This window comes from Thermobia domestica, chromosome 11 (assembly GCF_964235325.1).
Source record: "Thermobia domestica chromosome 11, izTheDome1.hap1.1, whole genome shotgun sequence".
NCBI lineage: Eukaryota > Metazoa > Arthropoda > Insecta > Zygentoma > Lepismatidae > Thermobia > Thermobia domestica.
Genome location: NC_137464.1, coordinates 242,712,482 through 243,289,197, shown reverse-complemented (window position 1 = coordinate 243,289,197; position 576,716 = coordinate 242,712,482). Strand labels below are relative to the sequence as shown.

The window sequence follows — 576,716 nt, the reverse complement described above, 5'->3', positions numbered from 1 at the left end:
GACGCACATATGTCTTCCGTTAAAGATAAAAACCACGGCGCACACTTTCACTTGACATACACTTTAGAGTATTAATTGCATGTGAGGAGAGGCTGTAGACAGATGATTGATGCCTTACTCTCTGTCAGAACGCGGGATTTCCTGAGGGGCGTCCTTTTTTTCTAATTTTCCTGTTTCTGTTTCTGGTCTCTTTACAGAAGAGTCACAAAAGAAGAGTACAAGAAACAAACATACAGAAAGCACTAATACACAAAGAAGAATATAGAATCAGAATATATACAGAAAACACACAAAGAACATGAAAGACACGCAAACGGAGAACTCTAACACACGAAGAAGAACACTGAATCACACGGACCACAGAAAACAGAAAAGCCAACAAGTAAGAAACACAAACACTGCACTGAACACAAGAAACACTCGTCAGAAAACTACAAATAACATACACATGTGTAATTAAAGGTGTGGATCCCACGATACAACTGCCTCAAATTAAGAATGAACTAACAAATCTCAACATCGATTTCCAAAACATCACCCAGATCCAGGGAAATAATAGCCCTCTACCACTCGTCATACTATTCTCCAAAAACCCAGAACAAATACTCTCATCCTGACTGGCATCCAACTGTTTCAGACGCAACTAAAAGCAGAAGCCTCAAAAACAACTTCAAGACCAACACCATGCTGGACGTGTTATCAGTATGACGACACCACCCACCTATCCACCAACAAGAAGATATGCTATAGATGTGGAGAGAGTCTCGACGTCCTCTGCATTGTGCCCACCAATCCAAAATACTGTGCCACCTGCAAAACAATAAATCACCGGACTGGACATAGCAGCTGGACATCGTCGCCCAACACAAACTGAACAAATCCTTCAAACGTCTACCAAACATAATAAATCAAAAGACAAAACTAGCCCAAACTAAAATTTTCGGCTCTTATGAGGACCAAACACAAACATCCAACTCGGAATCGTCAGTACAGACAGAAGAAAACTGGCAGCCAATCAGAGAAGAGAACGTCAGAGGAACACAGCCAATAGTAAACATCATCAGAGAAGCCATACACAATGCCACTCAGGAGATCATGAAATGGGTAGCCTCAATACTCATGATTAGTGCTGAGCCCACCAAACAACCACTGCTATACAAAGCAATCCAAAAAACATTCAAACAAATTCTGCAAAAAATCTTAACATCATCACATCTACGCATGGTGACATCTACATAACACGCACAAACTGAAAAAAGCCACCAACACCCCTGAAAAAAACACACACAAACATATCCAAAACAAAAGAACGGTTAAAGCACGTGATCACTCACAGAAAAGAACATAAGACATATAAAAAAGATACAAGCTTACAGGAATAAACCACGACGACCAGGCGAGGCAACGGAACAAGCAGCAGAATTGCATGACATAATAAGAAATAACAAAGTCCCCACTAACAAAACACTTCCATACTACAGACAACACAGACATGACAACAGATTAAATATTAGTCAACCTCACCTACTCAGGGGCTCGATCTTTGTACTCTGAAAGACGGTCAACCCATGGACGTCCGGCCCTTTCAAGAGCCAGAAAAGCAAGTGTTTAAAATAAACTATACACATACAGGGAAGAACACACTTTTTACGAACCTCCCCTCCACCCTTCCTCCCCAACAAAAACATCAAATCCCAATGCACAGTAATAAGAATATGCTGCCTATTTACTCCAAAAAATATCTACTGACCGAGAAAAAAACCTTGGATAAAGTAGCAACATTGGTAAAAAAAAAAAACTCTTCCTCTTAAGGCAGGAAACCTTCGGTTCAATTCAGTTCAATGCCTGGTTTCTTCATACTGATCCTGAAAATGAGAACAATGTCTGTTTTCGAAATGATGAACAACGAACACTTCACCTGGTTGATATCCGAAGAATATACAGTGTCCGCCAGAAAAAAATGTATACACTGTTTAAGAAAAAACCTATATATTTAATTATTGTTCAAACATGTGTTACAAACCTTCAAGCAAGCATATGTTTACATTAGATGTTCAAAATGTTGGCCGTTGGCGGCCAAACACCGAACAGAATGACGAGCGGTCACAGCAGATATGGCAGTCAATGTATCAATGGAGATCGATGCACATTCTCTGTAATTTTTTGGCGAAGGTTCTCGAGCGTGCGCTGCTTACTTCGATATACTTCATCTTTCACATTATTAGGAGGTTGGTGGTTCAGTACCAAAATCTCCCCTCTACTGACGCTGCACTTCGAGGCATTCGCAAACCTGATAAAACACTTCCAAACGTACTTATGCTGCTGAAACGTCGAGTGTGCACCTGCCATTTTCTTATCTCACTAACCGTGCTGACAGTACCGACATCTGTTGAGCGAAAAACTGTACTACAACATAATTTTAACATAACAATTCGACAGTACTTTGAGCAACCTTGTATCTCAAAAATAAAACACAACTTTACAGAAGAACAAAAAGTTTGAAAATTTTGGATATTTGTTGAAAGTCAACGAGTTTTCTGATGGAGAAGTCAATTACAATAACAAAATGACTTCTCCACCAAAAAGTCGCTGACTTTTTACTGATCTCCAACTTTTTAAAGCGATTATTTTCTTGTGTGATCTTTTTTTTCGATAAGAGGAACTGCAAAGTACTATCGAATTAACAACAATGCCTTCATCTGTTGGGCGAAAAACCATACTACAACACACTTAAATTTCAGAACAATTGTGAATGCCAGTATCGTGATGCAGGATAGCAAAGAGAGTATACATTTTCTGGTGGACTCGGTGTATTGATGTAATATTCTAGAAACAAAACAACAATTTTGTTAAAAATTCGTCACATGTATGCCATTTTAAGCGGATTAGCAATTTGTATTATTATCTTGCGCGTCGACTACGTGGGTGCTCCTTGGCTCCAGCACCCACACAAATAATCTTGTGAGTGTGGAGCATCCACAAGATTTTTAGTTTGGACCCGGGTTTCAACCCGTTTCTCTTGCGTGTTACCGACTGAACTAGGACAGCCCCAACTTAAAGTACCGGTATATTTTACTTTATCGCAGCACAGCCCTTTATGACAGTGTTCATAAAAGATTTTAACTAAAAATAAATCAATCAAATATCGAGACTTCCCTGAAAACATATAGGCTAATACGTCCCGCCATTGATATGCACACACAAACATTTTGGGAGCTCGGCCCCATTGATTATTATTATTACTATCTCAGAAACTCATTATATATATTGAACATGGCTATATTGAACATTGTTCTTTTTGCACTGAATAAATTGTTAAAAAGGGGCTTTGTACCGGCGACATTGACGACTACGACGTATTAGACCAGCGAGGTTTTGGCTACGTGAAATCTTGGCCCGCGCGGGTTTGACTGACGATGTTTCGGTGGAGATTTTGTCCGTATACCAACACTCTTTCAACAGAAATAATTACAATCTTTGAGACTGCTGGGCCAGTATTGTGGTCTTGTAATCCACTTCTCTTGGAGGTGTAGTGGGGAACGGCCTGCACTCTGAGGGTTGCTTGTGCATGCAGGGCCGGCCCTACACAATTTACCGCCCTGTGGAATGGCATCATTTACCGCACCCTTTCTCCAGAAAGAAAAAAACTTAAAAGCCACGCTTTAAGTATTATCTCATCATGAACAATGAAGGGAGAGAAAAGGCACTTGTACTCAGAAAGGCCTAAACACTACAAATACAACCTCTTTGTCTCTGGTTTTTCTTTCTTTAAATAATAATCTATTATGTTAAAGAAAGATAAAGCAAATACACCTGCGGAGGAAAAATGGTAATCCTTTTTATAGAATTCAAAGCTTCAATCTCAATATATCAGTTTGCAATTCCAGTGCAACTAGCTCTTTCATCTTTATTTCTTGATTTTCCTTCTATATCTCTTAAATTAAAAAAGAAATAAAACTAGTTTCTATCTTCTATGATAAGGAACTTGTTTGTGACAAAGATAAGACTAGTTTTTATATCAAAACTATGATGATAACTAACTAAATGGAACGGGTGTTCGCTACTGTTCGAGAATTTGAGTTCTTGTATTTGACAACAATCAAGCAATTCATGCTGGGATCTATTTTACCTTTGCTTTAGCACTGTCTATGTGACCTTAAACTAACGTGACCTAAACATGATTTATGAATGTAGTATTCAAATAGATGGTCAGCTTAGTAAATTTAACTACCATCGTCATGAAGTCTGTTTCCAACAAGAAATATTTTTTAAAAAATGATATAATTATAACAGATTTTGCAAATTTACGTGTTGCATATATGCAGATTGTAGAGTCGACCCGATGTTCACGATAATCTGCGCACCCGCCAACTGTACCGGCTCGGTTATGGTTCGGAGCTCGCGTTAATAGTACGTAGGTTGCATCCTTCATAACCTTGCTGTTGTTTAAACACGCAAATCCATTCAATAAGGATTTTGCTCAAAACAATTTAGAATTATTATATTACACAACACCATGGAAATTTAAATTGACGTTCTTGTTGCTTAAATTAAATACTTTAAAAATAGTTTAATTTCTTAATTGTCTTTGCTACTTGGTAAACAACATTTATTATTTTCGTTTAGTATTTTCCCGGACAACAAGTTTAGTAATTTAATTCACATTTGCGTGATGATCATCTATTTCCATTCGAAAGTTCTAGTTTTTTTTTTTTTTTTTCGGTCGACAAGTCTCTTCGTCCGTCCCTCACTTCCCGCCTTTGCAGGTCGCCAAGAATTGGCATCGATCTGTAGAAGCAGTTTGAGCTGAAACAATGGTTAACGAAGTGACAAATTATGTCACGACCCCAAACACATTCCTCGTATGACGTCATAAGTCAATAATATAATAATTAACCTTTTTAGCCATAAAGCTAAGTGACAGCCCGGATTGGAAAATCTGCAAGACAACAAAACAAAACACACGAGCGCATGGTTAACTTCACTCATATATATATATATATATATCTGTGTGTTTGTATGTGTGTATGTGAAAGTGAGTAGTGATTCCAGTCACTTCTTGCGTAACTCTTATATGATTCCTGAATCGGAACAGTTATATCTGTACTAAATAACGAAAGATAGATAGTTCCAAGAAGAGAATTCGCAAGAACTGGTACGAAAAAGTTCTTTTTTGTTGGATACGTTACCTACACGGGTGATGACTTCTGTAGAATAGCAGATAGAAGTTCCAAGAACCATCTCTCAGGAACAATGTAACGTAATTTGATAATTACTAAGCTCTGTTCATTTCGAGCGTAAATGTGACACTTCTGTTTTATACCATAATTATTCTTTAATCATTAATTTACAAACTCAAAACGTTTTAATGAGCTGAATCATTATTCTGTATTCAGAAATGCAGAGAATTGACAGTGAATGTCTTACGAATTAGGATAAAAGGTATCGAAAATACGTTCTCGGTTTGCGCTGTTACATGAAACAGTTGACGGAAGGTAATAAATACGGTGACAAGATAAGGTAATTAATATGCAGTTTTCATTTGTACTCAAGTTCTGGCGACAGCATAAGATTGATCGCTGCGTTGATGTCATATATATGCAGTGGCGTATTTACGATTTTGTTTCGGGAGGGGCTTTGCTAACTTTCGGGGGGGGGGGCTTTGCCTGGAAATGTGAAAATTCTGCAAGATATTTCATTTACTTTACTATACTAAGTAAGATTTCGGGGGGGGGGCTTAAGCCCGGAAGCCACCCCCCTAAATACGCCACTGTATATATGATATGTGATACAGTAAATACATGTATCTATGACAATGTATTTAAACCTCTTCATTACCTATATATATATATATATATATATATATATATATATATATATATATATATATATATATATATAGAGAGAGAGATAGATAGATAGATAGATAGATAGATAGATAGATAGATAGATAGATAGATAGATAGATAGATATAGATATATATATATATATATATAGGGTGTTAATGAACTATACCGACAAACTGTAAGAGGTGTTTCCTCACATCAAAATAAGACAAAAAGTTCTTATGGACCTATGGCGAAAAGTGCATAGTTTCAGAGCTAGGGCTGTCCAAAATCGCGAAAAAGCTCAATTTCAATAGGCCCTATTTCGAATTCCAGTAACTGTGGATGATTGTTCTTATCAGCGTAAAGGAAGCCACGCATACACAATCCAAATGTGTATATTTCATCAATTGGCAATAGGTGTAGAGAGTATTCCCTATGGTGTAATTCTCAGATACTCTCTCAATAGACTTTTCAGATATACCCTGATTACAAGAAGGGTCCCAAGTAGGTAGGAGGTAAGCCTTGACAATAATGGACATCCAATGCTTCGGAGGGACGTCGGAAGTATTAGGAACCGGCAGCTCCACGTTTTTTTGTGTTCGGAATAACGTGTGAAGTGATGTATTTTCACAAGGTATATTTCACGTTTTTTTTTTTTTTTTTTTTTCACATAAGCATGAAAGAAAACATCGCAGCACGCGTTTCCCGAGTACGAGAGATCGTGCTGCTGACAATCATTAACACTTTCGACATCGCGTCAAAGGATTCCGTGTTCTCTGCTGTCAAGGCTTATCGTTTGCCTACCTTCGACCAATAATAAAGTCAGAATATATCTTAAAATTCGGTTGATGGCATGTCTGAGAATTTCACCCTGCAGGGAATACTCTGTACACACATTGAACATTAATGAAATATGTCTTTTTGGATTGCGTGTGCGTGACTTTCTTTACGCTGATAAGGACCACCATCCCCAATCTTTCGAATTCGAATTAGGACCTCTTGAAATTTGGATTTTTCGCGATTTTGGACAGCCTTAGCTCTGAAACTATGCACTTTTCGCCATAGGTCCATATGAACTTTTTCTCTTATTTTGATGTAAGGAATCAAATCTTACAATTTGTCGGTATAGTTCATTAACACCCTGTATATATATTGGGGTGGCCATATGCCCTGCTTTTGTATATATATATATATATATATATATATATATATATATATATATATATATATATATATATATATATACTAGCCAAGAATGGGTACAGATTATGTTACTTTGAAGAGACTCACAGATACTATTGCTATTGTATTTGTTCATTTCTGAAGAACAAAGAAATTTTCAAACATTAGTATTGGTCAATTAGTCAGCGCGAGAATCAGTGAGGTCAATAGTCAGCCACTTCGAACCACCTACCCACTCTACTCGTGCATTGTAATTATGTCAACTGGCTCTGCTTGAGCACTGAACCATTGGCTCAGCTCGAGCTCCGGCTCGGTTCGGCTCGGTTGAGCTCAGCTCAGGTGAGCTATCGGCTCGGCTCGGTTCAGCCCAACTGAGCCAAGGGCTCGAGCCCGCTCGGTGGGTGAGGTGTTGGCTAGGCTCGACTAGGTGGTGATTGAGCCGTGAGCCGAGCCGTTCACTATACTAGTTCCAGAAAACTACGACCTCAACCTTCAAACTCCGATTGCTGCTTGTCCTTCACTCGGTTCGATTTCAACCTCCGAACTACAACTACCACTCAACCTCCACTCAACTTCAACCTCCAAACTCCAACAACCAATCGATCTTCATCGACCTCTGCCTCCAAACTCCAACTACCGTTCGACCTCCACTCGATCTCCACATCCAAACTACAATCTGGAGATTGAGGTCAAATGAGCGTGAGTCCCATGTATGACTGTCTGGAACTGATAGAGTGCTAACTTGGGTGAAAACTCCCTGATTCGAAGACCAAGACCGAGACCAAGATCAAGTGTGCAAAAACAAGTCCAAGACCAAGTCCGCAAGATTCGGACAAAAATGAGACCCACTTGCGAGAGTCTTGCAGTCTTCCAACTTAAATACCTTTATAAATAAACGAAGAATACAAAGGTTGTATGTCTTAAATTCATCATTTTTAAAATTATGTTGTCTGTTTAACCTATGGAGATAGTCAGGGGGCTAGGAGAATACATGTTCTCCTTCTTAAACAAGAAGAAGTGATAATTGTAATCTTTTGAAATAACCCAACTGAGGAAAGAATGATGGCTTTCGTGTTGCATTCCCAATGTATAATGTGATAGAGTTTATCGGCCCAAAAATTACTGAGAATGAAACATAGTAGAAACTAGTTGTTGGCCCATTGGGAACAAACTTACATGCGGAGATCAAAGCATTTTATCAAAAGTCTAAAAGAGAATCTATACACCTGCATTGCAAATCAGCAGTAACATGTACTTGTTAAAGACGCTTGTTTCGGAGCGCTTTTTCTTGCTTGTAGTAAAAATAATAAATAAATTATTATTATTATTATTATTATTATTATTATTATTATTATTATTATTATTATTATTATTATTATTATTATTTGATCCAGCATCAAGACTGTGTGTTCCTCTAGCCCCCACTGAGAATCAAACCTGAGGACTTATGCGTCAAACACAAGTGTGTTATACATTCAACTATAGAGAGCTCACGTAACAAGTAAAAATCTAATATAAAATATACGTACTTTGGAGATGAGTCCAAATTCATCTGGTTATTTTGTCATAACTTTTGCAATTATCAAGTTTATCCTTCATGCTGTTTATTAAGATAATTAGTTGTTTCGCAATGAAATAAATTTGTAATTCAAGCTGCTAACTATTTGCTACGAAATGTTAAAGCAAAAGTCCAATTTTTGAAGTTGGATTACGTAAAGACAAACAAAATGTTTTATATTTGAGTTTGTAGTAACTGATTTGTTAATCAATCTCAAATCAGGGGGCACTAGTTTGATCTCTATTGTAAACATCATTCAAAAAAACTAATGAAATAATGGTACAAAAAGTTCGAGTACACCTACAACTATTATTGTTAAGGTCGTATAACAGTATTTATGTAGATTTTTAAAGGCATTCTTTGTGTTTATCTAGAGACTTGTTTTGTTTTATTACTTCCATCTATTTATCAATAACTGAAAAAAATATTTCTATGCGAACTTATATTTTGTCTTTGTTGTTAATCAGAAAAATGTTGCACCCAATCGGCTCGGCTCTGTTCACCTGAGTCACCGGGTCAAGCCGACTCGGTTATGATGAGCCATCGGTTCAGTTCGGCTCGTATCAAGTGAGTCATCGGCTCGGTTCGGCTCGACTCAGGTGAGCCATCGCTCGGTTCTGTTCGGCTCACGTGAGCCATAGTCTCGGTTCGGCTAGGTTCCGATGTGCCACCATCTCGGTTCAGCTCGGCTCAGGTGAGCCATCGGCTGGAGCCGGCTCGGTTCAGATGAGCCATCGGCTCAGTTCGGCTTAGTTCAGGTGAGCCATTGGCTCGAACCGGCTCGGCTCGGTTCGGCCGAACTGAGCCGAGGGCTCGAGCCGGCTCGGCTCACTTCCTGCCTTGGCTCTGTGGTGACTGAGCCGTGAGCCGAGCCGTTCGAGCCGTTGACAACACTAATGCATTGTAGACAGCATCTTCTGAACACTGATGAATTTGTCAACGTTTTACTTTCAAGGTTTCCATTTTTCTTCCCTTTTTATCTGTTTCTATTTACTTACCTGGGATAATTATATCTAAGTGAGATAATCATATCATATCTAAGAACTTCATACAGTTTTGGATATTGATATTTGTAATTGTAATAGAGCAATAGGACTTACTAACTACTTGGCTTTCGGGACACAGTCGAATTTTTTACCTTTACGTTGGCCTATATTACCTTGATTTGAGTCTTTCAAATTTAATCATTATATTCTATTGAAAAGTATTTGTAATTCAACAAGGAAATAGTTATATATGATAATTAAATTGAAATTCATCGTAATATGGCCAATAACAAACACTTTACGAGTTTATATCGTAAAGGTCAAATTTACTGGTATTGTAGTGGAGCGGTGCTTGAGCGATGGACCGTAGAAATTCAAACTGTGATTAGTGATAATTTCATAACTGGTTTTATTACAAGTGTAAAGTCTTTATAGTCAGTAGAGAAGATTGCGTGGATCATGGGTGATAGTTGATGATGGGTTTGGTAAGTGATGGATCACTGGGTAATAGCTCAAGTTTTCATTGACCCGCACCATCTCTGGTCCGTAGTAATTATACAAGCAAATTGCAACAGTTAATCAAGTTATTCTTAAAAAATGTATACCACTTCAAACTATTTTCCTCTTCTTAATACCTGTAAGTACTACTACTACTACTACGGGTGTTCGGAATTCGATTTCGTATTTCGGAATTCGAAATTCATCTAATTCTGGAACGTTTCGAAGTTCCGGAATTTCGAAACGTTCCGAAATTGCGGAATCTTCCGGAATTCCGGAACGTCTTGAAACTGTGTTCCGATTCCGGAATTGGAATTTCCGTTTCGAAAAATTCCGAAATTAAGAACAGCCCTAACTACTACTACTACTACTAGTACTAGTACTACTACTACTACTACTACTACTACTACTACTACTACTAATAATAATAATAATAATAATAATAATAATAATAATAATAATAATAATAATAATAATAATAATAATAAATCTTCTTCAAGTTCACTATAACAATATCAATTTCCCTTAACATGCTCTTTCTTCTTGATTTAATTGTTTCCCTCAATCTCCATATTTACTTTCACTTCTGTCTCTTTTGCTGCGACTACTTCACTACCAAATCTCTCTCTAAGTCTTCTACAAACAATAATTTAATTTCTCGCAGCTGTCGTCTATAACCACAAGTTCTTATGTCCGTGAACCTGGCCCCACCCACATCGGCACTAATTTAAAATCATATGCCTAAAATTAGTGCCCAATTAGTGCTGACTACCTATAATGTTAAAAAAAAATTGTGCCGTTACACAGACTTCAAAAAACAAAAAAGATTCTGGGTGGGGCTAGCGGCACTAGCCCCACCCACTCAACCGATCAAGATGAAACCTATATCCAAACTTAGGGTTAAATTAGTGCTGTCGATACCGCATAAAAAGAACATTAGTGCCATTGTCATTAGGCCAAATATATTGGAAAATCTAATATGGCGGCATCATCAAAGAAAACAATCGATCGTCATTTTTATCATACTATACATAGCACTAATTTTCTTTCTATGCTTTATCGTCAGCACTAATTTAGCACTAATTTTTGGCATAGTTTTCAAAATTAGCGCTGTTACACAAACGACAAAAAAACAAGAATTTTTCTGTGGGGCTAGCGTGAACCTAGCCCCACCCACTTAACCGATTGAGATGAAACCTATACCTAATGTTAGTGTTAAATTAGTGCTGTCGATACCGCATAAAAAGAAAATTAGTGCCATTATCAGTAGGCCAAATATATTCGAAAATCTAATATGGCGGCATCATCAAAGAAAACAATCGAACCTCATTTTATCATAAAATACATAGCACTAATTTTCTTTCTATGCGGTATCGTCAGCACTAATTTAGCACTAATTTTTGGCATAGTTTTCAAAATTAGTGCTGTTACACAAACGACAAAAAAGCAAGAATTTGTCTGTGGGGCTAGCGTGAACCTAGCCCCACCCACTTAACCGATTGAGATGAAACTTATACCTAATGTTAGTGTTTAATTAGTGCTGTCAATACCGCATAAAAAGAAAATTAGTGCCATTATCAGTAGGCCAAATATATTCGAAAATCTAATATGGCGGCATCATCAAAGAAAACAATCGATCCTCAGTTTTATCATAATATACATAGCACTAATTTTCTTTCTATGCGGTATCGTTAGCACTAATTTAGCACTACATTTGTGTATAGGTTTCATCTCAATCAGTTGAGTGGGTGGGGCTAGGTTCACGCTACCCCACCCACATATTCTTGGTTTTTTGACGTTTGTGTAACAGCACTAATTTTGAAAACTATGCCAAAAATTAGTGCTAAATTAGTGCTGACGATAAAGCATAGAAAGAAAATTAGTGCTATGTATATTATGATAAAAATGAGGATCGATTGTTTTCTTTGATGATGCCGCCATATTAGATTTTCGAATATATTTGGCCTACTGATAATGGCACTAATTTTCTTTTTATGTGGTGTCGACAGCACTAATTTAGCACTAGCTTTGCGTATAGGTTTCATCTCAATCGGTTGAGTAGGTGTGGCTAGCGTGAACCTAGCCCCACCCTCATATTCTTGGTTTTTTGACGTTTGTGTAACAGCACTAATTCTTTAACATTATAGGTCGTCAGCACTAATTAGGCACTAACTTTTGTCATATATTTTAAAATTAGTGCCGCTGTGAGTGGGGCCAGGTTCACGTGAAGACAGCCCCACCCACTTTTAATAATGGAACACTAATTTTGTAAACTATGCCAAAAATTAGTGCTAAATTAGTGCTGACGATACTGCATAGAAAGAAGATTAGTGCTATATATCTTATAAAAATTAGGGATCTTTTGTTTTCTTTGATGATGCCGCCATTGAACATTTTCGAATATATTTTGGCCTTCTGATAATAGCACTAATTTTCTTTTATGCGGTATGGGCAGCACTAATTTAACCCTAAGTTTGGATATAGGTTTCATCTCGATCCGTTGAGTGGGTGGGGCTAGCGTGAACCTAGCCCCACCCAGAATCTTTTTTGTTTTTTGAAGTCTGTGTAACGGCACAATTTTTTAAACATTACAGGTCGTCAGCACTAATTGGGCACTAATTTTAGGCATATGTTTTAAAATTAGTGCCGATGTGGGTGGGGCCAGGTTCACGGACATCAAGTTCTTCAATTTCAGGCCTCGCCCATATCTAGCAGCTGAATATGAACAAGGATTCCTCCTTAATTGACTACCCATACAAGTCCCTTCAACATCGTGAAACCAGAATTTCCTTTCAATTAATACATTGTTTCAACAATGGAAAAAGTGGAATAATAATAATAATAATAATAATAATAATAATAATAATAATAATAATAATAATAATAATAATAATAATAATAATAATAATAATAATAATAACACAGGCCTACAGAAAAAAATTTTTTTCTTGGTGCCTAAAATTTTAGAGCTGATTTTAACTATGTGTGGGGCGCTGAATCCAATAATGTAAGCAGTTTTTTTCTATCAGCTCTACTTTGGTAGATACAGGCTACTGTACCAGTAGTGTTATTTACGTTACAATGTATGTGGAAGAAATATTACAATCCAAAATAAATATGTAAATTATAAATGATGTAACCACTATTTCTGCATGCTTCTTGCAATAGTATACAAAATAAGCAAAAGAAATACAAATATTCTCGTAATAACAAGTTTGAATATGATCTTATAAACTCTGCAACTCAAATAAATCCTACTGTGCTCTATAGAGATTTCTATTTGGAAGAACGGCGCTCTTTTCTCATTAGTGCTGCTATCTGTCGGTACTAAACGGAAACTAGTCATATAGTAGTTCCAGGAACGTCCACTAGATTGCATTGGTATTCTACTTGGCTAGTGGATCGTAGTTGTTGTCTTGCAGGTGGAGTGACATGTTGGAACATGTGAGTTTTGTTCTGAAATCATAACTTGTATCGCGTATACTAAGGCTTTATATTTAACATCCGTGTTAGTGGCCTGAACATACAATGAGTTCAAGTCGAAGAAGTTGTGTTAACCATCCTGATGTGTTTTGCTACATATGTGGTGAGTACACATTTAAAGACAATAGAAAACATATCAGTGACTTTGTAAAAAAAAAGCATATCATGCATATTTTGGTGTACGCCTAGGGGACCAAGATAAAACGTGGGCTCCACATATTGTGTGTAAAATGTGTACTGAACACTTGCGACAGTGGACAACTGGAAAAAGAAAAAGTCTTAAGTTTGGTGTTCCAATGGTTTGGAGGGAACCCACAAACCATGTTGATGACTGTTATTTCTGCCTGGTAAATGTTACGGGTATGAATAGAAATAACCGGAACAAGTGGACATATCCTGATCTGCCTTCAGCAAGACGTCCAGTTGTTCATTCCGATGAAATACCAATCCCAACGTTTCACCACTTGCCAGAGCTTTGTGAGACTGAAAACGAACGTAGTGAACATTCTTGTTACATGGATGATGGAAGTGACAGTGATTATGAGGGAATGTCAACAATTCCTCAACAGTTTAATCAAGATGAGCTAAATGATCTAGTTAGGGACCTTAATCTTTCAAAAGAATCGTCTGAATTACTTGCTTCCAGATTGAAGGAGAAAAACGTACTAGAACAAGGAACTAAAATCACATTCTACCGAACAAGGGAAAAGGAGTTTTTACCATTTTTCACTGAAGACACAAATCTCGTATTCTGTCACGATGTTAGAGGTCTCCTAGAACACATGGGTCTTCCAGAATACAATCCAGATGATTGGCGCCTGTTTATTGATAGCTCCAAGCGAAGTTTAAAATGCGTCCTTCTACACAATGGCAATAAATATGGCTCAATTCCAATCGCTCATTCAACAGACTGAAAGAAGAATATGAAGCAATTGCTTTGGTTATGGAAAAAATTAAATATCAGGACCATCAGTGGGTGATTTGTGTGGATTTAAAGATGGTGAACTTTCTTCTTGGACAGCAAAGTGGCTACACAAAATATCCTTGTTTTCTATGTCTGTGGGATAGCAGAGACAAAGCAAACCATCGGTCAAAAAAAGAGTGGCCGCAGAGAGACGACATGGTTGTTGGTAAGAAAAATATTATTAACATGCCTATTGTTGAGTGTGACAAAATCATTTTGCCACCTCTACATCTCAAGCTCGGTTTGATGAAGCAGTTTGTAAAGGCGCTAAATAAGGACGGGCCGTGCTTTGCTTACATGGGAAACAAGCTACCTCAGATCAGCACAGAAAAATTAAAAGCTGGAATATTTGATGGTCCCCAAATAAGACAACTCATGAAAGATCCGGCTTTCGTGGAGTCCATGAATGAGACTGAACGTAGAGCTTGGACCTCATTTGTAGAAGTTATCAAGAATTTCCTTGGCAATAATAAAGCTGATAACTATGTTGAGCTAGTGAACCAGATGCTTAATGCATTCCAAAAACTTGGATGTAATATGAGTATCAAAATTCATTACCTGCACAGCCATTTGGACCGTTTCCCAGACAACGTAGGCAGTCTGAGTGAAGAACAAGGTGAAAGATTTCACCAAGATATTAAAACAATGGAAAACCGCTACCAAGGAAGATGGGATGCCCATATGATGGCAGATTACTGCTGGAACCTAAAAAGAGACTGTGCAAAGAAACATTCAAGGATGTCACGAAAACGAAGCTTCCGAAGTGTTGAATAGATCGTTTTGAACAAATTATTTGATTTTTTATTCATAAAAACTATTATAAAATGTAGTTACAGAGTTATTATGTACTTGATGTTTGTGTTTATATGGTTTTCATTATTTTCAAAGTGTTCCAAATAACAGATTTAAATGTCATAGTTTTCTTTTCACTTACAGTAAAACAGCACCTATGCAATTTTCAACGTTGTAGCAGGTCAGTCTTGCAATTCCTATATCTCAAAAACTAAAGCTGTTAGGGGAAAACTAACGCCATATTTGGATTCAGCGTCCCAATTCTACTTCAAATCAGCTAAGAAACACCCGGCACCAAAACCACTATAAGCCAGTGTAATAATAATAATAATCTCTCTTCCTATGGCCTATTTTTATAGAGAGAGTTTGGCTACGGGGATGTAATTTGAAGTACTCACAAACTACCTCTATAAAAATTGTTGCGGAAGTACCATAGGATTCTGAAACATGTATTTTTGGATAGCCCATATATTAGTTCGTAAGTGAAGTCTTGACCCGACTACGGTAGATCCCACAGTTTTGGAGCTATGAACCTTTAAAATTCATTTTTTTTTTCTTTATTTCGGCAGCCTCTAACTCCGAAAGGAAGCATTTGTGCACCTAGGTTGGTCTATACTTTTGTCTTATCTTGGCGTCAGAAATCACCTCCAAACGTTGTCGGTGTTGTTTTGAATCTAGTGGGAAGCTATTGAAGGAAATTTGGGAAAGTTAAGGCTATTTCAAGAAATTGGATAGCAACACTGATTCCCAAATATTCCTCAATAACTTCTTTTCAAAAGACATCACTGCCGCATGTTGCATACCGTTGGAAAGTTCATTCCACCACCTTTCAAATCCGCTATGTCCCCCTCTGTAGAATAACTACAGGGTGAGCAATGCACAATATAAAGTTAAAAATGGTTCACAACCTGTAGGTCTCAAACCGTTGAGATTAGGACCCATGTTTATATGAACTCTTTTTGCTTAGGATCACCCATACTACCATTTTCCGAAGTATTATCCCTTCCTCATGGGCTACACTTTATATATATAAAATCATAGTTTGCATTTTACAAGTTGCTCTGTTGTTTTAACTTCCTAAAGAATTTAATTATAAAATTCAAATGAGAAATTGAAAAGTATTGACACCGCCGTCTGTGGTTGATAGCCACAACTTAAAAAAAAAAATTATTACTATTTTTTATCATATACATGCTCTCTCTAAATATATATATATATATATATATATATATATATATATATATATATATATATATATATATATATACGGGGATCCGCCCCCAGACCCCTGTATTTGCTCGGACTATGGCCTCGCATCTCTTATGTATCAGCGTTTGCATCAAGAGTGAATTTCGTGCATTTGCTTTTAACATTTCCTTAACTTGGCCAACTGGGGCCTATATTTCCAGACCCTCGCGCTTGCTCGGCATGCGGCCTCTTAAACCCACAAGGCTACCGAATTTCAAGTTTCTTTTTCTATTTCATAAGGTATAATTTTGTATCTCAAAGAAACGCCCATTTAAATAACATTGGAATTTCTTCACACCCCTTTAGATCCCTTAAAAACTAAAGATATTCACTTTTGGCATTTTTTTCTGTGAATTAATTGTGGAAGGCTCCAATCATATCAAATTTCACCACTCTGATTCTGTCGGGAGTGCCTAAACATATTGAGGTGTAAAAGATGTCCCATATAAATAACATGGAAAAGATTTTTCAGTTCCTCATAAAACCACTCTAAAGTTGGAAAGGAGGTGGGCGGATAAGGGCCATTTTTCGCCCATCAGACAACGGAAAAATGAAGTGTCCGATTCCGACAAGTTTGCAATGTATTTGTATACTAGAAGATATGTTGCATATGTAAAAATAATAGATACGTGATAAAGAAAATAGTAAGTCATAGAAATGAGTGCCCAAAAAGAGTCCGTTTCAGCGTTTTGCGACATTTTGGTAATGTTTGCTGTCTTTGATCTAGGCTTATAAGAAGAAGGAGTCGATGAACCAAAATAAATCTGACTCGTCATAATATAACACTGCGTAACCTTTGATATGAGTACTAACTGATTTTGGTTCAGTGTGTCCTTCTACCTATTAGAGAACAAAATGTATTGCGCGAGAGTATAGAGCGATGAATACCGTTTATACGCTGTAATGTACGAGTTCAACTGGATACTCCAGCTCTGATGTAAGTTACCGATTGTGACTGAAAATACATGCTCAGCATGTCAATAAGATATATAAAGAAAATGTATTGTTTGCGCGGATATGTGTGTAGGGCAGCAAAAATAGAGACAGCACGTTATGGAGTATTGAGAAGGCGTGTCATTTCTGAAAGTGGTATGAGTAAAAGTGCGAGCAGGAAAACCAGTCGCAGAATGGCATGAAATTCTGCAATAGATATATATATCGAAGAATCATACATACCACGCGTCAATGAAGTACCGATGGGAAGTCATTAATACGTTATATTGCAATACTGAGGGAAAGATGAAAAACAACGACCAACAATCGTTACCTGATGTCTCCGATCCTTACACTCACGAGCACTTAAGTGACAAAGGTATGTACTCTCTGTACATACATCATGACGATGCTTCTGTTCTCCGAGTTCAGTGGTACTGTCAATGTAAAGTAGGCACACGGGTCGTCGGATGTTGTGGGCATGTTGCTTCCGTACTATGGTTTCTGGATTACTGGCGCCACAATTCCACCGCAGTTAGGAAACCAGTCTAGAATCATCTACTCATACACTACAAGATGCCGCCGCTGCAGGATGGTCCAGTGGCGATTCGGATGACGACAGCAAGCACGATGCCTAATCTGCAAACTAGCTACAAGTGTCTCCAGCTATCTGATTATTATCTATGCTTGATTATTTCCGATGTAATATATTGATCTCATAGTCGTAGTAGACTTCATTCTTCTTATTCTTGCCGTTAGTATTCTATTTACTGTTGCTTTCTCGGATGCCAACTCATGACATTAGTGTTTACGTTCCTCATTAATACACGACTTACGTCTTTGTTTATTTTTTTTTACCTCTCACTTATAGCGCTTTCCATCAAAATATATTTGTTTTCTTATTTTTATGAGGTATACTATTGGAAACCATGCATTTCACATCTCGGGCCTGATGGGCGAAAAATGGCCCTTATCAGCCCACCTCCTTTTTGTTTTATTGATTTAGTTTGGTAACGCTAGCGAAAACGTACAAGCATGCCGAAATTCAAGTTCTTTTTCCAATTCCAAGTATGTAAAATATGAGCTTATAAGTGCCCCCCCCCCCAAAGGGTAATTTAAATAACATGGAGACTTTATTCATTCCGCCTTTAGATCCCCCTTAAGTGAAAATTAAAACTATTAACTTTTGGCAATTTTCCTGTGGGTTAGTCCCGGAAAGATATAAACATGCCAACTTTCACACATCATTTCAACTTTCCACATCAACCGGAAGTGCCCCTTCATGTTATGTCAGTTCATGTAGTTTTATATATAGTTTGAGATTTCATTTTCTATTATTATAAACAGTCTCTATTTACTGAAAGTATTCAGCAAACTTAATAAATACATAACATAGTATACGAAGCTTTTGGGGGACAACCAGCTTCAATTTCACCCCCTTCTCCCTGGGCTATGTTTCTGGAATTCACCCATTGTTAACTTTCGATCTTATGAGGTTCTTGTTATAAAGTCGGTACAGAATATTTTTTATTAATGTAGGAGAAACTACTTCTGCAGAATTTGTAACTTGACGCACCTACTTGTCTTCTGGTCTTGTGTATAATTTATTCAGAAAACCTCTTTTTTTGCTTGCACAAATATCATTACTTATTAAACTGGAAATCTCGGTTATATTAAGATAAATTTGATATCACAATCTCTTACAGTTACAGGGACTGGAAGTACTTCACTAGCTGAACATTGCTTAATTTATAAAGGAGTAACTAGAACAGATTTGAAATTCAACTCCACTAACAGTGACACATAGAGTCACTATATTAAAAGTGACAACAGAAATGAACAGTGAACGAACTAGTTCAACGAAAACTGGTTCGTTCGTTCATCGCAATGTTCGAACGAAGTGTTGTTGGTTGTGGTGAAGTGATCTGAACAGGCGCTCTGTCTCCTTCCCTCGTCGCACGCGAACAACGATTGCGCTGCATATAACACTGCAGTGTGTCTGGTTTGCCGAAAAAGTAAAGACTCTTTTGCTATTATCTCGAGTGCACTGCGGGTCACATTTACGATATTTATAACACAAAGTTAATTAAATATTTCTTTCTTTTTTTAAAAGTATTGTTTATTTTTAAATAGTTAATCATGTTCCGTAAAGTTGTGTAAAAGTTCTGTTGCTCAGACAATTTGTTTGTGTGAGTGATAAAGAAAGTGGTTTTCTAGCAAAAAAGTAGTAAATATTGAAAACAAATTTAAGTAATGACGTGAATTATATTGCCGTTAACACCAAGTGCTCTATTATTACACTTGATTTCTTTGCTTAATATTTTTTTTTAAAAAATAGATAATCTTCTATTTTAAAATTTCAGGTAAGAATTTTCAGATTCTACTTTTTAACATTACTCTTCTGCCTTTATATGATCTCAAAATGTTTTTTTTTCTTTCTTTTATTCTAACGTTTCCAGTTTTCGAGAATAATCAATACATATGTTCAGCTCTGACCTTGAAACCCCAAACGTTAAAATGATGTTTTTTCTCGAGGTCATTTTAAAATAATAATTATTTTAGAATAATTATGGTTCCTGTATAATTACTATAAAATATTATTATTATTGGTAAACAAAATACGACGAACTTTTTTTGAATTCGAAGAAATATTTAAGTTTGTTATCGGTTTAAGCCTCTGTAATAGGCGTAACTAGAGAGGGGCCAAGGGACCAGGCCCTGTTAGAATACTGTTGCCCTCTCTAGAATACAATTCGGCAGCAGGCTGAAATTGTGGTCATTCCCAGAAGTAAGAAACCATGACCACCCATAGAAAAATATCCTAGTTACGCCAATGAGCTATATACGTAAGCACTTTCATGATAATGAAGTTCCCTTGTGGCTATATAGTTACCTTACGTGTTTTTTTAGCGCGGGAGACCCGGGTTCAATTCCCGGTGGAAGCTCTTGTGGTTCGGATCCCACGTTAAGCTGTAGGTCTCCATCTCATATACACTAATTCCATATCAACCAATCTACCATTCCCTTAACGGTTAAAAAAAAAAAAAAAAAAACAAGTGGTTCCGGGAAAAGTTTAGAGATTTAGCGAAATCGTGCACATACAAGGGCGCCCATCAGGGGGGGGCAAAATGGGGTGCTTGCCCCCCTAGAAGAAATCGTACTTCGGAATATCGAAAACTCAATAGAATTTTTACGTTAGTTACAGCAAAATTTGAAATTATATTTGGAATGTCGCTTATACTTGCCCCCCCCTTGGAAACCACAATATGGACACCCTTGTGTACATATCAATATATTTTTAAAAATGAGGTTGGCTACATTTCTAGCTTAATCCGCTTAATTTTTACCAGATAGCAGTGAAACTATTAATATACAAGTACATTGTACTATTAATCTAGAACAGTAGTTCTGAATCGATGTGTCGCGACACACTGGTGTGTCACGCAATCCCCTAAGGTGTGTCGCGAAATTTTAGAATTTAAAAATCATGAAGACTTTAATAATAATTAGTTAAAACGAGACAGACTGAACCAGTCAACAACTCCAGCGGTAGCAATAATGCTCAGTGCTATATAGAGTTATTATAAAAATCTAATTGTTTTTATTATAATAATAGATATTATTATTATTATTATTATTATTATTATTATTATTATTATTATTATTATTATTATTATTAATAATAATAATAATAATAATAATAATAATAGTAAAAATATCAAACAAGTGTCTTGTAATGTCCTGGACGTCCAGTGAAATGTGTCGTCCTCTAAAAAAGTTTGAGAACCACTGATCTAGAATAACCGGGGACCACAGTGACTCAATGGTAACGTGGTCACCTCTGGTGCGAGAGGTCTTTGATTCGATTCCAGGCCATGCGAGTTTGTGGCAAACAACAATGTGATATACAAGGTCTGTATGATAAGTAATGAGACTCGCCGCGCCGCGGCGCGCGTGTCGCTGGAGCGGGTTTGTCGGTGATGGAGGATGTAGGGGGGGGGGGTCCGAGCAAAGCAACGCACCGCGCGTCAGTTGGCTCCGAGCCTTAGTGGAGCGCGGACAAGCCTTGGACAAAGCCCTTGTGAACATTCTTGTCACGGCGGAAAATCAACAAACATGGAGGGTTCCATCGAACAGCGTTATGCGATCAAATTTTGCGTTCGCCTGGGGAAAACGGCTACTCAGACGCTTTCTCTCATCACGGAGGCCTACAAAGAGGAAGCCCTATCCAAAGCCCAGGTGTTTCGTTGGCACAGTGCGTTCCGGAACGGCCGGGAAAGCGTTGAGGATCTGGAGAGGGCTGGACGCCCGACAACAGTGACTACGGACGAAACTGTGGCAAAAGTGAGGGATCTCCTGAACTCAGACCGTCGATTATCGTTGAGATTGATTGCTGATGAACTCGATATGAACCACACAACAGTGCACAAGATTGTGACGGAACAATTGGGAATGAGAAAAATCTGTGCGAAACTGGTGCCGCGAGTGTTGACTGACGAACAAAAGCAACGACGTGTTGATTGTTGTCAGGAACTGTTGAACCTCATGAACAGTGACCCTAACTTTGAAGATGACGTCATAACAGGTGACGAGTCGTGGGTGTTCCAGTACGACCCTGAAACGAAACGTCAAAGCGCGGAGTGGCACACTCCTGCGTCCCCGCGCCCCAAGAAGGCCAGAATGTCGAAGTCAAAGGTGAAAACAATGTTGATTGTTTTTTTTGACAATGTGGGGGTGGTCCACAAGGAGTTTGTACCCCAAGGACAAGCCGTCAACGCCGCCTTCTACAAACAAGTCCTTGAGAGACTGCACAGGAGCGTCAAGCGGAAAAGACCGGCGATCGCTAGCCGGTGGAAGTTGCATCACGACAATGCCCCTGCCCACACCGCCTTCTTAGTGACCTCCTTTTTGACCCGGATTGGGGTGGAAGTCCTTCCACAACCACCCTACAGCCCAGATGTGAGCCCGGCCGACTTCTTCCTCTTCCCGAAGCTGAAGCCACGCTTGAAAGGAACCCGTTTTGCAGACATCACAGCCATCCAAGCAGCCGTGACCACATTTCTAAAGGACATGCCGGCTGCTGACTTCCAGGGGGCGTTTGCAGCGTGGAAACATCGATTGCAGAAGTGCATCGACGCAAGAGGAGAGTACTTCGAAAGCTTTTAAGTCCCTGTACAGATCAGATCAATAAAACAATGTTTCCAGACCTGGTCTCATTACTTATCATACAAACCCTGTATATGTGGTTTTCTCGGGATTTTCCAGCTTCCTGCCACATTTCCATTCCACCATCCTTTTTATAAATAATTATTTATTTTCATTAATCTTTCGTCTCCTTTAGCCTAAAGGACATAGCCGTGAGCCATAAACTGAAAGATTTCAATTTTTTTTTCTAAATTTGTCACCTTTATAATGCAGTAAAGCATATATTGGCCATCTTTCAGTCTACAGAAACTATCAACCCTCATAGCAGAACATGCCGCGATCTGCGATGTAATCGCAGAAAATTTGCCGCGCCTGTGCAGAAAAATTGCCAGAGGAAAATATATATATATATATATATATATATATATATATATATATATATATATATATATATATATATATATATATATATATATCCAACAGAAAAGAATAAAAAACATGCCTTCTATCATATGTGTAGATGTCTTAAATACATGGACGACTCCCATAAATACTAGCCAGCATAACCGTGGGACATAAAACGTAAAAGATTTCAGAAAATTTCGGACTCGCATAAATATATTTTGAACTGTTTTTTTTTTTTTTTTTTTTTACGTCTCTTAAAGTGCATTTTTTTCTTTTAGCAAAACTTTCCAAAAAATGTGACTTCACAGGTTGTAACTCGAAATAGGGATACCGCTAAAAACTGTTTACCATGCTTCATGTTACGCTGTAATAAAAACATGATAGTATCATCTTGATTTTGTATTTTGGAATTCCTGCAGAAAATTTTTGACTTACAAAAGCTCATCGCAGAAAGACAAAGCAAGTTCCGGCCATCGGGCTATCAACCTTATAAAGGTGGTAAATAGCACGCGTGGAGGAAGGCAGGAGGTTCTATTATAGGTCTTAGAGTACTTTGAAAAGAAGCAACTAAGTACGTACGTAATGGAAGATGATAAATGTAGTCACCATTCAGTCTGGGCCTCTCGCGATTTTTTTTTTTTTTTTTTTTAAGTTTCTACCGTGCGTTTTTGTTTCGCTCACGATCGAGAGTGTGACACATAAGAATCGGCAGATGACACGGCTATTGACCGTCAGCCCAGTTTCAGTCCATAAGTAGTACAATTGAAATTAAATGACGTTTAGCGATCATGCTGATGGGTTGAAAACTTCCGTTTCAGCAGCGAGGCTTTGTAAAACGTGGATCTACAGTTTAAAATGGAATCCGATCCACCGTAATGAGTCAGATTTCAAGGCTCTTGCACCGTGAATCTAACTAGGGGCCCCATTTACCAAAGGCACACGTGCTATCAAGTAAACCAGCGGGAAGGGCAGCAATCATACTTTCTTAGATCTAGTAACTAGGGTAACCCAAAAGCATAAAAGGCACAACAGCAATTTACACATATGGTTGGTACCTTGAGCATGGTTGTGGTTGTCTAAGGGTCTAGAAGAAGCTAATTTTAAAAGCATAATGAGGCATAATTTTACAAAAAAAAAAAAAAAAAAAAAAAAGCATAAAGCATAATTTAAAATTCATAGCACAATTCTTGGAAAATTCTGTTTAACTGCAAGTTTAACATACTGTATTAATATTTTTTTAAAATCAATATTTACAATGCAAAATCATTGAGAACATAACAATGCAATAATGAAAAGCTTATTTTTATTTCTGTAAACTTTTCAGTGTAATCCTTTGATGTGGAGAAAAAGAAAGAAAGGAAAAGAAGAAAATTTTCCGCCAACAAGGAATAGTACATAAGAACTCCACACTATATCCTTATGTGTACCTCTTGAACTTGATCACTTTCTGAACTGTTTGGTGTTATCTTTAATTTTCTCTCCCTGTATATATGCACGTCGAAGGCGCACACAAGTGATAAAAGAAACTGACTCAAGTAAAGCATATCTCTTTACAATGCATTAAGAAGAAAGTTCATTAAATGTGAAAGAAACTGGTTGCATAAAATATTAATAAATAGATCAAAATATTTAGAATATTTAATATATAGTAAATATTATACATTATGCACAATTAATGTAAAAACTATGATTGAAATTAACAATAAAGCATAATTTGGAAAAAATAAAGCATAATTAAACAAAAAAAAAAAAAACATAATGTGGGTTGCTCTACTAATAGCATTTTAAAATACTATCTCTGGTTGGAACTGGAATACGTAAGCCTCTTTAATAGTAATAATGTACCGTAAGACAGAGTTACTTTGCACATCAGAGGTTACTTTGCACAAAATATGAAAAGAGTTTTACAGTCCTCTGTTGGTAAAACCACGAACTGTAAAGGGAAAGTTTCAACTGCCACCGTAACATAGAACATCTAACTGTATTTTGGCTATAATGTTGGCGGTTAACATCAGTTCTAATTACTCGGAGGACTTGTTTTAGAAGTATGGAAAGCAGTCACTGTAAAGGCCGACAAAATTTTTAAGAAATCACCCACAAGAATTTCCGTCAAAGTTTAATCAGTTTCGGAGAATACTACTGTGGACAGTAGCGTAGCCAGGATGTGTTTGGGGGGGGGGAAGTGCTGTTATAGGTACATATAGAAAAATTACAAACAAAAAAATATATAAACATAAAAATATGTAAAAAATTACAAACACCAAAGTACCAAAGTACATTGTCGGACCTCTTTGGGGGGGGGCGGCCCCTCCGGGCCCCCCTTCCCTACGCCACTGACTGTGGATAATGAGACTTTCATGCAATAATTGAAATTGTAATGTAAAACGTTTTAAAGTCATAAAAAAAAAGTAAAACTGAGAGAAGGTGGTTTCAGCCTCTGCTCGGGGTTACTTTGCACAGGTCCAAAATACCGCTTAGATAGGAAATTATTACTAGTGGAGTCTCCTGCATTCTAAATTTAGGTAAATTTCCTATTTAGGTAGATGCCGGAATGAATTTCTTGTTGGAAAATAAATTTGAACAGTGGCGGATCCAGAAAAATAGTATGAGAGGGGCTTCACCCACAAAGGCTTCGTTTTTTTTTTATTTTTTAGAAATCACTAGGCTTTTTGAAGGAGGGGGGGCTTGAAGGTTATACGCATAGGAATGACCAACATTAGAATTTTTTAAGAAAAGAAATCATGCAATCTGGGTGGGCTTCAGCCTGAAAGTTCCAAACCCTGTAAATCTTCCACTGATTACGGTTGGGATGATATTCTTGGACATAAGAAATAACCAAAGTAAATCAGTTCACTGAGATTTTCATTTCTGTTCCTGAGTTCACATTTTTGTGGAACATACGCTAAACTATTAGATTGTGGTTCCTGTGTCGGTACCAGAAAATACATAATTTTCTTTACAAATATTGGTAATTCATACTAACTATAGGTACCGCTACCCTTATTGTAATATCAATATTTGTAGACTGCATGCAGTTTTGTGTAGAAAGTAAAATGTTTAAATACTGAAGAGGGGAAACATTGCACAGGAACTTTATATTCGTATGTTGAACATACTCTTCGTGTGTTGTGCAAAGTAACCCCACCTACGGGTTTACTTTGCACCAAAGTTTATATTTCAATAATTATGATCATACTGAATGTTTACTAATGAACTTGCACTAATATTTTCCTTATATATCTAGCTATTATATGTTTAAAATACATTGTTCTAAATTATTACGCTGTAAGTTACTTGCGATTTTCTTTAAAATTCCTTAAATCTTGTGCAAAGTAACCCCGTCATACGGTAATTGAAATTATGTATAATTAAAATTGTACGAAAATCAAAATTATTTCCTCGCTGTTCGTCGAGAGAGCCGGCCAGTGATGGGTGCCAAGAGCGCCAATTCCAGGGGGCGGGGGGCCCGGGCTCCCCCAAAGCTCATGTGAGCCCCACATTGTATTTATGAATATACAATATTTGACATAATTTGAATGCATAATTTGTCTTAAAATCCTCATATATGTCGTCCGTATGTGAACGCCCCTCCCCCAAATTTACAGAGAAATCGGCGCCCCTGATGGGTGATGCACATAATTAGTCTCAATAGGTTTTTAGTGCCTGATCGACAAATGCAGGGGAGCAAGGTGGGTCAGTGGTAGAGAGTTTATTACTGGTGCATGAAGTTCCTGGTTCGATTCCAACCAAGTAAGTTTGTTTGTGGACAACATCGTGTCCGTGGGTTTTCTCGAGATACTCCCGTTTCCTCCCACATTTCATTACACCAATTCTTCTATCATCATTCACTTGCCTTAATCATAGTCTCACTTAGCCTAAAGGGCACAAACGTGGGGCGTTAAACTCGAAGATTTCATTTCAAATACACTGTTACCGATGAGAAGATAACATTATTTTTTCTTTGTTGTTGCTTTTTTAAGCACCAAAGTTATTTTAAACATAGATCTACAATTTTCCTTGAATTCGTATGTGGTTTGGATTTTGCGAATAACTGCACGACCGCGTCTGACATAGCCTCTGTGCTGAAAGGTATAGCTACTATCTGTACTAAAGATTCATTAGGCAAATGAGAATGGATCAAACTTCTATTAAGATAGATAAGAATATTGGAATGTATGAGATGCATTTTGATTCTTTTGTTAGTTAATACTAACAGTTTCATTTTATTAATAGATCCGTTTATATATTTCACAATGACAAGTTTCAGTGCGTTATTACCTCGGGTTATTTTATTTTATTTATTTATTTATTTTTATTTTATTTTATTATTTATTTATTTATTTGTAAATAACCAATTCCAAAGTCAAAACTAGGGAAGGATACAAGAGAATAGTAAGGCGTCTGTTATTATTATTATTATTAGTGTCGTTCAACGTAGAAATGAGTGAAATATATTTATAATTTCTTTCAGTTTCTTACTCTTAACAGATTTAGCCCAACCAATTAGAGTAACTAAGTCTCCAAAGTAGGGCACGCCATATTTCATGAATAAATCACTTTCTTTGTTTTTTTTTTCCCTTAATCACACGTAAGCATGTTCTTATAGATTAGATTTCATTTTAACGTCTCATTCAGCAGTGAGGCTATATGAAACGTGGATCTACAGTTTAACGTGGGATCCGAACCACATGACCTCCCGCTGGGAATCGAACCCGGGTCTCTCACGCCAAAGGCGCGTACGCTAATAGCTTAGCCACCAGGTTCTGCAGGTTCTTAAAGTTGGGATTAATTTATCTCCCTTTATTCCTGATTAAGGGTACCCACAGTTGAGTTCTGAGTGCAGATTGTGCCCATAAGATTTTTAATAATGAGTCATTATAAATGGTACAATTAAAGTTTGAATCTTTTAAGAACTCTCAATTGAATAAAATATGTTGTACAAAGCAAGGATGTTATAAAATAGAGGATCTGCCCATACAACAAAATTGTGAAGCCATACGTCACAGCTTTGCCACACCTACTCTGCCCACTCCGCGCCACTAAGATCGCCAACAATGGTTCGAGCCAACAATCATGGCGGAAACGAGAGTAACCAATACAGATACATATGGACAAATCCTCTATTTTACAACATCCTTGGTACAAAGCAAGTTAGTCTATCTTGGTTTTGTCCCAACCAACGCCGATTTTCTTTACTATTTTTTTTAAAGGGGAGGAGTAGAATGTTACATTTCAGGTATTGCACTCAAGCACTTGAGAAGATGGTTATCGCTGCACTAAGTCATTCATACTAACCCTAAGGTATAAGAAGCAGTCGAAACCTCAAATAGCAAGCGTCATTATTCAAGAAAAATTGAAAATTGGAAAAAAAAAAAAAAAAAGTGGTCCTGCATTAATATTTTAGGAATGGGATAAGTACCTTTTGCGGTTGACTAATGTTAGTCCAAAAAATAGGGATACTTCTTAGTCTCAAACAAAGTACACTATATTTTTTATATATACGTATAAAAATTTAAATTTTTTACATGATTTCTTTTTTGGAAGTGCAAGATTAATGCATTTAACCCAAAGCAATGAAAACGATTAGGAACCCTCAAATAACATATCGTGTCGTACTGCACGAAAATCGAATAATTTTCATGATAGGTTATCTTAAAAAAAAAAAAAAAAAAAAAAAACTATCGCATTATGCTTGTAAATTCGCAAACTGCTAACTTAGAATTGACTTTTTCCCTGTTAACCCGTTAATTTTGACGAATTTCAGGGAGGCACCGTGGCTTAATGGTAGTGTGCTCACCTCTGGTGTGAGAGGTCCCTAGTTCGATCTTCGGCCGCGTACGTTTGTGGTGCGCAACCTTATACCGGTGGTGTCTCGTTTCCTCCTACACTTTTATTCCATCATTCTTTTAATCACTAATCTTCTTTAGCCTAAAGGTCAGAAGACCGTAAGAATTATAACCAGAAATTTCATTGCATTTTATTTGACGCATTTCAACTTTAAACAATAGGCTGATCTCACACGCTTAAGAGAAAATACACTTCATACAATCTTGCTTATGACCTTTTCAATAATAATAATGTTCTAATATATAAAATTGAAAGTAACTATGTTTGTGACATCATACCGCTTGAGCTACGGTACCTGACCAATCTCGATCAAATTTTCAACATGGATGAAGTTTGCGCCTGAGATGGTTTTATCATTTCACTTTGAAGATGCAACTTGGGGAACTGGGAGTGGGATATATTTAAAAATGACCGAAAATGAAATGTCGGTCCAATTCATTTTATTAGTGTCGGATGATATAAAAACAGACAGATCATACGCGAAGACGAAGAAGTTAGCGGAGGACCGTGGAACATGGAAGCTTCTCAGCTGCGGCAAGTGACCTGCCAATAAAGGCAGAACACTTATGATGATGGTGATGATGAGTGTCGAATCCATAATTTTCGGGACCTCTGAGATGAACAGTGACACTTCCGATGCTGTTTAAATATTCAAATTCAGTCCTGCAGCTTATCGAAGGTGAGGTGAGGAATTTTAAAATAACCGATAATGACCGATATTAATATTGAATCCATAGGTTTCGGGGCTACTTAGATGAACAGCGACACTTTCGATGATGTTTAAATATTCAAATTCAGTCCCGCAACTTGGGGGAGGGGGAGGATATATATATATATATATATATATATATATATATATATATATATATATATATATATATATATATATATATATATATATATATATATATATATATATATATATATATATATATATATATATATATAGATAGATAGATAGATAGATAGATAGATAGATAGATATGATCGAAAAAGACCAATATTAGTGTCAATTCCGTAGTTTTCGGGGTCGCTGAGATGAACAGTGACACTTCCGATGCTGTTTAAATATTCAAATTCAGTCCCGCAGCTTATCGAAGGTGAGGTGAGGAATTTTAAAATAACCGATAATGACCGATATTAATATTGAATCCATAGGTTTCGGGGCTACTTAGATGAACAGCGACACTTTCGATGATGTTTAAATATTCAAATTCAGTCCCGCAACTTGGGGGAGGGGGAGGATATATATATATATATATATATATATATATATATATATATATATATATATATATATATATATATATATATAGATAGATAGATAGATAGATAGATAGATAGATAGATAGATATGATCGAAAAAGACCAATATTAGTGTCAATTCCGTAGTTTTCGGGGTCGCTGAGATGGATAGTGACAATTCCGATGCTGCTCAAATCTAAATTCAGGCGTTTATGTCCAAACTGAAACGTATTCTCCCCGTGCGAAGAACGGGTATTCTGTTAGTAATAATATAAAACACATATGCAAGGACGATTTTATTTTCGGTTGTGTATAACCAAGGTTATTAGTATGTCTTCTTCTGAGTACTGCAGCACAAATCGAACATTAAATCCAAAACCATTAGGAATAGACTCATAACACTGGTATGTTAACCACAGACATAATTGTTCATGTGGTTACAGAAGTCAATGCTGTCAGTAGACCATGAATTATTTATATAATGTAATTGCAAGCATGCATTATTAAGTACTGTCACTGTAACTTGCTACTATACTTGATCGTCACTAAGATGAACAAGATCTTTTACAGTGATTGTGTTATGATATTGTGCTTATCTGGCCTATAGACGCTGAGCAAAGTCTTAAATTTCACACCATAAAATACCTTATATTGGTTTGAATGCCTAATTACACCTTACAGAACAAGAATAAATCAGATATTGTATTTATCGTCATTTGAAGTACTGTTCACGAAATTTTATATTAGTTTCAACGAATTCTTTCGATTGTACCTGATGTGTTACTAACAGTGATACCAACCTAAAACGTTATAAAATTCCGTCTCGAGAAGCGAAAATTCCCATTTTGTTCTTGAATTTCCCACGCTATACTAATAACAAAATTTTTCACACTTAGAAAATATGAACAGTAAAATTAGTGTATATGCGTCATTTTCTTCAATATATGAGTAAATGATACAAAAATTCCCATCGTCTACGTTTATCAAACAGATGATGGACATGTATTTTCCTTAATTGAAAGAGAGAATTGAAAATAAGTACGTTTTTTTGTGAGCTTAGTAGATTCCATCATGCTTTTGTAACTTAATCTTCCGCTAAACATAATCCGCCTTATGCAGAGTCGTTCTAGCGCTTGATTAGTGTCATACTAAAGAGTTCGACTAACATATGTTTCCTGCAGTAGTCAAGCCTTTAGTATGACGCTAATCATACGTCAAAATGACTCTGCATAAGGCAGAAGAAAACTAGATGAAAACTTCAGTTTTCAGTAATTTCGTATGGAACGTTTTAGACGTTGATGTTTTTCATTTTATTGTCTTCCGTTAATTTTTTTTTCTTTCATTTTTCTTTGTTTTCAAATACCAGAGTATAATTAGCTTTCCTTGGTGGTTGCTTTTTGAGATTCAGAAGTCACTGCAACAATTACTTTAACAATAACATGCATTTTATACTAACAAAATTTGAAATTAGCATTAATTAGAAGAATACCCTTTCTTCGCACGGGAAGAATACGTTTCATTTCAAACATAAAGGGCTGACTTTAAATTTAACCGGCATTGGAAGTATCACTATTCGTCTCAGTGACCCCGAAAACTATGGATTCGACACACTAATATCGATCATTTTAAAATATCTCCCCTCCCCTCCCCTCCCCTAAGTTGCACAGTCAAAGTGAATTGATAAAAAAAAATCCCAGACCCGAGTCTTACCTATGTTGATAATTTGATCTAGAGTGGTCGGGCGGTTCAAGAGTTACAAAGTCACAAACATAGTTATTTTCGTTTATATAAATAAAGATTTCACGTTTGCTGAAAACTCATTTGTCTACTTGTCCATAGACAATGGAATAGATATATGAAAAATCCCATAAATTTTGTCATTATTTTTACAAAAATTCCCTTTATCCTATTTTGAGAAATGATTCTCTAAAAATCACACAATATGGGATTTTCCCACGGTTTGGCGTCACTGATTACTGTATTTGTTTTGTAGAGGCACTGCTGTTGTGCTTAGATGGTGGTATTGAGAGAAGGGGTGTGGCGAGAGGAAACGTGAGTGTTCTTATGCATTAGTTTTCAGGGTTTCCAGAATATGAGGGCAAAAGTCAGTAAAAGTAGTCAATTTTTCGTTTCATTGGAATCACGCATGTGGGTCTTATAAGGTTGTAATGTTATTATAATCACGTTAGTGATCGTTATAGAATTGTAATGTTATTAGGATTACGCTAGTGGCCTTATAAGATTTTAATGTTATTAGAATCATGCTAGTGGCCTTATAAGACATTAATATTACAGGATCATACAGTGGGCCTTATAAGATTGTAATGTTATTAAAATCACGCTAGTGATCGTTATACAATTGTAATGTTATTAGGATTACGCTAGTGGCCTTATAAGATTGTAATGTTATTAGAATCATGCTAGTGGCCTTACAACACTAGAATATTACAGGATCACACAGTGGGCCTTATAAGATTGTAATGTTATTAGAATCATGCTAGTGGCCTTACAAGACTAGAATATTACAGAATCACACAGTGGGCCTATTTAAGATTGTAATGTTATTAGAATCACGCTAGATCGTTATAGAATTGTAATGTTATTAGGATTACGCTAGTGGCCTTATAAGATTTTAATGTTATTACTATCATGCTAGTGGTCCTACAAGACTAGAATATTACAGGATCACACAGTGGGCCTTATAAGATTGTAATGTTATTAGAATCGCGCTAGTGATCGTTATACAATTGTAATGTTATTAGGATTACGCTAGTGGCCTTATAAGATTGTAATGTTATTAGAATCATGCTAGTGGGCCTTATTAAGAGTGTAACGTTAGTTCGTGCGTACGTTACTCCACATGGTAACTCTTAAAAGAAAGTGATTTGTTTAATTCGTTTTTTGCAATACGTAGTTAGAATGATTATTTCTGTCAAGTTCATTAATGTGGTTAATTCACCAACCCCTTCACGGGTAACGGTGAATAATCACATCCCATACATGGAAATATTTGCTGAGGCTAGACTTTTTTTTAGATTAATGATTTTGTTTAGATGATTGAAGTTAATTTTTTTAGGTTAACAGATTTTGTGCTAAGTTAAAAGTTTTTAAGGGTTAACAGATGTTTCGACTAAGTTAAAAGTTTTTAAGGGTTAATAGATGTTTTGACTAAGTTAAAAGTTTTCTAAAGTTAACAGATTTTTTTTGGCTAACTGAGGTTAACAGATTTTTTGCTAAGTTAAAAATTTTCTGAAGTTTAACAGATTTTTGGGCAGAATTCCAGCAGTTGAATTCCACACAGTTTGATCGAAGCTCAAAAGCAGGCTCGTGTGAATTGATGCAAAGATTGCTTAAAAAATTCGATGATATAAGTAAAATTTGGTGCACTACATCGTTATACGGGACGAAATTTTGATATGTTCATAATAACTGGAAAGTTAACAGCAATCCACTGTTTGAGTATTTCAAAGTGAGCCAAAACCAACAGTTGTTCGTTCGAGGAGTGCTGCAAAGCAAATGATTACTTGTTTCTTCAGTTATACCAGACGTTTGGCAATCACAGTTTTAATACAGGTTCTCAAGACTGTAAATGCTGAGTACTGCTACAGATTTTCTTTACCAGAAGTAATCAGTGAACTGCATAAAACAAATACAAATCGTCGCATTATTATTTACCAGCACAACACCAGTTTCCACTCAGCACACTAAACTGTTGCTTTTTCTAGTAAAAATGTCTAGTTAATGATACATTGTCCGTACTCATCTGATTTAGCACCTAAGGGCTTGTGTTTGTTTTCACAGATTAAAGATAAGATGTGTGTCGCCTGAAGTAACTGTTGATGCATTCCGAACGACAGTTTTTAAGGTACTTCTTCAATTGCTGGAAAAAATAAACGAATAACCGTAAACAATCAAAGATAATTTAAAGATAGAAAGATACATTCTTCTGTATTTCATTTTAGTGGAGCGTTAGCGCCACTGTAACCAGTAGCATTATAGTAGTTTGCAGAAACTTTTGCAGCAGCCCTTGTATTAATTGGTAAAATTATTATTATTATTATTATTATTATTATTATTATTATTATTATTATTATTATTATTATTATTATTATTATTATTATTATTATTATTATTATTATTATTACTGATTTTAGAATTCAATACTGTATCTGACATCGCAGAAGAGGTCAGAGAAAGGTACGTATGAGCAACAACGAGAAAGAAATTGTCGTCAGATATACAGGGTTTACGAAGCTAGGCGCAAGATAAACAAAATGGAGAACAGGGCCTACTCTACCATATGTACAATACGTACATTTGCACGGGGCGCGAAGTTTCGAGGCAATCTGTGATAATTATATTATTTAAAATAAATATATCTTGGAAACAGACTTCATGACGACGGTAGTTATATTTATCAAGCTGGCCTTCTATTTGAATACTACATTCATAAACCATGTTTAGGTCGCATTAGTTTTGTCACATGGACAGTGCTAAAGCAAATGGTCAAGCAAATACCAGAATGAATTGCTTGATTCTTGTCAAATACAAGAACTCAGTTCTCGAACAGTTGCGAACACTTATTCCATTTAGTTAGTTATCACAGTTTTGATATGGAAACTAGTCTTGCCTTTGTTACAAACCCAAGTTCCTTACATTGATGTTGAAAACAATAGAAAAAATAATTAACAGGTGTACAAGAGAAGTCAAGAAATAAATATAAAAGAGCTAGTTGCACTAGAATTTCAAACTGATATATTGAGATTGAAGCTCGATATTGAAGGGTTACCACCTTTCCTTTGCAGGTGTGTTTGCTTTATCTTTCACTAACATAATAGATTATTATTGAAAGAAAGTATAAACAAACACAACGAGATTGTATTTGTAGTGTTTAGGCCTTTCTGAGTGCGAGTATACTTCCCCCACCCGCTTCGTTTTTCATGATCGGGTAGCATACCTAAAATCGTGGCTTTTATGATTTGTTCTTTCGGGAGAAAGTGGGCGGCATATTATGCCATTGCACGGGGCGGCAAATTGCCTAAGATTGCCTCTGATTGGGAAGATCTGTTCTAGGCCCTGATTGGGAATCTTCTATTTATTTTTTCTCAGATAACTTTTCAATTGCTTTACGATGCTAGTTTAACATTGAACTACATGTGACCCTGGTGAGAACCGAAGCTGGGACTAAGGACTCCAAAGTACTCGGCTACAAGAAGCTCGAAAGGAAACAAAATGTAAGGCTAATGAAATATTCAAACTGTGAAATGTTTGTTACGTAAGTCGGTGCATCGGGTACAAGGGAAAAAAAAACTATCAGTAATGTAAAAATAATTCCGAGGGAGTTTCACCTGCATTTTCTTGGAACATGTGAAGTGAGAAAAGAGAGAAAGAGAGAGAAAGAAAGAAAGAAAGAAAGAGAAAGGAAGAGAAAGAGAGAGAATGAAAGGAAAAAGGTATTCTTGGTAACTTTCCAAACACCTTAATGCTACATCGATTTCTTCAGTCGCAGCTGTATTTTAAGATAGCCACCTACAGAAACGAAGGCACAGGGTCACTTCAACGTTAGTGCTGTTGTTAAGGGCTTTAGTTTGTTCTTGTCCAATGAATTATAGTTTGCGGAACTCACCTATGACTTTCTCTCCTATTTTTATTTCTTTCATCCAAGGGTTCTTTCGTTGAAGGATTATGGGATAATGGTTCACATCACTGACTCGGATATGTTATCTATGCGATCATAATTCTCCCATTTTTTTTTTTTTTTTTTTTTTAATATAAATTGTTCAAGGGTCGTGTAGACTAGGTTCGTACCCAGATATATGTCAAAGACAATTGATTTCAGATTTCCAAACTATACAACGAATGAATCTGTTTGTCTGTTGACAGATATCAGAGCAAAAATAGTTTTTTTTTTATTCATAGTGATTCTTCACTCCATCTTTGTCTCCCGATTCCAATCCTAAGTAGCAGAAATCAATCATTTCTGGTTTTAATGCTAACCTTTTGCGTTCCAGAATCATCCAGTAGTTTTTATGTTAACCTTTTGTGTTCCAGAGTCATCCAGTGGCTTTTATGTTAACCTTTTGCGTTCCAGAGTCATCCAGTGGTTTTCATGTTAACGTTTTGCGTTCCAGAGTCATCCAGGTGGATGCCATACAATACCCCGTTGCAAAATACCAGTGATATCCATATATGTCATTAAAACATATCTTTTTTAAGGTTCGTATTTCAAGTTCTGGAGGTTATATATATATATATTCTTAGCGGACGCAAGAAACGAGTTAGTTCTACTGTTTCTCCTTAGGTGACAACACCTTACTCATTTCCGGTCAGTGTTGTCAACATGAAGCAGCATAAAATCCCTTTAGAACATCAAAATTTCCCTTTTTCAGCCCAAATGTTCAACAACGCATATTTTTTTTAAAAAATCAGTAATGTGAATGCTCTTCTCGTGCATGCGTGTGTGTGTGTGTGATTATACAGAAAATAATATTCATTGAACTTTATACAATAACTCTCTCCTATACAGGGTGTTTCAAAACAACACCGACAACGTTTGGGAGGTAATTCCTGACACCAAGATAAGACAGAAAGTATAGACCAACCTGGGTGCACAAATGCTTCCTTTCGGAGTTATAGGTTGCCGAAAACATGAAAAAATGAACTTTAAAGGTCCATAGCACCGAAACTATGAGACCTACCCTAGTCAGGTCAAGACTTCACTTAAGAACTAATATGTACCCTATCCAAATATCCATGTTTCAGAGTCCTGTGGTACTTCCGCAACAATTTTTGTAGTAGTGGTTGTTGAATACTTCAAATTATACGCCTGTAGCCAAACTCATTTTATAAAAAAATGTTGCGTGAGTACCTTAGGATTCCGAAACATGTATTTTTCGATAGCGCACGTATTAGTTCCTAGGTGAAGTCTCGACCTGACTATGGTAGGTCCCATAGTTTTGGAGCTATGGACGTTTAAAGTTCATTTTTTCGGCAGCCTTAACTCCGAAAGGAAGCATTTGTGCACCCAGGTTGATCTATACATTTTGTCTTGTCTTGGTGCCAGGGATCACCTCTCAAACGTTGTCGGTGTTGTTTTGAAACACCCTGTATACGATGTAGATAGTCTTTCAACCGTAAATGAAAACCTGGTATTACAGCACGCACATAGGAAAATGATACCTGGAACGCAATGGGTTAATCGCAATAGGACAAAATCGGCAAGGGATTCGAGGAACGATTTTTTTTTGATCTGGACTCCAGCTTATCAAGAATACACACTTTTTCTGTCATTATCGATCCACTAAAACTGAAAGTGGTTGAAATTAGTATATTGACTACGAGACGAGGCAAGAAAAAATTAAGTTTTCTCGTTTCGTCACGTAAATTTTGTAGTCTCGTCTCTAGAAGAATTCTGTCTCGTCTCGTTGTGTAAATTTATATAGAAAACTTATAGTCCTAACATGTTTCTCTTGAACTTCATGTAGAAGTTATCAGAATTCTTCTGCTTCATTGCGTTCGTGGTAAGAGCGGTCCCGGGTTCGTTTCCCAGTGACGATGCGGTCGAGAAAGTGAAAAAGCTTTCTCAAGCTAGCCATTCTGAGTGACGTTTGCCTTATTCACACCAAGCAAATGCCGGAGTGGTCCCAGGTCGCTTCCTTTCATCCCCATTTCTTTTCTCCTTCCCAATTTCCCGCGTAGTGTAAACGCCGAGGAACGCCATCCTTCGTAAATAACATGACCATAGACGCGAAAGCCCAGAAATATAATTCCTAATCTTAACCACTGTGTTCGTACAATCACGTTATCAATATGGAATGGAATTGTACTGTGAATCATGTAGCTAGTGTTAGATACGAGAGGAGACGAGGAGGGTACGATGGGTCAGTGGTAGAGCGCTTACCTCTTATGCGTGGGGTCCCTGGTTCGATCCCCGGCCAAGTAAATTTGCGGTGAACAATATTGTTTTCATGGGTTTTCTCGGAGTACTTCCATTTCTTCTCACTTTCCCATTCCACAAATTTTTCCATCATCATTCACTTGCCTTAATCACCCGTCTCCTTCAGGCTGAAGTGCTCTATCGTGGGACGTTTCATTCCCCTGAAAGATTTCATTCACCCTATATATATATGTGTGTATATAGGGTTCCCAGGAGGAAGGGGCAATATTTTGGGAAATGGTAATATGAGCGATCCTAAGCAAAAAAAGTTGATATGAACATAGGTCCTAATCTCAATGGTTTGAGAGCTACAGGTTGTGGAACCCTTTTTGACTTAGTTGCGTATTGCTCACCCTGTAACTATTTTACAGAGGTAAGACAGCGAATTTGAAAGCTGATGGAATGACCTTTCCAACAGTATGCAGCATGTGTCAGTGGTGTCTTTGGAAAGGAAACTATTGAGGGAAATTTGAGAAATTTAAGGTTTTTTTAAAGAAATTGGATGGCAACACTGATTCCAAAATATCCCTCAATAACTTCTTTTTTAAAGATACCACTGCCACATATTGCATATCGTTGGAAAGGTTATTCTATTACCTTTCAAATCCGCCAGGTGTCACCTCTGTAGAATAATTACATTGTGAGCAATACGCAATATAAAATAAAAAATTGTTTCACAACCTGTAGCTCTCAAACCGTTGAGATTAGGACCTATGTTTATATAAACTTTTTTGCTTAGAATCACCCATATTACCATTTCCCAAAATATTGCCCCTTCCTCCTGGGACACCCTGTATATATGTATGTATATATAAATGAATCGTGTAACAGTAAAATAATGTTTGAAATGTTAAGATTTGGGTGAAGTAGTATTGTTGACGAAACATAAAATTTCTCGTCTCGTTTCAGATACAGGAATTGGCCTGTATTTTGTCTCAGTTCTGGTCTCATGTGCCAATACTTATTTCAAACCCACTGCAACTTCAGATTACATTATTGATTCTCACAGGCATAGCGTCATTTCATGTCTTGCTTGGAGGGAAGGGGCAAATCTCTCCTCTAACATCAGTAGCACGTTCTTCATTACTATAATACTATATGCTATTGATCTGGCCCGCACCGAGAAATTATTGTGGGGAAGGGTCAAGCTATGGGGAAAGGGTTCTAATACTACAAGTCATTACATCTACAGTACTGAATGGGTATTATTCTGAACCCGAGAAGACGATAAGTAATTGTAAAATACTTCCCGCTATATTTTCAGAAAAAAATGATAGAACTAGATTGTTTTTATAAGAGAAAGAGTACAGATACAGTGCAAGATCAAATTTTCATGCTACGTCATTTATTTCGCTATTAAATAAAAATACTGTTTTAGTGAGAGAAAATATATAAATATATGTTGAGTTAGGATTTTTTTGTGAAGGGAGGGGCCAGGACCCGGTGGACCACCCTCGTGGATGCGCCCCTATTATTGATTAACATGTATATATAGGTTTGTACTTCACAGGGTGTGGAGTAAACACTCCTAAATGACGCCTTATAAAGCAAATTCGATAATAGATGGGGCCGCGGTGGCTCAGTGGTAGACCGTTCACCTCTGGTGCTTGGGGTCCCGGGTTCAATCCCAGCTCCCGCCAAGTGAACTTTGTGGTGGACAAACACCGCGTGTGTGGGCTTTCTCGGGGTTCTCCCGTTTCCTCCCACTTTCTTCATTCCACCATTTCATTCATTACTCATCATCACCGTCTCCTTTAGCCTAACCGGCATAATCGCGGGACGTAAAACTCAAGGATTTCATTTCATTTTCGATAATAGATAACAAGATTGTTTGAAATAGGCTCTGCATGAATTTAAAATCCTAAGTGTCAACTCTAATTCTTTTATTGTAACCGGAAGTGATGCAAATATTCCCTTTCCGGTTTTAGTTAGGGATGGGCACGAGCGAGCTCAAGCGAGTTTTCATTGACACTCGACTCGACTCGAAACAGACATCTTTGAGCTTGACTCGAGAACTCGGCTTGAAAAATTTCTTCCAGCTCGACTCGAATTTGACTCGAGTTTCGAGTCAAGTCAAGCCAAATCGAGCTAAATTCTGTGCGTAGTTTCAAGTACTTTCTTCAAGTATTCTACATAGACAATATAATTTATATCAATGATACTTACTAGAACACTACAACTTTATTATTATTATTATTATTATTATTATTATTATTATTATTATTATTATTATTATTATTATTATTATTATTATTATTATTATTATTATACCGTCAATAAAAATGAAAGGCGGTTTGTGCCTGAATACTAAAAAGTAGTTGACTGCTGACTTCGGTAGACGTGAAGTCTAGGAGTCATTCACGAGGTACTGGGTTTGAGTTCCGGAGGAGCAAGTATCCGGCTCTAGCCAAACATTGTTAAAAGTTAGGGGGCGCCGGCCAAACATGTTTAAAACTACTCGGCCCGGGTTTAGGATTGTCAAAGGCAAGAGCGGCTCGGCTGATAGCTCATTCACTATTGAGCTGAGCCAACAGCTCACCCAACCGAGCCTGCTCGAGCCGATGGCTCACCTGAGCCGAGTCGGTGCCTCATCTCAACCGAGCCAGCTCGAGCTGTTCGCTCAGTTGAACCGGGACTTCGACCTTAAAACAATTGACTCGGCTTGGAACTCGACTCGAGAGTATTATTTTTTACTCGACTTGAATTCGCTTCGAGAGTCGAGTCGAAGCTCGACTCGTGCCCATCACTAGTTTTAGTGTTGATCGCTATAGAGGAAGAACTTTAAAAAGAGCAAGAAATGGTTTTCTATATGGGGGGCACCATAGTCTAGAGGTGTCTAGGGTATCCCTTCATATAGAAAACCATTTCCCACTTATGCCCTCTCCGCTACTCTAATGACTAGGACATGCGCCTTTGGTGTATGAAGTCCCGGGTTCGATTCCCGATGAGAGAGCCTTTGGAATTTTAACTGTCCTCGATGTTTCTATGTTCGTGTCCCTGTCGTTCTAACTTACTATTAAAGCAAGTTAAACAAATAAAAAGCGAGTAAAATTAAATAGAAACTAGTAATAAGTAGATAAGCAAGTTAATGAGACACGTTCGGTGACTCGCTTAACTAAAAAAAAAAAAAAAGGAAAAAGAAAAGAAAAAAGTGGTTAGAGCGTTGGACTCACGTCCATGTGGCCCTGGGTTCGATTCCCGGTCGGTGCTTCACAATTTTTCGCGTTATCATCATTCGTTTGCCTTAATTGTCTGTCTCCTTTAGCCTAAAGGACATAAACGTAGGACGTTAAACCGAAAGAGAGATAAATAATTGTAGACTTTGCAACACTGCTTAAAGTTAAGTAACTCCGAGAATTTTTTGTAGGGCTAATTACACCTACCTAAAAGTATTGTTATAATGTTGTAGAAGCAAGTAAATAAAAATTGTTTTAAAAAAAACTGTCAGAAATGCGCCATTTTAAATGGCATGTCAAGTTTTACAAGTTTTTAATTGATCTTTTATTTTGATAGCTCCTTGTAACTTTCAAACTTACGGACAAAAAGAGATGAAATTTCGTACTATGCAAAGGTACACTCATGTCCAAAATTATTGTCGCATGTCTATAAATATGTTGTTGTAGAAATATAATTTGATCACGAATTCGCCCGGTATTTCTTATAATGTTAGTATGTGTATAATCGGCAAAGACATGTATATGGCAAATTTCATGTCAAAAGAGCAGTAAATAAGAACAATAAAAACGGAAATAAAACTTTCTTGTCCATTTAACAACATTTTGTTTTACTCATTCTAATTTTCGTATTTATAATTCTTTTCCTATGAAATTTACCACAAATACACACTTCTGTATCAGTATTAAAAGTATCCTGCAAAATCATTATGAAATTATATTCTTACAAGAAGACAGTTATAGATATGTGACAATCATTTTGGACATGAGTGTACATTATTTGTCACATTCTGTGATACCACAAGGTTAACACTACCACCAACCCGACATAAAGTTGTATTTTTCAAGTGCCACTACGTCAGATCATTACATAGAGTCTCTTTCAAATTCGCACATAAAATGGAAACTTGAAAAAAGTCAAATTTTCAATTCCTTGTAACTTTGTTTTAACTTGTTCAAAATACATCATAAGACGACCGTAGTAATGACAAATGAATACTGTAAGATTTCGTTCAACATGTAGATTTGAAATGTGTAGTAGCCTGACGTAGTGCCATGTGATGTTGAGTGGGCAATGAGATTTGTGGTGGACAAACACCGTGTGCGTGGGTTTCCTCGGGATTCTCCCTTTTCATCCTACTTTTTTCATTCCACAATTTCATTCATTTCTTATCATCACCATCTCCTTTAGCATAGCCGGCATAATTGTGGGATGTAAAATCAAAAATTTCATTTTTTTTTTTTTTTTGAGTGGGCAACAATGTTAACCTTGTTGTTTCAGAGAGTATGTAGAACACTATCCTCCAGTCGATATTTGCACGATACGAAATTTCAGTTTTTTTCTTTAAGTTTAAAAATTGCAACGATAATTTGACAATGAACCATTATATACGTATATAATACATCAGCGTCCCAATAGATTACATCTCGGTTCTTTTCCCCCTTAGGAAACCATTTCCAGTTTCAATATTAATTACCAGCGGCGCCGATTTCTGTACAATTTTGCGGGGGACAAGGGGCACTCAGGTATGTGCTTTTGTTGTCGAATATCGTTTACAAGAAATCAATGAGATTTTTTAATACAATTTTTAATATGGGTCCAATCAAACTTTCAGGAGTCCGGGTCCTCTCGCCTCTCTTCTCACCAGGGGCGTCGATCCTGGGGGCGGGGGGCCGGAGCCCCCCAAAGCTCATGTGGGCTCCCTCATTGTATTTATGAATATACAATATTTGCCAAAATTTGAAAGCAATTTGTCTGAAAATCCTCATACTTATATGCCTTCTGCATCTAAATGCTCCCCCCAAAAATTTCAGAGAAATCGGCGCCCTTGCTTCCGACCCCCACTTACGATATGCAACCATATTAATAACACTAGAGGATAAACGGTGAAAGAGAGCGGAAAGGAATTTTTTTAATATATTGTTTGAACATTCCATAAAAAAAACATCTCGGCATAGCGTAGTCGCTGATGCTCTCGTCTAGGTGCGAGCGGAACCGGGTTCGATTTCGGTGGGAAAATGGGTCGAATAAGTGTAAAACCTTTTTCAAACCAGTCATCCTGAGTGAGGTTTTCCTAGGTTTTTCTTATTCACTCCAGGTGAATGCTTGGATGGTACCTAACATATAGGTTTCTTCCATCTCTTTCCTCGGATAGTGTAATCGCCAAGTGACGTCATCCCTCATACGTGACGGGCTAACATGGCCATAGATGCCAAAAGCCCAGAAATCTAATTTCTAATTCTAATCCTAATCCTAATTCAAGAACAAATGCCATCTCGGTATACTGAAACCGGAAGTGATGTTTCCTACAAGTTCCGGTTTTAATATTGGTCCCCAAGGAGCAGAACACTACTAATAGCGAGAAACTGATTTGTTTTTCGTATAAATTTAGCAATGGAAGAATATGTTCTATTTCAACTCTAATTTCTATTGAAACCAGAAGTACTAGAAATATAATACCACTTCCTGTTTCAGTGTTGATCCTCATACAAGAAAAACGGCGAATGATATTGAGAAACGGAATTTTGCTATTAATTAAGGTACCAAGAATACGTTTAGCATATTGCCACACTAGAAAACAAAACTTCTCCTGGGTGCCATGGTGTTTTAGTTTTTTAAAAAAGATCAGGAACTTCGAGAACAAAATGACTTCTTTACTTCAATGGGAAAAAAATGTTATTTTTTATTGTTGTCTATCTGTCAGTTATCCAACTGCAAGATTTTGCACAGGAGAAGCCACCTATCAGACTATACAAATGTTACGCTGGCCGTGTATTGACCAGAGGACAGGACAGCCGAGCCGAGGTTCAGTACTGTGAGTAATGCAACAAAGCCTCGTACTGCAAATTCACTCGAGTACATGGTAGTCAAAGCCCTTTCTAACGTTGTAACTAAGACACACAGTCAATGCCATAAGTGTCCAAACTCGCGAGCATGGACACGGCACTCGCGTTCAACCGGGCTCGGGTTCAACAATTGAGCGCGAGCCCGAGTGAGCCCGAGCCCCGATAAAATAAGTCTGCGCGAGCCCAAATGAGTGCGATTCTAACTAAGTGAACTGAGCAAGCTCGATTCAGCGAGAGCCCAATTAAAGGAAATGAGCGCGAGCCCAAGAGAGCGGGATCCAAGTTGAGAGAAACGAGCGTGATCTCGAGTGAACGCAAGTCCAGTTGAGAGGAATGAGGCCAAGCATGAGTGAACACGAGCCTGAATGAAATAAATGAGCGCAAGCCGAACTGAGGAAACTGAGTGCGAGCCCAATTGAGAGAAATGAGCCCTAGGCCGAGTGAGCGGGGTCCAGTTGAAAGAAGTGAGCGTGAGTCTGATGCAAAAGGGCCATCTATGGTCAATGCACTTAGGTCTCTTTCTCTCTGCCTCCCTTCGCTTTGACTTGGTGAATGTCTTTCTCCCAAGTCCTGCCTCTGCTCAATATGCAGCTGGCCTTACAGTATTTAGCGTAAATCGCCTGCTCACCTTGCGGCTCGCAAGGCAAAAGATACATATGAGTTAGGTTTGGCTCACGAAACTCCGGGCTTAAAACTGGCGTGAGTTAAATTCAGCTCATATTGTAGTTAATGTGTTAATCAAGGCTCTAATCTAGGGTGATCATGACCAGACTTGTCGTTTTTAACGGGGTTGTCCCTGTTTTCAGGAAGTCTTCTGGATCGACTATCGCGAGAAAAATACAAGCGTGACGCAAAATATCCTTTTGGGAAAAAGTTACCTGTTTTTTAGCTTGTAGTTAAGTAACATAATTTTATGGGTTCTTAAACCCCCTATTTGAGTATTCGTTTACAAAGATTTTGAAATTTCCTAAAATAACTAGTTTCATATTTTTCGAATATAGTTGTCTCCGTAGTGTACTCCATGTTTCGATATTTGATCACACCTGCCATGGGCAGATAATCGAAGGGTACTTGTTCCTCACTAACAAGAAAAATGACCATACCTAGTACATTATCAAGTTATGCGAGTTTGGCAAACATCCCGCTCTTTTTGATTTTCTAAATCTGTTGTAATATCTGTATTAAAACCGGAAATGGTGGAAGTCTAAAATCACTTCCGATTTCGATATTGATATCTACAAAGCAGAAATGGTAACAGCATAAAACTCACGTAAACACAAAAATAGTGATTGTACCGTACGATATTGATTTTCAGTTTAGGGTCCCTTTACAGCTTAACGTAGAATCAAACCAGAGTCTCTGATGCCAAAAGATCAAAGCCACGAGCAATGTTTCTTCCAGACATGTTTTTTGGGGGTCACTGCCCAATCAGGGCTCTGATAGTGCTCCCCGGAGGAAACCAAAATAATACGTCTACAATATAATAATAAATAGAATAGTACTGTGTGAAAATAATATGTGCCCCTCCAAATACTAAGTGTGCCCCCGGAACATTTTTTTCTGAAAGAAACACTGTCGACGAGGGAGCTCTGATTCTACAATATAGATACTTGCATTCGTCAGGTGAGTTACTTATCATCACTGTGTGCGTTGAACTACTTTATCCTAGCACGAAACTAAGAAAAATTCATAAAAACTTGTCTACACATAAAAAAAGCACTTACAGTTTAGTCATCCATTATTGAATGCTGTCAATACTACTAAAGCTACAAAGTAATATCCGCTGGTACTGTATTGTGAGTCACTATATTGATTGATTATATGGCATGAGTCAACCTTCAATCGCATGCAAGTATCAAGCTAAAAAGTATTGGATAAAAACAACTTCCTGTCCCAGTTTTCCAAAATGCCAATAATACAAAGTAAGTTGTGCAAATGTGTTCTTTATTTTTTAAATAGTAGGAAATGAAGCTCTGCAACATGAGTATAAAGCTGAACTCATTGAACTCAAGGGATCACGGAAGCACTTTTTTTTTTATTATTCTTTTCTTTGTTATTGACTTCAGAAGCACCATTCGATAACTATCGCAAACAAGAGGGCAAGAACCATTGTATGTATGTACTGTAGCTCAGTGCTTAACCATGCAAGCAAGTGCTTTGCTTCTTGCGTGCTCAAAATCTACCTCCAACGATAATTATCTTGCTTTCTTGTTTTTCGTTTATTTTTTTTTCTTTCTTTCGTACAGAATCCGACACTTTCTCTGTGCTTATGTTCTCCGTACAGTTTAAAAAGTTGTGCAATATTTTATAGCAATATTATATATTTTTGCACTTCCTGAACAAACGTTTTACGCAATTGATATAAGAAAAAATGAGTGAAAATTACATACATTTGTTAACTTTATACTATTAAACATTGATGTAGATATCGTTGCCGTAATCTTAAACTGTATCAAGGTATATGAAAATGTTTGATTGTTCCGTTCATAAATTCTCTCTGTTAGCTTGAAAAACTTCTAGCTAACTACTTGTAAATCGAAGAGGCCATAATCTAGAAGCAGTGAAAGATCTAGGCCAGGACCGGGGGGCCTAGCCCCCTCCCCCAGTTTTTTGAATGACAAAAATAATTGAAACTATTATTTATATATTATTGAAAGTTTATGGTAAGTGTTGCCTTTCATTCTTTATTGGAAAATTTTTGAAACATTAGATATAGTTTCAGTTACAGTTTTTTTTTTTTTTTTTTTTTTCATTATGCAATGTCTCAAGCAACGCTTAAGGTTTACAATGTCAACGTCGAACCGAGTCATAATGTCCATCGGGAGAGAGTTAAGTTACAAACTTCTGCAGGACCCATGCAAAGTTGTAAACTCATGATATACCTATCATAGTCTGGGTTCTGCCCCTCCCCCCAGTTTTTACCTTCTAGATCCGCCATTGTTTAGAGGATACTGCAAGCTATTTGGAATTGTTGATACTATTCTAAAGGGTAGAAAGTAGTTCATATTTTTTTTTTTCAAAAACGTGGGTAATTTCAGAAGTCCATTGAGTTAGAAAGATGAAACTCACGATCAGTTTATAGATTCCTCATCCATTTCTATTTCTATATCTATATTAATATAATATAATAATGTGTCTGTTGTATCTGTCTGTCTGTCATGAGTATGTTCTTCGCATAGGGAGGAGTCACCTAGAACCACCAAATTTTGTGTACTGATATATCTTCAACAGACCTATTCCAGTACGGTCTTTTTTCTTATTTCGATTTTCAGGTCGAGGAGACCTAGATTTAGGGGAGTGAACATGTATGTGAGAATGTATCCACGTTTCTCGTGGTTTCTGATAACGCACGCGCGTATGCAACCCCAATAACATCGTGGTTGTGCAGGCTTATATAACAGCCGGGGGTAAATACCGGGAAGTGGAGTAGGGATTTTTTTCTCTCTCTCTTTTAATCGATGTTCTGAATTAAGACCTGACAACCACGAGCGCTTACAACCAATTAAAAAATAATTGGCGACGTGTTCCGGTATTTTCAAAAATTACGCTTCTAGGGGGAGTAAAGGGCCAATTTCTATAACATGTTTTTACGTATGTTTTATCCGCTATGCAAATCCACGCCGTTGAACCGTTTGAAATTAATTTTGGAATGTTGTTAATACCTATCTAGTAATGGGTTCCTATTGTTTAAGTTTGACTAAAGTGCCTGTCCTAAAGGAGAACGACTTCAAAAATTATGCCGAGAATAGAGTATACAGGGTTGTTATAAAGTCTTGGCTATAAAACAAATGCTTATAACTTTTTTAAAATAATGATACTGCAGTGAAATAAATGTTAAGATCTTTACTGAGACTTACATTTTGTATCATCATCCATAGATACATCGCCGCCATCATCGTCACACCTCCAGCTATGCTCCGGTGACATTCATACATTTTTGCAACCTCCGGCGAAATCCGTGAATGCTATTCCGTCTGGTGTCGTCAGAAATGTAATTGATCACTTCACCGATCTTAGCTTTCAGGTTCTGCAAGTTGTTTCACTTTTCCGCATATGCTTGTGTCTTAACGTGACCCCATAACTAAAGTCACAGAGTTTCAAATCGGGGAATTTGAGAAGCAAAGTGGTGGAGCCTCTGCGCCCAATCCTTTTGCCAAATAGCTCACGGTCAAAGTAGTCCCTAACGACTTTTCAAAATGTGGAGGGGACTCCGTCTTGCTGGTAGTGGACGTGATCATTGATTCCTACCTAACCAATTCGGGCATCAGGAAATTTGTAAGTATTTGAAATTATGTCTCCCCTCTCCTAGTGCTTTTATCAAAGAAAAAACGGGCCTATGAGATGGTCCATTGATACGGCACACCACACATTCACTTTCAGGCTGTCTCTTTTGTACCTTTCATATTCATGAGGGTTTTCAGTTCCCCAAACATGACAACAGTGCCTGTTTACCCTCCCTGAAGCATGGAAAGTTGTCTCATCTGAGAACGAGAGTAACTGCAGAACTTCCTTTCCATCATCCAGTCGTTTCATCATCAGTTCACAGAATTCCAGTCTTGTGTTTTGATCTTCTTCTGTCAGTTCATGCACAAATTTGATCTTGTACCGTTTGGCTTTCAAATGTTTACTTACTATCTTGCGCTTTGTTGACTGAGGGATTCTCAACTCCAGCGGCCTGCCCGGAATCCGTTTTCTTGGACTTCTCTCTAACCCGTTGGCAATCCTCCGCACCGTGTTTGGGCTCACTACTGGCCGACCACTTCTGGGCATATCACAAACACTTCCGGTAGCCAGAAACTTGCTGTGCCAACTTTTTATACTCCTGACATCAGGAGGACATCATATTTTCTATAAACCTATTCACCCCATGCGAAGAACTGACATTTTAGCTAGTACAAGTAAGTTTATATTTTTAGAGCGTATTACGGCTTCCTCGTCAGAATTATACTAATATATAGTATATCATTAATTCATATTATAATAAAGCCTATTAAATTATCCACCTGACTAACTTAGCTCCATTCTAGCACGATCTACATTTTTCACAAGATATAACATGCAGAGAAAACTAAATACATGGAAGTTCGTCGCGATCGTAATACTGCAAATTATAGATACGCTAAAATATCTAATAATGCTTTTGATAAAGTGGGTACTTTCAGTTATCTAGGATCAATATTAACAGACCAAAATCATATCCACGAAGAAATTAAATGTCAACTAAAAGCAAGGAATTCGTTTTATTATTCAGTTCATTTTTTTTTTCTCGTCGAGAATCCTGTTGAGGAACATGAAGCTTAAAATATACAAAACGATAACCATGCCTGTTGTTCTGTATGGTTACGAAACATAATCGCTTACTGTGAAGGAAGAACGTAGACTGAAAATATTTGAGAACAAGACCCTGAGACGAATATTCAGACCCAAGAAGAACGGGAATGAGAAATGGGGAAAACTTCTTAACGAGAAACTATACATAATTTATACGGTTTACCAAACATCGTTAGGATTATCAAATTTACGAGGCTTAGGTGGACAGGTCATGTGGCCAGAATGGAAGGAAGGAAGTAAGAACGCTTTCAAAGTTTTAATTGGAAGTCCAATCGGAAAATGACCATTAGGAAGACCTGAGCGCAGATGGTAGGACAATATTAATATGGATCTGGCAGAATTAGGAATACAAAATAGAAACTGGATCTAGTTTTCTAAGGATAGAAGTCAGTGGAGAGCTTTCGTGAACTCAGCATTCAACCTCCGGGTTCCATAGACCATAGAGTTCGTTAGTTAGTTAGACATGCATGTTCTATTACTTCAGCAGTTTATCTTGGAATTTGCCCACATTAAAAGAACGTTATTCTTATGCTGTTAACGTTATATTTGCCTCTGTATTTTGAACATTAGCTGAAGAACATCTTTAGAAATACTTTCAAAAGTTCCTTTACTGTTCTTAAGCTTAGGGAGGTCAATAAACGCAAAGGAAAGAGAAGAAAAATTTGTTCACTGAAAGTAACTTTTTTCCAAAAATTACTGTAAAGATAATTGCGTTTATATTGCTTCTTGTGTGTATTGGTGGCGAGTGTATGAACAAATCGGCGCCATTAAGCCTTTCTATTCATATCCTACATTGCAAGACATTTGGTAGTCCAGCAAAGATGAATTTATTACGCTATGGATTTCCTTTGTTTTTCGTTATGTTTTCGAATATATTTCATCTGGAAACCACGTGCTGAGGACAAATGACGATTCAAAGTGCGAATAACTGCCGGATCTATGTTGCAAAGTGTAGAAAAGGAAAGCAACACTCCCTGTTTGGTAGCCAGAAATTCAGAGCTAAGGATCGATTTTGGTGTTTCGCTACTTAGAGTGGTGAGACAGGCGTGCGGTCGCAGGAATTAATTTCGAGGGGGGGGGAGGGGAGTAAATTTAATGTGAGGATAAATTATAATATTAAAATTTGTAAAATCGTCCCTAAAATTAGACAAAATTACGGAAAAGTCTGGATCACTGGGAATTCGGACCCTAGAACCCACATCTTGCGTACGTCTCTGGTGACATAACATGGATATTTTGAGTTCTACATAGAAGTGACGATATTATCTGCTTCTATTGTGATGAGTGGAAGAGGAGAAAAATAAAGTACATCCTGTAGCGTTTTGTAGGTGATTAGCATATCACAGAGAAACATTTATCTAGCTCACCCGAATACCACTTTTATAACCACATAGTAAATTGAGGTATATCCAGGCTTGCCAACCATACGAATTTATACGATAATTTAAGCCTAAATGGTGTATACGATAATGTCCTTACGACTACTTTTTTTGCAGTTTTTGAATTTTAAACTAAATTGCGGATGTGCATTAAATAACTATAAACCACACACACTGAGGTTTTTAAGTCATTCTTGCTAAAATAAATCAATAACGATTTGAGAATTTGCAAATTACAATCCTGCATCCAGCGCCGAGGGGTGGCAAGCATAATATACGTATTTGGCTCCCCTGGAAGAAGTAGTTTTTCTAATTCTTGGGCCCCCTCTTTACATCTTTACATCTTTTTCTTACTCTTTATGGGATCCTGAAGCCTGTGGGCCCTCCCGCACGGCAAGGTTGGCGGAGCCGTTAATTACGCCCTTGGGCCCGTTCCATACATAACAAATTAAAGGGACAATATTGACAAATCATCTCAAAGCCATACGAGTAAATGTTATTTCTAGGCCCCTAATAGTAGACATGTTTTACTGAAATGGGCCCATGACTCGTTTTTGTTTTGTTTACCTTTTGTGTACTGTTTTTATGTAATGCAGTTAACCTGTTTTATGCTTCATTTATGTAATTTATGTTCGTATCGTATGTGGAGTAAGAAAATTTGCTCTTCAAGTGGGGCTCCTAGAACAGCAAGGAGCTCCCTTGGGGGAAGTTGCCCCCCTTACAAGTTGCCCCCGGCAATGCCTGTGTCCATTCTTTAAATTCAATTACGTTTACGACGGGGTGGAAACATTATTGTTGTTGAGAGTAGTATTAATAAGGATAAAAGAAATAATGAGAACAGTGACGCCGATTCGGAGTTCGAAATTGAAGATTATTAGATAAGTTTATTATATATTATTGCTATTATTAGTATTATTATGCTTGTTTCTATAATTATCATTACGAATAAACGATATTTTTTGTAATATACGATAATTTTGTTCTCTAAGGTTGGCAACTTTGGGCCTATCACAAATATCGAAAGGTCTAGACTTTCGGTGACAACTCATTTGGTAGCTGCCAATGAAAGTAGCCTACTTCCAACCGAAGAACGTAGGAAAATTATACTGAACTATTTCTATCGCAGTTACATAATAAGATCGTGGCTTATCTTGCTAAAACTATTTTGTTCTTACTCCTTTAATCTAAAGATATGGAATCAGTTCTGTAACCTGTCCAGATATCAACTTTGGAAATGAAATGAAATTTTAAGTTTGAATATCTGGACTTTCTGGATTAGGATATACATATTTTGAAGTAAAGATTTTGTTTTCATTTTTATATTATTTTTTTTAGTTTAAAGTCTGGCAATTCTACTCTTTAGGAAAGAGGTAACGAGAAATGATTCATCGTAATTAAATGAATGGTAAACAATACGTAACACTCAATCTTTGTCTTGGTCTTTCACGAACTTAACAATTTGTAACAATGCATTGTTCAATAGCGCAATCACTTAGATTGCAAGTATTTCTTTTTTATTCTTTCAAATATGAAAATAGATAAGAAAGGATTGAATCCGTTAAATTTAGAGTTCTGGCGGGACTTTGTGAACACGTTGTAAAAAAAAAATTTTTTTTCTAGTTACGGGTATTTATATATTGGTAAAACCACCCATCACTAAAATAATATTGTAAATCACATCATAATAATAGAAAAATGGTAAATAAAATTAATAGCAATTGAAAAGTAGAACTACAAACTTGAATGGCAGAGACTTCCAATGTGTTGAAAAGTAATTATTGATTAAATCGAAGATATCAGAAACGAATTATTCAACATTAAAACTTCCAAAGCTACAGTTAACAACTTACTCCTTATCATACAAGGCCATAACAGAACAGAATTTCTTCATACATGTTGTTTGATTATAGCTCAGGCTGTAACATCACAGCTTAGTATGTTTGTTTACTTATTTTAGATATGCTGATGATTTTGTTTCATATAGACAATGAGAACACATAAGGCGAAATCGAAAATTTTGTTCAGACATATCTTCAACATTCTAATTAATATCAAGTGCATGTAAATCCTATTTTCTAGAGAATAGTTCTATACCTAGATATGATGTTAATAGTGAATGCAATGGAATATTGACTATATAACACATACGGCGCATTCAGTGTATTAGGGAATCGTTTTTTTTTTTTTTTTTTTTTTTTTTTTTTTTTTTTTTTTTTTTTTTTTTGTAATTTTGGATATTTCATCTTTCAGATCTCTATCTGAGTTTCAAAAGTTTAATATCCAGCTATTATAAACAACTTTTATAATGCAAAAATAAATAAATAAATACATTGTTCATGTGCTTAAGCATACCGTACAAATTTTAATTCCCTTTGGACTTGATTCCCTTGTGCTCTGAACACCCTATACGAAGAGCTTAATAATTTTAAAACCTATACTTGAAGATAACGTAACACTTAATATTAAGAATCGTTTCTTAAATATACAGACTTATTACAAATGATTGCACCGATTTCATAAACTTAGTCAAATGGTCGGCCTACAATGACTGAAGGAACAGTTGAACGCGTGTTATTCCCGTTGCTTTTCCTTTATAGAGGCATTCTGAAACTGTGAACTGTGTATACCATTGCCGAATGAACTTGGCAGTTGGTGAATCTTCGTTGAACTTCGTTCGGACGTGTCACTGCACTGTTAGGATAGACTGATGTGAATGAAACTGAGCACAACGTAAGCTTTCTCTGCGCCTGTCGCCATCTTGAATAAATGCTCACGGCTGCGCTTTCGTGGTAGAAATCAGAAACGAACCTGCAACACAAAAAAGGCCTTCTGAGTTTTTCAATATGTCTGGTAAGTTTTGTGACAAAATGTTCAATAATAAAGCTATAGTGAATTTATGAAATCGGGTCAATCATTTGTAATAACCCTGGATATATTATTATGCCACTATAGCAGTGAATGTGAAAATTAGAATTTGAGTACCTGTAAACTGTAAATAGTTTTATATGGAGATTCATGTAAATACTCATACCAGGAGTTAGTGGCTTATCCAGCATTAGTAATAGGCACACCATGTAGAACAAAGTAGAATAATTATAATATTAGTGTGTTGTGTTAACCACTTGACCCAAAATTCAGTCTACCCTTACACAAAATTTAAGATTAATTCCAGAGTCACATACCTTGTGCACCCACACATACAGATAAATTAGTAATTTCAATAGTATTGTTCAAACTATCTTCAATTTTTTAAAGACATTATGTGCAACGATTAACAACAGTAGTTTATGCGGTGCAGTAAAGTTTTATTATTGTCGAAAATATGCAATGACTTGATAATGAAATCTTTCTGTGCATCTAAGTCTGGCGGTGATGAGAAGAATACCGTATTTTTAACCATTTCTCACAAAGTTAAATCGCATGGTTGTTAGATCACAAGAACGTTAGTGGGGCCATTCAATTGAAGCATTTTTACGCCCCGTTCTGCTCTGTACTTACATACCATTGCAGTTCTCAACACTGCACAAAAAGGAACACCTGTTTAAACCAGTCAAACTCACATCACAACAATCCCTTAACCTTCACCGTAGACAAAAGAATAACGAGGACATAGTTACCTAGGTCATACGATGATGTGACTACCCTATAGCTCAAACATATCTCTTAGTACGAAGTGAGTTACATCATAAAATAAATGCCATTTTGAGCGGAAACTGACTTTTCCGGCCCCCTATATTTTATAGTGTATCCTATAACAATAATGATGGTTATGTAGGTTATATAGGGTGTTCCATATAAGGCGCTGAATTGGAAAATGGAAATAGTTATATTTTACATATATGTAATCGGTTACATCTTACATTTACGTACAAAATACGATTTATATTCACCGCTATTGAATCTGTATGCATTTATAGCTCCATAACATTATTGATAATCCTCTCGCAAATGTCTGTCTCGATGTCTCCAATCACGCGTATGATTTCCGCCTTCAGTTCCAAATGAGTGCCTAGTTTGTTGATGTAACTTCTGATTTCACAAACTCCTATAAGAATAAATCACGGGGTATGAGATCACATGACCTGGCCGGGCATTTCTAGCCACTGTGCAAAATATCTTCATAATAAGAACGTTTTGCTTAGTAGTAAACAGCTCCGTGACTGAAAACCAAAACAAACTAGTCAAAACGGAGCTATATTAATCAGAGTGACAACAGATAACAACAACGGTAAAAACAAGTCTGACCAATTCGAAACAAAAGAAAAACGCATTCGATTCTACTTCGGCGTCCTATATGGAACACCTTTTACTATAATACATGGCAAAATCATTTCTTTTTACTAGCTCATATCGTTAATTTTAACTTTAATTTTCTTTCTTCCAGGTTTTTCTCAGGATGTTCTACTTCATGCGATACAACAAGCTTCTTGCTCGATAGTGGACATCGCGAGAAGATTATTCTTCATGGCACTCTTTCAATAAAGACAACCAATAATACAGTATCTTACAAATTAGTTCTATTATTGTGTTGGTGGCAAATTTTGTTTGCTAATGGTGGGAGGTGTTATGCATCATATTGCACCTTACAGCGAAGGAACATCAAACAATGATACATCGACAGAAATACAAGCACTTTCTTCAATGGACAACGAAGAAGATTCTGGTAGAAGTGGTGCCTGGACAGCTTTGCTTTCGAACCAAGACAAATCCATTTCTTTATCACCAAGAGCTGATAATGAAGTCTTACCTTCTTCAGGTCGCAAAGACTCAGCAAAATTAGAAGCCAGAAATGGTACCGACAGCCCATCAATTCCTACTCGCAAATGCAGTGTACAGTTCAGTGTTCATCTTCATGAAGAAGATAAAAATGTCTGTAAAACGAAGACGGTACTAAATGACGAGCCCCCTAGTGAGAAACAATTGAGGGTAACTTCATCGCCTCTAACACCACCGGATGGAGGATGGGGCTGGGTGGTAGTTGGAGCCTCATTCTTTATGAGTATGGTAGAAACTGGTGTGCTTTCAGCTTTTGGAGTAGTGTATGTTGAACTCCTAAAATACTTTGGTGCAAGTAAGGGAAAAACTGCTTTAGTAGGGAGCATATTTATGGCTGTGCCTTTGATTGCAGGACCAATTGCAAGTTCTCTTACCGATCGCTTTGGGTGTCGTACGGTCACTATTATTGGCTCAATAATGTCCACTGCAGGGTTTGTTATTAGTAGCTTTTCAGATTCAATGGAACTGTTATATATTTTTTATGGATTTCTGTCCGGATTTGGATTGTCTTTCACTTACGTAACAGGAGTTGTGATTGTTACTGTTTATTTTGACAAGAAACTGTCTCTTGCTTCAGGAATAAGTGTGTGTGGAAGTGGTTTGGGAACGTTTATCATTGCTCCTTTGACACAAATTCTTGTGACTGAGTATGGATGGCGAGGTGCTACTCTTATACACGCAGGGTTTTTTCTTAATATGTGTGTTTGTGGTGCTTTAATGAGAAATCTAAATGAAAGACAGAAGAATGAACCTGAAAAGATCACAAATACAGAGGAATTATCGCCTCGAGAAAACTATCCAGATATTACTGAACTCAGGAGAGTTCTAGAAAGTGGAGGAAACCCCCAATATTTACTAGGCAACAATAACAAATCACCTGTAGAAATTAATCAACGTCCATTTAGATCTCTTGTTAATCTGCCTACTTTTATACGTGATAAGGATAAAGTACACCCTCAAGATCTTCATAATAAAAATTTAAAATTTGACGCGATTCGTAATTGTCATCAACATCTGTTTACCTCGCGGAGTTTCAGTGATTATGGGAAAGTGCACATGTTGGACGATCAGGATCATCCTACTGGCTGTAGTCGCATTCGTCGTGAATCTGTTGTGTCATCTCCATCCAGAAACACTTCTTTCACCCTAAAATCCTCAGCCGAAGAAGAAATTACTGAAGAGAACAATCTTCTTGGTTCTAGGGAGACGTTAATTATTCACGAAGAACCGAATTGCTGTCAGTCATCAAATTTATCTCGTCAAACTTCAGAAGTAGAGGGGCCAAGACAGTCAAATTCTGAGTGCTCACTTTGTAACGAACAGGCACGGGTTCGATTCCTAGAAAGACGACTCACTGCTTCTTCTTATCTTAAGGATTTAAATGTTGTCAGGTAAAGTTATATTACTCGCTAGTCAGTATATTAAGAGGCCCCCCATCAGGGCGAAATTAAAATGCCGCTAATTTTAGAGTAATTGTGTGATATCTTCAAATAGATAAAAGATAAACGAAAAGTGGAACAAGGGCGCGCTAGACAATATTATTTTACATGAGATACCGTTATCACGACTCCCTTATCTGCCTTCAATTTCCAGCCATTTAGAAAATCGTCATTTATTTTCGTGTTCATAAATGGCTGCAAACGGAAAGCTACTAGGTAACTCGTGATAACGGTACATCATGCAAATGTATTGTCTAGCGCGCTTTTGTTCCACATTTCAATTATCTTTTATCTATTTGCAGATATCACATAATTACTGTAAAATTAGCGGAATTTTAATTTCGCAGGGATTAGGGCTCTTAATCCACTAAATTGATTAATATATGTTATCTAAATATATTTTCTTCTGAAGTTACTTCTGTAGAAAGAAAAGTTCGTCGTACATACAATATTAGTGTTTACTAATGTGCCATGATTATTAATTTAAACTTTTAGTTATGATGTTAATACTTCTTTTTGTGGGATCTGGAAATAGAATATGCAAAGAAATATATGTTAGGAAAATGGCAAACAATTAAAAGCAGTTAAAAGTTAATTTCTTTCGGATCCTACCTTAAGGTGTAGGTCCATGTTCCATACAGCCTTAGTGCTGGAAAGGGATCTAACTAAAGATCTTGATTCGATCCTGTTCAGGTAAAATTTCTTTTAAATAATATATACGCTTATGAAATTATGTGGATTTATGTATCGAACAAAATTAGGACAAGATGTAAAAAACTGTGGTCGACTTGATAGTTTTACTGTTGACGTCATAAACTTGAAAGGTCTATCCTAGAAGGAGCCACTGCTTCAACATTTCTACATTTCAATTGTTTAAACTATGAGTTATTTTGTTCCAAAATCAAAATGCATTGTTTCCCAAACAGCATTAAAGGATTAATTTTGTCGTGGTTTTAGGATGCACATCTGTAAATAAATTATAACTCGCTACTTTCGTTCAATATCTGAATTTTAAAATTTATATATCTTTCAGACAAACTTCGCAAATTAACTAAATGTTTCCAATATTTTTATAAGGTCCAAGTCTGTTTTAAACAGAAGATAATTCCTTCATTTTTCTTAGTAAACTTTATCATTACTATGACATAAAAGTATTTTATTCACAATATTTAAAACTTAAATAGGAACATAAAAATTGAAAATAATATAAAATTTATAAAGTAAGGAAAGTAGAAAAATTAATATTGTACAAATTTAAAGCACTTCTGCATCCATTTCTATATATTTATGAGTAATTATAAGCCTCACTAATCGACTCTGTCTTGTTTTTAACTTCTAGTACCAACATGACCTCAATTAGACCACCCCATATGTTTATGTTTAATCAAACGATTCTATTGCAGTACTGTCAAAGAAAAGGCATAGCCCTTGTCTGCCTGGGTTTGGATTATATTGTAAAAAGTATGGCTAATAACTAAACAGAAGAACTTATCAAAGAAGATATTCAATCCCATTACAATTAGGAAATAATAATTTGTAGTCATGTGTGAGATATTTGCAGTTTTGGAAATATTGGTTTTCCTAGAGGTTCTCCATCAGAAAAAAATGTTTTAATCTTTCTAATTCTTATCACTTGGGCAATCTGAATCATAATTGTATCAAATTACAGCCGTTTACGAGCTATTTTAGAGTTTTTGATAGTTCTAAGGGACGCCACTGTAGGAAAAAGGTTTATCTGCTGCACTACTCTAGATCAAGAGCTATTTAAATCTGAAATACGAGGATCATTTCGAAAGTCTTGCACACAGCGCATGCGCGATCATTTGAGTGGTGTGATCAAGTCCAATTTTATGTTGTGAGTAAGAGTTTGGGCTTGAGGGTTATGTCTGTGTTTGCCGGTTCACGTGGCTGTGTTGTGAGAAATTCAGTATTAAAATGAAAGGTGAACCTGCCTCAGGTCGGATTACACATAGTGACCAGCGTTCCTATATCAAAATCGAAACTCTGCGAGGAAAGAATCCAACTGAAATTTACAATGCTTTGCGAGAGGTTTGTGGAAATAGTGTAGTGGATCGTAGCATGTATCAGTTCGTTTTCGTGAAAGTCGTGTAAGCACTGCGGGCAACCCACGAAGTGGAAGACCATCAACAACAGACTACACCTCTGAGATTATTGTGAATGACATTTTGAGAGAAAATCCACAAAAAACATGTGAGGAAATTGCATTTGCATGTCGCTGCAGTTTACAAAAACTTTATTGAAAAGTTAGAGTTGAGAAAAATCGTTGCCATATGGCTTACCCAAAATCTGACTGAAGACAGAAAGCTTTCGCAAAAGAATCGCAGAATTCCTTCAACGTTACCGAACAGACATACAATTGTTGAAACCTGGATAGGAGATTTTCAACCAGAACTGAAGTCTCAGTCGTCACAATGGAAAAGTTCCGACTCTCCACGCCCGAAAAAAAAAAAAAAAAAAAAAAACGTTTCGATACAATTGACGAAGCTTCCAGTGATGTGACCCGAGTGATGAGACAGCCCAACAATGAAGGTGACCTAGCCGGAAAATAGAATTTACCAAAACGTTCGGAAACTGCCATAAGCAGGAATGGAGATTATATTGAAGGCCTGTAAAGATAAATTATTTACTTCCATAATATCTTTCAGTGTGCAGAACTTTTGAAATGACCCTCATAAGAATATCTTTATTTTTGTGCCTATGATTTTAGAGATTGACGAGTGGACAAGACAAATATATTGAAATGATGTAAACTCCAAAAACTTATATCTAAATGAAAACATTAAACAAAAATACAAAATATTAAGAAAAATATGTTGACCTGGACTAGTATGAAGCTTAACTCTTGAGTCTTTAGTGTGGACGATCCAGACTTCTATTTCAAAGAAACCAAAACAATTTTACAATGAAATAATTCAAGTAACATGTTAAGTTCTTTTTTCAAAAAAGTTTTTTTCAGTATGAAATTATTTAAATTAAATAATTTTTGATTTGGTTAAATAAATATTGTTAATTAAGTAATTAGTTTAAAGAACACAATTTTATTTAACACCTAGCACATATTCTTTCGTTACACAGAAATAAAAATTACATCTTAACTAACGCTTGAAATATGTTATAAATTGATATATAGAAATTAGGTTCATAGTAGAGATAAATTATCATGAAATAAATATGTAAAACTTTCTTCTATAACTTACATAGACTCTAATAGTGATCCTCTTCCCATCTCTAGTAAACACTGAACATAATCAATATTTTTATTGTGTTTTATCATATTATCAAATCAGGGGCGGATCCAGAACAGACTTCGGGGGGGGCGGTGGGTTGTAATACTGCTACTTAGAGCTACTTTTAAGAGCTCCAAACTCTGGGATGAGTTTTATTTATATATATAAAATAAGAAAGTTTCCTGTTCTGCGGGTTGATCGCCCCCTGGATCCGCCACTGTATCAAATACATTACAACTTAATTGTTAATTTACAATTAAATGAGTGAAGTTCTTAATCTGAGGAATAGGTCAAGATAAGGACAACTACATACAGGGTGTTACAAAAATTAGCCATAATATTTTGGAAATAGATAACTCACATCAAAATAAGAAAAAAGTTCATGTGGACCTGTGCTTCAAAGTGGATAGTTTTGGAGTTATAAGGTGCCGAAAACGTGAAACAAGTGAACTTTAAGGATTCATAGCTCCACTACTATGATACCTGTCGCTAGTCGGGTCAGGACATCACTGAGGAACTAGTACGTGAACTATCCAAATACCGGTATCCATCTTTCAGAACCTCTGGTATTTTCACAATCATTTTTAGAGAGGCTGTTTGGGAGTACTTGATCACTCTGCACCTACCTCCCTAAAAATTGGTGTGCAAGTACTGGAGCATTCAAACATGGATATCAATTTTCACATAACACATTTAAAGGAGCGATATGAAATAAAAAGAGCTTCGTAAATAATTCAGAAATGTTTGTTGTATAACATTGAAGAATATTTAGATTATGAATTTAATTTAAGAGATTAGTTAAGAATACGCTTACAAGTGGGTATTTATCTGAGGGTTGCTCGAAAATAATAATGTAACATGCAGTGGCGGCTATTGGATGTCAAATGTTGGGGGAGGGGGCAAGACATAATCTGAATATTTGTATATCAATGTTAGTTTTTCTGGTTGTTTCAAACACTTTGTTTTACGAAAGGTTGTATAATTAATAGGATACTCTCTTTTTTCAGTTAAAATACCGTATATAGTATTTCATATTTTATTAAGTAAATTAACAAGAACAACGGAACTAGGTACTAGCCCTTTGCACTCAACAACGAAAGTGTAAGAAGAGATTTGATTCATTGCCATGAACATCTTAAAATTCTGTCTGGAAAATTGTGTGATTAGATTATTTAATAACAAACTGCAAAACAAATATATAGAAAGGATAATATTAATCATAGTAATGAATAATGAAGCTTGTTTTGTAGAAGTTATATTGAAACTGGGGATTAATGAACAACTTATATTTTTAATTGCACAGATGCCATTAAATGTACGTTATTACTCTTACAAAATGAAAGACAATAAATATTACAAGCATATTGACGAAAATGCAATTCCTGTAGCTTTCTTAACTCCACGAGAACACAAATAACCAATACGTACTCACGCAACGGCGAATACTACATGGTACAATTTTTTCTATGAACCAGTAATACATACAAAAACTTTACATTTGCAAATGAAACTCTATACATTAAAGAGTCACTTCAAAAAAGAGGGGGCAACTTCCCCCCTCTTGCCCCATAATCGCCGCCCATGGTAACATGATATAGTGCTCTTAAGGTATAATTCGGTTATATTGATTATGAATTACAAACTAGAAGTTATTAATTATTCTATTAACCAATTTATTCACAGATGATTACATGTTTCGTTTATCTACAATCAAATTTCAAAGAAATAGCCAACCTAAAGGAATTTTAAAAGCTACCGTTTAAGAATACAAAACCTAAAAATTGTTCTCGACAAGTAATAACATCAAATTGATGATTTTCTGACTGATTTTGTGTGATAATCATAGTAAAGTGAAGTAATACTTTAAATATTTTCTATTACATTAAATTAATTATTTAAGATATAGTTTGTGAGTTTCTAGAATTATGCAACTGTGTGTATATGTCTATATGTACTGTGTGACTTACAGGGGCGGATCCAGGGGGCGATCGGGGCAATTGCCCCCTCCAGAAGAGGAACTTTTTTAATTTTATATATATATAAATAAAACCCATCCCAGAGTTTGGAGCTCTTAAAAGTAGCTCTAAGTAGCAGCATTACAACCCACCGCCCCCAGCAGAAGTCCGTTCTGGATCCGCCCCTGGTGACATCATTTAGTTCATAACACTTAAGTCAATGATTCAGTTACTTACAAACTTATGTAACGGAAATCTTATGCATTGAAATAATGCAAATAACTCCACATTTATAAGATATATATTTTCTGAAGTGTACACTCATGTCCAAAATAGTTGTCGCATGTCTATAAATATGTTGTTGTAGGAATATAATTTGACTAGCAGCGTTCACCCCGCTTCGCTGCGGTCACCCCGGAACGCAATAAACTTTGTTACTTAGATAATTTTTACTTTTTCGCTTTCAAGTGATATGATAAAAACCATAGAAGATTGCAGTAAATCTTAACATTATATCGCCTGTCATTTATGTTAACCCGCCCCGCTTCGCTGCGGTCATCCCGGTGCTGGCATATTGTAAAAGTGTCTGTAAAAATAAGCAAATCAATTAAAAAATTTTAAACAGAAGATTCAAGCTATTTTCCGCTGTATATCGCCTGTCATTTATGTTAACCCGCCGAGTGACACGGTCATGCGGGTTGCATATAAATACGTTTATTTTTACCTATGATGAACTAATAACAAAGGATTTGTACGTTATGGACACTTGAATGGTCAATTATCTCAAGACACTGGTAATTAAAAATTAAAGTGATATGATAAAAACCATCTAGGGTCCAAATCCTAATAACCCCCCAAAAATGAAAGAAATTGGTTCAGCCGTATTAGCGTGATGAGCGGACAAATTTTTGTACGTTCTCTTTTATATATATAGATAACGAATTCGCCTTTTATTTCTTATAATGTTAGTGTGTGTATAATTGGCAAAGACATGTATGTAGCAAATTTCATGTCAAAAGAGCAGTAAATAAGAACAATAAAATGAAAATAAAACTTTCTTGTCTCTTTAGCAACATTTTGTTTTACTCATTCTAATTTTCGTATTTGTAATTATTTCCCTATAAAAATGACCACAAATATTTCCCGATTATACACATAGTATCAGTATTAAAAGTACCCTGCAAAATCATGATCATATTATATTCTTACAAGAAGACAGTTATAGATATGCGACAATAATTTTGGACATGAGTGTACATCAACCAAGATAAATAAAAGTCAAATCATATAAGATGGAGGGTAAGATAAAAAAAAAAAAAGAATAAAGTGAGCATATTTAGATAAATAATAAGTTTAGTAACTTATTTTTAATAAATAATAAGTTATATAGGTTATAAATAATAAGTTTAATAATAATTTAAATTTAATAAATAATAAGTCATATTTGCATCTTAACCCTTGTGGTATCAATGGAAAGGGAGGGGTTGTCGAACCCAGAGCAAATTGTACTGTAAAATGTGCATTTCTGCATGAAGAAATAATAATAAAATAAAATATTATTATTACTACAGTAGAGTACCGAAAACTCGACCTAATGTGAACCGAAGGGTGGCCGAATTTGTGAAAATGCTGGGTTATCGGGAATGGGGTTAAAGAAAAAATGAAATGAAATCTTTAAGTTTTACGTCCCACGGTTATGCCGATTAGGCTAAAGGAGACAGTGATGATGAGAGATGAGTGAAATGGTGGAATGAAGAAAGTTGGAGAACCCCGAGAAAACCCACGAGCACGGTGTTTGTCCACCACAAAGTCCACACAGCGCGAGCTAAGATCGAACCAGGGACCCCAAGCACCGGAGGTGAACGCTCTACCACTGAGCCACCGCGCCCCCGGGGTTAAAGAAGAATAAGTACGAGTGTTTCCTCTGAAAATACGCTACTGTACTTGTATGTATTGGTTGCTTGAGAATATAACAGAGAATAAACTGTCTAATTACCCTTAAAGAAAGAAAAAGTACGTACTTTATGAAGGCACAGAGCCTTTATTATACATGGAAATGAAAATTAATGAATACACACTGTTCAGTAATTTGCCTGATAAAGACAGGCCTCAGAAAAATACACGGAAATGACCTTGAGCAAACTGTACGCGTTTTTTTTTTTTTTTTTTTTTTCACTCTACTAGGGTGTGACCGAGTTATCCGGACTGCCGGATAATCAAGTGCGGAGTTTTAGGGACTCTACTGTATTAAATAATAATAATAATAATAATAATAATAATAATAATAATAATAATAATAATAATAATAATAATGTCAGAAGAAATATTATAAAGATCTGTGTTGTACTGGATTTGTGTTTAAACGGTTTGCGGTTTACTTCATAGAAGTCTTCAAATATCTAACTGAAGATGTTATTACTGATACTCCTAATGTGAGCACAAGTAGAAACAAAAGTGTAACACTCTTAGTTAAAGGCAAACGAGGTGTTGTGCTTGCAACAAATATGTCTGCATTAAAATACAGTACCCAGAAAGGAAACATACCACACTTGTGTTCAATTCATTTGGTTTTTAAGGCTTGTAGACCACAGCATTATACAGCGTGTCTATAAAAATACTATCATATTTTAAAGGTGTATTACATCGCTCTGAATAATTGTATTTAAATGAAATTTGAAGAACATTTGAAAGAAAAATTCAAATATTTTTTTACTATACCTCATGGACGTTGAATGTGGACCCCACGAGTTGTGATGCAGACGTGAAGACGATATTCTCAAATCACGCCACACACGCTCCAACATATCTGATGAAATGGACTGGATGGCAACACTGATATGAACTTGCACTTCTTGCAGGTGTTGAGCCAATGGAAGGTACATAATAGACACAATCCTTTACGTAACCCCATAAGAAGAAGTCATAGACCATTCAAGTCAGGCGACCTTGGCGGCCACTTGCGTAGAAGACATCATCATTTTCGTCATGTTCAATCCATCTTCCTGGAAGCCGCTTATTCAGATGTTACCGAACATGTAAATGCCAGTGAGGAGGTGCTCCATCTTGTTGGAAAATAAAGTCATTGCCTTCTTCTTCCCAAGTCATCTCCAGCAGAAACAACAACTGTCTGCTAAATATCCAACAATGAACCCATATCGACTAATCACAAAGTAAATATAAGTGAATTTACTTTTTTGTGTTTGATCCCATCCATTATTAACATTGTTGTCCATTGTTCCATTGTTGACATGCACAAAAATATTCGAGTTTTTCTTTCAAATGTGACCAATTTTATTTAAATACGATTATCCAAAGTGACGTAATACCACTTTAAAGTATATAGTATTTTATGGACACCCTGTATTTTTAAAAATTTATTTTCTTAATAACTTCAAGAATAAATATTTTACGAACAAAAATGTTATTAATTTCGTTTAACTAACAAAGATCTCTTAAAATTTGTTACTTACAAATATATTTTCTTTTATGGATTCAACAACCTTCCAAATCCGTCTCTCGTTGGTATGATGTATTAGAGAAAATACCTTGATACAACTTGTATTTAAGAATTAAAAAACACGAGTTTTTCTCTTTTGCAAGACATTTATGAATATATTTAGTTTGCAAGAAATATTGTGTATATACATTTTGGAATCTATTATTTTCATTTTCCAGACCTCCCATTTCCTATCGAGGAGGATTATTTAATATTAGTCGATATAGAATGATCTCCAGCACCTGCCCTGATATTTATAGATATTCTGCATCTGTTAAGAACACCGATGAGGTAAGTAAAATATTTCAATATAGTATAGTATAATTGATTTTCCATATAATTTATATACAGGGTGTTAATGAACTATACCGACAAACTGTAAGAGGTGATTCCTCACATCACAATAAGAGAAAAAGTTCATATGGACCTATGGCGGAAAGTGCATAGTTTCAGAGCTAGGGCTGTCCAAAATAGCGAAAAAGCCAAATTTCAATAGGCCCCATTTCGAATTCCAGAAACTGTGGATGGTAGCTCTTATCAGTGTAAAGGAAGCCACGCATACACAGTCTAAAAGTGCATATTTCATCAATTTTCAATAAGTGTACCGGGTACACCTACGGGGTGTAGTTTTCAGATATACTGTCAATAGATTTTTCAGATATACCCTGATTTCAAGGAGGGACCAAAGAAGGCAGGAGGTAAGCCTTGACAACAATGGATATCCAATATTTCCGAGGAAGTCAGAAGTTTTAGGAACCGGCAGTTCCATGTTTGTGTGTGTGTGTGTGTGTTTGTGTGTGTGTGTGTGTTCAGAATAACGTGTGATGCGATGCATTTCGTCAGGATATATTTCACGATTTCTTCACTTATAAGCGTGAAAGAAAACATCGCAGCATGCGTTTTCCCGAGTACGAGAGACCGTGCTGCTGACGATCCTTAACACTTCTGATATCGCGCTGAAGGATCCCGTGTTCACTGCTATCAAGATTTGTCTACTTTGGACCAATCATAAAGCAGAGCATATTTCAAAATTCAGCTCATGGTATGTCTGGGAATTGCACCCTGCAAGGAATACTCTGTACACTTATTGAACATTAACGAAATGTGCATTTTTTTTACTGTGTATGCATGACTTCCTTTATGCTGATAAGGACCACCATCCACAATTTCTCGAGTTCGAAATAGGGTCTCTTGAAATTTGTTTTCTTTTCGCGATTTTGGACAGCCCTAGCTCTGAAACTATGTACTTTTCCCCATAGGTCCATATGAACTTTTTTTTCTTATTTTGATGTGAGGAATCACCTCTTACAGTTTGTCGGTTTAGTTCATTAATACCCTGTATACCGTTACTTAATTAGACTATGATAAACTTTATGACTGTCTTAGAAAGGGGATATTCTCCAAATTTTAGTGAAAATAATTTAATTTCTATTATCATCATCAAATGAATCTACAGAGTGTTACCAAAATGTGTCACAATAATTTGGAAACAAATTCCTTACATCCAAAAAAAAAAAAAAAAAAAAAAGTTCATATGGAGCTGTGCTCAAAAATGGATAGTTTGTGAGTTATAGTGTGTAGAAAACGTGAAACAAGTGAACTTTAAAAGTTCATAGCTCCACTACTATGGGACCTATCGTAGTCGGGACAAGACATCATTGAGGAACTATCTAAATCTCCTTATTTAAGGGGGCAGACTACTAAATATTTTTCAAAAGCTAACAATTTTTCTTGTGCTCGTGTTTCGTAAGTGAAAAGAGATAATAAAATGTAACCTACCACAATAATAAATAATGTTATTCTACACCCGAAAATACGAATCGGAAGAATTTTCAATGTTGCCATCCACAGAAATTACAGTGTGACCAGAATTTGAATTACCCAAAAATCTAAGTTAAGGCAGCGGCTACAAAAATGAACTCAACGGTAATTGATGACTTATCATGTTGTCTTGGTTTCTTGTTAATTACTTTTTAAATACTATTTGTATTTAGTTTGTAATAATTTACATAAATTATTACAAAATAAATAAGTTATTACAAAATAAATGTAAATGTTCTTTAAAAAGTATTTAACGGGAAACCAAGACAACACGATAAATCATCAATTACCGTTGAGTTCATTTTTGTAGCCGCTGCCTTAACCTAGATTTTTGGGTAATTCAAATTCTTGTCACACTGTAATTTCTGTGAATGGCAACATTGAAAATTCTTCCGATTCGTATTTTCGGGTGTACAATAACATTATTTATTATTGTGGTAGGTTACATTTTATTATCTCTTTTCCCTTACGAAAAACGGGCAAAAGAAAAATTGTTAGCTTTTGAAAAATATTTAGTAGTCTGCCCCCTTAAGAATGCCCATGTTTAACAATGTCTCAGTACTTGTACACCAATTTTTAGAGAGGTAGGTGGAGAGTGATCAAGTACTCCCAAACAGCCTCTCTAAAAATGACGATTTTTGTAAAACCATGTATAAATGATATAGAATTAAATTTTAGTTTAATGTCCCACAGTTATGTCTTTTAGGCTATAGTAGACGGATGTATGATGAAAGTGAATGGCTGTGAAATTAGACTTTTTGTGCTCTCCCACCGAGAATTGAACCCAGGATCAAGTGCATCAAAGTCGCACGCTGTAGCCACTAGACCAGTGGGGAGAACAAGGCATGAGTTTGATAAACGTACTATTTCGAAACTTATGGGTAATTGCATTAATAAACTAAAAGCTAGTGCAATGTATTCTGAGCAAGTTATTTGTGAGTCATGCTCTCCCTACTACGTGTTTTACCGCAAAAGAGATTGCTATTATTATAAGTACGTGTTATTTAATTCACTACTCAACTCAAAATGTAATAAAAATATGATAATTATAGCTGAGTACAATTCTCTGTTTTGAAATTCAACTTTATGAACCATAAACCTATCAAACACTCGCATATCAGCGCAAGAATTAATGTTTTTTGAATGTTCTTCTCTCTAAGCAAACCATTTCTTCTGCATCAGCCATGTTGAAATTGTACAAACAAATAACAAATTTGTAGTCTCTTATGAAGAAAGCTCAAATATAACAAATTTCGACTTTGATTTTGGATAATCAACCAAACAGTACGTTAATTTTCATGCACAACTTAGTATTAGCCCTATATGAATGTAACCCCTTTTCTAAGTATAATATTTGCAATGGTTTACTCAGGCACGTAGCCAGGATTTCGTAATGAAGGATCTGTGACATAAAATACTGTGGTTATCACATCAGGGGCTCGATCATTCTAAACTATTTTACTAGCAACATATATTGGTTCGTTTAGCCAGGATTTCGTAATGGGGGCATGATATGAAATATTGTAGTTATCACACCAGGAACTAGATCAATCTAAGCTATTTTACTAGCAACATATATTGGTTCGTTTAGCCAGGCTTTCGTAATGGAGGATCTGTGACATAAAATACTGTGGTTATCACATCAGGGGCTCGATCATTCTAAACTATTTTACTAGCAACATATATTGGTGCGTTTAGCCAGGATTTCGTAATGGGGGCATGATATGAAATATTGTAGTTATCACACCAGGAACTAGATCAATCTAAGCTATTTTACTAGCAACATATATTGGTTCGTTTAGCCAGGATTTCGTAATGGAGGATCTGTGACATAAAATACTGTGGTTATCACATCAGGGGCTCGATCATTCTAAACTATTTTACTAGCAACATATATTGGTTCGTTTAGCCAGGATTTCGTAATGGGGGCATGATATGAAATATTGTAGTTATCACACCAGGAACTAGATCAATCTAAGCTATTTTACTAGCAACATATATTGGTTCGTTTAGCCAGGATTTCGTAATGGAGGCATGACATAAAATACTGTGGTTATCACATCAGGGGCTCGGTCATTCTAAACTATTTTACTAGCAACATATATTGGTTCGTTTAGCCAGGATTTCGTAATGGGGGCATGATATGAAATATTGTAGTTATCACACCAGGAACTAGATCAATCTAAGCTATTTTACTAGCAACATATATTGGTTCGTTTAGCCAGGATTTCGTAATGGAGGCATGACATAAAATACTGTGGTTATCACATCAGGGGCTCGATCATTCTAAACTATTTTACTAGCAACATATATTGGTTCGTTTAGCCAGGATTTCGTAATGGGGGCATGACATGAAATATTGTGGTTATCACACCAGGAACTAGACCAATCTAAACTATTTTACTGGTGATATATATTTGTTTGTTAGGACAATAAAATGAGGATATGTTAGTAAGTATTTTGATAACAAACTAGGAATAAATCTCGAGTAAAAGAATATTTTTTTAAAAAAAAGTATTGAAAAATATTTTACAGTATCTACGTTCTTTCCTCTGTTCATTCAAATCTAACTATTTTCCTTTCATTATGACCTCAACTGTTATAAAAAGTGCATATCCACTATTATATAAAAAAGTACATATGCAATAATGTCTTGTAAAATATTTTGCAATATCTGCGTTCCTTTCTCTGTTGAATCGAATGTTAACAGAACTTTCTTTCCACATGACTTTTTTTTATTCCGTCAACTACTGTCGGTTCCAAATAACAGGTTAAAGGAGCAGTAGAAAACTACTTCTGAAATAACATGTTTGATACTGCAGAGAAGCGGTGACGAAATATTATAATAACTCATAAGAAAGAGTAACCAAACACTTGCTGTAGCTTTTTTTTTAACGCTTATTCCTCTTTTTCTCGTTCCTTTTTGTTTCATCCTTCCTTATTTTCTCCATTTCTGCTTTCGAAGGGAGAGTCTGGACCCCCCGAACCCCTTGGCTACATGCCTGGGTTTACTTGTTGTAAAATAACTCTTGATAGATAAATATATATATTCACTACCGTCATTATCTTAACCTTAATAAATATCGGTTTACAGTGTTTTTAATTAATAACCCTGCTAGAAACAAAGTAGAAAACCTGAAATAATTTTTAAATTATATCTTTTGTTGTTTCAGAAATGGTATTCAGGCTTCGTGGAGGTGAGAGAAGTTCTAGTGAACCTACTGGATATTTCCCTGTTCTCTCACATGAGGTTCCTGCTGTTTGCACTTTCTAATTTTTTCCTTTTCACCTGGGTCATCGTTCCATACATCTACCTCAACGACTACGCCATCGAAACAGGGTTTTCTGATAGTGAAGCCTCTTACCTTATCAGTATTATTGGCATCTTCCACATGATAGGGATGGTAAGCAGAAATTTAATTTTAAAACATAAAACACGATAATCTGGGCGAAAGGAACAAGTTGTTTTGCCGAGTTAGCAAATGTTCGCCATATTGAAGAGAAAAGAAATTATGCCTCAGTAGTGAAACTTGCAGTAACAGTATACGGTATAAGTTAATGCGGACATAAAATACATCAAAATATTGACATATATTCACACTGCTTAACTTATCGGAACCAAAGGGCCCATCCGGTTTGCCATAAGGGCCAAACTGAGTCATGTGATCAGGTCAAAAGTCACGTTGCGTGCTAAATTGAGTTTGGAAATTCCAAATCCAGATGTGAGATATTTCAAGCACGTAACCTCCGCATGGGGTGCCCTGGGTAATTCGTAGAATATGCAAATACTCTATCTTTATTATTGATTTTACTCAAGCAACTTGACTTTTGACAATGTTTTATCCATTTTTACCTTACGTGCTATACATCATTTTAAGCTCTTCATTATGTCCTTGCAATAAGCTTTCAATTAACAATCTCCTTATTGTAGTTTTTGGGATATGTAGACGACTTCATTTTCTTCATTGATTTTCCATTGACATTAATGTTCATGTTTCGTGATATTTTACTATGCTCTATTCTTTCTAGAACAATTTTCTTTTGGAATATAGAATCTACATTGTCTTTTCCACATTTGAACTGAATTTGGCCAGCCATCTCCCTCTCGAATTTTGTGATAAGTGGAGGAATTATTTGTTTTTCATTGATTTTCCATTGACTATGTTCCATTCATTTTAAGTCAATTTACTTTCGGAACATAGAATCTACATAGTATCTTCTACATTTGAGCTGAATTTCAGCCATCTCCCTCTTTTGGTTTTGAGATAAGTGGAGGAATTATTTGTTTTTCATTGATTTTCCATTGACTATGTTCCATTCACTTTAAGTCAATTTACTCTCGGAACATAGAATCTACATAGTATCTTCTACATTTGAGCTGAATTTCTGCCATTCCCCCAAAAATCTGTTCACATTGCTGCATCTGGATAGGCTCGTTTAATCTTTTTTTATTATATTCTCTAGACTATGAAATTTGTTTTCTTACTTCCAGAAATAAGAGTAGTTTAAGTGAAGATCAAAATCGAAAATTGCTATTTACCCGAAAATGGTTAACTTCTTCCTTTTCACCTGGATCATCTGTCCATACACCTATCTCACAATAACTATGTCATCGAAACATGATTTTTAAATATTTCACTGAAAATATTTGTTTAGCATTTTTTAACAGGAAAAATACTTGATACTTAGCTTTTCAATTCAGTTTAGAGTCAAGACTTGGAGCTGAGGAGTGGGGAGGGTATTTCAGTAATGTTATGTTGCAATATCTTTGCAACGGTGCCTTAGGCTTGCACTAGGTCATACTTGAAATTCTAAGTTTATCAAAGTTGATTACAGGATACCAAATAAAATATGATTTCTGGAAATATTGTACGAGCTATCCGAAGTCCAAGTTGCAAGGTCTTTCGCTATATATATAAGACAATAGTTAAATTCAGCAGTGAAGCATTTTCTCTCTCCTCCGGTAAGACCCAACTAACTTAGTATTGGCTTGGAAGGGTTAAGTTGCATTTGCCTAGGAAAGTTTTCCCCTCTAACTTACGTTGTCTACATGAGTAGTCTACATGTATTACGTTTTTTTAAATAATAGTCTTGCTGTAATTAACTGTCATGTTTATACATCTTTTTTATCTAAAGTATTTACATACAAGACTCTTCATAACAATGAGTAGTGATGTAATATAGTAACTATTAAGAGACATAGATTTGCTTATTCCAGCTTTGAAATTACATAATTCAAACAAAAATAAAATCATAGGAAAGCAAAAATAATTATTAGTAACAATCTGTGTAATATATAATTTCAGCAACATACCATTACTTTCATCAGAGACATTAGGACTTTAACGTGTCTGATGAAGGTAATGATATGATGCCGAAGCTTTAACACACACACACACACACACACACATATATATATATATATATATATATATATATATATATATATATATATCTTTGGTTACATCTTATTTTTATTTATGACTACCAAAGCGAGATACTTGCTTCGCTGGGTTAAATTAAGAAAAGATAGTAATATGTTTCGTTAGTCAGTCACTTTTTACTATTACTAAAGCGCTCTCTGATATAGGTCATTTTCGATGATTTTTATATATCCTCTCCCCTCCCATGTTGACATCAGAAGTGTCATTTTTCACCTTAGCGACCCCGAAAGTATGAATTCGACACTGATATTGGTCATTTCGATCATTTATATATATTTCAACCTTGTAATTTGGGGAAGGGGATCAAATTACAAGGCTGAATTTGGATCTAAATGGCATCAGAAGTGTCACTATTCATCTCAGCGACCTGGAAATCTATAGATTCGGCACTAATATCGGTCATTTTGCATCATTATATATATATATATATATATATTCTCCCCCTTTTCCAAGCTGCGGGGCTGAATTTGGATTTAAACAGCATCGGGGTTATCACTGTTCATGTCAGCGACGCCAAAAACTATAGATTCGACACTAATATTGGTCATTTTCGATCATTTTTAAAATGTCTCTCCCCTTCCCTCTCCCTTAAGTTACACCGTCAAAATGATATGACAAAAAAACATCTGAAGTTCGAACTCATCTAGGTTGAAAATTTGATCGAGATCAGTCGAGTGATTCAAGAGTTATTAAGTTTTATTTATTTTTAACTCCTCCCCCCCCCCTTCCCTAAGTTCCATCGTCAAAGTGAATAGATAAAACCACTCAAGGCCAGAACCTCATCTATGTTTAAAATTTGATCGAGATCGGTCGGGACTCAGGAGGTTGAAGAGTAATGAAGTCACAAAGATACTCACTTTCATTTTTATTTTTTTACATATACCTCCCTCTCCCCTTCCCCTACATCGTACCGTAAAAGTTAAATGATAAAAGTTATCCCAGGCCGGAACGTCATCCATATTGAAAATTTGATCGAAATCGGTTGGGTGGTTCAAGAGTTAAGTCTTATTTGCTTGTATATAAATTTCTCCCTTTCCCTTCCCTAGGTTCTACTGTCAAAGTGAAAATATTTTTTAAAAAACTTTCGAGGTGCGAACCTCATCTATGTTGAAAATTTGATCGAGATCAATCGGGTGGTTCAAAAGTTAATTTTATTTATTTTTATATATATCTCCCCGCCCCCTAAGTTCTACCGTGAAAGTGAAATTATAGAAACACTCCCAGGCTCGAACCTTATCTATGTTGAAAATTTGATTGAGATCGATCAGGCAGTTCAAGAGTTACTAATTCACGAACATAGTCACTTTTATTTTTTATAAATATTGATTTTTGTATATATTCCCCCTCTCCCTCCCCTACGTTGCTCCGTCAAAGTGAAATGATAAAAAAAACATGCCATGCACGAACCTCATCTATGTTGAAAATTTGATCGAGATTGGTCGTTTCGTTCAACAGTTATTAAGTTTTATTTATTTTTTATAACTCCCCCTCCCCTATGTTCTACTGTCCAAGTGAAATTATAAAAACATTCCCATGCCCAAACCTTATGAATGTTAAAAATTTTATCGAGATCGGTCGAGTGGTTCAAAAGATTATGAGTCACAAACATAGTCACTTTCAATTTTATAATATAGAAAATTTAATATTTCTGGGAATAGCAAGAAAGTCTACTTATAGTATAAAAGCAGAATATTTTTTTATTATTATTATTGAGAAGCAGAAGGCGAGAAAATAGAACCGTTGACTAGTTTTAGATACCTGGGTAACGATATTAGTAACGTTATGAAGTGCAAACGTGAATTAAAAGCAAGTATAAGAATGGCGAAAGAAGCCTTTAGGAAGAAGAAAATACTATTTTGTGGGATCTTGAATAAAGAGTTGAGAAAAAGACTCATAAAATACTTCGTGTGGAGTATTGTACTGTATGGACATTACACAAAAGTGATGGAAAACGAGTAGAAGTCTTTGAAATGTGGGTATAGAGAGGAATAGAGAGAATTAGCTAGGTCGAACGTAAAGCGAATGAAAGGGTGTTAGAAATGGTAGGGGAAAATAGCATTATTTTAAATATTATTAAGAAAAGGAAGAGAAACAGGGTGAGATATTGGCTAAGAAGGAACTGTATCATGAGGGACGTACTAGAGGGTATGGGGGAAGGAAAGAGAGGGAGAGGTGAAGGAGACTACAATTAGTAGATGGTATGAAAACAGAGAAATCGTACGTGAAGACGAAGAGGTTCGTGGAAGACCCGTAGAGCATAGATGCTTCTCAATTGCAGCAAATGACCTGCCAATAACGGCAGAATACCTATGATGATGATTTGAAGAGCTGCAAATTGTAACAAAGCTTGGAGTACAGTACCGAGAGAGATCTAAATGTGTTTGTTTCATTTGTGTCTGCCTGTTCCACTCCCACTTCAGCAGGCTGTTTCCTTGAGACCATGTCATACAAGCAATACAGTTTGTTGAGAAAGGATTCGAAATGTTCTAGGTTCCTTCACACAACAATGTGTACATTCCCTTGTCACTTTTGCATACTCTTACATTCGTCTGAACAGGCTGCTGTGCTTGAAACGTTATACTGTACTGTTATTCATTTAACACAAGATGTCTTCTATTAGTGTGGAGTCCAAATGGATGGTGCCATTGGAAAATCACTATTTCCAGCAACTTTCCTTTCTTTCCACTTTTTCGTATCTTTACTCATAACGGACTTGCCTCATAACGGACTCACCCCGAACATTTGATACACCTTGTGTATATGCTGAATACGCCCTATTTTTCTTCCATTCGGGCTACATCACCTGCCCACCTGGGCCTTTTAGACTTGATGACCCTAACAATGTTGGGTAAACGGTATAAATTATACAGTTCCTCATTATGAAGTTTTCACCATTCCCTATTCCCGTTCTTTTCGGGTCCGAATATTCGTCTCAGAGTTTCAATCTGCGTTCTTCCCTCAGAGTAAGCGACCCTGTTTCGTAACCATACAGGATAACAGACATCGTTTTATATATTTTACAAAGCTCGCGACAACTAGAGATTTTGAACTGAATAATAACATGAATTTCCTGCTTTTAGTCGACATTTAATTTCTTCCTGAATATGGTTTTCGTCTGTTAATATTGATCCTAGATATTTGAAAGTATCCACTTTATCTTTAGTATGCAACGTATCCATATTACGCAGTATTACGATCCCGACGAACTTATTTTTTATTCCGTCTTAAAAAAAAGTGTTTTCAAACATTAGCTAGCCTTGTTGTTTTGTACGCAGCGACTTATATATAATGACTTGTTGTTTTGTTCAAAAGCTTTTAATGTGCTATTACATTATATAATGACTTAGCGTTTTGTTTAAAGTTTTTTAATGTGTTCATTGCAAGTTTACCTAAATTCTTGTTTTGACATAACGCCTTGTCTCCTTGTCTTTGCCTGAAACAATTCTTAGCCATTTGAAGTCAAATATTTTCATTCGTGGTATATTATTACTTTCCTTCAAGTTTCTTTTGTCTGAAGGTATGTGTCTATAGTAGAATGAATAATAGTGTAATCTGTTTGTCGATTCCTACTATATTTATTACATTTCTTTTCTCCTATGAAAAGACATTTGACAATGCCTTTCTGCGCATAATAACAAACAATACAATCTATTTAAATGTAAGCTATCAATAAAAGGGACCGTATTCTCCAAATAGTACTACAGAAATTCACAAAAAATAAACAAATTAAATACTTTATAACAAGATTGAACATGACTCAGTACAATCAATGAGAGATAATTGTTTTTCAATTTAATTAATAACAAGTTCTAAAACTGAAGTGAAAATATTTTTTAACATTTATCTCAAACTGTATTATTTGAAACTTGTTTAATTATATATTAGTTCATACAGGATGAAATTTTACATGAGCAAGCATCAAAACGAAATAATTTGTCCAACTTCCAAATTCTTCAATAAGACATTAGTTTCACGTATTTTTTTTTCTTCGAGATCATTGTAACATTGATATTTCGATAGTTTAAAAAATACAAGTATTGTTATATTGTTATACATTTTTAAATAATATTGAAGCCAATAATGGACAAGTACAATGTAAAAATTTTAAATTTATCATAAATTTTAATTTTTTTTTAACATAAATTAACTGGGTATCCAAGATAATACAAACATTTAATATCTTTACTTACAGATAATTACTTTATGTTTCCCAGTGTTTTTCTAATGCCATTTATGATTGGCATAAATATGTTAGTAATGACAATGCATTAAATGAAAGCCTCTATGTGCTCTTTAATTATTTTCAGATGCCCATCAAACTCAGTGCAACTGGATACACTCTAATATATTTTAATCATTTCGAACGTTTAATCTGCTATTCTTAAATACGTGTGTGCGTATTGGTTGGGCTTAGTACATATCTTAGTAAAAGCATACCTTTTTTTTCCTTACACCATGATTTATCTTTTGAACTTTTTCAAACTAATTTCTTTTCCTGTAGTAACTGAAAACTAACATTTAAAAAAAAATGAGAGTGCAACCTGTGTTTAAATTCTGAATATTGGCTTCTTAAGATAAACTAATATCATTCATAATTTTAAATATGGGTTGTTATGACACATTACTCATAAATGTCTTTGTGAATATGGGCAATGGAAAATTAAGGCACGCAAAGAACAGTGTTACGCTAGTAAACGTTCACTGCTTATGGTTTAGATCCAAGAATGTAACTATGTACAGAACACTTTTAGCTCTGCATAAAATAACTGGCAACTGAGAGGCACGCTTATAAGAGTAAAACTTTCTAATTACTTTTTTCAAAAATGCTCTAACGACTTTCATTGTTTCAATTTTTCAATTTTATACTTCATCTCACAATATTTATTTCTTTATTTTAAATTAATTGACTATGTCTTTTACCAACATTCGTAAATATATATATACTTAAATTGTTTTTAAGTAGACCCTTTAATACTTTTAAAACTTAGTTTACGAACTGTCGTCCAGAAAGATTGAAAAAATAAATAAATAAATAAAGGAGAAGGTTGTGATTAATGCTTCGTGACAAATTTCTATCTTGGAAAGTGTTTCGTGACTAAAAAAAAAGTTTGGGAACACTCTTTAGAAAAACGTTAAACTAAATAAGTTGAAATATATATATACAGAGCGTTCAAAAAGTCTCTATACACCTGAATCGTGGCAAGTCAAAGTCGCATTCAAAGTCACATGAAATAAAATTTTATGCGAAGGTTTGCAACACTGCTATATTATCGCCTTGCGTGAAGTTCCTTTCTTAGATTCCAGTCGGCAAAGTGACGTTGAAGGGATTGTTGCATCTAGTTAGCGGTCTCTGAAACAATGGTGTTAACTTTGGAACAACGAATATTCCTGGTTGAACATGTGTTCCTTGAACAAGGTGAGTACAAACAGACAGTCAAAGATAAGTTTGCAGCTAGGTTTCCGGATACACCTGTTCCGAATGGTCACACTGTAAGAGCACTGATCGATAAATTTACAGACATTGGAACGGTAATGGACTATGATCGAAGTGGTAGACTGTCAGTGCTCGATGAAGAAAAAATGCTACACATATTTGATGCAATGCAACGTAGGCATGTTTGGAGGCTCATGGGGGACATTTCCAACATTTGCTGTGAAAATGTGTGTGTATATGCTACGCCCTGTACATAGTGCTTTTATGCCATAAAATATAAATTTTGAGTAAAATAATTTTCTCGTTGCTTTGAATATGTGACAAGTCAGGTGTATAGAGACTTTTCGAACGCTCTGTAGAATGCAATGAATATGAAAACAATGTTGGTGATAAGATCATTATCTAAATAACATGTTAAAATAAGATAATAATTAATATCAGGATAAAATCGATAAATCTTTTCTCAACTACATTCCAGGAAATAAATAAATCTATCTATTAATATACAGTGTATCCGTAAAGTTGCTCAAGGCAAAGTTTGATTGCGTATATCTTTTGATCTAAGAATGATAAAGACCTGAGACTTGAAGCAAATGTAAGCGTGTTCTATGTAGATAAACTTCTATGTAGATATCGCAAATTTTGGAATGAAAATTCATGTTATCAATTATGTGCAAATTCTTATTGCTTATCATTAATTCACCTAAAACACATTTGTTGCAGTATTTTTACAGCAACAGTGTTGCCAGGGGGCCGCATTTCTGTCAAAAACACCCATTTTACGGAATTGCATTAAATAGCCTTTTTATATGGCAACACTGCATCAATCTTGTCACATTTCCACATCAATGAATAAATGTTGGTGCATACTGTACACATACCCAGGAATTCACCCGCAGGAAATCAGTTTTCTGCAACTGAATATTGGTTTTCTTCATTTTGCACATTTTTTATTTTACACTTATGCTAATTTCTTTTGTTACTACACAAAATCGTTACAAGTTCCAGCATTGGTCATAATCTGGAAAATATCTACATAAAACATGCTTACATTTGTTTCAAGTCTCAGGTCTTTATCATTCTTAGATCAAAAGATATATATGCAATCAAACTTTGGGTTACGCAACTTCACGAATACACTTTATTTCGGAAACTACGGTACCTTGTGCCTGTCATCCAGAAAAAAAAGGAGGAAACAGACAAAATAAAGTTACATTAACTGTGGTTTCTTTTCTTGTTTTAATCGTTCCGATGTTGGGCAGAAACTAACTCTGTAGCCTATGGAACCCGGACGTTCAATGCTACATTCACAAAAGCTCTCCACTGACTTTTGTTCTTAGCCAACTGGATCCAATTTCTACTTTGTGTTCCTATTTACTGGATCACTGAACTGTATGTAACTAGAACGCTATTGTGCACCGTAAAGAATGAAAGAAGACATCGAAAAACACAGAATAGAAAATACTTCTTGAAATTGAAATAATTGAATTTCCGTCTCAATGACACCGAAAATTATGGATTCGACATTAATATCGGTCATTTTCGATCATAATATACTCCTCCCCCAAGTCGCGGGGCTGAATTTGGATTTAAACAGCATCGATAGTGTCACTGTTCATCTCAGGACCCCGAAAACTATGAATTCTACACTGATAACGGTCATTTTCAATCATTTTTAGATATCTCCCCTTCCCCGAAGTTGCACCGTCAAAGCGAAATGATGAAAACCATCCAGGCCCGAACCTCATCTGTGTAGCAAATTTGGTCGAGGTCGATCTTGTAGTTCAAAAATTATTATTAAGTTTTATTTATTTTTGTATATCTCCCCTCCCCACCCCTACATTGTACCGTCATCCTCTCAGGTCCAAACCTCATCTATGTTGAAAATTTGGTCGAGATCTGTAGGGTTGTTTAAGAGTTATTAAGTCACAAAGATAGTTACTTGTATTTGTGTATATATAGATTTTAAGATCTTCTTTTCTTTCTTATTTTCCAGATTCTGTTAGGATGGGCCGGTGATCAACCTTGGGTAAATGCAGAAATCTTGTATGCCGTGTGCATGGGTCTTTGTGGAGTCGTGACATGGTTGATGCCATTAATAAAGCATTACTCGTTACTTTGTGTTGTTTCTGGTGCCTTTGGACTCTTCTTTGCGGCCAACTATTCCTTAGTTCCTGTCATCCTAGTTGACATTCTTTCAATTAGTAAATTTACAAACGCATTTGGATTAGTGTTATTTGTTTCTGGCATTGGACAGCTAGTTGGGCCTCCATTAGCAGGTATGTCAATAAATTAAGACGATAAGCAAAAAACAAAGAATTCCCTATAAAAATGTTCTCGTGGTTTATTTTCAGCAAATTGTCGACAAATGTGCTCTTACCTTTGTTGTAGTATAGATTAAGTATGCCTAAGTACAGTACTTGTTGAGTTGATTTTGAGTTTATCGTCCCTTTCAGCAGCGAGGCTATATGAGACGTGGACCTACTGATTAACGTGGAATCCGAACCACATGAACTCCCGCCGGGAATCGAACCCGGGTCCCCCAAAGTACAGTACTTGTATCTTACCAGGAATGCTTCCAAAGTTGGACCTTGAATCTGGGGACAACCTATATATTTTCTGAAAGGTTTATCAAGCAAGTTCCAAAACTTGTTCCAACTCTTGCCTCTGCAGGGATGAAAATATATAGAACAGCTTGACCTATATAACCTATATATCAAAGTGCTCTGCACGACTAGTACAGTAGATTAATAATATAGTATGCACTACCAATTATATCCTATATCAAGGTAATAAAACAAAAAAAAATGATTATTTTACTAGAAATATCCTATATTAGTAGGCATATAAAGCTGAGAAAAGCATATCCACAATATCGAGTCAACAGCAAGACATTTGGTATCACAACTAATGTGACCCATTGTTATGGCTAGATGTGATAAATTTGGTGTATTTCAATTTCTGTATTTTCCTTGATTTCACCTATATATGTTGCCAGATCCGTATTTTCATTATATATTCGTCAACCGTTCATCTAGATGAGTTGTTGGATGGGTCACATGGTACAAAAACGTTCAATAGATTTTGAGTTACTAATTAGGTGAAAAAATTAGTCGTCGTGTAACTTTAGCTCATTTACTCGATCCGAACAGTTTTTTTTTTTTTTTTTTTTTTTTTTAGCTATATAAACCCTATCACAACGACAAGGCTCGGCTAATTAGAGAGAAGAAGGCTCTGGGTGGATGTTGTTTGCCGGGGCATGTGTGAGAGAATGGCTTTTGGCTATATGTGAGAGCCATGTAACTCACACATCACGGTCCTGGGAAAATGGTGCAGCCAGGATGGTTTTGAGATGTGAGGGCTACGTCGCTCACACTTTTTCGAAGTTATTGGAAGTTGTACATACATAAGGATGTGTCCCATCCTGGTAAGGAATTGAAACCTCTTTAGGGACTTACTCGACAAACCCTTTCAAAAAATACATAGGTTGTACCTAGATTAAAGGTTCAACTTTGGAAGCATCCCTGGTTAGATACATAATTCAAAGGTACTTAAGTAAAATTAAGTTATAGAGATGGTAGAAAGTTCGTAAATTCAATTAACTTAGTGCATAACTGGAAGATAATCAAAATTGTGACAGGTACACTTCTTTTACTTCTCTGAAATTCTGATTCCTCAAAATATCTCACACTAACAAGCTTTCGACCCTCTCCTGAAGCCTTGTTCACGAAGGATTGAGGTACTATAGTACTCGCGCCGAGTCGTGAAGCTTGACCTAGATCTACCGATTTCACCACCCAATAGAACGCGAGGGTGTGTTCCAGTCGTCAACCCCCACCTATCACATTTTGTCAGTTTCGTCTCTCGCGCTACACAGAAAACATCTCCTGAGAGTACAGTGTTGTCGGATTGGCGTCACGTTCCGTTTTGTTAATTCTTTTTTTATTGCGTTATATTTTCGTTGTTACTATTTGTGCTATTGTTACCATTTTAGAATAGTTGTTACAGTAGTTATTGTTGTGTAGTGTTATTATTGGCAATTTTTAAATTCGTTTTTTATGTACTCGTTTACTATGTCTTTAAAAGTTTGGCAACATTGTTGGTAAATTTCAGCTGTTCGACGTTTCCCCAAGTGTGCGCTCGGGAAGCGGCTCCACGAATTGTACCGAAGTTTTCCGATATGTTGGAGTTCAAGCAAAATATTTCTATGATTGGTTTAGAGCCCAAGCTTCACGACTCGGCGCGAGTACTATAAAGACATCAAGGACATAAAGAAGAACGGAGCCATCAAGGTAGAGTAGTGCAAAAACACCTTGTCAATAGCTACCTTTCACGAATCATTTTTGGACCAAGCCATTTTTTGAGGTGTGACCGGCAGCTGCCGACAACGTGCACTGCTCTACCTTGATGACTCTGTTCTTTTTTTTTTATGTCCTTGATGTTCTTATTACTTTACTTGTATTTCTGTCCTCCATTAACAAGACCTCGATGTAGAGTTGAAAGTTTGAAAGTATAAGATATTTTGAGGAATCAGAATTTCAAGAAAGTAAAAGAAGTAGGCATTATTAATTTCGTTACTAATAATGCCTTTGGTAGGGCCTTATTAATTTGCAATCGTCTAAATAATATTAAGGACGAAATACAGTTTTTATACCAAATAGGACAAAAAAAGTTGTAAGTTGCGTACCATACAAAAGTTGTTTAATCAAACACGCAGATGGGTGAAATTCCCTAAAACAGTTATTCTCAAAAAAGCAAGAAGTTGGATAGGAATTCCCTACTTTCCACAATTATCGACAAAAATTAAACGTATTCTTGCAAAGCATAACATATCTGCTTCCAGTATCCCCCTGAGAAATTTAGGAAAGCATCTTACCGGATTTGAAAGTTATTTTGCTGATCCACTAAATAAGTCAGGTATTTATCGTGCTTAATGCGAATGTGACTCCTCATATATAGGTCAAACAAAACGCAATATTATCACCCGAATTTAAAATAAAAAAAAAAAAAAAAAAAACACATATTAGATAATCAAAAAGTCACAAGAACAGGGCATGTCTGGACTGGTGCTTCATTTAAAACAACATACACAGAATATAAAGCAGGTTACTGTGATAGGTTCAGCAAAAAACAAAGAAACAACGGGAGATTAAAGAATCATTCTTTATTCATAAATATAAACCGGCTTTAAATCTGGATTTTGGCAATATTGATAGAATCTGGCTATTTTTTATGTATATTTTGGATCTAGCAATAGTGACGTAATATAGATATCGCGCTTCTTTTAGCTCAGCTCACTCTTTCGCACTGTGCTCCGCTTATGATGTTTTAGCATCCTTCGCGTTATATTTATCTCTCTATGGAATGTATTCCTCTTACTACACTTTCCTTTTCCCATCCGTTTTCATCTTGTGACCTTACCACTGAAGACGGAACTAACTTGTTCTTCCGAAACGTGTTTAGTTTCCGCACGAGACGATTCATTAGTAAGTAACCAACCAATTTTTCTTGAGTTAAAGAAGTGCTTCTATCACAATTTTATTCTCTTACATTGTCTGAAACACTTTTATTTTGAGTTGTCCATGATATTTTCAACTGGAGGCTACACGGCAGAAAAGCGAAATGTCTCTTTTTGGTCGAAAATTTTGTTATGGATATCAATGTGTATGCCTTGAGTAGAATCTCCTATCTTAGTATTATAGACAAATAGTGTACATGTTATTTTCAATCGATTATTCTTTTCTTCCTGGAATTAAGTTAGCAGTGATTTCAATGTTTAAAATTTAATTTTCTCAGAATGAGAAGAAGTTGATCTTTTGTCTTTCTCATCTGTGGTCTTCAGCTGTTATTTATTTAGTTTTCGATATAAAAACAAATTACTTCTTCATTATAGATGACTCCATCTTACAGAGCTTATTCAGTTAGCTATGGTTTTATTTTTAAAAAAACTTAAAATTTTCATTTCATTGTTCAGTGGACTAGATGTTACAGTCAGTGGTGCTATTCAGCAGGTTCACACCGGTTCGCTAGAACCGGTTGTTAAAATATTTCGAGCTCACAGAACTGCTTGTTATTCCCAGACATAACAGTAAATTTCACCGTTATATTCAGGAACAGTAAATTTTAGTTTAATTATCTTTGTTTTTAGAAATTCTTACAGCTACAATGTTAAACATATGATGTCTCAGAACAAAGTATAAGCGGTTTATTTCTTAATCTCAAATGCTCAGGTATCAAGAATGAGAACTGGGATCACATGAGTGTAGTGATGAGCGTTATTTATATTTCAAACGCATGGTTACGATTTTCAACAATTGTTGATCCATTGCTGGATTAAGGTCTTTTCAATATTTTGACACGGCACCTTTAGGATGCTGTGCAGGTCTCTATTTGCCACTTGTGGTATCTAGTAAAAAATTTGCTTTTGTTTACTTTGTATGGTTTGTTTCCTAAGAGATTTATATCTATCTACCTGCCTATCCCTCTCTCACTCTCTTTCTACACCACTGCAGATAACTACTTCCTACGGTGCTTATTCAGTAAGCTGATTTTATTTAAAAGCTTAAAGGTTTCAATTAAATACAAACTTATTATTTGCTGAGCAAAACAATATATTTACATTAAAAATTAAATACTTGTGATAGTTTCGCCAACTAACTCTTTGGCTTCATCAGACACTGTGACATACAGAAATAATGTACAATCTCATGTACAAACAACCTATGCTCAGCAAATAATAAGCTTGTATTTAATTATATACAAAGCAAAGCTTCTACTTATGGAAAATATTAAAATTTTCATTTCATTGTTTTTATAAAAATAGTTGACTAGATGTTACAGTTATCACTTTTGCATATTTTATATAAACATAAAATCAAAATTAAATCTTAAATAGAATGTTTAAATTTAGAAATGATCACAAAACAAAATGATACACTAATATTTTGTTTACTTCAAGTAGCTGTAATTATTTTTACATTCTTTACACTTATTCGTTACAGGTTGGCTGTATGATGTCACGGGAAGTTACCATGTATCCTTCTACTTAGCAGGCGTATTCATCATCTTGTCTGGTGTACTGTTGGTGGTGCTGCCGTCTATGAGAAAAATTCAAGGCTGGATGATTTCCAAAGAAATCGGAAATGATTGAGTAGCTCCCAATTGAATCATTGTAATGTAACATATAAAGTAAAAGATATTATAACCAATCATGTTTATTGATATGGTTCTCATATTCTGTAGTAAGGTGTTACTTCAGCTGGCCCTGAGGCAGTATGAACAAAACTGAATGACTTATCTATTCAGATTTCGGAAACACAGAAGAAAAATTATCAGTAATTTTTATTTGATTTAAACATTAGAAACACGGGAAAGAGAAATTATATATACCATTCATTTTTCGATTTATTAATTCTTTCCGTAAACTGTTTAGGTTTCTACAAATATGTCTAACTCATCCTCTTTTCAAAATAATACCTCATTTTCTAGGTAGTTAAACAAAGACATCCGTAATGAAATTATATTTTCTTTGTAATGTTACATAAGAGAGGAACTCAATTGTACATATGAAGGTCAAATTTTCGTAGTTCAAGAGTGCTGTTGCCTGGGTCTTGGACTAGTAAAACGGTGGTGAAAATGTAACACCGTTTGAAAGCGTACGGCATATTTTATAATTGACTGATTGATATGTTGAATATTGTCTTCATGCGACAAAAGTAAACGTCTAGTAATGGGCAAAATAAGTTTCTCTTCCACAACGATACATATCAAAGTGTTCAAGAAACACTCAGAATATTTATTACACAATTTGTGCCATAATGGAAGTTGTACCTTCCCAATATAGTACTTCTTTCGGACTATGAAATATGACATATTCTACCGATGTTGAGTTAGAAGGGTTTCGAAAGAATTCAATGCTCCACTGATAGGGAACGGTTAAGTATACCGAATAGATCTATTAACTTACTCTAGAAGAATACAGGTAGACTATAGCAAACTAAACAGGTGTGCATTAGTTTCTGAAACTGAAGTCCCAAATTTCAGTACCGTATACAGATTAAAATACTTTTAGTAAAATACTCCCATCAGACTCATTTTAGACAGAACTAGATTCTTATAGAGTTCAGGTGTTTTTAGTGGAAACATATATAAAGTACAGAAATGAAAGGATAAGTACAATTGTGCCTATAAGTAATCTAAAAGTATTTACTAAAGTTTGTTTACTAGATTACCTGTACATGGCATTCGTACGAATTCAAGTACAAGGCTCTCAAACATTAGGTGGGAAAAAGAAATTTTTAAAACACGACTGAGCACTAGTGAAAAAGAGGTAATGTTGCAAGAAATAATAATTATGATTTTACTCAGTATTCGTGCACTATAATACTATCAACATTTCCCTGCTTTCAGTATATTCTATGTAACATTGTGATTTACTGTCGCTATAGCGCTTAATTTTAGTGGAAAGTGTCTCTGGTTCGATTTCAATCTATGTAAATTCATAATGGACAACATAGTATCCATGGATTTTTCTGAAAACCTTACGTTACCTTACACATTTTCATTCCACTATTCTTTCATTATCATCCCCTTTCATTAACGAAATGTCTCCTTTAGCCTACAGGACATAATCGTGGAGCGAAGAAACAGAGCCGTAAAGATGTATCATTTATGTTTTGATAACTCTAAAATCTGAGATATTATTTTCATTTATTTATTATGCATTAGTCAGACAGTTAATATGTTCCAGAGTAACATAGTTGTAGAGAAGGTTAAAAAAAAAAAAAAATCGTGATATTGACAATGGAACATTAAAATTTATTACAACCTAATCGGTTCAGACTTCGACGCTCTCACATGATGACGCACATTTGAAACCTTTGAGAAATCTCTTACAACAATCACAAAATGAACGTTTCAATTTGGTGTGATGGAACGGCTGTTGGCTGATTTACCACATGTGATTTTTCTGCGTGTAAGATGTATTAAACATATTTTATTCAATTTCTTCTTGGAAATGTGAGCGCAAAGTAACTTCAGTTAACAAAAGCAGTATTACACATGGATACAAACATGGTTCTCAGGAGTCTTGGTGAAATATGCTGCAGGGCAACATCTGCTGTGTTACAAATGGGGCTTACGTTGCATATTCGTAAAATAAAATCTGAATATATAGAGTTTTGTATTTATCAATATATCATCAATTTTCCTTTTTCTTTTTAACCCAACTATTAAATACTACATTTATGAAACTATTTTTAAACTGTATTTAACCCTTATCCGGGGAAGACATTTTTGTAACGTAAACGGGCAACCGGGGCCTGTGAGGCCCAGTATATATTTTAAGTGTAGAATACACAAAATCAATGCCTATTGTCACTTACTGTTTAGACTAGTCTAGAATGTACCGGTATATATTTTTGTCAAGTAGCGAAACTTCGTGTCACGCTTTTGTAAGCCAAGCAGAATAGCAAATCCGGTCCAGACATTTTTGTAACGTAAACGGGCAACCAGGGCCTGTCAGGCCCAGTATATATTTTAAGGGCAGAACACTCAAAATTCAATGCCTGTTGCCGCATACTGTTCCAACTAAAGGTTACAATAGTCACGTGTTCAATATATAATTATGTGACAATTTGATCTAATATTTGACAGGAATTTCACTAAAGTTATACGGGGCTTCCTAGGCCCCGGTTACGTCAGGAAAAGATTTTCAATTAAAAAAAAAAAAATAGCTTTACCAACTCGATATGTTCATGATTTTAACTTCGACGAAAGATAGAAGAATTCAGTATTTTATGTCTTCGAAATATGTATGGTTATTGAGAAATTTTAGAAAAATGAAGCTACTGGGCCTGGGAGGCCCTGGTTGCCCGGATAAGGGTTAAACACTAATATTCTTCATAGAACAAAACTACAGCAATTCATTTTATTGCCACAGTATTATTTTCTCACCTGTCTATCACAACAACCGAAAGATATACAAAACCCTGTCATAATGCATTACAAACACCTCTGTTTTCATAATTTCAGGACATTTCTCATTTTTCTGCTACAATTTTCAACGGAATTTTGTTCTGTCACTTTCTCCTTTTTTTTTTTTTTCAATATAGGTAAAAACTGAAGATAACACATACGTAATAGTTTATTAATTGCAAAAGAAATAGAGCATTTTTTTGTTTACGAATGGAATAAATATTTTAATATGTCTTTCATAGTGTTTTGAAAATTTAAAGGATGATAAACTTGTAACTTGGAAATGTATCTTGTGCTTCCGCTTACACTCCCAGAAGATCCGACTTTGAGTAAAAATTAAAGAATATAACATGTATTTCTTTTCTCGAATAGACTTGTTTAGAGTATTAAAAATATCTATATTTCTATATTACGGAATGGTTCTTTTACAGTCACAGAATCGTTAGTTTGGAATAAGTTAAGATTTAAGCGCATATAAAAGTAAAATCTCATCAGAATTATTAGTTCGAAACCAGTAAAAATGTAATATGAATAAATTTCATCAAAACCATTAGTTCAAACCTAGTAAAGATTTAAGTGCTAATAGAAGTAAAATTTCATCAGAATAATTAGTTCGAAACCAGTAAAAATTTAGTAAAAATAAATTTCATCAAAACCATTAGTTTAAACTTAGTAAATATTTAAGTGCTAATAAGAGTAAAATCTCAGCAGAAGCGACAGTTTGAAACCAAAAAAAAAAAAAAAAAAAAAAAAGTGCTACTAAGAATAAAAGCTCATGTTTGCAGTACTATGGCGGCAGAGATAGAATTACCTGTATTTGTTGCATGCAGATCCTGATCATGTGACAGTCTCCATTTAGAGCAACTCATTAAAGAGCGTATAACAACATCTCTATTTACTCTTTTTCTTTTCTTCTTACTTTTTTGGAAAAAAAAATGTAATCTTAGTATTAACTGTTTTGGTTCAAATGTTACTGATTGTAGTTTGCAGTGTTCATGACCACAATAGAACACAAGGAACTACATGTAAAAGATAGTGTTTCTACAGTGACAGAATCGTTATTCAAGATTCAGTGCTAATATGAGTTAAATCTCATCAGAATTTAGTTTAGAGTTAGAAAAAAATAGTGTACGATACTCGAATTGCATATAACGTCAATAAGGGCGTATTGAGTCTTCTGCTAGTTTCTTTATTCCCTGTAAATTAGGAGCATTTCTGCCCGGCTACTTAAAGCTAGAAACGGTTCAAGAATTTAGTAAGGCAAGATTTCTCTAATTTATTTCAAATTTCGATTCTTGAAAATTCCTTGTATTTGCAAGCTATTGGCTCTCCCCTGTAGTCTTGTTCACAGAAGATAATATTAAAAGGGGAAAAATAAATAAATAAATATATAAATAAAAATAAAAATAAATGTATTAAGAAAATATAAAGGATGAAATCACCGGGGAAGAGCAGTGAAGATATATCTTGACAATTGCTGTTTTTACTCGTAAAGTGGCGCTGTAGCAATATAAGAAATTTTCACGAATCTGAATTTGAAGTGACATAATTGTTAAAATTCCTAAATGTATTAGGATATTGTTTGAAGTTAACAAGATTTCGTTGGCCAGAGCCCAGAAACAAACAACTGAACATCAGCAGAGTAGTAAGAGCTAGTTTTGAAGTGTTCAGTCAAATTTCTGCTAAAAGTATGACCGTATTTACTCATAAGTCAGTATTGTATTTAGATATTGCAGAATATAATATGGTATAGGTAGAATTAATTACTTATTGAGCGTGTGGAAGACATTTGCAATAATAATAATATACTGACTCGCCTATCATGTTCCTTCAACACGTAGTTTTTATCCCATATTTCTGTGTAACTAGCGGTCAATCCTCTGAGCAGAGGGCTTAAATTATTTTCCTATGTGATCTTCACATAGTTGATGCAACTAACAATGGTATGTTGTAAAAGAAATTTACATTATAGCGTTCTTATAAGAGGTATCCGCAACTAGTTATTTATCTTACTAGCCTGATTTTTGTTCTTGTAGGAGTAAATTGATGTTATCTGCTTGTACTAATCTTCGTTATGTTCATCAACCGATGAGCGCTTCAAATTTCTAGATATTACAGTGTTGCCAGATCGAACACTACTGCCAATGAAGTAACAGTGTTTTGACGTCCTAAAATTTTGTATTTGTTCATGTAATTAATAATAATAGCATCTCAATGTTGTTGAATATTTCCCTTATCCGTGCTTAATATGTGTTCTTTGTCCTAATATAAACATGGATAACGGAAACATTCAAAACCATTGGGATGCTATTATTATTCATTACATGAAGAAAGACAAATTTTAAGACGTCAAAAGTACTTTATTACAATCTGCAGGGATGCTCAAAAATTACAAAATTCACAATATTGGGTTACAACAGTTACTTTATTGGCAACAGTGTTCGATTTGGCAACACTGAACATCTGGAAATTTGAATTGTTCATCGGTTGAACATAATGAAGAGTAAGCAAGAAAATAGTATGAATTGACTCCTATAAAAACAAGAAACAGGTTTTATCCATATATTAATTAGGTTAAAAGCGTTTAACTAGTAAGATAGATAATGGTTGTGGATATCTCATATAAGAACACTATAATATATATGATATATATTACAGCATTCCACTATTAGTTATATTAACTATGTAAAGATCTACAAAGGAAAAGAATTTAAGTTCTCTGTCGTAAAAAAGTCTGGCAGCAAGTTCAATTGAATATAGGCTATAAAAAGTACTAAAGGAACATTACAGGTGAATCAGTATATTACTACTATACGTATGACTAGTTCAAAACTGATTGAAATCTCGGCCTTGAAAAAGACTGGCAGCTAGTTCAATTGAATATAGGCTATAAAATAGTACAGAAAGAATATTACATGTGAATCAGTGTATTATTATTATTATACGTATGACTAGTTCAAAAGTAATTGAAGTTTAAAATGATCTTTTAATAATAATAATAATAATAATTTCGAAAAGCTAGTAAGAGTTTCTTTGTATGACTATACCCCTAATAGGAATACAGAGAGCTGACTCCTTCCCAATAAGGGCAGAGAGCTGTCGAGAACACTAATTCCTGTATTGAAAATCCTATTATACAGTAGTATATTTTCTACGAGTACTATAAAAATTTTTAGTCTGCTAAAATTTGAATGTTTGTTACGGTATCATTTGTATACGTAAGACAATAGAGTTTATTATAAGTTTGTTTTGTTTTAGGTCTATGAAATGCGATAGCTAATAAAATAGTTTATTGTATGTAAGTGTAATAGATATATAAATTATATTCGTCCAAAAAGTAGGGTAAAATTAACTTATGACTTATTACCTTACAATGAAAGTTCAGCTTTAAGAGAAGAGATTTAGCTATGTGTTTAGATGCTACAAATGTACTATTAAACCTTTCAAGTGTAGAAAGAATACGTTGATTTTTGTTCAAAAGAATGAACAGAGATTATAAGGAAATGTATTTTGTAAAAATTATATTTTGTTGTTGCGATAGTAATGTAAATTTTAACCTTTTTTATATTAGATGTATTTGATCTTATTCTGAAGGCAGTCGATATATTATGAAATGAAAGATTAAAAATAAAGAGGTTTAAATATTATTTATTTATGTATTTATTTGGTAACTGCATATGGGAAGGTCGATAGCGATTCGATGGAGTTCTGTTCGCACATGAAAGTAAAGTCAACTACCTCATTTTCCGTATTCTTTGTTCTAACATTACTTATTCCTTATTCTACTATAATTACTTATTCTTTGTTATAGTATCATTACTTATTCCTTGTTCTATTATCATTACTTTTTCCTTGTTCTACTATCATTACTCGTTACTTTACTACTAGCACTACTTATTTCTTGTTCTACTATACTTATTCCTTGTTCTACTATCATTACTTTTTCCTTGTTTTACTACTATTATTTCTACCAATAACACAATAAATACCTAATGCTCGTTTGAGTGTGTCACCTGGATGCCTAAAATAATTCAAGAGCTCCAGTGCCACAATGTTTATTAAATTAAAACAGGGAAATCAATAATGTTTATGTATTATCCATGTTTGGTGAACTTTGACAGAATATGAATATTAAGATTAAAATTCAGGAGAGTTTAAAAATTATTAGTAATAGTAGAAACAGACGGCTAGTGGTTAAAATTTGCTTCGCAATCAGGAGATCCCAGGTTAGAATTCGCGGCCAGCTATCCTTATGAGGTTCTTCAGTGTCCCTCCCTCAATATTGTTGCTGTGATTAATACTCACTCAGAGACGACGGAACTGCCCAGGCTATAGCGCGGTCAATATTTAGGGAAGTATCAATTAAAAAGTTCACGATATATTAAAAATAATAATAGGGATCATGTAATGATTAACCACTCTGAGTTTCCTGTGGAATCAATTATTGACAACGATGTAACAAGAAAAGTTACGTTCTACTTCCAAAGATCATGTGTGCTGCTTTTGTTTTGCAGCCATCATTCCTACCTTCCAATAGTTTTCTTTTTCCTTCTTTCTTCCATTTTGAACCACTAAACAAACACTGTATAGAGAACATTCTGTAAATAAATTAGAGCAGAATAACAGGAAAATGGAGAGTTTTATATCGCTTTCGCTTTTCTGCACCTTCCCCATCCCTGCTGAAAGTGTTAATCGGGTAAGTGACCACGCACGATTGAACAAGAGCAGCCTACGGCCGAACCTCGCCTCACGAATAGACATTTTCAATTCAATTCAATTCAACAAGAGACAAACTTGATTTATCGATACCCTAGTCAACTATAGTCCAGAACAAAGCTCCTGCTTACCTTACAAGCTTCTTTCTTCTCTCTTGCATTTTATTTATGTTGATTAGAGAACCTTCTGCTTTGAATTTTAAAAAAAATTCTGAAGAACACTAAAAATTATAGATCTCCTTTGCTGGTGAAATACTTTCCTTATGTCGCATATCCCAAGAACGGACAACAAGAACGACAAAAAAGAATGAACGATGACATTATCTAATACCCATGTAATAGTATATATTTTCATATGTTCCTTAACAGAACATTGTTCCAAACAATTGCAGAAAAGTAATACTACTGCTGAAGTGATGAATAGAGCAGTAGAAATAACGAAACATCCTGTTCAGACGAAACGTAACGAGTTCGATGAAGTTTATGATAAAGTTTTGGAAACGCAGAAAATTTAACTTTGAGCCTTACATTACCACGATAGAGAAAAATCCCTTAAAAACTTGACACTATAAAATCCGACCTTGTTCATGTGTTCCAAGCACCGAAAGAATATTACCATGAACAATAATTTGAAGCTTACGAGTTGTTTTAAGCACCATAATCGGAAGATTTGAGGACTATACTTTCTCTGTGCTGAAAGGTATTGAACAGTTACTGATTAGTAGTGCTAATGGAAAAATCTGTTCACATATAACTAACTAACTAACTAACTAACTCTATGGCCTATGGAACCCGGAAGTTCAGTGCCGCGTTCACAAAAGCTCTCCACTGACTTCTATCCTTAGCTAATTGCATCCAGTTTCTACTTTGTATTCCTATCTCTGTGAGATCCATCTTAATATTATCCTCCCATCTGCGCCTGGGTCTTCCTAATGGTCGTTTTCCTATGGGTCTACCAGTCAAGACTTTGAAAGCGTTTCTACTTTCTTCCATTCTAGCTACATGACCTGCCCACCTAAGCCTCCTAGACTTGACAACCCTAACAATGTTGGGTAAACCGTATAAACTATGTAGTTCCTCGTTATGAAGCTTCCGCCATTCCCCATTCTCGTTCCTCTTGGGTCCGAATATTCTTCTCAGGATCCTGTTCTCAAATACTTTCAGTCTATGTTCTTCCCTCAGAGTAAGCGACCATGTTTCGCAACCATACAGAACAACAGGCATGATTATCGTTTTATATATCCCCAGTTTTAATCGAAATGCATTCAAAGGACATACATTTTGATAACTTAAAAGCACAGTTAAAGATGCTTTTCTCGCTTCACCGAAGCAAAAAATAATTCTTTAAACATTATTCAAGGTGTTCAAGATCTGGTTGTCTTATTGAAACCTGAACCAAAAGAGATAACTCATGATTTGTTTTCGGAAGTTAATAAGCTAGCAATGCTTTATCTGACCGCTCCTATGACATTAGTGACAGCAGAATGATCATTTTCGATTCTACGAAGAATGAAATCTTATCTTCGGAGTATCATAATCCAACATAGACTAAATCATTTAATGATTCATCATTCACACAAAGAACTTCCAAAGGAAGTTTTGAAATAACACAGTACTATTGCCTAGGAACTCATGTAAGTAAAGAAGAAAGGGCATTATGGGAATTTCAGTGCAGACAACTAAGTACGACGACTGATGAATTAATATTTTTCATCTTGAATATATTGTGACAATGGTTAATTCTAATTTCATAATGTCACGTTTTAAAAATAAGATTCTCTTTTGTGTAACTCGCTAGAGTCTACAAGTTAAATCTCACACAATGTGTATTGGACAGGAGAGGGGGGGGGGGGGTGGATTACAACGTTCGATGGACTTTGTTTCCTATCCAATGAACAAAACTTTTTTTTTTTTTTTAATCCAGCCCGGGCAAACTCATCTTTCGCCGCCATTGATTTAAAACCAAACTACCAATGTATCATGCAGTTTCTGTTTGCAAGAAAACAAATTGAGGAAACAGTGTGCATATAAACCCAAATTTCCAACATATTAATGGTTAATTCATATCCAAGGATTCGGATAGCGTTCGCTGGCATATGTTAAAATTCTAAAATCATATTCTCGGTAAGAAATATGGGAAGTGGGAAGTTATCTACACCATGTTGCCTGGAAATAACCTTCCACTGTGAACTAAATTTCGTTCCTCAAATAAATATTCATCCTTAAAATAGCTATATTTATTAGTTACCTGGAATGCTGCTATACTAAAGTTAAAGATTTGGAAGCTCGTTAGTCCTAAAATACTTGAAAGTCATTATCTCTTCAAATCCGTAACGTTCATTTCCATTTCCATTTGTTAACCGCGAGGTGTAAAGGTACAACTGCAGATGTAAGTCCAAGCAGCTTGTATTAAACTTTAATTCTATTAAATTATTAAAAATGTTTTTGGTAGTTATACAAAATATACTGTAACTAAGTGACACGAACAGTGGATTGCCTGTTTTGGAATAATATGTTTAGATACTTAAATTGCTATAAGATCCTGGCTGGCACTGGCGTTTGTTATATTTTACTTGAACTAAATGTTATTTAAAAATAGTAGCAACACATGCACATCATACACACACACACACACACATACATATATATATATATATATATATATATATGTGTGTGTGTGTGTAGTAACAAAGGCTACATTCATTATCTGAACTACATATGTGATAGTTGTATGTTCTATTACTTGGGTCCTCAGTGTTTCTTCCTTACTCATTAATATGAAAAGACTCCGTTATATGAGCGCTTGGAACTAAATTAAGTGTTTTCTTCAATTGCTTATGGAAATATTAGATCACAGCTGCGGCAGGCTAGAGCAGACTGCTGCCAGGTGTGTGAACGACTCAGTGGCGCCAACTATATTGCTCAGTCAGTTTTATCTATAAGTTCCCACGATAAGGTTATCGCAGTTTCCTTCTACATTGTGGCCAGTGAGCTGTGAATTAACGAAAATTATTTCAACATTCAATTTGCATATCCATACAGGTGGCTTAACCTAATTACATTTTAAAATGAACTGCCAACACCTAGAGCACCTGGATTCTGAGAGTTTTCTCCACATGTCAATATAGCCAACACGTTCGTTTAACTCAATATAGAATTACGCAAAGGGGCATGAGCTAGTAGCTGATCAATGACTGAATAGCAGCTAGCTCCTACTTAGTGAAATCCCGAGTCCGCTGATCCTGTTCGTATAAATAGCACGGGCCCTCCAATGTCCTAATCCTACATTGTAACTCCATGTATGTGTTCTGCTAGATATGAGTTTTTCTCGCAGCAGCCAGGAACTTACGTCGTCTGGTTACTTTAACCCCACGTCCGTTAGTGAGTGGTGTGAGGAAAGTGTTTGTGGTGAACCCCCAAATGTAAAGTTTCGTCTACATATATGTGTGATACAAATCTAAAGACCTATAACGTCGTAAAATGTGAAGTGTAATTTTATATATATACGTAGAAATAATGAAAATATATATATAATGAAATTAAATTTTTCAGTTTTACGTCCCACGATTATGCCGGCGAGGCTAAAGGAGACGGTGATGATGAGTAATGAATGAAATGGTGGAATGAACAAAGTGGGAGGAAACGGGAGAACCCCGAGTAAACCCACGCACACGGTGTTCATCCACCACAAGGTTCACTTGGCGGGGGCTGGGATCGAACCCGGGACCCCAAGCACCAGAGGTGAACGCTCTACCACTGAGCCACCGTGGTCCCTCTCTCTCTCTCTCTCTCTCCATATATATATATATATATATATATATATATATATATATATATATATATATATATATATATATATATATATATATATATATATACACAGGGTGTTTGAAAAAGAACTCTCTAGTTTTAAGTATAAATTTAATTGGAAAATGAATGAAAACTTACATCAATGAGTACATATCATGAAAGAGAATTCCTTCAAGTTTTGTTTAATGTTGATAGAATTCAACGTGGGATCCATTTGTGGGTTTGCACACGTCGAGACAATATTCCACTTCTCGCCACGTATTCACCAACATTTCAGGTGTAACTGTCCCAACCGCCGCGACGATTCTTTCCCGTAAATGACGATTAACTGTTCCACTGACATGAAATGTAGCCTCATCAGGAAAGAGAATCTTATATATATATAAAAAAAAATCAATTCTATGTAGAAAGTCAGCAGCAAACTCATACCTTTCGATTTTATCAGTACGTTTAATTTCATGTAACAGTTGCAATTTGTAGGCGCACTCTTAAGTCTTTTACGCATATCATACACAGTACCTTTAGGCACTCCTAACTGAAGACTACGTCTGGCCAATGACTTCTTCGGGCTCCGAACACAAGAAACACGGATCTGTTCAACAACATCTTCAGAAGTTTTCGGTCTACCTGGTGATTTTGCTTTTAAAACACTACCGATTTCTTTGAAAGACTTTAGCCAATGACGGATAGTTTTTGCTGTAGGTGGTTCACCACCATACTGACGTCTAAAATTACGTTGCACTGTTATAACTGACTCAGTTTTCACAAGCCAAATAACACACTGCGCTTTCTGTTCCGGAGTACACATTGTTGCTGAGTTGCTCTGCATTGCACTCCTGTCTGGACTGAACTGAGGAAACAGAGGAAAAAAACAGCACTGGTGTCGTCTCAAGGTCAAGCAGACCTGCCAACTGCAGGGATGCCAAACTTCGAGAGTTGATGAATCAAACACCAGAAACTAGAATTGTGTATGTCACTTTGTACAGATTCTAGGACACATTGAAACTAGGGAGTTCTTTTCCAAACACACTGTATTATATATATAATGTGTTTTCGTTGTACTGTGTGAATGATATTTTTGTGTGTCGTGGTCTGAGCGATCATCTGGATTTCGAGACGACACATCCGAACCTCTCGGTGCTTGATGGTCATCTTATTGTTGAGACCTGAGAGCGATCCAGGAAAAGTTCTGTAATCCCTTTTTGGAAATATTCTTTAATATCTTAACCAGGTAAGTTCAGATCTCCTGAATGTACTTGTTGGTGGAACAGCAGGGGAGAGATCCGGAAAGCGGTTATGTATATATATATATATATATATATATATATATATATATATATATATATATATATATATATATATATACTTGGAAAGAACGATTCATTGAAGTTTTACTTTATTTTCTATGAGTACATTGCTCTGTCCTCATCATACCACTCTGTCTGGATTCCGCATTCTTTAGAGTACTGCCGGGTTCAATGATAGAAAACTGCTGAATTGAACCTAGGAAGTGACTTCTGAATAAAATCCAGACTACAGTAAGACGGGAGGTTTATTCTTGTTAGAACCTCTGTCCGATGTTTTGGAAATCCTTAAGTGAAAGACTTCTACAAAAGGAGAAATGGTGGGCCCGGTATGGACAGGAAAAGAGGTATATACACAAAGTCTCTCTGAGTATGATGACTTTCATCTTAGGCCAATAGACTTTTTGTCATTAAGAAGGGAATAAATTCGTGTATAGAAAGTATAAATTTGAATTTGTTCATTTAATTTGATCAAATAATATTTCACCAGTGCATCCCCAAATTCTTACTACTCTCGTACATGTCTTGTTACGATCCCAAATAAGTAATATATAAAATATGTATCAATGGTGAGTATAAAACTTTTGCTACTGATCTGTCCGCCATCTTAACGAGAATCTCTAGTTCATTTTAATTAAACTTTTGTTTGTGTATCATCAAGGATGTTATAAAATAGAGGGTCTACCCTTACAAAAAAATCTTTAAGCCATATGTCACAGTTTCGCCATCCCTACTCTGCCAACTCTGCCCAATAGGATCGCAATGTTTTGAGCCAACAATCATGAAGGAAACGAAAGTAGCCAATCAGACGATGCAAGAAACGATAGTTGCCAATCAAACTTGGCGATGCTCGGTTGCTTTTTGGCTTCATTGTTTTAATAGGATGAAGATACATATGGGCAGATCCTCTACTTTATAACATCCTTGGTGTATCATTCAGTTCTTTACTTTTTCTATTTTGTTTCAATGTGGTGCCAGATCATGTCGTGGTAGCCTATACATTACAATTATTTAATAATTGTAACGATACAGATTCGTTATACGTCGGCGCATACTAAATATGGAATATTGTATTAAATTTAATCTACATCATAAAATTGAAAGTGACTATGTTTGGGACTCCTAAACTCTTGAACCACCCAACCGATTTTGATCAAATTTTCCACATAAATGAGATTCGGGCCTGGAAGTGTTTTTATCATTTCACTTTAAGGGTAGAGCTTAGGAGAGGGGATGAGGGAGAGTTATTAAAAAATAATAATGCTTAATAACTCTTGAACCAAACGACCAATATCGATCAAATTTTTAGCATAGATGAGGTTCAGGCCTCGGATGTTCTTCATTTCACTTTGACAGGGGAAATATACAAAAATAAATATAATAAAAATAAAAGTGACTAGTTTTGTGGCTTCATCACTCTTGAACCTCCCAACCGATCTCAAACAAATTTTCAACATAGATGAGGTTCGGACGTGGAGTGGTTTTTTATCATATCACTTTGACCGTAGAACTTAGGAATAGGAGAGGGGAAGTTATATATGTAAAAATAAATAAAACTGAATAACTCTTGAACCATCCGACCGATCTCGATCAAATTTTCAACATAGATGGGGTTCGGACCTGGGACGACTTTTATCATTTTACTTTGACGGTAGAACTTAGGGAAGGGGGAGAAGGGTTCATATATGTAATAAAAATGAAAGTAATTGTCTTTGTGACTTCACCACTTTTGAACTACCCGACCGATCTTGATCAAATTTTCAACATAGATGGGGTTCGGATCTGAGATAGTTTTCGTTATATCACTTTGACGGTGCAACTTAGAGGAGATAGAAAGACATTTAAAATGATCGAAAATGACTCGATACTAGTGTCGAATCTATAGTTTCCGGGGTCGCTGAGATGAACAGTGACACTTCCCATGCCTCTTATTCCAAATTCAGCTCAGCAACTTGGGGGAAGGGGAGGAGGATTATATATATATATATATATATATATATATATATATATATATATATATATATATATATATATATATATGATCGAAAATGACTGATATTAGTGTTGAATCCATAGTTTTCGAGTCGCTGTGATGAACAGTGACACCTGCGATGCCGTTTAAATCTAAATTCGGCCCCGCAACATGGGGGAGGAGGAGGAGAGAGAAATATAAAAATGATCCAAAATGACCTATATTAAAGAGCGCTTTAGTAATAGTAAAAAGTGACTGAGTAATGGAACATATTACTATTTTTCCTTAATTTAACCCAGCGAAGAGGGTAATTGATGCTAGTAAATAAATATTATTGAATCAAAGTAGTATCTTTGAAGCAAGCAATTTAAAAACAATAAAACACTGGAATGTGACAAGGACGAAGAGTGAAGCACTATAAGTCTAGGTTAAATATAATCATACAGCCAAGTTCACGAGAGAAAAACCTTTGAAAATTTTCATTTTCTATCTCTACATTGAAGAAGCAATAAAAGAAATCAAGGACACTCACAGCCTACGCATAACTGTTCACAGACAGAAAATACATACACTTAGGTTTGCGTTATCGTGATGATGCCATACAGTGAAAAAAAAAAAAAAAAAAAAAAAGAGTAGAAGCAGGTTTAAACGGAATGCTAGAGATGCTTAGCAGCAATTCTAACATGAAGATCAAGAAGAGCAAAACAAAACGTATGAGATGCGCAAGGAAAGCACAACAATAAAAATGAAGATCAAAATAGGAGATCACCTGGTGGCAGAGATGCAGGAATTATGTTACTTGGGGAGTAAAATAACGAGCGATAATTGATATAAACAAGATGTAAAATCGAAAGTAGCCCAGGCAAAGAAAGCATTTCAAGATGACGTAAAATCAAAAATGTCTCAGGCAAAGAAAGCATTTGAAGATTATGTAGGCAAAGAAAGCATTTGAAGATTATGTAAAATCAAAAATATCCCAGGCAAAGAAAGCATTTGAAGATTACGTAAAATCAAAAATAGCCCAAACAAAGAAAGTATTTGAAGATTATGTAAAATCAAAAATATCCCAGGCAAAGAAAGCATTTGAAGATTGCGTAAAATCAAAAATAGCCCAGGTAAAAAAAAGTATTTGAAGATTATGTAAAATCAAAAATAATCCAGGCAAAGAAAGCATTTGAAGATTATGTAAAATCAAAAATATCCCAGGCAAAGAAAGCATTTGAAGAAAATAATATGTTTCTAACCGAAAACATAGGTATAAAACTGAGGAAAAGGCTGACAAAAGCATATATGTGAAGTGTGGTATTGTGCGGATGACAAGCATGAAGAGTAGAAGAGAAAAAAGAAGAATGGAAGCTTTCGAAATGTGGCGTTAGAGAAGGATGTCGAAAATTAGATGAATGGATAAGGTATAAAATGAAAGGGTAATGGAAACGATAGAAGAAGAAACGATTCTACTCAAGAATATTTCGAAAAGAAGAGATAGATTGATTAGATACATCATAAGGCATGGAGAAAACACGCTGTTAGCTATGAAGGGAATAGCGGAAGGAAAACTACCTAATGGAAGGCCGCAATTGAAATATACGAAACATTTATTCAGTTTCTGAATATTTTGACACATATACGGTTAAAACTTGTAAAGGTAAAAGTTAATGAAGAGCTAGAAACTACGAAATTAACACGACGGTTAATATAAAACGAGCAAATATATATGCTAGGATGGGCCGACTTTTTTTTTTTTTTTTTTTTTTTTTTTTTTTTTTTTTTTTTTTTTTTTTTTTTTTCAAGTCGTAATACCGCGGAAAAGTTGCAAATTGGGGAGACTGAAAAAGAAATAAAATCAGTTTATATGTTCCGGTCGGGAATGTGTTCCAAAGTTTGCCGACATTGAGAAAAATTGGCATCTTTACGATAATTTTTATCATTGATAAATTAGCTTTTTTCCGAATGTAATAGCTCAAATTCTTATATAGTAGAACCACAGAAAATAATGTTTAAATATTATTTAAATTTATCAACTCTTCTGGTGGCGCATTGTCTCCAAAGTTAATAAAATTTCAAAACAAAATTTACAAATAAAGGCAGATCACAGTTCAAGGACAAAAAATACTAACAACTTACATGTTTTATTATTACTATTGAATAGAAGTTTAAATGTTTAAAAACAGATTATTTCAGACTATTAATAACATTTATAAACAGATTTTTTTTATTAACAAAAAACAGTTTTTGAGTGAAGAGTCATAAGTCCAAGACACTCATCTTGAACCATTGAACAGATTCGATTTTACTCATTCTTAGCTGAAGATACTTTGAAATCTGATTTATGGGTGCGTGGAAGGTCGTGGTCATTTATCTAAGCGAGTTACAACGAGCGCCTGAATTTCTCAGAATTGACAGCCGTTGAGCGATCGGAATACGTTGATTCATTTAAACAATTACTTTTTTGTCTAAATCATTTTCGGTTCGAATAAGATTCGACAACAGCTGTTCAACTTAAATATTGACAAGTTATGTAAGATAAAAAAAAAAAAAAAAAATATCGTAAAAATGTGAATTTTTCCAAATTTCGGCAAACTTTACACTACATGCGCGACTGAAAGATATAAAATGATGCTATTTCCTTTATTTACTCGCAACTTATCTCTCCAATTCGCAACTTTTCCGCGATATTAGAACTTGAAAATCAAATTTTAATTTTTTTCGGCCCACTCTAATAACTATGTATGATATGTATCAGTACTATGAAAATGAAATATGAATATTTGAATTGGTAATTAGAATAATAGTACAAATACAAAATAAATCATTATCCTTAACGTCAAAACTAAGCGTTGAATTCATAGAACAACGCATTCCAATAGATTCGTATAACAATTTACACGTAATTTAATTACGTAGTTTAAAAATGAATTTCATGTGTAGAACAACATAACATAATTTTCTTATTGAAATATTCATGAAGTGTCATTTTGAACTAGTACTGTTCTTCCACTCACCAATTCATTTATAGTTTAGTTAACATGTTTTGTGTAAACTCATTGAATTAAGCTATAGTAACAATAAGGTGTATCTAAAATATCTTTGTGACTTTTATATAAAAATAAATTGACATGTTTAATATCGCAGTACAAATATATAATATTTTAATCGCTTGTACGCCAAATAACTAATACAACATATAGGTAAGAAAAAGTACATGGAAATAAAATGTCTGGCTCAGAATAGGAAAGAGTGGAAAGTGGCGTCAAATAATAATATAAGAAGTAGGTAAGAAAAAGTAAATGGAAATAAAAAGTCTGGCTCAGAGTAGGAAAGAGTGGAAAGCCTTGTCAAAGAATAATATAAGAAGTAGGAAAGAAAAAGTAAATGGAAATAAAAAGTCTGGCTCAGAGTAGGAAAGAGTGGAAAGCTGCGTCAAACAATAATATAGGAAGTAGGAAAGAAAAAGTACATGGAAATACAAAGTCTGGCTCAGAGTAGGAAAGAGTGGAAAGCCTTGTCAAAGAATAATATAAGAAGTAGGAAAGAAAAAGTAAATGGAAATAAAAAGTCTGGCTCAGAGTAGGAAAGAGTGGAAAGCCTTGTCAAAGAATAATATAAGAAGTAGGAAAGAAAAAGTAAATGGAAATAAAAAGTCTGGCTCAGAGTAGGAAAGAGTGGAAAGCCTTGTCAAAGAATAATATAAGAAGTAGGAAAGAAAAAGTACATGGAAATAAAAAGTCTGGCTCAGAGTAGGAAAGAGTGGAAAGCCTTGTCAAAGAATAATATAAGAAGTAGGAAAGAAAAAGTAAATGGAAATCAAAAGTCTGGCTCAGAGTAGGAAAGAGTGGAAAGCTGCGTCAAACAATAATATAAGAAGGAGGAAAGAAAAAGTACATGGAAATACAAAGTCTGGTTCAGAGTAGGAAAGAGTGGAAAGCTGCGTCAAACAATAATATAAGAAGTAGGAAAGAAAAAGTAAATGGAAATAAAAAGTCTGGCTCAGGATAGGAAAGAGTGGAAAGCTGCATCAAACCAATCGAAAGGCTGCTGAACTGAGGCGAGAAAATTTTCAAATGGGTTAGCTACCGTATTTGCCAACGTGTAAGACGCACTTTTTTCTTTGTATAATAAGTCCTAAAATGGAATGTGTCTTTTTACGCCGGTATGGTTTCTTTACAGTATGCAAAAGCATTCTAGAAACATGAGTTCAGTACCTAGTAGTAGTTCAGTAAACGTGCTTTAGGTACAATCGCCTTATTTGCCATTTCATAGTATGTACAGTTTTCTCTGGACGCACATGGGCTATAGATATTCGAAACGCGCATGTGTTTCTATATTTAATTAAACATTGTTAATATAACATGTAGGCCTATTTCTAGCTAAAATATCAGTATATATATATATATATATATATATATATATATATATATATATATATATATATATATAACTTTATAATATGGAGATTTTTTCTCAAAATTGAATACTGAAAATGGGGAGCGTCTTATACGTCGACAAATACGATAATTTCATTTTTTCTTCTTAATTTAATAAGAAATGTTATAATTTTAACCAGGAATTATCTGCAACTTTATTATAATCATTCAGAAGTTATAGATGACAAAAATATTATAAGAAGTTCTATATACAAGTAAATTACTCCGTAATCAGCATGTTTCAAGTTTGATTCTGATTTACTTAAGCCCAAAAGGTGAACGGTACAAACAGTTCCTCAAATAGTATGAAACGGTTTTCACTCATACTCTACCCCCCAGACTGTGCACTCGGTAATCTCTCATATTTGAGGTTATGTATATATATGTACTAGTAATGACAGAACGCTTATGATGATGGTTTTATACATGTTACGGGAAAGGTTTATATGTTTTCTATAAAGTAGAAGTTAACAAGTCCTCTGAAACTTCAGATATCATAACACTTTTCGTTGTAAGAGTTACTTATGGCTTATGATAGGTATTTCCTAAAGAAACACTTCTCTAGGCCAGCTGTAGAAGAATGGTGTGTTAACAAGGAATGTTAGCATTTTTCTAGTAGACAAACTAGTTAAACTTCTACTTGTACGAAGTTTAGATATAGTTTTTCAACTGAAACCAAATTAAATTTGGGCAAACGTTACAACATTCTCTACACGTCTTCCTTGATCAGTCAATACGGTTCCATCTCCTTTTTTTAATTCTTTAATATTTTCTGCTGGCTTTAAACAAAACGTTTGTTGTGAGCTGCAGCAAAATAAAAGTATGTGTGTTTTCTTAAAGTTCTATTGGAAGCAAGAGCGTTTTAACTAAACAAATAAAAATTGTGAATAAGATGTGCCTCGAATATATATATATATATATATATATATATATATGAATATAAGGTTAACGTAAATAGTGAATATGAATAATTATTAACTTAAATATGAATACGAAACTGTTGAAATTAAAACCATGTTAACAAAAGAAAGATATGATCGTGATCATAAAATAAAAAGATTATGGAAGTATGGAAGTATATATGTATTAATGCCAAAACTTATTTTTAAGTTTTCATCTTTACGTAAATAAAAATTCTCAACGATCTTAGAACAGTATCTTTTCATTTCTGCAAAGTTCGGGTTAAAAAATGTCATGGTAAAATGAGCTGTATCCATAATTAGAAGAACAATTTTAAAATATATGAGTAACTCTTTGATAATTGGTCTAAGATATTACGTTAAAATATCGTGTCTGTTGTATCAACAGGATTTCAATAAATAAGCTTATTTAATGTACATATAAGGCAAATGATATAGTTAAGTTTGCCAATAAGAAGCAAATATCCAGTCTGATATTTATTCACAGTGACTAGTATTGAGAGAATTCATTTATCTCTACTTGGTAAATAATCTGTTAAGTTCTTGAATTACATTGAATACCCAATCAACAAGGCACAGTATAACAAAAAAGTACGTTAACAAGGGAGTTATTTCCTTAAATCCTGTTCACATAAAATGAAACGATATTTTAACGTAACAATTTGTACCAAATGTTACAGTATTATTTGTATATTTTAAATGAATTTTTCTTTTAATATAAGGTACAACGCATGTCCAAACTTCAAAATTTCACTGCGATTACATTACGGAATAATATTTGTTGCTCACCTACGCGTTAAGGAGTTCAAGTAAATATCACTGTCATTCACTTATGCATATTTTCGTTTTCGTAAACAAACCCACACATTCATTACTATGTTAACTGTGCTTTATAAAGAAGACAATAAATCATTTAAACACATTTTTTTCTTTTTTTATGATCAAAATTAATTATTTATCCTATTTTTCACGTTTGATTTTCAACTCTTTCTACAGAAAAATATTCTTTTAAGAACCATCACTTTATATAACTTGCTCATTTTGTATAATTTTAAGTAAAACCAACCGAACGTCAGTAAAATCAAATTCTCTACGATTTCTATATACTTCTCACCCCCATGAAAGATATATGGTTCTGACATCTATGTTTAACGAATACAAATTTATTTTATATTTTGGCGAAATCCGTCACATATTAAGTCTATTTTGCCATATTAAGCTTCCATCCCTTTATGAAAGACCTTTATATCAAGCTAAGTATATTACACTCAGCAAAGCTCTTTAATCACGTGTTAAAAGAATAGTGTCTGCCAACAATATAGAAATACACCTCTGATCAAAATATGAAATAAATTGGTATTGGCAAAAATATTAATCCGAATATGAAAATATTGTCCAAATTACAGGCTGTACACTTTCCTCATGTAGAGTTGCTGTCTAGTGTTGCTACATTGTAGATGGCTTAGAATGTCACCAAACTCAGTATGGGGCCTATTTATGGTTCGTCGCAAGGACAAGGAAGACGATGAAACAGAGTTTTCTGTACGGCCATGTTTTTTACGAACACATAAATTCTCCCGTTTGTGGGTCTGTGTGTGTGTGTGTATGTGCAAGTTGTTGATTTTCATTCATCTCATTCTTTCCATTCTGTGTAAATTAAACAACACACTGAAGGAAAGAAAGGGAAAGAATGCCTTTAACTTTACAATAGCATGAAAAAGAACCAGGTTTCCATCCATGTAAAGTCGAAATGGGTTTTTCGAAATATGTGAATTCTGTTTCTTAGCCTTCCAAACTATGCTAAGTATTTAGTATCGTTAGTCTTATGGAACGGCTATGTATGTCTGTTCGTTCGACTGTTGACATGTATCGGAACGAAAATGATAAAAAAGATATCGAGAAAGCATTTTTTTTCTAATCGGCTTAGAATCCCAAAAATAGGTTCCATCTCATCCATTAACTCTCTATTCAAACCGGAAATGGTATTAAACTTTTCCGGTTTCAACGTTGATCGCTATAGAGCAAAAACGGTAAAAATATATCAAGAAGCCATCTTGTACCCGTAGAATTTATTCACCGTTACAAGAGTAGGTTCAGCTTCCAGTTTCAACATTAATAACCATGAAGTGAAGCAGCAATGGATAGAGACAACCAGTTTTTTTTTCTGCAATTGATTTAGCGTCTGAAGGAAATATATATCTATACCCACATTCTCCCTACTTAAACCGGAAATGATAGAAAATTACTACTACTTCCGGTTTTATTATTGATCTCTAGACAGCAAAGACAGTAAGAGATTGCAAAAAATACCTTTTTGATATGAATTCAGCGTCCAAGGAATAGGCTTTCTCTTTGATCTTATCTCTATATTGCAACAGATTAACAGATGGTGCTTCCAGTTCCCCAAAATTCGCACAGTTTCGAGATCTGTCGTACATATTTTCACACTGTGAAACGAAATTCACTTGTTTTAAAAGGAATTTTGTACATGCAATAAGGTACATATTGTCTACTATTTCGGGAAGTTTTAGATATAAGGCTTCACTGATATAAGACTGATAAAAAAAAGTTGTAGATCCAGAAGAGTTATCCGTTGATATCATTTGAGAGCTGTTTTGTGGTTACGAAGAAAGGTAACTGAGCCTTCGAGCTTCCGACACTGTACATGAGGAAAACGTAATACTCAATAAGTGACAAGTGTTATATATTTCTTTACATACCCGATTGGGAACAAGATATGAAGCACGACAAATGGAAGAAATACAGTATGTACGCTAAGGAACAAGTCTCTCTATATATGGTTAACTGTGCCCTATATGTATTATTGCACAATACTATTCAATATTGCAGGAAAACGTATATGTTTCAAACTTTATTGTCTAAAAAAGATACTATGTCTATCTAAAGAAAGAAATTCTAGACTAAATTCTTCATTTGTAGTAGTTAGTTGGAGATCGGTGTTATACTTTTCTAGAATTATATACATAGATAGAGGAAGCAATTGTATAAAATAGGTAAGCAAAGTATTGTTGCTACTAAAAGCAACTCAAACTAGAAGGTAATAATGTTACAGAGAGATTACTCTTTTTAGAATAACAGTTTTTTTTTACTTAACTCACACAAAAGGTTGTATTTACATGTTATAACACACACAGAATATACTATATAACAATAGCATATAATTTATTTATATAAAGACACACATTCAAAAGAATATATAGGAAGTAGTTTCTACCTCCTACTCCAGTTACCTATCTCTTCAATGTCCCAAAAGTTCAACTACCCTAGACGTATTATTATATCTTTTTCCCCCAAAATTTCTGTTTTATATACATAGATGCATATTGAATTTAATCAGGTCTACATCAAGAACACATCTACCGTTACCTTAATTAGAAAATACACTGATGTTAACTGGAAGTAATTAATATATTTTTTTCTACAAAAGTGCATCCACAATATAAATAGAAATAGTATCAGGTACCTTTATGTAAATAGTTGCTATGTGCATTTCCATTTTACAATACTAATTACTAGTTAGTGCACATCTAAATATTTTGAGAAAAAAATATAAGTTTGAGAGTAATCTATTGAGTTTTAGAGACAACTAGTGTCCTTGTTTGGTGATAGGCAAAGCTATTCACGAGTTAACTATCACAATTATTAAGATTTCTATCATGTTTAAAGTTACATTGAAATCTTTATAAAACAGGACTGCCAAGAGTAAATATAATTCTGTGTGAGATCTAAATAGATCTCTTTCTAGTTATACCTACGAACATTTCTATTGTTAGACCTAGAAATAATTATTTATTGAATCACTTACGAAGTTCCTTCAAACTAAATATAGACTATTTTAAGAAATCGAATATAAAGGTTGCAATAATAGAGCTACAATAGTATTCTTCGTGTTAATGATGCAGTACAGAGCGATATAAGTTTTTATGATGATAAAGTATACCTGTTTCGTCAGTCAATTAGTCACATCAGTGAAACAATTTACATGAAAGACACCAGAATATCATCTCTGCAATTGACGAAAAATACTTACTGTTATCTCCTTTCCCTTAAATGAGTTGCACCTTAGTTTCCAAACGTTAAATACGACTCAGCAGGATTGGTTTTGCAGAAATGTATGGGCAACGGCAGTTTGGTTAGATACAAAGAAAAATGGCAAACCAATATTATTTAATATACGAAATTTTCTGCCATCTTTGTAGGATATAAGTTTTTACATTGGTTGACCAAGACATTTTACACATTTAAACGGGTATTGTCTTACGAAGATGACAGAAGAATCCATATTTTAAATAAGGTTAATTCCTTATCTTCTCTCCCACCCCCACCCGTTTATATCTAACCAAACTACTACATCCCTATTTTTACTACAGAGGTAATTCCATTCAAGGATATGATTTGCGACCGAAAATTAGGTTGTAGCTCACTTGGAAAAGGAAGCTAAGAGTGAATATTTTTAATTGATATATCTTGTTCCTTGTGTTTTTCAGGGAGATGTTTGTTTCAAAGAATGTACCATATTTCCGGAAATTAAAGATGTAGTGGAACAGTGGTCTCCGAAACAATTTGCAAGCTTTTTTGGATACTGTATTGAAATACTAATATAAGTAATGCCTTTAATAAAGTTGGACTCACTGTGCCGTAGCTAAGATTTGTCACATGCCAAGTGACCTTCAACCAGCATAAATTGTGAGGTAACCTCTCTCTCTCTATCTCTCGATATTGTAATATCCCACGTGGTATTATATACAAACAATACTTTACTCTTGTGTTTACGTGGTTTTACAACAGTGTACTACACCCCACGTGGATTTACTATAGGAAGCAGACGACGGACCTCTGGCTCCACCTACGAAGCACATGACATCGGAGCAGCAGCGCCATCGCCACCCTAGAGGCTTATAAATTCGGCAGCAACCAGTGGACCAGCACCAGTTCTCTGGTGTTTTTCCTACTGCTTGCTTCGGAGCATTAGGATAACCTAACCCCAAAGCCTCTAGTCTGCCACGGTACTCTCGGCTATTCCTTTCATCCTGGCTTAGCCTGCTACGGGGCTCTGTTGAGAATCCTACCTCAGTTGCTTAGCCTGCCACGTGGTCTGTGACTACTAACCCCCTCATTGCTTGCCACGGAGCATTGGGGATTCTTTCCCCACTCTGCTTAGCCTGCTACGGGGCTGTGAAGAGATCCTATTCACGACCTCACGGTCAAGGACTACCCAATTTCTAACTCAATAATTTAGAGGAGAATAACATTGTAGTATTTTCTGTAAATACTGTTATATAATGAATTTTTATAACAAAAGCCGGTAGTGGAAGTCGATTCCGGACACTCATTTAATTTATTTTGCCCTACCTACATGGAGTTTTACATGGTGGAGGCGCTAGGTATATCTTTGTGTGTTGTTATTATAAAGTGTTCGACAATGACTGAGATGGAATGAAAGGAACAACTACTGCATAAGCCATAAGTGTTATTCCTTCTGTCCATAATTCTTCTCCAGTAGCGAAAATGTTTAAACAATATAGGCAAATAATCGGTCATTCTACCTTTGGAACTAAATATAATTTTAAATTAAAAAAGAATATCTGACTAAAGCAAATATTTATCATTACTAAGATATGTTACCGTCTCGGCAATATTTCACGACACGTTATCTCATTATTACTAAGCTGTTACCATTTCGGAAGTATATCACGACTCACTATCCTTCATTAGACACATTATCTCATTATTACTAAGCTGTGTTTACTCTTTCAGCAATATATCACGACACATTATCCTTCATTAGACACAATATCTCATTATTACTAAGCTGTATTACCGTTTCGGCAATATATCACGACACATTATCCATCATCGGACACATTATCTGCCGAAGCTGTAACACAGATTACTAATAATAAGTGATTTCTTTTTCCAGATTCTATTTTTACTTATGACTGATCGCTGGAAGGAAGGGCAATACAGGAAACGTTCAGCCAAAGATGTCTTACCGGTTACTTTTTAAAGACAATATGCGATGTTCCACGCGTTAAGCTAACATACAACTTCCTGATGTTGCTCATATCATATGCATTATTACTTTATCTTAACTGTGTAAAGATATCATTTATTTTTTTAAAAAAAGAGATGCAAGTTTTTCAACCGATAATATTGAAGGACATACGTTGGCAAAAGTTTCGCTTTCTGAAATGTCCGATAATTACTTCTTTTTGTTTTTTAAGCTTTTCCCAACACTTTTTCCTAGATACTTCTTATCAACATTGCCAAGTATAAAGACTTATCTTTTTATTGAGAAACTCATTTTGCCAACAAACACTTCATATAAATCTTTGATTTTGTGGCAACTATATAATTCTTCGAAATTAACGAACGATACTAATTACTTTTGTTCCCTTTTTTTTAATGCCATATCATTAGTTTTACATTTCAAATGTCTTAACACAGAATTGTAAAAATTAATCTTCCATACCTACGTACAAGTTTGGTAATATTTTACTTAATGGATGTGTAATAATATGACTTCACATTCTAATCGTTGCTACGATGACAATTCTTTTTCTATACAACAACAGATAAAGAGTCACATTCTGATTTATAAACATTGAAAAGGAAGAAAGTTTCTGGTTTCCAACAAATGATTGTAAGAGAAGATAATAATAATAATAATAATAATAATAATAATAATAATAATAATAATAATAATAATAATAATAATAATAATAATAATAATAATAATAATAATAATAAATTTCCCAAGCAAAAGCAAGGGCGTATACCCCACAGCAAAGTGTAAAGTAATCAGTAGCGAATGAAACAGTAATAATATACATAAAAAAAGAAACAATACAATCTGCACCAATAACCGCGCTAACGAGCAAGAAATAACATTATTCCAGTCTATACTGTTGGAAGATTTCTCGCCAAGGTAAATCTCACAATACGGTAACCAGTGTATCTATCTTTACCAGAGACGCATGATCCATTACGGATATAAACCTAAGATTATCAAAATACTTGTATATCAAATTCAAAATAATGTTGATAATTATTGATACATTATATTTTATTAATATTCGATATATTTTATAATGCGTCATATAAACATCAAGCAAGCAATAGTAAATTTTCAAGTTGCCCTTCCAACAAGGCAATGAAAGCTCTGGTGTACGAGAATAGACAAGGACACGGTCACTCCTTAATCGCTCCCAGCAGAATAAACTATTCAGAGCAGTATACGAAATTCGAAATCAAGTGACGAAACCGGACGAAGCTCATTAAGGTAGCCTTCGGAAAGTATCGGGAGAGTGAACGTCGAAGTATGAACGGGGTTGAACAGACAAACATATGAACAATTTAGGAGTCAGTTACTCTGAACTTGCTGACGGAAGAGAAGCAACCCTAGTAGCAGAGACAACTAGCAAACCGCTTGCTGTAAGCTTGAATTGCAAGTCGGCCAAGCTTGCATCCAGCTTGATTGGAAAAAGTGCAAGTATGCCGCAAGCTGAATTCCAGTTTGCATTTAGCATTCCGTTCAAGCTTGACGCAAGCGTTTTACAAGTCAAGCCAATGAACGGCCAGTGATGTTATGACGCTCTGCTAAGGGTCTAAAGCATCGCTTGCAAGTACAACAAAAGGCAGATTGTATGGAAGCATGCGTTTCAAAGTGCAAGCGTAGAAAGTTAAACGCCAAGCATGCGCCAACTTGCCCGAAAGCTTTTTTCTACTAGGGAAGAAATTAAGAATATTGTTATGAATACTATCGACACACAAATGAGGTATTATTTCTTTTTCCAATAGTTCTAACGTCGAAATAGCTATTTCTGAGAAAGGATTATAATTTATAAGGAGTATAATTTATTGTGTACTGTTCTGCAATACTACGTTTTTGTATTAACACACTGACATTTGTTCCTGTGGGTGAAGAGGATAACTTGAGTTTAGATTTGATATGATTAATTTCTAGTTACCTTTCTACGATTTTCTTCGAAATAGTAACACTCCACATGAGGCAGAATCATTATTAGATATTTTTTGTTTTGTACAATCACTACAAATGAATACATTGCACGAATCACCACTTTGTATCAAATATTTTAGCCCACTCACTTCAAAACTTCACACACTACTGCTCTCTATTTACGAATACCGGGATTTGTACATTCGTCGGTAAAATCGATGAATTATTGCGCGTACAAGAAATAACATTGAGATTCTACATTTCATTTGAAGGAACCTCATAAAACCAAGCGTTATAACTAGTTAAATTTATTTGACGAAGGTATGTAAACATTTGTACGGATACGTATTTCTCACATTTTTCAACACGCTCAGAATATTTAAATACATACAAAGACAATCAATGCATTTTGAGAAATATTTATTTATTTATAATATTATTTATAATATTATGTATATATATTGATTCAAACAAGGAAATATCATAGTATATGTACACAAAACAATCCACAATTTCAAATATAAATTCACCAATATCAAGAGGTGTTTCAATTGATTTTTATAAAATTTGACAGTTCAGTGGAATCCTAAATTCCTTTGACAAAAATCAAATACAATAAAATAATTTTGGTATCAATATAGAAAGATTGCTACTAAGTTTTAAATGCTAACAGTGGTTGACTAAAAGCGACTAGTATCTTTTCACAAAAATACATTTATGTACGGTATATTTACACATGTATATAGTTATATATACATACATAGTTAATAAATCAATTACAATATTTTTGATACTGAATAATACTGCTAAAATCCGTGATATCGTATACAATTCCCCGCCAAATGATTCATTAAAACTAGACAATGTTAACATTAATAAAATATTTGGAAGATTTAAAATACATGTGGTAAAATTTCTGGAAACTAAAGTATACATTCTAATGCCTCTTCCTAAAATTGCACAAGTACAATATTTGATTTATGGTTCACAGAGGTTAAATCTGTGCTGTTTATAAATATACACACAGTATTGTAAGACGCTATCGTCATATTATAGAACTGTTCCATACTACAAAATAAATAGGAAGAAAATTATATCAAGAAATTTACGAAAAATTGCTACAAAAAGGGGTCTATTCAAAGTTCTATTGCCAAGGATCCCAGAAGGAAGACCTTGACCAATAGGTGTAACTCGTCAAGCCCTATCTTGAGGTATTGTTATTTTGGCCCTAAAGCCTCAGAAAGTTGGTAAGGGGGTCATTGGAACTTTGAGAACAGAAGAACAGAAAACAGAACAGAAAAGGTAAGGGGGTCATTGGTGAGTTAGAGAAACTGGGAGGCTTTAGGAATGAAATCAATATAGGAATAAGATGGGTCGAAGCAGCAGTTTCTACACAATGAAGAATGATCTCTCCCTAGTTTCACCCTATTCCTGAAGTTTCCTTGAAACAAAGTGCATGTCACATGCAAGCTCTTGAAAGATTCAATTCTAGACATACTTTTTCTTTCGTTCACCTTTGTTTTCCTTCGAGATATCTAGTTTCGAACAAATATTCGATCCATCACCTATGCCAATATCTCAGCTTAGCGCTATTCTCTATGGATGGTTCTCACATATGCTAAATGCGGTTGCATACTGATCTTATTCCTATATTGATTTCATTCCTAAAATATCTGTTTCTCTAAATTATCAATGACCCCCTTACCTTTGTTGCCCTTTTCGAGTAACTTCCTGAGGCTTTAGAGCGAAAATAACAGTACTCTAGATAGGGCTTGACGAGTACTTATTATTACATCTATTGGTCAAAGTCTACCTTCTGGAGTCTTTGGCAATGAAACTATGAATAAACTCCTTGAAGTTTGTCTTTAAATATACGTGGCTAACAAATTGAATTGTTTAAATAAAAGTTAAACAAATTAATTACGTATCTTGCAAGCATTGACTCAAAACAATTTTTGAACTATACTTTTGAAAAGTCTGCATGTAAGGAATACGCTAAAATTTTCCATATAATATGACAAATTTTGAGATGCTGTAGAGTTAGAGATAAGTGCATTCTTATCAATGCCAATCGCATCCTTATCAATAATTTAGAACTATTTCTAGAGAAAAACGAGCTAAATTTTAGGAGGGATAAATTAACTACAAAGTATTTTGACACATTATTACTTTGCTATTTAAGTGTGCAAGAAAGTTCTCCAAAGGTTCAAATCGGAAAGACCAAGCTTGAAAAAAAATATTTATCACAGAATTGAATCACATATTATCTTGTATCGGTAAAAGGGCAACTTAGAAAATTACCAATGACCTTATTATTTTTAATTTAAATTCCAGAATAATCCTTGCATTTTCAACCTTTCCGACGAACCTCCTGCATGGTCATGGAAGATAAACGTAAATTTAGGAATAAACTGAAACGATCAGATATAAAAAGGGACAGACTCATGAGGGAAGAGTATGTAACGATAACTTGTAGAAATATGTATATGTCATTAAGGATAATGCTCTGTATCTTATGATATCATTTCCTATGGTCTGTATTGTAAGGTATCATTTCTTATTTTGTGGTCAAACATGTAGAAATTTGTTCTTTACATAGTATGAGGAAGCCATAATGGATATAAGTTCATTTATAAAGAAGATTATTTATAAAAATAATAAGTTAAATGCAGAAAATCCACGAAAAATACAGTAGTTCAAATAAATTCGATTTTTCGTGTTATTTGAACAGTTGGTATATAAATTAATTTTGAAATATTTCCATAATTTTAATATAACGAACTCAGGACTGTTATATATTCTAAAACGTTATAAGCAATACAAAAACATCTTGATTTGAAAGATTGATAACACTGTAGAATGGAGTAGTCAGACCGCTTTTTTTCTTCTTTTTTTTTTCTTTTTAAGTGTGAAGGTCATTAGTGTTCTTATTGTGCCAATACCCAATATCAGTTTTAAGATAATTACCTCCCTTTGTTATTTAATTTATCTATGCTAAATCTGAACTGATTAAGAGAAAAAATATATTTTCAAAAGCAGTCTCTGAGTTTTATTTCTGGCTCCCAATAAAAGTCTGAAGTTTACATGATCAAAACCAGGTGAAGTGTAAAGTGTGAAAAGAAAGCTTGAACTGTACGGATTATCTTATCTGTTTACGTCTTACAAAATTTATAAATAGGTCATGAGTACAGAATACACCACCGTAGTGGTTTATGATAGCAAATCTAAACATATCTTCAGTCAGCTTAATAATACAAACTTATCATGATATTGTTAATATAATTACTTTTTTAGACAAAAATAAAGAAACAAAGTATCTTTGTGCGATAGAACCTATAGTGCGTCCAGTAAGAGAACATCTCTGACAGCTCGCAGTGACATTGCCACTACTCGTGTGTCAATGTTTTTTTTTTTTTTTTTTTTTTTTCGGTGTAACGGTAGTGGCAATTTAATTAATCGTATAAGACAGAGTGATCGTGGTTGGTAACACTAGTATCAAAGTAGGGGCTGCAATGTCCCACCGCATGTGGTAAGAAACGTCAGAGACCATCTCTTGTTGGCCGTGCTATAGTTATTGTCTTTTTTTTTTCTTTTTGCTTCAATTAGATACTATGTGCTCAGTAAATCAAGTAATAAACTAATTATTTTTAAATGTTATGTTGAATGAATTTTAGTACTTACTTATACAGGGTGTTACAAAAAAATTTCACAATATTTTGGGAATAGATTCGTCACATCAAAATAAGAAAAAAAATCACATGGACCTGTGGTCGGAAGTGCATAATTTCATAATTATAGGGTGCCGAAAACGTGAAGAAAACTAACTTTAAAGATCCATAGTTCCATTATCGTAGGAACGATCGTAGTTGGATCAAGACATCACTGAGGAACTAATACATAAACTATCCAAATATCCATCTTTCAGAACCTCCGGTACATGCACAATCATTTTTAGAGACGCCATTTTGGGAGTACTTGATCACTCCCCACCTACCTCTTTAAAAATTGGTGTACAAGTACTGGAGCATTCTTAAACATGGCTCTTTGGATAGTTCACATACCAGTTCCTCAGTGATGTCTTGACTCGACTACGATAGGTTCCAAAGTAGCGGAGCTATGAACTTTTAAAGTTCAGTTGTTTCACATTTTCGGTACCCTATAACTCCGAAACTTTCCAACTTTTGAGCACAGGTCTATTTGTTGTGAGGAATCTGTTTTCAAAATATTGTGACAGTTTTGTAACACCCTGTAATCATTTAAAAGCACTGGTAGTTTTTATTGAAGTATTTTAAAATAGTATTGAGTAATTGAACTTTGGTGGTTAGTCTTAATTTCCAATGCAAACTGTAAAAAATGTTGCTTAAGATTCTTTCTACCTTTTTGTTGGCCTCGTCCGTGAATTTACTAAAACTTAGCTAAACTATAGAGCGGAAGAGAAGAGAGGAATATGCCACTTACAAATATGAAACAAACATATCAGGCAGTTATACCGGATCTGAAAGCGGGTCTGAGCCAAATGTATCAGGCAGTTTTCAAGCTTTATACAGAAAAATATTAGAAAAGTTCATTTGGTCGTGATTCGTTAATTTGATCAGATGTAACTAAACTTAAGTGCATGGCACGTTCTTTATATTTGTATTTTTATTATATATATAATGGGATTTTATTAAAATGGCGCCCACGGACAACAGAGCGCCATTAGGACAAAATAAAGCGGAAATCCTATATAATGGTATACCCTCCAGGGCCTTCTTCAGTCGCTATGGGGAATCAAAATTTCACTATGTGGCAACGTCGCAGATTAACTTGATGCCATTAGCATTGCTCTATGAATTCATCAACCTGTTACATAGATAAATGATGTTAGTGTCAACGTATATCGACTTTAACTGCCATCTGTAAAGAATCAATGTAACTACTTGATGGATAGGTGGATCTTCTCTGTGTTTCTTTATCTGCGACGTTGCCACATAGTGCAATTCTTGTCTCCAGACGAGAAGCCGAAATACATTCAATTATATCTATGTTTCGCTTTATTTTTACTTGTAGAACAGTGCTCTGTAGTCAGTGGGCGCCATTTTTAGAATACCAGATACATATATTAGAAATATTATATTTGTAATTTTCAACTGGATGCTCTATGACGTCGGAAGTAACTACTTTCCTTCTCAGTAAATTACACAGAGAGAACAAGGAGCATGCATAAAAAGTAGCGTTGAGAAAGGGCAGGGATGATAGGGAAACAAGAATATTGATAGTGTAGCCGATTGCTTTGTAAGCATACTATTCGTGAATTCGCGACACTGCTAACATTTGTTTATTTCATTCTCCCTACCTGACCCTCTCCTCTCCTTTACTCTAGCGTTTCTCACAACCATTTCTCTGATTTAAAAGCATGCTACTACGTCGTCGATCGGCCAGTTGAAAATGACTGGATAAAACACTGAGAATGTCATGGCTAACGTATGTGATTACGAGTTTACCTCCGAGGATGATACCTGCCCCGGACATAAACCAAAGTACTGCTTTGAATCCCCATTTTAAGCAGTATTTTTTTTTTGTCTCATATAGACTCGGTGCTGAAATGGACGTTAAATTTCAATGAAATCAAATCAAATTAAAAACAGAGGCTAATCCTATTTTGTGATTATAGCTTGATATTTTTCCAACACTCTCTCAAAATCCATCATTTTTCTTGCCGTAACTTCTACTTTCTTTCTTACGTTCCTTCTTTATTACGTACGTTCTAATCTTTGCTACAGCTTTTCTTGAAGAGATTTTTTTAGTCAATTCACAATCTTTTTGGTCGTGCTTGGTACATCATTACTGAAACATTTGAAGCATTGCATTTATATAATACGACTAAAATCTTCAACTATGACACTGTAAAATAATTTATCTCAGAGTTTTATAGCTAACTGGTGCATATTAACTTTGCTATCCTAAATAACTTAAACTAGAAACACAAATTACTGAACAAAGCAACGTTTTCTAGTTACAAAATAGTAAGTGTAACGGTTTCGCCAACTAACGTTTTCTAGTTACAAAATAGTAAGTGTAACAGTTTCGCCAACTAACGTTTTTTAGTTACAAAATAGTAAGTGTAACAGTTTCGTCAACTAACCGAACATATTGGCTTCATCAGACACAGTAGAAACAAGAGGGAGTTGCATCTACATATTACAGAATCCCAGAAACTGGTTCTGAACGCTGATTGGCTAGTCAGAACGGACTCATCCAATCATAACAAAAGTTGACAAAAGTGAAACTAAACACCATAAATCCCTAAATCCCTTTGCCTCCTTGGTTCGGCAGAAAACTAAGCTATAAAGTCTTTCCAATAATTTTCCCTACTGTTCGTCAATTTTAAGTCCTGCATTCATAACACAATCCTGTTCTTTTTTCAATAAACCTGGCCTTCTTCCACTTTCTTATTAACGTTCTTTGTTCCCGTCCTAACGCTTCAATCTCGCACCACTAATTAATACTGTGTCCCGTATCCTTCACGTGCTTAAAAATGGCATTTCTTTGTTTTTTTTTTTTAATCTTACGTCATCTTTGTGTTGTTTTAATCGTTCTTTTAGTTTTTCCCCCCGTTTCACTCATAAAAACTGTTACACACACTACACCCTATGTAAATCACTCCCCTGTCTGATGAAGAAAATAGATTCAGTTTGTTAGCGAAACTGTTACACAGGTATTATTATTATTATTATTATTATTATTATTATTATTATTATTATTATTATTATTATTATTATTAAGCGTTGCTTTCTTTAGTAATTTGTATTTCTAGTTTTAAGTTATTCAGTTTTATATATTCGACCCAAGTTTTTTTTCTTTTTTTTTCAATATTTAGTCAAAAAACATTAAAGATACAGTATAGCCAAACGATTTTTAATCCTAGTTTGCCATATATCTCATACACTAAACGTCATTATCCCATATTTGTGGATAGCATATATATATTTCAACTCTCTTCTCCAACTACACACATTTCAGCAAATTCGTAGAGAAGCACAATCTATATACCTGAGGAACAAAAGTTAGGTAAACTTCCAGTTACACACTATTATACCTAGTCTCATCTCTAGCTTATTTGATGCCTTAGAAGAAATTGTCCTTACCACTAATGCTAACTCTAAGAATAGTTTAAGGCTGTATTCGAGATTTTAATAATTTCTGATTTTTTTTTTTTGGAAATACATCAAATTTATTATGAGTTCAATTATACTACTATTGGAATTACTAACAATCGAAAAAGGGCGCAAAATGTACTCAGCCCTCTTTAAAAATATAGACTGGAAATCATGATTAACCAGCGAAGACTGATCACTACTCAAAGGTTACAAAATGAACGGTATCACACACACACACACACAACTATCTTATTGCATACTATATTAGAATAATTAATGTCAAAGCTTATTTTGTTTATAATGAAAATTCTCACAAGAGTACGTCAATATAACATACTCTTATTTTTTGTAACAACCTTATTTTGTAATTATAAATGAGAAAAAAATATGCATTCCACCTACAGATATCATAGAATAAAGTTTATGTCTCTTTACACAGAAATAAATAACTAGAATTTGTTTTGAACATTTTTACAAGTACGAGGGTATATGTATACAAGTACAAGGGTACATTTATGGTAGATGGTAACTCGGAAATACTACTCACAATTACTATATCTCATATTTGAGGTGTAACAATGTACATTTCAGAGTTTATCATCACTGATATCACGCATGTATTATTCTAGTTGAAAATAAAATCAGTGCATATTTTGAAACAACAAATATATTGAGCAATATACATCATTCTTCATTTTTTTTAAAAAAAGTCTTCCTTTAAAAACACATCGTTCACATCCTTTTCATCACAGATAAGTTTTAAATACCATGATGACATCGCATACAGTATGACGAAGTACTGCTCATTTTAAACACCTTAATTACATAATAGATAAATTGTAGAAAATAACACCAATTATGTCACATTTATCTTACTTAGTACAATTATATCACTTTTGTTACTATATAATCAGTACTATGACTTTACAATTCAAAAATACACTTTACACGCCTTTGCACTAAGAACCTGACACTAAAAATAATACAAAATTTGCCATTTTTCTTTTGCTTGTCTTTCCAAAGCGGAAGGAGATAATGAAATGCAACTTATCACAATCATAGATAATGTTATTCTACAGCAGAAAATATGAATTTGAAGAATTTTCAGTATTGTCATCCATAGAAATTACAGTGTTGCCAGAATAACATTTCCCCTAAAATCTAAGTTAAGGCAGCGATTAGGAGAACAAACTCAACTGCATTTAATTACGTATCCTGTTATTTTGGAATCCTGTGAACTACTTTTTTAAATAATAGTTGTATTTAGTTTGTAATAAACAAAACAATCCTGTAGTTTTAACATACAGTTATTAAAATTAAATAATAATGTTATTTAAAAAGTAGTTCACAGGATATCAAAACGATATGATACGTAATCAAATGCAGTTCCTCTAGTCACTGCCTTAACTTAGATTTTGGGGGAAATGTTACTCTGACAACATTATAATTTCTATAGATGGCAACATTGAAAATTCTTCAGGTTCATATTTTCTGCTGTAGAATAACTTTATCTATGATTGTGATAAATTGTATTTCATTATCTCCATTCAACTATGAAAAACAAGCAAAAGAAAAATAACAAATTTTGTATTATTTTTTAGTACGTTAGGCTCTTAAATAAGAAAAAAAAAATATATATATATTTAACTAGCAAGAAACACTTGAATATTATAATGGATAATTTATAGCATAGTTACAATACATTTCATTGTGTAGTTGTAAAATTAACACATATTCACTGCGCAACGAAAATAGTCTGCACGAGCTGAGGTGTCAATCAAAAAAAAAAAAAAAAAAAAAAAACAGACACAAATTGATGCACGATAAGTTATAAAGATGCAAATCCGTTGTCTGTCATCTATCCGCGTGTTGTACTCCTAAATACAATAAAATAGTTGTAAATACAATACAATAAACGAGTTATTTTGTAAAAGATATTGCTCTATGCGATTATTGTTTTAAAGGTTTTCTTTCAAATCGAAAGTGACTTGTTCCAGCGTTTTGTCAGGCCCGTAGCCAGCCTAAAAATGTAGGAAGTAGGGGGACGAAAGATCCAACCATATTATAGTTCATCATCATATTATAGATCATTTGTAGGCTTACCGTGAACATTTTAGGGAGCAGTAAAAAAAATTATCCCCCCCTCCTCCCCGTCAATACGGGCCTGTCTCTTGCTTCAGTGTTTTTCTACATTAATTTTTGTTTAAGCAGGAATAAATTAGTCTTCAACTGTTTAAAGAAAAACATAAATAGTGTATTATGTCTAAATATACTCACTGTTGTTAAAGGAAATTTACAACAATGGAAAAATCATCCACAGGTGGTTATACTAACATTAGGTGCAAGATGGAAACTTGTGAAACAATATACTATTGTTTACTTCATAATATTACCTATGACTAAAATATATTTTAATTACTTTGTTTTGCAAACGATCTATTGAAATCAAGAATTAAGAAAAAGAAAATTTCTTTTTTAAAAAAAGTTAATCAGAACGAATATATTTATTTGAATATTAAATAATGAAGCTTAACATATTGAGATATGCTTTCTATTTGCTTCTGCGTTATATGTAAACATTTTGGTGATTAATAAAATAAAATCATATTAAGAGAAGAAACACTTAACTGGCCGAGAGAACAGAGTATGCGTACAACTGGAATAATATAGTGTTATAATTGACTTATTAAAAACTGTTCCCCTTACTGAACACAAAAACTACTGTCTCCAAATCGAAAGAAGGAATTATTGATAGAAAGCACTACTAAATAATAAAAATAGAAAATTTAACCGATTGAATACGCTGAGATACATCACTTGAAGTTTGAAAGAATAATGTGTTGTGTCTAAAATACAATACACTTATAATTCAGACCACAAATGACATGATGGGACAGAAAATCTTGCCCTTTCGAACCTCACTCAAACAAATTATGCTCTATTTATAACAGTGGTTTCTAAACCTTATTTAGCTTGGTGAACCTTCGTAAACCTTGCATACTTCAAGCCTCTCCGCTCCTTCCCGTTCGTTGGTCATGCGTGCTTTTTGTCTGACTCCATCTGCGATTTCACATGTATCATTAAATTCTCAAAATTTCAGTAATAATACGAGGGTTGTCCAGTTGATATCAGGCGTTTTGGCCTATCGCGACAGTAGGCTGGGCTAGAATCACCATCTTAGTGTCACAACGTTGCCACGCTCAGTACGCATCCAGCTATGGTAGCGTGAGAACTGTGACGCTATTACTGTGCTTTCCGTCACGTGTTAAAATGTGCGCTGCAACATAAAATCCCGCCTCTTGTGAGGTGCGTTCTGTGATTAGGTTTCCGTTGGCAAAACAACACAAGCTAATTGAAATCCATCGTCAACTGTGTGAAGTGTATGAACATGGAATAATGAGAGAAGGCCGAGTGAGGCAATGGTGCATTGATTTTTAAAATGGCCGTTCCAATGTTCACGAGGTGTTCGATCACCCACCATACAGCCCGGGTTTGGCACCGAGCAACTACCACCTCTTCCCAGTGATGAAGACATGGCTTGCCACACAACGCTTTGATACTGTTGCCGAACTGCATGCCCGTGTAAGCCAATGGTTGAAATCGCAGGGGATAGATTTCTACCGTGACGGTATTGAAAAACTTGTGTCACGGTATGGTGATAAGTGTTTTAATTTGCATGGCGGCTATGACGAAAAATTGCTTAAGAGTGTACCTTTCAAATGTATATAACAATTTGGTTTGTTTATTCTGCTACGTCTTTTATTTCAAAACATCTGTTATTTTCTGGATAGCTCTCGTAATAATAATAACCGTATTATGACCAGTTTGTATTTATTAAATTTTTAATTACGTAGATATCATGGTTAGAAATAGGAAAAAAAAAAAAAAAAAAAACGTCAGACATGTAGTCTGTGAATTTTGCTGAAGTTAAATTTATATGGTTATTCAGGGTGTCTACTAAAACTCCAAAATGAAATTTCATTACTTTTTCGTGACCTTTTCTTTATCAAATCATAAAAGTTCGTAACATTCTCAAGAGCGAATTTGGGTACGAATTAGGCCGAATTTTCATGTATGCGATAGAAGTGCACTTTGATTGCGATTTGGTAGTGTCTAAGGCCAACCATAGACATTTTTAGTGGTGAATTTTGACGTTTTATAGAACAACATTTTTCAGACCGTAGTTACATTTGTGCAGATTTTTAAAAAAATCGTGACCCAAAAGTAAAATGTGACTTTTTCTTGACTTTCATGACCGTTTCCTGATTTCGTGACTTGTTCATGACTTTCGTGACCGGTAGACACCCTGATATTACAAGTGATACTTTATTCATAGGTTCACAGTTTATCTCTGTCGTACTTTACGCCCCCCTCCCCCGCTCAATCTTTACCCCTTCCGCTCCGGCTGGAAACCACTAGTTAATAAACTCAGTCTATTTAGAATCATTAAAGATCTCTAAAAAGCACAAATTGATCATTATTATGTTAATCCTTAGTAACTGAACAATAGAAATCTGCTAAAATGTTGAAAATGAACACTTGGAAGATGCTGCCGAACAGATAAGTATTTGAGACTCAAGTTCTTATTTCTTTTCAATTTTATTTTTAATCATTAAAAAAAAAAAATACTTTAGACCAATTTACTGTTTGATACAATTGTAGAGTTATTTAGCATAGAACAATCGTATTTGGTGCCTCTTATCCCCTCTAATTGCACAAATATTAGTTATAACAAGTTTACTTATAACTGGCCATTTTATCCATACGGAGAGGCCATTTTGAAAATTAATTTTTACTTTAAAACAATTTCAGTGGTAAAGTCGATCGGTTTATGTAGTTGCTACTAATAATGTATTAAAACCCACAAGGATTAGAAGATATCGTCGGCGTTCAAGCAGAAGTCAGTAACTCCAAAAACATCACGAATGGAGTTACGCACTTCTTCCAGTACGATGAGGATACACAAAGTCAAATACACGACGTTCTAACATTGTCAGGCTAGATGTAACAGGTGAAATTATGATGCCAAGCGTGGTTATCCTTAGCTTAACAGTGCTGTCTGCTACATCTAGCCTCATAATATGTACCAGAACGTCGTATATTTCACATTGTATATAGTTCTCGTACTGGAAGAAGTACCTAACTTCATCCATTTATTTTTAGAGTTAGTGACTTCTGCCTGAATGCCGACGATAAAAGATATAATGAACATTTGACCAAATTAACTGCAGAATTTCAAATTCAGTTAGTTAAATCAAGTAATATTGAAACATTTTCATGTACAAAGATGTGCTTCTATTAGTATTTAAACAGAAAGAAAAAGATACTTAATAATCAACAGCAATCACTAATAGTTTAATAATTATCGATATATAATCGAATGTGTGTAGTAATTATAATAAATGATACTGTAAAAGGTGAGAAAATAAACAAATAAAATAAATACAGACCATGCATATCTATAATATTCTGAAATATCACACTTAATACTTTAATGAAATTTACATTATGTTATTAGAAATACATATCAAAATTTTCACACATGTATCAATATGCACAGAGATTTATTGTTATTTACTGGTTTTACTATTTTGTTTTCAGACTATAAGTGTATAATTATTATGTTTCACAAAGAGACCTGTTAAAAAAAAAAAAAAAAAAAAAAAAAAAAGAAAGAAAGAAAGAAAGAAAGAAACCTAAAGATAGCAAAATTAAATATGGATATTAGAGTCGTTTCTCTAATTTTAATATTTTCAACGAAATTACGGGGCAGATTTAGTTTCAAAAAATATTTATTTCGAGTATACTCTACGAGCTTTCTCAACCGATCACTTCAAAGTTAATTGCTCCATCCGTGTTTTTGTGTTGCGTATTTATTATCCAACAGGAATACGACCATGCGGGGGAAAAGTCAAGAAAATACAGTATGTTAATTACATATTGATTAACTAATATATATTTTTAAATAATGCTAGAAAACTATAAATTGTCCATACTTCTACGAAAAAATTAGTTAATTTTTGTTCCAGTAAAAAATCGAAAGGCTATAATAAGTTTTTACATGATCACATCTATGTTTCACGATTCTATTGAAATAACTATTTTTTTAAATACTTTTTTTTAAAATTTCTGCCACTAGAAGAAAAGGTATTATCACAATATTGTCTTTATTACTAATTATATTGTAACTGTAACGAATTATCAAACTGTTAATTTCTTCATTTGGTGAATATTCTTCAAGAAATTTACATGAAGGAATCAAAGTTTAGATTATTTAATTTTGTAAAGCGTAAGAAATTAATTGGAAAAATTGGAAAAATAGCACAAAAATGATAAAGCAAACCATCTTTAATAACAATAGTGCTTATTTTCATAATAATAATAATAATAAACCGACGTGTCGTGAACGAAACTTAGTTCCTAGATAATCTAATAAGTTATGATAAATATTTGTTAAAAAAACAAAGTAACTGGAACATGAAACGTAAGGGTATATACGTATGTAGTTATTATAAATGAAGTGGTAAAAATTTGTGTTTATTTTATCTCACTCCTCATAAATTTCTACTATTAAACTCAAATACTTCTATTGTATATACCACACACTATAAAACTATATACTGGGCTTGTTTTTTTTTTTTTTTACAAAGCAAATTAATTTAGCAACAACAATAATCCTTCTACTAAAACAAAAATGAAAAACGCATCAATTTCTTATTTTTATATTAAAATTTACAGGGTGTCTCACATAAAACTGGTATGCCTCACGTACTGGTTAATCAGTTTCTAGTTAAATTGCTTGTGGGGTGAAAACACTGTCTCGAAAGTTGGCTACACTGCATTTTATCGGAAAATTGAGTATGTCCGCCGACACATCTAGCCAAAGTATGGCCCACATCAGCAACGTGTTCCCTCAATACAGACTTGTCAGTAGAGTCTTTTGGCCCCCAACGTCCCCGGACTTAACTTTATGGGGCACACTGACAACCAACGTGTATGCTGACAATCCTCACACAATAGACGTCCTTAAACGGAACATTACTAAAGAAGTTAACAACATCACGCCTGCAGAATTACAGCATGTTGCTAGTAAAGTCATCAAACGAGGTCAGCGATGCCTGGATGCCCATGGTCACCACTTCCAGCATCTCTTGTATACAGGTAACTGTTTAACATTACTATTATCTATTTATTTTTAGTTAGTTCATTGTTGTTGTTAAAAGTGTTACTTGAATCTCGTGTGTGAGGCATATTGGTATTATGTGGAACACTCTCGATATATATATATATTTAGTATATATGAGTTTAGTTTGAACGAAAATTAATTTTTGGTCAGGTCTCTTATTATTTAACTTATTATAATTACCAGGTAACCATGATAGTAAGAGATGGAAAGAACACAAAACTATAACATGAAAATAAACTACGCACATATCTATATATATATAGTAATTGAAACAAAAGATAAACAACTATTAATAACAAAAATAGAAGTGTTTGATAAACGCTTACATTTTAAAATTCTGGTAACACCAGGGGGTAAAAGTGGTTCTAAAAAGGTAGGGGAACACATGACGTTATGCCGTGCCCTGTGCCTATTTATCCCATTGTAATTTTATTAGGAAGTGGGTGAACGCCGTAGATATTTTCTGGAAGTGGAGGAACGGCATCCGTCCGCGTTCCCCTTCACTTTTACCCCCCATGGGTAACACTAAATATTACCTTGTTTTGAAGTTTGTTTGACATTTTTTCAAACTAAAATTTTAACCATTTGCAAACCAAATACAACGCAAGACATTGTAAAATAACATCAGTACAAAGAGCAACAAAATTCGTATGTCTCTACTTGAAATATTTACTTAAATTTAAAAAATACTTATATATATATATAAACGTATGACACTAGTTATTTCTACCGTTATTCACTTCTCAAAATTCTACAATTCAATGTGTTTTCTTCATATTTTATTATTATTATTATTATTTCTAAACAAATCAAATCTTACAAATTGTTGATTTTGATCTTTTCTTTGTTCTCTTGCTTGGAAGCTATGGAACTATGTGCGAGTGCTTGGACTTTACTTTCTTCGTCGTCTGTATCCGTGGTGTTGCTTGTTTCGGAAAGCGCTCGTCGTCTTCGTACGGTCTTTAAGCAGGGCAACACAACCAGCATCAAGCCTGATAGCACAATGAAAATACCAGCCAAATAGAAGGACAAATGATATGTTCCCGTAATATCAAATAGCCATCCTGTGGAAGAATATTGTGTATTAGAGGATTTATTTATATATTTATTTGCAGAACACATACAACTGAAGCAATCACTTTACTGCATATTCAACGTAGGCAGTGCCGTGCCGTGGAGCGGCGGGAGCGGGATGATGGCTCCGGGCGCCGAAGTAAGGGGGCGCAAAATTTGGGAGGAAAAAGAAAAGGAGTTAATTGCAATATTTTAGATCAAAAAACCACTTGGCGTAACAGCCCGATTTGTAGGCCTGAGCCGCTCCACGCCATCTGTTAGCGATTGGTGGAACTACGCCCAATTTAGTGATGAACGCGTGGTCAACGCGCCGCATCGCCCTATCGCTAACGGGCGTACCGGAAGCTTTCTAGACCTAGTGGCGGTCAAGTCTTTTATTCACGTGGCTCCCCAGTTTGCCTCACGACGCTGGGTGGACGCCGAAAATTGGGGAAGCACCGGCCGGGAATCGAACCCGGGACCACACCGACATGAATCCAACGCTCTAACCACTAGACTAGAGCGTCCCCTAATTTTTTAGATCAACAGCAATATTTATGACTCTAATATTTAATTTGACCAAACTAGTATGTACTTAAATCCTATTCCTGCTTTAGGAAGTGATCCCATAATGTTACTCATATTAGGAAAATGTGTGTGCACATATATAAAATGGAAAGAAAAGAAAGTAATAAAAAGTGCTCAAAATCAAGGAAAAGCAGGCTTTATTTTTGAAAATTTTATTACGCTTCGCGCCAACCTTGGTGGCGCTTCGCGGTTGGTCTGTTGACCTCACTTATGTGTACGGGGGCGCTGGACGCTGATTTTCCACGGCACGGCACTGGACGCAGGAAAGGAGAAAGAAAAATTGAAAATAAATATTCAAAAACACTAGATAACATACAACATAGTACCTATATATATATATATGAAAAGTCCATTACACGCAAAACGCTCAAACTTCAGATTGGAATTCGCGAACAAGGAAACTGTCATTATGAAACATGTATGTGTCTAAAACAATTTCATTAAACTGAAACGATAATCTGTACAGAAATCCATTACACGCAAAACGCTCAAACTTCAGATTGGAATTCGCGAACAAGGAAACTGTCATTATGAAACATGTATGTGTCTAAAACAATTTCATTAAACTGAAACGATAATCTGTACAGAAATCCATTACACGCAAAACGCTCAAACTTCAGATTGGAATTCGCGAACAAGGAAACTGTCATTATGAAACATGTATGTGTCTAAAACAATTTCATTAAACTGAAACGATAATCTGTACAGAAATCCATTACACGCAAAACGCTCAAACTTCAGATTGGAATTCGCGAACAAGGAAACTGTCATTATGAAACATGTATGTGTCTAAAACAATTTCATTAAACTGAAACGATAATCTGTACAGAAATCCATTACACGCAAAACGCTCAAACTTCAGATTGGAATTCGCGAACAAGGAAACTGTCATTATGAAACATGTATGTGTCTAAAACAATTTCATTAAACTGAAACGATAATCTGTACAGAAATCCATTACACGCAAAACGCTCAAACTTCAGATTGGAATTCGCGAACAAGGAAACTGTCATTATGAAACATGTATGTGTCTAAAACAATTTCATTAAACTGAAACGATAATCTGTACAGAAATCCATTACACGCAAAACGCTCAAACTTCAGATTGGAATTCGCGAACAAGGAAACTGTCATTATGAAACATGTATGTGTCTAAAACAATTTCATTAAACTGAAACGATAATCTGTACAGAAATCCATTACACGCAAAACGCTCAAACTTCAGATTGGAATTCGCGAACAAGGAAACTGTCATTATGAAACATGTATGTGTCTAAAACAATTTCATTAAACTGAAACGATAATCTGTACAGAAATCCATTACACGCAAAACGCTCAAACTTCAGATTGGAATTCGCGAACAAGGAAACTGTCATTATGAAACATGTATGTGTCTAAAACAATTTCATTAAACTGAAACGATAATCTGTACAGAAATCCATTACACGCAAAACGCTCAAACTTCAGATTGGAATTCGCGAACAAGGAAACTGTCATTATGAAACATGTATGTGTCTAAAACAATTTCATTAAACTGAAACGATAATCTGTACAGAAATCCATTACACGCAAAACGCTCAAACTTCAGATTGGAATTCGCGAACAAGGAAACTGTCATTATGAAACATGTATGTGTCTAAAACAATTTCATTAAACTGAAACGATAATCTGTACAGAAATCCATTACACGCAAAACGCTCAAACTTCAGATTGGAATTCGCGAACAAGGAAACTGTCATTATGAAACATGTATGTGTCTAAAACAATTTCATTAAACTGAAACGATAATCTGTACAGAAATCCATTACACGCAAAACGCTCAAACTTCAGATTGGAATTCGCGAACAAGGAAACTGTCATTATGAAACATGTATGTGTCTAAAACAATTTCATTAAACTGAAACGATAATCTGTACAGAAATCCATTACACGCAAAACGCTCAAACTTCAGATTGGAATTCGCGAACAAGGAAACTGTCATTATGAAACATGTATGTGTCTAAAACAATTTCATTAAACTGAAACGATAATCTGTACAGAAATCCATTACACGCAAAACGCTCAAACTTCAGATTGGAATTCGCGAACAAGGAAACTGTCATTATGAAACATGTATGTGTCTAAAACAATTTCATTAAACTGAAACGATAATCTGTACAGAAATCCATTACACGCAAAACGCTCAAACTTCAGATTGGAATTCGCGAACAAGGAAACTGTCATTATGAAACATGTATGTGTCTAAAACAATTTCATTAAACTGAAACGATAATCTGTACAGAAATCCATTACACGCAAAACGCTCAAACTTCAGATTGGAATTCGCGAACAAGGAAACTGTCATTATGAAACATGTATGTGTCTAAAACAATTTCATTAAACTGAAACGATAATCTGTACAGAAATCCATTACACGCAAAACGCTCAAACTTCAGATTGGAATTCGCGAACAAGGAAACTGTCATTATGAAACATGTATGTGTCTAAAACAATTTCATTAAACTGAAACGATAATCTGTACAGAAATCCATTACACGCAAAACGCTCAAACTTCAGATTGGAATTCGCGAACAAGGAAACTGTCATTATGAAACATGTATGTGTCTAAAACAATTTCATTAAACTGAAACGATAATCTGTACAGAAATCCATTACACGCAAAACGCTCAAACTTCAGATTGGAATTCGCGAACAAGGAAACTGTCATTATGAAACATGTATGTGTCTAAAACAATTTCATTAAACTGAAACGATAATCTGTACAGAAATCCATTACACGCAAAACGCTCAAACTTCAGATTGGAATTCGCGAACAAGGAAACTGTCATTATGAAACATGTATGTGTCTAAAACAATTTCATTAAACTGAAACGATAATCTGTACAGAAATCCATTACACGCAAAACGCTCAAACTTCAGATTGGAATTCGCGAACAAGGAAACTGTCATTATGAAACATGTATGTGTCTAAAACAATTTCATTAAACTGAAACGATAATCTGTACAGAAATCCATTACACGCAAAACGCTCAAACTTCAGATTGGAATTCGCGAACAAGGAAACTGTCATTATGAAACATGTATGTGTCTAAAACAATTTCATTAAACTGAAACGATAATCTGTACAGAAATCCATTACACGCAAAACGCTCAAACTTCAGATTGGAATTCGCGAACAAGGAAACTGTCATTATGAAACATGTATGTGTCTAAAACAATTTCATTAAACTGAAACGATAATCTGTACAGAAATCCATTACACGCAAAACGCTCAAACTTCAGATTGGAATTCGCGAACAAGGAAACTGTCATTATGAAACATGTATGTGTCTAAAACAATTTCATTAAACTGAAACGATAATCTGTACAGAAATCCATTACACGCAAAACGCTCAAACTTCAGATTGGAATTCGCGAACAAGGAAACTGTCATTATGAAACATGTATGTGTCTAAAACAATTTCATTAAACTGAAACGATAATCTGTACAGAAATCCATTACACGCAAAACGCTCAAACTTCAGATTGGAATTCGCGAACAAGGAAACTGTCATTATGAAACATGTATGTGTCTAAAACAATTTCATTAAACTGAAACGATAATCTGTACAGAAATCCATTACACGCAAAACGCTCAAACTTCAGATTGGAATTCGCGAACAAGGAAACTGTCATTATGAAACATGTATGTGTCTAAAACAATTTCATTAAACTGAAACGATAATCTGTACAGAAATCCATTACACGCAAAACGCTCAAACTTCAGATTGGAATTCGCGAACAAGGAAACTGTCATTATGAAACATGTATGTGTCTAAAACAATTTCATTAAACTGAAACGATAATCTGTACAGAAATCCATTACACGCAAAACGCTCAAACTTCAGATTGGAATTCGCGAACAAGGAAACTGTCATTATGAAACATGTATGTGTCTAAAACAATTTCATTAAACTGAAACGATAATCTGTACAGAAATCCATTACACGCAAAACGCTCAAACTTCAGATTGGAATTCGCGAACAAGGAAACTGTCATTATGAAACATGTATGTGTCTAAAACAATTTCATTAAACTGAAACGATAATCTGTACAGAAATCCATTACACGCAAAACGCTCAAACTTCAGATTGGAATTCGCGAACAAGGAAACTGTCATTATGAAACATGTATGTGTCTAAAACAATTTCATTAAACTGAAACGATAATCTGTACAGAAATCCATTACACGCAAAACGCTCAAACTTCAGATTGGAATTCGCGAACAAGGAAACTGTCATTATGAAACATGTATGTGTCTAAAACAATTTCATTAAACTGAAACGATAATCTGTACAGAAATCCATTACACGCAAAACGCTCAAACTTCAGATTGGAATTCGCGAACAAGGAAACTGTCATTATGAAACATGTATGTGTCTAAAACAATTTCATTAAACTGAAACGATAATCTGTACAGAAATCCATTACACGCAAAACGCTCAAACTTCAGATTGGAATTCGCGAACAAGGAAACTGTCATTATGAAACATGTATGTGTCTAAAACAATTTCATTAAACTGAAACGATAATCTGTACAGAAATCCATTACACGCAAAACGCTCAAACTTCAGATTGGAATTCGCGAACAAGGAAACTGTCATTATGAAACATGTATGTGTCTAAAACAATTTCATTAAACTGAAACGATAATCTGTACAGAAATCCATTACACGCAAAACGCTCAAACTTCAGATTGGAATTCGCGAACAAGGAAACTGTCATTATGAAACATGTATGTGTCTAAAACAATTTCATTAAACTGAAACGATAATCTGTACAGAAATCCATTACACGCAAAACGCTCAAACTTCAGATTGGAATTCGCGAACAAGGAAACTGTCATTATGAAACATGTATGTGTCTAAAACAATTTCATTAAACTGAAACGATAATCTGTACAGAAATCCATTACACGCAAAACGCTCAAACTTCAGATTGGAATTCGCGAACAAGGAAACTGTCATTATGAAACATGTATGTGTCTAAAACAATTTCATTAAACTGAAACGATAATTTGTACAGAAATAGCTTTTAAGCAAGGTAAGTTTTAAGAACCTGATATACTAAAACTAAATACAAAATTTACCATTTCTCTTTTGCTTGTTTTCCATAAGTGAAAGGAGATAATAAAATGCGACTTACCACACAATGTTATTCTACAACAGAAAATATGAACCTGAAGAATTTTCAGAGTTGCCACAGTGTTGCCACAGTGTTGCCAGAATAACAATTTCCACAAAATCTAAGTTAAGGCAGCGACTAGAAGACAGAACTCAACTGAATTTGATTACGTATCATGTTGTTTTCGTATTCTATGAACCATTTTTTAAATAACATTATTATTAAATTTTAATAACTGTATGTTAAAACTATTTTGTTTATTACAAACTTAATACAACTATTAACAAAAAATTGGCTACTTACCAATGAATCCTCCCTTGGAAAGCCTAAGCACTTTTTAGACGTTTCGGAACTCACAGCTGGTTCTTTCCTCAGTGGCAAGGTGAAAGAGATTAAAACGGATAGGAGATAAAAAGTGTAAAACAAGAAATACATACTACTAAATAAATAAATGTAATGTAAAGAGTCGATCCTGAGATGAGTGAGCAAAGCGAAGTACAAAAAAGATTGGACTGAATTAAAGAAAGCGTGATGTCTATATTACGTCAATATTGCCACACTCAAAGTAGGCATCAAAGGTAGGTACCCAAGTTCTATCAATGTTGCCAGTATCAAGGTTCAATGAAGGTTTGTATTTATAAATAAAAAATGATTCATTGATTTTTTTTTTTTTTTTTTTTTTTGCTGAACCTATTACCTTAACCTGTTTTATATTATGTGTATATTGTTTTAAATGAAGTGCCAAACCTGACATGTCCTCTTCTTGTGACTTTTTTTATTGTCTAACATGTTCCTTAATTCGAGTGTTAATATTGCGTTTCGTTTGCCCTATATATGAGGAATCACATTCACATTGAACGCGGTAAATGCCTGACTTATTTAGTGAATCAACAAAATAACTTTTGAATCCGGTGAGATGTTTTTGTCAACTTTTGGGGGGAGGGGATACTTGAAGCAGATATGTTATGCTTTGCAAGAATACGTTAAATTTTTGTCGATAATTCTGGAAAATAAGAAATTCCTATCCAAGTTTTTGCTTCTTTGGAAGTGATTGTTTTGGGGGCTTGCAATGATCTGTGTGTTTGATTAAACCACTTTTGTAAAATACACAACTTATAACCGTTTTCTTGTCCTATTTTGTATAAAAACTGTATTTTGTCATTAAAATCTTTTTGACGAGCACAAATTAATTTAAAATAATATATTTAAAGCAATATACACATAATATAAAACAGGTTAAGGTAATAGGTTCAGCAAAAACAAAAAACAACGGGAGATCAAAGAATTATTGTTTATTCATAAATACAAACCTGCATTGAACCTTGATACTGCAACATTAATAGAACTTGGATACCTACCTTTGATGCCTACTTTGAATTTGGCAATATTGACGTAACATAGACACCGCGCTTTCTTTAATTCAGTCCACCCTTTTTTGTAATTTGCTTTGCTCGTTCATCTCAGGATCGACTCTTTACAGCACATCTATTTATTTAGTGGTATGTATTCCTTGTTTTACATCTTTTATCTCCTATCCGTTTTAATCCCTTTCACCTTGCCACTGAGGAAGAAACGAACTGTGAGTTCCGAAACGTCTAGAAAGTGCATAGACTTTCCAAGGGATAATTCATTGGTAAGTAGACATTTTTTTGTTAATTTAAATCATCCTCTCATGTGCCCAAATAATTATAAGTACAACTATTATTTAAAAAGTAGTTCACAAGATTCCAAGACAACAGGATACGTAATCAAATGCACTTTAGTTCGTTCCTTTAGTCACTACCTTTACTTAGATTTTGGGGGAATTGTTATTCCGGTAACACTTTTAATTTATATCGATGGCAACACTGAAAATTCTTCAGGTTCACATCGTCAAAAATTTGACGAAGGGTCGTATCTCAAAATCTCACTTTTTCAGACATAAAGAAAGAAATATAATTCCACAGAGGAGGAAAAAGTTAAATAGCAATAATTAATCAATAATTCTATATAATTATTATCTGGATTAGGTGACGAATTATTCCATGTCCAACTGCTTTCCTGTCCACGTAATTATTATTTCTTTCTTCATGTATGAAAAAGTGAGATTTTGAGATACGACCCTCCGTCAAATTGTTGACGATATTTTCTGTATAGAGTAACATTATGATTGTGGTAAGTTGTATATCATTATCTCCTTTCACTCATGAATAAACAAGCAAAAGAGAAAATGGTCAATTTTGTATTATTTTTTTAGTATGTCAGGCTCTTAAGATACCATTGGTGAAGAAAATATTTATTGTATGTTATACAAGATAAACGGTGAAATAAATCGTTTACAATTTCTTTATAGTGTGTCTTTTGTTAATTATTTGGCAGAGTTTTTGATAATCTATTAATATTAGTCGAAAAAGTGCTGATACGCCTGAGAATATCGAGGCTGTAAGACAGTCTGTTTTTCAGCCCCAAAAACGTCCTGCAAATAAGTATGCTGCAGTTGTTGGGCTTCCCAGGAAGAGTAGAAGAAAAGTTTTACAAAAAGATTTGCACTTTTACCAAAACTGTTTTCAATATAATTTTATATTTTTGAATAAAGAAACTTCTACCTGCAATACTTTTTGTTTGTTTTATTAGCATTTAAAATGTGGGATATTTTGTTTGGCTACCCTCTATCTTGATTATGATTATGTGGTAAACGATTTTACGCTTAGAAGTAATGGGGTTTTGAGTCTTGAGAAAACTAAGAAGAAAATTAGCTAGCTCGAACGAAAAACAACTGAGGAAGTATTAGAAAAATATAAACAAAGAAAATTTAATTTGAAGGTAATTAGACAGGAGAAAAGAAACAAGCTAGTACATTATTTGTAAAGGAATTCTCTTACTACGAATCTGATGAAATGCCAATGATGGTAGAATGTTTGCCATGATGATAAAGTGTTAAGAGATCTGCCAATGATAGTGGAATGTTTATGATGTGATGAAGAAGAAGAAGAAGTCGTACGTGATCTATCAATGATGACAATATTTGTGATGACGAATTTGTAAATGATCTCCCAATGATGATACATAATACCTGTGTTAATGATGAAGTTGTAAGTGATCTTAAATGAAGGTCGAACGTTTGTGATGATGATGAAGCTGCAAGGTATCTGCCTATCATCGTAGAATGTTTGTGATAATAATGAAGTTGTAAGTGATCTGCCATTGACTGCAGAACGTCTGGTGATAACGATGAATTTGCAAATTATTGTCAATCATGGCAGAATGTTTTTAATAATGATGAAATTGCAAGCGAATGCCAATCATGGAAGAATATTTGTAATAATGATAAAGTTGAAAATGATTGCCAATCATGGCAGAATATTTGTAATATGAAGTTGCAAGTGATTGCCCATCATGGCAGAATGTTTGTGATGATGATAAAGTTGTAAGTGATTTGCCAATCATGGCAGAATATTTGTAATAATGATAAAGTTGCAAGTGATTGCCAATCATAAGCAGAATGTTTCTAATAATGGTGAAGTTGCAAGTGATTGCCCATCATGGCAGAATGTTTGTGATAATGATAAAGTTGCAAGTGATTGTCCATCATAGCACAATGTTTGTAATAATATGAAGTTGCAAATGACTGCCAATCATGGCAGAATGTTTGTGATAATGATGAAGTAGCAAGTGTCTGGCAATCATGGCAGAATGTTCGTGATAATGAGAAAATAAGCCTTTGATATAGAGGAAAACAACAACGTTTAGTTGTAAATGTGGAACTGATTATAGAACCACAGATTCCGAAAGAACACTTTCCAATGAAACCACGATGTTCCAATGTTCGTTATTTTAAAATTAGCCAGTAGTTCCGTTCTTACGTTTTTGTTCGGTGTTTCGTGGTGAATTTAATAACTTTTTAAATTTCTTAAATGTCTTTTGCATTTTTTTACACGCAGAATAAACAATTCCAACAAGAAAGTTAGTGGTCTTTCAAAAGCTTCAACTTTTAATCATTTCTGTATTAACTGTAACTTCAGTAAAACTACTTTTACACTTGACACAAACAAGTAGACTCAAAGCTACAGCACAAATAGTACTTTTGGAAAGGTTACTTAGATAATAGATTTTTTAAAAGAAATAGTTGAACGTAGATTATGTACTCTCATTTTATAAACTTGCGTCAACTTTAATTTTGAATCTACTATGAGTAAATGTTTCAGAACAAAAGAAATTCTGAAATGCCTAAATTCTGAGCCACAAGTTATCGTGTCATTACAAACAAGGTGTTTTCAATTTCCGAATAATCTTGTTAAAAATACGGATATAAGACACGTATAGTTATTGATTTCAGTTGATACAAGTTTACCTTTTCTTTCTAAGTGTTATTGGTATGTTTCTAGTTTGCTAAGTATCCTATATTATCTAATAATAAGATCTCACCACACTCAATGATAATTAGCACTTTACAAGACATTAATTTGCTATTTGACAAATTACTGAATAATGTGAATACAAGGGTCATTTTAAAAGTTCTGCACACTGAAAGACATTATGGAAGTAAATAATTTATTATACAAAACATCTTTACAGGTCTTCAATATAATCTCCATTCTTACTTATGACAGCTTCCCAACGTTTTAGTAAATTCTGTATTCCGGCTAGGTCACCTTCATTGTTGAGCTGTCGGGTCACTCAGGTCACCTTACTGAAAGCTTCGTCAATCAGGGCATTTTTAAGCTACCTTTTTGTATCCAAATGGTTACCCTGTCCATGCACTTGGATACCCAGGCCCAGCAGTTTGGATACCCAGTGCACTCCATAAATCTTTAAATTACTGAAAGAGTATTTGAACAATAAATTAGTTGAATTACTTGGTTCGCTTTCCAGAGATTCCCAATTCTCATTATCACCCAATTCCAGTCTTTTCAAAAATTGTTTTTTTTTAATCTAACCTGTTTTATTCTGGCCTAACATTTCCTGGCAACCAAATACTTCATGTCAGTAATGGGCAATATCAGTAACTGAGATTTGTTTAGGCAAATTTTCTGACATAATTAATAGATTGCACGAACTTGTAAGAAAATAAGGGATAGTCCATTAAGTACAAAGCGCTATTTTAAACAATTTTTGATCCTCTTTGTTGTACAGCTAACTTCAGTAGCGGAGAAGAGGGCTGAGCCCCTCCAAAAGTTTAGGATTTCTATAGAAAACGAATCAAATGTTACTCATAACCTTCAAGCCTCTCCCCTAAAATTTTGGGTTTTCTATACACGAAATATTACTAAGAGAAACCCCTACCAAAATATCTTCCTAAATCTGTCGCTGGTTACCTTTATGCCCACCCCCTTTTCCCTTATACTCAGATATTAGAATCTCTAACACTCAAGAGTCCCTGTGTATTTTTCCGTTTTCTCTTCAGCGCGAGTTTTCTTAAATATTGTCAGATTTTTTTGATAATCAGTCAGTGTCATTTATTCGGTGATAGTAGATCATATATCAATTGCCGTGACAGTAATATAGGTGTTAAGACTGCTAGTGATATGGAATACTCCGTCAAACCTATGGTAACTAGATGAGAAACTTAATTACATTCTAAACATGTAAGAAACCAAACAATGCAATTGAAGTGTGAAAATAATACTAGAAATTAACCAGTTACAAGTGGAATAACACACTATAAAACAGGAGAGGAACCAAACAGTGTGAAACAGATTGAGGTATAAAGTGTAAAAATTGTAGCAGAAGTGGGACCACTATCAAAAAAGCTTACATGTTATGTTTCTTTTTAAAAAAATAAAGCATTGGTAGTAATATTTAGTATTGAATATATACACTATGTGATCAAAAGTATCCGGACACCCCCAAAAAGACATACGTTTTTCATATTTGATGCATTGTGCTGCCACCTACTGCCAGGCACTCATTATCAGCGACCTCAGTAGTCATTAGGCATCGTGAGAAAACAGAATAGGGCGCTCCGCGGAACGCACGGACTTCGAACGTGGTCAGGTGATTGGGTGTCACTTTTGTCAGAAGTCTGTACGCGAGATTTCCACACTCCTAAACATCCCTAGGTTCACTGTGTCCGATGTGATAGTGAAGTAGAAACGTGAAAGGACACGTACAGCACAAAAGCGTACAGGCCGATCTCGTCTGTTGACTGACAGAGACCGCCGACAGTTGAAGAGGGTCGTAAAGTGTAATAGGCAGACATCTATCCAGACCATCACACAGGAATTCCCAACTGCATCAGGATCCACTACAAGTACTATGACAGTTAGACGTGAAGTGAGAAAACTTGGATTTCATGGTCGAGTGGCTGCTCATAAGCCACACATTACGCAGGTAAATGCCAAACGACGCCTTACTTGGTGTAACGAGCGTAAAAATTAAGACGATTGAACAGTGGAAAAACGTTGTGTGGAGTGACGAATCACGGTACACAATGTAGCGATCCGATGGCAGGGTGTGGGTATGGCGAATGATCGGTGAACGTCATCTGTCAGCGTGTGTAGTGACAACAGTAAAATTTGGAGGTTGTGGTGTTATGGTATGGTCGTGTTTTTCTTGGAGGGGGTTTGCACCCCTTCTTGTTTTGCGTGGCACTCTCACAGCGCAGGCCTACATTGTTGTTTTAAGCACATTCTTGCTTCTCACTGTTGAAGAGCAATTCGGGGATGGCGATTGCATCTTTCAACACGATCGGGCACCTGTTCATACTGCACTGCCGGTGGCGGAGTGGTTACACGACAATAAGATCCCTGTAATGGACTGGCCTGCACAGAGTCCTGACTTGAATCCTATAGAACACCTTTGGGATGTTTTGGAACGCCGAATTCGTGCCAGGCCTCACCGACCTACATCGATACCTCTCCTCAGTTCAGCACTCCGTGAAGAATGGGCTGCCATTCCCCAAGAAACCTTCCAGCACCTGATTGGAACTATGCCTGCGAGTGTGGAAGCTGTCATCACGGTTAAGGGTGGGCCAACACCATATTGAGTTCCAGCAGTACCGATGGAGGGCGTCACGGACTTGTAAGTCATTTTCAGCCAGGTGTCCGGATCTTTTTATCACATAGTTTATGTATACACTTAAAATGATTTCGTTAGGGAAATGTTTAGTCAAGTTCACGTATTGTTATTTCCTTGTTGAGTAGTTTGTGTCTTGTATCCTCTCCATCTGTACTAGTCGCGTTTCTTTGTCCTTGTCATATCTATGTCCAACTTAAAAACATGGGTATAAAAATTAATAAATAAATGGAGGAAAATATTCAATTATTATAGCACAGTATGGTTTTATCTTTAAGTGCCGGCCTGAAGGCGGATCTGAGCCAAAAAGTAAAAAAGAAAATGTCCGCTCGTATATTGATGGCGATGTGTTGAATCGGAAATGAAACGGTTAGCAGAAGTCTGACAAATACGCCATTTTATATTCATTATTTTAAAAGTGTTCATTATATAAAAATGCGCTATAAAAAAAAATCTCTGAGTGTTTGAATTTTGCTATGTGTGTCAAGGGCCTTTTTGTGCCTGGATACCCAGTAGCGATTTCTTAAAAAATGCGCTGTCGCCAATTATATTGAAACGTTTTTCACAGAGTGGTTCCTTCAATTTGGGAAACAAATCAAAGTCTAGTGGGCTCAAATTAGGACTATATGGTGGGTGGAGAAATATTTCCCATCCATACTTGTTGAATGTTTTCCTCACGTGCAAGGCAACAGGCTGTCTTTCCCATACGGAACCCATCTGGCAGCGATTTTTCTCGTTTTTAACTTTTCAGTAAAGATTCTGTAAACTGAAGTGACATACATTCTGGTCTCACATGCAATTTCCTCACATGTTTTTCGTCGATTTTCTCTCAAAATGTCATTCACAATAATCTCAGAGGTGTAGTCAGTAACAGTTGATGGTCTTCCACTTCTTGGGTTGTCCGCAGTGCTTACACGACCTTCACGGAAACGATCTGACCACAGCGATACAGTGTTACGATTCACTAGATATTTCCACAAACTCTTCGCAAAGTATTGTAAATTTCAGTTGGATTCTTTCCACGTAGAGTTACGATTTTGATATAAGAACGCCGGTCACTATGTGTAATACGACCTGAGTCGGGTTCACCTTCCATTTTATCACTGAATTTCTCACAACACAGCCGCGCGAACCGGCAAACACAGATACAAACGTTAAGCCCAAACTCTGATTCACAACTGACATAAAGTGAACTTCAACACACCACTCAAACGGTTGCGCATGGACTGTGTGCAAGACTTTTGAAATGACTCTCGTATAATTACTTATACTCGAATACTATGATGTTACAATTAATAGCAGTAACGTTTACAAACCTGCTAGGGGTGGGCCAACTAAGTTGGCTATTCCTTGTACTAGCAATAGCAGACCATAAGCATTCGTAAATCTTTCAATCGAGATAAGTTCCACAAGAATGATGCAAGTAAGCGAGTAGTTAGCAGCAATGAAAAACCCAAAGAGTCCAGAAACAACGCACAGTAGCGTGTAGCTGTGAGAAGCGAATGGCACCAGAGAAGCGATTGTTCCACAAATGCTCATACACACTGCATATAACAAAGTTGCATTTATCCATGATCTATCACCAGCCCAACCCATAATAATCTGAAAAAGAAAGGAAAACAGGCATTATTTAATCTGTTTCAATGAACTGCTATTAACGTATATTATGTATTCCTGTGCTTTATATGAGACAGGCTGATATACTTTACAAAGATTTGCATTAAACTTTACTTGAATCACAACAAAGTACTAATAAAACACAAAGTACAAAGTACTAATAAGTACAAATAATAGTAAGTACTAATAAGTGAGTACACAATAAAAGTAAAATTATACAGAATGACGCCGAGCCGACTGATACATTTCAAACTTGAATATTGCGCATGCGTAATAACTTATATTGGTTGGCAGGGTGGGAAGCGAAAGAGGAAAGAACGCCACGTCATGTGATCAGTCACAATGAAACATTGGAGCACAGGACATCGTGTTACTTCAGTTCATAGATGTTACGATATTAAGTCTGTGCTAGAAAGTGCAACGTTTTTTAAGACGAAACTTTAATGTTGATCAACATGGTAAGATTCGGACTCATACCATATTGGCTTGGATAAGAAGTTTCAAGATTCGGACTCATACCATATTGGCTTGGATGAAGAAGTTTGAAGATTCGGACTCATACCATATTGGCTTGGATGAAGAAGTTTGATGAGACTGATGGTTATTACAAGAAAAGTGCGAACTTCTGAGAATGTGGAGAGACCAATATTAAAATTTTGTCTGAAAAAACGTTGCACTTCTGGCACCGACTCACTTTCGTAATTAACTACGAACTGAGGTAACTGTTGTGTGCTCCAATGTCCCATTGCAACTCACCATATAACGTTGTGTTCTTTCCTCTTTCGATTCCCACCCCGCCAACCAATGTAAGTTATTATCAAGTTTAAAATGTGTCAGTCAGCTCGGCGCCACCCTGTATAACGTGTATCGTAATATGTAACGAGGACATTTGCTCACGTACTTAAAGCTAGAATACAACTTGAAAACACTTTGAATGTTTCTATGTTTGTATCAATGTTTCAAATGTTTCTTTCTACTCCACTGACAATGCAAATTATTCCATCAAGATTGAATCCGAATTATACATAACAAGTTATTCATCTTCAGACCGTAGAGCTCCTTCGGGGTCATATGGTTAGCATAAGCGTATTCGGCATGGAAGACACGGATTCAATTCCCGCAGGAAGCTCACGTGGTTCGGACCCCATGTTAAGCAGTAGGTTTACGTTTCATATACCCTCAAAACTGAAAGGGATGCTAAATTCAAATCCAACCAACCAAGTTCCAGATTTTATAAATCATGCATATTCAGAGCGAAGACTTTTTTTTATTTATTTATTTTTATAAAGAAACAACGGAATGAGTTTTTCTTTTTTTTCTGTAGAACGAAGTACGAATTTCCTTTGCTTTTTGAAAGAATTCGAATGAACATTTTTGGGTTCCATTACATTTCTTATGTAAATATAAAGGCAACCAAGAAAGTTCTGTCGCTTTTTGTGGAGGCATGTGTTCAATGGACCCTCACACCGTGACTTGAATGCGAATGGAGATAAGGCGAAGGTCAGTTGTTGTTGTGGGTATATCCAACATACTACCTGATTGTGGAAGTTCAGTTACACCGTGAACTTGCGTAAGGATAGAGCGAACATGGGACCTCCACAGAGCATCATAAGAGTGAGCACAATTGGTTATGTGGTCCCGAGGGAATGTTATGATTATCGGGGAGAAATGCCTCTCAGCTGATCATTGAAATCATCATTGGTCCCCTGAAATCAATTCTTAAGCTAATCCACAATCTAATCTAAAGCCTACTACCAATGTTGTAACATCAAGTATCACTTTTTTTTTTTCAGGTAGAATTTATTAGTTCACTCTTTAATCTTGTATTCAATATTTGTACTAGTGGAAGCACAATATCCTGGAATCTTCTTTCAAGAATTGGTATATATATATATATATATATATATATATATATATATATATATATATATATATATATATTTTAAATTCGTTGCCATCAAAATATGTCATTTATTATCGCTTAATCAGCTCAACGGATTCGGTAAACTCATTAACATATTCAAATATTTTGTCAGCACGGAGGATATGCATTTTATACAACAGAACTGCCACAGGCTCGCAAAGGGTGCGTTGAAGCACCCCTAGCCATCCTCTTGACTTACGGGGAGGTTGCGAGCTTGTTTGACCCTGCGGAAGAACTCTGCAACGCAAATTATCACGTGTCTCGTACGTAGCCCCTAAGTAGCCCGCAGAATAACCATGCATACGGCCCTGAAAGTATACACTTTATCGAAAGTATTATTTGATATACAAACTTTAAATCTAGCTTTACGTGGTGTGATTGGAAAGTTTTAAGACAATTGGCAACACTGCTCAGGAGGAGTAGATATAAATGCCCGCTAGCATGGAAGCGGTGGCTTGGTATTTCCTTGAGACATGTTCAAACATGCACCGAGATATCTTTATTCAGTACGGCGTAGCAACCAGTTGAGTGCGGGCGTGTGTGTGTGTGTGTGTCTTGGCGGATTATTAAGTGCGCAAAATGGATGAAAAATTGGAACAACGCGTTTGTGTGAAATTTTGTTTTAAAACTGAAAAATCTGCTTCGGAGACATACAAAATCTTAAAAACAGCTTTTGGAGACAAATATCTGAGCCGGTCAAACGTGTTTATCTGGTTTCACAGATTCAAAGATGGCCGCGAGTCAGTAGAGGATGACCCCGGGTCAGGCCGGACTTCAACATCAAAAACTAACGAAAACATTGCGAAAGTTGGCGATTTAGTGTGCTTGAACCGTAGACTTACAATTAGGGAGAATGCTGAAGACCTGAATTTAAGTTTCTATGCGGTTCAGTAAATTTTAACTGATGATTTGAACATGCGTCGAGTTTCCGCGAAATTCATTCCAAAAGTGTTGTCACACAAACAGAAACAACACAGACTTGAAGTGTCCCATGAACTGTTTAATCGAGCCGAAATGAACTCAGATTTTTGAATAGGGTAATAACAGGTGATGAATCATGGGTTTTTGGGTATGGTTCAGAAATAAAGGCCCAATCTTCTCAGTGGAAGAGCCCAGATTCACCAAAACCAAAGAAAGCGCGACGAAGTCGGTCGAATGTGAAGACAATGTTGGTGGGTTTTTTTTCGATTCTAAGGGTATCGTGCATCATGAATTTGCCCCTAGGGGACAGACAGTCAGCCAGGAATACTACAAAAGTGTCCTTCAGCATCTGCGCGAAAATGTGCGGCGGAAAATGCCTGTCCTCTGGAAAGAAAAGAATTGGATTCTCCACCACGACAATGCACCAGCACATTGTGCGTTTTCGATCCAGGAATTTTTGGCCAAATTCAACATTCTTGTGCTTCCGCAACCCCTGTACTTCCCAGATTTACCCCCGGCCGACTTCTATCTCTTTTCTAAATTAAAATTGTCATTGAAAGGGAAGACATTTGACTCAATTGAAGAAATTCAAGCAAATACGGAGGGATTGCTTCACACCATCACGGAAAATAATTTTCACGAATGCTTCCAGAAGTGGAAACACTGTTGGAATCAGTGTGTTCATTCAGCAGGGGACTACTTTGAAGGAGATCCATCACAATAGCCTGTAAGTACTCTCATTTTTAAATTACACGCCCAATCTTAAAACCTTCCAATCATACCTCGTATATCGTATTACAAAATTTGCAAATACTTGTGTGTTAAGATATTTCAATAATTACATTTATTATTTAATGTTGTTTTGGCTTGAGTGAAGTGTTAGGCTAGATTTACTTATTGTTAAATGTGTTACTCCGAAAAAGAATAAAATAACATAAATGTTGAAAGGCAATAAATAAACGAAGAACAGAACACATTCTCATTAGAGATTAGAAACGTGAAGAGAAAGAATTTTATGTATACTTAAACGTTGAGTAACTGCATGTTTTAACTTTAAAGAGATTTAGGAAAATTCAAATGGCCAATATATCTACCCCAGCAACAAAATTTCGTACACCAAATTTCACAGAAAATATAACAACTGTAAAATTTCTACAAGGAATTTTCGATATAAAACGTTTCAACCCTAAATAACTTATGCTACGAAAGAATTAGAAAAATGAAGGCATATTGCAAGACCTTATCTGCTAAGATAATATGATTTATAACACTTCTTGTAACTAGAAACATGAACAAATTGTGAAGTGAAGGTAATTTCAGATGAACAATTTTAGATATAAAATATTCCTTCAAGTAACACTATTACACTTGAAGTTGACAATTTTTTTTCATATCAAGGTAAATTAAAGTACAAGTACTTTCGCTGATGCCTCATCAGACAGACATACAGACAGATATATATATATATATATATATATATATATATATATATATATATATATATATATATATATATAGAGAGAGAGAGAGAGAGAGAGAGAGAGAGAGAGGTGAGGAGCACTAATAAGAAAGGAAATAGAAAAAATCAGCAACGGAGAAACGTCAAGTTTGGCGCCATTTTGTTCTGTATTTTATTTTCTTAACATTTCTCTTTCATCTACTTCTTTCCTTTTCGTCTTATAAACCGTCACCGAAAGTGTACATAGTTGGTTTTCGTTATATTGAGAGTTTCTATGTGATCTCTGTATCTTCCCCATTCTTCATCGGAATTCGTTTTAGTCCTACTATGTAATACGCAAATTGAATGTTATATAAAAAGAGATAGTTACTTTAATTCCTACTTACTTTGCATAACTTAGGTTCAGGAACAAAAATGCATATAGATAGGAATGTCTCATAGTGATGTAACAAATCCTCTACATAAATAAAAATGAAACTGATTATGTTTGTGGCTTAATAACTCTTGAACCATCCGACCGATTTCGATCAAACTTTCGGACCTGGGATGGCTTTTATCATTTTACTTTGACGGTATAATTTATGAGTGGGGGGAGAGATTTAAAAATGATTGAAAATTACCGATATTAGTGTCGAATCTATACTTTTCGGGATCGGTGAGACGAACAGTGACACTTAAATCCAAATTTAGCCCAAAATGAAACGTATTCTCCCCGTGCGAACAAAGGCCATTCTGCTAGTATTATATATGGCAGGGAAAGTGAAAGATGCTTCCATATACAATTTCCAAACTTTGTTTGAGATTTTCAGCTAGAGTGTGTAATACGCAATTCATTTGAATTATTACTTTTCTGTCTTTTTTTTTTTTTAACTAATGTATTTTACAATCTAAGAGAACCAGAAAAACAGACTTCGAGGATCTTATTACATGTTTTATTTCCTATCTACTATTTTAATTTTCATATTTCCTCTTCTGTTCTAGTTTTTCTAGCTTTCTTTATTCTTTTATTTAGCCTATTTCTTTTATCTTTGTAATCATTCACGTCAATGGCTGTGGTGTACGACCTCTACCCTAATAGCATGTTGGTTTGCAGCAAGTCTTTCACTATATTTGATTTTCACTTGCTAGACTTTCCGTGCACTGTACACCTGCTGCAGGCGTTTTGAAAGAGTTACCTGCAAATGTCGTAATTTGATTTTCACTTGCTAGATTTTACGTGACTCGGAGATTTGCTGCAACTTTGTAACAAGTGTGTCAGTTCTAGTTTGTACTAACAGGTGGCACAAAAGTCTAATCTTAAAAATCTTCCCGCCAGGTCGCCATTTGTAATAGGTGCGAAGTGTGTGAAGCATTAAAACAAGTGGGTAATTAAGATAATTACGTAAGTATTCAGTATGTAGAGACAATTTATATTTTAAACGTGTATTGTTTGACAAAGTTGTTGAGAAAAATATACTGTGTGATTGTTAGTATACAGTAAATGTTCAGTTTGTAAAAGGCATGCAATGCAATGCAAGTATATACTTGCAGAAGACTCACTACAAACTTGCTGTAGACTTGCAGTGCAAGTGGTATCCTTGCAGAGACTTGCGTCAAACCTGCATTAACTTGCTGTGCACTTGCAGTAGGCTTGCTGTGCAAGTAAACCCCTTGCAGAATCTTGCTTTGCAAACTTACCATACACTTGCACTGCAAGCATGCTGCAAGTTCGAAGAGCGTCAACTAGGAAGTTTGCATTAAACTTGCATCAAACTTGCAGACTTGCAACACAAGTCTGCTGCAAGTTAGCCATACTTGAATTGCAAATCTACTACAAGTTTGTTGCAAGTCATTTTTGCTAACTGGGTATCGTGACAGAGACAAATAACCTCGGTGTTAATGTCCCCATCAAACCAACCAACCAATCGAGGACCACAGTTTGAGAAACACTTAGACAGCTTATTACTACAGGTAGTAAAATCAATGTTAAACTTACCTCCCCAACCATGTTAGCAATTCCAATGACACTGATTAGAATGGACGCATCACTATCGGAGTAACCTAGCTCCACAGCATTGTCAGTCAAATACACATACGGAACATCGTACCACGCATACAGGAGTAAATTGGAAATTGAAAACAGTAGGAAATTGATCTCCATAAAATGAGAAAAATCCACCATGTCTGCCAATACTTCACGCAGTTCAGTCAAACCTGCATACCATTTCTAGAGAGATATTATTATTAAGAAGAAAATCAGATTACAATTAATAATACATGATTACATTGAGTTACTTCATCTACAATAAGCACAATTTCTTGACATGACATTAACACACCAGATATATCAACAAGACACCAAGAACAATAACATATTATCAATATGCTGTTGTGCACTCTAGTAAGTTTTAGATTAAATCTGGTTAATAACTGAAGTAAACTTGACACTAATTCTTTAATATAATGAATGAACAAATTCCAAATAATTATTATAAATAATAATAATAATAATAATAATAATAATAATAATAATAATAATAATAATAATAATAATAATAATATACTTCATATATTTTCCAGAAAAATTCAATATTCAAAATTCTGAATTGTTTATATATATATATAAAAAAAAAAAAAGACGGGAAACTGATTCCGAAGGGAATTTAAGGGAATTTTTTAAGTTTCTTCATCTATATTGATATGCATATGACAAATTTGGCAAGTTTTTAATTGTGTGGTCAACTTACGAGGGGTGATCAAGAAGTAAGGTTACAAAACCTGCAGTGAAACGTGTACATAGTATTTCTTACAACCAATACAGCCAACAAATAATACATAAATTAGGTTATTTTTCGACATAGTTTCCATATCGGTTGAAGCACTTGTCGCATCGTGGAATGAGTTTGAAGATTCCCTCCTGATAAAAATCCTGTCCTTGCGTGCTCTGTCACGTTGTCATGAAGTGTTTCACCTCCTCGTGTGAAGCGAAGCGACGACTTCTTAGGTGCTCCTTCAAACGCGAGAACAGGTGAAAGTCGCTTGGAGCGAACTCCGGGCTGTAGGGAGGGTGATCAATGATGTCCCAACGAAACTACCTTAACAACGTGGTAGTCTTCTGGGTCGGTCATTGCGCTCCCCGTCGGTGACGTTTTCTCTACCAGCCGCAAACTTTCCATACCATTCTGCGACACGTTGACGAGACATTACAGTCTATCCGTAAACCTATACCAGCTGCCGATTAATTTCAGCCGCGGTTACATGTTTTGCTCACAGAAATCTAATAACTGAACGGACTTCCTCGCGAGAGCAGTTTTCCAAACGAGTCGCCATTTGTGTTTACATACAACTAGCTTCGTAGGTGGAGGTTAGTTGAAACTCTGCACAGTTGCCAACTGCATGTATTAAAATTATCACACACTCCTTATTTCTCTATAGCAGACGAAAAACAGGAAATACCGGCCTTGTAACCTTAGTTTCCGATCCTCCCTCGTACAATATATGTACCACCTTCCATTTTCACCTATCTGGTATCTTCCTTCTAACATGTGTATTAAGTATTATTAGCTACAAATTTGGCTACAGAACTTATAGACAAACTATCTACAACTGTGTTAAGCAATGCACTCTACAATTACTGATATGAATTGTTATAAAGAAAGAAAAAAAAGCAACAATACCTCTTCCTTTTCCTTCGCTATTGTGGTCATCGAGTTCTTGTAAATATCAGGACAGGACGACGCACGCAAACGGTAACGATGTATGTTTAACATAGCACCTCGGTATGTTAAAGAATGTCTGAAATATTAAATTCATAAGTGTAATTATATTAGAAACATAACACTAATTTATGAAGAGAAATCTGCTCTATTGGATAAGTACAAATATCTTAGGAAGATAAAAACGATACAATTTTCGTAATACTAAGTCAAATACATAGGGTAAATAAAAAAAAGTGGTAGCACTACTGTCACGTGAAGCTACATGTATTTGGTACATGTTAAAGAAAGGTTAGACGAGCAAGTGTAGCGAATGAGAACGGCTGTGTGTTATTCAGTCAAATACTGAAGTGTCATGAAGTAACGACGGAGATTTCAAGAACCTTAATAAGAGCTCCAAAGCTCTAACGAGATGTTTAACATAGGCCGGAACAGTCCCAGAAATCAAAGAGTCTCTTTCTCGAAAAGGTTCCTTAATTCCTGGGATTGCTGCTGTGAGTACCAACTTTTTATTTTACTTGATATTTTAATAGTAACGGTAATCTGTAATACTAATTCTTTCACCTCTAATATGACATGCAGTTGATTTTTTTTTTTTTTTTGTACTAGTAATGTGTATACAGGGTGTTTTAAAGAAACACCATCAACTTTTCGGATGTGAATCCTGACACCAAGATAAGACAAAAAAGTATAGACCAACCTGGGTGCATAAATGCTTCCTTTCGGAGTTATAGTCTGCCGAAAACACGAAGTTAAAGGATCCATAACTCCAAAACTATGGGACCTACTATAGTTGGGTCAAAACTCCACTTAGGAACTAATATGTGCGCTATCCAAAAATGCATGTTTCAGAATTCTAAGGTACTCATGCAACAATTTTTATAGAGAGAGTTTGGCTACGGACATATAATTTGAAGTGCTCACTAACCACCTCTATAAAAATTGTTGCGGAAGTACCGCAGGATTCTGAAACATGGATATTTGAATAGGGCACATACTAGTTCCTTAATAAAGTCTTGACCCGACTAAGGTAGGTCCCATAGTATTGGAGCTATGGACCTTTAAAGTTCTTTTTTTTCATGTCTTTGGCAGTCTATAACTGCGAAAGGAAGCATTTATGCACCCGGTTGGTCTATACTTTTCGTTTTATCCTGGTGTCAGGAATCGCCTTCAAAACGTTGTCGGTGTTGCTTTGAAACACCTTGTATATATTTATTTTTACCCCTTCTATACTAACATTAGAAGATTACTCCTTTGTGTGAAACAAGCTCATAAAAAATACTTTCTGTTTTTGGTATATTGTCCATTATCAAGAAATACATCTTCAAATTAAGTTTGAGATAATTCGCTTTCGATAGAAACTACTCAACATTAAACAGCACGTCTCTGACACTGAGACTAAATAATAGTTTGTAAGTACAAGAAAACTGGGGCCCTTATTTACGCCCCTGAATTAGTGAGCAATTTTTCATATTTAATTTAAGTATTGCAGAAATCGAAACAAATAATTACTACGAGGATATTTGCAAGTAAACTATGCACAGTATGAAATATTTTTAAAATAGAATTGTTACGTACCAGCGATGGAGTGGGTCAGTGAGTCGGTGGATCAGTGGGTCAAGTTTTCTGAGTGGGTCAGTGGGTCGTGGGTCAACAGCATGTGACCCACTGTGACACACCACCCACCGTGACCCACTGCGACCCACCGACTCAGCATGATATACCGACCCACTCTGCTCACTGCATTGTAGACAGTATCTTCTGAAGACTGGTAAATTTGTATTCGTTTTACTTTCAAGACCTTCATTTCCCTTCCTTTTCCACTTGTTTCTGTCTACTTACCTCAGGTGAGTATATCTAACCAAGTGAAAAAAAGAACTTCAGGTACTTTTGGATATTGATATTTTTAATTGTAATAATAGCAATAGGACTTATACTACTACCTGGCTTTCGAAAACTGTGAGTTTTTAGAGGAGCTAACTACTGAAAAAGATACATTTTTCAATCACTGTAATATATAAATTATTATATAAAAAATTGAATGTAACTATGCGTGCCTGATCATCACGGTCAAATTGCAAACTTAAATGAAATTACTTTTGGTATATAGTTAGGCCTTAATCCAAACTGGGATGTTATATTGCTTTCATTAAAATGCATAATATCCTAAGGAGGTAGTGAGGGTCCGAATTTTTGCGGAAAAAAAAATAGTATCTCGCACGCCGTTAAACTTACGGAGCTGAAATTCAGTGTATTAACTCTTTATTGAAAATAAACAGAATGTGTCCTAGCATTTTTTAAAATTCTCCTATATGGGGGGGGGGGGGCACTTTCTATATATGGAAAATTGGTAGTGACTTGGTTTGTAAAAATGATCGAAAACGATCGATGTTGTTTAAAAAAAAAAATCAGAAACAAAAAATACAGTGTTTGGCTTCATATATCCATTGCTTTCTACTATAATAATTGCTGAAGCTTATGTTTATTATATGGAGCGCTTACAGCACAGGGCAATCAACCCATAAAGTTGTGAGAAAAATAGGCATAAAATTTGTACTGTAAGCTTAATTACACGGAATTTTTAAGTTTGGATTGTACGCATAGTTATATGGAAAATGTTACACTTTTTTTTCCCTTTACGTTGGTCTACTTATCTTGATTTGGAACTTTCAAATTTCATCCTTTTTTCCACTGAAAAGCAGGGGCGGATCCAGGCCCGACTTCTGGGGGGGGCGGTTGGTTGTCATACTGCTACTTTTAAGGGCACCAAACTTTGGGATGGGTTTTATTTATATATATAAAATAAGAAAGTTTCCTCTTCTGGGGGGGGCGATCGCCCCCCCTGGATCCGCCCCTGCTGAAAAGTATCGATAATTCAACAAGGAAATAATTATACTATGATAATTTAATTGAAATTCATCGTAATTTGGCACATGACAAACAGCAGTGTGGTAATTGAAGGGGAAGAAGGAGAGAAATTCCCATTCACCTCTGAAAACTTTCCAGGAACCTCGTTCCCTTTCGCTTTCTAGACAGGGGAGGGAACTTGGTAATGGCATCAAACCTTCATGTGTAATTACAAAAATTAAATTTATAAACAAATAAGAAATCATCAGTTTATCAGGCTTCAATTGGTAATTTATTCACAAGATTCCCTATCAAAGGCGTAGTAGATGAAGTTTCTGTTCTCCATGAGTCGACATTGCCAACTGACATGGTCGATATGGAAAAGATGTTGTATGGTGATAGAGAGATGATACTTCTTGCTGAGTATTTCAAAAATCAAAACTGACCAAGAAAAATCGTTATCAGACTTATGTCTAACAAGCAGATTGTCGATGAGGAGTTGCAGAAATCGGGTAGAAGTATTATCAATTTCCACGACAGAGTGCGAACGGGGATTTCCCCTTATGAATTTACAGATGACTGATATTAGAAATACACTAAGTGCTCAAACATTGTTTAACTTGTTGTTCATCAATGTTAATGGTCCACCTCTAGACAAGCTCAAAGTAGACAAGCAAGTTATTTCTTGGCTGAAAGATGGACATCATTCCGCTGTGGATGATTTACCACGAAAAAGTTCTCGAGGCCAACAGGAAATAAACCCTATTTCAGATTTGTTTTAAGGTGGCAAATTACGAGTTATGGAAAATGTATACTTGTATTACTAATGGCTTATTTGTATTATTCAACTTTGTACCTAATTTTTAGTAAGTCTTTTCTTTGCTACTTTTAGTAAGGTAAGCTACTTTGAATAAATATTCATAATAATTGCAATTACACATATTTGTAACTTAAATTTAACGTGGTGTTTTAGTGATTACAATTATGAGCATACTTTATGGAGATGCTCTCACATAGGGTACCCGAGTATCTACCTTTATACACTATGAAAAACTGATTTTTCAAGTCTTTTGTGAGAAACATAATGTGAACTGAGAAACCATAACCTTTTCCATATTGTACAGGGGTACGTTCCTGCAAATAGAAGTTTCTTTTGGAATGCGTTCAGAAATTAACAATTGCAAGAATACTCTCTTAGTACAAGTATATTTTAGGCACACACTAATTTCCCCCCACCTTGAACTGTTTCAATTTCCTCACTGACAAACACTTTATCATGTTATATCGTAAAGGTCAGATCTACCGTTATCGTAACAGAGTAGTGCTTGAGCGATTGACTAGAAATTCAAACTCCGATTAGTGACAATTTCAGTCTTATTTTATTACAAGTGTAAACTCTTTAGTCAGTTCAGAAGAGGCCGTGGATCGTGTTCAGAGTTGACGATGGATTTTGGTGAGTCAGAGTAGGTCACAGTGGATGATAGTGGTTCATGGTGGGTGGTGGGTCACGGTGGGTCAGTGGGTCACGGTGGGTCAGTGGGTCACGGTGGGTGGTGGGTCAGTGAGTCGTGGGTCACGGTGGGTGGTGGGTCAAGTTTTCATTGACCCATGCCAACTCTGTTACGTACTAGGTAGTGATACTAAACAAGAAATAATACAAATAATTCATCTATATTATTATTTGTAAAGAACTTACCATAACTCATTACACTGTTTACATATAGTAAAAAACAGGATTAGGAATTAGATTTTTAGGCTTTCAGCATCTAAGTCCATGTTAGCTCGTGATGTATGAGGAATGACATTCCTCGACGAGCACATTATTCGAGAAAAGGGAAGGAAGAAAGGATTGGGGAGGGAAGGAAGCGGCCTGGGACCTTTAAGTTAGGTATCATCCCGGCATTTGCCTGACGTGAATGAGGTAAACCCAGAAAAATATCACTAAGGATGGCTGACCTAAACAAAGCTTTTATACTTTTCCGACCCACTGCCCGCACCGGGAATCGAACCTGGGAAGCAAAATACAGAACTACAGGAAAAATGGATATATTACAGATGTGTTAAAAGCAAATAAAATTACACATGGTATATACAGTACAGATGTTTTAGCAAGAATAGTACATATACAGGTGCATTTATTTTGATACACCCTCGTAACTTTTAAACTAATGAAAAAAAACGCTAAAATTTTGTACTATGTAAATATCAGCACGATATCACAAGGTTAACAATGTTGCCAAGCCGACCAGGGCTGGCTCTGGGGCGGAAATCTGTCATAACTATATCATTTAGAATAAATATTGCTTGTTGGAAACAGATTTCATGATGATGGTAGTTAAATTTACTAAGTTGACCTTCTATTTGAATACTGCATTCATAAATCATGTTTAGGTTACATTAGTTTAAGGTCACATGGACAGTGCTAAAACAAATGGTCAACCAAACCCCAGCATAAATTGTCTGATTGTTGTCAAATACAAGAACTCAGTTCTCGAACAGTAGCGAACACCTGTTCCATTTAGTTAGTTATCACAGTTTTGATATGAAAAGTAGTCTTGTCTTTGTCATAAACAAGTTCCTTATCATTGAAGATGGAAACATTTATTATTATTATTATTATTATTATTATTATTATTATTATTATTATTATTATTATTATTATTATTTAACAGATGGAGATGGAGAAGGATAATTCAGAAATAAAGATAAAGGAGCTAGTTGCACTAGGAATTGCAAACTGATATATTGAGATTGAGATTGAAGTTCGATATTGAATTCTATACAACGTATTACAATCTTTTCTCTGTAGGTGTGTTTCATTTATTTTTCAGTAACATAACAGATTATTATTTCAAGAAAAAAAAAAACAGACACGAGATTATATTTGTAATATTTAGGCCTTTCTAAGTGCGAGCGCCCTTTTCCTCCCCATTGTTGTTCATGATTAGGTTGCATACTTAATATCGGGATTTGTTCTTTCTGGAGAAAGGGTGGTCGGCAAATGATACCATTGCACGGAGCGGCAAATTGCCAAGGACTGGCCCGGAAACTTACATAAAAGTTACAATTTTTTTTTCAAATAGCACTATATCAAGTTATTACATATTTTAAATTTACATATAAAACGAAAACTTACAATATCACACTAAAGTCTTTCCAACCTAGAACAAAGTAGACATAAACAAAGCTAAATGTATTACTCCGCGGCTCACATGTGCTTCGACAGCGAGAGACGTGAACAGCAAGATCGTCTATTTACTTACTGTCGTCGCATAATTTCCAAAGTGTAAGGCTACAGTTGGTTGGTAAATAATTAACGCACTGATACTGACTACTGCTATGTTGGAAATATGTATTTTCTTAAATCGTTATATAAACGAGATTGCCTCTGTTTCTGTTGTCCTCTTTTGTGTTTTATAACACGAGACGAAAATGGATTATTGTTACACATCGTCACCATGAAACTGCATTCTACAATAATTTTAAATGAGTGGGGTAGGTGTGCAAACGTATACGCATGCGCAGTAAATACTATATATCCAAACAGATATGAGGTTGAAATAAAGCTACATCTGTTGTTAAATATTATATATATTGCATTTATTATCACAATATGCAAGATAAATTCAGATATCTTTATTTGAAATTATTATTTTAGTAGGGATTATATTGCGGTAGGATATTAGTGCAGTGAGACCAACAATCAATCACTGGTCATCGACCCACTGGTAGTCAGGTGGGTTTGTTTATATCTACTTTTTTCTAAGGCTGGAAAGGGAATAACTCTTGTCATGCAGTGTTGCAAACTAAGAACGCTACAGTGCCACAAACATCGAAAAACCATCAAATTTTGGAGAGTTCTACAACAGTTTTTACGCAAGTAACACGAACGACGTAATAAACACGCAGAGTGTACTTTAATATCGAATACTACGGTTATCATTTGATGTATTTCGAACAAGTAGATACAAAGTCACAAGGAATTGAAAATTATATTTTTTTCAAAGGATTTGATTTCGAAACAGTGTTTAGATACGTATCACGTTCAATTATCCACGATCGTTTTCAATATACATAAAGATCATAGTCCCGTTTACAGCAATTTGATATCTCAAATCATTCGAGAGATATATAAAAAAGGGTAAAATTTGATATATTACTTAAAATGACGTATTTGTGGAAACTTTCTAAAAATATTTTTTTTATTCACTTTGCTTCTACAACATTACAACACTCCCTTTTGATAAGTGTAATTACAAGTTGTTGGAATTACAAATTTTAAGCAGTATTGCAAACTTTTAACAGTTTTTAGCATATCTGTAGAACGGTTGGAGATATCAAATTGCTGTAAACGGCATTGTGATCTTCATATGTATGGTAAACCATTTATGCAATTGGATGAGGTACTTCTCTAAGCAGTTCTTCGAAATATAGGCTTTTGAAAAAAAAAGCCAAATTTCCAATTCCTTGTAACTCTTCGTATTCATTCGAAATTCATCATATTATAATCATAATATTAGGCATTAAAGTACTTTGGATATGCGTTGCACTGCCTATCTCACTTGCATTATTACCGCTGTACCAAAATTCGGATGTTTCTGATACTGTAGCGTCCTCCTTTGCAATACTGAATAATGTATCACTGTAAGTTTTCGTTTAACATGCAAATTTGAAATATGTAATCATCTGACGCAGTTATAGTGCTGCCAAAATGTCTTGAGCCGTGGCAAATATGCGAACTAAAGCTCACACCCTTGACACACCCATGGTTGAGCCAATAAGGGTTCAGCTGTTGCTAAGCAAGAGAGGCTTAGCCAAAGGGAGTGGAATTCCTTCAGCCGATAGCAGCGCTCGGAACAGAAGACTAGGTGTCAAGTCAATATGGTATATCTATAGTTCCGTTTGAAATAATACAACTTTATGTTGGGTTGGCAACACTGTTAATCTTGTAGTATCAGAGTGTATGCCAAACAATGTCCCTCTGTCGATACTTGCGTGATACAAAATTTTAGCGTATTTTGTCAGTTGGTTTAAAAGTATAAGGGCATATCAAGTGATCCAAACTTATATATTGGTGCATAAAATACACAGAGAGAATGTGATAAACATAAATGGATTATTGTATTGACTACGGCACTTAACATATATCTTTTAGTTAAATCAAGTTAATGTTCTTTACCTCCCTGAACAGTATCCTGAACAATATGACGTGAGTAACAAAATCACACTCACCTATGCATGCGGAGGTCTTTCAGGTAAGCTGTCGGCAATCGCTGTCGCTGACTCAGTTGTCGATTTCGTCTCCAGATGAAGGATTCTGAACGAGGTAACGGAGAATGAAGTCGACCGGAAGGAGATTGCCTGGTTTGATCCACAGGTGAAGTTTTCGGTTGAACACGAGGTTTCTGAGCGTCATTCGTTGGCGAAATCAAAGGTTTCAACTCAGGAGATGTTGCATCTGAAGACACTGTTGTAGTTGCTGCTAGCTTAGATGGCGATGTAACAGGAGCACGTGTAGGAGAGGGAGAATTCACAAAGCGAGCGGAAGTCACAGGGACACGAGTTTGATCCTGATCTCGTAGCATATGTAACTTTCCATTATCACTAAAGCTTCGGGATATCAAAAGATTTGGGTAATTCTGTAAGATAACGTTGTACACATTTTTATTTGCACTCAACATTTCTAATACTTCCAGCGGTACTTTTTCACCATTTTTAACAAACGTTGGCAAACTAACAAGTGAACTATAAAGTCGGTTATCAGCTGTCTCATGAGACATAGTTAACAAACATTGTGGAATTTCCCCATTTTTAAGAAGACGACGCAATTCTTCAACGCTTGGGTACGAAACCATTGGCTGACTACGAGTTGAGAATGATTCACTAGATGTCGCGGTTTTCAGCGATTTCATACTTCGATTCTTTTTCTTCGTCCATTTTAAATCACGCATCAGAGCTCCACAAACGCACATATTCAAAAAGCACCCAGCAAGAATAAGTGTGGCCCCTCTCCAGCCGTACTCGTCAATCAAGTATTGCGTTAACGGTGCAAATATAAAGGTGCCTATTCCACTACCACACACAGAAAGTCCAGTGGCTAAAGAACGCTTCTTCTCAAAATAATAAGCTACACTCACTACAGATGTCACGTAACATAACGATAACCCAAATCCTGACACAATTCCGAACGTAAAGAACAAAACTTCAACCGTATCAGTGAAGGAACTAATAATAAATCCTAGTGCAGATAACAAAGAACCTACAATCGTCACCCAACGGCATCCATAGCGATCGGTCAAAAAACTTGCTATCGGTCCGGAGAGGAGAGGAATAGACATAAACAGACTTCCAATCCACGCAGTTTTCCCTTTGCTTTCGCCAAAGTAATCTAAAAATTCAACAAACAAAACTCCAAAAGAGAATGTAATACCATCTCCAATAACGTTTACAAAAAATGACGCAAAAACAACAACCCATCCCCAGCCACCATCTGGTGGCTGTTGTGACTCGAACTGGAATGTCGAATCTTCAGAACTGCTTGTACTGAACGTAGAACTGTCTGTGTACGTTCGAGCAGGACCGCAACGATCGTGGCTAGACGCGAAAGTAAATTTAACATTACCGTTATTCCCAGGACTAGGAACTGTAGGCCCCTGCCGTCCATCTTGCTGCCATTTGGAAGCAAGTTGGACATTACCATTGGCTACCACCACAGTGTCAGTAGGTCGGGGGCTGGGTCTGGTCTTCTGGAACTGGACGTGCAGGCTGGTATTACTGGACTTCCCACCAAATGAAGGGCTTGACTTAAATAAAATACCATGTTTATGTTTAGGTGATTCAATTTCATCTGAGCTATTATAGCCCTTGTCTGTAGCACCACCAAGCACGTCTAATAGTGGAAGACCTTCAGCCAACTCCCGGTCTGCCGACAAACAAGGATCAGAGCGATTCCTTCTATTTTCTGAAACGTCATCATTGTCTTCATCACAACACTCACAATCTTGAGCATCATCATTATCATCAACAATACACAGCCTTGTTGCTTCTTCTTGTTTAGAACCATTATTTTTTATCACACACTCTACACAGTCCTGTTCTCGTAAGAGAGCAGGTTCACCGTCTGTGTCCACCTCCTCAGCCATTCCTGAAGATCACGACGAAATTGACGTCTAAAACGGCTAAGTGTACTTAGAGAGGAGTCGCTCATGAAGATTCCTGAAGAAAGGTCGGTCTGAAACCGAGACTCCGCGGTGACGGCGCTGACCTTAACCCTAGTCCAGGGCGTTCTGCAGCGGGGACGTTCACTACACGGGCCGGCCATACGTCAACTACAGCTTCTGTAAAGAGACAACAAAGGGACAACATATTAGACGACAAAATATAGAACTTTTACAAGTATGTTACAAAACATAAAAAGTAAGTTATTCAAGCGCCAACGCTGAATTCATTTTGCAGCCAAAGTTTTAATTAAATGTTAATTACATGTTGGAAGATAAAGTAATAACATGTTGTATATTATTTGTTTGTACAATAAATATATCTTTTACAATATAACAACAGACAATTCAACAGTTTTTATTCTAGTTCGTTTCACTTTCCGCTTTATAAGGGTTCATATCTTTCCATAAAAATGTGTCTGAGTAGCCATATTTGTTTGGCTCTTGAAATGCAGATTGAAACAACCAATATCACTGTAGTCATGGGCACCCGAAGAAAATTCTGCAGGGGGGGGGGGTATTTCCCTGGTTGCTATATTACGTTTTTTTTTTTTTTTTTTTTTTTTTTGTATTAAGAGAATCTTACGAAATTTAATACATTTTCGTGACTCCGGGCGCCCATGCTGAAGTTTATGAGGTGTTGCTTCAGAAATCAATAATACGAGGGTATTTCCAAAAATTTTCGGTCTCACACTAAAATATTGCGCTACTGGTAAAAGCCGTTCATGACATGTAGTGACATCTATGGAAGAACTGAGGTATCAGTTTCAACTATCTAAATGTGTCACTTCGTTGGAGGCAGTCGCAGTGATCCCAACCCGTGAGAAAAATTCCATTCTGTGGAATTTTTTGATATTCATTTCTCGAAAAGGGATAAAAGGGTATTTTCGTCGCAATTGGTAGTAAATATGGGATTTTTCATCGAGAGCAACAAAATTCTGTATGGGTGTAAAGTAAACAAATGACTCCTCAATAATCTTGTATTCAGTATTAATTGTCAAGTTTTGCTACCGGAATGCACGCTAGTGCAGAAGTAACTTGTGATTCTCAAAGAAACAAAACTCCAAGAAGTGTAAATTGTGCTCTGGTATTTAAAAAAAAAATACAAATAATATAATTAACGGGAAAAAGTAAAATGGAGGATAATAAACAGCCAAATTCGAAAAGGTTTTACACAAAACGACTGGAGAATATAGTTCTTCTAATATCGTTACTAACAATATTAAAAGAACTATAATTCTTTTGTGAACCTCTTATTGTAATAAACGTAACGATTCGTTACGTTCATTACATTAAGAGGACATAAAGGAATTATGTAAATACCGACAACAAAATGTACTTGTTTTAGGCAATATTTTGAACTATCTTTCAATTACGGAAAATAGCTATCCATCAACCACTTGATAAATGTGGAAGATCGACACTTAAGAGAAGCTTACTCATATATTGATGAAAATGCAATGACATACAATAATTTCGTGTTTCATACGTGTTTCGGTATTGTAATGTGGGAAATTCAAGAGCAAAATGGAAACTTCTGCCTCTTGAGGAGGTTTTTTTTAATGTTTCAGGTTGGAATCACTGTTTGTTTGAATCAAACGTTGAGCTGAACCAGTGATGCCAACCTGTGGGGAAAATTCCATTTCATGGGTTTTTTTGACGATATATTTTCAAAAAGGGATAAATGGCAACATATGTGGGATTTTTCATACATGCAACATATAATCCACGTCAACAGAATTCTCTACGGACGGAACTTAAACATAATGAGTCACCAATAAGCGTTAAATCAATGTTCATCTTCAAATTCGAAGTCTTTCCTTTGATGTTGATGAATGTGCATGATAATGTGAAGTGGTTTATGAAGTGAGTTAACGACCAAGCGTCACTGGCTGTGCTCAAACACCAAGCGTCAAGAAACACAATTTGATACTCGGATATTTAAGAAATGAAAAAGAAAACAAAATAAATAAATAAACGGGTGCTTCATTTCTCATATTATATTTGTAATTAGCATAACGTGGAAACTTCAGAGGCAAAATGGGACTTTTTGCCTCTCAATATGGGATTTTGAAGTGCCCAGGTTGGCATCACTGAGCTAAGCCAGCATACTGCATTTGTGGTTGTACAGTGAAGTCACAATTATCCGAGTTTCGATTAACCGAAGTTCCGTGTTATCCGAGCTTAATCCAAACAAAAATTTAAAAACTAATCCGGTTACAACGATAAGCAGTTTTGTTTTCAGCAACAAAGCAAACATAAAGCTGGCATAAAGATGACAACTCCGCCCGACATTATCATAATTATGCTAGCGAGCTTTAATTGTTGCACGTCTTGAGTTTCAGTTTGTGAAGGTGCTGTTCTACGTCGAACAGCAGGACGACACGTCTCCAGTTGACATTATGATTGCTACGGTATGCATTTAAATCGTAATGGTAAAGATTACATTTGTAACAAACTAAGTGAAATGATAAAACGTAACATAGTAACCTGTCCTATACCCCTCCCTTATCCAGAAAGTAGGAATGAAAATATGGTAAATTCCTTTTCAAATGTGGAAGAACTTCCTTTTTTAGTTCACAGCCAGAAAAATTATGCAAAGTTCCATTAAATATTTATCATCATAATGTACAAGGGCTTGGTACAAAGGTTGAATTATTAGAAGTGCTCCTAGATAAATTAAACAATATAAACATTGTATGTCTTTCTGAACACTGGCTTGATAACAACGCAATAAAATTAGTGAATTTTAGTAAGTTTAAGTTAGCATCATTCTATTGTCGTTTGGAAAGGAAGCACGGCGGAGTCTGTATCTTTACAAATGATAATGTAAAATATACTGAGTTAGATATAAGTCAGTTCATCTGTGAAATGCACATTGAAGCAACGGCCCTGAAACTAAATGAGTCTAATGTTTACATAATATGTCTATATAGACCTTATGCTGGCGATATGTCTATCTTCTTCAATAAATTAGAATCCATGCTGAATCATTTGTTTGTTAAGCCTCGAAATGTAATTATTTGTGGTGATGTGAATATTAATTGGTTAATTGACTCGAAGTATAAGTCCCAGTTAGAAGGTTTGCTGAACACATTTAATATGCATGCCGTTATAAATGAACCCACGCGATTTGGAAAAACAGCTTTAGATCAGTTCATAATTATGAAAAATCAACCAATAAATGTATCACGTGTTTTCAATCCTGGTTTTTCAGATCATGACGCTATATACGTACAATTACCATTGATAGATAAATTAGTTAAAAATAAAAACTATACAGCCTTAAAGCGATCCTTTTCAGAGTCGAATATTCAATATATGTGTTATTTAATAAGTCAAGAAAAATGGGAGGAGATATATAAATATAGTTCCATGGATGAAAAGTTTAAAGCTTTTATGGACATATTTTTATATTATTTTAATATTGCTTTTCCCCTAAAAAGTCGTACTATTTCGAAACGCATTGATAAAAGTTGGATTACAAATGGAATTAGAAAATCCAGTACCAATTTGATAAAATTTAATAAGATCCTTAAATCTGGTAATTTTAAATCTGATGATTTAAAGAAATACGTACAACTGTATAGGAAAACCTATAAGAAGGTCATAAGGGCAGCAAAATTAATGCAAAACAATAGCTTGATTTTAAATGCCCGAAATAAGACTAAAGCAATGTGGCAAATAATCAATAAAACTCTTGGCACAAGCAGGCCTAAGAGTGTAGAATATCTTAAACTAAATGGTAAAGTTATAAACAATCCACAGCAAATTGCAGATATATTTAACGATCATTTTGTGAATTCAGCTGATCAAACGAAAAATACTGCTCACTCAAAAATAATGCAGAAACTCCCAAATCAAGGAGAAATAAACACAAAGTCTATGTTCTTATATCCAGTTTCTGTAGATGAGTTAATAGGAATAATTAAATCTTTATCAAACAGCAGTTCTTCAGGTATGGATGAAGTTCCTTCCACTGTAATTAAAAAATGTGCGAAACATATCACATATCAACTTTGTTACCTTATAAATTTCTCGTTAGAAAACGGTATATTTCCCACACTACTTAAAAATGCTAAGGTTCTTCCAACTTTTAAAAAGGGTGATGAGAATGTCATGACAAATTATCGACCTATTTCAGTGCTATCGATATTTTCAAAAATATTTGAATCAGTCATGGCAAAACGTCTTAGCAAATTTTTAATAAATCATAATATTATCTCGACTTTTCAGCACGGATTTCAGAAGAATAAAAGTATTGATACCGCTTTATTTGATTTTCTTACAGATGTCCTGAAATCACTCGATAATAAGAATTATGTTATAGGTTTATTCATCGATCTGTCAAAGGCATTTGACAAAATTGATCACAATATTATGCTAAATAAATTGTCTCAATATGGCATACGTGGCGTAGCAAACCAGTGGTTTTCATCCTACCTAACAAATAGATGCCAAACTGTTCAAATTACAAAAGTTGAATCAAATCGATCCTGCACTTTCTTCTCAAAGCAAACAAAAATTACCAGAGGTGTCCCTCAGGGCTCTATTTTAGGCCCTACTCTATTCATAATTTATATAAATGATCTGATAAAAACTTTACACCCCACAAAATGCATGTTATATGCTGATGATATAAATATAGTTATTACTGAACAAGACCCAAATTTAGTATTGGTCAAGACAGAAAAGGTTATAAGCAAAATAGTTACTTGGTTGAATGCAAATAACCTTCTCCTAAATACAGATAAAACAGTCGCAATTAACTTTCGTTTTCCAGGAAATAATCCATCCTTCCCTTCGCTAAACATTAATGGAAAACAAATTGAGTATTCTAATGCAACAAAATTACTTGGTGTTTACATCGATGATGATTTGTCTTGGCAAACCCATGTTAAAACATTAAATAAAAAATTGACTACTTTATGTTTTGCGTTCTTTAGGTTACGAGATACAGTTTCACGAAATAGCTTATTATCGATATACTATGCAAAAGTCCAATCACTCCTCAGTTTTGGAATTATCTTTTGGGGGTCAGCCGCATGCAGTCAGGAAACATTTCGGATACAAAAGAAAATACTACGAATAATATTCAGACTAAATAAAAGAACATCATGTAAACAAATATTTAGATCACAAAAAATTTTAACCCTTCCAAGCCTATACATATATAAATGTATACACTTCGTGAAACAAAACAAACAGATGTTTATACAAACAAGAGATATTCATGCATACAACACGCGGCAATTAAACGACATTTACGTAGTACAACAAAATTACTCCAAGTACCAAAAAAATGTTTATTTAAATTGTACGAGACTTTATAATATGTTACCATCACATTATAAAGAGGTAAATTTTAATACTCAAAACAAAATTCGTACTCTGTTACTTTCTAAAGCATATTATTCAGTTCAGGAATTTGCAAATGATAACGATGTATGAATTTGATGTAATTATGTAACAAATTTAACATGTGATGTTTATTATAATTTTGTACTTCAAATGGTGTAATAAGCTGTAATTACAATTTGATTTATATGTATGACAACTGTAGAACTTATAGGAGATACTCTCCATATTGTAAGTCAAAACAGGCTAAATAAATAAATAAATAAATAAATAAATACGTCTGTACAATATAGCGGCCAAAAACGAGACAGCTTAATAAAGCATAAGACTATGTTTTTTTTCTTTTTTAATATGGTCTATGTGTACGCTAAACAGTATTTTATTTGTATTGTGTTTTATATTGTGTTTCACTTAGGTACAATCCGCGGCAAAAAATCTGCAACATGAGGATATAAGTTTATTGTGAAACTACACCTAACAGCACAGGGAATGAACATAACGTCTAAGTGGAACGAATCACGCCAGGATAAACCTCGGCCTCCTCCCGTGCACACTTATTTTGGAGCAAAAGACTTCGTCATTTCACAATAAACTTATATGCTCATGTTGCAGGTTTTTTGCCGCGGATTGTACATATCAATATCAAACCACATTTTATTTACTGTATTATGCCTAATTCCTTATGCATGTATAATTATATGTACTGTACTGTATGTTCAATGGAAATAATAAATACAACAATAATGAATAATCTAATAAAGAGAAATAATCAATAAACAACAATAATATATACTGTACAAATCCATCCGCATCAAACAAATTTTTGCTTATCCGAGTTAGAGCCGGTCCACATTAGTTCGGATAATCGTAACTCTACTGTAGTTCTAGTCAAAAATTGTAGTTTGAAGTAGGGATTCTCAATCAATACATGGGATTCGAGCCCAATTACGAATCAAGAACGCTAACCAGCGACATACGACCGATTAAATCTATTATGAATGGTGGTGGAAAAAAATTGCTAAATGTAATTTAAGTTCTGTTTCCTTCCCCTTTTTCAAAAAAATTACTAAATATAATTCAAATTCTCCTGTTTCCTTCCCCTTTTTCATTCTATAATTTCATTTATTCTCATCACCATCTTCTTTAGCCTACACAGCATAAGTATTGGACATAAAATGCGAAAACTCTCGTAATCTTTGAGATAAACTCTTCTAAAATGTATATATGCATAGCTAGCTGTAAGATAGACGTAGGAAAATTATACATTTGCTAATTTCGAGTGGAAAAAAAAAAACTGTAAAACAACCAACAACTGTCAACCTGGAAGATTAATGAATCTTTCTCCTTGTTTCTTGTAGTGACCTTCATGCAGAGACGCGAATAACCAACACAGAAGGAATTGTATTTAAATATTCGAAATGTAACTGGTTATTTGCTCATTTTATTATTTCTTTTCAAACTTTGTGTACAAATTGAAGAATTAAAAACAAATCTCAGAAGTGATGGTTAGGCTGTTTTCTTGTGCTTCCCAAATGCGCCTCAGGGGGATACACTATAATACTATAGAACAGTGGTTCCCAACTGACGTGTCGCGACACACTGGTGTGTCGCGAAATTTTAGAATTTAAAAATCATAAAGAATTTAATAATAATTAGTTTAAATTGAGACAGACTGTACCAGTGAATATCTCCAGTGGTAGCAATAATTCTCAGTGTTACATAGAATCATTATAAAAAGTAATTGGTTTTACTATTATAATAAATATTATTACTAGTATTTATAATAAAAATATAAAAGAGGTATGACGCGGTCCTGGACGTTCAGTAAAATGTGTCGTCCGTCGAAAAGGTTGAGAACCACCATTAGAATAAGAAAAAAATGTATTATGAGCACGAAAAGTGGCTCTTTGAGGTATACGTTCAGAATGGTTTGCCTTCCCGGATCCTAGATAAATTACATTGCGTAACATGAAAATCACCAAGAGTATCCCCGAACACTCCTGCAAAAAAATACTCTGGAAGATGGCCTAATTTAGGCGACAAAGGTCTACGTCTCATATAGGCTCGCTGCTGAACGGGACGTTAAACTCAAAAATCAACCAATCAATCAAGCAGTGTTTAAAGTACTTATATGCTGTAACATAACAAAATATTGTACGAATTTAAATACTAAACTACGGGCTCTAAGGTTGACTATAGTAGGGAATCTGTTAATACTGGGAACCACAGAGGGCGCTGAAGTGACTTATTCTGCCACTAAGTTTTGTCAAGTCCATGAAAAACAAGATAATAACCAAATTATCGAAACATAATTATAAAACAATTAACAATATCTTTTTAAACTTAACAGTGTAACCGATTGTTAATAATATGATATTTTAATGACTGTTATCTTCTCAGAGAAGCCAAAAAGATAGAAAAAACAAAAGAACTAAAAGTACATTTTGTAGATCTCTTTCATGTTACGGAAGTATTGGTAAGTTGAGTTTGAGACACCGTTGTCCAATATATTTTTATTCCGCTCTAAAGAACGGCTCAAGGCCACCAAGCACTTTATGTCCTTGTCCTAGACTCTGGCGTCATGCGGACTCAGTCACTTCCCAAACAAAGCCAATGAGGCAAACAGTCATCAAGTCATCAATATTAACGCTAATTATATATATGTATGCGCATGCCGTATTTATGTGTTTAAAGATTGCAGTGTGCATTAATGCTTGCATAACAAATCAATTCAAATCAACTCGTGAATAATACAGAGCATATTTCTATTTGCATTATTTTGTTTCGTCATTATTGCAAATGTGTGTTGGAATAAATGAATCTTTATGCAGATGATATAATATGGTATAAGGGGGGAAAAAAACTTAAAGACGCATAAGAAAAGTGCACGGCAAATTATGAGTCTGTGCGACGGTTTCTGACAAGTATGATCCGAATTTCTGTAATCTGTTCTCTATGATCGATCAGTGTTGCCACACAGTCCTAGCTCTGAAGTGGGCTGAAAAATAGTACCAAATTGAAACCAAAAGGACTGAATTCATTATTTTATAGCAGTGTTTCTACGTGTTTCTATAACATGAAACTAAAAAAGCTAAAGTTCTAGAACACCCTCCCCCCTCTTCCAAGAGCCCAAACTAAGAAAGTGCTCTTTCTACAAATTACTTTTTAAAAACATCCAAATAGGAGGACCTCGAACAACCATGGAAGTAGATGAAACTTTTCTCGCACGTAGGAAATATAACAGAGGCCGCAAAAATTAAATGGGAAAGCAGCTATCATCTTCGGTATGTATTGTAAGGAAACCAAAGGCGCCTTTATTTCGAAGTGACCAATAAATCAAAACGGTATTATGGCCATATCTAAAAAAATATATATGAAATGAAGAACAAATCAATCATCTCCGAGTTCGTGTGTAAACAGTACGTTAAAATAAAATATTAAAATATAAATTATTGCACTTATTCTCGCTTATTTCACGACCGAAGGAGGATAATAGAACGTAAGAAGAATATAAGGTAAGTAAACTGACATTTGTAAAAAAAATGTAAAACCGGTGCAGGGTCCTAGAACCTTCCCTGAAAGACATCACAACACATTATTAATAAATGGTGCTGAATTGAGTAAAATTGAACCAACTTTTTCACAAAAGGGGCTTAAAATGCCAGTGTGGTACCAACGGGCCGATGAATAACAAAAAATGCTGAATTTGGTACAATTGTACCAAGTGTGGCAACACTGTGATCGATTGAAGCTTAAGAGGGAGCAGAACTGTGGATATAGTGATCGCGACAACTCGTGATGCATCGGCTCTACACAAATCATAGAACTACGGTACGTTCCATCACGTGTGATGCATCGGAAGAATTCGGTACAATTTGTGGAGCTACTTTCCGAACGTGCACTTGAGAAAACGTGAAATATCAGTGCATCAACAATGTTGCCAAACTTGGAAAACATGGCAAACGAGCGGAGAAAAACTATAATACGTAGGAACAACTATTCGAATTAAACTAACAATAATAATAGCAAAATATTTTTGAAATGACATCAACAATCTCAATAAAAAAATAAACAAAACGAAATTAGCGTGAATCCGATAACACTGTACCCCCAAAAGATGTTCTGCGTATAGGGAAAGAGACTGCACAGGCAAATTTCATGGTTAGTGGCTAACGGCCGAGACACACCTTCATCTTCTATTCTATGCTGAAATTGGTAGTTTCGCTACTCCGTACGATCACTATATGAAATGAAATTGAAATTTTTGAGTTTTACGTCTCACGGTTATGCCGGTTAGGCTAAAGCAGACGGTGATGATGAGTAATGAATGAAATGGTGGAATGAAGAAAGTGGGAGGAAACGGGAGAACTCAGAGAAAACCCACGCGCACGGTGTTTGTCCACCACAAAGTTCACTTGGCGGGAGCAGGGTTTGAACCCGAGACCCCTAGCACCAGATATACACTCAGACATGCACTGGATAAAATGGGCTTCAATCGTGCTTTATACTGGATAAAACGGCAAAATATGGTTTAGACCCTCCCTTGATCATATCCTGGATCCGCCACTGTATATATATATTATATATATATATATATATATATATATATATATATATATATATATATATATATATATATATAATACTGCCTACATAAAAACATAATAAAAGTATAAAAGTAACTACGTTTGAGACTTTTAACAACTGTTGAACCACCCGACCGATTTCGATCAAATTTTCAACGTAGATGAGGTTCGAACCTGGAAGTATCGACTTTGATGGTGCTACTTAGGGGGGAGGAGGAAGAGAGGAGATATTTAAAAAGGATCTAAAATGACCGATTTTACTGTCGAATCCATAGTTTTCGGGGTCGTTTAGATGAATAGTGACACTTCCGATGCCGTTTAAATCCAAATTCCCCCGGAAGGAGAGGTGGAAGATAGCCCTATATAAAAATGATTGAAAATGACTAACGGAACCTATTACTAATTTTCATTTTTTTTTTTAACCCAGCAAAGGGGATAATCGACGGTAGTAATAAATATGGTATAAGCTTCTTATATCACACATCTTCGCGGACTCTCATGACACAGAAGGACTCTGGTAACTTCTAGAAAAAAAATTCAGAAAATATCAAGACATAAATTTTGTAAAACGAGACGAGAAAGAAATCTTTGAGAAACAAGACTTTTTAGAAATTAACAAGACGAACGAGAAAACCTTATTTCTCGTCTCGCCTAGTGGCAACACTACAAGCAACTATGTAGACGGTTGACTAAAGGAGATGGACAAATAATGGAAGTTCATAAATATGGAAGAATTTGTAGAATGAAAATGTAGGTGGACACTCACTTATTGCAAAATGAAATGAAATGAAATCTTTGGGTTTTACGTCCCGCGGTTATGCCGGTTAGGCTAAAGGAGACGGCGATGATGAGTAATGAATAAAAGGGTGGAATCAAGAAAGTGGGAGGAAACGGGAAAACCTCGAGAAAACACACGCACACGATGTTTGTCCACCACAAACTTCACTTGGCGGGGGCTGGGATCGAACCCGGGACCCCAAACACCAGAGGTGAACGCTCTACCACTGAGCCACCGCGGCCCCTCACTTATTGCAGTAGATATCGGAAGTTGAGTAGAGTGACACATTTTTACAAGATGTAGGATGTCTCCTTTTAATACTTGGTACACATCATTACTGATTCTCATCATTACATTCGTATTGTATATAAAAGTGGTTCTCAACCTTTTATGACTGGCGACACACTTGACTGAATTTCGAAGAATCACGACACACTTGTTTGATATTTTTATTATTATTATTATTATTATTATTATTATTATTATTAATAATAATAATAATAATAATAATAACATAAAATATAACAGTGTAACCCTATAAGTTTCTCTAATATAATGACTGTATGCAGTACTGAGGATTATTGCTGCTATTGGAGGCGCCGACTGGTACAGTCTATCTCAAAGTTGAATTACCCAAAAATCTAGATTAAGGCAGCAACTAGAAAAATGAACTCAACGGTAATTGATGACTTATCATGTAGTCCTGGTTCCTTGTTAACTGCTTTTTATATAATATTTGTATTTATTTTGTACTGTTTATTACAAAATTATTTATGTTGTACTGTTTATTACAAGGCAAGACAACATGATAAGTTAGCAATTACCGTTGAGTTATTTTTTTCTAGTCGCTGCCTTAACCTAGATTTTTGGGTAATTAATATTTTTGCATCCCTGGTTCGATTCCCGGTGGGGGGCACTCGGTCAAATAAGTGTCAAACGCTTTTTTAGGCCAGCCACCCTGAATGAGGTTTTCCTTATTCACACCAGGCAATTGCCGGGGTGGGACCTAACTTATAAGTCCCAGGCCGCTTTCTTCCTTCCCCTATCCTTTCTTCCTTCCCTTTCCTCGGATAGTGTGCTCGCCGAGGGACGTCATCCCTCAAACGTGAAGGGCTAAATGGCCTTAGATGCCGAAAGCCCAGAAATCTAAATCCTAAATACTTAATATTTTTTGCAACAGTGTAATTTGCACCATGGATGGCACACTGAAAATTCTTTTGATTTATATTTTCGCGTGGAGAATAATATTATCTTGTAGTAAGTTACATTTCATTATCTCTTTTCAATTACGAAAAGCGGGCAAAAGAAAAATAGCTTCTGAACAATTTTTTAGTAGTCTGCCCTCGTAAATTCTTCATGATTTTTAAATTGTAAAATTTCGCGACACGCCTTAGGGGACTGCGTGACTTACTAATGTGTCGCCGTCGCGACACAATGGTTGAGAACCGCTGATTTATACAATATCCTCCAACCCGTTTAAATCTAGGATAAATTTATCAAATGTGTCCTTTTACAGTTGCAACAATCCGTGAACATCGCAACACAAAAGAGTGCAGCTAATTTCAGTTTTTCTTTCAAACATTTTTTTTTTTCTTCGTTAAAATTTAGTTACGAGCTCTTATAGCTTGCTAACTTCGTACATCGAACAGAATGATACTTTTTTTCCTTTTTCGTTATTTCTTTTTGTTTCTTTTTCTTAAGAAAAAGAAAGAAAAATCAGAACTCACCTCCAACTCCATGCTGCAGGGTATCAAAATAATAGTGATTGTCGCCAAGGTCAAACTTTCATTTATTTGCCTTGGGTGGTGTTATCAAGAGAAGCTGTTCGGTTTGCCTATATAAGTAACAATGATATCGCTGAATATTGTTTAAACAGTTCCGATTCATTCATTAAAAAAAAAAAAAAAAAAAAAAAAGCGGAGGCGGAATCATTGAGCAAGACTATGTATCAGACGGAAAGCTCAATGTTAAAAATCCACTATATTTTCACTAAAAGTACGAGGGCAAGTCAAGAAAGACTTGGACTGATTTTTTTCCCGGCAGTTCTGTTAACGCTGGAGCTTCATAGTTTGGCATACAAGTAGGGTGGGTCTTGCTGTGCATATATATAAAATGTTGTTAAGGAATCATTGCATGTTTGGTAACCACGACTTTTTATTGCAGGTGATGTTCTGCGCCGCCTCTAGAAGTCGCCTGTAGAAGAAATGGAGTCATTACGAGATGAACAATTTGCAGCTATACGGTTCTGCTATCGCCTGGGCAAAGTGCATCAGAAACTCTAGGAATGTTGAGAGCAGCCTACAAAGATGACGCTCTGCCACGAAGTACCGTGTTCTGGTGGTTCAAAGAGTTTAAAGAGGGCCGAATGACAATCACGAAAGCTGGTGGACCAGGTGTATCAGCGTCAGCTGTTACTGAGGTGAACATTAACACGGCAGCAGTCATTGTTAGAGAAGATCGCCGCATCAGTATCGACGATCTGGCAGCCGCACTACGCGTATCTCATGGCAGTGCCTTCAAAATTTTGCATGACCACCTCCACATGAGCCGAGTGTGTGCGCGATGGATTCCGCGACTCCTGACACCAGAGCAGAAGGCCGTTCGAGTGGAGACTTGCAGGGAGCTGTTGCAATGGTTTGAGGATGGTGGAGACGCCTATATGGAGTCAATTGTCACCGGCGATGAGTCATGGCTTCATCATTTCGATCCTGAGGGCAAGCAAGCCAGTACGCAGTGGAAGACACCAGGTTCGCCCACACCAAAAAAGGCAAAGATTGTGAAGTCGGCAGGCAAGGTGATGGTGATCTCGTTCTTTGATCATCTTGGTATGGTGTATCAGCATGCTGTTCCCTCCGGCACTACTGTAACTGCACCATATTACGTGTCAGTCATTCAGACCTTACGGCAGCACATTGCGAAGAAACGACCAAACCTTCGCAATGGCGGCTGGAGACTCCACCATGACAACGCGAGACCACACGTGGCACATGCTGTCCTCGAATACCTACATCAGCACAATATCAACTGTGTGCCACACCCACCGTATAGCCCAGATCTCGCACCGTGCGACTTTTTTTCTATTCCCTGCCCTAAAATCCAGACTGCGTGGACGCCGCTTCTCCGATAATTCCGAGGTTCTGAAGGCATCGGAGGCGGTTTTGAAGGACCTCTCAAAGAATGGCCTGCGACACGTATTTGAGGACTGGAAGACTCGAATGAAAAAGTGCATTCAAATGGGCGGGGACTACTTTGAAAAGGATCATGTGCCTGTTGCTGAGTAATAATAAATTGCCTAGAAAAAAAAATCAGTCCAAGTCTTTCTTGACTTGCTCTCGTAATTTAAAAACCTACTAGTTATTTTTTTTTCACTAGCCACCAAACGAAATAAATATTCATCAAACAAGCATTCAAAAATCCCAGATTTGGTTAAGAAAACCACAAAATTGGCAACACTGAATGATGGTTATTCTGATTGATTTGCATGCAGTAATGCCACCCCGTAAACAATATTCCTCCTAGATTTCAAGTTCCCCCTGTAAAATGTAAGGTAATATTGCAGCACTATTTTTACAAATGAGATCTATAATAAACATAACAGTTATTATAAAGTATAAGTGCAAAGAAAACAAAGGGTAATTAACACCATATCATAGCCTCAAGAACGTATGGGAATTAAAAAGAATTCCGATACAAGAATTTATTCCCTGAAAGTTGAGTTGCCTTACATGCCTTCATGAGGCAGATTCTTCCTCCCAAATTTGCAAGGAAAAACTTCAAGTTGGCCAAGTTCTTACTAATGTTACAGCTTAAGTTTGACAATCATGTGCCTTAATGATTTGCTGCCTTAAGAATCACGTCCGCCAATAATGTATCCTCTTTTTATTATTATTATTATTATTGCGTAAAGTACGAGGCGCATCCAGATAGAGTGTAAAATAAAAGACGGGCAATTTTAATTACTGTGGAGTTTGCGATACATAGCCTACTTTTCAACATGAGCACCATCCTTGTTGAGGAATTTAACATTAGTTTTGAGGCATTAGCTTTTGTATATATGTTTTAAAGAATTCTGTGGCCAAAAACTATAGCCAGAATTTTATAATTGTCTGCGTTATCGAAACGTTGTCCGCCCACAGCATTAAAAAATCGTCATAATTGGTAAGAAAACCACAAACTTGGCAATACTGATTAACGGTTCTTCTGATCGATTTGCGTGGGGATGGTGAAAGATATTTCACCCAGCCGTAGTCGGCCACTACGGTGTTTGTTGTGCATATATTGGTGCGGCTTGCTCTAAATTGTCTGCAGTATCTTCTGACTACACCTTCACTCATTACATCAGGATCATGTTGCAAGGTTCCACGTGCTTCCAACACCATGTGTTCGCTGCGAACATACTTAGACGTCAACCATCACCAACGATCGACAAGTGGCGAAGATCAACGGAGTTAGCCGACTTTTCAGGATAAAATGAAGCCCCACATCACAGAAGGTATCAATTAGCATCGATTGATCATCCACCAGTCTTTAAGACGTCTGCTCATTGAGAGCATCTTATCCCCCTCTCTAAGACATCTGGTCATTGAGAGATTTCTTAAACTCCCTCTCTAAGACGCCTTGACATTGAGAGGAGACACCTACCTACACCTTGGCTCAAAGTGCCTTGTTCCTACCGCTCCAACACACATGATCAATGGTCTCTTACAAATTCGCTAGCAATCACCAAGTTATTTAGAAAAATATATTTTATCTGTAATATTTATTACTATTGTATACAAGAGTAAACTTTTACAATAAAAGGTGATGAGAAAGTCCAAAACTCCCGTGTACTACCTTTTAGCTCTACCCTAGAAGACAAAATCTTTACAATATACTTCACACAACTGCCGTGGATCTCTGACGCCGACAGATTTTTAGCGTGGGGAAAACCTCATTATGGCGCGCAGCTTGTCCTTGGTGGGAGATTGCATGCGTGCAGTCACGTTTAACGTACCAAAATGTTCTCATCACTGACACTGACTCCACACAAATGCGCTCGCGCCAGGTTATGGCTACGTGTTCCTGCTCCACTCCTGCGTAAGGGCGTCCCGCTCTTATCACTTGTACGTGTACCACCTTGAGACTATTTCGGAAATTACTGTTTGGATTCGCCTCGTACAAGTCTCAATTTCGTCAAGTAATAAATTGATTTATTTATCTGTCAAGTTACAGCAAAGAATGGACTCGCTTTTTTATAGATATTATACGCACATTTGCTACGGCAACTGAAGATATAAGGACTAAAGGCACTAAGAACTACAGAGAGAAAGCTTTACTTTTGACTTATGTAAGATTTAAAACGATGGACATAGATACTAATGTGGTTGAAATTTTACACACCAGACACAATACATCAAAACGTAACTAAATTAAAAAGTTCAAAAAAAATGAATAAAGTTGGACAAAGACCAAACAAAAGACGTAATACGTATGTTTTAGAGCAAAATGGATTACTGCTTTTCTGTTACCTCATGTTTTATTCTCCGTAAATGTCTGCTCATCTAACAAATTCTTTTGATACACTATCTTTGAATTATGGAGCTTTTGTTGGTAGCTCTTTCTCCGGTGGAAATGTATATCCAATATTTTATAACAACCCTCAATTCTGTTACAAGTGTGGATTTTGTCTAGAAGCTTAAGTTAAAAAAAAAAAAAAAAAAAAAAAAAAAAAAAGTAGAAATGGATCTTGAAACCTTACAAACAGACCGGCTAGCAATTAATGTTTCTTTTTATTACACCATCACTCAGAAGATCAAAAGAATTAAACTCTTCTAGTTCATATGCTTCTGGATTAAGTTTACTTTGGCTTTAAATTAAAAAAAAAAAAAAATCTAGCAATGTTTCAGAGAACTCAAAAGAAAAGACTCACCTTTTAATATGAAATTGAAATGTGTTTTCCTTGATTAAAAAAGACAATTTTTCAAAATAAGCACTTATCCCTACTTAAAGATATATATATTTGATGAAAGTTGTTGGCAACACTGATAGGCTGTGCACGAGGCAAGACGAGACCAACCTTCTATGGGATGTATGTATTACAATTCACAAAATGCACATCGTCGACGTTCACGAAATGTTCAAAACAAACCATTAACTTGCACCATGAACACCGAATGAAAAATGACGCGCCACAATGATCACAAACGTTCGCACCATCAAGACAGAAGGTGAACTTCGTGGGAGTTACAAACCGTTCAGGGCGTTCAGCTAGGTAAAGAATGCATATAGAACCATATTGGTGTAACAGGTGCCATCATATCCCATCAGTTCTCATCTCTCCGTTATACCAATATGATTCTATATGCATTCTTTAAAAGTTTATATCTAGCCGAACGTCTAGAACGGTTTGTAACTCCTTAGAAGTTCGCCTTCGACCTTGATTGTGCGAACGTTTGTGATCACTGTGGCGCGTCATTTTTCATTCGGTGTTCATGGTGCAAGTTAATGGTTTCTTTCGAACATTTCGTGAACGTCGACAATGTCCATTTTGTGAAGTGTAATACATACATCTCATAGAAGGTTGATCTCTGCACCTCTCGGACACATATTTTCTGTCACCCTCCTGATGCGCATGGTGAGTCATTAGCAACTAATATTTTTCCTGTCATCATTGTTCACACTAAACTTTCAAATGAGCCTTACTAGAGATTGCACTTACGACCTCGCACTCAAGGGGTTCCTTGTAAGATCGCTGTTTCTTGATTTGCTTGGATTTGCGCGTCGTGAGCTCAATAGTTCCAACTAAGGTCAATCCAGTTGCTGCATTCTTTGTTACTTATATCACTTGTATACATTTTACCTCTATTTTTTTTTTTTTTTTTTTTTTACATCATTGTAGAATAGTTGATCTAAGATCACGGCTGCCAACTGCACGGGTTTAACAACTCATATACGGGTGCACGGGTTACTGTTCAAAATGTACGGGTGAACTAATAATTTTGACACTGGTTTTGACGCTTTCTTCGTTATGGCATCGTCGTACTTAAAGGAATGATATGATTACGAAAATTTCGTATATAAATATTATGAACCATTGAATTTGAAAAAGCCTCTCAATTTGTCTGATGTTACTGATATTTTGAATCATGTTAAAGTTAACATAAACATTGACAAGCTGTATTCAGAATTCACTATTTAAAAAGAAGAAGAAGAAGAAGAAAGAAAGAAAGAAACAAAAGTGCAAAGCGTAATTGATCGGTCTTCTTCTGTTATATCGTTAAAGGTTTTTCAAATTATACCTGAGTTGTTTAATTTAGCTGCATTTGTATTATCAATACCTGCAAGCAGTGTATTTTGTGAAAGAGTGTTTAGCATGATAGGAAATGCTTGGACTGATGCAAGAAACTATGTCTGAAAATTTACTGAAATCTAAACTTAATGGTAAAAATTAACTTCCACATGACCTGCAAAGAATTTTACTTTTATATAAAAAGGAATTCTGCTGTATTGAGAAGTGCTAAAAAAGAAAACAAGTCTGTTCAGAAATAAATCTTAATTACAGTTTCAAATCAACCTTACTTTGTTTCTCTAACAAACATTGCTAAACATAGATATTAAAAAAAAAAAAAAAAAACATACATGGATGTGTTTAACTGAAATAAGGTTCTAATTTAACGAAATTGAATTTGGAGTACTCAAGCTGTGAATGTACGGGTGAGCAGGTTTGAAAAGTTGGCAGCCCTGTCTAAGATTGTTTTCTGTTTGGCAATAATGTGTCGTGAGCTCATTGGTTTACACGAAACGTCAATTCGATTACTACATAGTAAGATCGATCTAAGGATTTTGTGTGTGTGTTTTTTTTTTTTTTTTTTTTTTTTAAGTCTAGCGTCTATTTTCAGCGGCGACGCTATATGAGATAAGGATCTACAGTTTAAGGTAATATCTGAACTACCGTAATGAGTTCTACATGCTCTAACACCAAGAATCGAACCTGAGACCCCATGCACCAAAGGAGAGAGCACTAGCAACTACACGTGAGGGGTTTAGGAATTATAGCCTATTGTAGGTTAACTATCCGAAAAGCTGCAACTCATAATTATTACAAAAAAGTGGATTATAGTAACACAGTATAGAGATAATCAATAACACATGCTTACCACCAAAGTAATTAACTGATAAAATAATGGAAAACAAGAAAAAGCATGTCATTTCCAGACTTCCCACGTTTAGGGGATTTCGTTTTTTTTTTTTTTTTTTTTTTTTTTTTTTTTAAGGTACAGCAATAATTTTTATAACAGATCCAACGACGCAACTACACTACTTGTTGCCCCGGGGCAAGAACTTGCCTTAGCGCCCCGTAACCAACCAAACCAAAACGCTCCACTAAATATTTGCCCAATTTTGCGCCCTCCCAATCAGGCGCCCGGGGCACAAGTCCAGTTTACCCCCCAAGTTACGTCACTGAACAAATCATGATTTTCCTCTCCCCTTTTCGCATATGAATATCAGACAAAAATTGACACGCAAGACGAAATTTCATAAAGAACGATAGTAGAAAATACTGCATAAATTGTATTTCCATAAGACAAAAAAATATATCAATTTCTTCCGTTTTGTTATGACATCTCTACGTAATTGAACTGATTTCAGTGGTTTCAGTTGGAACTATTGCACTTTGAATTCAACTGGCAAACGTCCATTATAAATATTCCCAGGAGAAACAGCTGCTACCAGCTCTTAAAAGCATGTTTAGAACTGTAGGCATTGTGTTGTGTATGATTAGATTACACAGAGGAAGTAATGACCATAATCTCATAGGGTGACCTCAGCATTGGAGTTATCTCCTCTATATTACTGGTACACTAGAGTGACACTGAGAAAATTTTCATTTTATTCACGGCGCACGCAAGAAACGTATAATGCCACAGGATTGAATGCGAAGTGGGGATCCGTTTTTCTTTCTTTCTTTCTTTCTTTTTTTTTTAAGTTTAACTTTCCATGTTCGTGCACCAGGGGTAAGGGAGACACTGTGATGATGAGATGGATGATTGATTCATTTTGAGTGTAGCATCTTTTTCAACACTGAGGCTGTACGAGACGTGGGCCTATAGCCTAACGTGGAATCCGAACCAATAAGCTTCCGGCGGGAATCAAACCTGGGTCTCACGCCAAAGACGCGTACGCTAACCGCTTAGCCACACAGGAGCTCTCAGATGGATGATAATAATGGAATAAAGAAAATAGGAGGAAACTGAAGAACCCTTAGAAAACCCATGTACCCGGTGTTTGTCCACTACCAAGCTTCCTTGGTGAGAGCTGGGATCGAACCAGACCTATGAATGAGTCACTACGATCCCAAGGATCCGTCATGTTTTATTTATTTACAAATAGATGAACCACTATTAGGATTGTGTTCGTTAGTGTCAAGGCTATCTATGTCACTGTTATAAGTAAGTGTGCTCTAACCAGGGACGTAAGCATGAATTTATTACGAAGGAGGTAGAGGTCAAAAGCTTTCCGGCAGGGTCCAAATTCAACACGAAGATAAAATATATCAAAATTTATAAAATTACCCCTGAAATTAGACTAAATTTACAGAACCCCCAGGACCCACCCCTGAATATGTCCCTGGTTCTAACGAGAAAAAAACTGTCAGATTACTATTTGCAATGAACAAATATTTTTTAGGGCCGTATAGATTTGGTTTCCTCCAAAATTGTGCATGCGAATTCAGAATTGACTAAGCGTTTCATTTTGATTATCTTGAAGTCGTTAATGTATCGTCTTTGAATAGTGTTATGCTTAGCTAGTAGTGCTCTCAACGGGTCGGGTCGGGTTGAAGACCGACCCGACCCGACCCGTGACCCGAATTGACTGACCCGACCCGATGACCCGACCCGACCCGACTGACCCGAACCATGATCCGATCTGATTGACCTGACCCGATAACCCGACCCGAGCTGACCCGGTTGACCCCACCCGACAACCCGACCCGAGCTGACCCGATTGACCCGACCCGAGCTGACCCGATTGACCCGACCCGACAACCCGACCCGAGCTGACCCGATTGACCCGACCCGACAACCCGACCCGAGTAGCCTGACCCGACAACCCGACCCGAACTGACCCGACTGACCCGTTTGAGAGCACTATGGTCACGACACTGGGTGAACGCCAAAGTGCACTCACATTGGGAAACTAGTTTTAAAAGCATTATTTTAGAAAATAAAGCATAAAGCATAATTTAAAATATATAGCACAATTCTTGGAAAATTCTCTTTAACTGAAAGTTTAACATACTGTGTTAATATTTTTTAAAGCCAATATTTACAATGCAAAATCATTGAGAACATAACAATGCAACAATGAAAAGCTTATTTTCATTTCTGTAAACTTTTCGGTGTAATCCTTGATGTGGAGAAAAGAAGGTAAACGAAGAAATTTTTCCGCCAACAATGAATAGTATGCAAGAACTCCATACCATATTGTTCGAGTGACAACGCCAGCTTTAAGTTGTTAGGGGGGCAAAGGAGGGGCAGATACATTTTCGGGGGCGGCTATTTGCCATACCAAAAATAACTTATTTATTACGTTTGACTTATTTTACATTACATTGTGTATTTCGTTACTGTTTTAATGTTAGATCTATATGATTATAAATTAAACTTATTTCAAATAAAATTTGTAACTAACAAATAAATAACGTCTGCACATGAAATATTTTTCAATGAAACTTTTGAAGCCTAAACATAAATTTCGTCTATATGCTACGTATCACTCACTCTCTCTCTCTCTCTCTCTCTCTCTCTCTCTATATATATATATATATATATATATATATATATATATATATATATATATATATATATATATATATACAGTGGCGTATTTACGATTTTGTTTCGGGAGGGGCTTTGCTTGGAAATGTGAAAATTCTGCAAGATATTTACTTTACTTTACTATACTAAGTAAGATTTCGGGGGGGGGCTTAAGCCCGGAAGCCACCCCCCTAAGTACGTCACTATATATATATATATATATATATATATATATATATATATATATATATATATATGCCTATATATATATATATATATATATATGTAGAGAGAGAGAGAGAGAGAAAGAGCCAGAGAGAGAATTTAGAATTTACGAGGAGCTGCGAGCGAAAATGTCGTAGTCCAATCCAGAAGGAGTGTAGGTACTAGGTAGAAAAATGAAACCGTAGTATAGAAAAACATATCTCTGTATGTACAAGTATAAATTTTCATATTAATAAGGAAATTCTTATTGTTTCTCAGGCCTCTGAAGTGATTATGTGTGCCCAAACAGATAATTTCACTAACATCCAGATTCTTACTGTTATAACATTTTTGTTCCACCAAGGAAAGTCACCGAAGTAAATTAATTAGGAAATCAGTGAAACACCACGGGACTCTCCTCCGTTATATATAGTGGTGAAGAAGTAAGTGGCTTAGTATAAACGTAGCAATTTCTCAACAAATTATGCTTTACATCCAGGATGATTAAAAGCAATGACTCTTCCTGGAATCATGGATGCAATTTGTGACATTATTCTTGAAAATTGCAGCATTTCAGCCAGTGGTGGATATAGCCCGGGGCCGGAGGGCCTAGGCCACCCCAGTTTTTGTGTGACAAAAATAATTTAAGCTATTTATATTTATTATAGTCTGAGGTCTGCACCCCGCTTTCTCAGTTTTTACCTTCTCAGAAAAACTTGTGTCAGGGATTCTGGGCATTTCTTTGGAACTCGTCGGTAGCATAATTCAGAATGGCTTGGGTATGCGCAAGTTCTCGGCATAATGGGTTCCCAAAATATATGTCAGGATAATAAAAGGGTAACGGCATTAAGAGAAGTATTCTTCCAATTTGACCGTAATGCTGATCAATTTCGCTGACGAATAGTAACCATAGATGAAATATGGTTGTACCACTATGATCCTGAATCGGAACAACAGTCAATGGAGCAGTAGCACTCATTTCTCCATCGCCCCAAGAAGTTCAAGACACAGAAGTAGGTTGAGAAACTGTTTGGAACATTCTTCTGGTATAAGTATGGACTGGTAGACTACCTCCTCAATGGTCAGATATTTAATCCAGAATCTCTACATTACTTACAAAACTGAAAGAAAAATTCAAAGTTCAACGCTGCGGAAAATGAAAAGAAAGGAATTCTGTTTCTTCAGGAGAATACACCTGTTCATCAAGCCCCTGCGAACATAACTGACATTGCATAATCCAGAATTTCAATGTCTAGATCATCATTCTTATTCCGCAGATTTAGCTCTGTCTAACTATTACGTGTACTTATTTCCCAAACTTAAATAACACTTGAAAGACGCCATTTTAGATCTGATAGGGGTAGTGCTACGAACAGTGGTGCGAGGAAATCTAGATTTTTTTTACTTTTCTGCAAAAGCTGGAGCACTGTACCAAATTTCTCAAAAGTAAATCCCCACGTTAAGCGGGTTTGCATATCCAGGCTCCTAACTATGAAAACATTTACGATCACTCCAACCCCAATCATTTCACAGATTCAACCTGTTGTATATAAGTTATTAGGACGTAAAATTGAATATAATTTATACGAAAAAGACTTTTATGCATTGCAAGACCTGTAACTGCCAAATATTCATCACAAACTTATAGTCGTATCGACATAAACAAAAAGAAGTGGGAAGCAGGAAACTACTTTACCCAAAAGTCAAAAGAGACGCACTAAAGGCATACGAACTGGTCGAGCGGTTTGGGTCACTAGTCTATCAATTAGGAGTTTATGTGTTCAAACCCTGAAGGGAGTATTCGTTTTTTTTTAAGTGTGTTCCTATTTTCATCAGAGGACTGAGAAAATTTCTTTAAATAAATCTTTGGTAACTACTTTTCTCTCAAATTCCATTAGAAGGGAACATTATATGAATTGCAAATCTAAAATCCACAGCTGAGAACAAAATATTACGTTCAATATTTCATTATTATCCTTTGATTTGTAATGAAAAACTAATTATAAGCATTGACGATTTCAGAAGATTCTCTCCCGGTAATGGTCAATATATGAATGAGAGAAAACTGATAAAACATTATTAGTCCACTTTGAGCATGATCGAAGATAACTTATGGCCACGAAGGGGGAAATTCATGTCGACAGAGTCTCAAATTCTCCCCTGAAATCATCACTGTTTGAAAGGTTTCCTTAACAAATAGAATATTACATTTATTTCTCGTTCTACGTTTTGAAATGGAAAAATCATAATTTTAAAGTGAATTATAATACGATAAGCATAAAGATTTATAGAACGAATGAAGTAAATATTCTTGTGTAAGTTATCGATTTCTAATCAGATTAAAACTCGAATATTCGTTTGCATCGCACTTTAAAGTAAATCCTCTCTATATATAATTCTTACTGGAAAGTATGTTTAACTCCAATTACTTAATCAATATTTTTAATAATATATTTTTATTATAATACTTTTACTATTCAATGTTGTATACACTACATTTCCCAAAGCAAAACCTCGCAAATGTATAGTGGACTAGTGTATATTATCAAATAAATTATCATTTTGTTTACGTAAATACTGCATCGCCTCATTTGAAACTTCGTACTTCAAATAATAATAATAATAATAATAATAATAATAATAATAATAATAATAATAATAATAATAATAATAATAATAATAATAATAATAATAATAATAATAATAAAATCATAGCCATACCTTTATCAGAATTTCAAGCTTAGTCAATAAATTAATTCAACGTGGTCTCTATTCGAAGTTCTATTTAATCGAATCCGATAGAAATACAAAGAGAAACTTCGAGGACAGGTAAAAGGAAAATGTTACCTTGGTGGGACTGGAACTAACCTTTAAGAGTTCCATTCAATTTACAGACAAATGCCTTAGGCGCTTTGTTTCTTTTCTTTAAGTTAACTGACTCACCGAACATATCTGAGTAACTTGTCTCTATTTTCTACTCGGTTATACATGTTTTCCAATCATTTCCGTTAATCTTGAACGACAGGAACCCGAATACAAAAGCATCTGAGAGAATTAAAATTGCAAACTCCCACACCAGGAATCGAACCCGGGACCCCATACACCTTAGTCACACGTGCTAGCCACTAGACCAGCGGGGAAAGTAAGTGAAATGCATTTTGTAGTATCTGAAGTTTACACCTATTTCATCCTGCTGTAATAATGTTTACCGCATTCGTTACTTTGAGGAATGATATATGTTATTCATATAGGTTCTATTACGTATTCGTCCGTAAATATTATATAAATTATCAGAATTATTCGTGATCTTTCATGGAAATTCACTGGCGCATGCACAGTAGACAGACAGTGTAATTGAAAGGTGAGTTCAACAGATATTATATATTTCGCCGACATTATTTAATAGCTATGTAGAAGAGAGAGCAAAAATGAGTTTTCATAATGAAGATGGAATTTCGGTAGGAGATAGAATGATGAGGTGTATACGGTTTGGGGTTAATATGATTGTTGTTGCAGAATCTAAAAAGAAAATTAATAAGATGTAGAAAACTTGAGAAAGGCTTCTGAAGAATATGGGATGAAAATAAATGTTAGAAAGACAAAATCCATGGTGATGATTGAAACGAAGCGATCGGTGTCAAATATAGAAGTAGGAGCGGGAAAAAAACAGGTGAATAGTTTTTGATGTCTGAGTAGTATTATTAGTGATATGACATGCGAACGTGAAATGAAAGCAAGGATAGAAATGGCGAAAGAAGCCTTTAGGATGAAGAAAATACTATTTTGTGGGGCCTTAGAGTTGAAAAAAAAGACTCATAAAATGCTTCGTGTATTGTCTTTTACTGTATTTATAGGACAGAAACATGGACGTTACGCAGAAATGATGAGAAACAATTAGAGGCTTTCGAAATATGTGCGTGGAGAAGAATGGAGAAAAATAGCTGGGTCGAGAGGAAAACGAATGAAAGGGTTGGAAATGGAAGGAGAAAAATATTATTAAGAAGAGGAAGAGAAACTGGTTGTAATATTGGTTAAGAAGGAACTGTATCATGAGGGATGTGCTAGAGGGTATGGTGGCAGGAAAGAGAGGGAGGGGACGAATTAGACTATATAGGAACGTAATTAGACTATTGGCGATATCAAAACAGAAAAATCTATGTGAAGATGGAAAGGTTAACAGAAGATTGTGGAGCATGGCAGCTTCTCAGCTGCGGTAAGTGACCCGCTGGTAATGGCGGAATACTTCTGATATAACGATGGTGATGATGCACAGTAGAAACAGAAATATCCACTTTACTGTCACTGCTAATACGAATCACAATGCAAATTTCTACAAGTTGTCAAAATGCCTAGCTCTAAAGGATGTAGAGAACTATCTGTTAGTCTGCGAGGAGAAATTATAGTCGAGTAAAAGTGGAACAAACTCTCATTCAGAACGCTTGGGTTTTGGGCTGTTACGAGAAAGCAGTGAAGAAATTGATTTAGCGGTATGACAAATAATAATAATAATAATAATAATAATAATAATAATAATAATAATAATAATAATAATAATAATAATAATAATAATAAATATATTTTACAATTCATTTCTGCCAGTTGCTTTCGCCTCCTTACTCCCACTTCATGCTTACTCAGGAGGAAGCTGCGCGTTCCCAGGTTGGGAACCACTACTTTCCATTAAGGAATTTTGATAGCCTGTTAGAAATTTGCATTCTGACTAATATCAGTAAACTGTATTCTTCTGTTTCTACTGCGCACGCACCAGTGCATTTCCATGGAAGATCATGAATAATTCTGATAATTTATATAATATTTATGAACGAATATGTAATAGAACCTATACGAATAACATATATCATTCCTCAAAGTAACGAATACGGTAAATATTATTACAGCAGGATGAAATAGGTGTAAACTTCAGATACTACAAAATGCATTTCACTTGCTTCCCCCGCTGGTCTAGTGGCTAGCACGTGTGCCTCAAGTGTATGGGGTCTCGAGTTCGATTCCTGGTGGGGGAGTTTGGAATTTTAATTCTCTCAGATGTTTTTGTATTCGGGTTCATGTCGTTCAAGATTAACGGAAATGATTGTAAAACGTATATAACCGAGTAGAAAATAGAGACAAGTTACTCGGATACGTACGGTGAATAAGTTAACTTAAAGAAAAGGAAAAATCTGTCTAAGGCATTTGTTTGTAAACTATAAAGAACTCCTAAAACTTACTTCCAATCCCACCAAAGGAACCTTTTTCTTTTGCCTGTTTTCGAAGTTTCTCTTTGTATTTCTATCGGATCCGATTAAATAAACTTCGAATAGAGAACACGTTGAATTCATTTATTGACTAAGCCTGAAATTCTGATAAAGGTATGGCTATGATTTTATTATTATTATTATTATTATTATTATTATTATTATTATTATTATTATTATTATTATTATTTGAAGTACGAAGTTTCAAATGAGGCGATGCAGTATTTACGTAAACAAAATGATAATTTATTTGATAATATTCACTAGTCCACTATACATTTGCGAGGTTTTGCTTTGGGAAATGAAGTGTATACAACATTAAATAGTAAAAGTATTATAATAAAAATATATTACTAAAATTATTGATTAAGTAATTGGAGTTAAACATACTTTCCAGTAAGAATTATATACAGGGGCGTCATTTCAGACTTCGCTTGAAGGGGGCAAGAGCACCATAGACATAAGATTTTCAAGTTTTGTACTAGTATATCAATAGATAATGGATTAAAGTATATATATTCCTCGGACTCTTTGGGGAGGGCAATTGCCCCCTCCTGCCCCCCCTAAATGATGCCCCTGATTATATATAGAGAGGATTTACTTTAAAGTGCGATGCAAACGAATATTCGAGTTTTAATCTGATTAGAAATCGTTAACTTACACAAGAATATTTACTTCATTAGTTCTATAAATCTTTATGCTTATCGTATTATAATTCACTTTAAAATTATGATTTTTCCATTTCAAAACGTAGAACGAGAAATAAATGTAATATTCTATTTGTTAAGGAAACCTTTCAAACAGTGATGATTTCAGGGGAGAATTTGAGACTCTGTCGACATGAATTTCCCCCTTCGTGGCCATAAGTTATCTTCGATCATGCTCAAAGTGGACTAATAATGTTTTATCAGTTTTCTCTCATTCATATATTGACCATTACCGGGAGAGAATCTTCTGAAATCGTCAATGCTTATAATTAGTTTTTCATTACAAATCAAAGGATAATAATGAAATATTGAACGTAATATTTTGTTCTCAGCTGTGGATTTTAGATTTGCAATTCATATAATGTTCCCTTCTAATGGAATTTGAGAGAAAAGTAGTTACCAAAGATTTATTTAAAGAAATTTTCTCAGTCCTCTGATGAAAATAGGAACACACTTAAAAAAAAAAAACGAATACTCCCTTCAGGATTTGAACACATAAACTCCTAATTGATAGACTAGTGACCCAAACCGCTCGACCAGTTCGTATGTCTTCAGTGCGTCTCTTTTGACTTTTGGGTAAAGTAGTTTCCTGCTTCCCACTTCTTTTTGTTTATGTCAATACGACTATAAGTTTGTGATGAAAATTTGGCAGTTACAGGTCTTGCAATGCATAAAAGTCTTTTTCGTATAAATTATATTCAATTTTACGTCCTAATAACTTATATACAACAGGTTGAATCTGTGAAATTAATGGGGTTAGAGTGATCGTAAATGTTTTCATAGTTAGGAGCCTGGATATGCAAACCCGCTTAACGTGGGGATTTACTTTTGAGAAATTTGGTACAAGGTAGTATATTGACTCTCGGGGGAAGAGAAGAAGAAGTAAAACTTCACCAATCCACGTGCACTCCTTCTGGGTTGGGCTACGAATTTTTCAGCAGTTCCTAGTCAATATGGTAGACGTCACGTCAGTACTTTGAAACAAAATAAGTAAAGGAGCACTAGTATAAACCAATTACTAACTAAAGATCAGCACTCTGACAATACATTTTATTGGGAATCAATTTCATTCCATAATTTTATTATCATTTGCAGGAAGGGAAAACACAACTCTTTTTATCTCCTTCAAAAAATTAAGCCCTGGTAGTTGCAAACTAAGCTGTTATAAGCACATCCTCTGAACATTGGAAGCCGAGAATAATGTTTCAGAAAAAAAGAAGTTTTAAATAAAACAAAATATGAAACTGAAAACTTAAAACCTGGACAAATACAAACAAGTTACGTAACTGGTTTTACCTTTCTTTTGTTTCCAATCGAAGTTGATCCAATGAGAAGAAAACAAGTCGACCAAATCTACTATTGTTCGCTAGGCACAACTTCTAGTTTTGTTCTAAATCCAGACTCCATATTGGCGTAGATATTAATATTACAGTCGATTGGTAAAATCAATCTTCCACATTTAAAAATTAAAGTACACACAAGTAGAAAAATAAGCATTTATCATAAAAACACTAGCTGCAAGTGTTCAAAATAGATTTATGGTTTCTATAAAATCAATTGAAAATTGCTATTTTTAATTAGGCAGCTAGTGAAAAACAGCAGCTTTCGACTCCAGCCGAGTTTAAACTCAACCTAAACTCAGTTCACCAAAGTGAACTGACCCGACTGACCAGACCCGACAACCCGACCCGATAACCCGACTGACCCGACCCGACAACCCGACCCGAGTGACCCGACCCGATAACCCGACCCGAATAACCCGACCCGACAACCCGACCCGAGTTGACCCGATTGACCCGACCCGATAACCCGACCCGATTGACCCGACCCGACAACCCGACCCGAGCTGACCCGACTGACCCGACCCGACCCGATTAGCCTGACCCGACAACCCGACCCGAGCTGACCCGACCCGATAACCCGACCCGAGTTGACCTGACCCGACCCGTTTGAGAGCACTACTAGCTAGATATACAAAATATTATTATTAATAATAAAAAAATGTTCTAAAGTCAGTACAGTGGATTATTGAAAGCAATAGCGTATTTACGATATTGTTTCGAGGGGGAGGCTTTGCTAACTTCATTCCTAGAAATGCGAAAATTCTGCAAGTTTGTTTCATTTACTTTAAATTAGTAAATAAAATTTCGGGGGAGGGCTTAAGCGCGAAAGCTTCCCCTAAAATACGCCACTGATTGAGTGTCAACAGCTCCATTAATGGAATCGATCGAGATGGTCGCTCTAGCCTTACTTATGAAGTTGTTAACGAATTGACTTCATTAACGAACTCGACCAAGATGGTCGCTCTAGCCTTACTTATGAAGTTGTTAACGGATTGACTCCATTAACGAACTCGACCAAGATGATCGCTCTAGCCTAACCCATGAAGTTGCTAAGGGATTGACTCCATTAACGAACTCGACCAAGATGATCGCTCTAGCCTTACTCGTGAAGGTGTAAACGGATAGAGTCCTTTAACGAACTCGACCAAGATGATCGCTCTAGCCTAACCCATGAAGTTGCTAAGGGATTGACTCCATTAACGAACTCTACCAAGATGATCGCTCTAGCCTTACTCGTGAAGGTGTTAACGGATCGAGTCCACTAACGAACTCGACCAAGATGATCGCTCTAGCCTTACTCGTGAAGGTGTTAACGGATTGACTCCATTAACGAGTTCGACCAAGATGATCGCTCTAGCCTTACCCATGAAGCTGTTTACGTATTGACTCCATTAATGAACTCGACCAAGATGATCGCTCTAGCCTTACCCATGAAGCTGTTAACGTATTGACTTCATTAATGAACTCGACCAAGATGATCGCTCTAGCCTTACCCATGAAGCTGTTAACGTATTGACTTCATTAATGAACTCGACCAAGATGATCGCTCTAGCCTTACCCATGAAGCTGTTAACGTATTGACTCCATTAATGAACTCGACCAAGATGATCGCTCTAGCCTTACCCATGAAGCTGTTAACGTATTGACTTCATTAATGAACTCGACCAAGATGATCGCTCTAGCCTTACCCATGAAGCTGTTAACGGATTGACTCCATTAACGAGCTCGACCAAGATGATCGCTCTAGCCTTACCCATGAAGCTGTTTACGTATTGACTCCATTAATGAACTCGACCAAGATGATCGCTCTAGCCTTACCCATGAAGCTGTTAACGTATTGACTCCATTAATGAACTCGACCAAGATGATCGCTCTAGCCTTACCCATGAAGCTGTTAACGTATTGACTTCATTAATGAACTCGACCAAGATGATCGCTCTAGCCTTACTCGTGAAGGTGTTAACGGATTGACTCCATTAACGAGCTCGACCAAGATGATCGCTCTAGCCTTACCCATAAAGCTGTTTACGTATTGACTCCATTAATGAACTCGACCAAGATGATCGCTCTAGCCTTACCCATGAATCTGTTAACGTATTGACTTCATTAATGAACTCGACCAAGATGATCGCTCTAGCCTTACCCATGAAGCTGTTAACGTATTGACTTCATTAATGAACTCGACCAAGATGATCGCTCTAGCCTTACCCATGAAGCTGTTAACGTATTGACTCCATTAATGAACTCGACCAAGATGATCGCTCTAGCCTTACCCATGAAGCTGTTAACGTATTGACTCCATTAATGAACTCGACCAAGATGATCGCTCTAGCCTTACCCATGAAGCTGTTAACGTATTGACTTCATTAATGAACTCGACCAAGATGATCGCTCTAGCCTTACCCATGAAGCTGTTAACGTATTGACTTCATTAATGAACTCGACCAAGATGATCGCTCTAGCCTTACCCATGAAGCTGTTAACGTATTGACTTCATTAATGAACTCGACCAAGATGATCGCTCTAGCCTTACCCATGAAGCTGTTAACGGATCGAGTCCACTAACGAACTCGACCAAGATGATCGCTCTAGCCTTACTCGTGAAGGTGTTAACGGATTGACTCCATTAACGAGCTCGACCAAGATGATCGCTCTAGCCTTACCCATGAAGCTGTTTACGTATTGACTCCATTAATGAACTCGACCAAGATGATCGCTCTAGCCTTACCCATGAAGCTGTTAACGTATTGACTCCATTAATGAACTCGACCAAGATGATCGCTCTAGCCTTACCCATGAAGCTGTTAACGTATTGACTTCATTAATGAACTCGACCAAGATGATCGCTCTAGCCTTACCCATGAAGCTGTTAACGTATTGACTTCATTAATGAACTCGACCAAGATGATCGCTCTAGCCTTACTCGTGAAGGTGTTAACGGATTGACTCCATTAACGAGCTCGACCAAGATGATCGCTCTAGCCTTACCCATGAAGCTGTTAACGTATTGACTCCATTAATGAACTCGACCAAGATGATCGCTCTAGCCTTACCCATGAAGCTGTTAACGTATTGACTTCATTAATGAACTCGACCAAGATGATCGCTCTAGCCTTACCCATGAAGCTGTTAACGTATTGACTTCATTAATGAACTCGACCAAGATGATCGCTCTAGCCTTACCCATGAAGCTGTTAACGTATTGACTCCATTAATGAACTCGACCAAGATGATCGCTCTAGCCTTACCCATGAAGCTGTTAACGGATCGAGTCCACTAACGAACTCGACCAAGATGATCGCTCTAGCCTTACCCATGAAGCTGTTAACGTATTGACTTCATTAATGAACTCGACCAAGATGATCGCTCTAGCCTTACTCGTGAAGGTGTTAACGGATTGACTCCATTAACGAGCTCGACCAAGATGATCGCTCTAGCCTTACCCATAAAGCTGTTTACGTATTGACTCCATTAATGAACTCGACCAAGATGATCGCTCTAGCCTTACCCATGAATCTGTTAACGTATTGACTTCATTAATGAACTCGACCAAGATGATCGCTCTAGCCTTACCCATGAAGCTGTTAACGTATTGACTTCATTAATGAACTCGACCAAGATGATCGCTCTAGTCTTACCCATGAAGCTGTTAACGTATTGACTCCATTAATGAACTCGACCAAGATGATCGCTCTAGCCTTACCCATAAAGCTGTTAACGTATTGACTCCATTAATGAACTCGACCAAGATGATCGCTCTAGCCTTACCCATGAAGCTGTTAACGTATTGACTTCATTAATGAACTCGACCAAGATGATCGCTCTAGCCTTACCCATGAAGCTGTTAACGTATTGACTTCATTAATGAACTCGACCAAGATGATCGCTCTAGCCTTACCCATGAAGCTGTTAACGTATTGACTCCATTAATGAACTCGACCAAGATGATCGCTCTAGCCTTACCCATGAAGCTGTTAACGGATCGAGTCCACTAACGAACTCGACCAAGATGATCGCTCTAGCCTTACTCGTGAAGGTGTTAACGGATTGACTCCATTAACGAGCTCGACCAAGATGATCGCTCTAGCCTTACCCATGAAGCTGTTTACGTATTGACTCCATTAATGAACTCGACCAAGATGATCGCTCTAGTCTTACCCATGAAGCTGTTAACGTATTGACTCCATTAATGAACTCGACCAAGATGATCGCTCTAGCCTTACCCATGAAGCTGTTAACGTATTGACTTCATTAATGAACTCGACCAAGATGATCGCTCTAGCCTTACCCATGAAGCTGTTAACGTATTGACTTCATTAATGAACTCGACCAAGATGATCGCTCTAGCCTTACTCGTGAAGGTGTTAACGGATTGACTCCATTAACGAGCTCGACCAAGATGATCGCTCTAGTCTTACCCATGAAGCTGTTAACGTATTGACTCCATTAATGAACTCGACCAAGATGATCGCTCTAGCCTTACTCGTGAAGATGTTAACGGATTGACTCCATTAACGAGCTCGACCAAGATGATCGCTCTAGCCTTACCCATAAAGCTGTTTACGTATTGACTCCATTAATGAACTCGACCAAGATGATCGCTCTAGCCTTACCCATGAATCTGTTAACGTATTGACTTCATTAATGAACTCGACCAAGATGATCGCTCTAGCCTTACCCATGAAGCTGTTAACGTATTGACTTCATTAATGAACTCGACCAAGATGATCGCTCTAGCCTTACCCATGAAGCTGTTAACGTATTGACTCCATTAATGAACTCGACCAAGATGATCGCTCTAGCCTTACCCATAAAGCTGTTAACGTATTGACTCCATTAATGAACTCGACCAAGATGATCGCTCTAGCCTTACCCATGAAGCTGTTAACGTATTGACTTCATTAATGAACTCGACCAAGATGATCGCTCTAGCCTTACCCATGAAGCTGTTAACGTATTGACTTCATTAATGAACTCGACCAAGATGATCGCTCTAGCCTTACTCGTGAAGGTGTTAACGGATTGACTCCATTAACGAGCTCGACCAAGATGATCGCTCTAGTCTTACCCATGAAGCTGTTAACGTATTGACTCCATTAATGAACTCGACCAAGATGATCGCTCTAGCCTTACCCATGAAGCTGTTAACGTATTGACTTCATTAATGAACTCGACCAAGATGATCGCTCTAGCCTTACCCATGAATCTGTTAACGTATTGACTTCATTAATGAACTCGACCAAGATGATCGCTCTAGCCTTACCCATGAAGCTGTTAACGTATTGACTTCATTAACGAACTCGAAGGAGATGGTTGCTCTAGTCTTATTCGTGAAGTTGTTAGGGACTCCATTAATGAACTCCACCGAGATGAGCTCTAGCTTTACACATGAAGCTATCGTCTCGTAAAATTTTAACGATTTCTCGCTCGTCTCGAATCCCGGAAAGCTTTTCATATCTCCTTTTATACATTTATGTACACAACTTATAGATGAAATTAAAAAGCAAAATCAAGGCATAAGTTATCAGAATCCTTATGGGTTAAGAGAGGTCTACGATATATCAACATTTGAACCATGTTTATTATTGAAATATATTCTGTAATGACTTGCGTATCCTTAAACGTTGATAAATGCTTATTATGTTCGTACAATTACTTTATCCATTTATAGTGTTCATAATATGAATCAAGTGGCACTGAAACTGTATTTGAATTGAGTTGAGTTTTTGAGATCTAGGACTTGGCTGAGCTAGTGTTGTGCACGAGGCTTGTGGAGTTTCTCGTCTTGACTCTCATTGCTTTTTCGGGACAACAACACTAAGGATATTAGAAATTGAATTCAATTACATATAGACCCTTATTAATATTAACATGTACTGTAATTTCTATCTATTATTTAATATTCATTATTTATTTATTTATTTATTGCTGATGTGAATTAAGGAAAAACAATTTCATTTATGTGCCTCTTCGTGACCAACAGGGTGGGATGATTGATTTCTATGCGTGTGTTCGTATGTTCGATACTTGGTGGGGTGCTTATTTCGGAGATACACAGCTAACTAATAGTTTGCTTTTGATTTTAAGGACTATTGGAATGGGTCATTAACTAAATCACATAATACCGTTTCTTAGCATCAACAATAGATTATGGAACTGATAACAACAAAGTAATTAAACATATTAGGCAAGATATCTCAACTATTAATCTTAAAAACTATAAAATTAATTGAACTAGTATTACGCCAAAGCTCTCGGGTCTTTTAACACTATGGGTTAAAATAGTGATTTGTTAAAAAGTTTTATTAGTGTACTTGTCCTTATACTATAATAATAAAAAAAAAAACACCTTCATGTTGTTCATCATCATTATCCACTCTCAAATAATACTATATTAAAAAGGGCGCCGATTTCTCTGTAAATTTGAGGGGGGGGGGCATTCAGATGCACACGCCATATATATGAAGATTTTAAGATAAATTGCATTCAAATTATGCCAAATATTGTATATTCACAAATACAATGAGGGGACCCATATGAGTTTTGTGGGGCCGGGCCCCCTTGGCCCCCCAGGATCAGCGCCCTTGTATATTACTGTAGAAATACACATATATTAATATTCAAATGTAAATATGATTACAGCCCTCGTCCTATTTTGAGATATTTAAGAGGTCCCATCACGGATAAATTAAAATACCGCTAATTTCACAGTAATTATGTAATATCTTCAAAAAGATAAAAAAAGAAAGTTGAACAAAAGCTCCCTGGACAATATTATTTTACATGAGATACTGTTATCATGACTCACTTATCTGCTTTCGATTTCCACCCATTTAGAAAATCGGCATTTATTTTCGTGTTTATAACTGGCTGCTCGGTATTTCATGTAAAATAATATTGTCTAGTGAGCTCTTGTTCCAGTTTTCGATTAACTTTTATCTATTTAAAGATATCACATAATTACTGTAAAATTAGCGGTATTTTAATTTCGCAGTTTTTTTTTAATGCAAAAAAAATCGTCAAAACAGTTTTAAATCTGTACATTGCCTGCACGCTACGCCATCTAGTGACATCAGGGAACCAAGTAACGTAAGTGGTGACACCTATTAACTTCACTATGTACTATTAAGAATAAATGTTACACAAACATTTTTTTATACTAAAATAGGATAGAACAACGATATAATAATTGTGAAATACAACTAATATATTCGTAGAAATTCCGAACCGCGCGCTTACACAATCGGTTTCGAAAGTTGTGAGAGTTTTTAATAAACATTCCTCGAGTTTTTCATCTGTCGCCTACGATATTATTTCTACAGAAAAAAAAATGGAACAGCCTTTTTATTTTTTAAATATGGTTTGCTTTTCTCTGGAACGAGTGCGATCGGATGCGCGTGATAAGTATGACAGTTTTATAACGATTTGCATGCTATCTTGGCGGAAACTCCAAGAAACGGATTTACGATATTCTTTGAACATTCTTTTATATTTAGACACAAAGATAACATGAATCCAGTTTAGCTTTCGTAATTCGTTACATAATGATTTTCCTTCTTCTCAGATAAATAAAGAGAATGAAATTTTCCCGTTTTCAGACACCAATGATTCTTGAAACTCGTCACTCAATTTGACGTAGGATACGATAGAAAGTTATTGCCTTTAAGCCTCTGATGTCCTTTATAATTTTATTTTTTTCGGATTTCCAAACGATGCTATGAATAAATGTAGTAAATTTTATACAGGGTGCCCCACGAAAAACCGCCTCTGATCAGGTTGAATGAATGATTTTGTAAAAGCAAATAAATAGCTACTACCGGACGGTACAGAATAGGGATGACCGAAATTTTTCAGAATTCGGATTCCGAAAAATATATTTTCCCTTTTCACTTTTCGAAATTCGGAAAAATTCACAATTTAAAAAACATTCCGGAATTTTTACGAAGTGCGGAATTTCGCCGAACTCTGATTTTTTCCGAATTTTTCCGAAATCCGATTTTTTTCCAAATTCCGGAATTCGCCATCCCTAGTACAGAAAAAATACACGCATGTCACTAATGGATAGATCTGTACTCATCAAAGTTACAGAAAATTACAGAAGGTGCTCCTTAACATGTGCCGACAATAATAGGGAGTTTCATTGTAAATATGCAGGCTAGTCGGTTTTCCGTGGTCCACCTGTTAGAAAAGCTATGTTCCTCCATCTATCTGGAGATATCAGATTAGAACAAAAAGAGTAAAAGGTAGTGAAATGTGGTTTCTTGTCATCAATTCAACATCCCAAAGATAGGTTCCATCTTCTCCATTAATCTTTCTATTCAAACCGGAAGTAGTAGAAGTTAATCATTTCCGATTTTAACGTTGATCGTCGTAGAATAAAAACGGTAGGTTAATAGCGAAAAGAGTTTTTTTTTTTTTTAATCCACTTAGCGTCTCAAGAATATAAATCCGATCATCACCCTTATCTCTCTACAAAAATACAAAGTACTACTAGAAATTTACTACTACAGGGAACCCTGGGGTTCCGTGGCCCTCAGTTTAGGAACAAGTTTTGTGACCAATTTTTCGATCAGCTTACGAACAATATTTCGAAATACGAACACAAACAGGTCTATCCATACTTTCACGTGCAAGTAGTGTTTTTGTCTGCTTACCATAAACATTATCACTTAAAGCACTATGATTATTTAGAAGAAAAAACCTGCTTGTCCTTTCTTGCACTTTCTGTTTTTTTTGCCCTTAACTCACAGGGTTGTTTATCATTGATCATCATCTCTAGTATCTATGGAAACTTCAACTTTCAACTTTCAGTGGTGGATCTAGACTAGGGCAGGGGCTAGGACTCCAGTTTTTTGAGTGACAAAAATAAGAAAGTATTATTTATATATTTTTGAAAGTTTATAGTAAACGCATGATATACCCATCATACTCTGGATTCTGGCTGCCCTCCCAGTTTTTATTTTCTAGATTCGCCACTGCACCCAACGCTTTTACTCATTGTCTCATTATATATACATATATGAGACCAATGTATGTCACCAATGTATAGACTATATCCTTTTCAATGCATTTTATAACAGCACTATTTTTAAAACTTTTTATTGCTTTGATACTAGTCGGCAGAGAGACGGATGGGCGAAATTGGCCCTGTGCTCGTAATAGGGATGCGTTCGAGTCGAGTCGAGACAGAATTTTCCTGACAAAATTCGAGTCGAGACACAGGTCTTCCAATAGAAAAACATATATTTTTCGAGTCGAGACATCACTTTTACAGCACATTTTCGAGTCGAGAGAGTCTGAAATCTTGTCTCGTGCGCATCCCTAGCTCGTAAGGAAAGCCATATTGGTAAAAGAAAAAATAGCACTATTATGCTTCAAACTAAGGGAAGAAAATTCACCTATTGTTCTAAGTCTTCAATACCAGAATCAGTATATTAGATTAGTTCTCTTCGCTTAGTTTAGAGATAAAAGTCTAATATTTACCGATATGCCTACCCTAAGAAACCGCCACTGCAGTCATATACTTACAAATATAAGCAGTTCGATACGAATTTAATAAATCGATACTCAATAGTCAGCATTGACATGAAATATTCTATCTTTCCCACCAAGGCCCGATTTTTTTTTTTTTTTTTTTAATTTTTAAGCAAGGACTAAAGACTAACCGATCTTAAATTTTCTTCTTTCTCAGTTCAAATTTAATGTTGTTATTCACATTAAATCAACAGAAAAAGTAAAACCTTTTCCTCTTATCTATGACGGTGCTTGAGTTTTTTTTTTTTTTTTTTTTTAACAGACATCATTGGAAATTCAAATGAGCTAAGTAGATAAAGTTCGCAAATTAAATTCACGATGCAATTAGTATTCTCAAAGTATGTAAAGTTTATAAAGAAAGTTTGTCATTCAGAAAGAAAAGGCATTTTCCCCTACTAAACTTTGCTCTTAAACTCTCTATAACCCCCCCCCTCATGGATATCTGTCTTTAAAGGGAAAAATGGATTCTTAGTTGGGAAGTTAAATAGGGTATCTGTATGCATTTCCGGGTATTAAACAATCAAGTTAACTTATTTCAATGTTAATTGAAAATGTGAATAATTTATCTAGCAAACATATAGTTTATTAACTATATAGTTATAGTTAGGTTGCTGACGTCTAATGAGAATGCCAGGTTCTTGTTCCTCAACTGTAAGGTTTTGAGTTCGAACCTTGTATGCGAGGATGACTGGTATTTTACTTAGTTCTACCACGAAACAGCTTAAGATTGTTCCTTTAAATGTCTCTTACGGACTCTTCTGAAATTCCTATCCGTTTGTAATTGTTTTACACATATTATCACAACTCTCTCTCTCTCTCTTTCTTTCTCTCTCTCTATCTCTATCTATCTATCTATCTATCTATCTATCTATCTATCTATCTATCTATCTATCTATCTATCTCTAACTAAGGTATGTAAAGAACAGACGCACATCCAGAAATGTTTGCTGGGAAGGGTCCACATCACTTCTGGGGAGTAGCAGGGACGTACGCAGGAATTTATTTCGGGAAGGGGGTCTAAAGCGTTTCGCGGGGGTCCGAATACAATTTGAGGCTAAATTATATGAAAATTTCTAAAATTGTCTACATTTACAAAAAAGTCGGGATTTCGGGGGTGGTCCGGACCCCCCAGGACCCATCCTCCGCGTACGCCCCTGGGGAGTGGGTCCAATACATCTATGTAATATTGAATCTGTTTTATTCTGCAACCGAAAACATGATAGACCCTAAATAATTGTTAATTACTGCCACCTATATTTTTAGTTTAAAATACAGGGTGGCCCAAAAGTAGGTATACAGTCCCGTACTGACCGGTCATGACATTTTATATCATTTACTTATTGTTATCCATACAGGTATTGACTTAGTTTCTTCCTTTATCTGTTATTAACTTATTTTCACCTATACCTCAAGCTCGAAACAAGTCAAAGCAAGTAAATTCATTATCTTAATAAAATTAAAATGTCATATTTGACCGATGTTGGTCTGCATACCTACTTTTGGCTAACCCTGTATTAGAGAACGAGATAATTTTTACAAGAAAAGAAGGAGTACAAATGAGGCATAAAACCAAATCTTTCGGCTACTTCAATAATTTCTCTGTTAAACAGATATAGTTCTGTTACGAAAGTCTACATATGTTAGTGGCGTTACGAAATTAGGGGATGGGGGTCCGGAGCGAGTGGACCTTCCATGAGTACGCCCCTGGAAAAGAATCACATAAATCAGAAAGATGACAGAGATAACGGACCAAAAACTTCGTAAATATCGTCTCGTTTTCAAGATGAATCGAGAAATTTCACAAGTTTTGTGTGCAACACTAGCTCACCAAAATTAAGAGCATTTTTTTCAGCATTTAAAGATACGGAAGTCATAACACAATAATACTTGATGGCTGGTTCCAGTGAATGGCCGGCTAAGTCGGGAAAAGTAAATTTTACAGGAGAGAAGTTTAAAGTTAAATTTTACAACATTTATCCTACCTGGCTAATTTTGACATAACCAAATGCTGTAACTTCTTCAATTTTACGAATTCGCCTTAGCCGCTTCTACACAATGTACAACTCACTAAAAGAAGCTTACACCTGTAAAATCTCAATTTTCAAAAAAAAAAAAAAAAAAAAAAGTCGACTTAGCCGGTTATTCACTGGAACCAGCCAAATGTTCTAATCACCACCTTTATGGATCCCTCATAAAGCGAACTGATTTTAACAACTAGATGAAATTAAGGGGAAAAAATCGGACCATAAATTTTGTATAGAAATTTACAAAACGGGACGGGAAAAGGTTTTTCGAAAATCGAGGCGTGAAAGAATTATTCGGGAAACGGAAGAGACGAGATTTCTACAAACTTTATAGTTTTTTCCTTTTCTTCTCTTTTTCCTTTCGTATAAAAAGAAAGAAAGAGGAGATATTTTTAAAGAGGAAAATGGGAGAAGACGAAAGAGAAGAATTTTGTCCCGACTTTTTTCTTTCGGAGTGAGAAAGAGAGAAAGAAAAAATGAAGAGAAAAATAGAAGAAAGAAAAAACATTCGGAGATAAAAAAGAAAAAGCATTTGGAGATAAAAAAGAAAAAGCATTTGGAAATAAAAAGAAAGAAAAAGAAAAAAAATATTTGAAAATAAAAACAAAAACACGCATTTGGAGATAAAAAGAAAGAAAAAGACAAAAGCATTTAGAGACAAAAAGAAAGAAAAGGAAAAACATTTGGAGATTTAAAAAAGAAAGAAAGAGCACTCGGAGATTAAAAAAAAAAAGCATTTGGTGATAAAAAAAAGAAAGAAAAAGACAAAAGTATTTGGAGATAAAAAAAGAAAAAAGTTTCGGAGAGAAGGTGGGAGGGGGAGGAGAGGTAGGACCCACTCCTATGTATATGTGTGTGTAAGAGAGAGAGAGAGAGGATAGGAAAGAAGGAGACATGTACGGGACGAAAGATCTTTATTTCTCGTCTTATCGCAACAATAATTACGGTTAATATTAAAACCGGAAATGGAAGATTTCTCTCACTGCTGGTTGGAATAAAAAAATAAGGACGAAAATGGAGTATACAGTTAGAAGGCTGAATCCATATCAGAAAAGTGGTTCTTGATATTTCTTACCAGTTTTGTTCTGATACCTTCAACAGACAGACAGATAGACAGACATACAAAGCCGTTCTCTAAAATTACCGTTACTTATGCACAACATAAAGGGTGTCCCAAAATTCACGCACGATTTGAATTTTGCACCATTTGTGCGATAAGGTGTTGCCAATGAAAAAATATACAGCGTGAAAGCTGAAAGTTCAGGTTTATTAAAAATGGAACGTTACACGAAAAACCAATGCGTTCTCATTGTTGAGTACATATTTTAAAAATAATGAAGGTTCGGCAGCTACAGTTCGCAATTTTCGCATAAAAATATGATCGGAGTAGTCATTTAACTTCATCAACTGTGAAAAGATTTATTTAAAAATTTAGGAAGTCTGGATCAATTTGAGATCTTAAATACTCTGGCTGTCCTTCAACAAGTCGTTCAAACGCAAAACATCGAATCAGTTCGTAATAAGTGTTCCTGAGAGTCTAGGAACTTCAGTTCGGCACTGTTGTCAAGAATTGGACATTTCGAGAAACTCTGTACAGTGCATCCTCACAAAAGATTTGCATCTTCATGCTTACACAGTTCAATTGACTCCAGAACTGAAGCCTACTGATCACGCACGACACAGCAAATAGAGTTCGTTGAATGGAATTTGGAACAGCAATAAGGCATGGAGGTCGTTTATCCAATACGCTACTCCATACATAACCATAGAAAATGTCACCAACAGAGTGCATAATGTTCCAGCAAAGCCGTGGAGGTCGTTTACCTGATATGCTATTCCATACATAACCCTATACTATATACTTTATGAATCACTAAAAAGAAAGTACAATTTTCAATTATAAGCCTGTGTTTCTATCAAAATTATTTCTTGTATGAATTTTGGGACACCCTTTAGTTTCGAAATTTAAAAATGTCTATCTTCTTCAAATTTAATAGTTTGCATCTTTAGCATATTAGTCACGTAAATACTCTTCGCACTATGACAAGCTGACGTAATCAAATATATGTTATAAATATGGAAACGAAACAAACTACATGTAATTCACACCACAAACAGACGTGACTTTTCCTTGATTAAGTCAAAACTGAAATGTAGATACAGCTTAAAGAAGATGTTTCGTAGTATGTTATTCAGGTTAGCTGGATGATAACGTTTGCTTACTTGTAAACAAAATACAAAGAGAGAAAGATATGCTTTCACTTGCACATGTGCATCCTGTTTGCATTAGCTGCTCCATTCCGTGACACTATGATTATTTTACGCTTTTCTGTACGTTCTGTAACTAGGTGAGTCACTGTTTGTTTATGAATTTCATCAACATTCCAAACATGCTTGTCAAATAATTGTATGTTATATACTTCATAACACTTCTAAATTTAAGAAAGTCTAAATTAAAACAAAATTATACAAATAAACACAATCTTTCTACCACAGGTTTTATTCTACACGCAATTGCGTAAAAAAAAAAAAAAACACCTTCAATGATTTTAGTCAATCTTTATTATATTAGTTGCGTCCAGAAAGTAAGTTTCCCTAGGGCGGTAAACCGAAAGACAACACAGTGACCTAGAAAACGTCTATTGCTACAGGTACAGCACATATAACACTACTTATCAACACATTCACTACCAGAATTCATACCGTGCTATACAATGAAATCAATTTTTGTATTTCGATCTAAAAATCAATCACCTAGGAGTAAAACCAATGTATGACAACCGTCTGCAATTGTTTATCATTATCAAAGTGCTTACCGGACAGGGATTTCTAGAGACGTAGACATGGAAAACGTTCCGGGTAAGATCCAAAGTGTACGGCGGGTGACAACCAATCTTCTGCAGTAATTCCACTGAGACGTGTTTGATCACCCATCGTATAGCACGGATCTTGCTCCAAGAGACTTTTATGTCTTCTTACTTTCAATAAATTCCCATCTGGCATTCCCAATAAATCCCCTAGGGTAGTGGGGAACCTACAAAGTTCCACTCCCAGACGGCTGACTTTTACGACATCGGAATAGAAAAGTTGATTCCCACGGTATGACAAGTGTCAGAATTCCACTGATGAATATATTGAAAAGTAGTGTCATTTGTGTTGTATCTGTGACATGTTTCAAGGTCATTATGATATTTTTGTGTTTACCGCCCTACGTAACTTACCTTGTGGACGCAGCTTGTAAGTACATAACAGTTTTGTTCTATGTGTTTCGCACTCATTCTCTTTCCAAGCAGCGACTAGAGTTTATTTTTCCAAATGTGACTAAGCTGAACGGCCAAGTTTGATAGCCAATCATTCGGCAAATATTTCGCTTAGTACAAAGCAAGTCAAGGTCTCGCTCTCTCTCTCTATGCTAAGTTTGATTAAGTTTAGATGAGTTCTGTACATCGCTTACGAATACCTAAGTGCACTGATCTTGTGTTCTTATACTTTTTGGCAAAACTAGTAAGACACTGAACTTTGGCACAAGGATTTCTGGTTCGATCCACAGATGTTGTAGGTCAATGAAAATTTGACGTATGACCTACTGACCTAGCATCCTCCGTGACCCACTCTGATCCACCACCCACCAAAAACCTATCGTCATCAACTGATCCATGATCTACACCTTCCTCTCCACTGACTAAAGAGTTTACATTTGTAGTAAAAACAAGGCTATGAAATCATTAATAAACGGAGTTTGAATATGTATGGCCAATCGCTCTAGCACCGCTCTGTTACAATACCGGTGGATCTGACCTTTAAGATATAAAATGGTAATGTGCTTGTCATTGGTCATATTACGATGAATTTCAATTTAATTATCATATATAACTATTTTCTTGTTGAATTACAGATGCTTTTCAGTGGAAAATTGGATGAAATTTGAAAGTCTCAAATCAAGGTAAAATAGGCCACTATAAAGGGGAAAAAAGTGTAAAATTCGACTGTCTCGAAAGCCAAGTAGTACGTCCTATTGATATTATTTTACTTACAAATATCAATATCCAAAACTGTCTGAAGTTCTTTTTTCTCTTAGATATACTCATCTCACGTAAGTAAATAGAAAGAAACGAAAAAGGAAGAAAATGGAGGCCTTAAAAGTAAAACGTAGACAAATTCCACAGTGTTCAGAAGATGCTGTCTACAATGCACTGAGCAAAGTGGGTCATGATGTGTCACGGTGGGTAGTGAGTCACAGTGAGTCACGTCCTGTCGCTGACCCACAACCCACTTACAAATCTTGAGTCAAGATCCACTGACCCACTCCATCTCTGGTTCGATCCCAAGCTATGTGGATATGTGAGTATTCTAATGGGGCGTTTACACTTAGTCGATTTGCGTTCGATTCAGTTGAATTGACGTCACTTTCAACTTAATCGACCGTGTAAACGGGACTTCAACTTAATCGCTTGTTGATCAAAGGCGACTAATCGACTGGCAACTGAATTAAAAGACGTTCTATTTTCTGTGGTTGAAATAATTGAACACATCCATCAATCTGATTCGGCTTAGTTGCTTCGATTTAGTGGCAAATGCAGCGAGTCGATTTAGTCGTGCGACTAAATCGACTAAGTGTAAAAGCCCCATAAGACAACATCGAGACCATGAGTATTATCGATGTACTCCCAGGTCCTTCTACATTCTCATTCCATCAATTCTCCCATCATTATTCGCTTGCATCAATCTCGGTTTCTTCTAGTTATCACGTTAATGGGACGTTAATGATCATAATCATGGAACGTTTCATTTGATATCATTTCAAAAGAATGTACTAAACTCCTAACATGGCAGCGTAAATATTTTCTTTCTGTTTACAGCTAGAGATTAAGAAGATAGCAGCGAATCTATAATGAGAAACGATATACAGCAGGCAATTCCAGGAATAATAAATGCACACTTCCCTTTATTATACTGTAACAAGTATACATGTAGATCTCTTATCTCAACTCTTAATCCAAGGAAAAATCTTAATGACATGGTCTTTGTTATCTTTTTATTATTATTATTATTTCCATGCACATAACACGATTACCTCGAATGGCATTACAGCAAAATTGAACACGATATCAGTTCATGAATATTAGCAATCGATAAATAATGTTATGCCATCGTAAAACGCACTTAATAGCTTACGTATGATCATAAATATTTTGTCAAAATTAGTTGTACGTTTATGAGATTTTTGCATCAAATTCTGTGAACAGAATAACTTAATAGTCACAATTTCGGGTACACGAAACAATATCTACTTATATATTCATTACTCATACTTTTCCATAATGGTGTTTGTTCCCTAAATCCTCCCAGAACCGTTGCATTAATTTTAATGATTTGTGATATATGAGTGCACCTAGGGCCGGCCCTAGGTAATTTTCCGCCCCATGGAATGGCATCATTTGCGGTCCCGCTTTCTCCAGAAAGAACAAATCTTAAAAGCCTCAATTTTAAGGATGCTACCCCATCATGAAGAACGAAGGGGAATATAGAAGCCAGTAAATTGCAGTCTCTTTTTTGGAATAAAGCCAAGCCAAGTGTTCAGGAAACTTATGTAAGATCTTAAGAACTTTCGTTTTATTTTACTTACACATGTGTGGAATGACACACGAAAGTATGATCTGTTGACCTACCAGGAATCACGCAGCGAGACTCACTAGCTCACGAATCTCTGCCGCGGTTGACGGTAAAAAAAGAATTAGAATCGCGGCAGAGATTTGTGAGCTAAACTCTACTGTTACTACATCCGTCCGTCCGTTATTCCACACAATAACTTGAAAAAACTTCTTAAAATTTTAAATTATGTTTATTGCAATAGAAAGCTTGGCCGACTTCACTAATAGAATCAAACCGTTAACGCCTTCATCAGTAACAATAGTTATCCATATCCCATTAAAAATCCTGAGCTCCTTCGTGGCTAAGCGGTTAGCGTACGCGCCTTTGGCGTGGGAGAACCGGGTTCAATTCCCGGCATGAGTTCATGTGGTTCGGATTCCACGTTAATCAGTAGGTCCACGTCTCATATAGCCTCGCTGCTGAAAGGGACGCTAAACTAACATCAACTCAACTCAACCCATTTAAAATCCATAACATACCCTATCTTCTATACAACCTTCATAGTAGCAAAGAAATATTAGTTGCATACAATTAAAGGATATACAGAAAAATGGCTATCCATACTCATTTAAAATCTATAACACACCCTAGCTTATATGCAACCTGTACAGTGTGAAAGACATATTGATTGCCTATAAGGAAAGGATATGTAGGAAAGTGGCTATTCATATCTCATTTAAAATCTATATTACCTAGCTTGTATGCAACCTGCACAGTAATGAAGATATATTGGTTGCATACCATACCAGGATATGTAGAAAAGTTCCTATTCATTTCACTTAAAATCTGTAACATTTACCTAGCTTCTACACAATCTGCCAAGTAGCAAAGAAAGGTTGGTTACCTATAATAAAATAAAAGATTGCATATAATGAGAAGATAGCAGAGAAGTGGCAATCCAAATCCTATACATGAGGATTCGAGTCACCTTTTTTACTGTCTTTAACAGAATTTAATTTTCTTCTTCAACTACTGTATTTGGCACGATTCTTGCCGCCAATAGCGGATCTAGATGGTAAAATCTACGGGGGCCAGCCAGAACCCAGAATATGATAGTTATCTCATGAGTTTACAATTTTGCATGGGTCCTGCAAAAGTTTCTAACTTAACTCTCTCCCTCTTGATGGATATTATGACTAGGTTGGACGTTGATATTGTGAACCTCAAGTATTGTTTTACACACTACACAACAGAAAAACTGCAACTGATATTATATCTAATGTTTTAAAAAAAATTCAATAAAGAATAAAAGACAACGCTTTCTACGAACTTTCAAAAATATATAAATAATAGTTTCAATTATTTTTGTAACTCAAAAAAAAAAACTGGAAGGGGCGTGGGCCCTGGGCTGAATCTGCCACTGCTTGGAGCAGGGGAATCTATTACACTATACACGCTAGTTTCAGTGCGGGAAGAAATATACTACAGACTAGATATATGCTATGTTACAAGGGAATTCTACACTCAAGACTGGAAACTTGTGACAAATAATAATAATAAAAATTGTTCTAGTTGCCGTTCCTTTTAAGGTATATTTCATTTCTGTATTATATATATAATAGAAAATAACGTAATTAAAACCCCGATATTAATTTAGGAACACCCTATATATTCTATCTTGTCTCAGAGGTAACCATCTAAATCATTCAACAACACAGAAGTACTAATTAGGAAAGAGTAAGGTTATTCATTATTATTATTATTATTATTATTATTATTATTATTATTATTATTATTATTAGTTGGAGTTTAATAACGTCATTCTAAGCACGAATACAGTAATAGACGTGTATCTGAAGCTTAACATGAGGTCCGAGCTATATGAACATCCATCGGGAATCGAATCTGGATCATCCGTATGGATACCCACGACACGAGACATGCGAGAGCTCTCGTGACAAGTTACGAGACGGAACCATGAGTTCTTCCAACAGAAGCAGATAACTTTCGAGACGAGTCACTTTCACAACATGCTTCCAGGACGAGATAGTTTGAACTATTGTCTCTTAAGCTATGTTGATCATCTGTTGTTAGCCAGAAGAAAGTTCTATAATTACACAGCCATACGCACAAAATAAAATAAAATAAAAGTTCTGTGTACTAGACCCCAGAGTATGGTTTCAATGTATTTTGTTAAACAGAATGCAAATTTCGAAACCCCAAGACGACCGACCATGTCAACTTTTTGTTATGGACGAAAATCTAAATTTTGAAACCACAAAAACCCCGGACGATCGACAGTGTCAATTTTTTGTTATGAGTGAGACACTTGAACGACTTTCGAACACAGTCATACGAGTGAACAAATGTTCTGTTCAGCGGACCCCAGGGTATGGATTCAGTGTATTTTGTTACTCAGAGTCCAAATTTCGAACCTTATGACAAACGAGCGTGTCAATTTTGTTTTATGGGAGAAAAACTTGTATCCTCCCTATCTGAAATCGCTTAAATTTTTCGCCCATAAAAAAAACCGACACGGTCTATCGTTCTGGGGTTTCGAAAGTTGGATTCTGTGTAACAAAATACATCGAATCCATACTCTGGGGTCCGCTGCACATTTTATTTATTTATTTATTTGTATTGTTGTGTTACGTGAATCCTTTACCTATCCAAAAACGCTCAAGTTTTTCGCCCATAACAAAAAATTGAAATGGTCAATCGTCCTGGGGTTTCAAAAGTTGGATTCTGTATAACAAAATACATCGAATTCATACTCTGGGGTCCGCTGCACATTTTATTTATTTATTTATTTATTTATTTGTATTGTTGTGTTACATGTATCGTTCACCTATCCAAAAACGCTCGTGTTTTTCGCCCATAACAAAAAATTGACACGGTCAATCGTCCTGGGGCTTCGAAAGTTGGATTCTGTATAACAAAATACATCGAATCCATACTCTGGGGTCCGCTGCACATTTTATTTATTTATTTATTTATTTATTTATTTATTTATTTATTTATTTATTTGTATTGTTGTGTTACATGTATCGTTCACCTATCCAAAAACGCTCAAGTTTTTCGCCCATAACAGAAAATTGACACGGTCAATCGTCCTGGGGCTTCGAAAGTTGGATTCTGTATAACAAAATACATTGAATCCATACTCTGGGGTCCGCTGCACATTTTATTTATTTATTTATTTATTTGTATTGTTGTGTTACATGTATCGTTCACCTATCCAAAAACGCTCAAGTTTTTCGCCCATAACAAAAAATTGACACGGTTGATCGTCCTGGGGTTTCGAAAGTTGGATTTTGTATAACAAAATACATAGAATCCATACTCTGGGGTCCGCTACACATTTTATTTATTTATTTATTTATTTATTTATTTATTTATTTATTTATTTGTATTGTTGTGTTACGTGAATCCTTTACCTATCCAAAAACGCTCAAGTTTTTCGCCCATAACAAAAAATTGAAATGGTCAATCGTCCTGGGGTTTCAAAAGTTGGATTCTGTATAACAAAATACATCGAATTGATACTCTGGGGTCCGCTGCACATTTTATTTATTTATTTATTTATTTGTATTGTTGTGTTACATGTATCGTTCACCTATCCAAAACCGCTCGTGTTTTTCGCCCATAACAAAAAATTGACACGGTCAATCGTCCTGGGGCTTCGAAAGTTGGATTCTGTATAACAAAATACATCGAATCCATACTCTGGGGTCCGCTGCACATTTTATTTATTTATTTATTTATTTATTTATTTATTTATTTATTTGTATTGTTGTGTTACATGTATCGTTCACCTATCCAAAAACGCTCAAGTTTTTCGCCCATAACAAAAAATTGACACGGTCGATCGTCCTGGGGTTTCGAAAGTTGGATTCTGTATAACAAAATACATAGAATCCATACTCTGGGGTCCGCTACACATTTTATTTATTTATTTATTTATTTATTTATTTATTTGTATTGTTGTGTTACGTGAATCCTTTACCTATCCAAAAACGCTCAAGTTTTTCGCCCATAACAAAAAATTGAAATGGTCAATCGTCCTGGGGTTTCAAAAGTTGGATTCTGTATAACAAAATACATCGAATTCATACTCTGGGGTCCGCTGCACATTTTATTTATTTATTTATTTATTTATTTATTTGTATTGTTGTGTTACATGTATCGTTCACCTATCCAAAACCGCTCGTGTTTTTCGCCCATAACAAAAAATTGACACGGTCAATCGTCCTGGGGCTTCGAAAGTTGGATTCTGTATAACAAAATACATCGAATCCATACTCTGGGGTCCGCTGCACATTTTATTTATTTATTTATTTATTTATTTATTTATTTATTTATTTGTATTGTTGTGTTACATGTATCGTTCACCTATCCAAAAACGCTCAAGTTTTTCGCCCATAACAAAAAATTGACACGGTCAATCGTCCTGGGGCTTCGAAAGTTGGATTCTGTATAACAAAATACATTGAATCCATACTCTGGGGTCCGCTGCACATTTTATTTATTTATTTATTTATTTATTGTTGTGTTACATGTATCGTTCACCTATCCAAAAACGCTCAAGTTTTTCGCCCATAACAAAAAATTGACACGGTCGATCGTCCTGGGGTTTCGAAAGTTGGATTCTGTATAACAAAATACATAGAATCCATACTCTGGGGTCCGCTACACATTTTATTTATTTATTTATTTATTTGTATTGTTGTGTTACGTGAATCCTTTACCTATCCAAAAACGCTCAAGTTTTTCGCCCATAACAAAAAATTGAAATGGTCAATCGTCCTGGGGTTTCAAAAGTTGGATTCTGTATAACAAAATACATCGAATTCATACTCTGGGGTCCGCTGCACATTTTATTTATTTATTTATTTATGTATTTATTTATTTGTATTGTTGTGTTACATGTATCGTTCACCTATCCAAAACCGCTCGTGTTTTTCGCCCATAACAAAAAATTGACACGGTCAATCGTCCTGGGGCTTCGAAAGTTGGATTCTGTATAACAAAATACATCGAATCCATACTCTGGGGTCCGCTGCACATTTTATTTATTTATTTATTTATTTATTTATTTATTTGTATTGTTGTGTTACATGTATCGTTCACCTATCCAAAAACGCTCAAGTTTTTCGCCCATAACAAAAAATTGACACGGTCAATCGTCCTGGGGCTTCGAAAGTTGGATTCTGTATAACAAAATACATTGAATCCATACTCTGGGGTCCGCTGCACAATTTATTTATTTATTTATTTATTTGTATTGTTGTGTTACATGTATCGTTCACCTATCCAAAAACGCTCAAGTTTTTCGCCCATAACAAAAAATTGACACGGTCGATCGTCCTGGGGTTTCGAAAGTTGGATTCTGTATAACAAAATACATTGAATCCATACTTTGGGGTCTGGTGCACAGAACTTTTATTTTTTGTGTACGACTGTGTTATTATTAGTGGTAGTAGATTATTATTATTATTATTATTATTACTACTAAAGTTATATCAAAACCTTTGTTTTTCACATACAACATGCATAGAATTGAAGATATCTTTCCTATTGGCTAACAGCAGTCAAAGTTTATTCTTGAAGGCCAGTGATAGTGAAAAAACGAACAAGCAACCTTGAACAAAGAAAGTAAAAAGAAAGAAAAAAAAACAATGATGATACAAACGGATTCATTGACCATTCTGATCACTGTAAGCCATTGACCTCAACATATTAACTTTCCATTAAGTGTTATCAACAAACAAAATTTGTTCAAGGAATTCTCATAAACGAGTACGTCGATTGTCAATCGAGTGAAGAATTTAATGCTTCGTTTGAAGTAATAGAATGACTGACCTCCAAGCATAGAAACTCTTGCTTCTTTCTTTCTTTCCTAAATAATAAACAGAAATGTTTCCAGACAACAACAGTCCATAGGAAGGACGAGATTCGTGGAAGTGTTATAACAGGATGAGATTGAATGTAGTTTCGTGTGAACCTTCACACCCATCCGACTATGTACTTCGAGATAACACGAATCGCAGAATGAAACGAAAAATAACGAACGATCCCATGATCAGTTCCATCAGAGTTGCATGAGCGCTGAAATACAGAAGACAGAAATAAAGCAAAATAACAAAAAAGTGCCTCGCTTCCTGTCTAGTAACACAATGCAAGGACACTCCTTTGAAAACAAGAAATCTATGTTTTTACCAGGGTGGATTGATTTAAATCAGTCTGATTTAAATCACGATTTTAATCAAGATTTAAATCATTTGATTTTTTTAATAAAAATCGTTGATTTAAATCAAATTCCGAAATGAATTAATTTAAAGTGAAAGTAAGTAAAATCCCGTTTCTCTTCTGTTATTTCGATTATGGAAGATAATAATCATAATACAATGAGACTCAAATGTATGTAAGCACAGCATGAAAACGAATATCATGTAGGGAACGATCAGGGAAAATCCCGTTTGAACGGGTTACGGGTGAACCCTGCTTTCTTCTTTGTAACACAGGGTTTTAAAATTTCTATTCCAACGGGGAAATCACCATGGACATTTACGATGAAAATTCTTTTGTGTCCACGTCTATTTGTTTGTTTCCAGATAATAGGGGCGTATTTAGAGGGGTCCGATCCCCTCTCCGAAACAAAAAATAAAAATTGATTTTAAAATTTTGGGCGAAATTTACGTACTAAATACATAGAAGTTCCTCGGGATCGTAATACGACAAATTTTGGATTCGTTAAAATATCGAATAATACTTTTGATAAAGTGGATACTTGACCCCATTGCAGAACATGCCGCGATCTGCGATGTGATCGCAGAAAATTTGCCGCGCCTGTGCAGGAAAAATTGTCAGAGGAAATAAAATAGCCAAGAGAAAAGTATAAAAACGTGCCTGCTATGTATATATGTCTTAAATGCTCGAACTACTCGCATTTGAACTATTTTTCACGTCACATAAAGCATATTTTTAACAATCACAAGTGTTTCTTCTACTGGAACTGATCATCTTGATTTTTTTTATCATGGAATTCCTGCAGAAAATTTTTGACTTACAAAAGCTCATCGTATAAAGACAAAGAAAGTTCTGCCATCGGCTAATATATAGGATCAGAAAACGATATTCACGAAGAAATTAAATATCGACTAAAAGCAGGGAATTCGTGTTATTATTCAGTTCAAAATCTTTTATCGTCGCGAATTGTGTCGAGGAATTTGAAGCTTTAAAATATATAAAACGATAATTATGCCTGACGCTGAGGGAAGAACGCAGACTGAAAGTATTTGAGAATAAAATCCTGAAACGAATATTCGGAGAAAAAAAAACGGAAATGAGGAATGGCGAAAACTTCATGATAAGGAACTGCATAATTTATACCGTTCACCAAACATTGTTAGGGTCATCAAAATTTGGAGGCTCAGGTGGGCACGACATGTAGCGAGAATGGAAGAAAGTAGGAATGCTTTCAAAGTTTTAACTGGAAGTCCAATCGAAAAACGACCATTAGGAAGACCTAGGCGCAGATGGGAGGACAATATTAAGATGGATCTCGCAGAAATAAGAATACAAAACAGAAACTGGATTCAGTTGACTAAGGATAGAAGTCAGGAGAGCTTTTGTGAACATGGCATCGAACCTCCGGGTTCCATAGGTCATAGAGTGAGTGAGTTAATTTTAGGCGAAATTTATGTGCTTTATATGTATTTCATGCTGCTAGCTAGTTCCAATTGTTAAAAAATATGCCCCTGCCAAGTGTCAGTAACTTTCGTAAAAAGAAAAGTGTCATGTTGATGTACATTGCTGTACTTTTTTCCTTAATGCTTAAGTAACATTGTTTGGAATTGAAATAGGTTAACGATTGGGAATTAATTCAAAATTAAAACCCAATACTTTCACTTAAATGGCATAATTAACATTTAATACTAATTCCTAATGTTTTTTCTTCAGTTCGCGACCTATATTATACGAAGAAAAATATTTGATTTAAATCAAAAAAATCGATTTAAATCAAAAAAATCAACAAAAATGATTTTTTTGAAAAAAATCATGATTTTTTTCCACCCTGGTTTTTACCAACTGATTTTCTCTACCTAAATTCTGTCGGGAAACTGCAAGAAAATAATAAGTTTATTACCATTATCTAGTTTTGAATTAATTGCCAAATATTTGTTTGCTTTTTCTTTTTTCATACGAGGGTCTTATAGTTTCTCTTGAAGTTGTTCTCAAGACGATCCACCCTCGCCATTATAATATGTTGTTCCACATTATTTGTCCTACAATTAGCATAATTTCAAGGATTTAGGATTTAGATTTTCTGGGATTTCGGTATCGATACCCTTGTTAGTCCGTCACGTATGAGGGATAACGTCCCTCGGCGAGCACACTGTCCGGGGAAAGGGAAGGAAGGAAGCGGTCTGGGACCTATATGTTAGGTACCACTCCGGCATTTGCCTGGTGTGAAAGAGGAAAACCCAGGGAAACCTAAATCAGGAAGGCTGGCCTGAAAAAGCTTTTTACACTTTTTAGTTCGAGTGTCTCCACCCGGAATAGAACCCGGGACCGCTCGCACCGAAGACGAGCAGTGGCGTCGCTACAGGAGGCAAAAGGAGGTGACCGCCACCCCAATATTTTTCTCGTTCCCTTTCGCTCCATTTTCTATGTGAATAATAATAATAATAATAATAATAATAATAATAATAATAATAATAATAATAATAATAATAATAATAATAATAATAATAATAATAATAATAATAATAATAATAATAATATTCAAAGCGAAAGAAGTGTGGTTGTCTCGCCACCCCAAAATTTTTCTTACCTCCCCTCTTGCCCCCCCTACTATTACGAGCCGCGCCGCCACTGAAGGCAAGACGAGATCGTTAGCGACTACGCTACGAGGAAGCATAATTTCAAGTTCTTAATGCAAACACGTCTATACAGAGCAGAAAGATACCCATTACCAAAGAACAGAAAAAATGGTTTCAATTTTTCGAAATGTGTGAAAGTAAGAGGTATAGCTCAGTTGTGCATTCGATGCTCTCGCTCCAGAAATTGAATCCGAAATCTCGTGCACTGAAAGCGCATCCTAGCCACTAGTCCAACGAGGAGGGTTAACTAATGTGTACGATAATAATCGATCAACGTAATGTAATCGTGATTATTACTTATTCTCTTCTTATATCGTATTTGTTTGTTGTAGTGTAGCGTACTTTTGCAGCACTTATGCTACTGAAACGTGGACCTACAGTTTTTAAAGGTGGAATATGAACTGCCATAAGGCGTTCAATGATCAATCAAACGCGCTAGTCATTGTACCAGCACCTCAGGGAGGGGGAAGGTTTGACAAGGCCTGTAGAGAAAGTAATGTCACCAAGCCTACAAGTGTTAAAACAAAAACATTTACATAATAATAATAATAATAATATTAACTGTACATTAAAATTCTTCAAACTATTGTCCTACTGCGTCGATACATCTTTGCCAGCGAGATTTCCAACATGCGAAGGTATCCTGGATGGCCTGTTCAGGAAATGTGTTTAAAGCCATTTCAAAAGCTGCTTTTATGTCGTAAATTATTCTGTAATGATGCCCTTTCAGAGGGGATTTCAAACGGAGAAACAAAACAAAGTATGCAGGAGCCAAGTCAGGACTGTAAGATGGCTGGAGCAGTGTTGCCAAGTAAGATTTGGGCAGGTAGCTGCATCGCAACTTATACAAGAGGCGAAACAGAGGTTTACGAAATCGCCCGTCCTTCACCTCCGAAAGCTCAGAGACAAACTAGGCAAGCACTCCCTCCGTAGTTTATTATACCATCATCGATCCCTGCTAATAGAGCGCGCTGCAATATACAGTCGCTTCACAATAAAATATATGACATTACTTTTCGGACAGGACTTATATATCGTGGTGTTCATAGTCATAGTTCTCAATGTATGTCTCAATTTCAGCTCCTTACCTTCTGGTTTGCGATAAATTTCTTAAGACCAAAGAGGGAAAGAACTGGCTACCCTACTCTGACTCTGTGGGGTTAGTGTTTCCATTTACTAGTTAGCTACGTCAAGGTAACTAAGCTAGAAGCTGGCAATGGCAGAACAATCATATATCACACGGTATCAAGGTCATGTGGACAAAATATTTTTTTTCAATTTTGCTGATAATTACCATATTAGTAAATTAAAATGTGAAATTACGACATTGCAATTAATAAGGAAAAAGGAAAAAAAATATATTCTTTGTGTGGAGAAAATCATTACTCATTAAGAGACAAAAGAAAATCATTTCTAGCTTGCAATTTGTTTCATATGAAACTATAGATGATGAAAACTAATTGTCGTTCCATTCACTTTTCTTCGAACAAAGGAGCAGAATCTCTCTCTCTCTGGAGTTGGACTCGTTAATAAAAGGGACAAAATTGATCAGAGCTGAGCAGTATAAATTGTCTCTCTGAGGCCGGGTGCTGTGATCTTATCGTCAGGAGTCCATATAACGACCGTGCACATTTGGTGATATCTTCTCTCTACTTTTCGAGTGACGTCATACGCTCAGGTTTGGAAACAAAAATAGAGAGATACAAAGCGGTAACTCCTAACTTCACTGTTCAACAAATCCAATTACCCACACAGATGGCTAGAAACGTCGGTTCGTTGCATAACCAACTGCATGGAAGTCAAACCTTCCATATTGGAAGGTAGAAAATAGCATTTTGCTTGCAGCGATCTCTTCCAAGGTAACACATTTTCAAGTAAAGCCAACACAAAATTGAACTTAACACTGTCGAGTACCTACGCCATATTTGTTTTCTAGCCCATTGATTTAAATGGAGAAGTATTTTTAATCTGCATTTTTAAAAATTGGATCACAATTCCTCCCGTCTATATTGTATATATAGGATATCCTCATGTGTGACTTCGACATAGGCACACCGACTTTGATGTTTTTTTTTTTTCCTTATGAAAGATGGTCCCATATAAATTTCATTAAGATGTAATGAGATTCATCGGATCTAGACGATCAGACACATCAACGGACAGAATGTGAAAACCGTAATTAACCGACTTCAATATGGGTATATTTCGGAGATAGAATGGGTCAATGGGTCGTGGGTCAACAGAACGAGATGCATTGTGACAAACAGTGACCCACTCTGACCCACAGACTCACTATAATCCATTGTGCTCAGTGCATTGTAGACAGTATCTTCCGCACACTGGTAAATTTATCTACGTTTTACTTTTAAGGCCTCCATTTTTCTTTCTTTATCATTTGTTTCTATTTACTTATCTGAGATGAGTATATCTACGTGAAAAAAAAACAAACAGGGATTTTCTGATATTATTATTGTAATTGTAATAGAAACAATAGGACTTAGTACTTGGCTTTCAAGACAGTCGAATTTTACACTGTTTTGTTAACACTATTGTTTACTTTACATTAGCCTAGGTTACCTTGATTTGAAACTTTCAAATTTTATCCTATTTTTTTACTGAAAAGTATTTATATTTCAACAAGGAAATAATTATATATGATCATTAAATTAAAATTCATCGTAATATGGCACACGAGAAACACTAGTATTTTATATCGTAAAAGTCAGATCCACCAGTATTATAACAGAGCGGTGCTTGAGCGATTGACCGTAGAAATTCAAACTCCGACTAGTGATAATTTCACAGCCTTGTTTTATTACAAGTGTAAACTCTTTAGTCAGGGGAGAGGACGGCATGGATCATGGGTCAGAATTGATGAAGATGGGTTTTGGAGGGTCAGGGTGGGTCATGGTGAGTCAGAAAGTCACGGGAGTGGTCGGTCAGTGGATCATGGGTCAAGTTTTCATTGACCCACCACCATGTGTGGTACGTTCATGTTCACGCATAACTTCGACACAAGTGCAACGATTTTCTCGGTGGTTCTATGAGAATAAAAATAAGACTCTCCCACGAAGAGTGTGGTATAACAACATTTAATCCATATGTATTATTGGAGTAGCCTATATTCTATAATGACTTGAGTATCTGCAAACGTTGAGAAATTTTGTTCATTATGTTAGTGTAATAATTTTATAGTTTTTATACTACGAATCAGGTAGCACTAAATTAGTGTTTGAGATCTAACACTTAGGCGCACTAGTGTTTTTTCGCGTCACTCTTACCGTTCCCGAGATATTGACCAAAATATAGCCGATTTCCGGAGATTTATGGAGCCATATCTCGGGTACCATAAGTTATAGAGAGATGATATTGGTGTTGCTCAATACCTAAGGGAATGATAAATATTTTGGTACCAAATAGTAACCGGTGGCCACCAGTTAATATCGGTACCAAAATGTTTACTATCGTCTTAGGTATTGATTAACACCAATATCATCTCTCTATGAATTACCGTTCCCGAGATGTCGACCAAAAAATAATTCCGATTTTGGGAGACTTAAGAAGCCATATCTCAGGAACCGTAAATCATAGAGAGATGATATTGGTATTTGCCAATACCTAAGAGGAAGGTGAACATTTTGATACCAACAGTAACCGATGACCACTAACTGGCCACCGTTCCCCAGATATTGGCCAAAAAAGTGCTAATTTCGGGAGATTTGAGGAGCCATTTCTCGGGAACCGTAAATCATAGAGAGATGATATTTTGCGAGTTTTTGCGAGAAACAGAAGGAAGTGTGGATAAAAAGATTTAGTTTTACATGTAAGAACAATTACAGTTATCCTTCCCGCTCCATTTCTCCATTCTTTGTAAATTCGTTCTGGCAATGCTCTTGGAGCATTCTCAACTGATCTGATTTTCCGTATTGTTCAGAAACTTTGAGGCTTTTATTATCCGTTCTTGTCCTATGGCGTTTCCTAAAACAAATAGTCTACCTTATATGAAATACGCAAAGTTGATATATTCAAGCGTGATTATCCTGTATACTTTTAAATTTACTTCCAGGTCCTTGTCCTAATCAGTAATTTCAGCACAATTGCAATTTACATGTGAAAAAAAAATATGTACAGAGTCACGCAGGTAGATATATAAACCACTGTGGTTTGTCTCGCTAACAAGAATAAAAATCCTTGGCAATCACTCGGCCTTGAGGTCAGTCTCTGGTTCTCAATTATTTTCACGCCATGTTTAAGTATCATGGGAGAAGTTGTTGGCAAGCTACATTACTTATTCTAGGTTTAGACTCTACAGGTTTGGCCGGACAAACCTCATCCAAATGGTTAAGTTCTTGTTTATCTCTCCTTTACGCCTTGCTTTCATTTGGAAACATTGCCAACAGAAAAGAAGTCCAACTTTAATTAAAACACCTTCTGTAACTTCCTTCTCACAGGTTATCGGAGTTTCTCGACCGAATAGCTTTAAAGCCTACAGTTTCAACATTTCTGTGTACGCGCTTAGATAGGAAGCAACTGAAAGCAACAATTTCTTTGGTGTGGAAGGTTAACTTTCAATTTACTCTTTCTTTAATTGAGTACAATTAATTAAAGCGATACATCTTGGGAGATCGAACCCGGTAGCATTTAATTACACGCAGCTGGATACTTCAGAAGTGCATTCAACGCGATAACATTCTTTACGTGGCTTAATTTAATAGGAACCATCACAACAAACAGTTTGACTCCTTGCTATTCGCTGCAAACTCTTTTCCTTGTGAATTCAAGCAAACACATTCTGATGACAGTGTTTACGGAAATGTACACTAAATAAGCATACCTGTGTCAGATTAGCAACCTGCACCTGACGTAAGATCAAAAGATTCAGGTTAATTAATGTAGGTAGTCCATTAAAAAAAAAATAACCCTAAATTCCACTGATAAAAATACTTACTCAAAAAGGTGCTGAGTACCTGCGCAATCTCCCATTGCTTTACATGTTTTTAGCTTTGCATTGTGTTTTTAGCTTCCTCTTGGAAATTAATTGATTTTTTTTTAATGGGTTGCTTTTACTCATTTCCCTTTTCAAATCCACTTAAATGCTCCCTTATTTTGTGACAATTACACTCTGTAATGAATATCCTATTTGGGATTTATGCTATATATACACCATACGTCTGTATTGTTTTAAAATGATAATTTTAAACATCTATTACTGCTGGATTGTTTTATTGTTCAGTTGTACATGCATTGCAAAACAGATCACATGTGTTTTGAGAAGAAACTCGTCAAGTTGGTGGGGGTCATGACGTCATCTGTTTGGCTTCAAGAATACAACGCAAAAGGTTTATTTTATTCTCTCGCAAATGCTGTCTAAAAATTTTTATGGGATCCAAGAACACACATATATGTCGTCGACATGACCACCAGACAGAGTACATGTGTTATGGCTTCTTTCTTCCTCCTTCTCCCCCTCCCCTCTATAACATTCTTCTCATTGTTTCGGTCCAGAGGAGCCTAAACTTTTGATTTCTTTTTCTAAAAAAGAATCCCCACATTCCTCGAATTCTCCTTTCCAGGGATACGATACGGACATGCGGATAGTACCGTTTGGAAGGTTGCTTTATTCTGAAGAGAATGAGGTACGAACCAATATCCTAGGATAAAATAATGATGATGCAGCAGTTGCTCGACTGAAACTCTAAAATTTACCTTTAAAATCCCAAAACGAATATTTAAGAAGTTTCACTAAAAAAAATCCTTTATATAGTCTTATTTACCTTGTCTCTTTGTGTGTGTGTGTGTGTGTGTGTGTGTGTGTGTGTGTGTGTGTGTGTGTGTGTCCGTTCGTCCGTCCGTCCGGGAGAGAGAAAATCTCAATCCCTATTTGATAGATCACCATCAACGTTCGCGAGGATTAAAAAGATGAAAAGTTAGGGACCAAGTCCGTTGATAAAGGTGATTCATCCACTGGAAACGATTAGACATAAAATCATTTCCGGTTTTAACGTTGGTCACTTTGGGGTTTTAAAGGAAATTGTAGACTTTCAGTAAAGTAGCTACTGCTTCAGTACTATTCGTCAGAAATTCTTGGCTTGCACGTCATTTTCTTCAGAATAAAACCAGCTTTCAGATGGTATAATGCCCATGGCCCCGTAACGTACGTGGAAAGGGAAATTAGGGGAAATCCCTCCAGAAATCCTTTGGCTCCGCTACTTCGCTGCTTGCCTACTTTTATTTGAAATTGGGTAGCGATTATGCTGAATATGAACATAATTTGCTGTTAAATGCAATTAAGGTTGTAATTATTTATATAAAATCCTCAAGTATTTATTTCATGTCAAGCACAATATAATTTAGTAACTAAGTGAGATGAACACAGTATATAAACTATAGGCATTTCTTTCAATTTACCTTTAGGACAATGCAATACTTAACAGGTTTTATCGCCAAGCTACATGCACCATATAACTATTCACAGGCTGTAACCACATTTAGATTTGAGCATTAATACACAGACTACGTAACCGGAAGTCACCAAAATATTCCGTGCAAACGCACTGTTACGTGTCAGAGTAGAACACAAGGAAAACTTAAAGAGGTCGATATTTTCAAGTATCTGGGAAGTACTTTGACGAAAGATGCTTACTGCACCAAAGAGATTAGCTCAAGAATAGCCATAGAATAGCCATTCAGCAAGAAAAGATTACTCTTAATTAGCAGGCTCAATATTGGACTTAAGAAGAAGTTGGTCAAGTGCTATATACGGAGCATTGGACTGTATGGTTCAGAGACTTGGACATTACGGAAGTTAGAGAAGAAATATTTAGAGAGCTTCGAAATGTGATGTTGGAGGAAGATGGAGAAGATAAAATGGACAGAGAGAGTAACAAATGAAGATGTTTTAAAACGGATAGGAGAGAAGGGGACACTTACCCAGCATCCTTCGTAGGAAGGCCAATTGGATTGGACACATGTTGCAAAGAAAATGTCTTCTTCATACCACCATAGAAGGAAAAATAGAAGAAAGCGAGAGATAGGAAGAAGAACACATTTGATGGATGATTTGAAAAAAATCTTTAAGTTTAACGTCCCACGGTTATGCTGGTTAGGAGACGCTAAAGGAGACTGTGATAATGAGAAATGAGTGAAATGGTGGAGTGAATAAAGTGGGAGGAAACGGGAGAATCCCGAGAAAACCCACGAGCCCGGTGTTTGTCCATCACAAAGTCCACACGGCGCGAGCTGGGATCGAACTAGGGACCCCAAGTACCGGAGGTGAACGCTCTACCACTGAGCCACCGCGTCCCCCGTGATGGATGATTTGAAAAATAGAAGAAAATATTGGGAGTCAAAAGAGGAAGCTGAAGTTCGTGAAACTTGCAAGAAACATTTCCAGGCCCGAATCTAAAAATAAATAAATTAATTAAATAAAAATTAATGTGTCCCAGAACCTGCCAAAAGACAGGACATGTAATAATAATAATGTGTGTAACCGCTAGTTGGTCAAACTGAAAACAAAAAGAAGCGCAATTACAACTTTTAATTAAGCAGATATTAACCTCAGGCGTAGAGGAAGCCCAAGGTTTTCGGGAGAACAACAAATGGCAGTAATATAATGATAGTATGGTTTATGTCCCTCCTCACTTCAATTCGAAACCATTTGTATAAGGTGAGTATTAAAATGTTATACGATATCAACGAATGCTTTATAAAAAAAAGTCAGCCATTTGTATTTTTTTTACTGCAGTAATAACTCGAAAGTTAAAAGAATGTAGATAATGTATGAACAGAAAACAACGTTAAACGAGAAGATTCAATAAATGCGATATTGCTGGCAGTACAATTCTTTTGTTTATGTTGACGAAGGAACAAACCACATACACTTTTGTTTTTGCTACAACAGCTGTCAGTTTAATAGAATATATGGCATATTTTGGCAATGTTCACTCCTTTCCTATGATATCAGCATGGATTGAATTAACATCCCATTTCATTCCAACAGATGCGAGGCTCAATATACCTCAAAATAGGACATTTTCAATGTTCTCCGAGGTTTGTTCTTTTTTCGGCAGACATTTATTAATATATACATGATAAATCATCTCTTGGCGAGAGGAAAAAGAATATCTACAGTAATACAAAAAGGAAAAAGAAAAAAGAAAGAAAATTAAAAATAAACATTATAGATACCACCATGTGTCAATCTGTTTTGTTGTATTGATAGTACACATAAAAAAATACTATTATTACTTATGTGTGCAAAGAGTTTAAGTAAGTTAAGACATAAAGCACAGCATATACGATCACAAACGGTGTCGTACACTTTGGCACGGTGCAATTTCACACAATGCCCATTATCGAGCAATTTCGCACGGTCTTCCTTATCGGATCAATCATTCTGCAGGTGTCGTGCATTTTCACACGGTCCATCTGTCAATCACGTGATTCATCATGAAATCTCTTTCACTCTAGGGGGAGAGAGGACACAGAAGAAATGTGAACCAAACAAGAAGAGGAAAAGAGCAAATACAAGTTAAAATAAATACGAACAACTGCAATTAATACCAGAAAAGGAGACATTATAAGATGTTTCACAAAAAGAATAAACCGGAAATTAAAATACAAACATGGCTATACAAATACATCTTGGTGATAGGTATAATAGAAGCAGCCATCAATCTAACGCTCTTACATGCTGTCTCTTTAACCAGAAATATCTAAATCTGTGACCCCGGCTCTTCCATTTCTACTAAAGCCGGATGTGGTATAAATATACTGCCACTTCCGGTTTCAATATTAATTGAGAAAATAACATTTCGTTCAAACTAAACAGCTTCACGTGATGTACACGCGACACTGCTACTTGTTATTCTGCTGGAAGGGATTATTTATTTATGTATTGATTTATTGATTACAATTTCATGGGGACATCAGCACCAAGGCTATCTACCTCCATCACGATATATATTTTACTTACACATAAAAATATCAACTGTTAACTTGTAGATTGCAACTATCGTTGTATATTTTCTTCTAAGAGTATTCATACTCATAACAGTGACAAAATACTTTTCACAGTGAATCATCCTCCGAACAGTGACACAATACTCCTAACAGTGACTCGGGGCCGCGGTGGCTCAGTGGTAGAGCGTTCACCTCTGGTGCATGGGGTCGCGGGTTCGATCCCAGCCCCTGCCAAGTGGACTTTGTGGTGGACAAACACTGAGTGCATGGGTTTTCTCGGGGTTCTCCCGTTTCCCCCCACTTTCTTCATTCCACCATTTCATTTATTACTCATCATCACTGTCTCCTTTAGCCTAACCGGCATAACTGTGGGACGTAAAACTCAAAGCTTTCATTTCATTTTTTCCTAACAGTGACACAATACTCCTAGCAATGACACGCATATTCCTAACACTGACATAATATTCCTAATAATGGCATACATACTTCTAACAGTGACACAATACTCTTAACAGTGAAATGCATATTTCTAACAGTGATACAATACTGTTAATAGTAAAAAACATACTTCTAATAGTAGCAAGCATGCTCCCAACAGTGACACAATACTCGTAAGTGACACAATAGCTCTAACAATGACACACATACCCGTAACAGTGACACAATACTTTTAACAGTGACACATATTAGTAACAGTGACACAATACTTTTAACAGTGACACATATTAGTAACAGTGACACAAATACTTTTAACATTGGCACATATACACGTAACAGTGACACAAACACTTTTAATATTGAGCTCCGTCGCGACTATGTGGATACCATACGCCTTTGGCATGAAGATCAGAGTTCGATTCTCGGCATGATCTCATACACTTCGAATTCTACGTTGAGTTATAGGTTCACGTTTCATACAGCCTCGCTACTGAAGGAGACGCTAAACTCAAATGAATTCAAACTCTTCTAACAATGACCAATGTACTAGGCGTAAATGAATTTGGGGGAAACCAGTGAAGATGTAGTATCGTGGAGCTTTCTCAAGACAAGGAAAACACTTTCCTATTCTCGTCCCTTGCTAATTTCCCTGGTTGCACCGCGGACGGTATCAATATCATGAGCTCCATTTATTGCGTTAGTCCTGCTCTCATCTCTTGGTTGCCTCCATCTGCGAGAAGTGCTATTAAAACATACAAAAAATCTCATTCTTTTTAGATAGAAAAAAAAAGTGCCAAAGGGATGGGAGACAAAAGATATAAGCCCACACGTGCCCCATTCCCAGCTACCGAGACTGTGAGGAGGAAAATCCCCGCAATGATGATCAATACGAGTAACTCACATACGAAAACACAGCGCAATCAGATTAAAACAACGGTCGGCCAGCTCAGTCGGTGGTATTCAGAGTCTTTCATTATAGATTTCCTAACCAACGAGACGAGACGCCTTAACATTAAATGTAAACGTTATCAAAGGAAAAAAGTCAAATATTTTCCCTTCTTCTGTAACTCTCACTCTTCCTAGTAGACACACGCGTGTAAAAATTGCGTTTACACAACATTCTAAATGAAAGACTTGATTCTACGAGTTCATGCATACAGAATGACTTCTCAAAAGCAATGAGAAATCTGAAATCAATATACGAAATCTTTGAGTTTTACGTCCCACGATTATGCCAGGTAGGCTAAAGGAAATAGTGATGATGAGAAATGAAAAAATGAAGTGAAATCTTTTAGTTTTACGTCCCACGATTATGCCGGTTAGGCTAAAGGAGACGGTGATGATGAGTAATGAATGAAACGGTGGAATGAAGAAAGTGGGAGGAAACGGGAGAACCCCGAGAAAACCCACGCACACGGTGTTTGTCCACCACAAAGTTCACTTGGCGGGGGCTGGGATCGAACCCGGGACCTCAAGCACCAGAGGTGAACGCTCTACCACTGAGCCACCGCGGCCCCTTTTTAAATGATGAGAAATGAGTGAAATGGTGGAATGAAGGAAGTGGGAGGAATGAAGAAAACGCGAAAACTCTGAGGAAACCCACGCACACGGTGTTTGTCCACCACAAAGTTCACTTGGCAGGAGCAGGGTTTGAACCCGGGACCCCATGCACCAGAGGTGAACGCTCTATCACTGAGTCTATAACTCCGAAAGGAAGCATTTGTGCTTGTGCACCCAGGTTGGTATATTTTTTTGTCTTGTCTTGGTGTCAGGAATCAACTCCCAAACGTTTTCGATGTTGTTTTGAAACACCCTATATATATAAATTGTTACAATAATGAATGGTTAGCGTGCTGCTTGCGGATATGACAAGACAATAATATAACAAGCCAATGAGAAACGAGACTTACAAAGAGTCAATGAGGATGGAAATATTAGAATGCTTTGTAAATATTAGAATATCTCACAAAGGAATTGCCTTTATACATTTTATTACGGTGCAAACTTTCACACAATTTCCCGAAGCTTGTTGTTGGCAACGTCGCGGTAGAAAGTTACGCAATTTCAGTACTTTCTGTTCCTCGTTAATAAGTTATAGATTACCAAGATTATCAACTATCTAATCCTTAGAAAAATTTGCGCAATGTCGTTGCACCGGAGCAAAATAAATTATGCACAGAGTATTCTACTATCAACATGACCTAGAAATACTGTATTCTTTCTTCTATGACAGTTTACAAAGAATTATAAGTGATAAACATATCAATTTCTAGTAGGGGCGGATCCAGAACCGACTTCTGGGGGGCGGGGTTGTCATACTGCTACTTTGAGCTACTTTTAAGAGCTTCAAACTCTGGAATGGGTTTTATATATATATATATATATATATATATATATATATATATATATATATATATATATATATAAAATAAGAAAGTTTCCTCTTCTGGGGGGGCGATTGCCCCGATCGCCCCCCTGGATCCGCCACTGATTTCTAGTAATGAAGTAAGAATATATGCAAATCTTTGTATTTAATGTGCGTTAATTCTGATTAAGACGGTACTCAAAACTTTCGATATCTACTTAGATAAATTCAATTTGTAAATATACGACTATCATCCAATGTGAGTTATTCATTAACACTAATGCCCATTATAATTACATTATGTCATATCTTGACCTCGAAAGATTATCAAAGAAACAGAAGTAAACGTTCCAGGTAAATAAAGACTTTCATCCTCTGACACCATATCTCTAACAAGATGCTATGATACGTTATATAAATATTTAATGTTGCTGAGAGTATATAACACCAACCGAAAACGGTTCAGATTTATATTTTTCTTTCTTTCTTTCTTTCTTTTTCTTTTTTTTTTTTTTTTAGCACTTTACGCACACTGTATAATACATAGGGTAGATTATGTTATCTTCACCTTGCTAGGTGTTTGTGAACAAGATTTAAGTAATCAATTTCCATAAATCAATATGTCAACACAGACAGTTTGTCTACAAAACAAATAAAAATGGCTGCACTTGACCAAGTTTTCATGTGTGTTAGAGATTTACTGAAATTTCCCCTTTCATTATCCTAAGTTACAAGCATTTACGAAAAACATATAATTCTGAATCAAAATGTAATAAGGGGGCATGATGACTCACAAGGAGAAGGCAGACTTTGGTAAGTGAACTTCGGTGCTATTTTTTGCGAGGTGGTAGTGCACATTTAAACAGTTAATATTACAAACTGGGAGAGCGCAATGAGCAAAAATAACGGAGAAAAACCGTATTCAAAAATGTTTCTACTCGCAACATATTCTGTATGACGCGCAAGTTTACACAGGAACGGGGCGGCAGAGTGAGTCAAGACTTAAGGGTCCTGTGAGTCTTAAGGGTGACACATATGCAAAGGTTCCCGGGTTCGATTCCCGTTGGAGTAAATCTTCGTTTTGTTTTTTGCTTCAACCAATAAAGTAGCCATTTGTAACTATAAGTAAAATATGAATTCACCATGTGTTTATAATGAATAAAACAATAGAAATTTTCAAATCACTTGTAAAATCTTTTGTAGCAGCACCTCGCAAAAAGATGGTCCCGAAGTTCACTTACCAAAGTCTGCCTTCTCTTTGTCAGTGGTAGACTGCTTACCTTTGGTGCGTAGCGTTCCTGGTTCGAACCCCGGCCAAGTAAATTTTTGGTTAACAACATTGGTGTCCGTTGTTTTTTTTCAAGGTATTACCGCTTCCTCCCACATTTCCATTCCACCAATTCTTCTTTGATCATTCATTTGCCTAAGAATCATCGTCTCTTTTAGCCTCAAGGTCATAACGTGTGACATTAAATTGAATTTGAACTAGAAAAAACAATCACTAAACAAAGATAAGTTTATTTTAAAATAATGACTGTGACAGTTTCGCCAACTAACTGAACGTATTTTGCTTCATCAGACACACAATCTCATTAGTATACGTATAAGTTTCTAACATTAACAAGAGCTCCTTCGTAGTTAAACAGTTAGCGTACGCACCTTTTGTGTGGAAGGCCAGGATTCAATTCCCAGCGGGAGCTCATGTGGTTCAGATCTTCCGTTAAGTTGTAGGTCCACGTTTCATATAGCATCACTGCTGAAATGGACAGTAAACTGAAAATGAAGTCCAGCGACGCAACTAGGCTATAGTGTTTTCAAAACTAGAAACAAATTGACGTTTAGAGAAGCACGTGATACGCTGTTGCCACTTCGTGTGCATCCCGGTGAGTCACAGCTGGAACTGTCCTGAGAGTCTTAATGTCGAAAATGTCGAGAGGAAAATGTCGAAATATTGGTTTGTTTGGATGAATGAAATGATATGTTTGTCGTCTCAGTTTGTACATGTTGGGAAGGGGGGCGGTTTTATATATATATATATATATATATATACAAATCACGCACAAAAAATCGAAAGACGTTTCTTTCCTTTTGAAAACACGTGTTTACTATTTACTGGCAACATTGGAATGTTGAAGTCTGTTGCCAAGGAAACCCTCCACCTACTGTTGTTAAAATGACGTTTATGATTCGATCGACCCTCGCTAAGTAACCGCTATAAGTATGTGACGTAGATTCCCTTCTTCAAAACAAATCTGCACGTGTTTTTGAGCTGTCAACTGGTTTCTAAACGGTGTGACAAACATATTGGCATTTGAAGGTGGTGCTCCGAGTTCCCTTTAAATCCTGCTAGCAAATGAGAGGCTAGCGGTATTGCCACGTTTATTTTGTACACATCCACGTCTATCCCTTGTCACCTGATCGCGCTGTAGTTTGTCTGCTTAGCCATAGCCACACCCCTTTACCACTTGGCAACGTCGCGCCAGAGCTTGCGTTTTATTCGTTTAGCTGAAATGCCAAGATGTTTGTCACAGACTTTAGTTTTGAAAGCACTTTAGTTGTCGCCCGTGAAAAGAACTAGCTTTAGCTCCACCTCCCTTTGACCAACAAAATCAAAACACTCCCTGACTACACCTGATATTGGTATCACACTGTAATTCTGCTACTTCATTTTTCTTCTGTGGTAAAGCTTGATTTCAAAATTGCAGCTCACAATTTAATTTTTAATCCAAAATAAAACACTAAAGTAACTAGTATTTGATTGTCAAATTATCTGAGAGTAGCAGGCTTGATATATTCTTATAGTCTTATCATAATACCGCAAATCACAATGTTTTCGAATTATATCAGGATGTGCGTATGTGTACAATGAATCAATAATCTGTTGCTTTAGAATAGAATATTTAATTATGACAAACAATGAAGCTGTTGCCTCGAGTATTGCAATCGAGTATTTTGTAAATCTCTTAAATCGATGTTAAGTTAAATGAAAACACAAAAAGCTGGAACTAAAATTTAATTTTCAGTGTCTTTTTGGCTGCAAAGATCTTTTACAATGTCCTAAAAAGATTTATAGCTTTGAAACTAATTTATGTTCTATGGATATGATCCTAAGGTTGGTGAGTCGTTGTTGTCCTCTTAAGTTTCTGAGGTAATATGTTATGATCTTTAGTTTGCTAAAACTACTTTCCTTTCCTTATACTGAAAATAAATATCTACCCAGTTTTGCACTCCCTCCAACCCGGCGTCCGGGCTACAAACCCTGTTTGCCCTCGCCCCTTAGTTACGTCACTGATCAAGTCTAATCTAATATTAAGAAATGACGGGATTTCTTTTTTAAATATGCGTTCTTGGTTGGGCCTGTTACATATATACAAATTCTAAAAACCTTATACAATTAGAAGAATGCATCAAAAAATTAGAAAGTATTAGCATCAATACCCGCTTTGCTGGGTTAAATTAAGAAAAAATAGTAATATATTTCGTTAGTCAGTCACTTTTTACTATTACTAAAGCGCTCTCTGATATTGGTCATATTGGCCCCTCTCCTCCCCATGTTGCGGGCCACGGCATCGGAAGTGTCATTGTTCATCTCAGCGACCCCGAAAAGTATGAATTCGACACTGATATTGGCCATTTCGATTACATATCCCCCTCCTCAAGTTACAAGTATCCCCGCCCCTACCCTCCCACAATTTTTGGCGGGCTCAATTTGGATTTAAATGGTATCAGAAGTGTCACTGTTCATCTCAGCGACCTCAAAAACTACAGATTCGACACTAATATCGGTCATTTTTCGATCATTTGTAAATGCCTTTTCCCTTCTTTAAGTTACATCGTCAAAGTGATATGACAAAAATCATCCTAATCTAGGTTGAAAATTTGATCGAGATCGGTTGGGTGGTTCAAGAATAAAGTCACATAGACAAGTCACCTTCATTTTTATTTTTTTTTTTTACATATATATCTCCGCCTCCCCCTCCTCTACGTTGCACCGTCAAAGTTAAATGATAAAAATTATCCCAAGCCCGAACGTCATCTATGTTGAAAATTTGATCGAGATCGGTTGGGTGGTTCAAGAGTTAGTCATTTTTATATATTTTTCCCTTCCACTACCCCTCTCCTAAGGTTTACCCTAAAAGTGATTTGATAAAAACCACCCCAGATCCGAACTTCATCCATATTGAAAATTTGATTACGATTGGTCCTGTGGTTAAAGCGTGATGAAGTCACAAAGTCGGTCTCCTTTCATTTTTATTCTTTTTACATATATCTCCCCCTCCCCTCCCCTAGGTTCCACCGTAAAAGTGAAATAACGAAAACATCCTAGGCCCGAACCTTATCTATGTTGAAAGTTAGATCGAGATCGGTCGGATGGTTCAAGAGTTATTAAGTTTTATTCATTTTCGTATATTCCCCCTCCTTCCCTCCCCCTCCCCTAAGATCTACTGCCAAATGAAATGATTAAAAAAAAAAAACTTCCTAGGTTTGAACTTCATGAACCTATATGTTGAAAATTTGATTGACATCGATCGGGATGTTCAAAAGTAATTAATTCAAGAACATGGTCACCTTTATTTTTATATTTGTTGAGTTTAGTGTACCTCACTCTCCATCCCCTTCTCTACGTTGCTCCGTCAAAGTGAAATGATAAAAATCATCCCAGTCCCGAAACTCATCTACATTGAAAATTTGATCACGATCGGTCGGGTGGTTCAATAGTTTATTAGGACGTTATTAAGTTTTATTTATTTTTTGTCCCCCGTCTCCCCCTCCTCTAAGCTGTCCCGTCAAAGTAAATAGCTAAAAACACTCCCAGGCCAGAACCGCATCTACGTTGAAAATTTGATCGAGATCGATCGGGCGGTTCAAGAGATTAAGAGTCACAAACATAGTCACTTTCAATTTTATACTATAGATTATGGTACAGAAATTTAGAAATGATTTCTACTAGTGTCCTACTATTTCTGTTCTATACATTTCCACAAACTGTAAAAACATTTGTAAGTTTTCTGCAACAGGTTCTACTTTGTTAAACAAGACCATCAGTCATGATCAAATTTACATAAAAAGTGCAGCATAAAAGTTGTGAATAATATGAAGCAATTAAATGTAGTGCAAAAAAATTGCATGAAATTTGCGAAACTTAAATTTTAAAAAAGAAAACTTTTTGTTGATTGAATTTTCTGAAAGCATACCTGAACGTTTTTATAAGTTAATTCGGACATCACATCATTTCACATTTGACATTCTCTTGCAGTGAGTTTAATCAGATTTCCAAAAGCACTATGTCATCATTAAAATTTCATCATTAGCAATTCAATCAGGATCTTCCAATTAAACAGTTCTAAGAACACTAAATCAACTGACCTGGATTATAATCTATGATGCAGAGGAAGAATTCTGTCGGTTCTATTGAACATCGATCCACTACTTTTCGGTCCATGATGGTAAGAGCAAAAGAAAGAAAGAAAAACAAAAGTTTCCCGATCTCTCTTCTACCAAAATACTCCCAGACAATATTGCTGGAAAGTAGAGATGCTATTGTATTATGCATTTTCTGCATCGGGAAGTTCCCGTTTCACGTATTGCAACATCACGACACTTCTTTTAGATTTGTTGTGAAATACACAAAACTTCACTCTGCAAGCTGAGTGAATATTTTAACAAGAGTTGCGAGTACTGATGCAACTCAGAATTCAACAGGATATCGTTCACAAAATGTTACAATATTAGCGAACAACCAGAAACTATTGTCCAAAGATGTGGTACACCCATGTCCAAAATTATTGTCGCATATCTATAACTGTCTTCTTGTAAGAATATAATTTGATAATGATTTTGCAGGGTACTTTTAATACTGATACTATGTGTATAATCGGGAAATGTATATTTGTGGTAAATTTCATAGGAAAAGAATTATAAATACGAAAATTAGAGTGAGTAAAACAAAATGTTGCTAAATGGATAAGAAAGATTTATTTTCATTTTACTGTTCTTATTTACTGCTCTTTTGACATGAAATTTGCCACATACATGTCTTTGCTGATTATACACAACACATACTAACATTATAAGAAATACCGGACGAATTCGTTATCAAATTATATTCCTACAACAACATATTTATAGACATGCGACAATAATTTTGGACATGAGTGTACATATAGATCAACACATCTCATTGAACTAAAGAAAATGATATGGGTGTCTATAAATCATTATGAAAAGTTTCCAACAAAATCGCACAAAACTACAGGGCTACTATAAATAACTCGTTCGTTTTCAAAAGGCTTTACAGTAGAGTCCCGAAAACCCGGCCTAATGTAGACCGAAGGGTGACCGAGTTTGTGAAAATGACAGGTTACCGGGAATGGGGTTTAAAGAGAAAAAAAGAATAAGTATCATTGTATGTATTGGCTGCTTGAAAAAATGAAAATGAAATGAAATCTTTAAGTTTTACGTCCCACGGTTATGCCGGTTAGGCTAAAGGAGACGGTGATGATGAGAGATGAATGAAATGGTGGAATGAAGAAACTGGGAGGAAACGGGAAAACCCACGAGCACGGTGTTTGTCCACTACAAAGTCCACACGGCGCGAGCTGGGATCGAACCAGGGACCCCAAGCACCGGAGGTGAACGCTCTACCACTGAGCCACCGCGCCCCCTATTGGCTGCTTGAGAATACAACAGAGAATAAACTGCCCAAATATCCTTAAACAAAGGGAAAATATGTACTTCATGAAGGCATAGAGCCTTTACTATACATGAAAATGAAAATTAATGAATACACACTGTACAATAATTTATATCTACCTGCCAACACAGACGTCAGAAAAATACTTTATGAAGGCAGAAACGGGTCTGCACGCGGTTTTTTTTTTTTTTTCGTTCTGCCAGGGCATGGACGAGTTATCCGGACTGCCGGTTTATCGAGTGCCGAGTTTTAGGAACTCTACTGTATTTTCAAAAGTTTCACACGTAGAAACATGAGAGAGATATACGAAAATAACCGCAAACTCGCTAAATTTGTATTGTGTATTCCAGGTGACACCAACTGGCAGGACAAGTTTAGTACCTGTCTAACATGAAGGTAGGCTAAAACAAGAAAAAGTTTTTTCTGTGTGACGCGAGATGTTCGCCTGTTATAGCAGTGTAAGACTCTTTTGAAGAAGAGAGTACGGAAAAGAATCGCCATGTAGACGAAGCAGAAAATTTGGTGACTTGGAGGTCATTTTCATATACAGTAAAACCTGCCTTTAACGGACCCTTTATTAAACGGAAACTTGTCTTAAACGGAAATATTTCACGGTCCCTTGAATATAGGATCGAAAGACGTGTTAAATTCTCTTCATTACGCGGAGACTGTTAGCGGACAACGGAAATCAAAATATGCCTTTTAACGGAAAAAAAATTGAGTTCCGGATTGCAGCATTTAGAAAGCTTTTAGACATACATTGAGAGATAAGGTACATATATACAATAGACTACGTTGTCAGCGAAATAGATAGCGATGTGAATACCGAAACAGACACAGCGGATGTATGTAGATGCCTTAATTGAGAATTGTACGGAAAATTGAAAGAAGAGGAAGAAGAGGAATATGGCATTCAGCTGGAAGAAGAGTGTAGGGTAAAGACTTATCAACATACTGGTAAAAGTTTAAAGAAACTGCAACAATTTGTTTTACGTCAAAATTACAGTGGTATATTTAGTGTGGTTTATCACTATTCTCAGGTTAAAGTGTTTGTGAAAAGTCAAGCAGCTATGCAGTAATGTGTACAGGAAACTCTCCTTAACTTTACAAAAAATAAACCTGCGTACAGTATTTTTTTTCTGTTCATTGTAAGTTTTACGTGTATTAACTCTTGAGTAGAAATAATTATGTAAATTGACTAAGGTACAGAACACAAAGCGTGTTATTTTATCTTGGTATGTCCATTATATACATGCATTATTTTGCATAAGTCTACCTTCGTTAACCGGAAACCTATCTTTAACGGATTTATTTTTTGCGAGTCCCGTTTGATTCCGCTAAAGACAGATTTTACTGTATATCTCTCATGTTTTTACTGTTGGCGAAAAAAGTTCTTTCCGTATGATGAATTAAATTTGTAAATAACTTCAGAATGGAAGGACAATTGGAGTACAGTTTTCGGTAAATTAAAAAAAAAATGCAATTTGTTGTATGTTCCATAATAATACGTGGCTATCATCAGATTTTCAGATAGAAATGGAGTCACCTAAAAACGACAAATTTTGTAAATAGATAGATAATCGCGTACGAAACTGACTTTTAGACTCAAGGGGATTATGGGGTATCACATGTTCTGGAGGTTCAGAAACCATAGAGTATCTGAGAAATCCCTCAAGTTTGAGGACCCAATAAACTCTATTGTGCTGCAAATCACATACTGTTTAGTTTGGTTCTTGCGAAAAATGGGCACTTCTGTTAATAATTTGGTCAATCATTTTGACTTACCCTGTATTACTAATTAACGAAAGTGCCCGTTTCTCGCACGAACTAAACAGTATGTAATTTGCAGCACAATAGAGTTGTTTGGGCCCTCAAATTTGAGGTATTTCTGAGATACTCTATGATTTCTGAACCACCACAACAACATGAGATCCTCCTTAACCCCCTCTTTAAGTCGAAAAGTCGGTTTCGTACGCGATTAGAACTGGCGAAAATCTATCTGTTTCTTGGTTTTATGTGACTCCATTTCAATCTGAAAATCTGAAATCAGGTCCATCATTTTGACTTGCTCTGTATAATATAAATTGGTTCTTTATATGCGCGTGGAACATACCTTTTGTAAATGTTTGCAAATTTGTTTCAACAAACATGAATGTTCTGTAAGATATGCAATCATATGTTCTAATGAAAACGATACACATATATTTACAAATGTTTGTTGTTTTAATTCAGAGCAGCCATAAAACCTTTTTTCTGTATCTAAGAAAAAAATATGTTGTGCAATTCTACTAAAGTATATTAGAAATTTCATGCCGTCTTCCTTAGTAAACACGTCAGTACTGAAACAATATTGAATAAAATTATTATATTTTTCTGTTGTATAAAATTTAATCTCTTTCATTAGAACGTTTGCAAGCAAAGATTTCAGATAACTTATCAGCTGTGACAAGTGGTAGGCGACATATGGCAACATTATTCAATGCACGCAAAGTTAATAATGGTGCACTTCTTAGAAAAAAAAAAAAACATGTGCGCTCCAGTAAGTAAATATCCAACCACAACTTTACTGAGAATCAAATCAAACACAAGGGAAAAATGTGGAAACACTAGTAACTACCTTTTATATATCCACATTAGATTCAGGATTTTTACCTAATATTGATCTTTGAATATGTACAATCTTGTTCAAGAAGAAAATTTTTTGTGACTAAGGGAAGTACATAAAATAAATGTGATTTTTTTTCAATGGAAAGTGTTACCGTAATTCAGCAATAATGTCAAGGCAAAGTGTGCCATGCAGAACATTTAAATTATGACTGACTGTATGTGAAGAATTGTAGGGTATCGAGAAAAAGAAAAACGTACTTATATGTCGAAAAATATTCTGCGAGTTGCATCCCAAAGAGTAACAGGCTCACACTTTGGAGGATATGCCCAGGTCCCTAGGAGTGAGAAAATTTAACGGTTTCACTAAAAGTGAAACCTATGATTTTAGTAAAACTACCTTTGAAGATCTCTTTATCTAAAAGTATGAGTTAGTAGGCTGTTTTGAAAAAAAAAAATGAAATATTTAATTAAACACACCATGATTACGCTTTGCAGGCTAAAGAAGGCGGATGGTTAATGAAATAATTAGTGGGAACGGTAAATGTTGCGAAAGGAAACTCACAGGGCCTAAAATCGAATTAAGAGTCCCATCGCATCAGAGTTGAGCACTCCACTGCTAAAGCCATCGTGTTAATTGTTTTCAAATTCAGTATCCCCTTTCCGACTATATGAGGATGATGTGAAGATCCAAACGTCGGAATACCAAACGTCGGGAATTGAACCAAATCTTTGGCGCCGAAGGTGGTAACATTGATCATTTTGTACAGTCAGCGACAAAAGTTTTTCCGTTTGGTAAAATTTATTTTGGAAATAACGTGGTATGGCTAGAATGTACAGAAAATTGCATTCTTTTTAGTTTACTAAAAACTACACTCAAATTAATCTTCAATACTGTTTTTTTTACGAAACTTAATTTCATCAAAGAGAAAGAACTTTTGTCGCTGACTGTACAAGGTACATAATTGTAAAACAAAGGTAAGTGCGAACAATCAGTTTTTTTTTTTTACGAGGTAGATCTCTGTAAAACAAAAATAAGTACGAAAAATTAACGTTTTCTACGAGGTAAATCTTTGTAAAACAAAAATAAATACGAAAAAAACAATGTTTTGTACAAGGTAGATCTTTGTAAAACAAAAGTAGGTACGAAAAATCAATGTTTTGTACGAGGTAGATCTTTGTAAAACAAAAATAGGTACGAAAAAATTAACGTTTTTTACGAGGTAGATCTTTGTAAAACAAAAATAAGTACGAAAAATCAATGTTTTGTACGAGGTAGATCTTTGTAAAACAAAAATAGGTACGAAAAAATCAGTTTTGTACGATGTAGATCTTTGTAAAACAAAACTAGGTACGAAAAATCAATGTTTTGTACGAGTTAAATCTTTGTAAAACAAAAATAAGTACAAAAAATCAATGTTTTGTAGATGGTAAATCTTTGTAAAACAAAAATAAGTATGAAAAAACAGATAGAATGTTTTGGACGAGGTAAATCTTTGTAAAATAAAAATAGGTACGAAAAAAATCAATGTTTTGTACGAGGTAGATCTTTGTAAAAAATAGGTACGAAAAATCCATGTTTTGTACGAAGTAGATCTTTGTAAAACAAAAATAAGTACGGAAAAAACAATGTTTTGTACGAGGTAGATCTTTGAAAAAAATAAGTATGAAAAAACAGGTAGAATGTTTTGTACGAGGTAAATCTTTGTAAAAACAAAAATAAGTATGAAAAAAGAAATGACGTCATGTAGTATTGTGCAAAATATGTATAAAAGAAAGAAAGAACGAAAAGTTATATAAATCTTGAACATAAGGATCTTATGGGTATAACTGCTAACATTTTTCCTTTCTACGAACCTACATATGAAGGAAAATAACATATAATTACAATCCGGCTTTATGCATCACTGTTAAATAATTGCTTTCTGCATAAGGAAAATAATAAGAAACTAACGTAATACATGGAAATTAATAATAACTTCTCGTTATAAACTTTAGTCTACATTCTAATTTGTCTATTCATTTCATCCGATGTAATTCTGTGGTTAATTCTAAAAGTGAATAGTTATTTAATATATACCGGGAATGCGAATGAAAAAGTACTACAATGCTACAGTGGTGAAAGGGTAGCAGAGAAGGATTCAAGGCCAGCCTACGAATTAACAATCATAGCTTGAACATAAATGCGAAAGTTTTAGTGATATTTTTTGGTTTTCACGAAGATCCCACACAGAGTAGCCTTTGTAAGACCAGCAACCTGATCACACGTTGTGGTACATACAAGGGCTACATAAAAAAAATAATGGCAACACTGTTATAATTCGTATCTGGCTTTATGCATAGAAGAACGCCTGTTACACATTTTCCATGTAATCGCCTTCCATCTCTATCACCTTCTGTTACACGTTGTGGAAGACGTCGTGCTCCGTCAGTGCGTCAATCTTTGTTGATGTACAACAGGGATTGCCCTACGGCCAGTGGCGGATCTACAAGGTAAAAATGGGGGGAGGGCAGCAGTACCCAGACTATGATAGGTATATATAAACTTTCAAAAATATATAAATAATAGCTTAAATTATTTTGTCATCGAAAAAACTGGGAGGGCCTAGGCCCCACCGGCCCTGGCCTAGATCTGCCACTATCTACGGCACGGATCATGACTCTCTTAGTGTCTGACTCTCTTAGCCTGTCGTAGTGCTTCCCGAGAAGTTGTTTCTTCATTTTGGCAAAAGGTTGTCACTAAGTCCCTTCATAGAAAATAACTTATATTTATTGTAACTTAGATTAGGTAGGTTTAGGTTTAGGATTTAGATTTCTGGGCTTTTCGCATCAATGGCCATGTTAGCCTGTCACGTATGAGGAATGACGCTTCTCGTCGATCACACTATACGGGGAAATGGAAGGAAGAAAGCGGCCTGAGACCTGTATGTTACGTACCATTCCGGCATTGGCTTAGTGTGAATTAGAAAAACTCAGGAAAAGCTTACTCAGGATGGCTGACCAGAAAAAGCTTTTACACTTTTTCGACCGAGTGTCCCCACCGGGAACCGAACTCGGGACCGCTCGCACCAAAGACAGGAGCGTTAGACTACGCCACGCGGGGCACCGTAATCCGGATTAATAAACTGTTGAAGTGCTTCAAAACAACATTACTTTTACAAGTCTCGATACTAATTATTTTGAGAGCTCCCTCGTGGCCATGTAGATACCGTATGTGCCTTTGACGTGGGAGATCCGGGTTCGTTTCCCGGCGGGAATTCATGTGGTCCAGATTCCACATCAAATTATACGTCCACGTCTCATACAGCTTTGCTACTCAACGGAACGCTAAGAATCCAACTACTATAATGCTACTGAAACAAAGTGTCCAGAAAATCTCTGAAAGTAGCTTCCACATGTTAAGACTGAAAGTAGCAAGTGTTCCTGCATTACTTCCGAATTGCGTAAACACGAAGAGAGCAGCTTCAGTGAAAAAGATTAGATTCTCTCTCTCTTTCCATTATTGGTGTGAAGAAAGAAAGTTCTCGAGATAGGAACTCTCACCGCTCACAGGCACAAATTATTTAATAATTGTCTCTTTACTGCATAATCGAAAACAGTTTTAAAATTATCAAAACTACTTTCACGCTCAACGCGCCAATATTCAGAACTTAATAGTTTGTGTTAAACACTCCAAGCACGGTGAATCAACTCCCTTTTTTGTATCAAGCGATCACGTTTCATAAACTGTTTGTTATGCATAGCTGTTAAGTCCCTACGTCATCATTATTTCTCAGTCAACTGAATTTTTCTTTGAAACGAGCTGGAATTCTAATACTATAATTTAATTGATTTCATCTTCAAGTCTACAGAGTGGTCCAGAACAATCGAAACACGCAAATAAAATGTAAACGCTGTAGAAAACATTAAATGAGCTATGAAAGAGAGAGAGAAACTATGTGAATGCTGGCGGCCATCTTGGATTTCGGTCATTTTTTACAATGGGAATCAGGAATGTCTTTTTATAACGCGTCCAATCAAAAGTTTCAATGAAATTACTTTTCCTTTACTTTTATTAATAACAAAATTATGATCAAAAATTGAAAGAAGAGAATTTGATCGACATTAAAAAGGAAACATTATTTTTTTGAAAATGACCACAACTTCGTTATGAATAATGATAGAACATAAATAAATAATTAAATCTTCTGATGTCTTTCTGAGAGCACGAGCTACCACAAAATGGTATCACGTCGTATAGTTTTCACTTAACAATGTTTGACCAAAATCAAACATGGAGGCTTCCAAGATGGACGCCAAGATTCCCATGTCTCATGTCATGTTTACTTCCCCTTTTACACATTATCTTTACGTATTTTGAGTTAATATTTTCTACATCGTTAATATTTTATTTGGATTAAATATTTTTGGGCACCCTGGAGGTCATTCTGTACCATTCACAAAATTCTACGCACAGCAACGCAACGAGAAAAATGCAAAAAGTTGTTATAATGGCTATATAGATTTTCGCAAATTAAATTTCAAATTTTGCGTTGCGTTGACGCAAACAATTACAGAATGTGCCTGCCTGTATTTAAACCCCTCGCCTTGTTAATATATACAGAGTACATTTACATTCATATTTAGTAATATATATATATATATATATAAAATAAGAATTATTACCGGAGTTATACGTAGGTATCACAGTGAAGAAATTGACTATTTCCGTTGATATGAAAAGTGTGAAAATGTTAACAAAAGACTACATAAATAGCCCCAACTAAGTGGCATTCTGGGATTTTAATCCCTCTTAGGGAAAATATTACGAAAAAAAAATATTTACCAATTTATATACACTTAATATTTCAATGTGTCTCATGTCTAATTACTTCACTTCGATTGTGTATAGGGTTGCCACAGAATGAAACAGGACAGAACGCTTCCTAATAGAAACATACACTTTCGAGACGGAACAGCCTTAACTTTTAACTCAGATGTAACTTTTAATTATTTATAAATAAGCAAGATATTTATAAACTGCAGTAAATTATATATCGCTGCTCACATGGGAAACAAGTGGAAGGAGAGGAGCGCACGACATAAGATTCTGTCTCGTCTCGAAAATGGTTGTGGAAATTGTCTCCCCTCGTACCTCCTAACGAAAATTCTGTCTCATCTCGAAATAAAATTGAGGAAATTACCAAGCTAACCAAGATATATGGTTAGGATTCTCACTAGAGAAGCACCAAGTTTGAATCCAGCGGACGATCATTCTGACCAAGGTTTTTTCTGGAGTTTTCGATTCCAGCGGAATAATGATGGAATAGCATCATTTAAATACTACTCTACTGCTACACCTTTGTATAATTCCTCCACTTAATACATTTTTAATAATTTCTAGTGTAAATGTCTTCATAGGTCTTGAGTTAATAAATAATTGAAATAAAGAATTTCTATCTGGAACTGTCTGAATAGATAAATGAAATAAAGTACTTTGATCTGGAACTTTCTGAATAGATAAATAAAATATAGCACGTATATCTGGAACTGTGTTAATAGATAATAATAAATCACTTTCATCTGGAACTGCGATAATCAATACATGAAATAACGCACTTCGATTTGGAACTGTGTAAATGGATAAATGATACAACACGTTTATATTATATGAAAATGTGTTAATAAATAAATACAATAAAGTATTTTGATCTGGATCTGTGTAAATAGATAAACGAAATAAAGTACATTTATATGGAACTGTGTTAATGGATAAATGAAATAAATAACTCATCCGGAACTGTGTTAATAGATAAATGAAATAAATCACTTCCATCTGGAACTGTGTTCATTTATAAATGAAATAACGCACTTTGATTTGGAACTGTGTTAATAAAATAAAATAAAATAAAGTACTTTTATTTATTTGTTTTTTAAGCGATTGTTTGTTCAAACAACGACAGTTAGACAACAACTATCTCTGTAAAATAGACGAAATAAGTATTTTAATTAGATTCTACTGTCTACTCAGGATAGCCAAGAGTTTTATCCTTTATTATTCGTAGCAACACGCATGCCTTAAGGTTATTCATTACGCTCAAATAGTTTGTGTCTAAAACGGTAGATGGCGCCACCGTCACCAATGTTAACATATACAACTAATAAAATTAAAACAATCAAAAATAAAATGAACAATTCAAAAATTAAGCAAAAACGGATATAATCTGGTTATTGGACGTTACAAAATCTAGGGAATGGTACGTGTCGATTTCACTTATTGTTATTAGTTTCATTGTTAGAGGCCACCATTGTTAAGTAAACAATCAACTTTATCTGCCGTACTTTCTACCAGAAACTGACCAAACTTTACACGCCCATTTAAGATTGAAATATCTAGGGAATGGTACGTATCGATTTCACATATTGTTGTTAGTTTCATTGTTGAAGACCACCATTGTTAAATAAACAATCAAGTTTTTCTGCCACATTTTCTACCACAAACTGACCAAAATTTGCAGAATCATTTAAGATTAAGATATCTATGGAATGATATGTGTCGATTTCACATATTGTTGTTAGTATCATTGTTAGAGGCCACCATTGTTAAACAAACAATCAACATTAATGGCCATACGTTCTACCAGAAACTGACCAAACTTTGCACACCCATTTAAAGTTGAAATATCTACGGAATGCTATGTGTCGATTTCACATATTGCTGTTAGTTTCATTGTTGTAAGACACCATTGTTAAATACATAATCGTCGGATTTCTTCATTATTAAACAACAATCAACTTTATCTGCCATATTTTCTACCACAAACTGACCAAACTTGCACAATCATTTACGATTGAGATGTCGATGGAATGGTGCGTGCCGATTTCACTTATTGTTGTAACTTTCATTCTTGGAGGCCACCATTGTTAAAAAAAACAATCAACTTTGTCTGCCACATTTTCTACCAGAAACTGACCAAACTTTGCACACGCATTTAAGATTGAAATATCTAGGGAATGGTACGTGTCGATTTCACATATTGTTGTAAGTTTCATTGTTGTAAGACACCATTGTTAAATACATAATCGTTGGATTTCTTCATTATTAAACAAACAATCAAGTTTTTCTGCCACACTTTCTACCACAAACTGACCAAACTTGCACAATCATTTACGATTGAGATATCTATGGAATGGTACATGTCGATTTCACATATTGTTGTTAGTTTCATTGTTAGAGGACACCATTTTAAGTAAAGAATCAACTTTATCTAACACACTTTCTAACACAAACTTATCAAACTTGGCACACCCATCGGATTACCACAGAGATATCTACTGAATGGTACCAATCGATTTCACATGTTGTTAGTTTCACTGTTCGAGACCACCATTTTAAAACAATCGTTGGATTTCTCCATTATTAAATAAACAATCAACTTTATCTGCCATACTTTCTACCACAAACTGACCAAACTTGCACAATCATTTACGATTGAGATGTCGATGGAACGGTACATGCTGATTTCACTTATTGTTGTTAGTTTCATTCTTAGAGGCCACCATTGTTAAAAAAAAACAATCAACTTTATCTGCCACACTTTCTACTAGAAACTGACCAAACTTTGCACACCCATTTAAGATTGAAATATCTAGGGAATGGTACGTGTCGATTTCACATATTGTTGTTCTTTCATTGTTAGATGCCACCATTGTTAAATAAACAATCAAGTTTTTCTGCCACATTTTCTACCACAAACTGACCAAAATTTGCAGAATCATTTAAGATTAAGATATCTATGGAATGGTATGTGTCGATTTCACATATTGTTGTTAGTATCATTGTTAGAGGCCACCATTGTTAAACAAACAATCAACATTAATGGCCATACGTTCTACCAAAAACTGACCAAACTTTGCACACCCATTTAAAGTTGAAATATCTACGGAATGCTATGTGTCGATTTCACATATTGCTGTTAGTTTCATTGTTGTAAGACACCATTGTTAAATACATAATCGTTGGATTTCTTCATTATTAAACAACAATCAACTTTATCTGCCATATTTTCTACCACAAACTGACCAAACTTGCACAATCATTTACGATTGAGATGTCGATGGAATGGTACGTGCCGATTTCACTTATTGTTGTAACTTTCATTATTAGAGGCCACCATTGTTTAAGAAAAACAATCAACTTTGTCTGCCACATTTTCTACCAGAAACTGACCAAACTTTGCACACGCATTTAAGATTGAAATATCTAGGGAATGGTACGTGTCGATTTCACATATTGTTGTTAGTTTCATTGTTGTAAGACACCATTGTTAAATACATAATCGTTGGATTTCTTCATTATTAAACAAACAATCAAGTTTTTCTGCCACACTTTCTACCACAAACTGACCAAACTTGCACAATCATTTACGATTGAGATATCTATGGAATGGTACATGTCGATTTCACATATTGTTGTTAGTTTCATTGTTAGAGGACACCATTTTAAGTAAAGAATCAACTTTATCAAACACACTTTCTAACACAAACTTATCAAACTTGGCACACCCATCGGATTACCACAGAGATATCTACTGAATGGTACCAATCGATTTCACATGTTGTTAGTTTCACTGTTCGAGACCACCATTTTAAAACAATCGTTGGATTTCTCCGTTTTAAATAAACAATCAACTTTATCTGCCATATTTTATACTACAAACTAACCAAACGTGGCATACTTATTTACGATTGAGATATCAATGGAATGGTACGTGTCAATTTCATTTATTGTTAGTTTTATTGTTAGAGACTATCATTTTTAAATAAACAATCAACTATATCTGCCATACTTTCTACCAGAAACTGACCAAATTTTGCATACCCCTTGAAAGTTGAAATATCTACGGAATGCTATGTGTCGATTTTACATGTTGTTGTTAGTTTCATTATTAATGGCCACCATTGTTAAATACAGAATCGTTGGATTTCTCCAGTGTTAAGTATACAGTCAACTTTTGTCTGCCATATTTTGTACCACAAACTAACCTAACGTGGCACACTCATTTACGATTGAGATATCAATGGAATGGTTCGTGCCGATTTTACATATTGTTGATAGTTTCATTGTTAGAGGCCACTGTTGTTAAGTAAACAATCAAGTTTATCTTTCGTACTTTCTACGAGAAAATGAAGAAACTTTGCACACCCATTTAAGATTGCAGTATCTAGGGAATGGTGCGTGTGGATTCCTCATATTGTTGTTAGTTTCATTGTTGAAGGCCACTATTCTTAAATAAACAATCAACTTTATCTGCCATACTTTCTAAAACAAACCGACCAAATTTGGCACACCCATCGGATTTGCACAGAGATATCTACTTAATGGTACTAGTCGATTTCACATGTTGTTGTTAGTTTCATTATTAATGGCCACCATTGTTAAATAAACAATCGTTGGATTTCTCCATGGTTAAATAAACAATCAACTTTATCTGCCATACTTTCAACCACAAACTAACCAAACTTGGCACACTCATTTATGATTGAGATATCTATGGAATGGTACGTGTCGATTTCACTTATTGTTGTTATTTTCGTTGTTAGAGGCCAGCATTGTTAAATGAACAATCAACTATATGTGCCATACTTTCTACCAGAAATTGGCCAAACCTTGCACACACATTTAATATTGAAATATCTAGGGAAAGATATGTGCCGATTTCTCATATTGTTGTTAGTTTCATTGTAGAGATCACCATTGTTAAATAAACATTCGTTGGATTTCTCCATTGTTAAATAAACGATCAACTTTATCTGCCATACTTTCTACCACAAACTAAGCAAACTTTGCACACTCATGAACGATTGAGATATCTATGGAATGGTATGTGTCGATTTCACATATTGTTGTTCTTTCATTGTTGAAGGCCACCATTGTTAAATAAACAATCGTTGAATTTCTTAATTGTAACCTAAATAATCAACTTTATCTTACACTCTTTCTACCACTACTAACCAAATTTGGCGCACTCATTTACAATTGAGACATCTATGGAACGGTACGTGTCGATTTCACTTACTGTTGTTAATTTCATTGTTAGAGGCCACCATTATTAAATAAAGAATCAACTTTATATGCCATACTTTCTAGCAGAAACTGACCAAACCTTACACACTCATTTAAGACTGAAATATCTAGGGAAAGATATGTGTCGATTTCTCGTATTGTTGTTAGTTTCATTGTTGAAGACCACCATTGTTAAATAAACAATAAACTTTATCTGCCATACTTTCTACCACTACTAACCAAACTTTGCACACCCATATAAGATTGAAATATGTAGGAAATAGTACGTGCTGATTTCACATGTTGTTCTTAGTTTCATTGTTGGAGGCCACCATTGTTAAATAAAGAATCAACTTTATTTGCTATATTTTGTACCAGAAACTGACCAAACTTGGCACACCCATCGGATTACCACTGAGATATCTAGGGAATGGTACTTGTCGATTTCACATATTATTGTTAGTTTTATCGTTTAAGGCCACCATTATTCAATAAATAAGTGTTGGATTTCTCCATTGTTAAATAAACAATCAACTTTATCTGCCATACTTTTTACCACAGATTAACCAAACTTAGCACACTCCTTTACGATTTAGATATCTATGAAATGGTACCTGTCGATTTCACTTGTTGTTGTTAGTTTCATTGTTAGAGGCCACCATTGTTAAATAAACAATAAACTTTATCTGTCATACTTTCTACCAGAAACTGACCAAACTTTGCGTACCTATGTAAGATTGAAATATCTATCCTATGGTTCGTCGATTTCACATATTGTTTTAGTTACGTTGTTGGAGACTACCATTGTTAAATAAACGATTCACTTTATTTTCCATACTTTTTACCAGAAGCAGACCAAACTTGACATATTTACGATTCAGATATCTAGAGAATGGTACATGTCGATTTCTCATATTGTTGTTAGTTTCATTGTTGGAGGCCTCTATTTAAATATACAGTAAACTATTTTCCATACTTGCTACCAGAAACTAAGCAAACTTTACTTACCTATTTACGATTGAAATATCTGTGGAATGATACATGTCGATTATCAAGGGCTAACAAGCCCTAGCCAAATTGTGTGTAATACATCAGTATGCGTTGGGATAAAACGATAATTATTCGTGATCAAACGAGCTGGACAAATTCCGATTGAATTTGTTTTCATGGTGGCTGTGGTGGAAGGGCTAACAGGTCATGTGTAAATGTTATTGTTCGGAAAATGGAATAGTAAAAAAAAAAAAAAAAAATAAACACATTTCATTCAGAACTTTGTTGCGCCTGTTTTATAACCAGTGTGAACTAGTTGTGTGCCTCCAGATTTTTTTTTTTTTTTGGCTCAGGTGGAGCGGGATGGCCCCCTACAGCGTTCCTAGAATTACACTCTAAAAGCCCACAGTGTTCCTAGAATTGCACTCTAAAAGCCCCTCCCATACAACTGACCTGTGCTTCCCAGCAGACACCTCACATTTGAACTCTGTTGAGATTCTATGTAAGTTTGTCGGCTGTACGTACAAATTCAGAGAATATACATGTATTAGGGAATTGAGAAGTTCTCGAAATAAATTTGCAAGCTGAATATTTTTTCGCGACATAAGTGAAGAGTAATTATATACCCTTGAAGAATTCCCTGGAGAATAAGAAAGCTCTAAGCAAAATAATCATTGAATAAATAGCAATGTAATCACAGTAATGTGTATATATGGCATGTTGTATTTCTACCAGATTGTCAGAGCACTAATTCTCTCATTTTTTGATGTGAGCGATCTCGCTATCGAATCTCCAGAAGAACATTTAAAAAAAGTTGTATTTAGATCTATTCCATTTTAAACAAACGAAATACGTTGCGTAAAAGAACTTTCCATGCTAAAATATTTGATGGGTAGAGTAGTTTGTGTGGGATTTGATTGTTATTGCATGTATCTATTGCATGCTGAATAGGTAGCTGGGAAAGCAGTCAGGATATTCATTCTGACGGTTGCAAGCCCCTGAAAATACAGAGCAACTGTTACTCCAAGGGAGTAGATAATAGATAAAAAGTCTTAAAACTACCGTGGGAGAGAGAGCCGAAAGAGGGTATAGTGTGAAATTTTGGGCCAGAACTAGGGAAGTTCTGCCAGGAACGCAGGATCACCTGTATACAGCTCTCATTGTTGAGACACTAAAATTTTTCAATTACTCGTATACGGAAGATAAACATTACGAACTATTTTTATTTATTTATTTATTTACTTATTCCTCGGGGGGTAGTCTATCTCAGAAGATTACGATTAGCATAATTCTATGTTTCAGGAGTGCGCTTCGAACCCACCCCCCAGAGGCGGTTTTTTGGGCGGGCGAACTATACATTGTCCGCAGGTCCACACATTAATTAAAGTATATGTAACACACATGTACGTGTATATATATATATATATATATATATATATATATATATATATATATATATATATATATATATATATATATATATATATATATGTGTGTGTGTGTGTGTGTGTGTGTGTGTGTATGCTAAATGTAAAATATTTTTGAATCAATGTTTCCAATCCAAATAATAGAGATCCACGGCTCCAACTCGCCAAGGGCTCCATAAGAACAAATTCCGCCTGTGTCACCTTCTACACATCAGTGCCTATGCCCATAGTATATTCTATGATAACAATTGACTGAATGTACTTTTCAAGTTTCACTTTCTTGGAAAGAGAATGCGTAAGACTCTCTTAGTGTTCCAACGAGACGAGACAGGACTCTTTAAAGCGAGACACGATACAATACAAAACGTTTTGTGAAATGTCTCGTCTCGTATCTCGAAAAATACAAACACAGTTTCTGAATTTGCTTAAAAATTTATTAACTCGGAATAAATTATTTGCCTTCGAAATGTATACCATCTTTTATTATTTCAAATGATCGAAATGATTCAATGTTTCAAATTCTACAAAGAACAGGGAATACCTAAAGCATTTTTTTAAAATGATTCTTACAAACAGCTTTCACTTCCATTTTTCAATTGATTCAAGTTTAATTATTTTGTGATAGTGCTCCAGATTCAAATACAAATGTAAAACGTTCATTGAGATCAGTGTTTCAGAAGATTTTATTCCGGGGGCTGGTGGAGATATCTACGTATAAAAATCCTGTTTTAGAAGTACAAGTAGAAGTGGCAATTTTATCAGTAACTAACTATTGTTTCATGGTCTTTCTCGTTCCGAACCAAGACAGAAACGTGTCAGCCTTTCTCGATACTGAGTTTTGAAAAGATGCTGATTTGACAACAAAATTTATCTTTTTTATTGTTTTATGATGTTATTCGAAGCTAAACCATTTTTTAAATGGGAAAGTTACATAGGCCTCCTTATTTGTTGAAGTGGCGCCAGGGGTTCTGAAAAAAGGATATCAGAATAAATGGGGAAATCTTGCCTTTCGACTGTACTGACGGTATTGACAAATGTTCCTATCGAAGTAATTACTGGTTCAGTCGAATCTAAGCAGTTGTTGCTGGAAGATTGCAGTCGTGTTGTGTGTTGTGCTACCAAACAAAACTTGGTTAAAAGTTGTAATTTTAACCACTTGGTATAACAGCTCTTTTTGTGGGCCTCAAACTTTCTGGTGTTGCTACGAGACGAGACAGAACCATTCGATACGAGACGAGACGAGACGGGCATATCTTTTCTAGACGAGACGACACAGCCAGAAGTTTCGTCTTGTCTCGTGGCAACACTAGACTCTCTAGATATATCAGTAAATGGAATGACAACGTTCCTCACGTGTTAGCTCTCAGCCTCTTTCTTTCACTGATGTTTGTTTACATAGTAGATGAATATATAGAGAGTAACAAAAGGATGAGATATGCAGATTCTCCTGAAACCACATTAAAATTATAGCAGTATTTGGAGCTTGTTATAAATGGATTTACCGGGGAACTAAAATAATTCTTGGAATTGATCATACAATATTGATAAAAAAAAAAAAAAAAAAAAAAAAAACGGAAACAAGTAAAGACAAAGAACTGAAATCGTGAATTTGTTTTCAAAATACAGAAATCTCGAAGGAATATCTGTTTAGCCGACTTTAATTGTAAACGAATTTTGAATAAATTTTCATTCCCTGAATTCTTATACATAAAAAATAGAAATCTTTCTTTTAGCGTACGAATGAGAGGCTTTAGGAAATTAGGCCAAGATAGTTAAAATGATACTGTCCTTTACAAAATTTAAGGGGAATACCATCATCGAAAAAGCATCAGTCAAACTATAAAGGTCAGTGGTAGCTTTTGTCATTTCTTACGACCACTATATGCACCTTATTGCGAAAAAATTATTCGTATTATAAAACCGCTATCGTTCAATAAATGTCAAATTTAATAGATCTTGAGAGATGAAATTGTCATTACCTCTGTCGCATAATATATTCTAGCTTTGGGACCCATGCCATTATATGACTTTCACGATAAGTGACAAGAAGAATATAAATCCCAAGTTCAAAACGTAAGGAAAGAAACCGGCTGTTCGCCCTTCAAATTATGAAAATTGTACCAAGATGGTTGAAATTATGATTTTGTATTTCTTTACGAGAAAGAAGAATAAAAATAATTGGAGCAATTATGTATTTATAAGGCCACTATCTTCTTCAAGTTACTAAACTAACTTCAAGTGTTTCAACCATTTTTGACACATATCTCGAAAACTTTTAGTGATATTAGAGGCAAGAATACGTGGTTGATAATGAGCTTTTTAATTATGTCACAATACTTTTGAACTTTACCTTATGAGAAATGGCATATTCCAAAAATAATTCAGTACCACCCTAACCTGAATTTTACCAAAAGATTAGCGAAAGTGATACGGTGTGCGTCGTCCAGGGTTTAATTCCCGGTGTGGCACTCAAACATTGCTGTGTTGACCAAACATCGAGAAAAAAGTTGGGAAACTAAAAGATAGCGGACTTCAATCTAGACAGCCGGCTACGTTGGGTGTAGTTGTGCTGACCACTAACATAAGCCCGCTGTAGACTCAGATCACAAGGGACTGTTGCGCCAGGAGTTTATATATATATATATATTGGTGTTATTATTTTACCTTACCTCTCAGTAGCGTAAGTAAGGACGTATGGGCCTCCCCGCAAAAATGTTAAACGGACCCCCTCTATCCACATCCATGAGTCACGTAAAATTTACAGAGAACAGTTTTGACTTTCTATGTTCTATCTAGTGAGTCGCAACTTGCTCACATGCAAAAAAATTCACATTATTATTATTATTATTATTATTATTATTATTATTATTATTATTATTATTATTATTATTATTATTATTATTATTATTATTATATTGTGCTATAGTTTTCGTCTATTCTGCTGTACCAACTTCGAGAGTCTCCGACATCCGACATTTTTAATGAGGTGTAGTCGCCCCACTTTTTGTTGTTTGGTTCGATGCTGGTTTCACTGTCCTTTTCCCACCTTTGAAATACATAAGCACGGCAGATCGGGAAAACTCGACAAGTCGCGCTGTTTCCGAAATGAAGCTCCTAGCCATTTACTCACCCTGATATATCGTCGTCCTTCCCCATTCAAGGCACAAGCACCACACTGACTAATCGAGTGAGATTCTTGTCACGTTTGGCGCGCGGTTGTGTTATGCCTTGTAGCTCTTATCTCTGCACAATGATTTCGTTCAAAAAGTAGCGAGTGGTCATAATGTTTTCGCTGGTCAGCATAAGTTTTGTTGGCATTTACTAAATAATCGCTCAGGTGTTACCGTCTTCACAGGTAAAAATGAGATATAGTTGGAACATCACATATTTTTTAACATCCTAACATTATAAAGTTTAACTTTGAAACTGAAATGGGCCTCTTTCTGTTCTGGACCTCTCAATGTTGCGCCGCAGGCCCTTTAATTGCGCCGCAGCATTCTCTCTACTCAGAAGGATAGGGACAAATAGAAAAGTCAAAATTCATTCTGTCAATCTTTCAAGCATCATACACTTCAGGAAAAAAAATCATAATACTGATATGTAAGAAAATATTGGTATTGTTTGTTTTCTGTATACAAAGAACCATTTAGGTTTTTTTATCTCATATTCTGGTAATAATCGAAAAAAAAAAGAGAGAGCTTCATGTGATAAACGGACGAAAGAAAATTTGTCAACGCGATGCGAATGAAGTTCTCTGCAACCTAATTCACGTTTTTCGTACAAAAACTCTATTCCTACCTGCAAAAAGAAAAGATTTCTGTTACCCGTCAATGGTTGAGATTTTGCCCTGCGGCTGAACAACACGGCTTGTAAAAATAGACTCTGACTGACTGCAGGTGCACGAAGAAAAAAAAAAAACTGTTGGATTCCTCTCCCCGCCCACTTCAATTGTGGATATCCTGGACACATTCAAACTGAGCGGTACGATCTTTCAGTTCTTCCCAGTAGAGGTGCCAAAAGTGATTGCTAAATGAAAAAGTGAGCATCTGGTGGCGAAAAGGCGAAGTGCTCGGACAAGGGGGTGGGCACAGTAACCAGTGCCCAGTAAGGCTACTTCCAGTGCCTTCCCCGAGCTTTAGCTATTTGTGTCATTCTGTTCTTGCACTGTTACTCAAAATAGTGTAACCTTCTTCAAAGAGTCAACACCAAGTTTTACTTTTGAAGCGCTCAATTTCTCTCTAATATCTATCCAACTTTCTCTCTCTTTTTTTTCTCACTATGTCAATGGGTGTTTCACAGCTTTTGTTGTAACATTTGGAAAGTGATTCTATTTATAAAAATAAATAAAAGTAAAAGGCGCGAGCCACGAACTTTTTCTTAATAATCTGAGTCATTCGTGGCTAAGCGGTTAGCGTACGCGCCTTTGGCGTGGGAGACCTGGGTTCGATTCCCGGCGGGAGCTCATGTGGTTCGGATTCCACGTTATCAGTAGGTCCACGTCTCATATAGCCTCGCTGCTAAACGGGACGTTAAACTCAAAATCAACTTAAAAGATTTTTCTTAATAATCACTGTAGTGTTTTTAATTAAACATGTATTTACCAAATATGAATAGTTACAATAGTTAGTAATATATAATAGTAAAAAATAGTTATAATTATTCGTGATAACTGATCATCAAAGTGTCCACTGAATTCCAATGCGAGGGGGTACAGTGGCTCAGTGTTAGAGCACTTACCTCTTGTGCGTGGGGTCCCCGATTCGATCCCGGGCCAAGTAAGTTTGTGGTAGACACCATCGTGTGCATGGGTTTTTTCGAGCTACTCCCATTTCCTCCAACATTCTCATTCCGCCGATTATTTCATCATTATCCACGTGGCTTAATCATCTGTCTCCCTTAGCCTAATAGGCATAATCGTGGGACGTTAAACTGAAAGAATTCCAATGAAACAAGGGCGCGCTCTATAAATCGTAACAATGAAGTATTTTTCTCGTGATTCGTATAATAATTGCTATTACGATGTTGAGTTAGAACGTTAACCAGGAAATGATCAGATTTTGGACATAGTTCGAAGGAAAACTAATAAAATACAACAGTAAGTTGCCCATATTTGATTGGAGCGTAAACTTATTGGGCCTTATGCAGAGTCGTTCTGACGCGTGATTAGTGCCATACTAAAGAGTCGAATAACATATGATTCCTGCAGTAGTCATGCCTTTGGTATGACGCTAATCATTCGTCAAAACGACTCTGCATAAGGGGGATTTATTCCAATCAGTGGCGTACGCACGAACACGTTCCGTCTTTTTTAACAGTCTCCTTCAGCAAAATAATGAAATAGCCCTATAAAACAAAATAGGTATATACCTATAAAATAGGCATATACAAAAATCCTGAAAAAATATGAACAGGGGAACTTGAAAGACCTTTGATGAAATTTGACGTACACTACTGATTCTACTGCTTTGGCATACACTAATATCAATGAACTAACTTAAACGAACCTCTCTCACAGTGTACTACATGCACTGGCGCAAATCCCGGGGGGATGAGGGGGACATATCTCCTCCAATCTTGGAACTGGGAGACTGTCCTCCCCCAATAATTCGATTTGAAATGTGTTTTTTTTGGAAGGGAAACGTGATGATTTGTGTCCGATTGCCACAAAGGAAAGTGAGATAAAATTGATGTCCTCCGCAGAATAAGCCTCAAAGCTGCCGCTTTCCAATGTTGAAGATCGCTGATCCTCCACAGGATTATTTTTCAACTTCAGAAATATTTTGAGTCTTACTTGTTCCCCCCCCCCCCTCCAATGTTGAAGACAGATTTGCGACGCTGACTACATAACAAGGGATCCATTGAAGCAGGGCCGGATGAACCCATGGAGGCCACGGGCTAGAAAAAATGTGGCCCTGCTGACTTCGCCTAATACATTTCTCTGAAAGTACAGGAAGAAATTTAAAGGAATACACATAGTTCAACGACACAAACCATGCCATGCATTAAATAATATTATACCTAACGAAATTTTCCAAATGAATTAAAAAAAAAAAAAAAAAAAACACACACACACACAAAGTTATCCTGTGCATCTACGCAGTGACTTAATTTTTCTGCCAGATTGGGACTGGATATTCTATAATTATATGGGACTGTAGAACATTTGTACTGAACAAGAAAATATGAATCACGATTCTCATGCACTATGTTCGATCATCTTCTTTAAAACTGATTTATGCTAAGACGGTGGATGTAACAAACGAAGAAATTTGTTTCATATTTTGGTCATATTTTATCTTACGATGATTGTATCTTGTATGGTTCTTTTTAGACAGCCAGTTGAAATTTTGACGAAAGTGCACGCCTAGGTCAATAGCCTCCCTTAATCCGGCCCTGCGTTGAAGGGTTGATTTTTAAAAAATAAATAATACCTCATTTAGACCCTTGCTGATATTGAGGAAAAAGATTTCTAGAGAAAGCACAGCATTATAAATAATCTCCTAAACAAATCAATATGAAAAGTTCCTGATTATCTTCATGGCTATACAGTTAGCATACACATCTTTGGAGCCGGGAGACCGGGGTTCGATTTCAAGTGGGTACTAATGTGATTCAGATTTCATGTTGACCTGCAGGTTTATGTTCCATATTGCGTCGGTGGTGAACAGGACGCTAAACTCCAAATAACTTAAACCCAACGAAAAAAAAAATCTTTACAAAGTTTTTTTTAACGTTTTGACTTCGATAATATTGACAATTCCAGTGTGACTTCTTCTTCTAATATTTGGACTGAAATAATGATTTCGATTGTCCAAAGAAAATAACTTTTGTTCGATTTCATTATTTCATTTATGGAATAAGACGTTTTCAAAGAGAGATGGGTGAGCGGGTGTTTTGAACAAGACTAAGTTTACGTGATACATATTATGTACCGAGCTTTTGAATGAATCATGTGTACAGGAAGTTTGCGTGCTTACCTCTCAGTTAGTCTGCAGTAAAAACATATATTAAGACTGACATCCAGCATTCCAAATGTAATCAATATTGTCAGTGCGGATACTTGATAGATACAAGTGTTAGTCAGAGCTCTCTCGTGGCTAATTGGTCAACGTACGCGCCTTTGGTGTGGAAGACCGATTTCGATTCCCAGCGGCAACTCATGTGGTTCGGATTCTACGTTAAATTATAGGTCCACGTCTCATATAGCTTTGCTGCTAAAACGGACGCTAACTAAAAATTAAAAAATCAAAGGAACAAGTCTTGATCATCTTCTCTAGATTTTGAAACAGGAACCTTACACACTATACAGTTGAATTAAATCAATAAAGTCTGTACACGGTAAAATTAAAGGTCAAGAAACGACGATTTCCTTACTTTCCGTGGGTTTAATTACTTAGCCAAAAATGCACCAAGAAACATAATTTTAAGAGTATATCTAGGATCAATATTAAAAGACGAAAATCATATTCATGAAGAAATTAAATGTCGAGTAAAAGCAGGGAATTCGTGTTATTATTCAGTTCAAAATCTCTTGTCGTCGCGAATTCTGTCGAGGAATTTGAAGCTTAAAATATATAAAACGATAATCATGCCTGTTGTTCTGTATGGTTGTGAAACATGGTCGCTTACTCGGAAGGAAGAACATAGACTGAAAGTATTTGAGAACAAGATCCTGAGAGGAATATTCATACCCAAGAGAAACGGGAATGGGGAAACTTCATAACGACGAACTACATAATTTATATGGTTCACCAAGCATTGTTAAAGGCATCGAGTCTAGGAGGCTTAGGTGGCCAAGTCTAGTACGTAGGATGGAAGAAAATAGAAACGCTTTCAAAGTCTTGACTGGAAGACCAATCGGAAAACGACCATTAGGAAGACCTAGGTGCAGATGGGAGGACAATATTAAGATGGATCTCGCAGAGATAGGAATACAAAGTAGAAACTGGATCCATTTGGGAAAGGGTAGAAGTCAATGGAGAGCTTTTGTGAACGCGGCATTGAACCTCCGGGTTCCATAGGCCATAGAGTTAGTTATTGTGCTGCCAAAATGTCTTGAGCCTTGGCAAAAATGCGAACTAAAGCTCACACACCCACGCGTTGAGCCAATAAGGGTTCTGCTGTTGCTAAGCGCCCACACAGCAAGGAATATTTCCTCAATCAAAAGAAAATATTTTCCTTGGTTTTCAAAAGGTTTTCCTTCTCTGAAGATTTCCATGCTGGTTTCCCCAATGTATTCCGAATATTTCCCAAAAATATTTTCCCAAAAATGTTTGTAAAACATTTTAGAAATTACCTGGAGTACATTTTGAGAATGCTTGCCGGAAAGTAAAACCAGGAAAATATTCACAAAATATATTAGAAATATTGTTTTGGATCTAATTTAATATGTTTTCACTGTTGAGAAGGGAAATATTTTCGAAATGATACTAAAAATGTTTTCCATATATGATACGGAAAGCAATCAAACGAAATATATTCCACATATTTAAAAAGTGTTTTCTAATTCGTTATTTGTAATATTTTCTATTTTTACGAGAAAACGTATTAAATATATATTTTTAAAAACATTTAGAATATTTTAAAAATAAATTATTTCGTAATATAAGAAATATTTTTCAGAAATGTTTTAAAAAGGTTTACTTAATTTTTACAAAAGTATTTTGGTAATCTTCTCCTATAACTTAAATTAAGTATTTTCGTATGATATTTTAGTATTATTTCCAGAATATTTTATGGAATTTTGAATATAAAACTTTAAAACAGTTAAAAGAAAACATTAAAAATGAATAGAAAATGTTTTCCATTGTGTTTTGGAAGATATTTTGTGTCTTTAGTGAACAACATTTTCTGATATAGGTCTATTATAGAAACATTTTTACATGTTTTCAGAATATACTCTTCCGTTACTGGAGAAAACATATTCCTTGTTATATCTGAGAAGTATTCCAACTATATGCCGGAACTATTTTTTAAAATGTGTTTGGAGAACATTTAATTAACTACGGGAAGCATTGGCGTTAAATAAGCTTTCCGGGCTTAATCCTCCCCCGAAATTGTTTTACTATATTAAAGTAAATGAAATATCCTGCACAATTTTCACATTTTCAGGAATAAAGTTAGCAAAGATTCCCTCCACAAAACAAAATCGTAAATATGCCACTGAACAGGATGTGCATGTTTAGAACGTTAGTAGGAAAATAATGTATGGAAAATTTTCACAAATTGTAATAGAAATATTGTGTTGAATGTAATGTAATATGTTTTCAATGTTGAGAGCAGGGGTAAAAGTGGATCTGAAAAGGTTGGGGGACGGTAGGTAGCGGATGACGTCACGTCGTTCACCCTGCCTATCTTTGCCCATTGTAATTTTTTTTTAGGAACTGGGTAGACGCCGTATATATTTTCTCGAGGTGGGGGTGGCGTCCCCCCGTACTTTTACCCCTAGTTGAGAGAGAAAATGTTTTCTAAGTAACACAAAAAATGTTTTACATACATGATAAAGGAAACAGAATAGGCCTATAAACAGAATAAAATGTTTTCCAACATGTCATTTACATTCTTTTCTATTGTTACAAGAAAACATATGAAATATAATTTTTAAAATATTTCGAATATTTTAAAAATAAATTCGTTCGTAAGATAAGAAATATTTTTAAAACTCCTATTAATTTTGTATGGAAATGTGTTTGTTATCTTGTCCTGTAACTTAAATGAAATATTTTCATGTAATATTTTAGAATTATTTGCAGAATATTTTATCGAATGTTGAATAAATTCTCTCACGAGAGTATCGTAGTAGCATTATTACCAATCATTATACTAATTATAGCAGCACCAAAGAAATATATTTGTTAAAAATTTGAAATTTATGATATCCAGTGTGTGAGATTGCTAATTAGCATCGCTACATCAACCGTCATTTGTTTATCAAAGGTACCAGCATTCCTTGCGCGCTATGTTGACAAGTCAAGACAAGAAGGAATATTTAAAAAATAAATAAATAAAATAAAATAAATCTCACTATATTCAGTCATGTTGAAGAAGATATCTTTATATAGAAAAAGGGTTATAGTTAAGGAGCCAGGAATTAGTCATTGAATATCTACCTACTTAAAAAGTTGGTAATATACCCAATTTTAATTAGTTAATGAGTGATTTGAAATTAAAGAAGACTTTTCCGAAGTCGGAGGCACACCTCAACTCTGTTAATAGTGAAGAAGAAAGAAAGAAAGACAAGAAAAGTCGGTAAGTATAACGATTACATAAAATAATTTAGTTTTATTGTCTTTATAAGTGATTGAGTGTCTGTATAGTATACATGAAGCTGCATCAGTTCCCGAATAAGCAGGACGCTCATACTTTTAGGGATTATTCATTGAGTATGTACGAACTTACAAAGGGGGTAACAAAGCGACTTTTATTTACTTATCGACTGATACGAAAATAAAAAAAGAACGTACCTGTACTTTATATCTGCATATCTGCATGTGTAGTGCCCTTGTACTTTATCTATGACTATGTGTGTGTGGAGGGGGGGATTTAAGGCATATCGCATGTCTTGTGCACATGGGTACTTCTTATATTGCACTACGTAGAAAATTTATGGTATTTCATGTAGAAATGGTAATAGAACACAAGAAACGCAGATCAGGGTGTTCTCATGTATACTATGTATTATCGAGAAATTTATGTTTACAAATTAATAAAGGTATGGGATGCTAGATTTCTATTTTTCTTCTCTATACATAAAATACCGTGAAGGTTTACTTTTGGCTCACCAGTCGAAATAATTGCTGAAAAATAGATTCTTTTAATAATTTTCTTTTTATTGTCGGATTGAGTATAGCCCGCTCCCCCCAATGATTTTTAACGAATCATAGTGATTCTAACGATTCATACTAGTTCATAATGAATCGGAATCGCATGTTATAAAGATTTAAGATGTAAATCTTGCGGTAAGGAAGCTTTAGTATAAGTAGTAGTAGTAGCTTTAGTAGCGGTAATAGTAATAGTAGCAGTAGTAGTAGTAGTTAGTAGCAATAGTAGTAGTAGTGGTGGTAGTTAGTAGCAATAGTAGTAGGAACGGGTTAGAAGCCCCGCAGGGGTTGGTTTGGTTCTGTTCTCGATATAAGTAGTAGTAGTACTGACTCTTCCAGTTCCGGTGACAAAGAACTGGGGGGAGCGGGCTATACACAAGCCTTATTGTCTCCTAAAGATTTGCGCTAGGCGATTTGAAATACGTCACATGGAATAGATAAAATTCAAAAGGAGCGTCAGAAGTACTTGTCGAAAAAGTATAGTTATTCTTTTATGATTTGCGTATATATATACGTTGCCGGATGTATGACGTAAAAACTACAGTGCAAAAAATATAAATCAGCCTGTACTACGTGTAGGGATGTAGAACACAGGTTCCTCTTCCCATTTATCTGTAATAAAGACAGAAATCAACGTGCCCTGCGGGGCTCTAACCCGCCTTCACTTGCTGACGCTCGCTCGGCAATACTATGTGAATTAAATATTTTACTTTGATACAGAAAAGAAACATCTATTAACCTATATGGGGGACCTGTGTTCTAGAAGCTTCCCGCACCAATACTGTCTGAGTCAGAGCATTGCGAAGTTGGAGGTCAGCAGGAGCGAGGGGATGCTTCCAAAGGGAAAATATGCGGGCAAGTCTTTACTTTAGTCAAGGCAGTGACAATGACCAATTGATCTGAACCGGTTTCTGCAGTTACAGTTCCCAAGAAGGAAAGAGAAAACAACGTGCCCTGCGGGACTCTAACCCGCCTTCAGTCGCTAATGCTCACCTCTGGTGCTTGGGGTCCCGGGTTCGATCCCAGCCCCCGCCAAGTGAACTTTGTGGTGAACAAACACCGTGTGCGTGGGTTTTCTCGGGGTTCTCCCGTTTCCTCCCACTTTCTTCATTTCACCATTACATTCATTTCTCATAATCATCGTCTCCTTTAGCCTAACCGGCATAATCGTGGGACGTAAAACTAAAAGATTTCATTTCATTTCATTTTTCGCTAATGCTCATTCGGCAATACTATGTACTGACATAATATCACTGCCTTGTTCAAAGTAAAGAGTTTAAAAAGATGCGTACATTACCATTTTTATGACAGGTTATAATGATTCTGCGTGCAGTTTTACTTCTGGTGTGCCACTCGAAAGCAGTGTTTCTTTCAAAAGTAATGTTCCGGGGGCATTGCTCGTGCTATTCTAGTTATTATTATAAACGTATTATTTTGGTCTGCTCCGGGGAGCCACTGCCCTCCCAAAGACAAGTCTGGAAGAAGCACTGCTCGAAATACTTAGTGAAATATAATTCTTTCGCTACTTTCCTTCTTGTTGTCTATTTAATGATTTTCGCCAAGCGACGTATAAATTTTTCACTTATAAATTCAAGGCGACCGTCAGAATTAATTGTCGAAAAATTACAATTCTTTTACGATTTGCGTATTTATACTGATTCCTGATGTGTGGATAAGAAGCCCAAAAAATACAAACCAATCTGTGTTACGGGGCTACTAAAAAGCACGAATGCCATCTAACCGAGTCAGGGAGGGTGAAGGCGGGGGGGGGGGGGCGAGGGGATGCTTCCGAAGGGAGTAGGCACGTACATTTCTATTTTGGTGACGGGATAATTGCGCGTATATTACCATTTTAATGACGTATTTACGACTTTTTTTTTCACGGGAGAAGGGCTTGGCTAACTTTGTTCTCCAAGATAATTCATTTACTTTAATATAGTAAGTACAATTTCAAGGGGCTTAAGCCCGGAAGCCCCCCTTAAATACACCAGTGGGTTATAATAATTCTTGGGTTCTCTCGAGCAGACGTTTACGCCGAGAACAAAATTTATAGATAAAATATGATGTGAAATATTTTTCGTGAAGGAATGAGAGTGTTAATGTAAGTTATTTCTATCATTGCACAGCTTATTGAAATGGATTTTGAATGCAAATAGGGTAGAAGTAAGCGGCGGGAATTTCCGGTTCATACGTCAGTTGTGAACATCTGCGATGGCCGTAATGTAAACTTTTTTTTTTTTTTAAAGAATTGTGTAATAAAGAGAGAAGGATTATAAAGTTTCTACAGTCATGGTATGGTGAAGCGCGTAAAATCAACTGCGCAAAGTGTGGAAAAGATTTATTCAAGAAGAAAAATTCAGAACAGAGGCAATAGCCCTACATACACTATTTTCTGTCGTAAAGGTAAGAAAGAAAGGCGGTGTAACACTCGTGTATTAGCTGTGAAAGGTATTTTTTTTTTTTTTTAGGATCGAAATTAAGTGTTTTTGAAGATAAGAATAATTACAAATATTGTAAATGTTTTTGCACCATCCTCGTTTATGCGTGCCCCCCTGCTGTGCTTCTGCCCTGACTCAGATAGCATGCGTGCTTTTTTTACTGGCCACCTAACAGAAGTTGTTTCGCTTTTTCTTTTAGAGCTCCTCATTTAGTACATAGGGGGGCGCGGTTGCTCAGTGATAGAGCGTTCACCTCCGGTGCTTGGGGTCCCTGGTTCGATCCCAGCTCGTGCCGTGTGGACTTTCTCGTGGGTTTTCTCGGGGTTCTCCCGTTTCCTCCCACTTTCTTCATTTTTCATTATCACCGTCTCCTTTAGCCTAACCAACATGATCGTGGGATATTAAACTTAAGGATTTCTTTTCGTTTAGTGCATGTTCTGCAAAAAGAAACCGGAAGATGCAAGAAATGCGTCAAAATTTGGTAAAACAGTCTGCTTGAGTATTACCTAATTCTGCCTGCAGGTTTACTATTGGCGTGCCGCTCGAAATAATTGTTGAAAAATTATAATTCTTTCGCTAATTTTCTTATTTTCTCTTAAATGGTTTGCGGCAGGCGACATGTAAATATTTCACCTGGCATATATAAAATTAAAGGGGGCCATCAGACTAGATTTGCCGAAAGATTACAATTATTCTTTTGCGATTTGCGTATATATATATATATATATATATATATATGTGTGTGTGTGTGTATTGTATTGTGTTCAGGGTTTGCCCAATTGGGCCCAGCCCGGAAAAACCCACCTAGGTTTTTGAGCTTTTCGTTGGTATATTATTGGTGCAATTAAGGTGATCAAGTGATTGGAAGTGGTTCTTATTAGATTTTGGACTTTCCTTGGGCGAATTAGTTGCTTTCGCGCTAAGATATACAACATTCAACGTAAGACCCGAGGGCGCGGTGGCTCAGTTGTAGAGCGTTCACCTCCAGTGCTTGGGGTCCCTGGTTCGATCCCAGCTCGCGCCGTGTGGACTTTGTGGTGGCAAATACCGTGCTCGTGGGTTTTCTCGGGGTTCTCCCGTTTCCTCCCACTTTCTTCATTCCACCATTTCACTCATTTCTCATTATCACCATCTCCTTTAGCCTAACCGCATAACCGTGGGACGTTAAACTTAAAGATTCCATTTTTTTCAACGTAAGACCTTTATAAAGTTGTGAATGCACTGAATGCATTAAAAAAGCCGTACCTTAGATTCAGAGTGGAAAGAATCAAAGAAGTTGTCATTTGAAGAGGGATACACTATGTTTAAATTCTTGTAAAAAAAAAAAAAAAAAAAAAAAAAAACCTTTCTGGCGCCCTTTTTATTTTTTCTTCGCTTTAAATACATACTATTGTGCCATGAATACTTCTCAGAATCATCTTCCTGTAAACTTTATTTCCCAAAAGCATGTACTACAAGCGCTGTTATAACATTCAAAACACTTTGAAAATCCTTATTTTAGCAAAATGCGCAATTTTCCCATCTTCAAGTGACACGTTCCATTTAAGTGTCCGTGGAAGAGAGAGTTGAACATGTATAGAGTATATTTGAAGGGTAAGGGGAAAATAGAAGGAATGTCACAAAATTGTATTTTTGAGAAAACGGTGTTTTAATATTGAAAACCTCGTAAAAAGGCATAGGCTTAATCAAATCTTTTGCCTGTTTTTACATAGATATTTTTACATCTACGGATGCATATATATATATACAGGCAAATAGTACCAAAAGTCACCATCTCATAGGACAAAGTACCCAATAAAGCACACACATGGACATTCCTTGTTTTTTCCCCTTACCTTTCATTTCATCCTTTTACTGAATTGTTCTGTCATGTTGGTAGTTTTCTTGAGCATTTCATGATTCATTCCTATATTCGCGATTTTTTGTATTCTTTGCAATGCAACGTATCAAAATTATTCATTTGTATAAGGCAAAATAATATGTATGGCCTGCTCCGTGGGGAAAGAAATCAAGCAAGGTAGCGGTCATCAAGGCCTTAGTAACCACCTCGGCATTCACCTGGTACGACTGAGGGAAAAAGGATGATCGGGTCCAGATTTGAGATCAGAGCATTCGGAATGAGACGCTAGTTCTTCATCAACTCAAATGCTGCCACATGTTTTCAATTTTTTTTTTTAATAGGTTTAATATTTATAAGATGCTATACTTTTTAAAAAAAATGTGTGACCGCTTCAACATGTTACAACGTCCGTAAGTAAGCTACAGTCTGAGGTATGTCACTTTCAGCTGAAGCTGTTGTCTTCCTTGCCGTTTACATTTTCTTCTGGATGTTACTTTTGTAACACAATATTGTCTTCACAAGCTGCTGTAGGTCCTACACAAACATTTTAAATATTTTTTTAAGTTTAAGATGTAATAATTGATCTTTAATCATTCCCTGCTGTTATTATGTTATTAAACGCTGCCTATTATTTTTATTTTCAGAAACTGTGTAACACAAGAGAAACGTAACTAACGATGAGATCGCGTAGATTATTGGGATTTGGCTTCAACATGTCATACAGAGACGAACAAGAAGATCAGTTAAGAATTCAGCTGCAGTTCCACAGAACTTTAACTGACAATTCGCAGCGTCGAATTTATAGTTAGTTGTGGTAATCAAAAGTGACATTATAAAGAAGCAAATACGTTTTCTGGTTATTCAACAATGTGATATTTCTTGAAAGTTGCAAAAAGTGACATTTCGTGAAAAGATCTATTCCCCATGCGCCGTAGATTTGTAGAACATATTTTCAGCAACATATTTTACATAAATATTGTTGTTGATTTTTTTTAAATTAGTGTCAGTGACATAATTTTCTAGAACAAGTGTTGAAGATTGTTCTTAATGTGATATTTGAGAAGATTGTTCTTAATGTATAGAAACAAATAATACGAGCAGCATGAAGATGCTGCTGAAGAGTATTTAAATAAATAATGCCAGAATAGTGTACATTTATATTTTTATTTAACTACTAACCGATATAAACTTATATAGATGTATATTTATTATAGTGTACAGTGTAAATTATAACTACATAATGTTAGCTTGCTCTCATAATTTTAAGCTGCTTTTATTATTATTATTATTATTATTATTATTATTAACTCAAAATCTTATTTACACACAGAATGCTTCAGGGTGTTCCACTGCTACTACTGGTATGTGGCCACGCCGTCTATGTACGTTGGGGTGTCTTATGTGATGTTGCGAGGTTCAGACTGCAAATTAGAGCCTTCACAATCATCGCGTGCCAATTTACAAAGCGGCTATATTGGATTTATTATTTTTAAGATAGGAAAAGGATTGCCAACAATTGTTTCTTGAAATGGATGTCTAAACTTCAATCCTTTTCGTATTAAAAAAAAAAAAAAAATCCAATACAGCCGCTTTCAAAACTGGCAGGCGACGATTGTGAACACACTGATGTGCAGTTTGAATGTCGTAAGTCACATAAGACACCCCAACATATATGCACGGCGTGTCCACATACCAGTAGTACCAGTGAAACACCCAGAAACATTTTGTGTGTAAATAAGAGTTTGAGTTTAAAAAAAAAATGCTTAAAATTATGAGAGCAAGTTAACATTACGTAGTTATAATTTACACTGTTTATTATTATTATTATTATTATTATTATTATTATTATTATTATTATTATTATTATTATTATTAGTAGTAGTAGTAGTAGTAGTAGTAGTAGTAGTAGTAGTATTTTATTTTTATTTTTATTTTGTTTTTAGTTATTTATCTATTTATTTATTTTTTTGATCTGAGTCTGTGGGCCGCAATGGTTCCTCGTCATGAAGACAGAGTGAGGCAAAGACGTCTAAGCAGGTAAAATTGTACAGAAGAATCTTATGTTTTCTTCCAGCTGCTATGTCACAGCCTGGCCGCCTTGTTTTCAACCTACTATTTGTTCCCAGCAAGAAGCCGTTATACCGTATATGCAGAGTGACGCAAAAGTCCGGAGCCCATAGGCCAACTCGGTTACTATTGCAGGTATGGAAACACGGTAAGATATGTAAGGACTCTTTTAAATTCCAGCAACACTTTTGTTTTTGTACTAGTGTACCGCTCAATAAAGAAAATGCGTTACCATACATCATGTCGGGCTACACGAATGAAAGAATGTGTGGTTTGAAATTAGCTACACCGAGAAGAATTGAAAGGAGACACAGTGAAGGATAAACATGCAAATGCAACATCCACGCCAGAGGCGTAGCAACCACGGTGTTGAGGGGGGGGGGAGCAGATACGAAGGACGCGAAATTGGGTCTTGCACTATATTTTTCATTGTGTCTTTCCGTTCCCTTTGGTCCAAATAATTTCAAACTTTCTTTCTTTCATTCGTTGTTGTCCAACAGTGGCAGCGTTGTACTTTTCGTTACTATTGGGCGGTATACTAATATAAAAACAAAACTTGCTGCATTTTAAAAATTTCCTTCTGTATCTTACCTTGTTTTCGTATCTGCAGTAGTAACCGAATTGGCCTATGGGCTTTGGGTTCTATCATGTACAGAAAATATTCTGTAAATATTTTGTCATGTACAGAAAATATTCCCTAAATATTTTGTCATGCACAGAAACTATTCTTTAAATATTTTCTGTGATGTACAAAAAATATTCACTAAATATATTTTGGCATATGTAGGAAAATATTGTCTGCGTTATTGGTAAATAATTTTAAAATATTCCATGAGAAACATTTTAAAAACCATTCCGTTAACATTGTATAAAACGTTTCAAATACTTTTTCAGTAATGTTTGGAAATCGTACAGAAAACATTTTTAGGAAAACTTTTCTAACGGCGTATAAAATATTTCTACAACGTTTTTGAGTGTATTTAGAGAATATTTTCAGTATTATGTGGAAAATGTTTTCAACAACATATGGAATATATTTCCTTAAGGGAAGTAGGATACATTTTCTGAAGGAAAATGATGGCACGTTTTAGAAACGTTTTGAAAATATTTCATTGCTGTGTGGGCGAGAGAAAGTGAGTGGAGTTCCTTCAGCCGATAGCAGCGCTTGCAACGGAAGACTAGGGATCAAGTCAATGTGGTATATTCGTAGTTAATAAACCAAAACTGCTCTAAAACTAAGAAATAACGGGAGTAGGACGTAACTCTCGGTGGACAAAACCCCAATCAGGAATATGAACAAAATCCTCAATGAACAAATGTCCCAACTATCATTTTGGTCAAGTTCCCCGACGGACAAGTCCCCCAAACGCGAAAATGAACAAATACGCCAACTATAATTTTGGATAAATCTTCCAATGGACATCGTTTACCGGATCGTATAGTAAACAGACAGAAGAAAAAAGATATATTTATGAAGACGAATGGAAGAATACTAATAAAAAGATATGAAGTCATCGCTTAGTTAAGGGAAAGTTTGAACGAGGTAAGGAACCAGTTATCTAGACTATAAATTGTTACTTTCTTAGTATATGTAAAAGAGAAAAACGTTCTTCTGTTTAAGAAGAACAGGAAGTATGTAGGAGTAGAACGTAAAGGTTAAATTAATCTTATACGGTCTTAAGCAATGAATGAGACAATTTGTTTGTAATTACAAAGGGAGTTCAAAAAGTTTTGCACAATACATTTTTTAATAGTTACACTAGGACCATGAAAATTTGTGTGCTTGTGTGTGTACTTGTGTCCTGTATGCTGAAGTCGTGTAGCAATTTTTCATCCTCTACAGACACGCCCACAATGGATAGCCGCACCCGCCAACGGTCTGTCGTTTGGAATTCCTATGCAAGACCGACAATTGCTCAGTCACATCCATTCGACACAAATTACTTCGTATACATAAAGATATTGGACTGCAGCAATATCCAGTAATGGGTACAAAGGTTCCACAGTGATGATTTCAATCTACTGGACAACATGGTACGGCAGATCATCAACTGAGTGAACAAAATGTGTAACACACGACAGCTTGTTGAAGCGACTGAGTTATCTGTGGGTATTATTCAAACATTACTAGAGTCTTTAGGTTACAGAAAACTTTGTGTCCATTGGGTGCCACACCTGCTCTCAAGCGAACAGAAACAAATTCACTTTGTCAATCACGCACAGTAGAAAATCAGTAGTATGGCATGGGAAATGGTTCTTCAACCACCTTATAGTCCCCGGATCTGGCCCTGTCTGATTTCTTTCTGTTTGGTCATCTGAAGGCCCACCTTCATAGTAGGCAGTTTGCCAGTCGCCAAGAACTCATTATGTGTGTGTGAAATAGTGGTGTAATAGTCAGCGTCCGTGGATTACAATGGCATGGAAAGAACAGGGGGTTAAATGTGTCACAGTGGATGGAGGATACATTGGGTAAGATGTGTATATATACAAAGAACACAAGTACACACACACAGAAAATTTCATAGTCTTAGTGCAACTATTACAAAAATCATGGCCCATTTACAAAACTTTTTGAGCGCCCATTGTATACGTTGATTTTGATGAATTCTTGACTGACTTTGTGAGTTAAAAATGAATGATGCTGTTAGTTGTTGAAGATAGCGTACTTTTTGCATTGAGGCTACATGAGACGTGAACCTACAGTTTAAGGTGGAACCCAAACCACCGTAAAGAGAGGCACGGAGTCTCACAACGTACATTCACAAAGTGTCCCCTCGGGATTCGTGTAAAATTGATTCAAATGCAAAGTTCTCCGCGACCCAAAGTGTAATGTACTAATTTTAGCGGTCCATACCGGTAATTTGCATATTTATGGGCCTTCAGGAAACTCCGGAATTCAATCATACATTACTATAACGCTCGGGCACAAAATTGCTTTTAGTTTCTTTAGATGTAACTGGGCATGAATGTGGGCATATGCGAAACAAATTGGATCAAATACTGCTTCTCTGACACATGTAACCACGCCAGCCGCCATCTTGGATCCGCCATATTGGATTCAGCTTTCGATTTTTAAAATAGTAGTAGGTGCAAGTGATACATCAAATTCATGTAAACTTTTCTCAGAAATTCACTGGTGTAATGAGTTTTACCGTAGCTTGTACCGTTTTCAAGCTATTGCATGTTAAATGTTAGGCGCTTCACAAATATTGAACCAAATAGAAGGTTGTGCAGGGCCCCGTGTGTATATGTAATTTTTTTTTACGTAATTTATCGTTGAATAAATATTCTCTGAACGTACATACATAGATACATAAAAACGTCAGTACGGAAATGTTAGATCCTCACCGAAATGTGATCGTATCTAGATTTACATTAGCATTTTGGTTTGTTTGGTTTGTTTTGCTGGCCTATATATTTTGCGAGATATTGAACCGTTCCGGGACTTTTTCCGCACCCTGTATATATATTTAATTTCACATGGCATGACTTGAATTTGGTTTTATCACATACACCAACTTGACAGAAGCTCATCCCATACATACCTTATCTTCTTGTATCATATAAGCAGTTAGTTACTAACAGTGTCTTAGTATCGTATTATGTAATTATGTCAATACAAGGTTACGATGAAGAATAAATACTTGGGTGTGGTCAATGATTACTTAAAAAAGTACCGTATGTAATACTCTTTTATTTTAATTGATTTGATGTCTAGTTGGCACAAAAGGGTATACCTCTTCCTACATTATCTCGTCAGCCGACTTCCACGGTCACGCAGTATAAAGGGTTAGGCTTGCGATCACAGGACGGTCTACAGTGGGTTCGAATCCCACTCAGACAGGGTTGATATGTTTAAAACAAAATGTTTAAAACAAGTGTTTAAAACATGTTTAAAACGAGGGCTGTTGTTTTATTCAGTTTGTTTTAAACGTTTTAAACAAATTGTTTTAAACGTGTTTTTTTTTCGATGCTGGTTAGACATGTTTAAAACAACTAAAAATATCAGATTGAAGAAGCTAATTTAATTTTCTAACAAACAACCCATCCTCCGCAGGGCTTGTGCACGGAGTAAATTACAAGCAGAGTTATATTCTTATTATAACAGCAATTACGAACGAAATTCTGCACATCAGTGTGCTTATAACTAAACCAACAGAAATTCAATTGAAGTATTTGAACATTTCATGAGTTATACACCATTGGAAAGCTTATAGACCACAAATTCCAACGAGATAATATGCGTGAAATTCCCGCCGTATTCGTAGAAAAAGAACAGACATAAAAAATCATTAAAAATATGAAAATATTGACTTTGCGGGGCCCTGGCAACCCTTGCAGTTACCTGCGCTGACAAAATGATGCTAATGTGTAGGCCACATACTTGTGACAATAATATAAGAAATGGTAACCATTGCTGCCATTGTGTAATGCATTCGTTTTATGTAGGAAATATTAAAATATATATATATATATATATATATATATATATATATATATATATATGCACAGAAAAACATACATTGAATTAGACATTCTCTCCCCTCCCCCACTGTAGTACCATGTCCATATGCAAATCATTTTTGCTGCACACATCATGTATACGAACAAGAATTATGCTTCTAGACCACTTCAGTGAAATACATCTTGTGTTATATGGGACCGTCCCGAAAATAAATGCAAATTAACCAAATTTGACCCCCTCTTCCTCTATAAACAACAAGTACACATACAGGGTACTATCATGTAGGGGACTACTTCATTGCTTCACATACCAATTTTTATGGATGTACCACACAGAGGGGAGGAATACCCGCCAAAACCTGATGAAAAAAAATTGATGAAAAAAAAACTTCATCCTCCCTCTCTCGGCCGTACATACGTACCCCGTATATACATAAAATACTTTGGTACCAAATCACCTTTCTAGCTTAATTAAAGACTGAGCTATTGATGTTTGTTGTAAAAATAAATGTAATTTACGTCAAAAAACTGAAACTCCAAAAATTGGCTAACTTTGCCCCCTCCCTGCTCCCCATAATAAGCAAGAAGTACAAATCAAGGTTGGCAAAAACCATTGTTTTTATTGAAAAAACAAAAAACTGGTTTTTTGGTTTAAACCAGGTTTTTTTGGTTTAAATAATTTGCTCTATATATTCATATCATATATGGACAGAAATAAGTTTGTTTCGCCTTGATGTTATTATGCAACTACCGGGTTATGCTGGAAGGGATCACATAAGCTTAAAGCGGAATAAAAACGTTTCTCGAGTTACATCCGAGAGAAATTGTCCTCCATTTGAACTCGGAACCAGGACTAATTGGCCACAAATGCGATACGTCTGCCAAATAACTCACGAAGGAATCCTGATAAAAATACGTTGTACTGATCTTTACATGCTTCTTAATATAACTGTCAAGAGTCATTTCAGAAGGACAAAAAGATAAACAGTTGCACAAGTTAAACCATTATACAGAACTACATATGGACAATTTCAAAGTACTATGGAGTACAGAAGAACTAATTTAGTTCGAGTTAGTTAATAGCGACTTTTATTGGTCCAAATTAAAGAAATACAACGACTTAATTTGCATATTAGTAAGAAAAGTGAATAAAGATACGAATTATTTGAGTCCACTTTGGCTCAGACTCATTTATACATAAATAAATACCAGACTTCTCATTTCACTAAATGTCTCTCGTGGGGTGTGACCCCCCTCCCCACACACACACAGAAAGTACGGCATTTCCATGTATTTTATCAATAGTAAACATTGAAACGAAACAATATTTAGAATTTTTCTTTGATTGCAATTAAATATAAACAATAATAACAACTACAAAAAAATCACAAAACAAACATTTATAAACTTATATATATATATATATATATATATATATATATATATATATATATATATATATATATATATATATATATATATATATATAAAGTTGCTTTTGTAGTATAATCTTTTTGAGTAATGAATGGGGAATTTAGGTCTGAATATAATACGAATAATATACGGGAGTGAAACGTGATAACCCACAAACGTGTGTTCATCAAGATTTTACAAACACACACTTTTACGAAAATTTTTCGTTTTTTGGTTTAAACCAGCCAACCCTCGTACAAATACACGATATTACCATGTAGTAACCTACTTCATTGCTTCATGTAACAATTTTTATGAATCTATCCCCCAAGAGGGGGAACGGCCCCCAAAAGACTGTTGAAAAACAAAACAAAAAAAACACGATATTTACCCTCCTCCCACATACATAAAATGCACACCAGGAAAGTTGCATCTTTCAGGAATAAATTGGTACCAAAACCATCTTCCAGCCTTAATTTGATGTTTAAGACTGAGCAATTGAGGTTTAAAGCCCTGACACAGCAGTTGCGTCAATGGGAGTTTAAAGATGAAGAATGCAGACGACCAGAAGAACGTAACACAAATAAACTAAACTACATATTCTGTAAACGGAGATCGGGAAAATCCCGATTTTTTTTCTCCGAAATTGAACATTTGGGCGGATCGAGATTAGGGGAGTTCCCGAAATTTGATCTAGCGGTTGAATATAGATGGCAAGCAGTACGTAAGAGTGTAAAAATGTAATATATATGCTTATGTAGATTATTGTTTTAAACAAAATAAACGTTTTAAACATGTTTTTTGTACGTTAAAAACGTTTTAAACAAAAAAACATGTTTTAAACATAAAAAACGTTTTTTATGTTCTTTTTTTAAAAAAAAACATGTTTTTTTTCAACCCTGCACTCAGAGTACGGATGGTATGTCTTCTTTTATCATATGTTTTTCTTTGTTCCACCGATATCCACCTAGCGTCGTGAGGCGAACTGCGGAGCCACATGAATAAAAGACGGGACGGCCACTAGATCTCGAAAGCTCCCGATGCGCCGGTTAGCGATAAGCTAGACGTAGTTCCATCAATCGTTAACAGATGGCGTGGAGCGGCTCAGGCCCACAAATCGGGCCGTTACGCCAAGCGGTTTGACCTTTTTTTTTTAGTTAAAAAGAAATATTAAAAAATATGTCAATTTTAACATTAATTCAAAAACTGAACTTTAACGACATACTGACCACTCGTATCTCATAGAAATGACCTTTTTTTCTTTTCTGTTTTGTATTTGATAACATAATTCTGTAATTGTGAAATTTAAAACAAATGCACGTATATACAACGAAAATAAAAACATGTTCACAGTTGGCACTGTTCCATCTGAATTTTCCAGTGTTCTGGCGCATACAGAAGGAGGTGATTATGTAAACCTTCATGCTATCTTCAACTTAGTTCATTGACTCAAATAATACGAAACACATTCGACAAGTTTGATTTCAAAGCGGAAGACATAATCGCGGCCAGAGTTTTTCTTCTCTTCTTTTTACACTTAAACGTTGATTCAAATATACGAAATGCTTTAAAAATTGAAGATAATTGAGAAAACTGTTTTCAAAAGAAAGAAAAAAAAAGTATTGCGTTATAATTTATCTATTAGATTTCGGTTCTAGACACTATATTAGTCAAAATATGAAATGGTAAATAAAGAATGAAATCAGGGGTAGGAATTAGGGATGGCCACAAAGTTCCGGTTCCAGCGGAACCGGTTCCACGAGGAATCGGTTCTCGGAGATATGGTTTTCAGAACCGGTTCTGGAACCGGTTCCGGACCGGGATCCGAAGAACCGGTTTTAGACCTGGATTCGAAGAACCGATTCCGGAACCGGATCTTCTAGAACCGGATCCGTTCAGACCCGAAAACCGGTTCCACCAGGAACCGGTTCTGGCCATCCTTAGTAGGAATGGGGACACGGTGGCTCAGTAGTAGGATGCTTGCTTCTAGTGGGTGGGTTCCCTTGTTCGATCCCCGGACAAGTTTGTTGTGGACAATATTGCGTCCGTGGATTTTCTCAGGGTGCTCCGTTTCATTCCGCATTCTCATTCCACCAATTTTTCATCATCATTCACTTGTCTTAATCATCGTCTCCTTTAGCCTAACGGGCATAATCGAGCGATGTTAAACTAAAATGTATTATTTTTCAAGGGTAAAGATGACGAAGAAATCTTTAAGCAAAAAGGGAAAATGTAAATGGTGGGTGATGTCGCGCCCAGGAGATGAGACGAAAAAAAAATACAAGGCTATCTCATCTCGTCTCCTAAATTTTGCATAAATATCGTCTCATTACGAGAGGGGCTGCGGTGGCTCAGTGATACATAATTCACATCTCGTGCGTGGAGTACCTGGTTCGAACTCAGCTCGCACTCAGTGTCACTTTGTGTGTAGGGGTCAAATACCGTGTACGTGGTTTTATAGAGGTTACCTCGTTTCCTCCCACTTTCTTCATTCCACTATTCAATTCATTATCATCATCATCGTTTCCTTTAGCCCACACGATGTAACTGTGGGACGAAAACTTGAAAAAAAATCATATTATTTTTCGTTTCGTCTCGTTTTGTAAATCTATTTACAAAATTTATGCTTTGACTTTTTCTTAATTTCATATAGAGGGTGACATCTCTTGGCAACATGTAGGTGGCAGCGCAGGTAGCAACAACTGTTACCCGACTGCGAACTATTAGAAATTAGTGTGACTGACAGACTAACACGTGTTGAGTTTATAATACAGATGAAGAATATTAAAATATTTTCGCCTAGATGTTTATGCAACACGTAATTTACATGTTTTGAGGTTTTGAGTATTAGTGTTCCTCACAGACTGAGATGTTTTGAGGTTTTGAGTATTAGCGCTCGTCATACACTGAGATGTTCTGAGTATTAGCGTTCCTCATAGACTGAGATGTTTTGACTATTAGTGTTCCTCATAGACTATGTTTGGAGGTTTTCAGTATTAGTGTTCCTCATAGACTGAAATTTTTGCGTATTAGTGTTCCTCATATATTGAGATATTTTGAAGTTTTGAGTATTATCGTCTGTTCAGTATACTGAGATGTTTTGAGGTTTTGATTATTAGCGTTTTCCATAGTCTAAGATGTTTTGAGTATTAGTGTTCCTCATAGACTGAGATGTTTTGAATATTAGCGTTCCTCATAGACTGAGATATTTTTTAAAAAATGAAATCTTTGAGTTTTACGTCCCACGGTTATGCCGGTTAGACTACAGGAGACGGTGATTATGAGTAATGAATGAAAATGGTGGAATGAAGAAAGTGGGAGGAAACGGGAGAACCCCGAGAAAACCCACGCACACGGTGTTTGTCCACCACAAAGTTCACTTGGCGGGGGCTGGGGCCGAACCCAGGACCCCAAGCACCAGAGGTGAATGCTCTACCACTGAGCCACCGCGGCCCCTGAGATATTTTGGGTATTAGCGTTCCTCACAGACTGACATGTTTTTGAGGTTTTGATTATTAGCGTTCCGCATACACTGAGATGCTCTGAGTATTAGTGTTTCTCATAGACTGAGATATTTTGAGTATTAACGTTCCTCGTAGACTGAGATGTTTTTGATGTTTTGATTATTAGCGTTCCTCATACACTGAGATGTTTTGAGTATTTAGCGTTCCTCACAGACTGAGATATTTTGAGTATTAGAGTTCGTCATAGACTGAGATGTTTTGAGGTTTTGAGTATTAGTGTTCCTCATAGACTGAGATGTTTTTACATTAGTTACAAATAGGATACTACTATTCCTACGCATCAGAATCCCTAGTACATTATCCTCATCTAAATATCAACAGAAATAAGTTAACATACCGTATTCCCTTCTTTTTTTCTCGTTGCTTATCTTCTGTCAGAATAACTAGAAATAACTTTGTTACATATTAGTTTCAATGAGTTATAAAACTAAGTAATATGCTGCATGAAACAAATAATTTAAAGTGCATCAGTGCAGCGCACAAAAAAGCAGAGTTCTGAGTCGCAGATTCGAGTGAGAACACCAAGATATTCATAAAGCAAAAGTCAATAAGCACATTGCTGTTACAGCCCATTTCGTAAACATAAACGATCCATAAAACCCACTGCAATGAAACTTATCCCATTAACATTGTACGTACAAAGTTTGTTGATGGGTCATTTTGCTAATCTCTTAAAAGACGCACTAGCTCGTTTATTTTTGTTTAATAGGTATGTTTATATGGTTGTTTACGTGTACGAAATGCGAATAACATTTTTTCTAAATGAATACAGATATGAAGTGGGAATTATCTCTGTTTCTTTCTTTATAGTTTTGCAGATTTGAATCAGCTTCGGAAAACAATATATTTGTTCAAGCTATTTTCTGATCTTCCGTATCATCTCCAATATTTCAAAGTACCACATTTCAGAAAAGTAAATCCCTACGTTAAGCGGGTTGGCATATCCAGACTCATAATTCTGAAAACATTTACGATCACTCCAACCCCAATCATTTCACGGATTCAACCTGTTTTAGATCAGTTATTAGGACGTAATATCGAATGCGATTTATTTGAAAATTATTTTTGTATATTTCAAGATCTCTTACTTCCAAATATTCACAGCAAACTCATAGTCGTATCGGATGAAACAAAATCGAGTGTGGAGCAGAAAACTACTTTACACAAAAGTCAAAAGAAGTTTTGCAATTACACGTGAAGTGGTCGAGTGGTTTGGGTCAATAATATAACTATCAGATGTTTCTGTGTTGAAGCCCAGTAGGAAGCTATGTTTCTTAAAGTGTGTTTCTATTTTCATCCGCAGATTGAGAACATTTCTCTGAGTAACTCTTTAGTAACTCCTTTTCTTTCAAATTCGATTAGAACGGAACATATACGAATTGCAAACCTAAGATCCATAGCTGAAAACAATATATTAAGGACATTCAGTGTTCCATTATTATCCTATGATTTGTAACGAAAAACGATTTATGTGCAGTGATTATTTCAGAAGATTCTCCCCGGGGTTGTCAATATGCAGGGAGAAAGCGTACTGCTTAAAGACTGGTAGTCCACATTGAGCACGATCGAAGATATGGTCCCGAAGGGGGGGAAGGGGAATTTAGCTCGAGAGGGGTATCAAATTCTCAATCAGATCACTCCCTAAAATCATCACTTTTTAAAAGGTTTTCTTAACAAATACAATATTACATTAAATTCTCGTTCTACATTTTGCAATGCCAAATTTATAACTTATAGAAAATTATAACAAAAACATAAAGAATTATAATACAGTAGAGTTCCAATTATCCGAGCTAATGTGGACCGGATCTACAAGTAACTCGGATAAGCAAAAACTCGGTTAACACTGATGAATACAAAGAAAATTTTGTACGCTATTTGGCATTGTTGCTTATTAACTATTTCTCTTTATTATATTATTTATTATTACTGCATTTGTTATTTTTAATGGACAGACAGTACAGTACATAAATATGTACACAAGTAATATACATTTTTTTCTGTTTTTCGTAGTCTTTTGCTTCATTGAGCTGCCTCGTATCTTGGCCGTTAAATTGCGCAGATGTCGTATAGGGATGCGCACGGGACGAGACAAAATTTTCCTGACAAAATTCGAGTCGAGACGCATCTCTTTCAATAGAGATATGCATTTTTCGAGTCGAGACATCTCTTTAACAGCACATTTTCGAGACCAGACAGCATCAAATCTTGTCTCGTGCGCATCCCTAATGCCAGCTGGTGCTGTGTCGCCTTGCTGTTCGACGCAGAACAGTATCTCCTCGATTGTGATCAAACCATTCATGTAACTGATTCTTTCAACATTTAGCTTCTTCTTCTTTTTTTTTTTTTTGGTCATCTTCGGCACCCGAATTGTTATCTTGTATAACCAAATTTACAATTATCTCATCGGACAGTTCATACTGTTCATCATCTCGCATCCAATTACTCACATCTTCATTCGTTACTGCCTCTGTAATCTGTAGCCTCTTTAAGAGATCTACTAATTCTACATCATTTGAAGATTCTTGAGTTTATGCCATCCTTGTGCTATCGTTATTTGGTGAAATATGTTTTCAGCGTTTCAGAACGATAGATTCTTTCGCATTGTCCCAAGATTCTGTCAGCCAGTAAATGACATCTTTTAGATTAACCTCTTTTAGGTTTTCGACAACTGTGTTGTTATTTTCTAGATTTTCCAATAACTGTCTCAAAAGTCACACGAAACAAACAAACAAAATGTGGCAACGTCAAGCGTGGTTTACGCCAGCTTCAATTTTGCTTTGTTACTGATACAAAGACTGGCAAATTGCCTATCACTGTAACCAGATTAGGTTTTAAGATTTTTTTGTTGGTTTGATTTTATTAAGCTCGGATAACACGGAACGATTAATCGAAACTCGGATAATTAGTACTCCACTGTACTAATTAAGTAAATATTATCTTGTCAGTTATCGAATATCAGTTATTTTCGATTACTTTTACATATCACTCCTTCCAACGTCTCAAATTGCTATATTTGAAAAAAAAAAAAAAACATTGAAAGGCATGTCCACTTGTTTTTAAAATTGCTTTTACCTACCGAACTTCATTGAATATAAGAAGCTCGTGAAATACTCTGTTTTCAGCACAAATTTTAAACTGTCGCTTCCCTCTTAACCCCTTCATTCTCACTTAGGATACGCATAAAAAAAATTCTAAAAAGACCTTTGGTCATTTCGAAGTTTTGATCTCTTTGATACTTGCCAGTGGCGTATTTACGATTTTGTTTCGGGGGGGACGGGGGCTTTGCCTGGAAATGTGAAAATTCTGCAAGATATTTCATATACTTTACTATAGTAAGTAAGATTTCGGGGGGGGGGGCTTAAGCCCGGAAGCCCCCCGTAAATACGCCACTGATACTTACTTAGTAATATTCCAAGCTAATGCTGTAGATTTGTATACCAGAAAAAAAGAACATACAGACTTTCATTTTTACAAATAAGACAGACAAGAGAATTTGCACACAATAGTAGCTACTATCAGTAGCGTTATTTCAGATTTTGCCGGCAGTGGGGGGTGAATTGTCCACCGACATAAGAGTTTCACGTCTTTATTAGTGTGTCTCAAACTCATAGAGGGTGAGTGCCTCCTCTCCCCAAAAGATGCTCCTGAATATTATAGTCTTCCTGCTATTAATTTAATCTACTTCTTGTTTCTGCAATAATTGGTGTTAAAAAGGTATCCCATTCTCTAAAATTTCAAGTATTTCCAGCATAATAGAGGAGCATTTTCGTCGGTTTACTAAGCCACTAGAATTAGATCTGTAATATTCATTAATGATTTCAGCACGGAAATATTAATTTTTGTTCTTATTCATATCCTTACTGGCTCCGAGGAATTTTTTTCCTGTCTTCGTTCGCTAACCAGAACATCCTCGTGGTTACATGGTTAAAAGAGTACGAGTCTTTGGTGCGGGAGACTTGGGTTTCGAATCCCAGCAGAAGCTAATGTACACTTATGTCCAAAATGATTGTCTCATATCTATAACTGTCTTATTGTAAGAATATAATTTGATAATGATTTTGCAGGGTACTTTTAATACTGATACTATGTGTATAATCGGGAAATGTATATTTGTGGTAAATTTCATAGGAAAGGAATTATAAATACAAAAATTAGAATAAGTAAACCAAAATGTTGCTAAATGGACAAGAAAGCTTTATTTTCGTTTTATTGTCCTTATTTACTGCTCTTTTGACATGAAATTTGTCACATACATGTCTTTGTCGATTATACACATACTAACATCGTAAGAAATATCGGGCAAATTCGTTATCAAATTATATTCCTACAACAACATATTTATAGACATGCGACAATAATTTTGAACATGAGTGTACCTCAGATGGCACGTTAAGCTGTAGGCTCACGTTTCATATAGCTTCGCTGCTGATTAGAAAAGCTAAACTTTAATCATCCCCCGAAAAATAGTTTTAAAACTAAAATTTTATTGTGTCTCTTCGAGGTCAAAGTGGGTAATGTCTGAGCTTTCTGTGCATGTGGACCCTGGTTCGATTCCCTCGCATACTAAACAAACACTGGATCGGATCACATTTTAAACAAAGATTTGTGCTGAAAGGGGACGTAAACTCAAGTTAACCAACTAATGTAAAGTTTTAATGCTGATGAGCACGGTGGCTCAATGACAGAGCGGTCATCTCTGTTGCGAGGAACTTCTGGTTCGATGACAAGCCATGTTTGATTTGATTTTCACTTTAACGTCTCCTTCAGCAGAGAGGCTATCTGAGATGTGGATCTACAGCTTAACCTGGAAACCGAACACATGAGCTCGAGACTCCCACGCAGAAGGTACGTACCCTAACCGCTTACCCACGAGGGAGCTCCCACTCATGTGAATTTGTGCTGGACGACGTCGTGTACGTGGGTTTTCTCGAGGTTTTCCCCTTTCGTCGAACATTCTGATCGCACCTATTCTTTCATAAGCATTCTCTTTCATTAGTCATTCGTTTTCTTGAGACTAAAAGGCGTAACCCTCGCGTGGATCGTAAATCTATACATTTCGGTTTTCACTTTATTCTTAAATTTTACTGCTAACTTAGTCCCTGTATATCGACTACTCTTTTAAATATATCGATGACACAATATACTATGGTAGTGACAGTGAAGAGGACCACGCGGAACTAATTTATGAATGCATCTATTGTGGTAGCCGAAACGGTTAGGGTTATATACATTCTCATACTTCAAGTACGTTAGGTTTTAACCTCAACAATATTTTTTAAATTTAACCAAGTCATATATTTTAGGTTAAACTGATACCAAACAGCAATATTCTAGGCTTTATACACTCTTTCATACCGCAAGTATGTGGAGCATGTACCCTCTCACACTCCAAGTACATTAGGTTTTATCTTCACCATTTTTTTTTCAAGTTTTAACCAAAAAATCGCATATTTCAGGTTAAACTGGTGCCATACAACAACAATATTCTAGGCTCTATATACCCTCTCATACCCCAAGTATGTGATGCATATACCCTTTCATACTTTAAGAATGCGAGATTTTAACTTAACCAGTATTTTTAAGGTTTAACCAGAAAAATCTTATATTTTAGGTTAAACTGATGTCAAACAACAATGCTCTAGGCTTTTTATACCCTCTTACATCCCAAGTATGTGGAATATATACCCTCTCATACCCCAAGTACGTTTGGTTTTAATCTCATCAATATTTTTTTGGTTTAACCAAAAAAAAAACTTATATTTCAGGTTAAACTTATGTCAAATAACAAGAATACTTTAGGCTTTATATACTCTGTCATATTTCAAGTATGTGATGCATATACCCTCTCATATTCGAAGTACGTGAGATTTTAACTTCACCAGTATTTTTGGGGTTTGACCCAAAAAAATCTTTTAACCTCTAGGAAGAATATCTGTTTGGCATCTATTTAAACAACAGCCAACCTTATTTAGCATTTCTATGTATAGGATATGGATGATCATCGTTGAAGTCACCGTTACCAATGAACATGTTAGTATATTAACTCCATTAACGAACTCGGAAGAGATAATCGCTCCAGCTTTCGTTCAAGAGTTATGGTGTGGAGTAACGGACCGACGTACTAACATTACATTCTTACACGCAGTGTCCGTAAGTTTCCTTAAGAAAATTTCCCTCGATTAACACAAAATTTTCCCGTTTCTTATCAAATTTTCCCTAGTTTGTTGAGTGTCTAATTTCTATGACAGAAGTTCTGTAATAAGATTATTTTGCTATATTAAAGCAAGTATTAACCACATTTGGTTTATTCATTTGCTTTTTAATTCAATTTTCCACTTTTTCTTTTCTTTTTTTCTTTTTTTTTTTACAGGAAATACATATACAGTAGCCCCCCGTAGCATACGTAGCGTACTCTCATCTTTGGTGTAAGTGGTCCCGAGTTCGATACCCGGTGGGAACCTCGGTCCAAAAAGTGTAAAAAGCTTTTTTCAGGTCAGACATCCTGAGTGGTTTTCCTGAGTTTTCTCATTCACACCAGGCAAATGTCGGGATGGTACCTAAAATATAGGTCACAGGCTGCTTCCCCAATCCTTCTTCCTTCCCTTTCCTCGGATAGTGTGATCGCCGAGGGATGTCATCTCTTATACGTGACGAACTAACATGGCCATAGATGCAGAAAGAATAGAAAACGAAATCCTAAATCCCTAACACAATAATACACATAGCAAACAATGGGTGTAAATTATGCTACCTTGAACACACACACAGACACACAACAAATATTGCTATTGTAATGGTTTGTTACTGAACAAAGAAAAATTTAAGCATTTATATTGGTCACAATCAGTGCAAGATTGTCCTTGGATTTTCACATTTTATCGAAAAATTCCCGTTTACCTGCGAAATTTCCCTAATTAGTGAAATTTCCCTCAAACTACGAACTCTGCTTATACGGTCTACTAGGTGTGATCCTAATAAGACGGGGGTGAGTTCATTCGCCGCTAAGCGGTTTGGGTACTCGCCTTTGGCCCGGGTTCGATTCCCAGTGGGAGCTTATGTGATTCGGATTCAGTAGGTCCCATCTCATGTAGCCTAGCTGCTGAAAGGAACGTTAAAACTCAAAATCAACTCAACTCACGACGGGTGTGAAAATTGCACAATGTCAGATCTGTTATCGAACTCATATGACCAGCCTAACATAAGCTTTTTAATTCTGATCCACTATATATTCTAGATGGAGTATGTAAGGCCCTGGAGATATATCCTTTGTTTATTCTAATGAAGAAGGAAATATGGAAACGCTGTTTCCCTTTGAAGTCTACGTCTCGTCAAATAAAAAAGCAAAGAAAAATAGTGATAAACGGACCCGAACTCAAAAGCTACTAATTAAATTATAATGCGGTTATTAAATCTCCATTGTACCCAAAGGTTATAACAATGTAATTTGCCTTAACTACTGAAGTATACACAGTATTTATACAGAAGAAAGAGGAAAAAAATTAGATTAGTTTCCACATTTCGCTAGATCGTTTTTCTCCTAGGTCTTGGATCCCGTGAACTTTGACCTTTTAGCTCTTTAATCTGCATGCGTATCTCTTAAAAAGGTAAGTTCACTTTACAGGCAGACTTCTAGACATTAATCTCTCTGAATATTTTAAATATGTACATATTAAAAATAAAAATAATATGTGGATGTTGTAAATAACAATAATACAAAGGCAACTAATTATGTTGTATTGCTAAATTATTAGTTTGTAAGTCCAACCACTGGAAGGATTTTTTTTTCTTTTTCAAAGGAAAACGAAGTTTGCTAAATACGATGAAGAAATATCAAGTAGTGGAAACTTTTTAAGTGGTAGAAGAAAAAATGTAACTTTAATCTTTCTGGCTTAAAATTAATAATTGGCGTTCCCCAAGGCTAAGTACTTGACCCTGCGTTCTCTATATTAATGATATAAACTAATTAAACATATTCATCCAGATAAATTAGTTGTTCAGTGCAGGTGACGTGCACAAAATTGGTTGGTAGTTATTTAAAATTTAAAACAGATAATCTTGTAGTCTAGACGCTAACAAGTTTATATAAATGTTCTGAACAAGTGCCATTATTGTTCACGCCACTACAAAATACGTTAACATTCTATCTTTTAGTATGAAACTCTATGAGCCTGAACTACTGTTAATAAATTATTTCGAAATCGAATTTTGACAGCGATATAAACACAATAGTCTAACCTATGTCTTACTATTCCCCCCCTGTTACTTATCTTTATCCCTTTTCTAATACGTATAATTTATTTTGTACTTTTTTTTTCATTTTCAATGCAACCAATTTAATCCCCTGTCTGCTGGTTTAGTGGCTAGCAGGCGCGCCTTTGGTACATGAGGTCTTGAATTCAATTCCCGGTGGAAGAGCCTAAAATATGAATGCATTACAGTGGTCAGATTCCATCTTACACTGCAGAACAGCGTCTCAGATAGCTTCAGTATTGAAAAGAGACGCTAAACTTCAACAAACAAGCAAGAAGTATAATACACTAGACTCACGAATATTCGGTCTAATGCGGCAGAAGGGCAGGCAGGGTAACAAAAAAGCCAGATGGGCCGGAGTTCTATGATTATAACTGTACGTACGTTTCTCAGAAAGCAAAATAAATAATAAGCATGGTATTATATAATTATACTTAATAATTGCCGGGGCTGATGGTTTATTGAAAGGAATATTAGTGGAGTTACAGTACCCTAATTCAGTGATTCTCAACGTGGGCCTTTTCATTTTCGAAGGAGGTGCTGGAATAAAAAGGGGCGATTGGAACGATAGACTGTTAAGAGAGCGTTTGAGATTCCATAATCTGTTAGACTTCTTTTCTTATTATTGGATGAAAGACATTATGCATTGTAGAAGTTCAGACTTTCTTACAAATAAGAGTAATAAGTAATTATAACATGCATTTATGTAAATTTCTTTCCGAAAAGTCGGTCAAAGAAACGATCGTTAGTTACTTTCCTTTTGAAAGTGAGGAGGGCAAACGCATTTTCAAAATAAATAAATAAATGCATTTTTCGGGAGGGGGTGTAAGGAAAAAGATGGCTAATGTAAGACAAATCGGAGAATTAAAATGTACTTTCAACTTTCTAAGCAGGCTGGTACTTAGACTGCTTCGCTCAAGTCTTAATGCTCAACCTTGGGGTCACGGTGACTCAGTGGTAGAGCGCCTATCTCTGGTGTGTGCGGCCTCTGGTTCGATCCCCAGCCAAACAAGTTTGTGGTGGACATCGTGTCGGTTTTCTCGAAATACTTACGTTTCCTAACACCTGATCTTTCCATCATCACTCACTTGCCTTAATCATGCGTCTCTCTTAGCGTAACAGGCAGTGGGATATTTAGGGGGTGGCTTCCGGGCTTAATCCCCATCCCCCGAAATCTTACTTATAGTAAAGTAAATTAAATATCTTGCAGAATTTTCACATTTCCAGGCAAAGCCCCCCCGAAAGTTAGCAAAGCTCCTCCCGAAACAAAATCATAAATACGCCACTGGTAACAGGCATAATCATGGGTCGTTAAACTGAAAGATTTCATTTCATTTCGTTCATCCAACGGAGTGCTTGGCTCGAAAAGGTTAAGAACCACTGTCCAAAATCAATACATGTAATTACGTGATTACATATTTCATTTGTTGTATCAAACGTGCCGATTCTTATACTGAAGAATGTCAAAGGTAATTAATTGGTTCTAATTTTACAACAGAAGAAACATTTTTTTCCTGTCTTAGAAGAACGAATGTTAATTATAATTTCCTTAAGGAATTTCAGATTATCAATTTTTGTTGTTAACCTGTATGTATATAAATGGGACATTATTAACTGTTTTGTGGAATTTTAACGAATGTATTTTATAGTTAGCTAACAGTAGATTAAAAGATTTCAAAATTTGGATACAAGTGTGTTTGCCTATATGTTGGAAATTTGACACATTTAAACTGAATTCACTGTTTTGTCTATGAACGCATATTGTAATTCTGTTATCTCAGGCTACGAATTTGCAGTAAGGGGAAAAGTACGATAGCTCAATTGTATATCGCTCACCTATAGTTCCCTGGTTCGATCCCAAGCTGAGTTTGTGGTGAACAACATGGCGTCCGTGTTATTTCCAATGGTTCTTTCTTTCCTTCCACATTCTCATTACACCAATTTTTTCGTTATCATTCACCTTTTATTAATCATCCATCTTCTTTAACCTAAAGAGTATAATCATTGGACGGTAAAATAGAAATTTCACTTCACTTCAAAACTACAAATTGAATTGAAATTATCTATATAAAAATTAATATTTATTAATTCCTTGATCCAAGAAGAACTAATAAGGAATGAAAACAATGAGGCGTAATGCCTTATCATTCTATGTTCTCTAACCTAGGTTCTATCACAACTCTATACGATCAATAATAAACTTCACATTCTTCATGTTCTGGGTGCCGCATTTTGTTCCCGGTAGGAGAACCCTGAAAAATTTGAATGCATTACACCATTTCAAATTCCATTTAAACTGTAGATCCATGTCTCATATATTATAGTCCGGGTGTTGAAAGGGGTGCTAAACTCCACTCTCATCACCTAAAACTTCGCATCCACCATCTTTGACACCATCCTCAGTCTATAAACACACATTTCAAATCTTTCATACTATTCTTCATAATTTCCATGATTCATCATAATTCAATAACGTAGTATTATTATCCACAAATTGCATCTCTCGTTAATATCTCCGTAAACCAAACAATTATATTTTTCATAAAATAAATGTTCTTTTCTTTTTCATAATATCTCTGTTTCTCGAACCCAAAAGTAATGGATTATTACTAACTACGGTTGCCCCACTGACTTCATCGATCATATCACTAGAATTGTTTTATGTACGAATTGTTATAATATTAAATTGTCCATGCATTTAGCAGTTTTACTGCTACTAAAAATGGCGCCGAAGCCAAAATCGCCTGTTTCCATTTAATATTTCCATCAATAAATTTTGTTATAGCACTAATATTCTGGCACTGGATATAATGAATATAAAATCACACATAAAATAAAACAACTTCAAAAATTAATTAATCAAAATTTTACACTGGTTCCAAATAAAAATTGTTTTTAGATGATGGAGATTGTTTCTGATTCTGTTATCACAGTGTCATCTTGTTCCAGATTTCTTTCATAACCTCAATTTGGATTTTATATCTTTAGGTGCGAACTTAGATCCCAGTCGCATTTATCAATAAGAGTTGTTACTTATGATTGTTTTCTAATATAAGTTCAACGTAAAAATTGATTACGAACATCGATGATGAGAAAGATTTTGGATGAACTTCTTTTCAAATCCAACTCTTAAAACAACAGCTTTTATCCTGTGCAGTCTTTCGTCAATCCGAACTGGCCACCCAACATCCCCAGCACTTTATTATCCTATTATTAAATCCTATGGCTCTATAATCCTTTCTTTATCTATTAAAAAACGGTCAAATTAAATATTAACACAACAATAACAACGAAATCTAATTAATATATATCACTTTTTCTCTAGTAGTAACGATATCATTCATCGTTTTATTGACTTCAGTAGTATATGGAGACGTGAAAATCGACCAATTAATAATAAAATATAATGCCGAATAAACAGGAAGAACTGAACGTCTATCAGGGCCGTAACTTGTGGAGGGCAGGGAACGCAATTGCCACCCCCCACAGGAAAGCTTCTCGCCGTTCGTAGGGGGTTCATCTTAAGACAAAATTTTCTTTCTTCATATAGGATACGAACATGAAATCATAAATGAAGCATCAAACAGGTTCACTACATTACATAAACAAAACAGCACACAAAAGGTAAATAAAACAAAAATGAGTCGTGGGCCCATTTCAGTAAAAATGTCTACTATTAGGCATTATTTATTCATATGGCTTTGAGATTTGTCAATATTGTCCCCTTAATTAATTTGTATTGTACGGAACGGGCCCAAGGCATAACTAACGACCCCGCAAAACTTGCCAAGCGGGAGGGCCCACAGAATAAGATGGAAAGAAGGGGCGTAGTTTCAATTTTGCGGGAGGGCCCTAGGGGTTATAAATATTAATGCCAACTTTTCTAGGGGGCCCAAATATTAATGCTTGCCCCCCAGAAAAAATCTAAGTTACGGCTCTGTAATCTATTATAGTTAATAATAATGATGGCAATAATAAATTTAGTACTTACGTTAGATGAACAAAATAATGTCATCTGTTTACTTAAACCAATAAGAGTCACACAGTTTGCGTACAAATGAACTTCTTTCAGAGCTGTACGAACGAGATACTACTTCCTTACCTGAAACGAGATTAAGGAAAAATTAGATAATTTTTAATAGAGAAAAAAATGTTTTAATCTTTTATTCATATATTTGTTTCAAAACCTTTCAATGCATTAAAATTTACTTTGACGTGTTATTATTATTATTATTATTTTTAAAAAAGTGATCAATTATTAGGAAAAATAGCCGAACAAACTCAACTTAACATAATTAAGGATACCAACTACACTGCAAAACCACATTTCAATGGTTTGCTTGTGATGAACTTAACGCAAATTAAGGCTTGATATCAAAGATGTGTGCATCTGTGTATTATAATTGCTTAATAACGGATTGCAAGTGATGGGAAATGTATCAAGTATGTATGGTAGATGGCAGTTTTCTTACTTTCCTTCCAGATTTCCATTCTACAAGTATCATAATTTGTTTCCTAGGGAAATCTAACTTTTGGAAAACTCGGTATACATATTTTAAGATCTATGGTACGCAGCTGTAACTTAACATTTTGGGGAGGAGTCGTACTTCCCATATAAAATTTGTGCGGGGTAAACTTCTTGAGCTCCAAATTCTTGCTATATCCTTGATCAGGGTTTCTCAACCTGGTGATCGCGAACGGGGTGAAAAAGATAAATGTAATCAAGATCTAGTAGTGAAAAAATATTTTTATTATTATTATTAAATGATGGTTTTGATAGACATATTTTTATGCCCATGTTTATTTGTCAAATAATTAACAAAATTTCTTACTATTACAGAATAGTTTAAAAAAACAATTGCACGAAAATAAGAATAAAACTGATGAAAAAACTTCATATTAAATACAAGAAAAATACAAATCCAACAAAAACTGTATGTTAAACTTGGTAGTAGCTACAAAAACCGGTTTTTAGTAAAACCAAAATAGTTTAACTTTCAAAATAATTTACTTTTTAAAAAATACGGTTGGCTTCTTATTAAAATGTTTCGTGTTTTAAACTGGCTTGCTTTTCCATCACAAACCAGTTTGTTTTCTTTCAAAACCCAGTTTGGTCTTTTTCCCAAAACCAGTTTGAGTGTAAACTGAACCGGTTTTTGAGAAAAACAACATGTCAAGTTTTCAATTGTCATGAAAACCAGTTTTTTCTCCATGCCTAATTAAAATACAATTGAAAATAAATGACACAGACAAAAGTAAGCGATAAACATTAGTACTCAAAACAAAAGTTTATTACAAACCGGGAATTACCTATAGGGGTCGATAACAAGTGGGTGTGTTAAAAGTGCGTCGAGCAGTTAGGCATTTATTTTTCAACAATTTCATGATTATTAACATTGCTATTGCAATTAATTTAGCTGTCAGGTCTTTAAGTTACATTACTACTTACCCTATACTGTGAATAACACACATTTTCATTGGAACAAAATTATTGAAAACTAAATACCTAACTAGTGGGCGTAATCTATATAAATAAACATGAAAGTGACTATTATTGTGACTTAACAACACTTGAACCACTCGATCGATGTCGATCAAATTTTCAACATACAGAAGTTTGGGACTGGGATGAGAATTATCATTTCATTTTTATGGTGGAACTTAGGAGAGGGTGAAAAAGGGATATATATATGATAGAAAATGACCGATATTAGTACCGAATACATAGTTTTTGAGATTGGTGAGATGGACAGTGATAATTCCGATGCCGTTTAAATCCAAATTCAGACCCACAACTTTGGAGGGGAACGGGGAGAAATATAAAAATGATCGAAAATGTCCGATATCAGAGAGGGCTGCAGTTAATAGTTTTAATGAAGAAGACTGACTAACGGAACATGGTATGCGCCAAAATATACAGTACTGAAACCCGCGCATCTCGAACATGTGGTTGCCTTTGTCGACAGGACATAGCTCCAGCTGCACGTCTTCGCAGTAGTGAAACGGAAGTTGTGTTGTGCAGTTGTTCTTGGAAATGGGTCTCTTGACGGAGGAAAAAGTAGTCATAGTTGAGCGTTATTTCCACTCATACGGAAGCGGTCATGAAGATGGACCGAGTTTGAAAAAGGTGGCAGAACAATTTCGAGAGGAGTTTAATAAGACGGCACCAAGTAACACAGTTATGCTGTCTATTGTTACGAAATTTTGCCGATCTGGTAGTGTACTATGTCAACGGAAGGAGTAGTCTGATGGACCAGTAATTGTTTCGACAAATGAGAATCAGCACGTATTCTCCAGTAGGTGTTGCATTTACCCCAACAAAGTCTACGACGAACGGCCTTGAAACTGAACGTCAGCGGTACGTACGTCCGTTCGCCGATTTTTAAGGACTTATGTGGATTTCCGTACCGGATACAGATTGGACAATGCTTGACAGAGCCAGATATGCGAGCCAGGATGATATATTGTGAAACATTTTTGGCCGTGGTGTACGAGAGTCCAGATTTCTTGAAGAATGTGTGGTTCTCCGACGAAAGTCACATTCACTTGAACGGCTACATCAATCACCAAATAACTGGCTTCCTCGATTTTGAGCGGCCAGATGTTATCCAGAAACCACTACATAGCGCACGTGTGACGATATGGTGTGCCATCTCAGCACACGGTTTATTAGGCCCCTATTTTGTTGAAGATGAGGAAGGCAATGCTCTTACCGTCACCCAAGAACGATACAGGGGTTTAGTGGTAGAGCCATTTCTTCAGAATTTGAGAATGTTCTGTCGTGCAAGGAACATTCGGATAAATAGACAATGGTATCAACAGGACGGGGCGACCTGCCATATCGCTCGAGAATCTCTAGCCATGCTGCATGAAAATATTTTCCAGGACGAATCATTTCACGTGGTACTGACTTCTCATATCTGTCCCATTCCCCCGATCTTACACCACCTGATGCCTACTTGTGAGGAATGTTAAAGGAGAGTGTGTTCAACTGTGAAGATCCACCAAGAACTGTGTCTGCATTACGTGAGCAAATCATCTCCTTTTGCAGGAGTCTGGAGCAATGGAAGCAACCTTTGTTTCAGGATATATTTGAGAATCTGCATGAACGATATGAACACTGTCTACAGCGAGGCGGTGCACACTTTGAACACTTAATCTCTTTCCAGCCTTAGAAAAAAGTGGATGTAAACAAACCCACATGACTACCAGTGGATTGATGACCAGTGATTGGTTGTTGGTCTCACTGCACTAGTATCCTACCGCAATATAATCCCTACTAAAATAATAATTTCAAATGAAAATATTCGAATTTATCCTGTATTTTGTGATAATAAACGCAATATATATAATATTTAACAACAGATGTAGCTTTATTTCAGCCTCACCCGTCCTTGGACATATAGTATTTACTGCGCATGCGTATGCAATCGCGCGCCGACCCCACTCATTTGAAGTTGTAGAATGCAGAGTGTTCCATGGCGAAAAAGTGTTACAATAATCCACCTTCCTCTCGTGTTATAAAACACAAAAGAGAACAATAGGAACAGAGGCAACCTCGTTTATATAACGATTTAAGAAAATATGTATTTCCAACATAACAGTAGTCAGTGTCGGTGCGTTAATTATATACCAAACCAACAGAGCCTTTACACTTTGGAAATTATGCGACGACAATAAGCTAGCAGAAGATCTTGCTGTTCACGTCTCTCGCTGCCGAAGCACGTGTGAGCCACGGAGTACTACATTTCGCTTTGTTTACATCTACTTTGTTCTAAGGCTGGAAAGACTTTACATTACGTGGAGTAAATCAACACGCTAATAGTGTGTGTGTGTGTATGTATGTGTGTAGTGTGTATGTTAATTTCTTTTGAGAAGAAATAAACTCACAAATGAAAATAATGTTATTTTGCTCATCTTTTCATTACAGTACTGAATATTTTGGCGCACACTGTATTACTAATTTTTCTTATTTTAACAGGTAATTGAGGCTAGTATGAAATAAATTTAGAAATCCGGTTTCAGATCATATATCAATTGATCAATTGAAATTCAGAAGAAAATGAATACATTTAAGCATTATATGCAGCAAATATATATAGCACATCGAAGCATATGTTTGTACTCAACTACCATGCGACATTTTTTTTTTTATTTCATAAAACAAACAAAGGAATACAATTTACGAAAAACGAGAAAACAATGCAAACAAGAGTAACCAAAAAGAAAAACTAAAAGTCTGATAAAGCTTGTTGTAAACTGTCACACAGTTAAATGTTATGAGCTTTCGTTAAGCCATTGTTCATGCTTCACGTCAAAAAGTGTGCTTTTAAAACGTGTTATTGGAACTTTAAAAAAGAAGGAGAGTTTTCTCTCTTTCTTTTGCGTGACAAAATGATAAAACAAATTTAATTTTGCATAGAAATGTCTAAGTTTTGTATATACTTCTGACAGCTCAAGATAACATTTACTGTACTTATTTACTTTATTGTTTCTCGTGAAGATCAAATAATACAAATAAATATTTTTGTGTACAATATACAATAGGGATAACCTAAAGTAATGACAATTACATATTTGACAGCATGTTTTGGGGAAAAGGGCAATCGAGGAGCGGACGATGTCAATCGTGGGGTGCCCGCCCCTTGCCACTCCATCCATCCATTCTAGCGTCATAAGAATATCCAATTTCTGCAGTAACAACACACCTTCTGCACACAACACACACACACACACAATTTCTGCAGTATGTTTGAAGCTGTCCAACTCCTTGCGACACTAGGTTTCCATCACCTTAGTGATATTTCGCGATCTTCGCGTATTACGTAAAATTCGCTGCTATTCTAACAAATTGCCTATATTCGCGTTATTTCGCAGTTCAAGTCCAGATTCTTCTTGGGACACCACGGTTTAACAAGGATACTGGTATTTCGCGATCTTCGCGTAGTACGTAAAATTCGCTGCTATTCTAACAAATTGCTCAAATTCGCGTTATTTCGCAATTCAAATATAACGAAAACTATACCTTCAACCCCTCTAGAATTATTTGTAAGATTTATTATTGAACGCCCTCGAGGCTATGTGGATAACGTATGTGCCTTTAATGGGGAGACCCGAGTGGAGCTCATGTGGTTCGGATACTACGTTAAGTTGTAGGTTCATGTCTCATATAGCTTCGTTGCGGAACAGGACGCTAAAGTTAAATTCATTTCAATGTAAGATTTATTTTGCTATCTAAAACTTTTCGTTTCAATCGTTAAAAGATAAAAGTTCAAGTAATACATTTCAAAAGTACTAATTTTTTCCCCGTCTACCCACTTTCTACCCTTGGTAGGTGGTTTTCAAAGTACTCATAATAGTATTACAAAACTATTTCATGTGGAGGAAAGATATGAATTTTTTCAGTTTAACTTCCCATTGTTTTGTTTCTTAGGCTAATGAAGATGGATAATTAGTGAAAGTCAATAATTGTGAAATTAAATTTTTATGCTCTCTCACGAGGAATCAATCAAAGACAAACATGCTAGTCACTTAAAAAAGAAAGAAATGAACTGATGAATCGAATATTTCTCATTTACTTAATTTTCCTAGTCACCACACTTTTAGCTTAATTTACTGGTTTATCATTTTAACCCTTAACAACAGGAACATGCACACAGAAACATTGAGGATGGTTAAAATTCCGACTAAGCTCTTCCACGGGATATCGTACCCAAGACCACGTACATCAAAGACGCGCGCGCTAGCCACTAGACCATGCGGGAGGTAAACAAGCGTATCAGGAGGCTCCTAGATCTAGTTACTCTCACGTCTTTTATTTATGTGACTCCCCAGTTTGATTCACGACACTGAGTGGACGCCAAAAAAATTAGGAAGTGCCGGCCGGGAATCGAATTCGGGACCACGTGGACGTGATTCTAACGCTCTAACCACAACTTCACTGTGTTTCAACCACTAGACCACCAGACAAGGCTTCTAAATCAACGGGGAGGGTTAATTCATGTAGAAAGTAGAAAAAATTGAAGTGAAATTTTTAAGTTTTACGTCCCACGTTTATGCCGGCTAGGCTAAACGAGACGGTGAGAATGAACAATGAATGAAATAGTGGAATGAAGAAAGTGGGAGGAAAAGGGAGAACCCCGAAGAAACCCACGTACACGGTGTTTGTCCACCACAAAATGTAGAAAGTAGACTTCCTTTTTGTAACATAGAAGTAATTTCCTTAATTTAAACAATATAACTAGGCCTAAATAACAAAATACCGGTAGCTTAAGTAGTTAAATAGTATTGCTTAAACTGTTTAAGCTTTACACCATTAAATCATGTAATGACGCGTGGCGAGAATTTAACTTCATCATTTCTTATCTAAGTTATTAGCAAGAAGAAATTAAAATATTCAGAATACAATACGTAATCAGGTGATATTAGCACGATTAATATATTAAATTGCAAGAGCTACATTTAAACCGTGTTTGAAATTTGCAATATATTCTGTAATGACTTAAGTTGCGTTATCTTTCAACGCTAGCAAATGTTATTTCATTATACAGAGCATTCAAAAAGTCTCTATACACCTGAATTGTCACATATTCAAAGAAACGAGAAAATTATTTTTCTCAAAATTTATTATATTTTATGGAATAAAAGCACTATGTACAGGGCGTAGCACATACACACACACATTTTAACACACATTTTCACAGCAAATGTTGGAAATGTCCCACATGAGCCTCCAAATGTCCCCCACCCCCACGATTGAGGTACATAGAGACTTTTTGAACGCTCTGTATTTAGGATCACTTTATCAATTTTCAGTTTCTGTACTATGGATCATGTAACACTAAAAACAGTGTTTGAAAATACTATACTTTAACGTTCCACGACTATGCACTGAGAACGAAACGTATGTGATGTACGTCAGAACGTAGGTTATATGCGTAAATCATGTAGTTTTTTGGAGTTAACGCACAACCCTATCGTAATATCCTGCAGCAAACGTAAAACGGAAAATGTATGTTGTATACGTACTTTCCGTATAACTGTTCCGAACAAAAGTACTTTCCGTACGAACGAAAGAACTGTATATAGGTGGTCAGGATCTCACATACAGATGGACACATATAACATATAGCTGACGTATGTAACATACGTATATGTATGTAATATACGGAATACTGTTAGAAGCAGTACGTATGTAGCATATGGCTCCATACAGATTTCCGTAGTAAACATATGGATTCCGTATATTTGTACAAATCTACCGCTGTCCGGATAACGAATTTTTCTCAGTGTGCCGTTTAAGGCTAAGGGAAGCGATGATTAAGGCAAGTGAACAATGATGGAAGTATTGGTGGAATGAGAAAGTGGAAGAAAACCGGAGTACTCCAAGAAAACCAACGGACACGATATTCTCCATCACAAACTTACTTCTCCTGGATCGACCTACAGATCTCATGCACCAGAGGTTAAGTGCTCTTCCACTGAGCCTTCCTGCCCCCTAAAACAGTGTTTGAGACTTAAAGACTTGGGTGAACCAGTGCTGCCCACCAGATTCCTGAAATTTCTGGTCCCGTCTCGAGTTTAAATCGTATCTCTCGTCTCATGTGCAACAATAAGAGGAATGAAGGATAATAAAGAAATGTTGGGAAAAAGAGCAATATTTGAAGATCAAAATAGAAATTAAAGAATTCCTTACGGTACCTTCTGGGACGAACTTTATTCTTCGAGGGACGACACAACTGGTGGAGTGTTGAGAAAGAAACATCTCATTAAAGCTATTTCAGGCTTTCTAGAGCTGCCTTGCACCAGCTCTTGTTCACTCGTCAGTTCCGTAATACCTTGGAATGCAAGGTCAATAATGCTAATTCTTCACACCACGGGGACTCGAACATAGGACCAAAGACACAGCTGGTGCACTATAACTAGGTGTCTTTCCTATTAGTCTACATGAAATGCAGTAAAACATACGGATTCTGATGTAAACAAGGTATAATAATGTTGAAATTCTGCACAAGAAATTGTAGATTAACGTTCGATACTTATTGCATGTACTTTAATCAGGGTTCGAGCGGGGCACGTTGACTCAGTAATGAAATGAAATGAAATCTTTGAGTTTTACGTCCCACGGTTATGCCGGTTAGGCTAAAGGAGACGGTGATGATGAGTGATGAATGAAATGGTGGAATGAAGAAAGTGGGAGGAAACGGGAGAACCCCGAGAAAACCCACGCACACGGTGTTTGTCCACCACAAAGTTCACTTGGCGGGGGCTGGGATCGAACCCGGGACCCCAAAAACCAGAGGTGAACGCTCTACCACTGAGCCACCGCGGCCCCCGGCTCAGTAATGGTAGAGCGCTTACCTCTGGTGTGTGGGGTCCCTGATTCGATTCCCGGTTAAGTATGTTTGTGGTGGACAACATCGTGTCCGTGGGTTTTCTCGGGGTACTCTAATTTCCTCCTTTCTTCATTCACCTGCTTTAATCATAGTCTTCGTTAGCCTAAAAGGGCATAATCGTAGCACGTTAAACTCAAAGATTTCATTTCATTTTAATCGGGCTTCGAATTTTAAGTCTCTCGCACCAACAATGAGAAACATTTTCAAATGTAATTAATTATATTACTAATTGATGAGAGGTATACTTCTACCTGGTTGCTTCTTCTGAATGTGAGCCACTAAAAAAAAATGGGACATGTGGTCAGCATAATACCAATATCGTCGCAACTTCTTACCATTATAGGGGGCGCGCTGGCTCAGTTGTAGAGCGTTCATCTCCGATGCTTGGGGCCTCTGGTTCGATCCCAGCTCGCGCCGTGTGGACTTTGTGGTGGACAAACACCGTGCTCGTGGGTTTTCTCGGGGTTCTTTCGTTTCCTGCCACTTTCTTCATTCCAGCATTCATTCACTTCTCATCATACCGTCTCCTTTAGCCTAACCGGCATAACCGTGGGACGTAAAACTGAAAGTTTTCATTTCATTTCTTACCATTATAGATTGAACTTGGTTTGAATTAAATTTCAGTTTAGCGTCTCTTTCAACAGCGAGGTCATATGAGATCTGAACCTACAGCTTAACGAACTGCATGAACTCAGCTTGGGAATGGAAGCCGGGTCTCCCATGCCAACGGCGCGTGCGCTAACCGCTCATCTACGACAGAGCTCCATTATAGATTGGAGTTCCGAATTTCTTACACAAACAAGGAGGATGACAATGTAGGTTCAGATCTCCAAGAAAGTTTTGGAATAGCTTCAGAATCGAGTAACAACGAACCACGTCCTATATTTAACATCACTGCGACTGTCTGCATACTTGTAGCACTCACCACTTCATGCAGCTCATTTCCGTGATTTTTAAATTCTCGAGTCTGCTGGCAAACACACTCAAGATGCAAACAAGTCCACATAGATTGCTCCGGCGTTTATGTAATCGCTATGAGTACGTCAAGAGACGTCCACTGATAAACACCAGCAACTGCGACAAAAGCTGACGTCAAAGGTTAAATAATATTGTTGGCACAAACATGTGGAATCATAATTATGCCATGTATCCATTAGTGGCTATTGTACTATATAGCAGAATGTACTCGAACCTGGACAGTAGGGTGTTTGGTAAGTTGAATAAATAAGTCATCAATGTTAGTTTTGGTCCGAATTTATTTACTCGATCCTTAAAAATAAAAAGGTTTAGGGAAGGACTGTCAATATGGTAAAGGACTCTCCATAGGGTCCACCAAAGCATCCGAGAAGATTAGATCAGGAGATTGGGAAGGCCAGATGGTATTCATACAATGGTGCCATTTTCCGATAATGCTGGATTGTTTGTTAAAATTTAGCGTCCCTATTCAGTACCGAGGCTATATGGAATATAAAACTACAGTTTAAGGTGGAATCCGATCCACCGTACTGGGTTTAATGCTCTGCCATCAGCAATGGCGGATCTAGAAGGTGAAAACTGGATCTGGAAGGGAGGCTGAAATCAGACTACAATAGGCATATACTTCAAACTTTCAAAAAAATATATAAATAATAGCTTAAATTATTTCTGTCACTCAAAAAGCTGGAGGGCCTAGGCCCAAGATCTCTCACTGGCCACCGGGAATCAAACTCGGGACTTATGTGCACCAGAAGCTTGCGCGAAATCCACTACCCCACGGGCGAAGAGTTACGTTAGGCTGTAGGACAGTAACATCATTTTAGATTTTGTCGGGGGAGGCAATATTGTCCAGTGACAAAAGACTTTCACGTTTGTTTATGAGCATATTAGTATAATTTTATTAAAAAGCATGTGTTTTTTCAAAGTTCGGGTGGGAGTGGACCGATGACTTCCCCCAATGATACCGCTGCAATAGAACTTGAAATTCAGAAATAAGAGCAACGCAAGATTTTTCCTTCTTGTTACTGTACGTAAATCAAAATTAAATTTACTCTTTCACGTTGACGAGTTCATACCCTTACGAATGAAGTATAACAAGCGACAAGTGTAAAAGAAAAAAAAATCGGATTTGAGATTTAACGGAGACACCTGTATGTCGAAAAAATGTTTTTGAATGTTGATCCGTCTCTTTGTGCAGAGATATAGATAAAGTCTAAACCGTTCAAGGCATGAGGATGAAATTTTAATCTTTTCTAATAAACGTACGTAGTTTAACCTCTTGTATTCCAGGAGTTATTTTCCTATGTGAGTGCCCTAATTTCGGTTTCATTTACTATCGAAAGACTGTCTAGATCGTTATATAGGGCATAGCTATTGGGCGCGCGTGACGAGAGCATTCACATTACTGACAAAAACAATTATCTGCATTGTGGAACATTTGGAGTGGAAAAGGGAAATTCTGATGTTCTGAAGGGATTTTAGGCTGCTTCAGGTTGGCAATACTGACTGCAGATCAACCATAAAGCGTTTCCTTTTCCGATCTCGAAATAGATCTCGGAGTTGCTCATCGTCAAAACAAACATAAGTGTGTGCGTGTGTGTTGTAACTGAATACTCCCCTTAGGTCTGCCATCTACTGAGACATTTTTTGTGTTTTCTGTCAGTAAGGTGCTGCCACCTAAGGAAAAATAGTAGAACTAAGTCTTGCTTCGCATCCACTAACAAATATCAGCATCTCCAGGATTAATACGGCCACGGCCCTTAATAAGGGATACGTTTTCATTACATCCACATGGACGCCACTGGTACGCAAGGGGTTAATGGTACTCCGTACACTGAGAAAACAACGCATGTGGCATACGTAAAAATGTAGGTTACATGCATAAATCTTCAAGTTCTTGGACTTAACATACATCCATATATAACATTCTGCTGGAACCGTGTAACTGAAAACATACGTTTTATATTTACTTTACGTATAAGTGTTCCAAATAAACGTACTTCCCGTACGAAAGAAAGAAATGTAAATAGACGGTCTGGATCTCACATACAGATGAACGTATATAATATGTATCTGACGTATGTAATATACGGAAGACTGTTGGATGTCAGACATCCTACAGCGGCCTGACGTAACACCTAAGCGGAAAAAAACAGTACGCATGTAGCATATGGATATCGTACGCTCCGTACAGATTTCCGTAGCAAACATAAGGATTCCGTATATTTGTACAATATACCACTGTCCGGATAACAAGAGTTTTCTCAGTGTACTTTAATACTAACCAAAATTTGAATATTCCAATCTCAAAAACAACTCGAATGATTTTGCTTATTTCTTTAGTAACCCATATCATAGCCCTAGTCAGGCAACAAGCTACAAAGGTTTTGGATGGGCCTTGAATATGTTAGGGGGGGCCAAGTCATTAAAAATTCTCTTACAAATGTCTAAATTATGCATTATGTATTGAGGTCTGGAGGAGCCACGAAAAGTTTAGGGGGGCCAGCCCCCCTCTGGTGGCGGGCCTGGCCCTAGTTATCCTCTAATCACTAGTGCGTGTGACTTTGGTAGGTGAGGTCCGAGTTCGAGAACATCGAAAGCATTACAGTGCTACATATGAGCCTTTACTCCTATACAGCCGACATAATCGTGGGACGTAAAACTCAAAAATTTCATTTCATTTTTCCTATACAGCTTCCCTCGTGGCAAAGAACGTAAATACAAACAATCAATCAATGACACTATTATTTTCTACCGGAAAACTCTGGAGGGATATTTCACTAGGGAAGGAGTTTTCCTCATGAACTGCAATTAAAATACTCTTAAACGACCCACTATTATGTCCTGCAGGATAATGGAAACGGCTGCTTAATGAAACTACTTGATTGTGAAAGAATTGTTGGAGGAAACGGGAAAAGCCATGGACAAAAACCCCCATATGACCTAGAAATGAACTATAGTGATCGCACGGAGTCGTGAAGCTTGACCTAGATCTACCAATTTCAACATCTAGTAGAATGCGAGGGTGTGTCCCGGTCATCAACTCCTACCCCTGAAATTTTGTCCGTATAGTCTCTCGCGCTATAGGGAACACATTTCCCGAGAGTACAGTGTTGTCGGATTGACGCTAAGTTTCATTCTCTTTATTTCTGTTGTTACTGTTTTCGTCTTTGTTTTATATTCTTGTTATCATTATGGTTACCGTAGTTCTTTAAGTGCTGTTTTTACGTCGAACATTCGTCATATCTTCTAAATCTGGCAACATTGTTGGTGTACTTCTGTTGTTTCACATTTTTGAAGTGTGCGTTAGGAAAGCAACTCAATGAATCGTGCCGAATTTTTCCAACGCATCACACGCAAGGCAAAGCAGCTCTGTGATTGGAGTAGAGCACAAGCTTCACGACTTCTCGCGGTCACTATACAAACCCGTTTGTCTGAAACAAGCACTCTGCCACTGTCACTTCTAGTTCCAATAGAGGGACCAAGGAAGAAGATATAACCTGTCTTGGGACAATGAATTCATACACAAAAGACACACAGGTTCGATTCCCAGCAGGAGTTCATGTAGTTTGGATTTCACGTTAATCAGTGGGACCACGTCTCGTATAGCTTTGCTACGGAAAGAGATGCTAAACTCAAAATCAAACCATATCAAAAAAAAAAAAAAAAGTTTCTAGCTATACCTTACAGTGTCTGCTGTATGATAATCAATATTGAAATCTGAAGTTAATAGAAGAAAACAAGAAGAGATTATATATTTTCTTGACGTTCTGAATCCATAAAAAAAAAAAACGTTTCTCGCTATCTATTACCGTTGCTGCTATATGGGCATCAATATGAAAACCGAAAATTATAGAGCTTTCGGTTTCCGGTTTTTGTAGAAATATAAGGGCGGAGATGTCACCTTTTACTGGGATAATAAATCGCTATTTCTTACTGATTTTGCTCTGATATCTGTCGGCAGAACGGATAGCCAATTCCTGAATTTTAACTTTCCGGAATCCGGAAAGTACAATCGAAAAAAATTTCCGGATTTCAGAGAAAATCTGGAAATAATCCGGAATTTAAAATATTCCGTAATTCACAAAAATTCAGATTTCAGAAAAAAAATGTCGAATTTCGAAAATTTTTCGAAATTCGGAAAAATTCAGTATTTCAGAAAACTTCGGAATTTACAAAATCCCGGAATTCAGAAAAATTCTGGATTTCGCAAAATCTTCGGATTTGGAAAAATATCCGGAATTTGGAAAAATCCGAATTTCGGAAAAATTCAAATTCCGGAGTTTCGAAAATCTCGAATTTTCTAAATTCCGGATTTTTCCGAAATCGGAATTATTTTGAATTTCAGAATTTTCTATATTCCAGAATCTTTCCGAAATTCGAAAAATGAAATTTCCGCCGGATTCCGGAAAAATTTTGACCATCCTTATTCGATAGACTGAAAGACGGACGGACATGGACCTCGGTTGTATAGGACCTTTCACACTTACGAACAGAAAACTTCGGAAATCTTACAATCTTAATGAATATATGACATACTACATACTACAAAACGAACGGAAAATAACATTTAGAATAACACCATTTTGAAACTTAAAAAGTGTTTTAAAAAACAAGAGAAGGACGACAGCAATCGTAGATGTTTACAGTCTGAAAAATACATTAGGCTATCAACATGTAATGAGATCATTTTATGGCAATAACTTCTTTCTCGGTTGTAAACATGATGTAACAAAATCTTACGATTGCATTTTTGTATTTTATAGCCTTTGCAACGCTATGTTTTTCAAAAATTCCATGTTTTATTTTTTGCTCGCCAAGAAATGTGATCATAGTCTGAAAATTAACTGCTTAACATTGTATTTGGTCGTTATAGTATCTGATTTCAATATACAAGAAAGACAACATAACAAAGTCAGATACTGTGATACATTATGGATTGATGCCAAGCACTTTTTAACTATGAAAACATGCCAACTTAGGATGGTGAATGGTAATGAAACCGAAACTACGTATTTTGGCCTCCCGTTCCGGAACAGATATTTTAATTAAGTGTATTACGGAAGGAGAGACGGAATACATCTCGATAAATCGATTCTGTTCATGGAACAGAAAAATCGCAATTCGACGTCGAAATAATTTCGAAATATTGGTTCTGTTTACAAAATCGAAAACTATACTTTAATGTGTTTCCAGAAAACACCAGAAATATACTTTGGCATCACTACTCGAAAACAATTATGGCTTAAAAACATCGCTAGCGGTTTCGTAACAAAACTTATTTCTGTTTCGTCTGTAATAAGGCCCATACACTATCAGTTTTAACTGATAGTCCGACTCAGCTAGAAACTGTCTTGACCGATTGTACGAAGAACTGAACTGATGGTGTGTGGAGTACCATCAGTTAATCGAGTTCACTTCTTCAGTTCCTTCAGTTCAGTTGCTTCAGTTTCATCAGTGTGGAGTGCACTTCTAAGTTCCTTGATATACCAAAGAACTTACACTTTCTCACCTCCAGTCCTCAATTTCTTTGATTCGCTCACTTTCCGCAGTTCCTTCCTGAATGCCGACCGTAGGTTGTTTAGTTTTTTAATAACATTATCGCGTGTCGCCTGAGGTTCCAATTCTTTTAATTTTATAAGTAACACATCATATGCCTCCCCTCTTTTACACATATTCGCATAATACACATGTTGCATGTCCCAAAGTTCGGGAGCATTAAAAGCCAACAATGCCTCACTTTTACTAGCTGTCATTATTACAGGACCTGAACTGAGACAACTGTGTGTTTCCTTCAGTTAATAGCACAGTTATCGTAGCAAAAGATGGTTCGTTTGTTCAGTCCAAAATAACCGTTCTTCAGTCCAAATAACCGCATGAGGAACTGATTGTACTGAACGGATTCCTTCAGTTCACATAGTTTTTCCTTCAGTTCTGACGTCATAATGATATTTTCCTTCAGTTAAACTGATAGTGTATGGCTCTTTAAGGGAGGAACTGTGGCTCAGTGGTAGAGCGCTTACCTCTGGTGCGTGGGGTCTCTGATTCAATTCCTGGCCAAGTAAGCTTGTGGTGGTCAACACCGTGTCCGTGGATTTTCTCAGACTAGTCGTTTCCCCCATATTTTCATTCCACCAATTCTTACATTACCATTAACTTGCCTTAATCGTCATCTCCTTTAGCCCAAAAGGCATAATCGTGGAAGTTAACCTGAAAGATTTCATTTCAATTTTCTTTTGTTTGTAATTTCGCTTCCACTTAAAGGTCTTCACTACAGCGAAATTAAACTATCGCTGATTTTAGAGTTTTTCTGTAATATCTTCAAAACAAAGTAAAATATTCGAAAAGAAGAAATGTAGTGAACTAGACAATATGATTTTGCATGTGATACCGTTATCACAACTAATTTATTTGCTTTCGATTCACAACTGTAGATAGATTTAGCATTTTTTGAGGGTTCTGTAAATAGCGACATACCAATAGCAGATAGGAGAATTGTGGTAAAGGTATCACATGTAAAATCGTATTGTCTAGTTCACTACATTTCTGCTTTTAGAATATTTTTTATTTGTTTTGAAGATATTACAGAAAAATTCTAAAATTAACGATAGTTTAATTTCGCTGTAGTGAAGACCCTTAATAAGAGTTTCGGTTTCAGAACCAGAACCGATTTCCTCAGAAAATCACTTTTGGTTCCGCATCCGGAACTGATTCTCGTGGAAAGTTCGTTTCGGTACAGATTTTGAAACCAATTTTCTCATAAAATCTCCTTCGATTAAGCGCTCTTAATCGCTACTGTTTCGAGAAAGTACGCAGTAGAACCCACTGACTCTTATCGGTTCAATTACTATTAATAACTGTTCTTTCATAATATTATAATATGTGTCATCATCTTCGATACTTTGCATTATTAACATTCTCTTCGCTTCCGATTAATATCAGTTTCAGTTCCAAAACCGATTTTCTAATAATAAAAAAAAAAAAAAAAAAAAACTTTCGGTTCCACATCAGGAACTGATTCTACTGGAAAGTTCGTTGGGTACAGATTCCGCAACCAACTTTATCAGAAAATCTCTTTCAGTTCCACGCTTCTAATCGCTGCTTCGGGAAAGGATCCAGTAGAACCCATGGACTCCTATCGGTTCTGTTACTATTCTGATCCTTCATAATATTATAGTATGGGCCACCTTGTCTACTTTGTGTTATTTGCATTCTCTTTCGAAAACTAATTTCTTACACGCTGTAACGTAAGTACACTCTTCATAATAAGAACAAAATTACTGACAAGTAATCAATCTTTACAGCTCCTCGAAAATATTAAGATTAGGTGTTATCTGATTCAGTACAAGCAGGAAAACAAGTTTAACACTAGAATCATTAGTTAGCTTTGAAGAGTAGCAATTTAAGATAAGTGTTTTGAAGTAAGAATTTTGTAATCACACAGGTTAAAAATATCACTTAAGCGTTTCGTAATGGCTAGGTGATTGGTTGTAACGAACGCATAGTGACACGCTGCATCTAAATGGTTCAGCGATTTGTAAGCTGTTTAGATAACGCGTACAAAGAGCATTTTGGCTTATACACATATACCTTCGCTCTATCAGTACTAGTATCTCGTATTTTTAAAAAAGATGAAAAAATTGTACATTTAGCAAGAGCTTTAAGATCTGAATTGAATGTTATCACTCTTCTTGACAAAATATGTACTGATATCGTTCATACTCAATATTTAATCATCTAAAAAGCTTTAGTAATATGTTTTTCTTTAAATTTCTAGCCGTGGCCGGTTCTAACATATCCGTCTTCTTGAAACAACTGGTTAAAACGTGTTCATTTCAAAGGTGTTGTTACAGGCGTGTGCAACACAGAAGCTGAAACTACAAAAACTAAACTTGTTAAAAGTACTCAGTTTTGCTCTACTACCTTTTTTAATAACTTAAAAAATATGTCGTGCGTCGCATTATTTTGCGGACCACTTTCAGTATTATCGAGACCAAGGTATTTGGATAGGGATAGGAGTATGGAAACTAAATTTTTATACTCGAAAAAAAAAATAAAAACATCTTGTTGGCTCCACAGAATGTATGTGTCTTTTTATTTATTTATTAATTTTTTAGTGGTTGTTGGCGAAGGTGAAGGCATCAATGACCTTATTCCAACTTTTGTCCAGATTGCCCGTGTCTAAATTTAATATCGCCATCAAACACTGAAAAAAATAAGAATTTGCCTCTGAAACAGGCCCCAGTACTGGTTTGATTCCCAGTTTAAACAGTAGGTCCAATTTCATATGGACCTGATGCTGAAATAAAAACAAAATAACCAATTGGCGTAACAACCCTTTGTGGGTCTGAGTCACTCCAACATAAACTGTTAGCGACCGGCCTAACGACTAACACATGGTCAGTATGTTGCGTCACTCTGTCTCCAACAGGCTTTCTAGGCCTAGTAGCTATCACGTCTTTTATTCAGGAAACTCCGCTGTTTGCCTCACGACGCTAGGTAAACGCCGAAAATTGAGAACCACCTGTTGGGAATCGAACCACGCGGACGTGAGTCGAATGCACTAGAGTGTAACCACTAGACTACGATGCTGAAATGAGATGTTAAACTCGAACCAACTCTGAAATACTCTTTTAACTTTTAAGCTTGAAAATGTGATGGACACACGAAACAGACGAAAAACTTCAAAAACAAAGTTAAACATTAAATAACAAGAACAATTTTTAGTATTTTTAGTGAAAAAACTACGGAGAGGCAAAAGTTGATTAGCATTAGTTTTAGGAATTAGATTTCTGGGCTTTCGGCATCTATGGCCATGTTAGCCCGTCATGTATGAGGGATGATGTTCCTTGGACATCACACTATCCAAGGAAAGGGAAGGAAGAAAGGAATGGGGAGGGAGAGAAGCAGCCTGAGACGACCAATCCGGCGTTCACCTGGTGTGAATGAGGAAAATACAGGAAAACCTCATTTAGGATGGCTGGCGTGAAATCCCCATCGAGAATCGAACCCAAAAGGCGAGAATTGAAAACATTACTTCAATTAGTAATAAATTTTCCAATTCTCAAACAGGAGAAAGGTATTCCTTTCTCCAATATATATATATATATATATATATATATATATATATATATATATATATATATATATATAAAGTGTCAAAAATTAATACTCGGTGTACTCAAACGACAAACTGTCTTACACGTTAGTAATTCGTAAAGGGACTACACAAATACTATTCGAAGGAAGGACTTCCGAAACTCTACCAAGCAAAGATAAGGAAAACATTCTTGTTCAATCTCTACAATCCTAAAATTAGCCCTACAACTTTGCTGCAATGTAAGTTGAACACACCTATGTATTCATTGTAAATAGATATACAGGGTGTTTCAAAACAACACTGACAACGTTTGGGAGCTGATTCCGCACACCAAGATAAGGCAAAAAGTATAGACCAACCGGGATGCACAAATGCTTACTTTCGGAGTTACAGGCTGCCGAAATCTTGAAAAAACAAATGAACTTTAAAGGTCCATAGCTCCAAAACTATGGAACCTATCGTAGTCGAGTCAAGACTTCACTTACGAAATACTACGTGCTCTATCAAAATATCCAAGTTTTAGAATCCTTTGGTACTTCCGCAACAATTTTTATAGAGGTAGTTGGTGAGTACTTCAAGTTATATACCCGTAGCCAAACTCCCTATTCAAAAATTGTTGCGGGAGTACCTTAGGATTCTGAAACATGTATTTTTGGGTAGCGCACATATTAGTTTCTAGGTGAAATCTTGACCCGACTATGGTAGATCTCATAGTATTGGAGCTATGGGCCTTTAAAGTTCGTTTTTTCATGTTTTCGGAGCCTATAACTCGGTAAGGAAGCATTTGTGCGCCCAGGTTGGTCTTATACTTTTGGTGTTATCTTGGTGTCAGGAATCACCTCCCAAACGTTGTCGGTGTTCTTTTGAAACACCCTGTTTATTTCACATATCCAGCTAGATCATGGAGTGGTCCTTGTGACAGGCTCAGTTTAAATAAACTGCTCATTTCTTTTGTTGTTAAAACTATGCTTCTTAGTCTTTTGTAATAGGTGTACGAGGTCCCGTTTCGAATCCGGTTGGGAGAGTATCGGACACACTACAGTTGGTTGAGATTCTACTTCAATTGTTGCTTCATCCTATACTGCTTGGCTGCTGAGAAACAATATACGTACAAACCAATCAATTAATCCTTTATAATTAAAACTATACTGCTTGTTCTGTATTTGAATATTATACCTTCCAGTCTTTCATAGTTGAAGATATATTCAGGCATTCAGTTCTTTTGCAATTATGGGCCTGTGAACATATTCAACCTAGGGAAAAATGCATAAATTTTATGTCCCACGGTTATGTCAGCTAGGATAAAGGAGACGATGATGATGAGAAGTGAATCAAATGATGGAATGAAGAAAGTGGTTGGAAACGGGACAACCCCGAGAAAAACCTACACAGATGGTGTTTGTCCACCACAAAGCTCAGTTGATGCGAGCTGGGATCGAACTAAGGAGCTCATGCACCAGAGGTGAAGTCTGTACCACTAAGTCACCGCGAATAGACGAACAGCCACAGTGAATAGAGCTAATTTAGCGAATAGACGATTGAATAGTGGATAATTGATTAATAAATAGGGGCGCGGTGGCTCAGGTAGAGCGTTCATCTCCGGTGCTTGGGTCCCTGGTTCGATCCCAGCTCGCGCCGTGTGGACTTTGTGGTGGACAAACACCGTACTCATGGGTTTTCTCGGGGCTCTCCCGTTTCCTCCCACTTTCTTCATTCCACCATTTCACTCATCTCTCATCACCGTCTCTTTTAGCCTAACGGGCATAACGGTAGGACGTAAAACTCAAAGATTTCATTTCATTTCATTTCAATAATAGATGATTAGATGATCGGATGATGTATGATTGGAAGATTGGATGGGAAGATCAGATGGTAGATAACTGTACAGTATTACAAATGGATGGATGGTAAATGATGGATAATTGGATGCTAAATGGATGAATGATCGAATGGTGGATGATTGGATGATAAGTTGATGGATGGTAAATGATTAGATGATAGGATAGTGCATAACTGAATGATCGAATGGTAGATAGCTTACACGAGCGAGGGACAAAAAGAGAGCGACAATCGGGAAACTTGTGAAGCTACTCCCACTCTTGCTCCAGTATTGGAAATTAAATAAAATAAAATCTTTCAGTTCAACGTCCTATTAGTACCCACTTTAGGCTAAAGGCTATTGATGATTAAGGCAAGTGAATGATGATGGTAGAATTGGTGGAATGTGATTGTTGGAGGAAATAGGAAAAATGAAATGAAATGAAATATTTCAGTTTTACGTCTCACGGTTATGCCGGTTAGGCTAAAGGAGACGGTGATGATGATTAATGAATGAAATGGTGGAATGAAGAAAGTGGGAGGAAACGGGAGAACCCCGAGAAAACCTACCCACACGGTGTCTGTCCACCACAAAGTTCACTTGGCGGAGGCTGGGATCGAACCCGGGACCCCAAGCACCAGAGATGAACGCTCTACCACTGAGCCACCGCGGCCCCGGAGGAAATAGGAGTACCCCGAGAAAACCAAGGACACGGTGTTGTTCACCATAAACTTACTTGTCCGCGGATCGAACCTAGAACCCCACACACCAGAGTAAGAGCTGTACCACTGAGCCACCGTGCCTACATTCAAGTCTTGGAATTAAAGCTATTACATATTGTATTGCAGCTAAAAAATCTCTTCTTTAAAAAGAATAATACGAGAAAACAAAAAGGATTCCATTTTTTAAAAATCCTTTCAAATTAGCAAATAAATAACATTATATAATCCAATAAGATTTACCCCTTTACTTTAAGAAAATAATAGACATACACAAAAAGTAATTTTTAAGTAGTTCTAACCGTTTTACATTTGGTTACGGCCTTAATAAAGGGTTATTCGGGAATTGTGCCCTTTTACACCCTCCATTCCGAAAGAAACCGAACTTTTGAAAACAAATAGTACCACTAGTGCCATCTGTTGTAATATTTTACCGGTAGATGGCGTAGTCCCTCATTGACAACTGGTATAAATGTCATGACATTTGGATGCGCGGCAACAAAGTTATTGCGTTTCAACTGTCAGTGTGTTGTATACATCGGTCGGAAAATGAGTTTCAAACAACGAGCTGTAATTGAGTTTTGTGTTAAACTGGGTAAAACTTTTAGTGAAACGCACCAAATGCTACAAAATGCATATGGTGATGAGTGTCTATCCCGTACGCAAGTTTACAAGTGGTTCAGGCGATTCAAATCGGGTAGAGAGACGCTGGATGATGACGAAAGATCAGGCCGTCCCAGAACCGGATTATCGGAAGAAAACATCGAAAAAGTGCGTGAATTCATCAAACATAACAAAAAATCGTCGGTGAAAGTTATTGAAATGGAATTAGGCATTCCTCAAACAACCGCATACCGCATTTTGACCGAAGTTTTGGGCCTTAAGAAGGTTAATTCGCGGTTTGTACCACACAAACTCACCGAAGACCAAAAAGTTGATCGAATTGCGCATTGCAAAGACATCGTTAAAAGTGCTCGGCAGGATCGAAACTTCTTGAAATCGATTGTAACTGGTGACGAGACGTGGTGTTTTGAATATGAGCCCGAAACAAAGCGGCAAAGTGCTGAATGGAGAGCGCCGGATGAAGGAACACCCAAAAAAAAGTCGCTTGGTGAAGTCAAAAGTTAAGGTGATGCTGATTTGTTTTTACGATTCAAAAGGAATTATCCACAAAGAATTTGTTCAGCCCGGCCAGACAGTCACTGGAGAGTTTCACTTGGGCGTCATGAAGCGTTTGCTGGCAAGAATTCGTCGTATTCGGCCCGAATATCGCGAAATCGGCAGTTGGACTCTTTTGGACGATAATGCACCATCACATCGTTCGCGACTTGTAACTGAATTTTTGGTCAAAAATCACATTATTCGGTTGCATCATCCGCCCTATTCACCAGATCTCGCTCCGTGCGATTTCTATCTGTTCCCGAAACTGCATTTGGCGATGAAAGGAAAGTGGCACGCATCGATTGATGCCATTGAGAAGGCGACGACCGCCGTCCTAAAGACCATTCCAATAAAGGACATGGAGAAGTCGTTTGACAACTTGTTGGAGCGTGCAAATATGTGTATCGATGCAGAAGGGGAATACATTGATTAATAAAAATGATTTGTTCCAAAATGTACACTGCTTTTTTGTTTTTTTAAAAACGTTCGGTTTCTTTTGGAATAGAGGGTGTATGAGTTATGTTCAAACGGTTTGAAGAATCGAAATACAGAATCACACATTTAAGCAAATATTGACACAACTTGTTTTTCCATTAGAAAAGTATAGGGTTATTTATTTATGTACTTGGGCCAACTTCACGAACCTAATGTGATGGTCAGAAATATATTTTCTAGCTTTACTTTTAACTTCTCCGCTATTACTCCCAACAGCAAAATTGAAGAGTTTGATGCAATAAGGGCGTAAACTCTCTTACGCCCTTATTGCATCAAACTTCTCAATCAGTGGCATATTTACGATTTTGTTTCAGGGGCTTTGCTAACTTTCGGGGGAAGGGGATCTTCGCCTGAAAATGTGAAAATTCTGCAAGATATTTCATATACTTTACTATAGTAAGAAAGATTTCTGGGGGGGGGTTAAGCCCGGAAGCCCCCCGTAAATACGCCACTGTTCTCAATTTATTTTTATATAGAGTAGTAACACGCATTCACATCATTACTTATCTTGTTACACGAGCGCACCCAAAAATTTTTGTTGAAAAGTGTTCATAGCCTATTTTGTGGAGGATTCAATAATACAAAAAACTATGTGTATGTAATATCGAAACGGCAGTTATTCTACAGCTGAAAAAAGAAAAGAAAAATCATTTTTAAGTACTAACACCTATATTGTCACAAAAAATGATAAAATTATAGACCGCTTTTTATTAAAAAAAAAAAAGAAAGAAAAGAAATATTGCAGATGACGAGAAAGGTGAAATCTTTAGTCTACGTACTAGGCTAGTCGACAAAGCGTTACCCCCCACAGTGAACGCGGCCTAAGTGGCTACACGGTAATTTTAGTTTCACCAAAGTTGTAAATCATACTATGAGCCAGTCAGGGTTTCCAGGTCTTTTCTTTTCATTTCCCGCGCCAGAAGTGGTAGACCTGGATTCGATTCTAGGCAGGAGCTTATGTGGTTAGGGTCCCACGTTGAGCTGTAGTTCACGTCTGATGTAGTCTCGCTGATATAGTCGAAAGAGACGGAGCAAGAGGCATTTGTTTTTAAAGATATCCTCTGTATCGAAAACAAATATTAGACCCCAATCAATAAATTCCAACATTTACACTACTTTATACTTTACTAGCTATGCACGTGCCTTTGGAGAATGGGGTTCCGGATTCGAATCCTGTGGGAGATCATTGAAAAGTTTCAGCGCATAAAGGTAGTTTAGATTCCACCTTAAACTGTAGGTTCACATCTTGTATAGCTTCGGTGCTGAAAGGACCGCTAAATTCCAAGCCACCAACTATAAAATTTACATCATGATATTTTTAACCAATTCTCTGGTTTAATCTTTTAATTTTTTTCCTCTCATGATTTTGGCTTCTTCTGAAATTCCTACTCTCTACCAATTTTAGCACCTTATTTTCAGTTTCAGAACAAAGTTGATAAAACACGAGCAGTTACAGTTAAAATAAATAAATAAAATAAAATAAACATATCTTTCCCAGGAATATTTCTAAGCTGCATGGAAAGAAATGTCTGGAAACTGAAACATTATGTGTTTGTTTTACAAAACTAAGTTCCGAAACAATTAGGCAACGTAGTTTTTCGGTCATTTCAAAGACTGGAAAGAGAATAAGATGTATTGAATCCCAATTTAAAATTATGGTCTTTGCTGTTTAAAACCTTTTCGATATACCTAAGTACCAAACTATTAGAGGTGGCATTTTCCGCCTTTCTACTGTGCACACATTTATGGCTTAGACCATCTAAGGGCAATTGTTCCATCATCTAACATATCCACCCCATAAAATGACGCATAGCCGACCCTGGCCCTTTCGAGCTGTTGCGCCTTAAGGTTTGGTATATATTAGGTATATTGGAAGTTGGCACAACTTTAACAAAGTATTTATTATTATTATTATTATTATTATTATTATTATTATTATTATTATTATTATTATTATTATTATTATTATTATTCATAGTGAACATACAATTTGGCTCGATGTAGGTCTACTTAACAGTATTAAATGAAATCATAAAATAAGAATATTCTTACTTTCTTCATTCTGAGAATTCCGTTCCATTCCCTCCCAGTCTGGAACAAATATCGCAGCCACTTCTCTCCACATTTTTATTTTTAAGTCACGATTCATGTAGTTCGGATCTCTTAAATCATATAGGCATGGCCTATTTTGTATTTCGATTATAAACGCCTCTGTGTTAAACACACTAACCATGACTGGATATGTACACAGGACACGTTTTCAAACACAACTGAAAATTTCTCTTTGTGATTACACTTGTGGTTGTCTGTTTGGGGGTGGAGTTCGAGCTTCGGAGATAGGGGCTCAAATTCAAGTTATTTCGTTGTGTCATCTTTTGCCTAAAGCCAAATATTTTGCTTATAGATTACCATGGCACCAGCTAAGTGTCAATCAAGTGTATCACGAGAAATCACCCTATTGTGTTACATAGATTTTTCTGTGATTAGCTAATTTTCGGAATTTCCTTCTATTTTTGTGAATTTTCTTTTGTTATACACACACATACTTTATAACAGCAGAGTTCCAATCTCTGCACAAAGCGTCTTCCAAGCAGCTGTTTCTTGCTACAATCCCCTTGCCTGGCAACACGTCTTTCCTTTCTGTCCTTCCTTTTGAAATCTTTTAAACAGCAGGCGGTCTATTGTTCCGACCCGCACCAAATACGCTGGAGCCGGCGTTTTCTCAGCAATTTTATTGCTTTAGCGTTCATGTTTAGCCGCTCAGATTTAAATACATGGTCAGCGTATTTCAAGCTTACGCATGAGCAGTAAATGCGCTTTGCGATCGCTACAAATAGCCGGGGTCTACATCAGGCACTTCTCTGCTAAACAAGTATAGTTTATAAAGAAAATATACAAACGTATGTTGAATTATTAAAGCTTATGGAAGTGGAGTCCGAACACGGAGAACTCACGTCGTTGTGCCCCTGTCTTGTTACATGCTCGTTGATTTCGATTTTATTCGTAGCGCAGTCGATATCTCGTTCTGGTAAGTTTTTAAATTATGAGAGCTCAACTTATTTAAATCAGTAATAAGGGGCGGATATAGAAGGTACAAACTGGTGGGGGGCAGCCAAAACACAGACTATGATAGATATACACCAGGGGTGCAAATAAGCAACAAAATTTTACCCGCCCAAGAAAAGAGCTACTAGCCCACATTTCACAATAGAAATCATTTACTTACCTTCGCTATGATACTCGCCTGCACCGATGAACCACTCGCCCCGGGCGAGTGGGCGAGCGGTTATTTGCATCCCTGGTATACACTATATCATGAGTTTACTATAAACTTTCAAAAATGTATAAACAAAAACTTCAATTATTTTTGTCACTTAAAAAACTGGAGGCCTAGCCCCCCGGTCCTTGACTAGATCCGCCACTGTCAGTAACGACGCCAGAAAGGAAACAAAGGGGCAGCGCTCCCTGGTGGGTACGCCTGGCCCCTTGACTTCCCCTCAGACATACACTACCTCAACTAATAAAAATCTATACTTTTGGTACAGAAAACTATAACTACCCACCAAAATTTCTCTCCCTTCCGGTTCCTCCCCGCCCCAGAAGAAATTAAAGGTGATGTCGTCACTATTTACAAAACTCTGATTTCAAACTTCCATGTATACAAATTAGTGAAAAGGTAAATAAAATAAAATAAAAAAAAAGATCTGTAGTGTTAAATGTTGATCCATAAATATGAACCGAAACGAATTACGAACATATTAGCAGCCAGCCAACAGGATAAAACCATGTCCACTAAACTATATAAATTAGGTGATTCTTTGCCCTGGACTGCAAACGCTCGTTCCTGCAGGTGGGCAATCAATAAAGAATTGATTGCCTGCAGAAATAGAAGGTCACTCGAATGCCCTTTGTTTCACATGATATATGTGTACCACGTCACGAAAGAGTCAAAAATAATTTTTATTATCTGTTGTCTTCTTCCCCGGTTTTAGCTGCTGCAGTTAAAATATTCATAAACAGTATATAGGTAAATGTTGAAAAAAAAGGGGGGAGGGAGAAAATCTTGTTTGTTCTGTAAATGAATTATTTAGATGATTATCGATGCCACATGACAAAAAAAAGATGCAACATAAAACAGATAAACAAAATATGATCATACGGATTAAGCCAAAGCTGCATTGACACCTTCTGTATTATCAGGAAAAATCGAAAACATCATTTCAGAATAAGCTTTGGTCAAATTTAATTTCAACTTTCATGTTATTATTTATTTATTTATTTATTCGTCCATAGTTCCGATCCAATCGCCGTAGTTTAGTTCATGGTAGCTGTATAATGGGGAAAGAAAACTCATTTCTCAATTATTAATTGGTAAGAGTGCTTTTTTAAAGAATTATTCGCATCCAGTCCTATTTATAACATAAAAACGCGCGTGCGTTTGTGTGTGTGTGTGTGTGTGTAACGCTAATATCCTGGAATGTTATACAATCCTGCTGAAGAGATGTGTAATGTTGGTTGTACAAAGACGAGGGGCACAAGGAGAATTCCTTATTGTAAATGGTATACGTCTTAAAGCACCATGCTAATCTACAGGGCGTCCGAGAAGTCCTTCCCTGATTACAGAAATTGATAACTCAGGCTAGAAATAAGATAGAAATATGAAACTGATGTTGAATTGTTTACAAACTATAAAAGTTTTGGTCACATCAGTACACTTCCACATGAGCACCCTTGGTAGCACGTAGCACATCTAGGCGATATTCAATTTCCAACCACACATTAGCCAACACCACTGGAGGGATCGATGCAACGACTGTGGTTATTCGTTACTGCAGGGTTTCAAGATCTGGTACACGTGTTCGGTAGACCTAACACAGACAAAAACTTTTATAGTTTGTAAACAATTCAACACCAGTTTCATATTTCTATCTTATTTCTAGCCTGAGTTATCAATTTCTGTAATCAGGGAAGGACTTCTCGGGCACCCTGTATATATACAGTATAAAAACAGAAGTCACTGTAACTTGGTACTTCTTCAACCACTTGACCGATCTCGATCAAATTTTCAACACAGATGAAGTTCGAGTCTGGGATATTTCTTTAATCATTTCACTTTGACGGTAGAACTTAGGAGAGGGGGGGTTATTTAAAAATGATCGAAAATAACTGATATTAGTGTCGAATCCATAGTTTTCGGAATCGTTGAGAAGAACAGTGACACTTCCGATGCCGTTTAAATCCAAATTCAGCCCTCATTAGTACTCCTAAGGAGGGATGATGATATGAAAAAATTATTGAAAATGGCCGATATTAGTGTCGAATTCATAATTTTTGGGGTTCTTAAGTTGATTAGTGACAGTTTAGGTGCCCTTTATGTCCAAAATAAAACGTATTCTCCCCGTGCGAAGAAGGGCATTCTGCTAGTAAATAAATAAATAAATAAATAAATAAATAAAATACATAAATAAATAAAATAAACTTTAATTTTTGCAAATAATGTATTATCAAACATTTTATTTTCCTCATGCATGCATAAGCGCTGACTATTTAATACATTGAAATAATATCAATAAACAAATAATTAAAAACTACTTTTTCGTGAACGGAAGTCTCTATTTATAAATCATTAAGAGAACATGATAAACTCTGTCGAACTCTCTCAGTAACATACACAGAAATTCATTGGCAATGATTGTGGGCGTCTCTGTTCCAACAATTGCGTTTGATTCATGAGTGACCTTGATATAAGCTATGTAGTTTTTTTTTTTTATGCCTGTTACCTTTGCACATAGTATATGCACTTGAATCGAAATAACAGCTATTTATTCGTGGTTTTTCTTTTTTCAGTATGCAACGAAATTAAAATTCTATTTGAACGACCAATAGTTATGTTCCTTAATAGGGGCCATATTTAACATTTTTGCAGCCCTGAGCCATTACAAAATGCCGTCCTCCTAAGCACCAATGGTTGCCGCCAAACTATGTAATTTTGAGAACTGGAGTATGAAAAAAAATGGTCCGAGAAAATGTTGACGCCCCTGGCCATGACACATGTTTGCCCGGTTGCTGCCGCAGATCTGTAACTTCCAGAACTGGACTATGAAAAAAAAATGGTCTGAGAAAATTTTCCGCCCTTAGCTTTGACCCATGTTCGCCCGTTTGCTGCCAAATGTCTCTAATTTCCAAAACTGGAGTATGAAAAAACTGGTCCGATAAAATTTGCCGCCCCTAACCATGACCCATGTTGGCCCGTTTGCCACCACATGTCTGTAATTTCCAGAACTGGAGTATTAAAACAAAGTGGTCCGATAATATTTTCTGCCCTTAGCTTTGACGCATGTTGGTCTGTTTGTTGCCAAATGTCTGTAATTTCCACAACTGCAGTATGAAAAAAAAAAAAAAAAAAAACTGGTCTGAGAAAATTTTACGCCCTTAGCTTTGATCCATGTTGGCTCGTTTGCTGCTAAATGTCTGTAATTTCCACAACTGCAGTATGAAAAAAAAAATGGTCTCATAAAATTTGCCGCCCTTAGCTTTGATCCATGTTGGCCCGTTTGCCGCTAAATGTATGTACTGGAGTATGAAAAAATTGTTCGAAAAAATGGCTACCCCTAGCTTTGACCCATGCTGGCCCGAAGGTTAATATGGCTCTGCCCATTCGAATAAGGGAGACGGATGATTAATGAAAGTGAATAATTATTTAAAAAATAGTGGGAGGAAACGGGAAACCCCAAGAAACAATTCACGAAAACTATATCGTCCATCACGAACTTGTGGCCTGAGATCGAATCAAGGACCTTTTGCATCACTGATGAGCGCTCTATCATTGAGTCATTTTTCTGTTTGAATATACAGGGTGTTTCAAAACAACACCGACAAAGTTTGGGAGGTGATTCCTGACACCAAGATAAGATAAAAAGTATAGACCAACCGGGGTGCACAAATGCTTCCTTTCGGAGTTATAGGCTGCCGAAAACATGAAAAAATGAAGTTTAAAGATCCATAGCTACAGTACTATGGGACCTACCGTTGTCGGGTCAAGACTTTACTTAGGAAATAGTATGTGCTCTATCTAAATACCCACGTTTCAGAATCCTGCGGTACTTCCCCAACAATTTTTATAGAGGTAGTTTTGGAGTACTTCAAATTATATGTCCGTAAGCACATTGTCTCCAAAAAAATTGTTGCGGGTGTACTTTAGAATTCTGAAACATGTATTTTTGGATAGCGCACATATTAGCTCCTAAGTGAAGTCTTGACCCGACTACGATAGGTCCGATAGTTTTGTAGCTATGGACCTTTAAAGTTTATTTTGTCATATTTTCGACAGCCTATAACTCCGCAAGGAAACATTTGTGCACCCAGGTTGGTCTATACATTTCGTCTTATCTTGGTGTCAGGAATCACCTCCCAAACGTTGTCGGTGTTGTTTTGAAACAACCTGTATATCTAAGACTGTGAATAACTACAGCCCGATAGTTATAAGAATAAAGGAAAAACCTTACCAAATGTAACTTATCTTATTAACCCTTTAGAGACTGGTATAGTATATAAGCATACAACAAACCGTTTCACTGAGGATGAGTGTGGCATATAAACAATCTGAACGGGAAAGAAGGTGTGATATATAAATCTTATTGGTATTTAATTTGTCAAAGAAGTCATCAGTACCCAACCATAGGCTGAATGGCTTCCAGGGGGTTCATTTTTCGTCTCTTTGAAAAAAGAATGAAAGCTTTCTCTAAACCCTATAGAGACAGTTGTAGCATATAAACACATCCAACCGTTTCATTGATGGCAAGTGTAGTATATAAATATAACGTGTAGATTGAGAGGACGGGTGTGGTTTATAAGCCTCATTCGCAGTTAATTTTTAAATAAGTCATTCAATACCCGATCATAGGCCTAGATGGTTTTAGGATATCCATTTGTCTTGCGTCTGTGAAGAAAAACTGACAGGCGTTCCTTTTCAGCCCTGAGGCTATATGATACATGAGCCTACAGTTTAAGGCAGAATGCAAACCACCGTAATGAGTTCAATGCTCTCCAACCGGGAATCGATCCAGTAACACTAAAAGTGCACGCACTTGGCACTATACAAGAAGGGAACAGGTTTGGCTGTCTGTACTAGAGCATTCCTCTTTCAAACACTGCGTCGTTATTAAGAGCCTGACTTACAAAAAACTAATATAAAATTTAAAATGTTTCTTTTGCTTGTTTTCCATAAGTGAAAGGAGATAATGAAATGCAACTTACCATAATCATAGATAATGTTATTCTACAACAGAAAATATGAACCTGAAGGATTTCCAGTGTTACCATACATAGAAATTACAGTGTTGCCACAATAACATTTCCTCCAAAATCTAAGTTAAGGCAGCGAATAGAGGAACGATCTCAACTGCATTTGTTTATATATATCATGTCTTGGAATCATGTGAACTACTTTTAAATAATAGTTGTATTTAGTTTTTTAATAAACAAAATAGTTTTAGCATACAGTTATTAAAATTAAATAATAATGTTATTTAAAAAGTAGTTCACAGAATACCAAAACAACATGAATCAAATGCAGTTGAGTTCGTTCCTCTAGTCATTGCCTTAACTTAGATTTTGGGGGAAATGTTATTCTGGTAACACTGACATTTCTATGGATGGCAACACTGAAAATTCTTCAGGTTCATATTTTCTGTTGTAGAATAAAATTATTTATGATAGTGGTAAGTTGCATTTCATTATCTACTTTCACTTATGGAAAACAAGCAAAAGAAAAATGGTAAATTTTGTATTTTTTTAAAAATAAGTCAGGCTCTTAAATAATATCTGTACCATAAGATACACCTGTCAACTAAAATGTTCACAGAATCACTGACAGTAATTTCTTGTAACAAAATAATATGGATTAATGTTAATTTTCATGTATAGTTTTCGAGAAGATTAAAAAGAAAAAACTTTTTACCTTGCTAAATAATTTTTCGTTCGTTGTCAATAATTTATTGATAACTATCTGCAATACCCATTCTTTGCGTGGGGGCTGTATTTGGAAGTCAACGCCTGTGGGAGTATCACCATTCATCACAGCGATCGCGAAAACTATGGATTTGACATTAATATCGGTCATTTTGGATTAATTTTACATGTCTCAGTACCCTTCCTCCCGGGTGATCCCCGGGCCTCAGCTGAATTGAGTGAATTTGGAAGTTAATGCGATCGGAGTTTCACAATTGATCTCAGCGACCGCGAAAACTATGAATTCGACACTAATATCTGTCATTTTCTACTACTTTTACATGTCCTGGTAAACAGCCCCCCACCAAGACCCCCCTGGTTCGAAATTTAAAAAAAAAGTTTTGTCTTTGTCTGGGGCCTGGACCAGGGTACCCGATGCCAGTGGCGTAGGGAAGGGGGGCCCAGAGGGGCCGGGCCCCCCAAAGAAGTCCGACAATGTACTTTGGTACTTTGATGATTGTAATTTTTTATATATTTTTATGTTTATATATTTTTTGTTTGTAATTTTTCTATGTGTACCTATAACAGCACTTGCCCCGCCCCCAAACACACATCCTGGCTACGCTACTGCCGTGAGCCAAATTTGGTAACTCTCGGTCCACTCTCGTCTGGTCTTCAAGCCGCACACAGACAGACAGACGCACAAACAAACTATTCATTTTATTTATATTAGATTTTAATTCTGCTGGACACCAGGTTGATTACTTATGTTTTGTGTATGTAACCAACAGTTACAATTGTATCTTGTCTTTTCCTCATTATGACATGCATACTACTGAAAGTGATGCACATACTCGTAAACTATCAAAAAGTAAACATAAACAATGTAGACAAAAGTAAACTTTACAAAACTATCCATTTCCAAAGCTTCTCAATCGCAACAAGAGATCTTTTAAAACGACAATATAATGTTTGCTATTACCAGTATTTACTACTGAGGACGTAATTATAAGACGTTAAATTATAGATCTGCCATTTTCACTTCGTTTCTATGGTTACTTCTGTTCTTTTAGTTTTACGTCCCACGATTATGCCCTGTAGGCTAAAGGGGAAGGATGATTGATGAAAATAGAGGATTACAATAAAATTGGCAGAATGAAAATATAGCAGGAAGCAGGCTCGTATCCAGGGAGTCCAGGGGGGGCCGAGCCACCTAAATTTTTGCTTTCCCCCCTAAAATTTTCACGGTAGGCTTGCAAATGAACTATAATATGGTTGGATCGGGCCCCCACCTACAATTTTGGGCTGGCTACCGATCTGGCAGGAAGCGAAACAACCCCGAGAAAACTCACGGACACGAAGTTGTCTACCACAATCTTACATGGCCTGAGATCGAACCACGGACCTCTTAGACCAGAAGTCAGCGTTCTACCACTGAGCCACCGTTACCACATACTGCTGTTTTCAGATATCCTATGTCTTTACTGGAAACTTCCTTCCTTGTTGCCCGTAACAAGAACGTTCCAATTAGATATTTAATAGAAATTATTATAGACGAAGAATATATATATTCAAATCGTCCTACTAATCAATAATTTTCTTGCCTTCTCAAACTCAACATTAGAATTAGCTAAAACCGTAAGTATTTCCACTACGAAGCAGTTTAAACGTCTCAAGGTCATGTCATGTAGCTAAAGGAGACAGGAAATTACAGCAAGTTAATGATCACGGAAGAGAATGTGGCAGGAAACGGGAGAATCCCGACAGATTAAAAAGATACTCCTTCACTTGTTCTTTTCATGTTCATTACTTTCGTCTTAAAACTTACGGATTGAATTGTGTATGTATCGGCAGAGTAAAATCTACTTACGGATTGGATTGTGTATGTATCGGTAGAGTAAAATCTACTTACGGATTGGATTGTGTATGTATCGGTAGAGTAAAATCTACTTACGGATTGGATTGTGTACGTATCGGTAGAGTAAAATCTACTTACGGATTGGATTGTGTATGTATCGGTAGAGTAAAATCTACTTACGGATTGGATTGTGTATGTATCGGTAGAGTAAAATCTACTTACGGATTGGATTGTGTATGTATCGGTAGAGTAAAATCTACTTACGGATTGGATTGTGTATGTATCGGTAGAGTAAAATTTACTTACGGATTGGATTATGTATGTATCGGTAGTGTAAAATCTACTTACGGATTGGATTGTGTACGTATCGGTAGAGTAAAATCTACTTACGGATTGGATTATGTATGTATCGGTAGAGTAAAATCTACTTACGGATTGGATTGTGTATGTATCGGTAGAGTAAAATCTACTTACGGATTGGATTGTGTATGTATCGGTAGAGTAAAATCTACTTACGGATTGGATTGTGTATGTATCGGTAGAGTAAAATCTACTTACGGATTGGATTGTGTATGTATCGGTAGAGTCAGTGGCGTAGCACACTTTTGCGGGCCCCCCCGCAAAGTATAAAGAAGGGGCCCTAGTTGTAAAGCCGATAGAAGTAAGGTTGAAGTTCTACTTCTTTAAATCTTTATTTATCGCAAGACTTCGGGGCCCCTATACCTCGGGCCCCCCCCGCACTGCGGGGGTTGCGAGGGCAGCTGCTACGCCACTGGGTAGAGTAAAATCTATCTCCAAATAAAGTGAATAAATTTGCTGCAAAGAAACTGTGTAATAAAAATTAAATGGTGGGGAAAACAGACGAGGAGTAATAGGGTGTTTCATAACAACACCGTCAACGTTTGGGAAATGGTTCCTGACACGCTCGTAAGACAAAAAGTATAGAAAAACCTGGGTTCAGAATAGAGACCTGCACGGGCCGAATTTTTCGGCCCGAGCCCAATCCAGCCCGAACGTATCTAGGCCCGGCCCAGCCCGGGCCCGAAAAGTTTTAGAGATTTTCAGCCCGAGCCCGGTCCGGCCCGATAAGTTTTTCAAAATTCTTGGCCCAAGCCCGGCCCCGGCCCGATAAATTTTTTAAAAAATTAGCTCGAGCCCGAATCTTTCTCAAAATTTAGTACTAAATTTGACCTAACCCTCAGAAACATTTTCTAAACTTTGGTTCACAACTTGACTCTTGCCTTCCGAATGGTACCATTGCCTCCTAGAACTTTGCCTGTCATCAAGAGAACAAAAACTCCATTCCCTGTAACAAAAATCTAACTTAATTGATTTTTAGCATAAAGTGAAGATGGCAATATTGTTTAGCGACAGGCAAAACATTCCCACCCTTTCTTTTTATATTTTGAGTTCAGTGAAGGTCAAGGTCAGAGAATCAATTTACCGCATAATGCCTGCAATCCTCTATAGTGATAGGGAGCCGCTAAGCAACACAAACTGTAAATAGTTATTGCATTCTTTGTAACATTTTTTACGGACACACTTCTTCAACGTTTGGCTTTATTCCAATTATCGTTCAACGAAAGTCAATAATTATTAAAGAATTGAAATTGATCGGCCCCAGCCCGGCCCGACCTGAAGAGAAATCAGTGTCGGCCAGCCCAAGCCCGGCCCGGCCAAAAGAAATAACAGAGTCGGCCCGCCCAAGCCCGGCCCGTGCAGGTCTCTAGTTCAGAAATCCGTCATTTCGGAGTGATAGGCCTGCCGGAAACATGAAACAATGAACTTTACAGGTCCATAGTTCCAATACTATGAGACCTGCCGTAGTCAGGTCAAGACTTCACTGAGGAAGTAATATGAGCGCTATCCAAAAATACATATTTCAGAATCCTGCGGTACTCACGCAACAATTTTATATAGAGGGAGTTTGGCTACGGGCGTATAATTTAAAGTACTCACCAACTACCTCTATAAACATTGTTGCGGAAGAACCGGAGGATTCTGAAACTTGAATATTTCGATTGGGCACATACTCATTCCTAAGAGAACTCTTGACCCGACTACGGTAGGTCCCATAGTATTGGAGCTATGGACCTTTAAATTTCATTTTGTCATGTTTCCGACAGCCTATAACTCCGAAAGGAAGCATTTGTGCACCCTGGTTGGTCTATACTTTTTATCTTATCTTGGTGTCAGGAATTAATTACCTCCCGAACGTTGTCGGCGTTGTTTTGAAACCCTATATTATTGAAAGACAGTTAAAATAATAGCCTATCAGAGTACCCTGCAGTCAAACTGCTGGTCGAAAGGCTAATTTAGAGGTAAATTATTCTAGTGTTAAGAATATTGATTGATAAGATCTAATTGATTTCAATCAGTTGTCAAGAGCAAGGCACCATAGTAGTGTTTCCCAATCTTGTTTACCTGTAACCCGCTTTCATAAATTCTGCATACTTCACGTTTCCCCTTCTTCCTGTGACAAAAATAACTGTCAAACATAGACTGTACTTCAAGTTTACTAAAACTAAATTGAAAAAGTTATTACACGTGATGCTTTATTCATAATTTCACAGTTTATTTCTAGTAGCTCGCACCTCATTGCTTGGTCTTCACGCTCCCCAGGTTGGGAACTGCCGCGTACAGGATCAGTCCTAAGTTTAGATTGGTATCTAAGCCACTGTAGTCCCGGGTTCGATTCCCGGTTGTAAAAGTGTAGAAGATTTATTCATTCCAGCTATCCTGACTGAGTTTTTCTTCAGTTTTCCTCATTCACACCAGACAAATGCCAGGATGGTACCCCGCTTCCCTTCCTTACTCAATCCTTTCTTCCTTCCCCTTTCTCGGATAGTGAGATCGCCACAGACGTCATCCCTCATACGTGAAGGGGTAGCATGCCATAAATGCCGAAAACCCAAAAATGTAATTCCTAATCTTAATCCTAAACCACTGAAGTGCTTTTGATGCTACCCCGCCGGATGTTAAACCCGGAACTTCATGCATTTCCTTGTATAAAATAGGGGAAGTCTTATATTAAAACATGATTAATTGAGGACTGTTTGGCACGGAAGCTTCTCAATCGCAAGATATCTTTTAATGACAACATGTTTATTATTACTACTATTATTAGTATTATTTACTACTGACGACGTAATCGTAAGACGTTAAATTATACATTTTCTGACATTTTCACTTCGTTTCTATGGTTACTGCTGTTCTTTTAGTTTTACGTCCCACACTTACGCCCTGTAGGCTAAAGGGGACGAATGATTGATGAAAATAGAGGATTACGATAAAATTGGCAGAATAAAAATATAGCAGGAAGCGAAACAACCCCGAGAAAACTCACAAACACAAAGTTGTCTACCACAATTTTACATGGGCTGAGATCGAACCAAGGACCTCTCAGACTAGAAGTGAGCGTTCTACCAGTCACCATGACCACACACTGCTCGTCGTATGTCTTCGTATCGAGATATCGTATGTTTTTACTGGATATATTCTCTGCCCACAAGAAACTTCCTTCCTTGTTGCCCGTAACAAGAATGCTCCAATTAGATATTTAATAGAAATTATGTATAGTCTTGCTCAAAAAATCTTTACCACGTACTTACTTTCGAAGGCCAATCAAAATATACATTTGTTTAATTCGATCAATGGTTTAGAGTAGATGGGTTTTCAAAGAGTGGCTAGTTTTTTAAAACAAGACTGTACGTAGTGCAAAGAAAACATTCTTACATTTAACTTCATAAGAAATATACAGGGTGTATCAAAATGAATATCGGGTTTTTAAAGCTTTGCATTATTTATTACATTTAACGTACAATTATAAATAATATATCAAATGAAAGAACTCGAACAGTTTTTTTTTTAAAAAAATCGTCTCACGGATCACATCGAGTAGATAGACGAGAAAGGCCCATAAACTTTCCACCAGAATATGGCACAAAACACTTTCAATTTAGGCAACTGTACCATATCTCGTGAAGATTTGCTGACCAGCAGATGCGAACGTTATGAGCATTCACAGCGTTACTTAGGTGAAATGTCGATTCATTGTCGAAGACGGCACGATCCAGGAAATATTCATCGTCAATGCAGCAACATTTCATTGGAAAGTTAGCGTGTAAACCGTAGTCTGTAGGCTTTAGAGCTTGTAACAACTACAAGCGATAAGTACGTAATTGTAAGTGTCTTCTTTGCTACTAGCGCTTTCTAACAGCAAACAGAGAAAACAGTGCAAGCGAATGTGTGCGTACAAAACTGTTTGAGTTGCTTTCATTTAATATTTATAATTGAACAGCGTAAGTTAACTGTAGTAAATACTACAAAGCCTTAAAATCCAGATATTCATTTTGAAACACCCTGTATTAAGTTCACTTAAAAAGTCACACAAAGCGTTGAAATCCAGTTAGGCAACCTTCATGAAAAGGAACTTCCCGTTGCCTAGCACCGAAACTTTCCTATTTAGTCAATAAGAAAGAAAATCACGGTCAGATGTATATATATATATATATATATATATATATATATATATATATATATATATATATATATATATATATATATATATATATATATTATTGTATGCTTTAAGTGCTTTACCATGTGTATGACCTTCATTATACAATAATGGTAACAAGTGGGAAATTCACTTGTTCAAGCTCATGAACGGTGAATATTTTTTTTAAAACTAATTTGTTTCTAAATAAGGAACAACAAAAATGTTTTATATAATATATCAAAGTAGAAAGTAAGTTACTACTCTATTCGTATTAGGAAGAACTTCTTCTTCTTTTTCTTTAATGTTTCTAAACATATACTTTCAAGGTTAATATGCAACTTAATGATACACAAGAGAGGATGTTTGGTTTGCTTATATGCTGATTCAAAGTATTGTTTGTTATTACTTTAAAAAATGTTGTTTTATTATTTTTTTCCCCCTTTATGACAGTGGAATTGAAATAATTACATTCTGAAGCATTCAATTAAAATTGAAACTTTCAAACCAATATTTATCAACAAATAATAATAATAAATTTTATTGCATCTTCCAAACAACATTAATATTAACTATCATCTGCTATTTTCAGAGGATTAACCAAACACTTTCTTGTAACACCATTACCATTGTCTACTACCTCCAGAGTATTAACCAAATACACTTTCCTTTAACACCATTACTATTAACTATCAACCAAACACACTTTCTTTTGACACCATTACTATTAACTATCATCTACCTTCAGAGAACTTATCAAGCACACTTCCTTCAAACACCATTACTATTAACTATCATGTATTACCATCAAATTATTAACCAAATACTTCCTTTGAACACCATTATTATTAACTATCATCTACCTTCAGACAATTAACCCATTTTCTTCAAACACCATTACTATTAAGTAGCATCTACCCTCTTAGGAGAATTAACTTAACACTTCCTTTGAACACTATTATTATTGACTAGCATCTACTATATTCAGGAAGTTAACCAAATAATTCCTTGTAACGCCATTACTATTGTCTATTACCTCCAAAATATTAACCAAACACATTTTCTTTTAACATCATTACTATTAACTATCATCTATCTTCAAAGGATTAACCAAATACATTTCCTTTTGGCAACATTACTATTAACTATCATCTACCTTCAGAGAACTGATCAAGCACACTTCCTTCAAACACCAGTACTATTAACTATCGTCTATTAACATCAAAGTATTAACCAAACACATTTTCTTCCGGCATCATCAATATTAACTACCGTCTACCTTCTGACAATAAACCAAATACACTTCCTTCAAACACCATTACTATTTACTATCACCTTCACACAAAACTAACCAAACACTTCCTTCAAACATCATTACCATTAATTATCATCTGCTATCTCCTCAGAACTAACCAAACACTTCCTGTAAATACCATTGCTATTAACTGTCATCTACTATCTTCAGAGGATTAACCAAACACTTCCTTTAAACACCATTAATATTAACTATCGTCTCTATCTTCAGAAACTAAACACACCTTTTTCAAACACCATTACTATTAACTATCATCTATCACCATTAAAGTATTAACCAAACACACTTCCTTCTAGCATCATTATTATTAACTACCTTGAGACAACTTAACCAAACACACTTCCTTCAAATACCAACATTACTAACTATCGTCTACCACCTTCACAAAGTTAACCAAACACTTCCTTTACACACCATTACTATTAACTATCATCTACTATCTTCATAGGATTAAGCAAACATACTTCTTCAAACACCATTACTATTAACTATCGTCTGCTACCTTCAGAGTATTAACCAAACACAGTTTCTTTTAACACCATTAGTATTAACTATAATCTAATAATTAATTAACTAACCTCATAATTAATTAACTACCTTCAAATAATTAACTAAACACATTTTTTTAAATAACATTAATAATAACTCTCATCTATTACGTTCAATGAATTAAACAAACGCACTTAACTTCGTATAAGTCACCAAAAAGCGATTCTAAGTGGGTATCCTGAAAGTTGAGATTTATATAATCGCTTTGTCGCAGCCGCGAATAGCGGCACAATCGGTAGACCCGTTTTAGATGAAGTGAATACGCAATTTTCAGGGACTTACTCCTCCGTCGAAAGTTATTCCTAAACACTGAGGGTTTTATGCAGAGTCGTTCTGACGTATGATTAGCGTCATACTAAAGGCCTGACTACTGCAGGAAACATATGTTACTCGAACTCTCGAGTATGGCACTAACCACCCGTCAGAACGACTCTGCATAAGGCGGTGAAAGTATTTATTATCTGATTTATTATTCAAGACTTCGATGACATATCTTGAAGATAAAACCCCATTTGATGTAAGGTCCTTTCGCAATTCAAACGATATAGGGCGATAACTGTTCCATAATTAGCATTAGTTAAAAAAAAGAAAAGAAAGAAAAAGAAAAATATACATGTCATTCAGGTTCTCTGTGACTAGTGTATCTTTAAAATTTGATTTACCAATTAATACTGATTACATCAGTATCTATACTGAAACAGTGTTTGAAATCAAACGCTTGAATATGGCTAGTATTACCCATAAGAAGAAAATTTACCATCTCATTTCAAATTTAACCAGTTGACAATGCTACAAGAACATTGCCAAAACGAACTTACAAAGAATTAATTTTTCTTATTAACTTCTACAGGCTCTATACCAATTGTTCTATGTGCTTTATTTATTACACTCATTAAACAATTGAAGCACCCTGCCGAACAACGATATGTTACATTTTAGTGATTTTGAGAAAAAAAAATATGTAGTATATTTCAAGAGTACAAGTTTTTCTCGTTTTTCTGAAATATAGTACAATTTTTTCTCGAAATCACTAAAATGTAACATATATCGTTGTTCGGCAGAGTGCTTCAATTCTTGCACGAGTCCATATATAATTTCCTTGAGTACTAAATTTTTTCCACATGTTTTGTTTTAAGAGTTTTGTTAAAACGTTCTACGATATGTTTTACAAAAGACACATGATCAAAATGTAGGGCTCAAAATTGAAAAATTTGCAAAATATAATCTCTCTATGACTTACGGTCCCCGGGATATGGTTCCTTCAATTTCCCGAAATCCGAACTTTTTGGGCCAATACCGGTATCTGGGGAATGGTGGCCAGTTGGCCATTGGCCACCTGTTACTATTTGGTACTCAAACGTTCACCATCCTCTTAGGCATTAATCAACACCAATATGATCTCTCTATGACTTACGGTCCCCGAGAAATGGATCCTTATACCTCCAGAAATCAGAACTTTTTTTTTGGCCAATATCTCGGTAACGGTAAAAGTGACGCGAACAAATTCATCACTTCTTTGAAATAGTTTTTGATGCTCTATCGAGTGGAAGGCTCAAAATTAAAAAAAAAAAAAAAAATCACAAATAACAGACACACACACACACACACACACACACACACAAAGAGAGAGAGAGAGAGACAGAGAGAGAGAATTCAGTAACAAACTTTTTTCAAGTTCCTTGAAAATGATGTTACCGTCTTTTGCCAGTAATACTATTTAAAGCAGTGGTTCTCAAACTTGTCGTTACTGCGACCCATCTATATATATAAAAGAGAACGTACAAATCCTTTGTTCCCTCATCACGCTAATACGGCTGAACCAATTTCTTTCATTTTTGGGGGGTTATTAGGATTTGGACCCTAGATGGTTTTTATCATATCACTTTAATTTTTAATTACCAGTGTCTTGAGATAATTGACCATTCAAGTGTCCATAACGTACAAATCCTTTGTTAGTTCATCATAGGTATAAAAATAAACGTATTTATATGCAACCCGCATGACCGTGTCACTCGGCGGGTTAACATAAATGACAGGCGATATAATGTTAACATTTACTGCAAGCATATTTCACGGGTATTAAACACATGAGATATGGAGTTGTGCATTTAAATTTTCATTTCAACCCAGCGAAGCGGGTAATATATGCTAGTATTAAATAATAAAAAGTATTTGTGGCCCACCTACTTTTATTCAAATTCACATTGACATTTTACGAAATAGTGGTGTATTTTAAAGAAGTGAAATTTTGTAAATGATATCTCTAATTCCACACAGAGAAAAATCCGTTCTCCGGACAGCGGTATATTGTACAAATATACAGTATCCTCTTGCTTACTATAGAAATCAGTACGGAGCATACGTTATTCGTATGCTACTTAGGCACTGCCCTTAGATGTTGCATCATGCCCTTCCGTATATCACATACATATACTTACGTTACCTTCGTCAGCTATATGTTATATACGTCCATTTGTATGTGGGATCCTGACCGCCTACATTGTTTCATACGGAAAGTACGTATAGATGGAACACTTATATAGAAAGTCTTATAAAACATGTGTTTTCAGTTATGGCTGCTGTACGTTGTCCAAAAACTACAGGAATTACGCATGTAACCTATCTTTTTAAGTACACCACCTATAATTTTTTTTTCTCAGTGCAGTTCGTTCAATAAATTAACATGAAATTTATTTGGAGATGTTGTGAACACCCCGAGCGACGACGAATTTTACAAAGTACAGATCGATGTTTAAATTTTAATAAATCCAAATTTAGTTGGTTTCTTTTTTATGTTTATTGTAAATATCTCACTTTCAAACTAAATTGTAATGTAAATTTATGAATGTAGTGGTTCAGTCGTTTAGAGCAGTGCTATTCAACCTTTTTTTTTTTGCTCGCGTACCCGTAGACACAGTTAGCCATCTAATTGTGTACCCCTGAAGCTGTTTAAAAAAAAAAAATAAATCGAAATGAACTTATTAAAATTAATACTCATGTTTTGTTGATTAAAAAGAGGGACAAATGGAGACCCAATAAAAGGACAATCAGCATGGCAATTAAAAGACTATTTAAGGGGGATAAACTGCACATCCGAACAAATTAACATGGGAAATTTCAAAATTTTCTTCAACTACGATCATTCAATAAAAATTGGAAATATGCTTATTTTAGGATTACGCACTTCCTTTGAATAGCACTAGTTTAGAGAATATCAGTCGGTACCTATCGAGCAAATGTAAATTTCTTTCTTTCACAATAAGTATATCATATTAAACTGTACGCATGCACAAAGAGGGTTAAAGTGTTTCCATACAAAGGTAACACAGTATAATACTACTTCCGACGCAATGACCTACCCCCTGACAGATTTTGACTCACCCACTATCTTCCCATCTTATCCCAGCATGATGCTGCATCGTTTGGCCTAATCCTCGTTTCGCCTAACCAATTATCTGACACTTTTATGACAAATAAAAGATACGATTTATGTCCGCCATTTTAGGCGAAATAAGGATACTCGTTTGGGCTAATCCTCATTTTGCCTAAAATGCCGGACTATAAAAAAAATTGTGGAGATAAAACTGGAGGGAAATTATTTAAAAAAATATTCCCAACTATGTGAAGAACTGAGAAATACAAATTAGTTTTCCCATAACTAATTTGTAATAGGACTATTTGCTTTCGGAAAAATGTTTCGACAATTGTACAGTTACTTTTCCGTTCCATTTAGACAATATTAATGCCCTCACTGAGTGCATAGTGGCTATATTTGAAATTAGAGAAAAACAAGTTACATCTGTTATTAATTTTGTTTAAAGGTGAGTGCTGTTCAAAAGTAACTTTTAGTTTGCAGTTTGTTTCCAAATATCTGATATTGTCAAATGGTACTGCTAATCGGTACGTTAAAGGAAATATAGTTTGTGTGTTTCTTCTTATGTGGATGCAAAAGTTATTTTATTGTATGTTTGGCTGATCTTTCAGAGGATTTCATTCCAGTTTCAATGCTTTTTTGAAACTGTTAATGCATTATAAGGGATCCTATGTTGATTCTATTGTAATTATAATTGGTATGAAATTTGTAAATATTTCAAGCTGGATCTGACAAAAGATCCCTAAATTTGCTCATAACAATGGACAACTGTGATCGAAATGAGTGATTTGTGACAAATCGCTCCGCTGACAAATTGCTCTTTGGATAATTGCACAATCCAAACATCTCAATGTTTTACTAACGAAGAAAAAAGAAAAAATTAATTTCAAGTCTTACTATTACTTTTGAAATTACAACTTTTGAGTTGAATTTCCACTCATTTCACATACTATCAGGAATGTCTATAGCATAAGTCTCTGAGATGCACAATGAGATTGAAATCCGGGCTTCTCGGTGGTTCTTTCAGCAGGAAGAAGTGGAATGCTCCTCCAAACAGATGGTGGCCAACCGGAATCTGTTGCGAGGGTGGCTGTCCTGCTGGTACACTCCACTTCCACTCGCATGACAGAAATAAATAAAGATACAGAGTGGTCGTGCATATATGACGAAAAATTCGGGAGATGAATCTACAGGTAAAAACAAGCAAAAAATGTAATATGAACATTGCGTGATTGCGGCTTCGTTTGGACACTAGAGGCGTCTGAAATGTCACCTTCCGAGGCGGCAATTTGAAATATCGCAAGAACGGAGAGAAATACGAATGTCGGGTCAGAAGATATCAAAGGAAACCCCATCCGAAGAATCTAATTATGCATAAGTGATGGCGAAACAGTGGCGGCACTAGAGAGGACACAAAGAAAGTAAATGAAACATTGTGAAAAGTAAACAATTTACACTGAAAAATTGTAGGAGGGGATGCTACTGGAAATATACAGCAACAAATGTTAATGAACATAGGCAACAATGACTACGCTGTAGGGACACTATGGGAGGCGGAATGTAGGAATCCAGTATCTTTGTAACGGAAAGAAATAGTAATGTCGGGTCAAAGCATGTCAAAGGAAACCCCACCCAAAGATTTCAGTTATGCATAAGTGATGGCGAAACAGTGGTGGCTCCAGGGGGCACAAACGAAGTGAATGCAACGCTGAGAAAAGTGAACAACTTACACTGACAAACTATATGAGGGGATGTTACATGGAACATCAGCAAGAAATGTTAATAAACAAAGGCAACAATGTCTACGCTGTAGGGACACTATGGGAGGCGGAATGTAGACTGTTCACGAGACATGTATACATGAGACTGTTCACGTAACCCGACAGGAAAAATTTGTTGGTATTCAGTGCGGGTGAACGTGGGGGCCATACTCCTTTGCTTCCACGATCTATAAACCTGCGTGGAAATGTTTCGTTCAGATATGCACGAATAGTGTGACATGAATGGGAAGGGACGTCATCATGCATAAACCACATACACTGTCGGGTCCTCAGTGGCACGTCTTTAAGTAGAATACGTAGGCCCTAGGTCAGAAACTGGGAATGCGATATTGCTTGCGTTCAATCGCTGTGGTAAGAAGTGTTGTTTCACAACGTCGTCATCAATGATACCAGCCAACACATGGAATTGGAAACGCTGATGATGCTTCGTCTCTACAATTGCATGCGGGTTGTTGGGTGTCCAACGATGGTCATTGCAGACATTTGTGATGCCATCCCGTATGAATTCCTCATCCGAGAACAACATCTGTGCTAGAACTTTTCTCCGCGTTTCATTCACTTTCTTTGTGCCCCTTGGACCGCCACTGCTTCGCCATCACTTATGCATAATTGGGTTCTTCGGATGGGTGTTCCTTTGAAATCTTCATACCCGACATTCCTATTCGTTATACAGATACTATATTCCTACATTCCGCCTCCCATTGTGTCCCTACAGCGTAGCCATTGTTGCCTTTGTTCATTAACATTTGTTGTTGCATATTCCAAGTAACATTCCCTCCTACAACTTTTCAGTGTAAATTGTTTACTTTTCCCCATATTTCATTCATTTTCTTTGTGTCCCCTCTAGCGCCGCCACTGTTTCGCCATCACTTATGCATAATTGGATTCTTCGGATCGGGTTTCCTTTGATATCTTTTAACCCGACATTCGTATTTTTTCTCCGTTCTTGTGATATTGCAAATTGCCACCTCGGAAGGTGACATTTCAGACGCCTCTAGTGTCCAAACGAAGCCGCAATCACCCAATGTTCATATGACTTTTTTTTTGCTTGTTTTTACCTGTAGATTCATCTCCCGAATTTTCCGTCATTGATGCACAACCACCCTGTATAGTTGACTCTAGAGATTTCGTACTTCGATACAATACGGGTGAATAGTAGATACCAAAGATCCAAAACATTGCTTACAGAAAAACACACTAAATCAACATTATCTTGTACGGTTCCAACCTGACACGATTTTGTTCGGCTGGCACCAAATTATAGATCACTATCGGCGTGATGAGATTGAAATCGATACTCATCGCACCATGCTACTCGTTTCTATGGTCCAGTCACGGCATTCTGTTGCCAGTGTAAGACATTAACCGCAGTGACGTATAATGACAAGTAATAACCTCATGTGTTATCGGCTTCTGAAGTCCATACGATGAAGCGAACTTTGTCTACTAACTATCCGGCTGAACCCCTTATTCATTTGGGTGGCCGTCTGGGCTAAGGTTTACTGGTGTTCGGTGCAGTAAGCAAAGTTATGAAAACATTTATACCTTGTTCTCTTACATGTGAGTTTCTTTTTACATTGTTGAATTACTGTAGATTTCCAAATTATGCAGATTCAATATTGAAACCGGATATATATCTATAACTTACGGCAGGAATAGAGTGATAATGTGAGACATGCAACCTGTTTATCGGAAACTGAATTCTCATCAAAAACGATTTCTCATCATTATCTCTTACGATTTTTAATATTTAGGAATCAATATTGAAACCGAAAGTTGTACTAGTTCTTACTACTTCTGGCGTCAATAGAAGAATGAAGTTGAGATGAAATCTATTCTTAAGATCTGGAATCCATAGCATAAATCGTTTGGATCGATAGAGAACGTGTCGATATATATATACGATATATACTACCTAGGTATATTCGCATATATACATGGTCATAGTAAATACATAAAGGAGTTTTGTTAATCCTAACTCCTCGAAAATATTTAATATCAATCTAGGCCTATATATTTTGCATTTCTTAATTCTTCATATACTAGGGAATTTTCTTTTATAATTTCCCTCTAGTTGAATTTCCACGATTTTTTCTTATTGTTCACCATTTTAGGCGTAACGAGCATTAGGCCAAACGAGAATCCTTTTTCGCCTAAAATGGAGAACACGTCAGATAATTGGTTAGGCGAAACGAGGATTAGGCCAAACGTGGCGACACGTCCCAGCATCTCTACTGATTGTTTAACAGGGCAGTGTTCTGCGTAACCCCTTACTTTTCGCCTCATTAACAAACACTTCCAATTTTCATCTTCTGAATAGTACTTCGCAAAATATGTTTCTGCATCCAAAAATTCATAATTGAAAGGAAAACTTCTCGTGACCCACCTACAAACAGTCCGCGACCTACCAATGGGTCACGACCCACACTTTGAGAAACACTGTTTTAAAGGATTAACATGACGCACACGCCATACTTATTAAATCAGTTTTATTATTAGTATTATTTGAGGAACATCTTTCCACGACTCAACTGTTAAACAATGCTAAGAACTTTATTTACTTTCTGAAGAAGTACGAATCAAACACTAAGCATATTTGAGAACTTGCGGAACACATAAAACTCAAACATTTCACCACATATCATATTGACACTTGAAATGTTTGCATAATACGAAAGTGTGATTACACAGAATTTCACTTTTTGCGGAAAATTCTATCTCTAAAAGGATTCAAGGACAACTCACTCAACAGCAAATTATACAAGGAAACAAGTTCATGTGAATCTTAATTTCCACATTTCCTGTCAAGGAACATTACTTTGCTACATAGAGTGAAGATCGCTTTAAAGATTTTTTTCTTTTCAAATTAAAAACGAACATTGCACTGGTGTTGTAGAATTCATACAAGTAACTAACATGACGTAATTTATATGTAACTTCAGAAGTTAACTAGTTGAGAGATTCAAAATATACACGGTAAGATGAAATATATTGGATGTGACATTTAAAAGTGAATAAACTAGCTCAACTGAGAAATTTGATCCGAAGTTTTAAGGAGTTGAAATTGATGCCTACACCGTGTATAATTCGATAACATCTCTAAGAAGTTAATATTTCATTGTAACTAATTTAAATGACAAGGAATTATGTTAAAACATATAAAATCAGGTTATTAGCAAGCAATGCCGGATTTACGTATAAGCTACACAAGCTATAGCTTAGGGCCCCACTCTCTTGGGGGCCCCAAAAATTAAAGGAAGCAACTGGATGTAAATTTTCAAAATAGAAGAAAAATAATAAGTAAAATAAAATCTACATACAGCAACAGTGTTTCATGTTGTGTAGACTCCTATGATGTCAAAAATAGGGCCCTTCTGCTAGCCTGCATTTTGAAATATTAGTTTTCTTCATTTCTGTATATACGGTGCCTACGCTCATCTTGATACTTATAGGGCCCCATTGCCTTCAGTAGCTTAGGGCCTCACCAAACCTAAATCCGACTCTGTTAGCAAGTGAGGTGCATGTCTACCTGATATTTCAAAACAACGATACAACGGATCACGAACTTTGTGGCTCGTGACGTGAAAACAGCCAGACCCGTGACTCACCAGATCCAGTAATCCGGTCAGACTATTGCTTACCTCTGGTGTGTGGGGTCCCTGGTTCTATCCCCGGCCAAGTAAGTTTGTGGTGGACAATATCATGTCCGTAGGTTTTCTCGAGGCACTCCCATTTCCTTCCTCATTCTCATTCCACCAATTCTTTCATTATCATTCATTTCCCTTAATAATCGTCTCCCTTAGCCTATAGGGCATAATCGTAGGACGTTAAACTAATAGAAAGACAGAAAGAGACGAGACAATCTCAAATCTCGTCTCATGGTCAACACTAATTAACGTTCATATACCAAATAATGTAAGAGATAGCAAGAACTATTTTTGGCATGAACTCAATGTTTTCTAAGAATATCTTCAACCCCTGATCTTATCCATGTATTGGAATCGGAAGTTGTTCTTTTTATAACGTTCAGTTTTTTTTTTTTAATAATAAGTCCCTACAATTGAGGAGTTTGATGTAATAGGGGCGTAAGCGAGTTTACACCCCTTTTTTCATCAAACGCACTTGTGGCTTTTGCCATTCAGGTTTAAGCTGCTGGTAACATTTCAATTCGATATCGAAATAAAATGATGCATATTACATTGTTTTATGTAAGAAAAAAAAACTACTTAAATTTTGAACATAGTTTTTTCACCAACTGCATGTTTCAGACTTACGTCCTTATTCCATCAAACTCTTCAATTTCGAAGTCTACCGTGCTTTCATGTGAAACGAAATCCCACTTATTTAAACAATGTCTTTGTAAAAGCGTAGGTGTTTAGCAAACCTCGCACATGTAACACCGTATATAGCATAAACATTCAAGGAACGGCCTGAAGATCTTACATATCAATATTAAAAACTCATCATCGAGCACTGTAGGTTAACTGGGAGGCATCTCGTACCAGGAATATCTTTATCTCTGCGTGACGCTCATCTTAATCCATATTACGTGGCAACAAATACAATAATCTACAAAAAGAAAATTGAACGAGAAAGATAAGGTGGTTAAAATGTTGATTTTTCGATTTAGAAGTCAATGATGTCCCTCAATAATTAAACTCTGGTGCCATAACCCTTAGGGTACCAGGGCCTACTAGCTGGTTTGTGGTACTCATTGTTTTTCGAATGATGTGTGCTCAGCACACCTGTCATCCTCCCCCTTAACACTGGCTTTCTTGCTATTCAATTATCCTCACGACGCTGGGCGTACGCCACAATACAAGCAGAACCTAGTGAGTACGAACGGTCACCCATTTTTCTTTTTGACCAGACTTAACACTGTTTGACTTCACTGATCTTACGAGAAGCCGTTAGTGCTTCACAATGATTACCTTTAAAATAAATATGTTTACATGTATTACGAAAGTCATAACACAAAAGCGTGCCCCAGTACAAAATATAATCAATTACAGATTTCCTTTCTTGTATGGTTTTTGTATAGCTCCTTTGAGAAACATGTTTCCTAGATTACGCAACTTGTGTTTTCTTCTAAATAATGAGAATAAATATCCATAAGTTTGTCGTCCTTTCGACGTCATTTAACAGAAGAGACTTTTTGAATACATCGTTTTCTATACAGAAAGCTTTCCACTTTTAATTACACAAGCGTTTCCAAAGTTGAAACATACAAAGAACACCAGGAAAGGATAACAAGCAAAAGTTAGTTTTAAAAAGATCGAAGTAACTTAAGAAGAACCAAACAGAAAAGTATTTTTCTTTCCCTAAATAATATTAATAATAATAATAATAATAATAATAATAATAATAATAATAATAATAATAATAATAATAATAATAATAATAATAATAATAATAATAATAATAACCTTTAGAGTTTCTTTTTTAAAACTTTTTTAAAGGAAAAAATACGTATTCTGCCTAAGGTTTCAGTTCTTTCAAAACAGAAGGTGTTCAGTTTAAATTCCCTTTATTTTAAAAATACGTACCACTTAAAGTTTCTCTTTTATCAAAGGAACGCATTTTTTTTTTCATAACACGAAAGTCATTTCGTCCAATGTCTTTTCATAAAAAAAAATACTTGTTTTCTTCGTTTAAAGTTTCTTTTGCGAGGCAGGTGACTCAGTGGTAGAGCGGTTACCTCTGGTGCATGGTGTACTTGGTTCAATCCCCGGACAAGTAACACCGTGTCCGTGGATTTTCTCGGGGTACTTCCGTTTCCTTCCACTTTCTCATTGCCCCAATTCTTTCGTCATCACCCACTTGCTTTAATCATGATCTCCCTTAGCCTAAAGAGCATAATTATGGGAAGCTAAGTTGAAACATTTCATTCCAAATAAAAAGATAGCATTCTACAGCTTCGTTCTTGTAAAATTATGAATTTCGAAAAATGCTTTCTTAAAGCTCTTCCACTAAAGTCAATCCCGTCTTTCTTTTACTTTTAGCAAATAACCTGAAAGACAATGGAGAATATAAAAATGTAGTACCTACAAACTGTTTTTAAATCTTCTTTTAGAAATTCGGTTGCGCAGTTAATCACAATACAAGGTGTATTCAAAAAGTATTGAACCTTATTTGTTTCTACGTAAACCAATGATGCGCGAGAGACTTTCTTCATTATAGACGTAGAAGGGACACTCATGCGCAGTAGTGATTTTTTCCCCGCCCACAGAAAGCGTCAGTCGGTGGCAGTCGGCCAACGAGTGAAGGCGAGCGCCCGTCCTTTTTTTTTTTTTTTTTTTTTTTTTGTAAAATGACAGAAAAAACTTAAGCAGCGATATTGAATCAAATTTTGACAAAAGCTTTGCGACACCCAAGCGCAAACCATTCAATCGGATCGGTACATTCAATTTTGAACGAGCATTTGATTCACGCTTTCATCACCAAACACATATTCCTGTATGTCGTCAGGCTCTCTACTCACCTGAAATTCCTCCGTGTGACTTTTGATTATTTCGCGAACTTAAAATGCCACTAAAAGGGAGCTGATTTGAGTCAAGAGAAGTGTTCATGCTGAATGCGACGGCACGGTTGCTCACTATTCCAAAAACTGCGTTCCAGAAGTGTTCTAACAAAGGCGGAGCGCTGGGAGAAGTGTGTGTATTACCAAGGAGACGACTTCCCCATCAGGATCCTGCCGCCTACAGTCGCACAATTTGTCCATGCCGACCAGATGCCGCGGTTGGATTGCCGGAGCCGGACACCGGCGCCTTTCCGCGCGACTTTTCACTGTGACGAATAGTTGTCTTGCCGAGTCGGCAAACAGCCGGAAATGAGCATTAAATACGTCGGCGCCGCCGTCGAAAAGAGGCCGGCATAAGGAGTCGGCAGAGGGTCGGGAAAAGGCCTTTCCGACTGTTTTGCCGACTCTGACGGTCGGCAACAGTCGGCAAAGGACATTCTATTTTACGATTTTCGACCGCTTGCCGCCTCGGCAAAAGGTCGGCAACTTTGAACAAGTAGATCATCGTGCCGCCGCAGATGGGCGGCAATCCTTCTTTTCGACCGCGACTTCCTGATGGGGTTTGAAGGAGGTTAGTTTCGGATTTCCAAATCAATAAATGTATTTTCGCCAACCGAAAGTTGATACTTTTCGAGCACACTTCGTACTCGTTTAGCATCCAATTTTACACACCATACGCAAGGTCTTGAAAACAACTATTAGTTTTTGTATAATAGCATTTTTCAGCTACTATCTGGGTCACTTTCTAAATGTTTGTAGTTCTCTACTGCTTTATTTATTAATTGTTCTGCCTTTTCACAAGACTTGGAACTAATGAGCTGTTATGTTTTATTAACTTATTTTTAATTTTAGAGTTGCGCCTGCAAATGTTTCTTCCATGTCCCTCGATCTTCAGCTTCATCTTTTCACTCTATTTTCTTCTGTTTTTCAAATCATCCACAGGTTGCGTTCTTCTTCTTCCGAATCGTTCCTTTCCTTCCATCTTTCCTTCTTTGGCGGTATCAACAAAACAATTTCTTCGCAAGATGTGTTCAATCCAATTGCCATTCCTACGAAGAATGCTGGCTAAAAGTGTCTTTTTCTCTCCTATCCGTTTCAAAACATCTTTGTTTGTTACTCTCTCTGTCCATTTTATCTTCTCTATCTTCCTCCACCACCACATTTTGAAGCTCTCTAAATAATTTCTTTTCTAGTCCAAGTCTCTGAACCATATAGTCCAATGTTCCATATATAGTATTTGACCAACTTCTTCCTTAATCCAATATTAAGGCTGTTAGTTAAGAGATCTTTAAGATCTTGACTGTTCACCGTTGTCACCTATGCGCCACGGGCGACAGTCTGCCAAGTAATACTTTATTTTCCCCTTTGTTTTAGCCCAATAAATGTATAACAATTTTATTTCTGTATTGTTTTGCATATACGCGACGCGGACATTAAATTCTGACTTCTACGCCATATGTACGTCACTGTATGCGCATCTATAGAACGAACGCGACAAAAGTGGAATAAATTGTTTGTGTATGGAAAATCATATACGCAGTGCTGTACAGGAGAGTCGTGTGTATGGAATTCCATACACATGACAGTTCTAAGCTAGTTACTAAAATTTAAAAAAAAAAAAAAAAATGCAAGGTAAGGTTAGCAAAGATCATTAACAGTAAGTCGTACAAAAGCTTATATTTTGATATTCAAATATTTAATTTACATGAAGTAAAATCACAATTACTGCTTCTTTTTCTCATGATTTTCACATTCTTATTATTTTTGAAGTTGCCTTGAAAAATTCTCACTGTAAGCAATTTTATTTTTCATTGTAATAACAAGCAGCTTCTGCGTACTGTACCTATAATACGCTTTCTATAAATGCCTTTGATCTGTCCTTGAACAAACATAAACATATGCGCCTTTACTTACTATTACAGTCATAGCTCAAAGTTGGAGAATACATCTTTATAATCCATTTCTTTTATTATTTCCATGTAATACACATAATATAACTCTTAAACGTACACCTTGTCTCAAAAAGGTTGAGCGCATTCTTTATTGGTGTTTTGAGGCAAAAATTTTCAAAGTCCAACTTCGGGTATCTTCGGGAAATAGTAAACCAGGTTCGAACCTCCAAGCCAGCCTTTGCAATCGGGAAAAAGTTTGCAGATGTGTTTTTCTTCTTTTAAATATAATAAGACTTGTTACCAAGTGTAGAAAAAAAGCGACATTGATTGAAATATTTAATGATACAATATTTCGAAACTTTGTATTAATGTCAGCAAATGTTTGTTTGTCATTTAGCTCTCCATACGTGATGGAACATTTAGATACGTAAACGAATCTTTCCATATGTAAAAGAATGCTCAAAGTTAATACATAGAATATAATTATCACCTGAGTACTAAAATAAAAGTCAAAGTAGAACAGAAACAGCGTTTGTAGTGGATATGAATGTCATAATTGTCTTGAGAATATTTATACATCGCTAAAAGTACCTTAGAGGAAGTCCTTGTGTTAGCTCACTGGTAAGTTGTCGGACCTTAAATCATAAGGTTATGAGTTCGAATCTTATGTGGGTCAATGCCTTTTTTAAAAATTATATTTTCCGCAATGCATGAAAAATTATATAAAATAATTACATTAAAATATATCAGTTGTATATATATAACATACTCATTGCAGAATGTAGTAATTATTATGTTTAAAATATAAAATCTGAGATAATTTTCACAGTAGGTCGGTATTATATATGAGAATGTTAAATGCAAGTTAGGAAAATCGTTTAGTAGCAATAAATAAATTATGTAGTGTATTTATTTGCAGCTATTTGTCATACAGATGTAACTTCTCAATATTCTCAATACAGCATGTCATTTACATTCGTGAAATACAGTATATTCCTACGAATATAGAAAGTGTGTAAACAGAGTATCCAAAGTCGGATCCTGCTTCAAGACATAACTTTTCCCGATCCCCTTTACGTCACGGGAAGAAACACAAATTCTCTTTAGAACGGAATATCGTTACTTAGAGTCTCATTCGAATACGTTGAATATGCTTTTGTATATTCATTTCTCTCTCTCTCTCTCTCTCTCTCTCTTTCTCTCTCTCTCTTTCGCTTTGTTTATGTGTTGCGGAATATCCCAAGTTGAATACAACATTTGCAAAGTATATGACCATCAGTGTAATGGAATACCGGAAATTGAAAGGCGTGTTTCTTCAGGTTGGATTTGCGTGTTCATGTTAACTCACTGGTAGAGTACGGGCTTGTTAATGAGGTCGTCTTGAGTTCAAAGCCTGCAGAGAATTATCTTTTTTTTGTTAGTAGAATTGCACAGAAATCGGATTCAAGGAGTGGTTTACTTCTAGAAATATTTTCAGAAGCGTTTAGGTAGCCCTGGAAAGAACTGTTTTCGGGAGTTAAGGCGGGGACATTAATATTGTGTCCAATACTTATTTTATTTATTTAAATCCGCTGACTCCAACAAGAGAATCCCAATTACAGGAGTCTTACATAAAATATTACATCTATGTTATCAATTTAAAACAAACACTAGAATAAAAAAGAAATTCACGCTTCTGAATTTATTACACGCCCTATTCTTCTGGGCATGGAATCTATTAAATGGGTGACAAATTTATCTCCTTCCCCTACCTCCAGCTATGCTTCGGAAACAAGATGCCACAGGTCATCTTAGGTTCTGGTGGATCTGCCTCAGGCCAACTATCCCTTAGAGTACTCTTCACTTCTGCCTACATATTTTCCATGAGATTGAGGTCTGCTCCACGAGGCGGCCAGTCAATTAAATCAATCTCAGGCTGCCCTGCGAACCATTCCTGAACCACACGGGAAGTATGTATTGGCGACTGGTCTTGCTGGAACTGAATTACACCATCAGGCTGAATACTCGTACAGATGGCACCATGATATTACTCATAATATCTAAGTACTGAGCACTGTCCAGGTGTCCTTCAATTCTGTGAAGCTGTTCTGCTCCGCGCCTGAAAATCCAACCCCAATATGAAATAGATACATGGCCACTGCGATTTCAAGCAGCAACACATCCAGGGTCATATCGGGTGCCTCTCGGGCGATACACAAAACGGCGTCCCTCATTTGATGTTGTGAATATGGATTCATCTGAGAAAACTACGTTTTCCCAATTGCGACCCACATTCGCCTGTGCAAACGCGAGACGGTAAATTTTGTGGTCGTCTGAGAGTTTTTCCTTCATGGCAGCAACACAGTCACGTAACCCGGCATGACGAATCCTTCGCAGAGCTGTATGCTTACTACCAGGAAAAAGAGAAGCTTCCCTTAGCTGTCTAGACGTCCTTAGTGGGTCTAGCTGGGCTTCGTTTACTAATCTCGCATCTTCGGCTTCGGTTGACACATGCGGACAACCAGAAGATCGTAAATTACCAGTTTGACGTGTAGAACCATATTTCCGAATCCATCGCTTTCCTGTAGAGGCCGGGACACCTACTCGCCTGCTAGCTGCAGTTGCAGAATAGCCTTCCAACTCCCATAAAGTAATTACTGCTGTACGTCTATCCATAGTTACCAATGTTCTGAGCTGTGAGCAGGAAGCAATAGGTAAAAGCTAGTACCTGACGCGTGGTTGGTTAATTGCACGACACGCCTATTGTGGGGAACGACTTGGTCAACGACTCGCGAAAGAAATCTGAAAATGGTGCGCCGTAATAATAATATTAAAAACAGTTTTTATAAAGGAGTATTAATACATACGAAAAGCTGTTTAAAGAATGAATTGTTATACTGACTTTACACGTATAAAAACATATACCATATACCAAACAGATTGAGCGATATGATGATAGCTGTATTGAGACGAACACTTTCGAAGTCCAACTTCGGGTATCTTCTGAAAACAGTAAACTAAAGCTGCTGGTTCGAACCTCCAAGCCAACCTTAGCAATCGGGATAAAATGTAGAGATATGTTTTTCCTTCTGTTAAATATAATAAGACATGTTGAAATGGTATTAAGTGTAGAAAAAAAGTAAAGTTGATTGAAATAGTTAATGATACAATATTTCGAAACTATATATTCACACTCTCGTTTCGTCATTGTGATTTCCATACGAAAAAAATAATTTACGTATGAGCTCAGTTATATTTCAGAAGCAGCTTCCGAAAAGCGGTCATGTTAGCTCAGTGGTACACCCCCGAGCATTTAAATCGTGAGTTTGATACCCGTTCAGGTGCGATTCTTTTATGATATTCTACTTTCCTCAATGCATGAAAATTATGTAAAATAGTTACATTACAATTCATCAGTTGTATATATCAGTTGAATATATATATTCATATCATTTCACGACATAAGCAATTCTTATCTTTAAAATATAACATTTGAGGTATTGACAGAACGTCGGTATGTTATATGTGAATATTAAATACAAATTAAGAAAATCGTGTAATAGCAATAAATAAGTTATGTAATGTATTTATTTGCAGCTATTTTCATACGCAGGTAACTTCTCAATATTCGCATTACAGCATTTAGGTAGAGCATATCGAAAATCGGATCGTGGTTCAAGACAAAAAACTAGCTAGCCCCAAACTGTCACGTAAGAAACTCACGAATCGCAAAAGTAAAGTGAAGAGATTGAGAGCGGTAATACCTTAATCGCTCTCTCTCAACTCTCTCTTATCTGCATTTATACATATAAAAGTGTATGTATGTATGTTCCAACATAACTCATGTATGCCTAGAGCAGGGTTTCTCAACCTGGGAGTCGTGGCCCCTAGGAGGTCGCGAAGATAAGCGGAAGAGATAAATATAGTTAGAATCTAATACCGGAAATTATTTTGAATTTTGTTCTGATAGGCATACTTTTATTTTTTATACATACTGTACAGAACAATAAAAAATAAGTCTACTGAACATTGTCAAAGGGTGCAGAGTTGTTTAAAAATGAATTTAAATGAAAGACGTATGATATGATACTAATGAGAACTGTATATAGAAATACTAGAAAAATACACATGGAACAAAACCTGCACATTGAAATACAATTAAAATTGAAACCTAATGAGATACCTAAGCATGGTGTAATTTCACTAGTGCAGCAATGCCCGGTTCAATCTTCGTGACGAACATTATGAAGCCATTTTCAACTGATAAGCGATTTCTTGTCTTTGTTTTAATGTTTACCATGAAAAAAAAACTTTCGCACAAGTACGATGTAGCAAATGGAATTATTACTTTTAAAGCAGCAGATACCAGACCAGGATATTCTTCTCTCCTCATCAGGCAGAACTTGTCCAAGTGTTTGTTACAGAAAACCAGTTGCAAAGACTTGTAGCATGATCATTCTATTATTTGGTTAAGAAGTTGTGGGCTTAGATCAGATACGTTAATGGCCTCTTCAAAGAAGGAGTTTAACATCCATCTTGAACCAGCACCTTCGTCGTTGGGAATATAGATAGTACAGTTACTGTATCCACTGTCAATGCCGGGCGCCGAAAAAAGGGGGCACAAATTTCGTAGGAAGTGTGTTACTCATGTTAGGAAAGTAGGGATGCACGCCAGACAAGACGAGACGAGAAATGGAAAAGTCTCGTCTCGTCTCGCAACCTCAAGCGTTGGTCTCGTCTCGCGTAAAGTCTTGTCTCGCAAATGTGAAGTCTCGTCTCGCGTCTCGCATAAAATTTTGAGTCTCATCTCGCGTCTCGCGCGAGACTTTCTTGCATGGTCTCGCATATATTCTAGGTCAAAATTTTGCAATGTGTTATTCTATGGCTGTTAATGAATGATGATGTGATATTCTGTCCGAAGGCAGGTATTTGACCTAAAAGTCCCTTGGCAAGGTGAATGGTGGTTTGCCATTGCTTTCCATGGGATGAATGTTCATAACACCCTAAGGAGACGGAACCTAGAGTTCAATATGGTATTCAAACTTGTGTCCCCTCCGCTCCAAATTAAAAGAAAAGTTGTGCTGGAATTTGATCGCTGGACCATTAATTTTCGTCAAATTAATAGCATAATTTACAGCAAAACCAGCATAAATTGTTGCTGGATCCAACATTGTTTTCCAACTTAGAGGTCTCCAGCAATATTTGCCTCTTCTAAAATATCGTCGCCACTATCAACATTTACACGTTTTGGTCGTTTCCTTGAAGGGTGATTTTCCAGTATAAAGATGTTTTTATACCACCAAAAGCTCTTGTACACAACAAAAGTACTCCTCACAACAAAATACGACACAATTCTTTTGGTTCGTTCGGGCTTGTAGCAATGTTGGATTATCGCATTTTATCAACTTTCGCTTTCAACTTATGCTGCCAGATCTAGAAAATAAAATTACTGACAGATATATGGCCATTCCTACCATCTCCCACCAAACCTATAGGGACATCCTGCCAAACCAGTATTTGAATTAAACTTGCGAACTAGAGGGGGATGTTTATGATAAATATATAGAAAGAAAATACTTATTCCATGTAAAAATATCATATTATTTCTGCGAGCCGGGCCGGGGATAAACTTTGACGAGAGGGGATTTCCCCGCCATCCCCCAACATTAATCGCTAGTAGTAATGTGAAAAAGACAGAAACAACAGAAATATCATATTTCGCAGCAATAGGGAGTCTTATTCGCTTTTCAGACCAAAAATAGAAGTTCATGTATTCGTGCGCGCCCGCGTGTATATGTTTGTGTCGCAAAATAAAGTCCTAAATCGATGCTGTAATAAATTTCCAATTTACAAAGCTTTTCTTTTTTAGAAACTAAAGAAGGCTTTAATTCTGAAAATTAACCTTGATTAATAATAAATCTCATAAAATGTCTATTGCCCCAATCACTTTTTTGTTCCTGGAGGCATTAACGCTCAACTTAGAAAACTCAATAAATGTAAAATTACTAAATATACAATTAAATGTAATTCATAAATGTTGCGAGACTGCGAGACTTTCACTCTCGTCTCGTGTCTCGTATCGCAAATGCGAGACGAGACGAGACTTCTCGCGTCTCGCGTGCATCCCTATAGGAAAGTGCATGTGCACATGTATAAAATAGAAGGAAAAACGTAATAAAATGTGCTCAAAATCAAGAAAAGGCAGAGTTTACTTTTGAAAATTTTATTGAGCTTCGTGCCAACCATGGTGGCGCTTCGCAGCTAGTCTGTCGACCTCACTCATATGTACGGAGACATCGTCGTATACTCTCGCCCCGAGCGCTGATTTTCCATGCCATGGCACTGTTCACTATAAACAAGAAATGGATTCTACTATTATAGAAATAGGAATGTTAAAAATTCCACACAAGCTTATTATAAAACACAAATTATAAAAGGGTCGCTGGCAAGAGGATGTGATAAAAGGGGATCGTGATAGGAATTAGATTGAGAACCACTGGCCTAGAGTAATTTTAACCAAATTTCTTATAGTCTGAAAAAGAGTGCTGTCGGGTTACCTATGGTGAATGGGAGGGGGATACATAAAAAAGATTGCTAGAAAATGATCGGTATTAGTGTTGAATTCATAGTTTTCGGGGTCGCTTAGATAAATAGTGTGACTTTCGATTTCGCTTAACTCCGATTAAGCTCTCATTAGTAGGGATGGGCACGAGCGACTTTTCTTTGAAACTCGACTCGACTCGAAACAGACATCTTTGAGGTCTACTCTAGGACTCGGCGCGAAAAATATCCTCCAACTCGACTCGGATTAGAGTCGAGTCAAACTAAAACGAGCCAAATCCTGTGTGTAGTCTTACCTAGACAATACATAGACAATATAATTATTCTATTATCAATTATACTACTATTACTACAAATAATAATAATAATAATAATAATAATAATAATAATAATAATAATAATAATAATAATAATAATAATAATAATAATTATTATTATTATTATTATTATTATTATTATTATTATTATTATTATTATTATTATTATTATTATTATTATTATTACAACACCGTGTATAAACATGAACGATAGATGGTTAGTAAAGGAATACTAAAAGCTAGTTGACTGCCGACGTCGGTAGTCATGACGTCTACAAGGCAAAGACATCGTTCATTACCCTAAGCTGTAAGCGTCGGTGGACTACAGATGGTCAACTATTGACCTCTCGCCAAAAATTGGTGGCCCCACAGCGACAATCCGCGGTGGCCCCAGTTCCATTTTGAAAACTTTACTACCAGCGGCAGAGACGCGATGAAACGACAACGAACCACAAAATTACTCTCCCAAAATATGTTAAAATGCCTATATGTGTGATTTGTTTATATTTAGGTGAGTCAAAAAAACGCAAAACAAATACCCCGGGGTGGACGCGAACTATCAATATTACGATTACTAGGCACGTGTTCTTCTGATTTCCCTACGGAAACGATCATAAAAAGCTTGCTTGTTGATGGATAAATCATTGACGTCTTAATTTAGCCAATCAGACAAACCCCTACATCTCGAGTTCTAGGAGGTGTTACCGTGAACCGTTTCAGATTTATTGCTTTCTGGTGGGGTACTATCTATGTGCAAAATTTGAGCATAATAGCCGACATGCATCTTCGGTGCCTCTTATCTTTAGTACAATTTTAACCAGAGATGGTGTGGGTCAATGAAAATTTGATTCACGACCCACCATGATCCAGTATCATCCACCACCCAAATGACCCATTGGCCCACTCTGACCCATCATCCATCGTGATCTACTCTGACCCACCACCAACTATGAACCACTCTGAACCATTGCGACCAACTCCGACCCATCGACATCAACTCTGACCCATGATCCACGTCCTCTTCTCCGTTGACTAAAGAGGCTACACTTGTAATAAAACAAGACTGTGAAATTATCACTTACCGGAGTTTGAATTTCTACCGTCAATGGCTCAAGCACCTCTCTGTTACTATGCTGGTGGATCTGACCTTTACGATATATAATGGCAAAGTGTTTCTCAACTTCCGAATTAAAATGAATTTAAATTTATCATATATAATTATTTCTTTGTTGCCTTACAGACACATTTCAGTAGAAAATAGGATGAAATTTGAAAGTCTCAAATCAAGGAAAAGTAGACCAACGTAAAAAAAGAAAGAAAAACTAATTTTCTATATCATTAAGCACCTGGAGTGCCACTCTTTATCTAATCCACCTCGAAAATTATGGATTCGACACTAATGTCGGTCTTTATATATATATATATATATATATATATATATATATATATATATATATATATATAATTTTGATGTCAGCCCCTTTCATTTCTCCTAGGAGAGCAAACGGATACTGCCACCGTTAGGACTAAATTTGGTCTTAAATGACATTAAAATTTCTACCAATTAATTTAGCGACCAGTGTTGCATTTAAAAGCTCGGCGCCTCTACGCACGTTTGCTCTCGGCGCCCCAATAACTACATATTTCTCCGCCCCTTCATCCCTAACTTAAAAATAAAACTTAATTCGAATATGCTTAATTAGTGATTTTATTACATTTAAATACCACTCACTACATGCTACAGCTAGAACTACGTAACAAAAAATAACAAATGTGAAACGTGTTCTGAATTATTTTTAGATTTCTTACGCTATTATTATACATATTAGAACAGTAAAAGAGGATTGTTCATGAAATAGTATATTTGCTCTTGATTTTTAAATTTTTCGTACGGAAAAAATTAAAATATTATTCAAGTTTTAAACTTTGCACTCTGCAAATATATTGCCCTCTAGGCAATGGGACTAATGTGAAATGTGGACTAATGTGGACTAATGGGAAATGCAGCACTGTTAGCGGCGCTGAAAATTTACGATTCGATTCTAATATCGGTTGATTTCGATATTTTTATGTCGCTACGTAACCACCCTGGGTGCTAATGGGAACTTAATTGGACTTGAATTGAAAGTAGAACTATTCACCTAAGCGACCACGAAGCTATGGATTCGATACTAATATCGACCAGTTTCTAGCATTTTTGATATGTATCCCGACAGTACTCTTTTCCAGACTGTAAGAAATATAGTTATAATTGCGCTAGATATATCAGAATTATGTTGAAACACACACATCCATCCACTTTTATATTCTGTATAAATAGAGAGTGAGCGAGCGAGCGAGAGAGAGCGACTAAAGGCATCACCACTTCCACATTGCAAAAGCATATATCAGGAATTGAATTGAAAATCTATGTAAAGACTTTCTGCTGTGGCGTGCTTCATAAGGACAATTCCAGTCTGCTCACGTGACCTTTGGGGTTCATGAATTTCTTGCGAGCGTTGCGACTTTGGATTCTCTGTTTAAACCTTCGGTTTATGCATCGAATAAGTTTTCAAGAACATAAATGACATGCTGTATTATGAATGTTGAGAATTACCCTCTATATGACAAATAGCTGCAAATAAATACACTACATGATTTATTTATTGCTAGTGAACGAGTTTCTTAACTTGTATTTAACATTCTCATATATATATAATACAGACCTACTGTGGACACCTACCTATTTCAGATGTTATATTTTAAACATAATAATTACTACATTCTGCAATGATTATGTTATATAGATACAACTGATGTATTTAATGTCATTATTTTATATAATTTTTCATGCATTGCGGAAAATATAATTTTAAAAGAGCATTGACCCAGAAGGGATTCGAACTCACAACCTTATGATTTGAAATCCAACAGCTTACCAGTGAGCTAACACAAGGACTTCTGCGAAGGTACTTTTAGCGATGTATAACGGTTCTCAAGAAAATTATGACATTCATACCCACTAGAAACGCTGTTTTTGTTCTACTTTGACTATTATTTTAGTACTTAGGCGATAATTATGTTCTATGTCTTAACTTTGAGCATTCTTTTACATATGGAAAGATTCGTTTACATATCTAAATATTCCATTACGTATGGAGAGCTAAATGACAAACAAGCATGTGGTGACATTAATACAAAGTTTCGAAATATTGTGTCATTAAGTATTTCAATCAATGTTGCTTTTTTTCAACACTTGATAACAAGTCTTATTATATTTAAAAGAAGAAAAACACATCTGCAAACTTTTTCCCGATTACAAAGGCTGGCTTGGAGGTTCGAACCTGGTTTACTATTTCCCGAAGATACCCGAAGTTGGACTTTGAAAATTTTTGCCTCAAAAGACCAATAAAGAATGCGCTCAACCTTTTTGAGACAAGGTGTACTTATTTTAACCCTACAAAGTCCGTGCTCGCATCTGCTACGTGCAGGACCAGGGGGGGGAGGGAGTCAAATTTGCCCACGCTGGTTTTAAGTAGCTTTCAGACTATATTTGTTCAATTTGAGTTAACGTGTTGAACTAAAGTTCAAAAAATAAACTTTTCAAGAAATTCTGCTTTTTGGATCAAAAGATCCAAAATATTTCAGGCAAATTTTTTTTAGGCCTTATATCTGGAGAACTACATATAGTGTAGCCAAATCAAAACTACCACTTAACTCAGTATCATGTTCTTATTCCGTAAAAAAATACGAAAACTCGATTTAGGGGCCATTCAAAATTTTTGTAGCCCCTGATCCAAAAAAATTCAATATATTTCATTGAACCAGAAATTTTCTTGTACGCCTTATATCTGGAGAATTACATATAGTGTAGCCGAACCAAAACTACCACTCAATTCAGAACATTATGCTTATTCCGTAAACAATACGAAAGCTCGATTTAGGGGTCATTCAAAATTTTGGAGGCCCCTGATCCAAAAAAACAATATATTTAATTCAATTAAACCTTTTCTTGTACGCCCTGTATGTCGCGAACTACATACTGTATACTCAGACCCAAACTATCACTTAACTCAGTATGATGTTCTTATTCCGTAAAAACAATATGAAAACTCTATTTAGGGGCAGTTCAAAAATGTTGTGGCCCCTAATCCCAAAATCTAATTATTGGCCAAGATCGCAATCTTTTGATCCATGTTTGGATCATTTCGAAAATTCTTTTTATAATGAAAAAAGCTGGCTAAATAGTGTGTACAACTGCGTATATATTATACCAAATTTCTTATAATACTATGCAGAAAATCATCGACAAGGTATATGAAAGCCTAAGTGTTTATGTAAAGGAGAAAACTAACATGTTTAAAAAGTAATACAAGTTTTAGATATAGAAAAGAATTGAAAGGAATTTTGGGGAAAACAAAGATGGGTAGCACCTATAACCAAAAGGGGTTCAAATCGGCCCGCGCAACATGAATTATATATATATATATATATATATATATATATATATATTTACAAAACAAAAACAAAAACAATGCAGTATATTCCAGTTGAAAAAAGGAACAAAAACAACAGAGAATCCTGAATACATATTAATCCATATAAACCAAATGAAAAAGAACTCGCGGGCAAAACTGACCCCCCCCCCCCCTTTGTCTTTCTAGGGTTAATCATTTGTTTATTTGGGAGTTTAATGTCTGTTTTCACCACAAAACCAACACAAATTGCATTCACCACAAAACCAACACAAATTGCAAAAGCCAATAAAAGAAGTATTTCCGTGTAGCAACTCATTTCTAACACTGTAACACCTCACTCAACTTCACACTCATGACATCAATGCGATCTGACGCTCCCTCAACCTCATTCACGCCATCACATCACAGTCATTCGACCTCACATTCGACATCATGCTCACTGAACCTCAGAGGATCACAATATTATTTCGACATCACTCAACTTCAAACGTCACTTTGAGATCGCGTTCAATCGACCTTACGTCAATGGCGGATCTAGAAGGTGAAAACTGGGAGGGAGGAGAGAACGCAGACTACGATAGGTATATCATGAGTTGACAATTTTTCATGTGTCCTGCAGAAGTTTCTAACTTAACTCTCTCCCGATGGATATTATGACTCGGTTCGACGTTGACATTGTGAACCTCAGGTATTGTTTTACACACTACATAACAGAAAAACTGCAACTGTATCTAATATTTCAAACAGTTTTCCAATAAAGAATAAAAGGTGATGCTTATAAACTTCAATTATTTTTGTTGCTCAAAGAGCTGGGGGTTCTAGACAACCTCAGCCCCAGGGTAGATCCGCCACTGCTCACGAATACAAAATCATTTCGACAATACACTTACTCACCTCACAATCACATCATTTGGTCATCACGTTCACTCGACCTCACACTCACAACACAATTTTGAGAACATGCTGAGTCAACGTCACTCTCATAACATCATTTCGACATAACGCCCACTTCGTGAGTTTCAGGTCAGCGAACGTGAGAGCTCGTTAGCGCCGACCTCATGAGTTCGGGCACCTTCTTAAACTGACAGGTTGAGATATTAACTGAACTTACTTCTGAAAACAACAGATTTCACGAAGATCTTTGAAAATTTTGTTCGACTGTTTGCAGCAGGATGTGTACAGCAAATCAATCAAATACTCAACCTGTAATAACTCGCTTTGCAGCATTTCATAAAAGTTAAGTATTTTAATGTTTTTTTTAAATAACATTTTTAATGAAGTTTTACGTCCCACGGTTATGCCAGTTACGCTAAAAGAGACGGTGATGAGAAATGAATGAAAATGGTGGAATAAAGAAAGTGAAAGGAAACAGGAGAACCCCGAGAAAATCCATGCATATGGTGTTTGTCCACTACAAACCTTACTTGGCGCGAACTGGAATCGAACCAAGGACCCCATCCACCGCAGATGAACGCTCTACAACTGAGCCACCGCGGCCCCATGTGAAGTATTTTAACACACACACACACACAAAAAAGAAAAACTGTTGAATATCTAAAATAATAAACTTTCGAAACTCAGTTTCAAATATTATTCCACAAGATACGAACGTCACAAAATGTTTCATGAACTCCTTTGTGGTTAACTAAATTATACAAGTGAATGGATAAAACTTGGTGAAAGTTACACATTGTGTATTTGCTCATTATGAAATGTCTCAGTGCTTAATTAACTCAATACCAAGAAACCAAACTTCGCTTTTGTCTCCTTGAAAGTGCGAAAGAACGACTGACTACAAAAATAAACGGAAGAAGTTAAAACAAAGAAAATTAAATAAAACTAAGTTAATATGAGACAAATTAGGTTCTCACGTACACATATTTCAACTTCTGCTTTTATTCGTAGTTTTCACCTCTTGCAACAATGTTATGATAAAGTATGGGAAATCTTATACAACGGCTATGCTCAGTGGCGTATTTACGATTTTGTTTCGGGAGGGGCTTTGCTAACTTTCGGGGGGGGGGCTTTGCCTGAAAATATGAAAATTCTGCAAGATATTTCATATACTTTATTATAGTAAGTAAGATTTCGGGGGGGCTTAAGCCCGGAAGCCCCCCTAAATACGCCACTGGCTATGCTAGTCGTCCATCTGACGACAAGCATCAGATCAATTAATAAATTTCCCTACTATGAAAAAAAAAAAATTGTGCTGCATTTGTTAAAAGCAAATCTTTATTGTAAGTACATAATGCATTTACATTTTCTCATCCCTTACTTTGTTATAGCTGAAGTTAACGTTTTACAGGTTTGCTGCATGCATTTTTGTTCTAAATAGCAAATTAGAGAAGTTATTTTTGCGAAAATTTGACTTAAGTTCAAACCTTAATTTTGATGATCCATTAACTCGGGAACCAAAATCCTGCACACCACCATAGTTATCACATACGTCTACTAAACCCGTCAAGGTCTACCAATATGCCAAGTTTGTTCAAGATCGGATGAGTTTCATCGATTGGTAGAGAGCTTTTTTTCCGCGAAAAATTTAGTGGAACTTTGTCGCGAAAATTTGACTACGTCCAAGCTCTCCAACTTTGATAGTCCATAATTGGGGAACCGAAAGACTGCAGGCCACAAAATTTCAAATGTATATTAAACTCGTCAGGATCTATCACCATCCCAAGTCTGGTCAAGATTGAATAAGCTTCATCGATCGAATAGATAACTTTTTCGCGAACACTTGAGTAAAACTTTCTCACGAAAATCTAAATCCAAAATCTCCAACTTCGATGGCCCATAACTCGGGGACCAAAAGCTTGCAACCATAATATTTCATATGTCTATTAAAATCGTCACGATCTATCACCATGCCAAGTGTAGTCAGATCAGATAAGTTTCATCGATCGAATAGCAACTTTTTATCGCGAACATTTGAGTAGAAGTTTTTCTCGAAAATCTAAGTTCAAACTCTTCAATTTTGATGGCCCACAACTTGGGAACCAAAATCCTGCATAGCCTACCACAATACTTCATATGTATATTAAACTCGTCAGGATCTACCACCATTCCAAGTTTAGTCAAGATCATCTGTCGAATATACATTTTTTTTTTTAGTACATTTGAGTATAACATTTTTTGCGAAAACTGACTAAGTTCAAAATGTCCAACTTTGATGCCCCGTGACTTGGAAACCAAAAGCCTGTACATTACAATATTTCATATATCTAATTAACTCGCCAGGATCTACCATGGCAAGTTTGGTCAAGATTGGATGAGTTTCATCCATCGAATAGAAAACTTTTTCGCGAAAATTTGACAAAGTCCAAACTCTCCAACATCGATGGCCTATAACCCGGGAACCAAAAGTCTACACCAAAATATTTCATATGTCTATTAAACTCGTCAGGATCTACCACCATCCCAAGTTCGGTCAAAACCGGGCATTTTATCGATCGCACTGAGAACTTTTCCGCGAAAATCTGACTGACTCCAAACTTCAATTTATAGCCAATTCAAAAGTAATTTTGTACTTATCAAGTTACTCAAGTAGGATTGTAATAATCAGAACAATAACTACAAGTATAACCATCTTCTTCTTTTGTCATTGTCTGGAAATTTATAATATGAAGATAGAGATTTGCTGGTGCATATCTATCTACTTGTGCGTTGCTCGTCCCGAAAATGGTATTAACACTTTCCATTGCCTTCGATTTTTTACCGGTATTTACAACGTCACACTTCTCCTCATTTTCTTCTCTATTCCTTGTTAGAGGAATAATAATAATAATAATAATAATAATAATAATAATAATAATAATAATAATAATAATAATAATAATAATAATAATAATAAAGACTAGTTATGTACTTAGACATATTAACACCAAAAACAAAAAAATATATATATCTTCTATTTCTACTCTCTTTAAGATGCGAATTCACCACAAAGCATGCCTTTGCTATTGCAATTCGATGGTCATTTGTCATGGCACATAGTTGCCAATACAGTAAACACGAAATTATGTTTTGTACACTGGAAAAAAATCCTGTTCAGGCTCGGATCAAAGCAGAAGCTTGGGGGGAGTTATTACAGGAAGTTTGGGGGTGACACTCCCCATTGGGGAGTCTGGCGGAATTCCTGGCTAATATTTGTGCATATCTTAAAGTATCACTCTGTATAATACCGTTCTGATTTTCTTGGAAGATAGGGAAATGAAATGAAATCTTTCAGTTTCACGTCCCACGCTTATGTCGGTTAAGTTAAGGAGACGGTGATTATGAGAAATGAATGAAATGGTGGAATGAAGAAAGTGGGAGGAAATGGGAGAACCCTGAGGAAACCCACGCGCACGGTTTTTTGTTTTCCACAAAGTTTACTTGGCGCGAGCAGGGATCGAACCAGGGACCCCAAGCACCGGAAGTGAACGCTCCATCACTGAGCCACCGTGGCCCTGAATCAAATGAAAGACGAAACGGTAAGTGAGAAAAGTTTTATTGGTGTTAGTTGGGAAAAAATATTTTTTTTAAAAAAACCTATGAACCCACTGAGAAATGAACGCAGAAGTTCGCGAAGTAACTATTCAGTTACATGAAAAGACAAATAAACAGAATAAGATAAATAAAAGAAAGTTACACAATTTATGATTGACGATGCTGAAAAATTTTTAGTTGCCCCAAATCGTACTCAAGTGAGAGAAATTCTCAGGAAATTCCGTTTCCGTTTGCAACTTGTGTGGCTGAGGATTTTTCTTTCTCAAGTCTCAGTTGACACGACCTCGAAAATCATTCTTATTTGCTGTCTCTATCTCCCACTCTGTTTTCAGCCATTTTGCTCTTGTTGGTGAACCTTTTTACGGCGCCTGACAACGAGGAATACATCTTATTCTTCTTTTTTCTCCTTTCTTGCTGAGTTTCAATGTCTTCTTCTTCCAAACTTGGAAAGGAGAACAGAGAGAGATATCTATCTATGTATTTTGTAGGCTTCATCTCCAGTGTTCTGTTGCCAAAGGAAGCGAAGGACATTTTGTTAAGGATTACTTTCAGACGGTTGCGGGAGTTTACGATCCTTGATGCAGAAACCTTGTCAACTCATCGCCAGTTGCTTGCTTTTCTAAAACCAACAGCTCAATCGCTCAAGAGATCTATCTCTTCAAAGTAATCACAATACAGGATACGTTATAGATGCCGGGACATGGGGCCTCAAAACTTTTGAGCTTATTCTACGACGGTGGTTCCGTCATCACTTTTTTCCCGTTATTTTTTTTACATGTTTCACAAATAGAGTGTGTACCACTGTTAGGAGTAAATGTATCGTAATTAAAGGAGAAAAACAATAATAGGAATAAGTTTGGCACCGTTAAAGAACAGAAACAAAATAGAAGCCTGTCACCATTAGAGAAACAATAGGAGTAGGTCTGTCACCGTTAAAGAAGAGAAACAACGAAGGGTGTAAGTGTGCTACCGTTAAAGAAAAGAAACAACAATGGAAGTAAGTATGTCACCACTAAAGTCGAGAAATAACAATAGGAGTAAGTCTCTCACCGTTAAAGAAAAGAAATAACAATAGGAGTAAGTATGTCACCGTTAAAGAAAAAAAACAACAATAGGAGTATGTTTGTCACCGTTAAAGAACAGAAACAGTAATAGGAGTCACCGTTAAACAAGAGAGACAACAATAGGAGTAAGTCTGTCACCGTTAAACACTCAAACAATAATAGAAGTAATTCTGTCACCGTTAAAGAAGAGAAACAAAAATAGAAGTGAGTATGTCACCGCTAAAGAAGAGAAACAACAATAGGAGTAAGTCTCTCACCGTTAAAAAAAGAAACAACAATAGGAGTATGTTTCTTACCGTTAAAGAAAAGAAGCAACAATAGGAGTATGTCTCTCACCGTTAAAGAAGAGAAACAACAATAGGAGTAAATCTGTCACCGTTAAAGAAGAGAAACAACAATGGAAGTAAGTGTGCTGCCGTTAAAGAAAAGAAACAACAATAGAAGTATGTCACCGCTAAAGACGAGAAACAACAATAGGAGTAAGTCTATCCCCGTTAACGAAAAGAAACAACAATAGTAGTACGTTTGTCACCGTTAAAGAACAGAAACGGCAATAAGAGTAGTCTTTCACCGTTAAAGAAGAGAAATAACAATAGAAGTAAATCTCTCATCGTTAAAGAAACGAAACAACAATAGGAGTGTCTGTCACCGTTAAACAAGATAACAACAGAGTAAGTCTGTCACCGTTACAGAGAAACAACAATGGGAGTAAATGTGCTGCCGTTAAAGAAAAGACACAACAATAGAAGTATGTCACCGTTAAACAAGAGAAACAACAACAGGAGCAAGTGTGTCACCGTTAAAGAAGAAGAACAACAATACCGTCAATAGAGTTGTTCGATAAATCTTCCCATACGTATGCACAGCACAGTTTCAAACTTTGATACAACATCCTACGATATGCAAACGGAGTGAAATTAACAGTAGTGTTTGCTACCACTCGTGATGGTCTTTTGACTTATGTCAAGTACTTTTGTAAACATAATATTAGTGGAGTTCTCAAGCTCTCTATTAAAGTATTACATTTCTAATTTTGAAACCATTTCTTTAAAAAGTGTTTCCTTCAACAAACGACCCTCTTATTCTTTGTCTCTTAATAACATTACGGCAACAATCTACTCCACAAAAATCCCGTCTCGAAAACAAAAAAAAAATCTCGATTTGTACCGTAATTTTCAATTCTACACAAGGAAGAAAGAAAGAAAAAAACTTCACTAACAAAACAGACAATCGCACTGATTTCATAAGTACGGATGGCTTACAACCTTAGACCTAAAGCCTCAACAATGGCGTCTCTGGCACGTAAAATTTGGGGGGGGGACATCAAAGGAAATGATCTAACTGCTAGTGAGTATCTAAATAAATTAAATTAAAATAAAATACTGAATATTTCGTATTTCAAAATATTGGGGGGACGCGTCCCCCCGTCAGAGACGCCCATGGGCCTCAAGCAGGTAAAAGTGAAGGGGAGAGCGAGAGGACACCGTTACCCCACTTCTAGTAAATATCTACACCGCTCCTCCACTTCCTAAAAATTACAACGGGCAAAGATAGGCACGGGGGACAGCATGACGTCATGCGTTCCCCTATCTTTTCAGATCCACTTTCAGCCCTGAGTTGAAGTACCAGGTATAGTCCAGGAATTAAAAAAAAAAAAAAAAAATGATGCAAAAGCTTCTAAACAGGCCACGGTCTCTTCCCACTACTTACCTAGAAGTGTGTTAAAGTAAGGATGTGAATTTAGGACAACATACGTATAAAAATATATTCATTTTTATATACAGAAAGTTGTTCGATGTATATCGGACTATTTGCGAATCGATGCTGCCACCTGGAGTATCACGCTGGAACTGTGGGTTCGCTGGCGGAGCAATGTTCTGCCTAACCTTGTAGGTGCGTGAGTGTTTATAGTGAGCGTTATCAAATGACGCCGAAAATCAACAGTATTGGAAGGGTTATATAATGGTGGTCCTTTTCCATTTAAGTTTTCATATGTAAGCATTGTGAAACAGTGTCGGGAGAATGGGTTAACACTCGGAGAGACTACTACAAAAGCTATTGTGACCCGTTACACACAACAGTCTCCTGTTGCGAAACATTCACCCACGAAAGCTACAGGAGAAGGGCTGCAAGTGACAGCCATAGTTCTAAGGGGAGTCCGTCCATTGACATGGCAAGAAAATTCCCTGAAGGAACATGATATGGGCCATAGATTCCACCTCGTATCATCAACTGTGAACAAAACAATTTTCTATCGCCTCAGATTGAAGTGTGTGCGGAAGGTCTGTGTACACTGTCTGCTACCGCGCTACATGGCTGAACGTAAGATGAACTGCAGGAAACTGTATGAAAAGTACCTGGCGGGATCCAAATGGAAGAAAGTTGTCACAATCGGTGAATCAAATGTCGATCTCACTGGTAGTGGTCACTTTCGGGCGATCACATACCGTGACATTGACGACAAGGGCGCAGCAACTTTGTCCGTCAGTGCAGGAAAAGTTTCCCTCGTTGCTTTATGGTTGTTACGGGATTCGGATATGAGGGTAAGTTGATGATATGCCTGGTGGACAAAAACGTGAAGATGAATGTAAGAGACTTCCAAGATTGCATTCTGACATTATCGGAGAGACATCCCATAACTATATGGAATGAATGCGAACCAGGTGATGATCTATATGGACAAGACTTTGAGTCAGCGCCAGAACATCACTACGTTTTTATCAGGAAATGGCATAGGAATTCGTGTCATTCCGTTTGAAGACATTCAGGTGAAAATCTCAGATGCTAGTCCAATGATTTTTACCATTTTGGATTTTTGAAACGACGTCTTCAACATCGCCGTTCGTGCACCCTGGATGGTCTATGGAAAGCGTGCAGGGAGTAGTGGGACAGAATTCCCATGTCTGTACTGTGCCGGAGCTTGCTGTAATGAAAACTGCCATGCCGTGTGATAATCCACAATGCTGGGGGCAGTGCTTAAAGTGACATCAGATGAAGTGACGGTATGGAACAAACATGACCACTTAGAGTAATAATTTTGACAGAACACTAAAGAGTATCTCTACTTCTGACATTTTTGCACCATTTTTGACCTGAAAAATCTATAGAAAGAGAGAAAGGGAGTGAGTGAGGACTAATATGTAAATGTTTTACTCCCCACTATCATCAGCTTAAGAGAAATAAATATTTATAAAATGAAGAAAAAACTTTGTTTTTTCCTACATGCAAATTTCAATTTAAATCAGTTACTTTTAACGGTATCCCATACCGGCCGATTTTCTAACTTTCGGATGCATAACCGGCTCATACCGGCTCACTTTAAGCACTGGCTGGGGGTCCAACAGAACATGATTGATGGTGGTTACGCGGTATCTCTTTAAAGTGAATACCCGTTAAAAATGGTCGGATATAAAGTAAACAACCTTCTGTATAAGATTGTGTCAATATCAAAGTCGATATTTTTGAGCCAGAAAAAAGGCTACCAAAGCTGCCTCGCAAGTAGACTGAAGAAATATCTTATTCATATTTCTGCACTTTAGTGTTTTGTTGTGGATTTATGGGTGCCAGCTCTAGAATAAATCCCATCAGGAGCGAGGTCGAACGCGGGGACGCCCGGTTGATAGATAGATACTCCGTACCGACTACGACACTGTGGTTATACAGTATATTTGAAAGTTAGTTATTACGGATCCTGTATACAGTATGGCGCTAAATTCGTTGTACAAAAGCAGAGGAGTGATTCTTGAGAGTAAAACAAACAAAAAAAAGTTCCAATAAACATAGGGCGAAAGCCTCATCGTTTACGTGTTATAGGCTGCCAAAAACATGAAAAAATGAATTTTAAAGGTCCATAGCTCCAAAACTATAGGATGCACTGTAGCCGGGTCAAGACTTCACTTAGGAACTATTATGTGCTCTATCTAAAAATGCATGTTTTAGAATCCTGAGGTACTCATGAAACATCTCTTATGGAGGTAGTTGGAGAGTACTTTATATCATAGGCCCGTAGTCAAACTCGCTCTATAAAAATTGTTGTGGAAGCACCTCAGTATTCTGAAAAACGCATTTTTGGACAAAGCACATACTAGTTCCTAAGTGAAGTCTTGATCCGACCAAGGTAGGTCCCATAGTTTTGGAGCTATGAACCTTTAAATTTCATTTTTTTTATGATTTCGGCAGCCTATAACACATAAACGATGGGGTTTTCGCCCTATGTTTATTAGAACTTTTTTTGTTTGTTTTACTCTCAGGAATCACTCCTCTCCTTTTGTACAACGAATTTAGCGCCATACTATATATATATATATTGACTGTAAATATTCCTTTAATTCTGTGGCCTATATACCTACTTGGTACAAAATTTCCTGGAATTATAGACGCAACAATATGTGGTTACCGGCACGCTCAGCTGCCTCTTATGCAATCGTGGTACTCAAATACATCTCACCAAATGTGTCTATTTCAATCCAGCGCACCACATGCTGAGACTTTTTGTGAATGTCAAATGCGCACATATTCTACTAAAACTATACGAAGATATATATATATATATATATAAAGTATCAGGAAAGTATAAAATAGACTGCCCACGTCATTTTGTTCTCATATAGGCCTAGTGTTATAAACGTTCCTATTCGTTATCAGTCACCACTGAATCTATTAAATAGCTATTTAAGGCATTTTTCTATCTATTATAATAATTATTATTATTGTGTGTATCATTGGCGTCAGCAGCATATAAACTTCGGGAGGGACAGACTCAGGCCCGTAGCCAGCCCCAAACTTTAGGGGGGGCTCGGCTGAAGTTAGGGGGGGCCCGATCCAACCATATGATAGTTCATCACCATATTATAGTTCTTTTGCAAGCCTATTGTAAAACTTTTAGGGGGCCAGCAAAAATTTAGGGGGGGCGGCCCCCCTAGACCCCCCTGGATACGGGCCTGGACAAACTACCGTGAGGACTGGGGTGGAGGAAAGCTGGGAGTCCTCCGAAGCGGAAAAAAAATTTAAAAAAAAAACTTTGTACGTTGCATTTTAAAGCACTTTAAAAGCAAACAAATATTTTAAAATTTTTATTTTTACTTTTGATAGTTTTTTTTTTTTTTGAAAATGTACTAAAACACACAATACACACACGCTTTTATAGTTTGTTTGTTAATTCAAGAAGTAAAATTCAACCTTGTCTTACAATTTTAATTAAATTATACCAAGTGAATGTCATAAACAAAATAATGATAAAAAGTAGTGTGAATTGAATACTCAGAAACAATCAAGTTTTGAAAACAGGTTTTAGACCTACAAGTCAGAGCTGAAAAATTGACTAGTTTATGACGTACAGGATTTCCATTCATACTATATATTTTTTAAGTCTCCTTGTGTCTCGTTCATTCTACGGATAAATATCCACTTGAACTGTGCATGAAGAGCCTTTACCGTGATGAGGTACACAAAATTGAACACTGTGGACCCAGACCCCGGAATACCCTGCAAATACGATTGTGCTGAAATCTCGAAATCGTTTTTTCTTTTTCTTTTTTCACGTTCATAATAGTTTCTTCTGTCCTGTCGTCGCTCAAAGTAAAAATAAGTGTTCACAACACTTATATATACGAGAGCTACTCAAAAACTTCCCGGAATTTCGTTGTAACTATTTATTAGCACAATATAGGTAAACATTCACTTAATCGCCTTCAAAATAGGCTCCTTGAGAACACATTCACTTAATCGCCTTCAAAATAGGCTCTTTGAGAACACATTCACTTAATCGCCTTCAAAAGAGGCTCCTTGAGAACACATTCACTTACTCGCCTTCAAAATAGGCTCCTTGAGAACACATTCACTTACTCGCCTTCAAAATAGGCTCTTTGAGAACACATTCACTTAATCGCCTTCAAAAGAGGCTCCTTGAGAACACATTCACTTACTCGCCTTCAAAATAGGCTCTTTGAGAACACATTCACTTGTTCCATCGCTCCTGCCATTGCTGGAAAAAACACTGAAAGTCCTACTTTTGTATGTTCCAAAGTTAAGGCGTCACGTTGGTTTGAATTTCTTCTACGGTGACAAAACGGTTACCTTTGAGGTTCTTTTTGATCTTGGGGAAGAGTCAGAAACCTCTACCAGCCTCCCTTACTCACCGGATTTAGCACCAGCAGATTTCTGGCTCTTCCCCAAGATCAAAAAGGGTCTCAAAGGCAACCGTTTTACCACCATGAAAGAGATCCAAACTAACGCGATGGCTGAATTTCGGAACATATTAAAACAGAACTTTCAACGTTGTTTCCAGCAATGGTGAGAGCGGTGGAAGTGTTCTCAAGGAGCCTATTTTGAAGGCGATTCAGTGAATATGTACCTATATTGTGGTAATAAATAGTTACAACGAAATTCCGAGAACTATTTGAAAAAATGAAATGAAATCTTTGAGTTTTACGTCCCACGATTATGCCGGTTAGGCTAAAAGGAGACGATGATGATGAGTAATGAATGAAATTGTTGAATGAAGAAAGTGGGAGAAGCCCTAGGAAACCCACGCCCACGAAGTTTGTCCACCACAAAGTTCACTTGGCGGGGGCTGGGATCGAACCCGGGACCCCAAGCACCAGAGGTGAACGCTCTACCATTGAGCCACCGCGGCCCCGTCAACAACTTTTTGAGTAACCCTCGTGTTTATATAATTAACATATTTTAATTAAACTACACGTGCTGTACATTTTTTTTAAAACCAGCTGATGGTGTAACAGTAAGAAAATAAGTTAAAAAGAGGATTAAATAAGAATAATTCCATCTACTTCCATATTTATAAATGTCCAATGTTATCTTTTTGTGGGTTCTTTTTAATTAGTTTCTAAATCGAGTTCTTCCCACGCACCATCTGTCTCCGTCTTTACATTGTTGCCAGTTCATTACCTTTTGTAGCTACGAATAACCTACGAACAACAAGTCCTTAAATCGATTCGGAGCATTTACGCCATTTATTTTATTTCATTTTTTTTTTTTTTTTTAAGTTTCATTCAAAAATTTATTCGATCAAGTAAATTTCCTTCTTCTTTCTGTGCGGTTACGTAAAATGAATAGATGTCAACTGATATAAAGTAATTTACATTACACTTCCGTTTAACTGAATCCTAACTAAATAAACTTCCGGGTTAACCAAATCACTAATATATATTGAATTTCTTTTTCACTGATATATATGATAATTTTTTCTTTCACAAACTCAATTAAACTTCATTGTTTTTGTTGTATGACTTTCGTTTAGCAATGCTCATCTTCGGTTGTTTTGAAGGCATCAGATGTTATCAGCAACATCTATACACGCTGAAAACGCATCAAAATATAGAGCACAGGGCACGCTGGGTAGTTCAACACCTATGGGGCTAGAACAGGGGCATCATTTCAGATTTCGCTTGGGGGGGGGGGTGGCGGAAAGAGCACCACCGACATAAGACTTTCACGTTTTGTACTAGTATGTTTGTAGGCAATCGTTTAAAATATATGTATTCCTCAAACTCTTGGGGGGAAACAATTGCCCCCTCCTGTCCTCCCTAAATGACGCCCCTGGGCTAGCAAGGTGTCGTCATTTCAGACTTTGCTTGGGGGGGGGGCAAGAGCACCACCGACATAAGAATTTCACGTTTTGTACTAGTTTATTAGTAGGCAATCGATTAAAGTATATGCATTCCTCAAACTCTGGGGGGGGGCAATTTCCCCCTCCTGCCCTCCCTAAATGACGCCCCTGAAACAACCCCCTCTATTTCACCACCGAGCCTGACGACGCGACGCAAGCGAGCAATTTAAAGGGTGCATTGTTGAATTTCATTGTTTCAACTGTACTGTATAATGATTTTGAATGAAAAATGCTATTTGAATTTGATTTAAATTTTTACAAGTAAATGCAATATTTTTACCAAATGCAGTAAGTACAATATTTTTTTTATTATGTATTTACACAGTCTAACCGTCCCCCCCCCCCCTTTTTTTTTTTTTTTTTTTTTTTTTTTTTTTTTTTTTTTTTTTTTACAAATATATCCAGTAGTTTAACATTTCTGATAGACCTACAATTCAGCTGTAGTGCCTTCTGTCAATTCTGTTTGCCAACAGCGCGTTGAACTACTGGGCGGCGGAACCTCAAAACTGTTGAAGTACTGAACAATCTGCTAGCCAGCAATTTTGCCAAAAGTTTAACCACCGAACATGGTGGCTGCAAAACTGTTGAACTGTAGAGCGGGCCCTGTGCGCCAAGAATATACTCAAAAATGTTGAACTATTGGGCTTCTTGAAGTATCGAATGTTGAACTACCGAGCGCGCCCTGTGTTAAATATGCAGTTCCATGCGCGCAATCAGAAATTTATTTGGGGGATGTCCGAAGTTTGGGGTGGGACCCATCAGTAGTAAAGTCACTACGTCTAGGTAGTATTAAATTGGGATTATTCTACACTCGATAAAAAGATAAGTAGTTTTAAAGTACTGTTGCCTATATTCTCCGTAAAACTAATTAAACTAAATTGTTTTCATAAGAAAGAGCTCAGACGTACTGTAGAATCAAATTTTTAAGATACACCAACCATTTCTCTTCTAGAGCAACCATAGTTTTCTTAACGAAGTGTCGAAATGTCTGATGAATTACGAAATTTGGAGGGCCAGACTAGAGTTTCTTTCAGAAAAAAATGTTCCGGCGGGAAACACTTAGTATTCAGAGAGGTACTGCTCGTACTATTCTATCTATCATTATATTATAGACGTATTATTTTGGTCTCTTCCGGAGGCACTCTCAGAGCTCCGGAGGGCAGTGTCCCCCCCAAAAAAAAAACAAGTCTGAAAGAAGCACTGTTCCGGACTTGGTGGATCACCCCCGTGGGTGCACCGCTGTATAATACTGTATATCAAATACTGTAGTATTTTATTCCGGTTTAACCGAATTCTCGTTTAATTGAAGCACCACCAGTCCAATCAAATTAGATAAATCAGGAGTTAAGTTTAAAAAAAAAAACGCAAAGCAAGATAATAAAGAAAGAAAACGATGGCTTTAAGTCAGAAAATGAAGTGCAAATACTGCAGAAGATAGTATCTCTTGGCGCTAGTTTCAAATGTAAACTTACATCTAACTGTTCATGTAGGCAATTACAAGTAATTTCTTTAACAATACGTGTGTCTCACTCTCGAAACAATAGAACATATGCAAACTCTTTTGTAATAATTTATGTGTAAGTTCATTGCTGTATAAAATAAAGGAAATAATAAATTTACCCTACTATTAATGTGCATTACATTCGACAAGTAATGACTTTCAATACGATTTTAAGTTTTAAATTTGGGGTGCGCAATACATACGGTAGTTTCATTTTACTTCAACTAATCATATAATTGCTGTAAATCACTAAAAACTAGAAAATGGCACATAGCAAATTTACTGGGGAAGGGGGAGGATGAAAAATGTAGGTAGGTTGGATTCAATCTCATGGAAGGAATGGGCATAGTTATTATTATTATTATTATTATTATTATTATTATTATTATTATTATTATTATTATTATTATTATTATTATTATTATTATTATTATTAACATAGGTATTCTGCCATTATTGGCAGGACACGTGCTGCAACTGAGAAGCTCCCATGCTCCACGGTCTTCCGCTAGCCTCTTCGTTTTCACGAACGATTTCTCTGTTTTGATATCGTCCATTAATTGTAATCTTCTTTGCCCCTTCCTCTCTTTCCTGCCACCATACCCTTTAGCACATCCCTCATGATACAGTTCCTTCTTGTTATTTTATGTTTTGAGAAGCGTAAAATGCGTTTACATGAGTTACAAGATAGCAGAATCATTTTCTTTTCTCAATCAAATTATCCTCAAATGTTTTAAAGGTTTCATTGTAATTAATATTATTATAATGATTTCCTATCTTCTTATTTTGTCCAATATTGCTAAACATATTTGAAACTCACAAACAAAATCTTAATGCTTAGGAATTTTGTTAAATATACAGTTTACGATATCAAGTTAAAACAAATTATTTGCAAAATTACTATTATTTTTTTTAGCTTTTGCAATTTAAAAATATTTTACGGTTCATTTTATTTCAGTAGGTCTTGCTAGTCTTTTTCACCTCTCAGGAAGAATTAGGAAGCACTGGTCTATTGGGTCCACTAAAATAATAATAATAATAATAATAATAATAATAATAATAATAATAATAATAATAATAATAATAATAATAATATCTAGGTTAGGCCGAAGTCTGAGCACCCATTGAGAAACTTAAAAGTCAGCGCCTATTATTATTATTATTATTATTATTATTATTATTATTGGAATTTAGTTTCAACATCACTATACAGAGCCAATATTGCTAAACATATTTGAAACTCACAAACAAAATCTTAATGCTTAGGAATTTTGTTAAATATACAGTTTACGATATCAAGTTAAAACAAATTATTTGCAAAATTACTATTATTTTTTTTAGCTTTTGCAATTTAAAAATATTTTACGGTTCATTTTATTTCAGTAGGTCTTGCTAGTCTTTTTCACCTCTCAGGAAGAATTAGGAAGCACTGGTCTATTGGGTCCACTAAAATAATAATAATAATAATAATAATAATAATAATAATAATAATAATAATAATAATAATAATAATAATAATAATAATAATAATAATAATAATAATAATAATATCTAGGTTAGGCCGAAGTCTGAGCACCCATTGAGAAACTTAAAAGTCAGCGCCTATTATTATTATTATTATTATTATTATTATTATTATTATTATTATTATTATTATTATTATTATTATTATTATTATTGGAATTTAGTTTCAACATCACTATACAGAGCCTTCAAAATAAGAGGAAACCTTACAACAGGGGCAGGCACACAGGTACGTAGACAAATAGCCCATACATAAGCTATAATTATTTATATTGACGTGCCTACAGGATTTAAATTATCTCATTCATCTTCTATTAATTAGATTAATATCAGACTTTCTTCACTACAAACACTTCTATTGTATTATCATGGAAAAAGAGTCACCAGTGCATTTGTTTCTCTCCCTTCTCCAGCATAGTTGCAAGAAATGTCCTTACATTTTGCTTGGAAAATTGTCAATCTTATTTTATGACTTGCATGCCATTCGCGATAGGATACTTCGTTCTATACTACGAACAATGATGCAAAACAAGAAAGTACGCAGATAAGCCTAATACAATTTCATTTGAATCCTTAAGAATTATGAATGATGTCGTTCTATCACGTGTGTATGCACTTGCAGTTCGAAACATAAGCATAACTAGTAAAGAATGATAATCTTAATGAATGATGCTCCACCAGTGATTGGAATACCGAAAATAGGGGGAAAAAATGAAATATTTAAGTTTACCTTACCACGTTTAATGCTAGTTAAGCGAAGGCAGATAGATGCTTAAAGCAAGTGAATGATTATGGAAAAAATTATGGAATATGAATGTGGGAGGAAATGGGAGTACCCCGAGAAAACCCACAGACACGATTATATTCACCACATACTTACTTGGAAGGGATCGAATCAGGGATCCGAGACAAGCGATTTACCACTGAGCCACAGGCCGGTAGCCAGCCCAAAAATGTAGGGGGCCCGGCTGAAGTAAAGGGGGGCCCGATCCAACCATATTATAATTCATCACCATAGGCTATTATAGTTCATTTGCAAGACTACCGTTAAAATTTTAGGGGACGAGCAAAAATTTTGGGGGGCAGCCACCCTAGACCTTCCCTGGATACGGGCCTGCTGAGCCACCGTGTCCCCCTTCCTTTTAGAAAGTAGGAGTCAACCAGACAACCAAAAAAAAAAAAACTAAAAACATCATGGTAGTTACAAAATTCACATAGTCGATGACTGAACCAGAGATCCTCACACCAGAAATCAATGTTCAAAAACCATGTCCCCCGAATACGTTACAAACTAATGCATTACCACAGAATGCACTGAAATGTTTCTTTTGGAATATCGTAATGCTCTTGTTATTAGTCACGAAATTATATGCTTCAGCTGGACATATTTTAGTACATATTTTCTTGTATGACGTATTACAGCAGTCATTATTATTATTTTTTCTTTCCTTTTCTGCACCTTTCAGCCCTTAAGCCCTTTAAGTAGAATTGGTTTGAACTCTTTTAAATCTCGTGTGAAATTCGAACACATCGTATGGGCATCTTGGTGAACCCATCCCTTTTTCTTTTCTTCTAGGTCAAAAAAGTATTAATAAATGTTGAATGAGTTGTTTAATTATTTTAAATCAAAAGTCCAAATACCAAATTTCATACCTGTAACCTTAAGGGATTCAGTTCTAGATAGGGAATATTTATTATCATAGTTGTTTAACCACATTTCCCTCTCTTCCTTCCACCTCAGATTACCGGAAGTACTTCCTTAGTTGCACTTTAGGCCACAAATCCTGTGTACTGCCCAAATTTCAAGTTTAAGCAGTTTGTCCTGGGCGTTGATCAGTCAGTCAGGACTTCTATTTTATGTAGAGAGAATTGTCACTAAAATTATTATTATTATTATTATTATTATTATTATTATTATTATTATTATTATTATTATTAATAATAATAATAATAATAATAATAATAATAATAATAATAATATAATGATAATAAATTTTATTGCAGAAACATCTGAGAACATCAGATGTATTACAATCGTTAGAATAGTTATAATGATGGATCAGTTAGTAGAATGGGAATGTGGGAGGAAACGGGAGGACGACCCCGAGAAAACTCGGGCACGATGTTGTCTACCACAACAGGAACCGAACCAGGGACCCTACGCACCAGAGGTAAGCGCTCTACCAGTAAGCCACCGTGTTCCCTCTTTGTACGTATAGCGATTCAATGTTCTTTAATGTTTAGTAATTCAATAGCTTTTAAAGTGTTGATAATAGATTCTTAAAAATACCACCAAAAAAATGACAGTAAGAGCAAACATACACAAATAAAGCTACATAAATAGAGAGCGAAAAAAAAAAACAGTAAACAAATCCTAATTACCTTGGCTGTTTCCGTGCTGGCTTTGGCATGCGGCTTAACACTTAAAAAATCACACATTTCCCTGCCAACATATCTATCTGTTTCAACGTTACGTATTAACGAAAAGAAAATTGTCACTTCTTCCAAATAATGTTTAACGCATACGGACAGAAAATAAAATTTTCTGACTTCAAACAATATATGTTATTCTACACGTTCAGTCAGTTTCATACGATGTATTTATATGAAAGCGTAACACAGCAGCATATCACAATGATGTTTCTCCTTTTTATTTGTTTTGTTATCAAGATGTGTGTATATATGTATCTACAGTAAGCTCAAACCCGCCACAGCTGATCACAGTTCGTTCAAATGTTACATACAGACACAAACAATGGTTTCCAAGCAGCTCTTCGCACACGCACACATAAGAACACAGCTCACATAACATACGTAAAGGTTCGCTTTCGTTCTGTTCGTGCCTTGCACTCTAAACCGAGTGCGACTCACACGTCCTATCGGTAGCGCTGCTCACTGTCAACTCGATACGAGCGACTTCGGTATCGGCAAGCGCCGCCGGAGGTCTGGTGCAACGCTGTGACGTCATTGTCGTGTTTCATGCCAAAAAATCCTTTTGTTACAGGAGAAGTTTTACCGTACCTGATTTTTTTTTTCGGTAAATATTACGGACTGTGTATACTTCTAGGATTTTATAAGTTTATCAATATTTAACAGCGTAATTCATCGTATTAGGAAAACAATGAACTCTACAATGTATTTTAGTGAATAAAGGAGTGCCCAATGCACAACCAATAATCCCTTCAAAATCTCCTGATCAGTCACATGGCTAAAAATTAAAAATTTGCCGTGTACAAGCTAAGGAAAGAAACTAATGTCCTAATTCTTCCCTTAGCTTTCAGCAATAAATTTTATTTAATTACCAATGTTACTTTCCCAAGAGCTGCCACTGCTCTCGGTAGGCTATATAAAATCGCTGGTTAAAGAGAGGGTGTAATCTTCTATACAGCCCGCCCATTTATTTGTTTGTTGAAGTGGACGTGAAATAAAAGCAAGGATAGGAATTGCGAAAGAAGCCTTTAGGAAGAAGAAAATACTATTTTGTGGGAACTCGAATAAAGAATTGATAAACAAGATTTATAAAATGCTTCGTGTGGAGTATGTCAGAAATATGGACATTATACAAAAATATAAAACACAACTGAAATCTTCCGAAATGTGGGTGTGGAGAAAAAATGGAAAGAATTGGCTGGGTCGAGCGGAAAACAAATGAGTGTTAGAAATGGTAGGGGAGAAAACAACATTTTTTGTTATTATTAAGAAGAGAAAGAGAAACTGGTTGGGACATTGACTCAGAAGAAACTGTACCATGAGAGACGTGCTAAATGGTATGGTAGCAGGAAAGAGAAGGAGAGGGCGAAGGAGACTACAATTAATGGACGATATCAAAACTGAAAAAACGTACGTGTAGACGAAGAGGTTAGCGGAAGATTGTGGAGCATGGAAGCTTCGCAGGTGAGGTAAATGATCTGCCAACTAATGGCAGAATACCTATAATGAAGATAATATTTATTGAACGAAACCACCTTAAAAATAAACAAAACTACCTACCTTCTCTGAACATTGTAAAGAATATAGATGCAAGATACAGACACGATACAGAACTACCAAAGGGAAATAAAGTGGAGGCCGCAGTGGCTCAATGGTAGCATGTGAGGTCTCAGGTTCGATCCCAGCTCTCGCCAAATGAACTTTGTGGTGGCCAAGCACCGTGCGTGAGTTTTCTAGGGATTCTACCATTTTCTCTCACTTTCTTCGTTCCAGCACTTCGTTCATTATCATCATTATGCCTCTCTTAGTCTTGAAGCAAAAACGTGGGACGTTAAGATAAAAGCAATTAAGTAAATAGGAATTGTGAAAATAAGGAAAACTCTGATAATACCTGAGACAAGATGACCTGCACAGGGGTATGAACCCGTAACCTCCCAATTACAAAGCAGGTATGCTGGTTATTTTTTTTTTCTTTTCAAGTAACTGAACGATCCTAAGTTACTTGAGTCCTTTAACGTTCTCTAATATTCTTTTCCTTGTATTTTTTCTATACTTTTCTTCATTTTTTTCATCTTGAACCAAATAGACAAAAGAAAGGACCCTGAAACATCAGAGACTAGGATTGTGCAAGAGACGAGACGAGACACAATTTTCGTGACAAGATTCAAGAAGAAACACAGAAACATATTTTTGAGACGAGACATCTTTTATGACGCGAAACCCAGATAAGGCAGTTTCAAACTCATGTCTTGCGCACAACCCTATTGTAAGCAGATAAGAACATCAGACTGTTCAATGGAATTCGAACCCACGACATCTGATGACAGTGGCGTAGTCCTGTACTCTTCCATCTTGGAGGCAAGGTGGTATGGTGGGTAGCGGCCTAAACTATAGGTGTTGATCCTACATGATAGTCTACCCAAATTTCCAACTGCAGTGAAATCAAATCCCAATCGTGATTCGGAGCTAACGTTAATAGTTGCTCTCGTATTTTTCATAAATTCGATTTTGTAGTGTACAGTGGCTTGCTTAGTGGTAGAGTGCTTACCTCTGGTGCTTGGAGTCCCTGGTTCCATCTTTGGCCAAGTAAGTTTGTGGTGGACAACATCGTGCCCGTGGGTTTACTCAAGGTACTACCATTTCCTTACACTTTCCCATTTCACCAATTTTTCCATCATCACTCACTTGCTTTAATCATTGTCTCCCTTAGCCTAACAGACATAATCCTGGGACGTTAAAATGAAAGATTTCATTTCTAACTAGATTGACAATAGGACCAGCAAAACGATCTAACTAGAACCAAAAGTACACCACATTTCACCTTGAAAATCACAGACAGCAACGTTGAACTTTTGTCGTGAAAGCTTAAAATAACGAATAAAATATATTAAGTTATACTGTAAAGTGTCAACATCATCGTTAGAGTTTATGACGAGAAAATAAGGACTTCGTTGATCAATTATGGCCACTGATACTCCCGCGGATTTCAATAGTTAGCATGCGTATTTTTAGCAAGCGTGGACACCGAACAGGGATCCTTTCAGAAAATTATGTCCCGGATAGGCTTGCCCATGAGACGAGACAGCTCATCCAATAGAAACAGATCACTTTTACGTTTTCGAGACGAGACTGACCCAACTCCCTCTCTTGTAGGAAATCCTAATACAAATGACTGGAGACAGAGCTCTTACAATAGGGACTTTCCGAGACGAGATAGTCCCAACTCTTTTCTTGTAAAAATCCTACCCAGATGCAGGCAAAATCAATATGTAAGAGGACTGCAATGGGGCATTATTTTCTACTGAACGACGTACTCTGCAGAAAAGTGGTATGTAAGCGCAATTTAATTTATCTTAGTTCTGGGAAAGGAGTAAAAAATCGAACAACTGCTAACACAGAAACATCCCCAATTCGAATATTTTCGTCATCAATGATTTTCTTTATTTCTATAATTGCTAGAAACCAAAATCAATAATTGAATTTTTTATTAAATTTTTTTTAAAATTCGATCCCCGGTCAAGTTAGTTTGTGGTGAACAAAATCATATCAATTTCCTCCCACTTTTTCATTCCACCAATTCTTCCATCATCATTCACTTACCTTAATAATCGTCTCTTACCCTAAAATGACATAATTGTGAGACGTTCAACTGAAATATTTCATTTCTTTTCAATTCGTGATACATGGCGATGTAATAAGTAAAAACTACTCTCACTAAGGTTTTTTTTTTTTTTTTTTTTTTCAATTGGAAGCTGCCACGTTTCATTTCAGAATAAATCTGCGATAAACAATACCAATCTTTTGTTTTAAACATTTTCTCGGCTCATGATAGGTGGCATGGAATATTACACTTGTGTTCGGCGTGAATTTAGATGATTCAACATGTTTCAGAGCAATTAGGTACAGTATGAAGTGGTAATTGTAGTTAGCTACCGAGCACTATATCAGCTGCATCTCTGCGTAGTCCACGCCTGTGGTAACTTAGACTATTTGATATTATTTGTATTGACACTTCTATGGTTCACTAAGATTTTAATCTACCGGTAATTGTTCAAGAAGTTTGTATATCAGCCAGTTTGTATATCATTCATTTATTTTGCATTACTTTTGAAGTATATTTTATTTCACATTTTGGGTACTACTGACTAAAAGATATATATATATATATATTTACTACATTCGCCGAGTTTCTTCATTTGTTTTCGACGGCGTTCATTTGTTGTTTCTGAACTAGTTTTGGTTAGCCCCGGCGGGAGCTCATGTGGTTCGGATTCCACGTTAATCAGTAGGTCCACGTCTCAATATAGCCTCGCTGCTGAATGGGACGTTAAACTCAAAATCAACTCAACTCAGTTTTGGTTAGCTTCACGACTACGCAGACGATGCAGTGCGTGGTAGCCAACTACGATTACGACTGCACGCTGCACTTAATTGTAACTGCCACATTTAAATTACCTGAATTCACACCGAACACAGAGTAATCTCATGGCACCTATCATAATTCGACAAAAGATTGGAACAGTTTATCGCAGATTTATTCTGAAATGAATCAAGGCGGCTCCTACTGGAAGAAACCTTATCAAAACTAGGTTTACTGTCTACAGTAAAATCATCTATCACTAATCGAAAAAAAAGGACTTCGAATAAAATTTACTTATTTTTTACGCAATTAAAAAATTTAGAATTCCCATTTTAAGTTTTCAAAGTTGTTCTCATCTCACGCTCAGGGAGGCGAGAAGCTAATTTTATCTCAGAGGAATATCCCCCATCCAAAATATTATCTTTTTATTTCAAATATTTTTTTTCGTCCAACTATGATTTTTCCCCCAGATATTTTGCAGTCTCAACTTTAAAAACGCACCCTGTATATTAACTTAATATTAAAATGGGCCACTAAACTTCAATAAACAACAACGTGACAAAATTTAATTTGATAATACAAAAGTAGAACTAGTATTTGCGCCTCTTAGATCTAAGTGTCACTGTTAGGGTATGTTTATCACCGTTAGACAAATTCAAACAACAACACATACAATCTGCTACTCAACACTGTATATTTTACTTAAATATATTTTGCTTATAGTACATAAATAAATAATTAAATGATCTAGTCTAGAAAAATATAATTCATAAACAAATAAATAATCTAGTCTATAAGAATATGATTCATAAATAAATAAATGATCTACTTTAGAAAAATATTATGCACAAATAAATAAATAATATATTCTACAAGAGTGTGATTTATAAATAAATAAATAATCTATTGTAGAAGAATATAATCCATGAATAAATAAATAACCTATTCTAGAGAAATGTAATTTATAAATAATTTATTCTAGAATACATAAATAAATAAATTATTCTAGAAGTATACAATCTATGAATTACATCATACTAGCAACGAACGACATTCTTTTTAGCGCACTACGCATCACAATTCGCGCATGTTATTTCTTTTAGTTCGATGTGCTCTCTTGATTGATACATTTCTTACTTCTTCTTTGGGAGGGGGGAGGGAAGATTTTATAGTTACACAAAATTTTACGTTTAAGGGTTAACTACACAACATAATTTTGGGATCCATCTCATTAACTATACTCAGTACTGTCATCTCGCCAGTGTCATAGAGAGAAAAAAAAGCGTGATGTTTGTACTTTAGTTTCAGTTTCATCTCAATAGGTGGCGCGCTCGTCGTACAATATCAAATTTACCAGGTTTACAAAACAATTCGTTTTTCTTTATTTTCTCGTAAACCACGTTACAAGGATTTACATTCACTCGCATCATTATGTTTCAGCCCAATGAGAATTATTGATTGGTATGTACGAGGGAGGTTCAGAAAGTAAGGTTACAAGGCTGATATCTCTGGAATTAAGTCTGTTATAGAGGAATGAGGCGTGTGCGATAATTTTAATACATGGAGTTAGCAACTGTGCTGAGTTTCAGCCACTCGCCACCTACGGCGCTAGTAGTATGTAAACACAAATGGTGACTCGTTTGGAAAACTGGTCCCGTGAAGAAGTCCGCTCAGTTATTCGATTTCTGTGGGCGAAACACGTAACCGCGGCTGAAATTCACGGACAGTTGGTCGAGGTTTACGGAGCGACTGTAATGTCTTGTCAGCATGTCGCAGAATGGTGTCGAAAGTTTGCGAGTGGTATAAAAAAAAAAACGTCACTGACGAAGAGCGCAGTGCCCAACCGAGCATGACATCAACAGATTTGAACACAACTCGCGTTGAGCAGTTGATTGAGGTCCTTGCCACAGCCCGGACCTCGCTCCAAGCGACTTTCACCTGTTCCAGCACTTGAAGGGGCACCTCTGAGATCATCGCTTCGCTTTCGACGAGAAGGTGAAACACTTCGTGACAACGTGCAAAGGCAGAACACGCAAGGACTGGACTTTACTAGTAGGGAATCTTCAAACTCATCCCACGATGCGACAAGTGCGTCAACCAATATGGAGACTATGTCGAAAAATAACCTAATGTATGTACTATCTGTTGGCTGTATTGGTTGTATGAAATAATACATACACGTTTCACTTCAAGCTTTGTAACCTTACTTTTTGATCATCCCTCGTATTTCAACTTAGGACTTTTTTTTTTTTTTTGTTAATTGCAAATAATAATCTAGACTTTCTATAATTGTCAGTAACTAAAAGCTGCTTTGAAACTATAATTATAATTAACTTAGGAAGAGGACATTAAACTTTAAAAAAACAAAAAAAAAACAGCAACAATATGAGAATTAATGAGATCATACGAAAGTTATTTATTACTACCATGTTTATTACAAATTCCTCCTGTTATATAATGTACAGAAAACAGATCTACTAATACAGAAAATGAGTCAATGTTAACTATTCATTTTACTTCGAATCGGAATAATGGTTTTCCATCAATTTGTTTCGTCCTCCTTTGAAGCTTAACGCCATGGTTCGATCCACATAATTTGCAAAAGGAAGATGTGATTAATTATTTATCAGAGTCTGTGAGAGAGTTTGTTCTGTTCCTAATTACGCTGAGAACCTGTTTTCGTATTCAAGCACTAATGTGGAGAATTAGCCTTCTCTGGAATTCCGAGAAGATTCACAAAGTAGATTAGAAATATCTCTCGTTGGCTGCAACACTAAACGTTCAGTACCATTAACCGTAGATACAGGGTGACCAACTGCTAAACGTTCACTGAAAATTTTCAGATATTTAGCTACGAAATCATCATCATCGCTAGGGGTAGGGTTTTAGGGGCAACATTTCGTAGGAAAAAGAAGCGAAAAGGTGCCAAAATAAGGCAAAAAAAGAAAAAAAAACACACACAAAAAAAAGATATTTCCCACGACTATTTTGTCAATTGTTCTTTTATGTAAGCGAAAACAACTTTATAATAAGAACTACTTGCCTAGCTATTATATTGAATAGACTACATACCTATATGAGGAAGGAAAAACTTAAAACTATTGTACTTAACAGCATTAAGCATCTCTATGTTGATAAATGTATGCCTGCTTTTGTTTGGAGGTAAAATACTTTTGAATATGGACAGGAGGATCCAGAAGGAAAAAAGTAAGGGGAGGGCAGCCAGAACTCCGACTATGATAAGTATAGACCTATAATGATTTTACTGTAAACTTTCAAAAATATATAAATAATAGCTTAAATTATTTGTGTCATTCGAAAAACTGGGGGGCTTAGGCGCCCCAGGTTAGATCCGCCACTGTGTGTATGCTGAATCTTTTCTCCACATCCACAAAGACCAGTGGGCACACTTTATATTTACTTGGAATGGCAACACTGTAAGATGTTGCAAATTTGATATTTGAATTCTTTTAAATCAGTAGGGTAGAAAGGGGGGGAATTGGGTGTAGGGGTAATTGGGCGGAAAACTTTATATATATATATATATCTTGCATTTCAGTATATTTTTATGGAATTTAATTACACCCAAATTTTGGATGGGTAGATGTTTATCAGAAAGAAAGCTTAGATGAATTTTGAGAGGGTATAATAATGACAAAAGAAACCAAATACTGATTTGATTCAGAAATGACATATTTGAAACTGAGTTTCAGGTTTGTGTGTGTTTTGGTTTGAGTCACAATAAATCACGCATTTGTTAATGTTTTGATCCTGATTTTTTACTGCTACTTAAAAACATCATTGGGACGGTGCCGTGAAGAGCAGCAATCTTGGATCGTCACGGCAAGGTAGTTAAAATTTTGTTAAAATTTGTACCTCCCAATAACCCCCAGGGGGTAATTGGGCACATGATGTGGGGGTAAATGGGTGAAATGCCTTAAATGATTTTTTTTTTTTTTTTGTTAGAATTCATTTAAATGCTGGGCTATCTTTGTCTTTTGTAGTGTATATTTTTGTTTCATAATGTATTGTGCTTATTAAGCTATTTTATTTGACTTAGGCTGCCAGTGGCTGTTACATATGCCAATAGTGCTGATGCTGTAAATAGGCCCTGTTTATCAATCCACTTTCAACACATGTTCTATTGTAATAGTTTATAGTTATTTAGCGTTAGTCTTATTACCTTCTCCTATGTTTGTTTGAATAACAGTGCCTGTTTTCTTGGTTATTATTATTATTATTATTATTATTATTATTATTATTATTATTATTATTATTATTATTATTATTATTATTATTTTACGTTTTCGGACAAAGTTTTGACCGCTTACAGTTTTTTTTTTTTTTTTTTTCGTATGTGACAGATTTTGGATTAAGTTCACAGGAAAATATATTTGTATGTGATACATTTTGGATTAAGTTCACAAAACAATATAGTATGCTATAAACAATAACTGGAAGTCTTGGAAAGGCATTCAAATATCTTTGAGATTTAGAAATAAGTTACTCCTTATTTTGCTTAAACAAAAGTATAATATTTTTCTAGGCCACATAAAACTATTAGTTTTTTTTAATGGGAAATACAAGTTATATACATCAAATGAAAGCTTGAGTTTTCTTCATTTACACCCAATCACTCCCACGGGTTTATGTGAACTAGTAATGGTTTAAATCATTTTGCACCAAATTACCCCCAAGGGGGTAATTGGGTGGAAATCAGACCAACAATAATAAAAATGTTTCAGCATCAAAAATAAAGATGGCGAAAGCTTATCACTATCACAGCACGTGCCGAAAAACCTGCAACATATAATCAGTTCTTAAAAACTAGAAAAACACCTATAACCTGTGAAGAAAAAGAGGTTGAAAAAAAAAACATACCTCCCAATTCCCCCTTCTAACCTTGTCGCCAAACCTATCAGAGTCTGAGCTACTGTACTGTTTTTAAATCCTACTGTGAGCTACCACCCAAAAGAACTACCCTTTAAAAAAAAAATCGTACATTTGTTTATTGCCTATAACCTTACATTTCTATAGTATTCCCGCCGAGTCGTGATACTTGATCTATATCTACCGATTTCACCACCCAATAGAATGCGAGGGTGTTCCGGTCGTCAACCCCTACCCATTACATTTTGTCAGTGTCGTCTCTCGCGCTAGACGGAAAACATCTCCCGAAAGTACAGAGTTGTCGGATTGGCGCCAAGTTCCGTTTTGTTGTTTTTTGTTGCATTATATTCTTATTGTTACTATTCGTGTTTTTGTTACCGTTTTAGAGTAATTGTTACTGTGGTTTATTGTTGTGCAGTATTATTATTGGTATTTTTTTTTAAATACTCTTTTACACTGTCTTCAAAATTTGGCAACATTGTTGGCGAATTTCAGCTGTTTAACGTTTGCCCAAGTGTGCGCTCGGGAAGCGGCTCCACGAATTGCATCGAAGTTTTCCGATGTATCAGAGCTCAAGCAATGATTGGTTTAGAGCCCGAGCTTCACGACTCGCGCGAATATTACAGTAAATACGTAATCAAAGTATGCAAGTTAGCAAATGTCTAATATGCACACGAAAAACATAACATGCACAACCTCACGCGTATACAATATGCAGTTTACTGTGAGATGAGGCTGACAATTACAGTTGCGCGGGAGAAACAAGCAGTTGTCGTCAGCGCCCTCTGTTGTTAGCGGCAGCTCAGTGGAGGAATCAAGGTTAGCCAACCGGAGGATTAATGTGATCTACTGAAAATGTCCCCGCGAACTACTAGTAGCTCGCAATCGACAGTTTGCTGATCATTATTCTAAAGACTAACATCAAGCTCTTCTATAGCAAAACCATTTAACTGTTGCCTCACAGAAGTAGATAGCCCATTTGTTCTTTGTTTAAGTGTCACTGTTCTGAGTCTCTAATTTGAAGCCTCACATACGTAGTATTTGTAATCGTAGACATAAAACAGTTCTAACTGCAAATCATGCATCTTTTCTGACTGAAGAAGAATACCGTGTACATTGAAACTTGCACCTGCGTTGTTCGGATCCAAAGAAAGTACGAAACCCTTGATATTGTTAAAATTCTCTCAGAAGAAATAGCACAATCAAACCAAGATGACCGGAAAATTTGGAACAAAACTAGCGTAAAAGAGAAAAATGGGAGAAAAGATGATTGAGGGAGATTAAGAGAATTAAGGGATAGTGGATTGAAAAAGAAGAAAAAAGTTTTAAAAAAAATATCTGTATTCCTAATCGGAACATCACATTTGGCACTTCAATACTTTCGAAGAGCTCGTTTTTGCTGTTAAAGGAAAAGGTGCATACATAAAAATCCTCACCCTAGTTATCACTGTCTGACTACTGGCCACAAATTGAGATGCTTGCACAAACTGTCCTAACGAGTAATGCAGAGATGTTATTATTCATTAATTGTGGTCTTCTTTACTTTTGCTTTGTTTTCCTCCACCATGCTCCACCAACCTCTCTCCCTTAGCAATACAATTACCATTCAAATAATGTTCCAAACAATTTCTATTCATTTTTTAAAAATTATTCCAGTTTCTCTTACATTTTCCTACCACTTTTTCATTGTTTTTTTCTTTCCACCATGGTAAATTTAATTCTTCTCCATATCCACATTTCGAAGAGGAGCCGCGGTGGCACAGTGGCAGAGCGTTCACTTTTGGTTGCATGGCGTCTTTGATTCGATTCCAGCTCGCGCCAAGTGAGCTTTGTGGTGGAAAGGCACCGTGTGCGTGGGTTTCCTCCGGGTTCTCCCGTTTCCTTCCACTTTCTTCATTCAACCATTTTCATTCATTTCTTATCATCACCGTCTCCAAGCATAATTGTGGGCAAGGGCGATGATCCTGGGGGGCGGGGGCCCGGGCACCCCTATTGTATTTATGAATATACAATATTTGGCATAATTTGAATGCAATTTGACTCAAAATCCTGATATAGATACCTTCTGCAACTGAATGGGTCCCCCCAAATTTACAGAGAAATTGGCGCCCTTGATCGTGGGACCTAAAACTTAAAGATTTCATTTTCCATATTTCCAAGGATTCATTCAATTTTATCTTTCTTACTGTAATGTTTACATTTCTAATCTGTACGCTATATACTCTGCATGAAATATTCGATAAGTCTTTTGCGTAACACTTTACTTAAGGACCTACATAAGCAGTCTATTTGCTAAAGACTACTTTTGCCATTTTTATTCTGGCTTTTGTGTTTAGTTCCCCACATGTCAAATCCTCACTAATTTCTCGTCTTTTTCCTTCCTGAAGGATTCTTTCGCCATTCTTATCCTTTCATTTTTTTTCTCCTGTTTACATTTCAGATCAGTATTATTGGTTTTCTTCTTGCTTGCAACGTTTTTTGCCAATCTTATTTTTACTTTTCTGTCCCAGTCACATGTTAAATACAAAGATGTTGTGGGTTCAATGAAAACTTGACCCATTAACCCACCACCCACCGTGACCCACGACCTTTCATGACTCACCAGCCACCATGAATTACTCCGACCCACCACTCATCAAAATCCACTTTGACTCACTGTGACCCACCATCCACCATGATACACCCTGACTCACCAAAGCCCATCATCATCAACTCTGACCCATGATCCACGCTCTTCTCTCCACTGACTAGAAAGTTTATACTTGTAATAAAACAAGGCTGTAAAATTATCACTGCTGAATTGTAATGGAAGTTTGAATTTCTACAGTCAATCGCTCAAGCACCGCTCTGTTACAATAACGGTAGATCTGACCCTTAAGACACAAAATGGTGAAATATTTGTTATGGGCCATATTACGATGAATTTCAATTTAATTATCATATATATATATATATATATATATATATATATATATATATATATATAATTATTTCCTTCTTGAATTACAATGCTCTTTCAGTAGAAAATAGGATGAAATTTAAAAGCCTCAAATCAAAGTAAAAAAAAAGGCCAATGTAAAGAAAAAAAAGTGCAAAATTCGACTGTCTCGAAAGCCAAGTAGTAAGTCCTATTGTTATTACAGTATAACCCCTCATATCCGAACTCCGGAAATCCGAAAACCCGACAAATCCGAACACGTTCTCAGGAGAAAAAATAACTACAGCTGGAAAATGAAAAAAAAAAAAAAAAAGATTTAATCACACAAATTTAGTTTTCTTTTTAAGGTTTTAACACTTTTAGAGTTAATGCTTATTCTAAATCATTATCTAATTATATTCTTACAAGAAGACAGTCATAGATATGCGACAATCATTTTGGACATGAGTGTACACACACCAGTCAAGGTCACTGCCCTTTCGACCACTGGGCCACCCTGTCTAACCTCAGTCGTTGTTTTACCGCCAGTTCAGTGACGAAATAAGTACATAATATTATTTCCCGGGTAATCCGAACCCCCCGAAATCCGAACAGGCTTCGGCCCCAATTAGTTCGGATTTGAGGGGTTGTATTGTATTACAATTACAAATCTCAATATCCAAATGTGCCTGAAGTTCTCTTTTCACTTAGATACTCATCTCAGTAAGTATATAGAAACAAATGAAAAGGAAAGAAAAATGGAGATTTTAAAAGTAAAACGTAGACAAATACACCAGTGTTTAGAAAATGCTGTCAATAATGCTGTTTATAATGACTGAGGTGGGTCTCAGTGGATGGTGGATTGCAGTGGGTCACGTCCTGTTGACCCACTCACAAATCTTGACTCACTTGACCCACCACCCACTGACCCACTCCCTGTCTTCTTAATCTTCTTTATTAGCTAAAACCACCAAGTAAATTCTCATAGCTTTGTAAGTTCCAATTACAAATACTTTTAAAAAAAAAATAATTAATATCATTTAGTAACTAATTCTTTCTATTGTTTAAATCAATATTTTTTAAGTAGCAATTCGCGAAATTATTTCACAATACCTTTGGTAAATTCACGTCAATTATATACAATCAAATTTAAATCTTATCCAACTTCCATATAGAAAAGCGAAACAAGTACAGTGAAGCAAGTTTATGTTGGCAACCATCGGTTCCATTGAAAATTGGCCAACTTAGCCAGAGGTTGGCAACTTACAGAAGATACTTGTATCTTGAGGCAAAATAAATTTCTTCAGGTATCAATTCATTTGTAGTTGTGAAAATTTAAAAATGAGTAAATACTAAACTTGTAACTCATTCTAATGTCAAATCGTTAATAAGACATTCAAGTAAGGTATATAGGGTATATGACAATGAAATCAAAAGTTGCAGTTTCTGTGTTAGTTTTTTTAACACAATATACTAGGTATTACACACGACTTTTCTTCCAAGTGTAAGGGGGCTGCGTTGGCTCAGTGCTAGAGCGTTCAACTCTGGCGCATGGGTCCTTGGTTCGATCCCAGCTCGCGCCAAGTGAGCTTTTTGGCGGACAAACACCGTGTGCGTGAGTTTTCTCGGGGTTCTCCTGTTTCCTCCCACTTTTTTCATTCCACCATTTTGTTCATTGTTCATGATCACCGTCTCCTTTAGCCTAGTTGGCATAAACGTGGGACGTAAAACTTAAAAGATTTCATTTTCTTCCAAGTGTACACCACTTTATAAGCCTCGCATTTCAATTTGTAGAGAACAAATTACTTTATATTTCCCTCCAACTCTTTACTGCCAGTTGTGTATTTCAAAGTAGATTCTCCCAAAAGTTGTGGGAGTATCACTTTTGTTATTTTTATTTTGGGGGTATCCGACCGGCAAATGCAAACATAGTTTTCCTTCGTGTTAGTTTTGTCACTAAGCAATTCCACCAGTACGAAAATGCCTGGCTGTGAATCATCTTCGCTTCGTTTAGCACCTGAAAGAACGTTACGAGTGGCACAGCTTCATCGTCTGATTTTCCTCCAGAATCTGGAAAGACTTCTCCGAGGAAGAAACATTTTTGATGGCAGAAGTAGAGAAAAACAATCAGAATCTTGATTGGTAAAATCGTAGTTCTTCCTACAATAAGGAAATTTTATCATTGCTGTAGAACGCATGAAACGATTTCAAATCTTTGATTGTATGCTAATTCTTCCACTGCTCGTTGAGTTTCAGCTTGTAGTTTGAATTTCTTCTTCCGTAACTTGAATGCATTGAATATCCTTCATTCAATATATTAACACATGCAGTAATAGAATTTACAACATTCACTTTAAACCTTTGAGATAAGTAAAGCAATTCAGTTCAATTTCATTAAATTTTATTAAAACACTAGCTGAATATACCCATGCTTCGCACGGGTACTGTATTTGGAAGTCAACGCCTGTTGGAGTATCACCATCGATCTCAGCGACCGGGAAAACTATGGATTTGATACTAATATCGGTCATTTTGGGCTATTTTTTACATGTCCCGGTAAACCCCCCTGAGACCCCCTGGTTCGAATTTTGACAAAAACGTTTAACTTTGGTCTGAAGGCTAGACCAAGGCATTCGTGACTAAAATTTGGTAACTCTTGGTCAATTTATCTGGTTCCCAAGCCGGTTTCGGTAAACGCCCCCCTGAGACCCCCTGGTTCGAAATTTGAAAAAAGGGCTCCATCTTGATCTGGGGCCTGGGCCAAGGTACCCCTGACCCTTTGCACGTAACAGGTGCAAAGCACGATGATATCAAAACGTTTCAAATGAAGTTCGTACTCACATATAATTTATTAATTCCACGAAGATGTGTTAATTGTAACAAAATTTTAAAAAACTTACATGGGTAACCAGAATCGTTTGACACACATTTGAACACAAAACCTTAAATTACATTACCTTCGCGAAAAGAGTACCTTGCTGTGCGGAAGATCTGTTTCTACAATAGCCGTGGGCAGAAATTAGAGCTCAGGCGGTTGTCATTAAGTCACCTTGATGAATAACAAACCACAGGTGGAATTTATCAATTGCTATCAAATTAGAACTCTCTTGTGATAAAAGATAAGAACTGGGGTTTCTCATTCGGCAATTGCGTCAGGCCCTATATATAACTCATGCATACAAGATGAAACTCATTCCAAAAACAAACCAAGCGACAAGATGTAGTGAGATCAGAATTCAAAATAGTAGAAACGTGCATTAAATCTAAACTTTTAACATGACACCAATCGTCTGAATAACTGAGCCGCCGGTATCAACAACACTCAATCATTTATTTATCTATTTACAAACACAATTTCAGATACAGCTGGACGCTAGTTTACACTGGACTATATAACAAATCTAAGAGATGATAACATAAGATAATAATAATAATAATAATAATAATAATAATAATAATAATAATAATAATAATAATAATAATAATAATAATAATAATAATAATAATAATAATAAAAACAACATCAAAGTAATAAGAAGAAAGGTTGACAATAACTGACCAAGATTTATCCATTAAAATGACGCCGTAGTGCAGAGTTATAAGCAGCTTCAGAATTAAATAAATCTGCGGTTGTATGTGATATTTTATTGTATAACTTAGGAAACCTGTAGAACAGAGAGTGTTGAGCTATTGACAGTCTAGGTCGTACTGTATGAAAAAGATGTATGTTACGCATTTGTCTGAATGGAATTCGGAAAATACAATTTTGAGAGTAGCGTTTCGGATCTGAACTGGCCATGTGTGAGTTTGTAGAAATATTTGATATCACTGATTTTATGGCGAGTGTCACGTAGTTGAATGTTTAGTGTTCATAACAGTTCGTGCTTTGTCATCGCACGTGTGCGAGGTACTCTAAAACATACCATTGCCAGGAAGAAGTTCAGAACTGAATTTAGCCAGGATAGGTTTGTAGGAACTGCCATTGCCCAGATAGGTGAACAGTATTCCAATTTAGGAGAAATTATTGCCGTGTAGAACATTCCTAAGAAAGAGAGGTTCCGTACCTCTGTTAATCTGTACGAAAGTCCTAGAAGACGCATTGATTGTTTAGTGGTAGCGTTTATTGACAAATATCTGTCCAAACGTAGTTTTTGAGTGATTTTGGCTATCTAATTGTGTTAACTGTTTTATCCTTGCTCTTGACATCACAATAAATGATGTCAAAGCCACAGATGATGGAAGCAGACAATAAAACTGCAACATTTACTACGCCAGCCTCTTGTTCATTCTTTATATTGAGAAACATTTTTCTTTGTAAGCACAGCTGCGTCTTCAATGGACCAACATTAACGAGTTAAATTATTCCCTTTCTATGTTCCAATTGTTGCTTCTTATAGGTGTTGATAGAAACCAATGTCTAAGATTGCGAACTACACAATGGAGGGCAAATACTGACGACAATTGTGCATGGCGTGAGCTAATGGAAGAGGCCGCAGACAATCTTCTTCAACATTCTCTTACAACACAGACAATTGTATTAGATGGTTCCTCATCTTATTTTTCTTACTCCGAAAGGAATACTCGCAAACAACGGAAGTCGATCAGACAAGAAAATCCAATACTTAAAGAGAAAACATTAGAGCCTTCTCGTGCTCTGATAAGAACGATAATTCCGATGGACTAGCAGACATTAAAACAAAAATTACCTATGTAGACATTTCCCAATTGTTCGATACATACAAATATGACTAACCAATCCCTAGCCATAGTTTCTTGGCTTCATCCATCTTAGTAATGGTTCTCCATAATATTTTACTTATACTATTTTTATGTACATTCTTAGATATAATCAGGACCAGCCCTAGGCAATTAGCGCCCTGTGCAATGGCATCATTTGTACCCCAGCTTTTCTCCAGAAAGAACAATAATCTTTAAAGCCACGATTTTAAGTATTCTACCCCACCATGAACAACGAAGGGGGAGAAAAAAGCACTTGCACTCAGAAAGGTCTAAACATTGCAAATAAATCTCGTTGTGTCTGTTTTCTTCTTTAAATAAAAATCCATTATGTTAGTAAAAGATAAAACAAACACACCTGCAGAGAAAGATGGTAATTCTTTTTATATAATTCAACATCGAGCTTCAATCTCAATGTATCAGTTTGCAATTCCAGAACAACTAGATCTTTTATCTTTATTACTCGATTTTCCTTCTACATCTGTTAAATTATTTTGAAAAAAACTTGTTTCCACCTTCAATGATAAGGAACTTGTTTGTGACAAAGGAAAGAATAGTTTTCATATCAAAACTGTGATACTAACTAAATGGAACAGGTGTTCGCTACTGTTCGAGAATTGAGTTCTTGTATTTAATAACAATCAAACAATTCATGCTGAAATTTGTTTGACCATTCGGTTTAGCACTGTCCATGTGACCTTAAACTAGTACCGGTACGACCTAAACATGATATATGAATGTAGTATTCAAATAGAAGGCCAGCTTAGTAAATTTAACTACCATTAGCATGAAATGTGTTTCCAACAAGAAATATTTATTTTAAATTATATAGTTACGACATATTTTGTTGCCTCTCGAAACTTGCCACCCCGTGCAAATACACTTCTTGCACATATAGTAGAGCCGGCCCTGCATATAATACATATTGTCTCCTGCTTTCTTCCTTTTCTTTCTCATCTACTCCTCCAGATTGAAACAATCTTTGATTCCATGAAGTATCTCTTGAGTTGACCTATGATTCTCACTGCAGGCTCTCTTTGATTCCATGACGTATCTCTTGAGTTGACCTATGCTTCTCACTGCAGACCCTCTTTGACTCCATGAAGTATCTCTTGATTTCACCTATGCTTCTCACTGCAGGTCCTCTTTGATTGCATGACTTATCTCTTGATTTCACTTACCCTCTTTGATTCCATGACGTATCTCTTGATTTCACCTATGCTTCTCACTGCAGGCCTTCTTTGATTTCATGACGTATCTCTTGATTTCACCTATGCTTCTCACTGCAGGCTTTCTTTGATTCCATGACGTATCTCTTGATTTCACCTATGCTTCTCACTGCAGGCCTTCTTTGATTCCATGAAGTACCTCTTGATTTCACCTATGCTTCTCGCTGCAGGCCCTCTTTGATTCCATGACGTATCTCTTGATTTCACCTATGTTTCTCACTGCAGGCCCTCTTTGATTCCATGACGTATCTCTTGATTTCAACTATACTTCTCACTGCAGACCTTCTTTGATTCCATGACGTATCTCTTGATTTCACCTATGCTCATCACTGCAGGCCCTCTTTGATTCCATGACGTATCTCTTGATTTCAACTATACTTCTCACTGCAGGCCTTCTTTGATTCAATGACGTATCTCTTGATTTCACCTATGCTTCTCACTGCAGGCTTTCTTTGATTCAATGACGTACTCTTGATTTCACCTATGCTTCTCACTGCAGGCCCTCTTTGATTCCATGACGTATCTCTTGATTTCAACTATACTTCTCACTGCAGGCCTTCTTTGATTCCATGACGTATCTCTTGATTTCACCTATTATTCTCACTGCAGGCTTTCTTTGATTCAATGACGTACTCTTGATTTCAACTATACTTCTCACTGCAGACCTTCTTTGATTCCATGACGTATCTCTTGATTTCACCTATGCTCCTCACTGCAGGCCCTCTTTGATTCCATGACGTACTCTTGATTTCACCTATGCTTCTCACTGCAGGCCCTCTTTGATTCCATGACGTATCTCTTGATTTCAACTATACTTCTCACTGCAGGCCTTCTTTGATTCCATGACGTATCTCTTGATTTCACCTATTATTCTCACTGCAGGCTTTCTTTGATTCAATGACGTACTCTTGATTTCACCTATGCTTCTCACTGCAGGCCCTCTTTGATTCCATGAAGTATCTCTTGACTTGACCTATGCTTCTGACTGCATGTCATTACTTTCCCTTTTTTTTTTTTTACCGACTTTCACCTAATTCTTATTCTTGTTCGTGGTGTCGCATTTTAAATTTTGGCCTTTTTTTACTGATTCTTACCAATTTTCCCGATTCTACCTTGTTATATTCTTTACAAATTTTGACACAGTTCTTATTACCCGATTTTTAGTCGTATGTATTATTCTTATTCACTTCTTTCCCGATTTTGATTCTTACTTGTCCTGTTTTGACCAAAATTCCGAATTTTATATATAATTGTCTATTTCTTTCTCTTTTAAAACAATTTTCTATAATTATAAATTCGCTTCCTTTCTTAAGAGTACGGCAGACGAAAAGACATTACAAGCAGACCGAGAAACATGATGATGACAAGCGGCTATTGATGGGCAAAATGATTCATTTATTCTGCTTCACGAAAATGATTCTAGGGATGCGCACGAGTCGAGACATGTCTCGAATCTCGACTCGACTCGACTCGAATTCGAGTCGAGATTCGACTCGAGACACACTTTGTAAAATTCGAGACGAGTCGAGGCAAACGTATTTCTCGACTCGAATTTTCGAGTCGAGACACGAGTCGAGTCGAGACAGTTCGTAAAAATCTCGACTCGACTCGAATGTCTCGAAAATCTTTCAATAATTTATAATACTATTTTGAAGAAAGTACTCATTCAGAATCACTCTGCACGAGAATTTCGGTAACTGCAGGACTTGCCAGGTGTTCGAGGAGTGCTGTGGTGAGTGTCTTCAACAAGTGGTGTAACCAAGGGGAAACGACGTCCAAACGTCGAGGTGTTGGGCTCCCCCACCTCATTACATATGTCGGACGTTGTAGGCTGAGCAGACTGGTAATGCAGGACAGGCAGCGAACCGCGTCGGAACTAACATCAGAGTTTAATGCTGGGCCAACTACAAGTGTGTCTGAACTAGTGTTGTAAAATTTAAGGAAATTTTGAACCTGTTGGTAAAAAACCGTTTTTTTTAAAGATTTCTTTCCGAAAAAATTGGAAACAGTGAAAAAAATTTAAAAAATGTTTGTATTAGGTTAATTTTACTAGTAATGATATTCTTTTTTTTTTAACGCGTGAAAAATATAAGTTCAAAAATTTCAATATTGCGAATATTAAAATATAGCACTCGAAAATAAAACTATTCCAATTATTATCTGTATTAAAATACTAGATTTACGCGTATATGTTTGTCCCCACAGAAAAGTCTCCACAGAAAGAGATATTGAACCCACAAGCGCTAGAAACGTGCCGTTTTCATTGGTCGATTCGAAATTTTGTGTAAATTGTCCAGTTCTAATGAATATTTAAAAAAAAAAAAAAAAAACATGGCCATTAGTTCTTCATTAAATTTTTGGGGGTACACTGGAAGTACTGAAATTTTTAAAAAGTAATCCATACTTTTCGGGGTCCAAGAGATGAACAGAAGATGTCGTTTAAATCCACAAATTCAGTGTCCATTAGTAGAGGAAGTTCGGGTATAATGGAATACCATTTTTATTTCGCTTGTAACTCAGTTAATAATTGCACATCGAAGCAAAAAGGAAAACTCGTATACGCTTTATATATTTGGCTTTATTTATGCGTATGTTGATAAAGAAGTTTCGTTACAGGGCTGGCAAACTTGTAAAGAAACCACTTTGGAGGGTAATATGAAATAGTCGGGTGATATGGAATACAAATGCTATATAGAAAAGAAATGAGTTTTCTGTTGAACACACAAAAAATACAGTGACAATATATGAAAATTCTGAATGCCAAGCCGTAACTGAATGTGATTACTTGCAAAAGTCATAAATATATAATACTCTCCTTCAGGATCAGCACAGTCATTGTGCGCTCACATTAAACATGATAAACGCTGGACCCAAGCTCACCCCTTGTACCATCAGAAAATTTGCTGTGAAAAATTAAAAAATACACTTAGCATTGTCATCATAAATGTATGTTTAATTGCCCAATACCGATATATATTTTTGTAATCGGAATACCATACGGAATACGGAATACCATGCTTTTCTTGGGGTATTCAATATTGCTCTCCACGCCAAATTTAAAACAAAAGACCTGTTAAACGCATTCAAAAACGTATAGGATAATGGCGCTTATCAAAGTACCACTCTGTATATCCAACGTCATAGTGAACAAAGAATTGTTGTTCAATTACATTTCAATAGGAAAATACAGGTTGTAAAACATTTACCTGTAAAAGTTTTCACGAATATGAAATCAGATTTTTCACGTCTACCAACACAACGAATGTCCCAATCACAAGGAGACTGACTGTAGAGCATCATGGGAAGGTGAGGCAGTAGTTTCTTTCCTCTCCGCTTGAAAGCAACACATCACAAGCGAGATAATGATGTATTCCATATTACCCGACTATTCCATAATACCCGAACTTCCTCTACTCCTAAGACGGGACGGGAACAGGTAAAGGTAATTGAAAATTACCGACATTAGTGTCGAATTAATAGTTTTGGGGCTCGATAAGTTCATTGGTGACAGTTTTGGTGCCTTTTATGTCCAAAATGAAACCTATTCTCCCCGTGCAAACTATTCAGCTAGTCTGTAATAATAACGAACGGAAGTTTCACATATTCAACCCTTTAATATATTTCTCGCTGCTCAAATTTATTCACTTGTGCAGTATATGTGTGTATGTGTAAATAAGATTATATCTCCTTTTGAGTTATTCGAAAAACATACAAATAATAAAGAGGGAGGATTTTACCAGAAATCCGAAAACTAAAAAAGTAAAATTAAAACCTGTTGCTTTAAGTATTTTTCCTGTTAGCAAAATACATTGTATAATGCTGCAAACATGTTACAGCAAGTAGGGTTACTAGCATCAGACGAAGAAATAGCTTTTAAATTATATTTTCCGGCTTTTGCTAATATTTCCGAACAAATTATTTTTTATTAATGGCCTCAAAATTTTTGGAAATTTTACCGATCTCGATAAAATTTTTAACATAGATGAGGTTCGGGATGGTTTTTATTATTTCACTTTAAAGGTGCAACTTGAGGGAAGGGGAAAATGACAGATATTAGTGTCGAATCGATAGTTTTTGGGGTCGCTGAGATGAACAGCGACACTTCCGGCCGTTTAAATCCAAATTAAGTCCCATTAGTACTCTAAGAGGGAATGGTGACATGTAAAGGTAATTGAAAATTACGGTAAGAGGAATTGAATATATTAATGTCGAATTCATAATTTTGGGGTTCCATAAGTTCATTGGTGACAGTATTAGTGGCCTTTCTGTCCAAAATGAAACGTATTCTCCCTGTGCGAAAAACGGGTATTCTGCTAGTCTGTAATAATAACGAACTTAAGTTTCACATACTCAACCCTTTAATATATTTCTCGTTGCTCAAATTTACTCACTTATGCGGTATATGTTTGCATATGTAAATAAGATCATCACTCTTTTTGCGTTATTCGAAAAATATACAAAGAATAAAGAGGGATTTTACCAGAATTCAGAAAACTAAAAAGTAGAATTAAATCTTGTTGCTTTAAGTATTTTTCCGTTAGCGAAATACATTGTATACAGTAGGACGTCCATAATCCGAACGTCAAAAATCCGAACGCGGTCCCTAGAAGCTTTTTACATTTTGTCTTAATATAACGCTAGCGATAAACAAACAATAGTGTGTCCGTCGACGTTGTGTGAAGTCAGTGTTTTTACAATAGTTCATTTATAGGCAATTGTTTGTCATACATATTTTTATTTTTTATTTTTTCTTAGGCCTATAAGTTTTAAGTGTGACTTACAAGATCAGTGTAATTTAGTGTACGAGCAAGTTCTTCAGAAACATTAAATGTAAGTAGCCTTTCGTACGGTATTGTAATTACTCTATGTACTGAATAACTACTGTATCGATAGAAGAACATGCCGTACAGTATATGTAAGCCTGAATGGCATTTTCTTGGTCATTTTCGAAAATCCGAACTACCTGTGATCCCAATTAGTTCGAATTTTCGACTTCCTACTATATATGCTGCAGACATGTTACAGCAAGTAAGATTACTAGCATCAGGCCAAGAAATAGTTTTTAAATTATATTTTTATGTTTTTGCCAATATTTACGGCCAAATGATATTTTCTAATGGATTCAAAATTTCCGGAAATTTTACATAGAACAAGGAAGACATCTCTATAAAATACATGTTTAATTTAACATATTAACTAAAATGATTCTGGCCCTGTTATTTTAACACTTCCCTGCCATCAAGGGGGAACTTCAAAAGATTGCTCAAGATAATTAAGATAAATACTAATTAAGATAAATAGGATTATATTTTAGTTTCTTTTGTAGCCATAACTCCGTTCTATCACGGTGCTAACTTTGAAGTGATTGGATGAGTTGTGCACAAAATTTTCCTATTCTAATACAAGAAACATAATACTCTATTATCTTAACCCTAAACTAGTAAATAGAAAATAGATTTAATTTTAAAAGCATAATATAATGAAATATTCGAAAATTTCAATTTTACCCTTTTCCGTTTTTTTTTCAAGTTCGGGAAAACCGGAAAAGACTTTTTTTTACCCAAAATTTCCGTTTCCCCCAGGCCTTCACAACACTAGTCTGAACACATAGTGCACCGAACACTCCTAACAATGGGCCTCCGCAGCCGACGACCAATTCATGTGCGAATGTTACCACCACGATATCGGCAACTACGACTAAAATGAAAACGTGACCATTGCCACTGGACCTTGGCATAGTGGCAGAGCGTTGCATTGTCTGATGAATACCGATAACTTTCTTATCATGACGATGGGAGGGTGCGAATCCGTCGTATTCCAACGGAACAGCTCCTTGACACCTGTACTGCGGGACGGAGACAAGCTGGCTGCGGCTTAATTATTATCTGGGGAACATTCACGTGAGCATCCATGTGTCTAGTGGAGCTCGAGCAAGGCACCATGACGGCAGAGGCGTATCGCACACTGCTTGCAGACTACGTACACCCCTTCATGACGACCATGTTTCCCAACGGTAATTGCATTTTTCGACAAGATAATGAACAATCTCACAAGGCCAGGAGTGTGATGGGGTGGTTCGAGGAGCGCAAGAGCGAGTTTCAAGTGATGTTTTGGCCCCCAACTCGCCGGATCTGATCCAAATCGAACACATCTGGGATTTGATTGAACGTGACGTCAGGGCGCATCGCCCCCTCCCCGAAATTTACAGGAATTAGGTGACCTGTGTGTGCATATGTGGTGTCAACTCTCTCCAGCGAGCTACCAAGGATCATTGCGTGCATGCCAAGACGTGTTGCCGTTGTTATCCGTGCCAAAGGTGACATACTGACAATTAGGTAGGTAGTAATAATGGTCTGGCTGACGTGTGCTTATATTTTAACTCGTATATTTTGTCTCGACTCGAATTCGAGTCGAGTCGAGACAGAGACTGTCGAGTCGAGACAAAAACATATTTTCGAGTCGAGACACGAGTCGAGACAACATTTTCTCGAGACGAGTCGAGACAGGCTTAAATCTCGACTCGACTCGACTCGTGCGCATCCCTAAATGATTCGATCATTTGATCCACTCATATGAAACTTCTGCATAGTGTTGCCCCCATGAGACGAAAAATTTCTCGACTTGGAAACGAGAGAATGGTTTATGAGGATCATTTACAGACTGTGTGCTTGCTTTCTTTGATAACAACTGAAATCTCAATAAGTGTGTAGATCAGTGGTCACCAAACTTTTGAAGCTTTTGAGCTACCGTGCCGTTTTCAAGTCCTACTGTGAGCTACCAAAAAGAGAAAAAAACTTTTAAAAACAAATCACATTTGTTTATTGCCTATAAAATTACATTTCTAGTAAATATGAACTAAAAAAAAGTTAGCAAATGTCTAATATACACACGAAAGACATAACGTGCACAACCCTACCGGTATTAGAGAAGTGAAGGGTTCGGGTCGAGCCCGCGGGCCGGCCTCGGGGCTAGAGAGCATCTATCACTTCGGGCCCGGGCCGTAAATTTTTAAATATACAACCATATTTCTCGGGCCTTTTCGGGCCTAACTTTGTAAATATACTGTAAAACGACATATATTGCACCGTTCTTTCTGGAGAAATTTTTAAAGCACAACTGCAAAATTAAATTTTTAATTGCTGTAAATTAAAATAAATTTTGTGTTAATTATAAAGTTTCTGTAATTCGGGCTTATTTCGGGCTCATTTGATTATCACACGAGCTCGGGCCAGGGTCGGCCCTAAATACTAAAACATATTTCGGACTCGGGTCGGGCCTTACATTGTAAATTCACAGGCCTGGCCGGGCACGGGCTAAAAATTCCGGCCCGTGTAGACCTCTAGAAGACAGGGACAGAATAGAGTGGCATTTTATAGGAATACCACAACAGTTACCATGGACATCGCTGGAGCGTTGAACAATATGTTTTCTCTGTTCGTACCTATTACGAAACGAAATCAGTCATTAAAGTGCAGCGATTGTTCAGATATTTTATTATTACCTGACATCACACTAAAGGTCCACTGTAACTGTTGCAGTGTTCTTATGAAACGGCATCCTATCCACTTTCCATCCCCCAGCCGCAACCCACTTCAAGCTATCACGCCTGGGTAATATTCAACTTTGAAATGTGTCAGTCGGCTCCGAAGCACCCTGCATAATTGTAATACGTCCACGTCCATCAATTTGGAAACATGGCATGAAAACTCCAGCTGCATTGTAACAACAAACTTGGACACTTCGAATCGGAATATGCAGAACTCTTTCTCCTGGTAATTAAGCATTTTTAAAACACTGATATTGTGGTCTTACAGTAACTGTAGACGAACTGTTTGTAATGCATTACAAATTTGAATATCTACCCTTTGAAATGACGTAATTAACACTCTTTTATTAATACTTTTATGAATACATTGTATAGAAAAGGACAAAATCGAATATCACAAAGATATACACACAACAAACAGAAAATACAGGACGCACACTATTTCTTAGACAGCGCAGTGGTAAAGAATTCATGAGTTGATTTTGAGTTTAACGTCCCTTCCGAAAGCGAGGTTTATGAGACGGGACCTACTGATTAACGTGGAATCTGAACCACATGAGCTCCAGCCGGGAATCGAACCCGGGTCTCCCACTAAATAATTCATGTCTTGTGCGGGGTCGCAGGTTCGATTCCAGATTGCCGTGGGCAACATCGCCTATGGAGTCTCTTGTTTCCTCCACATTCTCACTCTACTAATTCTTTCGTAATTAATATTCATCTTTTAGTCTGAAGGGGATAACCGCGGGCCGTCGAACCTTAAGATTTCTTTTTATCTCATTCATCATCAACGTTAGAGTTAGATAGGGATAGACAGAGAAGTGGATGAATTAATTTTAAAAATCACTAGAACTGCCCGAGACAACAAATTTCTCGCCTTGTCATGATTCTTATTTCAGAAACAAGCCGAGATTTTTTTTTAATTCGAGGCGAGTAAATTTCTCTAGTGTTGTGGCAACACTAGTTCATCAAATCTTACGCCTCAAATACTGTTTCAGCGTTACGTAATTCATAATATAAAAACAATAAATTAATATTGAGTGTATGAACATGCTAAAGAACGCTTATCAACGTATTAATATACACAAGTCATTACACGATGTACTCCAATAATGAAAATGAAATCTCAGTTTAACGTTTCACGATTATGCCCATTAGGCTAAGGGAGACGATGATTAAGGCAAGTGAATGATGATGAAAAACTTGGTGAAATGGGAAAGTGGGAGGAAACGGACGTACCCCAAGAAAATTCCCGGACACAAAGTTGTCCACCACAAACTTTTTAATTTTTTTAAAAAGAAAAGTTCGTCCCAACCGGGATATTAGTCTCCATGGCCATCTTAGGTGTATTCTATGAAATTCAAACACGACAGAGACATAAACACAGAAATATCGAGGACAGTTAAAATTCCGACCATGCTCTTCAGGGGGACTCGAACTCCCAGAGGACTGCGCCTCATGATCCGAAGCCTAACGCCCGAGACCACTCGGCTATTGCCACCGGCAACTTGGCCTTGGATCGAACCAAAGACCCAACGCATCAGAAGTCGAGGCTCTACCACTGAGCTACCGTGCCCCTTACTCCAATAATGAATATGGCTTGAATATTGTTACGTCATACTCTTCGTTAACCTTACGCGATGAGGAAAGATTCTCATGACTCCTACATGAAATTAAGGACAAAAATTTTGTACATAAATTTACGAAATGAGGCAAGACGACTCATCTCATGAACGAATCTATAAGACACTGATTTATTATCTCTTAAACACATTTCGCCTACTATACGTCTTCACGTAGCAACAGCTTCCTCACCCAAATCCAATAGGTGAATGTTTTAATAACGTTTCCATTGAACCAAAAAACCGAACGTCTTCACTTTCGTACCTTCCTTGAGTAATCTGTGTTTCATTCCCACCGGCACTTAACAGCTTCTTGGCATGGTCTTTAAAGCACTCCAGAGAGTCCACTCAATAAATTAACACGACTTGCTCCAAACCAACTGGTGTGCCGCAAAGATCTCTTCTTAATCTGGTGTCATGGTCGTGTTGGTATCACACAGTTTATTAGTTGAAAGAGAAAAAGAATGATTTATGGATTGGTATTTACAAATGTTTAACGATACTATGTATATAATATATATAGCTGTAAACATTTTAAAGGGATGTTATATGTTTTACTCTTGCCCTCAATTCCTAAACTTGAAGATAGTAATCCCTTTCGAGGGGAGAAGATTTTCAATAGAAACATAATAGAGGTGTTGTTTACATATGGTACAGTATAACCTCGTTTATCCGGACTAACTGCGACCAAAGACAATCCGGAAACTCGAAAATCCTGATAATTCGGGTAATATGAGTAATAAGCAAAACAAATCCTTTAATAAGCAGACTTACCGTTTATTGCGATAACTTTTCACATCATTTGTTAACAAAGAATTGATCCACTGTCTTCTGTTTCAAACAAATGTGGCGTTTGAATGAAGCAGTCACGCAAACGCTTTATTAGTAATAGTTCAGCTGAAGTGGTGTCGATCTGACGTTCCAAGTACGCTATCATGTTTGTCAGATGATGAGCAGCATGTGTCGACAGCTGTTTTCTGAAATTCCTACAAATCTGATTCTAATTATTCGGAGACCTGAATCAACGAGGGACAGATAAACCAGGTTGTACTGTATATGTAAATCCAGGCGCGGAGCTAGAATTAGATGACTATGTATCCTGACAACATAAAAATTTACCAGTGTTTCTCTGTATTTTAATTTACACATTTTACACTGTATATTTTTTCTTTCTCGAGAAAGGGGGGCGGAGAGTTAAGTATGAGTTTGCTGTATCTCTTGCATCTCTGTTGTACATCCTTCCCAAGATCACGTCATCGATCTGTAACATCCACTCACTGCACCCATTACTACCGGTGAACTCAACATTACGCTAAAGTGAAAACAAAAATAATAATAATAAAGCGCCTGGGATTGATAACATCTCTTACCGACATATAAAAGAAGCCTCACGCTCACAATTCTCCTACTACTACTACTGGTGGCGATATATTTCATTCTAAAACTGATTTCTATTTTCCAGGTTAGAAAGTCTAAAAAGTTTGCATGTTTCATAAATCGAACAAGCCTGTGCATTCTATTTGCTTTTACAGACCCACTCAACTCATATCAGTATTCAGTAAAATACTGGGGAAAATTCTTTTCTACCGACTTCATAAATATCTTGGAATAACTACTTTGCTACATATCCATCAAGCAGGCTTTCAGCCTAAATTCTCCATAAATAATCAGCTACTTCGTCTCGGAACAATAATCACTAATCAGTATAATAAAGCCTTCCCTTCTTCCTAATAATAATGGATTTAGAAAAGGCTTTCGATAAAGTTTGGCATTATACAACTTAATTAAAAATCTGCAATCAATCAAGTTCTCAATTTGTTGTTTAAGTCTTGGGTACTCTTTCCTTAGGAAATCACAATGCTCATGTCACACTCAGTAATACTCTGTCCTGGCTTATTTTCCCGCTTACTGGAGTTCCTCAAGGATCGGCTCTCAGTCATTTATTATCTATCCTTTATGCTTCTAACATCCTTTTAGTAGGCCTACCACACAATGTTTCTCCTTTTTAATATGCTGACGACACAGCTTTTCTCGTTCTTGGTAAAACTGTTCACCTAATTAATATTTTTCTACAAATAACTTTCGATAATTAAATCAAGTGGTGCAAAGAGATGGTATTTAACTATCAACACAGAAAAGATGCAAGCACTCGTATTCTTACTCAGTAACAGACTTTCAAGTCTACAGTCAACCTGAATCTCTTATGAGTAGCTGTTAATGGGTACCAGGTACCCCCACTGCTGCCAACCTAACCGTAGTCTTCAATTCAAAGCTCACCTAGAGTGTCCATCTGAAAAGAATACAACTAACAGCTAAGGCTAACATTCATTTAAATCTATTGTGTCATCTCATAGTCACAACTTGGGAGCTGAAAACTGAAGTGTTACTTTATCTAAGGTGTTCCTCCGTCCTGTCCAGGCCGTAACTTATGGGGGTTGGGGGCAACTGCCTCCCCAGGAAAGCTCCCCGCTGTTCGAGGGGGCCCATTTTAAGACAAAATTTTCTTACCCCATATACGATATGAACATGAAATTATAAATGAAGCATCAAACAGGTTCACTACATTACATAAACAAAACAGCACACAACAGGTAAATAAAACCAAAATGAGTCGTGGGCCTTTTTCAATAACAAAAATGTCTACTATTAGATGCTCTACAAATAATATTTATTCGTATGGCTTTGAGATTTGTCAATATTGTCCCCTTAATTAATTTGTCATGTATGGAACGGGCCCAGGAATGTAAGTAACGGCCCCGCAGACCTTGCCGTGCGAGAGGGTCCACAGGCTTCGGGGGCCCATAAAGAGTAAGAGAAAGGCGGAAAGAGGGGGCCAAAAATTAGAAGAACTACTTTTTCTAGGACGCCCAAATAAGCGTATTAATGCTTGCCCCCCCCCAGAAAAAATCTAGGTTACGGCGCTGGTCCCGTTCTCATTTTTAGACAGACTGCCTGGAGCAATGCTCCATATTACGAAAAACTCTCCATATTGGAACGAATATGTTATTCCACTGGCTTATCGTCTGAAATACTTTATTCTACATGGCATGTAATACCCAGGATTCATCATATTATAATACCCAGGATTCATAATACCGCTCTAAATAAAATCCTGGCTGGTAGTCGCAACTTTGCAATGTACTGGATTTGCCTAGTTTTCAGTATCTTCAAATTCTTAGTTGGTACGGTACGGATATGAGAGTAGCTAACTTTGCAATACACTAGCTCCAGTACTATGGTTTCGATATGTATTAATATTGCCTGGGTCGCCACCACGCATTCTGACGTGGAAAAGTCTTCTCGGAAGATTCAGGTAAGTGCTGAGATATTAAGTGTAACTACAACCATGAAATAATCACATCGCGCGTGATAGTAAATACCATGACTTTACTATTTTCTGTGGATGATATCAATATTGATTACGAGGCGCATCCAGAAAGTAAGTTTCCCACGCGTCACATAGCTAGAAAACGGTATGTTGTGCGAAGCGACTGTATGTACGTGAGAGGTAAAGTCTTAACATGGCGCATGCGCCAGCAGAACTTCCCTAATTCTCTCAGTAGCGTCGTGGCAGTGATTGAAGATGGGCGTTCCTATTCCAGCTCCGGCCGCGTGTGAAATGCGAGCAGTCATAAAGTTTTTGAATGCAAAGGGCATAGCACCGATTGAAATCCATCGTCAGCTGTATCGTTGCAAATATGTCAATGCTGACCCTGTGCGCCTTGCTTTGTGCTCTAGGGTCAGTTGATTCAACACAAAACTTCTTGACCAACAGGCGCTCCGTGACAGTGGTGTGCAATAAGGAGCGGAAAATCTGCAGGAACTGCTTGCTCATGCCCATGGACCTGGCACAGCTAACGATGGATTTCGATTGGTGCTATGCCCTGTGCATTCAAAAACTTTATCACTGCTCGCACTTCACACGCGGTGGGAGCTGGAATAGGAACGTCAATTTTCAACCATTGCCACGACGCTACTGAGAGAATTAGGGAAGTTCTGCTGCGCATGCGCCATGTTAGGACCTTACTCTCTCACGTACACGCAGTCACTTTGCGCAACATACGGTTTCCTAGCTATGGGACGCGTGGGAAACTTACTTTCTGGATGCGCCTCGTAGTAAGTAGTGAAAGAAATCAAATGTCACAATAATAGTTGGATAAATTTATGTTCAAATAGGATTACAAAGGCTTCTTGTCGAAGTAGATACAAATTTATAGAGTTCGTGCTTAATGTTCTGAAGTTTATATTTGACATATAACATCTTTGAAATTTCGCTGTAATCATTTCTCGAGGATATATTTTTTTAAAGCAAATTTACATATTTGTTAAAAATACATATATTACTAGAAAGTTGCTCTTTACATGTACAGTTATTCATTTAAGTAGTTATCAGCGCAAATATTCATCTTTATTCAGTTAATCAACATATATTTGTATATTAGGTGCAGATCCAGATTGTAAAATGTACAGAAAAATCTGGGCAAGTCTTTAATTTGCCATTTTATGTCGAGAACAGAACCCAACCAACAAAGCTGATCCTGGGGGGCGGGGTGCCTGAGTTCGCCCAAAGCTCATGTGGTCCCCCATGTATTTTTATGAATATGATTTTTTAATATGCATTTTTATTGTTATATGTATTTTTTTTTTTATGAATGGGCCCCTCCAAAGTTAGAGAAATCGGCGCCCTTGAACCCAACTAACCCCTGCGGGGCTTCTAACCTGTTCCTCCTACTACTACTTACACCAGCGTTTCCCAACCTTTTTCAACTTGCGGCACACTACGGGTCTAACTTGAATTCTCGCGGCACCTCATAGGTATTATTATTATTATTATTATTTGTAAGTAGAAAATACCGTCGTTTGTTTTCTTTGATTACTGACCTCCTTCTCACAAAGAATAAAGCTCGATCACTGGCTTTCCTCCATCGTAAATCATTATACTTACTTTTCATTCAAATTAAAAAATAGAAAACAATTACAATGAAATATAGAACTTAGTCTTTTAAAAAATACACTTTCTTTTTCGAAGAATGTATCCAACCTTTCACAAGGAAGATCACTAAATTATGGACAAACAAACAAATCTCTTGTACTTTTAAAACAGAATTGCGGTAATTTGTATGAGTGTTTGCTTTGTCGAAAGGATAGAATGAGATTTTAAAATTTCAAGCTACGAAATAACCTGTAACAATAAAGAAGCAATAATGGTCATAATAATGATAATAAATACTTTTTTTCAACATTAAAAATGTGCAGATAAGTAACACAGTGTGAAACTTATAATTTATTAACATGGTTAATATACGTCACAATTTTAAATATTAATAAAATTCTGTTTTCGAAATACAATCTATGTAGTAGTAATGTATGTACAATAATACATTACAATTACAGTATTTTTTCTATTGTAGAGGTTCATAGTAATGTGAAATTTAAATACACATATTTCCTGTCTTGCAATTAGGTTCCTATATAATTAATAATTTTGTTTTCATTTCTTCGCGGCACACCGGTTGGGAAACGCTGACTTACACTATGGATCCGTATAGTAAAACTGCACAGTATATTATTCTGAAGATATCATTTTATTATTTCAGTTGAGTATTTAATATATTCCATCATCAGAATATTTTTACCACCTTCAACTAGGTGAAGTTTCGTTTTATTCAATTCATTCATTCATTTAATGTACTAATTACTATCTTCATTTAAGCATTACATACATACTCGTATTTCATCATTGTTCATAATAAATCATTTCAATTAATATGGCATTGTCTAAAATTCGTATATTGTAATTCGAATAAAAGAATAATATTTGACACCACTAACAAAATCATGAACTCCGCTATTCGCAAAGTCAAATTCCATTCTTTTCTATTCATCTGCCTTGCGGGAGATTATATATATATATATATATATATATATATATATATATATATATATATATATATATATATATATATATATATATATATATATATATATATATATATATATATATATATAAAGTCAGCACTATGGCCCAGTTGACTGTTTCACTAAAATTGTTTTAAAACTTTTTGTTGATATTATAATTGTATGCCCGATATAAGATGGCCCGTTCCAAAATGGACGAATTGGCCTGTTTCAAGTAATTCTGTTTCCACACAGTTTTGTTAAATACACTGAGGAAAAGAATTGTAGGTGGCGTACTTAAAAAGATATGTCACATTCGTAATTTCTGTAGTTTTTGGACAACGTACAGCAGACGTATAACTGAAAACGCATGTTTTATAATACTTTCTGTATAAATGTTATAAGCACTTTCCGTATGAATCAATGTAGGAGGTCGGGATCTCACATACAAATGGACATATATAACATATAGCTGACGAAGGTAACATAATTATATGTATGTGATTACGGAAAACTGTTAGATGACAGACATCCTGCAACGGCATGATGTAACATCTAAGTGCAGTGCCTATGGAGCATACGGATAACGTATGCTCCGTACTGATTTCTATAGTAAGCAAGAGGATACCGTATATTTGTACAATATACCGCTGTCCGAAGAACTGATTTTTCTGTGTAAGAAGGAAGGCAGAAACCTAGAATATACATAAATTATGTATAATACGTGCTCTAAAAATTGCAATACACTAAAGTGCGTCTAAAAGTGGAATTGTGTTTTAAATTTAAATTGAAATAATTAAAGAGCATGACGCTCTATTGTGTAAAACATCCTACGCCAACATGCCCCTCCGAGTCAAATTCGATATCCCGTATAAAAGAAGCTAATTCTAAACTCATTAACATTTATTAAATTTACTATGTCGATGATTATGTATTATAGCTTTAATTGTTCCATAAGGAAAGTATGCAGATGTCTCAATCCTTCTAAACATATTAAATACGTATATAAACATACCCTGAAAACAGAAATTTTGATGTAAAGTTTTAATTGTGTATTAGTGACTATTTCAACATTTTAAATCCCTTTTAGGTGGCCTACGATAAGAAAGAAGGGTCTGAACCCTTGGAAAGAACATTCTAGTGTGACATGCTAATTGCTTAGTCTGTCCTCACAATTAATTATCAAAATTTTAGCAATAAATATGTATAATAACTATCTTTACGTTACAATATGAAGATTGACTCCTGTCTGATATTTTCGTGTATATATATATATATATATATATATATATATATATATATATATATATATATATACAGTGGCGTATTTAGGGGGTGGCTTCCGAGCTTAAGCTCCCACGAAATCTTACTTAGTATAGTAAAATAAATGAAATATCTTGCAGTATTTTCACATTTCCAGGCAAAGCCCCTCCCGAAACAAAATCGTAAAAAATACACCACTGTATATATATAAACTTTTAAAATTCAGCATCTTTTAATTTTTCTTCTTCTGACAAATATCTTTTATTAATTAGTTAGTGTTAAACAAGTAACTCTATAATTTGTCGGTGCAGATAAATAACAAAATAACCAATTAAATAATTAGAAAATTCCAACTTTAGAAAATTAAACAAACAATAGCTAATCATTATGAATTGCAAAATATAAACACATTAACTTATAAACTACATCTGTAAATCAGAATAAAATAAATCATGATTAACAAACAGACTGTTAAGACCAGTAGTGGGGCATAATAGGCTTACTATGAATATATTGACTTTTCACAGACTCACAGAACATCTCGCAGAACTACGCCTTAGGTACATAACTTCGCGTATACAAAGAGGTTATCGACTATTCTTGGACATTCTAAAGAAGTTTAAAGTCTGGGGAAGTTTCTGCCAGCCCCCATTCCCGTTCCTCTTGGGTTCAAGGATTTTATTCTCAAATACTTTCAGTCTCTGCCATTATTCCTTTTAAACTATAATCGTAGTTCATCGAATGGAAACGTTTATGAATGCGTGTAGTATACTCGCCAATATCTTATTAAACTATTATCAAAGCTCGGCGAATGGAAACATCATGAACACGGTTAGTAAGGTATAATCGATTATTACCTTTCAATTTTTCTAAGGTTCTAGACCTCTTCGTCTTCCTGCTTTTACTTACATGTCAGAATATATTCAATTTCTAATTTATCACTTATTTATCTTAACCACCATACAAAGTCGTCGCGATCTATATTAGGGATGGCCACATTTTTTCGAAAACGAAAAATTTTTCGGGAAACGAAAAACGAAAATTTTTTCGAGGAAACGAAAAACCGAGAAATGAAATTTCCGAAAATAAAAAAAAAACAGTTTTTTTTAATAAAAAAAAGGCCATTCCTAATCTACAATGGTTGCTACATTATTTCCATAAAATTCGACAAGGGTACGAACTCAGAAACTTCGACGTCAGTCAAAAACGCTCATGCTCTTCAGTGTGACTCAAACCCACGATGAATTACGCCACGGAAACTGTAGGTTTAAAATGGAATCTGAAACCACGAGCGTTGGCCATTTAATCACGAATGTATATAGTATTAACGCTAAAACCTTTCTGGAGATTTGTTATACACTGTTTCTTTCAATAATAGAAGGTAATCATCTCCGTCTGTCAGTCTCTACGTCACGCCAGTCCTAATAATAAACAGTTATGCTGAAAACTGTCGCTACCTGCGCTGTCGCTTGCCTACGTGACGCTAATAGATATCACAATCTGCGCTGCTCAATGATTTTAATCCACACAATATAGTGTGTAACCTAGTTGTTGAATAATTCGATAAATATGATATGGAATTTGGGGTGGTTGGTAAGAAAACTAAAAAAAAAAGTTATATGTACAGAATTAGGACTTTTAATTAAGTAGGATCTTAACCTATTATGTACAGCTGGCTGACGGCTCGGTGGGAATAAACTAATAATAATAATAATAATAATAATAATAATAATAATAATAATAATTTAATCAACGAACTTAAAAAGTTCGTTACTGAATTCTCTACTGCATGTCTGTGTGTCTGTTATTCGCGATTTTTTAAAATTTTGAGTCCTCCATTCGATAGATCAAAAACTATCTAAAAGAAGTGATGGAATTTTTTTGCATCATTCTTACTGTTCCCGAGATATTATCCAAAAAATAGCCGCTTTCCGGAGATTTAAGGAGAAATATCTCGGGAATCGTAAGTTATAGCGAGATTATATTTGTGTTGATTAATACCTAAGAGGATGGTGAATATTTTGGTACCAAATAGTAACGGCGGGCACTGTCCAATTGGCCACTTGTTTTGCCAGTGGCCACCAGTTAATATCGGTACCAAAATGTTTAGCATTCTCTTAGTTATTGATGGACACCAATATTATCTCTCTATGACTTACCGTTCCCAAGATATTGGCCAAACAATAGTTCCAATTTCGGGGAACTTAAGGAGTCATATCTCGGTAACTTAAGTCATAGAGAGACCATGTTGGTGTTGATCAATATCTAAGAGGATGGTGAACATTTTGGTACCAAATAGTAACCGGTAACCACTGGTCATCGTTCCCAAGATATTGGCCAAAAAAAGTTCGAATTTCAGAAGATTTAAAGAGCCATATCTCAGGAACCGTAAGTCATAAAGAGATGACACTTTGCGAAATTTTGCTAGCAAGAGAAGAAGGTGCAGGAAAAAATATTTACTTTTACATGTAGGAACAATCAGAGTTATCCTTCCCGCTCCATCTCTCCATTTTTTGTAAAGTTCGTTCTGGCAATGCTCTTAGAGCATTCTCAACTGGTTTGATTTTGAGTTTAGCGTCCCTTTTAGCAGTGACACTACAGGAGACAGAGACCCACAGCTTAATGTGAGATTCGGTCATGAACTCCTGCTGAGAATCGAAGCCGGTCTCCCATCTCAAAAGCGCGTACGAGAACTGTTTAGCCACGAGGGAGCTAAACTTACTTACAGTAAAGTGCATGTCTTGTTTAATAGTTTGTAGTTTGTATTCTTACTATACATGGTATTGGTATGGAAAATAATTCCAAGTTAGAAAAAAAGAAGAAAAATGAACTCTTAATGTGTTATATTCATTTTTTCTCCGAGTCATTAACCAGGTTTTGAATTAAATAAAAGAATTATGATCACACGTGCCCATTAACTGACTAAAATATGGCTAAAACAGCAATGTGCTTTCCAGACTTTTAATACTCACACTATATATATATATATATATATATATATATATATATATATATATATATATATATATATATATATATATATATATATATATAATGCTGAAGATCTTTAGATTAAATTATTCCACGTATACATTTAAAACACAGTGAAGTGTGCATTCTGCATTTTAGATTCTTCCAGCGATGAAACCACTAAAATGAAAATGATCTAACACCCACTACCGCCCCTAATGTCGATCGACTGCATAGAATATATATATTCACGAGAGAACAAAAGATTTTTTTTTTCCTTTTCTGTGCGCGCACCGCTAGAAATGCTCTCCCTTTCTGCTGAGGGAAATATTACTTCACGCTTTCCCCGAAAACCAAAAGCGTCCTTGACCTATCAAAGTTGCTGTGCCAGCCACGAGGTCACTGCATCTGGCATCGGGCCAAAAAAGCCCGGCCAAAACCCGGGAGCCACTCCCTTATTCGACCAACCCACCTGCATCGATCAACAACCCGCTTAAAACATGCGCACCGAAATCTTCCGAACGCCAACAAGAATGACCCACTCTCCCGAATTCACATAGAAAAATGACGGCAAGGGAACCATCAACCGCTTCCCGTTGACTTTTTATTATTTTCTTTCTACTGTGCATATACAAAGAAATGTACTCTGAGTTTGTGTGTGTGTGGGCGAAACGAATTGGTTGGCGGCTTTATACTTTCTCTGAGAAACAAAAATAAAATCAATAGTTTTAAACTTCTCAATCGAAATACACTCGCGTAATGTAAAAAAGAAAGCGGAACTTCTTCATGGTTTTGGAAGAAAGTGAACAATATCTACCAATTTTATAAATGAAAATTCCAAATTCACTAAATCTAACTCGAACATTACTTTAAAAAGTTAGCGCTTCAATGTAGAGCCATCGCAAGGTATCTACCTACTCACCAGACGGCCTCTGTTCGGTCCTCAATAGGGGTGAGACTTATTTCGTTTGAAAATGTTTCAGAGGTTCATCCAGGCAAAGTACATTAAAGATAAAGGTGACCAGAGTGTGGTGCAGATCAGAGGTCTCCATCGCCTCTCAAATTTACCATTCCCCTCCACAAAGTTACCTTTCTTCCCTCATATTTACCATTCTTCTGTCAAATTTGTTATTCCTTTTTCCCTCCAAATTTATCTCCCTCAAAATTTACCGTTCTTTCTCCTAAACATTCTTTCCTCCCTAAAGTTACCATTCTTTCCCCCAAAAGTTACCATTCTTCCCCCATATTTACTATTCTTCTATCAAATTTGTCATTCTTTTTTCTCCAAAAAAGTTACCGTTCTTTACCTCAATCTTGCCATTCTTTCCCCATATTTATCATTCTTCTGTCAAATTTACCATTCTCCCTCTTCCAAATTCACCATTCTAACCCCTCAAAATTACAATTATTTCCCCCAAATTGACCATTCTTCCCCAAAAAGTTACCATTCTTCCCCCATATTTACCATTCTTCTGTCATATTTGCCATTCTTTCTCCTCCAAATTTACGACTTTACCCCCAAAATTACCATTCTTTTCTCTCAAATTTATCATTCTTCCTCCTCCAAGTTTACCATTCTATCTATCTCCTTATCTCCCACACTGTACCTATACGATCTGCCATTAAACACCCTCTCTCTGTGTGTGTTGCTTTTGGTGCTGAATCCAGTGCTAGCAATCATTTTCAGCAATTGAATTCACCAAATCGGAATGTTCCCTTGTGAGTATATAATGCTGAAATGTTAACCAGCTTCATTTTTGTATAGTATTTATTAACTTCTAAAACAGAGATATGCTAATACTCACATGATGTATTTAAATTCAACTGTACATTTGATTTTGATCATTTCTAAAGCAAATGAGTAGTTCATTTGACCATTCCTTCTCAGCACTAACTAGGGAAGGTCGCAGTATGTCACTCCGACTTCATATCGATACTATGCTTAGTCAACTTCTTTTTACGTATAAAACAATTAGGCAACCCGAGAAATCCTAGATTGCAAGCATGTTTGAATTATATGTTATCACAAGATTAAATATGGATACCACGACATTCTTCATTGAATTTCGCATGGCTGCCAAAGCGTTTCGAACAAGGATGTTATAAAATAGAGGATCTGCCCATATGTATCTTCATCCTACTAAATCAAAGAAGCCAAAAAACAACCTAGCATCGGTACGTCTGATTGGCTACTCTCGTTTCCACCATCGACTGATTGGCTACTTTCGTTTCCGCCATGATTGTTAGCTCAAAACATTGCGATCTTATTGGGTGGAGTAGGCAGAGTAGGGGTGGCGAAACTGTGACGTATGGCTTCAAGATTTTGTTGTAAGGGCAGATCCTCTATTTTATAACACCCTTGGTTTCGAAGACAAATGGCATTGTTCAATTTGAAGGTGGGCGCACAGGAAAGTGATATTTGAATGACAGTGCAGTCGAATAGGAGTAGCAAATACACTTTATTAGCCTAGCGACCCGGTGTGCCAAATATGAGACAATTTGCGAGCTGTAAGACGCTATTATCCTTCACTCCTTCTCCAATAAGTGTCATTATCTCCCAAAATGCGTACATTTTGACCTCACCACTGTGTTGGGTACCTAAGAATACCCTCCAATACCAAAATTGAAGCGTCTATCTAAAAACTTGGTTACTTGAAACTTTCTGCAAAATGTGTTGAATTTTGAAATTTTAACGCTGATAATTCAAACATGCTTGAGATCGAGGATTGCTCTAGTTTCCTAATTGTTCCATATGTAGAAAGGCGTTGGATGAGGATTGTGTCGATTTGAAGTCGACCTTCCCTAGTAAGATATATACCTACTGTTTAACGTTGAATCTGAACCACATGTACTTTTATCGGAAATCGAACCCTAATTTCAGAATATTCATTCGTTTGTGAAAGAAACGTACACGTACCTCATGTGTTATTAAATTCGGAAATCGTAAAGTGCATTGAGAAATTGTTTTATTGTTTCTTTCATATCAATTTATTACATATGAACGTCGAACCGAAAACCTACCGCAAGGACATAGAAAGCGAAAGAGTTTGCAGTCACGAAAAGTGTGTGATTACATTTTATGTAAGACCAAGCATTTAAAAGCTTGTTCTGTGTCAGCAGCGGATGCTAGAAAGCACCAAACAAGCATAAATGAACAGAAAGTAACACCATGCTTTGTGATTTACGCTATGTTGGGATATCTTTCACGGACATCAATCAGGCTTGCAGGCAATAACTAAAATTTGGGTTTGGTCGTTCCTCATTCGTAAAACGGAATAAATGTCCACAATTGTTAGTTTTTAAATTTTTTTTATTAATTAAAAAGGCAGGTGACTTTGTGACTACATTACAGAGCCGCCCTTGATTAAATGTTTCACCGTATCATCTCAGAGGCAATGATTTTGTTATTCTCTCATAATAGGCAAAGTTATCATAATTCTAATAATTTGAAGGATGACCCAGTGGCAGAGCACTTACCTTAGATGCGGGAGTCCTCCGTTCGACCCCGGGCCAAGTAAGTTTGTGGTAGGCAGCAACGTGTCCGTGAGTGTTTCTCCGGGTAGTCCCGTTTCCTTACACACTATCATCCCACCAATTCTTCCACCATCATTCACTTGCCTTAATCATCGTTATATTTAGCCTTAAAAGGCATAATCATGGAGCGTTAAACTAAAAGATTTAATTTTCTAATAAATTGAATACTCTTCCCCGTCATTTGCATTTTAATTAGAGATTACATTTACAATGAAAATATTGCATTTAAAAAAATTGATTACAAAATTTTATTGCATTTTTTGTTGTCTATGTTTTATATTGGATTTTGTACGAAGAAAATAATATTTATAATAGAACTTTGATTGATAAGGGTGAAGAACAGCTCAGTGGTAAAAGGCTTGTCTCTATTGCAAGGAGTTTCTGATTCGATTCTAGATAAATGACTTTGCGTCAGACATAATAATGTCTGTGCGTTTCCTCCTACATTAGCATTCCACCAATTCTTTCATAATCTTTTACTTTGATTAATCATTCACTTCTTTCGCTTACAAGGCATACGGTATACGAAGAGCGTTCAAGATATTTTCAGGTCGCTAGTTTCAAATGTCCTGAAACTCAACTTATTTATTTATTTATTTATTCAACGGAGAACATATTCTCGAATTACAGTAGACCTAGAAACAAAATACTTACAATCTTGTCATTGTAATGGTTTTAAAAGAAAGAAATAATAATAGGTTGTAGATAAAGATTATACAATTAATTTTCTAATAAATTATTTAAAATTGGAATAGCTAGTGACAAAATACATAAAATTAACACACTTGTAAAGAAATATATAACTACACTTAATAGAAAATTGGAAAACATTTTGACGCAATAAATTTACAGCACATTTGATTAGGGATTAGGAATTAGTTTTCTGGGCTTTCGGCATCTATGGCCATGTTAGGCTGTCACACACTTGTATAATGGATGACGACCTTCGGTGATTACACTGCCCGGGGAACTGGAGAAGAACAAAGGAATGGGGAAGAAAGGAAGAGGCCTGGGACTATTCTGTTAGGTACTATCCCGGCATTTGCCAGGTGTGAATGAGGAAAACCCAGGAAAACCTCACTGAGAATAGCTGGCCTGAAAAACCTGTTACACCTTTTCGACCGTGTGTCCCCACCGATAATTGAACCCGGGGCCACTCGCACGAAACGCGAGAGCGTTAGCGACTACCCTACGCAGGACTAGGAAAGTAGGTTTGATGGTATATTTCTACAATGCTCTGTTGTATCATATACTAATTAGTGTATTTTTCTAAATAATTATTTTTTTCTGACCAGAGTATGCATTTCTTTATTGCAAATAAATTATTTCGTCATGGAGGAAGTCTTTATCTAGTATTTACCATTTTTGATTTAAATTTAATTAGACTAAAATAAATTATTATCGCATATGTCTTTAACGAGTTTGTATAGAAATATTTGGTCATTTATTCTTTGTGTAGTAGATAATTTGGTATAACAAAATTATTTTACCAAGTTAAGGAACGATATTCTATGCCCTATAGCTGAGACTTTATATTTGTGGAATGCGTAAAAAAAAATACTTCTGAATTGCTTCTATTTTATTGGAATGGAAGATGGCAAAAATTGACCAAGTTAAGGATCCATATTCCAATTTACTTCTTATTAAATAAAACTTCACTAGAGTCAATTGATTTAAAGTTTGCTGCATTTCTAATAATAATAGTCTGTATGAACATTTTTCTATATCATCCACATGATAGTTAAATGATAATTTGAATCCAATGTTACACTCAAGTCCTTAATACAATTTACCTTCTGAAGTAATTGTTTCTTAATCGTACATTCAACTTCCGGACTATGCTTGATATACTAAACACAATATAATTACCGTACATTGTGAAGTTTATTTTTCATTTATACAATTGATCAATATCTTGTTGAAGATGTCGACTATCTTTGTGGATTTTTACTTTGATAAATAATTTAACGTCATCAGCGTACATTAGACAGTTGGCATCTTTAACTGTATTAAATATATCATTAATATACTTGTATATAATATGAAAAGAAGAGATCCTAGGTTGGATCCTTGTGGGACTGCGGTATTACATCTATACTCGAAGAACTTAAATTGTTTGCATATTGCTTTATATCCGTAAGGTATGATCGAAACAGTTTTATATACTGTGAACATAATCCAAATTTATCAAGTTTACCTGTTAATATAATATGATCAATGTTATCAAATGCTTTGGAAAAGTCAAAACAAACTGAATGGACAGGTGAACGCCTAGGGAAAACAGTATATATATATGTACTGAACGTAATTTGTTAAATTTGTTATTGTAGACCTGGCAGGGTGAAACGTTGAAACTCTGAAATATTTTCTATATGATTTTGACATTCTTTAGAATTCAATCAAATAAAATTTGTTCAAACTTTTTCCATTGGTGCACATAATATTGCTATGGGACGATGATTTTCAATTATTTTACTATATCCAGATTTCAAAACAGGACATACTCAAGTTATTTCACATACTATAGGAAAACAACTAGTTTTTATAATAAAATTAAAAGATAGTGCATAAGGGATTCATAAGTAGTTCGGAGCATCCCTTAAGTACATAAGGAGGTAATCCAACAGGTTCACCAACCTTTTTTTAGTTTAAGTTTCATTTATAGCAATTCTATATTTATTAAAATATATTCAAATTCATTAAAAGTTATTTAAAGTTAAACTACGAGAAACAAATATAGTATCACTATTGTGTAATTCCATAGTATTAGGAGAGGTTTCATATGCAGATTAAAAGATTTGAGCATAATCATTAGCTATACTTTTACCAGTTTCTGTTATTTAATATTTTAGTATATCATTATTATATCTGATTCTTCCTTTTTTGTCTTGAACTAAATTCCAAAAAGAGGGGATATTACATCTAATGCTTTTCTCTTCAAATTGCTTTACAAAGTCAGAATATGGAATATTTATCGTTTTTTTTTTTTTAATCTTCACCGGATCTCTGGCAACACAACTTTATTATATTCAGAAAGTGTTTTTTTTTATTTTTTTCTATATTCTTTTAATTTAAATTTATTTATAACATTCTTTGTGAACCAACATGAATATTTCTTTTGAGCATATATCCTTTTCCTGAAAACAGTTGCATCAAATACTGAGTTCAAAATCTGATAAGGCAAAAACTTTTAAAAAAGAAAGAAAATGATTTTTTTCCCTCGAACTAATTAGCTGTCAATATGTGCTGCTTACCACCTGCACTTGGTGCCATCAGGACTCGAATTTCAGAAGGATATGTTGAAGGCAAGGCCGTCGGGAGTCGGTGTAGTGTGAAAAAGTGAAAGAAAACTCTTAAAATATTCACTAACTTTTCATATTTTCTCAGTATGAGTCGGAATACTTTGGTCTAGTCAACGCATAATATTAGAAGCGAGAAAGAAAAAAAGTTTCTTAAACGTTTGTAACCAGAAAGAAAAAATTAGAACGAAAAAATGCCGAGTTATAGGATTTCCATTCATTTTCCATATTTTTTTTTTCCTTCTTGTGTCTCGTTCATTACAAGATTAAATATCACCTTGAGGCGTGTGCACAAAGAGATTCTACCGTTCATTAAGTGTACAAAATTCCATGTTGTGCAACCAGACCCCGAAAGACACCTACAAACAAAAGCTAGCTCTTTCGCGTTCTCGTTTCGTAAATAAAACAGGGACGAGACGATGAGTATGTATTCCTGTGTATCATTCTTCCTAAGGATGCGGAGAATAATGCATAAGAATTCTGTTTCGAAACAAATATTGGATAGCAATGGATCAGTTGAAAATGACAATGATTACTCCAATCTTCTTCCTTCTCTCCTCAACTATCTATGTATAGGTTGGTGAGCAACATGGAAATTATTTTTCACCTTATTATTATTATTGTAATATTCTTTTTATAAATGCAGAAATTGTCATTTCAACTTAGCATCAAGAGGTAGATACGGAAGACCGGGGCACGTTTTCCAACTGGCTTTAGTTCTAAAAGGATCTGGTAGATCGCTCCTGCGGGTGAACTGGCTGAAGCAGCAATGCTTGGCACGCCATCTACGCAAGTTTCAGTTGAACGACTGTGTTGACGTAGGCAGATCATCTTGTGAAATCATTTTTTTCGAAAATGAGTAAAGTAGCAGGTCTGCATTAAAACTTAAAATAAATATACTAGTGTTAAACGTACTGCTTTGACATTGCATGCACTAAAGATGGTGTTCTTTCTTTACGTAATGATGTGTTTGTTTTCCAAATAATATACACCATTACTTGTCAAGATTATGTTGAAGTTCAAAAATGGCGATGGGGCAGGTTTACCAACAAGATACGGAGCACGTATTCCAATATTTTTCCGGTCTCAGTCAGTTACTCTAATTTTAGTAGGACTATAACAAATGCATGTAGGGCCTACTGTGTAAAGAAATCTCCGAAATAACAATGTGTGGTATAAAATACGTAGCCGTGACCAGGTACGCAGCCAGGGGGAACGTAAAAAAGTTAGTTATTCTATGCTGACTTTTTTTGTTGTTGAAAAAATGATGTCCAAACAACCCCCCTCGTAATATCGAAGCGGCTATGGCCCTATCCCTCGCCCCCAAAACAATATTGAATACGTGCTTGCCATTGACCATATATTCTATTGTATAAAAAACTTTAATTCGAGTGATGAAGATGATGAAGATTGTTTATGCATTTATTGTTTTGAACCTTTCTCCAACTCTCAGGCAAAGAAGTGGGTCAGGTACACAAAATGCAACAACTGGGTACACGAAAACTGTACAAAGGGAGATGTTGTATTTTTTGTTCGCGTTCATTGTGATTCAGACAATGATGTTTTTTTGTTAACTTGTTGATTAGTCCTACCATAATCTCACTTCTCTATACTGTCTAAGCAATAAACAAAAGGTACATTTTCAGCAAAAGCAACAATTTATTACCTGTGTTTTAGCATGTGAAGTAGTTGGAACACTTGCTCCTGTATAGTTTTAGTAGATTGGCCAACTTGCCCCGCATACGAGGCACATTTTTCAACGTCACATGATCACATTTAACCATTGGTAGTGAAACTCAATATTCATTTTGTGGAAAAAATACCTGTTCCACTTTGTTCATAAAAGTATAAGGAAGAAAATGATATCCTGTTTACTTCTAAATAGGTTTCAGATAAAATACAAAACATGCAATTAAAAAAAAAAAAAGTTGGCAAATGTGCCCCGGTTTCTCCTACATGTGCCACATTACCTACATGAATAAAAGGGCAAGGTGGCTCAGTGGTGAAGCATTTACTTCTGGTGTGTAAGGTCCCTGGTTCAATCCTCGATCAAGTAAGTTTGGGGTCGTCAACATCGTGCCCGTGGGTTATATCGGGTACTCCTGTTTCCTCCCATATTCTCATTCCATCAATTATTCTATCATCGTTCACTTGCCTTAATTATTGTCCCCCTTAGCCTAACAGGCATAATTGTGAGATGTTAAACTCAACGATTTGATTTAATTTTCATTTACACCTATATAAACACGTTATTTAATGTTTATAAACATTAGTTAAACATCTGTGAGTAGGTATTTTTCGATTTGTGTTAAAGAAAAATGTGTTTTATTTCCTTTTTAACATAATTATATCACTTAATATTTATCTTATCATATGAGAATATTTTCTCGGAAAAAATCTTTTGATAGGTAGACAATTCTTTGATTTTAATATACGTACATTAGAGGCCTTATAACAACATCGAAAATGTTCATTTTGAAATAAAAGTAGATTTTCATTACTTTTCACAACGTCTTTTATTTCTTAAACCTTTCAATATAATCAAATTGACTTAGCTGATTAGATCATTGACCCTCTAGGCAAGGGCGCCCATGTTGTGGTTTCCAAGGGTGGGGGGCAAATATAAGCGACATTTCAAATATAGTTTCAAATTTTGTGGTATCTATTCTAAAAATTCTATTGGGTTTTCGATCTTACGAAGTACAATTTCCTCTAGGAAGGGGCGAGCGCCCCACCTTGACCTCACCGATGGGCGCCCTTGCCTCTGGGTCAGGTGCGCAGGCAGAAATTTTTGTTGGGAGACGTTCAAGCTTTCGGAGAGAGACTAATATTACAAGCCACTATGTATATGTAGTACGAAAGAGGCATTATTCTGTACTCGAAAAGACGACAAGTAATTGTAAAATACTTCCATCTAAGAGAAAGAGTACACATGAAGTATAGGATCAAATATTCAGGCTACGTCAGTCATTTCAATATTAAACAATTAGGGTAGAGTAGGGACACCTGGGTCAATTTTCCGTTCAGATTTTTTAAACTTACAATTTTGCTTCAATTCAGAAAATAAAGGTGGCATATTAACGATTGATTCTTTGGGAACAGTCCACATTTTTTGGAGGTCAATAGAAAAATATTTCATTAAGAATTTGTTGAAGTTACTTCGACAGTGCATTTTGTCCCATTTGTCCACATTAGCAGGTCAACTTGGACACATATTGGGGTCAACTGCAACAAAGTAATATATATGTAAATAATGGGGAGTTTACATTAGATTATCAACATTACACGGCAAACCATATAAACAAGAAACATCATATTTAAGATCTATTTTTAACTGCTACTCTTAGTGATCTAAATTGTACAAGTAATCTTTAGATGTATCGGCAAAAATTATGAGAAAAATCTTGAGAATGTTTCTAACTTCTATTGTTATTAGTTCTAATTTGAAAACTTTGTGAACATGAAGCATCCAATAAGTGGTAGGTAGGTTGATTAAACTAATCACTAGGCGATGAACATAAAGTATACTTATGTGAAGTAGATTATTAATGCAAAACAATGCCTGTAATACAGTCCTTACCATTAACTATTATTAGGTTTACAAAAACGGAATATATTAAGCTATTTACACTATTAGAAGTACTACATACAAAAACATATCCAGTGGGAACAACTGCAACACTATCCCTGTTGTCCCGACACGAAATGTCCCAGTTGACCACACAAAGCCATTTTTCACATTCCATCTCCTTACTCAAAGTCGCTAACGCAGCGCTTGAAATTGGCTCTGTGTTGGAGCCCTAAAAGCACATGTTGAGCACAGACATTCAATTTAAGAATACATAGGTCTAAGTGTTCTAAGGGAGAAATTGCATTCATAATACGATACAAAGAATTTACTTTTACCTGTCAAAAACATTCTTTTTGCTTTCCTGTTCTTCGTGCTTATTATATTGTACGACTCATACGCCATAAACAACAACTGTTTGACACTGCATCCACAGTACCACAAATAGTTCTCGTTACTCCCACCTGATAGTACAAACAATCAATGTTCCAGTTGACCTGCCGTACCAGTTGTCCCCACTCTATCCTATAATTTTATTAAGAAAGTGTACAAATGTATCTTGAGCTAGTAAGTTGTTCTTGGGAGTGAGATCCGGATCCGGTGAAATCAGAACGTAGGTGCGCCCAAGGTCGCCGATTTTTCTGTAAATTTGGGGGTGGGTAGGACACTCAGACACAGAAGGTATATATATGAGGATGTTAAGACAAATTGCATTCAAATTATGTCAAATATTGTATATTCATAAATACACTAGAGGGGCCTACATGAGCTTTGGGAGGGCCCCACGAATATCGGCGCCCTTGGGTGCGCCCCTTTCTGAGTGAAACTGGCGAGTGTGCCAATTTTTAGGTTTCCAGCTCAATTTTTTTCAAAAGTTATATAGTTTTGAACACTTTTTTTGCGCTTTTGCTCCATTGTACGCTGATCTAGACGCTAGTGTGCGCACAAAGTCCCGTGAGGGATCCTACGCAAGTTACGGTGGTTCGGGTTCCATCTTAAACCGTAGGTCTACACATGGGCGGCGGCGATTAGGTGGGCAAAAGGGGACAGTTGCCACACTTTTTTGAAATGACCCATTAATGCATATACTGTAGTTTCATTTGGAAATTTAACGTTTATTAGTGCTTCATAGGAAAAAAATGATGCCATATAATATTTACCGTTGGGTGAGTACGTATTGGTTGTCTTCCCGTAAAATTAAGAAAGCTACAGGAATTGCGTTTTAATTGCCACGAAAAATGGCTTAAAAATTAACTTATTGGAGCGCAACAATTCAAGTGTACTTTCATTTTTTCTTACAAGGGTCGATATGTTAGGCAACCGCTTTGAAACTAATTGAGAGAACATTTCGTAAAAGAAAGTCTTTCACAAGTTATTCATTAATTGCACAAAAATTGACAGTTCCTAAAATGTCTTCTCTTCTTTCTAACAGAAGGAATATTGATTAAAAAGAGAGTAGTAATAACTTCTACCTTTTCCATTGTTTTGCAGTGTAATATACAAGTTAAGTGATGTGTTTAGGGGTGTACGAGTGTATATACAATTACATTTAGAGAATTCAACATAAATCTAGGTTTTAGGATTATTTTGTATAACTGGAGTGTAGAGTAATTCGAAGTATTGTTGAGTTTTGATGTATTTCAAGAAAGTGAAAACTGCAACTACTGGTAACGAACATGTTTCGGGAAGCTGCAAAAGTATTTCTTTAAATGTTGTAGCATATATTTGTATTCAGGCCCGTATCCAGGAGAGGGTCTAGGGGCGCCGGGTCCCTCCTAAATTTTTACTTTAAAATTTTCACGGTAGGCTTGCAAATGAACTATAATATGGGATGAACTAATATTTTTGGATCGGGCACCCCTAACTTCCACCGGGCCCCCTACATTTTCGGGCTGGCTACGGGCCTGCTTGTATTTAATGTCTTACTAAGAGTAATAACATACATATAGTAGCATGTGTGGAATTAAAAATATAAATTGTTCATTAACTCCCAGTTAACACCCAGTTAACCCCAAGGAGGAATGCTTTTGTAAATATCAGCATGGGAACAAAAAAAATGCCGAACTGCACTTGAGTGAACACACTATAATGATATTTCCTTCCCATCGACCAGGCATTATTATTATTATTATTATTATTAGGTATTCTGCTCTTCGGCAGGTCCTGGGACTAATGAATTTTTTTTTTTTTTCAATTTTAGATTTGGGCCTGGAAATGTTTCTTTAGTCGATCTTCAGCTTCCTCTTTTAACTCCCAATATTTTCTCCTATCTTTCAAACCATCCATCAGCTGTTGTTCTTCTTCCTCCTATTCCTCGCTTCCCTTCCATCTTGCCTTCTATGGCAGCGTGAAGAAGACAATTTCTTCTCAAGATGTGTCCAATCCAATTGGCCTTTCTACGAAGGATGCTGGCTAGAAGTGTCCTCCTCTCTCCCATCCGTTTTAAAACATCTTTGTTTGTTGCTCTCTCTGTCCATTTTATCTTCTCCATCTTCCTGCAACACCGCATTTCGAAGCTCTCTAAATATTTCTTCTCTAACTTCCATAATGTCCAAGTCTCTGAACCATACAGTCCAATGCTCGATATATAGCACTTGACCAACTTCTTAAGTCCAATATTGAGCCTGACCAGGCATATACGCACGAATTTATTTCGCGAAGGCTCAAATTCAATATGAAGATAAATTATATTACAATTTGTAAAATCAACTAAATTTATAGAAAGATTAGATTTCAGAGGGACTGGACCTCCGAGACCCACCCCATGCGTACGTCCTTAACAGTACAAGTGACGGTTTAATTTAGACCCATTTGACGACACTAATCCACCTACAACTTTAGACTTTTATTGGTCACGACAGTGGATGCATCATTCCGGAGATACCAGTGGCGGTCCTAGTTTGGTCCCATACAAATCAATCTTCTGTAGAATGTAAACATAATTTACCCCAGTACCTATGACCGCTAGGGTTAAGTTTGTGACAAGATTTGAGACTGTCTCGTCTCAAAATTGTGTCTTAAAAGTGGTTTCTAGTCTCGGAAAGTATCTATCTCTGTTGGAAGAGCTCTTTCTCAACTTGTGGATAAGGACAATCTAGTAACTGGGACCTGGATGCCAACTTTTTCTATTGGTGAAATTGTACTGTCCAACTTTTTCTACTGATGAAACTCAGTAACTGGGCGTATTTCAGCAATATTCATTCCTTGTGATATTTCCCTTTTCACGTTCTTGCGAGAACCTGTATATAATCATTTGTACTTAGATAAGAAGCTTGAAATATTCCATTGTTTATAGCAAGTTGTTATGGACTTGCAATGAGTAAAAATTAGTTATCAGAGAATGCGTCAACGTGACAAAAACAATTTTTGAAAAAAGTACATTGAAACTGATACGAGAAAAGAAAAACTTGCAAGTTACAACATTAAAAAAATAAAAATAAAAAAAGGACTTTGTTCTAAACAGATAAACTAAATCTCCGGATAATAAAAGTATATATAAGTCATAGAGAATTGTTGTGTCAACACATGGCTTGGTTTGTGTTTTATCATTCATTTGATTGAACGTTGAACATCACTTTCCTTTTCGCTGTGTACTGACTTTGCACAGTCACTTTTGTTTCGTTTTTCTTTTTTTCCCTCCATTTTTTCTTTTTTGGTAATCTTTCCATTGCTATAATGAGTGATCAATGGCGGCTATAGCGGGTAGGCCCGGTAGGCCTACCCAAAAATTTTGAAAAATATATAAATGATAAAAGATACAATAAAGAATACATATATTTTCCACTATTTATATTAATGATAGATAATTGTTTAACAAATAGCATCAACCACTACTGTAAAAGTAATTTCCTACTGTCATTAATCAATCAAATCTGCATATCTATCCATAAGCAAAGGAGTGGGGCTACCCAAAATTAAAATCCTAAAGCCACCCCTATGAGTGATATGTTCAAGGAGAAACTGCAGGATTATCAGTAAGATTGATCGATTTCTTGAAGTCTCTTGAAATAACATTCGAGCTATTTTACGTTTTTCATGCTGAACTTGCGCTCTCTACACAGCGCATCATTCACATACGAACATGAATCTCCTTGTCATTCCTCACAACATCTGTACATGTCCTTTTACAGACACAAGTGAAAGACGTCTTGATAAAAATCGGGAAGAGCAGGGGAGATTTTTTTCGATTATTTCTCCAGTATCTCGCACCGTTTTCAAGATTTGAGCCTAATTCCAGCTGGAGTTTCTAATTCATGTATAATCACTGTTTTCTTTCTTCTTGTGTGCAGTATGTAATAAGCAAATACATTACACACACAATTAATTATGTCAGTGATATGGTGTTCATTAGACAAAACACTCCAAACAATAAATATTCAACTTAGACTGGAGAAATAGTTATCCTTAATTTTTCACTATCATCTGACCATGAAAGAAACGCCGGAGAGATGTACTGACCTCTTATACAAATGTGTGGTGTTGGAATGTATAACTCGTAGGATATGGTGCTTCACTTTTTTAAATTTCTATAATTCCAGTGTACTCCTAAAACATATAATAACGAAATAACGACCATTTTTTTAATATTCAGTTAGAACTGAACAATCTACACAAAATTTGTAATCGATCAGTGAAAACGGCATCTTTCTAGAGCCTGTAGTTTTCGAGATCTCATTGTCGAAAGGATTGACCACAAACATATAAACGTCCTCAACATATACCATAGTTTAAAAGAATTCGGAAGATGGAAGCACAATTCACATGCATTGATTTTAGAGAAGGGTTATTAAAATACAAAGGCTTTGAACAATAATTTTATATCATAAACTTTATAAAAAAAATATAGTTAACTAATTTAGACTATTTAAAGTACAAATACTTAAAATGTTTGTCTCTGTTAAACGTGAAATCACACATAACCGTAACTGAAAAATTTGAAAGCTAAGGTTATAGGTTGGAGCTCAGGCGCTTTTAGTTGCTATTGTAGCATTTTAATAGATAGATATTTGCAAATTATGCGTTGCTATGGGAAAATTTATAGAACAAATAGGTCCGTCCATGTGTCGAAAGGTATCAGAGAATAAAAATGTAAGAGACAGCGAGAAATAGGTTTTTGATACGGATTCTGTGCTTCAAGACAGATTCCATTAAGTCTCTACTCCAGTGGTGTACAGAAGGGTAGTTTCTGGGTTTTGACCCCCGCCCTTGAGCAAGATATTATGAAAAGTACATATATTTGCTACATATATGCTCTAAAAATGGCGCCCACGCAGTGTGCGAATTACATAATTTACATTGGGGGGGGGATAAAATTAAGCCAACAGGACGTAGAGTCTGGAGGTGCAATAGTTCAAAATGACACAATAATGCCTTACCTCCCACCTCCATCCACACATAAATATAATGTGACATCTGAAATAAGGGATTTTTAAATTCAATAAATTTACTGACAATTATGTATAGCTTCTTCGTAGCTAAGCCGTTAGCGCTTGCGCTTTTGATGTGGGAGACCCGGGTTCGATTTCCGGCGGAACGTTAATCAGTAGGACCTGTCTCATATAGCCTCGCTGCTGAAAGGGACGTTAAACTCAGTCAACTATATATATATATATATATATATATATATTGTTTGACATGCACATACTACATCTAACCTTTCTGAACGCGTTTAAATGTTGTACTCACTCTCGTGCTCGTAGCTTTTTAAGGTTTATTTACTTAGTAATTCGGCCCGAGTGTTAGCCATTTTTACAAGCATACCGGTATGTTAGTTTTTCCGCTCATATTGAAATCTACACAGAGCCTTGCGAAAGAAAACCTACTTCAGTACTACGAAAACCACTAAAATTATCAATTAAACCGGATTTACTTTTCCTTCTTTCTTTCTTTTCTTTACTTTCTTTTCTCTTATTTTATTTCTTTTCTTTTTTATATATATATACGTATTAGCCTATCATACGAGAAATGGATTGTTGCTGGTCCCGATTTCTGGCATCAAGGTCAAATGGAAGGCCAAATCCGTATTTAAAAACTCTTAATTTAAATTTCGAGCTTGCGCTTCTATTTACCGCTAATGCTGCGCTCTCCATATATATATATATATATATATTCAAATATCGATTCCATGACAGAGCTCAGGAAATCAACACATACAATTACTTTACTGTTAGGTTACAGCTGAGTTGATTCACTATGAGAAATATAATTAGCAGAGTAACTTACAAGAAATTACAAAAATCAGTGAAATTTGGCGTTATACTAAACATGGTTTGGGGTGAAAAGCAAGCATCCCCGGTGGGAATACTTCATTTCATTTCTTTGGGGGAACAAAATGTGAGGGGGAAAATCCCCCCGGTAATTCGCACCCTGCGCCCACGGACAACACAGCGCTATTTTTTAAGGACAAAATAAAGCGAAAATAATATAACGGTATACTATGTGGCAACGTCGTACGTTAACTTGGAACCATTAGCATACTCTACCAATCCATCAAGCAGTTTCACCGATTGTTAAGATAATAGGTGGTGTCAGTGTCAACAACTATCGACTTTAGCTGCTATCTGGAAAGAATCGATGTAACTATTTGAGGGACTGGTAGATCTACTCTATGGTTCTTTATCTGGACGTTGCAACATAGTGTAATTCAGGGGACTCTCGATTCAGCCTTTCTGCTCTCATTTTTCCCAGGATACTTTGCGGTCAGTGGCTCAAATATGTCTTCAACACTGGAAGGGACGGGGGAAGGATAAGACCGTTCCCATATTTTTTTGAGATGTCCAAAATATTTATGAAGTTGAAAAACAATGGGGACAAGCAGAGTTGTCTTCAACGTTGGGAGACGGGTAGATTTGAAGCTTATTCTGGGAGACATCAATTTCACCTCACGTTACTTTGTGGCAATCGGACAAAAATCATCAAATTTCTCCCCCCAAAACACATTTCAAATCGAATTATTTGGGGGGACATTCCTCCTCAGTTCCATGATTGAAGGGGACATGTCCCCCTCATTCCCTCCGGGATTTGCACTAGTGTTTGCGGTCGGTGACGTTGTGGAGGTATCGCCAAAGATGTTATAAAATAGAGGATCTGCCCATAACACAAAACCGTGAAACCATACGTTTCCTATGATTCGTGATTTTCTTACCTGTGAAAGGTTATTTCGAGTAAAATACCGATACGTGCAGCACGTAACCATTGTACAAATAAATATGAAGCAAAGATTTGAATAAAAATAAACGACAGACACACTACATGTCTACATATGGAGATCGCAATGTTTTGAGCCAACATATATGGCAGTCATTCGGTTGCCTAATAGGATGGAGATAAATATGGGCAGATCCTCTATTTTATAACATCCTTGGGTATCGCGAGGTATCGTTCAAGAGAACAAGTGAAATACTGCATACGCAATTACGCTAGTTGGTATCAAGGATCTTATAAAATAGTGGATCTGCCCTTACAACAAAATCTTGAAGCCATACGTCACAGTTTTGCCACCCCTACTCTGCCCACTCCACCCAATAGGATCACAATGTTTTGAGCCAACAAACATGGCGGAAAAGAAAGTAGCCAACCAGACGTGCCGATGCTCGGTTGTTTTTTGGCTTCATTATTTAATAGGATGAAGATACATATGGACAGATCCTCTATTTTATAAGATCCTTGGTTGGTATACTATTTTACGATGGAAAAGTTCCTCCACAAGATGTCACTGACAGGAAGCCAATTACAACGCTAAACGCGAACTGGGGCTACAGGCCCGTAGCTAGGGAGGGGCTAGAGGGAGCACTGCCCCACCTAAATTGTTTCTGTCCCCTCTAAAAAATTAAGCTGAAGAGAATTTTCAAACTTACTCAAAACCAGTGAAATTCTTTTAATTATATTTACCAAATTAAATTCAACTTTGTGAATTCTACTCATTTCTGTGTAAAATTCTATGTTTCTTTGCTAGATGCATCAAACATCTTCCATTGCCTTTACCCATCTTAAGAGTTTCAAATCGTATCCTATTATTGCAACTATGACATGCGTCCAAGGATATCAAGTGCAGTTCCAAACACTAGTATAATAGTCCACAACCTTAGTTGTTAATATAAATAAACTGTAGTGTCTCGCTTATTTTGGAAGATAGAAAACTGAGTGCATGCGTTGAATAAAACATATACTTCTATTTTGTATTGATATAATCTAAAGTTGCTGTAATATAATTTTGTTCTAATGTTAAAAAAAAAAATAGGGACTAGAATTTTTATCTCATCACTTTTAGGCGTTAATAGAAAAAAAAAAAAGCTCCAGTAAAGGCTTACGAGAAATTAATATGTAAAATAGTACTACAAAATAGCCCTTACCGCACGTGTGTTTCTAAAATAAATATACAATTTTATGATGTTCTTTGATGGCTTTGTCATTGCCCCCTCAGTATTCATATCTGCCTCCTCTAAGAAATCAGGCTGGCTACGTGGAATATATATACACGAGGGACAGTCAAAAAGTTCCCGGAATTTCTTGGTAACTATTTATTACCACAATATAGGCACACATTCACTTAAATCGCATTCAAAATAGGCTCCTTGAAAACAAACATACTTGTTCCATCGCCCCTACCATTGCTGGAAACAGCGCTGAAAGTCCTATTTCGGTATGTTTCGAACTTCAGCTGTCGGGTTGGTTCAAATGACTTCTACGGAACCAAACGGTTACCTTTAAGGCGCTTTTTAATCTTAGGGAAGTGCCAGAATTCCGCTGGTGCTAAATCCGGTAAGTAGGGAGGCTGGACCCAAGATCGAAGGTAACCGTTTTGGCAGCGTAAAAGACATCCAAACCAACGCGACGGCTGGAATTCGGAACATAACAAAACAGGACTTCCAGCGCTGTTTTCAGCAATGGTAGGGGCGGTGGAACAGGTTTGTTCTTAAGGAGCCTATTTTGAAGGCGAATATATTATATATATATATATATATATATATATATATAAAATAGGGCTTCCAATAGAAAATATACAGTTTTCGAGACGGATTACCCCAAATGGCGTCTCGTGGGCAAGGCTGGTATACAGGGTTGCCTATTATATGATACTATAGGCCATGATGCTCAGTGGTACGGCACTCACCTCTGACGCATAGGATCCCTGGTTTGATCTCAGTTCCCGCTATACGGGATTTGTAGTGGAAAAACACTGTGTGCGTGGATTTTCTTGTAGATCTCCCGTTTCTTCTTGTAATTCTAGAATTATTACCCATTTCATCGTCACGAGCTCCCGTAGTCTCGGTGCATAATTGTGGGACAAACTATATATATATATATATATATATATATATATATATATATATATATATATATATATATATATATATATATATATATATATATATATATATATATATATATAAACAGCGATACGAGACAAGAGTCATTACGAGAACGAGCGGAAGCAGCTAAGTAGCAAACAGAGTTAGGGTGTCAAAGGCGCAAGGGTTAGTGCTACTTCCTGTAAATAATACTTAAAATACCCAGAGGAAAATGCTTATTAGATGTGTCAATACACATCATACTATGGTCACTGTTTCCTTTGTAGAAATTACATGGTTATGAAGCTAACATTATTTGTTATTTCCACCTTATTAGGCCTACTTTTTTTTAGAGGTATTATTATCTGTTAAAATCAGTTCATTAGATATTAAACTTCTTTCAAAAAGTAGTATATATTAGTTACATCTACATTAAAAAAAAACTGATCACCATTCAGTGGTCGAAGTGCGAGTATGCGGTGGTATGCCATACCGCCTCTGGGTTTTCAGTGATGGAGGCATACCGCTTCTGTTTTTTCAGTGATTAAGACATACTGTCACTGCAGTGGCGTAGCAGCTGCCCCCGCAACCCCCGCAGTGCGGGGGGCCCGATGTATAGGGGGCCCCGAACTCTTGCTATGAATAAAGATTTAAAGAAGTAGAACTTCAATCTTACTTCTATCGGCTTTATAACTAGGACCCCTTCTCTATACTTTGCGGGGGGGGGGGCGCGCAAAAGTGTGCTACGCCACTGCGTCACTGGAAAGTAGATACCTTTAACAAATCAATTTTTATACATAATAATTGACGAATAGCTTTGCGCGTGAAAAGATTATTTCTTATATAGAAATAATATCTAAGTTCACAACACCGACATTTTTGTTACCTTTTTCCAACTTTTTGTTTTTAAAATGATGTGTCTTCAAAGAAGCTAGTATAGTTTACATTTTGTTTGCCAAATTGAATTGCTTCTTTCTTATGTATGTTTGTGTCTTCTTGCTTTAATGCATATAAATGCTGTGTTTTGAGCATGGGCGGATTGAAGGATTGCCTGCTGTAGGGGCGGACCTTCTAGGGGTTTGGAACACTCAAGGATGTTATAAATAGAGGATCTGCCCATATGTATCTTCATCCTATTAAATCGATGAAGCCAAAAAAAAACAACCGAGCATCGGCACGTCTGATTGGCTACTCTCATTTCTGCCATAGTCTGATTGGACATTTTCGTTTCCGCCATGATTGTTGGCTCAAAACATTGCGATCCTATTGGGCGGAGTGGGTAGAGTAGGGGTGGGGAAACTGTGACGTATGGCTTCAAGATTTTGTTGTAAGGGCAGATCCTCTATTTTATAACATGCTTGGGAACACCCCACAGTCGAGAGGGGGTCCAGGAGTTTTCTCACAGGAAATAGTTTATATCCTCATTCGGGTTTTGAGCATTTTCATGTATAATTCTATGTAATACAACACAGGCCGGTAGCCAGCCTCAAAATGTAGGGGGGGGGGGATCCAACCATATTATAGTTCATTTGTAAGCCTACCTATAGTTCATTTGCAAGAAAATTTTAGGGGAGCTTGTAAAAATTTAGGGGGCCCGGTTCCCCTAGATACCTGTGGATACGGGCCTGATACAACATACGGGGATTTTTTAAAACTTTTTTTTAGAAAGTTGTTGGCGGGGGATCAAAGTCTCTCCATGTTCCTTCCCCCTGTTAACTACAGAGAAGCTCTCCAATGTTTTTAGTCATTATGTGAATAGAAATGCAATCCTTTAGGCAACATACTCTCGCTGTATTTCAACATTTAGATAGCCGGTAGACCCTACGTCGAGTCAAAATCGTCATAAAACATACCGCCTCTGCTTTTTTTTCTACTTCGAACACTGTCACCATGTTCATTTACGCCTACATGGAGTCAAACCAAACTGATTTGTTTAAATTTTGCTAACAACCCGAAAAATATTGAGACGGAATTCAGAATGTCTTATCGCTACCTACATATCAAGCATGAACTGCCTATCCATCCTCCAAACCAGCTATGCTTTATAGCACATTTCTCTGCTCATTATTACACTCAGTGAAGATTTCAGATTATCCCTCATTGAATGGGGGAGCGGGAGGGGAGTTTAATATACGAAGAACTAACATATTGGTTATCAATATTTAGCACGATCGGAGATAGCACCAAGGACGCATACGTATTTCCTTGTGGGTCACCCCTTGAAATTATCACTGATTACATCTATTCACAAAGCTACATATTCTACAGGATGACCCAAAAGTAGGTCTATACCCCTGCATTGATCAAGTATAACATTCTAGTTTATGGGTTTATTTGCTTCGGCCCTTCCGAGCTTAAGATGTAAGTAAAAAGACGTTAAGAACAAATAATAAAGAAACTAAGTTTACCTGATGGATAACAATAAGAAATGATACAAAATGCAATGAGCTTATCAGTACGGTACTGTATACCTACTTTTGGGCCACTTCAGTTTACGATTACGACATTAATTTGTAAGACATAACGTCAGTGACGCCTGCATTTTGTGTTCATCTATCCTTTGCAACATTTTTCACGGACTCATCTTTGAGTTGAGCAACCAGTCGATCGCATTGTTTGGTAAATGATGTGAAATGAGGACCCTGGTCCACAGACATTAGTAGCAATCTTTCTAAGGAAAAATATAACATTTATGGAGCAGCATCGTATCTTCCATGCATTATATAAGTGAAAGTTTCTTCCCTCAATTTGAAGTAATAAAGCTAATTTTTGCCTATGGACTTCCGTCAGGAGCCGCCACTGCTTCAAGCAGATAAATTTTAGCCTAGACTAGGCTAAATCTCCTGCTTAGAAACAGCAGCGTCAGTTCATATTTTGACAAGAGACCTAGATGCCCTACCGACGTAAGAATTTCAAGTTTTTATTATTATTATTATGTTAGTATACATTCAAGGGCGTCCATTAGGGGGGCAAGGCGGGCGCTTGCCCCTCCTAGAGAAATTGTACTTGCGAATATCGAAAACCTAATAGAATTTTTACATTAGTTACAGCAAAATTTAAAACAATATTTGAAACGTGGCTTATACTTGCCCCCCTTGGAAACCACAACATGGGCGCCCTTGTATACATTCGATAAAAAGTACAGACATCAAACTCAGAGGGGAGGGGGCAATTTCCCTATGCCCTCCCCAAATGATACCCCTGGTTAGATATCTGGTTCCTGTCAATTAAATGATCTTTTTTTTACTGCTAAACAACTAGGCTAATCAAAGAAATTCATAACAGCAAAATATACTTTTTAGTATAATCTTCCGTGGAGATATAATGCATTACTTAAACGGCAGAGTTTCCAAACTGAAATTTCCGCTAAGACTGTTACTTAAGTCTTCTCACGGGTGCTACTGTACTGCAGGACAGTTTTTTTTTCCTTTTAATAAAAACACAATATCGTGTGTCTCCGCCGCTCTCTATAGTCTCCCGTACTTAGTGCAAGGGAGTATATAACTAAAATGTCTAACATCAGTGAGGGTTGCCCAATACAGTACAATGATTTGCCTCATATGGAAAACTCTACAGATTTAAGTGATACAGCCTATACACTTCAAATTTATATTAACGTCACTAGCTACTCGTACTAATAGCAACTGAAGTGCAAGGGTAAATTATCGTAAGGCGTGATATTCACATATTTTTTTTTTTAAATTTCTCTTTTGTAACTTATAATTGGTAATTTATGTACAAAAAATGGCCAGCAAATTTTGAAATAATATTTAAAAAAGATATATATATTTTATTGACATACCTTTAGAAATGTCCGTTAGCAAAATAACGATGGCAACCGCATCTTTTGACGAAAGGATTCACTCTGACTTCTCCGAGCTTTAATTTCTAACAAGTCACAAAATTATGTAACTGTCTGCCTAGGGAAAATAACAAATACAGGAAACCCAAGAAAACAGATAGATTATACAATTTCTTCGTCTGTGCTTATGAATTTTGTTCACACGTTTCCGTAAATCACCAAATAATCATAACAAGGACATTCTAGAATGGTGTACTTTTATTCATTTCACGCTGACACGTAGATGCATTTTACAAATAGTATCACCGCTTCTCGAAATGTCAAAACACAAACAAACCCACACGCACTTCGCTCGCCCGGTCGATGCGAGTTGGATGCGAGTGAAGGCGAAGGGAAGGGGGGAAGATGTGATGGATGCGCGCGTCGCCACTAGAACAGCTGATTCGGTGTTTCATAAATATTGACAGTCTGTCTCTTGCTCTTGTATACATATCCATTTTTGGTGAAATTATCAAGTTCAATCCTCTGTAAATTATGTTACCTTCAAAAGTAACGTAGCATCTAAATTAATGACTTCTATTTTCTATGAGTAAATTCACAGAAACGCGAATTATTTATTCTATAATTTTTATTGGCAATATATGCTTTGAAGAGAAAGGAAGGGAAATTCTCGTCGGCAGTAGAGGGAAATTTACGAAGCAATTCAATCACACTAACGCCATCTACCGCTTAACTTACGAACTAATTGTATTTCTCGTCAGACCGGGTTGTTATGCATATAGGTAGATTTATTTTTTAAATTTATTTTTGCTATATATTCAAATACGTAAATCAATTATCATCGTTGCTGAAATCTAGAACCCCTTTTCAGGCTATATGAGACGTGAATCGAACCACCGTAATGCTTCCAAATTCCAATGCTCATTCACCGGGAATCGAATTCGGGACTTTCCTCAGGTTGCCATTTTTACAAATCAAAATGTATGGACATTTCTTGCAACTAATAGGGTGAGGGGCTGCAGAGCAGCGCCGTAACTTAGGTTTTTTTCTGGGGGGAGCAAGCATTAATATTTGGGCCCCCTAGAAAAAATTTAAAATAGACCTCTTCTTTCCGTCTTTCTCTTACTCCTTGTGGACCTCCCGGAGTTTGTGGACCCTCCTGCACGGCAAGGTCTGCGGGGCCGTTAGTTACGCCCCTGGGCGCGTTCCATACATGACAAATTAATTAAGAGAACAATATTGACAAATCTCAAAGCCATACGAATAAATATTATTTTTAGGACCCCTAATGGTAGACATTTTTTACTGAAATGGGCTCAAGACTCATTTTTGATTTATTTACCTTTTGTGTTCAGTTTTGTTTATATAATGAAGTGAACCTGTTTGATGCTTCATTTATAATTTCATATCTGGAGTAAGAAAATTTCGTCTTAAAGTGGGCACCCATCGAACGGCGGGGAGCTTCCCTGGGAGGTAGTTGCCCCTTCCCCCCACAAGTTATGGCCCTGTTCCAGAGAAATGTTCCAGCCATCCTATTTCCATAATAATCTCTATATAAGTCCAGACTGACTGACTGACTAATCAATGCTCAGGCCAAATTGCTTAGGATAGGCCACAAACATATAAACCTAACATTTTAAACATTTTATATAGCTAACCTAACATTTTATATAATTAGACACGTTTTTTTAAATAATTAAATATTAGGGAAAAAGAGATACGAAGGACAAAGGGTGGTTATTACAATTATTGTAATAAGATGTTCATATCTCGGAATCTCTTAAAAGTCTTCATCCCGGCGAAATTAAAATACCGCTAATTTTACAGTAATTATGTGATATCTTCAAATAGATAAAAGAGTATTGAAGTAGCCAAATTGCTTAGGCTAGAAACTTGAAATTGGGACAGGGTTTAGGATTTGTGCAAGGCCCTACTAAGAAAGATTTTTTGGAAATTCGCGAGGAAGAAGGGGAAAGAGAGATGGCAATTATTATCTTAAAATGTCCACGTCTCGAAGGTTAGAAACATATAATTTGGTATATGGACTTTTCATTTAAAACTAGCAGAACCTGCGCTCTCTACACAACGCATCATCATTCATATATGAATATGAATGCTTGTCATTCCTCACAATATCTACACATGTCCCTTTAGAGACACAAATTAAAGACGTCTTGATAAAAATCGGCAAGGGGTACCATAAATGGGGCATTTTTCTTTTCGATTATATTTTAATATCTCGCACCGTTTGCAAAATTTGAGCGTACTTTCGGTTGGAGTTCCTAATTCGTTTATGATCACTATTTTCTTTCTTCTTGCATGCAGTACGTATGTAATAAGCAAATAAATTACACACACAATGAATTAAAATGTGATATATATATATAGTGTTCATTGGGCAAAACATTCCAAACAATAAAGATTCATCTTAGACTGAAGAAATGGTTTTCCTTCGTTTTACTTTGCCCATGAAACAAACGCGTGAGATATACAACCCCTTTATACAACTATGTTGTGTTGGAATGTATAACTCATAGGATATAATGTTTTTTTCTTTAAAAAATCAACCCTTCCAGTATACCCCTGAAAATGTAATAAAGAAATAACGGCCACGTTTCTTTAAATATTTAATTAGAACTGAACAATCTACACAAAATTTGCAATCGATTAGTGAAAACGGCATCTTTTTAGAGCCTGTGGTTTCTGAGAACTCACTGTCGAAAGGATAGGCCACAAACATATAAACCTAACATTTTAAACATTTTATATAGCTAACCTAACATTTTATATAATTAGACACGTTTTTTTAAATAATTAAATATTAGGGAAAAAGAGATACGAAGGACAAAGGGTGGAAATTACAATTATTGTAATAAGATGTTCATATCTCGGAATCTCTTAAAAGTCTTCATCCCGGCGAAATTAAAATACCGCTAATTTTACAGTAATTATGTGATATCTTCAAATAGATAAAAGAGTATTGAAATATGGAACAAGAGCGCCCTAGACAATATTATTTTGCGTGAGGTACCGTTATCACAAGTCACCTAGTGGCTTTCCGTTTTCAGCTGTTTAGAAACGCGAAAATAAATGCCGATTTTCAAAATGGCTCGAAATCGAAAGCAGATAAGTGAGTCGTGATAACGGTTTCTCATGTAAAATAATATTGTCTAGGGCGCTCTTGTTCCACATTTCGATTATCTTTTATCTATTTGAAGATATCACATAATTACTGTAAAATTAGCGGTATTTTAATTTCGCCGGGATGAAGACACTTAAGGTTAGAGACATGAAATTAGATATTTGGACTTTTTATTTAAAATAATTAGACAAATGTTCGCCTCATTAACGCTCACTTCGGTTACAATAATTTAAAAATGAAACAATTAAATATCGTTAAACAGTGTGAAACGAAGACTTCCAAACTATATGAATTCAATGCTCAAACTTGAAGTAGCGCATCTCTAAGTACTGGTTGCAATAGAGTAATAATAATAAGATCAAAGATAGAACCTGTTCCTCGAACGCTGAATCCATAGTAAGAAGCCATTACTCGCTATCCATTTTGCTATCTTTGTTCTATGGCGATAAAGGTTGAAATTAAAAATCGTTTATTTTAACCGATAACCGCATCTTGATAGTATTTATCGTTTCTGTTTACAGAAATTAGGCTACTATCGAAACTGGAAATAATAGTCAATTTGAATCACTTTGGATTTCGGCAGTGTTCTTCAATGTCATAATATGTTGTCTTGAAACGTTGAATCGTTTACAAAGAACGGCTTCTTGGTATCTGTTACCGTTTTCGTTCTATGCCGATAAATGTTGAAACTGGAAATAGCTAATTTTAACTACTTCCGGTTTGAACAGAGGGTTAACGGAGCAGATGGAACCTATTCTGTAAACGTTGAATCCATTGCGGTAAACCGCACCTTGATAGCGGGGACCATTTTTGCTCTAAGGAAATCAGTATTGAAATCGGAAGTAACAGTAAATTTGAACCACTTTCGATTTCGGTAGAGTGTCCTGGGTAGTTGTGGTATGTTGCCTTGAGACGGTGACTGCTTTTTGCTATCTGTAACCGTTTTCGTCCTTTTGCGATACACGCTTAAACCGAAAGTAGCTAATTTAACAATTTCCGGTTTAAATGCACGATTAATGCAGAATGCGTAACCTATTCTTGGGAAGTTGAACCAATTGAAAAAAAAATCGATATCTCTTCCCTTTTTTGTCCTATGAAAATCAGTTGACTTGATTTTGAGTTTAACGTCCCGTTCAGCAGGTAGGCTATATGAGACGTGGGCCTACTGATTAACGTGGAATCCGAACCACATGAACTCCCGCCGGGAATCGAACCCGGGTCTCCCGCGCCACGCTAACCGCTTAGCCACGGAGGAGCTCGTATGAAAATCAGTATTGAAACCGGAAGTAGTAATGAATTTCACTCACTTCCGATTTGGTAGAGTATTCTAGACAGTCATTGTATGTTGTCTTGAGACATTGAAGCATTTAAAAAACACTTCTTGCTCTCTGTTACCTTTTCCATTCAATGTCGATAAACTTTGAAACCAGAAATGGTTAATTTGAATCACTTCCGGTTTAAACAAGGGTTAATGGGGAAGACAAAACCTGTTGTTTAGATACTGAATCGATTGCAAAAACCAGCACCTTCAAACACTTAGCGTTTTTGCTCTGTGGGGGGCGCGGTGGCTCAGTGGTAGAGCGTTCACCTCTGGTGCTTGGGGTCCCGGGTTCGATCCCAGCCCCCGCCAAGTGAACTTTGTGGTGGACAAACACCGTGCTCGTGGGTTTTCTCGGGGTTCTCCCGTTTCCTCCCACTTTCTTCATTCCACCATTTCACTCATCTCTCATAATCACCGTCTCCTTTAGCCTAACCGGCATAACCGTGGGACGTAAAACTCAAAGATTTCATTTCATTTTTCATTTCGTTTTTGCTCTCGGGAAGTCAGTATTAAAACCGGAAATAATAGTAAATTTAATAATAATAACGCGTGATCAGGACCAAAGCCAGGGTGCTCACAATTCTGTACACCGTCCGTAAACTTACACCACAGGTAGCTACGATTATTAAATGTGACAACGCCGTGATCGGCAGTTTTCTGTTCAGCCTCGTTTTTAACATAATTATACATTTTATAGACAGTCTTAAGATCCTATTAGTGTACCACTTGACGCTTACGACTATATCGTCCTATTATTATTATTATTATTATTATTATTATTATTATTATTATTATTATTATTATTATTATTATTATTATTATTATTATTATTATTATTTTTAAAGCATCCCAATATGCCACGTCTAGTTGCAGGAATGCAGTAAAATAATAACTTCATTTGAACTCCGCACATTATGATAACCTGTTGAAGGATGACTGTGATAGGTTCCAGAGCGAATAACCCGCCAAGTCAGTTGCTCCCGAATCTAGTCGGCTAACCTACCGTTTCCCAATTAATATCTCACCCTTTGTTAAAAAAAAAAAGAGACAGATATACGCTAATACTATTGTAAATAATAATATTTTCTATTCTATTATGTATAAATTAGTGTTACCCAAGAAACGAAAAATAAGATCCCCCCCCCCCGTAAATTTCATGTTAAGTCTCACCTCGTCTCAATTCCCGAAAAGTGTCATTGCCTCGTCTCATCTTGTAAGTTTATGTATAAAATTTGTGTCCTGATTTTTTTTAAAATTTAATTTCATTTCAAACTTAGAATCTTTCCGTGTCACGAAGGCTCTCATATAACAGCATTTAAATAATATTTATTATTGAAGTATATTGAGTAAGGGTGGACAAAATTTTACGGAATTCAGATTTTGGAAAATTTATTTTCCGGAATCGGAAATTTTACTTTCCAGATTTCGGAAAAATTCCAGATTTTTTTCTGAAATCCAGATTTTTTCTGAATTCCGGAATTTTCCCGATTTTACTTTCCGGATTCTGGAAAGTAAAAATTCCGGAATTAGCTATCCCTAATACTGAGTAATGACTTGTGTATCTTTAAACGTTGACAAATGTCCTTCATTATATAATTACAATCATTTTGTCAATTTAAGAGTTGTATACTATTTAGCATGTGTTTGAGATCCAAAATTTGGATGATCTAGTGCTCCCCACGGGACTAGTGAAATTTCTCGACTCCATTTCCGAATTTCCGAAGGCACTTCTCGTCTCACTTCTGAGACGAGACGAGACATTTCTCGTCTCCAGTGCCATAATATGTAAGATATCACATCCAGAAGTTTCGTTGCATTGATTTCACACATCTTGTCATTACATATAAAAGAACTGTCCATTTACCTTCGTTCTCTGTAACCTTCAATCTCAGGAAAGTCTAGTTTCACGTGTGTGCAATGTGTTTGTCATAGTGTGTGAAATTTACTTATCTTAAGCTATTCTTTATTAACCATCCCTAAATTTGAAATATCCACATCGGGTGACATTTTGTGGGATTGCACATTCGTTTGCCACTAACAACTTCAACCTGATACGCGCTGGGACCTCATGCAACAGATGTTGACACTAAGAATTTTCTTTGTGTCCAGAGCATGTGGTTTCCCCGTGCTCGACATGAAATTAAATTAATTTGTCCTTCAAATATCACTGTTTCTTTTCCTCACTGACATTAGAAGAAGAATAAATTTTAATTGAAAAGAAAAGAAGATTGATATACAAATTACAGGAATTTAAATCATCCATGGCTCATATAGTAATTGAATGCAGTATGCAATAAATACATTATTTATAAATGTAAATAGGCTAATATGGAAATACAGAATTCAGTATTCGAATATACTGGCGGGATTAGGGAAAAACCAGTGGCGGTTTCACGGGGAGGCCGGTGACGGCGACTTTCACCCCAAAAGTTACATTTTTCCTTTAAGTTCAGTTGGTTTTGTGATGCACAGAGCCACACTTCTCCCTCTCCTCTTAAAGAAGTTTAAGAGAATTCTATACTGATTTTTTCTACATTGTTGACAAAATACGCAACCTCAACGCCGGTATAGCACCAAGTCTTCGGTTTTCCTAGTATTTTTCGTGGTATGTGATCCAAGGTAAATTCGAAACCCATATAGAAAATCTTTTCTTAGAGAAAAGTTCCTTATTTAACGATACGATTTTTTCCGATATAGCATATATATACAGTGGCGGATCCAGGATATGATCAAGGTTGGGGCTAAACCATAGTTTGCCGCTTTAACCATTGTAAAGCAAGATTGAAGCTCATTTTATCCAGTGTATACCTGACCGTCAAGGGGGCTATAGCTCTTATAGCCCCCCTTGGAGCCGCGCTTATGTATACAGGGTGTTTAATAAGAAGTGGTCATAAATTAAACCCTAGATAGTACATGCCAAAACTAACAAAAAAGTCTTAGTAAACATGTGTCTGCAAACGCTTCGTAACGGAGATAGGGGCTGTCGAAAGTATGGCAAAATGAAGTTTAGAGATGCATATCTCAGAAAGTATGAATCGGACAGAGGGCGGTCCAATGAATGACTATCGAAGTCAGACCTGCGCTATGCAGAAATGCATGTTTGATAACTCTGCAATGCGTGCGCAAGGGATTCCCCAAAGAAACGGAGGGATTCCCGGAAAATTGTCCAAGGAAAGGGGGCTCGAGATAAACATCGAGGGCGAGTCTATCCACCAGTAATTCATAATTGCTGGTACCAGGTCGAAAGCTCGAAAAGATACAAAGTGGCGGACAATGTTTACGTGCCGTGTGTGGTTGCATGACCAGCAGGAAATGAGAGAGGCAATCGAAGTGTGGTGATGTACGTTGTAAATGGCTCCAGGAAGAATTCCGACAACTAATGCATACGTACAAGTGTGGCAGCACTTAGGTAAATCAAACGGTATGCAAGGCACTGATGAAGCATTATGTGCTAAACAGTTAATGTAACGAATATCTGCAAACTGGATTGCAATGGGAAAAGCATGCCAACATTCGAGTATGTGGGAGGCGAATCTGAAACATTCCGCATATTGAACGCGTAAATGTATTACAACAAGCAACAAATGATGGACATGTCGTGTTTGTCCATATTAACAAACAGAAACGTCATGTTGGTAATGTGTACAGTATTAATCATAAGGTAAACAGTAAATACCCAGATGTGTAACCACAGAAGAAATGCATGAGAAATTAACGTACCTCTATCATTAAAGTAAATATTGGAAGTGTCGTCCATTCATGCGAATGCATGCTCGTACGCAAAGATCCACGTACTCGTGATAACATATCGGCATCCTGTTGAATATGTCCGCAACATTGTTCCACTCTTTCTCGAAGGTCTTCTAATGTTGCAACAGGGGCAGAATAAAATTGCGATTTCACATGGCCCCAGAGAAAGAAATCTAAAGGATTTAAGTCCGGGGAGCGTGGTGGCCAAGCAATAGGACCCCCACGTCCTATCCACTTTCATCCGAATCGGGCATGTAAATGTTCTCTGAAACGGTTAAAGAAATGTGCTGGCGCTCTATCATGCATAAACCACAGTCGCTGACGCCTATCGAGAGGTATATCTTCGAGTAGAAGCGGCAAATCGTGTTGGAGAAATCGCAAATATGAGATCCCAGCTAATGCATTAGGAAGAAAGAATGGTCCTACGAGCTGATCAGTTAAGAGTCCTACCCACACATTTAAGGAAAACCTACGCTGATGTCCTAACTCCACTATTGAACGTGGATTCTCAGGGGCCCATACATGAGAATTGTGGAAATTTACAATGCCATCCCGGGTGAATTATGCTTCATCAGTAAATAGGACGTCATCAGTGAAATGAGGATTGCCAGTAATTTGTCTGCGAAGCCACTGACAAAACTGCATGCTCGCCGGAAAATCTGTGGGAGTCAGAGGTTGGACACGGTGCAGATGGTATGGGCAAAACTGCTGTTCATGGAGAATGTGCCATACTAGAGCATTGGATACGCGTTCGGCAAGTCCCATACGTCTTGTGCTCGTTCCTGGGTTTTCGTCCACTGCCTGTAGCACGCGTTCTTCTAATTCAGGGGTACGTACTGTCCTTGGCCTTCTCGGCCTGGAACAATGTGTAAAGCTCCCATGTTCTCGTGGCCGCTGATGTATTCTGATGAATGTTCTTCGGTCTGGTTGCTGTATCGTAGGGAAAGTCTCGCGATATAACCTAGCGGCCTCTGCCGCATTCCCGTTTGCTTTGCCGTACATAAAGTGCATGTCAGCATATTCAATATTACTGTACATTGTATCAATGGCAAGGTAAACAATAATTTAGCAACACACTAATTGCACTAATTAACACTGCACAATAGTATCTCCGTGGCTTTGCAACACTGTTGCACTGTTCCCCGTAATACGGTGAAGTAAGTACATCCACAACAATGTAAAGGCACGCGCATTTAACACCTCTTCAACACACAGAACTACTATTTTCATTGTAGGCGAGAAAGACAAGTGAAGACAACGAACCACTATACTCAGAATCTTTCTCCCAAGCGACTACTCCGGTACCACGAAAGCATGTAGACCTGTAGCAGAACCCTTCAGGCAAAATAATAAACAAACATGGAAAGGCAAGCGTGTTTCCAATTCACGTCTGTAATCGAAACAATGTAGTGTTCTTCCATTCCATATTTCCTGGTTTACGAGCTGATTGACAAAAACTGCGTGCACAGTTTTTTCTTTACGTATACGTACAGGGGATAAACCAAATAATGAACAACCTACAGGCGCTCGATTGATTGAGTTATTGTTGCTTTAAACGAGCTTAGGAGCTTTGAAGGATGGGACCTACGATTTGGAAAATCTGGGATCAGAGCCACTGCATTCAGTGGGTACTTCAACGGATTTGAACCCGCAACATCATGCACGCAAGGTGAGCTCAACGTCTGTTGCAACCCCGATTCAGTATTTCCTGCTGGCTTGCATGTTCTATTAGTGTTCCTTTCGGCCATTCCATTCATTTTCGCGCATCGTTTGTTTTACCTTGGTATTGGTACAGTAAAGGACTACTCTCTACATGTACATTCGTCTTAGGAATGTGCTCTGATGTAGTTCACAACATGCACCAGCACCTTTCTTCGATTGCCTCTCATTTCCTGCTGGTTATGCAACCACACACGGCACGTAAACATTGTCCGCCACTTTGTATCTTTTCGAGCTTTCGACCTGGTACCACGACTTATGAATTACTAGTGGATAGACTAGCCCTCGATGTTCATCTCGAACCCCCTTTCCTTGGACAATTTTCCGGGAATCCCTCCGTTTCTTTGGCGACTCAATTGCGCACGCATTGCAGAGTTATCAAACATGTATTTCTGCATAGCGCAGTTTGACTTCGATAGTCATTCATTGGACCGTCCTCTGTCCGATTCATACTTTTTGAGATATTCGTCTCTAAACTTCATTTTCCCACGCTTTTGACAGTCCCTATATTCGTTATGAAGCGTTTCCGGACACATGTTTACTAAGACTTTTTTGTTAGTTTTGGCGTGTACTATCTACGGTTTAATTTATGACCATTACTTATTAAACACCCTATATATACACGTTCAATATACCAGCAGAACACACTCAAAATTCTTGCTTCAGATAGGAGCGTCTTTTGGGAAGAGCAAGAGGAGGCAATCGCTCCCCTGAGTTTGAAAAATATATACTGTATATATTTTAGTCAATTGTACTAATATAACAATGCTAATAAAAAGTGTGAAATTCTTATATGAATGGATAACAAGTTCCTGCAACGCGGGGGAGGGGACACGGCAAAACGGAGTCCATTTGAGTAGATTAACTTTATTATGTTACGATATTAAAATCCGCTTTTCAGGTTTCATACTATTTCACAATTTTCCCCCAATATTGCTACATAGTCTCATAGTATTTTCAGGTATTAAGTATATATTCAGGTATTACATTTGTACCCAACATTGGTATGAAGCAAGAAATTAAGTGTTGAATACCGTACATAGGTACAATATCATAGTGCGAAAGCAGAGTCATATAAAGTAAAGCAAATTAAAATAGAACAAAAATAAAGTGAAAGCACTAAAAAAATAGCTCTAATCATCAGGATTAGATTTGTCTAATGCTAAAATATACTAGTAAATATAGTCATCACGGTTAGATTTGTCTAATGCTAAAATATACTAGTAAATATATCATCAGGATTAGATTTGTCTAATAAAATAGAAGCGTGTACCAACTATTTGTTCTAAACGTTAATACAAAATAGATAGTAATAAAATTTTATTATAGCCCAATCCTCTTTTATTCTGTTAATAAAAATAAAAATTAAATTATTTATAAGTGAGTGTTTTGCACTATTTGTACACAACTGGTTTGTTTTTATTTCGTAAGTTGGTATTCTGAATGAGTTATTAATTATAACCTGAACCTAGTAGGTATATAGTTTGTTTTCCAATATTGAGCATATAAATTTTAAGGCTTTCTGTTCTCCTTCGTGACAAAACATCTAGATCTCTAATAATCGATCATAGTCACAGTAATACTAATATAAATACAAGGGAAATAGGATTTAGATTTCTGGGTTTTGGCATCAAAGGCCATTTAGCCCGTCACATATGAGGGATGACGTCCCTCGGCGAGCACACTATCCGGGAAAAGGGAAGCGGCCTGGGACCTATATGTTCGATACCATCCCGACATTTGTCTGATGTGAATAAGGAAAACCCCATTCAGGATGCCTGGCCTGAAAAAGCGTTTTACACTTTTTCGATCGAGTGCCCCCATTGGGAATCGAACCCGGGACTGCTTGTACCGAAGGCGAGAGCGTTAGCGACTACGCTGCGCGGGACAACAAATGTAAAGAAATTATACACACTTCAAAAACTTTTCCTGTACCCTTTCTATTTTGTCATTATTTGTTCTATTAATGTTTATGCAAATCATACTTACAAATTCAAGTTTAAATCTGACATGAGTTTTGTACAGCCTTATAGGCCTAAATGTGTTTTAGTTCTTGAACCTACAGTAGACCAGTTTCTAAATAAATTGTGAATTACTATGTTTGCATGTTTTATATCATCAATCACATGAAGATTGAACGTGAGTTGAGAATCAAATGCTACACCAAGATCCTTAACAGATTCTACCTTACCCATAGATTTACCATTTATGCTATATTTAGTCATTATATAATGAGTTCTCTTTGTGTATATTATATATTTGCATTTATTCCTATCTATACTCATGCTATTATCACAAGACCACTTATAGATACCATTTAATGTCTTCTCAATGTATAGTTTAAAAGAAATATGTTGGTCACAATTCTAAAAAGTTTTACACTGTCAGCATATAATAAAACATTTACATGTGCATTATGTCGTTCATAAAAACTGTAAATAATAATGGCCCTAAAGCTGAACCTTGGGGAATACCCTTTAAAACATTATTGGTTTTTAACCTAAAAGTTCTATTACTAAGAAGCTTCTGAATCGAAAAACTAATAATGGTGGCAAATCTGAAAGAGCTCACTTTTGTAGTAACAAAGAATGCTGTACATTATCAAATGCTTTTGACAGATCAATATACATGGTATATTACATGAATTCTTTTTTCTGTGGATCATGCTTCAGATATATAATATATGTGAAGGGCATACAGAAAGTTGGCAGCAACATTTTTTTCACAACCGTAATCTTTGTTTGTAAGTGAAACCAAATATATCATCTTAATTTACAGACCTTTCTTTCACTTTTCCACATAGTCTCCGTTTTCTTGCACACATTTTCCCCATCGTTCTTCAAGTTTGAAAATACCCTTGCGGCAGAATTCCGTTTCAGCTGCCCGTAGACACTGACGCACTCCTTGCCGAATATCCTCCAGTGTCTCGTAGCGATGGCTTCGCATCTGTTCCTTCACAAAACGGAAAAGATGGTAGTAGAAGGATGACGTGTCGAGGCTGTAGGGAAGATGTGGAAGTGTTTCCCACCCAAATCTCCTGATCTACTCCATAGTGGCATGTGCAGTATGCGAACGCGCATTATCCTGTTGAAGGATGGTCTTCTTTCCAAGACGTTTATCACGCAAAGCACGATGGAGCTTCAAAAGTGTCTGTATGTAGCGGGCAGAATTTATTGTTTGTACACGCTCAAGAAAGTCAACCAGACTGCAACCCTGTGCATCCCAGCAGACACTCCCCATAACTTTTCCTGCCAATTATACTGTCTTTGCTTTCTTCTTCAGTGGAAAATTCAAGTGGTGCCATTCCATACTCTGTAGTTTTGTTTCAGGTTCATAACGATGGAACCAGCTTTCATCTCCAGTCACAATACTCATCAAAAAGTCATCACCTTCATTTCGAAATCTCTGAAGAAGGGTTTGGACAATGGTTAGTCTCTGACGTTTGTGGCCCTCGATTAATAAACGTGGGACCCAACGGGCACAAACCTTCCGAGAACCTAAGCTGTGGATCATTTCTTGCACCACACTATGTCCAACACCAAATTTTGCAGCGATTTCATTCACAGCGATACGCATATCTCCCCTAATCAGCTCAGTAGCCTTTACCTTGTTGCGTTTCGTGGAGGCAGTTCGAGGGTGTCTGCTGCGAGACTCATCTTCGAAACTCGTGTTTCCATCCTTAAAATGTTTCACCCACCTCCTAACACTGCTGGACTCATGCACACATTTCCATAGGCACACTGCAGTCTGCGGTGAATTTCAGAAGCAGATTCGTTCTCTTTAACAAGAAATTCAATCACAGCACGCTGTCGAAACGAAACATCTCTGCTCACCATTTTGGAAATTCTGCCTGTGGTCACGTGCTAGCAACAAACAACGTCCACGTCTGGAAAGAAAGAAAGAAAGAAAGGCCTGCAGATTGAGATGATATACTTGGTTTCACTTACAACCAAAGATTACGGTTGTAAAAACAAGTTGCTCACGACTTTCAGTATGCCCCTCGTATTTCTACTAAGTTTGTTGTTATCAACTTGTTCTTGTTAAATCCATTTTGTTGTTCAACTAAAACTGATTAAAACTGGATTGACAAATATTCATAAATTAACGTTTCGAATACTTTCTGAAAGCATAGTATTGGCCTATAATTTCTAGATCTTTTTAAACATTGGTACTATAATTGATTTTTCCATTGTTCTGGAAAACTCCTGCTCGCAAAAAAAAAAAAAAAGTATTATATGTGCATATGGTAGGTTCCTATAAGTATTATATATATATATACTTATAGGAATCATCCCGTAGTATATATATGGTGAGTTCTTGTAAGAGTACGCACCTAGTGCTAGAAGTTATGTTACGGGAACTAAAACAAACAACTACACCTACTTCTATATTATAACCGTCACCAGGTTATATAAATATTTTTGTGGACGCTCTGTATATTTTGGAAAGACAGAAATTATTCTTCAAAGTATACTTTATTTTTGGGACGCAAATAATTTCTTGCTTTCGGTGGGAACTGCTGATAATCCCATTTCTCTCCCACGAATCAAGAACAAAAGAATCTTTCATCGTTCACTCACATATATCTGAAAAGTTTTTTTTATTTTACCGTGAGAGAATTTTAGTGAGTAACAAAGGCCACATTAATTATATGAACTACATATATGATAATTGTATTTTTATTACTTGGGTCCTCAGTGTTTCTACCTTACTCATTGTGGAACTGAATTAAGTGATTTCTTCAATTATTTATGGAAATACTGGGCATTCCAGAACAGACTGCCATGTGTGTGAATGACTCACCAGTGCCAACCATATCGTTCAGCCAGTTTTATCTAGAAGTTCTCACTGTTAGTTATTGTGTTATTCTGCATCGTTGCCAGTGAACTCTGAATTAATGCAAATTCTTTCGACATATAATTTGCATATCCATATAGGTGGCTTAACCTAATCACATTTTAAAATGAACTGCCAACATTGATCAGTTGGTCAACCCAGGTCACAACCAGAATACTTGAACTCTGGGAGTTTTCTCCACGCGTCGATTTAGCGAATACGTTCGTGAAATTCGCCATACAAGTAAGTAAAAGGGCACACGTCTCATAGCCGATCAAGGATTGGTATCACGGATAGCCCTCACTTAGTAAAGTCCCGGATCCGCTGACCCTGTGCGTATAAGTAGAAACGATCCATCCAATGTCCCAATTCTACATTGAGACTACCTCTGTGTTCTGCTGGATATGGCTTTTTCTCGCAGTAGCCAGGAACTTACAACCGTCACCAGGTTATAGAAGTATTTTTTGTGGACGCTCTGTATATTTTGGAAAGACGGTATTTTTTTTCGATTTATACTTTATTGTGCAACACAAATAAGTTCTTTCTTGTGTCGCAGAATAAATATTGGCAAATTGATGTGCAAGGCTTCAGTTGATTAAATACCTTAAAAACATCAGTTATAGATATGAAACAATACCAATATACCACTGTGAGAATTTTCTTGAACTCTTTCTAGGATAACGTTTGCGGATATAGTAGAATTTTTGTGATCAAATTAACAATGAAAATCAATAGCTATTTCTAGAGATTGGATATTAGGCAAAATGCGTATTTCGTAACAATAGAACAAAAAGGAATGTTTTAAAGTTCATTTCGGATATCTTGGCGTTAATTTTAGGAAAATTTATTTCAACTATTTCGCTCTATATTGCTTACATTATTGCTCAATGCCTAAATTGTCTATTATTTTCATCTTCAATTCATTGAGAAACTACAATAGAGCTCTTCTTTCAATAAGGGTTTCTCTCAGTTCCAAGAAATTTAAGAAATAGAGAAATAAACTTACGTGTATATCAAGGAGAAGTTCAACCCGATATACAATGTAACGAATGTAACCGAGTTATTGTGGCTGATAAAGACATGGGCAAATGAAAAACAATTGTATGAGTGTTCGAAAGTGAAAATGTACTGCAAATTGAAACAGTTGGATAAATGTTTAAAGGTAAATTTATTACCTTTGCATACAGAGTCTCTCTTCAAAATACCATAGCTCTACAACTATAGGAGATATTCAACTGACATTTGGCATATAACCATCAAAGACAATATCGAACATTCCAAACAAATTTTATATACCGTACTTTAAAAATGGTCGAGCTGGAACCCTTGAGGTGGAATGATCCTATAAAAAAAATAAAGAAACACAAATCCTAGTGCAGGCAAAGTTCCCGTTGATTTAATTTTAGCTGGAGGGGAACAATTGTGGAATGAAATACACAAACCCATTGGTCTCTAATAGAACAAAAGGGAATTGCCACATGAATGGAAAGAATTAATTATTGTTTCAGTTCATAAGAAAGTCAACAGAACTGTAGTAATTATCAAGTTTCTCTGTTTTGTCACCATCCTACAAAATTCTCTCAAACGTTCACTTAGCAACATTCACCCCATATGCAGATAAAATTACTGGAGATTATCAGTACGGAATTAAGTGAAATCGATTGACTATCGACCATATAAATCTCCATTCACCAAATACTCGGCAAATAATAATAATAATAATAATAATAATAATAATAATAATAATAATAATAATAATAATAATAATAATAATAATAATAATAAACTAGCCCATCAATTATTTATTGATATCAGAAACGGCTAAGTTAGGAAAACAGTGCACAACATCCTTTAAAGGCGTGTTTAATTGAAACTAAAATAAATTTGAGTTTGGAAATATTTGTCCAGGGGCCTGTTCCACCATTGAACCTTGCAACTTTTCACTTTGCGTTTTGCAATTTGCAGAAAGGTTTATGTTCCACGAAAAAATATTTCTCCAAAGTGAAAAGTGTAAAGTGCAAAGCGAAAACATGCAAAGACTTAGCAGAAATTTCTGACTTTTGTTCCATCATCATCTTAAAACTGAAAAGTGCAAAGGAAGAGTTTGCAGAGTTGTGTCGTATTTTGCAAAGAAAAATTTGGCTTTGCCTGAATGATTAAGAGCAATTGTCGTTTGAAAATGCTTCGGTGGTTATTATATTCATCAAGTGATGAATCTAGTGAGAATGAGATTCCTTTAAAAAGTGCATAAAGCAGAATCTACTTCCACAGCATGAATTTATTTCAGTTTAAAGAATGCTTTCGTTTGACAAGTGTGCAAGTAGAATTCGTATTGTAGCACATCAGAAAACATTAGCAAAGTAACACTATAATTACTCAGATACACACTTGGCAAATACACAAGGGGAAACACTCTCCAAGTCCATAGTATAGGATAAATTAACCAAAACCCAGAAGGAAAAAATGAAATGAAATTTTGAGTTTTACGTCCCACGGTTATGCCGGTTAGGCTAAAGGAGACGGTGATGATGAGAGATGAGTGAAATGGTGGAATGAAGAAAGTGGGGGGAAACGGGAGAACCCCGAGAAAACCCACGCACACGGTGTTTGTCCACCACAAAGTTCACTTGGCGGGAGCAGGGTTTGAACCCGGGACCCCAAGCACCAGAGGTGAACGGTCTACCACTGAGTCACCACGGCCCCAAAACCCAGAAGGAGATAACTTTATGTTCCTATTTTGAATGAACTGATTTGTATATATTTAACTATACAACAATAAATGTCGCTGAGACAGAATTAAACTAAAAATTTATTAGGTTTGTTTGATGACACGATACCAATTACGAAAGTGTAAATAAATAAATTATTATATAAAATGCATTCAGTAAACATTCCCTTTTTAAAGTTTTTTTCTGTATTTGTTCATAATAAACTAACATGTGCGTTATGATAGCGATTGCGAAATAACCCACTTTGCTGCAATATGGTTTTTGCCACATGGTTTTAGTTGCGTTAATAATTTCCAACCCTGTTTGAATTGTTTTTCTTTAGTCATTTGTTTGTGTGCGTAAATAGTGAATGGGGTTGACATATTCTAAAATTTATATTGTTCTTGAAGCAGGAATACAAGCAGAGAGAGAACATATATTGTGTTAGAGGAATAAATTTACGCATATTCCAGTATGGAAGATTAAACTTAAAACAGGATTATACAGCACACTAATATATTGGTGAAAAGTTACGAAAGTAACACCTAAAAACTTTCACGACAGGAGCCAGGAGTTTATCATTTGAACATAGTGTTTATGTTGTGCGAATAGAACGTGAGTTGACTTGGTTGTAAATTATGATCGTTCCAGGTTCAAATACATTATCAGACGAATCTGACGATGAAGTTGAAAGCGGTGAGGTGGATACATATCGTCGAAAGTACCAGTTGTTGCTGGAACGGTGTGAAATCTTACAACAGGTTAGTAGATGAGTTCCAGTGGCCTGATCATGAGTTTTCGAACAAAATACTTTATTTCTTAATTATGAAAAGCGGATCAGCGTACAGTTTATAAGAAAGCAGCGTGCAGTTTTACTATACGGGTCCATAGTATAAATAGGAGTAGGGATAGCAGTAGGAGTAGGAACGGGTTAGAAGCCCCGCACGGGTTCGTTGGGTACTGTTCTGGGCTTAAGTTTAGAGTTATCACTCCAATTTCAAATCTACAAAAGAGCAAATAAAACATTAAACATTGTTAGGTCAGGTTAGTTTAGGATAGTTTAGGTTCGATTTGGTTAGTTTAGGTTACTTGGTAAGACTTTAGTTAGACTAGAACAGTGACTGAAACCAGTTCTCATAGAAGCTTCAATTATCACTTAAATTCAGTAATCCGTGACTCTCATAAAAAAATGTATTTCATGCAGAAGTGGTAATAGAACACAGAAGAAACGCAGATCAGGGGGTTCTCATGTATACTATTACCAAAATTTGTAGATTCTCTTCATTATTCTTATATAAATCTGTAAAACTCAATATGAAAATATCACATTCAACATACCGATTCGCCATCCTATATGACCACCATGTTGCTGAATCACCGAAACCTTCCGCGTGTTGCAAATAGTACAAACTTCTACGTACCTTTTTTCCGGATTAAACATAACTTTACTGCAAAACTTATATACTTAAATATTACATAAGAACCCCAAGTCATTATTTCTTACCTCATTTCTCCTGTAAATTTTCATAAAAAAAACGGAGGGGCAACTCTAAACTTAACCACTGTTCTGGACATAAGATCGGCAAATTAAAGACTTCGCCACATTTCCCCGTGCATTTTACAATCTATGAATCCGTATAGTAAAACTGCACCGAAAGCAGAGTTTTACGATTAAATATGTTACTTTAAGGTTAAATTTTACTTGACTGGATTGTTTATTTTTGAAGATTTTTACGTGGTTTAATGCGAGGGATGGATTGATGAAGGTCCTGAGTTCTGAAGGTGACCGTATCGAGGTCAAGTCGAAGGCCAAATAGTTGAAAGATCTTGGTTGCGCCTAGACTCCACCTAACCCTGAGCCTCCACTCTCGCTTCAAGAAACTGTGCAGTGACAAGGGATTCGGAAGACATATTCAATTAACGTAGTTAGGTTAGAAAATAAATAATAAAAGGATTCACTCGAGCAGATCGCTCTACCAAATAGAAAATTTGGCAAGGGTGTACTTTGTGCAGAACAAGTGATTTTGGGTAGCTTTTAGTTCCTCCCCGTCTTGCAAATGTAAGATTTCTAGTGTTACTTATTTTTTAAAAAAAACCTAGCTGAGCGAGCGAAGGGGGCTAGTAGCCCCGCAGGGCTCGTTTAGGTACGGTTCCTATGAATGTTTTGCACAAAGTACACTCTTATCGAAAACTTATAGGTAAAATACGATGTAATTCTTCTTGTCGTGAAGAAATGAGAGTGAGAATATAAGTAGTTACTGTCAGTGCACAACAAATTGAGATGAATTTTGAGTGATGATGTAAGTATTGTATGTGTAAGTGTGTTCTTATCTATCCTTTTTTAAGCAGATACCCCGTCGCTGACGTACCTGCTCCCTACTGACTCACTTCCTTTCAACCGCTCGGGCACCCCTGCTGCGCTCCTGCCCTGTCTTGGTCAGAGGTTAGATACCATCCGTGCTTTTTAGGAACCACCTAGCACAAGTTGGTTCGTGTTTTAGGCCATACGTCCACACTGTATTTACACTGAGCCCTCGGGAAGTCAATGTGGGTCATTCCATACGAATTTACCAGATGCATGTTGCTTCATACTCACAGATTTAGCCTTTTTTTTTTTTTTTTACTCAAAGGTAGTGTAGTCCAGGTAACAGAAATGCAATATGAGAGGGTTTTTTTTTTTTTCAATAGATACTGCAGAAAATACAAGGTGTTCAAGAAGTGACAAATTTCTCCAAATTGTCAGTTTTCTGAAAACCACCCTACGACAGAAAAAGAGCCGTGTCTCAAAAGTTATTTGACCAGTTGTAATGATTGCAGTCTTGTTTGAAGGTGGAAGGTTTGTACAAACCGAAAATGCCATTTTTGCATGCATAACCCCGAAAATCTCAGAAAAATCTTGTGATATAGACAAAAAGAATTACTAACCAAAATAACACCTTAAATGACAATTTTTTTAAATAGTGAATCCCAAGTGCTAAAACAAAATAATTGGAAACATCACTTTATCAACATACAATAACATAATAAAAAATTAAAAAGGTATTATTTCAGACAATAAAAATTATCGCAATTTTATTGTACCCTTACCTTTTTGCTTGAGTCCATATTTCTGCAAACACAACACATATGTCACTACTGTGTAAGAATTAACACTCACATAACAAAAGACAAATGCTCCAATTATACATCGTTATTAACAAGGATATAACATGATATTCACATTATGCCCAAAAAAGACGATGGTATGAAGGTACAGCATGTAGAAGCTCCCATCGAGAAATACAAATACTGCTTCTGAAAGAGGGACACGATATTCGCAGTGTCTTCTGCACTGATGTAATATGTTCGTCCTGTTGATGTGATGGGAACATTGATGATCTTCAAGACATGGCTTGTGAGGATCCAGCATGTGTCAGGAATTGAAGGCCAGGTGTAAGACATGAATGGACCATTAGGATGCATGAACTGTACTTTTACATCACCATTTTCTTGTGAAACATCAGTACTGTTTCTTAACCAACGTTTTCCACAATAAACACAAGCTACGTACTGCTCTTCTTGTAACCAAGTGTACATTGTGTGAATGAAGAGAACCAGAAACTCTGCGCACTTGAATTGTTAGTGAATTCGGTATGGGGATGAAACTATGCCTAATACCGCGACTTGGCTGTGTATTAGTGTACCTTTTCTCCAGAGCAATGGAAGAGACAGATTTCTGATTGTGTAACCTACAACATTTTGATGCCAGTGATATTCTTGTCTGCATAATTGAAGAGATCTTCAGGAGTTAATATAATATTATCTTTGGGTGTTTAAGACTGTTGTGAGTAGCCATTCGTTTCACAGTTCCTCCGATACCATTACATGCCGTTTTTCCATGACTTGTGCCAAAGAAATGCCACTCCGCCATTGTGCCATGATCTTCCAATGATATATATTTAAAGAGCTTATAACTGATGTTCTGGGATTTTAGTTCCGAAATAAGTTCGTGATCTTAGAGTCGTTTTCCATATTGCTGAGAAATTATTCTCCACTAGGTATACCTGTATCCCGATATTCACAATGGTTCGATAGATTATATCTCTTCCATTCATTGCAGAATAGCACCATTAGCATCAGCTAGGCCTAGCTAATCACAGCTAAACAGGAATATTAAGCACATGCGTACGCAATTAACAGTATATTTTATTTTGTAAAATATCTTAATGGGTTAAAAAGAACTTGTTTATTGATTAAAATTTTGGTTGGAGATTTCCTGGAGTTATTTTCTTTAATGTATTATTTTGATCTAAATGGCTGATATTTTCACGAGAATTTTATTGACCGTACATACAAACTTCCGTTATTACGCATTTAAATATTTACTATAATATCTCGGGACTGTACGGCAATGTTTGTAAGTGAATGTAGTTATCCGAAATTCTGTTTCATACCGTAATACCAATGTTGAAGACTTCTGCGTAATAAATACGAAAATCTTTTGTAAATTGCTTGTTTTTGCACATCAGTTTTTCAATTTTCTGCGCCGTCTTCCTTAGTCTGCAATGAGTATACTGACGACATTTTCTGGAACTGCAGTTATGTTCTAAATTTTTAACCATTATTCGAAATAAATTGATGGAAAAGATAAAATATTAACGTTTATATTCAATGTTGCCATGTAAATTCAATATTTCTGTATATGATTTCTCTGTACGGGCGAGAGTACCTCTGTGAAATATACAAATTTTTCGTAAACAGTGAAGAATCCGTAGCAATCATTCTACTCCAAAATACTTCCAACCACCAAAGTAATAGTTTAACTTGCATTAATGCAGTGCGTTCACCCTTATAAATCAGTGTTTCCATAATCATTTATTTGGAGCTGCCGTAGTGCGAAATCACATTCGATTCATATCTTTCTAGAAGTGACAGGTTAGCGCAGATATTCAAATATATGTAGGCATCAAAATAAAGTTTAGAAATCAATTACTATATAATTTGGATAAACAGGAATAATGTACTGAGAAGATATCTAGGTTATGAATTACCATGAATTCGAATATGTTCAAATTACAGTGAAACAGTTAACTGAAAGGAATTATTAAGTTACCGGAACTGTGATTTACTAAATTTTATTCTTATATACACCGTCTTCTTCACAAACAGATAATTTTCTCAAAGACATATATAGACGACATAGTGGAACAGTTTCTTTTCTCTGTATATATATATATATATATATATATATATATATTGTTCTGAAATAATTCAGCTAAAAATCTAAAAAAGATCACAACCAACTTAATGCTATGGAACACTTCCCTGAGAACTAAAATTCAGAATGTTTGTTTTACATTTTGTTTTTAACGGTGCAATTTTGCGCAATGTTATTGAAAATCTCATGAAACTTTCTGTGACAAATAAAGCCGTAAGGAAATATCTTTTTTTAACAATTGACTGTTTTGAAAATTATCTGATATTACGAATCTTATGTAAAATATTGCTGAAACCATATTACTGTTTACTTCCGTTGTGGATGGAGGTATTTCCATTTGAAAAATATTAATGTGTTTATTTCGCAAAGTTTATTATATATATATATATATATATATATATTATAGGAAATATATCTATATTTTATAGGAAATAAAGAAACATTTTTCCAGCTAGAATGTTTATTTACACTTAATAATTCGACATATTCAAATTTAAATATATATATATATATATATTTAAATTTGAATATGTCGAATTATTAAGTGTAAATAAACATTCCAGCTGGAAAAATGTTTCTTTATTTCCTATAAAATATAGATAAATGCATCCTAACAAAATGAGGGTAGTATAGTAACGTTTTATTTATTTTATTTGTGTGTATATTTTAGGTTGATGTGGTGGTGTGGATTTACTATGTTTTGTTCATACAGAGTATTTCGATAGTGAATGTTTTAAAGCAGCCCTCCCTTTTATATATGAAAGTAGAATCAATACTCGGCTTAGGCATACACTGAAAACAATGTCAATCGAACTTATGAGGTAATATCTGATTATTATTATCATCTCATTTAAATACGATCGAGATATATTCATTGCTGCATAGCACAGAAAAAGATAGAGTAATCGTTGAAACAGCGACTAGTCAAAAATAGCAAAATAATTACATTACAGAATTGGATTCTGAATTTTTTCTTTCTGTTATATTTGTTAAATGTATATAAGTTTGATATCTTCTCTTCTTTCTCTTTCTATTTACTTCTCTTCTTCTTTCTTTCTTTTTCTAGTCTAACTGCCATACTCATGTCATCTTATTCTAAAGACATTTCCTCTGGAATGTTTTTTTTCTTTTTTTTTTCTTTCTTCAGTGAAGTGGTCGCCTTATCTAACTCACGGTTAATATATTTACGATGGTTTCTACGGAGACCGTTGCTATAGAGATGATATAAGAGACGGGGTTAGACAGCATAATGCCTTCGTGGTAATAGGACATTATTATCATAACTTTTTCTAGCTCTTGTTTGACGTTTTCCGGTCGTGGGGATGTCACGTTTCAGTTCTGGTTCGTAGGATCTCCTCCATATTTTGTCAATTGCAGTAATGCGATGCACAAAATTGAACATCTTTCTGCACCTTCCTATCGGTGCTACTTTTGCATCCCCCTTATGACATGTGGTACATTGATACAGATGGAATATTCAGTTCATTAGCCAGTTTATTCACAGTTCCATCATCTATCATTATCGAGCAATGTTCGCTGTGCTTCCACATGTGATGTTGTTCCGTAGCCATTCAAACACGGATTCTACCATGTTTGTCTGCTAACTGTCATCTAACAACCGTCTGATAAGGCAGAACACTTTCACCATGCGCCTCACATTTCAACTTCGTGCCACCTGAAATTTCATGAAAACACGCTGTCTTCCACGGGTAAACATTGTGTGTCACGTGCACGTCACTTCAACAGCGTCCAGTAACCATACACACACGGGCGCAAATCCCGGGGGGGACGAGGGGGACATGTCCCCCCCAATCTTGAACCTGGGGGGGACTGTCCCCCCCAATAATCTGATTTAAAAAGTGCTTTTTCGGATAAGTGTCATGATTTGTGTCCGACTGCCCCAAAGGAATGTAAGATGAAATTGATTTCTCTTGGCTTTTCCATATAATTTTTTTTTTAAGAATCGTATTCTGTAGTATTTCAAACTGAACTTCGTGCTGTAGTGAGTTTAGTAGTCTCATCAATATGTATTAATTCCACTTCCGCTATTTGGGCATAAATTGCAATAATGCCAGAGGAGGATATGCCCCTCTCCTCATGCTTGAAAGTTGTCTCAGCTGAAGGTACGAGCACAAATTCCGGGGAAATGGAGAGACATGTCCCCCCCAACATTGGAACTGGAGGCTCTCCCAATAATCCGATTTGAAAAGTGCTTTTTGCAGATAACTGTGATGAGTTGTGTCCGACTGCCACAAAGGAAAGTGAGATGAAATTTGTTTCTCTTGGCTTTTCCATTTTTAATGAAAATGAAGGCGTGCGACTGAGCGTGACGTAACCTGATATGAAATCTTATCTCCTGCTCTCCCCTAGGCCCTAGCACACGAAGAGTATATAGACTATCCAATTTCAGTAGAACCCATCTTTTCAGTAAATGCCCATTTATCTATTTGTAGTATCAGCCTAGGCATCTACTCATGCTTCGTAAGCTAACTAACTCTATAGCCTATGGAACCCGGAGGTTCAATGCCGCGTTCACAAAAGCTCTCCACTGACTTCTATTCTTAGCCAACTGGATCCAATTTCTACTTTGTATTCCTATCTCTGCGAGATCCATCTTAATATTGTATTCCCATCTGCGCCTAGGTCTTCTTAATAGTCGTTTTCCGATTGGTTTTACCGCTAACACTTTGAAAGCGTTCCTACTTTCTTCCATCCTGGCTACATGTCCTGCCCACCTAAGCCTCCTAGACTTGATGACCTTAACAATGTTTGGTAAGCCGTATAATTTACGTAGTTCGTCGTTATGAAGTTTCCACTATTCCCCATTCCCGTTCCTCTTGGTCCGAATATTTCTCTCGGGATCTTGTTCTCAAATACTTTCGGTCTATGCTCTGCACTCAGTAAGCGACCATGTTTCGAAACCATACAGAACAACAGGTACGATTATCAATTTATACATTTTAAGCTTCAAATCCCTCGACAGAATTCGCGACGACAAGAGGTTTTGAACTGAATAATAACACGAATTCCCTGTTTTTAGTCGACATTTAATTTCTTCGTGAATATGATTTTCGTCTGTTAATATTGATCCCAGATATTTGAAAGTATCCACTTTATCAAAAGTATTATTTAATATTTTAACACATACATAATTTGCCGTATTACAGTCCCGACGCACTTCCATGTATTTAGTTTTCTCTGCATTTACTTCTAAACCCATGTCCATGCAAGCGCGTCTAATAAGACCTCTGCATTTCTTTCTGTTTTTCTCCGATCATCCCCTACTAAATTTACATATTCAGCGTACGCATAACCTGGTGAACACCGTTCAGCTCTAGGCCCTGGTTGCTATCTTTGATTTTCCTTATAGCGTATTCCAGGACAAAGTTGAATAATAATGGCGACAACGCATCTTCTTGTTTCAGGCCATTCTTAACGTGAAAACTCGTGGCCAAAAATTTTCCTACCCGGACTTTACTTTGGGATTCATTTAAACATGCCTTAATTGATCTAATTAGCTTTTTCGGTATTCCAAATTCTGTAAGAACGTTGTAAAATGTTTCTCTCCTAACAGAGTTATAAGCCTTTCTAAAATCAATAAATAGTTTATGTACCGGGATATTGTATTCCCACTTTTTTCGAGTATTTGGCAAATGGTAAATATTTGGTCGATAGTTGATCGATTTCGTCTAAATCCACACTGATAATCTCCAAAAATTTCATCTGCGTATGGGGTCAATCTTGCTAATAGAATGTTTGAAAGGATTTTATAGAATGTTAACAAAAGAGAGATGCCTCGATAATTATTACAGTCAGTTTTGTCGCCTTTCTTGTGGATTGGAACAATGATTGATTCTTCCCACTTTTGTGGCAATTTTTCCTTGTTGTAGATAAGGAGAATGAGTTTGTGTATCTTGTTCCACAATTTTTTGCCTCCAGCTAAAATTAACTCAGCCGGAATTTCGTTTACACCCGAGATTTGTGTTTCTTTAATTTCTTTATAGCGATTTTTACTTCTATTCGATTGGGTTCTGGAATATATGGTTCTGCGGTGTGTATCTTCCTTTCTCCACGCACATTAGTTTTTGGCTGCGTGTTAAGCAAATCGCCAAAGAAATCTTTCCATCTATTTAAAATGCTATTTGTATCAGTGAGAACTGTTCCATCAGCTTTCTTTCATATATAAGAACGAGGTTGATAGCCTTTCTTAAATTCGTTGATCCCTTTATACATGTCCCGAATGTTTTTATTTTTACTATTATCTTCAAGTTCCTAAATTTTAGCTTTCAAAATATCGCGTTTCTTTGTTCTAAAAGTTTTGGAAGTTCCTCGCCTGATGTCTACGAAATTTTGTGTAGTTATTTCATTCGGATTTTGTAGCCAACGTAATTTTGCCTGTTTTCTCTTCTCTGCTAGTTTGAACCATGGTTTGTTCCTACGTATTTCCGTGTGTCCCAATTTTTCTTTTGACAGAGGGTGTTTCGTAACCAAAGAAAAGAATTCAATTGCTGGAATATTTTTCTCTATAATCTTAAGGTTACATCTGTTAAGTAAAGAGTATGACATGCGTCAGACTTCTGAAACGATTCCTGTAATGTTATTGAGATTATAATCATTTTGCTCAAAGAGTATTGTTGCGTCATACATAATTGATATTCTTTCTTCATAGTTTTGGGGAAGTCGTCATTTATATTATTATATTACTATAAAACAATTTTAACGTGGATCTTTGTGGATGCCTAATTAGAAACATACCAATTATAAATATGCATGTATTCAAATTTCAGAATGGGCCGCGGTGGCTCAGTGGTAGAGCGTTCACCTCTGGTGCTAGGGGTCTCGGGTTCAAACACTGCTCCCGCCAAGTGAACTTTGTGGTGGACAAACACCGTGTGCGTGGGTTTTCTCGGGGTTCTCCCGTTTCCTCCCACTTTCTTCATTCCACCATTTCATTCATTACTCATCATCACCGTCTCCTTTAGCCTAACCGGCATAATCGTGGGACGTAAAACTCAAAATTTCATTTCATTTCATTTTCAAATTTCAGAATGTTTTCACGGCAGTGATTTGTAATACTGATATGTACTACTACTTCATCTATATCACCTACTATATAGATTTTATACTCTACAACAGTTGATCAGATTCATCTACCGTAATATGAGTTTCATCTCCCTTATCTAGAATAAGCCTCAAATCTGACCACCTTCCAATGTTGAAGACAACCAATGGCGTATTTAGGATTTTCTTTCGAGGGCTATGCCCAACACAAAGAAGGAAGTGGGCAATTGCCCACCTGAGTTTGAGAATTAAATATATTTTAATTTATGCATAAATTGAAGTTATAATGGCAAGAATTACAGATCGATAAATCCTATATGATATGATACAAAAATTTAGAAGTGAATCTAACCCTTTATTCTATTCATACAAGAAAAAGAAAGCATCCTCTTGGCCGTCCTAATTTCCCGGGCTAATTATTCCCCCGTTTTGATTTTCTTTAATTCAAACATTTCCTTCTTTTAAAAATAACTAAACGATATAATTGTTCCTTTGTTATAATAACTAAAGTCCTGTCATGTTGATATCCGCGCATGTTGGTGTGAAACACTAGTTTCGCTTATCAACTCCTCTTAGTTTTGGTGTTACTGATGACGACCAACTTGAATCACAACTGACAACGGTCGATAAAGTATGAGAGGCACCGTGTGCGTGGGTTTTCTCGGGGTTCTCCCGTTTCCTCCCACTTTCTTCATTCCACCATTTCATTCATTACTCATTATCACCGTCTCCTTTAGCCTAACCGGCATAACCGTGGGACGTAAAACTCAAAATTTCATTTCATTTCAAAGTATGAGAGGCGAAATGAGAGTAGTAACGTCAAGAAAAAGAAACAGAAAAATAGAAAGGATGACAGAAAGAACAATTAAGGACGCAGTTCTTACATGGAATGAAATTTGACAAATACAGTATTATTTCTGAACAGAAAGCACAAGAAAATGGAAAGTCAATGACATTCTTAGAAATGGTAAGAAGAATTATTGTTGTACGTGGAATGCGTAAAACTAACAAATTATTTCGAGGGGAGAATGAGCCCGATAGCCTCCTAAATACGTCACTGAAGACAATTCTGCTCCCCTGATCCTTCACAGCATTGTTTTTCAACTTCATAAATATTTTGACTATCGCTTATATATATATATATATATATATATATATATATATATATATATATATATGGGAACGTCTTACCCGTCCCCCCCAATGTTGAAGACAGATTTGCGCCTATGCATACACACACCGTAATACAGAAATACGAACACGTCGAGACGATCGCTACACTTCGGAATTTATTTCCCTGTTAAACGACAATCGAATCACACCAGTGTTGTCATTTCAATCTAAATGATCCTCGTATACACACACACACAGTGTTACCGTATTTACATCTAAATACTTCTATTTTATTCATTTTAAAGATAGGTTTCGAAATAATGTTATTTTAGTATGCTGTGAGTGCTAGAATGCATCTTTTACAGGTAAGTATACAATTTCAGAGTACTGGTATTGTTAAGTAAATTGATTTTTATTTATTTATTTATTTATTATTTTTATATAGGACAATGAAAGACTGGTGCATCGTATCCAACAAGTGAGAAAGCTGTTACGAAGAGCAAGGAAAGAACGAAAGTAAGTTTTCACAATAATATTAATAATTTGCTTCCTCACTTTCAGCACTATTGTTTAAAAAAAAGTTCGACTGAAATGATCTTTCGATTTAATTTAAATTTATACATTTTGCACAGGAAGGTAATAATTTTGTGTAATTCTAACTAATAAGAATTAGGGGTCAGACTACTAAAACTCATACAAAAGCTAACCATTTTTCTTTTGCCCGTCTTTCGTTAGTGAAAAGAGATAATGAAATGTAACTTACCACAATAATAGTTAATGTTATTCTACACCCGAAATACGAATCGGAAGAATTTTCAATGTTGCCATCCATAGAAATTACAGTGTGGCCAGAATATGAATTAGCCAAAAATGTAGGTTAAGGGAATGTCTAGAAAAATGAACTCAACGGTAATTGATGACTTATTATGTTGTCGTGGTTCCTTGTTAACTGCTTTTTAAATAATATTTGTATTTATTTTGTAATAAATCGTTTAAAATAAATAATTTTGTAATAAACAGTACTAAGTAAATACAGATATTATTTAAAAGTAGTTAACAAGAAACAAAGACAACATGATAAGTCATCAATTACCGTTGAGTTCCTTTTTCTAGTCGCTGCCTAACCTAGATTTTTGGGTACTTCATATTCTGGTCACACTGTAATTTCTATGGATGGTAACACTGGAAAGTCTTTCGGGGGGTGCGGTGGCTCAGTGGTAGAGCGTTCACTTCCGGTGCTTGGGGTCCCTGGTTCGATCCCCGCTCGCGCCGTATGGACTTTGGGGTGGACAAACACCGTGCTCGTGGGTTTTCTCCCGTTTCCTCCCACTTTCTTCATTCCACCATTTCGCTTATCTCTCACCATCACCGTCTCCTTTAGCCTAACCGGCATAGCCGTGGGACGTAAAACTTAAAGATTTCATTTTTTCTTCCGATTTGCATTTTCGAGTATAGAATAATATTATGTATTATTGGAGTAAGTTACGTTTTATTATGTGTTTTCACTTACGAAAAACGGGCAAAAGAAAAATGGTTAGCTTTTGTATCATTTTCAGTAGTCTGCCCCCTAAAGATAAAAATAAATTTCAAGTATTTGGCGTAGTTGTAACGAATAAGAGAGAAAATAGAAATAAGTTTAGCAGTTCTCACTTATTATATCCTTATTAGATGTGTTTTAAACTTTTGCATGATGTATGTATTTTCGTGCATGCGGCTTATGTTTGTATTTTTTTCCTTTTTCTTTTTAATGGTTGTAAGTGCTGTTTGTGGCAGTAAATATATTATTTTTCAAGGTTCCTGATGGATCGATTGGACCAGCATGGAGACAACTGGCGAAATGCGCCGTTGCCTTTACCTTTGTCAGACGAATATTCTTTAGCTGCTTCTGGATCACTCATCCCGAAAAAGGAGCCAGAAACACCGAAGTCATCAGGTTCCTTTCACAAGGTAGGTAAAGCTCATTATAAAAATCATAATAGACAGAAGGTTAAATCGAGAAACAGTGCATACTATTTTTTTTTCTGCCAAAAGCTTATAGATAGTCAAACCAAAACATATTCACAAATGAAACTATAAGGGCCGTTCGGAAAGCAATCTTTTATTGGTTAGAAAAGGAAATACCAAAGTAAATAAGAAAACTTTATTATATACATCTGAAAACAACTACTTTGCTCTATTTTTCAACATAGTTTTCATAAACATTCAAACACTCTGCACTAGTTTAGAAATTCCATCAGCATAAAAATCTCCCGCCTGTGCCTTGAGCCAGCCTGTGACCGCATCTTTCAGCTCCTCTTCATCACCAAAGCGCTGAGATCCAAGCCACTTCTTCATATGCATGAAGAAATGCTGGAAATTTGTGGAAATTCATCGAAAAGCTCCGAGTTTGTGAAACATCGATTTTCGCGAACTTTGCCATCAATTTTCTGAACGAGTTTATTAGTAACCACTCATGGCCTTCCACTCTTCTCTTCGTCATGAATGCTTGTTCGTCCACTTTTAAATGAACGAAGCCATTTACGAATAACTCCTTCACTCATCACACTTGAACCATACACGGCCCAAAGTCCCCGATGAATTGCTGCAGCCGAATATTTTGTTTTCCCGTAAGAAAACGTATTAACAACTCGCACTTGGCGGGGTTTTCTATTGCATCACACGTTTTGAGACGTTACAAAAGTGGAACTAGTGATCAAACAACCGTCACTCTACCACGGCTAGATGCAGACTGATCTACCGCGCACGTCTGTGCATAGATGGTAGCGCTTCCCCCACTGTTTCACGCGCAGGGACCAATCGGAGGTTACTTTCCGAACGCGCGTCGTACATGTTCTACTTGTTTTCAACCTAAGAACTGAGACGTTCAAACAGCATGATACTAATGAAGTACTAACCGTATTGACCCCGTATAAGCACCCGTTTTGTTAATTTAACTGTACACGTTTCGATGACTTCTTGTCATCGTCATTGGTACGTTGCTATTAACAAATTTTTACATTGGTTCATGGACTTACACAATATAAAATTTTCGTCCTTAAAAGAAAATAGTACTATACGTCGTTAACTGCAATTACTCTAATAAGGCACTTGAAACGTTGATGAACTTCAGCCTTACACTGTGTGTGGCCTCCTGTTCTGTGGTAAAATAATCGTGAATGCAGAAGCAACCTATTTTAACCGTGTCATCATCATCATAGGTATCCTGCCCTTACTGGCAAGTCACTTGCAGCAGCTGATAAGCTTCCATGCTCTACGGTTCTCCGTAAACCTCTTCGTCTTCACGTATGATATTTCTGTTTTTATATCATTCATTAATTGTAATCTCCTTCGCTCCCTCCCTCTTTCCTGCCACCATACTCTCTATTACGTCCCCCATGATACAATTTCTTCTTAGGCAATGTCCCAACCAGTTCCTCTTCTTAACAATATAAAAAAAATGTTCTTTTCTCCCCGACCATTTCTAACGCCCTCTCATTCGTTTTCCGCTCGGCCCAACTAATTCTTTCCATTCTTCTCCACACCCACATTTCGAAGGCTTCCAGTCGTTTTTCATCACTTTTACGTAATGTCCACGTTTCCGCCCCATACAGTACAACACTCCACACGAAGCATTTTATGAGTCTTTTTCTCAACTCTTTATTCAAGGTCCTACAAAACAGACTTTTCTTCCTCCTAAAGGCTTCTTTCGCCATTCGTAACCTTGCTTTTATTTCACGTTCGCACTTCATGTCATTACTAAGAATACTGCCCAGATATCGAAAACTATTCACTTGTTCTATTTTCTTCCCTCCCACTTTTATATTTGATACAGACCTCTTCGTTCCAATCACCATGGCTTTTGTCTTTCTAACATTTATTTTCATCCCATATTCTTCAAAGCCCATCATCAGGTTTTCTAACATTTTATTGATTTCCTTTTCAGATTCTGCAACAAGCGCCATATCGTCTGCAAATCTTATGCATCTAATCATTCTACCTCCTACCGAAATGCCATCATCATCATGTAAACTCTTTTTCACTATCTCTTCTAGATAGACATTAAATAGTGTTGGCGAGAGGCAACATCCTTGTCGAACTCCCCTTCCAATTGCACTCTCTTCCGTCAGTTCTTTCCCTATCCTAATACTTATTTGTTGGTTCATGTATAAGTTTCTTATGAGTCTTCGATCTTTCCATTCCAACCCTATCTTCTTTAGAACTCCCAACAACAATTCCCAATTCACGCGGTCAAAAGCCTTTTCTAGATCAATAAATGCAACATACACCTCCCTTTTTCTATAAATCTTTCACCGATCGCCCTTAATAATCCATTTCTTATGCCCTTACCTCTTCTGAACCCGAACAGCTCCTTCTCAACTTCTTCAATGTTCTTCCATGTAACCTTCTGTTCAGTATTCGGAGCAAAATATTAGCTATATGAGATATAAAACTAATAGTTCTATAATCCTCACATTTCTTTGGGTTCGATTTCTTTTCGATTTCTTAGCCATCGGTATCACGATCGTCTTCAGGAAATCTTTTGGCCATTCTCCTGTTTCATGTATTTCATTGCATAGTCAGAACAGTTCTGCCTTTTCTTTGTCTCCCATATTTTTAATGAATTCGATTGGTATATTATTTATCCCGGTTGCCTTTCCATTCCTAATCTCGGATATAGCCTTTTCAAACTCATCCCGAAGAATACCAAATCCTTTATCATCCTCGCCTACTTCATTTTCTACTTCAACATTTAGGCTACACGGTCTATCCCTACTCTCATATAAGTCTTCAACGTATTCTTTCCATCTTCCTATGACCGCATTTCTCTCGATGACTATCTTCCCATTCTTATTTTCTACTGCCATCGTAATACCCCCTTGTTTCTACCGAAATTCCATAGATTTCATCTCCTTGTACATTTTCTCAAGTAATTCATTATTTAACTTTCTGTACATCTTTCTGCTCTTTTCTATATCAACCTGTTTCCACGTCTTCTTTTCCCTCATTTTCTGCAACATCTGCTCTGTAACCCATGGTTCCTTAATCGTTTTGTGTTCGCGATAACTACTGCTTCTTCTGCAGCTTGCTGTAAGCAAAGTTTAATGTGTTCCCACCGTGGGTTACTACCCGCGCCTATTCTTTCCTCGTTTGAATAATTTTCTTCGAATTTTTCAACGAAAAGATTTCTTATTTCCTCGTTTTTCAACTTTTCAGTATTCAACACTTTGTTGCCTGCTTTTCTTCTGTGTATATTTTTCAGTTTAATATCTACTTCGGCCAGCACAAGATTATGATCAGAGAAAATATCAGTCCCGGGAATTGTCTTTTCGTTCTTTAAGCTATTCCGGTACCTGCCCTGAATCATAACATAGTCTATCTGATATTTTACCGTGTGCTGAAATCTAAATGCTTAAATCTGGTGCTACTCTTTTAGTATTCCTTGTTGATAAAAGTTTGTTTTCTGAGCGTATAATCAATCAGCTGTTGAACGATGGATTGAACTTTTTCAACCCAATCGAATCGCGTACCGTCCATGAAGCGAACCGATTCAATGGGCCAAAGAGATGAAAGTCTGAGGAAGGCAGGTCCGTCGGTACATCTGCTTGAAAATCATGAGCTTCGTGGGCGTAATATACCAAGTGGCCCAAGGGTGACATTTCTCTTTAATTCTTAAACATCTGTGTGCACTGGCTTTACGAAAGACCAATCTGATATGAATAATACCATACACTCACTGTATTTGTTACCAATCGTTCCAGAATTTAAAGGAAAGAGATTGGGTTCGAATCTTCTACCATATTGCTTAGCCATTAGCATAATGACCAATAATCTTTGATTTCGCTCCTTTCATTTTCATATGACCTCCTCGTAATAAATCTGTTGAATCTGTGTGCAAACAGCTGTTCTATTCACGTATCATTATATCCTCAAAGATATGCTTAAGGTGACCTCCTCACCAGTACTTACAACCTCTCCATATATAGATACTTCTCACCATAATTTTGCCGTAACCTCCATATTAAGAAAATGGACTACTATACTTATATATTAGGTCCACTGTCCCACGGTTATGCCGGTTAGGCTAAAGGAGACAGTGATAATGAGAAATGAATGAAATGGTGGAATGAAGAAAATGGGAGGAAACGGAAGAACCCCGAGAAAACCCACGAGCATGGTGTTTGTCCACCACAAAGTCCACACGGCGCGAACTGGGATCGAACCAGGGACCCCAAGCACTGGAGGTGAACGCTCTACCACTGAGCCACCGCGCCTCCCCAACCTTCATACTGATTCTGTAAACTATCTGGTGCTAGAGGTCCCTGGTTCGATACCAGACCACGTAAGTTTGTGTTGGATAACATCGTGTCCGTGCGTTTTCTCGGGTCCTCATCTTCCTACATTCTCATTCCAATATTATTGCCACATTCACTTTCATTAAGTGTCCTTTCCCTTTAGCCTAACGAGCATAATCATGGGACATAAAACTGAATTATTTCATTTAGTTTTTCAATCATTTAAATATCGTCCTAGAGTTAGTACAGAATCAAAACTTCCATTTAAATATAAAACCCAACATAAACAATCAATATACCTGTAAAATATAAAACTACAGCTAGTAAATACACAATATCAATTTGCGCACATCCATTAAACTTTTATAATATGATATATTCCAATCACAATAATATTGTATAAAAATTAAATGAAGTTTTACGATATACGGTTATGGCGGTTAGGCTAAAGGAGACGGTGATGATGGAAAACGAGTGAAATGGTAGAATTTAGAAACTGGAAGGAAACGAGAGAATCCTGAGAAAATCCACACATATGTGTTTATCCACCATAAAGTTTACTTGACGCGAGCTGGGGTCGAACTAAGGACCCCAGGCACCAGACATGAATGTTCTACCACTGGGCTACCGCGGCCCCAGTATTGTATAAAACATTGAACTTACGTGCCCATGTTCGGTCATTCTAAAGTATTTTCTGAATCCAGCTACAAATCAACCAAAATGAAGTGAAGCAATAGGGTTACCGACTCCTCTTCAAAGAACTTACGCTATATGGGTAGCTGCTGTGCTCCATACATTCAGACCCATATATCTCCATTTTTTTTTCAATTACTTTAATTGAACCCACAAAATTGTAGTTGCAAGTCGTTACACCGTTGTAAACGACACTGAAGCACGCGAAAGTTTTTCTTCCTTTTTTTTTTTTCACAAAAGCGACAGACGATTTAACTCAGACATCGATATCTAGCCTGAACTTTAAATATTGGTATTAATGAAAAGGGGAAACAGCCGATTTTAACTTACTTTTGCACACCAAATCCTTTCTAGGTGCGGATTCAATAAGATATAAAGAGTGAAAATGTGATTAACCGGACCGGGACTCGGACCCGGGATCTCCGGCATACCGTGCCGATGCGTTAACCACTACGTCATCCAATCCGCCTCCTAGAGCAGCCAAACACTCTCCCTCCTGTAGTCGGTGCTGTCCACTCAGACCACTTGCCTTGTACGACAGTCTAGCTGCTGAGCTTCGACAATCCATTGTCCATATATTGGGAACATCTTTTGATGGTTGTGATTTCTATATTAATGAAAGGAGTAAACAACCGATTTAAACTCATTTTTACACGCCCAATCCTCTGTAAGTGCGAATTCAATAACATACAAAGTGATTGACAACCAAGACTCGAACCCGGGATCTCAGTTATGCTGGGTGTCTATCGGTCACGAAAGTCACGAAATTACAAAACGGTCATGAAAGTCAAGAAAAAGTCACGAAATTTAGCTTTTAGTTCACGATTTTTTTTTCTATCTGTGCAAATGTAAGTACAAATTGGAAAATTTTATTCTATAAAACGTCAAAATTGACCACCCAAAATGTCTGTGGTCGGCTTTAGACGCTAGCAAATCGCAAGCAAAGCACGATTCTATTGTATAGATGAACATTTGGCCTAATTCGCACTGAAATTCACTCTTAATTATGTGTCGAAATGTTATGATTTGGTAAAGGAAAGGTTACGGAAATTTTATTTTGGAATTTTAGGAGACACCCTGTTATGCCGTGCGAGGCGTTAACCACTACGTTGCCCAGTCTGCCTCCCAGAAGTGGGAGAGCGTCTGTGGGAGAGTGTGGGGACTGGGTGGCGTAGTGGTTAACACATTGGCATATTATACCGACCGTGGGTTCAGGTCCCGGTGCAGTCAATCACTTTTTCACTCTTTGTATGTTATTTAAATACCGGTAGTTGTCATAGGAACTTACACTTGCATTTTCAATATGTAGTTGAGGAACAAAGAGTTATGTTACAGTAATTGAAGATTTGTGATGCAGTGCCCTAAAACTTGATTGTTTATGGAAATATAACCATCTCTGACTTGAATCCAAAATACCCACTTGACAAAACCTGTTAAGAGATCGGGATCGGAAATAAATTTTTCCTATTATGAAACTAGTTTTCAGAAAGCACTCATAATAATACTGTATTAGAATTCGTAATATTTAATTATATTCTCATATGAAACATATTTTGTAGCACTCAACACCAAGTAGTTCTACGGAAAAGGCTGCCAAACGGAGCGGGTCATCCCATGGTTCGTCGTCGTCGTCCAAACGGAAGAATAAAACTGACAAAGAACGTGATCCGAATGCGCCCAAGAAGCCAGCCAATCCGTTTTTCCAGTTTTGCCAAGAGCAGCGTCCTTTGGTAACGGAGCAGTATAATGTGGAACATCAGGAAGAACCTAGCAAACAAGAACTTACAAAATTATTGGCCACCAAATGGAACTCTCTTTCGACTGAAGATAAAAAGGTATGTACTCATCTTTGTTTATTTTGATCTTTGTGGTAGATGCTAAGTTAATACTTCGGGTGCTACAGGTCATAAAGGGCTTTGACCGGACAGGTGGCACATGCTTAACTGGTGATGCATTGTTTTACATTACTCGTACGCCAATATTTGTCTTTCGAAAGCGAGGTTTACTTTCTCTTAATTTAAAAGTAGCTTCCTTAAGGTGCTCAGTTAACCCGAAAAAAATTGTATTTTTTCGTCACGAATTGAACACACAGTTCCCATCAACTTGGAAAGTTAGAGAATTACTCGTAAAGATTCTGGAAAAGGAAGGAAATTTTTACTTCTTAGAATATTTGATAATTGTAGGTCTGTTGGATTTCTCTTTTTGCCTCACTCAGCTATTTCATCGGAGATATTTTACAAAATATATTAACACTTCTTTGCCTACACACATGCTATAGATACATGCATAGTAGGTGAGGAACTCCTTGGTCGGGAAAAATGTAATTGCATCTTTACATTATACAGAGTTACCCATAATTATGCATATAATGGTTGACTGACTGTAGTATTTGTAATTCTGGACCAAAAGTTTCGATATGGCAACACTGTGTGTAGTGTGAGAGTGGGGATAACGGTCACTGGACTTGGAACTGCCACACTATGCCATACCAGTGCGAGAGTGGCTGAACGGAACATTTTCCCGAACCGCTTGATCGGTCGACGTGGGTCTGTAGAGTGGCCGCACGATCTCCCAATTAGACTTTTTCTTACGGGGTGTTTTAAAGGTCAAAGTCTACCAATTTATGTAATTTGACCGAACCTCAGGAAGTTATTACAGAAGAGTTGCACATGATACCAGTACGAGTCTGTCAAGCTGCTTGTGACAACGTCTTCAGGGATGTATCGATTTGAATGGTATATTAGTAGACCATGCCATGGAGAACAGAGGTTAAAATTCTTGTTAGGAAAGGTATGAGAATAATGTGTGTATTTCAAGTTACGTTGCTAGTTTCTTTACCCCAGCCTTCGAAACATCATATACACAGTATGGGCCACCCCGTATATAGACGTGGGAACTAAAACATGAGACCATGTACGCTAACCATTCAGTCACACCGGTAGGGTGATGAAACAAGTTCCGGATATGTTTTGTATATACGTACTTGAAATGTTGGTCACTCAGAGGCCTTTAATACAGCTAAGTTTGGAAAGGATGAAGTATTCCCTCTCTACAGTACTGAAAGATACGATAATAAAATTGCATTTTCTTTCTTGTATAAAATTTCTAGTTTAATGTCCGACCATTATGCCCTGTAGGGTATAGAGAACAGATAGTTAATGGAAGGAAACGGTTCTGAAATAATTGGTGGAATGAAAGTGTGGGAAGTACGCTACAAGGAAAATAAAAACAACCAGGGCCTAGAACTGTTCACCAGGTTATGGCGTATGCTGATGATAGGAGAATAATAAAAAGAAATGCAGAAGTCTTATTAAACGGTTGCAGCGATATGGGTTCAAAAGTAAATGCAGAGAAAACTAAATACATAGAAGTTCGTTGGGATCATAATACTGCAAATTATGGATGTATTAAAATATCAAATAATACTTCCGACAAAGTATATACTTTCAGATATCTAGAATCAATATTGACAGACCAAAATCATATTCAAAAAGAAATTAAATGTAGACTAAAAGCAGGGAATTCGTGTTATTATTCAGTTCAAAAACTTTTGTCGTTGCGAATTCTGCCGAGGAATCTAAACCTTAAAATTATAAAACGATAATCTTGTCTGTTGTTCTGTATAGTTGCAAAACATGGTCGCTTATTCTGAGGAAAGAACGTAAACTGAAAGTATTTGAGAACAAGATCCTGAGACAAATATTCGGACAGGAATGGGGAATGGCGAAAATTTCGTAACGAGGAATTGCGCAATTTATACCGCTCACCAAGAATTGTTAGGGTCATCAAGTCTAGGAGATTCAAGTGGGCATGTCATGTAGCGAGAATGGAAGAAAGTAGGAACTCTTTCAAAGTTTTAACTGGAAAACCTAGGCCATTAGGAAGACGTAGGCGCAGATGAGAGTACAACATTAAAATGGATCTCGCAGAAATAGGAATACAAAGTAGAAACTGGATCCAGTTGGGTGAGGATAGAGGTCAATGGGAGAGCTTTTGTGAACGCGGTATTGAATTTCCGGGTTCCATAGGCCATAGAATTAGTTAGTTATGCGAAGGTGGGAGGAAACGGGAGTAAAAACTCACGGACATGATGTCCACCAGAAATCCATATGTTAAAATTTTCTTGGTTGCAATTTTTAAGCCTACAATTTTTAGAAATTTAATTCTCTTTGCCTCTTATTCTGAATATGTACCACCTTTAAGCATCTCGTACTGCTTCAATATGAAGCTACGTATCTTCAAATCTTCCTTTCTTTGTGTATTCAGGGTGTCTATTGGTCACGAAAGTCACGAAATCAGAAAACGGCCATGAAAGTCACGAAATTTAGCTTTTGGGTCACGATTTTTTTTAACTGTACAAATGTAAGTAAAGATTGGAAAATTTTGTTCTATAAAACGTCAAAATTCACCTTCAAAAATGTCTATGGCCGGTTTTAGACGCTACCAAATCACAAGCAAAGTACGTTTCTATCGCATGGATGAAATTTCGGCCTAATTCGCACCCAAATTCGCTCTTGAAAATGTTAGGAAATTTTATGATTTGTTAAAGAAAAGGTCACGAAAAAGTCACGAAATTTCATTTTGGAATTTTAGTACACACTCTAGTATTGGTATCTCCTGTCCCAATTGATCTTAATTTCAATTTTGTTTCTGATCGTATCTACAACAAAATTGAAATCACTTGATAAATATCTAGGTCTGGTGAATAGAAGTGTTCATTGCAATGTTTATGAAATGCTTCAGCCCAATTGTACGTACTTCATGTTAATCACACAAGTTAGGGCGATAATCTTAGCTTCATTTACAAATAGAAACTTTTCTCCATCATGACTGAACTCATCTTCTCTTTCAACCATTTGCTCAACAGCCTCTGTAATACTATATTTCTCGGACGAACAGTACATAGCTTCTCTTCATATCCTTATGTGTTAATTCCTCTGCAATTTTGTAAATTAGATAGCTCAGTCCTAATAATTTCATTCGACCTTTCGTTTGGGTATTCCGCTGCTTTTTTGTCACAAATTTCTCATACATATATACAAACATAACAGAATAGAAAATATTTTCCAACTGACAACATTGCTTATTTTTTTTTTGGGGGGGGGGCGCAATCATGTACATTATGACAGCTTGTCAACGGCTTATCAGATAAAACTGATAAAACCAGAAAAGTGTACGCAATTTCATTGCAGCCGGAAATGCTAAGTGTCTGGTCTTGGTGAATCCGTTTCTTTCAACTGTTAGAAAATTGACTTAAACTAACGGTTTTGCAAAACTTCGCTCTGTTTTAAGCCCAAACGGAAACATGACAGCAGAAATTTTCGGAAAGTTTTGCTATTTTTACTGCTAGCTTCCACTTTAGATAGTGTATATTTACAACGAAAGGGCGGGGGTGCACGTGCACCTTTGCACCCCCCCTAAATCCGGCCCTATATATATGAACTTAGCATCTCAAGAATATGTTACATCTCCGCTCAATAATTGGATCTCCATAGTTTGGAAGTGTATCATAGTTTAACATTGTGAAAGGAGCCTCATTTGTTATAAAACGAACTATTTTATCGTATTTTTGGACATCAATATTGATTTAAATTGTGAAATTCTATTAGTATACATGTAAAAACTAATCATGAGATGTTCAAATAATAGATGTTCTTAATTATAGTAGTTGCGTCAAGGGTAAAACACTTATAAAATTTAAAAAAAAAATCTTCTGTACAATATAATATTAAGTATGTATATAAACTAATTTAGTAATTTTTTAATGGCGTAGATAGGTCTGAAAAGGTTAGAAGAGTAATGACGGGATAGTCAGCTTGTAGGTAATTATTATTTACAAGCTGGTTCTACGAAATTCTAACAATAGTAATTACAATTTCTGTTTCCTTATTTAATTTTAAACGGAATATTATTTCAAAATGTAAAATAAAAATGTTTGTTTTTGCTGCTAGGAATATTTTTAGTCGGTAAGTATCGTGTATGATCTCTTGCTTCAAATGCTCATTCCCAGCAAGCTTTTTTTTCCCCTGCTTATCCGGCACTGACCGCTAAATCCCGCTTCACGCTTATCTTTTGCTTTATATATATATATATAAACATTGAAGCTTTGACTATTATATACTAATGCTTATATTTATTTGTTTTATAATATTCCACTCTTTAATTACTATGATTTCGTTTGGCTTTGCATGTGATGGTTTCCGTATTGTTTTTTATTTATTTATTTATTTAAATCCGCTGACTCCAACAGGAGAATCCCAATTACAGGAGTCTTACATAAAATATTACATTTATGTTATCAATTTAAAACAAACACTAGAATAAAAAAATACAAAAAATAGAAAGAAACACAAAAATAAAAAAAATACAAACACGTACAAGAATGCCAACATACATAAGTATTTATGTTTCGAGACCTATTACCATTACCTAATACTATTATGTGCTGCAATTTACAGACAGGGGTTTACATATACTCCAAATTTACATAAGTTTCCACCAAATTACAATAATTTTTTACTTTACAACTAAAATCCAAATCACATATTTTTACTAATTTGTTGTATGCTTCACACATTGCAAATAATGGTGAATTTTTATATCCCACTGTTTTGGGTATTTTATTTACCAAAAGATTCCTATTTCTTAATTTACATGGGGTAGCGTTAAAGCATATTCTTTCCAAAAACGTACTATCATCAATTAATCCATTGATAATTTTATATAGGAACATTTGCTGGGCTACAATCCTTCTGTTTGTTAATTTGACATAGTGAAATTCCTTTAATAACCACATATACGAAATTTTTCTCTGATAGGATGAAACAGAATATTTTTTGAAATATAAGTATCTTAAAAATTTCTTTTGTATTGCTTCAATTTCATTTTTTTGTGATTTACAACTTGGTGACCATACTATTGATGCATACTCCAATTTGCTTCGAACCATTGAATTATATAATATTTCAATAACTGATAAATCATGGATATTTTTTGTACTTCTTATAATAAAACCTAACATTCGATAAGCATCATTCGTTATATTATCAATATGACTTTTAAATGACAAGCTATTATTAAAATATACACCTAAGTCTTTAACCTCATATTTCCTTTCCAACTCAACACCATTTAAGTAATATTTACAATCAATATAGCTCCGCTTTTTAGTTATTATCATAAATTGACATTTTTGTAAATTTAGATACAACATATTTTCATCACTCCAATTGTAGACTTCCGCAATATCGGATTGTAACATATATTCATCATTCTTATTTTTTATTTCTTTATACAATTTTAAATCATCCGCGTACATTATACAGTTCGAATGTTTAATTTTAGACGGTAAATCATTTACATATATTAGAAAAAATAAAGGTCCTAAGTTAGAGCCTTGCGGTATGCCAGAACTCATTTGATAAAAAGAAGACTGATGACCGTTGTATGAAACATATTGTTTTCTATATTCAAGATACGATGCCACTAATTTTAAAAACAACAAACTCAAACCAAAATTTGACAATTTATTCAATAAAATATCATGATTAATTTTGTCAAATGCCTTTGAGAAGTCAAAGTATATAGTATCCACTCTATTTTGTTTATGCAATGCATCCTGTACATCTTCAACAAAATTAATCAGATTTGTAACAGTTGATCTACCTGTAAAAAATCCATGTTGGTTCTGATAAATAAAAGACTTAACGTGATTAAAAATACGTATATAGAGTATATATTCTAATACCTTGGCTGGAGCACAAATTATTGATATCGGTCGGTAATTTTCAATTTTATTTTTTTCTCCACTCTTAAAGATTGGACTAATACGAGATACCTTCCAGGTATTTGGAAACATCTGTTTTTTAATCACCAAATTATATATATAACATAAAGGACGCATTAAAACCTCCGAGCAACCCTTAATAATATAAGGTGGTATTCCATCTATTCCACATGTTCTCTTAGGTTTTAAATTACGGATAGCGTTTTGATATTCTGTCACATTTACAGGATCTAACTTTAGTGTACTATATAATTGAGAATAATTGTTTCTGTCATTCACTCTATAAGTTGATGGAACCCCCAGATATACAGCTTTAAAATGAGTTGCAAAACCATTAACAATATCTTTATTAGTACAATATTCCCTGTTATCTAGAGTCATAACATTGGGTGCTACTTTCGTCACTTTCCTGTCTTTTATAAATGACCAGAATGCACTTATATCATTTCTAATATTTAATTCTGACTCATTTACATATTTTTTATACGCTCCTTTGATCATTTGTTTCAGTTCTGATCTTACATTTTTATACATCATTGTGTTATATACTGAGTTTTTCTTATGCTTCCTATAATATTCTTTCAATTTTACTAATTCAATAATTTCTTTCGAGAACCAACGTGGATATTTCTTTTCCTTATTTAAAGAACTCTTAGGGATTGTTATATCAAATATTGACCGTATTCTATTGTAAAAATAATCAACTGCCTCCTCTACATCATCTATTTTTTCTAAGTTACTCCAATCTTCTGTTTGGATTCTATTATACATTTCATAAAAATTTGCTTTTCGAAAGTTGTATGCAATTATTGGTTCACTAAGGCTACCACTTACTTTTGATTTAAGTTTTATATCTACAAGTAAAGCCGGATGATAAATATCAGGTTTTACAAGCGCCTCCTCTTTATTTACTTCAATAGAAAGTTTTATATTTGTTAAAATTAAATCAAGGGTCTTTCCCTCACTATTTTTAACATTATTTATTAGCTTTAAATCGTAGAGATTTAAAAAGTCAGCCAACGCTTTATATAACGAACCTTTCTCCAGTAAGTTCGTATCTGGACCCCTAATTTTCGGTAAATTAAAATCTCCTACTATAAAAATATTATCATTTGCTAAATTTTTCATAAGTTTATATTCCTCAAATATTCTATAGAAATCATAATAATCATCTAATCTAGAATCAGGCACGAAGTATATCGTTACAAGAAAATAAATTTTTCCTTTAACTACAAATTTTATGATTAAAAGCTCCAAATTATTTGCTATTTTCACTTCACTGGATATTATCTCTCGCCTTATAGCAATCAATACGCCTCCCCCTCCCTTTCCAATCCTATCTTTTCGGTATACCTTGTACTGATTATTAAATAATTCTGCATCATATACGCCTTTCTTTAACCAAGTTTCCGTCAGAATGATTATATTATATTCATCACTAGTTGCCAAAAGACCTTCCTTAAATTCATCACACTTAGTATTCAGTCCTCTAACATTCTGATAGTAAATAGAAATCGAACTACCTTCAGACATTTTTTACATCAGTGACGAAATGTCTTCCTCTGATTTAATTACAAACACATTCCTATCATCCCTAGTTTTCCTCAATTTAATTACACCTGAATGGTCAACCCATAAAAATGCATATTGTTTTTCTCTCTGCAATTTTCTTGCCTGACCAAACAGACGTTTGCGAAATGACGTAAGAGAGTGATTGATATATATAACTTCATTATTCGCATAACCAACTTGACATGCATTGAAATCCCTTTTGACTTTTCGTTTCTCCATTAATTTATCCTTAGTTTTACGATGAACAAATTTTACAATTATGCCTGCAGTTTTCTCATGAGGTTTTATATAATACGTGCCAGGAATGAAATGAATAAATACTTTAGTTGCAGATTTGCCAGATTTAGCAGGGTGTCTATCGGTCACGAAAGTCATGAAATCAGAAAACGGTCATAAAAGTCAAGAAATTTAGCTTTTAGGCCACGATTTTTCTTTTCATCTGTACAAATATAAGTATAGAGTGGAAAACATTTTTTTTTTTTTTTTTTTTTTTAAATATAAAATCAAACTTCACCACCAAAAATGTCTATGGTCGGCTTTAGACGCTACTAAATCGCAAGCAAAGCACGCTTCTATCGCACGCATGAAAATTCTGCTCAATCCGCACCCAAATTTGCTCTTAAAAATGTTAATAAATTTTATGGTTTGGGAAAGAAAAGGTTATGAAAAAGTCACGAAATTTCATTTTGGTATTTTAGTAGACACCCTGTTTAACCTCTCAAGTAATTCTGTCTACAGGATGGTTGAAAAAAAAAAAAAAAAAAACATTTATTAGAAAAAAAAATGTAAGAGTGATCACAAATTCCCGTTAACCCCTATCGCGTGCCCACATATTTATAAATGGTCGCATTGTATTAATGTTGGATCATGGCAGAGGACAACTTTGAGGTAGTGTGACTATTCTTTTATTTGTTCCAGAGTGTCTGTGCGTACTCCATCGTTTTCATAACAGAGTACGATTCTCTTCCGTATACGATATGAAATTCTCCACAACATTGCTGGCGTGATGGTAGTAAATGTACGTCGAACAGCATCCTTAATTTCGTCAAATGTCTTGTAACGTGTGGCAGCAACCTTTTGCTTAATGAACCCCCATCATGCATTGTCACAAGATTACAGATAGGACTCCAAAGGTGCAAGCGAATAGATAGAACCATGCTCGATCCATTTATCAGGAAACACCTTTATTGAGGTATTCTCTAAAGGTAATAGCATAATGTGCTGCAGGAACCATACACCACCGAGAAGTCACCGATTTTGCAGAACTAATCACGTAACATGATGAGACACGCAATGTGATTCACAGCACCGTCAAAAAAATATGGACCTACCAAGTGGGTTGCAGACATTGCAAGCCCTGATCATAACACGTGGTGCGTTGTGTTCAAGTCCTTCATAAAAATGTGGATTTTCTTTACTCTAGAAATAAACGTTTCTATCTTCTGCACTGCGATATATTGCATACTTATCCATGGTGTAAGTGGACTCATCAGTCATGATTTAGATGTATATCAGCACTTGCAATAATAAGAAACAATTCATTAACATGTATGTAATACATAGGAGGTAGCGGGACTTTGTGATCACTCTGTACATGCCCCTCGGTGGATAAGAAAACAAAAAAAGTAAATAAATAAATAAATAAATAAATAAAAAATAAATAAATAAATCTTAAAATAGGCATCTATGTTGTTCACATCTTTATCAAACGCCCAGGGATACAATGGAGATTGAGCTGTTGACAGTAACTCTTGAATCTGTGCATCGAGTTCCACCATTGTGTGAGGTTTGAAGTCCTACAAGAAAGAAAAAAAAAAAATCACACGGAGATCTGGACTTGTTGCTGGCCATTCGTCAAGTCCAGCATGGTTATATGAGCTCACTCATAAATAGATGAAGGGTCCACCATGTTTGGATTGCACATGCTGCTTCCAGTGGTGGTCAGCGATTGAACTAAGTGAAGCAGGCAATGTGAAATCTTAATGAATACTTTAGAAATGGGACTGTTTTCAACATGAAATCAGTAACATTGTAATATTTATAGAGTATTAAAAATACAGAGTTATTTTTACGCATCTGGTACATTCATGGGGATCAGCAGGATTTTTCTCATTATTATTATTATTATTATTATTATTATTATTATTATTATTATTATTATTATTATTATTATTATTATTTAATATTTATGGTCTTTAGGGATAGAAGAAGGGAAAAGACGTGGAGAAGAGTTGCTAAGGAGCTGATTTGTATTGTAGCATTGATATTCAGGGCAGAGTTTTTAGCAAGAAATAAAAGAAGAAAGAAAAAAAAAGAGAGAAAGATACTTTTGTATTTTGCTGGCCATCTAGGGTCATATAACAAGTATATTTAGAAGAGGCTGGGAATAAAATTTTTCAGTTTAACGTCCCACGATTATGGCCTTTAGGCTAAGGGAAACTATGATGAAGGCAAGTGAATGATGATGGAAGAATTGGTGGAATGAGAAAGTGAGAGGAGATAGGAGTGGCCCGACAAAACCCGATGTTCTAGTTGGATAAAGAAAATAATAGAGAATCAAATTTAGAAAATATTGCTCCTGCACGGAAACTTAATTTAAATGATTGATTCAGAAGTCCATGCCTATACTGATATCCTCGCAATTCGCTTCTGATGCTTAGCAATGTCAATGATTCGCATTCTAGTGTCTAGAACGTTAACGTATTCATTTTTATTTACGTTCTTATATACTAATGTACATTAATAAAGGAAAATGAAATATTTACCTTAGCATGTCGTCTTTAATTTTTACCTAATATTTCGTTAACTATTGACTATTATCTTTGACGAGGAACAAAAATTCGTCGAGGAAACTAGATTCGACCTGGTTACTTCCCCGTTGTTTTTCAGCATTCCTAGTTCACTATCCTGCTTACATTTTTCCATTACTGTACCAAGAAGTTCTTCCTTTAATTTTGTATAAGTTTCTAATAATATTCAACCCAAATAATGGAAACAAGCAAAAATTATGATCTTGAGCACAAAACAGCCACTATTTTTTTACGTCCATTTGTTGCAGCGTTAAAATGCCATGGAACCAACACAGCTCAGGAAATAATGTTACTAATTAACATATTAAGGGATTTTTTTTTAGCTCATTCACAGGAAATAGTTGTACTTATGTCACAACACTTCAAAAAATAGATGTAAAAAAGTAGTGAATGTTTTATGCTCAAGATTTGTTTTTCCTAGTTTCCATTATTTGAGCTGATTATTACAGGGAACATATACAAAATTCAAGTAAGGATATCATGGTGTACTAAAGAAAAAATGTAAACAGGATAGTGAACTAGGAATGTTGGGAAACAACGTGAATGCAATTAGGTAGAATCCCGGTTTTTCGTCCACTAGTCAACAGTTAACGAAATCTTGGGTAAAAAATTAAAGAAGACGTACTAAGGGGAAAAAAATGGTGTAACAGTCCAATTTGTGAGCCTAAGCATGCTTCAGCGCCATCCGCTAGCAACCTGGTCAGCGCGCTGCGACACACTGTCCCTATCAGGCGCATCAAGAGGTTTCTAGATTAGTGGTCGTCACGTCTCATTTTCACGTCACTCCCCAGTTCGCCTCACGACACTGGATGGACTCCGAAAATTAGCGGCCGGGAATCGAACTCGGGACCACGCGGACCTGAGTCCAACGCTCTAACCACTATACATTTTAGCTTCTATAATACTTCAGACTTAAAAAGAAAAAAAATGTAGAAAGGCATATTTATCCACTATTTTTCACCCACTTAGCCAGTGGTGCCCACCCCCCTTATGTCTATGACGCACCCCCCCCCAATTGTCTATCCGTAGGTGTTCTCCCATGAAAAAATCTTCTTTTCGATTAATTTTACCCCCCCTCATCAACCATATTTATATAGATTTTAACCCCCCCCAAATATTTCAATGACGCAGTTTGCGTCATAGCCCCCCCTTGTGGGCACCCCTGACTTAGCTAGTACCATTATCTTTTTATTTTTTAAAAACCGTCAATTTTTGTTAAATGCATTTTAATATAGCAAAAATGTTTTTGTAATAGGACTATACGACTACTTCTTTTCACGTTTTTTTTCTAACAGCTAAGGGTTTCGATTCTGGGCACATAGTATACATATTGTGAATCCTTGTATTTATTTCAGTTAATATGTGACAATCGTAATGAAGTCTGTCGATGTGAATATCTCTCATCCTTATCATGTAATGTTGTTGGAAAAGCTTTTAAGTTGTAATGCAACACTGTAGTGTAGATCTCATCAGTTCCTAGGCCTACAGAAAAATTCGTTTCTTTCTAGATTTTCTCAAAAACAAAGGATGAGGTTTTACACTTACCCATTATCATTTTGTTCAGCTGGACGAGATGAGATCTATCAATTTGTATATGTTGTGTTTTGGACTTTTTTTTAGTCGAAAACCGCTAAAAAAAACTATTGTAGAATTAATAATTTATTATATACTAGCAGAATACCCGTTCTTCGCACGGGGAGAATACGTTTCATTTAGAATATAATGGGCTGAATATGGATTTAAAATGCATCGGAAGTGTCTCTGGTTGTCTCAGCGACTTCTCCGAAAACTATGGATTCGACACTAATATTAATCATTTTTCGATCATTTTTATGTATCTCCTCCCTCCCCTTTCTCCAAGTTGCGGGGCTGACTTTGGATTTTACCGGCATCGGAAATATTACTGTTCATCTCAGCAACCCCATAAACAATGGATTCCACACTAATATCTGTGATTTTCGATTATTTTTAAACATTCCCCCACCTCTAAGTTCTACTGTCAAAGTGAAACGATAAAAACCATCCCAGACCCGAGCCTAATCTATGTTGAAAATTTGATCAAGATTGGTCGAGTAGTTCAAAAGTTATTAAGTCACATAGTTACTTCCATTTTTACATAGATAGATTTAGCCTTTTGGCAGGTTATGGGAGTAACGAGTTTTTTTTTCGGGGGGGGGGGGAGGATTGGGGTGGGAAATGTGTCTTCCACGTTTCTCGATCTTAACATTTCTCTTATTTTGCAATATTTTCTTCTATTTTTCGAATCATCCACCAATTGCGTTCTTCTTCTTCTTGCTACTCGTTGCTTTCCTTCCATCTTTCCTTCTTTGGCGGTATCAACAAAACAATTTCTTCGCAAGATTTGTCCGATCCAATTGGCGTTCCTACGAAGAATGCTGACTAAAAGCGTCGTCTTCTCTCCTATCTATTTTAAAAATCTTCGTTTGTTATTCTTTCTGTTCATTTTATTTTCTCCATCTTCTTCCACCACCACATTTTGAAGCTCTCTAAATATTTCTTCTCTAACTTCCGTAATGTCCAAGTCTCTGAACCATACAGTCCAATGCTCCATATATAGCACTTGACCAACTTCTTTCTTAAACCAATATTAAGCCTGCTAGTTAAGAGTGATCTTTGGCTACAGCAATTCTTGACCTGATCTCCTTGGTACAGTAACCGACTCTCGTCAGAATACTTCCCAGATACGTGAAATGATCGACCTCTAAATCCTTTACTGAACGTCAATCTAATACATAAAAATGATTGTGGTTTTGTGTGGGATCGCATCACGGGAGAACGGCTGAATTGCTTGAAGTGAGTGTTAAAATATTATAGTTATCATCTACCGCGAACTATGAAAGCCTTTAATTTGGCCCTGTTACTTAACAAACAACATCGCTTTCTATTGCATTGAACGCACGAATCCTAACTTGAGTGATCGTTTAAGATCCGCGGTGGTTCAGTGGTAGAGAGTTCACCTCTGGTGCGTTGGGTTCCTAGTTCGATCTCAATTCGTGTCAAACCGGTCTTTGTGGTAGACAACAACCATGTACGTGGATTTTCTCGGGATTCTCCCGTTCCCTTTTACTTTCTTCATTCATTTCTCATTATCGCCTCTCCTTTAGCTTTCACGGCGGTAGGACGTAAAGCTGAAAGATTTCATGTCAGCGATAGTTTAATTGGCATTATTGCATTCATAGAATAGTCATATGCAACTTGTTAATTAAAGGGTTAAAATGCGTATCCTAAGGGGGAAATGGAGGTGAGGTGAAAGTGGGTGGAAAAAATTCAGTATATCACTAGTCCTTCAGGTTAGGAAGATGGAAACTCGGTATGTAATTAAAAGAAAAAAAAAATTCCATTTTAGAAATTTGTCGCTTTAAAAGGGACAAAGGAGATAGTTTCTGTATTTTTATGGCCACATTAAAAGCGACGTCGCCTGTTTGTAATCATATCATGGGAAAAGGGCTGAACTGTTTGAAATGAATTTTAGAAATAGTATTTGCGTCAAGCTGTATTTTTATGATGTCACTTTAACTCTTTCGCTGCGAAAGTTGACTTTAGTCCATAATGTCTATTTTTGTTTATACTTCGCTGCGATAATCTATTTCAGTCGCTCATTGTGTACGAAACATCTGGTAGTGGTAATGCGTTGGATTGTGCTGTCAACTGGCGGCGATTTCTTGCAACTATGTAGTTAAGGAAGAATGAATAATAAAGCTTTGCGTCATTCTGTTGTGGTGTGTTTGTGGGTTTGAGGCTAGCCAAGTACAGTAGGAAACAATGCCGAAGAACAGTAAGACAATCAGCGACAGTCGGTTAGTTGCATTTTTGCCAGATTCTGATTCAGATGTGTCAGATGACGGTGAAGTTGAGACCAACCAGATTTCATTTTTTGGCTGCTTAATTGCCCCTTTTCCAGGAACCACCCGAAAGCTTAATTCCACAGCGAAAGAATTAAAGGACGCGTTCTTAGGAGATTTAAAATTTACCAAAAGTAGAGTATCGTATATATTTTATCATTACGTTTGCATTGAAATGCATATCCTAAGGTGGGAAGGGGGTTCAAGTATTTTCTAGAAAGTTATCCCTGTGCTGAGAACGGGTATTTCAGCTAAGTATCAAATAAATGGATTTTAGATGTGAAGCGCGAAATGTTTCAAGTAAGTAAAGAAAGAAAAATAAAAACATGTGGGTATTTGTGAAGCATTGATGTGTACTTAAATAGAAGCTCTATATATAATTTTTCTGTAAAGTAAATATTCTAATTGAATTGTTTGTGTTCACAGGTCTATTACGACATTTACCAAAAACATAAAAGGAAGTATACATTTGAAATGCAGATGTATAGTAACAAAGGCAAACTTTTCCCCAGTGACGACTCCATAGGATGAACAATGCTGCTAGTCTACTAAATATAGTTTGAATACTGTGAAGAGGGGTCTAATATGGTGTAAGTTTTTATTTATTTCTTCATTTATCGTTCTTCATACTAAAGGAAGTTCCGACAAGTGCTAAAAAATGTATTTACAATACAGTAATGTAGTTACTATATTTGCTGCTTAGTAAATAAATACGATTACGTTGGATATTTCACTTGTTTTATTTTCTTAAATAGAATCATGAACGTTCTGGTAAGAGTAATATATTTGGTCTAGGAATTAATTCGTGCGGGTGGACAAGAGATGGCGCAACGAACGGAGCGTCCCACAGTTCCGTGTATCCACACATGTGTTGCAAACCCCTGTCATCGCGTATCGTTCGTAGTATAGGGCAGTGGATTAAAGTGTCAACAACACCAGTTTGTAGTTAAGTGAACATGGCGCAATTTGTGCCTGATAAAGTGTTTTTGCGGGGTGTCCTGCTGCATTACTTTAACATGCAGAAAAGTGCGACTGAAAGTCATCGTATTTTGGTGGAAGTGTATGGTGACCATGCTCTAGCTGAGCGAACGTGTCAGAAGTGGTTTGCACGGTTTAGAAGTGGTGATTTCGGCTTGGCAGACCAAGAGCGAGCTGGACAGCCAAAAAAATTTCAAGACAAAGAATTGACAGCATTGCTCGAGCAGGATTCGTGTCAAACGCAGGAACAACTTGCAGCAGCATTAGGCGTTGATCAAACAACAGTCTCCAAACGCTTGAAAGCCATGGGAATGATTCAAAATATGTCACATTGGGTTCCACATGAATTGAAAGACAGAGACGTTGAAAGACGAAAAACCATTTGCGAATTGCTGCTTCAACGACAGCAGAAAGGGGTTTCTGCATCGAATTATTACGGATGATGAGAAGTGGATCCATTACGAGAACCCTAAACGAAAAAAGGCCTGGGTGAAACCAGGTGAACCAGGTCCATCACAACCAAAACGAGATATTCACTGTGCAAAGGTTATGCTGTGCATATGGTGGGATATGAAAGGTGTGGTGTACTATGAGCTGCTGCAACCGGGTGAAACTATGAATGGAGAACGTTATCGACGACAATTAATGCGTTTGAAGCAAGCTCTGGCCAGAACACGACCAGAATGGGAGAACAGACATGATAAACTTATTGTTCAACATGATAACGCTCGCCCCACATGTCGCAAAACCGGTCAAAACCTATTTAGAAAATGTTGGATGGGAAGTTTTACCCCACCCGCCGTATTCACCAGACGTTGCTCCTTCGGACTACTACTTGTTCGATTGCATGAACAACGATTTGATTGGACAGCGGTTTACTTCTTCAGAAGATATCGAAACATGGGTCTCTGACTGGATCGCTTCCAAGGATGAGGACTTCTTTCGCCACGGAATCCGTACATTGCCTGACAGATGGGCGAAAGTGGTGGCTAGCGATGGACAATATTTTTCTTAAGGTATTTATGTATTTTGTGTTTGTACTACAGCTTCAATGTGTGCGTACCAACCGCACGAATTAATTCCTAGACCAAATACATCAGGGTGTCTATCGGTCACGAAGTCGTCACGAAATCAGATAACGGTCATGAAAGTCAAGAAATTTAGTTTTTGGGTCACGATTTTTTTATCTGTACAAATATAAGTACAGACTGGAAAACTTTTGTTCTATAAAACATCAAAATTCACCACCAAAAATGTTTATAGTCGGCGTTAGAAGCTACCAAATCGATAGCAAAGCACGCTTCTGTCGCATGCATGAAAATTCGACCTAATTCGCATCCAAACTCCCTCTTGAGATTGTTACGAACTTTTGTGGTTTGGTAAAGAAAAGGTCACAAAAAAGTCACAAAATTTCATTTTGGAATTTTAGTAGACACCCTGGTATTGGTTTATTCATTTCTCTTACAGACATGGTTCTGGTGTCGTTTTGTAGCAAAATACATCAAGTTTTGACTCACGTAGTCCACTAGTTCAGAAACAAGTCGCCGCAAGCGCTAGTAGCAGTCGGAGCAAAGATGGCTGCCTTTACTGGCCCCGAGCGTGCTAGCTGTGTATTTTGCTTTGAAGAATCTAAATCTGCGATAACTGAGCAACGTAATTTTTGCACAAAATATGGTAAAGATCCTCCCAGTAGACCTACTGTTCATCAGTGGCATAAGTGTTTTATTGAAACTGGATGTTCGGAAAGACACAACATATCTTAAGGTCGTGCCGCTACGTCTGAAGACGTTGTAGAGAAAGTGAGACAAAGCTTGGTGAGCAGTTTTACAAAATCAATCTAGCGTGCTTCTAGACGGCTGGGCGTCCCGTACAGGGCCGTGCCGTGGGGGTGGGGGTGGCGAGCGGGGCAGCGGCCCCGGGCGCCGAAGTAAGGGGGCGAAAAATTCGGGAGAAAAAGGGGCAAAAGAAAGGAAAAAATTACTTGAAATATCTGTATGGGGGCGCCGTCGTATACTTTCGCCCCGGGCGCTGATTTTCCACGGCACGGCCCTGGTCTCGTACATGAGTTTCGCGTGTATTGAGAAAAGCTGTTGCATCTCAAACCATACAAATTACAAATGGTGGAATAATTAAAAAGACGCTGATAGAATTGATCGTAAGGAATTTTGTGTGAATGGCAAGAAATCGACTTTAGATGGAATGTGCCGAATTACCAATGAAAGCTGCATTGAATCTCTTTAGTATAAGGTAAAGAACTCGATGTATTTTGGTACAAAATGACATAAAAACTATATCTGTAAGCTAAATAAATAAATCAATATTTGTCAAAGTTGTAAAGTCCTTTTTGGTACACCGTAAATATAAGACCGCGCCTCCATTGAACCCGAATGCGATTGCGAATTTCCTAGCACGTGTAAATGAATTGGAGTGCCTCGACTAGTTCCGACCTGCGAATTGCGAAAACTGACGAAAAAATGCGAATGATCCCATCCTGCTGGGATTGCTCGTCCGAATTTGTGTGAATGGAGAGTCGTCTGCAGAGGAATTAAGCGCTACGTGAGAGAAGAAAGTTTGTTTTGCGTTAAAGCAGACGACTTTGCGAGGTGCGGAGATAATAATAATAATAATAATAATAATAATAATAATAATAAATAAAATAAAAATAGATGTTGATGCTTTTAATCTGCTTTTAATAAATTGCTTTTAATATGCTTTTAATAAATTGTGTCTTTGATGAAGTTCCATTGTGGAACCAAACTCATCCAGATTGCCACAAAAACTACACATCGTGAACAAATTATGGGCAGATGTAAGCAAGAAACTGGGAGTGAAAGGTATGTATATTTTTCTTTGTTTTGTCCTAAAAATATGAAGATTTAATTAATACACGAACCGCACTTTTTATTCTAGCTGAGGCAATAAGTAAAATTCTCTCTCCTCATTTCCTGATAAAAATATGTTATTTATCCACATTCGTCTTCTTCGTGCTTTCTAGACTTTAAGGTACGAATTTTCAAGCAAAAATATTTCACATGGAAGCTTTGAAAGAGATATTGCAACTTGATTCGTATTCGCAAAACTTCGGATCTAGTAGAGGCACATGAATTCGCAATCGCATTCGGAAGCAATGGAGGCGCGGACTAAAAGATATATCTGTGCGCATGAACCTCCGTGCAGTGCAACATTTGCTCAGACTTTTAAGGAGAAGGTGAGGTAACAATGCGCTATCCAAAACCGAAATCTGAAAATATTTCAAAGAATTTTGAATGACAATTAGGTAGCTCACAAAACACTTTAATTGCTAGGCAACTGAAAAAAAAAAAAAAATAATAATAATCTTGAGTTCTTTGCTAATGTGTCCCTTTGTACGGCAAAGCAGAGAATACGTGACAACTTCCATAGTTGCAGAGCTCGTCATAAATATCTCACAAACAGGCAGCGTAAAAAGAAGCTAGCTTTCTGTGAAAAATACAGTAACCCGACTACGGAGAATGTAACGATCCCATTACCATGATTTGGGACAGAAGAGGAAATGATGTATTTTTATAATTCTCATTCTTAATAATTAACATGAGTATAAGAAAGAATTGACTTTTTTTTTTTTTTTAAAAAGGCTTTTTAATTAATTTTCTTTGATAGAAGCTTTTCTGACGCCTTAAAAAATAAATAAAGAGAAAGAAGTTTGTGCTGTGATATGTAAAGACAGAAAGAGAAAACAAATTCCTTTGCTTTCGATTCGCAGTTCAAGGTCTTTCGAGCTGTTTGAGACGTTTGTTTCGTAGCGATCGCAGCGCCGGTATTTTTCAAGGCGATTTACATATTTCTGGGACGTGACTCGTATCGTGAATTCAAAGGGATGTAAGTGTGTCCTGTTCTGCCTTCGTTATCGGATAATAGATCCAGTTTCCTGTGCCTGTTTCGATTCTTTTGTTTGGTACTTCAAGATTTTGACAGTGGCGGAATTATGAATGTGTGTGGCACAAAACAAGAATAAAAATGTGAAATGTGACACTTATCAAGTATATGATTCAGTGAAATTAAATGGAAAAAGGGAAGATTTTGATTGTGCAAAATCGCAGAAAAGTGCAGTTAAACCACATGTTAAAGGTGCGAATTGGCTATATTGACCTTGTGAATAGTTTGGTGAGGAGTGAATTGATAATCTTTCAAGGGAGTGAAATAGAATATTTATTTTTTTATATTTTGAAAATGTGGTGGAATTTCTGCAGTTTAAAGTAGTTTGTTGGAGTTTAACGTCCTACCAAACTTGTTTGACCTAAGTTTGGTCTATATCAATAAATTTGCATGTTCGCAGAGGAAAGTACATAACACTGGCTTGTTTCCGAACCACAGTTAAAATCACTGCAATTTGGCGGAAAAGTTTGTTGTTTGAAGATTAGCGTCCCATCAAACTCAAATTGACCTAAGTATTGGTTATTTTGTCTGATTTAGCTTTGTGCACAGAGCAATTTATTCTTGTTTTGTTGTTTTAAGTCGACATGCTGAGCATTGACAGACCTCCCAGCAGGATACTGAAAAAATACAAGACAGCTTGGTTTATAAAATAGGACAGTTTGGTTTATACAATAGAATATTATGCTCTGAAGCACAGAAAAAAATATACATGTATTGTAAGAAAAGACCACCCTTCACCCCGATAGGCAACTAAAAACAAGATTAATACGGAAATAAATTAGAGATAAAGAGGGCCCCTTAGCAAGAAAGCTCGCCCCCTTGAGTGATGCACCAACCTATATCTACGTGCACCTCCTACATGCAGTTAGAGATCTAAAGCAGCATGTCGTCTGTGGTGTCGCGCCGCGGTTTTTATCCAAAGACATTTACCGGACAGTGTGTATTAGAGAAAGAAAGAAGAGTAAAATAGAAGATAGGAAAGCGCGTGAAGATTTTTCACCTCAACATTGGCTTGGGTAGTAGGAGGAAAAACCTAGGAAACACATGGAGTCCAGGAAACCCCCTTTATCGGTCATGCACATGCTCAAGTTATTTACATGGTAAACCACACTTAGAAGGGGTGGGAAAAACCCATGTAAAATTATTATTTTACTGTCTGTATTTAATCTAACTTAAGAGTTGGGTGTGAATTAATCTAATTTGTTAATTGTCTGTAGTTTGGTGGGCAAGTTTGGTTAGTGGGTCTTTGTGTTATTTTTAAGCATGCAACTTGGTCCTTGGCCTCGCCTGGTCGTCATCGGTTTGCAGTGGTGACAGCTGCTTAACTTCTCTCCTATCCCTCGGGTTGTGTCTTTTTAGTGCCGCTCCCTCTGCATTGCTTGCTTCTAGTAGCTATCTGTGGTTTGGTTACATATACCTCCCCAGTTGTGGTTGATATGGTGTTGATGGTTAATTTGAAGATCTTTTTCGTTGCTATTGCTATTGCATCTGTAAGTAGTTTTCTGCTTGCTGGTGGTGTTGTCATAGTTAATATCGATGTAACCCATGTTAGGATTTGCTGTGTCGTCCTGTTTATGGCTTCCTCTATTGCTTCATTTGTTAAGGGGTTGTGAGGTTCTTTCTGCCTCTCTTCTGTCTTTGATTGCTGAACTCTGCTGTCTTCTTGGCTCTCATAAGGGCCTGAATATGTGTGCTGTTCTTCTGTGATAAGCCTGGGCCTGGACATCTCAGTTGAGGTTTTTGGTCTCTTAGGACATTCACTGCTTCCTGTCCTGTGACCATTTACTTTGCATGTTGCACAGAAGTTCCTATTTACTTTCTGGCTACATGCGTCTGTATGCGTACCACCACATCTGTGGCATACTCTCTTGTTAGTACATTGGAACTTTCGATGTCCATATGCGTAGCAGTTCCAACACGGGGACGGTCGGGGCTGACTCCTGGATTGCTCCACTTTGTATGTCCTAGTTCCGGTGGGTAGGCCGTATGTAATTAGTCTACTTATTTGCTCTGCGTTGGTGGAGAATAACCTTATAAGTGGAATTGGGCCGCTCTCTGACTGGATTCTGGTTATTGCGGTGTATTGAACTTTTTGATTGAGTAGCTCTTCTTCTAGTGTTGATAGATCTTTGTTTGTGGGGAATCCCTTTATGACACATGTGAACATACGTGGATTCTTGCTCTGATTATTCTGACTTCTCTTCGGTGATTGGTACGATGCTCTGTCTTCATTGGCTTCTGATTGGCTATTGTTTGTGTGGTGGTTTCTAGCAGATACTGTTTTATTGTGGTCCTGGGAAGGGCCGGGATTTTTTGTCTTCACTTCTGTGGGGTTGGCTTCTACCTGAGTGGAGTTGTCTCTTTCCTGTTGGTCCTCAGAAGGGCCGGTCTTTCTAGTTGTCAGCTGTGTTGGCTTTGGTTTCACCTGTGTGCAATTGTTTTTCACCTGTATGTGAATGGTTTTCTCTTGTGCGAGATTGGACTTTTCTTTAGGTTTCGGTTCCTCCTGTGTGAGTCTTTTTGTTGTTTCTTCTGTTGGCGCATTTTCTTCCGGTGATCTCTTTTTCCTGGACCACTTGGAAGTTTTCGTCTTCTTGAATCTGGATCTCACCTCTCGTCTTTGGCTTGGCCGTGGCAGCTTGGTCTTCTTGGTTATGCAGGACTCCGTCCGTAAATAGTCTCTCTGTGCTTGTGGGATGGTGGTCCTCATAAGGGCCGCCATCTTGTTGGTTTTGTATGGGGCGACGCTGGCTCGAGTGGAACACCTGGTCTTCCGCATCGTTTCTTCTCAGGTACTTGTTGAGGTTCTCTTCCATCAGTGTAAGTGCTTCAGCACGTATCCTCTCTCGCTCAGCTGTGGAGAAACTTGGGCTGCTCTGGAAGAAACCTGGTCCCTCATCTTCTTCGCCGCTCTCCTCTTCAACTCTGTCCCTTCTGCTTGGCCTCTGGGATGGTTGCGGTTTGCGATTGCTCTTTGATCTTGGCATTTCTTCTCTATGTGGCTCTAAAAAGGGCCGAAAGCTCTGATTTAGGTTTGGTTCTAACAGGGTCAGAATTCTCTAAGTGAGATGTTTGTGTCTCTCTATGCTATCTAAAAGGGATAGTACTGAGTTCCTGTCAGCCGACTGTCGGCAAAGCCTGTTCAACCTATACGGCCAGTGCGAATCTTGGTCCGCGATAGGGGGTCCAGCCGACAGAAAAACAATGACTATTCCTTCTAAAAAGGCGTGTGTGTAGTATAATGTTGTCAGTAGTTTTATTTGGAAATTAACTCTTTGTAGCCTATCTTAAGAAAGACTGGCTATTTTTGTCTCTCTGCTGTAACAGCTCCTTCGGTTGGCACCGTTAGGTTTCCGGAGTGTTAACTGAAGATAATCTTCATCTTGAACTTGCAATTGAAGGTCTATGAAGGTCTTCTCTCTCTGCCACTACTGCAACTCAGCTCTCTCTTCCTCCGCCAAAGATTAATACAGAATAAGAGTATATATATACATATAACCATTTACTTCTTAAACTTAGTAGACTTGCTGTAATTTTAAAAAAATGAAATAAATGACTATTTACCGATTAAAAGAAAAATTCTTGTGGTCCGAGTTACCCATACCTTTCCCTCCATCCACCACTATTATACATTTTTACTTTTACACTTTAAAGATACAATAATGAACTGTAAAACACTAGTACACGTGTTAATTTTGCGACACCTTTGTTGTGGCATTTTTAACTCTTTTGGTTTCAGCCTCAATCAGGGGTTGTGCATTTGACACGTCATCCATGAGCCGATGCTTTATTGCTTTCTGAAGCCGAATGTTTCCCTCTAAAAATTAATTTTTCAGCTTCACGAACTTCAACACTCATGTTTTCCTCCACTCCTTTTTTGGCACTCACTTTTGTCTTTTCTGCTGTGATCTTATGCTCACTTTCTTGTTGTCATAATTTTTGATTTTTTTTTCGGTCCATATCTTCACGATACTTATGTGCTTGTAACCGCCTGAGTTCGGGTCACTGTTCGGGCGAACATTTATTTGTAACCAAATGAGTTCGAGGTCTCTATTCGGGCTTCATTTATTTGTAACCATCTGGAGGTCGGGTCACTGTTCGGGCGGCCATTTATTTGTAACCGGCTGGAGTTCAAGTCGCTGTTCGGGCGGCCATTCATTCGTAACCACTCCGTGTAATCTGGTCGCTGTCCGTGGCTCTTGGTACTACCAATAAGTATACTCCTGATACTTTAACTTACCTGGACAGGACGATGAAGGACCTCTCCAAGAAAGGTTACAAACTGTTTCCAAAAAGCTCGTCGGTCTCAATAATGAGATGAGCATTAGGCGCCGAGAGGTTCGGGTGTCTCGTCTCGAAAACCTCACGGACGATCAGACGGTCATCCAGACCATAACGCACACAAACATCACTCATACAAACAACGAAAACACACTGGATTAAATAACACTATACTTATTTATTAGAACACTATAAAAAAAATAGCGAAGAGGAATGGACACAATACTGAACGCTGAGGATGCATAACAATTTTAGTCGCTGAAATCACGCTTTGCCCTTTTCAGGCAATATAGCCCTTTATATATATATATGATTATAATTCAGATATCACCACAAATGCTTCTCACACACCATTGACACACTTGGGGGGTTAGCACTGGGGAAAAGTTGTCTGGATCGTCCCACGATGAATCCAGTTGTTACGCTGAACCGTCCTAAAACGTAGAGGTGATTTTTCAGCAAATTAAACAGGAAATTCTCCAAAGTAGAATACTGCTGTTGGCGGGCGCGTATATAACATTTTAAACGCACAAGGTCTGCGGACCTGGGACTTCACTAGTTGGGGCTAGCCGTAAGAAATCGTCCTTCACCGGCTAATAGCTTGTGCCCCTTCACAATAAGTCGTATCTGAAGCTCGATGCGATGCGCGTAGTTACGGCTTCCAGACCTGGAGTCAAACTCTTTGAGCATCCAAGCTCAAGCTACGGGTTGCAATGGTCAACTGAAAGTGTTGGCAGTTCATTTCAAAAATCACTCAGTTAACTCACCTGTATGCACATACAAACAGAATATAGAAAACAATTTATGTTAATTTTAGTCAACTGCCTATAATGCACTAGACACGGCGATAACACTGGCGTGAGAAAGTACAGATAACGAAATGCAAAAACTGTGAGGCTGGTGCCACTTTGGTTGCTGAACATCTGGTCAGCCTGTATTTCTCTAATCTATTGTAATGTTTCCATAAGTGATTAAAGAAAGCACTTAATTCAGTTCCCAATAACTATAGAATATACACTGTGCATATAATAAGTCAGGGAGAAACACTGAAATGGTTAGTCACTAACTGAAATGTTCTCAGCAAAAGCAATGTTTTAAATATATATATGGGAAAACGATGAAAGACTTCTTTGTCCAATTGTGTGGGAAAGAAGCAATTCCCACCAAAGAAAGAACTTATGTGCGTTGCAGAATAAAGTATAAATCGAAAATAATAATCACTGTCTTTACGAAATATACAGGGTGTCCACAAAAATCCATCTATAACCTGGTAGCGGTTATATATGGTGTCTGAAAGTGGAACGACCTGTCAAGTGCACATGTAGACAGGTTGAGAACCCTTGGCCGTATGACGAAGTATGAATAAAATTAAGTTTTTCACCAAAAATTTAAAATTAGTTAGTTGGCAACACTGTGATATGGTGTGAGACTTACGTGCATAAACGATGAATGGTTTTTCACCTGAAAAAGGGCTAAGTATGAATAAAATTAAGTTTTTCACCAAAAATTTAAAATTAGTTAGTTGGCAACACTGTGATATGGTGTGAGACTTACGTGCATAAACGATGAATGGTTTTTCACCTGAAAAAGGGCTATTTAAAATAGTTAAATAACTTGTTCACTCACTACAACATGATGAGGTTCCTGCATGAGCAATGTCCAATCCAAGTGTTCCATGAAGTAATAAGATCCTCTTGAACAATTGGTGCAGTTGGGTTTCCTTATCTTCCGTTTCTTCACATGTTGAAACCATGCTGTCTTCCTGTGTGAGTATCCTCCATGGTTCTCCAACGATGAGTTGATGAGGGGAGAAGGGAAGATTTTTTTTTTAACACTGGTGTGAGAAACGAGGTATGGTTGAAACACCTGTATGATAACTTTTTTTTTTTTTTTTTTTTTAAAGTTCGCAGAAAGCGTTTATAGGGCTATTAAAATTCTTACTTAAAAAAAAAACAACAAAAAAAAAACACAAATACTTTTCGTAAAATGTTTAAGTGTTCCGTTTCGATCACTTTATTTGGCATAATATGAAATAAATTTACACACTCAATAACTATTCATAAAATTATTGACTTCAATAAGTATGAAACATCTCAGTAATTTTTTTTTTTAATATCGACTTAAAGAATTATTAAACATTGCAATAAAGATTAGTAAATATACTGATATCTGTATTTAAAATATCAAAATATGAATGAATAAGCAAACAGCAAATATGCTAAAGGTACTGAAATATTAAAATTATTGTTAAAGTTTCGATATCACTATAATATATTTGAAAAATATGAAAATCATTGAAAAAGTAAAATGAATGGAAATGTAAACACATGACAAACTGACAATATACAAACAAAATAAGATTTTCACCGGTATGTCCTCTTTTTTTTTTTTTTTTTTTTTTTTTTTTAACTGTGCCTCGTGTTGTTTGGCAGAAAAGAACGAAAAATCGTTTTTCAAAAAAAAATAAATAAAAAAAGTAAACTTAAGCGTCAAAGATGACGTTCATAGTGATTCCAAGAAATAAGCATGATTCTGCATATCAAAGAAAAGATCGTGATTTCGTTGACATGTATGAAGAAAATTCGGCACGCCATAAGGTCAAAATGACTCTGCTCGTCATGAAAAAATCGAGACTAGTTCGATAATGCTCAATACAACAAATGGTTTATTCTGAAACAAAGTTATTATTAGCGTAGGCCTAGAATAATGGTCGTTGTTCACTTCCAAAAATGTAAACATTGTAGGGTTACCAGAATAGGTGGGTATTATCTGCAAAAGAACTTATTAATACAGCGTTGAAAACTATACAGTGTTGATCCAAGTTTTTCAAAGGTCTGAATCAAGGAAGTTGACTCACTAGTCCAAACATTCCTGAAAATAAATGGTCATTACGCCATGAATTGACCAAAACTATAGGTGGGAAAATGTGTAATACTACACGTACTTACACACAGAATATGCCATCGACACCTGCGAAGCAAAACTAGAAACGAGCGTAGGCCTGCAACCATAGGCACTTACAAAATGTTTCTGCACAAAACTGAAATATAAACATTAATATTCAGTAAACTACGCGTATGTTCCCTGGAACATAACGTGTCTTCCACCTAGAAAAAATGTGTAAACACACAAGATACAAATGCTTTCGTAGCATCGTAAAGATATGTCTCTATAAGACAAAATACGTGAGACCTACTAAAAGAAAAGCATGGGATACAAACACAAAAATATTGTCAACGACATTACAACTTTCTGGTTGGTCTGAAAACATCCAAATTAAATTCCCTACAAGACGGTTATGTCATACCACGACAGTTAAACTTTCTTAGGCATCTTCGCTACAAATATTCAAAATGGTTTTATTAACTCATTAAAATTCAAAGTCATCGAGCATATGAAATAATTGATAGAAAATAATTTTTTATAAAACGTTATGGCTTCATGCTGTTGGAAAGAAAATAAGTTTATTATTCGGGATCTATATCGAATTCGAATAGTTTCTAGGACATACTGGAACAAAAATACAATTTTCTCAAAATTAACATAAAAAATAAAACAACACATTAGCATACAAATCCACTTAATAGAATTGCGGTTCATAAACATTAAAATATTCACTGAAATGTTACTAGACATCAAAATATACTCAAAAAATCTAACCTAAGAATACGCATGTTTAGTTACGGGTTACTATAAAGGAAGAAGAGAAATGAAAAACTATATTTTGCGATTGATGGCGAAAATACAGTTAGCTATGGAATATCCAATGGATTAGCTACATCCATTTTTGCAAGAGATCTGCAATTCCAGGAAATATTGCCTCCCTAAAAAAAAATATTTATCCCCATAAAATATCCTACCCGAAGAAGTTTCCCTACGGTCGTTCAGTGGTCTAGAGAAGACGAAAAAAAAATGTTAATTAGAAATTACAAGAAAGTATAGAAGTTAAACATATTTCCGCATACATATTAATATGAGGGGAAAAACGACCGTTCACCATCAGAATATCTGTTCATATAGTTCCTTCTAAAATAAAAAGATTACTGCTTTTGTTCGGAGAATATACTATTCACATGACATTCCTACACACGCTATTAGCTAACAAGGAAATGCCTGTTTCACTCGTTTAAGGCTTAGCCTACTTTCCGTTCTAAACTTTTCTCTTCGAACAAAATATATCATGTCACATCCTGGAAATTCAAATAAAGTCAAAATCGGGTAAATGACGTAAATGAGGTTCAATCAAATTACAGTAAACATTTCAAAATGAAAACGGGAATCTAAGATTAACACTGAAAAAGAAATTTAACATTGATAATCGTAAAGTTTCATGTTCTACGCATGAGATTACGTACTAAGTTTTAATCACAAATATACAAGTGTACATATAATGAATAACTAAAAAATTTCTCTTCCTGGGCATCTCGATGCATTATTTTAAAAAAAAATCTAAAAGAAAATCAAACATTAATTGTGAGTTATACGTATGATAACATGTTTAAAAATTTGGAAGGTGGGAAGGGATTCTAAAAAGATTTTTTTTTTTTTTTAAATGAAAAACAATAGAAATATGTTACAAGGACAAAACATCTTCCCACTAGCTGAGGTACGGATATCTCGCCAAGATATCAAACCGTTTTAGATAAGTACGGTTCCCCTACGTATATGATTATATACTAAATTTTAATTATAAACGTATAACTATATATATAAATAACAACTAAAATTTTCTGATCCTGCGCATCTGGATACATTCTTCTTTTTTTTTTTTCTAAAAGAAAATCAAACATTAATTGTAAATAACATGTAATAGCATATTTAAGAATTTCGAAAGTGGGAAGGGATCCTAAAAGAATTTTTAAAATTTTAAAACACAATAAAAATATATATTATAACGCCAAAATATCTTCCCACTAGCTGGGGGTACGGAAATCGCGCCAAGATTTCAAATTGCTTTTAAAATGCAATTCCCCTACGTATGTGATACGTTAATTATTTACTAAAAGATCTAAAGTCAAACATCTGAAATGAAAACAAGAAAAAATTAATGACATTAAACTAATAGTAAGTCAGTGATAAGGTTCGCAACATTAGTATTCAATTGTGAGGCGCGACACGGAGTAAAGACCAAAAGCGGAAAAGAATCAGCTGTGTGTCGTTCGTCATTCGTAACCATAAGCACAGGTGGTCGAGAATGCAGCGACTATCTTACCAAAATAAAGAAAGAAAAACGTGTTATCTGCTCATTGCCGAACAGTTAAAAGCTAGAAGCAAAAATAAGTTTGAGAGAAATGCGTAGTTCTTCTTTTCGTATCCAGGTGTTCTATCAAAAACTAAAAGCAAAAAGGAAGAAAAATGAATGAATGTCTATCGCTTAAAAGTTAAAAGAAAGATTAAAAGAAATGCGTTGCTTTTCTGAAAGGAAATTCGTATGAACATACAAAATCTTGGTTGACTTTTTTTTTCTTTTTCTATGATTGCTATTTCTACTTTGATAATTATGGTTTGTTCGTCTATTTCTACAATGATTACTACTACGTACAAAAATACTCTTAAGAGGAGTTATTGCATTCTGCCCAAGTTCGCTATTGCCATTTAAATCCATGGTAATCTATTTTCGCTCTAATTCTCTTATCATGTGAGATATCGTTGTGCTCTTTTTTTTTGTTAGATAGATTAAATTGTATGTAACAGTTGTCTGTAGTTCTTTCCTCCATTAAGCATGGTAAAATAACTTTAATTAATAAAAGTATTAATAAAATATCGAATTGACAGCTTGTCTAGCAATTACTCTTCAACAGAGAAACAAATTGTTGCGTAAAAGAAAAAGTAAAAACAGGGATTTGTAGATTGTACCTTTTGCTAAACGTTCCTGAAATCAAAATCTATTTTAAATGCATATTAGCAAAACTATTACGTAAAAAAGAAAATGGTACGTTAAAAAAAATCTAGCCAGCATAGGCGGCGTTTGCTGCAAGCATAGACCCACCCACTTTCTGACGTCAGCGCGGAGTGATACTATTCCTTGCAGTCTGCCTCACTCAACTTCTTGGAGGCGCGAAATACGAGTTCACTTCGTTCGAAATCGGCTGCTTATGTCACGTTCGGGAATCCTTTCCTCTGTTGGTAGGTTTGTAATCTCCGAATTCCAGGGCGAACGCATAGTGTGTTCTTGTTTTGCTTCCGCACTGTGTTTGTGCAGCTTTGAAGAAAGTAATCGTTAGGAAAATGCCATCTCAGAAAAGGAAGAAGAGCGGCCTTTATCTTTCTGCAAGAAGGAAGAAAAATCGAGGCGAAAATTTAGCTGCCTGGAGGGAACGGACAAAGTTAAATGTCATTTGTAAATTTTGAAACTATTGACAAAATTTTCTTCTTAATTTTTCATTCATTACTTGAGTAGATTTTTAATTAAATTTTTAGATAAGTTGTTAGTTTAAGATTTTGATTTGTAATTTAGTGCACCGAATACCCTAAATGTTGATGGCTTTTCTATCAACTGGACGTCTTCAGCATAAAAATTCTGTCTTTCTTTTATCAAGTATATCACTGTTATGTTTATCACTCATCAGTAAAGACTATAAGTATTTTGATACTTTGCCTATGCGAAAGAAGTAAAGAGCTTGAAAGCAAATTGTAAAGTAGGCGAGGGTGGTCGCATAATTCACAATCAGTAGCGTACCGTACGTAGGAATTTATTTCGGGGAGTCCAAACTCCAAATGAAAAAAATGAAATCTTTGAGTTTTACGTCCCACGGTTATGCCGGTTAGGCTAAAGGAGACGGTGATAATGAGTAATGAATGAAATGGTGGAATGAAGAAAGTGGGAGGAAACGGGAGAACCCCGAGAAAACCCACGCACACGGTGTTTGTCCACCACAAAGTTCACTTGGCGGGGGCTGGGATCGATCCCGGGACCCCAAGCACCAGAGGTGAACGCTCTACCACTGAGCCACCGTGGTCCAAATGAGGGTATTGTATATCAAAATTCCTAAAATTGCTCCTAAACTTAGGCTAAATTTATACAAAAGTCGAAATTTCGGGGGGATCCGGACCCCCAGGACCCACCCCCTGCGTACGTCCCTGTTCACAATCCTTATCAGAAGGGCATTCTCGTTTTATAAATATTCTCGGTTCTGTGGCAAAGTAGCGACCGAAATCACTGAGGGAAAATCAAAGGAAAAACACTTTACTGACTAGAAAATCAGATGGTCTAAAGAAGGTTACGAGAAATTCAGAAAGCTGGAGTCATTATCCTTTCTAGGACCTCACAAATAGGCTATAATTTTGAGTACATTTTGTTGGTGTGCTGCAGATACATTCTTGGTATTGTCTCACCTATTACTGCTATGTGACTTCGGTTTCTCTTCCCGAACATCATTTCAGAAACCGGGCTAGTATTTAGTCAGCGGACATTGCTAATATTAAGTGATAAGTTACAGTACCATGCCAGTGATAATTGCTCAACAAGAAATTGTTTATCATAATGTTTTTACATTTACCGAATGATTTTAACGTGCTAATTACGAATCTGGTGTTAGTTTTCCTCTAATGTCGATTGTTTGGAAGGAATTTTACAAAATCGTCTTTGTTCAAAAACGCCATTTTAGAGTAAGAATTTCATCCTTTACTTCGGCTGTCCATAGAAGGCAACGCAGAACAAACTCTTGCGGATTAATTAGCAAGTTCTGTTTCGTAACATATGCGTTCTATGATTACAAATTTTGAATGCAACATTTATTTTGAATGAAAATAACTGCCTAGAAAAATATAATTTCTTATTTTTTTCCTTACTTTTACAAATAATATTAACTTTTACTTAAGTAAAGTCAGTAAATTTCTATATGACTCCACTTGGATAGCCAGCTGCATACAGTATTGTGTAACTATAGTGGTAACTATATTATATCAGTGGCATTTGATTTAATTTCACTAGGTGCTGTGTGTGGAAGGTAAAATGTCTACAAGTAGGCGTTGTAAAATGTCAGCAAATTCATTTTGTTATGTTTGTGGATATTACATAAGCCCCAAACAACTTAATCATAACATTGTGCTTGGAACAATGTTCTGTGTCGCATATGAAGCTTACTTTCGATTGCCCGTAGGTGATCAAGACAAACATTGGGCTCCGTATGTGTGTTGCGGTAGTTGTCGCTCTACATTAGAAGGTTGGTTACGGGAAACCAGAAAGTATATGCCATTTGCTATTCCTCGAATTTGGAAAGAGCCTACTAATCACCATAATGACTGCTACTTCTGTTCAGTTGACGTGACACTATAAAAACAGAAAGAATAGGAGAAAAATAAAATACCCCAGTTTACCTTCATCCATTGCTCCAGTTCCACATAGTGACGAACTTCCTGTACCCAAACGACCAGAGATATTGTCATCTGAAGGAGAGCCAGAGGAATCTTCCGATCTTGATCTTAGTTTTTTGCATGAAACCAGGAAAAAAGGAACCACATTTGCTTAATCAGCAAGAACTTGATAAGATCTTCCCAAATCAAAGGCAGAACTTCTTGCTTCACGTTTAAATGAGTGGAATTTTCTGCTTCTAACACGTAAAATATCAAAATATAGGAAGAGGCATAAGACCTTTTCACAATTTTTCAAAATGGAACGAAGTTTGTTATTGTCATGATGTTAGTGGTCTAGTTGAAACTATCAGTTTCCCACATCAACCAGAGGAGTGGCGTCTTTTCATAGACAGTTCATCTAGAAGTTTGAAGACAGTTCTTCTGCACAACTGAAATGTGAATTTTTCTATACCAGTTGCACACTCAATCCACATGAAGGAAGACTACGAAAACGTAAAATTATCTTTGGAAAAGATTGAGTACCAAAAATATAAATGGAGATTTTAAGATGATCGGTTTTCTTCTAGGTTTGCAGAGTAGCAATACTAAATATTCGTGTTTTCTTTGCCTTTGGGATAGCAGAGCTACTGACGGTCATTATACACTCAAGGTGTGGTCAGAAAGGAAATATTTACTTCCTGGCACTCCCAATGTTATACATGAACCTTTAGTTTGAAAGAGAAAAATCTTACTGCCACCACTCCACATAAAATTAGGACTTGTAAAACAGTTTATCAGAGCATTAGATTCACATTTTGCAGCTCTTTCTTACGTAAGACAAATGTTTCCACAGTTAACTGACGCTAAAATCACAGCTGGCGTATTTACTGGCCCATAGATACGTTAGATGCTTCAGTCTGAAGAACATGAGAATAGAATTACTCGACAGGAAAAAAGTGCTTGGTAAGCTTTTAGGGTGGTAGTGCAAGGTTTTCACGGTAAAAATAAAAGTGAAAATTATAGGGAGTTAATAAATTCTTTGATTGACCTTTATCGCAATTTGAGTTGTAGAGTGGCTTGAAATTGCATTTTTTTTTGTTTTCCCATCTTGATTTTTTTCCCGTCCAAATTTAGCAGATGTGAGTGAAGAACATGGTGAACGCTTTCATCAAGACATTGAACAAATTGGAAACAAGATACCAAGGGCGCTGGGACACCACGGTGATGGTAGATTACATTTAGATATTGGTCTCTGATGACAAATCAGCTTCGCACAAGCGAAAAAGCAAGCGTGCTCATTTTTAAAATGTTCTTCATTATGTTCTTGTAGTGAAAGTGGATATATTTTGCTAAGTTTTTTTTTATTTTGTACGCTGTCTTCGTACTCCATAGTGACTAAGTTAATTCTGCATTATTTCTTCAGTGAAGCATATTGTAAAATAGCAATTATCTCTAAATTTCTCGATAAAAATCAAAACCGGGTCAAAACTGCGGCTTATATAGACTAGCCATTTAATATTAACTTCTGCGTACGAAAAGTGTTAGAAATGTAATATATTTTAGTTGAAAATAGGCGTTAGGAACTATTACACAGAAATGAAAAATGACGTCAAGTTCCAGTTGATTTCATAACCAAATTTCTGATTTTGTCCTCAACATTTTGTCGTCGTCTCGTGAATATCAATTTAAAACTTACAGAATCAATCTCTGATCAAAAAAATATCTGATGTAATTTGTCTAACTGTACAAACAGTGTTGCCAACTCCAGAAATAAAAAATACTTAATTTTGAGGAAAAATTAAGAATTTTCTCAAAATTTGTTAAATAAATTTTCTTTCGCATGTAATATTGCAAATGAACTTACACAGTTTAAAAGCCTGTTTCTTTGCTTAAAAAGCAAGGCATAATCGGTTGTGTTAGGGCAAATGGTTTCTTAGTTGTTACGCTTTAACGAAAAATGGAGGAAAAATTTGACAAATTATCCGATTTCTAAGGGTTAAAGACGAATTTTAAGGCGATTTTCGACATTTCGGGAAAACTAATGTTATGCACGTCATTAGTACCACACAACGATATTTAAAAAAGAAAAAAAATCAGATAAACACAAAGTTGGTCAAAATTTGTTACCTAGTGTAATAGTTACCCTGGCAACAAATACTAAAAACTTTTTTTTTTTTTTTTTTTTTTTTTTGCGAATACCACGCATCTAACATTACACGTGCCTGCAGCTATTTATTTCTTTTCTTTTCTTTCTTTTTTTTTTTTTTGTTTGTTTGTTTTTGGTGAATGTCTCACTTTACTTGTACGTATCGTAAGGTGAGGTTACTAGCGCAAAAAAAAAAAAAAAAAGTTTTGCACTTGAAGTGATGTAGAAAGAAAACGGAACTTAAAAAATGAAGACAACTAACGATGTACATTATATGATGATGAGTGTTCTGCCCGAAAGTAGGTATTTAACCCGAATATCTCTTGGCAAGGTAAGCCCATGGTGGTTTGCCATTATCTTCTATGGGATTATGATGACGTCCAAAGGACGAGATCTATAGTTTTACGTGAGACACGAGCCACTTGTGTCCCACAGGGAATTGAACCCAAGCACTGATTAGAATGCAAAAAAAAAAAAAATGAAATGAAATCTTTGAGTTTTACGTCCCACGGTTATGCCGGTTAGGCTAAAGGAGACAGTGATAATGAGTAATGAATGAAATGGTGGAATGAAGAAAGTAGGAGGAAACGGGAGAACCCCGAGAAAACCCACGCACACGGTGTTTGTCCACCACAAAGTTGACTTGGCGGGGGCTGGGATCGAACCCGGGACCCTAAGCACCAGAGGTGAACGCTCTACCACTGATAACTCAGATTACGTGGCCGTGATTTACGACTCCTTCTGTTTCTGTTACTGCCTTTTCGAGTGCGGTCTTGGTTCTGATTCCTTTTAAATTTCGTATTGTTTACGCTCCAGTCTGCGTATCTTTGCCTATTCCTATAACTATAACCTCGTTTGTGCTTTTTTACTCTGTGGTTTGTGACAGCGGTTATTGTGCGTTTACGACTTCTGTCGTCTACAATCATATGTTCGCAATTGTCACTACTAGTACTACTAGGGATGTTATTAGATTCTGAATGAATAAAATCATTGTCAGATTTGTTACAAAGTTGGTTTAGACTACCTGTCTCTGGTTGGAGTTCAGATTCCTGCGTTTCCTTTTCATTAGAAGTGTTAGTCTCTAGCTCAGGTTCCAATTCCAATGTGTTGTTTACACTAGGAAGATCAGTCACTAACTGAGGTTAAAATTTCGGTGTTTCGTATCCTATATGAACATCTGACTGTAACTGGGGTTTGCATTCCGGTGTTTTATTTTCAGCAGTTTCCGTTTGCTGACTATTTTCACGAAACACGTCCCGTAAACCGTCTACCTTTTGCTCTAATTCGCTCTTTACTTCAGCAAAAGTCTCTTTATTTTTATCCAACTTTTGCTCTAACCTAGCAAAATTCTCTCTATTTTCAGCACGGCTCTCTTTCATTTCTTTCTCTAATCTAGCAAAATTCTTTTGAAAAACTGAAGCTATCTTGTAAACAAATCTGCTTCGTTATATGCCATCTTGAACAAAATAGAACAAACTGTTACTAAAACATATGGTTAGAATTACCTGAAAGAGAAACTTTTTTTTTTTTTTCTTCTTTTCAAATTCCTTGTACTAAACTGAAAGAGAAATGGTATATTAAAATATAGATCTTAAAAGTATTCGAGCACCAACGGTCTCGATTCGGGTCGGTAGTTCGGGCGTCATTTATTTGTAACCGTCCTAGTGTCGGGTCACTGTTCGGGCGAACATTTATTTGTAACCAAATGAGTTCGAGGTCTCTATTCGGGCTTCATTTATTTGTAACCATCTGGAGGTCGGGTCACTGTTCGGGCGGCCATTTATTTGTAACCGGCTGGAGTTCAAGTCGCTGTTCGGGCGGCCATTCATTCGTAACCACTCCGTGTAATCTGGTCGCTGTCCGTGGCTCTTGGTACTACCAATAAGTATACTCCTGATACTTTAACTTACCTGGACAGGACGATGAAGGACCTCTCCAAGAAAGGTTACAAACTGTTTCCAAAAAGCTCGTCGGTCTCAATAATGAGATGAGCATTAGGCGCCGAGAGGTTCGGGTGTCTCGTCTCGAAAACCTCACGGACGATCAGACGGTCATCCAGACCATAACGCACACAAACATCACTCATACAAACAACGAAAACACACTGGATTAAATAACACTATACTTATTTATTAGAACACTATAAAAAAAATAGCGAAGAGGAATGGACACAATACTGAACGCTGAGGATGCATAACAATTTTAGTCGCTGAAATCACGCTTTGCCCTTTTCAGGCAATATAGCCCTTTATATATATATGATTATAATTCAGATATCACCACAAATGCTTCTCACACACCATTGACACACTTGGGGGGTTAGCACTGGGGAAAAGTTGTCTGGATCGTCCCACGATGAATCCAGTTGTTACGCTGAACCGTCCTAAAACGTAGAGGTGATTTTTCAGCAAATTAAACAGGAAATTCTCCAAAGTAGAATACTGCTGTTGGCGGGCGCGTATATAACATTTTAAACGCACAAGGTCTGCGGACCTGGGACTTCACTAGTTGGGGCTAGCCGTAAGAAATCGTCCTTCACCGACTAATAGCTTGTGCCCCTTCACAATAAGTCGTATCTGAAGCTCGATGCGATGCGCGTAGTTACGGCTTCCAGACCTGGAGTCAAACTCTTTGAGCATCCAAGCTCAAGCTACGGGTTGCAATGGTCAACTGAAAGTGTTGGCAGTTCATTTCAAAAATCACTCAGTTAACTCACCTGTATGCACATACAAACAGAATATAGAAAACAATTTATGTTAATTTTAGTCAACTGCCTATAATGCACTAGACACGGCGATAACACTGGCGTGAGAAAGTACAGATAACGAAATGCAAAAACTGTGAGGCTGGTGCCACTTTGGTTGCTGAACATCTGGTCAGCCTGTATTTCTCTAATCTATTGTAATGTTTCCATAAGTGATTAAAGAAAGCACTTAATTCAGTTCCCAATAACTATAGAATATACACTGTGCATATAATAAGTCAGGGAGAAACACTGAAATGGTTAGTCACTAACTGAAATGTTCTCAGCAAAAGCAATGTTTTAAATATATATATATGAGAAAACGATGAAAGACTTCTTTGTCCAATTGTGTGGGAAAGAAGCAATTCCCACCAAAGAAAGAACTTATGTGCGTTGCAGAATAAAGTATAAATCGAAAATAATAATCACTGTCTTTACGAAATATACAGGGTGTCCACAAAAATCCATCTATAACCTGGTAGCGGTTATATGCTTCTTTGTAGTGCATTAACATTTCTTTAGTGATGTTAACTTCATTTACATTTTTACATACTGTGTCTTGAATCATTCGTAGCCCATTGATGATTCCTTCCTTCAGCTCCTGTCCCTCGGATGGCATTATGTTCTTATTTGTCGAGAAACCACGTTCAACAGATGCCTGCCCGTGTGAAAGTGTTAACACTGCTTTCACAAGTTTAGTAATTGTTGGATATTTTCCAGCACCATTACTTTGTTCCAATACACGTCAACACTACAATCAATAAATCAATAAATAAATAAATAAATAAATAATAATAATAATAATAAAAAAACAGCCATCGTGTGCACTCTGGTCATTCATATAAATTCGCTACTCGTCTACAGCCTTGTCAATTTCCTGACTGGCCAACACCTGAGGCACACAAGACGCTAATCGTTTCAAAGATGACAATATCTTATCTTGCTCTTCCTTTGTATGTCTTTAAGTCTAACAGCAGGATGCAAAGTCTGGCTATGTTTCAAAATTTGGTTGTTTAGCAGCAGCCTTTGTTGAAGGTAACTGTTACTGTTATGAAAAATTTATTTGCATTTAATGTGAATAACCGTTGTTACACTTTATCAACTTCTTTTAATGCCAACCATGCACCTTCACCGGCATTAATTTTGTTATCTGGCAGTAGATTTTTTCTTCTTTCACTTTTATATTCAGAAGACCAGAATTTTTTTCCATTATACAGATCAAATACTACAACTCTTGCCATTATTCTTTGAAGAAACTCAGCTAATTCATCATGCAAAATATGGATAAGTGGTTCCTGTTTTTGCATAATCACAAGGAATTGATCAAAATAAGTGCCTACACTAATAAGAAAATGTAAGTATGCAAATGGAACAGGTGATCTCATGTTCTGACGGATTCTCTTGTATGTTCTGGCTGTAATGAAATTTGATTTTGCTTGGGAAGGAAATTAAAGAAATATTCTGTCAGTGCTGGCCACAGAGAAAGACCATTCTAGAGCAACCAGGATTTTCACCATTTTTCTGCTTTTCATGATTTTTCCAGGGCGTTTCCACGACACACTTTTATTTCTACGTTTTCCAGGTGCGTGGGAACCCTGCATATTATGTACAGCAATATTGGAAGGCACTGAAATAAGTTGGTGAATACCAACACACCTCAATGTCTAGCCAAAATTGCTGCACACACTGCTGAAAGAAAATGCTAACACAGCTTGCGTTATAAGGAACTGGAGAATGGCAAGCTTCTTCAGCTAAGCTTCATTGAGGAAGAATAAGCACATAGTAAAAGAAAAAAAGTGGACATGGGAGGATAAGAAAAAGCAAATAAAAAATAATAGTGAGGATTAGTGATTAATCCCTCAGAATCTCAAACTTAGAGATGTCCGAGTCCCTGATTGATTTCAAGGCAAAAACTAAGTGATGATTAAAGTCTTCCAGATTATCAAGGGATGAAATAACAGAAATATCCGTCTAAAAAAATAAAGTAAAATAAAATAATCAGTGCCGGATTTCCGTATAAGTTAAACAAGCTATAGCTTAGTGCCTCACTCTCTTGGGGACCCGCAAAGAAATTTAAAGAAAGAAAAAAAAACTGAATATAGATTAAAAATAAATAAAATGAAATTTTGCATTATCTTGGGAGCCCCCAAAGAAATTTAAAGGAAAAATGTATGTGGATTAAAATATGAATAAAATAAAACTTTCACTTTGTTCAATAATCTCAGAGAAATGTAAAAGAAAAATCTGAGTGTAGATTAAAATATAATAAAAGGAAAATCGAAGTATATAGTGTTGTTTACATTTTAAAGTCTTATGATGCGAGTAATGGGGCCTCGTCTGCTAGCCTGCTTCCTAAAATATCACTGTTTATCTATTTATTTATTTATTTATTATTTATTTATTTATCAGTTCAAGGGAAGGGCACAAAGAAGGGATCAACAATGTTTTATTAGGGTACTAGAATTCTGGTGATAAGTAAAAGCTCTTTGGTGCAGACGCTATAGTTCGCTGATTCCTTGTTTCCTTTCTCTTCTTTCTTTTGTCTTTTACAAGTCGAATTTTCAGAAAGCAAAATCCTTATCCTTAGCTGGTTTTCCCTTTTTTGATCTTGCTTTTCGGCGTATTACTTACACTTCAATCCACTAATTTAGAGTGAAGAAAATGTTCAGTAAGAAAAGTATTCAAATGTTCAAAGGAAAAAAATAATTTACGTGAATTGTATGTTACATTGATTCCTTCTATATTTAGATGGAAATAAAACGGAACTATTTTTTACGGGGCGTAATTTGTGTGGTGTGTTCCATAGTTTCTCGATATGGTGCGTAAACTATTAGGCAATTCCATCATATTGATAGCTGATCACAATCGTGTCGCATGCCCATTCTTGTGATTGTATACATGCAATATACTAAACTTTAAAAAAAAAAAAAAAAAAAAAGTGCTTTGTAATAACCTGACTAGTAAACAGAGCCTAAACGGTATTTTGTAAGGAGTCCATGTCAATGTCTTGAATTCGATCGTACAGACAGCACTGGTACTTAAGTATAGTGAAACCTGTTTGTTTGTTTGTTTGTTGTTTCAATTGTGATTATCATTCTAAACAAGCTTGGGAGCGTGTAAGGACAGGTCCTGCAGTTTTATTAAAGTAAGCTTCGAACCACTGCGTTCCATCGGATCCCATGGATTTGAACCCACAACCGCACGTTCCAAACACGAGCTCTCTGAGCAGTAGACCAATCAGGGGTCTAGTAAAGTCTGTGGGGCAACAGTCGAGAAGAAGCAAAGGATGAAACTCTGACTGCACAGGCCAAAGTGAAGCGCTCTATCTACGAAATTCTAGATGAGATGAGACAACAAATATATGACCGTTTTACTCAGATGCATGATCTGAACGACAGATGTGGATTCCTGTGTTCTATTGCCAACTTTGTGTAGCAACCAGGTGATGAGAGTGAGGAAAGGCTAAAAGCACGTTGCTCTGATTTAGCAACCTGAATGACCTGGGTGGCGTACAATTATTTCAGGATTGTAAGGATATAATCCGTTCACTAAGGTGTGCTCAGAAAGCTAAAGAACAACTTGACATTTCCTCACAAGGCATAATGAAATATGTATCTTCAATGGGGCTTGAAGCTTACTAAAGTTTGGCAACCGCTTTTCAGATTTTGGTAACAATGCCTGTATCTGTCGGATCATGTGAAAGGTCTTTCAGCAAAATGAAGCTGATAAAATCATACTTACGCTCCACAATGAGTCAAAAAAGACTCACGAATTTGGACATTCTTTCTATCAAAAACGAAACAGCATCTACTTTACATATAGTTGAGACTTTAGCACCTACCAAAGCAAGGAAGGTAGTATTTCTAAATGTTGCTGGAACACAGGCTAATAAGGTAGCGGAACTATAGTCGAAAGTAGTTTCGTGTTTCAACTTAAGACAATAAAAATACAAAAGTACCAAAAAAAAATAATAAAAAACCGTCAAGATCTGTCAATCGACTGGTAATGGGTGGTAATGAAAAGTAGGATGGTAAAACCCGTAGTAAAATTCTGTGCTCACATATTTTATCTACGATATTTCCCCAATTATTCAATATACTCAGGATTTTTTTTTTTTTGTTATAATATATTCTAATACTAAGTGATTTAGTAAGTGGTAATGCTGATAGTCATACATGACAGAATATGAACATGACTGAATTATTAAATACAAAAAAAATATAATCATAAAACAAATGTGAAATCTGGAAACAATAGTAAAAAAGCAGGAAAGAAACATTCTAGTGCTTAACTATTTATTGATATTTCGGCAAAAACAGTGGGACTAAATAGATCTAATATTATCACTGGAAAGAATCCTAGTAATAAATAAATAAATAAATAAATGAAGAAGACACACAGGAGAGAAATCTATTCTAGCCATTATTTACTGATAGTTTGGCAAAAAAAAAAAAAAAAAAAAAAGTTTAAGTATCGTGTATGATCACTGGAGAGAAACCGAATGTTAAAGTGAATGGGGCTAATTGTAGGAGAAAAATCTAATCAAATAAAACCCATGTAGCGTAAACTCAGACAGGTGAGAAACCATGAATAAACTTAACCATATGAGAAATTGCACAGGAGAAACACCAAAGGCGAGAACCGAACAAGAAAAGTCTACAGAACATAGAGCTTACATTTAGAAATCGCATTGGTTGTATTATTATTTAGTTTTTTCAATATCACCTCATTGTTACATTTTGTATGTAAATGTATCTCTAAATGTACTATTAGGAGCATTATTTCCACTATTCCATCTAATTACAGGTCGCATTTAAACTAGGATAGTATAGGTGTAGGGTAAATTCTGGATTCGTTATTACGTTTTGTTTGTTCTTAAGATTATGTTATTTCTGTCGTGGGTTTTAGTTTTCCTAATCCCTAATTCGTTTTCCATCGTGTCCTTTGTTTAAAAATGAATAAAAAAAGAAACAAATACGCAATGATAGCCCTGGTGCGGTTTTATTTTTAGATACCAGCCTAAAGGCGGTTCTGAGCAATAAAAAATATAGACAGGGATGCTGAATGTCACCCCCATTTATTTAATATATCCCAGATTAAGATGGTTTAATCACACACACCAACGGGAATGGGGGGAGGAGTAAACAGGAACAATAATTATGCAAATGAATGTCAAAAATAGCAGCGTATAAATCATGATTGTTCGAGAAGGGGCCCCAATCTACTTCACTGGTCCCGGGCCCCAGTTTGCCTTACGCCGCCACTGTGCGATGGCATAGGTGAGACGCTGAAATATCTAGCGAGACATGCTAGTTTACAGAGGCCACTGGATGACCAGATTGTTACTATTGCTGATTTCTTTGAATTTTGTCAAACTACAACCAATGTCAAACCATAACACACTGTATTCAAACACTTTTTTATGCTGGAATATGTTGGAAACCTTCATCCAATGCTTCAAAAGAAACTGGAAAAGCCATCACGTTGCAAGGGACGAGTGAAAATCATTATAAACACATCAGCCTGTCAAAACTTGAAGTCAGTCGTTCATCTTCTTCAAAGACAACATTCACTCTGAATACTTGAGCAGAATCGAGACATTAATCTTTCATGTGAGCAATTTATTGTGTGCATTTCTGAAGAGAAATGGTGGATTGGAAAAAATAGTTGAGAATTCACAGGAATAGCGTGACTAATGTGAATTTCCTTCATCGCCATGGACCCACGAAAATGTTCTGGCCAAAAACACCTGACGCATGTTGGATTCTATACGAAAACTGCTGCCAGGAGATTTGTATTACTTGCAATACGTGGTGGCGAATGAGCGGGATATCCTGGAAAAGTCAGGGAATTTGAAATTTCTAGAAAAGTTACGGAATTCTCAGAATTTCTGCTGCTATTCAGGGAAATTTCAAGCTTTCGGAAGCATAGTACCGTTCTGTAATAATGTGGACATTTTTTTATCATAATTTTTCGTCATCGCTTCTCTGCAGTTTCAAATATGTTATTTCAGAAACACTTTTCTACTGCTCCTTTAACCTGTTATTTGGAATAGGCAGTAGTTGACGGAATAATGGAAACAAAAAGTTGTGTGGATAAGAAAGTTCTGTTAACATTTGGTTCAACACAGAGAGGAACGCAGATATTGTAGAATATTTTACAAGACATTATTGAATATGTACTACTATGAGCAAAATAAATGACGCGTCTCTTTATTTTGAAGTTTTCTCAAAATATCTTCGTTTTCTTTATATGTTCGAAATTTCGGAAGATTTCCCCAGCAGGAAACGTTAATAACAAACTCGTTTTTAATATTTGTGTTAGATATTAGCTTAAAGTAAATAAATTAGAAGCTAAAAACATTAAATTGACAGAAATCTCTAGAATTACCGACTCTGCTAAAGTGGGAAATTTTCAAGAACGCGAGGGAATTCTGCAGTTCAACACGAAGCAGCGACATCTATGTCATTGAGAGAAATGTGGATTAAATCTACAAACGAAACTTTTAATGAAATATTTCTAATATGTCTTATTACGTGCATTATCTGCAAACTCCAAATATATGAATCTATACTAAGTATTAACGTATAGATAGAGCATATAGTGGAAATTGCCTATGGAAAAGAACGAATTGGTAGCACGATCGTAATGAAAAATCATCTTTACCGTAGAACATGTTCAGTTTGCGTAAGAAAACAAATAGCTCAGTTAGTTAAAGCAACAAGTCTGTATGCCGAAGGTAGCTGGTTCGAACCCCCACAGAGGTGCAACTGTCATTTTTATTACTGTGGTTATTTGATTTATTTTTTATGTGGGAAAGAATCAAATTGTAACATATGTGTAAAACTCATGACGATACCAAAGAAAGAAAAAAATGTTGTCGCACTTGCATTAGTGTCCCTAATTTTGTTTGTAAACAGTTTCGTAATTATTTTCCCTGTGCTCACTGCTCACAATATGCTCGCTGGTGCATAATGAATGTTTCCCAGTAAACGCTAATTCTAATTTGGAAATTTTTATAAAGTTTCACAATGTTTATCATTAAATAGTCTTCTATCTACTTGTTTGGACACTTTGATACCCGATTTCCCTATTAAATGTTTAATTTTCCGTAGATGTTTCATTACGGAAAAGTTTTACAGTGTATTTGTCTTGAATTGAAATTGTTTTGAATTTACCCCATGAGGTAAGTAGCCCGAAGGAGGAGAACTGAAGTAGCTGATATTCTACGTAAAAGCAACCAATTTTAGATTGATGACGCTTCTTACCTTCCGCACATAATCTTTACGTTAGAGAGTCAGAGAGAAAAATCCTTTTTTTTCCCTCCCCTTTGACCACACATCTTAAAGCTCTACATGTAATGATTCGTGTCACATAATTTCGTCTCTCCAAAGATATTCATATAATAATAATAATAATAATAATAATAATAATAATAATAACTATTATTATTATTATTATTATTCCTGAATATGCCACCCTTACATAATGTAGTAACCTTAGACATCTTAGTTTAAAGTGCTTTCTTTAGTAATAATTTGAGCAACCACGTAACAAAATTTAAACTGTAGGACGGGGACGATGTTTTATTTTGCCCCTCTATTTTCAGCACCCTCCCAAAAGAAAGTATTTAATTTCTGACAAGCAGTGCAGACAAAATGAATAAGAAATATATTTAGAGCATCCTTTCCTCCGTGAGTGGAATATCACGTAGCATTTTTTTATTCTACCGAAGATGACTCCAGGCGGTTATGATTAGTTAACAAAAGAAATACGTAATATATTTATAGCGCCCTTTGGCTGTAATATTACCGCTTCTTTATTTGTTCGAAGGCGCCCTACACAACCAAGGGTGACAAAAAGAATAGGAAAAGTGTCTAAAGATTATAAAACACTTTATATTTTGTCAGAAGCATGGCAGTGTATGCACAGCATTGCTTTCGTTAACAAGTGTTTCACTCTTGAGTCGCTTATAAAATTAGCCAGAATAAACTTTTGCCGATCGTTGCTCTAGAGGGATTTGTCCAGGATGGTTTGGTGTCGGGCTAATAACGATGAGTATGTTTATTTACAACACCGTTAAAGAAATATCAAACTTTCTGAAAGGAACTTACTTAGGAAATATCAGATCCTCCTTATACTTAGCCAGAGCCCATTCTGAAATATTGCATCTGGTGTTCTGGGTGAAAGTTCTATGGGACTATTAGAAAAATATATATTCCTGTTTCCATGCTGATGGTAGAATTTCTGAAACAGTTATTGAATTACGTTCGAAGCATTGGCGTAAATAGCGCCCCCACAACTTTGTGGCGTGGGGACCGTACAAGCTGCAAAGTCAAAAAATATATAGAAAGTACGCAGGGACGGACCAGGCCAAATTTTCACCTGGGCAAAGTGACTTTATGGCGCCCTCCCCCCTAGTATTAGCCTATATTTTACATTTTATCCTAGTGTTTTTAATAGTTTAAACCCATTTTTCAAAAAGACATTCATTACCTAGGAAAACTTCACAAAGAATATGGCCTGCTATAAACAATACGAACACCGTTCCCCCCAGCTTGGTCTAGTGGCTAGCATGCCTGCATCCTGTGGTCCCGGGTCCAATTCCCGGTGGGTTACTGTTGAACGATAAACGTGGTTCGGATTTCACTATAATCAGTATCCACATCTCCTTTGGCCATTAAGGCATAACTGTGGAACGCTAAACTCAAGCAAAGAAACAAACAATACTTACTCCCCCTCTACTCTTTATTCTACATGCCATCTCTCCATTTGTCGATACAGTCCCCTTAGTGCTATGAAACTCTTCTTCCATGGTGAAATGGAAAAATATGTAATTGCCGCTACTTTACAAGAATATAAACCAAAAAAGTCAGTAGGAAACACATAAAATTTACTTTTTGAGGCTCGTTTTGGCGTCCCTCTGACTTTGGCGCCCCGGGCAGTCGCCCGGGTTGCCCCGCCCAAGGTCCGAAATTGAAAGTATGGACGCATAACTAAGGGCTGCGGACGTGAGGTTAACCTTCATGTTATGCGACTGGTGTTTGAAATGTTCAGTAACTGATGGGTTAGTACAATAATTTCGACGGTTACTGATATTTAAAGTTTAGCTAAGACAAAGTTACCTAACCAAATACATTTGATATCGCGATGTTACAATTTGATTTTTCCTCACATAAAAAAAGAGAAAAACAATAGTAAAAAACTCTTACTGGTATTAGACTCCAACTAACAACCTAATTCGTACAGACTAGTTGCTCTGACCGAGTTTCGATTTCTTACGCGAAAGAAGTCTGTTATATTACGAGGCATGCTTTTCATTATGATCGTGCTGTTAATTTATTCTTTCGATAGGTAATTTCCACTCTTTGCTCTACCTATATGAATACATGTTTGGATTCATATATTAAGTGTCTTTGGGTAATGTATGTAATAATTTCGCGACAAATATACTTGCTTAAATGTATTGTATGCTATGATTTGCCCTGATTGTCTGTTCATATGGTGGTTGGAAAACACACGTCAAAACTATTCGAAGTAATACGAACACAGCTTAAGAACAGGGACTGAACTGAGTCATCACTCGATTGACCTTGAGGGCAATAAACACCAAAGGGTAGCTATAAACGAAAGTTCAGCATGCATTTCTGTGGAGCTGTTCAGTATCACGGTTCTCTGGCAAACACGTTTGTTCTTAGGAGTATATATTACAAACCTAACCTTTCGATAGAGCGCAATTGCAGAGAACCAAAGTAAAGGAATTCTTGCCCTTGTTAAGTTGGGGTACCACCATGTGCAATAAAAAATATCGCGTCTCCTTGAAGTGATACTTTATCGAAAATAACTCGTTTTCCTTATATATTCGAAGTTTCTGAGGGTTTCAAAATGAGGAAACATTAATGACAAACAAGGACGCATTTAGGGGTGGGTTCAGGGGGTCCGTACCCCCTCTGAAATCCCAACTTTTCTGTAAATTTAACCTAATTTTGGGGGTTATTTTTTAAAAAAATATTATAATTTATCCTAATATTGAAGTCGGACCCCCCAGGTAACTTTGGACCCCTCCCGAAATAAATTCCTGCATACGTGCCTGCTGACAAATATATTTTCAATATATTCGTTAAATAATAAAGTAAAATAACTAAATTAGGAGCAAAAAGCTTCAACACGGTCCAACTTTGGTCCACTGCCAATATTGTTACAAGCGATATTAATAGCAAAAACTTCTAGTCAATGCTGAACCTTGGAACTTCATCCCGAACACAAGCATATTTTCGAAACACACTAAGGCCTAGCCAGAAAGCATTGTAAGCGAGTTACGTTTGGCAACATCGCACGGAAACAAATGAATGCTGAATTGCATTGTAACCCGTTCCTACTACTACTATTTTTACTACTAACTTCGCTATGGATCTGTATAATACAAGGGCAAACTTATTTTAATGAAAATTTAAAAAAAAATAATTGTTAAATCACTTTTTGAATATTATTTTAAATCTTTTTTTAACGAAAGAAGTGTTATAAACTTTTTAAAAAATAATAAAAATAATTTTCCTTAGGAAGGATTTGAACCCACGCCAAAACCAATCTTCCTTACTAGCATGCTGCGCTAGCTCACTCAGCTACGAGAGCCGACAGCATTTAGCGTTTACTTTGTGCTATATTCACGTCATGACTTGTGATGTCACCAACAGGATCACGATATAGACGTCATTATTTTTCCTACATTGCAGAGTCCCCCGAGAATTGATCATTGTCTACTCGGACTGGAATTGTCATTTGGAACAAACACTTGAATATGAAGCCAAAAGTTCCTTTAAAATAGACGAAAACTTCGAAAGTTTTAAGAATTTTAATATTTTTGCCTTTTCCCATAAGGGGGTCATAGCCTCTACACCGAAAAGCCCCCCAAGATTTGATCATTGACCACTCGGACTGAAATTCTCATTTGGAACTAAAACTTTAATATGAAGTAAAAAATTAAACTTTTACATCAATTTGAACTGACTGGGTTCCGGTTAACCACACTATTATGTTTAGTTTAGTTAAGTGGTAATTTGTGACAGCTTCACATCATCAAAAGAATCCTTCACTTCACCGCTTCCCCCCCCCCCCGCCTCAGGAATCCGTGCTGGATCAGCCACTAGAATCAATAGACACTTTTCCTATTCTTTTTGTCACCCTTGGTTGTGTAGGAGCTCCCTCGAACAAATAAAGAAGCGGTAATATTACAATCAAGGGGAGCTATGTATTAGGTATCTCTTTAGTTACTTACCCCTAACCGCACAGGGTTATCTTCAGTAGAATTAAAAATGCTACGTGATATTCCAATCATGAACGGGGAGAGGGTGATATAAATATATTTTCTTATTCATTTTGTCTGCCCTGCTTATCAGAAATTACGTAACGTTGTCCCTGTTTGTCAATAACGTTGTCCTTGTCTGTTGGGAGGGTACTGAAATGAGATGGGCAAAAAAACGTCGTGCCGCCTCCCACATGGTTGCTCAAATTATTACAAAAGAAAGCATTTTAAACTAAGATATCTAAGGTTACTACATTAGGTAAGTATGGCATCATGGGCGGCGATTAGGGGGGCAAAGGGGGGCATTTGACCCCCTACTTTTTTGAAGTAACCCGTTAATGTATATAGTTTCATTTGGAAAGTAAAGTTTTTGTATGTATTACTGTCTCATAGAAAAAATGGTGCCATATAATATTTGTCATTGCGTGAGTATATATATTGGTTGTTTTCCCGTGAAGCTAAGAAAGCAACAGGAATTGCGTTTTAATTGCCATGGAAAACAACCCCAAAATTAACCTATTGAAGCACAACAATTCCAGCATACTTTCAATTCAGGGGTATAGAAACAAAACCTGATAAATCCATTATTCAATTTTGTCAGGAAACGAAGAAGAAGTGACGCCCTTATGCTTCAGAATTGTTGAACATTTTTTTGTTTAGTGATCAATAATACAAATGAGTGAAATCAATAACAAAACAAAAAAGTTGTTCAGAAATTCTGAAAACATGAGGGCGTAACTTTTTCTTCGTTCCCAGACAAAATTCAAAAACGAATTTAGAAGGTTTTGCTTCTATACAACCTCCTTACAACGGCTCGATATGTTAGTCAGCCGCTTTGAAACTAATTGAGAGAACATTTGCAAAAAAAAAAAAAAAAAAAAAAAAAAGTATTTCACAAGGAATTCTTTAATTGCACAAAAATTGACAGTTCCTAAAATGTCTTTTCTTCTTTCTAAAGTAAGGAATATTGATTAAAAAGAGCGTAATAAGAAACAACTACCTTTTCCATTGTTTTGTAGTGTAATATACGAGTGAAGAGGTGTGTTTAGGGGTGCACGAGTGTATACACAATTAGATTTAGTAAATTCAACATAATTCTAGGTTTTAGAATTATTTTGTATAACTGGAGTGTGAAATGATTCTAAGTGTGGTTGTGTTTTGATGTATTCCAAGTGAGTTAAAACTGCACCTAATGGCAACGAACATGTTTCGAGAAGCTGCACAATCAAATACATGTATTGCTTTAAATGTCGTAGCAAATGTTTGTTGTATTTACTGGCTTTCATTTTCCAAGAGTAATAACATTCATTTAATAGCATATGTGGAATTAAAAATTAAGTTGTTCATTAATCCCCACTTTCAATATTACTTCTACATAGCATACCTCATTATTCATTACTATGATTAATATTATCCTTTCTATTTATTTGTTTTGTAAATTTGTTATTAAATAATCTGATTACACAATTTTCCAGACAGAATGTTAAGAGAAAGAAATGAAATGAAAGTTTTGAGTTTTATGTCCCACGCTTATGCCGGCTAGGCTAATGGAGACGGTGAAGATGAGAAATACTGTAAATGAAATGGTGGAATGAAGAAAGTGGGAGGAAACGGGAAAACCCGAGAAAACCCACGCACACGGTGTTTGTCCGCCACAAGGTCCACTTGGCGGGAGCAGGGTTTGGACCAGGAACCCCATGCACCAGAGGTGAACGATCTACCACTGAGCCACCGAGACCCCCAGAATTTTAAGATGTTCATGAGCAAGTAATCAAATCTCTTCTTACACCTTCGTTGTTTAAGAGTACAAAGGGCTAGTGCCTACTTCTGTTGCTCTTGTCAAGTTATTTAATAAAATATAAAAATACGATATACGGTATTTTAACCGAAAAAGATAGTATCCTATTAGTTATACAACCTTTTGTCAAACAAAGTGTTGGAAACAACCAGGGAAAATAAAAGTGATATACAAATATTCAGATCATGTCTTGCCCCCCACTTTTAACGTCCAATCGCCGCCACTGTATGGCATATTCAGGATTATTATTATTATTATTATTATTATTATTATTATTATTATTATTATTATTATTATTATTATTATTATATGAATGTCTTTGGAGCACCGAAATTGTGTAAGACGAACCATGGTATGTAGAGGTGGTTTAAGATGGGTGGTCATAGGGGAGGAAAAAACAGGATTTTTCTCCATCTGACTCTCTAATGTAAAGATTATGTGCTGAAGGTAAGAAGCATCATCATTCTACAATAGGTTGCTTTTACGTAGAATATCAGCTACTTCAGTTCTCCTCCTTCGGGCTACTTACCTCATGTGCTAAATTCAAAACAATTTCAATTTAAAACAAATACATTGTAAAACTTTTCCGTAATTAAACATCTAGGGAAAATTAAACATTTAATAGGGAAATCTGTTATCAAAATGTCCAAACAATAAGATAGAAGATTATTTAATGATTAAGATTATTTAATGATAAACATTGTGAAACTTTATAAAAATCTCCAAATTAGAATTAACGTTTACTGGGAAACATTCATTATGCACCAGCGAGCATATTGTGAGCAGTGAGCACAGGGAAAATAATTACGAAACTGTGCAAAGAAAAATTAGGGACACTAATGCAAGTGCGACAACATTTTTTCTTTTTTTTTGGTATTGTCATGAGTTTTACACATATGTTACAATTTGATTCTTTCCCACATAAAAAAATAAATCAAATAACCATAATAATAAAAGTCACAATTGCACTTCTATGGGGATCGAACCAGCTACCTCCGGCATACAAACTCGTTGCTTTAACTAACTGAGCTATTTGTTTTCTTACGCACACTGAACATGTTCTACGGTAAAGATGATTTTTCATTACGATCGTGCTACCAATTCGTCCTTTTCCATAGGTAATTTCAACTATTTGCTCTATCTAAACGCTAATACTTGGCATAGATTCATATATTTGAAGTTTACAGATAATGCATGTAATAGGACATATTAGAAATGTTTCGTTAAAAGTTTCGTTTGTAGATCTAATCCGCATTTCTCTCAATGACATAGATGTCGTTGTTTGTTGTTGAACTGCAGAATTCCCTCGCGTTCTTGAAAATTTCCCACTTTAGCAGAGTTGGTAATTCTCGTAATTTCGGTCGATTTCATATTTTTTGCTTCTAATTTATTTATTTTAAGCTAATATCTAACACAAATATTTAAAACGAGCTTGTTATTAACGTTTCCTGCTGGGGAAATCTTCCGAAATTTCGAACATATAAAGAAAACGGAGATATTTTCAAAAAACTTCAAAATAAAGAGACGCGTCATTTATTTTGCTCATAGTAGTACTAATATATAATAGTTGAGGTCATAATGAAAGGAAAATTGTTATATTTGAATGAACAAAGGCAGGTATGTAGATATATTGAAATCTTTTTCAATGCTTTAAATATTCTTTTACTCGAGATTTCTTCATAGTTTGTTATTAAAATACTTATTATTATATCTTCATTTTATTGGCCTAACAAACCAATATATGTTGCCAGTAAAATAGTTTAAATAGTTTAGATTGATCGAGCTCCTGGTGTGATAGCCACAGTATTTCATGTCCGCCTCCCCCCCCTCCATTGTATCTAGTGTTCTTATTTTCATTTTTTTTATTTTTATTTATTTATTTTTCTGCGGGGAATACTCCCATTTTCTCGCAAATCCTCATTGGATCAACTCTTTCAAAATCATTACTTATTATTAATGTCTGTCTCCTTAAGCACGTAAATCATGACTGTGGGTCATGAACCTGCAGATGTACACAAAAAATCATCCATCTTGATTTTGTTCAAAATGGTCTTTCAACGACTTTTTGTTACTTGGTGGTAGGTTGTTGTGTCATGCATTGGATCCATCTGTCCTAACGGAATATCCGGGACCCCCCACTTCCTGTGGGGGACTCCCTTACGCCACCACCGAACGATTCAGAATCATGCATTTTTGGATAGAGCTCAATAGCTAATAGTTTTGGAGATATTCGCCACCAAAGTTCATTTTCCCACGGTTTTGGACAGTTCTAGCTCTGAAGCTATGCTCCAAGTTAATATGGACCTATTGCGAAAAGTCCAATATATATGGTTAACTAGGTTCAGAGTTAGGGCTATCCAAAATCGCGAAAAATCTAAGTTCAACAGGCCCTATTTCGAATTCCAGAAACTGTGTATGGTGGTCCTTATCAGTGTAAAGGAAGTCATGTATACACAATCCAAAAATGCATATTACATCAATTTTCAATGGGTGTGCAGGGTATTCTGTACAGGGTATAATTCTCAAATATGCTCTCAATAGAGTTTTCAGATATTTTCTGATTTCCAAGGAGGATCCAAAGTAGGCAGGAGGTAAGCCTTGACAACAATCAATATCCAGTGTTTCGGAGTAAAGTCGGAAGTGTTAGGAACCGGCAGCTCCATGTTTTGTGTGTGTGTTCGTAATAACGTGTGATGCGATGTATTTCGTTACTGTATATTTCAGGTTTTGTTCACTTATAAGCGTGAAAGAAACCATCGCAGAATTCTTTTTCCGAGTACGAGAGAGCGTGCTGTTGACGATCCTTAACACTTTCCGACATCGCGCCAAAGGATTCCGTATTCACTCCTGTAAGTCTTAGTTTGGACTAATAAGTCAGAGCATATCTCAAAATTCGGTTCATGGCATATCTGTGAATTTCACCCTGCAGGGAATACTCTGCTGCACACCCATTGAACATTAATGAAATATGGGTTTTTGGATTGAGTATGCGTGACTTCCTTTACGCTGATAAGGACTACCACTCCACGATTTCTCGAATTGGAAATAGTGCCTCTTGAAATTTGGCTTTTTCATTTTGGACAGCCCTAGTTCTGAAACTATGCACTTTTCCCCACAGGTCTATAGGAACTTTTTGACTTATTTTGATGTGAGGAATCACGTCTTTCAGTTTGTCGGTATAGTTCATTAACACTGTATGTATATATTTTATATATAGATAGATAGTAAGGATTCCCACATCACAACATAAGCACATGTTTATAGACGACACATGCTATTGTTTATAAACAAGCAGACGATACACTGAACAGGAAGACACGAAGATCAACGCGATGGAAACCGAAATAGGACGAACTACCTAAAGAGGGCCTACAAAAGAGGAACCACAAACGAAAGAGGTATCAGCTGATCATTGATCGCCAACCCACAACTGCTCTGGAGGAGGTCGCACTGGACTAAGGGGCTCTATCTATCCTAATATCCCTGGAGGATGCTTTGAAGCGAAGGGGATTCCTCAATACAAACCATACCTTGCGATGCTGCCATGAGCCGAGGAGGTTTCCTAGGATCATAAACTGAAGTCACTACAAGACACCCCGGTGGCTGCATGAGCGAAGGAGTTCCCGTATGAAACGTTACTTCCTTCGCCCTTAGTCATAAAAGAGATTCTGATATATTTGTAAAACACAAAGACTATTTTGTATTTTTATGAATATATCGGTGAAGGACTAGATTCCTGGTCCATTATTAACTCTACCTACACAAAATATTACAATATTTTTCTGTTTATGAAAATTGCAACACTCAGAACGAATGAATCCAAACTTTGTGAATATGTGTGAGGATGTTGTAGGAGGAAATGATTAAAATTTTAGACAAATTGCGTCTACGTAAGACACGCAGCGTCCTCTCGACTATGATCGGAGTGGTACAACACAAGGTCAATGCATGTCACAGGAAGGTAGTGGATAGTGGTCAATTAAAATGGAAATACGTAGGACAGTTTCAGCATGCCTCGCCAACGTCAATGGGTGCAATATATGCAGTTGAGTGAGTTCAAATGAAATGAAATGAAAGCTTTAGGTTTTACGTCCCATGGTTATGCCGGTTAGGCTAAAGGAGACGGTGATGATGAGTGATGAATGAAATGGTGGAATGAAGAAAGTGGGAGGAAACGGGAGAACCCCGAGAAAACCCACGCACACGGTGTTTGTCCACCACAAAGTTCACTTGGCGGTTGAGTGAGTTCAAACGGGGCAGAATGATCGGTCAGCGGGTTTGTCGTACCACGAAATTGCTGCTCGTACAGGACATGCTGCGACAACAGTGATGCGTATGTAGAAGCAGTGCGCAGAAGAGGGTTGTACAAAGTGATGAGCAGGGACTAGACCACGCAATGTAACCACAGCACGTGATGACAGACACATTGACTGGATGACCGTAATCGACCGACCAGCGGCATCAAAAGTATTGGCTCAACGCTGGAGCAGGTTACGGGCGTTGCTATGTCTGCGTCGACTGTTCGACATCGTTTGCGTAAGGCTGGACTGGTGACTCGCATACCGTTGCGACAGCTCCTCTTGACCAGAAACCGCAAACGCATCAGACTGGTATGGGCACGCAAAAACCGTCACTGGCGTGCTGAATGGTAAAACATGGTGTTTTCGGATATGTTCCGTTTCAATCTGTCCTGCAGTGATGGCCGCATACGGTACGACGCTACCGTCGCGAGCGCTATCTGCCAGCTTGCATTGTTGAGCGCCATAGTGGACAAACGTCCAGTGTGATGGTGTGGGACGCCATTGCTTACAACATGCGATAGCAACTCATCCTTACCTTGTGGCCCCGCGTAGTGTAGTCGCTAACGCTTTCGCTTTTGGTGCGAGCGGTCCCGGATTCGATTCCCGGTGGGGCCACTCGGTCGGAAAAGTAAAAAGCTTTTTCAGGCCAGCCATCCTGTGAGATTTTCCTGGTTTCTTCATTCACGCCAGGCAAATGCTGGGGGTGGTACCTAACTTACAGGTCCCAGGCCGCTTCCTTTCTTCCCTTTCGCCGAATGTGCTCGCTGAGGGACGTCATCCCTCATCATGACGGGCTAAATGGCCTTAAATGCCGAAAGTCCAGAAATCTAAATCCTAAATTATCCTTATCCAGGGTAATTTGAACAGAAACCGGTATATTGGTGAGGCTTTAGAGCCCGGGATAATGCCCTACCTAAGGCAAACTCCATATTTCAGCAAGACAATACCAAACCACATGTAGCGAGGAATGTGCAAGCTTCGCAGAACGCCAGGTATCACTACTTCGCTGGCCTGCCTGGTCGCCTGATATGTGTCCCATCGAGCATGTCTGGGAAATGGTTGGGCGCAAATTTCGTCATGGTCCGCCGGTAAATCTACATGCCTTGTGGACTCGGGTACAAACCGCGTGGCGTAGGAAGATATCCAGCACCTTCTTGATTCCTTGCCAGGACGTATAGAGGCGCTGATCTCAGCACGTGGTGGATTCACATGATACTGAGTTTTCAAGGTCATGAATTACACTTCTGTAATTCTAGTCATTTGTATCTTGCCATGTTCCTAATCTCGAATAAATATCATTGTTCTAGCATAGGTCTTTCTAGGTGTTGCAATTTTTATAAACAGTAGTATATATGTAATAGCCAAACTGTATTTCTACCGTAAAAGAATCGAAATTACAAATACAGAATAAAATTACAAAAGTTTAAAATTTTTACTGGAAATTGATGGTGTCACCCATTTTGAACTAATATATTGAAATTTCATTCCTTATTGATAGTATCAAATGCTGTAAATAGTTGTAAATTTCCAAAAGAGAACTGGCGACTAGTTTTGGATACTTGGGTAACGTTGTTAGTAGTAGTTAGTTGTTATGCAGTTCGAAGGCGAAATTAAAGCAAGGGGAGATGTATTTGGGAATGGATCGTCACAAGCTGCAAACAAAGTTTAATTGTGAAATGATAAAGCAAGAGATCCACCTTAGAAAATCTTGTTACAAAATTATTTTTTTCAAACTATTTGAAATTCCATTTAGTTGTTTTTTATTACGGTGGTCCCAATAGTTGTAAACGGTACATTAGTCAACTGCCGCAATATGTGTCTACTTCCTCTACATTGGATCTAGTCGCCCATTGTAAACCACTACTCGGCAACAATCCTAGCTCCTTCGTGGCTAAGCGGTTAGCGTACGCGCCTTTGGCGTGGGAGATCCGGGTTCTCTTCCCGGCGGGAGCTCATGTTCGGATTGCACGTTAATCAGTAGGTCCACATCTCATATAGCCTCGCTATTGAACGGGACGTTAAACTCAAAATCAATTCAATTCGGCAGCAATCCTACCTTTGTACATTTATATAACTTCTGTTGTGGATGGTCATGTTGTGCTGAGACGCTGATACTTTCACAAGAAAACGGCTTCTGGATATCTGTTGAAATGAAATCTAAGTTTTACGTCCAACGTTTTTGCCGGTTAGGCTAAAGGAGACGGTGAATGGATATCTGTTGACTGTGGCGAGAACATTTTTCTGAGACGCCGAATCGATTGGAAAACAACGCAACATTATAGCGTTTACTGAATTTGCTCTATAGAAATCAGTAATGAAACCGGAAATAATAATAAATTTAGCATTTCTTGCTTCCAAGACTCTCGTCTTTGACGTTGATAATAATAGTCATAGTGTATACACAGTAAAAAATTTACTATTGTGTATTTATTTACCGAAGATGGTGGCACTAAACTCGAAAAGGTTGAGAACTACTGAAATACACCCTAGTAGTTTTTTGTATATGCTTTAACATGGTGGTACGTGGAACCACCATGTTAAAGCATGTACAAAAACTACTAGGTTTATTAGCTGAATTATTAGGAAAAAAATGCCAATGGGAAAAATTACAACAGCCATTTTTTTTTAAATTTTGTGTAATATACGAGTGTGGTGTACTTACCCACGAGGGCGGCGCTAGAGTCGGAAAGGTCGAATGACTATTGTGGATTGACATTCACCAAAGAGGTTGGCGCTAGGCTTGAAAACTACTGTTATACGTTTGTTTGCTCATATGTTTAGTGCATAAAATTAGTAGTTTTTGTATATGATTTAACATGGACGTAAGTAGATCGAGTATGTATGGACATACAAAAACTACTAGTATGCAGGGTGTGATTGAAAAGTACCGGAACTTTTCCCGCCACGCGGCTCCCTGGCGTTCGAGAAATGAGGGGGGGGGGGGAATGTGCGCGGGACCTTCCTCTTTCAAGCGGAGCTTGGCCCAGTGCGCTGCGAGTAGCGGTTGAGAAAGCATCGCTGTCCGCGCGAATGTCGTTTTGGTCGTCGGTCACGTTTTTTGAGCGCCGAAAATGGAGTCAAAGATTGACCAACGCTACGCCATCAAGTTCACCGAGGGGTCGTACTCGTAGCACCATGTTTCACCACCACTGATCACACTGTCTAATAACTCTTCGTCGGCTTCCACACAATCCAGCACTTCACGACTCATTTTCACTCGCAGTTCTTTTTGCTCCTCGGTCAACACCTTGGGGACCAGTTTGGCGCACACCTTCCGCATGTTCAATTCTTCAGTCACAATTTTTTGCACTGCATAGTATGTCAAATTAAGTTCTTCGCTGATCTCCCGGAGGGTTGTCCGACGGTCCAGGTTCAGGTATTCGCGAACTCGGTCGACATTTTCATCGGTTTTCGACGTCGACGGCCTCCCAGAGCGTGGTTCGTCATCGGCGTCCTTCCGGCCTTGTGCCACTCAAAGATCCGAGTACGGGACATCACATCTTTCCCAAAGGCTTCCTTGAGCAGGTCCTGGGTCTCGGTGAACGTCTTTTTTAGTTTGACACAAAACTTGATGGCGTAGCGTTGGTCAATCTTTGACTCCATTTTCGGCGCTCAAAAAACGTGACCGACGACCAAAACGACGTTCGCGCGGACAGCGATGCTTTCTCAACCGCTGCTCGCAGCGCACTGGGCCAAGTTCCGCTTGAAAGAGGAAGGTCCCGCGCGGCGGGAAAAGTTCCGGTACTTTTCAATCACACCCTGTATTATCTGAATTATTAGGAAAAACAGGCCAATGGAAGAAACTATGCTGTTGGATAGCAACGATTAAACAATATATAATAACAATATGATATATAGTGTTTCTTGATAATTATTATTAGATAATATAAAAACTTGTTATTGTTGGAGTAGTTTCTTCCAACAATAACAAATTTTTATATTGTCTGATAATAATTATTATATATTGTTTAATCGTTGCTATATATTGTTTAATCGTTGTTATTATATATTGTTTGATCGTTGCTATCCAACAGCATACATTCTTCAATTGTAACTAATCAACAGCAAACACATATATTAACTACTACTAAAACTCAACCACTAATCACACAACACACTATTACTTGGCTTCTCCTTTTGGAAGAACTTTACGGAGGAGTCCTCTGTCCAGCCACCAATTTTTGCTTTCAGACCATCGACTGATCATATACAGTACATATACAACTTCCAGTGAAAATAGGACATCCTAGAACACCTGAGAACACAGGGTATTGTACAGTCACGAACATTAATAAATGGAGGCTGGAGCCATTATTTCTTATGGCTACAATCTCCATTTATTAATGTTCGTGACTGTAGACACCTTTGCGGGCAGCAAACCACTTATAGCTGTCAAATTTTCAAACTTTCTCGATAGTTTTAATTCGAAAAATTAAGATTCATCGAAAACTGTCAACACAATTCGAGATTTTATTCACTAGCACTACGTTGAATCAGCTGACAGTATGTCTAAGCAGTGACACAATTATAAACATGATAACCGTTAAGTCCCATTCTGAGGCGAACCAGTGTAAACCAACTGTAAATCACTATTCGGCAACAATAAACCACTAAACCACTACTCTACAATTATGAACTACTGCTCGACAACTGTGAACAAAATATCATTTATTAGCACTACATTGAGTCAACCGACAGCGTTTCTCGTCTGGAGCACCTGGAAGCGTGGCAGAAACTATGAATCCTTACTCGACAATTATGAAAGATTGATCGACAACTGAGAATACTGATTGTTACTAAAGTGCTATCTCACAAGCCATTAGCTACTGATCCTTACTTCAGAAAACCATCATTGAAGTATGGATTTCCGTGGGTCATACCCACAATCAATTCCTATCATGGAACACAATTAGCACAACCAATTACCTTCCAGCTTTGGATTAAAAAAACATAACCATAAACAGAGAATATATACCAAATCTTGCCCCAGAAGACAAGAAAACTCACTATAAATAAATACACAATCCCCATAGGTCAGTTTAAGAGACTGAATTGTGGTTTAATAGAGACAGAGTCTCTGTCTTTTATTCGTACCTAGATGTATTCTTATTAAGATATATATGTAAATGTTATGTATATATATAAGATGGATGTTTGTATGTGTTTTTATGTTCCAATATAACTCTGGTATCACTGGAGTAATTTTAACAAAAATTCGTAAACAAGTTACTTAGTCTGGAAAAGAGCACGTTGAGATAAGCCCTGGCATCTGGCAGTATTTTTTTAAAACCTGGTAACCAACAAGAGACTACGTCTGCCTAATGCTAGTGCCGCAAATGATGATTACACCGAGTATTAGTGTTTCCATTGTTATAGTGGTTACACTATGCGTAACACGATTTGACCTTATTCTTCATTTCCCTTTTCCGGATAGCCATATTGAGCAAGGTTGCTCAGTGGCAGAGCGGTGACCTTTGACTCGAAAGACCCAGTATGAGTTAAGTTTATCATCCTCGTGGGTTTTCTCGGAGTTCTTCCGTTTCTTTGGTCGTTTTGTATATAAAATTACACTATTACCGTCTGAAACTAAACTTGTGACTTTAAGACCTATAGTGTAGAGCATTACGTATAAAATACAACCGAACACTATAGATGACCGATAAACGCTGTTCAATGGCTCATTGTCCACGTTTAGGATGTTAACAAATGAAAATATTTAATCGCTTTAATGTTTCTGCCAAAGTGAAATGTATTCTCTCTATATACTTTCAATATTTTTTTTTAAAAAAAATGTAAACAAAACGATTTTTCAACAGCGGGAACGGATATGAGGGAAACACGATACCAGTCGACGATTTTATCTATTACACCACGGAAACAATAGTTCTGAACAAAAGAAATGCATAGCGTGATTTGTACGAGAAAAAAGAAGGGACTCTACATAGATAATTTTTTTCCCTTTTATTGTGTCTAATTTTTATATTTATCGTACAAAGGTCATTTCTTGAAACTTTTTTTCCGAATAGTGATTTTCTTTCTTTCTTTCAAAATAATTTTACTGTAGAACTTTGAAAATTTTAGTACATTTGAAAATATGTATTTCTAAAATGTTTAATTTGATACAGTATTCTGGATTGAACATTTTGAAATTTCAAGTTTGAAATTCCGGTTTGAAAATTTTGATTTCGAAAAGTTTCATTTTCAAGATTTTAGTTCGAAAATTTTGATTTCAATTTTTTTTTTAGTTCGAAAATAATTTAAACGTTATTACTTTGAAAATTTTACGTTTCAGATTTTTAAATGTAAAACTTTTTAGTTTGAAAATTATTGTACTCACTGGAAAAGAACAATTTTAATAATAATCAGAAGAGTGTATTAAAAAAAATCTGGTATCATTTTGCATAAAACTTTCCCATCAACTAGCGCCTACTCGATTGAACTGAACAACTAAATGTTGAGCCTTTAAAAATTGCTCAAACCAATAAATAGACCTAAAATTATAAAAGCGACCGGTATTAGTGGTGAATCAAAAATATTGGGTATCGCTTAGATAAAGTGGGACACTTCAGGTTCATTTAAGCCCTATTAGCACCCTGAAGATGTTTGAAATTGTGACGTGTAAAAATATTTGAAAACGACTAGTATTAGTGTCGAGTCCATAGCTTTTGTGGTCCCTAATTCCAGTTGCGATTATCTTTTCTGGATCAAGTGGGAGTAAGAACTCTTAGCACACATAGGGAAAATGGAAGTTCCATATAATACAACAGAAAACGATTGATTTTAGATTTTAATTCATAGTTTCGGGATCTCTTATAAGAATAGCAATACTTTTGATGCCGTTTAAGTCCAAGTTAAATCACATCAGTACCTCCGGTCTTGGGAGAAAATACTGAAAAGCAGATAAACAAAATCGACGGATAGAATCGAATCTATAGTTTTCGGGCCCCCTATTTTGATCATCAACACTTCAATATACCATTTAGGTCTCTATGTTCAGCTTGCACAAATCCTGAGTACTAACAGCTGACGGATCAAGTCAGCTGGATTGGGAATTTAGAGGGCAAAATCGAAGGCATTACTCGGACAGCTATAAATATTTGAATATATATGAATAAAAGTATATCACAAGAAATGGGAGTTGGTATTTCTAGGTCTCTAAAATGTATAATATCGGTCCCTACTCCACTTAGGTAAATGGTAGAGCACTTGTTGTCTCTAGTGCGGAGAGTCGCAGATTCGATCTCATACCAAGCGACTCTTTATTGATGTCAGTGCTTTCACAGTCTTTTTCATGGTATTAAATCCATCATTCATTTGGCTCACACAGACTGGAAGTTTTTAAAACTCGTTGAATGTCGTAAAACAGAAGTATATACATTTTTAAATGTATTTAAAGATTATATAAATTGGTTTACGCTTTTTGATCGCAACAAGTGGAATATATATTCAAGAAAAATCGCTATTGAGTTCTGTAAATAATTAAAAATCTGTTATACCGAGCAGCGCTCCCTAATAAGTTTACAAGATTTAGAGAAAAACAGAGTTTATGAAATAACAGTTCGGAAATAAACTGATACACAATATACATTTGGAACAGTTTTAGTACATATACATAGAAAATACAAACATTATTACCACAAATATATAATGAAGATATATAGCAAAGATTGAACGAAATGAAAAAAAAAAAATATATATATTTGTAGAGTACCGTGGTTTAAACAATTTAACTAACTAACTCTCTGGCCTATGGAACCCGGAGGTTCAATGCCGCGTTCACAAAAGCTCTCCACTGACTTTTACCCTTAGTTAACTGCATCCAGTTTCTACTTTGTATTCCAATCTCTGCGAGATCCATCTTAATATTGTCCTCCCATCTGCGCCTAGGTCTTCCTAATGGTAATTTTCCTATTGGTCTTCCAGTCAAGACTTTGAAAACGTTTCTACTTTCTTTCATTAAACAATTTAGATATTTAAAATGTACCAATTTTATCGCCCCTCCCCCTCCCGATATAAAAATATAATCCATGATATATTTCGTGGGCCTACAATTTAACATCAGATTCAAACCACATTAAGCTCCCGCCAGGAATCGAACCCGGGTTTCCCTCGCCAAAGGCGCGTACGCTAACTACATAGCTACAAGCTCTGGAAGGGAAAATAATAAGCAGGGGAATCCAATGTAAAAGGTCAGAAATAACGCACATCGTGGTGAGTGAGACGTTAGCTATTTTTCTTTAAATACTAATTTATATTTATTGTACAGCATTTTAGAAACAGCGCTACTAAAATACAATCTTGATGCATAAAAAAAGGGGTATCGTATAAAGTTCAGTGCAAGAAATGAATATGTAAAATAATAATAAATAAAAATAAATAACATGAGAATTTTACTTCTTTATTTTTCACGTCAGTACTAACAAAATTATAAAATTCATTTGACATCTTATATGTAAACCGTTAAACATTAACAACATAGACAGGTACGTATACATAACATCTTGATTCACATACACACTCAAAATTCATTTTATCGAAAAAAAAAAAAAATGACTAAGAATCCTCCTCTATAATACCCATAGAAAGTAAATAAGACTTCAATAATTATGCTTCATTGATTTTTTATTACTATATTTCATTTTTTTTATTTTTCACACTATTTTCTTTTTAATGCGGAAAACAAATATTGCAAACTCACTAGTCTAGACAAGAACCTAGTTCAAACAGTAGCCGTTCATAAAGGAATGTTATTTACACTTGGTTCATTTCCTGTAGCCGTTTACCGAGAATGAAATGCTTGAAATTATTGTTAAAAAAGAAATCACAATTTTCGGCTAGCAACCATACTTTCTGTTTGATTTTTTACTATCATAAAAATTCATTGAGAATAATATCAGAACCGGTTTTATAGTAATTTCAGCCATCAGAAAAAAAAAAAAAAAAGAATAATCTATGCTCTAAAATTGTCCTTCTCTCGTCGAATAATACCCATAGTTGCTATAGGGTCACTCTGTCCAGCGTGTTGTTGCACACTTGCCTCATGAACTCTCATAAAAGGGTTTATCTTCTTCTCTTCACCTACAATAAAAAGAAGGAAGTTTTAAATAGTCAAATTCTTGTTTTAATATTACAGAAATCTAAAATGATAATCTTACAAGGAACGGACATGAACCTGTCTTCTGGACATCCAAATCAAACGTAGTCCATTTGATAAACATAACAAAGATATGTTCATGCACAAAAAATTAGGTGCCATGGGCAACGGAGTAACGCCCTGGGACCTATTAACCCTCTTAGTATAAAGAAAATCGTAAACTCGCAGTGAAATAGCTATTGCATCACCACTGTTCATCGGAAAGTCATGATTTGTAGTTCATTCTCTCCAGCATGAAACAAGCTTTCCAGAGGGGGCCCATAAGGTACTTGAACAGGGAAAATTCCCTCCAGAAATCCCTCCCTTCAACTTTGGACCCCTCTGGAGTGGCCCCGGGTAAAAAGCACACAATCCAAGTGTATCTCGAAAAATACTATAGGGGATAAGAAATGATTGGTAGTAAGTTTTCTATTGATAGACAGAATAGATATGAGGGGAAAGCGTGTATTGGCATACAAGATTTTCCCTCATATATATATATATTTCATCTTAGGTAAAAAAAAATAAAAAAATAAATAAATGTCATCAGCAATCTTTGACGTGCAAATTAGTCGATTTCATTTGGATTGCCCCCATATTGTTGGAAGAGATCCCAAAGCAGATTGATAAAACCTCCAAGAAAACAATGCTAAAGCTTTTGCATCATCAGGCAAGGTTTATAATCATAGTTTACCTTGTAGTGTATGATAATCGCATTAAAGAAATCTCGAAGTGACTGTATAAAATAAATTACTTACCAGAAGATAACAAATAAAACTTATCGTACAATACAATAAAAAACTATAATAAAAATCTCTCCCTGTCGGATGAAGCACTTTTATGGAAATGCTTTACTATATGTTGTGTGAAAACGATTTTGCAGTTCCACTTATCTACGTTTCTAAGGTAATACAATATAATTACCAATTGTAGACGGTATTGTTGGTTGCTCTTTGTTGCGCTTAGTTTGAGCCCACGCCATTTTGTCATGTACATCTGGATTATTGGGCTCGACTTGTAAGGCAAACTTGAGGTTCTGCACCGTGTACTCATGGCCACAAAATACTCTCTATGATAAAAGACAAAGAAATATTATAATTTTATCACATAACTGTCGTTACTATAAATATTAAGTAAGGCTAATAATTCACTTCTAATTTTGAGCAACAAAAGTGACCATACAAATAATTATAACTATATTTAATTCATTGACTTACGTGAAATGTAATACTCTAATTAGAATTTTAAAAAAATACTCGTAATATAGGTAACTTCTTTCATATCAAACCTATAACAACAAGAGCCGTGAATATTTGGCATTTTTTTTAAAACAAATGTTCGATTTTTGAAGATACGAAACTTTCAAAACATACTGGAACCTATGTCTGTTGGCTACCAATGAAAAATGACCAACTTGCAGAAAATAAATATTTTTTGAAGCAAAAGCTATTATAGATCATAATATAAGCATTTCAAATGTAGTAACATATTATGAAATGAAATGAAATGAAATCATTCAGCTTAAGGTCTCACGATTATGCCCTTTAGGGTAAGGGAAACGGATAATCAACACTAGTGAATTATGATAGAAGAATGTGGAATGAGAATGTGGGAGGAAACTGAAGTACCCGAGTAAACCTACGGACACCGTAAACTTACTTGGCAGTGATCGAACCAGGGACCCTTTTATTATATTCTAGTATTAGTTTGTACTTTATAAATATTATATAGTAAAAAATTATTTCTGGTATGAAACTGTTTTCAGTATATATATCAAAAATTAACCGTCTTGTAAAAAGTGCTAGCACGCAAAAAATAATTTAAAAAGCTCTAAAAAGAAAATACTTTTAAGAAGCGCTGAAACGTTACTACTATCAATATATAAAACTTACAGGTGTGACAGGAAAAGAGCAGCATTCGGCTCCTTGTTCATTGTTTCGTTAGTGTGTAACGGACCTCAATACAATACGCTTGCCGCTGTTCCTGATTATAACTGTACAGTACGTACAGTAATGTATTCGTAAATTGTTCTTGGGGTATGATTAATGAGTTCATAGAACTCCGGCTTTTTTTTTTTATCCAGCATGCCCTTCTGCCACATTAGGCCGAATACTCGGGAGTCTACTGTACTTTCTTTCCCCTAAAAATTTAGTTTTATTTTTCTACTATTTCTTTATCCTAGTAATCCTAGTACGTGTCTAAACTAAAGGACGGGTATTGGTTTCCAATAAAATGGGTATCAACCTACGGTATATGCATGAACAAATGTTTTACTTCAAATCGGTCTACGCATTACAAAATTAGACGTGAGCATTGTTACACTCAATCATGGTGTTAACACTGTCACCCGTCGTAAAGTTCTGTGATCTAGCTCCGAAGACTAACATCAAATTCTAATTAAAGGGCACCATACAAAAGCATTGCATTTCCTCGTCTGTCCGATTTGGGTGATGTAGCTGAGGACCCCCGGTCAATTGTTTATATGGGGCCAACTCCCTGTGAACAACCCTGTGACGTTCAGAGGTCACCAAAAGTCACGCCGTTACGTGGACTATCCTGATTTGCCGTAGCCCAGTAACTAACTAACTAACTCTATGGCCTATGGAACCCGGAGGTTCAGTGCCGCGTTCACAAAAGCTCTCCACTGACTTCTATCCTTAGCTAATTGGATCCAGTTTCTACTTTGTATTCCTATCTCTGCGAGATCCATCTTAATATTATCCTCCCATCTGCGCCTAGGTCTTCCTAATGGTCGTTTTCCTATAAGTCTACCAGTCAAGACTTTGAAAGCGTTTCTACTTTCTTCCATTCTAGCTACATGACCTGCCCACCTAAGCCTCCTAGACTTGACGACCCTAACAATGTTGGGTACACCGTATAAACTATGTAGTTCCTCGTTATGAAGCTTTCGCCATTCCCCATTCTCGTTCCTCTTGGGTCCGAATATTCTTCTCAGGATCCTGTTTTCAAATACTTTCAGTCTATGTTCTTCCCTCAGAGTAAGCGACCATGTTTCGCAACCATACAGAACAACAGGCATGATTATCGTTTTATATATTTTAAGCTTCAAATTCCTCGACAGAATTCGCGACGACAAGAGATTTTGAACCGAATAGTAACACGAATTCCCTGCTTTTAGTCGACATTTAATTTCTTCGTGAATATGATTTTCATCTGTTAATATTGATCCTAAATATTTGAAAGTATCCACTTTATCAAAAGTATTATTTAATAACACTAGTATAACACACAACTATTTTTTGTATACCAAATTTGAACCAGTTCTACCAACACCCGTTGTGTGACCTTTGGTGACCTCTGGAGGACACAGGGTTGGTCATAGGGAATTGACCTCATATAAACAATTTCCCGGGAGGTCCTAAGCTACAACGTGTATATATATATATATATATATATATATATATATATATATATATATATATATATATATATAAAACGGACAGACGAGGAAATGCAATGGTTTTTGTACAGTGTCCTTTACAGGAAACTACCGAGAAGCATTTTCAAATAAAAAAGAATAATCAACATCGGTACACTTATGCCTAGCTTATGTTCCTGTAATTGATAGAAAAATATGGAAATTACTTATTTTTCCTCACCCAAAACAACGTACTTTCATCGATTATTTTTTTTCTTATCACTAGTACCACATGAAACAGCCACTTTCTGTCCGTCTGACATATATCCCGTCCCAACTAGACCTCTCTCTCTAATTAAGTCTATAAATTCAATACTCACTGTTTCATCTGGAAGTTTGCCCAGTATTTCTACAAGAGCTGTGTACATCTGTTTAGGAGTTCCTTCGAAAAACCTACCACATCCTCCGATGAACAGAGTATCACCTAAAAACAAGATATTATTAAAAAACAAGTAATGAATGTGTATAACGAAATATCTTAATCTGAATGCCACTTACTTTTAATGTGGTAACACATTCTACAAAATAATTGTATTGTTAATACCAGAGTTGGCTGGTTTAAACCAGCTGGTTTTTTCAAAAAAACCAACTGGTTTAAACCAAAAACGAAAAATGTTCGTAAAAGTGTAACTATTCGTAAAATCTTGATGAAAATATATTTGTGGGTTATCATGTTTCACTCCCATATATTATTCGTACTATATTCAGACCTAAATTCCCCATTCTTTGCTCAAAGAGATTATATTACAAAAGCAACTTTTTAATGTAACTTTATGGATGTTTCTTTTGTGTTTTTTTATAGTTTATTATTGTTGTTATGCAACCAAAGGAAAATTCTAAATATTGTTTCGTTTTAATGTTTACTATTGATAAAATACATCGAAATGCCGGACTTTTTAGGGGAGGGGGGTCATACAAACCCCACTCGAGGCAATTATTGAAATAACAAGAATCTTTGGTAACTATTTTTGTATAAATGGGTCAGAGCCAAAGTGGACTCAAATAATTCGTATCTATATTCACTTTCTTACTGATATGCAAAGTAAATCGTTATATTTCTTTAACTTGGACTAATAAAAGTCGTAGTGAACTGACTTGGACTAAATTAGTTCTTCTGTACTCGGTAGTACTTTGAAATTGTCCATATGTAATTCTGTATAATGGTTCCACTTGTGCAATTGTTTATCTTTTTGTCCTGTCCTAATGACTCTTGATGATTATATTAACAAATATGTAAAGATTAGTCAACGTATTTTTTTTCAGGAGTCCTTCGTGAGTGAGTCGGCAGACGCATCGCATTTGTGGCCAATTAGTCCCGGTTTCGAGTTCAAATGGAGGACAATTTCTCTTGTATGTAAACCGAGAAGCGGTTTGGATTCCGCTTTAAGCTTATGTGACCCCCTTCCAGCATAACCCAGTTGTTGCATACTAACACCAAGGCGAAACAAGCTTATTTCTGTCGATATGTGATATAAATACATAGAGCAAATTATTTAAACCAAAAAAACCTGGTTTAAACCAAAAAAAAAACATGGTTTTTTGGTTTTTTCAATAAAAACCATGGTTTTTGCCAACCCTGGTTAATACTGTTTCTATTAGTCCAACCATTTCAATGTTCTTTTTTTGATTGATTAACTAATTTTAGCCTAACGTTCCTCTTCAGCATCCAGACTACATAAAACAGAGCTACTTCTTCGAATGGGATCCAAACCACTTACTCGAGTTATACACAGAGTAAAAAATATACGATTGGACAAGGGATCGAACCCGGGTTTCCGGCTTATTGTGCTGATGTGTTAACCACTATGCTACTCAGTTTGCTTTCTGAAGAGCCATACATTCTATTACTTCAAGTTGGTATCCGAGGGAAAACCATGTGTACTAGCAACTTAGCCACGAAGGAGCTCTGTTCACAACCATTCATCATTCTGATGCATTAATTCTTTTGAAATAATAACTTACTCTAATATATGCAGATTTTCTAAGCATACATTACTCGTAAATAGATTCAACAATTCTATGAAATCGAGACCTACAGCATGGTCTAATAGTTAGCGCTTGTGGAGGAGAAATAGTGTAGTAAGAAAGGTCCTGTTCCGTGCAAGGAGATTTTGAATATCAGTTTGTGGATCTACCAACTGTATAGGGTTAAAATTCTATTTTAGGTCGGACTTCACATAAATAGTGAGAACCTCCATACTGCATAAGGATGTAAAACAATTCAAATCAAATTCTCTACCATGAAAATCACAACACTTGACTCTAGTTGACTTACGACATGAATACAACAGGGAATTGCTTTTTCTGATCTGCAATTTCTTTAAAACTAGACGCAACGAATGAATATAGCTGCTTACCTTTAATATCCGGTTCAACAAATTATTATTAAATCATTTAAACGTGCTTTGATGTCTTCTTCAGTAATCCATAACCTAGTTACATACCAGAAGCATTAAAAGGATTTTCCCTGTATTGGACTATCCTAGAGGAATTAACGAAACGTAAATCATCGTAAGCAAATTTACACTTAAATTCAGAAAAAATATAATGATCACTTTCGGCACTGAAGACTTTTTTCCTTGAAATATTGTTTGTAACTTAAAACCTCACTAAACCACTGCCACTTCAATATACAAGAAGAAGTCCAAAACAGTAATGCTCACTTTCTGCATTTAAGCCACATCGCGTACTCAAGTCGCACTGCACATTCTTCTAGTTTAATGAGGTACAAGTTGCAAACATTTTTTTAAGAAAAAGTACTTAAGTACAGAAAGTGATCATTTTTTTTTCTGAAATGTCTATGTAAATTTGTCTCCGCTCATTTAATTGTCGTTATCTTCTCTAGAACAGTTCACAAGGCTTTTATTTATTTATTTATTTAATTTTTTTTTTTAAGTTTAACGTCCAACGTTTATGCAGTGAGATTACGGGAGACGGTAATGATTAGAAAATATCTTTTAGTTTTACGTCTCACGTTATGCCGGCTAGGCTAAAGGAGACGATGATAATGAGATGAAGGAAGTGGTGGAATGACGAAAGTGGGAGGAAACGGAAGAAACTCCGAGAAGACTCACAAAGCTCACTTGGCGCGAGCTGAGATCAAACCAAAGACCCCATGCATCAGAGATGAACGTTCCACCACTGAGCCACCGCGGCCCCACGGTAATGATTAGATGGAGGTATTAATGAAAAGAAAAAACTGGGAGGATAACGGAAAAAGCCCGGGGAAACCAATACACATGGTGTTTGTCCACCAAAAATCCAGTTGGCGCGGACTAGGTTCAAACCAGGAACCTCATGCACCAGACCTGAACGCTCTACCACTGAGCTACTTCGGTCCCTTCACAAAAGAGAAAATCTCTTTAATGAATCTGGTGTATAACGAGATTATTGGTTACTGAAAAAGACACTACACTATGTTGAAATGATTTAATACTAATAATTCATTGAACCGGAAATATGGAAGTCATATTTCTTCACCTAAGTGGTGCGTCGTGACATTTGAGAGACAACTTTATGAATCTACATCTGGACCAAGTACCCAAAATTAAATCTGGATTGCCCAAACAAGCAATGAGATTACATCACAGATTGTAATAAACTTTCCAATATTGCACCAAAATATCCGTAGCTGTCAAATTAACATCTCACAAACCCACCTAGTTTCAGTACCAGTGCATATGGAAATACTCTAATTTTGATAAACAAAGAGGTTGTTTCTTTATATTCAGTGTATAGTGTCTAAATAGTTAAGTTAGCTCATTTTCAAAAGCAGACAGGTGCTAAAGTTATTAATTTTAACTTCCTGTGTTCAAGTTATCCTTTTAATATACAACAGAACAAGTAATAGCATGCTCGTCAATGTTGACAGAAATTACGTCAACGAAATATTGCAGTTCTTTTGAAAGTCACGACGTACCACTAAGGTAAACAAGTGATTTTGATAAAAAATAATGCGTTGAAATGCCTATCTTAACACATTAGCAAGAAATTTTGTTCGTTTATTCAATATGTACCCAACAGCATACGTAAGTAGACAGATACAATGAAGACACCTTTCGAGATATTTGCTCCAATTTTTCTCTACTCATTCTGTTTTCAAACACGTATGAACAAGTTAAGTATAACTTATTTCTGCCACTAGTGAATCTTCATTTGTTTCCGGTGAGTTCCGCAGACGTGAGGTACATATGGAACTTACAGTAGTTACGTTTTGTGTTGCTTTAGAAATATTACAATGGAAGACAGAATTGTAATTTTTATTTAAGTTTCTGAAAGAAGACACTTTAGAGTGCAAATAAATCAAAGATGAGTATGGGAGGGAAACACACTGAAATGAAAATAAAGTAAAACATTGGGAACAGGTCTATGATTTCTTTACCTAGGAGACGTATTGTTTGAAACCGTAAATGTGAGTTTTAGGTCTCTGCATTTCGGTGGAGAGCGGAAATGACAATATCATTACTCATTTATTATGCCTGTTAACCATGCACCCTAGTGGACTCTTGAAGAATTTGTCTACAAAATTTCTTGCGTTCAGCTTGACGTCCCACGTTTATGCCTGTTAGGCTACGAAAGACGGATGATTAAAGCCAAAATTTTAAAGTTTTACGTCCCACGGTTATGCCGGCTAGACTAAAGGAGACGGGTGATAATGAGAAATGAATGTAATGGTGGAATGAATAAAGTGGGAAGGTATGCGAGAACCATGAGGAAACCCACGAACACGGTGTTTCTCCAGCACAAAGCCCACTTGGTGCGAGCTGGGATCGAACCAGGGGTCCCACGCACTAGAGGTGACGTTCGACCACCGTGCCCCCATTATGATGATAGAAGAATTGGTGAAATGGAAATGTAGAGGAAACAGGAGTACTCCGAGAATACGATGTTGTCCACCACAAATTTATTTGGAAGGGAGGCAAACGCTCTACAACTGAACACAGCGCCCCCTTACAAAGTTTTTTGAACAGGACAAAGGATATCCCATAACAATATAATAACACTATAGTAAAAAAATAATTAACATAACTAACTAACTAACTCTATGGCCTATGGAACCCGGAGGTTCAATGCCGCGTTCACAAAAGTTCTCCACTGACTTCTATCTTTAGCTAATTGGATCCAGTTCCTACTTTGTATTCCTATCTCTGCGAGATCCATCTTAATATTGTCCTCCCATCTACGCCTAGGTCTTCCTAATGGTCGTTTTCCGATTGGTCTTCCAGTCAAGACTTTGAAAGCGTTTCTACTTTCTTCCATTCTAGCTACATGACCCGCCCACCTAATCCTCCTAGACTTGACGACCCTAACAATGTTGGGTAAACCATATAAATTATGTAGTTCCTCGTTATGAAGTTTCCGCCATTCCCCATTCCAGGGTTGGCAAAAACCATGGTTTTTATTAAAAAAACCAAAAAAACCGGGTTTTTTGGTTTAAACCAGGTTTTTTTGGTTTAAACCAGGTTTTTATGGTTTAAATGATTTGCTCTATATATTCATATCATATATGGACAGAAATAAGTTTGTTTCGCCTTGATGTTATTATGCAACAACCGGTTTATGCTGGAAGGGGTCACATAAGCTTAAAGCGGAATAAAAACCGCTTCTCGAGTTACATCCGAGAGAAATTGTCCTCTATTTGAACTCGGAACCAGGACTAATTGGAACAAATGCGATACGTCTGCCGACTCACTCACGAAGGAATCCTGATAAAAAAAAAAAAAAATACGTTGTACTGATCTTTACATGCTTCTTAATATAACTGTCAAGAGTCATTTCAGAAGGACAAAAAGATAAACAGTTGCACAAGTGAAACCATTACACAGAATTACATATGAACAATTTCAAAGTACGACGGAGTACAGAAGAACTAATTTAGTTCAAGTTAGTTAACAACGACTTTTATTGGTCCAAATTAAAGAAATACACTGACTTAATCTGCATATCAATAAATGAAATGAAATGAAATCTGTAAGTTTTACGTCCCACGGTTATGCCGGTTAGGCTAAAGGAGACGGTGATTATGAGAGATGAGTGAAATGGTGGAATGAAGAAAGTGGGAGGAAACGGGAGAACCCCGAGAAAACCCACGAGCACGGTGTTTGTCCACCACAAAGTTCACTTGGCGGGGGCTGGGATCGAACCCGGGACCCCAAGCACCAGAGGTGAACGCTCTACCACTGAGCCACCGCGCCCCCCTGCATATCAATAAGAAAAGTGAATAAAGATACGAATTATTTGAGTCCACTTGTGCTCAGACTCATTTATACATAAAAAGATACCAACGATACTTATTTCACTAAATGCCTCTCGTGGGGTCTGTATGATCCCCCCCCCCCCCCACACACACAAAAAGTACGGCATTTTCGATGTATTTTATCAATAGTAAACATTGAAACGAAACAATATTTAGAATTTTTCTTCGATTGCAGTTACATAACAATAATAACAACTACAAAAAAATCACAAAATAAACATTTATAAACTTGTAAAAAAAAAAAAAAAAAAAGTTGCTTTTGTAGTATAATCTTTTTGAGTAATGAATGGGGAATTTAGGTATGAATATAATACGAATAATATACGGGAGTGAAACGTGATAACCCACAAATGTGTTCATCAAGATTTTACAAACACTTACACTTTTACGAACATTTTTTGTTTTTTGGTTTAAACCAGTTGGTTTTTTTGAAAAAACCAGCTGGTTTAAACCTTGGTTTAAACCATGGTTTAAACCACCTTGGTTTAAACCAGCCAACCCTGCCCCATTCCCGTTCCTCTTGGGTCCGAATATTCGTCTCAGGATCTTGTTCTCAAATACTTTCAGTCTGTGTTCTTCCCTCAGAGTAAGTGACCATGTTTCGCAGCCATACAAAACAACAGGCATAATTATCGTTTTGTATATTTTAAGCTTCAAATTCCTCGACAGAATTCGCGACGACAAGAGATTTTGAACCGAATAGTAACACGAATTCCCTGCTTTTAGTCGACATTTAATTTCTTCGTGAATATGATTTTTCTCTGTTAATATTGATCCTAATATTTGAAAGTATCCACTTTATCAAAAGTATTATTTAATATTTTAACGCATCCATAATTTGCTGTATTCCGCTCCCGACACACTTCCATGTATTTAGTTTTCTCTGCATTTACTTCTAAACCCATGTCCCTGCAAGCGTTTAATAAGATCTCTGCATTTCTTTATATTGTTCTCCTATCATCCCCTATTAAATTTACATCATAAGCATATGCCATAACCTGGTGAATACCGTTCAACTCTAGGCCCTGGTTGCTATCTTTGATTTTCCTTATAGCGTATTCCAGAACGAAGTTAAATAATAATGACGACAACGCATCTCCTTGTTTCAGGCCATTTTCGACGTGAAAGCTCGTGGACAAAAATTTTCCTACCCGTACTTTACTATAGTTAAAAAAAAAAGTAAAAAAATAAATAAATAAATAAAAAAGTTATACCTACGCATTGAATTTTTTAAATGACAGATCACACTTACCTGTGAACACTGCTGGTGGATCCCCATTATCTGACTCAATGAAGTAACATATGTGGCCTGAGGTGTGACAAGGAGTGAAGAGACAACGAACATTTAGGTTGCCTATTTTTAGCTCATCTCCATGGTTCACCTTTCTCGTTATTGCTCCAATTCTATCATCGCCACCGATCACAAACAGATTGGACATTTTCTTCACTAGTTTCTCGTTACCCCCGGCGTGGTCCCTACAAACAGAAAACACACGTAACTTACTGCACACGTTTTGTTAAATTGCCATATATGTATAAGTGACCGGCTTATCGCTTTTTCCAGTATTTTTTTTTTTTAAATGAAATTGTATGTTGCTTGAATAATTACATTGCTGGTAAACTAAAAAAACTACTTCGCTGAAGAGTTAATGATATAAATATTGCCTCCTTACATCATTAATCCTTTCGTAAGTTTTTTTTTTTTTTTTTTTTGTATGTATGTTTTTTTAAAAAAAAGTAAATTCAAAGTGAGTAAGAACATACATTTGATAGTAATTTATTTTATAGTGTAGAATGTTGCCGGTTATGTGATCCTTCATGCAACGTAATATTTCTTAAAGAATTTATACTGAATAGGGTCAAGGGCGCCGATTTCTCTGTAAATTTGGGGGACGGGGGCCCATTCAGATGCAGAAGGCATATATGAGGATTTTAGGACAAATTTCATTCAAATTATGCCAAATATTGTATATTCTTAAATAAAATAAGGGGGCCCACATCAGCTTTGGAGGATGCCCGGGCCCCCTCCCCAGGATCGGCGCCCTTGAATAGGGTGTCTACTGAAATTTCGTGACCTATTCTTTACCAAACCATAAAATTTCGTAGGATTCAAAACGTAATAACAGTACCTATATTCTTCAGCACTTAACTTTACCTTATCTCTGCTTTCAAGGCTGTTCCCTGGAGCGATAAAAACTCAGTGTCTTCTCATAGTTGAATAAACTGGTTAGAAGCTTAGGTGGTTTCGGCGATACGATGCAATTTGATTCGCCATTGCTCAATGATGCCAGCTGAAAGACAACCTCAAGAGCGAATTTTGGATACGAATCAGGATGAATTTTCACGCATGCGACAGAAGCGTGCTTTGCTTGCGGTTTGGTAGCGTCTAAAGCCGACCATAGCCACTTTTGGTGGTGAATTTTGACGTTTTATAGAACAAAATTTTCCAGTCTCTACTTATATTTGAAAAAACCTTTTATGACTGTTTTCTGACTTCGTGAGTCTTTCCTGACTTTCCTAACTTTCGTAACCAATAGACACCCTGCTGAAGAAAGCGACAAGTTGTTCGCTGAATCACCTACGATGGCGATTAACAAAACAGGGGCTTCCGTAAGAAATTATTAATATTCCCAACAATTATTTGACCACTTAGATTTCTAACTTTCAAGACAGACCGAGGCAGAGGTAAGAATACACAGTTGACTTCGCCTGTTGTAGGTTGCAGCATTATCATATCAGTCTGCTTTACCGTTTTTTGTTGTTTGAAGGTGTGCCCGGAGCAGAAATTCATAGGTTTTCAGCACAATCCGGGGATAAGGTGTTGCCACAGCGAAGTGTTTACCAGTGGATTGAACAATTCAAAAGTGCTCGAACGAACGTGAAGGATGAAGGAAGGGCAGGGCGTCCAGCTACAACAACAATTGGTGACGTCATTGAACGAGTCCGAGCCTTGATTCTGTATAAGGGTCATTCCATGTCAAATCACCTAGAGCACTGTGCTTCACTGTCTCAGATTCTCTTCATTTTTTTTTTTTTTTTTTTTTCATACATAAATACCAATGAAATTATGCAAAATTAGTTTTTTGAAAAATGTGAATTTTGCTTCAATTTCACTTTCCGGCACTCAGCATCATGGAACTAAATTACCATAACTTCCTTATTTTTGAAGTTATTGGGCTCATCATGGTGTCAAATGAAAGCTTAATTTTTTCTCTTTCAGAAGATCCTAAATAACCTTGCAAAAAATTACACTGTCAAACATTAATGGGCACACAAAGTAAATTTTAGGGTTTTTTACAAATTGTGTCGTTGCTCAAAAGTTACAACTATGAAACTTTTGAAACTTTTTTTTGTACATTCATCTTAACAAGTACATGGTATGATTGAAAAATAAAGAGAGATTTTTTTGTATTTTTTAATTATTATTTTTTATGTACGGAAATACACAGTTTAAAGTTTTGTTACAAATTGTGTCATTGCTCGTAAGTTACAACTATGAAACGTTTGAAACGTTTTTAATAGAGTCATCTTAGCACATACATGATATGGTTAAAAAATAAAAAGGTGCTTTTGGTATTTTTGTAATTATTATTTTTTTGGTATTTTATATGTATGCAAATATACAATTTTAAGTTTTGTTACAAATTGTGTCATTGCTCATAAGTTACAACTATGAAACTTTTGAAACTTTTTAAATAGAATCATCTTAGCACATACATGATATGGTTAAACAATAAAAAGTGTGCTTTTGGTATTTTTGTAATTATTATTTTTGGACGTCAGAGTGCAATTCATGAATCACTCTGGGCCTTCTATATTTTACTGGCTAGAAAATGAAGACTTTTGTTGGATACCTTTTGAAAATATCATCTGGAAAGTTCCTGTACCATCTCTTACAAGCCAGTCAGCCCGGACTTACGCAACTGAAAGCAAAATTAAAAGAAGATATCATATCATCAATGAAAAGGAGCTGTGAAATATAGGACAGAAAATTTTGTATGTAAATCTATGTAATTCTAATGTAATTACTGGTATGTATGTTATTTGTTTTCATCTATGTATATTAGTCTATTATTTTATATTTCTGTTGATAGGGTTTGTAATAATCATTCAACCCCTTACATTGCTAGGCCTATATTTTCCATTCACAAAACTGTAAGATTATTACAAAAAAAGGTATCCCTTTTTGTTACTTAATCATACCTAGTAAATGCAAACTAATCCTATAAAAAGTTACAAAGGTTTGACAGTTGTAAGCGATGGTACAATTGGGGAAAAAGTTGAAAGCCATAGTTAAAGTACGAAAATATAATATTATGGTAATACCAAAACTACATATTACAACAGTTCTATTTTTAAGCATACTTAATATTTACTAAGATGATTATTTGAAAAAGTTTTAGTGCGACAGCTGTCACTTCAGAGTAAGGATGGCCAAAATTTTCCGAAACTGGAAATTTCACTTTCCGGAATATTTCTGAATTCCAGATTTTTCCGAAATCGGATTTTTTTCGAATTCCGAAATTTTTCCAATTTTACTTTCCGAACTCCGGAAAGTAAAAATTCCGAAATTGGCCATCACTGCTTCAGAGGAAAGGCATAATTTGTTAACAGTAAATCCGTATATTTCTGTACATTTAAAACAAACAATAATAATTGCAAAAATACCAAAATCACCTTTTTATTTTTTAATCATATCATGTATGTGCTAGAATGATCCTATAAAAAAGTTTCAAGAGTTTCACAGTTGTAATTTACGAGCAATGATACAATTTGTAACAAAACTTAAAACTGTATATTTCCATACATGTAAAATACCAAAATAATAATAATAATAATAATAATAATAATAATAATAATAATAATAATAATAATAATAATAATAATAATAATAATAAAAATAATAATAATAATAATAATAATAATAATAATAATAATAAAAATAATAATAATAACAAAAATACCAAAAGCACCCTTTTTATTTTTAACCATATCATGTATGTGCTAGGATGATTCTATTTAAAAAGTTTCAAAAGCTTCATAGTTGTAACTTATGAGCAATGACACAATTTGTAACAAAACTTAAAATTGTATATTTGCATACATATAAAATACCAAAAAAATAATAATTACAAAAATACCAAAAGCACCTTTTTATTTTTTAACCATATCATGTATGTGCTAAGATGATTCTATTTAAAAAAATCAATAGTTTCATAGCTGTAACTTACGAGCCGTGACACAATTTGTAACAAAACTTAAAACTATATTTCCGTACATAAAAAATAATAATTACAAAAATATAAAAAACACCCTCTTTATTTTTTAACTATACTATGTACGTGTTAAGATGAATGTACAAAAAAAAAAAAAAAAAAAAAAAAAAAAATCAAAAGTTTCATAGTTGTAACTTTTGAGCAATGGCACAATTTGTAAAAACCCTAAAATTTGCTTTGTATGCCCATTAATGTTTGACAGTGTAACTTTTTACAAGATTATTTAGGATCTTCTGAAAGAGAAAAAATGCTTTCATTTGACACCAGGATGAACCCAATAACTTCAAAAATAAGGAAGTTATGGTAATTTTTGTTCCATGATACTGAGTGCCGGAAAGTGAAATTGAAGCAAAATTCAGATTTTTCAAAAATTTCTCCCAGGCCCATTTCTCATCCAAAAAATCGGAAAAAATTAATTTAGCAAAATTTTATTGGTATTAATATATGAAAAAAATGAAGAGAATCTGAGACATTGAAGCACAGTCATGTTTTAAAATTAGGTGATTTGACATGGAATGACCCAGAACAGACGAGTGACTATTGAGAAAGTGACAACCCATATGCAAATTAGTCACGGTTCTGCATATGACATCATGCATAACACGAAGTCTGTGCGAGATGGGTTCTGAAAAAAAACTTAATGAAAAGCAAAAGCGAAACCATGTGAGACTCTGTCAGCACCTAATGGACCGTTATGGTGAAGCATTACTCAGGCGAATCATCACTGGAGATAAAACGTGGATTCATCACTTGAACCAGAGAGAAAACGCCAGAAATAAAAAACCTATGACTTCTCTTGACAATTATAATTCGCTGAACTATTACATAGGGAGTATCTATGAGGGGCATTCAAATGGAACCCGGTCACTAGTGTAAAGTAACGGTCAGTACACATACTCACACATGTAGTGATACACAGTACAAATACTCAAAAATAGTCGCCAAAACTGTTGGCAAATTTATCCTATTGCGACACTAGCCGATCGATTCCATCCTTGAAGAAGCTAGTAGGCTGCTGTTGGATCCAGGCCTGGACCCAGTCACACACTTCGTCGTCCGTTGAGAATCGATGTCCGCGAATAGCTTGTTTTAGAGGTCCAAACACATGAAAATTACACTCATGTGATGGTCGGGACTGTATGGTGGATATTCCAGCGTTTCGCACCGAAACTGCTGCAATCATTTCCGGCGTGATGGCACGATGAGCCTGTCCAGGACGAGCATCGTCTTCCAGTGACTCGCGCCCCTCAAGGAATCTTTTGCACCATTCAACAACACTTGCATGACTCAGACTGTACTCACCGTACACAGCCTTCATCCGTCGATACATTTCACGGCCTCCAACTCCCTCAGCCACCAAAAATCGAATCACTCCTCGTTGTTCCTGCTTACTCGCCTGCATGTTCGGTAGTGGACGATAACTTGTGTGACCACTTTCTCTTCGGCGTGAAACCACACTGGCTCTATGCAACGTCAAACGGTGCGCACGCGTCAGTCTCTCTACCAATCAATGGCGCCACCATACCTGCAGTTACGTAGTGCCACCTTACATGTAAGGCAGTTAGACGCACTGACCAAGTTTCATTTGAATAACCCTCATACAAGCCATTTTTCCCTCAAAATAAGCAGTAATCACGTACTGAGGCTTAGTATACCCAACACACTTCACAGATTAAAAAGAAAGTAAATGACACTGCCTGGCAGCCTCTTACCAGTGATGATGTGTTGTAAGAACTGTCGTTAAGTTTAGTCCATCTTCTTTCACGGCCTCTACAACTTTTTCGGGCTCCACAGGATCAACAATAGCAGCCTCCTTAGTGTTCTCATCTACAACCTACAATAGAAAAATAAACAAATTAAATAAAGGTAAGGTACAACAACAATCATTAACGAAGCATCATGATGACAATTACATAGTTAACCTACTGTAATCCTCGAAATGAATCACGATATACGAAAACTAATCATTATTATCAAAAAGGATATTACTCTCTTAGAGTGTTCACCCCTGGTGCATGGGGTTCTTGGTTCGATTCCAGCCCGCGCCAAGTGAGGTTTGTGGTGGACAAGCACCGTGTGCGTGGGTTTTCTTAGGGTTCTCCCATTTTTTCCCACTATCTTCATTCCACCATTTCATTCATTTCTCATCATGACCGTCTCTTTTAGCCTAGCCGGCATAACCATGGGACGTAAAACTTAAAGATTCAAGATTTCATTTCATTTTCATTACTCTCTTACAGGAAGAGACAAAAATCTTCAACGAATGGTAGCCACGTTCTTCATTTAAAAAATGGCGGCCCCCTTTTTAACTGCTACTGATGCTCTTGACAATTCATCAAAATTTATAGAATGAGTACAGTCAAAATACAAGACTTTCTGTTTTCTTTGTTGGCATAAGATCGAAAGCGGTAACCGATGAAAGAGAGAGAGAGAAAAGGGTAAACAACAAAATGTAGTAGCTACGCTAACGGAAAGAGGTAATTCCATATAAATGCAAACAAAAAAAAAAAAAAAAAAAAAAAAAATCTTCGGGTTTTGAAGACCAACCAATTAAAAACTTACTTCACTGGTGATGACAATTTTTCCGAATTCTTTGCTCGTGTACTTGATTACGAAATACAATATTTATGAAAGTGTGCTTGATACCTTGAGACCTGAAACCAAAATAAAGTTTGTACCTCTTCTAGTATACTAGCTAAATGTTTGAACAATAATATGTTTCAAAACAACTTTCTTCATAAAGAAACCGCGGTTTAAGTTATTTGGATATTCATTACTTTACAATATTAACCTTTAAATCAGACTTCTTTAAAAATGAAATGCTTCAATCCAGAGCACGATATTTCAGGTCTGAGTGCATAGTATTAATTAAAGCTTTAGGAAGACAAATCTTATAAGGATTACCCAATGTCTTTTTTCTTTTTTGCACAAAATATATTTTACTCATTTATGTATTTTACTAAGTTTACTAATCTGTATTTTCAGTGTAATTCTAAATATTTTTTATTATACTTCTGGGCAAAGTTAATTTTAAAATATGCACTAACTAGTTAGAAGAAGAAGATGATACGAAAAAAGAAATAGAATCAAAATTGATTCTAATATGTTAATTTGATGAGTTTTGTTCTTAAGTTGTCATGACGACGATTAGTCAATAAATTATTATTCCAAAACCATCTTAAAGAAGGGATATGCACACAATCTTTTGAGGTGTATTTATTATAGTGATTATATGATATAATAGTTCACGAACCACCATATTAAGTACGTATGCATACTTAAAAAGGGGTATTTTATTTCAATAATTGTGTGCCATCATAAAAATAGGAAATGTAAACGCAACATAAACTGTTTGAGTGAATTTAGTGATATAATATAGTTAAAATATGACTGAGAACCTGTATATAACAAGTTATGCTGTTATATTTACACCCCTCTCTACAGATTCTTTCTTGTTTCTTTATAAGTATTCTTTAAAGAAAACATTAAATCAAGATCAGTTTCTTAACTATTTAGGATTTTAGATTTCTGGGCTTTCGGCATTTATGGTCATGTTAGCCTGTCACATATGAGGGATGACGTCCCCCAGCGAGCACACTATCCGGGGAAGGGAAAGGAAGGAAGGAAATGGCCTGGGATTTGTATGTTAGGTACTATCTCGGCATTTCCCTGGTGTGAATGAGGAAAACCCAGGAAAAACCTCACTCAAGATGGCTGTTACACTTTTTCGAACGAGTGCCCCCAATGGAAATCGAACCTGGGACCGCTCGCACCAAAGGCGAGAGCATGGGCGACTATGCTACGCGGGGCCACTTCTTAACTATTGGTGGAGCTGTTTACAATTCGGAACTTACTTCTTTTTTCTTTTTCAAATAACCCATAGACATAGTACCTGAACTTGTAGCCCGTGCGCATGACCTGAAAAATTGTTATACAACTTAAAGACACAGAGGTTTGCTTTCCTAAATGAAGCGGTTTATATTTTAATTTTTGTCGAGGTTGACTTCATCCAAACTTAACAATGGATGTTTTGCTGCCTTAATGTAATATGATCCGAATACATTCCTGGAGCGGCAGTAGTAGGGTGTTCACTTCTGGTACGTGGGGGTCCTTGGTTCGATCTCAGCTCGGCCAAGTGGACTTAGTGGACAAACACCGTATGTGCGGGTTTTCCTGTTTCCTCCCACCGTTTCATTCAGTCTCATCACTGTATTCTTTAGTCTACACGGCATAACCGTGGAACGTATAACTGAACGATTTCATTTCATTTCATACTACTTCGAACACATTCCTTTCTACTACGCATGATATTTTCTTCATAATTTTCATCATAACACTATCTATGGCTTTGGATTGAATATTGTAACAAAAGAAACACCGATCAAAGCTTCAACACATAGTGTATTTTAAAGTGTTACAGTTTAAACTACAGTGTGTGTTGCCTAAGCTTTGGTCAGTATAATTTTTATCTCCTTTTTAAGTTGCGTTCGGATGTCTAGGTGTTTTGATACGCCAGAAACCGCAGAATCCTGATCGTTTGCGTTTCACATGTTCTGTTATTGAGCTGAGCGAAGCGAAGCTCTTATACTCGGGTTAGCCGTTTGGTTGTCCGCGAACTCCTCCTAGACCGTTTGGCCGATCTCAACCAAACTTAGCACGCTGATAGAGTATGTCGTGCTGAGTGACAACATAGGTCGAAATCAAAAATCCGATGTACCATCGAGGAATAATGACCGAAAAACGCTTCCTCCTAGACCGTTTGGCCGATCTCAAGAAAACTTAGCACGCTGATAGAGTGTGTCGTGTTGAGTGACAACATAGGTCGAAATAAAAAATCCGATGTACCATCGAGGAATAATCACCGAAAAACGCTTGCATAGACTTAACATGGGGAAAAAGTTTTCACGCGATTTTTTTGTCAACAATTAAAAATGACATTTATTATTGCATAATGGCCAGGAATGATTACGTAGTTTAAGCTCGCTCAGCTCATTTCATTGCAATCGGGTACATCCATTGCATTCCTAGTTCTACTAGGATTGAGTATAGCCCGCTCCCCCCAGTGATTTGAAACGAATCATAGTGATTCTGACGATTCATATTAGTTCATAATGAATCGGAATCGCTTGTTATAAAGATTTAGATGTAAATCTTGTGGTAAAGAAGTTTTATTATAAGTAGTAGTAGTAGTAGTAGTAGCGGTAGTAGTAGTAGCGGTAGCAGTAGTAGTAGTAGTAGTCAGTAGTAATAGTAGTCAGTAGTAATAGTAGTACTAGTAGTAGTAGTAGGAACGGGTTAGAAGCCCCGCAGGGGTAGGTTGGGTTCTGTTCTCGATATAAGTAGTAGTAGTAGTAGTAGTAGTAGTAGTAGCAACAACAGCAGCAGCAGTAGTAGTAGTAGTAGTACCGGTATTAGTATTAGTAGTAGTAGTAGTAGTAGCAGTTGCAGTAGTACCGGTAGTAGTAGTAGTAGTATTAGTAGCAGTAGTAGTAGTAGTGACTTCCAGTTCCGGTGACAAAGAACTGGGGGGAGCGGGCTACACACAAGCCTTCTATTAGCCAGGATTGGTTATTGAAAATATCCCAGGAAAGCATTCATTCGATAACGATTCCCAGGACACATAAAAAAACATTAGTGATTCTTAGCATTAAAATTTTATTTTTCAATTTTGATAACATCTTTAGGACCCATGTTCTCATAGAGAACGCACTTCAAAATTTACTAATAAACTTACCAAGTACATATAATTATCCTGGAGTGCAGGTAAGATTCTAATTTTCATTCTGTTAAGTTCAATGGTACACGGTATGCTGTGAAATCCTCCTAGTCCTACAGTACGCCACGTCTGAACTGCAAAAGGAAAATTCGATTTACCAGAATCTACAGTGCTCTTCCCACACTCAACAGTAACACTTAAAATAAGAATCAAAATGATGAACATGTTATGAAAAAATAAATAAATAAATATAAAAGAAATAACTGTGAATTTAACTTTAAAAAAATATAATATCAGAAGTCATTTCTAAGGTGCCATATATTGTTACTAGTTCTTACATAACAATGTCTAAAGCTTTACTATGACACTTTTACTTAAGTTTTAACAGAAGTCATTTTCGAACAATACGAAATCGCAGGAAGATTTTACATCAATCCAAAGTCTGCTACAATATTTGCAGACAGGGGTTAAATTCTGAAGGGCTTGGAAGTCTCTACTTTCAATACAGTAAGAGCCTGACTTACTAAAAATAATACAAAATTTACAATTTCTCCTTTGCTTGTTTTTCATAAGTGAAAGGAGATAATGAAATGCAACTTATCACAATCATAGATAATGTTATTCTACAACAGAAAATATATACCTGAAGAATTTTCAGTGTTGCCATCCATAGAAATTACAGTGTTGCTAGAATAACATTCCACCAAAATCTAAGTTAAGGCAGCGACTAGAGGAACGAACTTAACTGCATTTGATTACGTATCATGTTGTTTTGGTATCCTGTGAACTACTTTTTAAATAATAGTTGTATTTAGTTTGTAATAAACAAAATAGTTTTAACAAACAGTTATTAAAATTAAATAATAATGTTATTTATAAAGTAGTTCACAGGATACCAAAACAACATGATACGTAAACAAATGCTGCTGAGTTCGTTCTTTTAGTTGCTGCCTTAACTTAAATTTGGGAGGAAATGTAATTCTGGCAACACTGTAATATCTATGGATGGCAACACTGAAAATTCTTCATATTTTCTGTTGTAGAACATTATTTATGATTGTGGTAAGTTGCATTTCATTATCTCCTTTCACTTAAAAAAAAAAAAAAAGCAAAAGAAAGATTGTAAATTTTGTATTATTTTTAGTATGTCAGGCTCTTAAGACTATTTTTTCTTTGGGGCCTATCACGCCGTTAGTATTTAACTATCAATCAAGATTCTGAGACTAGTATGATCTACAATATAGTGATTCAAAATGTGAATTCAGGTAATATTTTCGTTAAATAATACGATGTCATCTTGTAAATTTACAATCCTAGCAAAATCATTTTTATTAACTTAAAATACTTTCACAAGCACACAACAGTACTATCAACGTAGCATATTTCCTCTCTGACAAACTGCTAGCTTGAATCCAAATGCACATGACACATCTGAAAGCTTAAGCATAATTTTATATTTCATTACAACCACAATACATAAAAAATAAAAAAAAACAAACAACACAGCTTTTTTTATCTTTACACTGATTTTTTTTATTGTCACATGCATGGCTATTTACAAGTCAATCAAGCACCAACATATATGTATATACACGTTAAAACAGAAACAAATCCATGAGTTTTCTATACTTGTGCTGAAGAAGAGATGAGAAGTGCCTCCAAACTGTTTGAAAATTTAGTGCTTTTGAAATGTTTTACCTGTGAGAATTTTTATTTGCTATTAACAAGACATGCAACCCATTATATTAATTAGTAATCTTATATATGTATGTTTGATGTCATTATTTTCAGAATTTATTCAAATTAAATGTGATAATGCTAAACGTTTCAGACAGTTATAGCTTTTAAATAAATAAATAAATAAATAAATAAACTAACAAATAACACGGAAGTTCCAGTTTCTGCTCAATACTTATTTATTTTTGACCGAGTAAGTCCTCTTCAGAGCACTCTCAAGCTACGAGATACGAATTTTCGTTTCGAATGTAACCATACTTAAAAAAAAATCTGGAATATATCTGACACATATTTCAGCGTATTTTCTATTTCAGTCAAAATTAAGTATTACATATTGATATTTCAGAACTATTTCAGCTGAAAAGTCAGGACAAGAAGCAACAATTGGGACAGTTGCCAACAGTAAAACTGCACAATTACATATGACATCTGCCTCTCGAAGATTGTTAATTTTATAATATACCGGGTTATCGTGCCGATGCATTAACCTAGTCAGCTCCCTGAAGAGTCGTACGTTCTGTTACTCTTCACATTCTGTTATTCAGATCTCATGGAATTGACAATGAGTTGTAGAAGCACATTAGTTGCGATACAGCCAATACGACCTGAGTGGCTGAGTACCGACTTCAAGAGCGACAGGATGATTGATTAATCCGGAAGCAAACTAGTCGTGTAGTGATTAACGCATTGACATTGTAGGCGAGAGACTTCGAGCTTGATTCTTGGTCTAGTTGTGCATTTTCTCTCTTTTTGTATATCACTAGAGCTTTTCTATTTCAAATGTGTCCTTGCTGGCGCTGCCGTCAATGTGTGTTTTCCCGTACCTTCCTCGAAAGAGGAGGGTCAACTTGCCGTGGCCGAGATCCTTCAATAGTTGGATGCCGACAGGGTTGTTTCCCCAAAAGCAAAAGGAAGGTTTCCTCTGTGAGAGGGCGCCAGGGTGGGGCTGAAGCATGTTTCACATATTTTCCGAAGGTATACTTGAAATAGAGAAAGAATTTTTTTCTGAATTCGCACCTATACAAGAATTGGTGTAGTATAAAATTAATCATTTCCCTGCTTGTCATACAATAATATTCGAAACTTTAGTCATCATCGAGAATAACAGCCAATAATACATGCACTTGCTACTTTCACATGGATCAGATATCACCTTGTCTTTCTCAAAGTTTGCACAAAATGTTAGTAACAAGGTAAAGTCATGTATCTTCTAGAGTTAAATAAATTCATGTACCAAACCCACAAAACATGCATGAATAGCTATTACCGAAATAAACTCTGTACATGCCAAAATATGCTATATTAGTAACAACTGAAGAAAAAAAGATGCACTGCTGAACCAAGTACGATCGAAACCAGGCTGGAGCTTCCTTACCTTTGAAATAAGCAGCTGATAATCCTTCTGTAACTGAATTAGGTAATGCACGAACAATGGAATTGAACATTACCGGGCTCAAATCTTGCTGCAGCTACATAAAGCTGAAATAAATGTACACTACACACTATTACAAAATAGCGGAAACTTTCAACATAATCAATTGCCAAGCATCAGTGCTACAAAACACATTTAAAAGGAGAAGCACCAGTATAAGACTAGACTCCAGTCCCCACATGACACAAGCATACATTTCAACACTATTTATCACCCAATAACAGCAAACAAATATACATTTAAAATAAATAACGTATTGGTTTGAAATTGTTAAAAAAAGGCATTTAGAAAAACATCTGTTTTGACATTTATTTTTATCTTTCTTTCCAGTGTGTCTCAAATTAATAAATAGACTTTAAAGTAGGACATTTCACTAATTAAAGCAGATAGGTACACAGCTTTTGTTGTGCTGTGTAACTTAAGAACGTATGTGTTATTTTGAAGGTTGGTTTTATCTTCAACAGGAAGAAATGTCATTCAATTTTTTTCTGGTTCCCACATTTCCTGAGAGATGGATAGGAAGAAGAGGAAGTAATGCTGTGATCTCCATATTTAATCCCGCTAGACTCCTTTCCTTTAGGATCTCTAAAGAACACGGTGTATGACGAAAAATACAAACACAGGAAGAACAAATTGAGCAGAGCTGTGACTCTATATCATTAATGAAGACGATTCCGGAAACTGCTTTTCTCATAAAAATGTTTCGAACTCGGCATCGAAACCAGTTTTGCGAGAAATCGAATCTCGAATCGAAATTTATTTTCTGAAGAGAAAGGGTTCTGGTTTTGAAACCGTAACCGACATTGAAGTGGAAGCGAAATTATAGAGCAAGCACATGTAGATTTTGTAACAAAACCGATGCAGGTGGCTTTCTCGAGTTATCATTTCATAGTTGTGCTTTGTAACGATCTTCAGCTACCGATGTTTATGAATGATAACTTCAAAATGTATTTTACGAGCGGGTATTGTATAGTTTTAATTATCACTAGGAAGTTAAGATATGATGATGAAATTTTGTTAGTGTTTAGCTCCTAATGATTGTAATTTTTCTTACAGGTTGTGCCAAAAGTGACCAAAGTGCAAGATGGATAAGATTGAGGAAAACACTTTCCACCTTGTGAGTGACGTCATCTGTGTTGTCAAAATGGCGATCACGCAACGGATTCTTCATTTGGGGAAACAAGAAAAAGTCATTGTGTGCGAGGTCGGGAGAATAAGGAGGATGCTACAATATCTGAAAGCCACACGCCCTTGCTTTGTTGACAACAACTTAAGATGAATAACCTGGTGCTTCTGAAAAGGTGTCAGCAAACGAGGAACCCAGTGCATAGATACGTTAGACATGTGAAGTTCGTCATGGATAATTTTAAACATACTACCAGTATGATGTTCAGCATGAGACTGATGTCCAGTTAAACGATTATGAATGAGGGACAGTTTGGAATTTTCGTTTTCACTTTACAATCGTGTCATAAGGTGGACAATCATCGCCACATACAGCTTCACCTCGTCATGAATTTGTCTGGATGCAGGAATTTTATCACACTGAAGCCTCAATCTTATCCATCTTGCACTGCGGTCACTTTTGGCACACCCTATATATATATATAAAACAATCATTAGGAGCTAATTCCCTCTCATGTCTAAAATGATTGCCGCATATCTATAACTGTCTTCTTGTAAGAATATAATTTGATAATGATGATGTAGGGCACTTTTAATACTGATACTATGTGTGTAATCAGGAAATGTATATTTGTGGTAAATTTCATAGGGAAAGAATTATAAATACGAAAATTAGAATGAGTAAAACAAAATCTTGCTAAATGGAGAAGAAAGTTTTATTTTCGTTTTATTGTTCTTATTTACTGCTCTTTTGACATGAAATTTGCCACATACATGTCTTTGCCGATTATACACATACTAACATTATAAGAAATACCGAGCGAATTTGTTATCAAATTATATTCCTAGAACAACATATTTATAGACATGCGACAATAATTTTGGACATGAGTGTACATAAGAACCAAACATAACACTAACAAAATTTCATCATCATATCTTAACTTCTTGGTGACAATTAAAACTTTACGAACCCCCCTCGTAGTTCTCTTCCCGAAATATACCAAATTAAAACGTTTATTAGGTTTCAAGGCCATTTAAAAAAAAAAAAAACCTTGGCAAATTGTAGTAACCCTTCATGGTTGATTCTTGTTACACATTGTTTTTCATTACTCTTACTGATGTCTGACCATACTGTTTTGTTTCTTTTACTATATTTTAATTTTGTTCTTTTAATATTGTATCAGTCTAACACTACTCCGTCCATCAAAAAGTACACTGTTACACCTAAATACTAGCAAGCAGAAAGCTTTCAAATATCTACTTTCTTTTCTTTTCAAGGCTAAGCTTCCGCAGATAGCAGAAAAACAAAAGATGGAAATTTCAGGGTTTTCACGTTACATTCCTATATAACTACGGTGGTTATATTAATATTTTACCGCGCTAACCAATGTTTCATTTTCTTTCTTTATTCTTAACTGTTATTCTCAAGTATTTATTATTACTAGCTGAACTTGTACTCTCTACACAGCACATCATTCACATATGAGCATGAATCTCCATGTCATTCCTCACAACATCTGTACATGTCCCTTTACAGACACAAGTGAAGGACGTTTTGATAAAAATCGGCAAGGGGTATCATAAAGAGGAGATTTTTTTTCGATTATTTTTTCAATATCTTGCACAATTTGCAAGATTTGAGCCTACTTCCGGTTGGAGTTTCTAATTCATGTATGATTAGTGTTTTCTTTCTTTTTGCATGCAGTATATAATAAGCAAATACATCACACACAATTAATTATAATGTCAGTGATATATGGTATTCATTGGGCAACACACTCCAAGAAATAACGACCCATCTTAGCCTGGAGAAATGGTTATCCTTTGTTTTTCATTATCCACGAAACAAACGCCTGAAAGATATGGAACCCCTATACACAAATATGTGCTGTTGGAAAGTATTACTCGCAGGATGTGATGCTTTACTTTTTTAAAATTTCAACATTTCCAGCGTATTCCTAAAAATGATATAAAGAATTAACGGCATTTTTTAAATATTCAATTAGAACTGGACAATCTACTCAAAATTTGGAATCGACTAGTGAAAACGGCACGTTCCTGGCACTTGAGGTTTTTGAGATTTCATTGCCAAAAGATTGGAGACAAACATAAATTTTTCTTTGGAGACAAATATATAAACCTAGCATTTCAATATATAGATGCATCCATATTGTATTGTTGTGCGAAAGTAGTAACGTTTAACTGTTAATGTTAGCTAGCTCTATGCTCTTTACAAATGACACAACACCCAATGTAACAAATTATGTAACAAATTATGAAGAAAGAAGGTTTTGAGAACGGAGTTCCAATACTGACCTCACAACACTCAGGTAACTTACGTTTCACAATTAAATCTCTTACGTACGACAAATTTAGGAACTTCCACTTCAACTCAGGTAAAAAGCATGAAAATTGTACCATCATCATCGCCGGGTTCAAACTTTTTTTAATGGAAACTACTACGTGTTTTAAAGGGACCAACACTTTTTTGTTCTGTCGTAAAAAATTTCCCGCCAAATAACTAGTCATTAAAGATAGCTACTACAATTTATGAATTGAAGTGAACAAGAAAAATAGTGAACTTCGGAGCTCCACCATTTAGCCGTGGAGACTAAAGCCTGTCACAAACATTTTTGGCATTTCAGCTAAACGAATAAAACACAAGCTCTGGCGCGACGTTGCCAAGTGGTAAAGGGGTGTGGCTATGGCTAAGCATACAAACTACAGCGCGATCAGGTGGCAAGGGATGGACGTGGATGTGTACAAAACAAACGTGGCAATACCGCTGGCCTCTCATTTGCTAGCAACATTTAAAGGGAACTTGGAGCGCCGCCTTCAAATGCCAAGATGTTTGTCACGCCGTTTAGTAGATTTATAATTCTTGTAGTATGTACATCTGGATGTGATTAAACTATATTTTATTGGATCAAATGATCCAATGTATTTCAATGAAAAAATTTCTTGTACGCTTTATATCTGGAGAACTACATATAGTATAGCCAAATCCAAACTATCACTTACCTCAGTATGATGTGCTTATTCCATAGAAAATACCAAAACTCAATTTAGGGACCGTTCAAAAGCTTTGTGACCCCTGATCGAAGATCCAATATATTTCATTCAATCCAAAATTTTCTTGTACACCTTGTATCTGGAGAACTACTTATAGTGTAGTCAAACCCAAACTATCACTTAACTCAGTATGATGTGCTTATTCCGTAGAAAATACGAAAACTCGATTTAGGGACCGTTCAAAAATTTTGTGTCCCCTGATCCAAAAACTAATTCTTGGCAAGATCGAATCTTATGATGCATTTTTTGGATCACTCTCGAAATTCTTGTTATAATTTGGTTTACACGTACGTATCTCTCTCAAAATTAATTAACAAATAAACGTAATTTAATTCCAAAAAATTGAAGTGCCTGATTTTTATTCCGAGCACGTTTGGTTCGAATCTTAAAATTCTGTTTTCACATTCTGAAAGACCTAATTACCTCCTTTCTGAACTAAGTCTTCAATCTCCTCTGTAGGCAACAATTTCCTTGGAAAAGAAAGAAAAAAAAAAGAAAGAAAAAACCGAATGATTGTCAAATTCTCAGAATCGTTACTTTCGGGCGCCATTTTCTCGAAAAAATATAATTAGTTTATATCCAACTTTGGCTTCATGTGCTTCCACTCTACCAATTGCTGCATATAGCCACTTCCTAGTTAGTTAATAAAGCAGTGAAACATCGTCTTCTATTGGTAGTTTGTCTATTATGGCCTTATTACGCACCTTGATATAATCCAACATCAACGTTTGTTTTTCTCCCTAAGTAGTCACTCTACGGTAATATCGTTCATGAGCTTTTACCTTTTCTGTTGACCTAACGGTTAAATTTTGTCTAATTCTGTTAGTTTTTGCGAAAATTTTGTATCTTTCCTCCCATCAGCAAGAACTTAACCTCCCCTTTTCAACGGAGAATTATATCACCTCAAAATAGCGTTTAGTATATCAATATCTTCTAAGCTTGCCTCATTTTATAATAATAATAATAATAATAAAAAGTGTCAGTATACACAAATGAATGTTATCTGTAAATGACGGCCATTTAGCTCTTACAAATTTTCGTGGTTTTAACATTAAGGTGACGTTTCTTTCGTTGGCGAAAATCTGGGTAAGATATTAAAATTCAACATTTTCATACATTAAAAACTCAAAACTAAATTGCAAGCTTACTAGAACTCGGATAACTCTTCGACAAATTTGTGAATTAATAATAATAATAATAATAATAATAATAATAATAATAATAATAATAATAATAATAATAATAATAATAATAATAATAATAATAATAAACCCTCTGAAGTCCACAACATCTAATTGAATAAACAATTTAACTCACCTCAGTATATATTTGAAATTGAAATTGTGTCAAATAATTCTAACACCCGCAGGTATCTTAATCGATTCCTCTGAAATATCCAAATGTTAAAACGATGTACCAATGCTATGTTTCAAAGACCATTTGTCATCACCATCATTTTTTTTTTTAAAAGGAAGGAATTATGTTGCTTGTAGAACTACATATTTTTGTGTATCCCCAATTGTAGAGAATAACGTTCCTGTTTCCTTGACTCATTGTATTACATTTCTTGTTGAAACCACTCCTATGCTTATTAATCACTCCGGAAATATCGATTAATACTAATGTCACATTAACACAATTAATAATAATAAATTTATTCTGTGTTATTCTTATACATCTGCAAATTTCAATTGCTAGTTTTCTCACGTTTGAACACAATTATGATCTGTCCCATTAAACTTTAACCGAGGATCAATACTAGGGATGGGCAAAACCGGTTTCTAGAAAAACCAAAACCCGAAAAACCGACATTTCAAAACCGGTTCGGTTATTCACCGAAATCGGTTCGGTGAAAACTTTTGTAAAAAACATAAAACTATTTCTGTCGAAACGGATTCGGTTTCCGAAGAACAATGAAACCCTATTCTGGTCAGAAATAGAACATTTTTTTTTAAAAAAAAACAACGTTTTGAAAACCGAAACCGAATCCGGTGAAAAATGGAACCGGTTTTGGAGAAAACTGGTAATCGGTTTCGGTGAAAACCGAATCTGTTTTTTTTGGAAATTTTCAAAAACCGGTTTCGGTTTTTCTAAGAACCGAAAGCCGGTTTTTGTGCCCACCACTAATCAATACCAGCGCAATCAAAACAGTTTTCCAACCTGCATCATCATGTTATCATCTATCGAAAAGAACAAACCGCATACGCTACATTAAATCACAAGATAACACGGCTTTTGTGTGTAACCTACAATACTATGTATGAGCCGACAAGAGGTATATCTGTGGTCTAAATCTAACCTTAATGGAGTCACTTCAATGCGAAACGAAACTTTTTTTTTAAAAAACTGTACATTTACCACCGTAAAAATGCTGGTGTTTTCCAGTTCACAACGAATTGTGATGTATCATTTCTAATGAATTAACTTAATTTCAATTTCAAACGCACACTGAGGCAGTTTTATTCAATATGTATCCCATAGCGTCTGCAAGTAAATAACCACTATATCAAACCAAAGCGAGAAAATCCTGCGCTACAACTATGATAAAGTTTGCAAGTAAAGAAAGACTCATATGGTAGAATCACAAGAAATGTTTGACAGTGAAACCAGGGTTGGCAGAAATCATGTTAATTTTCTTTTTAAACCGATTTTATGGCTTAAATAATTTGCTCTGTGTATTCATATTACACATAGAAATAAGTTTGTTCCGCCTTGGTGTTATTATGCAGCAATGGGGTTATGCTGGAAGGGGTCAATAAACTTAAAGCGGAATTCAAACTCTTCTCGACTTACCATCCGAAAGAAATTGTCCTCTATTTGGACTTGGAACAGCAGAATGCAAGTTCTACCCACTTCACTTCAACACCAATAGTATATTCGCTTATTCGGAGATCGGGACTGTTCCGTTTCACAATAAACTTGAGTGGTCCGGAAGGTAAATTTCTTAAATCGGGAAACTCCTACCTTAGCCATCGGGAAAATCCCGTTATTTAAATGCAAAGCAATTACGTGTCTCGTTATTGCTTTGCATGAAAATTTTATGGTCAACGTATCATATAATCAGTACGCTAAAACTGAGGTATTAAATTACAAATTTAGTATGTAGATATCATTCAATAAAATTAAAACAAAGTCCAATCTAAGCTAATGTTGGAAGCTACGTAGCAGTCGATAAATTTTGCCAATTTCTATCAATATATTTAAGCAACCTTGGCTTCTTTATAAAACAAGGGGCATTCAGGCAAGCAGAAATGTAAAATTTGGTTTCGTTTCGTATTTTTAGGTTTAATATCCTTATGTAATACCGAGGTTATTAAGGAAAAGACTTGCTTAAAGTGACATCCCAACAGCTACTTGGTTTACACTTGAAAGAAGGGTTGTGGTTCGACCGAGAATTGAGCATGGGACGCCTTGATTAAAAGCTGAAAAGGAGATAAAACTAATGCAGATTGTTTCATATTTGGAAACGTCACCATGAAATGCCCACGATTTAAAACATTTTTCGTTTAAACAATAATAATAAAAAGAGCTGGTTTAAACCAAACCCAGCCAACCCTGAGTGAAACATTCCGTTAATTTAAACCCAAAGATATTCATGCGAGCACCATGCAACATTCCGACCACTCAATTGATCGTCAGTGCAACTGTAAGAAGTTAAAGAAGGGAAGCTAGTTTATATACGGTTTTTTTTTTTTTTTTTTTTTTTTTTTTTTTTTTTTTTTTTTTTTTAATGATGACACAAGTTCAATTTTGCGGATTATTCACCTATCAGTGTTCTTTTTAATTTTTCTTCCCTATATTTTGAATGAGTCGTTCAGTCATTCTTCTTCGGGGGCACATAAAAACTTAAGTTCTTCTTACAACAACTTCTAGCTGCCTACTTTTCCTAATTGTATAGTTATTTGTTATTTTGTTATTTATAATACTGTTAGTAAATCCCCTAAAGTTAGTGCTCTGACAATATTACTAATACCTTCTTATTTCCAACGAACTTAAAAAGTCATAGAGAGATTTTCCTTTGCGTGGTTTGCTCCACAACATCCCAGCATAACCGTTACACACACTTTTTTTTTTTTTTTTTTGTTGTTGTAAGAAGGACTTACGTTTTTGTGTCTCCGAAGAAAGAAAAAAAAAAAAAAAAAAAAAAGACCGAGTAGCTCATTCGAAAGGTAGTGGAAAATGAAAATTAGACGAATTCGATTTAGTTATGACGCGTTTCTAAATGTGAAAAAAAAAAATGAAATCAACGTCGCAGAGCATGTTGTGTGGGGTAAGTAAGAAGGGTGGTTAATACGAATGATTATGATGAATTGCTAGAATGAGAATAAGAAGAAACGGGATAGTCCCGAGAAAACGCATGAACATGATGCGGTCACCACAAACACACTTGGCTTGGAATCAAAACCCGGGATTCCTTGCGTAGAAGTTAAGTGATCTACCAATGAGCTACTGTGGACCCAAAATGAGGGTCATTTTCGATGGTAAATTGAAAGATAAGAGGGAATGATGAATAACTTGTGTACACTTAATACTAGCTATTGCTTTATTTCCGCAAATATCTATCACCGCCACCATGCCAACTCCTGTGCTCTCGCAACGGCTACCAAACGCCTTCTTCTAACCACACATGTCCTTACAAAATAATAAGCGTCTGGGTGGATTTTCTCCCACAACCAAATATCCGAGTTTTCTATCAATCAGCGAAAAATCGCATCTACAAATAAATAGTTTCAACTGGGTTTTTGCAAATAATTGTACCTGTCAGAGCGACCGGAAAGCGATCGTCTGCTACAACAGCACAGGAAAGAGATAACTAAAATTTGCCCAGCAATAATATCAACGAACGTGTATATGGAAAAATTGACGGTGAAAAAGATGTTTAAAATACATATTTAAAGTTGTGCAAATCAGTAAAGAAAAAGTCACTTAAAGGACAAAAAGGACAGTGTGTGTACCAAGGTTGCTACTTCTGGTAAGCTGAAAAGAGGACAGCAGTGATATCTTATCGAACACGTGCAAATCACCGGCTCGTCATACCTAAATTTGTAGATAAAAGAATTTATTAAGAATAACAGAAAGAAATGCATACATTCCTGATTGAAAATTACAATGAAACCAAAAGCAATACAAATAGAAAACTCGTAGCATCGCCTTGTTGGCGGTTAGTTCAACAGAAGTTATGAACCAATGAACCGGTCAAAGAACAGCACAGTTGGAGTGATTTCATTGCTGACAACACGAAAAATTTTAGCGAATCATATTGACATCTTGATAGTCATAGGTACACATTATAGGTTAAAACTTACAAATATCACTACGAATTTCTGTTGAATATTTAGTGTTCTGGATAATTTCGGTTCCGCAATATAAAGTGTCCATCTTAGGCGTAATTCAGAACGAAGAAAATGTTCTTGAAACTAATTCGGGACAGGTAGTATCCGTCTTTCCACAATACGATAGGTGTGTACCGCACCTTTACACTAAGAGACCGGCCTTCAAAATAGGCGCATAATTGCAAGGACTGGCAGTAATTTGCTCCGTTCAAAATTGACATGCAACGCTAAAACTTTAAAGAAGGTCAGGTAATTGGGTTACACGTACGCCATTAAGTGTGATGGACAAAAGTTCATTTCCCAGTTATACTGACTAGCGGAGAGAACTTCCCCTAGTGAGTGGGTCTACCGGCATCTTCACTGTAGGCACCGGAGCATTTAAAGCCAAATCCCACTGTATGATCACAACTTGGCAAAGTCCAACCCATTTGTGGGAAACCCTGGAAGCACTGCAACCACTCACGACGCCAGCTTTAACTTCTTGGTAGGGGAGGGGAATTGGAGTAACAGCTAGACTTTTTGCTTGGGAGAGAAGCTATTTTTTTTTTTTTTTGTTTACCGACAATAATAGTTTCGACCCTACACCACACTACATAAGCATGTCTTAGGGGGGGGGGGCAGGGTGTGGCGGACGATGTCTCCGGGGGGCACCCCTCTAGCGTCGTCACTGATTCCAGTCATGTCTACTTCAGATTAGGGCTAAGGTACCACCTACACTACCGAATTCAGTATACCTTCCCCTACACGAGCCACTTCACAATAATCTGAGGTAGACAGGGCTAGAATTGTAGCCTCTTGGCTTCCAGTTCACGTTTGGCTAAATGTTTTACCAGATATCCTTTTATTTTAACTTAATGAAATTTGCTAACCTGATTCTCGTTCCATACTACTTTCCTGTACTGTTAACTGTAACACAACTAGGTAAGACTTTACTTTGATTGGAATCGGTACTTATAGGTTTAGTCACTTGCTGGAACTGTTTGTGCCTTTGATAAGATGTCCATCACGTAGTCATATGATAGTTTGCTGCTGTAATGTCAGCTGTTCGTATCTGCTTGTAACTGGTGTGTGTCAGTGCATTTGGTTTATGCGTTGGTTGCCACATTCGTAGAAGCGTGTACGTGTTTCATGGCGACTGTACAGTTAGAAAACGAGACTGAAAACCGTTTAATGAATTTGATGCTACAGTCTGATTTTTTTTTTTTTTTTAAGTAAGTTTATATTAGATTTGGATATTGACCGCTTTCCGGCATTGTGTGGTTAAATTAAATCAGAGTAAATTACTGATGGTTCTGGTCGAAGGTTGAAGCTATTTCCGAAGTATGGTTAAGAGTGGACGTTTAGTAGTTTTTCTTGTTTCTTATAACAGGAATTGTGTTCTCTTCAAGAAATCTATGTCTGTGCGGAAAGGAACATTTTTCAGTAATGTGAACTTGTGTATTGGGCAAGTGCTGTTGTTGTCTTACTTTATCCTGTGTAGGATCGATAATTAGCCTATGAATTCATGATTCATGACTATCATTAGTGTTCTAGTGTGGCGACAACATTAAGTACTAAAACCGTCTGCAATTGGCTGTTTTCCCTTTTGTCGAGAGGTCTGCTTAGAAACACTACTTAAAGAATCACGTGGTTTAATAGATGGGGCTAGTTTGCATGTAGAGATCGACTAATAGTTGGTTGGACGCCGCAAATTTAATGTGAGATGGATGAGACGTCAGCAAGCTTGGATTGTTGGTGGGATTTGTAGCGAGTCGAGAGGTGTAATTTGCATTCTGTGGAAAGTATGTGCATCTGGGATCTACTGTAATTACTGACTGCTGGAAAGGATACAGTTCTTTGGATAAAGAGAACTGACAACATTTAATTATAAGTCATTTCTTAAATTTGTCAAAATACTCCGACTGTTGAGAATTTGTAGTCACATCTGAATCGAAATCTGGTGTCAACTCATGCTTCAGAAAACCTCACGATACATTTGTCATGGTTTGTAGCGTCGTACATTTACTGATGGTTTGTCACTTGAGGAACGATATTTTCAAATTTACGCTCTCTTGGACCTTCATATCTTTTGCGGCGAGTGTATTTTCTTTCACCTTTTAACTGATATTATTTTTATTACTGATTTGTTTTGCATTTCTTTTTTTTCTTTTTTTTTTTAAATAACGAAATATGTTTTGATAAAGTTTATTTTATACACCTATTTTCCTTTTTCTAGAGTGGTTTGTGGGCGGTAGTCCCCCATGAAGTTTTGAAAATAAGCTTTCTACATTTATGTTCTATTTATTTATTTATTTATTTATTTATTTTTATACTTTTTAGTTGAGAATTGAAGATAGTAGTACTTGAAGATTATGGATAGTTTAGAATATATTGGATTAGGTTAGGTTAGTTCAGAAGCTGGTTTTCACTTCATCTAAAGTATGTTAGATTTATCTGGTTATTTAGGGATTTAGGATTTGGAATTCTGGGCTTTCGGCATCTAAGGCCATTTAGCCCTTCACGAATTGAGGGATGACGTCCCTCGGCGAGCACACAATCCGGGGAAAGGGAAGGAATAAAGGATTGGGAAAGGAAGGAAGCGGCCTGGGACCTGTAAGTTAGGTACCACCCCGGCATTTGCCTGGTGTGAATGAGGAAAACCCAGGAAAACCTCATTCAGGGTGGCTGACCTGAAAAAGCTGTTACACTTTTTCGACCGAGTGACCCCACCGGGAATCGAACCCGGGGCCGCTCGCACCGAAGGTAAGAGCGTTAGCCACTACGCTACGCGGGGCCACATCTGGTTATTTACTATTGCACATTTTGTGAAAATTGTGTTGCGGTCGTTTAAGAACTTACCATATCCATCTGAACCGGTTCTCGGGAGCACTTTAGGAAGCATTTGCCCAAGATGTCTCTATTTTTCGGAGTAGTCTGGGAGTGAGGTACTCTAACAGGTAACTGGTTCTTAGATTGCTCTGATAAATTGAATAATTCATGGGAAATGATTCCTGAACTGCTCTGGGAATTAGGTACGATGAATTAGTTTCATTGAATGTTCTAGTCAAAGTAAAAACTTGCCCCAAACTATGCTTATACACAGGTTTGCAATAACAACTTCATAATTTTTATTTCAAAGACAGTTTCCAGGAAATATGAGAAGTTTACAATTCGTGTAAAGTAAATCTAGACAAGTTTAGTAAAGGAATTAAGAGATGAATTATTAGCACAATTACGGGCGAAGCGTTACAGGAGACAAACAGCTAGAAATAGTCAAAATTTACAAGTGAAATTTAATACGTTTTTATTTCGTTCCTATAAAAAATATGTTCATCCTAAGTACGAAAACATAAAACCGGCCTCCACTTGCTCGCAATTTAATCTTAAAGGGACCTCGGAAGTTATCTTTGATCCCAGAAATTGAAGAATGCCAGTGCCAAAAAAACTTATCTAATTTAACAAAACTTGACCGAACTCACTGTAATTTGTTAGAAAATCATGAATTATGGATATACTCCGCAGATGTTAGCAGAGCCGTAGCTAGAGATTTCGGTGCCCCCCTTACTCTCACCACACCAAGCTTATCTTTTTTTTTTTTTTTTTCATATAAGAGTAGCAGCTTTTGTTGTTATATTATGTTGATTTTTTTTAAAAATCAAACTGCTTCGACAGACTATTGCAACAGCCAAAAGCGATCATTATGTATTTTTCTACAAATAAGAGCTGTTTTCAAGAGGCTTATTTTGGACTTTTTGTTAAACTCGGCAAATAGTCGGTGGTGTGATATTATTGTTTTAAATGTACATGCCCCAACAGAAGATAAGGATGACGATATAAAAGACACTTTTTAAGAAGTACCACGGATATTCGACCAAGTCCCCCGATACCATATGAAAATTCTTTTCGAGAATTTCAATGCGAAGGTAGAGCGACAGAATATTTTCAAACCTGTTATAGGGAAAGAAAGTCTGCATAAGTAATGACAACGGTGTTAGTTTCGTGAACTTTGGAACATCCAAAAACCTTATCGTGAAGAGTACAAAATTCCCACATCGCGACGTTTATAAATGCACATGGACCTTGCCAGATGGAAGAACACATAATCAAATTGATCACGTTTTAGTAGATACAAGAAGACAGTCTTTTTGTTCGCTCGGTCAGAGGACCCGACTGTGACACTGATCACTATAACAAGACAGAGAGATTATCGATGAATAAAGAGAACATTCCTCATCTGCAAACAGAGAGGTTTAGTTTAAAGAAATTAGAGGATAACCACGCGAGAGGATAATACCAGATTGAAGTGTAATAGATTCCCGTGTTTAGAAGGTTTTGAGAGCACTAATGTTGAGGATACTTAGGTTCAAACCAGGAACAGCATTAAAATTTCAGCAAGAGAAAAATTGGAGCACGTGGAAATACGTAGGTACAAATCATAGTTCGACCAGGAATGTACCAAATTAACGGAGAAGGGAAAATAGGCGAAACTGCGTTGGCTACATAATCCGAACAATATAACTACACTAAATTTCGTTGACATCAGACGGGAAACTTCAAAAATGTTTAGAAGAGAGAAACGCGATTTTTTGAAAGCTGAAATTAATGAACTTGAACATAATAGTAAAAGAAAAAATTTCGAGACCTGTTCAAGGGCATCAACAAATTTAAGAAAGGGTATTACCTCACGCGATCAGAGAGAGACGATATAACAATTCTTATGATACAGATAGCATCTTGAATAGATGGAAAGATACCTTTGACGATTTGCTTAACACGTAGCCAAAAACTAATGTTCATGGGGAAAGGGAAATGCACAGTAGAACCATAAATTTCAGAGCCTAGCCGAACAGAAGTAGAAATTGCTATAAAGAAATCAAAGAAACACAAATCTCCGGTTATAGCCAAAATTCCGGCTGAGTTAATTTTAGCTAGAAGAGGAAATTGTGAAACAAGATACACAAACTCATTGTTCTTATCTGGAACAAGGAGGAATTACCACAAGAGCGGAAAGAATGAATCATTGTTACAATTCACAAGAAAGTCGACGAAGAGGATTGTAATAATTATCGAAGCATTTCTCTTGTGTCAACATCCTTTCAAATCCTCTCAAATATTTAATTAGTAAGATTGATCTCATACGCGGATGGAATTAATGGAGATTATCAGTGTGGATTTACACGACAATAATCAACTATGGACCAGATTTTTACAATTCGACAAATACTCGAAAAGAATTGGAAATACAATACCCCGGTACATCAATTATTTATTGATTTTAGAAAGTCTTACGATTCCATTAGGAGATAAATATTACATAACATTCTTGAAGAATTTGGAACACCGAGAAAGTTAATTAGATTAATTAAGATATGTTTAAATGAATCCCAAAGTAAAGTTCGGGTAGCAAAATTTTTGTCCACGAGCTTTCTCATCGAGAATGGCCTGAAACAAGGAGATGCGTTGTCCACATCATTATTCAACTTTATTCTGGAGTACGCTAAAGGAAAATCAAAGATAGGAACCAAGGCCTAAAGCTGAATGGTATTCATCAGGTTATGGCGTATGCTGATGATGTAAATCTGATAGGAGAACAATAGAAATAAATGCAGAGATATTATTAAATCCTTGCAGGTTTAGAAGTAAATGCAGAAAAAATTAAACACATGGAAGTTCACTGGAATCGTAATACTGCAAATTATGGATGCGTCAAAGTATCAAATAATATTTTCGATAAAGTGGATACTTTCAAGTGTCTAAGATCAATATTAACAGACCAAAATCATATCCACGAAGAAATTAAATGTCGATTAAAAGCAGGGAATTCGTGTTATTATTCAGTTCAAAATCTTTGGTCGTCGCAAATTCTGTCGAGGAAGTTGAAGCTCAAAATATATAGAACGATAATCATGCCTGATGTTCTGTATTGTTGCGAAACATAGTCGCTTGCTTTAGGGGAAGAATGCAAACTGAAAGTATTTAAGAATAAAATCCTGAGACGAATATTCGGATCCAAGAGGAACGGCAATCGGGAATGGCGGAAACTTCATAACAAGGAACTGAATAATTTACACCCTTTACCAAACATGTTAGAGACATTAAATCTAAGGAGGCTCAGATGGGCAGATTAAGTAATGAGAATGAAAGTAGGAACGCTTTCAAAGTTTTGACTGGAAATCCAACCGGAAAACGTTCATTAGGAAGACCTAGACACAGATGGAAGGACAATATTAAGATGGATCTTGTAGAAATAGGAATACAAAGTAGAAACTGGACTGTTGGGCAACGAGTCATTGGAGAGGTTTTATGAACGCGGCATTGAACCTCCGGGTTCTCTAGACTATAGAGTTAGTTAGTTACTTCTTTTAAGGTAAAACATATTTTGAGAAATATGACCGACACTCGGAAGGTTTATGTTTTGTCTGTATGTAGATAGATAAAAACAGAGCGCAACTGAAACGTATGAACCAGTGTTGCCACACTTGGTACAATTGTACCAAATTCAGCCCTTTTTGTCATTCATCGGCCCGCTGGTACCACGCAGGCATTTTCAGCCCCTTTTGTGAAAAAGTTGGTACAATTCTACCCAATTCAGCACCATTTAACAAATATTTGTTAAATTTTCAAAGTGTCAGTAAAACTTTTCCTACATTTCATGTTACTCATACCGTGTGTTAGACTCTTAAAAAATGCTGTTTAACATTCATTTCTGTGACGTTACACCGCATAACGCTACGAACTTTGTGTAGAAAATTCGTAATTCGAACTATACCGAAAAAGAAATGCTGCTAGATGAGCGCATCCGCGCCGTGCATAAAGGAGACGAGAAACAAGCAGTGTGCTAGAAATTTTAGTCGTCCTATTTGGATGTTTTTAAAAATTAATTTAAAAAACTTTCTTGATTTAAACTCTTGAAAAAAAAAAGGGGGGGTTGTTATAGAACTTTACCTCTGTTACTTTCATGTTATAGAGCCATGTATTACACTCAGGGGTAAAAGTGGATCTGAAAATGTAGGGGGATGCATGACGTCACGCCGTCCCCCTTGCCTATCTTTGCCTATTGTAATTTTTTAGAAGTGGAGGGCGCCACAGATATTTTCTGAAAGTGGGGAGACGGCGTTCCCCGACACTTTTACCCTTGATGGTATAAAATAATGAATTCAGCTCTTTTTGTTTTAATTTGGTACTATTTTTCAGCCCACTCCAGAGCTAGGACTGTGGCAACAATGGTATGAACAGAAAACATATCCTGGCGATACAACTAGTTGGAGAAATGATTCCAAATAAATTCCTTTAAATTGAAAGCATTTCATATGTCAATGGAATAAAAAAAATCACTGGTAGTGATTAATCTTTGAAAAAGATGAAATTCGTTGGGTTAAGTCCTGACACTTTAGCCCCTACTCTACGATTTCGAATATGTTATTATTCCCCTTGTTTACCTTCATTTTTAATATTCCCGCGCAAACAGTAGGTTGCGTGTGTCTGTTCATTTCTCTCATTTTCATTCTCACCGTCGTGATTAATCCGATTGCATAGAAAAGCGTCATTAACTCAGCAAATTCTTCACCATTACAACGCTGAACACGTACTTCAGACTTCGAGTTTCCGAGTTTGAAAACGCTCCTGCGTACACTATAAGTCATTACTCGACCCCTTGTACATCGTTATTAACAAATCATATATAATTACTTTAAGTAATAAGTAAAAACTTGTAATTCCTATTGAAAATTTTGGGTTGGGAGCAGAGCGAGCAAGAAAATTTTTAACAAATATATTTCTTTGCAAACTAACAACAATATTGATTTATTAGGGCGCCAATTCTTTAACGGGGCGCTGCGTCGTTTACTCTTTTCCGACACTTTTTTTTCTTCTTGCTCGTTCGGCGCCCCCTTGCTCTCAGCGCCCGGGGCAACCTCCCCACTCCCCCTCCTAGCTACGGCTCTGGATGTAAGGCAGATGTTTTTAGGTTAGGGTAGGGTAGTTATGGCTCACATCTGCAAAACAAAATCCCAAAAGTATATTTTGTGCAATTAATGTTTGATGCCTTGTAACTTATTTTAATCTTACCAACCTAATCTAATATAACCAAACCTGCCTTTATTGAAAAGATAATGAAAATTTAACATTTTATGCATCGATATTTGGGCCCTTTCTGTAACACAATAACCAAATATAACGAGTCCGATTCTGATGGTTTTGTTAAACTACATCTGTGCGATTGCGATTTCGTATTGTTTTCGGATAGTCACACTTTTATCAGCAATCGGAAGTTGTAATCTACCGGTAAGCATGCAATCGGAAGTTGGAATGCACCGGTAAACATACAAACGCATAATACAGTACTTACTATGTAATCGTAATGGTCGTTACTTACCATTTAAACGTCTGAAAATTCGCTTTGTCAAAAACACTAACATTTTAATGCACTAAAATTTAACAAAAACTAACCTGTTTACTTTAGTGACTTGATATGGTAGAAACAATTAACGGTGACGGTAAATGCAACTGCTAAACGATGGTTGAAAAATCCCTCATTAATAATTTCACTTCTTAAAAAAAAAAATCCCTTACCATGGGCTTCATTCTGTACCAGTAGGACTGTATTCAATACAAATAGAAACAAAATTTTGCTAACCGCAACGAAACACAACACATGGAATAAACAATTGTAAATTTTACACCGATTATCTCGAATTAAAACACACAACGGTGCAGATATATAAAGCACAATCAAAAACAATAATTTCAAGGTTAAAATGATTTAGTAAATATATATTAAAAGGAGTAAATAACATACTAATCTCCAATGGCGGAGCATTTCTATACAATGCGGGAAATCAGTATTATGTATTTGCAAGTATCAGGCTACAAATGTCAAACTATTAGAAGTGTTATGCAACTGTTGAAAATGAGTGTGTGCACATGAAATACAACTGTATAACATATTTCATTTCCTTTGGTGGAATGCTTCTGTACAATGTAGCAAACGTGTACTTTACGTTTATAAGTATAGAGTTACTAGTGTAAAAGCATTACAAGTGCTCTAATCTGTACAAGTGCTGTGTTTTCATGCTGTATCATGGATGGGCAAGGTTCTAGATTACTGGTCCCCCTTCCCATTGAGTAGTAATAAAGACAGAAAACAACGTGCCCTGCGGGGCTCTAACCCGCCTTCACTCGCTAACGCTCGCTCGGCTATACTGTATAAGTTAAATGTATAAACTTTAATACAGAAAGAAACCTATTCAGCTACTAATCTATATGGGGGACCAGTAATCTAGAACCTTCCCTCATGGATGTCTAGCATCGTATAATAACGTATCGCCTCTTCAGAGCTCCACTGCAGTGAACTGGTTGTATTTGTGATTTTGAGTGGAAACCTACCATAAGTTGGTTAGTGTCTTTTGCACAGGGTTGTAAATCAGCACGCTCACTTGAGCTAGCTCATTTTTCGTGCGCTCGTTTTCGTGAATTTTATCATGAGCCATCTCGTTTTCAAAAATGTGAGCGTGAATTGAGTTTAACTCGAAAAGCGTAAAATCAAGCTCAATTTCACGCTCAAAACAGGATATTTTGATTTTAAGAAAATAATGCATTTATCCTTTTGTACGTTTGCTATTGTCTAATGTCTGAGAAGAGATT

At 36.1% G+C, this 576,716-nt stretch overlaps 4 protein-coding genes and 1 long non-coding RNA gene across 10 annotated transcripts; 3 read left to right on the top strand and 2 right to left on the bottom strand.

Moving 5' to 3' along the window:
* Positions 1 to 55,206: 55,206 nt before the first annotated feature.
* LOC145665514 (monocarboxylate transporter 12-like) lies at positions 55,207 to 85,544 on the top strand. The gene is made up of 5 exons (XM_081732820.1): positions 55,207 to 56,948; positions 65,875 to 65,986; positions 70,690 to 70,920; positions 80,391 to 80,673; positions 85,396 to 85,544. Exons 1-5 carry the CDS (start codon positions 55,333 to 55,335, stop codon positions 85,542 to 85,544), a joined length of 2,391 nt encoding a protein of 796 aa, XP_081588946.1. The 5' UTR covers positions 55,207 to 55,332.
* Positions 85,545 to 113,898: 28,354 nt separating this feature from the next.
* Positions 113,899 to 433,356, bottom strand: LOC145664863 (monocarboxylate transporter 9-like). 2 transcript variants are annotated; one of them, XM_081731891.1, is made up of 6 exons: positions 432,972 to 433,356; positions 159,313 to 161,417; positions 151,195 to 151,312; positions 149,514 to 149,744; positions 142,934 to 143,219; positions 113,899 to 128,884 (listed from the first exon to the last, which is right to left on the bottom strand). In XM_081731891.1, exons 2-6 carry the CDS (start codon positions 161,220 to 161,222, stop codon positions 128,637 to 128,639), a joined length of 2,793 nt encoding a protein of 930 aa, XP_081588017.1. In that variant the 5' UTR covers positions 161,223 to 161,417; positions 432,972 to 433,356; the 3' UTR covers positions 113,899 to 128,636. The 2 variants fall into 2 exon arrangements, with proteins under 2 accessions (XP_081588017.1, XP_081588018.1); XM_081731892.1 differs by lacking the exon at positions 432,972 to 433,356 and adding an exon at positions 372,002 to 372,506.
* LOC145663795 (uncharacterized) lies at positions 259,857 to 266,133 on the top strand. Its single transcript, XR_014127270.1, has 2 exons — positions 259,857 to 260,131; positions 265,626 to 266,133. It is a non-coding gene; the product is annotated as an uncharacterized LOC145663795 (long non-coding RNA).
* A 17,433-nt stretch (positions 433,357 to 450,789) lies between the features above and the next one.
* Positions 450,790 to 485,542, top strand: LOC145664862 (uncharacterized). 2 transcript variants are annotated; one of them, XM_081731890.1, is made up of 6 exons: positions 450,790 to 451,208; positions 462,264 to 462,334; positions 463,612 to 463,765; positions 470,343 to 470,618; positions 474,735 to 474,749; positions 485,241 to 485,542. In XM_081731890.1, exons 1-5 carry the CDS (start codon positions 451,086 to 451,088, stop codon positions 474,744 to 474,746), a joined length of 636 nt encoding a protein of 211 aa, XP_081588016.1. In that variant the 5' UTR covers positions 450,790 to 451,085; the 3' UTR covers positions 474,747 to 474,749; positions 485,241 to 485,542. The 2 variants fall into 2 exon arrangements, with proteins under 2 accessions (XP_081588016.1, XP_081588015.1); XM_081731889.1 differs by lacking the exon at positions 474,735 to 474,749.
* A 47,408-nt stretch (positions 485,543 to 532,950) lies between these two features.
* On the bottom strand, positions 532,951 to 575,662 carry tzn (hydroxyacylglutathione hydrolase tenzing norgay). Of its 4 annotated transcripts, none has more exons than XM_081731884.1 (8): positions 575,523 to 575,662; positions 557,506 to 557,609; positions 554,412 to 554,527; positions 550,390 to 550,511; positions 544,654 to 544,877; positions 537,466 to 537,569; positions 534,631 to 534,775; positions 532,951 to 533,651 (listed from the first exon to the last, which is right to left on the bottom strand). In XM_081731884.1, the coding sequence occupies exons 2-8, from the start codon at positions 557,573 to 557,575 to the stop codon at positions 533,524 to 533,526; spliced, it is 909 nt and encodes a 302-aa protein (XP_081588010.1). In that variant the 5' UTR covers positions 557,576 to 557,609; positions 575,523 to 575,662; the 3' UTR covers positions 532,951 to 533,523. The 4 variants fall into 4 exon arrangements, with proteins under 4 accessions (XP_081588010.1, XP_081588011.1, XP_081588013.1 ...); XM_081731885.1 differs by having other exon boundaries at positions 575,449 to 575,553; XM_081731887.1 differs by lacking the exon at positions 557,506 to 557,609 and having other exon boundaries at positions 575,523 to 575,659.
* Between the last annotated feature and the right edge of the window lie 1,054 nt (positions 575,663 to 576,716).

Excerpts from the sequence above, each read along its gene's own strand:
- LOC145664862 (XM_081731889.1), top strand. The coding sequence starts at position 451,086 with ATGATCGTTCCAGGTTCAAATACATTATCAGACGAATCTGACGATGAA. Across the intron at positions 462,335-463,611 it reads AGAGCAAGGAAAGAACGAAA|GTTCCTGATGGATCGATTGG; the intron begins GTAAGTTTTCAC and ends TTATTTTTCAAG. Across the intron at positions 463,766-470,342 it reads CATCAGGTTCCTTTCACAAG|CACTCAACACCAAGTAGTTC; the intron begins GTAGGTAAAGCT and ends CATATTTTGTAG.
- LOC145665514 (XM_081732820.1), top strand. The coding sequence starts at position 55,333 with ATGGTGGGAGGTGTTATGCATCATATTGCACCTTACAGCGAAGGAACA. Across the intron at positions 70,921-80,390 it reads TCTTCCACATGATAGGGATG|ATTCTGTTAGGATGGGCCGG; the intron begins GTAAGCAGAAAT and ends CTTATTTTCCAG. Across the intron at positions 80,674-85,395 it reads AGTTGGGCCTCCATTAGCAG|GTTGGCTGTATGATGTCACG; the intron begins GTATGTCAATAA and ends TATTCGTTACAG.
- tzn (XM_081731884.1), bottom strand. The coding sequence starts at position 557,575 with ATGTTCAATTCCATTGTTCGTGCATTACCTAATTCAGTTACAGAAGGA. Across the intron at positions 554,528-557,505 it reads ATCAGCTGCTTATTTCAAAG|TTCAGACGTGGCGTACTGTA; the intron begins GTAAGGAAGCTC and ends TTCCTTTTGCAG. Across the intron at positions 550,512-554,411 it reads AGGATAATTATATGTACTTG|GTTGTAGATGAGAACACTAA; the intron begins GTAAGTTTATTA and ends TTTCTATTGTAG.
- LOC145664863 (XM_081731891.1), bottom strand. The coding sequence starts at position 161,222 with ATGGCTGAGGAGGTGGACACAGACGGTGAACCTGCTCTCTTACGAGAA. Across the intron at positions 149,745-151,194 it reads TAGCGAAGGAAAAGGAAGAG|AAATGGTATGCAGGTTTGAC; the intron begins GTATTGTTGCTT and ends ATATCTCTCTAG. Across the intron at positions 128,885-142,933 it reads AGTTGGCCCACCCCTAGCAG|GATGGCTATTTGATATTACG; the intron begins GTTTGTAAACGT and ends ATTCTTCCACAG.